Here is a 547698-nt window from a genome sequence, read left to right as displayed (position 1 = left end):
AGTAACTGGAATGGTATTTGCCTTTCTACCATAACAAGAAAAAATGGACAAGATATAGGAGGCGACTATTTTTGGACATTACACCAGCTGTAGTCCCTCAGAGAAGAGAAAACAAAATGAAGGGAGCCTGATGATTGCCCCTGCTTTCTGACTGGAGACAAATTCCAGTCTACAATGCAGGAAGTGTATCCTAAGCAGAGCCTGGCAACCTTGCTGAGTTGAGAATAGAGAGTGAGGCTGAAGAGGGAGAAGGATACAGCGAATTTAAGAGCAAATTTTACTCTGGCAGAATACCAGAGAGTAGGGAATTACATAAAGAAAGCTGGACAGCTGCAGAGGAATCTCCCTGGGTCTTTTCCTGAATTCTGAGTTGTACATACATACAATGAAACTCCAGGGGGGTGAGAGAAAGAAAGACAGAAGAGCTATAAGCTGAAAAGCTCCAAGAACTCACACAGGAAAGGGAAGTTTTTATAGTTCTAACCATCCAGAGTGAAAGTCCTCATTATTTACCAGGACACTCAGACTGGAGACATAAAGAGTCACTGCCTAGTAGTGGAGGTAAACTAGCCAAGAATAAAGGCTCCCCCTGTAAGCCCACAATACCAAACCTTGAAATGATACATTAGTAACTTAAGTATTTAGGAGACAAAAGTTCAACACTTTTTAAAGGAATTCAACAAATTCTGACATTCTGTAATAAAGGATTAACAGGGATCCCTGGGTGGCACAGCGGTTTAGCATCTGCCTTTGGCTCAGGGCGCGATCCTGGAGACCCGGGATCGAATCCCACGTCGGGCTCCCGGTGCATGGAACCTGCTTCTCCCTCTGCCTGTGTCTCTGCCTCTTCTCTCTCTCTCTCTGTGTGACTATCATAAATAAATAAAAATTTAAAAAAATAAAGGATTAACAATGCCCAACATATAATAAAAGTTTACTAAACAGGAGGAAAAAAAAACAGGAAAATGTGACCTATTAGCAGGGGAAAAATCAGTCAGTAGAAACAGAGAAAAGACAGAGATTATGGAATTATCAAAGATTTTTTAAAGCTATTATAAATATACTGAAAATGTTCAGGGAAATATGAATATAATAAAGAGAATAAAGATATTTCAAAAATGGACTTCTAGAGTAAAAGAAATGTAGTATCTTTTTAAAAAAAGATTAACTGGATGAAATTGACAGCAGATTAGACACTATAGAAAAATAAAATCTATGAATTTGAAGATATAGCCAAATTAAGGATGGGGGTAAAAAAGCCTGGAAAAAATAAACAGAAATTCTATGACCTGTGGAACAATATCAAATTGTCTAACATGCCTAACTAAAATACCGGGGAATAGAGCAAAAATATTTGAAGAAACAATGGCTAAACTTTTTTCAATTTGATGAAAACTAGAATCCCACACATCCAAAAAATGTAATAAACCCCAAAGAGGATGAACACACACACACACACACACACACACACACCCCACATCCTACATCTAACATGCAGTTTATCATTTAAAAAAAGAAGAAGAAAGAAAACTATCTCCTAAGATCAGGAATAAGGCAAGGGTGATTGCTCTTCCCACCTCTATTCAACATTATACTGGATGTTCTAGCCATTGCAATAAGGCAAGAAAAAGAAGTAAATATTGGAAAAGAAGAAGGAAAGACATTCTTTTTTCCACAAATGACATGATATATGTAGAAAATCCTACATATTCTTCTAGTGCAAAATACTACCAGAGCTAATAAGAACTAATAAGTGAATTTAGTAAGGTGAGAAGATACAAGATCAAACAAAAATCCCCTTATATATGCTAGTAATGATGCCACAGAGCATTTCTATAAGCTGGCAATAAACATTTGAAAAATGAAAAATCCTTACATCAGCATCAGAAAACATTAAGTATATTTGAATGGCCAATAAGCATATAAAAAGGTGCTGGGGATTCCTGGGTGGCTCAGCAGTTTGGCGCCTGCCTTTGGCCCAGGGCGTGACCCCAGAGTCCCGGGATCAAGTCCCACATTGGGCTCCCTGCATGAAGCCTGCTTCTCTCTCTGCCTAAGTCTCTGCCTCTCTCTCTGTATCTCTCATGAATAAATAAATAAAATCTTAAAAAAAAAAAAACCTTCTAGATAGTGGTAATGGTGGCACAACACTGAATGTATTTAATGCCTTAACTCATGACCCTGAGATCAAAACCTGAGTTGAGATGACAGTTGGATGCTCAACTGACTGAGCCACCCAGGCGCCTCTGTTTGTGCCTACTCTTGATCCAAAGGTACATGAATCAAAAAATCAAATTATTTATCTCTAATGTAGTCAACACAAATGGGTGAAAACAAGGACAAGATCATTGCAAAAGCACCATCATTTGGAAAGTGTAAGAATGAAAGCGTATAGCAATCACTTGCTTATAGCAGTTCTAAAATCCCACCGGGAATGTATGCACAGGTCTCCCTGCTCTAGAGATGGGAAATGGTTTGTGATTAAGGTCCAGTTTCTTCAGGATATGAATAATCTATTGCCACATAACAATAAATAACTACCACTATCACCACAAACTTAGTGGGTTAGAATAACACCCATGTATCATCTCAGTTTCTGTAGGGTCAAGAATCTGGGTATGGTTTACCTGGCTCCTCAAGTCCTCTGCTTCAGAATCTCTCATAAGGGGCACCTGGGTGGCTCAGTGGTTGAGTGTCTGCCTTTGACTCAGGTCATGATCCCAGGGGCTCTGGTATTGAGTCCCACATCAGGCTCCTAGCAGGGAACCTGCCTTCTCCTTCTGCCTCTCTGTGTCTCTTATGAATAAATGAATGAAAGCTTTAGAATCTTTTTAAAAAAAGACCTCTGAACGAATCAAGGCCTATTCTAATAGGCTCTTCCAGTTGATTAAAATGACTTCCAGGACACATAAGATTCTTGTCTCATTGTAGCTTGATACCTAAAGTATCAGTGATTAAGCCCAGAGAGCAAGCAAGATCTCAAAATGATTGGGTATGGCTTTTGGTGTAGAATCGATTCAAATCAGACACAGAAGAACCACAGAGGGGATACCTAGGTGGCTCAGCAGTTTGGTGCCTGCCTTTGGCCCAGGGTGTGATCCTGGAGTCCCAGGATCGAGTCCCACATCAGGCTTCCTGCATGGAGCCCGCTTCTTCTCTGTGTCTCTGCCTCTCTCTCTCTCTCATAAATAAATAAAATCTTTAAAAAAAAAAAAGAAGATCCATAGAACTTTTTAGGGAGCTATGCTAACAAAAGGGACATCAACCTAGATTAAAAGAGCCTAAATATAAAAAGACTCTGAGCCCACAAATTTCTTTGGACAGGAAGCAGGCCAACGAAGTCATTCAGAAGGCACATTTTCCAATGCCCTCTTCAGAAGTGCTCAAGGAGGGCAATGCAAAGTGAAAGATGTAGACGGTAAAGCCAAGAGCCATTGGAGAACAATGAACTGGATGCCATGTTTATCTGTGGCAGATAAACTCTGGGATGGCCTGCAATGATCCCTGCCTCCTGGTATTCACACCCTTGTGTAACTTCCACCTCCTGAGTATGAACAGGACCTGTAACTCACTTCTAATAGAAAATGGCCAAGGTGATTGTATGTCACTTCTGTAACTATGTTGCATATGATTATAACTGCTATCTTCCTAGCAGACTCTAATGACTCCCTTGCAGCCTTTGATGAAGTAAGCTGCCCCATGGGGAGACCCACATGCAGGGAAGTGAGGGGAGCTTCTGGCCAATAACCATCAAATAATTGAGACCCTCAATCCAGTAATTCACACGGAGCTGGATCCACATGACTTTGGAAGTGAATCCTTCTCTAGTCAAGCATCAGATGAGACCCCAGCTCTGGCCAACATCTTGATTATAGCCTTGTGAGAGGTTTCTTTCTTTCTTCTCTTTCTTCTTCTTTCTTCTTTCTTTCTTTCTTTCTTCTTTCTTTCTTCTTTCTCTTTCTCTTTCTTCTTTCTTTTCTTTCTTTCTTTCTTTCTTTCAAGATTGTATTTATTTATTCATGAGAGACACACAGAGAGAAGCAGAGACATAGGCAGAGGGAGAAGCAGGCTCCCTGTGGGGGGCCTGATGTGGGATCCCAGAGACCCTAGGATCACAACCTGAGCCAAAGGCAGACGCTCAACCACTGAGCCACCCAGGCGCCCCTCCAAAGTGTCTTCAGTCCGTGATTTTGTTTTTACTTAAAGCTGTACCTTAAGCCTGAGGTCTTTCATTGGCTTAAAGGGATGGAGATGAAAAAGTTATTATTCTAACACCTTTATATCCCCCCTAAATTCTACCTCAAATCTGGCCAGTTCCTGAGTAATAGGCAGCTGACATTTTCAATGTTTTGCCTAGAAATGTCTTTTCTCAAGCCCAAATGTTCAGGAGGTACATTTTCTGCCCTTCCAAGTTACTGCAGGTGCTCAGTTTTTCCATTTTTCAGTCTCCTAAAATAATTTTCTTAACATTTTTCCAAGCTCCACCCACAGCCCAGCTCCAATGTCACGTATATTAGTTTTTTGATTTGGCACCAATTTCTGTATCACTTATCTATTACTATAAATAAATCTCTTTAAATATCAACACCCTAAAATAATAAACACGTATTTAGCTCACAAATCTGTAGGCTGGTGATTTAGGTTGGACTTGGCTGGGCAGTGCATCTGGTCTCACCTGTACCCATTCACATGTTTAGGTTTAGGCAGACCAAGGATGGCTTTGGTCAGGCAAGATTAGGCCCCAAAATTTCATAATAAAGGTAGAGAGCAAAATGAGAGAAACCTCAATTGCATAAGGACTTTCAAAGCCCGTGCTTGCATCTTGTTTGTGAAAAACCCAGAGGGAGGGCGCAACAAAACTCCATGGCCAAGTATGTGGATATAAGAGTAAGTGAAGAACTGGGGCTATTTTTGCAACCTAATTGGGAATCAATGTTATATTTGCTTCACAAAAATCTGGACGTGTTTCTTCTTTCCCAAAGTTCTGGAATACATTATGTAGCAAAGGGCTCAATTATGAAGGTTTGATAGAACCCTCCCATGAAGCCGACCAACCTAGGGCTTTTCATAGTATGGCTCTTTGATAATCTATTTCCTTTATGAAAATTAGTCTGCTTAAACTTTCTACTGGAGTCATTTTAGTACATTATGTTTCCTGGTCATTACCATTTCATCTAGGTTTCCAAATTATTTGCAGAGTTGTACAAAATAGTCCTTAAAATTAAAAATCATTGTTTTAATGTTAATTTTCACTATTATTTTCATTTTTTATATTTCTTCCTCCCCCTTTACTTAAGTTAGCTGGTGGCTTGTCTATTTTGTTTGGCTTTTTAAAAATATTTTACTTATTTGACAGAGAGCGTGCGTAAGCAGGTGGATGACCTGAGGAACAGAGGGAGAGGTATAAGCAGAATCCACCCTGAGCTTGGAGTCCAACACAGGGCTCAATCTCTGATCTAAGATCATGACCTGAGCCAAAATCAAGAGTTGTTTTTCAAATAATCAAAATACTCTCCACTCATTTTTTTCCTGTATCTCTAATGTGTGATTTTATCATTACTTCTTATATCCCGTTTCTTTTGTTTATTTTGGGTTTTTTCTTTTTGCTTTTGAGTTGTTTTTATTCAAGTTTTATTCATCAATTACAATATTTTAAATTTTTGAGTATAGCTGACATGTTATAATATTTTAAAGCTGTGTTTCACCTATCAGTGCTTTAATTATATCTCACAGATTTCATTATCAATCTTTTCTTAAAAGCTTTGAAATTTTGGTTTATATTTCCCCTTTGTCCCAAGAGTAATTCTTTTTTTTTTTTAATATTTTATTTGTTCATGACAGAGACACACAGAGAGAGGCAGACATAGGCAGAGGGAGAAGCAGGCTCCCTGTGGGGGGCCTGATGTGGGATCCCAGGACCCTGGGATCATGATCTGAGCTGAAGGCAGACGTTCAACCACTGAGCCACCCAGGTGCCCACCCCAAGAGTAATTCATAGAAAGTCTTTCTCCAGATAAGACTTAAAAATATGTATATGTATTTTATTAATTTCTCATTTTATTGCATTGGGATTTAAGAAGATTGTATTATCTCTAGTTTATAGAAATTATAGATGTTCTTTGTGATATAATAAATGGCCAATTTCTGTGAATAGGTACATCCTCTATTATGTAGTATTATTCCTTATTATAAGACACAAAATTCAATATATATTCAGAAGATATATATTCTGTTGGAATCTATCGCTGAAATCAAAGAAAATCATTTAAAGTTGGCAAATGAAAGAGGTTCTAACATTTATAACTAGTATACCTTCATTGTGACTTTAGCATTAGTGTCCTTCTTTGTCTTTCTCCTGGATTCTACCTTTATCAGATATCAGTACTGTAATCTTGCTTTTTATGATTTGTACTTGCCTGGTATATTTTTGCCCATCTAATTTTTAGCCTTAATGGATCAATTGTTTTAGATATGTCTCTTATAAATAACATAAAATGCTGGTTTGTGAGTCAATTTGAACTTTACTTTTTAAAGGATTTTTTTAATAAGATTTTATTTATTTATTCATGAGAGACACACAGAGAGAGGCAGAGACACAGGCAGAGGGAGAAGCAGGCTCCATGCAGGGAGCCCGACATGGAACTCGATCCCAGGTCTCCAGGATCAGGCCCCGGAACAAAGGCAGCGCTAAACCGCTGAGCCGCCAGGGCTGCCCTGAACTTTTTTAAAAAGTTCATAAATTCCAGTTAGTGAACATACAGTGTATTATTAGTTTCAGGTGTACAATATAGTGATTCAACACTGCCAAACAACACCCTGTGCTCAACACAAGCACACTCCTGAATCCCTACCACCTTTTTTCACCCATCCTCCTTCCACCTCCCCTCTAGTAACCTCCAGTTTATTCTCTATAGTTAAGAGTGTTTCCTGGGGCACCTGGGTGGCTCAGTCAGTTAAGTAACTCTTATTCTCAGATCAGGTCTTGATCTCAAGGTGGTGAGTTCAAGCCTTACATTGGACTCCACACTGGACGTGGAGCCTACTTTCCAAAGAGTCTGTTTCCTAGTTTGCCTCTGTTTTCTCCCCCACTTTGCTCATTTTTGAAATCTTTTAAAAACAGATGAGTCGAATCTTTCAATTTATTAATTTCACTCTGCTTCTTTACTGTGTATGATGTTACATTCACTGCATGTTTTTCACTATGCAACTTACTGCCTTTACTACTGTTTCTTTGGGCACCGAGGGAAATTTCTATCTTTAGTCCAGTGATTATCTTTGTACTATTACCTATATATAATTCTTTTAGTCTCTCTTTTCTTTAAGCCCCAACTACTTGGTTTGTCAACTTTAAATGATACTCTTTGCCTTGTACATACTGCCTTTGCATCACTTTTTTGTACTGTCCTCTTCTTTTTCATTTGTTACTTTTACCTTATCAAAGCATATACCACTTGATTCTATTTTTCCACCCCTATCTCCACTTTCATTTTTTTTAATTTTTTAAAAAGATTTTATTCATTCGAGAGAGAGAGAGAGAGAGAGAGAGAGAGAGAGGCAGAGACACAGGCAGAGGGAAAAGCAGGCTCCATGCAGGGAGCCTGATGTGGGACTAGATCCCGGGTCTCCAGGATCAGGGCCTAGGCTGAAGGTGGCGCTAAACTGCTGAGCCACCCAGGCTGCTCTCTCCACTTTCCTTTTGGTCTTAGATCTGAAACTAAAGATACTCAGTGCTCACCATTAGTCCTTTTGCTGAAGTTCCCCAATCATCTCCTAGTTGGTTGGAGCCTACCTTTTAGTAAGATCCTAAGGGGTTATGAGTACAATATTTCCTGAGCTCTTATGATTTAAACATATATATCCTTGATACTTAAAGGACAGCTTAGCTGGATATAAAACACTTATTCTTAGTTCCCATCTTTTTTAACTTCTTGAAAATGTTGCTCCACTCCTACTTACTTTATGTGAAGTCTGATGCCAGTCTGACCTTTCCTTTGCTAAGAGACTAGCTCTATAGGGCTAAAGGGTTTTTTACTTCATCTTCAAAGTTTTAATAGTTTGCTAGGATAGGTCCAGTTGACCATTCTGGGTCAATTTTCTATGTAACAAAAGGGGCCCTTCAAGTGTCAAGTCTTCTTTTTAATTTTTCAGAAACTTCTCCTGGGGCAGTTTTAAGTATTAACCAATTACACTGTCTTTTTTGGTAGCTTCTGGGAGCTCCAATTTTACCTATGTTACTTCTTCTTTACCTATCATTTTTGTTTTGGACCTTTCCAGCTCTTCTTGTGTATTTTTTGCTTAGCTTTTGTCATTCCCATATTCTTTTTTTTAAGGTTTTATTTATTTATTTATTTTAAAGATTTTATTTATTTATTCATAGAGACACAGAGAGAAAGAGAGAGGCAGAGACACAGGCAGAGGGAGAAGCAGGCTCCATGCAGAGAGCCTGACGTGGGACTCAATCCAGGGTCTCCAGGATCACACCCTGGGCTCCAGGATCACACCCTGCGCCCACCAGGGCTGCCCAGGTTTTATTTATTTATTCATGAGAGACAGAGAGAGAGGTGCAGAGACACAGGCAGAGGGAGAAGCAGGCTCCATGCAGGAAGCCTGATGTGGGACTTGTTCCCGGGTCTCCAGGATCAGGCCCTGGGCTGAAAGCTGCACTAAACCGCTGAGCCACCTGGGCTGCCCTGTCATTCCCATATTCTACATGCTTTACTGCACTTGTAGTCATCTCTTTTACTTGAATATGCTGTGGTTTCATCTTTATATCTGATGATTTTAATTTTTTGTTCAGATTCTTTCCCAAGCTTGGTCATTTCTCTCTTCACATATGCCTGCGTTTTTTCATTTTTATTCGGAGTTTTACATTTTCTGAACTGTGGTATTCTTTCATATTCACATTCAGTTTCAAAATTCTAGAGTTTATGTTGTAGGGTTGTTACAGTTTACTGTTTTGTTCTCTTTATTTTGGACTATTTCATCAGCTTGAAAAGTTATCATTCTGACTTTGTTTTCTTCATCTATTTGTATACAAAGTGAGTTCCTTTTTCTAGTTATATTGACATGCTTATGATAACAGGCAACTCTATGGGGGCAAAGGTAAAATGGGAAATGGATTGACTGGTCCTTTCTGTTTCTTGATCCAAGAGAACCTTTTTCTGTTGATCAATGTTGTAAAACTTATTTAATAAGTAATGTCTAGGTAGTAGGGGTGGGGAAGTTATCTATCTTCTGAATCTTTGACTTGCTATTGACAGGCTGTTATCTTTAGCTTTCTTTTTTCCTTTGAACCACCAAGCTTGCTAGGGGCACCACTTCCTTTCAAGATGACTCCATCTCTCTCAGAAGTGATGATGCTGGTCCCACCCGCTTTCTAAACTTCTTCCTTTTGACTTCCCCCTATACTGCTCTGATCAACCAGGTCTCAGATCCAGTTTGCAGCATTTTTCCACTCTGGGTGGAAACCACAAATAGACTGATTTAATCGAAGTCCCAAAACAGGCAGGGGCCTGCAGCAGAGGTAAAATTTGGGGGATTCTGCAGGAAGCAGATCACACAGGACTTTCTATGTAGGCTTCTGTCATAATTTGAGTAATGAATAAAAGGATCTAAGATAAAACAGGAGGGATACAGAGAAAGGAACTGCTTTAGGAGTTACCAAAGGAATAACCAAACTCACTTGGTGACTTATCTGACATAAGAAATGGGGAGGACAACTGCATTTGGGGTTTGGGTTCTTCAATGAATGGATGAACGAACAGTGGGCACCAGTTCATTGAAACAGGAACACAAAAGGAGGAAGTTTGGGGAAGGGCAAGGGAAGATAAGTGGAGTCTGAAGTACCCCTCTGAGAATTCTAATAGACTCTAAGGAGAGTTCTGGATGGAAATATAGATCTGGGTGTTCCTGGCTTATATATAGTGGTTGAAACCCAAGAAGAGATGAAATCATCCAATAAGAGAGAACAGAATGGGGGAGAAAGAGGGATAAGGACAGAGATTTGGGGCTGAGCAATAACTAAGAAGGAGTACACAGAGTGTTCCTATCAGTAAAAGAGGGCATCCCGGTGGCTCAGCGGTTTAGGGCTGCCTTCAGCCCAGGGTGTGGTCTTGGAGACCCAGGATCGAGTCCCACGTCAGGCTCCCTGCATGGAATGGAGCCTGCTTCTCCCTCTGCCTGTGTCTGTGCCTCTCTCTCTCTCTCTCATGAATAAATAAATTAAATCTTTAAAAAAAAGAAAGAAGGAATGAAATATCAGGGGACAAAATGGGAGAGAAAGAGGGATGGGACAGAGATTTGGGGCCAAGCAATAATTAAGGAGTACACAAGGAGTGCTCATATCAGTAAAGAAGATAGAAGGAATGAAATATCAGGAAAGCAGGAGAGAAGCTGTAAAGAATGACTATCAAAAAGAAGGCAAGGTAGAAATAATTACTGTAATAGATAAAAATACATAGACTATATTAAATGTATCATATTGACACTGAAAATAAAAACCTACTTGCTGTTAGAGGATGCTTGGGAATCAACCCATTAAGAAAACCAGACATTAGGTGCCTTCTGAAAGAAGAATACACCACCATCTTATGAAGTTGTCTGACAATAAAAAGGGAAATAATCACATGTGCATTGGATCAAACTTCTAGGTCAGTGGTTATGAACCAGGGGCAATTCTGTCTTCCCATCCCCACCAGATGTGTGGCAATGCCTGAAGACATTCTGAATTGTCATGACTTGGGGAAGGGGTGCTACTGGCATCTGGTGGATCGAGGCCAGTGACACTGCTGCCCCCTCACAACCAAAACCTATTCAGCCCCAAATGCTAATAGTATTGAGGTTGAGGAGCTCTGTATTAGTCCCAACCACCAATTTACAGGAAATACAGAAGACAGAGAGTAACATGAATAGAATCAACAAAATCCAGAATTTGAGAAATTCTTCTGAAGGAAGGGATGGAGGGAGGGAGGTGCTCCCCTGTATCACCTGAGAGAGGGCCCCTGCACGTGGTCTGGTGTGCCAGGGAGTCAGGCGGCCTGTGGGCAGAGCTGATGGGAGGAGACAGGAAGCCTATTCAACAGGTCAAGCTTTTTGGGTGGGAAGAAGTTACAGCAGGTGGGCATGGGGAGGGAGGAGAGATTAGGGAGGATGAAGGGGCAGATGCTGGAGGGTGAGAAGAGCAAAAACTTGAAGGTGGGGTGAGCATGGAGAAGACAAGAAAGGAAGACACTAGGAAGCCCTCCTGAAATGAGGAAGGAGGAAGCAGCTAGGGGATGGGGGGGGGTCAGGCTTTGCAGGGGTAGGGATGGACCACAGGAGTTACAGTATGGGGCAAGAGAAGATGGCTGCAGGTTATTTTGGGGGAGGAGTAGCCAAAAAGACCAAGTTGGGGAAGGGGTTGCTGGGGTCAGGGTATGGGGGACAGCTCTGTCTCCCTGTTCTCCTGATTGAGGTCCTATATTAGCTTTACTTCTGCCTTTAAAAGGCCAACAGTCACAGTTTTTACTGGACATATCCCAGTCTGTTTTCTCTTGCCTCCCAGGTTAGACAGGAAAAGACAGATGCTTTCCTGTTCCGGGAAAAAGGGTCCATTTAAGTTTAGGAAGGTGTGCTAAGGTGGGTTTCAGGTGGTCCTGGGCAGGGCTGGAGCACTGCAGAGTCAGGTGGGCTGGTACTCCCCTAGGACAAGGAAGAGGATCCCTGCTGTCCAGGAGGAGCATGTCTCCAAATGGGATCAGTGGAGTCTGACGCAGGGTTAACAGGGGTGCCTGGGCCCAAGGCATTCACTCTGGAGGCCCCCGGGTCTGGGCCAGGATTCTCTGCTCAAGCTTGGCATACTGCGGGAGAAGGGCCTCGTAGACCTGGAGGGACAAAAAAAGCAGTTTAGAAAGGGGAGGGAGAGGTGCCTCTTCCATCTCTTTGCAGCCTGCAGTTTTAAAATTTAGCATCCCATTTACTAGCGATTTAGGTGCTTGTGCTGGGCAAAAGAAAGGAAGTATCAATTCACAAAAGAGGAAAAGCTAGTAGTTCTCAAACCTACAGTTTAAGATTTTTTAAAAATGCAAATTAGGACAAAAATTTGTTATCAAATCTACAAGATTTTTAAAAATTCTGGTGAAGGTACCTGGCAATACCATCTTGTCTCATGGCTGGTGAAGTTGGTGGTGCCACTCTTCTGGGAATCAACTTGACTATATGTTGGTATTAAAGGGCTTGAAAATTGCCATAGCCTTTGACGCAATCATTCTACTTCTGCAAAGCTCCCCTAAGGAAACAATCCTAAATGTGGGATGCCAGGCCTATGAAGGATCTTCTTAGACACTAACCACCCAGTTTCCTAAGACTACCATGGACCACACCTTGGCCCTCAAAAGGATAAACTAGAGAAACATACCCATTGGTACAGTGGTTGCAAGTGCTCCTCTTGAATGAAAGACCACATAGTGGTCCTTTTTTTTTTTTTTTAAATTTATGATAGGCACACAGTGAGAGAGAGAGAGGCAGAGACATAGGCAGAGGGAGAAGCAGGCTCCATGCACCGGGAGCCCGACGTGGGATTCGATCCCGGGTCTCCAGGATCGCGCCCTGGGCCAAAGGCAGGCGCCAAACCGCTGCGCCACCCAGGGATCCCCATAGTGGTCCTTATAGCAGTTTGCACAAGTGTCCAGGAAAGGGTCTCCCTGACCCCCCAAGTTACAGCTCAGGTGCAAACGTGAAATCCACTTGTACAGGTGCAAAGAACCACGGTGGCTTTGGAACCTCATGTCCCACAGGAGTTTCTCTTGTAACAACTCCATAGGCAAGACACATGCCCATGAGATGTCACTGGACTCAGGGAAGCCCTAAGTATAACTTCCCAAGTATATATGGTTTTCCCACTCCAGATACGATGCCCTAAGTAAAGGCCATTTGTACATAAGCAATGTTGCATAGTAATATTGTTGACATTCCATTTTTATTTAAGTCTCAAAAGAAACAGAGCTAGAAATTGAACCAGGGTTCAAATTCTCATGCAGAATAGGAAAAGGTTCTGTTCACCTTTTACCCATATAATTTCAATTATAAAAATTAAGAAACTAGAAGCAACTGCTCTAGACATATAAAATGCACAATTGGGATCCCTGGGTGGCGCAGCGGTTTGGCGCCTGCCTTTGGCCCAGGGCGCGATCCTGGAGACCCGGGATCGAGTCCCACATCGGGCTCCTGGTGCATGGAGCCTGCTTCTCCCTCTGCCTATGTCTCTGCCTCTCTCTCTCTCTCTGTGACTATCATAAATAAATAAAAATTTAAAAAAATAAAAATAAATAAAAATAAATAAAATGCACAATTATGATTCATTAGCCAGACAGATTATTATGCAGGCATTAAAAATAATGTGTATGTTCATTTTTAAGAATGTAAATACTCATGTTGTACTGTAGTATTTTTTTAAAAAGTGGGCTACAAAATTATATATACAGTGTGCTATGTAATAAACCAAAACCAAAAACCAATAAGGGGAAAAGGCTTTCTTTTAAGATTTTATTTTTAAATAATCTCTATACCCAATGTGGGGCTTGAACTCACAACCCTAAGATCAAGAATCCAACCGAGCCAACCAGGAGCTGCCCATAACCCCACATTCTTAACCTCATTCCTTCATTCCCCGTCCCCTCCTTTATTTAAATATATATATATATATACACACACACACATATATATGATTTTATGTATTTATTCTTGAGAGACAGAGAGAGAGAGGCAGAGACACAGGCAGAGGGAGAAGCAGGCTCCATGCAGGAAGCCTGATGTGGGACTCGATCCCGGGTCTCCAGGATCAGGCCCTGGGCTGAAGGCGGCACTAAATTGCTGAGCCACCTGGGCTGCCCTCCCCTCCTTTATTTAAAGCTGTTTTCTCCTGTGGTTCTATAAGCCTAGCCTGAGAAATGTGGGCACTTCAGGTGAGCACATGGTGTCTAATAGATCAGCAACACTTAAAGACCAAGGGACCCAGATTTCCTTGAGACTCACAAATGCCACTACTAGCTCATGCCAATCCCACTCCTTCATTTGGCTTAATTAGCTCCAAAGTCAAGTACTTTAAAAACTAATTACACAACTAAGGCCCACTCTTGGCACATCTGGGGCAGCTCTTTGAAGGTGACAGAGAAGAGAACTCAGGGGGCGCTTTGATCTTCTGTCAGGAGGAAATTGCAATTTCTCTGCTGAGCCGAGAGAAAACACTGGTGCAGTTTTGAGTTTCCACTTGAGCACAACCACTGCTGTATGTGCCATAGAGAGAACACAGAGGATGCTCCCCTGCTCCCAAGGAGTTTACAAAGCAGTCCTCAAATAGGTCATTACACCAACAGTCACAGACTGTTGCTGCTTGGAGCCTGGTGTCACGAAGGATCCTGAGGTTACACATGTGGTTAATGGTACAGAGTCCCAGGAACTTTTTAGTCATTTTGGTCATGGGCAAGCCAGGGAAGGTGGTGATACTCACACAGAGTGTTTGCTACCTATAATGAGGCAGGTAAAGCTGTCTGCTGCCCTAATGCTTTCCCCAACTACCTTCTCCCTTGTAGGCCTCCTTCTAGAGGACAAAAGAGCCAGAACCTGCCCCATGGTTACAACCACAGGTGACCATATGACCAAGTGGCAGTCTGGTGGGGAATTGAGAGGAACAGATCAGTATTCTCTTTCTGATGAGCAAAAAGTGTGCGAAGAGAGGCTGCCCAACACCATGCTCTCATTCCTACCTATGGATACAGTGGTGAGGGAGCGTGATGTTTGGAGCAGCTGCAGATAGCCTGTGATCATTTGGAGCACATCTAGAGCCATACTACCCAATACAGTAGCCTTAAATCATATATGTCTGTGAGCACTTGAAACATGACTAGTGCTCCAAGTATAAGATGCACACCAGATTTCAAAAGCTTCATACAAAAAAGAGGAATGTTAAAATATCACATTAGTAATTTTTCTTATTGATTACCTATTGAAATGGCATTATTTTGGACATACTGGATTAGATAAAATATATCTTTAAAATTAGTCATTTACTTATTTTTACTTTTTTTTAAATGAGACTACTAGAAAATTATAAATGACATATGTGATTCTCATGTTTCCATCATCTGTTGCTGAGCTGTAGAACTGCAGGGAATATGACCCAGAGCCCTGACACCACTGAACCACTGAACCAACCCTGACAACTACCTTCACACTTCTTGTTACATAGCAAAGCCATTATAGTCAAAGATTTGTCTTAAGCCTCACAATTAGCAGGTTAAAAGTAGGCAGGACCAGATGGTGTCCCCACTTCACAGATGAGAAATGCTGCTCAAGATCACGTGAAGGTCGTATGTTAAAGGAAAGGCAGGGTAAGAATCTGAACCCGAAGGCCCTTTAAATCAGTTTAGGGCCTTCCTACTGCATTGAGCAGACTCTTAAAGGTAAGGACATACAACTTAAGGACAAAGTAATAGGAGCCTGGGTACACCTTTGTGTGGAGGGCATGTAGTCACCTGGAAACTGGGAGCTTCTGTTCTAAGATATGTTGAGAGGCAATTCTCCATGGAGTTTCACATGTCTGGTGACAGCTTTTGTTGCAGTCTATCTTTTCAATGTTTATACAGCAAACAGCAATGGAAGATAGAGATAGAGTTGCCCTCTGGGATAGAGGGAAAATTTATTTGCTGAGTAGGCTAGTACAGAAATGTCTTTCTTAAGGACAAAGGTTGAGCAGATCTGCTTGCAACTCCTTTATAATTTGGGAGTTTCCTAAGCCTGGGGTCACTCAGCTGAGACACAGACACAGCATGTGCACAGTATCCTCCTGGGCCCATTTTGTATCATCCCATGGCATGTTAGGGCCAAGGAAATCTGGTGCAAGCATGAATTCAGCTCATGCTACTTGCTCAACTGGTAATGATGCCCTCCATCTGTGCAACTCTGCTCCTGGGCTGCCAGAACCTTCTGCAAATAGGAATAGAGGTATGGTGGATGCTGTGTTGTACCAGCCAGATTGTCCTTCAGGAATGAAGAACTTATTCTCCCAGCCCTCAGCTGATGGCCCCCTCTGGGGATTGCTTTGGCTATAGAAAGCTGCCTTACCTCATCTTGAGGTGGCCTGAGGGCAGAGACTCATTGACCTGAGATATAAAGGCCTGGCCCCCTCATCTCAACTGGGTTTAAGTCGAGAGAGCCTGCCCAGCTTCAGAACTTCCTCTAGGACTGGCTGAGGGCTCCACTGAGATTGCCCTGTGGCTCACCTCCTCCTGCCCTGTCCTGCCTTGTTTCCTCCTACACAAATGTAGATACCAAGAGCACCTTCAATAAATCTCCTAAACCTTAATCAGCATCTCAGTGTCTGCTTTCCAGAGAATCCAACCTGTAACCAGCAGGGTCCGCCTTCACAGGGATTTCCTGGCCTGGGGAACCATACCCCTGTCCTGAATCCAGACTTCACTCTGAGTCCTAGAAAGGCAGCACATCTTGCATTTAAGTGACAGTCTTTCTGTGGCTTCTGAGCCAGTGAAATATATGGGCCCATCCTGAGGCATATGGAGCACTGAAGATACACTCAGCAATCTATCTGACCCTTGGAGCTATAAAATCAGCAGTGTCTTGAATCTCAATTGAAAACTTCTTCTGCTCTGTTCTCTTGACAATTAAAAACAAAAAAGTTGGATTTCCCCATTAGTTGAACACATCAACTTTAACATTAAGTGACAGAGCAAAACTTACCTTTTGGAAAAAAGAACCTACAACTGAGCTTGAACATCATGGGTTTCAAAAAAATAAAAATAAAAAAAATAAAAATAAAAAAAAAAGAACATCATGGGTTTCAACTGTGCAGATCCACTTATAGGCGGATTTCTTTTGATAGAATAGATGGTAAATGTATTTTGCTTATTATTTTCTTGACATTTTCATTTCTCTAGTTTACTTGATTGTAATAATACAGTATATATAACACACAATATATAAAATATGTGTTAATTGACTATGTTATCAGTAAGGCTTCTGGTGAACAACAGGTTATTAATAGTTTCGGGGAGTCAAAAGTTATATGTACATTTTCATGTCAGCAAAGGGATTGACACCCTGTGTTGTTCAAGAGTTAGCTGTAGTTGGTTTTCACAATACAAAGCCTATGACCAAATTCTAATGGTCTCTCACCTGAGAAGCTCCTGAGGATGGGGTAGCAGCTAATTGGGGATTTGGGGCTAACTTCACAACCTCTGAAAAGGGCAGGTCTGTTCCAGCAGCAAGGCCTAGAAGAGAAAGCTCATTTCATATTAGTGATGTGGCAAATGAAGATGTTAATTAGCATCTTATCTCTAGGGTGATAAAATATTCTAAAACGGGATTATGGTGATGGTTGCACAACTCAGCAAGTTTACTAAAAATCACTGAGTTGTACACTTAAAATTGGGTAACTTTTATGTCATGTAAATTGTGCCTCAGTAAAACTGGTAGAGAGAGAAGAGGAATTTCACATGCAGATCTCTCTCCAGCAGGGCCTAGTTTGTCTTGCTCACTGTGACAGCACCTGTCCCAGCAAGGCAGCTAACCCTTGGCACCTAACAGAAGAGGAAGGTCTGCCTGCCTCTCCCCCCTCACAGAGCCCCGCTCCCTATGGCTCAGTGCACTGAAGCCACCCAGGCTTCTTACAATTCCTCCTACCTCAGAGCCTATTCACCGTGTCAAATATTCCTGTCTCCTTCTCTTCACTGACTTATGCTCTTCTTCTCAGATAAGCTGCAGCAAACAATGTCACTTGTCTGGAGGCTCCCTAACCCTCCACCCTGAAGTATCATCTACTGTCCTTGGGGACTTCTTATAATTTCTGGCTGCAGATGTAAGGTCCCTCCCTTGCCAAGCCCACAGCTCTGTGAAGCCAGGGACTGGGTCTTCAGAAGAGCCCTGGTGCCTAGCACACTGCCTGCATACCCGAGGCACTCCATAAATATGAGTGCAGGGCTAGAAAAGAGGGAACGCTGCCATAGGTGGACAGGAAAAGTAAGGAGTTTCTAGGCAATTAAGACTGATGTAGTATCAGCTTAGCAGGGAAGCACAGGGACACCATGAGTGAGGGAGGGCCCAGTGAAGACACAAGGCCCAGTTTCCAACCCAATGCTGGGTTATCTCAGCTCAGAGCTGCATGAGAATGGTTGGGTGGTGGGGTTGCCAGCAGAGAGACCAGTCAAAAGATACCAGTCCCTTCTCCACTCATTCAGAGACTGGCTACATGTGAGGTTCATCCTGGATGCAGCTGGGGGAGAACAGACATGAAGTGGCTAATATACCTCAGAGTGAGGACCGGTGTGCTAGGACTTAGCTTGGGGCTCGGTTTTGGAGGCCAGAGTGAGGCAGTACCCCAGCTAACCTCTGGCAATGAAACAGGCACAGAAAAGGAGAAATAAAAAAGAAACAGAGTGCCACATAGCAGTGGAGTCTGTAAAGGGCAATGCCTTTCCTGCTTTGGCAGAAGGAGTGAGAAGTGGGCCCCGGGCTTTTCGTGGGCAACACTAAGGGCCAGTAGATTATGGAATAGTTTTTTCAAGGTGCTGAGGAAAAGCATTTTGAACTTAAGAGTCCTTTGCATGAACAAGTTACCATTATTTTGGAGGGTGAAACAAAACCCATTATCACCTACTGAATCCCCTCTTAAAATTATCTAGGTTGTAGAGTCCAACAAAACAATCACGGAAGAGAAAAAGGAGAAAGAAACTGCAAGGAATAGAGAGAGAGAGAGAGATAAATAAAGGGAAGTAAAAATAAACGCCAATGTGAGGTCAAGTTTAATTAAAAACACAATCTGGAAATTGTGATCTTGACAAGGATCAAGGACAAGGAGGTGGTACAAACTGGGATAAGGTGGACAGAGTGGAGATGGAGGGGAGTAAAAGAGTAAGAGGTTAATTATTAAGAGAAGGATCTAGTCCCTGATTGATTCTCAATGTTGATAGGAAAATATAAGTTTAAATAGGTGTGTTAAAAAAAAGTTAAGAGTAAATGGATGAAGAATGGAACTGCCAGAGAGAAGAGGGCCCCTGAGATAAGTGGGCAGCTGGAGGAGCAGTCTGAGCAAGCAGAGAATGGGACAAATTGACTAACTGGGACCCTTGTGGGCATGGGCTGCTCCCAGAAGAACCTGCCTTGATGCGGGAGATCTGAGTTTCAGTGAGGCCTTCATCAGTGCAATGGGCCGCTGTGGAGCTGTCCAGGGTACTGGACTGTTTGGCCCTGAAGGCTTCAGCTTTGTTCCACTTCCTGCATTGGCTGAAACGATGGCCCTGGACTTCATCCACCTCTCCTGCCCACCAGGTGTCCAGACCCATGCTCATGTGCCCTCAAGCATATCCTGCATCCTTTCCCAATGTCCCTGTGCTGAGCTTGGGGCCTCATTCAGTTAGGGACCTACTTTTCTTTCCCCCTTTAAGTACAGAATAAAAGAACAGAAGGTTTGGTGGGTTGGTTCTTGCCTGCTAGGAGGGAGAAAAATGAAACTAAAGCCCAAGTTTTAGATGTCCCTAAAGACTGGGAACATCTCAATCACCCCTTTCTATCCTCCTCATCCCAGCCAGTGCCCCAACTCTTCTAGAAGCCTCTGTTCCCCATTGCACGACCTACCATGGAAAGCTCGGTATGCGGAGCCCACACAGGCTGAGTTGGCAGTGTCTATGACATACACTGGGGCACCAAACACATCCGCAAGCACCTGGAAAGGGAGGAGGTTCTTACTGTGCTAAGTTGTTCCTCAGAGGGAACACACACATTTGGCACACATTTTCCACACTCTCTTTCCTCACCCGTCTTCTGATGCCTTCCATTCCACCTCTACTGTCTTAAAGGAAGTACACTCAGCCATGCCACCCTGATAAGAAGAGTCAGGATGACCTGGGGGGGAAGTCTCTGGTGGAGGGCCACAGCTCTCCAGGAGGTCCCTGCACTATTTAACCATTTTATCAAAGACAAGGAGGAAGACTTAGGAAGTATACTTAGCAAACAGTCAAGGTGGAGATGGTTGGAGGTAGACACTAATGCCAACAAGGTCAAACAAACCCAAACTAAGTTGGCATATCTTATAGGGAGAAGGATAAATATTTCCATTTAGCTCCCCAAAATAAATTACATAACTTGAAAAATGGAGGATCTCTACTGAGATCCTCATGGGAAAGACTTGGGAGTCTTAGTTGACCAGAAATATTACAGTAGACGCCACTGATGCCCATCTGGATTCCATTCCTGGACTGGTGTGCTTCTCTCCTCCAGATGCTGTATTGGTGGCCAATGGCTGTTGCCCCTCCTCAAAGGAATTGCTCTTGGCTGAACAGAGGATGCCTCTCAGAGGAGGTTTTTCTCACAAATCTCCAAGTTAGCCACTTGGCTCCCTTACCCAAAGGGGAACCAAGTCTGTGGTACAGTTCACGGTTCAGATCTTCCCTATGGGATGGAACCACAGCTAAAACCATATTCTTGCTTATCGTTTCCCTCAACTCTACCTGCACCTCTCACTCTCTTTCTCCTGGGAGTACCTTCTCAACAACCCACTTATAGAAGAACTCCCATCTCAGGCTCTTCTTTTAGAGAATCTGACCAAGACAGGTATATTAGAAGTCAATAGTTGATACAGCCTCAAGATACATGCTCAGACTATAACCCAAAATGTACATGTCCCAGTAACACAGTGACAGCAACATGATGTGATAGCCTGTCAGTCATCTGCAAGAATGGGTACAGAGAAAAAAAAATAAAAGAATGGGAACAGAGGCAGTCCTTACTGGACAGTGTCTGGCTCTTAGAAGGAACAGACATGGAAGAGGCCCTACTGCTTAGCCTACTACCAGCACATACCTGTAAGATGTCTTTGTTGTGAGATGCTCCGCCAGTGGCCAAAATCTTTGTCTTGGGCACTGCAAGGAAAAGAAAAAACTGATGGCTGTAACTATCTCCCAAGACAAAAAAGACTTTTTCCAGAGTTCTTCAGCCACAACGGGCTTGTACTGGGCCAATGCCTCTTGCTCATACAGGACTCAAGGAGAGACCCAAAGCTGGTTCTGTCCATGCAGGCTTGTCACAAATAATTTGCTTGTGAGGCTGCTGACCTCTTAATTGTCTTTATTTTTTTTTTAAATCATTAAATAAACAAAATCTGTCAACAAACCAGGAATAGAAGGGAATTTACTAAATTAATAAAGGCCATATATCCAAAATTTAGAACAAATTCTTAACAGAAGCATTTAAAAGTATTTTATGACTGGTGTGCTTCCCAGACCTCAAAAAATGGCCTCCAAATGACCCCTGCCTCCAGATATTTAACTTCGTGTTGTTCCTTCTCACAATCAATAGGGCTGACTTACATGGCCAGTAGGATATTGTGTCAATAGTGGAGTGTATGTTCCAAAACCAGGTCATAAAGGACATTGAGACTTCTATCTTGTTCTGTTGTAGATCACTCTCTTGGATTCTTCACTTTGGGACAGCTAACTGCCATGTCATGATGACACTCAAGCAGTCCTATGGAGACACCTACATGGTGAGGAACCCCAGTGTCCTGCTAACAGCTGTGTGAGCTGGCCACCTGGGAAGCAGATCCTACAGCCTGAGTCAAGCCTTCAGATGACCACAGGCCCAGATGACATACTGACCTCAACCTTAGAAGAGACCTCAGCCAGAACCCCCAAGTTATGTTAATCCCTAATTCTTGATTCACAGAAACCATATAAAATAATACATGTTCATTGTTGTTTTAAGCTGCTAACTCTTGAGGTAATTTGTTACACAGCAATAGATAATAGTAGGAACAAAACATAGACTCATACTATCCAATATACTGTCACATAGTACTAGTTATACTAGCTGTGCCTATAAAGCAAGAAAAATAAATAAATATATAAGAATTGAAAAAAAAATAGGGACACCTGGGTGGCTCAGTGGTTGAGCATCTGCCTTTGGCTCAGGGCGTGATCCTGTGATCCTGGGATCCCGATTGAGTCCCACATCGGGCTCCCTGCAGGGAGCCTGTTTCTCCCTCTGCCTATGTCTCTGCCTCTTGCTCATACAGGACTCTCTCTCTCTGTCTCTCATGAATAAATAAATCTTTAAAAAAAAAAAGAAAACTACCCTTGTTTACAGACAATAAACTATCTACTTGAAAAATTAAAAATAGGCAAACTAATAAGATTGCCAGACACAAAAATTAACTTGCAATAAGCAATGGCATTTCTAACAATAATCAATTAGCAAATGTGATAGAAAATAAATTACCATTCACAATGGTAACCAGAAATGCAATGTAGACAGGAAATACCTTAGCAATGAATTCAAAAGTCTCTATAAAGAAAAAAATCAAAACTGTTCTTAAAGTACAAAAAGGAATATCTAAGTAAATTAAAAGATATTCCATGGTCCTGGATGGGTTTGAGCTAACATTATAAAAGTGTCATTTTTTTACATTAATTTATAAATTCAACGCAACATAAATAAAAATTCCACTGGATTTTTTTCAAAGAACTGAATCAATTTAGCATAAAATATTTATGGATAAATACCCATAAATGGGTAAGACCACACTGAAAAGAGAAAAATGAGGGGGTGAATTGCTATATTAGATATTAAGACATGTTTTAGGCTGAACTGTATCCCCTTAAAATTCATATGTTGAAGTTCTAACTCCCAGTACCTCAGGATGTGACTGTATTTGGAGATAAAGACAGATATATGTTTAAAGAGGTAGTTAATTGAAATGAGGCCATTAAGTGGGCTCTAATCCAATATGGTTGCTTTCCTTATAAGAAGAGTTTATTAGGACACATAAAGGGAAAACCATGTGAAGACATAGGCATCTACAAGTCAAGGAAAGAGAACTTGGATAAACTAACTCTGCTGACATGTTGATCTCAGACTTTTAGCCTCCAAGATTGTGAGAACATAATTATCTGTTGTTTAATCCATCTAATCTGTGGTACTTTGTTATGCAGCCCTGGCCAACTAATACATACTACAAAGCCATAATAATAGTTTGTTCCAAGAACAGACCGATAAACCAATGGAGGAGAAAAGGGAATGCAGAGAGAGACTCACATGTATATAAAAATTTGATAAATGATAAAGAGGGCATTACATATAATGGGGGAAGAAAGAACTGGGTCACCATGTGGAAAAAATATTAAACTGAATCCCAATTTATACCATTCACAAAGATGAACTCCAGAAGGATTAGAGTCTTAAATGTGGAAGTTACACGAACAGTACAAAATGTAAAAAAACATTTCTGCAGCACTGGAAGATGGGAAAATAAGGTTAACAGACAAATAACAGAAGATGCTTGTGACCCAAAAAGCTGATATGGATCTAATATTCACATTTTTAAAAAATCTTTATTTATTTATGATAGTCACACAGAGAGAGAGAGAGAGAGAGAGAGGCAGAGACATAGGCAGAGGGAGAAGTAGGCTCCATGCACCGGGAGCCCGATGTGGGATTTGATCCCAGGTCTCCAGGATCGCGCCCTGGGCCAAAGGCAGGCGCCAAACTGCTGCGCCACCTAGGGATCCCTGGATCTAATATTCAAAGTATACAATAAATTCCTGCAAATCATTAAGAAAAAGATGGGAAATTCAATATGGGGTAAATGGTAAAGGATATAATTTTTTTTTATTTATGGTAGTCACAGAGAGAGAGAGAGAGAGAGAGAGAGAGAGACACAGGCAGAGGGAGAAGCAGGCTCCATGCACTGGGAGCCCGATGTGGGATTCGATCCCGGGTCTCCAGGATCGCGCCCTGGGCCAAAGGCAGGCGCCAAACCGCTGCGCGACCCAGGGATCCCAATGGTAAAGGATATAAACAGTCGATTCATGGAGGAAAAAAAGTAAAGTTACAAAGAGCTGTTCAAAGAGCAGTGTTAAAAAAAAAAAAAAGAGCTGTGTTAATGGAAAAAAACACAAATTAAAGTAACACTGAGATACTAGTTTACATTAATCAGATTACCAAAGGATTCAAAGGTGCTTTATATGTTGGTGGAGATGCCATAACCCTCATGCGTTGACATTAGACCAATGATTTCAGAAAAGCAGACTCTCAGCCTCTCTGTCTCTACCCACTCCACTGAGCAGCAGCAGCATCTGGCCTCAAGTTAGAGCTCCCTCCAGCCAAAGTGAGCTGCTACCTGGGGAGGGTGCCACGAGGGCTTGATGGGAATCAGAACTTGAGGTAACACTGAGCTGCCAGGGTAGCTGTGGAAAGAGACAGACATGCACCCATTAGAAAAATAAGCTGTATTCATCTTCCAACCTGAATAAAATCCTGCTGATTTTGGCACGTTGGAGAGCCTCTGTAGGGAGGACTCCAGCTTTCAAGCTTGTACAATGCTCACCAGTTTCCACTTAAATCTGCCTGTTGTCACCTGTCTACTTCTGCAGCCTAGAGAGGGCAGGTGGGGCAGGGGTGGTGGGTGCTGGGAGAAGGTTCCTTGCACCTGAACAGCAACCTAGGCTTGCTACACTGAGACCCCAGTTCCTCATTCACTACCACAAACCCACAGCCAAGACAATTGAGAAAAACCAACAGCCCGAAACAGAAGGATCAATGTGGATGGACTACCTTACGAGGAAAAGAACCCATGCAACAAAAGGGCAAATCTGAAAAAATTCTGATATTTATCCTCTGGTTTATTTGAATGGGCATAGAATCCATAAAAGAAGAATAAACCATTATGAAGAAGAACTGAGACACGAGAAAGAGTTCTAAAAATTAAAAAACGTATGAATACAAACACATTTAGGCAGAAAACCTGAACAGTAGAATAAACCTGACAATATCTAATATAACCTGAAAGATACAATCCAGGAAATTCCCTACAATTTAAAGTGATAAGCAAAGAGACAAAAATAAAGTAATACGACACAGAATCATTTATCCTTTTAGAGTTGTTCAGTCTACAAATGTTTAGGGAGAGCCCAGTTCCCACATGGAAGTGATTTAAGAAGTGGGAATGGGTGGTTTAACAAGACATGAAATTCTTCCTCTCAGAGAGCTCATATTCTAGTTGGGGAAGGACAGACAATAAACAGATAGATACATTAAAAATAGAGCATGATAATGACAAGTTCATCTTTTCTAAAGTTTGTTTGAAAAAACAATAAGTTTGTTTATGTATGTATGTCCTCTCTACACTCAATGTGGGGCACAAACTTACAACCTCAAGATGAAGAGTCATATGCTCTTTTTTTTTTAATTTTTATTTATTTATGATAGTCACAGAGAGAGAGAGAGAGGCAGAGACATAGGCAGAGGGAGAAGCAGGCTCCATGCACCGGAGCCCGACATGGGATTCGATCCCGGGTCTCCAGGATCACGCCCTGGGCCAAAGGCAGGCGCTAAACCGCTGCGCCACCCAGGGATCCCCTCATATGCTCTTTTAACTGAGCCAGGCAGTTGCCCCTATAGTGACAGGTTCCATAATGAAATAGAGCAAAGTGTAATTAGGGCCAGAGGGCCAACATCTGGGTTTCTCAACCTTGGCACAGCTGACATTTAGACTGAATAATTATTTGCTGTGGGGAGCTGTTGCACACACTACAGAATGTGTAGCACTATCCCTGGCCTCTGCTGTTGAGATGCCAGTAGCACTCTCTATTTGTGACACCCAAAATGTCTCCAGATATCGTCAAGTATCCTTTAGGAAAGCAAAATCACCTCTGTTGGAAACCACCAGTCTAATATGAGTAATAGTAAAAAGAACAGAGGAAATAAAGGGAAAGAAATTATCGGAGAACTAATATAATTAATTTTCCCAAGCTAGAAAAAGTCAGATATATTCAGGCGAAAGGTATACATAGGTGTACCTTATCTCTAGGTATGAGGCCTATACCTAGACTTTAGTTGACAAATTTCAAAATGCTAAGAAAGAAAAGATTCTAGGGAGCACCTGGGTGGCTCAGTGGTTGAGTCTCTGCCTTTGGCTCAGTCCTGATCCTGGGGGCTTGGCATTGAGTCCCACATCGGGCTCCCTACAGGGAACCTGCTTCTCCCTCTGCCTATGTCTCTGCCTCTCTCTCTGCATCTCTCATGAATAAATAAATAAATAATCTTTTAAAAAAAGAAAGAAAGAAAAGATTCTAGAAGATTCTGTAGAGGAAAAAAATATCATTCAGATGGGCTTCTCACTAGCAACACTAAAAGTTGGAAGACAATAGAATGTTATTTTCAAAGTTTTAAAATAATATGATTTTTGACTCAGAATTCCACATACTGTAACAGTGGCATTTAACTGGGAAATATTAAACAACTTTCATACAGTCAGAGATCATCCCTCATACCACATGAAAGAATTAGTCAAGGACATCCTGAAGCCAAGATGAAACCCAAATACAAAACCACTTAGATGTACAATATAATAAACAGTGGTAATCAACGAAAGCTGCCATGTATATAACTTAAATAATTATTGCTGCATACTGTACACTGAACAGTAACATTCGGAACTGGAATACTGGAGGTAAAGAAAAGATGGATGAGAGGAAATAGAATGTCTTCCAGTGGAGAATATAATTACTGAAGAGAATGTAAATTCTAAGTGTTGATCAAAAGCAATGTGTTTATATACATGTTGAAAAAAATTTTTTTAAAGATTTTGTTTATTTATTTATAGAGACACAGAGAGAGAATGAGAGGCAGAGACACAGGCAGAGGGAGAAGCAGGCTCCATGCAAAGAGCCTGACGTGGGACTGGATTCAGGGTCTCCAGGATCACGCCCCAGGCTGCAGGCGGCGCCAAACTGCTGCACCACCGGGGCTGCCCCAAAAAAATTTTTTTTAAAGATTGATTGATTGATTATTTATAGAGACACACACACACAGAGAGAGAGGCAAAGACACAGGCAGAGGGAGAAGCAGGCTCCGTGCAGGAAGCCTGACGTGGGACTCGATCCCAGGTCTCCAGGATCATGCCCTGGGATGCAGGCGGCGCTAAACCGCTGCGCCACCAGGGCTGCCCTATATGTTGAAATTTTAAAAGTAATTACTAGGGACACCTGGGTGGCTCAGTGGTTGCGTGTCTGCCTTTGGCTCAGGTCATGATCCCAAGGTCCTGCATGCAATCAAGTCCCACATTGGGATTCCTTTAGAGAGCCTGTTTCTCCCTCCCTATGTATCTACCTCTTTCTGTGTGTCTCTCATGAAAAAAAAAAATCTTGAAAAGAAAGAAAGAAAAAAGTAATTACTAGAAAAAGAAGTAAAGCCTCAAGACTCAGATGCCAACAATGGAAATGCCTGCGGGGCCAGAAGGGAGTAACCAAGTGGATTAGGCTAGTATATGACAGCACCTGTGCTGATGTGGCACCTGAGTGAGCAGGCCCGACCTAAAGGTATTTCATTAAAGAATTAATGATGCTAGCCAAACATGACAAGTTCTGGAAACAAAAGCCCATACTCAGGTTGTCAGTTTACTACCAATATCTGTTAAATCGAAGAGATGAAGTCAAGAAAAATCAACCAAGGACTCATACATGATTGTTCATGGCAGCCCAGTTCCTAATACTGAACTGGAAAGAGCAAATGAACATCACAGAACAATGGATGAATCGATCACGGTATAATCACGTGATGTGCTACCCCAGTGGTGCAAGAGCTGACAACTGGTAGCTACACTAATTCACATGGATGGATTCATGAACAGAACGTTGAGTTATAGAAGCAGGTCACCTAAGAACACACACACAGCAGCTGGGAGAAGGATGCCTCATGTCTGCGCAGCCGTTTTTTGGTTCCAAGCATGATCATTTATGTAATCTTATTTGGAACCCAGCAGAGCTGGCAAGACAGGTTTGCTATTGCCTTTAAGCTTGCTAAGAGGATAAGTAATTTTATGCGTTTCTGCATAAAACTGCTTTAAAGGCTGGGAAGGGTGGCATAATCCCATCACCCCTCCAGGGCCCAGAAGGACTTCCTTGCTCTTCCGGCCTCTTCCCGCACACCGTTGGAGCCAGCCCCCTAACAAAGTGTCCCCTCCTTCTGGCCAGAGGACCCTTCATGCCAGGCACAGGGCGCGACCTCAGCACCATCCCTGCCCTGCTCACTGATTTCACTTTTCAGGGGATTCTGAAATCTTTGGAGACTTTTGGGGAATCTCTTTTTACACTCTGAGTGATGGAATGGAGAAAAATGGAAGAAGCTTAAGAGGTTTTCTACCCTCTCTAGTGATAACAGCTGCTGCCCAGAAGGACAAATACCTCTTAGAGACCAGGACTCCACCCTCCAGCAGAGGCCCCCACCCCAGACCATTCCAGTGCCATCAGGAAGGGGAACTCACTGCCCATTCCATAGCTCAAGTTCTTAGAAAATCCCTTTCCTCTGTGAGTGCCCCTCTCCTCCAACTTGCCCGGCTCTGCCTTCCCTCTCCAGACCTCTAAGTTTTGTCAGTAGTTCCACATCCCCACTCTTCCACATCCAAGCTGAAATGCCCAGAATGTGCCCCACAGGCAGATGGTCCCAGCCTAGACCTTGCCCACTCGCACTGCCCACATTCTCCAGGTCTAGAGCTTGGGATGTTTCATCTGCAGGTTGGTGGTCCAAGCTACAGAAAGGTCTCTAAGGGCTACAGCTACTCACCAGGAGGTCAGGCAACTGGGGACAGAGCAGAGAAGCAGGAACATTCCTCCTCCTACTCCCCAAGGACCTATTGACTCACCTTCTCCCCAGCCACCAGAGGCCAGACTCCATCTCCGTCCTGCCTCCATAATGAAGCCTCAACAGACACTGGTGTGTGAAGCCTGACCTGAAGGTTGGGAAGGGTCTCAAGTACCTCAGGGCAGGAGGGTCCTGGCCCCAGAACACAGCCCACCAGCAGCTCACTTACTGACTCGGTAGCCCAAGCCCTCGGCATGAATCCTCTTGGCCATGAACTGCCCTTCGATCAGTGCCCGGATCTCCACATCCCCAGGGAATGCTGAGACCTGTCCCCAAGAGAAAGTAGGTATAGAATGAAAACCCCCTGTGGTCCCTTCATCATGTGTGCGTGTGTGTGTGTGTGTGTTGTCTGTTTACACACCAGCCCAGACCTGGCATGTCACAGGCCTCCAGGGCAGCACACACATAGCTGGCCTCTTATCGACTACGCACCTGTCACACACGCTCACACAAACACATCACACATACGTACTCCCAGCCTCACTCATGCTCACTTTGGGAAGCAGAACATCAGAGAGCTAAGTCTCAGGCTGCCAAGGGTTCAGCTCTGCGCCTTCAGCTCCACGGCCTTGGATAAGTTACATAAAACTCGCTGGACCTCATTTTCTTTCTTAACAAAATGGAGGTTAATAGTGGTACCTGTGTTTCAGGGTGGTTTTTTTTTTTAATTTTTATTTATTTATGATAGTCAGAGAGAGAGAGAGAGAGGCAGAGACACAGGCAGAGGGAGAAGCAGGCTCCATGCACCGGATGGAGCCCGATGTGGGATTCGATCCCAGGTCTCCAGGATCGTGCCCCGGGCCAAAGGCAGGCGCTAAACCGCTGCGCCACCCAGGGATCCCCTTCAGGGTGGTTATAATGATCAAACTAGACAACAGTGCCTGGTCTAGGTGTTTGATACTGAGAACCTGGCTGACTCTGAGAATCCACAGCTGTGGGGTGTCCCTCAGGCTAATGCTGACAGGCCTCAGCCCGAGCATTGCCCTGCCTTAGCCCCTGAGACCAGTGACAGACCCTAGGTCTGACAGACCATGATGGGTTTATGAAAAAAGGAACAAGCGTATCTTCTCTGTATGAACAACAGAAACCAAAGAGACCCTTTATCAGAAGACTGAGATGGGCCCTAACCCCTATACTTTGTGTAACATTTTCCACCTACAACCCAATATGTAATGACTTCATCAACCGCAAATCTGATGTCAACTCTAACGGCAACAGTTAGTAGACCGTGAGTTACTGAATCCCACGTAGGAAAGGCCTCACGGTGTAGCCTCCTGTAAAACAGGAGCTTCAGTGCCAGTGATGGTGGGTTTGGAAGCTTCCTCCACCACTCAGGCCCTGGTGACTGGGGCACATGATTTAGCATCTCTGGACTTCAGGATACCAGGATACTCTGAGCAGTAAATGAGACACAGGAAACCCCCAGCACAGTGCTTCGAGCTAAACAGCAGTCAATAAATTTTTAGTATCTCCCATCCTAGAGGCCTTTAATCAGGAAGAAATTCCTGATCTGGAGACAGTGTGTGTCCTTAGAGCACACTTAGCCTGTCAAGGCAACAAGCTCTGAGACTCTCAGTGGCAATCAGGGGACACTGCCCTAGGACTCCTCTGTGAGAAAGAATGGCGTCTGCTTTAGATCCTGCAGATTCCCCAGCACTGAAATGCACTCTGGCACGCCAAAATGTTTGCTCTAGCAATCGCGGAGTAAATGAACAAAGTCCCTAGCCTAGCAGAACTTGAGAAGCGACTGTTCAATTTAATACCCCAAAACGGAGACAATTTCTCTCCATTAACACCCCCACACGTACCTTGAGGTTTTCTGCATTAAATCGGTGGCGCCCAATAATTTCAGGGGTGATCTCCATTATGTCAAAATAAAAACCTGAAACGAGACCAGGAAGGGGGCACCTGGGTGACTCAGTTGGTTGAGCATCTGACTGTTGAGTTCGGCTCAGGTCACGATCTCAGGGTTGTGAGATTGAGCTCCACATCAGGCTCTATGCTAGGTACGGAGTCTGCTTAGAATTTTCTCTCTCCCTCAGACCCTCCCCCTGCTCATGCTCTCTCTAATAAATAAATAAAATAAATTTTAAAAAAAGATTAAAAAAAAAAAGACCAGGAAGAGATTTGCTGTTAGTAATCAAAGATAAAAGATAAGCTTCTCGAAGACTTAGGTAAGAATAGGGTGAATCACCCCACATCTCTGTCCCCCAGAAGACAGGAGAATACCCCTCGGTCTCTGCTCTGCAGCAGGAAGGCTGGGAACTGGAAGGGTCTGGCTAGATGCTCAGAGACAGTTTTGCCCACTCTTACCAGACAGCTGAGGCCAGAGCCGGCCGCCCAGCCACGCTGGAGATACCGGCATAGGTTTGATGGAGGATGGCACACCCCCTCCCTGCTAAGATGGCCTGGCCCAATGCTGGGTACTTTTCCTAATGAAAGGCTGCATCTGGGGCAGAAAGCTACATAGAGAGGCACGCCAGGGCAGAGCTGGAGCTGTGGCTGCCATCTCTGATGCTGTCACCAGGGGCTCTGAGGGGGACAGAAATGCAGCTCTGGCCTGACCTTCCACTCGAAGCATGAAGAACAGATCATAGGGTCTCACACTAGTTTGGAAGGCCCACAGAGCAGGATAGACAGATAGTGCTTCCCTTGGCTTGCACTATGGCCCTCCTCTATGCTTTCCCCCGGGGCCCCAGGCCCTGTCCCCACTGCCAGCAGCTGCTGCACTTCACAGGTCTGGGCATCACCGCACAGCCTACCCAGATTCCCACCGTTCCCCATCTCCGTGGACCGCAGTGCCTCAGAGAAATCACTCCAGGAACAGGAAGCCGACTCATCACGGATCTTCTCTCTCATGAGGGAGCCGTTTTTAAAGCTGCAGAAGAGCACACAATCCTGAGGGGGGACCCAGTGCTTGTTCAATGGACCCATGTTTTAGTGAACAATCCCAGGTAGAAGGGCTGCCGGGCAGACCCCCAGTGAATGGCAGAGATCTGAGGTTCTCCCTCTGGGATCAGGCCCAGCAAACATCCCTGGGAATCACTGGGAAATGCACTTGTCCCAGGTTCTGTTTACAGAGGTTGCCACAAAGGCACCCCAGGGAGACACGGGTGGGGTGGGGGGGAGCTATGGTTTCTACACATTATACCACCCGGAAAATGGAACTAGACCTACATACTCTCCAATGGTTCCTTGGACCTAGAGGGTTAGAAACTCCTGAGTAGACTCTAGTGGGTTTTCAAAGCTCTGTGATCAGAGTACAAAGCACACCTCTTCCATGATGACTGTCGGGGGCAGGATGTCCTTCCTACTATTTGTTGAAGGTCTACCACATGCTGGGCATCTCATAACACTATAAAGTAAACCTTTCATTCTTCCCATTTTATGTGCAAAGCACAGCTCAGAAATGCCAGGGGGTCTGCCCCAGGTGACACAGGATATAGGTGTTGATGATGGCATTGGAACCTGGATTTGGGGAGGCCTCTAGATCCTGGGTTCTTCCCCTCCAAGTTCTGCTGTCAGAAAAACCCAATCAGTCCTGGGGTCTCAGCTGCCATAAGAGCCTGCTGAGCAGAATAACTTGAGGGCTCCAGACTGAGCCAGAGCTGCCTATACTCCCTCCTGCCCACCAAGCCTACCACAAGAGCGCCATGTAGTGCTGGGGATCAACCGGATTGCAAAAGATGTGCCCTTCCAGTGCAGGCATGGGCTCCTGGAGCCAGAGAAATAGGGTGTCGCTGGTGCCCAGGCTGACCTGGGAAGAAATGGGCAGAGATGAGGCATGTCTCTGCCTAGGCCCACCAGCCCTGACCCCCATCATTTCACTCCTCATGCTGCAGACCTCAGATTAAATGCCACTTCCTCAGAAAAACCTCCTCTGACCCCCCACACCATATGGGTCCAAAGTTAGCAACCAGATTTACGCTCTCATGGAAACTGTGGGCCAATTTTCTAGAACCTAACCACAACTGCATCTAAAGTTTGGGTGACAATTGGTTTCCAAGTGACTTTCCCACTACACCCAGAAGGGCACAAGTTATGTGTTCTTTATTCATCTGGGGAGGTCACAGTCCTATGGCCCAATGTCTGTCCCTCTACCACTGTACCCACCAAGACTGGCCACTGTCAAGGGGACCTGCCTGCCCAGCAAAGGACATGACCTTCTAAGAAAGAAGATATGAGCAGGCCCTGGGGCCTGGGTCTTCCTATCCCCTCCCCTCAGCTGCCTTTTGGACCCTCTAATAGCAGCAAAGATGCTGTCCCTCATGGCAGAAAGTTCTGGCTTTGCCTGTGTATATCAGAAGTCACCTTACCGCAATGTCACCTTCCTCCAGCCTCATGCCTGCCAGCGATGCTGAGAATGGAAGGGGAGCCTCTGGTTAGGTGGAGGTCAGAGAGAGCCATAAAGCAAACCACAGTCACCCCCAGGTGGGAGCCAGCTCCCACCTCCCACAACAATCCACATGCTAGGGTAGAAGCAGGAGCAGGGTGACCTGAGGGCTCAGGATGGCCCAAGGGAAGATCCCAGGGGTCAAAGGGGATAGTTCCTGGGGTCAGGGCCTCTAATCTAAGCTCACTAAATGTCAAGTGATTGAGTGAAAGGAGAAACGTGGGAGGGATGGGTGTCCTCCATTGCTGCTGCCATGGGGTGGGGGGAGGCAGAGCCTTGGATCCAGGAGCCCCACCTCTGAGAACTTGTCCTGTAGGGATAAGGGACAAGACAGGATGTGCAGGTTGACACTATCTGTGCTGCCCAAGCACAGGAAACCCCAGCAACTGCCACCGTAAGGGATGGGAAATAAAGGTAGGACAACAGGAGGGCCCTGGACGACCATTAGAATGATGCTGCACAAAAACATTGCCTGGGTTAGTTAAAATAACACGTTTGCTCATGAGCACAGAAAGGAAGGCAGAAGGACAACTATCAAAATTTTAGCTGTGGTTATCTCTGGGTTAAGACATAATGGATGATTTTTACATCCTTCCTTTGGTCATTCAGATCCTTTTCTGCAGTGGAGAGGTATCCCTTTGTGAGTTAAGAAAAAGAACGTTGAGCCTTGGTTAGTCTGTTTGCTTGTTATTGTGGTTGTTTTAATGAAGGAGCAACTAATGCATTATTTAAAACAGCAGCAAACTAAAGGTCAGACTTAGGGAGGGACCAATTGATGGCTACCTGCCTGGTTTATCTCCACCATTCAGCCTGAAACCGAGGTCCAAGAGAAAGGATTGGAAAGCTGCTTCTCTGTCATTCCTGCTCAAACATGCCCAGAAGCTCACTTCAGTGGTTTAAAAGGCCCATTCTTCCCCCTGACATTCTTCTAGTTGATAGAGGAGGTACAAGGATATGCCTAATGAGACTCAAAGAAGTTATTTTCATTCTGAAAGGAAAGGAGATGTAGGCCACAAAAGGGCAGAACTTCCCTAAATTGGTGGTCATATACCAACTCTTCTTCTCTGAGAGAAGCTAGGTCTCCCAACTTTTAGGGTGAATGGGAACTGGGTCCTGAGTGTCCCCTGGGAGCCTCATATCATACACCACAGGCTGGAGTTGCCCTTCAAACCAAGGGACAGAGCATGGAGCTTCCACCTTGCCACTGTGGAAATTGGGCCATTGTCCCCCAGCCTCTGCCTCTCCTTCACCTTTGGACCAGGAACACTGGGATCCCTTCTCCAAACCTTCCTCTGTTGGGTTCTGTACTTTGTGTGTGATAGTCTACAGAAACCGCTCAGGAATGGGAGGGGCCTTTGTCTGGCTCCTGTGGTTACCTCCAGATGCCAGAGCCAAGGCTTTCCCTGGAGGGAAAGTCCTAGCCAGGACACCAAGATGGCTACAAGTGTGGTGGGCATGTGCTAGCTGTGCCCTCAGCTCCAGAGCAGATAGGCTGGAAGCAGACTGAGGAACACCATGAGCATTATTAGTGGTGTTGCCTGTAATAATAGTAGCAACTTCAGTTGATAGAGGAGGTACAAGGATTTGTATCAGGTTTTTCCCTGATCCCCAAAATACATACAGGTACTGCAGAAAATATGGATTATAATAATAGTACTAAAAATGTAACTGTCGTTATTAAGAATGAATCTTAACAAGGACCATTTGCTCTATTTCAAGGCATAAACTCCACTCCTAGAGGTATGTGTATCTCTATTTATTTTTGATGCCCACATCCTGCTAGTGGGTGTTGAAATTGGGAAGAGGGCTGAAGGCAGAAAACAACTGAAAAGAAATGTGTTTAAAAGGAGAGCAGAGGGATCCCTGGGTGGCGCAGCGGTTTGGCACCTGCCTTTGGCCCAGGGCACGATCCTGGAGACCCGGGATCGAATCCCACATCGGGCTCCCGGTGCATGGAGCCTGCTTCTCCCTCTGCCTGTGTCTCTGCCTCTCTCTCTCTCTCTCTCTCTGTGACTATCATAAATAAGTGAAAATTTAAAAAAAAAAAAAAAAGGAGAGCAGAGCCACACTCCCTCACCATGGAGAGAAGTAGGAGAGGCTCTAAGAAGGAAGTCAGCCTTCCTTAGGACAGCAGATGTTTGCCCCACCTGCTCAACAGCCCTGTCCTCTGCCACGTACCTAACACCCACTTCCTTAGAGCAGGAGCTTAGGATGGTGATTTGGGGTGGAGTTGCCAGAAAAAATGGAGGACACTCAGTTAAATTGAATTTGAGAGAAACATACTTTGGGGCATCCCAAATATGCCCAGTATAAGAAAATCATGTGTTATTACATAGAATTCAAATATTGCATGGGATGCACTTATACTAATTATTCATAGTTCCTCTGAAATTCAAGTCGCACTGGGTATCCTGTACCTGTGTTTGCCTGGCAACCCTAATTTCGTGGCTCTTTAGGAATGGGCTGCCGGGGTGGGGCTGAAAGGCCGCAGTCGGGCGGTACAGTGCGGCTACCTGGCCTTTCTTCAGAGACCTGATGACCCCTCCAGGAGCAGCTAGGAGAGGGACAAAGTGTTTTTAAGAGGAATAATTCATACCTACATATCAAATGAAGAGGAGGAGACCCATCAGGGAGGAAGGGCTGGAGGAAGTGAGGCGTTTAGTTTGAAACAGAAAAGGTAGTTAGGGAGGGGTGGGCATGACCGCCTTCCTTAATCGCTGATCATTGCCACTTGTGGGGCAACCCTCAGCAGCTCCAGAGAGGGCAGAGTCAGAGCCAAGGTTGGGCATGTACAAGGACTCAGATTTCAGGTCAGCAGTGTGGCAGGCGGCCAGAGAGGAAGGGCCACAGAAGGATTTCCAGAGGCTGGACTAGTCTTCTCAAATGTCCAGCATGGCTACTTGGAGAGTGAAATCCTCCAAAATACTCACCAGGGTTGTCCCCAGTGAAGGCCACCACTTTGCATCCTGGAGGAAATCCATAGCGCTGGACATAGTAGGAAGAAATGGCCCCCTGAGGAGGAAAAGCAAGCATGCCTCATTTGAGGCAAATCCCACCTGCTCAGCACAGCCCTCCAAACTTCAGGTCACAATAACGCTATGTGCTCCAGATCACTGGGCATGCACTCACATCAATGCCTGTCGCAAACCAAAGATGTCTCTACCGTTCACAAAAAGCTGGAGGAGCCCAGCACCGACCTAGAACCAAAGTATTAGGTCATCCCACTGCCTTGAACACCACTGAATTTTGAGAGGCAGGTAGAACAAACCAATCGCCAACTTGTACTAGTTTTGTAAGCTCCCAATTCTGAAATAGCATTAATGGTAAATAAATAACAAGGGGGCACAGTAAGCAAATTCACGGAAGAAGATGATGCCTCACACCCTCACTCTATCAGCCCAGCAATCTGATTAAGAATAACCAAACACGCAAGTGCACGGGTCAACTTCCTAAAGAAAATAAACCAAAAACAGCAGTGTGGAGGAGGAAACGCCGCTGGGGAGCATGGCCCTCAGAGCTCCTCTAAAGGCAGCTTTTCCCTCTCCCTCTGCCTGCTGCTCCTCCGGCTTGGGCATTATCTCTCTCTCTGTGTCAAATAAATGAAATCTAAAAAATAAAAAAAGAAAAGAAAAACACTTTTTTCCCTTTTCCTGACTTTATCTCAGTTCCCAAAGTTTAAAACAAATGGTGCATTGTCCTGGTATCTGGAAAGAAAATTTTGCTCCATCCAGAAAAATTTTGGATTTACATCAGAATAAGCCATCTCCTGGGAGAGAAATGTCTTAGCCCTGGTTGCCTCAGAAAACAGGCTGAGTCAGGGTTCACATGCAGGTGGCTTATTTGGGGAAGTGATCCCAGGAAATGAGACAGGAATGGAGCACAACCAAAGTACATGTTGGTCAAGCTGGTCATCACTGTGGGCAATGTCTGAGGAGCGGTGTGTGAAGGATCTGAGGGCTGTCCTCCCGGGGACCCGACAGGGAGCACAGGCCCCCACTGATGAAGGCTGCCCCATGGGGTGTTAACTCCCTGGACCTCCAGGTTTGCAGAGCACCAACGTGGAGTGACAGAGGCCCAGGCAGAAAGTGAGATACAGTTCGGGCTGGGTACTGCCTGGTGATAAAGCCACTGCTGGCAGGGATCCCTGGGTGGCTCAGCAGTTTAACGCCTGACTTTGGCCCATGGTGCGATCCTGGAGACCCGGGATCGAGTCCCACGTCGGGCTCCCGGCATGGAGCCTGCTTCTCCCTCTGCCTGTGTCTCTGCCTCTCTCTCTCTCTCTCTCTCTCTCTCTGTCTATCATGAATAAATAAATACATAAATAAATCTTAAAAAAAAAAAAAAGCCGCTGCTGGCAAGACAGATGGGTGAGAAGGCTGCGAGGCAGGGCTGGAGAAGCATCCCATCCCATACATCCCAAGTATTTTCCTGCAGAAAACGAGAAAGCTATCTGGGCACTACCCGCATTAGAAGGGATGATGGGAGGGATGCCTGGTGGCTCAGCGGCTGAGCGTCTGCCTTCGGCTCAGGGCGTGACCCCGGGATCCTGGGATCGAGACCTACATTGGGCTCCCTGCATGAAGCCTGCTTCTCCTCTGCCTGTGTCTCTGCCTCTCTCTGTGTCTCTCGTGGATAAACAAAATCTTTTTTTTTTTAAGATTTTATTTATTTATTCATGAGAGACACAGAGAGAGAGGCAGAGACACAGGCAGAGGGAGAAGCAGGCTCCATGCAGGGAGCCCGATGCGGAACTCGATCCTGGGTCTCCAGGATCAGGCCGTGGGCTGAAGGTGGCACTAAACCGCTGAGCCACTTGGGCTGCCCAAATAAAATTTTTTTTTAATTTTTATTTATTTATGATAGTCACACACAGAGAGAGAGAGAGAGGCAGAGACAGGCAGAGGGAGAAGCAGGCTCCATGCCGGGAGCCCGACGTGGGATTCGATCCCGGGTCTCCAGGATCGCGCCCTGGGCCAAAGGCAGGCACTAAACCGCTGCGCCACCCAGGGATCCCAAAATATTTTTTAAAAAAGAAGGGATGATGGGAAACATGGATTCTGCTTGTTCTCCCCCATCACGTGGGTACATCTGTTACAAAGGAAAATACACTTTTCAGAATCAGTTCTTTTCCATTCCTTAGGCTGCTAGACTGTGCATGGGCTCCCTCTGGGAGGTATGTGTTCCTGGCACAGGGCCAACAAAGCCTGCTGCCACAGACCAAACACTGCTCTCCATCTCACACAAAACCAAAAGCCACACATAGAGTACCAATCCCAGAGGCTTGGCCATTTCCTGTTTGCCCTTCCTTACTCTTTCCATTGGCCTTCAGCGGGCCTGGGCCCTGAACTGTCCCCTTCCAGGGCAGAGGATGCCCCCCCCAAGCTCTGTGCATCGGTGTCCATCTCAGGAAAGTGCTTTTGTGGCTGGAACTCAGAATGGGTAGCACGAGAGGTAGCCTGGTCCTTCTCATGACCCACCCGCTTTCAACCTCTCCCAGCCACAGGGACCTTCTCCTTCCTACCAACATTCAGAACCACCCAGAATTCTCGTTCTTCTAAGTGTGTGGCAGGTGCTCCTACAAAAGGGTTCTGGAGGGGCCCTCTACTCCATCCTCCCCATGGAACAGCCAAAAATATAGTTAACTAGGGGATACCACGGTGTTCACAACCAGTGTCCACTCTGAATGGGTGTGCCATGCTAATGGTTAAATGTTCTCAATCACAGTATTTTGCCTTTTTGCTATGTATTTTGGATACTAACTCCTTGTCAGATATATGGTTTTTAAATATTTTCTCCCATTCTACAGGTTGCCTTTTTGTTTTATGTGCAGGAGCTTTTAAGTTTGCTGTAGTTCTGCTTGTTGATTTTTGCTTTTCTTGCCTTTACTTGGGGTGTCAAATCCAAAAAATCATCACCAACACCTGCTTTCTTGTAGAAGCTTTATGGTTTTAGGTCTTATACTCAAGTCTTTAAACCAATTTTACTTAATTTTTGTGTATGGTATAAGGTAGGGGTCGAGCTTCATTCTTTCGCATGGGGCTGCCCTAAATGTTTTTAATAGGCCAGGCACTATCTTAAGCACTTTTTAAAAAATTTTTAAAGGATTTTATTTTTAAGTAATCTCTACACCCTACATGGGATTCAAACTCACAACCCCCAGATCAAGAGAAGCATGCTCTACTGACTGAGCCAGCCAGTTGCCCCTATCTTAAGCACTTTAAATGCATCAACTTGTTTATTCTAAACAACAACGGCCTAAAGACATAGAAAGTATCATTGTTCCCACTGTTTTAGGAACAATGGAAATGATGAGGAAACTGAGGCATAGATTAAAGTCACAGAGCCAGGGGGCACCTGGGTGGTTCAGTCAGTTGAGCATCTGCCTTTGGCTCAGGTCATGATAGCAGGCTTCTGGGATGGAGCCCTACATTAGGCTCCATGCTCAGTGGAAAGTCTGCTCTTCCCTTTCCCTCACCTGAGTACCTGCTAAATGCAAGGCACTGATCCAGACATTTGACTTCCGTCAGATACTTCTCTTATACTAGACTGAAAATTGTCTCTGCCTGTGTGTAAAGAAATGAATGACTGTGACTCTGTGTATGTGTGTCTATGTTCCATTTTGCTTCCCACAGAAGCTGCCAGCTTAAATGAGCTGGAGGGAGACCTACCACAACAGAGCATGATGGTACCGGTGAGCCAAGCTTCTCCTCTAAATGAGGCGCACAGGCACTAAGACAAGCCTGCGACCAGACTTTGTCCTGGATCTGCAACAAATTCATTCCAGAACCTAAGGAATGAAAGAAACAAGAAACAGGAATAGCTTCTGAAAGGACCTGTTGTGGGGCGCCTGGGTGGCTCACTCAGTTAAGCATCTGCCTTTAGCTCAAGTCGTGATCCTAAGGTCCTGGTATCGAGCCCCATATTGGGCTCCCTGCTCAGTGGGGTGTCTGTTTCTCCCTCTTCTGCTCTCCCTGCTTGTGCTCTCTGTCAAATACATAAAATCTTTAAAAAAAAAAAAAAAAAAAAAAGGACCTGTTGTGAAAATGTACAAATCTGGCAGAAAGCCAATCGTTCTTTTGCAGCAAACTTGTACCTGGAGCTCTTTCCCAATGGAACATATACAGTGTGCCTGGGTCATTATGGAACCAGAGAACCAGAGGTCAGCAGGACCCTTACAAACACATGGCCCCACCATGTCCTCCAAACATTCCTCAGTCAGTTGGAATACCTGATGTATGTTGGAAATTGACACCATAAATTAATTTAAAAAAAAAAAAAAAAAAAAAGGAAATCTGCAGTCTTGAGACCTGACAACATACTGACTAGGAACTGTTCCTTGTATTCCCTGGGACACAGGGTTTGCTCAGAGGCAGCCCTGTGCTGATGTGGGTCAGCCCTCAGGATTCCCCGATCACATCTAACTTTTCGAGGAGATCACGGAGATCAGGTCGGTAACTCTGTGTGAAGATAATCTGCATCTCCCAAGGCTTTCCTGAGGATGGCAAAGGGGAGAGAAGCCACAGCACACGAGGAGAGCTCTCCTCTTCCTCCTCCACCAGGCCTAGTTAGAGGCAGACAGCTGTTGGCTGGGACACTGATGTAGTCAGGCACCCAAGTGAGGAGGTAGACCACTGGTAAATTAGGGGGTGACATCTCAGGTGAAGGAGGAGAGCCCAGTGGAGGGTCCAGCTGAGGCTGTAGAACATGAACTTTGGATGGCCTATGGGAGCAGAGACATGACTCTTCCCAGCAGCACTTAACAGTCCCAGGGTGGGTGTGGTGAATAGGGTTCTGTTGGCCCAACTCCTATGGTGCTACCGGTGGGAAACCTTTACTTCTCCAGATTGTGATTGAACCTTGGGGACCACCGCTTAGTCACCTTACTTTCTCTCCCTGTATGCTAGAATAATATGGGCGCAAGGTAGCACTCAAATAATTCTGGATGGGGTCCCAGGAGGCTCTGTACTTTCTGAGACTCTTCTGAAGCCTCACTCATGGGTCTGGGCTCTCGCTCTGCACTCTGCTCCCCTCTGCTGTTCACAGGCCTGTAGCTAAGCTGCTCCCAGATTATGGACTTGCAGAAATTCTGTGAGATAATAAACACCTGTGGTCTTCAGCTGCTAAGCCCTAGGGTCATTCATTACACAGCAGAAGATAACTAATACACTCCCTTCTCAGCAAAAGATGACAGGGCTAAGACTTGCACCCACCCCCAGGTGGATGAGGCTTATACTGCCCACAAGCCCACATGCATACTGAACAGGCACCCCCTCTCCCCCCCGGGACTCTGAAGGCTTACCATCACTGTAGTCGATAGGGGAGTAAGACCCAAGGAATAAGGAAGCAGCAAAACTACTGACCAAAGAAATTCTCTGTGAAAGAAAGAAACACAATGAGATAGGACTCATTTCCATAAGCGACTGAATAGTGTGATATGCACAACACGAGAAGAGTTTTGAAGAGTTCCTTGGGGAGGAAACACTGAGCAAGCAAGATGCCTTAGCAATGGCAGTGACTGAGTATCCTGGATACCAGAGTGTCCGAGTATCTGGAATGCCAAGAAATGCCTTCCTGGGAGAGCACCTCACTCTGTGGTTTCTGACAGGCATATATGGGCATAAAACTATCAAGTCCGACAAAGAGAAAAAACAAGCCTTGTGAAAAAGCCATGCTTAGGGAAGTGGCTTTTCCACCCAGAATCCAGGGACTGTGGTGCCTGTTTTCCATCCTCCGTTTCTGTGGTCTTTCTATCTAGCCACAAGGGAAGTAGGATGTGTAGCCACAGGATTCAGAACCAAGAGAGACTCTCTCAGGGGTTCAGAACAAATGTAAGTGAGAGTTGGCCCCTCAGAAGCCACACGCTCCCAGGCATGAGCTGGAGGAATTGATAATGGATTTCAAATGTCCCCCTGAGGGTCTGTGCTTCCTTGTGCCAGGGCCCCTGGACCACTGCAGAGAATGCCAACACTTCCTGTCCCCGCTCAGGCCACCTTTGTTCCACACGCAGAATCTGGAGGGGGTTTGTCATCTCTGTCCTTCCCTCCACCCCTGGAATCTACATGGCTAATGATGCAAAGTAATCTGGAACTCTGAGTTGTCACATAATAAATTGGATATTGTTATTCCCAAGATTAAAAAGACACTTTGGGGGGCACCGGAGCGATTCAGTCAGTTAAGTGTTTGCTTTCAGCTCAGGTCATGATCCCAGGGTCCTGGGATGGAGCCTCGCATTGGGCTCTCTGTTCAGTGGGGAGCCTGCTTCTCCCTCTCCCTCTGCCTGCCACTCCCCCTGCTTGTGCTCTCTTTCTTTCTCTGTCAAATAAATAAATAAATAAATAAATAAATAAATAAATAAATAAATAAATAAGTCTTAAAAAAAAAAACAAAGGCACTTTGGTTTAACATAAGCTGATCATTTTCTAATTATTCAGAGATGAAAATCACTAGCCACGGTGTGGAGCTGCCTTTCACATGGCATTAAGTGTTGATTTTCAGCAAATGTGGATGAAGAACAAGTCTGAGCTACTGGAACACAGGCTCTGCCTGAAGGGTCATAGCTGGCAACACATGGGTTCAACTTTCCACATTTCCAGAGAAAACATCGAGCCCACACCAATCAAGTACCTGATAGCCATCCTGCACTTAACCAGGCAGGAAACTGAACAGACAGAAAGGCACCCTGATCTCCTACTCTGGTGGCACTGGTCCCCACTGCTCCCACCCTGCCCCTGACCTCTGCCCCACCTGGTCAGAAGAGGCCCTGACTGACTTCTCTTTCCCATGATTTCATTCTTTCCCTTCTCTTTGGAAATGGCCTGACAGTGAGAAATAAGCAAACTGAATACATACCTTTTTTAACATCTGCTAATCAATGTTTGTGGCCAACGCACATGAGCTGTATTTATGCTAAAGGAAAGTAGTATAAAGAAATTAACTGTGACTTAAACAGGAACATTTAACCAACCTCTGTATGTGAGTAGGCCTCAGGATTCTGCTGGTAAATCTTTGCAATTTGGTTTCCTGTAAAGCGCTGGAAAAAGAGTACAAATTCTTAAAAACCCAAGTCCTACGTGCAACAATCATCTCCAGAAAGTGAGGCTCGCAGAGCATGTGCTCTGGATATTAGTTAACACCATGAAAGCTTTATAAAGGCCTCAAATCTAGAAATGTTTGCTGAACACCCTTAGAGGATCAGCCTTGCTCCTCATCCCGCACAGTGACTGTGTGAACCAAGGGCACCTGTGCAGGAGACACAAGAATGTTCCCCACCCCTATTCTTTTTATGTCAGGTGGCCCAAGGAGGGGCCAAGGGCAGCCAGCCCTGGAATGGTGACTGAAGCCAGCAGGAAAAGGCATTCTTTTCATTCATGTATTTATTTACTTTTCCAGGAACTGCCTAAGTACTTTACGTACATTGACTCCTTTCCGCTTCAAAACTGCCTAAAGTGTAAGTGCTATTTTTACCCCCAGGTGAGAGGCTGAAGTGAAGATGCCACCATCACCCGCACAGGGCACAGTCACATTCATGCCTCGGCTCCCTACTGGGCAGCAGGAGGCCCGCCCTTGCTCATGGGCAGCAGAGGGAGGCAGGAAAGCCCTTAGCAGAACCAGGGCCCAGAGGGCCCAGACCTGGCTCGGTAGGGGCGATGACACCCACAGGGCATCATGTGATCCCCACTGGGGCAAGTCACGGGCTATGTGCTCCCAGACACCTGGAGAGAAGAGACCAGAGCCAGCAACTGAACCAGATCTTCCTCTGGGGCCGACCCTAGTCCCCAGCCCCTGGCAGGCACTGCACACCTCATAAGCACGGGAGCCGGTGAGGCTGCTGAGAGCCTGGGCCCCGCCCACGGCGGCCTCCAGCTGGCGGCACTGAGCTATGGTGCTGGAGTCCATCCACACAGGGCTGTCCTTGATGGAGAAACAAGCCTGGAAAGGGAGAAGAAAGCCACAGGCTTGAACTCTGCCTGCTGACTCTGGGAGCTGCCCTGGCACTGGTGGTCACGCTGCCAATCGCAGCAGGTGTGGGCACCTCCTCCCTGGATGCGACCTTGGAAGACCAGCCAGCAAGCCCTACCTGCCTAAACCTCCCCCTGGCCTGGTGGAGTCTCTCCCCAGAAAGCTCAGGGTGGAAGGTTCTGATGAGGACACCTGAGCACCATGGCCAACACTGGAGGTGAGCAGGGCAGCGGGGCAGCCAGGGTGGCTAGAGCTGCAGCCAAGTGCAGTTTCACAGGGGCATTTGAAGCCAGGGAACATGAAGACAGAGCCTGCTTCCCAGCATCACTAGGAGGCACCGTGCCCAAAGGGGAGATCCTTGAGGGAAAAACTGGATAGGTGCCAGACAGGAAGGGACCCCGGATGACGGCCATCAGCACCTGACCCTCTGTCCAGGCACCAGGTATATCCCTCGGGAGGCTGGGTGGGCCATGTTCACAGCACTACCGCCCGAGCCAAGTTCCTATACCCTTGACAACGCACAAAAGCCCCAGATTTCAGTGCCCACAGGGGCTTGGGCCCTTCTCCCCATGGTTACCTGCAGCTGCTTATGTAACAAGAGGTCTGGTGATAGGTTTGTTAGCACCTGGCTGGCCCCAGTCTTCCAGAAGACACTTCCATGTTGCTGTCAAGGGAAAACCCAAGCACACGTTCACACAGCCACACATGGTATCACCTCCTGAAGACACAGAAAGACTCTGGACCACACACCAAACAACTGGGCTCCAAGCCAGCCCCAACACCTTCTTAGTCACAGAATTCCTCACCTTTTATGAGTCTTGGTTTTCCTTTCTAGAAGATGAGAACTCTGCCCTGTCCACCTCAAAACTTATAGGAAAGGCCCAAGAAAGAATTATTGGTCTGGATTTTGGTACCTCTGTAAAACTGTATTTAAATATCTTGCTCATAATCTTATCTGAAATTCACTCCTTCATTCGCTTACCCATTCATTCATTCAACATTTATTGGGAACCTAGATCACGCCAGGCAATGGGATGGATGAATAGGATAGTGTGGTCCCGATTCTCTACAATATTGTAGTCGAATCAGAGAAAAAGACACAAACACACAATTACAAAACCCTGTGGATGTGCAGTGGCAGGACGGTGGGGACACAGAGGAGGGGCATCCAACAAGCCGGTAGAAGTGGACAGGATTAGCAGGAAAGGTACCTGTCGATGAGTGTGGGGGTGCTCCATGCAGAGAGCAACCACAGGTGAGACAGGCTGGCAGGTGTGGGGAATGGAGAGTTTCAAGCGGGAGGGAGGTATGGGAGCTACAGGGAGAGGTGGCAGCCTGGAGGGCCTGGAGGTCCGTGCTCAGGAGGTTGGAGCTTATCTTTGAGGCGTGGGAACTCTGGATTAGCATGGGAGTGACAACGCCAGGGCTGAATGGAGGAAAGGGTTTGGGGGAGTCATGGAGCAGGTATGCGAGAGGCAGGGAGGCCCAAGCAGAAGCACAGAGAAAAATCACAAATATTTGGCCTGGCGCAAGAGATGCAGGATTAGAGAAGAGGTGGTAGATTCAGGAGTCATGTAACAAATCAACAGGACATAGGGACCCCTTCGACGTGGGGTCAGGGATGACAGGTGGATTGTGACCCTGGAGAAGGCTGGAGCATTCACAGAGCATATGAGAAGTTGGAGGTGTTCTTAGGACACCCAGCCATGGGGTTGGGGGACTCCCAGGAGGGAGAGGGTGTCCCAGCCTGGGGTTCAGGTAAGAGAAGTGGATGAGATCCCCCAGGGAATCTGTTTAACAAGGACAAGGAGCATTAAATTCCTGTTCAGTGGGGGATAGGAGAGAAGAGGTGGCTTCGGAAAAATTAGTGAGTCCTCTAACGAGGATGTGAAAGCAGGCTAACCCAGCATGGAACAAAGTTGATTCAGAGAACAAGACTCAACTTGGGTCCTGACTCCTGACCCCAGCAGCTGTGTGACCTTGGGTAAGTGACATCACCCTCTGTGCCTCAGTGTCCCTATGTAAATGGCAATGGTGTAGCTAAAACTTAAAAGAGGTTTTTATGCACTATTCTATGTATTTAACACTACTCACATCGACCCTATGGCAGATGAGGGCATGGAGTCACCAGAAAGCTAGATGACGTGCCTGGGTCATTGCTTGTAAATGGTGGGCCTGGGGACACAGCCAGGGAACAGAGCTCCCATGCTCACTGTGCCCCAACACCACTTCATAAAATTACTGTAACGATTAGGTTAAATAGTATACAATGAGGGGTGCCTGGGTGGCATGGATGGTTAAGTAGCAGACTTGGTTTTGGCTCAGGTCATGATCTCAGGGTCATGAGCCCCATGTCACACTGGTGCCAGGTCTGCTTGAGATCCTCTCTCCCTCTCCCTCTGCCCTTTCCCCGGTTCATGCAAGTGCCTGCTTTCTCTCTAAAAAGATTTAAAAAAGAATATATGTAAAACGATTGACACTGCATCTAGCATCCACTAAGTGCTCAGTCAGCATTTGTTATTATTTTTACTAATACTTCTACTAGGGGATCCCTGGGTGGCGCAGCGGTTTGGCGCCTGCCTTTGGCCCAGGGCGCAATCCTGGAGACCCGGGATCGAATTCCACGTCGGGCTCCCTGCATGGAGCCTGCTTCTCCCTCTGCCTGTGTCTCTGCCTCTCTCTCTCTGTGTGTGTGACTATCATGAATAAATAAAATCTTTAAAAAAAAAAAAAACAAAACTAATACTTCTACTACTAAAACTGCCAGTATCAGGAGTATAATTTCTGACTTTGCTTCTACTTCCAGGAAACAGAAAAACAATTTTGGTGCTCCCAAGCAGGCATCATAAATGCACGTCAAACACTTCCTCCACCCCATTAGAGGACCTCTAACCGGTTCCTCCTCACCCAGCGTCCCATTCTGTATAATGCTTCACAGTACCAGACACTTCGGGTCCTTCAGCAAGGAGGCAAGCTACGCACCCTCCACAGAAGTGCCATAGGGGTCTTTACCAACAACAGAATGTATGCAGTGGCTCTCAAGAACAAGCACTCCCTCTGGACCCCCACCCCATAGCCACCCCACAAGGCGCAAAGAGGCTGCTACAGACAAACCTGGCCTGCCCCAGATAGGGCAAGGACTTGAGAGAAGTCGAAGTCCAACGCCTTCATCCTCTCCAAGATGGTATCCAAAGCCTGCAAGACAAACGGAGCCACGGTGACTATCCTAACCACGGAGTCACACAAACCCACAAGCCTCAGCACCGAAACCTAAGTGTTGGCTATTACCCCAGGGATGAAAAAGCGCTGGTGGCAGGGATGTATAAGCATTAGAATAATTCATTACAGTAGGCACCAATCAAATAAGAAGGTGAACTATGGTAAAAATAGTTTAGGTAATGGAATCGGAAACCACTGGCCCTCAAATTCTGCTTCTCTACTTTGTGACTCCCAAGCACTCAGGAAGAGCAAAACCAAGGTGGATCAAATTGTGTTTTTTTTTTCTATTTGCATTTCAACCCACTGGACTAGTGGCATGACTTCACTGCAACAGAGAAGTGAAGAGCAAACTAGACGGCCCCCATCAGAGAGGGACCAGGAGTTGGCTCCCTGTGTCCAGGAGCACCAGGCTGGAAGGAGTAGGTAGAGATGGTGGCCATTTGTCCCAATTCCCATTCCACCCTCCACCATCTGGGTGCGTTCTTTCTTGCAAGACCCCAGGTGTGGGATAAATGGTACTGCCCAACAGAGCCTGACCCTCCCCAAAGATTTCAGGGCAGGAATTAGGGATTCATTCCAGGCTGCATTTCCCTTGAGGGCAGAGCAGCTACTGGAGCTCTGACCCGACTCCGCCATCCCCACCCTATGCTGGGAGGGCTCCTTTCACAGTCCTGGCTATGGCTGCCAACTTGGCCCTCCTGGTCAAACCTCGAGCAGGGAGTGGGGCACAGCTAGACGAGGTCCAATGCTGGGAGGCTGCTCACAATTAGAAATCATGTGGCTCCACTCCCAAGCCTGGCTCTCTATCCATTGCTCATCACCCCGAGTGAAGGTCCCAACCTATCAGAAACCTCTGACATTATCACTGGGATCTCTAGACACTGGCTCTTGCCTGTCACCCCCACCACACCCCTTGGTATGGCTCAACCCTATGAAGTACATCCCAGCTAGACTGTCTGGTGGAAATCTGTCCTTTACCCCCATCCTCCTGTATGAGTCAGGATCAAGTTGTTTAAAAAAAAAAAAAATTCTTTTAAAAATTACTCTAGTTATCTTAACCGAAAGAATTTAGTAGAGGGAATTGCTTAAACAGGTATTGGAGGACTGAACCGGTTTTGGCAGACACTATGAACACTGCCTTTGCTGGCTTCCAGGTTCAGGGTCTCGGGACCCCCAGGGTAGACCCAGGCCCATCATGATGGTCTATACTGGTCACACCCCTGGTCCCGTGGCTCCATGGGTCACCCATAATTGGCAGCAGGGATCTTCCTTTCTTGTCAGTCCTGAGGAGGCAGGCCTGCCTTGGGGTCCTTCTGAGCCTGAACACTAGGACACCAGTGCCGTGTCTGGATCTCAGGATACAAGGGTAGCCACAGGGCCTCCTGCAGTGCTTGGCAAAGGTTTGGGAAAGGTGCTATTCTGAAGATGGTTACTTACTGGCAGGGCTTGCAAGTGCTCTAGCACCAGACCTGAAGCCTTTCATGTGTCCTCTCGGCTCAAGAGTACTGACACCAGCTGAAGCTCAGTCCAGCCCTAGAAACCGCGCAGACTCCATTTCTCAGTGAGGACCTGGTCTCAACAGAGGGCTTTCCAGTAAATCGGCAAGTCTGCCCATGAGATAGGCTGGGGACAAGAGAGGGTCAGGGATCTCTGTGTTTACCTGGACCCACATCAGGACTGGAGATGTCACTGTCAGCCCATCCTCGTGAACATGAACCCCACCTTGAGTCCTATAAGGAGAACAAGAGAGAGTGTTGGACAGAACCTTGGGCAGGGTCCCAATGGGGACAGACCCTAGATCCCTCCAGTGGAGGGAGAAATGTCCCTTCCCCAAGCTCGGTGGAATTCTAAACTCAGTGAGACTGAACAGTACTGGCAAGATGGAAAGAGAAATTGCTCGGGGGTGACAATTCTCAGAAAGCATCAGCAAAAACAAAAATATAAGGGTCTCGCCCTGGAAGGCAGGCATGGCATCACTTAGCCATGAGGAAACCAGGAGTGCAGGGTTGGATTAAAACCCTCCCAAGCCCACTGGGTTTGGAGAGGTAGAACTGATGTGCTACACAGAGGTGCTGCATCTGCAGGAAAAGTTCTTGGCTATCAGACTAGGAAGTCCTTGGGTTGCAAGCCTGGAAAGTTGCCTGGACCCTTCTCCCCACTCTCGTCCTCCCTATAAGACCCTCATGCAAATAACTCACTTGACAAAACCCAACCTTTTCAATGATGAAGCAAAAACAAAACAAAAGGGATCCCTGGGTGGCGCAGCGGTTTAGCGCCTGCCTTTGGCCCAGGGCGTGATCCTGGAGACCCAGGATCGAATCCCACGTCGGGCTCCCGGTGCATGGAGCCTGCTTCTCCCTCTGCCTATGTCTCTGCCTCTCTCTCTCTCTCTCTCTGTGTGTGTGACTATCATAAAAAAAATTTAAAAAAAAAAAAGCAGACTCAGAATCCATAGCAAGATACTATTAGATAACCATGTGACTCAGACATTCTATTCCTAATTATCCCGTCAAAAGAAATGAAAGTGTAAGTTCATAGGCAGGTTTGTATACAAGTTTCCATAAAAGCCTTATTTGTGACAACAGAAACCTAGAATGAATGGATAAATTGTGGTGTGTGTGTGTGTTGGAATATTACAGAATAACAAAAAAGTGAACCACTAATACACATACCAACAGAGATGACACTCCAATGATCACACTGAGTGAAGGAAGCCAGACACAAGAGTGCACACTACATGATGCCATGTATATAACATGCTAGAAAGTACAAATCCACCTATTGTGAAAAAGCAGGTCAGTGGTTTCCCAAGTCCAGTAGGGAGGAAAGGATGGGATACAAAGGGGCACAAAGAATATTTCGGGAGGGGCACCTGGGTGGCTCAGTGGGTGAGCATCTGCCTTTGGCTCAGGTCACGATCCCAGGGTCCCAGGATCAAGTCCCATATAGGGCTCCCCTCATGGAGCCTGCTTCTCCCTCTGCCTGTGTCTCTGCTGCCCCCCTCGTTAATTAAAAAAAAAAAAAAAAAAAAAAAGGGCAGCCCCGGTGGCGCAGCAGTTTGGCGCCGCCTGCAGCCCAGGGCATGATCCTGGAGACCTGGGATCCAGTCCCACATCGGGCTCCCTGCATGGAGCCTGCTTCTCCCTCTGCCTGTGTCTCTGCCTCTCTGTGTCTCTCATGAATTAATAAATAAAAAATCTTAAAAAAAATAACACACACAAATGTTCATAGCAGGATTATTCATAATAGCCAAAGAGGAATATCTGGTAGCTGATGTATGGATAAACAAAATGTGGTATCATCCATACAGAGGAACATTACTGAGTATAATATAGAAAGAAATGAAGTCCTGATGTTTTACAATATAAACTTTAGAAACGTTGTAAGTGAAAGAAACTTGTCAAAATTTACCACATATTACATAAATTCATTTATAAGAAATGTTCAGAATAGGCAAATCCACCGACATTGTGGTTGCCAGGACTGGAGGAGGGGACATAGGGAGTGACTGCTAGTGAATATGGGGCTTCTTTTTGAGGTGATGAAAATGTTCTAAAATTAAATAGTGGAGATCATGACACAGTTCTGTGAATATATTAAAAACCACTGAACTGTATACATTTTAAAAGAGTGAATTTTTTGATATGTGAATTCAATATCAAGAAGAGCTTTTTTTTTAAAGGATACAATGGCGGGGGGTGGGGAGGGACACCCTGTATTAGTTAATTTCCATGGCTTGACACAGCTGAAGGTTTTTTTCTCACTCACATAAAGCATCATCAGTGGCATGCTGGGGACCAGGAATGCAGAGTCAGGTGAGGAGTGGGTTCTGTTTCCTGCAGTTATCAGGGACCCAGGGGGACAGTGGCTGTTCTCATCTTCCAAATGGTTTCTTCTCTTATTTTTTAAAAGATTTTATTTATTCATGAGACACACACACACACACACACACACACACACAGAGGGAGAGAGGCAGAGACACAGGCAGAGGGAGAAGCAGGCTCCATGCAGGGAGCCTGATGCGGGACTCAATCCCGGGACTCCAGGATCACGCCCTAGGCCGAAGGCAGGTGCCAAACTGCACAGCCACCCAGGGATCCCTTCCAAGTGGTTTCTAAGGCTGCCCTGGACACTAATCCAGACACAGGGCAGAGGATCACAGTGGGTGGGGGTTGTATGGTCTCATAGAGAGGCCTGTTCACTTTCTCCCATGTTCTGCTGGTAATCAGACTCAAGTCACATGGCTGAACAAAACTACAAAGAAGGCAGGAGTATGCCCAGGGGGAGAAGGAAATAAGTCTGACAGATCGCTGGTCAATCACCACAAAAGTCACTATTTACATAAGAAGATACAATAGTTAGAAATAAGTTTAAAATAAATTATAGGTACTAGGTGGTTTTGCCTTGTTATAAACCACTTCACAGCTAAGTGACTTGAAACTATTAAGCTCATTTAGCTCACAAATCTGTTGGTCACTGGGCTGGGCTCAGCTGGGCGCCTCATGCATCCATGGTTGGCTAACAGTAGCTAGAGGGTCCTGCTTCTGGGGCCGGCGCTGCTTGTCTTGCTTAGATGGGGGTATGGGAGTAAATGCCTCTCATTCTCCAGCAAGCCATCCTGAACTTGGCCATGTGGTGGCTGGGCAGGGTTCCAAGAATGAGAGCAGAAGTCAGCAAGGCCTTCTGGAGGCTTAGATTTAGAACTGGCTTGATGTTACTTTCCTCCCGTTCTACTGGTTAAAATCAACAGGTAAGGAAATGACTCCCCTCTCTTGACTGAGGGAGCTTCCAAGCCCCACTGCAAAGTGTCTGGGTATAGGAAGGGCTGGGGAATTATGGTCATTTCTGTGCACAATCCACATGTCAAACATATCAAAACACATGTGAAGTATTCAAAATAAGCCTTGAACAAATACAAAGACAAAACAGGTGCTTTGATAAGAAGACTCAATCTAAAAAAAAAAAAAAAGAAGACTCAATCTCATAAAGTTGCCAATTCTCTGCAAGTTAATTTAGAAATGTAACACAATTTCAATAAAAATATTAAAAGTTTTTCTTTCTGGAACCTGAAAAGCTGATTCTAAAGTACATATCAAAAAAAAAAAAAGGCCATGGAAATTGAATGTAGAACAGTCAAAGGGGACCAACAATTTTAGATATTAAGTCTTATTATAAAGCTGGAATAACTAAAATAACACATTACTGGCTCATGAACAGACCCCAACTAATGTAACAAAAGAAAATGCCCAGAAATCCACCTAACCACACACAGAAATTAGCATATAAAGTTGGTGTCTCAAATCAGTGAGGTAAAGACAGGATTCTAGGAAAATGGCATTAAAACAATTGGAAGGGTGCCTGGGTGGTTCAGTTGGTTTGCTTTCAGCTCAGGTTGTGACCCCAGGTTTCCAGGATCAAGTCCCTATTAGGGTTCCCTGCTCTGCAGAGAACCTGCTTCTCCCTCTCCCTCTGCCTGCCGTTCCCCCTTGTGCTTGCTCTCTCTCTCTCCCTCTATCAAATAAATAATTAAGATCTTAAAAAAAAATTGGAGTCATTGATAAAAAACTGAAGCTGGATATAAACGTTATGCCATGCACCTAGATAATCTCCAAATATTTTTACATAAGAAAACTGAAGTCTTATAAGAACTAGAAGAAAACACAGGTGAATCCCTTCACAATCTCAGAATGAGGAAGGCCTTTTAAACTGTGACTCAAAATCTGGAAGCAACAGGAAAGGCTGAGAAGTCAGGAGCCCAGCAAACAAAATATGGGTATGGCCACCACCCATATGCAAATCAAAAACAAACAAAAATCTGAGAAACATATTTGCAATTCATTTAACAACAAAGAGATCATTCTTCTAATATATGAAGAACACCTAGAAATAATCAATCCAAGAGAAAAATGGGCAAAGGTCATGAAAAACAACTTCACAGGAAAAAAAGTTCAACTCTTCTAACAACCACACTGCATTGCAGTGCTGTGGGAAAGAGGCACTCACGTGCATTGCTGGTGGGGTGTAAATCAATACAATCCCTATGGGAGCCAATCTGGCCATACCTTCCAAACTTACAAATCTATTTACTCTTTGATCCAGCAATCCTTTTTCCAAACTTTTTAAAAAATATTTATTTATTTGAGAGAGCACACATGCATACACATTCGAGTGGGGGTGGGGCAGAAGGAAAGAATCTTCAAGCAGATTTCCTGCTGAGCGTGAAGCCTGCGTTGGGGCCTGACCCCATGACCCATGAGATCACAACCTAAGCCAAAACCAAGAGTTGGACACCCAACAGACTGAGTCACACAGGTACCCCCCCCCATTTCCAAACTTCTATCTCACAAATAAATTGGCATATGTCTGTAATGCCATAAGTTAGGTAATTCACATCATTTTTCACTGCAAACAACCCAGCATCCATCAATTCCAACTACACAATGGAATTCTATGCATCCTACAAAAATAACACAGGGGGTGCACCTGGGTGGCTCAGTCCATTAGGCAACTCACTCTTGGTTTCAGCTCAGGTCATGATCTCAGGGTCCTCTGTGCTCAGCAGGGAGCCTGCTTAAGATTCTCTCTCTCCCCCTCCCCTCCACCCTTCTCCCTACTTGAGCTCATGCATGCACATGCTCTCTCCCTCTAAAATAACAAACACAGAAGCTCTATGTACTGATGTGGAAACACAGCCCAATTATTGTGAAATGAATAAAGCAAAGTACACAATGATGTGTACAATGAACTTTTTGAGCGTAAATAAGGGAGAAAATAAAGATACTCACATCTGCTTATGTTTTGATATAAAACACTGGAAGGATACACAAAAAACTAATGAAAGTTAGGAGGGCAGGAGGGAAGAGATGAGATCACAGAGAGATTAAGACTTCACAATATGCCTTTTGTTCCTCTCAAATTATGTACCAAGTAGATGCAAAGCTTAATATCTGTGTTAAAATAACCACTTCAGAAAAGAATATGGCAGTTTTTTAAAAACCTACCATACAACTTAACCATTCCTAAGTATTTCATTTCCAACACAAATGAAAGTTTATGTTGACACCAAGACTTGTATGTAAGTTTCACAGTTTCTTTTTAATAATGAAAAAATGGAATCCATCCAAATATCCCTCATCAGATGATGGATAAACTAATTGTGGTCCATTCACACAATGGAATACTACTGGGCAATAAAATAGAACAAATTATTGATACATATAACAACATAGGTGAATCTCAAAATGATTATACTAAGTTTTAAAAGTCAGATAAAAAAGAATATATAATTATTATTTCCTTTATATAAAATTCTAGAAAGTATAAACTAATCCATAGTGATAGAAAATGTATCAGTGATTGCTGGGGGCTCAAGTGAGGAAGAGGAATACACTCAAAGGGGCATGAGAAAACTTTTGGGGTATAGAAATGTTTATTATCTTGATTCTGGGCATAGATTCATAAAGGAATATCTATGTCAAAACTTACAAAGCTGTACACATTACATGTGTGCAGTTCACAGTGTATCAATTATATCTCATTAAAACTGTAAAAAGAACAGTGGGGGAGGAATAAACTAGATCTGAATACAGTTGAAAGATCTTAAAAATGTAACTGGGTAAAAAAGCAATACTAAACACTACTGTATTTTGGGTATGGATATCTTTTTTTTTCCTACTGGAGAGGATTGATGGACTCATTGAGTCAAAAGAGAGAGTGAGGCAGAACTTAAAAATTTAAAAGAACAGAGATTATATGAAGTGTGTTTTCGTACTATAATGTGAAATTAAAGTAAAAATACAGAACAGAAAGGTAACTGGAAGATGTGAAGATTAAGCAGTATCTTTCTTTTTTTTTTTTAAGATTTTATTTATTTATTCATGAGAGACAGAGAGAGAGAGAGAGAGAGAGAGAGAGAGAGAGAGAGAGGCAGAGACACAGGCAGAGGGAGGAGAAGCAGGCTCCATGCAGGGAGCCTGATGTGGGACTTGATCCCGGACCTCTGGGATCACGCCCTGAGCCAAAGGCCGACCCTCAACCACTGAGCCACCCAGGTGTCCCAAGCAATACCTTTCTAAATAACACATGAGTCAAAGAAGTCTCAAGAGAAACTAAAAAAGGGGCGCCTGGGTGGTTTAGTCGGTTAAGCATCTGCTTTTGACTCCAGGATCAAGCCCTGTGTCAGACTCCCCGCTTAGGGACCCTAATCCTGTATCACTGGTGTCCTTGTAAAAGGTTAGAAAACAAATAATATGATGGAGACACTAGGGATGCAATGGGCAGAGGATGACCAGGTGACTGGCAGCAAGGCAGCCATCTGCAAACCAAGGAAAGAGGTTTCGGAGGAACCTGACCCTGTCGGCATCTCCAGAATTGTAGGAAAATAAATTTCTGTTGTTTAAGACACGTAATCTGTAGTATTTTTTTTCTGGCAGCACTCCCAAACTAATACAAAATATACAACAGCTAAATTTATGATCTTTCTTCCCAAAACCAAGTCTCTTCCACAATCTACCATCCGTCCACAAGGCCAGCCAGAAACCTTACCTTCACACCTCACATTCAATTCTGCCCCAGGCCCTGGCAATTTCATCACCCACCTCTCCAAGACACTATCATTTCCCATCCAGATGATCTTGAAAAACCTCCATGATCTCCCAACATGCACTCTGACCAACCCCCAAATGCTCTCCCGCTGTACCCAGAGAGAGCTTTTCAAAACACAAATACAACTGTGTCAACCATGTCACTCACACCTTACCCCTATCCCCATGGCCCTTCAGTGGCTGTTCATAGACTTTAGGCAAACTGTGTACCAAAGCCTATGTGGTCGAGCCCAGCCTCCACCACCCTCTCTGCTCCCCAGCCAAACTGGTCTTCAATTCCCTGAATAAGCGGTGCTCTTTCATCCTACAGGGCCTTTGCACACTCTGCTCCTTCTGCCTGGAATGCTCTCTCCCTTCCATCACCTGGTGAATCCCACTCACTCATATCTTGGCTTAAGCACTACTTCCTTAGGGACCCTTCCTGACCAACCTCCAAGTCTGGGTCACGTTCCTTTATAATCAACATTTCGAGAAGGGAGTTCCTTTCCTTTAATGGCCTTCTCTGAGTCTATAATCAAATATTCTTTTGTGAGATGCCTTGATTGATATCAGTCTCCCCTATTCAATGGAAAGCTCTGGGAGGAGCTTTGTCTCCAGAGACCCATGTCTCTGTTCCACTCACCATCAAATCTCAGTACCCAGCATGATGCCTGACCCAAAGCAAGTTTCAATTGATACCTATTGCATGTATGGATGCATGAGTACATGGAATTGGGAAAGAATTGGAGAACACATTCCAGAAGAAAAGGGTGCTTGAGAGGTCTACCAAGACCATGAGTCCTGTAGTTTGATGAAGCCAGATCTACAGGTAGTAACTCCTAGGTTCTTGGATGCAATTCAAATGTGGTGGGGGATAGGACAGGATGGTGGTTCTGCTACACATACCACCAAGCAATTCTGGGCCATCAGCAAATGGTCTGACACGATCTACCCAGAGACAGCATCAAGTTCCACTGGTTATGGGTCCAGACCTTCAAGGCTGCCCTTCCCTACCCACTTCAGATGCCGGGTGCAAGCCCTAGGCTGTTACCTGTGCTTCTGACTAACCAGCTACAGATTGTTGGTTCCAATGGTCTTAGGTTCTTTTGATTCGCTTGAGCAGCTCACAGAACTCAGGGAAAACACATACTTAGGTTTACCAGTTTATTAAAAGACAGGATAAAGGACAGGAATCTACAGCCAGATGAAGAGATATATAGGGCAAGGTATGGGGAAAAAGCAAGGAGTTTCCATCTTTCCAGGCACGCCACTCTGCCCAATCTCCATGTGTTCACCAACCCAGCTCTCTGAACCCAGTCTTTTTGGGTTCTTATGAAGACTTTGTTACATAGTCACGACTGACTAAGTCACTGGCCATTGGCCTTGCAACCTCCAGCTGAAAATTCCAAGTCTCTAATCACATGGTTGGTCTTGGCAACCAGCCCCTACCCTTGGGTAGAGTCTAAAAGTCATTCCATTAACATAACAAAAGACACCTTTAGGACTCTCAACACTTAGGAAATTGCAAGGGTTTGGGGGGCTGTGAGTCAGGAACTGTGAAAACCAAACCAAATATATTCTGACCATCTGAATGACCGAATATGTATTTCTTATAAATAAAAAGAGCACACCAGAATAGTGCAGTTTATGAATGTAAACGGTTGAGGGAGGACCCCAAAACCAACCCCCACCACACATATACACTAGGTACATACCCAAATTCTAGAAGGTCTCTGTCAAAATGCACACTGTCCTCATAGAACACATTCAGCTCTGCATCAACAGCAACAACTTTCACCTGGAAGGCATTTTTAAAAATGGTGTATTTTCCTCAGCTTCTACACTGGTCCAGGGGTAGGAACATCACCAGGTGAGGCCCATCACCTGAGTGGGTGGCTCAGCCTTGCTCGGGGTGCATCACTGTAACCATGGCTACAGAGGCCTCATCTGGGAACATACCCAAAGAGTCGGTAACACGAAAAGGCTGAGGCAAAGTAGAAACACCCAAACAGCTCAAGAAATCTTTCTGTGCCCCCTAAACAACCAAAGCCAAGACCCTCTGGAAGCAGATGCTCCAAGACGAGCTGATTCTTGAACCTGGCAAGGAGGCGGGAGTAGGTCCTCCAGGGGGTGGAATGACAGACGAGCAGCATTTGGAGAGGTGTCCGGGGGCCCCGTCTGCAGGGGCCTGAGAGGCCAGACAAGGCCCCTGGGCTGTTCCCACGGGCCATGATCATAGTCCAGAGACGTACAGGCCCGGACGGAGCCGACCTCCAGGCTCAGGGGTGCAGCAGCGCCTGTCCCAGACGGATGGCGCGGAGGCCCAGCAAGGCAACCGGCCTTGTGCAGTCCCCCCAGACTTTCTGGCAGGGTCGGGCCGAGGCCTGCCTCCCTGACCCGTGGCGGGGACGGGTTTGAGGCACCTGCGCTGGTTTCCCAAGGTGAGGAAAGGGCGCCCCTCGGCAGCCCCCGCCCCCCCAGTCTGAAGGCGCGTCTGGACTCTGTTGGGCCGCGCGTCCTCGGGCCGCCGGTGCCGCTCGCTGACCCGGGCAAAGTCCGGGCGCACGTCGCGGCCCTCCCGCTGAGGTCTCAGGCCGCGACCGGGTCACCGGTGCCGGCTGCGCTCCCCCGGCTTGGGCGCCCGTCACTCAGCGCCCCCCTCCGCGCGCGGGCCCTGGCCCGGGGTCGGTTCCGGTCGCGGCCGCCGGGGCGGGGTAGGCGCTGTCGCGGCTCGGCCCGGGGCTCCCCGCCGCGCTCCCCACCCGGACCCGGACCCGGGGCCCGCGGCCGCACCTGCTGCGTGCTGAAGTCCCAGCCCAGGCAGCAGCGCCGGGCGCCGCGCTCCGCCATGGCCGCGAGGGTCCGCCCGCCCCGCGCAGACGGTGTCGCCGCGCTCCAGCGCCCGCCGACGCCGGGCCCGCCCCGCCCCGCCCCGCCCCTCGCCCCCAGTCACCGCCGGCTTGGCTCTGGCGCCGCCTGCCGGGGGGACGGGGCGGCGACGCGCCCCGCGCCGAGCGACCGCGCGGGTCCCGCTGCTGCCCCCTCCGCACCCCGCGGCCCTCCTCCCATCCGCAAGGCTCTCGGCACGCACCCGACGGCTGGGCCAGGTATTCCACCTTTCAGCTGGCTTGTCCCTGCCTGTCTCTCCGGCCGCCCTGACTCTTGGGTAGGGAGGCCGCGGTCCGCTCGTGGTGGTGCACGGAGGTCACAGACAGGTGTACCTGGGGCTGCAGGTACTGGGCTCCAAAGGGCCCTGTCCTGTCCTGTGCCAGCAAATCTGAATGATTACCCAGCTCCGACACGTGTCACATCTCACCTCTGTATTTAAAATCAGGAGAGTTCTGGGCAGCCGCGGTTTAAGCGCCGCCTTCAGTCCAGGGCGTGATCCTGGAGGCCCGGGATCGAGTCCCACATCGGGCTCCCTGCGAGGAGCCTGCTTCTCCCTCTGCCTGTGTCTCTGCCTCTCTCTCTCTCTCTGTGTGTGTGTGTGTGTGTGTCTGTCTCTCATGAATAAATAAATAAAATCTTAAAAAAAAAAAAAGTCAGGAGATTCTCTGTTCTGGACAGAGAGGCGCACTCAGTACTTGGCCAGCTAGTCTGGGTAGTGCACTGTGTGCCAGACATGGCGAAGGGGGCATGAGAAACACAATCAGACGCACTTGCCTTCCCCCTGGAGCCCAGGACACCTTCTCTTCCCCACATTCCACCTGGGTGTGTCATGCTCAGCCCTAGGACTGACTTCTTCCCAGAAGCTCTCCCGGGTGAGATGCTCCTCCCAGGGCCTTCCAAGCGGAAGAGCCCCTCTCCTGCCCCTCCCGTGCTTTTTCAGAGCCCCTCTCATGCTTTTGGCAGTGGTCTGATTACCCAGCTGGCTCTCTTACTGAACTGGAGCTGCTTGGAGCCCAGATGCTCCTCGTGGCCACAGGTCCCTACATCAGTGGCAGAGCTGGGCCCAATGCCAGTAAGTCTGACTCCAGAATCTGCATGTTGAACACTAAACAAGACAATTTTCTGGACAGTCTTGTGAGAAGGCCCGAGGCAAAACACAAATGTCTCATGAAGGCCAAGGCGGCTGGCTCCTTCTCAAGTTGTCTCACAGAGAGGTCTTGTCTTGCCCAGGGGTGCCTTTCTCTATGGCCTGTGGCACCTACCCCATTCTGGTGACTCATCCTTTCTTTCTTTCTTTTTTTTTTTTTTTAAGATTTTATTTATTTATTAGAAATAGAGAGAATGAGAGAGAGAGAGAGAGAGAGGCAGAGACACAAGCTGGCTCCATGCAGGGAACCGGATGTGGGACTTGATCCCGGGTCTCCAGGATCACGCCCTATGCTGAAGGCGGAGCTAAACCGCTAAGCCACCAGGGCTGCCCTCATCCTTTCTTTTGATGTAACAGCCCTTTCACTGTGGCCGGAGAAGGCTAGAAGTCTGCCTACATAAGGAAGCTACACCCCCATGACTTAACCCATCAGCAAGGAATGAAGACAGAAATTGCAATTGCAAGTTCCCAGTGTCTCTCAGGTTGTCCTCTCTGTTGATAGCCTGAAAAAGCACACCCAGCAGTAGAGATGGTTATGGGGAACCCTCAAGGAAGTGCTGCCACAGCCTGAGTGAGGCTAGTCTTTTGCTTATTTTGCTCCAAGCTTGAACTTGGCTCCCTGCACAGAACCAATTAAAGAGCCCCTACCCTGACTTGGGAATGAAGCAGGAACTGCCTGGAAGGTGTCTTTTCGCAGTGACCAGGCTACCCACAGTCCTCAACAAGGCTCCTTCGGTCATCCAAGCTCTAAATGATACCCCAGCCTGAGGGCAAAGCCAACCCCCTGAAAAGAAGTCACGTGATCAGATTTGCATAATAGGAGGATGCTGTCTGAAGAATAGAGGCCAAAGGCAGGAAGGGAAAATGGGTTAAAATGGGATTGCAGGGGGCACCTGGGTGGCTCCGGAGGTTAGGTGTCTCTGCCTTTAGCTCAGGTCACGATTCTAGGGTCCTGGGATCAAGCCCTGCATCAGGATCCCTGCTCCACTGGGAGCATGCTGCTCCCCCTGCTTGTATTGGCTCTCTCTTTTCTGTGAAAAGAATAAATAAAATCTTTTTTAAAATGGGGTTGTAGGAGGCCCGAGGTAGAGCAGAGCTACTGAGGATGGAGACTAGTAAATGCAGTCCTAAGATATTTGGGAAGCTCTGGGCATCATGTGGGCCTAGGGGGGAGGAATCAAAGGCAATGTCCAGGTTTCTGGTTTAGGTAATGTGGTTGGTTAACTGTTAGAACTGTTATTCTAAGCCTTCCAACTTGGTGGCTTATAACAGTAATCTTGCAGTGTCCCTCACTTGTCAGCAGGGCAGCAGTGGGGAGGGAAGGGGGTGTCAGCTGATCTAGGTTAGGTTCCAGTGGAATGGCTCTGCTCTTCCCTTCATGGGACCAGCAGAGTACCCCAGGCATGCTATGCTATTCTCATGGAAGCAATGACAAACCTGGACAGGTAGGGTAGGACAATGGCAAACATGTGAGGCCTCCGAAGGCCTAGTTCAGAACTGGCATACTGCACTTCCTCCTCTGTGCCACCAGTCAAAGTCTCAGGGACAGCCAAAGTCAAATGGTGGGGATGAGGCCAGGGCAAGGGTGTGGATGCAGGGAGGGTAAGGAACTGAGGCCACTGATGTAATCTGCCACAGGCCACCACCAGATGGAGAGTGGTTCCATTCTCTGAGTTGGGAAACACGAGGGGAGAAGCAGCTGGGGGAGTGGGGAAGATGGGGAGCTTAGTCAGGACATAGTAGGTCTCAGGTACCTAAGGGATGTCTGAGTGGAGACATTGAACAGACAGATACGTGACCCCCCACTCAAGAAAGAGCTCTGGACCAAAGACAATGATTTGTGAGTTATCAGCTCCCGATAGGAGTGGGCTACCTGGTGCAGAAAGGGCTCAGAGGGGGACAAATGGAGGCTACCAAAGGGCACTGGAAAGGACAAGTCAAAGATGAGGAAGAGATCATGAGAGAAGGGATTAGTGGAAGCTGATGGAAGACCCTTCTGAGAGGCTCAACAGGATTAAATGCTACATGGGAACCTGTCCCCTGGGTCAGCAGTAGGAGGCAGGTCATTGAAATCTCAGCAAAAACAGACTCAGTGGAGCCTCTTGGGCCTTAGTTTTCCAGTACTTTCTGAAATTTGGCACTGTTTTTATGGTTCATTCATATTGCCATAGGTATACCTAATTCTGTGGTTCCCAGAGGGTGCCATGTGAACTGCTAATTTGAGGTAGTCCACAGCTCCAGCATTAGCTTGTGCTACATTCTTTTTTATAGTATAATGTCATCTATCTTTGCAGAGCTGTGGCATCAGCAGTTGTAGCGAGAAGCAAGTACTGCAGGGAAATCAGAGTGAAATAGAAGATAAAGACAGCATTATCCAATCCTATGCCAACATTTGAGAAGCTGGGCAGTGCTCAACAGGCACACACATCCTCTTAGTAGTTATTCTGGTTATTTAAGAATGAAGTGAAATATTATTTTCTCCTCCAACTTATGTGCATTATTTTCTTCAGATACTACTAAGTTTTTTTTTAATTTTTTTTAATTATTTATGATAGTCACACAGAGAGAGAGAGGCAGAGACATAGGCAGAGGGAGAAGCAGGCTCCATGCACTGGGAGCCCGACGTGGGATTCGATCCCGGGTCTCCAGGATTGCGCCCTGGGCCAAAGGCAGGCACCAAACCGCTGCGCCACCCAGGGATCCCTAGATACTACTAAGTTGTTAGAACATACATATATATTAAGCTGTTTGGACCTAATTACCTAATACACAGACTTGTTAGCCATTACTTTTGGCCTACAAGCTCCATGAAAAAATTATTGAGATTCTAAGTGTGCCGTGTAGTGAGAACATTTGGGAACTCCTGATCTAGTTGTTTGCTTTTCACTGCTTCATCATACTCAGTAGTATGCCAACCCCACATTTTACAATCCAGGCTCCCAGTGAGTGACACTTGGGTGGAGTCGAGTTCCCAATTAATGCAAACAACACTGCACAAAACGTCCTCATCCATGGCCCTTTGAATGAGGATTTGGGGGATTCTATATGGAGGGAATTATGTGGACTTATGTATCCAAGAGTAGGATTTCTACTATGTGTGCATAACTAGTTTGATTGGAGTGCTGGGTTCCTCCTAATGTTGGCTATGCCAATCTATGCCCCCAGCTAGAATGCACAAAGGTGTCTCTAGCCCCTTATATAAAGTCCTTGGCATTTCCTCTGTGAAAACTGATTGAAGGAAACTCCATTTAGAAAAAGTGCAGAGGCCAGCAGGGGGAGTGCTCACACCCTACCGCTGGTCAACTGCAGACTCCCTAGAGAGGAAGACCTTACCCTTGGCTACTACTTTAGCTACCGCTTTACTATGCCAGCAGCAGGAGGAAGGCCTCTTCAGCAGCACCCCCCAAGAGCCCAGCCAATGAGAGACAGCCACAACTCAGCCAATCAAAAGCCACTGTACTTCAAACTCCCAGTTTCCTCCACTGGGTTTTTGGTGTGTAACATCCTCTCCAAAACCCCCGTTTCCTCCTTAAGAGTGGTTCTCTCCTGTGTTTTGCGGACTGGCTTATGGGTTTTGTGGTAGCACAGTTGTTTCTGATTGCAATTCTCTGCTATTCCCAAGTAAGCCCATTTTTCCTGATGAAATAACTGGCACTTTTATTTTTTTTTTAAGGTTAACACCATCCTTCTGATGTTTGCCAGTCTAATAAGTGAGGAGTGATTTGTTATTTTAATTTGCATTTCCCTCTTACTGATGATTTTGAGCATCTCTTCATATATATACTGAGTATATATATACTGAGCATCTCTCTCTCTCTCTCTCTCTCTCTCTCTCTCTATATATATTATATATATATATATATATACTCAGTAGACATTTGGGATTTCCTATTCAGTGACTTTCTGCTTGTGTCCTTTGTCCATTTTTCAATTGAGCAAAGAACAGAAGGAGATTTTTTACTTTTTCTTGTGGATTTGCAGGAGTTTCTGACATTTCAAGGTATAAATCCCTTGTCTGTCTTAGATGTTGCAAATCTTTTCCTCAATATGTCATATATCTTCTGCCTTTGTCCATCTTCCCTTTGTTGACCGGAAATATTTAATTTAAATATAATAAAATCCATTGATTTTTTTTTTCACCTTAGTGTCAAAGCTATTTGATCTTGTCAAAGCAGTATTACCCCACTTGCGGGCCACAGAACTATTATCTGACATTTTCTACAAAGATATCAGCCCACATTTTCTTCTGTAAGTACAGTCTCTGATTTTTGAATCGTGAGTTTTCTTTGATCTAGGTGTTTGTCAGCTGAGTAAATTACATCATAACAGAAATCAGTGAAAACTCATCAGTTTAGAGGTAAGCACTAGAGACAAGTGTTTCAGGGAAAGAAAAAACTTTTGATTTAGCACATATAATAATGAAATTCATTGTAACATAGGAAAATAGAGACAAGCTTAAATTCAAATCTGGTCTCCAATGAAATAGCACCAGAATATCTGTTCATTTTTTAAAGTTGGCAGCCACAACACAGATTTTTCTCCAAGTAAACATGGGATTTTTCTCAGAAATAAGCCTTTTTCTTTGCAAAAGTCCTGAAGAAAATATGCTTTCTTTCTAAAGATGCATTGTGTATAAATTCCAGTATTTTATTTTTTTTCATATAAAACTAGCAAACTAGTTTTTTATCCCACCCAGCCTAAATCTATGTTCATTAGTACTGAACTATTGAAATCATCCAGGCCTATGTATATTTTTCTAAATGAGTAGTTTTGAGAGACACCTGGGTGGCCTCAGCTGTTGAGCGTCTGCCTTCAGCTCAGGGTGTGATCCCCGGGGTCCTGGGATCGAGTCCCACATCAGGCTCCCTGAAGGAAGCCTGCTTCTCTCTCTGCCTAGGTCTCTGCCTCTCTCTCTCTGTGTCTCTCATGAATAAATAAATAAAATCTTTTCTACAAAATTAGAAATTAGGGAATGAAAAAGACATTATAATTCAGGCTATTTATTTTCTGTCGAATTTATAGGATGAAATAGGATGAAAAGCATTATAATTCAGGCTAATTTATTTTATCTGTCTGAAATTTTATAGATTCATCTTGGGATATGTTACCAGTTAAATAACTCTTCTGATTATATCAAAGGTAGTACAAATTCTTTGTAAGATGAGTGGAAAGCTGTTAGGAGGGAAAAGAAATATTTTGAACTATAGTCCCTAGCAGGGTAGATATCACAGAAATTTGTTTGTCAAAATTTGAAAGTAAGGAGTGATCCAGCCTCCAGTTTAATAAGTAACTGATTTAGCTGAGGTTAAGATTTTTTAAAGGCTGATTTTTGTGTTTATATCTGAAGTAAAGTTTGATGGACTTTGATGTTTAAGCAAATAGATTCTCAAGAGCCCTGAGGAGAAAAGTGCTTATTTTCACCAGAGTATGGATATGCCTGCTGTTGATGTGTTTGTACTCACCTCAGAAACAAACTTGGGGGATGCCTGGTTGGCTCAGCGATTGAGTGTCTGCCTTCAGCTCAGGGCATGATCCTGGAGTCCTGGGATTGAGTCCCACGTCGGGCTCCCTGCATGAAGCCTCTCCCTGCCTGTGTCTCTCCCTCTCTGTCTCATGAATAAATAAATAAAATCTTTAAAAAAAAAAAAAAGCAAACTTGGCTTAGGAAAAATTTTTTTGTATATTTTTTTTTGGAGTTCGATTTGCCAACATATAGTATAACACCCAGTGCTCGTCCCGTCAAGTGCCCCCTTCAGTGCCTGTCACCCAGTCACCCCTTCCCCCCGCCCACCTCCCCTCCTACTACCGGTTTAGGAAAATTAAATGTAGGTGTGGATATCTTCCTTTTTTCTGGTTTTTCTGCATTTGTGCCTTGGTATCTGCCCTTCCCCACTCTGTGGGCATTTGAGGAAGATAATTAAATGTGTATATGTGAAAGAAAGGTCTGGAAAGATTAACTCAAGTAATCAACAATTATCTGTGAGAATGGGATTTTTTTTAAAAAAGATTTATTAGGGATCCCTGGGTGGCGCAGCGGTTTGGCGCCTGCCTTTGGCCCAGGGCGCGATCCTGGAGACCCAGGATCCAATCCCACATTGGGCTCCCAGTGCATGGAGCCTGCTTCTCCCTCTGCCTATGTCAATGTGCCTCTCTCTCTGTGACTATCATAAATAAATTAAAAAAGATTTATTTATTTATTTATTTATCTATCTATCTATCTATCTATCTATCTATTTATTTATTTAAGAGAGAGGGAGAGAGAGAGAACTTGAGCAAGGGGGAGAGGGAGAAACAGGCTCCCCACTGAGCAGGGAGGGCCCGACTTGAGGCTCCATCCCAGGGCCCCAGGATCATGACCTGAGCCAAAGTCAGATGCTCAGGCAGCTCAAGCGACTGAGCCACCCAGATGCCCTGTGAATGGGATTTAGAAACTGGTGTTTGGCAGGTCACCTTTGTATTTTAATTACCTCTGTATTGTTGGGGATTTTTGGTGGGGGGTGTAGTTGATAAATTATCGAACTTTCAACCTTTGGGCTGAAAGGATTTTTTTAAAAAGAAAACAAAACAGCAATAATGGGGTGTCTCAAGGTACTTAGGACTTTTAACTAATTCTCTTAAATAATTATTGGTCAAAAAGGAAATAAAATCTTTTTTTTAAATATGTGTAAGTTCCTTTTTTTTTAAAGATTTTATTTATTTATTCATAGACACACACAGAGAGAGAGAGAGAGGCAGAGACACAGGCAGAGGGAGAGGGAGAAGCAGGCTCCATGCAGGGAGCCCGATATGGGACTCGATCCCCGGTCTCCAGGATGACACCCAAGGCTGCAGGCGGCGCCAAACCGCTGCGCCACCAGGGCTGCCCAGGAAATAAAAATCTAACGCACCATCTAGAAAGCAAGAAAATAGAAACGTCTTCAGATAGAATCTTTGGGACTGACTCACAAGTGAATGCATATTCTTGAATGTTTTCATTAAAGAGTGAAAAGAAATTGACACTATGTAGTGAGTACAATTGTGTGCCCCCCAAAATACAGTTAAAATTCTAACTCATAGTACCTGTGAGTGTAACCTTATTTGGAAATAAGATATTTGCAGATGTAATCAAGTTAAGATGACATCATACTAGATTAGGGCAAGTCCAAATCCAATGACCGGTGTTTTTATTAGAGGAGGGGAAGTTAGAACAGACACACAGAGGGGAGGAAGCCACATGAAGTCAGGCACAGATTGGAGAGTAGCATCTACAAGTCAAGAAGCCCCAAAGATTGCCAGCAAGCACCAGAGGGTTAGTTTGGCAAAAAATATACATGTTTTCCTAAGAAATGCTTAGTCTTACTCAAACCACTTTCTCTTTTTTATATCATTAAAATTGTAAAGGCTTTTTAATGGAGACCTTTGAAAATCCATGAAAGTAGATAGAATGATATAATGAACCCCTATGGACCCATCACACAGCCCCCAAATCATCTACCCATGGTCCATCCTGCCCATGCACACTCCCCTGCTCATCATTTCCCCTACTTTATTATTATCTTGAAGCAATCCCAGATGTTACATCATTTCATCAGTATGTATTTATTTCTTTTAAGAACCAACTTTTTTACTTTTTAGATTTTTATTTATTTTGAGAGAGAGAGAGTGGAGGGGGGCAGAGGGAGAGGGACAAGCAGACTCCATGCTGAGTGTGGAGTCTGACACAGGGCTCAGTCCCACAACCCTGAGATCATGACTTGACCTGAAACCAAGAGTTGGACACTCAACCAACCAAGCCACCCAGGCACCTTTCAGAAAACAGCCTTTTTGAAAAATAGCCACAGTCCCATTATGAAACCTAAATTTAAAGTGATTTCCTATTATTTTCAATATTCAAATTTCCATTTGTTTACAAATGCCATAAATATTTGTTTGAACCGGGACCCCAAAATGTGCACACACTGTGATCAGCTGATCCACCTTTTAGGGCTCCCTCTATCTGCAGGCTCTTCTTCCATCTTTTTTTTTTCCCCTTGCAAATGATTCAATGCAGAAGATGGGTTGTTTGTTCCATGGGGTTTCTTATGATGTATATTTTAGTGAATGCACCCCTGGGGTGTCACTTAACATGTTCACCTGTTCACTGTCTTTCTTGTAAGTTGATAATTTTATTCCTAGAAACTTGATCACATGGAGGTGGGAACAAGAATGGAAGAACAGATCAGAACCCAGTGATATTTTGGGGGAAGAGTCCACAGGTCTTGGAGACTTAAGTGGAAATACAAGGGTGACGAAGATGCTAAAGTGAGCTTCACTCACAGCCCCCAGCCCCACTTAGTGTCAGGGTGTAAGGATATCCTGTGCTTTGGAGATGTTTCATCAGAGATCTTTCTTGTCTTTTCAAAAGCTTTATGTAATGTTGAGCTTTTAACATCACTTAATGAAGTTTTGTATCCCTTCCTAAGGTCACTGTCTTTGAGAATTTTGAAGTTTGAAGCCTTCTTCTCAGGGCTGTGCTCTTCCAGAAGTCCCCTAATAAAGACATTGCTTGGTGTTGTCCTCTGGTGACTGGCCAGCTCCTCTGTCTGGGTATCACTCTGGGCCTGGACTTGGAAAGGAGGCTTGCTCCTTGGCTAATTTGCTCCCAAGAACTTCACAGGTGGTGTGTAGATGTGGACTGAAAACCTGCCTGGAAACCAGCTAGCTGTATCTTTCATTTCCTTTATTCATAGAGTTTTAAACTTTTCCTACAGGGACTTGTCTGCAACTATAATGAGACATTTTAACATGCTTATCCTATTACTTGTCTCACTAGACCAGCTTGGGTGTCTAGCAGCTGCAGAATAGAAGTAGTGAGAGCAAAGATGTTCTTGTACTTGATCTCAAAGAAAAACACTTTCAACATTTTAACACCAAGTACAATCTCTACTGCACAATCTTATATAGATACTGTATTGTTCAGGGTTCTCCAGAGAAACAAAACTAATAGGATGTATAGAGACATAGACAAGAGGAGATTTATTTTTTATTTATTTATTACAGACACACAGAGAGGGAGAGAGAGAGGCAGAGACACAGGCAGAGGGAGAAGCAGGCTCCATGCAGGGAGCCTGACATGGGACTCGATCCTGGGTCTCCAGGATCTGGCCCCAGGCTGAAGGCGGCGCTAAACCGCTGAGCCACCCAAGCTGCCCAGAGGAGATTTAATATAGGAATGGACTCCTAAAAAATAAAAAAAATAAAAAAAATAAAAAAAAGGAATGAACTCCTAGGGCAGCCCCAGTGGTGCAGTGGTTTAGCGCCACCTGCAGTCCCGGGTGTGATCATGGAGACCTGGGATGAGTCCCACCTCGGGCTCCCTGCATGGAGCCTGCTTCTCTCTCTACCTGAGTCTCTCTCTCTCTGAATACATAAATTTTTTAAAAAATCTTAAAAAAAAAAAAAGGAATGGGTTATGTAAGTCAAGAAGCCCCACCGTCAGCCACCTGCAAGCTGGAGGAGAACTAGGAAAGCTGGTGGTATAGTTCAGTCAAGTCTGAAGGCTGGAGGGTTGAAGAACTATAATGTAAATCCCAATGTGGGTCTGAAGGCCAGAGAACCCAGAGTACCAATGTCAGAGAGCAGGAGAAGGTGGATGTCTCAGCTTAAGGAGAGAGAGTGAATTTGCCCTTCCTCCACCTTTTTGTTCTATTCCAGCACTCATTGGATTCAATGGTACCCACCCACAGTGGGGAGAGCCCTCTCCGCTTTACTAATTCATATGCTAAACTCATCTGGAAACACCTTCACAAACACACCTAGAAATAATGCTTTCGGGGGCGCCTGGGTGGCTCAGCGGTTGAGCATCTGCCTTCGGCTCAGGTCGTGATCCCGGGGTCCTGGGATCGAGTCCCACATGGGGCTTACTGCAGGGAGCCTGCTTCTCCCTCTGTCTATGTCCCTGCCTTTCTCTCTGTGTCTCTCATGAATAAATAAATAAAATACTAAAAAAAAAAAAAAAAAAGAAATAATGTTTTCTTTTTTTTTAATTTTTTTTAAATTTATTTATTTATGATAGTCACAGAGAGAGAGAGAGAGAGAGGCAGAGACACAGGCAGAGGGAGAAGCAGGCTCCATGCACCGGGAGCCCGATATGGGACTCGATCCAGGGTCTCCAGGATCGTGCCCTAAGCCAAAGGCAGGCGCCGAACCGCTGCGCCACCCAGGGATCCCAGAAATAATGTTTTCAACAGCTCTCTGGGCATCCCTTACCACAGTCAAGTTGACACATTTTCCCAGACGCCCTCTCTCTCACATTCTTGAGTTTATACTAAGAGTTTTCTTAAAAAATTAATGCATATTAAATCTATAAATGATAGCTTTTAATTCTATTAATGTGCTCAAATATATTAATATATTTTTTGAAGATTTTATTTATGTATTCATGAGAGACACACAGAGGCAGAGACACAGGCAGAGGGAGAAGGAAGCTGCCCAAGAGGAGCTCCATTCAGGACTCGATCCCAGACCCCAGGATCACAACCTGAGCCAAAGGCAGATGCTCAACCACTGAGCCACCCAGGTGCCCTATTAATCTATTTTTAAAAAAGATTTATTTGATGTAGGGGGGCATGAGTAGTGGGAAAGGGAGAGAAGCAGACTCCCTGCTGAGGGTAGAGTCTGATGCAGGCTCAATATGGGGCTTAATCCCAGGACCCTGAGATCATGACCTAAGCTGAAATCAAGGGTCAGCTGCTTATCCAACTGAGCCACCCAGGCACCCACCATATATTAGTCTATTTTATAAGGAGGTTAAGCCAATCTTGAGTTTCAGGAATAAATTCAACCTGCTCAAAATGTATTTTCATTTTTTTCTATATTTTGCTAGATTTGGTTTGTAATCTATTGCTAAAATTTTTACATCTATGTTCATGAATGATATTGAGATGCAGCATTCCTTTTCTAAATAGTCCTAAGTGGGGCAGCCTGGGTGGCTCAGTGGTTTAGCACTGCCTTCAGCCCAGGGCGTGATCCTGGTGACCTGGGATCAAGTCCCACGTCGGGCTTCCTGCATGGAGCCTGCTTCTCCCTCTGCCTGTGTCTCTGCCCCTCTCTCTGTGTGTCTGTCATGAATAAATAAACAAAATCTTTAAAATAAATAAATAAATAAATAAATAAATAAATAGTCCTAAGCTGTGTCCATGTTCTTATCAAGAATTTGCAAGCCTTGTGAATGAGTTCACAACTCTTTTCTCTTTAACTGTCTTCCAGAAAATTTTATGTAACATTTACATTCCTTGCCCTTTTGTCCTCTTTCATTTAAAAAAAATTTTTTAATGTTTCTCCTCCTTGAGAATACCTTGCTGTTTTATAAGCATCATGCATATATATATTTTATATTTCCAACATTATAGAAAAAGATAAATAAAATTTTAAAAAATATTTCCTTAAAACCTTCTTTTAAAAAAAAAGATTTGGGATCCCTGGGTGGCGCAGCGGTTTAGCACCTGCCTTTGGCCCAGGGTGTGATCCTGGAGACCCGGGATCGAATCCCACATCGGGCTCCTGGTGAATGGAGCCTGCTTCTCCCTCTGCCTGTGTCTCTGCCCCCCTCTCTCTCTCTCTGTGTGACTATCATAAATAAATAAAAATTAAAAAAAATAAATAAAAAGATTTTTTTTAAAAAAGATTTTATTTATTTGAGAGAGAAAGAACACAAGCAGGGGGAGAGGAAGAAGTAGGGAAACCGTCTCAGGACTCCATCCTAGGACTCCAGGATCACCACCTGAGCTGAAGGCAGATACCCAACCTACTGAGCCACCCAGACACCCTCTTTAAAACCTTCTATCCAGTGGAAATCACTCAACATTTTGATTAACATCCCTAAATGTATGAATACATGTCTAAATTTTATATAACTGGATATACAACATGTGATTCTATAAACTGCTTACTTCCCACAACATTATGCCACTGACACTGTCCATGTCAGGAAATACAGAACTTTATTATAAATTGTATCAGTTACTTAGTCTGAACTGTAATGTCTCCTAGTGATGACTTAAAGATTGTTTTTAAAAAGTGTGTTTTTAACGTAACAAAGCTGCAGTGAATATCCTTGTGTCCATGCATGTTCATGTTGGGGTAATGATCCCCTTGGAGTAAATCCTAGAGGAGGGATTACAAGTCCAAGGGTACACACATTTTAAATGTTTGCACATATTGCCAAATTGCCCTCCAGAAACGTTGCACAATTTGCTCCTGTCCAGGAGAGCACCTTGTTCTCTGCTTCTTCACCACTCTGACTTCTGCTAAACTTTCTTTTAAAAAACTAACCCTCCATCTTGATATGTAAGTCATATGCCACACAATTAACCTATTTAGAGTATGCAGTTCCATGATTTTAGTGTCTTCATGGAATTGTGCAATTAGTTTAGTTTTTACTTAAATTCCAGTTAGTTTACATACAATGTAATACTGGTTTCAGGTGTAGAATTTAGTGATTCAACACTTTCATACAACACTGAGTGCTCATCATAAGCACTCTCCTTAATCCCCATTGCCACAACCAATCCTGGAACATTTTCATCACCTGCCCAAAGAAATCCCATTCTTTATCCTTTCCTTTTTCCCCAGCCCCTACCCTAGGAGACCACTAGTCTACTTTCTGACTGAGGATTTGCCTATTTCAGCCATGTAAAATAAATGGAATCATACAACATGTGGCCTTTTATGATGGATTTATTTCACTAAGCATACTGTTTTCAAAATGCATCCATGTTGTAGCAGGGAGAGTACTTTTTTTTTTTTAAGCCAAAAAAAATTTTTTATCACATGTATTTACCACATTTTATTTATCCAGCTAATGGACATTTGAGTTGTTTCTACTTTCAGGCTCTTATTTGTAATGCTGCTGTGGATATTCCCACAGATTTTTGTGTGGGCGGATGCTTCATTTCTCTTGGGTATACACCCAGGAGGGGGATTGCAGGGCCACATGGTATATCCAAACATCAGTCCATGTCTGATCTTTTGAGGAGCTTCTTTCCCTTTTAATTCTTTTTTAAACTTTTTTAAGATTGTATTTATTTGTTTGAGTGAGAGCATGAATGGAGGAGTGGAGGGAGAAACAGACTCTCTGATGACAGGGACCCCACAGGGCTTGATCCCAGGACCCTGGGATCATGACCTGACCCAAAGGCAGACAGTTAACCGAGTCACACAGGCACCCCTTCTTTCCCTTCTAATTCTTAATATTGTTTATTTGTGCCCTCTCTCTCTCTCTCTCTAAAGAATTCTTATGGGTAAAGATTTTTCCATTTGTCTCTGTAATTAATACTCTCAAATAACAAACTATCAGGCTTCTTTGCTTTTGTATTTCACTCATCTCTGCTCTTTATCATTTCATTCTTTATATATTTGATGGACATGTTTAATTATCCAATTTCTAACTTCTTACATTGAAATACCTAACTCATTAATTTTCAACCTTTCCTGTTTCTTTCTTTTTCTTTTTTTAAAATAGATTTTATTTATTTATTCATGAGAGACACACACAGAGAGAGGCAGAGATACAGGCAGAGGGAGCAGCAGGCTTCCTGTGGGGAGCCTGATGTGGGACTTGATCCCAGGACCCCGGGGTCATGACCTGAAGGCAGATGTTGAACCACTGAGCCACCCAGCCTTTCCTGTTTCTTAAAAAGAAAAGTGTTAAGACTCTAGCCACATGTGGCTAGTGGCTACTGTGTGAACAGCACGCATATAGAACATTGCCCAGAAGCTTCCACTAAACGGGTCTAGTTGAAAGGGTCTAGGAGCACAGCCTTAAATCTTTCAGAGTCTTAATAAAGAGTCTTAGAGTTGGTTGCATTTTTTACTTACTCTTGATCCTGTGGCCCACAAATTTGTATTTTAACAAGTTTATTAGATAAATTCCTTGAGTGAGGTTCACTGACCTGTGTGGAAGTCACACATCCAAGCCCCATCTAAGTCCCAAGTTATACCTCAGGCCCTTGACTCTTGTGCCCCCTTGCCGCCTCCCCACAGCAGGCAGAGTGACCTCCGTGGAAGGCAAAGCTGACCTGGATGTGTCCCCACCCCCCACCCCCACCTCCACCCCCACCCCGGTGCTTACAACCCATTAGAGCGGCTCCTCTTTGTTCTCAGGTTAAAGACACAGGCAGGACCTGACTGACAGGTCAGGTTTGCATGTGGTCCTCCCCAAGGTCCTTGGCTCCTGAGGCCCCATCCCCAGGACTAGCAGGTGCAGGGCACAGAGCACGGCCAGTGTCTATGGACCGAACGCCCCAGGCAGGGGCACCAGGAGGAGGCAGGCGTACTGCTGGGCTGGCTGTGTCAGGGGCCAAGCTGGGGCCTTGCCGGGCAGCTGGGGGCCGTGGAGGGGAGGAGGACGGAGCTTGGGGTGAGGGGTGGGGGGCAGGGGTGCCTGTCTGCAGCAGCTGGAGCTGACAGCCCTGTTCGCGCCTGCTCAGGTGAACGTGTCCTTCTCACTGTCCCTGGAGCTGCTCTCCTACCAGAAGCTCCCGGCTGACCAGATGCTGCCCGGGGTGGACATTCGGCAGCATGTCAGCGGGGAGAAAGAGATGGTGTTTACTCAGAGCCTGCTCCTGGAGTACGCCAACCACACCACTCAGGTGAGTCCCGGGCCCGCCCCACACCGAGGAGGGTGCAGCCGGGCCAGACTGTTCTCGGGGGTCAGAGGACAGACCCGGACGAGGTCTTCAGAAACAAGAGGAGCCCCGGCCCATGTCCTGAGGGCCCCGTCTGCCTTGGAAGAGGACCTTCCATGAGGACACACACATGGAGAAAAGGAGGATCATCTCTCCTTACCTACCTCAGCTCAGAACCAGGTGAGGTACTGTAGGGTGGGAAACAGGGAAGGCTTCCCAGAGCAGGTGGCATGTGAAGTGTCCCAGCTGGAAAGTACAGGTGAGGAACGAAAAGGACTAGCCTCAGGGGTGGATTCCAGGGAAGCCAGAAGGAAGAATTCATTTGTGACCAGGCAGACCCTCCAGCTTGGTCCTTGGGTGGCTGCTGGGGCCCAGAGGTGAGGTAGGCTGAGGCAGGGCCTGAGGGTGATGTGGGGGGGGACCGCCAGGAGCTAGGACCAGGGGGCTGGGCCTTGGGGCCCCCACGGGATGAGGGAAGAGGAGGAGGAGGAGAAAGGCCTGAGTAGGGAGCAGAAACCAGGGCTTGAACAGGGCAGGGGGTTGGGGGGATCACTGGCCTCTTGATGGTCAAAGGCCTCATTGATCTCAAAGATGGCCACGTCCTTCACCGTCAGGGGGTGGCAGGGAGAGCAGAGGGCATCTTCTGGGCCCTTGATCTGCAGACCCCCACCAGCCTTGGTTTCAGCTGCTGGCGCCCAGCCCCCTTCTGCTCACCGAGGCGCTGCCCGTGGGTTCCCCAGAAGCTGCAGTACCTGGGGTCAGAGGGCCCCGTGTCCCTGAGACCCTGGCCTGGAGCCCAGCAGGAGTGGGCAGGGGCCCCACACCACAGGCTCTGTCCCCCTAGGTGGTGCCCCTGAGAGCCACCGTGGCCGTGCCCGAGCTGCAGCTCTCCACCAGCTGGGTGGACTTCGGGACCTGCTTTGTGAACCAGGAATGGGTCCCGGAGGTCTACCTCATGAACCTGAGCGGCTGTCGGAGCTACTGGGCTGTGCTGATGGGTAGGCTGGGCCTGCCCCCCACTTCCCATGCAGGCTGGCACCTCGTGGGAGGCCCTGCAGAGAAGGCTGGTTCCCAAATCCCAAGTGATCCCAGGGTGGCCTTGCCTCATGGCCCTGGGCCAGACCCGAGGTGCACCCCTGGGATCCAGGGAGGGGCAGGACAAGGATCCTGCGGCCTTCATAATATCTCCAAACAGTGGGCTGCTGGAGGCACAACTGGTCAATGCACGCCCAACACCATCACCCTCTGGGCCCAGGTCCCCTCCCAAACCTCAGCTCCCACTCCCCATAGGAGCAATGAGCTATATGAGTCCCTTCTGGTGGTGGGACGTATGCTTGGTGAGAGGCCTGAGCCCTATGGCTGTAGGGCCAAGCCTCCACCAGCTCGGAGACTCTGCTTTACACCCCAGTCCTAAATTCCCAGAGCTAAGAAGCAGGTCTGCTGGGCAGGTGGCTGGACCAGACCACAAACTGAGGAACAGATGAGCTGGCACCTTAGACCTCCACTTACTCTGAACAGCTCTTGGGATGGAGGGACCCCTTTCCAAAAGGACAATATAGAGAAGAAAAAAAAAAAATCCCAACTCCTAGAAAAAGAAAAATAGTAAGGCACTTCCTTAATCTGATTAAGGCTATCTACAATAAATTGATAACAAGCATCAGACTTTTTTTTAAGATTTTATTTATTTATTCATGACAGACACAGAGAGAGAGAGAGGCAGACACACAGACAGAGGGAGAAGCAGGCTCCATGCAGGGAGCCTAACGTGGGACTCGATCCCGGGTTTCCAGGATCACACTCTGAGCCGAAGGCAGCGCTAAACCGCTGGGCCACCCGGGGCTTCCCGAGTTTCTTTTTTTTATTAAATATTTTATTCATTTATTTGAGAGAGAGAGAGAGAGAGAGAGAGAGCGCACAATCGGAGTAAGGGGTAGAGGGAGAAGTAGACTCCCCACTGAGCAGGATTCTGATGCGGGACTTGATCCCAGGACCCTGGGATCATGACCTGAGCTGAAGGCAGACACTTAACCGACTGACCCACCCATGTGGCCCACAAACATCATACTTGTTGAATGCCTTCTCTAACATCAGGAGTAAGACAAGGATGCCTGCTCACACCTGTTCCATTTCTGTTCCATTTTATACTGGAAGAACTAGTTAAGATCTAATAAGACAAGAAAAAGAAATATAAGACATAAACATTGGAAAGGAAGAGACTATTTAATAATGCTGTGGATATAAATCTAATATACAAAAGTCAATGGCATTTCCATCTACTAGAAACTGATGGAAAATGGAATTAAAAGCAAAAACCAAAAGTAGTATTTATGATAGCTTAAAAAAATCAAGTACCCAAGGAAGAATAAAAACCATATGGGGCCCAAGAAAGAAAACTATAAAGCTTTGCTGATGGGCTTTAAAGAAGGCCTAAATAAATGGAGAGATGATCTAGTATGTTCTTGGATTGGAAGACTCCGTATTGTAAATTGTTCTATAGATTCCTCCTACTCCCAGTCAGAACCCCAACATATGATTTTCATTTTTGTTGTGCAACTTAATGAACTGGCTCTAGGGTCTACATGGAAGTGCAGAGGGCTGGGAGAAGCCTAGAAAAAAATTAGGCATCCATATTTTTTTTTAATTTATTTATTTATGATAGTCACACAGAGAGAGAGAGAGGCAGAAGCAGGCTCCATGCACTGGGAGCCCGACGTGGGGATTCGATCCCGGGTCTCCAGGATCGCGCCCTGGGCCAAAGGCAGGCGCCAAACCGCTGCGCCACCCAGGGATCCCCATATTTTTTTTTAATAAAAGGAACTGTAAAAAATTTTTGAGTGAAATGACAGACCAAAGAGAGAGAAGATATTTGCAACACATATAACTGACAACAGACTCATTAAGAACACATAACAGAGACACCTGGGTGGCTCAGCGGTTGAGCATCTGCCTTTGGCTCGGCATGTGATCCTGGAGTCCCGGGATCGAGTCCCACATTGGGCTTCCTGCATGGAGCCTGCTCTCTCTCTCTCTCCTCTCTCTCTCTCATGAATAAATACATTCTTAAAAAAAAAAAGAACACATAACACATAACATCCTCCTGCAAACCTAATCAAAGAACAGATAGCCTAATACAAAAATGGGCAAAAGACTTGACCAGGTATTTCAGAAAACAGGAAATCCAAGTGGCCAATAAATTTATCAAGAGATACTCAACCTCCTTAGGAATGAGAGAAACGTAAGCTTAAATGGAAGAGATAGCATTATGCAACAAAAGATTGGGTAAGATTTCAAGTCTGAAAATGTAAAGCATTATCAAAGATGTGACACAGAAAACGTCTTTTACCTTGCCTTTGTTTTTTTTTTTTTTTTAAAGATTTTGTTTATTTGTTCATGAGAGACACACGAGAGAGGCAGAAACATAGGCAGAGGGAGAAGCAGGCTCCCTGTGGGGAGTACGATGCAGGGACTCAATCCCGGGACCCCAGGATCATGCCCTGAGCCAAAGGCAGTTGTTCAACCACTGAGCCACCAGGCATCCCTCTTAACTTACCTTTAAAAAGTGTAAATTGAAGCAACTACTTTGGATGATGCATGGCCTGACATGTCAGGGTTTTGTTTTGTTTTGTTTTGTTTTTGTTTTTTCACATGTCAGGGTTGAAATGATATATACCCTATGACCCAGCAATCTCATTCTCAAGTAGAGCCTAGAGAAACGTGTTTCAATGCTCCAGAACATAGTTACCAGAAAGCTCACAGAAGCTGTGTTAGTCCATTTGGACTGCTATAACAACATGCCATAGATCAGGTGGTTTATGAAAAGCAGAAATTTATTTCTCACAGCTCTGGAGGCTGGGAAGTCCAAGGTGGCTGGGCGGCACCAACCGATTTGCTATCTGGAGAGGGGCTCTCCCCAGGTTGCCAAGGGCTGTCTTCTCAACTGTGCCCCCATGTGGTGGAAGGAAGAAGCCAGACCTCAAGGACCTCTTTTAGAAGGGCATGAATCTCATTCATTTGTGCTTCACTCTCATGACACAATTACTTCCCAGAGGCCCCACCTCCTAATAACATCACCTTGGGCATTAAGTTTTCAACATGCTATTCTTGGGGGATACAAACATTGAGACCATAGCATAGAAGTAGAATTATTCATGGCAGCACATCTCTCCCTTTTGGAGACAACCAAAATGTTTGTCACAACGAGAGTGGCTGAATACATTGTGGTCCGTTCATAAAAATGGAATTCTCTACATCATACAAGTAAAGTTCTTACACTGCATCGGATGAATCTCAGAGTTGGAAGAAGCCAGATACAAGAATTTGAACGGTGACTCCTCCTACCTGTTCAAAACCCCACAGAAGTAACCTATGTGGTCAGAGGTGACTAGTTTCCTTGGAAGAAGGGAAGGTGGTGAGTGGGAGAGTCAGGAGGAAACCCTGAGATGCTTGCTATTAATCTTATCCATGTGGGTGATGGATTCCATGTGCTTTGTGATAATTCATAAAATGGAACATTAACTGATTTATGCATTTCTCTGCATGTTATTCAGTGAAGTTTCTAAGATTCTTCACTGGGTCCCAGGGCCTGACCCAAAGGTTTCTGGGTCTGGCTAATGGTTGAGGAGCCCTGGGCCCTATTTGGGGAAGCTCCCACACTAGCTGGGAAGGGGAGACTCACCCTAAGGGTAGTTGGGACTGTGACCTGGATGTGGGGGCTTATTATCCTCAGGGCACTAGAGCTCAGAGGTCAGCCAGGCTGGAGCCATTGGGGAAGGAACCCCCAAATAGGAGTCTGAGATGAGTAATCCCCAAAGCCATGCTTATTTGTGAGTGGCAAAGAGAAAACTGAATGAGAAAGCTTTGTGCAATGATACAATTGGGAAAAATGATCAATATTCCTTTACATTCCATCCTTGACAGGTGCATATGATGGGGCTAAGTCTTTGTCAGCCTGCACATGAGCTGGAAGCCCACCACAGTAGCGGACGCCTGGGCAGAGGACGTGGGTGGTGTGGGCCCAGTCCTGCCCTTGCCCTCTCCCAGCCCTTACAGACACAACCACCGCTCCCCCTTCTTACCAGAGAGCTCCTCACCATGCCCAAGGTCAGCTAAGGATAGGAAGGACTCTAGGGAGACTGTTCGACCCACCCTCCTCCAGGCCTGGGTTTCTGGGCTCTCCAGACACAGTGAATTTTGACCTAGCCATCTCAAGTCCAACATGGCACCTTTATTGGAATGAATCACACACTAGGTCACCCATGAGGGGCCATTTTTGGATCTCAAGGGCTGGCTTTGGAGCAGGACTGACCTGCCCCTCAGCTGGATTGGGCCTGAAATTCGTGGCGTGGAGTCCACAGCCCCATACCCAGCCACTCAGCTCCAACTCAGATCATCTGGGGGCCAGGCCCTCAGTTATTTAGCAGGTCTGTTTCCTCTCCTCTGCCCTGCAAAGACGCATCCTGCAAAGACACGTTGGAGAGGATGTCGAAGTCCGATTTCTGGATCATGGAATTGAGAATGGTGTTCTTTGTCACTTCGACAGTCCCATCATCAACTACTACTTCCTTGGTGAACAGTTCCTCAGCCAGGTTCCTGAAGAAGCCATTTGAGAACAAGTCAAGAGCTGCATCTTTAGGAGCTAACGAAAGCAGTAACTGCATTCCAGAGTGAGGCTTTTCCTTGCCTGACAGTCCCCAGCCAAGCTTTGTCATGCACTCACGAAGGACCCTCACCTCCAGGACTGGGCCTGTTCTAAATTCCCAACTGCACCCAGACCCTTCATGCTTCTGCATCTTTGGGGGTTATTCTTTCACATTTGCTGAGCACTTTTCATGTGCCAGACTTTGCACCAAGCTCTTTCTGTGGGCTTAATCCCGTCAAAAGCTCCACAACAGAGTCCTGAATTCCAGTCCGAGTCCTCCTTGAGAAGCTGAGAGTTCAGGTAGGACAGGACAGGTACTCAGAGAGCTGTTCCCAGCCAGGCCGTGTGCTCTGGGCAGGAGAGCCCAGGGTATCTCCAGGGGCAGAACCCAGTCCAGACAGGTGGCCAGAGGGGGTTAAAGGAGAAAACCCAGCCCAGACTGGTCAGGACAGCCAAGAGGACAGAAGCTGGCAGATGGCAGGCTGCACATAGGAGATGTGTGGCAACATCCAAGAGAGCCGGGGAGACAGCTGTAGGCAGCCCTCATGTCACAGGCCCATCTGGCAAATGGGCAGGGATGGACAGTGCCTGACCTACTCTCAGTGGCAAGGGCCTCACAAACCTACCTCATCTGCAGGGAGTAGTGCTCCAGGGTATCAGAGAGAGGCTGATCTTTCGTTTCTGGCAGCAGGAAGCAGAGAAACAAGGCCAGAAAGGCTGAGATGCAGCAGAGAAAGATGGGTAGGAAGGTGAGTTTCTGTTGGATGACCACCAGGGATGAGATGGCTCCAGCTGCCCAGGCCAGAGATACCAGCCCCAGACCTGTTGCCCTGGAAGGGGAGGTGAGAGTTCATCTAGGAGGCCTCCTGGGCCCAGAGGCTGGAGGAGGTAGGGTGGAAGCAGCAGCTCCCCAAACCTCACGTCTCCAGTCTCCAGCCTGTCCCGACTCACCAAGCGCTGGTGGAGCATTTGGCTCTCCCCTGATTCAGAGCAGGCAGTCATTTCTTCAGGGGCCTACTTCATGGATCAGGAGCAGGGGAAGCGGGAGCCACCCTGACCAGGCGCTCCTCCCGCCACCCCCCAACCCCAACCCCAGCCCCTCCCGAAGCTGCAGCTGGAGCCTCAGAGTAGCACAGACACACTCAGGCCCGCAGTGCAAGGCAGAGACTGCGATGAGACCTCTGGGTCCTGCCCTTTGCTGTCTGGCCTCCACTTGACTCTGCTGTCAGAAATAGGGCTAATGACAGCATTTGGGGGCACTTTTGTGAGGGTTAATGGGCTGATCCAGGGAAACCACTCTGCACGTGCCCATCACCAGGCGCATGGCCACTCTGAGTGCTGTGTGCATCTGGTTCCCAGGCTGCGCCCCCGCCGCACCCCCACCCCGCCCCCACACCCCTGCCTGCCAGCCCGCCTACCTGAGGACGGTGGGCAGGAGCTCTGCGGTGTAGATGAAGAACACTGAGGCCGAGGCCGCCAGGCTGAACTCTCCAAGCACAATCATCAAGACCATCATGGATTTCAGCTCTATGGCCAGATAATGCGCAGCCCACCTGAGTCTGTGGTGGGGGACCCATCTGCTCTCCCTCCATCTCTCCCGGAAGGCATCAGAACCGTCCTCCCTCACCACCTGGTCGGCTGGTCGGCAGACTCAGGCCCAGCCAGGCCAGAAGTTAGTACATCTGCATTGGGAGAGTTGCTAACCCCATGGCCCCTCAGCCCCCTTGCCTCTGCCTCCAGGCTCATTCCTGTCTTCCCCTACCCCATGGTCTGCTCACGGCCCTCCACTGTCCCTCTTATCCTCTGCAAGGGGGACGGAAGCAGGGAAGTAAGTGTGCACAGGGGGCCGGAGGGTCCCAAGAGCCAGGATTCCCAACATTGGGCAGCCAGACACGCACATTGAGGAAAGAAAAGATCCAGGAAAGCCCATTCCTCAGACTTAGTGAAGCCCGGAGCAGGAACCCCTGCTCCCTGACTCAGAGCTGGAAGCTTGTAGCTGTTCCCTGATGAGCCTCTGCTGTCCCCTGCCCCTGCCCCACTCTGGCCCCAGCTTTTCTTGGCTCTGGGATGAAACCCCAGATCTAGTTGTACTTATTGGGGGTTCTATTCTTAGCTTTTCTCACACTTTTGAGAGATTTAAACATTTCTGTTTGACTCAGTATAGGCCCACTTTTTACAAAAACTACCAAGCAACAGGCATTCAAGAATGCATTTGTTTCCCCATTTTGTTTTAGCCAGTCCACACTGCCAGCATCTGGGAGAGGAAGGGTCCCAGGCAAGATACACATAATTCCAGCCCTCAGAGAACAGGAGGGCTCCCCTGGAAGCAGACCCTGTACACAGCTTCCCCAGCCTGGCCCCAGCTGCTGAGGGGGCTCCTGTGGTTAGCAATTCTGAGCGAGCACTGACATCTTAATGTCTGTATCCTCAGCCTGCCCTGTGACCTGGGGCATAGTCATTGTTCTAGGACTCTTTTGAATTTTGAAAATATTGCTGTGCCTGCACACCCCCTCCTCTCCCCCCTCCCCGTTTCCCTGTCTGGTTCTGAGCTGATGGGTACTGTGCCCTCCTGGGAAGGACAGGCCTCCATGCAAGAATGTCCCTGAGAGCTTAGCCCCCGTTACACTCAGTCTTCAGTGGGCAAGTTATTTTTTCCTGGTGACATTCCAGGTAACAGGCATCTCCCAATCAGAGGCCACAGATGAGAGGCAGGGCCTAGGATACCAGTTGAAGGACTATCTGTGGGCATCCGCTCACATTCAACCATCAGATCTGACGTGGGCTGGAAGAAGGCCACCCAAGGATTAATCCTTCTGGATAGCACCCCCTCCTCTTCCAGGTTTCTGAGAGCTTCCAGAGCCCAGTCTTGGGATTCCCCCTTGGGCAGGGCAGTGCTCCAGTGTCTGACACCAGCTCGGGAGGGCAGTAGGGCTGGGGGTGCAGGAGGCAGACTCCTAGGGCGTACGTTGGTAGGACAGGGCAGGAGGAAGGGGTCTAAGGAAGCAGGAAGGCTGGGGGTTGCCGAGAGGAGGGTGAGCCGTACCTGGGGGGAGGATGAGGATAAGCAAGCACATAAGGGAGCCTTGGAAGAGAGTCACGATCAAGCTCCATTTCCTCCCAATCTGCTCAAGGAGAAAGATGCAACACAGCCGGGCGGGCACCTCCATGAGGCCAGGAACCACTTGTGTGAGGTTGATGTTCACACCAAAATCCTTCAACTTGAGGCTCATTGTAAAATAGCTGTAACCAACAGTAAACCTGAAATAGAGCAGGAGAGAGACACTCAGAGAGAGAGAGAGAGAGAGAGAGAGAGAGAGAGAGAGAGAGAAATCAGACAGGCCAGGAATAAAGACAGAAGCAGAAACAAGAGGAGCAGTGTGGGAACAGGAGACGGAAATAAGCCCAGAGCTCTGGGCCTGTACTCCAGCCAGTGTCCTCGGGCCTTGCCTCTCCCCTCAGCAGAGCTCTCCATGCTCTGTTTGCAGTCCCAGCCGGCCAATCCCAGGTACTTACCACACACAGCCCATCACCAAGGTCACCTTGCGGAGGTGCCTGTTGTTATAGAAGTCCAGGACAGAGGCCTTAGTCACCTTCTTTCCGGGCAGCTGCAGCTACAGGACGAGCAGGACCAGCCAGAGGCAAGACCACAACCCCAGCTTGCTTGCTGCCCCCACAGGACCTCAAGGCCCGGCCGCCCCTCCCCCACTCCCCACCCCACCCCTGCAGTGCCAGCTTGGCCCCTGGCAGGGTCAGGTTTTGCTGTCACCATTCTCCTCAAGCAGTGGCCTGGGGACACCCTCTAGGCAGAGTTCCCACCAGAAAGGACGAGCTCCAGTGCAGGACCGAGGCCTCTTACCTTGTCCAGCAGACTTAAGGGAATGGTCTTCTCGTTCACATTGGCCGCATAGCACAGCACCCGCTTGGCCGCCTCCAGCTTGCCTTTCAGCATCAGCCACCGCGGGGACTCGGGCAGCATCCTGCACGACCCACCCGCTCTTACTCATCCTCCTAAGATGCCCCAGAGGTCTCCAGCACGACCAGACGGGGAGGTGGGAGGCCTTGACAGTGACTGGTACGTGCAAGGCGCCCCTGCCCCTGCCTGGCAGCAGCCACTCCGGGCCGCCCAGGGTCTCCACTGGCCTGGCTGCCCCTGGCCTGCAGCTGCTTCCCACTCCCTCTTGGCGCTCTCTGCCTTGTCATCTCAGGGCACTCGGAGGGCACCACCCCCCATATCCACACGCTCTCTAAGAGCCCCATTCTCAGGGTTGGCACTGCTCCTGTTTCCTCTCTGTGTCCTAACAGCCTGGAGACCAGCAGGACCGCAGGGCTGACCCCCTGCCCGGTGGACAGCAGTCCCCTCTGTCCCCCTCCTCCCCAGCCACATTGCCACTGGCTTTGGCCTTGGAGTAACTCTGGTCCCTCAGTTCTTCTCGATTCTTCCTGGCTGTCAGAATCCACACAGGTGAACACTTAAAGAGCTTATTACAGCCAGGGATTGTGCCTGGTGCCCTTACTTATGAATCATCAGGTTTAATCCCTGCCCAACCCTGGACCTAGTATGATTATCCCCATTTTATTCCCAGACTCAGGGGGTCAGGGCTTGCCCAAGATCACAGAGGCAGAGCTGGTACAGACCCCAGTGCCCTGATCAGGCACTCTTTATAAACTATGCCACTGTCCCCTGCTGACTTCTTGCACACCCACCCCCTGCCCAATCCAGGCCCGGCCTAAAGTCCATGGCCAGCCTTGTAAACGTGTGCCCCTGACATGAGAGGCAACTTCATTTTCTCTGCCTGTCTCTGCTCCTGCCCTTCACGGCAGGGGGATGGGGGGATGCGGGGGGGGGGGAAGCAGACTCCCTGCCATCCTTCTCCATGGTAAGGCTGGGGAACTCTCCTAAAGAAAGCCACCCAACTGGGGCTTTTTCAAAAAGATAAGATATTGAGCACATGCCCACTCTAAACTAGAGGAAAGAGAAAGGAGATCAAAAAAGAGAGCAGTGGAAGAAAGATTTAACAAAAATACACACAGCCCAGCAGAAGATGGAGGCAGGCTGGTGGCCACACGGCAAGGCATGGCATGTAACACCCCAGTCCTCAGATACGGGACTCCAGTTCCCTCTGTAGTTTGCTCCCAGAGCCTAGGGGAGGTCGAGGACAAACCAGGGGAGCCAAGTGGAAGTCCCCATGATGATGACAAGAGTCCCCCCTCCCAGCCCCACTTAGGAACAAAACAACCTGAGCCAGGCAGCTCCCTGACTTGAGGATCCCTCAATGAAAAGGCTACCTGCCATCTGGTCACCTGATAGTAGTGGTTCACAAAGTGGTCATCGGATCAGCAGCATCAGCATCACCTGGGAGCTTGTTAGAAATACAGATTCGGCTCCACTCCCTGTCCTGCTGATTGAGAATCTCTGAGCGCAGGGCCTAGTCATTGGTGTTTTCACCAGCCCCCATGTGACTGATTCTGCTGCTCAAAGAAATCTGAGATTCATTGCCCTACAGGATTACCAGGCAGTCAGCTTCTGTTCAGTTTCCCACTAGTGTCTTAGTGACTTAGGGATGAAGGGATGCTCTTAGAGATGAAGGATGACCAAAAAAACATCACCCAATAGTGGAAAACAAAATAAAGCAAGCAAACAAACAAACCAAACCCTCCTAGTGAAAAAGGGGCCAAAGTAATCAAGCAGGAAAAAAAAAATTTACCCCAGAGGACACAAGTAATGTAGGGAACAATAGGGAAAAAAAAAAAAACCCACAAAACTCTAACTTGTAGCCAAAATATTTGAGAATGTTTTTTTGCAATTTTATTGAACTTCTATACTAGAATTTCAAATGCTTTTGAGAAAATAATAAAATCAGAGAATGAGGAAAAGCAGTGTAAGTGAACAGGACACGGAAATTTTGTCTCGGAATTTCAGCTGATGTCCCAAGGCTAGTAGCAATGACTGGTAACCTCACATTCTAAAGAGGGTTGTTACCACATTCAGGATAGGACCCACTAAAAACCAAAAGCCAAACAAAACAAAACAAAACAAAAAACATCTCAGCGGCCACCTCCTGCAACCATCCAGAGAGGCTAGAAATTTCAATTTTGTGGTAGTGAGACTGTCTTCTCCTCCCCAGGTTGCTCTCATCTATTCAAACCTGATTAAGGAGAGGGTCTTTGAGACAGAGAGTCTGCCCTCCCATTCTGCCTGGAGCTTACTGATTCAGAAACAAGGGGGTTGCCCTGTACTCCAGACAGTCATCTACGGGGAGAGTTAACTCAAATCCCCTCAAGTTGGAGGACCTATGCAAACCCAGAGATGGGGGGACCTCTCTCCCCTATGTATGACCAGGCAGTAAGTTGGTGGGAGCCACCACAATGGCAGCCTGGGGGACGGGGATGATGAGAGTCTTTTTGGCCAAGTGGACCCTACTATCTTGAAGTCACCCCACATGCTAGGGCAAGGAGACCTCTGCAGAGAGAGGCTATGGGGTAAACTGCTGGAGACAGCCTGGAGCATTAGAAAACACCAGGTGGACCCCTGAAGACCCACACATGGGCCCCAGAGGATCCTACAGAAGACACCAACCACCCATGACAGCGCCTGTTGCACACTTGTCTCTTTTCTCTGATGCCCTACCTCCTCCTAGGACCTGGAAGATCAGAGCAGGTAGACAGAGGAGGAAGGGCAAAGATCAGAACACCAGCCCGACCCAGTTAGCCACCAGGGAGAAGCTGTGAACTGGATGTAAGATCAAGTTTAAAATTGGACTGGATTGGATTTTTTAATCCCTGAAAGTGAGTCTGAATTACAAAAATGAGACTTCTCTTTCAATTAAGAATGGCTATAAAGAGGGGTGCCTGGGTGGCTCAGTCAGTTAAACATCTGACTCTTGATTTCAGGTCAGGTCATGATCTTGGGGTCCTGGGATCAAACCCCGCATCGAGCTCAGCACACAGTCTGCTTGAGATTCTCTCTCTCCCCCACCTCCCACTTGTTTGCTCTCTCTCTCTCTCTCTCTCTCTCTCTCTCTCTCTCAAATAAAGAAATAAATACAATCTTTTGGGGGAAAAGAAGAATGACTGTAAAGAGATGGAACCTGCCCAAGATATTGACAAGTGTCAGGGAAGGAACATCTGACAGGACACGTCTGCAGAAAAATGTGCCCCATTCAATGAGCCGTCTACTCACAGAATATAGAACTATGTAGGCATCTACCAGAAGAAAGAGCTAAGAGTCCACAGAGTGATGGCTTTTAGGGAAGGAACTGGGGGCTGAGGGGAGCTGAAATTGTTGACTTGTTTTTCACCACAGACCTTTTGCTATTCCTTACTTTAACCACATGCATCTATTGCTTTTAAAAACTTTTTAAGGTTAAGCCATGAAATGCCATTTCCTAGCTACATGGCAGAGTCATGCCACCTGGCATCAGGGAGCCCCCGGTACACACTTGGGAATGTCGACGACCGTCAAGGTGGTCCCCAGCTTTGGAATTTGGAAAGTCTCCAAGCCACCTATGTGCCCTCACTTCTTAAAGGGTAACCCCACCTCTTACAATCCATGTTGTGTATGGAGGCTCAGTGGGGAAATTTCAGAGGCTCTGGAGCCACAGAGGCTGAGCCAAATCCTAGGTCTGCCACTCTGTAGCTGTGTGGCCTTGGGCAAGTTATTTTGGTCTTCTAAAGTTTCAGTTCTCCCCTCATCCTCACCCCTTCAGCCCCCATGACATGAGAATCACATCCTTCTCTCAGGGTTGTAAAGATTAAATGTGATGTCAAGGTGAAACCTGATCCCTTCTCCACACAGAACTGCCTGCCCCTTAACGTGGTGATTTCTGTCTCTTCTTCTCACTACCTTCTCTTCCCTCTCTCCCATCACCTGTCTTTTCCTAGCTTTGGGGTCTCAGGTTCCTGTCTGTGACCCTACCCCCAATTCAGAACACCACACAGCTTTCCCTGACTGCCTTTGCTGCCCAATCACGTTATTACTTCCCCTTGCCCACCTCAGCTCAGCATGGTGAAAGAGTCATCTTCTAGAAGGCTCCATTTTCAGCCTCTCCTCTTTCCTCACTCCCCTGGACTCCACTGCAGCCACCTCAAGGTCAACAAGGCCAGTTGACTCTTCCCCAGCATCACCTTTCTTGCCTTCAGCCCTGACTCTACCTTTCAACACCTTGCCTTCTGACTTTTCTGACTACTTCTCTGACATCTCTTCAAGTGTCTCCTCTGATGGGGATTAATGCTACGGTTCCAGAGGCTCTGCCCTGGGCTCTTTCTCATTTCATCCGCATGCACTTTCTCCAAGCGAAAATTCCACCCACTCCACCCCTTCCAGGACCCTCCAGACTCCTCAGCATCCAGCCCATCAGACTCATCACTGCACACACCCTGTTTGCTCACCAGATGTAGGAGATGAGGGGGAACACGGGTGCCCCACCCACCAGAAACAGTAACCGCCAGTGGGGAAGGATGTAGGCAAGTCCCGTCAGGAACATGACTCCCATAGAGAAAAAGCAGTGTTCCAGGATGATGGCGTGGGCCCGGTGCTGACCTACGAGCCACTCGGTGGCTGTGCAGAGGCCAAGAGGACAAAATCATGGTCAGCTTAGGATCCCTGGGGCTACCCTGCCACCCAGCCTTCTGAGATGCCCCACCCCAGCTTAGGACAGTTCAGCCTGGGTGAAGGTGCTTTTGCCCTAGGTTGACTTCTAAGTCAAGCAGAGTGCCTCTGGAACCCCAAGATATGCCTGAGGCCCATTGCCCGATCTCCCAATCATATGTATAGCCTCCAGTCCCTTCTCCACATGTCTGCTCCCTCTCAACACCTCCCGCCTGACCATGGGTCTCTCTTGCAGAGATGGCCCATTTTTGGGCACAACTCCTCACATGTGCCTTAACACATGGGGAGGCAGGCAGTCTGGGCCCCTGTCTGTGTATTCAGTGCCTCAGTGCTTTGGCTACCTAGGCCTAGGGCTCCACTGGAGAAGCCAGTTCCCTCCGACAAGCTCCAACAAGAAGTCTCTTGCCAGGGAACTCAAAGCTCACCAGGCCGCAGAGGCTGAAAGCTGAATGAGTGCATGGGCACTTAGGGCTTTCGCATCCCACAGGCCTGGGATGAAATCCCAGCTCTTCCCTGTAACTGTTGTGTGGCCCCGAGCAAAGTGGTTAAACTTCGTGAGGCTCAAGTATCCTTCTCTGCTAAAGGGACAATAGAAGAGTACCTCCCGAAGACAGTGCTGTCACAAGGAAATGAGACAGTGTGTGTGTGTGTGTATATATATATATATTTAAGAGCAGCCAGGCCTTCTGAAGGGCTCAATGCATATAAGCCATGTGGGGGAACGGGGGTGGGGGGTCCTCAAGAGGAGAATGTGTAGAGTACAAGGGGGCTAGGATGGAAGATGAGGGGAGAAGGGCAGTCTGAGCAGATTCTCCAGCATCTCCAGGGCCCTGGGAGCGGAGGCTCCTCCCTCCGCGCCCGGCTTCAGATGCGGCTGCAACTCTACTAGTCCAGGGGGCTCCCCGTGGGTCCGCGCCCCCTGCCCGACCCCTGTGCCCGCGCGCCCGCGGCCTCACCCAAGCACACGCTGCTGATGGCGTAGCACACCAGAGCCTGGGACACGACGAAGCGGAAGAACAGGTACTGGTGAAAGGTGTTGACAAAGGCTGCGCCGAAGCCGAAGATGATCAGCCCCAGCAGCGACATCAGGATGGTGGGGTAGCGGCCCAGCCTGTGGGGTCCAAGTGAGGCTGCGCCAAGGGCGCCCACCGACCGCAGTGGCTGCCCAGCCCAGTCCTGGGGCGGTCCTGGGCCGTCTGGAGGCCTCCATAGGGCCGCTGCCTGCGCCACCCCCCCCCCCCCCAGCTTAAGACTCTAGCTCTGAAGGCCCGCGAGGAGGAGCCAGGGGCTTCCAGGGACTAGAGGGAACTCCGGGACACTTACTTGTCACTTAGGAACCCAAAGATGAGAGACCCTATTAGGAGGCCCGCCAGGAACATGGTCTGCACGCCTTCCATGTTCGACTCCTTGCCACACACCAAGTCAAACTGGGGGTTTTACGCGGGATTGGCTACAGGCCTCCACCCAGGGTCAGCCTCTGGGTCCAGAGACGGAGCCTACACCCCTGCCCCACCCCCTTAGGCTGGACCTTTAGGCAGAAAGGGCCTGGGGCAGGAAATAGGAAGCAAACTGCCGTGCAAAATGCCTCAGCTGTGACCTCTGCAACCCATCCTGCATCTGGCAGACCCTGGGAATGAGGCCTGGAGAGAAGGGACCAGAGGCACAGGCCAAAATAGGGAATAGGTGGAGATATAACTGAGCACAGGCTGGAATCACTGAAGACCCTTTCCCAAATACGGATGTTGGGCCCCAGCCTAGAGATTCAAATTGGGCAGGTCTGTGCTGTGAAGGGCCAGGTTACAGTTCTAGTTGAGAACTTACCCCTGTAAGAGGTACCTGATCCAAGACGCTTCTTTCCCTATTTTCTATCTTGTGAGAGTTCAGAGGGCAAAGCCACAACTACAGAGCAATTCCCTGGACAGATGGTAGAGCCTTTGCCTCTACACCCAAATCTATTCTAGCTTCCTGGCTAAGACAGGGGAGGCCAGGCCTAGACAGTTTCTGCCCTGGGTCTGCCTCTGCAAGGTCACCTTGAACAATTGTTCCCCTCCCGGAGCCTCAGTATTGCCACCTGTTCGGTGAGGGCACATCTCTGGGCTGTGGGGTAGCTATAAACAACTCAGGAGAATGCATACCTCATTGACGAGTGATCGCTTCTTGGTCTCAGGATAGATCCACCCATCTTGGCATGACACTGTGTAGTTGAGGCCAAATTGGATAATAGAATCCAGATCCCAGGCCACGGGCAAGTACATGAGACATGTCTGGAAACTGCCATTGGGTTCTCGGGGCAGGGTCAGATTCAACTGCTCAGCCTCTGACAGGTTGGGGTTGATTGCCAGTATCCAGCTGGTATTGCAATAAGGCTTCTGGGCTGTGAACATGAAGATGTCAGCAAACATGAAGAAGGCCAGCAGGATGTTGGGGATGAAGGTGAGGACCACCAGCCTCCGCTGGAATGTGCCAAACTCCCCCACCACATCCAGGATACTGGCAAACTTGTCATCCTGCTGAGCTTCCATTGCCCTCAGTCTGCGTAACAGCATCTCCAGAGATGGGGAATGGATGTGTTCTGGTATCTCAAGCTGGTTCGAGGTCTCGGAAGGATGGTGGTGTCTTTGCTTTACCTTGCAGTTGTTTTCTGTCGCCAACTATTGAAAGAAACGACACAGCTCAGACTCTGCTGACACCACTTCCCAGACGTCAGAGATGGGCATGGCAGCCACTAGTCAGAAGTTTGGATTCTTGCCTTGATGTTCTCTGTGGTTCTCTCCTTTGTTTATGAAGTTTCTTAGTTAACATAATCTGTTCCCCATGGGCCCCACCCATCCCTAATTTTTGGGGCACTTAAGATTTTTTAAATGTTTTAGAAAATGCTATGTTTCCGTTGTCATGAATAAGTTCTGAGGAGCTTTGTCTCCCACAGCTTCCCCACAACTGAAAATCTGGTTACACAGACAAGCAGGCACTGCCAGTCTTGCAAAAGGTAAGAGAGAATCTCCAGGGAAAATTTCTCCAAGAAAACAAACACCCCACCACCACCACCACCAAATATCTGGATCAGGAGTAGCCAGAAAACTGAGGCCAAGATGGGTGGGTGACCACAGATGTGGGGAACCAGGCCTGGAGCACCAAAATGGTAGAGGGGTGTAGAGCAACACAGAGCCTAACTGGAAAGGCAGGTAAGGGGGAGGAGGGGAGGAAGAAAGCGATACTGGCTGTAAGGATATGAAGCAGGTCAAGCAAAGAGTTTAAAATGAAAGGTTCTGAAAGTCCTAAGAAGGCAATCCATTCTGAGTCAATAGAAACAAAGACAGCTCCTGACTGCAGATGTTGGAACTGTCAGATACAGAGTATAGAACCACTATCATATAATCGTCTCAAAGACATCAAAGTTGTAATTACAAGATGAACTCACAACAGGAATAGGCAAAAAAGACATTTTTAGAGGGAAGACACTGAACTTCTAGAAGAAATGGAAACATTGGGGAACCTAGGTGGCTCATTCAGTTGAGTGACTGACTCTTGGTTTTAGCTCAGGTCATGATCTCAGGGTTATGAGATTGAGCCTTTTGCCGGGCTCTGTGCTTAGTGTGGAGTCTGCTTGGAACTCTCTCTCCCCCTCGCCCCTGTTCTCTCCCTCTCTCTATAATAAACAAGTACGTATTTTTAAAAATGGAAACACTAAAAGGAAAAAAATATTAATCAGATTTGACACAGAGAATTACCAAACTGGAACACATAGCAGGAATGTGAAAGAGGCAGAGACTCTGGAGATATAAGGTGTACCATGCATCCTCCAACTGGAAGAGAAATGGAGAAATGGAGAAGCAAGATTTAAAGGGATAAAAACAAAGCATTTTCTAAAACTTGGAAAACATGAATCCACAGACTCAGGAAGCAGCATATCCCAAGCAGTATCAATAAAAAAGAAACCCATGGCCACACACATTATAATAAAGCTGCAGCACATCAGGGACAAAGATCTTCAAAAACATCTAGAAGACAGATCACTGACAAACAAGTGGTGTTCACAGTCTTCTGTAAAGAAACAGAAGTTGAGAAGCAACAAGGAAATCAGAAAGAGTGAAAGTCTTTAGAAAAAAGACAATAATAGCCAATCTAGAATTGTTGACTCAGCAAAATTATCTGTCGAGAACTAGGGTAAAATAAAGACAGTTATAGCTAGTCAAAAATTAGGGAGCATTCATGTAAGAGATCTGATTAAATGGAGTTTCTAAAGAATAAGAAGGAGGAAAAGTATCTCAGGAGGACAGCCTCAGATGCAATAATGAGCAATCAAAAATGGTAAACATGTAAATAAACTCAACTATTGATTGTATTAAATAATAAAAATCCTGTCCTTTGTGGAAAATAATAAAGATAAAATGATGGGCAACAATAATATCTGTCAGGAGGGGGACAATCTAAGCCAAAGTGTTGCTCAGAAACCCTTCTATTGGGACACCTGGGTGGCGCAGTCAGTAAAGCGTCTGCCTAGAGCTCAGATCGAGATCCCAGGGTCCTGAGATTGAGACCCACATCAGGCACTCTGACCAGCAGGGAGCCTGCTTCCCCCTCTCCCTCTGCCTGCTTCTCCCCCTGCTTGTGCTCTCTCTTTCTCTGTTAAATAAATAAAGTCTTAAAAAAAGAACACTTTCTTTTTATTATTTGGGGTGTATGACAGAGAAGGTACACTTGCATGATAACATTTTAAGGACAACCATTCCAGTTGTCCAGTTCCATTCTCTACTACTAGAGAATAGTAGTGAGAAAACATAGACTGAAGGTAAAAACAAATACAAACCCTCAATCCAAAAGAAGCTAAGAGAAAAAATGAGAAGAAACAGAAAAAAGCAGATGACAATAATTGAGATTGGAGAAATGAGACACAGTATACTGATTATCACTAGTAAAAAGAGATGGTTGGATTGAGCCTTTTAATGATTGATTGATTTAGAGAGCAGGAGGAGGGGTAGACGTAGAGGGAGAATCTCAAGCATGCTCCCCACTGAGTGCAGAGCATGATGTGGGGCTCCATCTCATAATACTGAGATTATGATTTGAGCTGAAACCATGAGTTGCACACTTAACCAACTAAGCCATCCAGGTGCCCCACGTATTAAGCCTTTTAAAAGTTAAATTCATATACAGGGGCACCTGGGTTGCTCAGTCGGTTAAGCAGCTGCCCTTGACTCAGGTCATGATCCTAGGGTCCTGGGATCCAGTTCCACATTGGGCTACTTGCTCCGAAGGGAGTCTGCTTGACCCTTTGTCCCTCTGCCCCTCCCCCTGCTCATGATCTCTGTCTCTCTCTCAATTGAATAAATAAAATCTTAAAAAAAAGTTCTATTAGGCAAACACTCATCAGAGGAAAGCTGATTTTAGCCATATTACTACTAGACAAAATAAAAAGATAAAGTATCATTCAGAATAAAGAGATTCATTATTTAAAGATAAAAGTTCAAGCACCTGGGTGGCTCAGTCAGTTAAGCATCCGCCTTCACCTCAGGTCATGGTCCCAAGGTCCTGGGATGGAGGTCCCCATTGGGCTCCCTGTTTAGCAAGGAGTCTGCTTCTCCCTCTGTCCCTCGCCTCACTTGTTCTCTCCCTTTCTTGCTTTCTCTCAATAAATAAATAAATAAATAAATAAATAAATAAATAAAATCTTTATAAAAAAAGATAAAAATTCAGACACTAAAAATGTTAATTTTAAATATATATGAAGCTAAAACAAATGTATTCAAATATATAAAACAATAATGGGTACAACTAATAGAAATTGACAGCTCCAATTTCATAATGAGAAATTTTAGTGCATCTTTTCCAAGAGGTCAAATATACAAAAACTTAGCAAAGATAAAATTATTTGAATAACACAATTAACAAGCTTTTTCTAATTACCCTTTGTAAAATTCTGCATCCAACACTAGAGAATACACATTTTTCTCATGCCTAGTTAGAGCACTGGTAAAACTTCATCACATACCAGGCAATAATGCAAGCCTCAACAAATTTCAAATACTCAGAAATTACCTTCTGATTCCCATGCAATTAAATTAGAAGTTGCTAAGAGATGGCTTGATTTGTAATTCTTGTGAATTTTTCATGTATTTGTAATACAGTTATAGTTATTTGTCACAGTCTGCCTTCTGTCCTGAGATCTCTTGGTCTCCTAAATGATTTTTAAAAATGTTTGTATGTTAAAGTTTACTCTTTGCTTTGTTTTTTTTTTTTATTATTTATGATAGTCACAGAGAGAGAGAGAGAGAGAGAGAGAGAGAGGCAGAGACACAGGCAGAGGGAGAAGCAGGCTCCACACACCCGGAGCCCGACGTGGGATTCAATCCTGGGTCTCCAGGATCGCACCGTGGGCCAAAGGCAGGCGCCAAACCGCTGCGCCACCCAGGGATCCCTTTCTCTTTGCTTTGTAAAGTCCTAAGGGTTTTGACAAATGCATAGGGTTGTGTATCCACTAGGACACCAGAGAATATCATACAAGAATTTCACTGCCCTAAAAAAGTTTCCTGTGTTCCACTTATTAAATCCTTCTCCCTCCTCTCACACCCCTGGCAACCCCTGGTCTTTTTACTATATATCTTACCTTTTCTAGAATGTTATATAGCTGGAATTATACAGTGTATAGCTTTTCAGACTGGCTCCTTTCACTTAACAATATGCTAGGGTATTCCATAATTTTTCTTGGCTTGATAGCTCTTCAATCACTGAATAATATTCTACTGTATTCACTTTCCACAGGTTCCCCATTCACCTATTGGAGAACCTCTTGGTCTTTTCCAGTGTTTGGCAATTATGAATAAAGCTGCTAAATATTTGCATGCAGGTTTTTTGTGTAAACATAGTTTTTGAATCCTTTGGGTAAATACCTAAGAACAAAGGTGCTAGATCACATGTTAAAACTATGTTTAGCTTTGTAAGGAACTGTCAAACTATCTTCCAAAGTGGCTAGCTGTACCATTTTCCAGGCCCATCAGCAATGAGTGAAAAGGCTTGTTTGCCTGCATCTTTACCAGCATTGGTGTTGTCACTTTATTGGATTTTAGTCATTTTTTTTAAAAGATAAATTTATTTATTTATTTATTTATTTATTTATTTACTTATTTATTTTAGAGCAAGAATGAGCGAGAGAATGCATAAGCAGTGGAGAGGGGTAGAGGGACAGGAAGAAGCAACCTCCCTGCTGAACAGGGAGCCCAATGTGGGATCGATCCCAGGACCCCAGGATCATGCCCTGAGTTGAAAGCAGATGCTCAACCACTTAGCTACTCAGGCATCCCTCTTGCTGTATTTTTTATTGAGATTTGTATTGAACCTATAGGTCAGGTTGGGAGCAATTGACATCTTAATAATAATATTGGGTCATATCTTTAAGTCTTATAAATATACATATTTATTTAAGATTAAAAAAAAACTTGTGAATACCCCAGAAGTCAAAAAAGATCATAACAGAAATTCTAATATATTTATAAATGAGTCATAATGAGTGAGAACATATTAAAACTTGTGGGTGGTATAAAAGGTGGTACTGTGTGGGGAATTTATAGCTTTAAGTACTTTGTAATAGAAAAATAAACAAGATGCCTATAATAAAAAGTGGGAAAAAAAGAACAGTAGAATAAACCCAAATAAATAAAGGAAGAGATAATAAAGTTAAGGAAAATAAATAGAAATTTTAAAATATAATAAGAGAATCAACAAAGCCCAAAATTGTTCTTTAAGTAGATAAGTTAGACACACCCTGGTGAAATTAAACAAAAAATTTTAAAGCAGGAAGTACAATTAAGTCTTTTATATATGCAAAAAGAAATATAAATACATAGGAAGATTAAAAATATTAACTAAATGCTTACATCAACTTTATGTCAATGAATTTGAAAGATGAATTAAATTCTTATAACAAAATGAACCCAATAGACTCAAGAATAAATAGAAAGCCTTAAAAGTTCTACAGTGATGAACAAAAGGAAAGCAGGAGCTCCTGGGTGGTTCAGTCGGTTAAGCATCCCACTCTTGATTTCAGCTCAGGGTCATAATCTCAGGGTCAGGATCAAGCCCCGCATCAGGCTCTGTGCTCAATGGAGAGTCTGCTTGAGATTCTCTCTCTCCCTTTCCCTCTGCACCCCTCCCCATCTCTCTCTAAAAAAAAAAAATGAAAATAAATTATAAGAAAAAGAAAGAAGGAAATGAAAGCAGAGGTTAAGAACCTTTTCACAGAGAAAACACCAGACCCAAAATGTTCTACCAAACTTTTATGTAACAGATCATTCCAGTGTATACAAGTGTTTTTCAGGGAATAAGAAGAGAGAGAAACTTCCCAATCATTCTAACTTCAATAACAAAACTAGAGAACTATAGTACAACAATGGAAATTATAGATCCAGTTCATTCCTAAAAATAGATATAAAACCTCTAAGTAACAAAGGCAAAAAAATTTGATTGTGTGTAAAGAGGAAAAATATACCACAATCAAGTCAGTTTTAAACTAGGAATGCAAATAAATAAACAAACAAACAAGCTAGGAAGGTAAAGATGGTTTACTATTAGAAAATACATAAATAGTTATATCTAATAGATTAAAAGAGAAAAGCCATATGATCATGTTTAGAGATGCAGAAAATTCATTTAATAAAATTCAACACTGATTCATGATTTTTAAATATCCTAGTAAAAATTGGAAATTCTTCGACCCAATAAAGAGAATATACCTCCCTCCAAATATCCTAAAGTGGGGAAACATTAGAATTATCCCCTTTAAAAATGAGAGAGAAGACAAAAGGGTCCATGGTCACCTGTTCAATATTGTACTAGCACCCCGAGCCAGTGCGATGAGATAAAGAAAAATTAAAAGCATAAAGATTGGAAAGAAGAAAATAAAACCCCAAAGAATCTACAAATAATTAGAAACAATAGGAGAAATGAGCCAACTAACTGAGTATAATGTGAATATATAAAAGTCAACTACATACCTGTAAACCTAAAACCCTTTAATTTATTTTTTAAAGATTTTTTTATTCATTTGAGAGAGAGGGAGAGCACAAGCAAGAGGAGAGTCAGAAGAAGGGAGAGAAGCAGATTCCCTGCTGAGCAGGGAGCCTGATGTGGGGCTCTATCCCAGGACCCTGGGATCACGACCCCAGCTAGAGGCAGATGCTTAACCAACTGAGCCACCCAGGTGCCACATCAGTTTGTAAAAATAAACCTTTTTATTGGGAAAATGTTTGAGTTCACTTGAAATTAGAGAAATGCAAATTACAATATTAAGGTAACATTTTTTACCTATCAGATTGGCAAAAATTAAAAATTATGACAACACATTTTGTTGGTGAGACCATGAGGAAGCAAATTCCCATTGTTGATAGGAATGCAAACTGGTGCAAACCTTCTGAAGGACAATTTGGCAATACCTAATATGCAGGAGAGTTAACCCAGCTGCCCTGAGTTGCATAAATCTTGCACATTCTCATAGGACCTGCATGTGTGACTGGTCCTTGGCTGGCTTCTGGGAATTGAGCCCTGTGCTGCAAAGTGATAAGAGTATTTTGCATGCTTGGAACTTTGAACCACACAGTACTGGCCTATCTATGTGGCTTATGCCTCATGGGGAACATCTTCCTTCCTAAGGTCTGAAATTGAGTAATGAAGTTCCAGTAACTGCAATTAATCAACAAGGTACTGGTTGCCTATGTGAACAACCCCCACCCTCCCACCTCCCCCCAGTAAAAACCCTCAACTCTCAGGCTCATGGAAGTTTCCCTGGCAAAAGACTTGATATATGTTGCTACTGTTCGTTGCTGGGGGAGTAAGGGTATCCTGTGTAATTCTCATGAAAGAGTACTATTGGAAGCAGGTGCCTGGTTCCCCCAGAGTCCACCCAATGCACCTTTCCCCTTTATTGACCTTGATTTGTATTCTTTAGCTGTAATACATTTTAGCTGTGATATAACAATTTCTGAGGCCTGTGAGTGCTTCTAGTGAATCTCAGAACTGGGAATGGTCTTGAAGACCACTGACACACTTGACAGAACTATATATGAACTTACTTTTTGACTCAGCAATCCCACTTCTAGGAATTTACCCTGATGATACACTTTTTACTATAAGAAATACATAGGAACAAGATTATTCACTGCAGGGGATCCCTGGGTGGCGCAGCGGTTTGGGGGGATCCCTGGGTGGCGCAGCAGTTTGGCGCCTGCCTTTGGCCCAGGGTGCGATCCTGAAGACCCGGGATCAAATCCCACGTCGGGCTCCCGGTGCATGGAGCCTGCTTCTCCCTCTGCCTGTGTCTCTGCCTCTCTCTCTCTCTCTCTCTCTCTCTCTCTCTGTGACTATCATAAATAAATAAAAAAATAAAAAAAAATTAAAAAAAAAGATTATTCACTGCAGCATTGATGGTATTGCAAAATATTAGGCACAACCTAAATGTCCATATATAGGAGAGTGATTGAATAAAAGATGGTACATCTGTCCAATGGAATATTATGCAGCTATAAAAAAGGAGAAGGAAAATTTCTATGAACTGTTATGGAACGATTTCCAGGCCATACTGGTTAGTGAGAAAAGCAATATGCTCAATAATATGTATAGTATGCTACTTTCAATATAATAAAGGGAGATTTAAGGTATATGCTCATTTATGGAAAAAAATACAGGACAGGCAAGTCATAAGCTAATGAGACTGGTTATCTATGAGAGTAAGTGGGTGGAAAAGGGTAAATGGAGATAAAAGGATGAGGGGAAGCAATGCTTCTCTAAGTACAGCTTTTTTTAGAACCATACCATGTTTCACATACACTCCCCTCCTCAAATAAATAATGAGAATTAATCAGAACAAGGCAAAAATCCAAATGGCAAACCTAAGTGTTCTATAAATAAATGTCATAATCACACTGAAGGGGATGAGGAAGAAAAGAACTAGCTGAAGTAACTTTGAAAAATAATATGTTGAAGATATACTATAAAGCTGAAGGTAAGAATTGTACAAAAGAAGGGGGCACCTGGATGGTGCGGTGGTTGAGCACCACTGCAGCTCAGGTAGTGATCCTGGGGTACTGGGATCACCACATTGGGCTCCCTGCAGGGAGCCTGCTTCTTCCTCTGCCTATGTCTTCTGCCTCTCTCTGTGTCTTTCATGAATAAATAAATAAAATCTTTTTTAAAAAGAATTGTATAAAAATGTATTCTAGTTAGTGTCACTATGTGTCATGGGGATATGAATTTGTAATTCTGAAGCTACTTTATATATATACTGGAGTTAGTTAAGCAAATAACTATATTGTAGATAATAAGAGCTAGGTATCTGTTAGAGAAAAGAGTTACAGCCAAGGACAGGGGAAGACTAGAATGAAGATCATGGCATTGGATTGGAATCAAAGGTATCAGTGTGAACTCATGACTTCAAATACATATGGAGAGATAGAGATAGGCTGGATATATATTTTCTAGCCCTGCCCACTGAGATGGCCTACAAGCAGTGACATCTCATAGCAGTGATCACTTCTAGTACTCAGATCTTAGTTTCTAAGTAAAAGAATGAAGGTTCTTTGAAGAAATGGTTGGTCCCAGGGCTGGAGCAGGAAAAAAGCAAGATGGGCGGGGGGCGGGGGATGTTTTGTGCTGCCAGAAAGTAAGGAAGTGCCCCCAAAATGACAGGGGCATGTCAGAAAGACACAAAAGCCAACTAGAAGAAGTCCCCAACAACCCAAACCTGGGACAACTTTAGCACAAAAATAGTGATAGTAGTAAATTATAACACATAGATTAAATACACTGGAATCTGTGCTGATGTAATAGTTGGAGAAAAGGGACATCTCTTCCTTACTGTACAATTCTACATTAATAATATAGAAGGAGGGTGCCCAGGTGGCTCAGTCTGTTAGATGTCTGCCTTCGGCTCAGGTCATGATCCCAAGGTTGTGGGATTGAGACCCGCATCAAGCTTCCTGCTCAGTGAAGAGTCTGATTCTCCCTCTCCCCTCACCCCTGCTCGTTCTCTCTCTCTCAATAAATAAAATCTTAAAAATAATAATAATAATAATACAGAAGGAATGATGGAAATAGAAAAATCACCATTTGGCAAGCACCACAGTCATAATTGTTGCAGGCAATAATCACTGATGGATATATAAAACCAGAAGATGAACATATGGAAGAAGGATATTTGCAGAGCTTCAGAGTATCTCCCTACAAGACTCTTATCGATTTCAAAGGGGAAAACAACTTTATAATGAAGAAACTTGGCAGACACCCCTTCAAACAATTGATCAATGTTAAAATCACCAGTAATGGGTCATGTTGACATCAGGTATCCTTTGATATCATACACTGAGAAGGGTGCACCATCACTTCTTGCCCAAAATGCATAATGTTGATACAATCATGAGAAAATACCAAACAAATTTAGGGACATTCTACAAAATAACTAGTTAGAACTTTCCAAAAATGTCAAAACATGGAAGATGAAGCCTGAATTTTTCCAGATTGGAAGACACAAGGAAGACAACTGAAGGTATTGTGGGACCAGTTCTGACTCCAGGGAAGGAGTCAGGAGCAGCCCAGTCACTTGTAACCTACCAGCAAGCAGCTCCCCTGCCCAGAGATTAGGAGGTGTTGGGTGCTAATGGCTCTAGTGATTATGGCCTTCATAAGGTCTAGAATGAAGTCACAAACTTCTATTAGGTTGGGATCCTTGTCAGCTTTGGGCTCTTCATATGTACCAAAAGGAATAAAAGGAAAATTATGAGAGTATTCAGTGTGTGTCACCTACAGCAGAAACTTCATCAGAGCCCAACTTTTATGACATAATAAGCAAAATGCTTTTAAGATAGTATGTGGAAAAGTATCCCATACAGCCATAAAATCAAGCTAACAATATGCAGCGCTTCGTTGGAATGAAATCTCAGAAAATGAGCAATGTAAGTAATTGTTGTTAAACAACATGGTAGCAAATTCCTAAGTCTATTGAATCATGAATAGCATTTTTAAAAAAGATTTTATTTATTTATTCATGACAGACACAGAGAGAAAGAGAGGCAGAGACACAGGCAGAGGGAGAAGCAGGCTCCATGTAGGGAGCCTGACATGGGACTCGATCCCGGGTCTCCAGGATCATACCCCAGGTTGAAGGTGACGCCAAACCGCTGGGCCATCAGGGCTGCCCGTGAATAGCATTTTTAAAAAACTTCTGTCTCTATATAATCATCTGTGACTTTCCCTCAATTTTTGTGTGTGTTTCGTTTTGTTTTTTAAAATTGCAATGTCAGGGGTGCCTGGCCGGCTCAGTCGGTAGAGCATGCAATTCTCGATCTTGGGGTTGTGAGTTCAAGCCCCACATTGGGTGTAGAGCTTACTTTTTTAAAAATAATAAAAACAAATAAATAAAATTGTATCTCCAACTCATTTGTTATACAAATTTCTTTTTTTTAAATTTTTATTTATTTTATGATAGTCACACACACACACACAGAGAGAGAGAGGCAGAGGGAGAAGCAGGCTCCATGCACCGGGAGCCCGACGTGGGATTCGATCCGGAGTCTCCAGATCGCGCCCTGGGCCAAAGGCAGGCGCCAAACCGCTGCGCCACCCAGGGATCCCTGTTATACAAATTTCTTAAGTGGCTCACGAAGCAGGAACATAAGTCTGCATATACCTGGGAAGATAGACTATAACAAGGAATGGGGATTTTCCCTTTGATTTCTTCAGGGTACAGTCCATCAGGAATAAAAACACATCTTTGGAAGAGAGAATCTGGAGCTTACACCACTCTGATTTGAACATTTTTGCAAAACTAAAACACAAGCATCATTGGAATAACTTCCTCTTTTATTGTATTCTGTGATAAATGTACCAAGGATAACAGATTAATTATGTTCTTATTGCTGTTTCATTGAATTAACTATCTCTGCTTCTTTAGAACCTACCCAGTAGACTGTCTTTTCTGTAGCATGAAGCCTATACACCTGCTAATTATGGAAGCTTTCTGTGGCTGGACTTTTCTCCTCTTAATTGTGTTCCCAAGAGCGTGCTTTTTTTTTTTTTTTTTTTTTTTTAAATCCCACAGTTTCACTTCCACCAGAAGAGTCTTCATAGGCTAATGTATTGGGGCCATGCTGCTGAATAAATGGACAGCTCTATATTGATTGGTGTTAGGAGCTTGCTTTTTGGTCATATGACTATCAGTGTTTACTATAACTGTCGGATTACTTATGCTTTTTTAGTATAATATGCAGTCCTGAAGACTCTCTTGTCCTGTACCATTTTGTACTGTACTTTAAAACGTCTTAACCTAATTTTTCATATTTATTGTAACAAAAGCTGGCTGGAGATGGTGGCAGGGAAGGTTGTCCATGTAACTGTCCAAGAATTAGTTTTTAAACCCAAACTATTCTTTATTTAAAGAGTTAGAGTTAATATTTCAAGCATTATTTCCTTTTCCTTTTAGAATTGTGATGTAAAGAATAAAAATTTTATTTTTTAAGCTTTTTTTTTTTTTAAATTCACTCTTGAGAGACACACACACACAGAGGCAGAGACACAGGCAGAGGGAGAAGCAGGCTCCATACAGGGAGTCTGAGGTGGGACTTGATCCTGGGACTCCAGGATCACACCCTGGGCTGAAGGCGGCACTAAACCTCTGAGTCACCCAAGGATCCCCAGAATATAAATTTTAAATGAAGTTTGGGACCAAATAAAATCATTCAGGGAAATTGCATTTACTTTCAAAATTTAATTTTATGGCTCAAAAATATATCTGTGGTACAAGGTGAATTACGAAGTGATGGATGTGTTAATTGACTATATGGGGAATCATTTCACAATGTATGTGTATATCAAAGCACCATGATATACACTTTAAACATCTCATAATTTTATGTCAATTATATCTCAATAAAGCTAAAAGTAAAAAAAATGGTTAAAAGGATTTTTATATTTCGTATATTTTGCTAGAATAAAAAGTGGTTCAAAAATATGTGCAAAGCCTGCATGGAAAATAATTATAAAACTTACAAAACTAAGGGGAGCTTGGGTGGCTCAGTCAGTTAAGACTCCAACTCTTGATTTCAGGTCAGGTTGTGATTTCAGGGTTATGAAATCAAGTCCCACCTGGGGCTTTGTGCTGGTTGTGGAACCTGCTTAAGATTCTCTCTCCTGGCATCCCTGGGTGGCGCAGCAGTTTAGCGCCTGCCTTTGGCCCAGGGCGTGATCCTGGAGTCTCGGGATCGAGTCCCACGTAGGGTTCCCGGCATGGAGCCTGCTTCTGCCTCCTCCTGTCTCTGCCTCTCTCTCTCTCTCTCTCTCTCTCTCTCTCTCTCTATGTCTATCATAAGTAAATCTTAAAAAAAAAAAAAAAGATTCTCTCTCCTTCTGCCCCACCCTCCCCCTTAAAAAATAAAAACAACTGGGCAGCCTCGGTGGCTCAGGGGTTTAGCGCCGCCTTCAGCCCGGAGTGTGATCCTGGAGACCCGGGATCGAGTCCCATGTCAGGCTCCCTGCATGGAGCCTGCTTCTCCTTCTGCCTGTGTCTCTGCTTCTCTCTCTCTCTCTCATGAATAAATAAATAAAATCTTAAAAAAAACTTATGAAAATATGTTGAGAAAGCAAAATACATGGAAAGAAAGCTAATGGTCACAGATGAAAGTTGTCAACTCTTCCCCATATTGATCTTTAGATTCAGTAGAATTCCAGTCAAAATCCAAAAGACACTTTTTGTGAAGTTTCTCAAGATGATTCCAAAATATGGAAGACTAGAAGGCATGAATACCTAAGAAAATTCTGAAGAATGATAGGGAGGAATGATTTGTCCTGCCAGATATTGAAATTTATTATAAAGTGACATTCATTAAAGGGACAGTGGTAACAGTTCAGGAATAGCTAAAAAGAAAGCCCAAAAATAGATCTATGCAAACAAAAGTTTGGAAGGAAAGAGAGAGTAGCATGATGGATCAGAAATGAAAGAAATTAACACTGGAGTCCTGCCTTAGACCATAAACAAAAATTCCAACCTTCTTAAGGACTTAAATTTCACTTTGAATAGAAAATATATGTTTTACTTTTGGGTGAGGATTTTTTAACCATGACACAAAAGCTGTGCTGTTTTATGCTGACCATGAAGTTGTTAAATGATAAATCTGAATACTTAAAGATGAAAATTATAAAGTAAAAAAAAAAAAACAAAAACCGAGCCACAGCTGGGAGAGTATGTTTGCAAATGCATATTATTGAGGGGGAATATGAGAATCAAGAATAAATAATGAGTCTCACAAATCAATAATAAAAAGACAATAGAAAACTAGATAAAAGACACGTATTTCAGGAACAGAAAATTCCTATGGCCCACAAACATATGGACAAATGTTCAACCTCTTTAATAATCAGGAAAATGCAAATTAGGGCCATAATGAGATATTTACATAATGAGTCATTTGCTTAACAAGACTTAGGAAGTCTGACAATACCATGTTTTAGAGAGGGTTACCATTTCTGGCAGGATTATTCACAATTCTACTTTGAAAACCAATCTCGCATTATCTTACACAGTTTAATATCTGTATACCTTATGAAGCAGCAATTCTACTTCCAGGTATATACTCCGGGGAAACATGTTTATATAGGATGCAGGAATAGATACAAAAATGTTCATGATAACACACATCAAGTATGAAAAAAAAAAAAAGAGTATCAATGCCCATCAACAGAAGAATGGATAAAGTGTCGTATATTTACACAATGGAATATAATATACTAATGAAAAATTAATAAATCTTAGCTACATCCATTAGGATTGACCATTGCTGCTTTAAAGGTGGAGGGGGTCAGGAGCCAAGCAATATGGGCAGCCTGTAGAAAAGCTGGGAAAGATAAGAAAATGAATTCTCCCCTAGAGCCTCCAGAAAGAAACGCAGCCCAACTGACAGCTTGACTTCAGCCCAGTAAGAATCATTTTGGACTTTTGACCTCCAGAACTATAAGGTAACAAATTTGTGTTAAGCCACTATATTGGTGGTAACTTGTTACAGCGGCTATCAGAAACCAATACAGCATGTATGTGTGGAAGGTCGGAGGGGGTAGAGGTGGATAGAGACGTCCCGGTAGGGAGAGTTGCTCTCCCACAGGGATTTGGCTTTAAGGCCTGGAACCAGCTACACTAGCCCTCTCTTGCAGGGTCTCCTTCCATGTGCCCCTCACGGAGCCCTGCCAATCTACAAGGCTCTGGAGCACTTTCTTCCTCTACTAATCCCAAAGATCGCCTGCCAGGAGGACAGCCCCCAGACAGTTGATTCTCAATGTACCCAAAAAAAAAAAAAAAGAGAGAGAGACTGAGGTCCAAAAAAGGAAAGGAAAACCAGGAGCAGCACTTTGTCTGAGGGCGGCAAATGGCCAAGGGCCATACCTGAGAACTCACACTTCCTGTGAGGGCAGCCCGATCCTTCCCCAGACTTCTCATAGCTGAACAGGCCCCAGCAAGATCCCGTCCACATCTGTCTGAGAATGCAGCCCCACAATTGCCAGGTGTCATCATAATTGTCACCTTCCATACCCCCGCCCCAGTCCCTCCTCCCTGGAGATAGGACCACAAGCCAGAGCCAGGGCCCACCTGACCACCATCCAGCCCCAGCCAGACCCTGGGAAGCAGAACACTTGGGTTCTATTGGTGACTGGGGATTAGTGTCACAATGGGATGGGGAGGTCCTTGGGGTGAGGAGGAATGGTGAGGAGCAGCATTCTATTCCAGGGGCACGTCCAGCCTCAGACCCTAGAGACAGAATGGGGCCAGGTGGTTTGGGGAGATCTCCCCAGGCGCCAGCCCTAGGCCTCTGGGCAGATGGTTCTGGCACCTGGAGCACCTGCCGTCCCCATACCTTGGGGGAGGCTGTCTCACTTGCCCATCCCTGCATCCCATGCCCAAAGGCAGGGGATGGGGAGGAGAGTCAGGGGAGCCCAGCTGCCCTCAGACTGAGAACAGAGGCAGAAGCAGAGTGGAGGCCTGAGAGTAGAGGTCTCAGATTCAGTGGTGGGAAGTTTGGGGAGCCGCCCTAGGATGATTTCTCCTTTCCCTGAAAGGAGGTAGGAGAAAGGGAGCTATGCAGAGCAAAGGGTAGGAAGAGCCTTGATGGAGGTTGGCAAATCAGCTCACTAAAAAAAGCTGGCAGGAAGGCTGGGCACCGTAAAGCCCAGTGGAGACTGGTGGCCAGAAATTCACGGAAGAAGCCGGCCAGGGGTGTGACCCTGGCAGTGACCAGCAGTCTGGGGTGCAGGGAGCAGGAAGGCAGACGGTCAGGCTCATTGGCTGCCGTGGTTTTGCTAGCTGGGCACAACTGGACTGGCAGGGTTAGGGAGTAGGCTTTGGCAAGAGGGAGAGATAGTGTCTGGGTCTCAGTAGACATGGAAACGATGGCTTACATCCTCTAATTGGAGCAGAGAGGCTGGAGGTGGAGAGAGAGTCCCAAAGTCAGCAGCCCATGTGCCTCATTTAGACTGAGGATGGTGCTATGGTGTGAACGTGTATCCCCCAAATTTATATATTGATATCCTAGCCCTCAACATGATGGTATTTGGAGATGGGTCTTTGGGAGGTGATTCAGTTTAGAACGGGGTGCGTGAATTAGAGTGCTTCGTTTCTTGACTTACAAGCCAGGGATTGTTGAGATTTTGGAGGTGGGCATGTATTTTCCCAAGATAACAGCAGGAGCTGGGGTGGAAGGGGCAGCCCTTCCCTGGAAGGGAAGCAGGTAGTTTCAGGTGAATGAGGCAATGTGAGCTGGAAGTCAGGAAAAGGAGGTTTCTGTCAGAGGGAGGGGCCCCAGTGATAGAGCAGCAGCAGCAGCCAAGAGCAGGAGGCACTCAGGCCGTATGGGAAGAGCCCAGGGGCCCAGAGGAAGAGGTGGGAGACGGGCACCCTTCTGTGAAGGGCTGAAGACACAGGGGCTTCTTCTGGTTTTGTGGCAGTAGTTCGAGATGCAGAGGTGAGAGCCTGGTACAGAGCCAGGTCAGGGAGAGAAGAGCAGGGCTCCTTAGGATTTGGACATTCACGTGGGGACACAGGCCACACAGTGCAGTGTCTTGGTCTCTGAGATCTCTCTGCGGAGGGCAGGCACGGAGCTGTGCCCCACCCCAGGGTGTAGTTTGGGGGTGGGGTACCGATAAGGTGTTCCCTCTTATTCCCTTCAGTCCATGGCCATCTCTCCTTTGAATCATCTGATAAGATGAGGTGGTCAGCGTGTGCATTTGAGCTCATGGTCACGATGCCCTGCCTTGTTTCTCTGCTCTTGCTTTTGCCCTCTTCCAACACATTCTACAGAGATAGGCTGACTTTTATAATACAGATCTTATCAGGGCCACTCCCTTGCTTAAAAAAAAAAAAGACAATCTACTCCTCTAATTGCTCTGAGAACGAAGTTCAAAATTAAACCTGTGTGGCCTGAGCGTGCCTTCTCAAGCTCCCAGAGCTCCGACTGGCTACTGCACATGCCTGTTACTGGGTCTTCTCCCCAATGCACTTGTGCATCCCCTGCCTGCCTGCTCTTCATCTGGCCTGGACCTCCTTCTCCCCCGAGATACCTGTCCTTGGTGGGGGGCCTTCCAGGCCAGGGAGGAGTGATTTAATAGCTGCAGATGAATTGTGTGTTTCTGAGTCCAGTATGCTCCCCAAGGTGGGGCAGTGGGTGAGTGGGACGGCAAGTGAGGCAAGCCCAGAGTGTGTAAGTCAGGGTCATGCCCCAGGACTCAGCCCTGAGATATGGGGGTGTGGGGTGGGGGTACGGGTTGACACTCCTTTCCTATCTCCTTGGACCTTTGGAGCAGACCAATACAGCCCTTTGCCTTTCACATTTGAGATTAGAATCCTTGAGAATTTGTATAGAGGGACCTGTGAAATCATCCACTCTAAAATGGAAAGCCACGTAGCAGGCTCCTGTCGCTAAGGCCTGAGAGGTGAGCCCTGCGCTAGCCTCCATACAGCTAACCGTAATGACTCCACTGCTGGTGTGTCTCCCAGATCGGGGCTTTTCTCTGATCAACAGTCTATGGAGAATTGCCATGGTCCAGGCTCTACTGGAAATGTCCTGGTCATGTCAGGCCCCCTTTGTCACGCTCCTCAAGGTAGGGTTAAAATCAGGCTTGCATATCTTCCCCACTCTGAGGTCTCAGGGTCTCAGCTGTTGCCTCCTGTCAGCAACTGCTAAAAGACAGACATTTCCCATTTAAACAAAACAATCCACAGGGCACTGAGCACAAAGAAAAATCTTTCCCCCAACGGACCACAATCCCTAAAAAGAAAAAAAATTCCCAAAGACCTGCCCTGCCCCAAGGCAATAAGTGAACCTTTGTATTTATGTTTGTGTCCTAACAGATCTGTTCAAGTCTCCTTATAGGAAAGGGAATCATTTTGCTTCAAAAGGATACGAGTGTCCACATTTAGAGAAAATGGCCTCTGGCTTTGAACTGGCTACTTTCCACGCAGGTTGTTTTCAAAGACAGGCTTAAGTTTAACCTGAGTGCCACACCATCCCACAAAAGACATTCAAGAGTCCCCAGTTGGTGACTTTAGCTTGGCATTCCATGATTGGGTACAAAGTAGGAAGCCAAATAGAACTTTTTCCCATCACTTCAAAGCTGAGTGTGTGAGTAATAAATACCCATGTATTTGGAAGAGGTGCTGGACACTTTCATGCCATATTCACAAAGACAGCGAAACTAGCCCATCACCTACCGCCCCCTCCAGCCTCTAGAGGACAAGGTGAGTGGGAGAGAGGGTGGGAAGGTAAGACAAACTATGCGGAATGCAGTGCTGGGAGCAGGAGATGAAGAGGGGCCTGAGAGGTCAGTTGGGAGTATGTTGCTCAGATGCGGGAACGACCAGGGGTCCTGGGAGCACCAAAATGAGAGATCCACCGAAATGTCCCCATGGGAGAGCTAACTATTAGAAGCCTGCCAGGGTGTGCTCACTGATGATTAGCCAGTACGAGCCGCCAGCAGCAGCTACGTAGAAAGATGGCTGCTCCCCCCCCCCCCAAGAGCCCTGCAGGAGCCAGAAGCCGAAGAGGAGGGGGAGAGGGAGGAGGGAGGCAAGGAGAGGCACACCCAACCTCCCAACCTTCTCTCTTTCCCTGCTGCTGGTCCCTGGGCCACACATTAGGTGTGAGCTGAGCACGGGGCAGGGGATGGAGGATCTTTGAAGAGAATGCATGACTGAAGCTTTGATTTGGAGGAGAGGGTGTCTTCTCTCAGCAGGATCAAATGTCTTGTGGGACCCCTGATGTGATTTGGAGTTTGGGGCCAGAGAGTGAATGGCCAAGAAAGAATTCTTGAGATGTTTTTGGTGCAAAAAAAGGTGATTTTATTAAAGCACGGTGATAGGACCCATGGGCAGAAAGGGCTGCATTCTAAGTGTGGGGAGTGACTGATTATATAGGGTTTTTTTATCCTGTGGAGGGGAGAGGTGATGTTAGGGCTCCAGGAAATTGAGTCTATAGGTGTCTAGAGGTCTGTTTATTCTCAAGGTCGTGTTTTCTTTTTCTTTTTTTAAATCAATTTATTTATTTTAGAGAGAGAGAGAGAGAGAGAGTCTCAAGCATACTCCGTACTGAGCACAGAGCCTGATCTGGGGCTGATCTCACGATCCTGAGATCATGACTTTTTTTTTTTTTTTAAGATTTATTTACTTATTTATGACAGACATAAAGAGAGAGGCAGAGACACAGGCAGAGGGAGAAGCAGGCTCCATGCAGGGACCCCGACGTGGGACTTGATCCGGGGTCTCCAGGATCAGGCCCTGGACTGAAGGCAGCACTAAACCGCTGAGCCACCCAGGGATCCCCTGAGATCATGACTTGAGCAGAAATCAAGAGTCAGACGCCTAGCTGATGGCACTACCAGGACACCCCAAGATTGTGTTCTTGTAAATCATTAAGACAGTTAACAAATTGATGGAGTTTAATGTCCTTCATGACTGTGATCTTTATCAGATAACCATTTGTTTTTTTCCTTCCTTTGTTCTTGGGCATTCCCGAGTGCTTGAGAAATGTCACATATATCTCACTCCCATCTTGCAGGGGAGAGTGGTGTGCCTTGCCTTTTGTTATCTCATCATTTCCTTCCTCTGAACAATTTTGACACCTAAATCTTTAATGCTATTGAAGGCACAAGGTCTCATCTTCTGTAGCTTCTTCCTGCTAAATAGGGATGTGGAGATGTTCCTACATATGAGTCAACACTGATCAGCTAGGAAACGTATAGGGGAGTTTGGAAGGCAGAGACAGGGATGCCTGGGTGGTTCAGTGGTTGAGCATCTGCCTTTGGCTCAGGGCTTGATTCCAAGGCCCTGGGATTGAGTCCCACATTGGGCTCCCCGCAGGGAGCCTGCTTCTCCCTCTGCCTGTGTCTCTGCCTCTCTCACTATGTCTCTCATGAATAAATAATTTTTTTGTATATATTTTTTTATTGGAGTTCGATTTGCCAACATATAGCATAACACCCAGTGCTCATCCTGTCAAGTGCCTCCCTCAGTGCCAGTCACCCAGTCACCCCATCCCCCCACCAACTTTCCTTTCCCCTACCCTTTGTTCATTTCCCAGAGTTAGATGTCTCTCATGTTCTGTGACCCTCACTGATCTTTCCTACTCATTTTCTCTCCTTTCCCCTTTATTCCCTTTCACAATTTTTTATATTCCCCAAATGAATGAGACCATATAATGTTTGTCCTTCTCCGATTGACTTACTTCACTCAGCATAATACCCTCCAGGTCCATCCACCTCGAAGCAAATGGTGGGTATTTGTCGTTTCTAATGGCTGAGGAATATTCCATTGTATACATAAACCACATCTTCTTTATCCATTCATCTTTCGATGGACACCAAGGCTCCTTCCACAGTTTGGCTACTGTGGACATTGCTGCTATAAACATTGGGGTGCAGGTGTCCGGGCGTTTCACTGCATCTGTATCTTTGGGGTAAATCCCCAGCAGCGCAATTGTTGGGTCGTAGGGCAGTTCTATTTTTAACTCTTTGAGGAATCTCCACACAGTTTTCCAGAGTGGCTGCACCAGTTCACATTCCCACCGACAGTGCAAGAGGGTTCCCCTTTCTCCGCATCCTCTCCAACATTTGTTGTTTCCTGCCTTGTTAATTTTCCCCATTCTCACTGGTGTGAGGTGGTATCTCATTGTGGTTTGGATTTGTATTTCCCTGATGGCAAGTGATGCGGAGCATTTTCTCATGTGCTTGTTGGCCATGTCTATGTCTTCCTCTGTGAGATTTCTGTTCCTGATCTTAGGGGAAAGGCTCCCAGTGCTTCCCCATTGAGAATGGTATTTGCTGTGGGCTTTTCGTAGATGGCTTTTAAGATGCTGAGGAATGTTCCCTCTATCCCTACGCTCTGAAGAGTTTTGATCAGGAAAGGATGCTGTATTTTGTCAAATGTTTTCTCTGCATCTATTGAGAGGATCAAATGGTTCTTTTTTTTTTTTTTCTCTTGTTGATATGATCTATCACGCTGATGGCTTTAGAGTGCTGATGGCCTTGCATCCCGGGGATAAATCCCATTTGGTCATGGTGAATAATCTTCCTAATGTGCTATTGGATCCTATTGGCTAGTATCTTGTTGAGAATTTTTGCATCTGTGTTCATCAGGGATATTGGTCTATAATTGTCCTTTTTGGTGGGGTCTTTGTCTGGTTTTGGAATTAAGGTGATGCTGGCCTCATAGAACAAGTTTGGGAATATTCCATCCTTTTCTATCTTTCAGAACAGCTTTAGTGGAATAGGTATTGTTTCTTCTATAAACATTTGATAGAATTCCCCTGGGAAGCCATCTGGCCCTGGAGTTTTGTGTCTTGGGAGGTTTTTGATGACTGCTTCAATTTCCTCCCTGGTTATTTGCCTGTTTAGGTTTTCTATTTCTTCCTGTTCCAGTTTTGGTAGTTTGTGGTTTTCCAGAAATGTGTCCATTTCTTCTAGATTGCCTAATCTATTGGCATATAGCTGCTCATAATATGTTTTTAAAATTGTTTGTATTTCCTTGATATTGTTGGTGATCTCTCCTTTTTCGTTCGTGATTTTATAGAGTATTTCTTTTTTTTTTTTTTGGTAGTCCTGTGACATTTTTATGATAATCTGGGATGTGTATACACAGCATTCTCTTTTAATAATGGCACATGTACCTCCTTGTGCTGCTGTTAGGACATTCACAAAAGTACAAAGGCACATTAGTTTGTTCACTGTTGTCCTGTGAAGGAGGTACAGGTTTTATTCTAGATATACGAGTCCAGCAGAAGTGCCCCACTAGCTGTCCTGCAGTGAGAATACATAATATGACCTGAAATGGACCTTTCCATTTTGGATTTAAGTCCCCTGCTCTATCTATCTGACTTCCAATCTTTTAAATAAATCATGTCTCCTGGACTTACATGGGGTGAACTTGCAGTTATAGTTAAATCAGGCTTTGGGCCTGATACATGTGATCAGTATATTTATTAAGTAACTTATAATATAATATATAATAACTCAAAAGGGCTGAGTCCTAGAGATGGTTTTGAAGCACTCCTCATCCTGAGAAGTCCTGTTGGTTAGAGTGTAATCCAGTTTTCCTGGGCCTCTAGACTAAATTTAGAGAGCTGTTGCTTTGGAGTGCCTGAGTGGCTCAGTGCTTGAGCATCTGCCTTCGGCTCAGGTCATGATCCTGGAGTCGTAGGATCAAGCCCCTACATGGGGCTCCCTGCTTAGTGGGGAGTCTACTTCTCCCTCTCTCTGCATCAAATAAATAAATAACACCTTAAAAAAGAAGAAGAAGAAAGAAAGCTGTTGTTTTAAAGTATGGTTAGCTTTCTCTACCTTTCCAGAGGATTGTGGAGCCAGGTTGAATGTACAAAATATTTAATTTTTAAAGCTTGTGCTATTATTTATTTGCACAGTAAAACAAGGACTGTTGGGGCACCTGGGTGGCTCAGTTAGTTAAGTGTCTGCCTTTGGCTCAAGTTGTGATCCCAGGGCATGGGATCAAGTCCCATTTCTAATTCTCTGCTCAGCAGGGAATCTGCTTCTCCCTCGGCGCCCACCCCACCCCCCTCATGCTCTCTCTCTCAAATAAATAAATCTTAAAGAAAAACAAAACAAAACAACAAAAAAACCCAAGGACCATTGTTATTTTGAATGGATCGTGGAAGACCAAATCTAGGAATAATTTCCTGCAGCAAAACTTTGGTCATTTCTGTGGTTCTTTCAATTTTACAAGAAAGAGCCTCTATCCACCCAGTGAAAGTATCAACAAACACTAGTAGGAATTCATAGCCTTTGTAAGGAGGCATTTGTGTGAAATCAAGCTGTTAGTCCTCTCCTGGATAAATTCCATGCCTTCAGACCGGTTTCAAAAGGGGAGGACAGGGCTGACTGTGCCATTTGGATTTACTTGTACATGAGCAATACAGGATTGGCAGACATTTTATTGTAGTTGTTAAATTTACTCCATCAAATATATTTTTAATTAAATGTTCTAAAGCACTTTGGCTCAAATGAGTAGCCTGGTATAAACCCTGTACTACCTTACATTGGTTATTTTTGGGTCTAAAAATAATAATAAGCCAGTCCTGTGTATTTTTTTTAATATCCTGATTCCTGGGCTAAGTGAATTTCTTGGTGTGAATAGACCAGAGTTATGTACTTTATTGGAGTTAAGACTATAAGACTTAACATTTGTTTATTTTGTGCTGCCTGCTTGGCTACACAGTCTGTTGAATTGTTTCCTTTAGAGTCATTTTTTTTTTAAGATTTTATTTATTTATTCATGAGAGACACACAGAGAGGCAGAGACGTAGGCAGAGGGAGAAGCAGGGTCCCTGCAGGGAGCCCAATGTGGGACTCAATCCCAGGGCCTTGGGATCAAGCCCTGAGCCAAAGGCAGATGCTCAACCACTGAGCCTTTAGATTCTAAGGTCATATTCTTTTGAGGTCCTTGGAGGCGGATCATAGCTACCTCCTTAGGTAAGTGTACACCTCAAGAAGAGTAAGAATTTCAGGCCCATATTTGATTGGGGAGTTATGGCTTGATAATAATCTTCTTTCCTTCCAAATTGTCTCATGGGCATGTTGCACCAGAAAAGCGTATTTAGAGTCAGTATAAACAATAATTTTGAGGCCTTTGCCAATTGAAGAGCACAGGTAGGTATTATTAATTCAGGCTTTTGAGTAGAAGTATTCATTGGAGGCATTTTTGCCTCAATGATTTTAGTTTAACTATAGCATATCTGACTTTTCTCTCTCCTTATTCATGAAGCTACTGCCATCAGTAAACCAACAGTCGTCTATATTTTCAATAGGGGAATCTTTTATTTATTTATTTATAAAGATTTTATTTATTTATTCATGAGAGACACAGAGAGCGAGGCAGAGAAACAGGCAGAAGGAAGCAGACTCCCAGCGGGGAGCCTGTTGTGGGACTCCATCCCAGGGCCCTGGAATCATGACCTAAACCAAAATCACACTCTCAACCACTGAGCCACCCAGGCATCCCAATAGGGGAATCTTTTAAATTTGGTCTGCTGGAATAAATAAAATTGATAATCCCTGAGCAGTAATGTTCTAGCATAGAAGGATGATGGTCAGATGCAGGCATAAGTGTAGCCAGGTTTAGGGACGCCTGGGTAGCTCAGCAGTTGAGCATCTGCCTTCGGCTCAGGGCATGATCCCGGAGTCAGGGGATCGAGTCCCATATCGGGCTCCCTGTGGGGAGCCTGCTTTTCCCTCTGCCTATGTCTCTGCCTCTATGTGTCTCTCATGAATAAATAAAATCTTTAAAAGAAAGAAGTATAGCTAGCTTCAAAGTTTGACAAGTTTAAGTACTATTTCAGGTCTGCCTAAAAGCATAGCCTGGTATTTAGTGAGTTAGCCTCCTGTCATCCATTGGTACCCTTTGGTCTCCAGAACACTTTGGACCTGATGTAGAGTCATTACTGTCCAATATTTTCCCATAGCAAGTTCAGAAGCTTCTTCTACCAGGAGGGCTATTGCAGCCTCTGTTCAAAGACAAGCCAGCAACCCCTGTGCTATGTTATTGAGTTACTTTGAAAAATAGCCCATCAGTCGTGTTTCATTTCCTAATTTCAGGGCAAGAACTCCCGAAGCTCGTCCCTGTTTTTCTGCTATGTATAAAGTGAAAGGTTTTTCTAAATTTGGTAAAGCCAAAGCTGGGGCTAACAAAAGCTTTGCTTTTAATGTTTGAAAGGCTGTCTGGTGGGCTTTAGTCCAGAGTAAAGGTACTTCATCAAGGCCTTTAATTGAGTCGTACAATGGTCTGGCTAAGAGCTCAAATCCAGGAATCCACAGGCAGCAAAAACCTGTCCTACCTAGGAATATACAAGGGGTCCAGGATCTAATATAGCCTTTTTCCTGTCAGTAGACAGGGTACAGTGACCTGGTGTTAGCTCATATCCCAAATATTGTACTTTCAGTTTAGATATTTGCACCTTTTTAGGGGAGACATGGTACCCTCTGTCTGCCAGGAAACTAATTTATAGAACTGCCATTAATTTATAGAACTTGTTTTATGGAACTAAGATTAGAATATCAACCACATTTTTTTTAAGGATTTTATTTATTTGACACAGAGAGAGAGCACAAGTAGGCAGAGTGGCAGGCAGAGGGAGAGGGAGAAGCAGGCTCCCCACTGAGCAGAGAGCCTTGATGTGGACTTGATTCCAGGACCCTGAGATCATGACCTGAGCTGAAGGCAGATACTTAATCAACTGAGCCACCCAGTTGATAAGGCGCCTTATCAACTACATATTAAACTGTAGCCCCTTGAGGTAGGGAAATATCGTGGAGGTCTTTGCTAAGCACAGCTGAACAAGTGAGGTTTGCCTCTAACTCCCTTCAGTAAGACTGTCCAAGTTCATGGAGTAGCGTGTTGGAGAGGCCTATTCAAAGGCAAATAAATAGTGGCTCCCTTTACTTACTTGGAGGGATGCAAAAAGAAGGTGTCTTTTTTTTTTTTTTAAGAATTTATTTATTTATTCATGAGAGACACACAGAGGCAGAGACATAGGCAGAGGGAGAAGCAGAGGGAGAAGCAGGCTCCCTGCAGGGAGCCCCATGCAGGACTTGATCCCAGGACTCCAGGATCACGCCCTTAGCCGAAGGCAGATGTTCAACCACTGAACCACCCAGGTGCCGCAAGAAGGCATCTTTTAAGTCAAGTACTTTACATCAGTTGCCATTACCAGGGGACCTGGGTGAGAATAGTATATGGATTTGGCACTATGGGATGAATAGGTACAACGGCTTCATTTATAGCTCTTAGATCTTGTACCATTCAGTATTTCCCATTTGGCTTTTTTACTGGTAGAATTGGAGTGCTGTAAGGAGATTGACAAGGCTTTAAAATACCCTGTTTAGGAAACTTAGCAGTATGCAGTTGTAACCCAGCTTTTGCCTCAGGTTTTGAAGGGTACTATTTTTTTATGAAGTATAGTAGTTGGGTCCTTTAAGGTCACTTTAACTGGTTGTGCTTTAAGAGCCCTTCCTGGGACATCATAATCCCAGACCTATGGGATTGACTTTCTTCCAGATATTAGAAGGGATGTCAGGCTAAGGCTTTACTTCTCCAGGTGTTAAAGAGACCAAGCCACCCCCTCCCTTTAAGAACAGACCTGCTTCCTAGTTTACACATGAAGTCTCGTCCAAATAATGAAGTGGGACAAAACTGAAGGACTACAAAAACATGAGTGATCAATTGACTTCTATAGCTATAGGGTAGAATCATTGTCTGGTGGCACATGTTAGTTTCTCTTCTCTGCCAACGATCGATCTTATGGCTGGAAAGACAAGTAAGGCCAGAATGCTGAATGAGAACAGAGCAAATGGCTCCTGTAGCAATAAGGAAATTGATAAACTCACTTTCTACATTCAGGTTAACTTGGGGCTCAGGCAGCTTGATGTCCAAGCGAGCCCAACCAGCCTCAGGGCCCTGTCACACCAGATCCTCCGGTTCCTGCTCTTGGGTGGGGAATTGGGTTCCTTTCTTCCTCTCTCTCTGGAGTTGAGGACAGTCTCTCTTCCAATGTCCTTTTTTCTGACAGACAGGACATGGCCCTGGTGGAGAGCCTTTGTTTGTACAGCCTTCACTGCAATGTCCAATTTGGCCACACCTGTAGTGCGGTGTCTTACCTGGTCCTGAGTATGATACGGACTTTTTCTTCATGGTCCTAATTTAGGACCATGAAGTACCTGGTTGGTCCGGTGTTGTGGGGAATCTGCAATAGCACCAACCAATAGTTGAGTCTGTATTTCAGCTCACTGGTCCTTTTCCTGCTGTAAGGCCATATCTTTATTATTAAAGACTCCAGTAGTGGGGCACCTGGGTGGCTCAGTCGGTTAAGCGTCTGCCTTAGCTTAGGTCATGATCCCAGGGTCCTGGGATGGAGCCCTGCATCAGGCTCCCTGCTCAGCAGGGAGTCTGCTTCTCCCTCTACCCCTCCCCCCTGCTTGTGCACTGTCTCTCTCTCACTTGCTCACACACTCTCTCAAATAAAAAAAATTAAAGACTCCAGTAGCTGCCTCTAATACTCATTAGGTGGGGGTTTGAGGTCCTAAAGCCATTTTAGTCAGTTTTGGCATATGTGGGGCACCAATTGACTTATAAAGTGTATGGTTAGTATAGTTGTTCCCTCGGGTAAGATTGGGTCCAGATTTGTATATTTATGGATGGCTTCCATTAAACAACCCTGAAATAGAGCTGGATTCTCATTGGCTCCTTGAGTAACTTCCTGGTTTTTATCAAAATGTATTGGTTTAGATAATACTTTCTTTTTTCCTTCTATTAAACAGGCAATCATATGGTCTCACTTTTCCCTTTCCTATCTATCTGCTTGGTAATTCCAGTGAGGTTCAGGATTGGAAATAGCAATGCCTCCTACCAGATAACGATCTCTATCTCTGGCTGCTAGTTCATCGGCAAATTCTCAAGTTCCTGCCCAGATATAGTTCTTTTCCTCAGGGGTGCAACAATGAGATAATATGAAGGATATACCTTTCCAGGTCAAATCAAACATAATAGATAATTGTTAGGAGCCCCCAATAAATTTAGAAGGGTTTTCAGAATATTGTCCTATTGTTGTTTTATCTGAGCCAGGTCTGCATGGAGAATGGGACGTGGACTTTGTGCCCGTTTCTCCATTGGCAACCTCTCCAAAAGGATGCAATCCAGATTTAGGTGGAAGTCCTAGAAGATAGGGAGTTCTGCTCCTGGTAAGTCCAGCCGGGCTAGGAGGAGAGGCATCTTGAGGTTTATAAGTAGGAGGGATAGTAATAGAGCCGGTGTTCTCTTTGTTTGGATTGGTCAGTGATTCCTCCAGTAGCCCAGATTTTTTAGGAGGAATGGGCCTACTTAGACAATCATCATCAAATATGTCCTGAGGTGAGGTTATTCATTTGATTGGTGGTTAGACACATTCTGCAAGAGGCCCTCAGGTTCAGATCCTAATTCAGGACCATGAAGGCCTGGAATAGGGTACCTCAATCCATATGCCCTGTTTTCTGCAGAAGAGATCTAATGGATAGATTGTATTGAAGTATAATGGGCCAGTTTTCCTCAATTCCTAAGGAGTACTGAGGCCATGCAATGTTATAGAAGATCAGTTTTCTCTTTCATAAATCTTGTAATCCAAACTGATTCCAGTGGATTATAAGGCATCCCAAAGAATAATCCTTGGGGACTGAAGAAGATCCCATGTTCTTAGAAAAGTAGAAAAGTCCATTATCAAAAATTACCCCCTCCCATCTCCCAGGTAGTGTCCCACACAGGACATGTCAGAGGTTCCTGATGTCAGAGTGACCAGAGGCGTCCCTCTACAAAGTTGCTATGAACAGCACCTTGCCTTGTAGAAGAGATACTGGCATTTCTTCCTGCTTCCCCATTGCATCCTAGGCTACAAATGGGTGCTGGTGAATGGACCAAAATGACATGCCATGAAGAACCCACCATTTTTAATCCACGGAAAACACTAAGAAAAGTTTTACAAGGGGGAAATGACCCAATTTTGTAATTTAAGTAGTTAGTAGGGGACACTGACAGAATAAAGATAGAAATTCACCATGATCTAAGTGACATTCCAACAGGTGTGCTTGCCTCGGAAATGGTCCCCAGTTGTGTTTTAATCAAATTGGGTACTGGTTTCAGCCAGCTCTGAGCAGAGTTCTCGCAACCAAAAGCAGCTACACCAGAAATGTCTAGAGAATCACATTAGACCAATGAAGAGGAAACCTCACATGGCAGTCTTTCAACTGGCAGCCATCCTAGAGACTTCGGTGGCTGTCCTGTGCTGAAGAAAGATCACGTTGTATAAGGACAGAAACAAAGAGAAGGCATCAAGTTTTTGGGTCTTATTACCATTCTGACCAATGTACTAACTTCTAGCCAAAAGGCAATCTTTCTCCTCCCCATAGAGTAGCCACAGGCTAGAGGATTGCAGCCTCAGTAATGAATGTGAAAGCGTTCCAATAAGACAATACTCCTTGAGGGACACCTGGGTGGCTCAGCGGTTGAGCATCTGCCTTCAGCCCAGGGCGTGATCCTGGAGACCCGGGATCGAGTCCCACGTCAGGCTCCCTGCATGGAGCCTGCTTCTCTCTGTGCCTGTGTCTCTGCCTCTCTCTCTGTTTCTCATGAATAAATAAATAAAATATTAAAAAAAAAAAGACAATACTCCTTGAAAAGCCCCTGAAATGAAACTAAAGGGAGAGCAAGAAGAGGTATTCACTGGGTTTGCACAAGGTTCAGAATCCAGATGAGAAGCTTCGAGCTGCACACTGGGTACCAAAATGATATAATTTGGAGTTTGGGTCCAAGAGCAAGTGGCCAAGAAAGAATTCTTGAGACGTTTTCAGTGCAAACAAAGGTGATTTTATTAAAGCACAGCAAGAGGACCTGTGGGCAGAAAAGGCTGAGGTCTAAGCATGAGGAATGACTGATTACATAGGGTTTCTTATCCAATGGAAGAATATGTGACGTTACGGCTCCAGGAAATTGAGTCTATAGGTTTATATATAAACTATATAACTATAGTTACATGACTATTCTCCAGATTGTGCTTTTCTTGTAAAAACTGTGATCTTTTATCAGGTGACCATTTGCTTTTTCCTTCCTTCATTCTTGGGCAGTCCTGAGGGCCTGAGCAATGTCACAAATATCCCACTTTCATCTTTGGGGGAGGGGAGATGTGGAGTGTCAGTTTGTCTTTTGCCCTCTGCTTGCCCTTTATTGTCTCATTAGCCCCACCCAAGCCTGGCCCAGCCACTAGAAGGAACTACAACCTTCTCCTCATCCACAGCCTTATCTCTCACTGGCCTGGATAGATGTACACCGCAGCTTCAATTTTCTCTCCTTCTACTGCCACATCCTTGGAAAGGCTGTAAAGCATCTGCTCTGTTCTGAGCTTATCTGTTTTGAGAGCAGGGGGAGCCCAGATTGAGAAGAGCAGAGGAGCCATACTCTCACAAGACTGTCAGAGAACAAGTAAAGCCCAAGATATACCTAAGATCCTACCCCAGAACAGGGCTTGGGAGTATGCTGGGGTGGGGAAGTTGATGAGAAGCAACGAGAAGAGAGAAGCCCACCCGGATGCCTAGGGACTAAGCAGCCAGCGGCTGGCATGGGGACCAGGCCAGGGTGTGCTGCCTCTATCTGTGAGGCGGGGCTTTTGGGCAGGCCCCAGGCTTTTCCAGGGGGTGTTCAGGTAGCTCGCTACTGCTGCTACTCCAGCTCCAGAGACACAATCAGAAGTACGTACTGCTCACAAAAGTCACCCCTGGGCTGGAAGTGCTTTCTGAGGCCTCTGTTTCCTTTTCTGAAGGTGCTGACTCTGGAGGCCTAGAGGGAACAGGAGGCCATCACTGCCTGACCAGGAATTGAGCCCATGGCAGTATCCCTCACCACCCCTCCCCAGAGGAGGGGGATCTGGCCCCAAGCTTGTCAGATGTCTGTGACTCCTCAGGGCCCCATATTGGCTTCCAGGCAACAATAGACACCATGAGGTAGAGGCCTGGGCTTCAGAAAAAACAAGTAGCTCACCGTGGGTGGGGCCCCTGGTCCAAGTCGCTGATGGTGTCCTTCAGGGGCTGGCCACGTGTCTCTGGCAGCAGAGCACAGAGTAAGCCTGCCCCAATGGGGAGGCTGCCATAGATGACCATAGGGAGGGCCGCCTGGTACTCGCCCAGCAGGATCACAAGAGGGGTAAGGATCCCTCCAATCCTTGAGAAGATGCCCATCAGCCCCATGCCCGTCTGCCTGGAGGAAGGTCAGTATAAGCTGAGCAGATCCAGCCAAGACTCCAGGCCACAGCTCCACCCCAGCTCTACCTTGGGAGAGCCCAGGCTCTCATTATGTCCCCACAGGCTCCCCAGGCTCACCCAGCCCAGTCAGCCTCTGTTCTCTGCTTCTGCACACTAACTGCTCATAGTCCAGCTGGGTGCCATGCTTCTTCCACCTCTAGGCTTTTCTGTTTGCTGCCTTTCTGCTCACCCACCAAGTCTCAAGCAAAAGTCTGTACCTCCCGACTATCCCCTCAGCTCCCCACCTGAGTGGTCCTCTTCTCAACCATTTATTCTTAGACTTCCTCCATATTTCAGTCTTGACAAAGCCAGGGCATGACCTACTCCTATATCTGTCCTCCACTGCCTAGGATGACATGGGGATTATATCGCTAGCTGCCCTGGACCCCACAAGCACTGCTGCCCCTGAGCCAGCCTCATAAGCTATCTATGGGATAGTAGTGAGGGCAGAGGCGGGATGGCCAAAATCAGGGTGTTGGGGCAGAGGAGCAGGAGCTGCCCAGCAGCCCTTACCGGATGATGGTGGGGAAGAGCTCAGCAGAGTACACGTAGGAGATGGTAAATCCAGAGGCCGTGGCAAATTTGCCCACCACGGCCAGCACGGTGACCACCACAGGCAGATCTAGTGGAGGATGCTGGTCAGCCAAGTGCAGTAGACAGTCCCCTACCCTGGGTCCCACCCCTGCCCTGCCCTCCCAAACCCCCCTGCTGCACCCAGACCCCAGGGCAGCCCTCACTCTTGGAAGGAATGCTATGGGCTTCTGGTAGCTTGCAGGGAGGTGGTTTGAGGGGTGAGGGTGTGGGAGAGCCAGGCCTGGTACCTGCTGGGACAAAGATGATGGCAATACACATGAGGCCACCCAGAACAAGACTGAGCATCTGACTCCACTTGCGGCCCAACCATTGCATCATGAAGATGCTGGAGTAGCGGGCGGGCACTTCAACTGCTCCGAAGATTAGCTGCGTCAGGTAGATATCCAGGCCAAAGTCACCGACTTGGAGGCTCAAGCCATAGTATCCCAGGCTGTCCACAAACCTACAAAGGGTCCAGGAATCCCTGTCACTGCTGGGTGATGAGATACCATCGCTCTCAGGGAGAGCCTGCCAGAGAGGGAGTCACACAGCCCATTCCTGACAGTCACCATGCCCCAGCTCCTGACACACCAGAGACACATGCAGGAGCCTCAGGGAGGGGCATAGACCCTGGTGTACTCACCAGACATAGCAGAGGATTAGGGTCATCTTCCAGAGCTGGGGGTGTCTGAACAGATCCAAGGCATTCCCCGAGGGGCCTGTCTTCTCTGCAACCAGCTGGGGGGAAGATGCACAGTGAGGGGCCAGGCAGAAATCTGTGCAGGCCAGATTCAGGGGCAGGGCTGAGTTCGGCCTGTAAGAAGTACCTGGCTCAGGAGCTCTGGAGAGAGTTTCCGCTTGTTGACAGAGGCCACCTTCTGGATCACTTGTCTCGCCTCCTCTACCCTCCCCCGGGTCAGAAGCCACCGTGCTGATTCTGGCAGAGCCCTGCGTGTTGGAATGGCTGTGACGTTGGAGCCCCTTACTCCCCCAGAGGTGGTCCCAGCTGTTTCAGGGCACACTGAACCCCATACCCCTTGTGCTTTGGAGTGTGCTGTGAGGTGAACATTAGTGTTGCACTCCAACCTCAGCACAGCTAGCCGGGGAGTGGCTTGCTCCTGGGAACTACCTCCTTACCAGAAGTAGAAGAAGAGCAGCAAGACAGGTGCAGCGCCAGCCATTTGGAAATGCCTCCAGTTTCGGATGCCATAGGCGAGTCCTGCCAGTGCCATCTCACCAATGGAGAAGGCGCACTGGGCCAGGACCACGGATTGAGTCCTCCACGAGGGCCCCACCCACTCTGTAACTGTGTAAACAGATAGGCTGAGACTGGGCCAGCCCCTGCCCACCCCCTCCCTGTCACACCCTAGATTCCCCCCTGGCAGCATGGGCCTCAGTCTCACTTGTGCATGGCCAGGTATGGGGGGGCAGGTACCTAACAAGCCTCCCCAAACATGGCCAGCTCAGACCCCAAGGCTTTGCCTCATGCCTCATGGCTCAAGGCTTCAGGACCTAGACACTCACGTAGGGTCACGTTGCTGAAGGTATACCCAGCGACAGCAGTGGCCACAGCAAAACGCAGGACCATGTAGAGCTCGAAGCTGGGCACAAAGGCTGTGCTCAGACCGAAGATGGCAAAGAGGAACAGCTGCACCAGGATAGTGGCCCTGCGGCCAATCCTAGAGTAACAAAGCAGGTTCATGAGGGAATCTCTTTGAGGAGAAGGAGGTAGGGGAGACCCAGCCCCACCCTGGGCTCTCTGTCTGACAGAGGACATATGGCCCTGCCCTGGGAGCTCTATTTGAGGGAGAGGGGAACAGGGGCTCATCCTGGACACCAGGGAGGATCATGGGGGGTGGGAGTGGGGTAACCGTGCCAGGAACCTAGGAGCATGATAGGTCAGGGCTGAGCTGGTCAATGTTCTTACCAGTCACAGAGAGGCCCAAAGATTAGAGACCCAGCGAGGAGCCCGGCCATGTACACGGACTGTGAGGTCTCCTTCAGGTGCTTCCGATCACAAACCAGGTTGAACTGAGGCAGACACAGGCAGATATGAACCAGGGGCTGCTGACGGCAAGTCCTACTTACAAACCTCTCAGGGAAGATGCTTGTGGTTCCCAAACTGTGTGCAAAGTCACCCCCAGGACACCAGAATAAATTCATGGGGCACAGAACAACACTTAACATTTTAAAGGGAAATATAGCAATACTCAACATCTGTCTGATATTACAAGAGCTACCAACTAAGGACAGTTTTGTTTCAACATGAGATCATGCTACATTCCTTTCAGCAATGTCATATCTATGTGAAGCTGTATTTTTGGCAGCTGTATTGACAAAAGAAGCAAGCACCATGTGGAGTGGAAAATGTTCAAGGATGGAGAAGTTACGTAGCTCCCAATAGGTACATATATCCTATTAGTAGGAGATGTATTTATTTAAAAATAAAAATATTCTCTTTCAGTTTATGTGTATTATTTTTTTAAACAGCTAGTGAGTTTTTAGAACATAATTACTTAAGTTTTTTGGATCTAATTAGTTCATACATAAAACTGTTAGGTTTGTCTTTTGGGCTGAAGATGCCATGGTGAATTACTGATACAGGATACAAAGTTTGGAACTTCTGACATACCACTAATTGCTACTTCCTGACAAATGGGGCCTCTTCCCGACAGCCAGAGCACCCCTTGGACCTGCTTGGGCCTCTTCAAATTTTCTCATCTGGCTGCAAAATCTCCATGAAACTCTCATCATTCACAGGTGGGTGAGAATCCCAAGGAGCCCTCACACACTACTGGCAGAAGGAGATGGGGACAGAGGAACACACACATGGGTGCAAGTGCGTGAGGGCCCTCACTCTCATGCACACTCAGAAGTGGGGCAACCCACCTGGAGACTCACAGAGAGAACCTACCCCGTGGCCTGAGAAATTGAGTGGAGCAAATACGCATGTTCGTATAACTCTGTACACACCTATTGCAGGTGTACACATAGGAAGCACATGTGACTGACCCCCACCTCCGCTGATCTGCAGGCCCCTGGGGGAGTTCTGGGCCCTCTGCACACAGCTCAGCTCCATGCTTCAATGTCTGTGGGGGGAGCAGACACGTGAGTTCTCCTCCACAGCTCATGGAGATAGCTTCACGATGACTAATGCCTTTTGAGGGCTCACTCTGTGTTGGGTAGTCTGCTAAATGCTTCACATGTGTTATCTAATTCTGACAATGATCCTTGATTTATTAGTGTACCCTCCTGAGGGAGAAGAAGTTATGCACATTATCATAGGTCTCACTGCTGGATGGCATTCCTTTTGTTCCAGAGAAGGACTGAAACAGAGTGAAAGCTAAGAGAATGGGGTGCCTGAGTGGCTCAGTTGGTTAAGCATCTGCCTTTGGCTCAGGTCATGATCTCAGGGTCCTGGGATTGAGTTCCACATCAGGCTCCCTGCTCAGTGGGGAGACTGCTTCTCCCTCTACCCTTTTCCCCTCCTTGTGCTCTCTCTCTCTCAAATAAATGAATAAAATCTAAAAAAATAATAATAATAAAAAGAAAGCTAAGAGGCAGCCCGGGTGGTGCAGCGGTTTAGCGCCGCCTGCAGCCTGGGGTGTGATCCTGGAGACCTGGGATCGAATCCCACGTCAGGCTCCCGCATGGAGCCTGCTTCTCCCTCTGCCTGTGTCTCTGCCTCTCTCTCTCTCTCTCTCTGTGTGTGTGTGTCTCATGAATAAATAAATAAAATCTTTAAAAAAAAGAAAGCTAAGAGAATATTTGCTGATGAATCAGTAAATGAACTAATACAACTAGCCAACTATCATCAGTCAAAATAACTTTTAGCAAGAAATTAATCAGTCTAGGAGACATCATTGTGCTCATACTTCTGTCTCAAGAACAACTGTTAATTTTCAATAAGTGTCAAATGATTAACTGCTTGGCCCTGGGAATGAAGTGAGTCAAGACAGGGGATTTGAACTTATTCCACCCACTTCTAGTCTGTTTGGTTTTTGTGTAGCAACCACAGATTGCTTTTGGAGTTAGACACCCTTTAAAATAAATAATAAATAAAGGCCTGCTACTATCAGTCTCTGGAACCTGAACCAAGCAACTTTGTGTGATTCTGAGCCTGTTAATCCATCTGTTGGTGTCTTGGTTTCCCATGTGCAAAATGGGGAAAAATATACTACCTAGTGTTCCCCAATAGGATTAAAGGAATTAACACATGTAACATGCTTATTAGCACAGTGGCTGTCACACAGGAAGCCCTCGGTAAATGTTAGCTGAGCAGAGGGTGCACTGGCTCCGTGCTTAAGAAACTCAGAGCTGGTGGCAGACATCTCAGACACACTGGGCTGTAGTGCTCTGAAAGCCTGGGTGCCAATCCAAGGGAATCCCCCAAGGCTGGTGCCCCTATTCACTGGCCACCACTCACTACCTCCTTATAGTTTCTATACCCCTTATTTCAATAAATCCTCATTCTAACCCCATAAAAGCTCCTCATGCCCACTGTGCAGTCACAGAGAGCATGGCTTGGTGATATGCCAAGATGTGGTGATCGTGTTGCAGTTGGAACAGAGACAAGAGGCCTCCACCCTTGGGATGCTAGCCATTAACCTCCCCAGCTGCAACACCCACAGTGGATGGTTCTACCTGGGGCCTGCCACAGAGACATACAGAATCTCACCCCCATTCTTGGTACATACCCATCACATCTCCTTCCTGTTACAAAAGCTTTGGTGGCTCCCTTTGGTCTCTAGGAGAGAGCCCCAATTCCTCTGCTCTGTATCTAAGATGGTTTAAAAGTCAGCTCTTATCAGTTTCCCAACCTCTTTGTATGCCGACATTCCTTGAACATGCCAAGCACTTTCATGCATCTAGTCCTAGAGATGGCTATTCTCTCTACTTACCCTTCCTTCCCATCCTTGCCCCTTCTCTGGTCCCAGGACAGATCACAGTATTGTTATTCACTTCAAGTCTATTTCCCTCCCTATACGTGGACAAGGCTGGGAATCGTATTTTCTTTTACCAATTATGGGCACCCAGGAAATGCTGGGAGGTAGACTGAGAAGGAGAAATATACTCTGTTCTTTAAGAGCACACAGCCTATATGTCAATGTGCTCTTTTCTTATCAAATTAGACCCATTTGAAGTTCAGTTTATGAAGCTGCTGGTTATAATAAGGAAAGTTGGGATGTCAGCTCAAGGAGAGTCCCGTGGATTCGTGTTGCAGAGCCCCTCCTCATAGATGGGAAACATGTAGATCTCACACCAGGATGCCTGGGTGGCTCAGTAGTTGAGTGTCTGCCTTTGGCTCAGGGTGTGATCCCGGGGTCCTAGGATCGAGTTCCATATCGGGTTCCCCACAGGGAAACATGTAGATCTCACACCAGGATGCCTGGGTGGCTCAGTAGTTAAGTGTCTGCCTTTGGCTCAGGGTGTGATCCCGGGGTCCTAGGATCGAGTCCCATATCAGGTTCCCCACAGGGAGCCTGCTTCTCCCTCTGCCTATGTTTCTGTCTCTCTCTGTCTTGAATGAATGAATGAATGAATGAATAAGAAATAAAGAAAGAAGAAAGAAAAAAGAAAAGAAAAGAAAAAAAAAGAAAGAAAAGAAAAGAAAAGAAAAGAAAAGAAAAGAAAAGAAAAGAAAAGAAAGAAAGAAAAGAAAAGATCTCACACCAAAGTAGCCCTGGATGTGAAGTTGGAGTTATCATATGATGCAGGACATAAAGTACCAAAAGATGTACATTCTCTTGGGAACTGAGGTCCTTGGGAGGGTTAGAGCAGGAGAAGCATGGTAGGGAAGGGCAAGAGATCAACCACCTAACCCCAGTGCCAGCACGCTCTAGGTTGATGATTAGAGACAAAGAGGGGAGCCCCAAATCCTCAGATAAGAATAAGGTGCCTCCCTCCTCTGACTGCTCCCTGTACAGTTAACACTCAGGGAGCTTTGGCTGAATAAAATGCACAACAGTACTGCACAGGGTGTGAATAGGGCTAGAGCTGGCTTTGTGTAGTCTGGAAATTTGCCTGGGCTTTAAGGATGATTATTTGGCCAGGTTGGCAGAGTTTGAGCACATGTGGAAGTAGGCACCCATAGCATCTGAGGACCAGTGGAGGCTGATCCTACCATGAGGGTGATGCTGGGGACATGGAGAGGCCAATGAGGACCAGACTGGGCTCTGTTTGGAGAGCTCCTAGGCTGCCTACACCACTGTGGGGCAGAATGAGGTGGAGGGTTAGGAGGAAGACAGACAGGACATATCTTCAGGCTGCAACAGTTCTGGGGTCACATTTTAAAAAGTGAATGCCTGGGGCACTTGTTTGGCTCAGTCAGTAGGGTGCGCAACTCTTGATCTCAAGGTTGTGAGTTTGATCCCCACATTGGGTGCAGGGATTACTTAAAAGTAAAAATATCTTTTAATAAATGTGAATGCCTCAAAACTGCATGGGATACCACTTCACACCAGTCAGAATGGCTAAAATTAACAAGTCAGGAAACGACAGATATTGGCAAGGATGTGGAGAAAGGGGAAGCTTCTTACGCTGTTGGTAGGAATGCAGCCCCTCTGGAAAACAGTATGGAGGTTCCTCAAAAAGTTTAAGATAGAGGTATCCTATGACCCAGCAAATGAACTACTGGGCATTTACCCTAAAGATACAAATGTAGTGAAACGAAGGGACACCTGTACCCCAATGTTTTTAGCAGCAATGACCACAACAGCCAAATTATGGAAAGAGCCCAGATGTCCATCAACAGATAAATGGATAAAAAAGATGTGGTATATATATATACCAATGGAGTATTACTCAGCTATCAAAAAGAATGAAATCTTGCCATTTGCAGTGACGTGGATAGAACTAGAGGGTATTATATTAAGTGAAATAAGTCAGTCAAAGACAATTATCATATGATCTCACTCATATGTGGAATTTAAGAAACAAAACAAAGGATCATAGGGGATGAGAGGAAAAAATAGAACAAGATGAAATCAGAGAGGGAGACAAACCATAAGAGACTCTTGATCATAGGAAACAAACTAAGTGTTGCTGGAAGGGAGAGGGTAGGGAGATGGGGTAACTAGGTGATAGACAGTGGGGCATGTGATGTGGCATGTGATGTGATGAGCACTGGGTGTTATATAAGACTGATGAATCACTGAACTCTATCTCTGAAACCAATAATATATGTTCACTAATAGAATTTAAATAATTTTTTAATTCAAAAATAATTTTTAAAAATAATAATTAGGGATGCCTGAGTGGCTCAGCAGTTGAGCGTCTGCCTTCGGCTTAAAGCATGATCCCAGGATCCGGGATTGAGTCCCATATCAGGCTCCTTGTGGGGAGCCTGCTTCTCCCTCTGCCTGTATCTCTGCCTCTCTCTCTCTCTGTCTCTCTGTCTCTCATGAATAAATAAATAAAATCTTTAAAATAATAATAATAATTAAAACATGCGAACACATTTGGTTAAAACACTGTCCTCTGAAAGCCTCTAAAAAGTAAATACTTTTTTACTCACAGGGGGGAAAAAATGAATGTTTAATCTCTGGACTCAATTCTCATTTCCACAAAGGCTCAGTATTTGCCACCATCAAGGTGAGTTGTCCAGATCCTCCAGCAATGCCCACATCTCAGGATTCTGGACCATCTTTCTGTGCTCTTTCCTGCTCCTGTAGGGATCTGAATGGGAGCCCAACTTCCACAATCAGCTCATTAGGTTGCCCTGACCAAATCATCTCCCTACTTTGTGTCTCAGCCTCAGCTTCTGGGAAGCAGCAGGGTGGCCAGGATGCTTCCAGAGAGCCTTACTTGCTCAGTTGGCTGGAATGGGAATCTGTTTATTTGCCTAGATCCTTCCTAAGAAAATGAGTTTAGCAGAGCAAATGCTATTAACTGCAGGACAAGTCCTAGAATCAGGGGCATCCTTAGGCAGCCTAGAGGGCAGGCAGGCATAGCCCTAGAGAGAGCAGCTGGTAGGCAGGAAACCCACATCAGACAAGCCAGAGGGCAGACAAGTGAATAGGCATACAGGAGGTTAGGTAAGCAGGAAGAATGGGGCAGACTGAAAGACAAAAAGGCTAATGGAGAGACAGATGGGAACAATGGAAAGAGAGAAAGGCATAAAGACAGGAAAGCAGGAGGGGACAGGAAGAAAGGTAGGTAACTGGGCAGGCAGGCAGAGGGGAACGGACAAAAGGATGGGTAAAGATGAACGGACAAATGGACAGACAGACCAGACAGAGAATATGGATAGATGGACCAACAGCCAGAGGACAAAGACAAAAGCAGGATGATTGGCAAAAAGAAAAAAAAAGGCACACCAATGGTCAGTCATTCAGGCCTGGGTGCTTAAGGGGAGAACACAGAGGGGGCAACACAAGCAGCTGAGGGCAGAGGGTCAGACAGCACTGCTGACCAACCTCAAACAGACAGACAGGCAGAAGGGCAGCCCTACCTCATTCTGTAGGGACAGGGGCCCATGTTCAGGATACTCCCAGCCTGCCTCGCAGGGCTGCGTCTCATTGAAGCGGTGGCTGAGAATGTCCTCCAGGCTGGCATTGTCAGGAGGAGGCCGGAACATGAGGCAGGGCTCAGGACTGCCTGCAGCATCCAGGGGCACACTCAGTGTCAGCTGCTCGGCAGCACTCAGGTTCAAAGTATGGTTCTTGACCCAGGCCACTGAGCAGTAGTGGGCCTCATCCTGGATCATAAAGACTTGGGCAAACATGTAGAAAGCAGACAGGAAGTTGGGGATACTCAGCAGTATCAGCAGCCGTACTTGGAAGCGATTGAAGTCACCTATTTCGTCCAGGACCTGGACAAACTGAGCCATGTCTACTGGTCAGCCTGGGGCCACCAAACAGCTCCGCAGCTTGGCTTTGGGGCACTTGCTCCTGTGAGCAGTAATGACAGCTGTGTTAATATTTAATCCAGCCTTGCCTGGCCCAACCTGTCACACTTCAACTTCCTGGCTGTAGCCTGGGAAGGATGAAAAACTAGTCCACTCTGGTTTACAGAATCCAAGGATGCTTTATTGCTAGTATTATGGACAGAAACATTATAAGAAGTACCTTCTCAGGCCCAGCACAGGAATGAGCTTTAGCCAAATGTTAAATAGTGCATGAGCAGACCCCTCCAATAACAACATCCTAAACAAGTCACTCCTGGCTCAAATCCCTCCCATTACAATAGACTCCAAATTCTGAGAGTAGTTCCAACACTCAGAGGGACACAGAAGTCCCTTCTAGGGACTAGCCCACCTTAGACAATGGGGGTAAGTCAGGAGAACAGCAAGGACCCAGCCTGCATACTAACTTGGTCAGCACCCCATTCTGGCCTCTTGATGCTGCTGATCTTATCTTTCTCCTAGGGGTCTCTGGGATGTGGTAAGGCAGCATGAAGGCCAAGAGACCTATCAAGGGCATAAATGCCTTTCCTTCTCAGTACCAAAGACAATCCAAGAGCACCCAACAATTACCAAAGAGCCAAGAGTTACATTTTGAGCCCTACTCTAATCAAGGAAGAAACCATTAACACATTCTCATGATAAGGAACACCCAAGTTGCTGAAAGGTAGCTTCAATCACAATAGGTAATTCAGTGATAACAGAGAAACACAGGACAAAGTCTTCCTCCACCACAACCTCACCTGTGGAAGCTGGAGTCAAGGTTGGGATGGGACGCCTGGTGGCTGGTAGGTCAGGATTCTTACAGGACTGGAGAATTATAGGACCTCCGAGAGGAGGAATCTCCCAAAGATTAAAAAGCCCCCATCCTTTTTACCCTGAAAGAGGTCTACTTGGAAGACCTGGAAGAGGTAGACCAAGGGCTTGGAAAGCATCTAGTTCAGTCATGGGAGATGGGGAATGATAGGATTAAAGATGGCATTCGGGAAAAACACACATGTATGTGTGCGTGCGCACATACACACATATTTGCCTGTGTGTGCATGGGGAAGCCTTCTCATCTTTGAATTTTGAACCATTTTAAGAGAGGCTGAGCAGTACAGGTGAAGGGAATGCAAGGAATCAAGGCTGTACAGAGCAGTTCTGGATATGGCATGGCTATATATGGCCCCTGGTCATCACAGCTGCTGGCTCCTTATTAGTCAGCCAGGATGCAGAGCAGGTCAAGGCAGGGCAGACTGTGAAGGGCAGAGGCAAGGCACCATGACCCTGCAAAAGAAGAGCACCTCCCTCTCTGTCCCATCCCAAGTTCCCTACCAGTCTCACCACTGTCCCCAGCTCTATCTTTTCTTCCTTACCTAGTTTTCTTGCATGTGTTTGTCCTCAGCATGAACCTCAATTGAACTAGCAAGAAAACAGATGCTGCTAGTGCCACTGCCCAATATGGTGTTCCCCTATTGGGAAAGAACAGAGATGGAGACATAAGCCTGTCCTCAGTCCGAATCATCTTCTTACTCCAGTCAAGGAGAAGATTTTTGTTTCTTTGGCTCCAAGGGTAGCCAAGGGAGCTGGAGCTAGCAGGCAGGAAGCTTGGGTTCTGCTACTGATTCACTGTGATCCTGAGTCTGTCCCTTGTTAAATGAAAAAAAAAAAAAAGAAAATCAACTGAGTAGATTGAAAGATCTAATTGGCTTTACTCAATGATTCATGAATTGGGTAGTATCCCATCTAGCAAGTAGAAAGGAGCTCCAAGGAGCTGTACAAAGCAGAATTTTATAGGCAGAAAGGGCAGAAAACAGAAAATTTCCAGCAAAGAATGTATTGTTTCCAGTAAAGTTGCCTTCCTTTGGGGGAAGGTAGGAATCTATTAGGCAGATTACCTCACTAGTGCTGACCAGGTAATCCCAGATTGACTGGTTAAAGATCACATTCCTGGGAGAGACTGAAATTACAATGAAGTCAGGTATTAAATCTCAGTTTGCTGACGTGGGGCTTAGCACAAGTGACTCTATTTTGAGCCTACTGTTTCCTTCCTTCCTTCCTTTCTTTCTTTCTTTCTTTCTTTCTTTCTTTCTTTCTTTCTTTCTTTCTTTTTCTTTCTTTCTTTTTTTTTTAACAATTCCTCCTTTTAATCAGACTCTAAGCTTAACCAAGAGATGTGATTAAAAATGTAAGGCATTAAATGCCACTCTCAGCTACCATGCTATAGTTCTCACAGCTTTAACTTATCTTCTTTGTGACAGTAACTGGTCATGATATTTTTTGCTGAATCTCTGTAGTGTTCACAGATCATAACTTCAGGTTCACATTTTTTTAGTTCATCTTTCTCTTTGGTCCTTTTTGACAGTCCAGTCTTAGGGAGATCATTTGTTTGGTGGTTAGTGGCTGCTAACATGCATTTACTTTTGAGAGAACACAGCATGCCAAGGAGACTACTATGATTATTGTAAGCACAATAATTCCCAATGTATGGAGTACACTTCAGAGCCATGATCCCCAAGACCCAAACCAATCAAAATCAAATAAGTAAAAAAAAAGATCCTGTAGAAGGAGTCACCTTTTTAAGGCAAGTTGTTTGCTCAGTGATGTTGTATAACTGAGTTTTAACTTCCCCAGAAGTGCTAGTCTAGGTATAGCCTGTGGTGTTGGCCACAGCACAGTCACCTCATTGCTCAGCTAAAAGATAAAGGCTATCCTATTAGCAAGAACAACTTTGGCCATCAAGTCTAATGATCTTTGTTGGTAGCTATTGCTATGGAAGCAGATTCTATAATACTCTCCAGAGGTAAGGAGAGTTTCCTGATCATAGCCTCAGCTGAACCTATTCCTAACTAGGGGAAACAGGGACCTCCAAAGGAAGCATATCCTGAACAATGAAAGCCTCCAGGTAGGTCCTCACTAACTTGACAATGTAAATTCAAGGGAGTTAACCAGCGAGGTGTGTATTTGTGAACAGCTAGAGGCACTGCCTGGCTACACGCCAGCAATCTGGGCATCCCTAGGCCCATGGAGGATGATCACCACCACAAACAAAGATAAGTCCTGTTGGGCACAAACCACTCCTGCTAAGGCAGCGCCACTGCTAATATCACAGAGAGGTCAGAGCTTTTGATGACAAATCCAACAGTCTGCAAGGTTACCCCCCTTTCCAATGGGCAAGGAGATACAGATGATGGTGTTATTTTTCCAGGCCAATGCTAGAGTAAGAGAAAGAAAAGAAGAAAGTGTTTTGCGTTTAGTTAAACTAGGAAGTATTGATCTGGTGTCTTGGGTGGAAGCAGTCTACATTGATGTCAGCTACTTCTCTTCTTCATTGGTTTGATTTTGAGCACTTAGGTGGCCGGCAGTCCCTGGACCCTGAAAGAGCCCTTTTTAATTGAGAGATGTGGACCATGAGATTCAATCCCTGAAGTCTGGCTGCCGTCTGGGTGGTCAGGAGGACCTGTATCTATCCTCCCTCCCAAGGAGGTTCATGTGCAGACTTCGCTCCCAGTAACTCCAAATCAGAAGGGTGGGAGAAACTGAAATGTTGGTTTGGAGAGCTGTAGCCAGATACCTGAGGAAATTAGAATTTAGTCTAGTTCAGGTGTGTCTAACTAATCCTTAAAAACAATTAACAGGACTAGAATCTAATATCTATATGGTGCACATATAATTTTTCTCTCTACAATTACCTCCATTTTTTTTTTTTACTAAAGGTAATCACAGTAAAACTAATATGCATTAAACTCAGCCTGATTATTTATATAAGTGCAGTAAGAATAATGATTGGCCATATAAGCTCCTTTTACAAATTAATTAATTAATTGACTGACATCCAAGGGCCCCTATAAGCTCCTTTTAAAGACTACTTTGCTTAAACTATTTATAAGGAATTTCTATTGAACTCTTAAAAGCTTCTGAGGCATACATTTTAAGATAGTAACTATAATTACAACTGGTAACATTATACCAGGACATATCAGATTTCCAGGAATTTCACACAATTTCTGGAACACTTATATATAACTATACAAATACAACATAAAGAGGGCTTACTATTATTTCTTATTTGACAATAGTTCTCGTGTAATTTAACATAAAATAAACCTAATTTGTTTAACAACTCTCTTTTTATAAGTAGAGAGAGAAAAATCCATCTTTTTCTTTCTTCCTCCTTTCCTCTGTCCCTCCTTCCCTCTATCTCTATCCCTCTCTATTTCTTTTTCTTTCTTTCAAGTAACTGCACCAATGAGTGGCTTGAACCCATGATTCTGCAATGAATAATCACATGCTCCACTGACTGAGCCAGCCAAGGGCCCCAAGAACAAACCTTTTAAGATGTTCCAGAGGCCCTCTGAAATACCCCACAGTAAGTTAGAGGTTAAAAAAGACTTCATTTTGCATTTGATTTTTGGGAAGTTTGTCAAAAATATCAAAAGGTAGGCTCCGTGGTTGAGCAGATGTCTGCTTTTGGCTCAGGGTGTGATCCCAGGGTCCTGGGATCTAGTCCCACATCAGGCTCTGTCTCTCATGAATAAATAAATAAAATCTTAAAAAAAAAATAAAAGATTATAAAAATAGTTGGTCAAATAGGATCATAGTTCAGGGTGAAAGAATATTTAGTTATCTATTTAACCATAGTGATAATTAAAAACTTCACAGACAAATACAGAAAGTTAAATAATTGTAAAACAAACTTTAGCTCCTTTAATAGAGAAGTCTCAGTTTTCTTAGGTCTGAGAAGACTCAGTAATCAAAGATCTGATATGAAACACAAGAAATTATATTGACAAGACAAAATCTTTGTTTTCTAGGAAGATTACTTAAAGGTTAAAAAAAACTTTTATAATCACTTAAAGAGCAAAGAGTGTAGGAAAACTTTGTCCTTTTAAATTTTTTTTTTAAGATTTTATTTATTTCTTCATTCAAGACACAGAAAGAGGCAGAGACACAGGCAGAGAGAGAAGCAGTTTCCCTGTGGGGAGCCCAATGAGGGACTTGATCCCAGCACCCCAGGATAATACCTTGAGCCAAAGGCAGATGCCCAACTACTGAGCCACCCAGGTGCCCCTGTCCTTTTTTTTTTCTTTTCTTTTTTTTTTTTTTAAGATTTTATTTCAGAGAGAGAGAGAGCATGAGCAGGGGAAGAAGCAGAGGGAGAGGGACAAGCAGACTCCCTGCTGATCCGGGAGCCTGAGGCAGGGCTCCATCCCAGGACTCTGGGATCATGACCTGAGCCAAAGACAGCCGCTCAACCAACTAAGCCACCTAGGCAGCCTGAAATTTTGTCCTTTTAACAGAGATGAAACCAATTCTAACTTTATACCAATGTACTTTTAGATCCATCCCAATCTTAGTCAGTTGACCACACATAAAATTATTTTCCAAGATTTCTTTTCTATAAGCCTTCTGCCATTTTTCTTTCTTTTTTTATTTTTTTCTTCTTCACATTTTGTCCTGTTTTTTCTTTCCCATTCTGGGTGAGGAGGGGAGCTTAAATTTTCCCTCAACAAAAATTCATTTCCATTTCTCATAATTTCTCTTAGCAAAAACACACATCCGGCTTTCCTTGGATGCAGAAATTGTATAGGCCACTTTCAGGCAGCAGGTCAGGGAGAAGGGCCCACAGTGATCCCAACCCTCCGGCTAAATGCAAACAGGCCCAATAGGTGACTTGCCTCAAAATAGCCATAAGCCCTAGCTGACCCATACATTCCCACTTTCTCACCTTCCCCCTTAACTACAAGTCCCCACTACTGCCTCCAGGTAGACTCTGCTTTGCTCCTGTCCACTCTTCCTTTGTGAAATCATTCAATAAACTACTTCCACCCTTCTGCCCCTGGTGAATTCTCTCACCATCTGCACCACCCAGCTTCCACAGGATCAGGTCGCCCCACAGAGATGTTTCCCTTATTATTTCTAGTAGTTTTAAACAATTGTGAATGGTCTGTTACTGGCAAATTTATAAATAGTTTTTATAATTTCTAGAAACACATGCTTTCTCATAGTTTATTTTTCAGTGTGACACAAAGCATGTTTATCAATAGATCCAAATCTTTAATTCCTCTGTAAAAAGGAGCCAAAAGTGGATAAACCTATTTTCAGTAATGTTTTAGTATTTGATTTTATTTAGAGAGAATCTGGATATTCAATAATGAATTTGGCTTAACTCATTTAACTTGGCAAACTTTTATTAACTTATTTATTTATTTATATTTCATTCATTTATCTGAGAGAGAAACAGAGAGTACAAGCATGTGGAGCAGCAGAGAGAAAGGGAGAACCAGGCTCCCTCAGCAGGAAACCTGACTCAGGGCTTGATCCCTAGACCCTGAGATCATGACCTGAGCTGAAGGCAGGTACTTAATCAACTGACCTATCTGGGTGCCCCCAAATAGCAAAACTTTAAAGTTTTGAGAAACCAAAATATTTTGGAAACTATTTGCTGAAAAGTTCCCTTAACAATTATGTTTAGATTACCTACAAAAACTTCACTGGACAGTAGACAAAGTCAGCCATCATACTAAGTGATTTTTCTGGCTGACAAATTTTGTAAGAAATAAATGAACTTATTTGATTAGCAAATCCAGATAGATCAAAAGTATTATATTTAATGCTGATAACTGTAGAGATATGCCTGTTTTAATTAAACTAACAATCTTAAACCAGCTTTTATTTACTAAAGATTGATCCTAGATCACAGAACATGAAAAATATTTGGGTTAAGTTTTTATATTTCTAAGAGTTTTAGAAATCCTTATTTCATGTAAGTGCTTGATCTTCTTCAAGCCAATTAAATATGGCCTTTTGCAAATTAATTGTGGCAATGACATCTAGAGGTAGAAAATACCACACATCTACATAAACATATTAGACAGACACAGAGCTCTTAACATATTCATGTTAAAAATTTAGCCATGAGCGTATGTGAACTAACTGGAATTAAAAACTTCAAAACGTTTTTTTAGCCATGAGATGGGTATAATAATGCAAAACTCACTAGCTTTTAAAAGAGGAGTTGGAATAATTAGCTGCTTAGATGGTCAAAGCTCTTTCTGTTAATATTTGTGGAGAAGACACTTAAGATTTGCTTTTGTCCTTGACAAAGTGATCTCATGGAAGCTGTGGACTGTATTGGGCAAGAGTGCTTCTATAGCAGTTTGTATTTTTAAAGCCTCTCCCCTTTTAAAGTTTTTCTTCTGTTAAGAATTTCCTCCCTTAAGTTTGCATTTCAAGAAGATGGCCTAGATAAGAAGGATTCCTGCAGAAGACTTGGTAGAAATTTTACATCTCAAAGGTGGAAAGAATGCAAATTCCTTCAAGGACTTTTGCTCTGGGAGGCCAGTATTTTACAATACCTAGACATTTTTGGAGATGAATAGGCGAGGTTAATTGTTAAAAAGGACAAGTGGACCTTGAATTATTTCTATTTCTACATTTCTGGTCTTGCAAAGATTTGTAGGTAAGTATACTTGCTTCTAATTCCTCAAATAATTGGGTTGTTGTCTGAATTATATTGAAAGACTGACACATCCACACACCTATGTTGGAATGTTCTTCTTTCTCTCTGGGTACATTTAGCTTAGAGAAGGCTTTAGAAAAATCCTACCAAGCCCAGAATATTAGCTCCCAGTTTGGTCAAATTTTTAATCATAGAGTTATTAAATCTTTTCAAATATTTTAAGATTCAATTGAGATTTCTGGCAGTATTAAACAAGCCCATGGACCCAAGAGATGCACACAAAGAAGGAGATACAAAAGATATTATCTTCACAAGATCTAGAGCTATTCCCAAACATCAAAAACCAAAGGCCTGATTTAGAAAGGGACAACGTGAAATTTTATTTTTGTCTACCAGCTACTACACACAGAGCTAGGCGGGAACTGACTTTGCTAAGAATTCTTTTAGCCAGCTTCTGCCATTTTTCCCAGGATCCCATCTGCAGGTTTAGAGAGTATAGCTCTGGTATCCAGCAGATTTGGCCAGTTTTTCTTTTCCCTTTTTTTTTTTTTTAAGTATCTGATGGGCACCTGCTGCTACGTGCTAGCTGTGGGCAAGGTGCTTGACACTTCAAATATATATATGTACTTATTTATATATATGTTTATACTTATATATTTATTTATGTATTATTATTAATTAAAGCTAAGCCTTCGGGTCTCTCAGAACTGAACTGAACTTGGGAATTGTATGATATTTTAGTGTACCACATTAATTTTCTTGGGGTCAAAGGATGACGTAGTGTTAATGCAACCCATTCCATGACCAATCCTTCATAACATACGAGTCTTTGGGTTAGGTGATAAGTGCTTTAGCAGCTTTTAAATGCTCAAACCATGCTCACCAATTTTTATAACATTTTGGCTTCTGAGATCCCCATTAGCAATACCCTTTATCGACAGAAAACAAGACAAACAAATGTGTGCACCTTACCACAGCAGCAGTAACTAAGAGATATTACTGTGGCCTGGACAAGAGAAGGCCCTGCGTCCACTACCACCAATTCCCAAAGTGGAACTGGGGACTGGGGAAAGGACTGAACCAGCAGACCTCAAAGAATGGACACTATGGACTAATTCCAAACAAATGGGAAATGGCAGACTAAACTACCAGCAGTTCCCAATATGTTTGTTACCTGGGGACAGAACCAAAGGCTGGGGTTTCCATACAAATAGGGAACTGTGGTCTAAACCAGCAGCTCCAAATGTGGGAACGACTGGAAAATCAATTTAACCATAAATTGGTTAAAGAGCAGAGCTCAGAACAGAGAGGAACTTACCCACAGCCTTTGGAAATCACGAGAAGGACAGAGAACTCAAAGGGTTTGCAAGTACCATGTGTTTCTCATTGTCTTCAAAGCTGTCCCCTCCAGTCCCACCACTTCTACCAAATCTGTTAAAAAAATAAAAAATTGACTGAGTAAATTTGAAATTCTAATTGGCTTTGGTAAATAATTCATGTATTAGACAGCATCCCATCTAGCAAGTATAGGCATATTTCATTTTATTGTGCTTCACTGATCCTGTTCTTATTTTTATTGGTTTTGGGGTTTTTGTTTACAAACTGAAGGTCTGTAGCAACCCTGCATTGAGCACGTCTATCAGCACCATTTTTCCAACAGCATTTGTTCATGTCTTGTCTGTATTTTTAAATTAAGATTTTATATGTACTATTTATTTACTGTACTTTTTAAAAAAGACAATGCTAGTGCACAGTTAATAGACTACAACATAGTGTATACATAACTTTTATATGCACTGAGAAACCAACAAATCCATCTGACTCCCTGTATTGTGATACTCACTTTATTGCAGTGGTCCAGAACCAAACCTGCATATCTCCAAAGTACAACTGTAGAAAGGAGCTTCAGATATCTGTACAAAATGGAAAGCTTTTATAGGCAGAAGGGGGCAGAAAAAGGAAATTTCCAGCAGAGTGGATTATTTCTGGCAAGATCACCTTCCTTTGGGAAAAGGTGGGGGTCTACCAGGACAGATTACCTCACAAGTGCTGATCACATATTTCAGGATTGACTGGTTAAGGGTCACATTCCCAGGAGAGGCTGAAACTTCAACTATGTATTGCCTTGGTTTGCTGATGTAGACCTTAGCATACGTGACTCCATTTGGGCCTGTTTATTTGTTAACACCCTACTCCTCCTCTGGGCCTCAATTTCTCCATCTATGTAAAGGGAAAGCTTGAACTAGATGGTTTTTAAGGATTCCTCCATTTCTTGATGTGTAATACTAAAATAGATGATAAAACTCCTGACAGATGAGTGAGATGTAACCAAAGACCTTCCATAGTAGGAATTATGATTCCCAAATCTTGATATTAAGGTGCTGGATGCCACTGGCTTCACTTTTATATATATATATATATATATATATATATATATATATTTTAATTTTATTTATTTATGATAGTCACAGAGAGAGAGAGAGGCAGAGACACAGGCAGAGGGAGAAGCAGGCTCCATGCACCGGGAGCCCGACGCGGGACTCGATCCCGGGTCTCCAGGATCGCGCCCTGGGCCAAAGGCAGGCACCAAACCGCTGCGCCACCCAGGGATCTCCTGCGCCACCCAGGGATCCCCGCCACTGGCTTCACTTAACATTCCTTGTAATCTCAAGTTTCTAGTTAACTTAATCCTCTTTGCAACTCCCACCCCTGATCCTAGCCACCATACCAACGTCTCCTCATGAAGCTATAGGGCCCACAAACAGGTCTTTTCTTGGAGGAAGCCTTCCCAGGATCATTATCACTCTAGTAACCTTTCTTTAACCTGTGGCCTCACTGATGTGGGACTGTAAGTTCAATACCCGCATGCACTGCTGGCCTCGGACTTCTCAATGCAGTCTAATCACCCCTACCACCTTATGAAAGACTGTAGGATAGGACTGGGGTTGCCTCTGGCCCTTCAGGGAGAACTTATAGGCTGTCTCCCTCTTCTTCTCCTCCTTATACCTGCGATCATTCAAGTGTACAACTAAGACTAAAGAGAGTGTAACAAGAGTTTTCAAGCCATCAGAGCAATTTAAGTGGAATGAACACACTCTCCCTATAGGAAGTGTTCAGGACAATCACTGGCAATCATCTGTCAATGGAGGAGAAGGTGGTGTTTGGGGATGGGGTGTGGGTGGGGAGGGTGGAGCAGGAATAGGAAGTGGTCCTTGAAAATTCCCTATAGGAGTGTACTAGGTGGTATCTCAAATCTCTCTCACATTTGAGAATTAATGATGCTAGTAAACAAAAACTGGAGGTAGGATTTCCAGTTTCTGGTCTTGTTCTAACAAGTAAAAACCTGGACAAACTAAAAAAATCAACAAATCAACAGCTCTTCTTATAGATCCATCAGAGAAGTAAGGTCATAGGGCAAACTGCTGTCCCTAAAATTGGAGAGACAGGTAAACCAGATAATTATAACTTACTGGAAAATAAATTCATAAACAGAAACTTCTACAGGAACCAGTGTCAGAGTAGGAAAACCTGAATTGCAATTGACAAATTTCTGGAGGTTCAGAGTGGGTTAAGTCTGAGAATTAAAAACTCTAAAGGGCCTGGGTGGCTCAGCTGGTTAAGTGTGGGTAAGTGTCTGACTTTGGCTCAGGTCATGATCCCAGGGTCCTGGGTTTGAGCCCCATGTGAGGCTTCCTGCTCAGTGGGGAGTCTGGTTCTCCCTCTCCTTTTGCCCCTCCCTGTACTCATGCTCTCTCTCTCTCAAATAAATAATTTAAAAACCCCCCCAAAAACAAAAACTCCACAGGGGAGAGTCCACACACTTTTGTAAGTTTACCTCCAGGAGCCCTTCCTGGTTCTCACAGTGAGTTATCCCAGAGAAGTCCTCTGTGCTTCCAGCAGTGGGAGGGGGAAAGTAACCATTTTGAAATGTGATAGTATTCTGTACTTCTTAATAGGGCCTGCCCTCAAGAGAAACTTCTTGACCAGAGCTTAAACTATTGGGGTTCTTATCAGACTCTCACTAGCCACAAATCTAGCACCCATTAGCCTTCCACATGGTGAAAGGGAAATACCCAATTCCAGTCCTCTAGCCATCCTGTCCCACTTAAGGGAGGAGGGGAGACTGAGAAGAACTTCTGTAGTTCACAGCTGAGACACAGTTTCATTTTAAAACTGAGACCTAATCACAGGACCATAGAATGCTTCTTTTATCACCATAATTTATCACCACATCGCTAAAAGTCTATGTACTGGAATTCCTTTTACCCAGTACATCATGTTTGGGTCTCAAAAAAAGAAGTTACAATCCATACTGAAAGGCAAACACTCAGTTTGAAGAGACCTACTTAGCTGGCATCAGAACCAGATTCAGATATGGCAGGGACACTAGAATGTTTACACTATAAACTTTTAAAAATATATAAACATGCTAAGGACTCTAATGGAAAAAGTAGACAACATACAATAGCAGACAGGTACTGTAAGGAAAAAAATTAAAATTCTAACAACAACAACAACAGAAACATGAGTGATCAAAAACTGTGCAATGGAGGGACACCTGGGTGGCTCAGCAGCTGAGTGTCTGCCTTTGGCTCAGGTCATGATCCCGGGGTCCTGGAATTGAGTTCTGCACTGGGCTCCCTGTGAGGACCCCGCTTTTCCCTCTATGTCTCTGCCTCTCTGTGTCTCTCATGAATGAATGAATGAATGATGAATGAATGAATGAATGAATGAATAAATAAATAAATAAATAAATAAAGTCTTTAAAAAAACAAACAAAAAACTGTGCAATAGAAATAATTCCTCTAACTGGGCTCATTAGACTGGACAAAGCTGATGAAAGATCCTTGAGCTTGAGAATATGTCAAGTAGGAACTTCCAAAACTCAAAAACAAAAGGGAAAAAAAGATGGGGAGGTGGGGACAGAACAGGAAATGTGAAGCAAGTACAAAGGTTGTAACACGGGCATAATGGGAAAACCAGTTAGAAGAAAGAAAAGAAGAAATATTTGAAAGAATGACAGAATTTCTCCAAATTAGTGGTCAGACACCAAACCACAGATCCAGAAAGATCAGAGAACACCAAGCAGGAGAAATGCCAGAACTACACCTGAGTATACTGTATTCAAATTGCAGAAAACCAAAGATAAAGAATAAATCTTGAAAGAAGACAGAGGGGAGGGGGAAAAAAACCCACCTCATATAGGAGCAAATATAAGAATTACATCGACTTCTAAGAAACCATGCAAGCAATAAGAGAGAAGAATGAAATATTTAAAGTTTTGAGAGAAAAGACCACTAATCTAAAATTCTATGTCTTATGAAATTATCCTTCAAAAGTGAAGGATAAAAAAACGGAGGAAATTTGTTGCCAAGAGAACTTCTTTATAAGAAATATTAAAAGAGGGATCCCTGGGTGGCGCAGCGGTTTAGCGCCTGCCTTTGGCCCAGGGCGTGATCCTGGAGACCCAGGATCGAATCCCACGTCCGGCTCCCGGTGCATGGAGCCTGCTTCTCCCTCTGCCTGTGTCTCTACCTCTCTCTCTCTCTCTCTCTCTCTCCCTGTGCGACTATCAAAAATAAATAAAAATTAAAAAAAAAGAAATATTAAAAGAAGTTTTTCATATAGAGGGAAAATGATAAGGAGTCAGAAACTTGGAACTACATAAAGAAGAGCATCAGAGAGGGAATAAGTGAAGGTAAAACAAAGGCTTCTATTTTTCCTTTTCTCAGCTAATCTGATAACAATTTGTTCAATAATAATGATTGAAAAAAATAATAATGATTGAAACTATAAGATTATCAATGCAAGTATGTATATATGTGTAAAAATACACTCATTGCCCTTGGAATTGTTCACCTATATATGGTATGAACGACAATGATACAAATGATACAAAGAACAAAAGGGAGAAGTAGGATTATTTTGTTATTATGTGGTACTGATACTACCTTGGATGTTTTTTGAAAATGGACTTTGATTAATTTTAAATATATATCAAAAACCCTAGGGCAGCTACTTAAAAAAAAAAGTATAATTTATATACTCCTAAGAAGGGAGAGAAAATGAACCATATAAACTCCACTAAAGGGGCTCATGGGTAGCTCAGTCAGTTGGGTATCTGACTTTTGGTTTTAGTTCAGGTTATGACCTCAGGGTCCTGGAACTGGCCTTGACTCTGGCTCCATGCTCAGCAGAGAGTCGGCTTGAGGATTTTCTCTCTCTAAAATAAAATAAAATAAAATAAAATAAAATAAAATAAAATAAAATAAAAATCTTAAAAAACATAAAAAGATAAAATTCTCAGTTAAAGCCACAAAACACAGAAGGGAAGAAGACAAAAATAGGAATAAAGAACAAAGGCAAGAATAGAAAACATGTATGGTAGATATCAATCCAACCATCCAAGTAAAGACTTTAAATATTAATAATGGTCTAATTTATCAAATAAAAAGAGATTGTCAGAGTGAAACAAAAAACAAGACTCAATTATATTTTGTCTATAAGAAAATCACTTTAAATATAAAGACACATATAGATTAAAAGTAAATGAATGGAAAAAGATATATCATACTAACCCACAATAAAGGAATAGTTGTATTAATTTCAGAAAGCAGACTTCAGAGCAAGGAAAGTCATTAGGGATGAGGAAAGCATTACATAATAATAAAGGGGTCAATATTCCAAGGAGAAAATTTTTTAAAAATTGAAGTATAATTAACATATAGGGTTATATTAGTTTCAGGAGTACAATATACTGATTCAACAATTCTATACATTACTCAGTGCTCATTAAGGTAAATTTAATCCTCTTCATCTATTTTACTCCCATTTCCTCCATCCACCTCCCCTCTGGTAGCCACTAGTTTGTTCTCTGTATGTAACATATGTTTATTTATATATTTTTAAAGACTTACTCATTTGACAGAGAGCATGCATTACAAGCAGGAGGAACTGCAGGAGAGGGAGCAGCAGACTCCCTGCCCAGCAGGGAGCCCAACTCCAGGCTTGATCCATGACGCTGAAGGCAGATGCTAACTGACTGAGCTACCCAGGTGCCCCATATTCTCTGTATTTAAGAGTGGTCCTTTTTGTTGTTGTTCATCTGCTTTGTGTCTTAATTCCACATACGAATGAAATTGTATTTGTCTTTCTCTTATTTCACTCAGCATTATACTCTGTGGGTCCATCCATATTTCTGCCAATGGCAAGATCTCGTGTTTTTAAAATTTTTTTGAAGATTTTATTTATTTGAGAGAGAGAGAGAGAGAGAGAGAGAGAGAGAGAGAGTGTGTAAGCAGGGGGAGGGGGAGAGGGTGAAGCCAACTCCCTGCTGAGAAGGGAGCTGGAAGCAGGGCTCATGACTTGAGCTTAAGGCACACATTTAACCTACTGAGCCACCCAGGCACCTCAAGACCTCATGCCTTTTTATAGCTAAGTAACAGTCCATAGTATATATATATATGTATATATATATATATATATATATACATATATATATATATATATATATATATATATACATATATATATATACACCACTTCTTCTTGTTCCTTTCATCTATATGGAAACTTGGGTTGCTTCCCTATCTTGGAAGTTATAATAAATGTTCTTTTTTTAATTTTTATTTTATTTTTTTATTTTATTTTTTAAAGATTTTATTTATTTATTCATAGACACAGAGAGAGAGGCAGGCAGAGGAAGAGAAGCAGGCTCCATGCAGGGAGCCCTATGCGGGACTCAATCCTAGGTCTCCAGGATCACACCCCAGGCTGCAAGCGGCACCAAACCGCTGCGCCACCAGGGCTGCCCTGTTCTTTTTTTTTAAATAAATGTTCTAATAAACATACAGTGCATGTATCTTTTCAAAATAATGTTTTCATTTTCTTTGGATATATATCCAGTTAGCAGAGTTACTGTATCATATGAGAATTCTATTTTTAATTATTTGAGGAACCTCAAAAAACTGGCTGCATCAGTTTGCATTCCCACGAACAGTGTGTGAAGATTCCTTTTTCTCCACCACCTCGACAACACTTGTTATTTGTCTCTTTGATTTTAGCCATTCTGACAGGTGTAAAGTAATAGCTCATTGTGGTTTTGATTTGCATTTCTCTAATGAGTGAGTTGAGCGTCTTTTCTCACGTGTCTGTTGGCCATCTGTAGGTCTTCTTTGAAAAAGTATCTATTCAGGTTCACTGTCCATTTATTTTTTAAAAGATTTTATTTTTTACATGAGAGACACACACACACAGAGAGAGAGAGAGAGAGAGAGAGAGAGAGAGAAAGAGAGAGAGGCAGAGACATGGGCAAAGGGAGAAGCAGGTTCCCTGCAGGGAGCCCATGTAGGGCTTGATCCCAGGACCCCAGGATCACGACCTGAGCCAAAGGGCAGATGCTCAACCACTGAGCCACCAGGTGACCAGTGCCCATTCTTAAATAGGATTTCTTCAGTATTAGTTGTATACATTGTATATTTTGGATATTAATCCCTTACCAAATATATCATTTGCAAATATCTTCTCCTGTTCAGTAGGTTGTCTTGTTTTGTTGATAGTTTCCCCCATGTAGAAAAGCCTTTTATTTAACTATAGTCCCAATAGCTTAATTTTGGTTTTGTTTCCCTTGCTTGAAGGAAGAGATTTAGAAAAATGTTTCCATGGCTGATGTCAAAGAAATTACTGCCTATGTTTTCCTTTGGGAGTTTTATGGTTTCAGGTCTCACATTTAGTTCTCTAATCCACTTTGAGTTTACTTTTCTGTTTGGTGTAAGAGGAGGTCTGGTTGGTTTTGCATTGAGCTGTCTGGTTTTCACAGCACCATTTGTTGGAAGATTGTCTTTTCTCCATTGTATATTCTTGCCTTGTTTGTCATAGATTAATTGCCCATTTAAGTGTGGGTTTCTATCTAGGCTCTCTATTCTGCTCCTTAGATCTATGTCTCTATTTTTGTGCCAGAAGCACACTTTTGATTATTATAGCTTGGTAGTGTATTTTTAAATCCGGGATTATAGTACCTCCAGCTTTGTTCTTCTTTTTGGGGGTTCTTCTGTGGTTCCACATAAATCTTAGTATTATTGTAGTTCTGTGAAAAATGTTGGTATTTTGATAGAGATTGCACTAAATCTGTAGGTTGCTTTGAGTAGTATGGACATTTTAACAATATTGGTCCTTCTCATTCCTGAGCATGGATTATCTATCCATTTGTTCATGCCATCTTTAATTTCTTTCAATAATGTTCTATAGTTTTCAGAGTACAGGTCTTTCATATCCTTGATTAAATTTATTCCTCAGCATTTTATTATTTTTGGTGAAATTGTAAATGGGATTGTTTTCTTAATTTCTCTTTCGGCTACTTCATTATCAGTTAGGTTGTATGTTTCTAGGAATTTATTTCTTCTAGTTTGTCCAATTTGTTGACATATAATTTTTTATAACATTCTCTTACAATCCTTTTTATTTTTGTGGTGGTGTTGTTTCTTCTCTTTCATTTCTGATTTTATTTGAGCCCAAGAGTACAATTCCTAGTGTGTATTCATCAAAAACAGATGATCTAAATACATGAGACAAAAACTGATAGAACTGCAAGGAGAAATATATTAATCCACTATTATAGATAGAGACTTCAACATCCCTCTATCAGAAATGGACTGATCCAGCAGGCAGGTATTGGTAAGGACATGGTTGAAAACACCACGAATCAACTAGATCCAACTGACATTTATAGACTAACTTCATCCAACAACAGTAGAGTACACATTCTTAAGCTCACATAGAACGTTTACTAAGATAGACTACATTTTGGGTCATAACTCACATTTTAAAGTTAAAAACGTAAACTTTTTTTTTTTAAGATTTTAATTATTTATTCATGAGAGACACAGAGGCAGAGACAGAGGCAGAGGGAGAAGCAGGTTCCCCATGGGGAGTGCAATGTGGGACTTGATCCCTAGACCCCAGGATCATAACCTGAGCCAAAGGCAAACGCTCAATCACTGAGCCACCCAGGTGTCCCAAAACTTAAACTTAAAAAAATCATACAATGTCTTCTTTCAAACCACAATGGAATTAATCTAGAAATCAATAAGATGAAGACAGCTGAAATATCACAAAATACTTGGAGATTAAACAACATACTTCTCAAGAACACATGGACCCAAAAAGTAATCTCAAAAGTAATTTTAAAGTATTTTGAATGAAATGAAAATATAACATATTACAATCAATGAGATGCCACAAAAGCAGTATTTAGAGTGAAATTTCTGGCACTGAAAAGAAGAAAAATCCAAAATCAGTAATTCTAAGCCTTAGGTAAGTAGAAAAAGAAGGACAAATTAAATCCAAAAAAAAGTAGAAAAGAAGTAAAAGAATTAGACAAATCAGTGAAATAGAAAACAGGAAAATAATAGAGAAAATCAATAAAAGCAAAAGCTGATTCTTTGAAAAGATCAATAAAATTGATAAGCCTCTAGTCAGGCTAAGAAAAAGAGAGAAAAGACAAAAATTACTAACATCAAAAATAAAAGTCATGATTACAGATCCAATGCATATTAAGATAATAACAAAGTAATACTATAAATAATTTTATGCTTACAGTTTTGATAACCTAGATGAAATGGACCAATTTCTTAAAGGACACAAGCTAAAGCTTACATAAGAAGAAATACACAATCTGAATAGGCCTGTGTCATTAAAGAAATTGAATCAACAATAATCTTCCAAAAAAGAAATCACAAGGCCCAAATCAATTCATTGATGAATTCTACCAAACATTTAAGAAATTATACCAATTCTCTACAATCCCTTCCAGAAGACAGAAACTGAGGGGATACTTCTTAACTCATTCTATGAAGCCAGCATTACCCTAAGAGCAAATTAAAGACACTGCAAAATAACTAGAGAGCAAGATTTCTTATGAACAAAGATGCAAAAAACCTCAACAAAATATTAGTAAATGAAATCAAACAATGAAAAAAAAAAGGATTTATATCCTATGACCAAGTGGGATTTATCTCAGATACATGAACCTTGTTCAAAATGCAAAAATCAATTAATACAATCCATCACATCTACAGGCTAAAAAAGAAAAATCACATGCTGGAGAAAAAGCACCTGACAAAATTCAACACCCATTTGCTAACACTGCACTTAATGAGAAAACAGAAGCTTTTCCACTAAAATCAGGACCAAGACAAGAATATCCCCTCTAGCCACTGCTTTTCAACATCACATTAAATATCCCAACTAATGCAATACAAGAAAAGGAAATGAGGAGCACCTGGGTGACTAGTTGGTTGAGTATCCAACTCTTGATTTCGGCTCAGGGCATAATCTCAACATCAGGAGACTGAGCCCTGCATTGGGTTCTGTGCTTGGTGTGGCGTCCAGTCCACTTGAGATATTCATTCTCTTCCCCTCCCCCTACTCATGTATACTCTTCAATTGATAAATAGATCCTAAAAAAAGAAAAAGGAGGGATCCCTGGGTGGCGCAGCAGTTTGGCGCCTGCCTTTGGCCCAGGGCACGATCCTGGAGACCCAGGATCGAATCCCACGTCGGGCTCCCGGTGCATGGAGCCTGCTTCTCCCTCTGCCTGTGTCTCTGCCTCTCTCTCTTTGTGTGTGACTATCATAAATAAATAAAAATTAAAAAAAAAAAGAAAAAGGAAAGGAAGGTATGTAGATTAGCAAGAAAGAAAGAAGTGGTCTTTGTAGATGACGTGATTATCCATCAGACAGACACTAGCATCTACTAGAAAACCTAAAAGAACTGACAAAAATTAATTGATTTAATTCTGTGTTCCTCTCTTTCTCTGTGTTTCTCATGAATAAATTTAAAAAAAAATTTTTTAAAGATTTTATTTATTTATTCATGACAGACACAGAGAGAGAAAGAGGCAGAGACACAGGCAGAGGGAGAAGCAGGCTCCATGCAGGGAGCCTGATGTGGGACTCGATCTGGGGTCTCCAGGATCACACCCCGGGCTGAAGGTGGCGCTAAACCCCTGGGCCACCAGGGCTGCCCTAAAAAAAATCTTAAAAAAAAAAGACTATAGGGATCCCTGGGTGGCGCAGCGGTTTGGCGCCTGCCTTTGGCCCAGGGCGCGATCCTGGAGACCCGGGATCGAATCCCACGTCGGGCTCCCGGTGCATGGAGCCTGCTTCTCCCTCTGCCTGTGTCTCTGCCTCTCTCTCCCTCTCTCTCTGTGTGACTATCATAAATAAATAAAAATTAAAAAAAAAAAAAGACTATAAAGTTGTAGTAATCAAGAGAGTATAAAGAATAAACATATCAACGGAACAGAATATAAAGCCTAAAAATAGACTCATAGATTGAAGTGATCCATGACAAAAGAGCAAAGGCAATTAAGACAATGGCAGAAAAACAGTGCTAGAACAACTGGACACGCAGAGGCAAAAAGTAACTCTAGATACAGACTTTAAACTCTTCAAGAAAATTAACTCAAAATGGATCGAAGACTGCAGTCTAATATTCAAAACTATACAACTCTTAGAAGATAACATAAGCAAATATCTAGATAACCTTGGGTGTGGTAAAGATTTCTTAAGATATAACACCAAAGACATGATCCATGAAAGAAATAACAGATAAGCTGGACTATATTAGGATTAAAATATGCTCCGGGGAAAAAAGGAAGACTGGAAAAAATATTTGCAAAGACATAAAAGACACACCTTGAAGATAATGGGTTCAAAATCACTGTATAATAAAAGCAAACATTGCAATAAAGCCAGTCAAATGACTCTGGTTTCCCACTGCATATAAAAGTTATGTTTACACTATGCAGTAATCTACTAAGTGTACAACAGCATTATGTTTAAACAATATACACACCTTAATTAAGAAATACTTTATTGACACACACAAAATGAGCAAATGCTGTTGAAAAAATGGCACCTGGAGGTGTGCTCAATGCAGGGTTGCCACACACCATCAATCTGCAAAAGACTCAGTATCTGCAAAGCACAATAAAGTGAAGTGCAGTAGAATGAGGTATGCCTGTATCTAATAACGGACTTTTATACAAAATATACAAAGAACTCTTAAAACTCAACAATAAGAAAAGTCTTATTAAAAATGGGCAAAAAAATAAAAAAAATTAAAATGGGCAAAAGACTTGAACAGACACCCTTAAGTATACAGAAGGCAAATAAGCATATAAAAAGATGTTAGAGGTCATCTCAGTAAGGAATTGCAACTTAAAACAAGGTATCACTAAGCACCTGTTAGAACTGCCAAAGTCTTAAACACTGACACCACCAAATGGTGGCAAGGATGTAGAGCAACAGAAACTCTCCTTCATTGTGGAATGCAAAATAATAACAGCCACTTTAGAAGACAGCTGGTGGTTTCTTATAAAACTATGCTTTTACCCTACAATCCGTAATTGGGATCCTTGGCATTTACCAAAAGGAGTTAAAAACTCATATCCACACAGAACTCCCACATAGATGCTTATAGCAGCTTTATTCATAACTGTCAAAACTTGAAAGCAACCCATAGGTAAATGGATTAATAAACTCGTACATCAAACATAGAATATTCAGCACTAAAAAAAGAAAAAAAAAGAGCTATTAAACCACACATACACACACACACACACGCACAGAGGAGACCTTTAATTACATATTAATAAGCAAAAGAAGCCATTCTGAAAAGGCTACGTACTGTAGGAGTCTAACATGACACATAGGAAGAGGTAAAACTATATGGAGACCTGAAAAGATGAGTGGTTGCCAAGGACTAAAAGGAAGGGAGACGGACAGGTGGAATACAGGGGATTTTAGGGTAGTGAAGCTATTTTATATAACGATGGATACATGTCACTATACATGTCTAAATCTATAGAATGTTCCACAGCCAAAAGTGAACCTGTATGTCAACTATTGTCTTTGGGTGATAATGACGTGTCAATGTAGGTTCATTGATTGAAACCAGTGTACCACTCTTGAGCAGGTTGTTGACAGTAGGGGAAGCCGTGTGCCTGTGTGGGGTCAAAGGGCGTATGGGAACTTTATAATTTGTTCAATTTCACTGTGAAACTAATACTGCTCTAAAAAATGAAGTCTATTTTTTTAAAAAGGCAAAAAGTGTGGTGTAGATGAGCTGATCCAAAGGAGAAATCCATGTACTGTGGCATGGAAAACTGCTAATATGAGGTACAGCTAAGGAATCAGGCCCCTTGACACCTGATCTTGTTAGAGAATGGACAACGGAAAGGCTCTTTTTACTCTTGTCCTGCCACCTCCCCCTACACATACCACAAACACTTTTAAGTAACTAGCACCTCCTCTGTCCCCACAATAGTCCACTTTTTTTTTTTTTTAAAGATTTTATTTATTTTAGAGAGAGGGACAGAGTACGTGAGTGGAGGCATGGGCACAGGGAGAAAGAATCTCAAGTAGACTCCACTTTGTGTGTGGAGCCTGATGGGGTTCGACAAGGGGTCAATCTCAGGACCCTGACATCATGACCTGAACCGAAATCAAGAGTAGGAATGCTTAACCAACTGAGCTACCCAAGTGCCCCAGTCAGATTCCACTCTCACAACCTGCTTATCTTGAAATCAAATTCACTCAGATACAATGCTGTCAATGCCTGAGCTCTGAATTATAAGGATCCAGGAGCATTCCCCTCCCAGGAGGCCACCTTCAGGGAGATTACCTATCTGGGAGGTGTAGGAATACAAAGGAGCCAGAATCTCACTTGAAACCCCATCATTTCAATATCAAAGACAAATAGGGACAAGGTCAGCCCTGCTCTGAATTTTCCAAAAGGGACCCCAACGGCTTAAGTCTGGCCTCTTTCCCCTATCCAACAGCAAGCAGAATCAAACAGGAGGGCAGCCCCAGTGGTGCAGCGGTTTAGCGCCGCCTGCAGCCCGGGGTGTGATCCTGGAGACCCTGGATCGAGTCTCATGCAGGACTCCCTGAATGGAGCCTGCTTCTCCCTCTGCCTGTGTCTCTGCCTCTCTCTTTGCTCTCTCTGAATGAATAAATAAATAAATCTTTAAAAAAAAAAAGAATCAAACAGGAAAGATCAGTACAAGGAGTCTCATGCCCTACCCTATAAAATTTCCCTGGCCATATCTTCTCTTTCCCTTTTGGGATTTTGGTTTCCCCATCTGTGCAATGGATTTAAGCTGTTCTAATAATTCATAGATCAGTACACACAGTCTTTTTTTTAAATTTAGGTGCACTTTGGTTTTTGTCCATTCGTGTGAAAAATTAAGTTAGTAGTGACTCCTTGACCCACTCCTCACTGTTCCCCACCAGCAAGCACTGAAGTAAAGAATCCTTACACCACCACAGACAATTTACTCTTTATTGATTAAAAATGAAGGAAACATGCAGCAAAATACAAAGTCAAAAAAAGGGAAGGGGGAGGTAAAATATTTTACATCTTCCATAATCTACCAGACATCATAGGAGGAACCTCCATTTATTGATACACCATTATTCTATCCTCAGATTATTAAATAGTATCAGCTGGCTCTAGGATTTGGTTCAAAACTTAAGCAAAAACCCCAAACAAATCCATCAGTCACTTAGAATAAGACCATACATTTCACAAATGACATTGGCACATGTTATCTTGTGCTAAATTAGTCTCTACCCCAAGGGACCTGGGGATCCTGGGGACCTAGAGACAGAGGTGCACCCTAAGCCACTGCTCCTGGAGAGAAGCAAGGTCGCTCACTAAGTCGCGTGCTGTCCAACCTGGGAAGTTTCTGTTCACGTATTTCCTCAGCATCACTGCTTAAGTCAGCACAGGGAGTCCACCATACATCACGCGGAAGAAGAAATAACACTGTGCTGGGGCTTGGTGTCTGGATCCTAATTCCCAGCAGGGCAAAAGCTGAACTGAAAAAGAAAAGAGAAAGCCCCAGCCCACTTCTACTGGCATGCCTGTTCCACTGCAGTTTAAGAGTAATGGCTGGCTGGAGAAACTGAAATGGGTTGCTGCTAACACCCAGCCTCGGCTCCAGACCACCTCCGAATAGAATGCTAGAACAGAATGATGCCATCACCCCTTGGATTTATCAATAAGTAGATGATGATAGCTTGCTTGAAACCAAAATACGGGCTCAAAGGTAAGCCACTAGTCCTGTGCCAAAGAGGATGCTATCTCTCTTTCACATCTTATTTCCACCAGCCTGCCCCCCATTCCTCCTACTCTCGAAAGAAAGAAAGAAAGAAAGAAAGAAAGAAAGAAAGAAAGAAAGAAAGAAAGAAAAAGAAAGAAAAAGGTAAATATTTTTCCAGCAAGCTAATCAGTCTTCTTTTCCCTCTCTAGGTTTGGCAGGCTCCTGATTTTTACCAACCCTGCTGGGACCCTGGACTTTGATCCTTTCATCTATTTTCCTTTCTTTTTTTTTTTCATCTATTTTCCTTTCAATGGCCACCCCAAACCCATACCCCCTCCTCCTCCCCAACACTCACTCCTTACTCAGTATGCCTCTGCACCCAGGGAAGGGGAAGAAAGCTCAGGACTAAAACTACAAGCTTAGAATGAAACAAGAGTTGTGGGGAAAGCTTCCGGAGATGCTCCAAGAGAAAACTAGACAAAGCAATCTTGTTATTCACAGACCAACAGTGCTGGAAAGGGCTTGAGCAATTCTATAAGAGGCAGCTCTCCCCTTTCCGTGAGGCCAAAGCCCATCTTTGTGTGTTTTAAGGCCAGATTGAGTGTCCCTTTCTTATACAAAAACTGTTTGGGCTACTTGCAGTTAGAGGCTGACTGCAAAACAGTAGGAAAGAAAATCGGCCCCACCGATTACTCACATATTGCATTATGAGTGCTCTTTTTTAAACCCAAAGAATAATTTATATTATTTCTATAGAAAATCAAATGAACACTGTCTACTCATAAATCCAAAGTCACGGCACATGTGGTTTCACTTTCCATCCTGGGTCAGGTTCAGCGCACAGAAGTGTGGACCCTCTCCAAAGGGTCAGTGCAGGAGAGGGGCGGAAGGCAGGCCTCGCTGGCCTGGTGAGTCTCCTTTATTGCTGTAGAAAGCTCAGCCTTGCATTTCCTCATGACGTGGAGGCCAGGCAAATTTTCATGGGAGGATTAAGGAGTAGTTTTTCTTCAACTGAATTTTTAAGATCCGAGAATAAATTATTCCACAATGATATGAGTTGCAATTTTTCCTGTTCAAAACCACTGCTGGGGAAATTCACTTTTACACGCCATTACTTGGTGTTTTCACTAAAAACAGTCCAAAGTTCCACTCTGAAGGGTCTGATGGCTGAAGTTCGACTACAGTCAGATGTTTTGCACCAGCTGAAGTTAAGGCTAGCAACCCTTTCTGGAGGGAGTGATGAAGAGGGGTGCCTGAGAGCAGCTTCAGCAAAACGCTTAGAAACGAACAAAACAAGAACACAGTTTAGGCTGCCTCCTTCTGAGGCTGTGCTTTTTCCTAAAAAAGGTTGCTAGAATTCACATCAGATTTAAAAAAAGAAAAAGAAAAAAAAAATCACTAAATTAAATTCTCTGGGCTCCAGATAAACAATCAATTTTTAATTGCTACTTCAGTGGTAAAGAGATATCCCAATATGCCCACATCCTGTCAGGTGTGGGAGAATAGGCAAGATGAGGAAGCCCAATATAGCTGCTACTTTCCACCCAGCGCCACCATTGGAGTAAGGCAAGATGAGCTGACAGTTCTCCCTCCTGGGCTTGGAGGCACATTTCCCATCTTAGATGGAGGAAGATAGGGAACATGTGCAGTAAGTTTACTAACGGAACTCTTTGAAGGGATGCTGGCCACTGGTGATCCAACTTTTCTTTCTCTGTGGGAAAACGGGGGAATGATGGCAAGAACATAAAGAAAGACCTCTAAAGCTCCTAGCCGGGAGGTTTGTTGCTGGGTTCTTTGGCAGTAGTGGGTTTAGGCCAACAGAAGCAACAGAGATACGCATGTATGGAATCTCCTTAGGCCACCTCTTCCAAGGCTGTGGTTTAGCTGATGCTGAGCTGGGCAAATCCTATTAGTTTACCATCATCAGGAATATCCGAGCCTTCAACACCAGATGCCTAAGAACCAAACAAAATGAGAAGCTGTGGTTATTTGTAAACAAAACTTCAGGTAGCAATTAAAACTGATATAAGGACTGTGGGAAGGAAAACAGTGGGGTACAGGTCCCTGGGATACATAGAGGACACAGACGAAGTTGTCTCTTCCAGAAAAGTTGGGGGCTGAGTACAAAGCTGGAGTCAGACTGGCTAATACTCTCTCTTGAGAAGAGTCAAGGGCCTGGGGTAGGAAGCAAGCTTCCTGGGGTGGAGAGAGGACGTGAGGCCACTCAAAAGGAGACACTGACCTAGGGCCTTGGGGAAGCTAAATGAACACAATCCGCCATATTTTAATATTCTCATCACTCAGGGAATATAGAAGCTGGTCTGCAGAGGCTGCTGCTGTGTAAGAACAGTTTAATAAGAAGGAAGAGATGAGGGACGCCTGGGTGGCTCAGCGGTTGAGCGTCTGCCTTTGGCTCAGGACATGATCCTGGAGTCCTGGGACAGAGTTCCACATCGGGCTCCCTGCATGAAGCCTGCTTCTCTCTCTGCCTATGTCTCTGCCTCTCTCTCTGTGTCTCTCATGAATAAATAAATAAAATCTTTAAAAAAAAAAAAAAAAGAAGAGTACCAGTTTGAAAGTGACAGATCGATTTGACTGAGGTTCTTCCACAATTTTCTGCAAATTCGCTGCCACTGTAATCATACAAACAGAACATAATGAGAAACTAAGTAAGTCCACTTTCTATCATGTTTTAAAAACTTAAATGGTAGCTTAGAATGGTCTATGTTCAATCAAAACGGAAGCAGAAAGATAAATTACTCTGCAAACAAAAGTTATCTTTTAAATTCAACTCTAAGTAGCAAAAATAAATCTGGAATCATGATCGAAATAACTTTAAGATGCTGTATTAACTGGGGCAAGACACACAGGTGAAAGGGGGCACCTGGGTGGCTCAGTCGGTTAAGTGTCTGCCTTCAGCTCAGGTCACGATCTCAGGGTCCTGGGATCAAGCCCTGCATCTCACTGGGCTCCCTGTTCTGTGGGGAGCCTGCTTCTATCTCTCCCTCTGCCTGCCGCTCAACCTGCTTGGGTGCTCTTTCTCTGTCAAATGAATAAATAAAATCTTAAAAAAAAAAAAAAAAAAAAAAAAAAGACAGATGAGAGGTAAGATTTGCCTACTCATGGGCCAGAAAGCCAAAAACTAGGAATGGGCAAACTGGCCTGCAGCTTATTTCTAGTCTGGCTGTAGGCTAAGAATGGTTTAAAGACAACAGAGACAGGGACACCTGGGTGGGTCAGTGGTTGAGTGTCTGCCTTTGGCTCAGGTCATGATCCTGGAGTCCCGGGATCGAGTCCCACATCAGGTTCCCTGCATGGAGCCTACTTCTCCCTCTGCCTACATCTCTGCCTCTCTCTCTGTGTCTCTCATGAATAAAGTAATAAAATCTTAAAAAAAAAAAAAAAAAAGACAACAGAGACAGTGTATGGCCCACAAAGCCTAAACTATTTACCATCTGGTTCTTTATAGAAAAATTTTGCTGACTGGCCCTACACAATGGGTTTTTCCCTTCAAATAACATGTACCCATGGCCCGACTGTGCCTTTTCTTACTTTCTAATTATTATAGAAATAAACCTCTAATGAATTTTGCTTACCTCTTAACTCTACAAGGGCTGAGTTTCACCCTCCAAAGTGGATTAGATATGGCTAAGTTTAACTTGTAACACATGTCATCAATTCTACTAGAGTCTCCCAGCTTTCACTTACTATCACTGGAAGTCACAAAGCAAACTCAAAAATGAGATTTTTCTTTTTTTATGAGAAACTGTCTCCAATACCTATTATTTCAGTGGGCCAAGACCATTCCAAGACCTGTGAGATCTGCTCAATGGAATCAAAGTCTGCTTTTCTAGGTCCTAAATACACAGACAAAGACACGGGGGCACAGGGCAGAGCACAAAGTAGTTACCTATTACTAAATCCCTTCCATCAACCAGGCCGGCAGAAATGAGTTCCTGAGAGACACCCTCTGCTGTATCTGCAAGGACAAAGAAGAAGGTGCTCCATTTCTTGTGCACGCATGTCACTGCTAACTCTTAGAGTGGTTGGTGGCACTGCCAAGCCCACAGTAGTTCCTAAATCCACAAAACCAAGGAGGCTGGTGGGGTCTTCCTCCCACAGAAAGGTTTCTCCAACCACTGGGCTTACCTCAAGTAGGAAATTCTCTTAGGTCTCTACCAATCAGATGACCAGTATCAGATGCTCACTGTAAAGATAACTTACAGCTGACAGTGATGCTTCAGAGGAAAGTCCCATTCTGAGGGCAGCCCTGGCCCCGAGCCACATCAGCTCTGAGATGTGATGGCGAGTATGCAACATCTCCAGGGCTAGTACACTGGAATGATTTTTTCTTTTCAAGTACATCTTGAAAGAAAAAAATTGTAATCTCTTCTCTTTGGAGATCATACCCCAAGTTTTTTTGCTAAAGGCATTTTCTTTTTTATTCTGGTGGGCTTTTCTTCATATCTAGTGATTTTAGGTGCTACAATCTCATCAATGGTTGTAACAGAAATGAAAAGACAAGGACAGGGCATGCCTAACTGATCTCATCTCCAACTGACTCAGTGAGGCTGCTTCTTGAGGGCTGAGCCCTTGAAAGGAACAAGAGGACCTCTGGAGAGTGGATGAGTACACATTTGCACAGATGACCAGCGATTTGAATTAGTTTAAGATGAGACTCTTCCTGGTTCTAAACAGTGAAACAGATACACCTCTCCACATCTGCATCTGTTCTCTTTCATACTCAGTTGCTGATGATACCAAAACAGCAGGAAGAATGAACATGGCACACAGGACAAATGTACTGGCTGCTGGCCACCTCCCAAATCTGAATCCTGAGTAACAATGGCAAGAAAGAAACAAGCCTCATCCCAGGGAGAAGTTCATGGCCAGAAACAATGCTTGATAGGACTCAGTTTTGGCCTGGGGAGAGTAGCTGGGAAGTCTTACTTCTTCCTTGTCCTGTCATGGAGAAGGACAACCATATTCAGTGATGAGAGCGAGAACTCTGCACCCTGACAGGTGTAGATATGATTCTAGCTGTGTGAATGACAAGAAGTTACCTCCCCTATCTCTAAACCATGGTTTCATCATCTATGCAATGGGGACATAATCTTCCTTAGGGGGCTATTCTGAGAATTTAATGAGATAGAAAGCTTATTAGCACAATGCCTGGCCTAGTACACCAGGTAGTAAATTACAGCTACATTCATTACTGTCTGTATTATACTAGGTTTTAAAACAAGGTTAGTAGTAAATTGAATTTTTTATTTTATTCATATGTCACCCAAACCCTTTAAACCAGGAACATTTTCATCTTTTAAAAGCAAAATATATCTAAAGGACAAAAACATCACAATACATTTCATGAAATGATAAATTAGAAGTTATTTTGTTTTTAATGTTTTTGATGCCTCACCTCTCCCAGGAGTGAACTCGAATCGAATATCATTTAGTTCTTTTTTTGAATTCCTAAAAAAGAAAACAACGTGTAAAATAAATTTCTAGATTTATGCATATTGACTTTACCAACATATAACAGGAAAGAATTCAAGAAAGACCATTCTATTCCCACAGATCATATGATCTGTTCTATGAGCTCATATTTCAGGGCTCAAAGCAAACTACTAGGAGTGACCATCTAACTTTCATACAACCCTTTTAATTTATGTACTCTATTATTTATGTACTCATAAATTACTCCGTAATTTATGTACTCTATATAATTTATGTACTCTATATTAATCAATATAAAACCTTGGTGCTAATGGGAAAAGGGGATTAAGAGTACATTTATTGTGATGAGCACCAAGTAATGAATTGAATTGCTGAATCACTGAATTGTACAACTGAAACTAATATAGCACTGTACGTTGATTACGGAAATAAATAAATAGGGAAAAAAACCCACCAAAGCACAAACTAAGAAAAAACAAAACAAAAAGCCCCCATGAAAACAAAAACAAAAAGCCCTCATGCTTTTGAGGAGATTCTTATATGCCTACTCCCATCTCTAGTCCCTCTAAGATATCAAATAAACTAAGAGGAAAATGCATGAGCACAGGAAGGTATAATTAAAATGATACAGGATACGAAAGGGCTAGTATCCAAAATAATAAAAGAACTTATACAACTCAATACCAAAAAACCCCAAATAATCCAATTAAAAAATGGGCAGGATACATAAACATTTTTCCAAAGAAGACATCCAGATGGCCAACAGACACATGAAAACATCACTCATCATTAGGGAAACACAAATCAAAATCAAATGAGATATCACCTAACTCTCATCACAATCAACAACACAAGAAACAACATGTGTTGGTGAGGACGTGGAGAAATAGAATCCTTGTACACTGTTGGTGGGAATGCAAACTGGTGCAGCCACTGTGGAAAACAGCATGGAAATTCCTCAAGAAGTTAAAAATAGAAATACCATATGATCCAGTAATCACACAGTTGGATATTTACACAAAAAATACAAATACAATGATTCAAAGGAATACATGCACCCCTTTTACTGCTGCATTATTACAATAGCCAAGATACAGAAGCAGCCCGAGTGTCCATCGACTGATGAATGATAAAGAAGATGCAGTATAAACATATATACACATACAATTGGATTTTTTTTTAATTTTTTTTTTTTTTTTTATGATAGTCACACACACAGAGAGAGAGAGAGAGAGAGAGGCAGAGACACAACACAGGCAGAGGGAGAAGCAGGCTCCATGCACTGGGAGCCTGACATGGGACTCGATCCCAGGTCTCCAAGATCGCGCCCTGGGCCAAAGGCAGGCACCAAACCGCTGCGCCACCCAGGTATCCCTACAATTGGATATTACTCAACCATAAGAAAGAATGAAATCTTGCCATTTGCTCCATGTGAATGGAGCCAGAGAGTATAATGCTAAAGGAAGTCACTCAAAGAAGGACAAATATCATATGATTTCATTCACATGTGGAATTTAAGAAACAAAACAAATGAACAGAGGGGAAAAAAAAAGAGACAAACCTAAAAATAGACTCTTAACTATTCAAACTGATGGTTACCATAGGGGAGGTGGGAAGGCGGATGTGTGAAACAGGGGATGGGGATCAAGAGTACACTATGAACACTCAGTAATATACAGAATTGTTGAGTTATTGTATTGTACAACTGAAACACCATAAGATAACTGGAATTACATTATTTTAATACTGGAATTATATAGTAATAGTTAAAGAAGATCTGAGTTGTCTTAATTGATAACTTTGTTTTATGAATAGAATGAGACCAAATTAGAATACAACAGCCATTGCTAATCTAACAAGAATGCTCTGCAATCTTAATCTAACTACCTACAAAAGGAGAGGGTTAGAATGAGCAGATTGCCACCTATGGCACTTCCTGTGAGCAATCTGTCAGAGCCTATCTATATGACCCCAGCAAGAACCACTGATTTAGAACACTTTCTGTAAAACAGAGAAACAGACCAATTATATCCTTAGAGGATTTTCCCTTCATCATTTTAAGAACAAGGCCTTAATATGATCTATCACAATCAGAAAGCACTCCACTCTTGGGTCAGATGATCTGAGAGCCCATGATATATGGTCAAAATTAAAAGCCTAATCTTCAGATAAGCCAACCAAGTGCTGTTCCCCTAAAAACTATTCCTCAATTACAGACCGTACTCAATTACAGAACCTAAACTAGTTGTTTGGAAAAAATCATTAATGGAGAAACAGCTAAGAGAATGTGTGCACTAGTTAACATCCAAGTCCTTGTGCTGTTGTTATTACTTCCTTTTTCTTTTTTTTAAAGATTTTATTTATTTATTTTAGAGGAGGGGAGGAGCAAGAGAGAGAATGTTAAGGAGACTCCACTGAGTGTGGAGGCCGACATGGGACTTGATCTCACAGCCCTAACATCACGACCTGAGCCGAAACCAAGAGTCAGACACTCAACTGACTATGAGGGCAACAGTATTGCATCCCTGCAATGCCCAGCCCTTGATACTGGAGGGCAAAGAATCTTGCTGGTTACTCTCAGGCACAGACTATTAGAAAAAAGAGTCACTTTCAAAGATAAAACAGCATATTTAGAGTATTCAAAAGGTAACCAGAAGGTGTTTACTTACCTTAATCTGAGTACTAGGCTGATTGGGATCTTGGTCTCTTGTGAGCCTGCTCCTGAAGGCAGAGTCTAAAAAAACATCGAAAGGTATAAAGTCAGTGTATAAACTACTAAGCTTGAGGTGACTAATGGTCATCAGCAGAGGAAACATCCACGTGGCAGCAATTTCTTCATCTCTCAGTGAGGACAGATCAGTTGCTGGGACATTTCTTGCTATGGTAGGATGCACTTCGAGGCAGCAACAAGAGATGTCAGCCTGAGTTAAGCACAATTAGAAAGAAAATTCTCAAACCCACATGAAATGCCATACAAGCTATATTTGTATTTTGTATTATTCAGATGTCTCTTTCCCTCCACAAGGGTGAAAAACAATATAGCTGGTTTTTTTCCCTTTAAAAAATTCTGCCAGTGTATCATATAGCAATATACAAGGTAGGATCTAAACCAGCTGTCCCTTAGGAATCCACCTAGCCTGGAGGTCCCAAGTCTTTTAATGACTAAACTAATCCTCTCTGAAAACTGTAAGGTATCCCTTGCTTCCTAGAGAATATACATTCTACTGAAGTTTTTTATAAAGTGAATCTAGGGATCCCTGGGTGGCGCAGCGGTTTGGCGCCTGCCTTTGGCCCAGGGCGTGATCCTGGAGACCCGGGATCGAATCCCACGTTGGGCTCCCGGTGCATGGAGCCTGCTTCTCCCTCTGCCTGTGTCTCTGCCTCTCTCTCTCTCTGTGACTATCATAAATAAATAAAAATTAAAAAAAAAACACCTATGCTTTTAAAAAATAAAAAATAAAGTGAATCTAATCTTTCCATCAGTTTTCATAAGATAACTGTATCTTTCTAGATATGGCCGAAAGAAATGGGAAGCTTGCATTCGATAAAAAGGTGACATGAAATCAACACCATGATTACCTAGAAGCTCTCAGAGCAGGTCTCCAAAGGCAGACCACCATCAGATTGCAAAAGAAAAAAATCAGAACTTCCATCTTTACCTCTTTCAGTCTAAAATGTTAGGGAAAAAAAAATGAAGTCTCTAATATTTAATAAATGAACAGACTCTGGAAACCTCACTCCAACCATGGAGCATAAGGTCACGTGTTGCACACAGTATCTGGAGTTTCCAGAAGGACAACAGGGAGTGATTCACAGTGGGGTCCCTTATTCCCTTGACTGCTTTCAGTGTATGAGGATTTAATGATATTTGTGTGTGACAAATGATGTGCATTTATAGATATGCCATCACTTCAATAAAATCAACCCTCATAAAATTGACAAATATCTTTAAAAAAAAGAGTAATAAAAGAAAATCATGGATTGGAGATGTATTTATAATACAAGTGTAACTGAACAAAAAGGAAACAGAACTGACAATCCTAGTGTCAAGAGAACTTGGTCAGCTGCAGATGTAATACTGATCTCATAAAAAGTTGATGAGAATATCCCCAAATTTCTGAGGTTTGGAATGTTTCCATCGCTAACTTATCTTGCTGCTTGAAAACCTGTGTGATCCTTGAAAAGCTCTATTACCTGCATACAATGAAAACTGTGAGAAGAGAATTTCTAGTTTGTTTTAAACTCCACCACAACATCAGTTTCTGCTGTCTCCATCTACCCAGAAGGCCGACCATGAAAGTGCGCTCCTGCTTTACCTGAGCTGTTTTTGTTGGCTCTGCCGGGGGTGGGGGAGAGACGGGAGTTGGTTGTGCAGGCATGTGCCCAGCTGGCTGAGGTAGATGAGCAGAAATTTGTTCTGGAACTTGGAGTAAAGTACCCACGGGATCAGTTGTTGAAAATAGCTGTAAAAAACCAGACAGTGCTGCTTTAGCTGAATGGAAAGGGAAGCAAGTCTGCTGACGGGCAAGGAGAGCCTCCCGGAGTGACATTTTCAAAGCAGTTTCTGTGTAGTGCACTGGCACACCTCTACCTCTCTTGAATATTATTTCAAATGGAAGCCAAATATTTCTACTAGGTTTTTTTGTTTATAACAACTTTTTTGAGGTGTAATTCATATCCCACTAAATTCATCCACTCTAAGTATCCAATTCAATGGTTTCTAGAAAACTTATACTTGCGCAAATATTACTACACTCTAGCTTGAGAACATTTTCATCAACTCAGTTCTCTGGTGCTCATTTACATTTGACTTCTGCTGCCACACCCAGCCCTAGGCAGCCACTGATCTACATTCTGACTTCATCAGTTTGCCTTTTCTGGATCTTTCATATAAACAGAATGTATGCACTCTGTTGAATCTGGCTTATTTCACTTAGCACATATTTTTCAAGTTCAGCCATACTAAAGCCCATATAACACTAGTTCACATATTTATTTCTAATTACATCTATTCTATTCACTTTGCCCAATAAAATAGCACCTCCAAGATACAGATTTAAGTAGTAATACTAAATTACAAAAGCTCCATTTTTCTGGGAACCTTCCATTACATAAAAAGAAAGACAATTAACCAGTGATACATTAACATATCTGACATGCTTTTCAAAACAGATGTGAAGCTTTATAACCAACACAGACATTTTATATATATATATATATATATATATATATATATACACACACATATATATATATATATACACATATATATATAATTTTGCATGTTTGAAATATTTTTATAAATATTATGTAATGTAGGGGGAAAAAGACTGATGTTGAGTAAAAAGTCAAATTAAACATTCAAAATTACAAGTTGATGGGGAAAAATACTAAAATTTAGAGTTGAAAGAGAATAAAACTGAAAGGGCAACAAGAGAGGCTTAATAGCTGATATTATATAAACAAAATCAAGAGAAAAAGAAGTATAATTCTGTGTTCATTTACATCACACAGAGGAAATAAAAAGTACCTCTGGTTCTGGATTTTGAAAGAAAAACAGAATGTTAAGATTAATTTTGAAAATGTTAACATTGGGCAGCCCAGGTGGCTCAGCGGTTTAGCGCCGCCTTCAGCCCAGGGCCTGACCCTGGAGACCCGGCATCAAGTCCCACGTCAGGCTCCCTTCATGGAGCGTGCTTGTCCCTCTGCCTATGTCTCTGCCTCTCTCTCTCTGTGTCTCTCATGAATAAATAAATAAAATCTTAAAAAACAACAACAAAAAGAAAATGTTAACATTAAGTATTAGCAATATTTCAAAAGAACAGCTTCCAAATTCCAGATACATAATTACCTATAATAAGAACAGAAAGGTTAAAGAAAACCAAGCAATGAACTGATATGGAGAAACTGGAACCCTGTGCAGCGCAGGTAGGAATATAGAAGAGTGCAGCCACTGTGGAAAACAGTAAGATGATTCCTCAAAACATTAAAAATAGGGCAGCCCAGGTGGCTCAGTGGTTTAGCGCAGCCTTCAGCCCAGGGTGTGATCCTGGAGACCCGAGATTAAGTCCCATGTAGGGCTCCCTGCATGAAGCCTGCTTCTCCCTCTGCCTGTGTCCCTGCCTCTCTCTATATATATCTCTCATGAATAAATAAAATCTTTTTTTAAATCAAAATTTATAAAAAAAATAAAAAATAGAATCGCTATATGAACCAGCAATTCCTTTCTGAGTACAGACCCCAAAGAACTGAAAGCAGGAACTCAAACAGATATTTATGCAGCCATGTTCAGAATGAAATTATTCACAATAGCCCAAAAGTGAAAGCAACCCAAGTGCTATCCAGTCAATGGATAAACAAATGTGGTAGATATAGACAGTGGAATATTATTCAGCCTCAAAAGGGGAGGAAGGAAGGAAATCTGACACATATTACATCGATGAACCCAGAGGACATTATGCTGGGAGAGATAAGCCAGTCACAAAAGACAAATATTACATGATTCCACTTACATGAGGTATACATAGAATAGTACAATTCAGAGATGGTAGAATGGTGGCTGCCAGGGGTTGGGGGGAGGAAAAAATGGGGTGATTGTTCACGTGGAGATGGTTGGTGGAGATGACTGCACAACAGTGTGAGTGTACTGGACGCCACTGAACTGTACTCTTAAACATGGTTAAGATGGTAACTTCCATGTTACATCTATTTCACCACAGATTTTTTTTTTTAATTTTTTTTAACTTTTATTTATTTATGATAGTCACAGAGAGAGAGAGAGAGAGGCAGAGACACAGGCAGAGGGAGAAGCAGGCTCCATGCACCGGGAGCCCGACGTGGGATTCGATCCCGGGTCTCCAGGATCGCGCCCTGGGCCAAAGGCAGGCGCCAAACCGCTGCGCCACCCAGGGATCCCCAGATTTTTTTTTTTAAAGCTTTTATTTATTTGACAGAGAGAGCGCATGGGCTGGGAGGGGGGGCGGCGCACAGAGGGAAAGAGAGAAGCTGACTTCCCACTACACAGGGAGCCCAATACAGCTAGATCCCAGGACCCCTGGGGTTCATGACCTAAGCCTAAGGCAGATGCTTAACCCACTGAGACACTCAGTTGCCCCTTCACCCTAATTTCAAACATAACAAAGTAGTGAGGACAGAAGTGTGAGTATGAGGTGCCTGAGGGTCCATGTGGAGCTGCAATTAAGGCAAAAGGACAAGGAGATCACAAGAACAACTTTGAATTCTTTTTTAAAGATTTTATTTATTTATTCATAGAGACACACACACAGAGAGAGGCAGAGACACAGGCAGAGGGAGAAGCAGGCTCCATGCAGAGAGCCTGATGTGGGACTTGATCCAGGGTCTCCAGGATCACGCCCTGGGCTGCAGGCGGTGCTAAACCACTGTGTCACTGGGGCTGCCCACAACTTTGGATAATATGTAAAATGCCCTCTCCACTCAACTGTGGAGAAATTAAGAATTAGTCAAGACAGATTAAATTAGAGTAAGAAATAATCTTAAATTCTCAGAAGATTACATAAAGAAGTTATTTCTTACACACACTTCATGTCTATCTCTGGTCAGCAGAGGCTACATTTGTATATGTGCTGCCGAAGGGAGCACAGCAGAGGCTACATTTGTTATCATCCTCATTCAGGGATGCAGATTGTGGTGGTAGGGGCAAGGGGGACCCAAGGAACAGAAGGGCTCCTTCTGTTCGCATTTCATTGCCCAAAGTAACTGCCATGGCCATGAGTAACGAGGGATAGGGAGATGCAATTCTACCATGAAACAAAAAAAGGAGCCAGAAATCTTAGCGAACCACAGTTCTGATAGAAGTTGTCAGATACGGGGCCTGTAAATATACTGAAATACAGTAATTTATTTTCAGGCTTAAACAATACAATACTATGTACACAAATCCTGTACGTAATTGTGTGCAAAAATTTATATTGTATATTCCACAAATCAAGTGGAAAAAAATAGTACTTTTAAGCACAGGGCCAAAAACTGTGCTTGACTTAAGAGGGCAACTGATTTAAGAGGGCAAGCTATGTATCATTAAATCAAATACCGAGCTTGGAATGCAAGCTGCCAGAAAGAAGAATGTATTACAGGATGCATCCCCTGAAATGATTGTTGTCTTTAGTGATGGTTATCTTCATTGTAAGGAGCATAAGGCAGGCCAACCTAACAGTTTATTAGGATTCCCTATCACAAGAGGCAATAACTAAAGACAAGAATCTACATCATAAGAGAAACAATAGGGGGGGGGGGAAACAAAAAGGAAAGATAGCATATGACAAATTCCTGGACTGATTAATGCAAAAAGACTACCTTCCACTTCAAGCTGCCCAAGACTTAAAGTCATAAAGTCAGGCAAGAAAGGAAGAAACAACTTTCTGGGTCTTTAGGTCAACTTTTAAAGTGAGTGCAATGGCACCAACTTACTGCAGAAATCCATTTAAACTTAGAATTGATACCCCTGATGAAATCTGAATGCTATAAATTCTCATTCCCATTTAGGCACATATAAAAAAAAGTGCTTAACATTAAAGCAAAACAAAACAAAAGCACATAAACTTTAATGAATCAAAACCCACAACTACTTACCTCAGAATTTGATAATGATTCTTTCACTCTGGGAGACTAAAAGAAATACAAAAAATGCTTATTAACGTACAACTTAGGTTACTTGTAGTCAGTTCCAAACTGTTGAAATGTAAGTAAACTCCATTTCATTTTGATCCATAAGTTAAGTCACTGGTAACTCTAGTGAAAGTTTTCTGGAAAAAGAAAATATCATGATACTATTGTATTTTTTGTCCAGGTAGCCTTTAATACATCAATGTCTTACAGTATTCTAAGAGTTCATAACTTGAGGTTTATAAGCAAACATAATGGGACTCAAGGCCTAAGTTCTCAGGCAGCAGGGAGGTCACATTCTTCAAAGTACAATTCTTTCTACTGATTATGAACATATTATATACATAAAATCTCACACTAAATATAAGCCTTCAAACTAATAATTCAGCACATCCTCAAAGCAGAGTAATTTGGGTTATAGGCTTTAATGGAGAACACTCTTCAGCCAAAATTGAAAAACCAGTTGTGATCTGCCATATGAAAATAGAATCTAAATTTATTTAGTAAATCAGAAGTAGTGATTCTAGATATAGGCAACTGCAAAATACAACAACAACAACAACAAAAACCTCAACATATCTCTAAACAAATATCAATTTATGGTAAATTCTACTAAGCATAAATTTAGACTACTTAAAAGCTCAGCTTAGGTTTTTGTGAATTTTCATCACCATTTTATTAAGGAAATTCAAGGTTCAAGTGATAGCTAGTAAATCACAGAGAGTATATGGCCAAATCAAAACCTTTTCTTTAAACTTAACATTTGGAAATAATTTCAAACGTAGAGAGAAAAGCTATTAGAATAAGAATAGTACAAAGAACACAAGTATACCAGATTCACCCATCATTAACCTTTTATTCTTATCTGCTTTACTATTTAGATGTTCATTTTCTCTTTTTAAATATATTTATTTCACCAATCATATTTTTCCTGTACTGTTTGAGAATAAGTTGCATCTAACATAGCTGTTTTACCACTGAAGAGTCACTATGTATTTCTTTAGAACAGAGATATTCCCTTATATAACTTCATATTACTAAAGGTACCAACTTCAGTAAATTTCACAGTAATGTAAATTTTAATCATCTAGTGAAGGCATTTTCCAAATTCTCAGTACACAGTAATTGTTTTTCCCTTTGCAACTAATAGGCAATCTGTGGAGAGACACTTTAAGAATTGTAAACATCCTGTTCATCAAAATTCTCCCCTATACTTTGCATCCTCTGATGAACTAATCTTTATGACTGCTTTATCATGGCTATAAAATGATGATTTTCCAGTCCAATACTCCTTCACACTTACCAGTCAGCACTGGTAATTTACTGTAATAATGGACTATAGTCCTTTCCCACCACTTATTTATCCACCTATTCATTTTTGGCAAAGACTCATAAATCCCTATTTTTTAAAATGATTTGCAATTTATTACTGCACCTAATTATTTTGATAGTTAAATTCTCTCTAATTTGGTCAGTGGAAGCTCATTCAACTTGGCCCTTGTAATTTTTTTTTAAAGATTTTATTTATTTATTCATAGAGACAGAGAAAGAGACAGAGACAGAGAGAGAGAGAGAGAGAGGGGCAGAGACACAGGCAGAGGGAGAAGCAGGCTCCCTGCAGGGAGCCCAACGTGGGACTCCATCCCGGGTCTCCAGGACCAAGCCCTGGGCTGAAGGCGGCGCTAAACCGCTGTGCCACCGGGGCTGCCCCGGCCCTAGTATTCTAAAATTATGACTTTTTTTAATAAAAAAACTTCTTAGACAAAAGAAGATATTCCCAATTCATCTTGAATTTTCCGTATGTAAGCCCCAGGATCAGCCATTTCTCCAAGGAGTCCTAATTCTTTTAGTAGAGAATGACATTAAAGACTAAGACCTGAGCATAAATTGTGTTCACCATTATTGTCTTCCTGATTCTCTGTATACCTGGTAATCTTTGATTAGATGCCAGATGCTGTGAATTTTACCTTGTTGCATGCTGATAATTTTGTATTGCTATAAATCTTCTTAAGCTTTGTTCTGGAATACAGTAAAGTTACTTAGAAATTGTTTAATCCTTTTGAATATTGCTTTATGAGTTGTTAGTTGGATCTGGAGCAGTGCTCAGCCTAGGATCATAGGCTCCCCCAGTACTTAGACCAGACCTTTCTAAGAACTCTACCCAATGTCTTGTGAATTATAGGCTTCTCCACTCTGGCTCTCTGTGAGTGTTGGATGCTGTTATCTAGTCTCAGGTGGTTTTCTCACATGTATTTCTTAAAGAGTATTCTGCTGAACACTCAAAAGGGAAGCTCTATAGACTTCTAAGCTTCTCTCTGTGTGCAGCTATCTTCTCCATGGTACTTTACCTTATTGATTTTATCTGCCTCAGTCTCCTTGAACTCTTAGCCCTATTTCCTCAGGTCAGGAAAACATTCTTCAAGCTATAATGAAGGGAATAATCAAACAAACTGCTCCAGAACTGAAATAAGTCTTAGAATGGGCAGAGAAAGAACTAAAATAGTTATTATAACTGTAATTATTACAGTTATCTTCGAGAAATAAAACCTGAAGATGTAAAAATGAACAAACACAAAATCAAACTTCTAAAATATTACAATGTCTGCAATATAAAATAGATTAAATGGGAATGACAGCAATTAGGCACTGCAGAAGAAAAAATGAACTTGAAAGCCAGCAATAGAAAATGAAACTGAGTAAAAACAGAATTTTTAAAAAGTGAAAAAATCAGTGAACTGGCAATTTTAAGCAGCCTAGTATACAGGTTATTAGAGTCTTAAAGGTATGAAGGGCAGAAAAAAGTATTTGAAAATATAATAGCTAAAAAATGTCCCTATCTGATAAAAACTTAGAAACCCACAGATGCAAACTCAATAAATCCCAAGTACAAAAAACAAACAAACCCAGGCATACCATAATCAAATTGCTCAATATCGTTCAAAAAGGAGTATCTTAAAAGCAGCCATGGTAAAAAGACATAGAACTTATAAAAGAACAAGACAAGGATACCAGCAGACTTCTCAACAGAAACAATACAAACAAGAATTCAGGGAAACTTCTTTAAAATACTGAAAGAAAAAAACCTATCAATTTAAAAGTCTATACCTACCAAACATATCTTTTCAAAACAAAGGTGAAATAAAGACATTTTTCAGACCAAAAACCTCAAAGAAGTCACCACAAGTAGATCCACACTACAAAAAAATGTGGAGGGAGGTTCTTCAGAAAAAAGAAAATGATATAAAAGATGGAAATGTGGATCTATAAGAATCTTTATTATGAACATGTGCTGAATTTTGTCAAAGTTTTTTCAGAACATGTGGAAGAATACGAAAATATATTCTCTCTCTGTCTCTCATGAATAAATAAAATCTTTAAAAAAAAGTATGATTTTTCCTCTTGTTAGGCCTATTAGATTCTGTCAAAGTTTTTTCAGAATGTATGAAAATAGGAATGGTATTTGTTTTCTCTTTAGGCCTATTAATATCACAAGATTTCCTAATATTGAACTATCCTTGCACCCCACTTCCTTGATTATATTGTATATTTTCAATATAATTCAATATAGTTTTAAAAGAGTTTCCTCTTACAAACGAACTCATGTCATCAAAAATGGCTGTAACAATAACATAAGAGGGACGCCTGGGTGGCTCAGCAATTGAGCATCTGCCTTTGACCCAGGGCGTGATCCTGGAGTCCCAGGATCAAGTCCCACATCAGGCTCCTGCATGGAGCCTGCCTCTCTCTCTGCCAATGTCTCTGTGTCTCTCATGAATAAACTAATAAAATCTTCAAGGAAAAAAAAAATAACATAAGAAATACAGAAAGTTACTCATTCTGAGAACAAAGTACATAATTTTCAATGCTGTTTATACACCAGTGTGTCAGGTTATAGAAAAGGTACTATAAGTATTTCAGAACTACAAAATTTTAAATAAATTTTTCTTGCAGATAGCTAGGGGATAATAATCAGAATTGAAAATACTATAATTTATCTTCCCAAATATTACGTTTTGGCCAGAGAAAAAACGGTATCAACTCTTTCACAGGAGGCTAGAACTACAAGATTCATGTATCCCTGGCTTCCTCTGATTACTTTAAAATAACATTACCAAAAAATCAATTTAAAGAGGACTCATATGAAAAAAGGAGAAAAGAAACCAGTCGTACATTTAATAAACTCGTATAGAAATGAATATTTATATTTGTTATCTTTTGAAGAACTTTCCAAAGTTAGTTAAATTTTTGCCCATTTTCATTGACAAGGTCTTTGCAAACTTAGCTCTGCAAAAAGACTAGACTCAGACTTCATCTGACAAGACCAACAAATATTCAGTGTTGATAAGCAAAGTCTTAAGTGCTATGGTAGAGCAGATCTTTTTTTTTTTTTTTTTTAAGATTTTATTTATTTATTCACGAGCCACAGAGAGAGAGGCAGAGACACAGGCAGAGGGAGAAGCAGGCTCCATGCAGGGAGCCCAACGCGGGACTCGATCCTGAGACTCCAGGATCACGCCCTGGGCGGAAGGCAGGTGCCAAACCGCTGAGCCACCCAGGCTGCCCCAGATCTTTTAAGCAGAGATATACCACCTACTCACCACTCATACCACAAAAAGGTTCTAGGCAGTCAAGGCTGTGATGAATCTTAAACATTAATATTTCCCATATACATTTCTATTCCAGGGAATGAGTCCTATCAATCAACTTGAGGTATTAACTTTAGGCAAAAGTAATGGAAAAAAAAATCAAAACAAGACCTTTGTCTTCGCTGCTTATAGTGCGCGTATCCAGGATACACACACACACACACACACACACACACACACACACACACCGCCTATCCAGAATATACCAACTAAAGAAAGGTATACTGTTCCTCTTCAGGTCAAAGGTTAGCAGTCTTCAGGGACTGTTTTTTTAGGCTTTTGAGTTCAGTGATCTCTTCTGCAATGTCTAATCAGCCATTAATCTTATCCAGTGTATTCTCACCTCAGGCCTAGTAGGTTATATTTCTAGATTTTGCCATTTTTATATACTCTAAATATCATATTCAAAAAGATGCCAGTCTACTTTTCCATGTAGAATTAATTCCATGTAGAATTAAAAGGGCTCTTACTGTTGATAACTTGCTTGAGGAAATTCTGTCACTATCTTATTTTTTATATTTTAGCTGGTTAAGCTGAACAGAACCAGAGAATATAGTATTATCTCAGAGGCTTCAGACAAAAAGAGCTCTATATTAAGCATACAGTTTAACAAGACTTACTCTTAGTTGTGAAATTGCTGCTTTCCCTTCCTCACTTTCTTCATCAAATTCATCATCACTCCACTCCCAGCCACCATCTTCTGTCTTATGAAGGCGGCCACTGGAACCTGGTACTCTCCGAACCTGTACATGGATGTCGATTATGGTAGTGTTTATTATTTACTATATATACTATGTATATCTTTCACCCCTCACTTGCTCTCTGTGCTCCACTACCTGTCTTTACTCCAACCACTGACTTTCCCTATACTCTTGGACCCAAACATCATCCAAATCCTTATGTGAAGTCACAGGCCAAATCCTATTAGTGGTTTCACATTCTGAGGTTTAAAAAAATTTTTTTAAAACCTCAGCCCTCGGGATCCCTGGTTGGCGCAGCGGTTTGGCGCTTGCCTTTGGCCCAGGGCGCGATCCTGGAGACCCGGGATCGAATCCCACATCAGGCTCCCGGTGCATGGAGCCTGCTTCTCCCTCTGCCTGTGTCTCTGCCTCTCTCTCTCTCTCTGTGACTATCATAAATAAATAATAAAAAAAAATTTAAAAAAAAAAAAATAAAAAAAAATAAAACCTCAGCCCTCAAAATAAAACCAAGATAAAGAAGATTCTTTTTTTTTTTAATTTTAAAAATCACAATTATACCTTCAGTTTCAAGAGTACTGTAGCTGTGTAAGTTTTTCATTTTGGCATACTCTTCTTCAATTTATATTTCTCTAAGTAATGTGTTCTAATTATTCCCCCTAGATTTTTTTGGTTTTAGGAACTATCTACTACTGGACTTCCAACTATGAAAGATGAGAACTTAATCCTATTATAAACCCCTCTGACTCTTTTCTCAAGATACAGTGAAATTTCTCAAGATACAGTGTAAATTTTACAGTGATTTATCTTTGAAAAAGATAAATCTTTTTCAGTGTTTCCATGACATGATTATATAAATGAGATAATTAAGCCTAATTGTATAATTACCTTTCTTTCCTGTATAACTCTTGTTTCCAAGAATTAATATTTTTCTTATCTCTATGTACTTGTCATATTTAGCCTCCAATTCTCTCCCAGCTGTGTAAATCCCCTCTCACCACATCGCTATACTTTAGGTACTCATCAGGATTATCTTCTTGAGGAAGACCGTCACCCAAGCCTCCTGATCTGCTCCACCCTAGACTGGTTTCACACCAGGTCTGGACTTCAGATCTCACTCTATCACCTGCCACATGACTCCCTCTTTCTCAGTTTAAGCACTTCCTCCATTAACATGGCATGTTAATTAAAGCCATGCATTTCTCAACTTTTCTTGATTACAACCCACACTTCACTTATAGTTTGTCTGTTTTTAAAAAAAGGTCTAGGTTAGTAGAAATCACTTTCTTTCATAACATTGTATACAACTGCTTTGTTGTGACCAGACACACAGAGGAGCTACTAATGTCATTACAATTCCAATCCTGTCCATGATCTTTTCCCCTTCTCTGGAAGCTATAGGATCTTCTTTTTGCCTCTAGTATTCCGGCAATGTGCCTTAGTGCTGGCCCATTTCCATTCATTGTGCTACATACTTGGGCTCTTTCAATCTGGAAATTCGTGACTATCCTTTTTGGAAACTTTTCTTGAATTATTTCTTCAGTGACTTCCTTTCTTCTATTTTCTCCATTCTGTTTTTCTGGAACTTTTTACTCAAAGACTGAACCTTCTCAAATAATCCTCTAATGCTGCTGTCTTTTTTTTTTTTTTCCTGTTCTCTATCTCTTGGCCTTTTGGCTTTATTTTCTGGGAAATTTCCTCAGCTTCACCATACATCCTGTGTATTAACTATTTTCATTTCTTCTATAATGTTTCCCATTTCCAAGAGCTTTTTATTCATGGTGGTGTGTCTAAAAGCTCCTCTTTTTAAGTAATAGCTTTATTAAGATATAATTCATATACCACATAATTGACCCATTTAAGGTATACATCATTTTTTAGTATATTCCAAGCTGTGAAACCATCTCCATAATTAAATCTAGGTCACTTTCATCACTCCTCCATACTGCAAAAAAATCCCAGACCCATTAGTAGTCACTGTCCATTTCTGTATAATACCAGTCCTGGGCAACCTCAAATCTACTATATGTCTACACATTTGCCTATTCTGGACATTTCATATAAATAGAATCATATACTTTGTGGTCTTTTGTAACCAGTTTCTTATGATTAGCATAATGTTTTAAAGGTCCATCTATATTATGACATCTGTTAGTACTTCATTTCTTTTTATTGCTGAATAATATTCTATCTTATGGACATGTGACATTTATGTATCTATTCATCCATAGATGGATAATCAGGTTGTTTTCACTTTTTAGTTATTATGAATAATGCTACTGGGAACATTCATGTACATATCTTTGTGTGTATGTTTCCAATTCTCCCACATATGCCGAAGAGTGGAATTGCTGGGTCATACGGCAGCTTTGTTTAGTTTTTTTAGAAACCGCCAGACTACTTTCTAAATGACTGTACCATTTCACACTTTTATCACTAGCATGTGACGGTTCCAATTTCTCTACATCTTTATCCCACTTGTTGTCTTTTTTTATTTATTATAGTCCTCCTAATATGTCTTGATTGTTTTTTGTGTAGTGTGAAGAAAGGGCCAAATGTCACAACTCACTCTGGTAGCTACAAACAATGATTTAACAGTCTAGAATTAATTCATCAATTGTGTAACATACCTTTTCATTCTAGTAGACAGCAAACCTAGACATACTAGAGTAATTATATTTGCTGAATGAATATATCAAAGAATGCTAAAAGAAAGGATTGGAAAAAAGTGAGTAATACTTACAATTATTAACAAAGCATCACTTAACATATACTTTCAAAATGCAGAAGTAAGTTTAACCAATTTCCTAGGAAACCAGAGTTAAATCCCCATTTACCTTTTTAGCTCTTTCAGAAATAGTTGGTGCCCTCTGCAGTATTTTTTCTTGAAGAAATTCTTTATTCTGGAGAAGAAAAATAAATTTTTTTCTTACAAGTTTTACCAAACCAAAGAAACTGACACAGAAATATTCATTACAATTAAAGTAATTTTACATTACTACCACAGTTTCCCAATTTGGACAGAGCTTTAGTGTACTGAATGAACCAGGATCTATGAAAAGCTTGTTTTACCCTATATTCTTTGGGACCATGGTCCCACATTTCTAACTACAGCAAAATCCCACTTATCTGTTCTCTTTGGGAAATGAGATGTTTACTAATTCCGTAATAAACCCTGAAATAAGAGTTCAGTATTTTTCAAAGATTATATTTATAATGGCAAAAGTTAATATGCATTGTCCGTTATAAATTTAACCTGATGTTTAAATTAATTTATATGAAAAATAATTCTAGAGCATGTATCTTAATTACCAAAAATTATACAGATAATGCCCCCAGCTTTTATTTGATCTACCATCACTTTTCCAAACATTATCATTTAAGAAAAAGCAACTTTGGGCAGTGAATCTAATTTAGGTAACTGAGGAGTATCACATGAACATAAAATCAAAAGTAAGAATTTCCTACCTTTGCTTTTTGGAAAAATTTGTGCCTTAACAGTTCTGCTGCTGTTGGTCTAAAACCAGAAAAGAATGTTTTAATAGTTAATTCAAGTGTAACTGTGGGTTTCCATCTTCAAAAATGAAAACATGATTTCTTGAGCAGCAAGATAAAATCTCAGTGTTCTTCACTTTCCTTAACGGGCTAAAAAGCAAAAAGCAGGATAAACTAACTCGGTACAAGACACTGAGTAGAGAAGAAAACTCAAACAGAAATGTTGATTATAATTAATGTAGGTCCTTTGCAAAATTCATTAGTGAAATGTTTCTTTTGCAATCATGACTTCTTAGTGGCTTCCAAAATATTTGCTATTCTTTTCCCAAGAATATCATTTTTCAGGAAGACTAGATAATATTTACTTTAACAAGGCATAAAATATATTTAACTTCACAAAGAGGAAATGGACCAAATGAAGTCCTATGTCTCTTAACATATGCCTGCCTGCCAGCCTTCAACTTCAAGAGACTCTAAAAGTAATGTATATATTCTCCCAAATGAATCTCAACTCAGTTTTTAACTCAAATGTACAATTGGAATAAAGGCATCATCACTGTCAAATGTACAAACTTTTAGTATGACTGAGAATAAAGAATAAACAATCCTACACTTAAGAGACTGGATCTGGTACACTGCATATCTACCACATAACCCTCTCTAAGGTTCTGTATTATCTGGTCAAGCCCCTGAAGGCAGTGGTTCTTAAACATGACTGCATTATAATAGCTAGGACTTTCAAGACAAATCCTGACATCCAGGCTATATCCTGTACCAATTAAAGCAGAATCTGTGGGGGAAAACCCATGCACTGGTAGTTTTGAAAACTCCTCGGGTGATGCTAATGGGCACTCATGCTGGAGAACCAGAGCCTCAGAGGATTACTGTACAGATTAAGAGAACAGATGTAAAAGTGTGATACAAATTGAAAGTAGACATTACCCTTCCTATTTTCTCATTCAGTCAGGATTTCATTATATTCAACAGTTTGTACAACATTGCTTTTTATGATTCATCCCTTTCTTCTAGGATCATTTCTTTCTTTCCAAAGAATAATTTCTAGTTCTTGAAGTGGTAAAATGTGGCTGGAAACTCAATTTTTGTCTGAAAAAATCTTGATTCCATAGTTATTCTTGAATAGTAGTTTGACTAGATGGAGAATTGTGGGTTAACAGTTATTTTCTCTCAGCATTGTTCCAGCATATTCTGGCCCCTAGGCCTTTTCTGTTATTACTAAGAAAGTGGCAGTCAGTCTAACCTGCTATTTCTCAGTAGGTAATCTGCCCCCGTAGCTTGCATTTAATTAATTTAACACATGCTCTTTGCCTTTGTATCCGGTTTTGTGACCTGTGTACAAATGGAGAAAGGGAAATACTGCTTGGAATGCTGGGGGTGGGGTGGGGTGATTCTTTAATCTGAGGATATAGATATTTCATTAATTCTAGAAAATGCTCAGCCATTATTGCTTTTAATTTTGCTTCTCCCATTTTCTATCATCTCTCCTGTAAAGTCTATACATACATCTATATGTATAAACATGTGCGTGCACACACACTAAACCTTCCCATTCGATCCCCCATTCATCTTTCTTTTATATTTCCATTAACAAAAAATCTTTCTGTGTTGCATTCTGAGCAATTTCCTCAGTATACCGTAGTGTGATGAAGTTAAGAGCAGAAACTCCGTAGTTAAAACTGTATGGGTTGGAATTCTAGCTCCAACATTTATTAACTGTGTGACTTTGGGCAATGTCACATAACCTCTCTGTGACTCAGTTTCTTCATTTGTAAAACAGGAAATAACAGTGCCATCCTCACTGGTTTACTGTAAAAATTAAATTATATGTTGTGTTTATAAAAGTACTTGGTAACTTATCAGTAGTCAATAAATTACCTCTTTTTTGTTTTATTGGCTGTTCTGTTTAACAACCTACTGAAGTTGTTTTGTTTTTTTAACGTAGAAATGTTCTAAACAAGGTATAATTTTGGTTTACAAACTGGAAATAAGATGTTCTATAGCTTCTAGATATTTTTCTTTTATCTTTTAAAATAATTTTAGGCTTACAGAAGAGATACAAAGATAGCAGAGTTCCTATATAACTGTCACCAGCTTCCCTCAATGTTAACATTTTACATAACCATGGTATAATTATCAAAAAAGTTAACTAAAAATATTAACATTGCTACAGACTTTAAAACATTAATATTGGTACAATATTATAAACTACAGGCTTTATTTAGATTTCCTGAATTTTGCACTAATATCCTTTTTCTGCTCCAGGATCTAGCCATTTTACTTTTAGCTTTCATGTTTCCTTTATATCCTCCAATCTGTAAGACTTTCTCAGTCACCCCTTTCCTTACTCCTGAAGAGTGCTGTTAAGGGAGTTTATAGCACATTCCTCAATTTGGGTTTGTCTGATGTTTTCTCATTACAGACTGAAGTGAAAAATTTGGGGAAGGAATACCTCGGAGGTGATATGCCCTCTGCCTTTTATCATATCTGGGAGTATATAATCATCAGTTTGTCTTATTAGATGATGTTAAACTAGATCACTTGTGAAGGAGGTGTCCACCAGGTGTCTCCACGTTAAAGCTATTTTTCCTTTTTCATATTCTATTTATCAGAACACTAAGTCTAGTGTCAAGGGAATCTGCTAATTTTAAATTTTAGTTACTAGGAGCTCCATTTGTTTTGCGTTTTAGTCATAGTCATATTATTCTTTTTTATGGTTTTGATTTCCTCCATTAGGATTTTAATTATTTTAAACATACTTATAGTCTTTTCAGGTATCTTTGCATTATCCAAAGTTCTTGGAGCACTAATCCTTCTGCTTGCTGTGTTTGCTGATTCTAGTCTGCTGTTTGCTGACTCTAGTCTGCTGTGTATTTTATAATTTCAGCTTGAGATCTCTTCAGGGCATTACTTGCAGGAATCTCATCGATCTGGAATTTGGAACAATTCAAATGGTCCAGTTTTCTAATTGCTTCTGCCAGAAATAAAACTGGCTTGGCAATAATTTTTTTTTATTCTTTAATTTGGTGGGTTCCTGGATAATATGGGTCGTATAAATTCAGACTCTCAACTTATAGAATGTCCAGGTCAGAGGACTGGATTATTCAGGAGAGATTTGTGTTTTTGTGATGATGGTCACATATTTTGTCTTCTGGTTTGTCCTTTTACTCAGAAGGCTGACTTGAAAAGGTGCTAGCCATAAACAGGGATCTCAGTTCAGAACCCCCATTGGCTATGGCCCAATATTTCATTTCCAGCCCCCATGTGGAAGTTAGAAATCTAACCGAGCGTGTTATTAGAATGAAGAGTGTCCCACTGAGGGTAGCTACGGGATTAGCTCATGGTATTTCTTCTCTGAGTTAGGTCTTCCTTATTATTTCTAGCACTCAAGGGCCTCCCTTTAATTGCAAGCTTATCTCTGGATTTGGTTTTGTAAATTTGACAAATTTATTCAGCATTTCTAGGTTTTTGCAACAAAAGAATTGTTATTCTTGTCAATTAAGCAGAAGCAAAAGTGTTCCCTATCTTTTATACCAATTTATTCAGAAATAGGAAAAAAGTTCTAACAGCAGAGGTTTAAACTTTGCTACCTGTTTTCTTACCCTTTCCAATATTTCCAACAGTAAATTCTGAAGCCTCATGAAATATACTAAAGACATGACTAAGGATGTCAAATAAAATATTTATTTTTGTTATCATTAGAGAAATCAAAATTTAAAAATTCTCAGTGCTAAAAAAATGAGTGAAATATATATGTGAAATAGAAAAATGAGATACAGTGGAAACGGCCCTAGCTAAGGAATCAGAAATTTTTTTAATGAAGATTTTATTTATTTATTCATGAGAGACACAGAAAGAGAGGCAGAGACACAGGCAGAGAGGGAGGAGAAGTGGGCTTCATGCAAGGAGCCCAATGTGGGACTTGATCCCAGGAATCCAGGATCAGTCCCTGAGCCAGCTGTCAGAAGTTTTGGATTCAAGTCCCACCTCAATAACTAGGTAGAGGTGGTTGACCTCAAAGATAAAACACTGACTCAACGACTTCCTACATCTATTTGATTCTGTTTAATTCATAAAGATACATACCTTAGATTATCATATTTATTTACTTACTTGCCGTCCAATCTGTCTAGTGTTAACAAGTAAGTGCTTTGCATTTTTGGTCTACTCATTAAAATATCTTTCCAACAAGGCAATACATATGATTATTTGGCATTAGATATAACATTTGCTATGTGTATTTCTTTTATTATTAAAATTATAAACAGTATTAAAATAATTGCTTATGACTTTTAATACAAATTGAAAACAAGCTATCCCACTAACATGGGATTTTATTAACACAGAATTCACAACATATAAATTAAAAAAAAAGTTAACCAGGGCAACCCGGGTGGCTCAGCGGTTTAGCGCCACCTTCAGCCCAGGGCCTGATCCTGGAGTCCCGGGATCGAGTCCCACGTCAGGTCCCTGCATGGAGCCTGCTTCTCCCTCTGTCTGTGTCTCTGCCTCTCTCTCAATCTCTCTCTCTCTGTTTCTTATGAATAAATAAATAAAATCTTAAAAAAAAATTAACCAGGAAACATGAATTTTAGAATATGCCATATACTAAAAAGAAGGGAGAAAGTAATTCATTCATTTCCAATCTAGTTGTAACAGTCTCTCTATATTTTTTCTAAAGTTTGTATTCAAGTAGATATAAATATATTTGAATACGCACAAATAATTTACTTCACATGAATTTATGTATGTACTAGACTTCCCACAATGGTTTACAATATTAGATGAAGAGAAACATAAGCTTTAACTCATATTTTACCTTTTTTCTGGATCCTTTTGAAGGCACAATGAAATCATTTTCCTAAACGATTTTCCATATTTTTTCAGCATTTCTTTGTCTTGAACACCAGTTTCCAAAGAAGGAGGATCATTTTGTAGTGTCAGCATTAGAACCTGGAAGAATTTTCAATATAACATAAACTTCTGACAACTCAGTAAAGTATTATGGCCAGAAGTCTTCAGTATAGACAGCCTCTCAACACATAAGCAGTTCACTACTGGACTAGTTATTGGAACACAGAGTTATTTGGATATTTTCCACACAAATAATATCCTACATATAGCTGGCTTCCCAGGTGAAATGCCCACAAGGGCCCAACTGTATCAGCACTGAATGACCTTTAGTTAGAACACTTTCTTCATATCCTCTGTTTCCATTTTTATACTGCCAAACCATAAAAAAAATTTTAAATCACAACAAATAAAACTCAATCAAGTAATAAATAATAAAATAATAAAAATAAATAATAAATATATAAAGCCATAGCAAAATTAAAAATGTGATCTTGCTGATTTTATTTATTCATAGCTCTGTTTTAACGTGACCCCTTATAATCTGACCTTCTCTTCCAGAACTCCTCAGCCACTTCTATCACAGAAATCACTGATGATGCCTAGGTAACAGGCTTTTTTAGTTCTCACTCCTCCTACTTTCTCTGAAGTAACTGACAATTTTGATTATTCTGTCCATCCTAAGTCTCTTCCTTCTTTTTGACTTTCATGGTAACATACTAGCTTGATGCACGTAGGTATTAGTCATGAAGGTCATATTTATATAGTGGGATTTAGGGTGACTTTTTTATTCTGTGTGACTTTTTTATAAAAGCACAAGCCAATTTCCAAACACATAGTCAACAGTAAAGAATAAAAGGGGGCTGCAGTCAGAATTAATACATGCTTTTCAGATTCAATTTATATTTACTGAAATGATATCACTAAAGCATAGAGGTGTTTCTCATTCTGAGCAAACAGGCTAACATGTATGTCTGGGCTACAATTACAGGACTCACTGCCTGCATATAAACCTCATTTCCTCCCCCAACTCCTTTTAAAAAATAAACCATTCCTTTAGCCTCAAAATAGCTTCCCACTTAACAGTTTTAAAAACTCATCCTTCTCAAATCCATTTATTCCTAGGAGCAGGCTCTGAAAAGAAACTGGGACATGAGCTAGGGTGGTATTTTGACTATGAACTTCACCTTCATTGGGGGATACTTATGATAAGGAGCCGCCCCTGTGGCCAGTTCAATTGCTGTGATCCCGAAACTCCAGATGTCAGCTTTGAAATCATAGCCTCGGACCTGTAAAGAACATAAAGATGTACATGATTACTTTTAACACCCTAAAAGCACTTTAATGTAATTCAATTTATTTTTGTTAGTAATGTCTATACCCAATGTGGGGCTTGAACCCATGACCCTAAAATCAAGTGTAGTATGTCCTTCTGGCTGAGCCAGCAGGCACCTCTAAAAAGCACTTTTAAAAGGTACCTTCTAATATGTATCAAGAACCATGGAAGCATTCATAAGCTTTTTTTTTTTTAAGATTTATTTATTCATAATAGAGAGAGGCAGAGACACAGGCAGAGGGAGAAGCAGGCTCCACGCAAGGAGCCCGACATGGGATTTGATCCCAGGTATCCAGGATCACGTCCTGGGCTGAAGGCAGAGCTAAACGGCTAAGCCACCTGGGCTGCCCCATTCATAAGCTTTAAACCATGAAAATAATCTAGGTAAAAGCCAAAGGTACTTGATAACAGAAGAAAAAAAGAAAAAGCAATCTGAATGAACATTCCCCAACAAAGGGGAAATTATTAAGTATGGAATATTCACTTAAATGTTATATAGTCAACTAAAAGCTATGTAAATGAATTTTATATGAAAATATGGAAAACCACTCATGACACAGCATTTATGAAGAAAAAAGAACACAAAATTCTTCACAAGTTTTGATACTTATTACATAAGTATAAAATCTGTTTATTTTTTAGAAAAAGGATAGAACTAGAACATAATTATTAGGCAGTAGTGCTAAGTCTTTCGTTTTCCAAATTTTCTGATATGGTATTATCACCTGAATTTTTATAAATGAAAAAGGATACAAGGGGTATGAATATTTTCAAAGCTGATATCAAAATATTGCCAAATTTCTGTCCTTTTATACTGCCATGAAAACATTATAAAATTAAATATTTTCATTTTCTATTCTAAGCAACACAGAAGAAACAGGTAGGAGGAATGTATGCTTTGAGACCTGAAACTGAAGCTCCATATAATATGCTGCCTTGACATCTGGCAAAAGTAAGTGGGCCTCTAATGAACTAAATGCAAGTTCCCCTCCTCTCCCCAGTCTTCTAAGGATAAGGTCCCTTGCCCAACAACCCTGCTTATCAACTGGGCCAGGCCAAGTTCTTGCTCAGGCTTGAGTAGCAGATTTCAGCTCCCTAACAGCCCTCAGAATTATTCAAACAAGCCAGTCACCCTCACAAGGAATCTGGAAACCAAGAGGCACCTCACTCTCTTGATACTATAAAGGCTGTTTCCCATGGCAACTGTTTATTCACTCTCTTTCGGAGTGCGGCCCTCCGTGTGATGTGTAGTGTGCTCCTCCCCGCAGCTGTGTGTGTACATGACTAATACACTGCTGTCAGTCTCACCAGTCCGGTGTCAGGTGTTCAGCATCTGCAGAGTGGGAGTGCTTCCCACCAAAAGCATGAATACAGGTATTACATACAACAGAGTTAAAATTAAAAGTGAATTCAGTTCTCCATACTGACTTTGATATACTTAAAAGACATTTACGTAAAACGTCTATAGGAAGCTAGAAACCTCCATCTAGAGGCTTAGGAAATAAGACTGGCATGGATATAAGTTAGAAAACATAATAGGTGGGGGCCACCTGGTTGGTTCAGTTAGTAGAGCATACAATTCTTGATCCTGGGGTTGTGGGTTCAAGCTCCACCTTGGGTGTAGAAATTACTTAAAAATAAAAACTATAGGTGGGGGTGCCTGGATGGCTCAGTCAGTTAAGCATCCCAGTCTTGATTTTGGCTCAGGTGATGATCTCAGGGTCATGAGATCAAACCCTGCATTGGGCTCTGCACTGAGAGTCTGCTTATCCCTCTCCCTACCCCTCCATCCCTCTCCTGGCTCAGTCACGCTCCCTGTCTCAGAAAAATAAAACCTTAAAAAAAATCTTTAGGGGGGCAGCCCCAGTGGCGCAGCGGTTTAGCGCCGCCTGCAGCCTAAGGCGTGATCCTGGAGACCCTGGATCGAGTCCCACGTCGGGCTTCCTGCATGGAGCCTGCTTCTCCCTCTGCCTGTGTCTCTGCCTCTCTCTCTCTCTCTCTCTCTCTCTCTCTGCAACTCTATGAATAAAAAAAAAAAATCTTTCGGGGCACCTGGCTGGCTCAGTTTGTAGAGCACACAACTCTCAATCTCAGGGTTGAGTTTAAGCCCCCCACTGCTGTGGAGCCTACTTAGAAATGAATGAATGAATGAGCGAGTGGATAAATCTTTAAAAAGAGGACACAAAAAACTAAAAAGAAAATATAATAGGTAGGAAGTGGAGATAAGACTAACTAGTGAGAGAAGAATTTAAGAACGAGGTTCAGGGAAATAAAAGGAAAGGCAAAAAAAAAAGTCAGAGACACAGCCTGGCTCAAGAGGTAGGGGAAGAATGAGGAAACTACACTAGGGAAGCTAAAACGTAAGTAAAGGTGGAAATGATCAACTATTTCAAATGACAAGAGAACACTGTTGACAAGGAATAAGAAATAAGCACTGATTTGAGAATTAGCAGAGTTTCCGTAAGATGATTAGATGAGCAACATCCAACTGTAGTTGTTGGAGAACAAACAGGAAATGTGGTTGTGGGCAAAACTAGTCCTTCAAGAACCATAGCAGTGAAACTACATGTACAAAGATTAGGTCATTTAATTTGTAACACGGAAACTATTAAACCAATCTTCATTTTATTATTCCTTAGATCATATGTAGCATAAATCTTTAGTTTCATATATCATTTGTAAAGAGCTATCGGTTTGTATTTCCCAAAGTTCCCAAAGTTAACCTTGCACTCGTATCCTCTACTTTTCAAAGTTCCCATTAAGCCATTTGGCTTATACGAAAGATCTATGGTAGTACCTGTTTACGCCATCAAAAGAAATTGGAAGAGGATTTTCACTTTTACAAAAAAAGTGAAAATGACATTCGGTATTTGCTTTCTAGTCAGCTATTATAGAGGCAGTGCCCATACTGAGCAGTGAGACTGGTGTCACCCAGCTCCTTCCCAAGGAACTACACTCAGCATCAGGCCACCACAGCTTTCAACTGTGAGCATCTATGCTTTATCTCAATTTATTTTGTGTGTTCAATAGCAAGATACATTCTGTGGTATCAGAAAGGCCTAAATGAGGTTATTTTGGGGTCTAGGGATGCTATAAAATTTTTACAAATAAATTAGTGGTAATTGCTTCTTTGCTTTGTGCCATTTCAGCTTACAAAAGGTTTCACAGAACAAACTACTTTCCATTAGTAGGGGAACCTGTACACCAACCAAAAGCAGACACTACTCTGTTTTCCACCATTCTGCACAAAACCATACACCATTTAAAAGACAAAGTACCTGTTCCATAACTTCAGGTGCCATCCAGCAAGGAGTTCCAACAAAGGTCTTTCTCACTTTATTTCGGGTAATATCACCACCAGTTGCTAAAAAAGCACTAACCCCAAAGTCTGAAATAGATATAAGACCAAGGTATTAGAACACAGATGGGTAGGAAAATGACATAGTTCTACATACAAACATGACATTTTCTTTTTTCCACTGAAATTCTTGACTAAATTAAGGTCCCTCATTCCACTCTTCACCCTCACACATCACTATCTCAGTAGATTTTCCTCCTTGCTCCAATCCATTCTTATTAGCACCCTTCCAGACTAAAACTCTGTACCCATTACACAATAACTCCCCATTCTCCTTCTCCCTAGCCATTGGCAACCACCATTCTAGCTTTCTGCCTCTATGATTTTGAATACTCTAAGGACCTCGTATAAGTAAAATCATACAGTATTATTTGTTTTTTGTAGTTGGGTTATTTTACTTAGCATAATGTCCTTGATGTTTATCCATCTAGTAGCATTATTACAGAATTTGCTTCCTTTATAGGCCAAATACTATTCCATTGTATCAATTTTCCCAATACCACTTATGGAAGAGACTGTCCTTTCCCCATTGTATATTCTTCGCTATTTGTAAATAATACTGCTGTGATCATGCACATTTCTTTTCTTTTTTTTTTTTTTTTTGCACATTTCTTTTTGAGTTAGTGTTTTCATTTTCCTTGAATACCCAGAAGTGGAATTACTAGATAATACAACAGATCTATTTTTAATTTTCTGAGGCACCTCCATATTGTTTTCCACTAGCTGCACCAATTTACATTCCCATGGACAGCACATAAGGTACTGGTTTTTCCACATCCTTGCTAATGCTTGTTGTTTCCAGTCTTTTTGGAATAGAATAACCATTCTAACAGGTGTGAGATGTTATCTCGATGTGTGTGAGGATCTCATTTGTATTTCCCTAGTAATTAATGATGTAGAACATCTTTTCAATTTATCTGTTGGCAACCTGTATGTCTTCTTTGGAGAAATGTCTATTCAGATCTTCTGCCCATTTCTTAAATGGATTTTTCAGTTTTTGATATTGGGTTGTACAAATTCTTTATGTATTTTGGATACCAGTCCCTTACCAGATATATAATTCACAAATATTTTTTCCCACTCAGTAGGATGCCTGTTCATTTTGTTGATTTTCTTTGCTGTGCAGATATTTATTTTGATACTATTTGTTCATTTTTGCCTTAGTTACTTTTGCTTTTGGTGTCAGTTTCAAGACCTAGATCAAGGGGCCTGCCATCCATGTTCCCTAGGTATTTTATGATTTCATGTCTTACACTGAAGTCAATTTTTGCATATGATGTAAGATGGTGCTCTAGTTTCATTCTTTTATATGTGGTTGTTTAATCTTCCCAATATCATTTATTGAAGAGACTATCCTTTCCCCATTGTATACTCTGGACTCCTTTATGATAAATTGTTTGTTTGTGTGTGGGTTTGTATCTGGGTTTTCTAATCTGTACCACTGATCTATGTGAATGTTTTCATTCCAGTATTATATTGTTTAATTATTACAGCTTCACAAAATACTTTGAAATCAGGGAACATGATGCCTCCAGGTTTGTTCTTTCACAACATTGCTTTGGCTCAGGGATCCCTGGGTGGCGCAGCGGTTTGGCGCCTGCCTTTGGCCCAGGGCGCGATCCTGGAGACCCGGGATCGAATCCCACATCGGGCTCCCCGTGCATGGAGCCTGCTCCTCCCTCTGCCTGTGTCTCTGCCTCTCTCTCTCTCTCTCTCTGTGTGACTATCATAAATAAATAAAAATTAAAAAAATAAAGCCTATTATGGTTTTTAAAAAAAAAAAAACATTGCTTTGGCTCTTTGAGGTCTTTTATGGTTCCACACAAATTTTACAACTGTTTGTTCTATTTCTTTGAAAAGTGCCATTATAATTTTGATAGTAATTGCACTGAATACTACCTATATGGTTTTGGGTAGTATAGTCATTTAACAATACAAACTCTCCCAATTCATAAGCACAGAGTATCTATGTCTTCAACTTCTTTCTATAATGTCTTCTAGTTTCCATATACTGGTCTTTTACCTCTTTGGTTAAATTTATTCCTAGGTATTTTAGTTTTTTGATGCAACTGAAATTGGATTGTTTTCTTAATTTCTGATAGTTCATTATTAATGTACTGAAATGCAACAGATTTGCATGTACTGATTTTGTATTCTGCAACTTCACTAAATTTGATTATTCTAACAGTTTTCTGATGGAGCTTTAGGGTATGCTATATTTAGTAACATGTCATCTGCAAACAGTGACAGTTTTACTTCTTGCTTTCTAAATTGGATGCCTTTAATTTCTTTTTCTTGCCTAACTCCTCTGGCTAGTACTTCCAATACTATAGTGAGAATGGGCATCTTTGTCTTGCTCATGATCTTAAAGGAAATGCTTTCAGTTTTCTACCATTAAGTATAATGTTAGCTGTGGGCTTATCATACATAGCCTTTATTATGTTGAGGTATGTCCCTCTATACTGGCTTTATAGAGAAAAATAAATGTATGTTGAGTTTTGTTATATGCTTTTACTGCATCTGTTGAAATGATAATTTTTATCCTTCATTTTGTTAATGTGGTATATTATACTAATTTGCAGATTTTGAACAATCCTTGCATCCCTGACATAACCACTACATCAAGGTGGATGGTCCTTTTAATGTATTACCGAACTGAGTTTACTAATATATTTTTTTATGATTTTATTTATTTATTCATGAAAGACAGAGAGAGGCAGAGACACAGGCAGAGAGAGAAGCAGGCTCCTTGTGGGAAGCCCAATGCAGGACTCAATTCCAGGACCCCAGGATCACACCCTGAGCCAAAAGCAGACGCTCATCCACTGAGCCACCTAGGCGTCCCAAGTTTACGAATATTTTTGTTGAAGACTTTTGCATCTATGTCCATCAGAGTGATTTTCTTTTCTTGTGGCATTCTTGTCTGGTTTTGGTATCAAGGTAATGCTGGCCTCATAAAATATGTTTTAAAAAGTACCTGCCTCGGGCAGCCCTGGTGGCACAGCGGTTTAGCGCCACCTGCAGCCCAGGGTGTGATCCTGGAGACCTGGGATCGAGTCTCCTGTGGGACTCCCTGAATGGAGCCTACTTCTCCCTCTGCCTGTGTCTCTGCCTCTCTCTCTCTCTCTGTGTCTCTCATGAATAAATAAAAATAAAATCTTTAAAAATAAAAAAATAAAAAGTTCCCCCCTTACTATTTTTTGGAAGAGACTGTGAAGGATTGGTATCAATTCTTTCAATGTTTGGTAGAATTCACCAGTGAGGCTGTCTGGTACCGGACTTTTACTTGTTGGGAGGTTTATGATTCCTGATCCAATCTCTTTACTAGTAATTGGTCTGCTCAGTCTTTCTAATGCATCATGATTCAGTCTTGTAGGTTGTATGTTTCCAGAAATTTATCCATTTCTTCTAAATTGCCCAATCTGTTAGCATATAATTGTTCATAATAGTCTCTTGCCCTTTCTATAATATCAGTTGTAACTTCTCTTTCTTTTTTTTTCATTTCTCGTTTTATTTACTTAAATCCTTTTTCTTGGTGAATCTAAGCTAAACATTTGCCAATTTTGTTTATCTTTTCAAAGAACTAGCTTAATTTCAATGATCTTTTCTATTGTCATTATGTAGTCTCTATTTCATTTATTTCTGTTCTAGTCTTTGTTATTTCCTTCCTTCTGCTAACCAGGTTTCATTTTTTTCTTTTTTTGTCTAGTTCCTTGAGATATAAAGTTGCTTGAGACTTTATTTCTTGGGGTAAGCGTTATCACTATGAACTTCCCTCTTAGAACCAAGAAATAGGTGATTCAAGGGGTAGGGGGAAGAAATGCTTTTGATGCATCCAATAAATATGGTATGTTACATTTCCATTTTCATTTGTCACAAGGTTATTTTTTAGTTTCTTCACTGACCCATTGGTTGTTCAGTAGCATGTTGTTTAATCTCCAAATATTTGTAAATTTTCCCATTTTCTTTACATAAATTTCTAGTTTCATACCACTATAGAAAAAATGCTTGATTTGATTTCAGGCCTCTTAAATTTATTAACACTTATTTTGTGGCCTAACATATGATCTGTCTTGAAAAATGTTCCATGTGTACTTGAGAAAAATGTGTATTCTGTTGCTTTGGGATAGAATGTTTTATAAATGTATGTTAAGTCTATCTGATCTAACGTTATTGTTTAAAGCTGATGTTTCCTTCTTGATTTTCTGTCTAAATGATCTATCCACTGATTTAAATGGGAGTATTAAAGCCCCTTACTCTTACAGTATTACTGTTTATTTCTTCTATTAGGTCTAATAATATTTACTTTATATAATTAGATGCTTCCATGTTGGGTGCACAAATATTTACAGATGTTTTATCTTTTCAGACTGACCCTTTTATGAATATGTAATGCCTTTATTTATGGTCTTTGTTCTAGAGTCTACTTTGTCTGATACATCTACTTGACTTGTGATTTTTATCATTTGAATCTTCTTTTTCCCTAGTTCATCAAGGTAAAGGTTTGTCAATTTTGGTGATCTTTCAAAGAATCACCTCTCTACTGCTTTTCTTTTCTTTTCTTTTCTTTTTTCTACTGCTTTTCTAGTCTCTACTTCATTTCCTTTATCTCTTCTCTAAATTTTGTTATTTTCTTCCTTCTGTTAAGTGTTGGGTTTAGTTTTTCTAGTTCCTTAAGGCATAAAGTAAGATGGTTGGTTTGCTATCTTATTTTTTAAATAAAGTGTCTCTAGCTATAAACTTGCCCTTTGGCAATACTTTTGCTATGACCCATAAGTTCTGATATATCGTGATTTTGTTTTCATTCATCTCTAAGTATTTTTTAATTTCCCTTGTGAAACTTTCCTTTATCCATTGGTTGAGTGTGTGTGGTTTAATTTCTGCAAATTTGTAAAATTTTTAGTCATCTGCTATTAATTTCTAACTATCCACAGCGGTCAGATAAAGTATTTTGTATCTTTTAAAGTAGTAGTATCTTTTCAATATATCTTTTAATAGTATCTTTTAAAATCTGTTGGGACTTGGGGTGCCTAGGTGGCCCAGTTGGTTAAGCAGCCAACTCCTGGTTTCAGCTCAGGTTATGATCTCATGATCCTCCTGGGATCAAGCCCTACGTAGGGATCTACACTCAGCAAGGAGGAGTCTGCTTCAGGATTCTCTCACTCCCTCTCCCTCCCCCCACCCCCCCGGCTCATGCGCACTCTCTCTCTCTAAAATAAAGAAATAAATTTTAATAAAAATAAAATAAAATCTATTGGGACTTAATATGCAGTCTAACATGGTCTACACCATGTGTACTTGAAAAGAAGGTTTATCTTAATCCTGTTGAGTTGTTAGCTCTAGGTGTGTAGGGTATTGTATTAAGTCTTTTATTTCCTTAATCCTGCCTGTTGTATCCATTTTTGTGAATGGAATATTGAAGTCTCCAACTATTAATGTGAAGACTAGTTCTAGTTCTCCCTTCAGTTCTGTCAGTATTTCCTTCATATATTTTGTTGGTATGTTATTATGTGTACAAATAATAATTGTTATATCTTTTTGCTGTACTGAAACTTTATTAATAGGTAAAGTCTTTGTTTTGTAACCCTTTTTGACTTAAGGTTTATTTTCCCTGATATTAAAATAGCTACTCTGTTCTCTTTTGGTTACTATTTGCATGGAATAACCTTTTGCCATCCTTTCACTTTCAATGTATTTGTATCTGGGATCTAAAGTGAGTCCCTTATAGACAGTATATAGTTGGATTAAATATTATGATCTGTTTTGCCAATCTCTGTCTTTTGATTGGAGAGTTGATCCATTTACATTTGAAGCAATTGCTGATAAGGAAGGACTGACTTCTGTCATTGTCCTATTTGTTTCCCATATGTCTTTTTTTTTTTTTTTAATATTTTATTTATTCATGAGAGACACAGAGAGGCAGAGACACAGGCAGAGGGAGAAGCAGGCTCCATGCAAGGAGTCCGATGCGGGACTCGATCCCAGGAATCCAGGATCATGCCCTGAGCCAAAGGCAGATGCTCAACCGCTGAGCCACCCAGGCGTCCCTCCCATATGTCTTATTGCTTTTTTGTCTCTCATTTCCTGCATTACTTTTCTGTTCAGTTGACTTTTTGTTGTTAAATGCTTAGTTTTTTTCTCATTTCTTTTTGTTTATATTCCATAACTATTTATTTTTTGGTTACTAGAAATTACATTTAGCATTCTAAAGTTATAACACTCTAATATGAATTTATACTAGCCTAGGAGATGTCTGGCTGGCTCAGTCAATACAGCCTGCAACTCTTGATCTCGGGGTCATGAGTTCAAGCCTCATGTTGGATATAGAGATCACTTAATTGAAAAAACAAAAAGTATTTTTTTCCAAAAAAATCTTGAATTTATAACAGCCTAACTTCAGTAACACAAAATCTCTTCTTTCTAGCACTATTCCCACCCTTGCTGGTTACTCTCACAAAATTACATCTTAACACATTGTGTGCTCAAAACGGATGAATTGATTAACTCTTAAGTTCATTGGTCTCTTAAGTAGCAAACGTATTTTGGATTTACAAACTAGTTAACCGTAATACTCTTTTCTTTTCTTTCTTTTTTTTTTTTTTAGTAATGTAGTCATGTAGGAAAAAAGTGAAGTCACAAACCACTGTTAAAATAATATGAGCTTTTATACATGCCCATGTATTTACCTTTATAAGATCTTTATTTCTTCAAACTGCATCAAGTTACTGTCTAGTATCCTTTTGTTCCACTTTGCAGGACTCCTGTGAGCACTTCTTGCAGGCATATCTATCAGAAACAAATTTCTTCAGCTTTTGTTTATCTGGCAATGTCTTGATTTATTCCTCACTTTCAAGGATAGTTTTACCAGATATAGGATTCTTAACTATGTTTTCTTTTACTGCTTGGAATACATTGGCCCACTGCCCTCTGGCCTCCAAAGTTTCCAATGAGACATCTGCTGACAGCCATATTGAGGATCCCTAGTATGTGATGAGTCACTTCTATCTTCTTGCTTGTAAGATTCTTTTTCTTTGGCTTTCATAAGTTTGATTATAAGGTACCTCTGTAGATCACTTAGAGCTCATCTTACTTGGAGATCACTGAGCTTCTTGGATATTTATTTATATTCATATTTTCCATAAGTTTCAACAGTTTACAGCCATTATTTATTCAAATATTCTCTACCATTTCTCTCTCATCCTTCTGGAACTTCCCACATGTATACTGGTCTGCTTGATGGTGTCCAACAGGTCCCTTGAGCTCTGTTCACTTTTCTTCTATCTTTGTCCTTTCTTCCCTTAGACACTGTAATTTCCATTTTCCTGCCTTCAAATTCATCAATTCTTTTTTCAGCCAGTTCAAATCTGCATTTGCATCCTTCTAGTAAGCTTTTCACTTCATAATACAAACTACTGTACCTTTTAGCTCCAGAATCTTTTTTGTTCTTAGGTTCTTTTTCCTTATTGGTAGTTCCATTTTATCCATACTTGTTTTCTTGGGTTTATTCATATCTTCCTTTAGTTTTGTTAGTAGATCTCTTATCAAAGTTTTTTCAGAGACCATTTTTATTATTCGTTTCCTTTGAATGGACTATACTTTACTGTTTCATTGAATACCCTGTGATTTTTTGTTGAAAATTGGACAATTGAGTCTAACAATGTGGTTCTTCTAGAAATCAGATTATCTCCCTCACCCAAAGTTTGATGCTTTTTTTTGTTATTGTTTTTATTTTGGTTGTTATACATTATTTCTGTGTCAAGCATCAGCCTGAAGTATAAGCAAGCTCTTCTTAGGACTTTTCTGCACCTTTTCCTGGCATATGCAATCATTTTCCAGTTTTCCCCACCAATGTAGTTATTTTTTAATGTCTGGCTCCAAAAATGGGAAGAAGAGAAAAAATGAAGGGAAGGAAAAACAGGTGTTGCTCTATTAAGTCCCCTAGAGGGGAGGGAGTGCCACAACAATGGTTGTCTGCCTCTTTATCTGTACCAATGTGATCAGAAGCAGCAATCAATGATCAGAGCACAGATCCATGATATTTGGAAGACAGGGTCCATTTTGCCCACTGTGGGTTCTAAAAGTTCTGTGCAAGTTGCTCCAAAAACAGGTGCCCAGCTACCTGCCAGGAGACTGATGGCTGGGGGATATATAGCTCTGAAATTGATTGAAATTAACTGCAATTTATCTTCTAAGTCTTCTCCTAGAACTTACATACCTTCTGAGGAACTACAAAATTATAGAACAGTTATATCAAACAGATTCTGCTGGTTTAGTTGTCGTCTAGCTGTGGAGAGATTCCAGGTGCTTTCCACTTCACCATCTTCCCAGAATCCTCTCTTCTTTAGTTTTTTGCCACTTGGGTTTACTTTTCTAAACAATATAGCTTACTTGTGCTTGGTTTTGAACCTATATAAACGAATTCATATGCTATATATTCTATTTTGACTGTTTTCTTTCACCTTATCTTTTTATACCTTATTAATGCTTTTGAATGTAGTTGTAGTTCCATCTACATTCATCACTATATAGTATTCTAATACATATATTAACCATAATTTATTTATATTTATCCATTCTATAAGGATGTTGGACTGTTTCAAACTTTTAATGCTTATGAGCACTATGGCACATATAAGCATCATTTTCTCTAGGCCATACACCAAGAAGCCAAAGTTTTAGGGTATGCATACTTCAACTTAATATAGTGTTTGCACTAATTTATTCTCCCACTATAGGAATATGAGATTTTTCTTTGCTCTGCAATGACACTAACAACTGTGGTGTCAGATGTTTTTGCCTGTCAGCCAATATAACTTGGCATCCCAATGTTATTTTACAAGCATACCTTGTTTTTTACTGCTTCACCTTACTTAGACTTCACAAATACTGTGTTTTTTAAAAACTGAAGGTCTATTGCAACCCTGCTTTAAACAAGTCTACTAGCACAATTTTTCCAACATTTGCTTCCTTCTTGTCTCTGTCACATTTTCGTAACCCTTGCAATATTTCAAAATTTTTCATTATTATTGTATTTGCTATGGTGATCTGTGATTAATGATTTTTTATGTTACTACTGTAATTGTTTTGGGGGCACCTCAAACCAGGCCCTTGTAAGATGGCAAACTTAATAAATGTTGTGTGTGTTTTAAATGCTCCACCAACCAGCCATTCTCCCGTATCTTTCCCTCTCCTTCAGGCCTCCCTATCCCCTGACACACAACAATATTTAAATTAGGCCTTTTTTTCTTTAAAGATTTTATTTAATTTTTCAGGGCGCCTAGGTGGCTCAGTTGGTTAAGCATCTGCCTTCAGCTCAGGTCATGATCCCAGGGTTCTAGGATCAAACCCCGCATCAGGCTTCCTGCTCAGCAGACAGCCTGTTTCTCCCTCACCCTCTGCCTGTACTCCCCTTACTGTGAGTGGTGTCTCTCTCTCTATCTCTGTCAAGTAAATAAGCAAATTAAAAAAATATATATTTTATTTTTTCATGAGACACACAGAGAGAGAGGCAGAGACATAGGCAGAGGGAGAAGCAGGCTCCATGCAGGAAGCCCAATGTGGGACTTGAACTCGAGACCCTGGGATCACGCCCTGAGCCACCCACCCAGGTGTCCCTAAATTAGGCCAATTAAAAACCCTACAAGAGCCTCTGAGTGTTCATGTGAAAGGAAGAGTCATATAGTCTCTCTCTTTAAATCAAAAGCTAGAAATGATTAAGCTCAGTAAGGAAGGCACGTTGAAAGCCAAAGTGGGCAAAAAGCTAGGCCTCTTGTACCAGTTAGGCAAGTGGTGAATGCAAAGGAAAAGTTCTCGAAGAAAATTAAAAATTCTACTCCAGTGAACATACAAATAAGAAAAGCAAAACAGCCTTATTGCTGATATGAAGAAAGTCTTAGTGGTCTGGACAGAAAATGAAACCAGCCATTCCCTTATGCCAAAGCCTAATCCAGAGCAAGACCCTAATTCTCCTCAATGTTAGGAAGGCTGAGAGAGGTGAGGAAGCTGCAGAAGAAAAGCTCAAAGCCGGCAGAGGTTGGTTCATGAGGTTTAAGGAAAGAAGCCACCTCCATAACATAAAAGTGCATGGTAGAGCAGCAAGTGCTGATGTAGAAGCTGTAACAAGTTATCCAGAATATCTAACTAAGTTAATACATGAAAGTAGCTACACTAAACAACAGATTTTCAATGTAGACAAAACAGCCTTCTATTGGAAGAAGATGCCATCTTGAACTTTTTTAGCTAGAGAGGTCAATACCTAGCTTGAAAGGACATGCTGATTCTCATGTTTAGGGTTAATGCAGCTAGTGACTTTAAGCTGAAACCAATGTTCATTTACTAGTCCATAAATTCTAAGGCCCTTAAGAATAATGCATAATCTACTCTTCCTGTGCTCTATAAATGGAAGAATAAAGCCTGAATGACAGCACGTCTGTTTACAACATGGGTTTACTAAATATTTTAAGCCCACTGTTAAGATCTACTGCTTAGGGGAAAAAAAGATCCATTTCAAAATACTACTGCTCACTGGGGTGCCTGGGTGGCTCAGCTGGTTAAACATCCAACTCTTGGTTTTGACTCAAGTTATGATTTCAGGGTCATGAGATCGAGAACCATGTTGGGCTCTGCACTCAGCACAGCATCAACTTTGAGATTCTCTCCCTCTCCCTCTGCCCATATGTATTTGCTCTAAAATAAAATCTTTAAAAAAATATTGACAATACCTGGTCACCTAAGAGCTCTGAAGGAGTCGTACAATGAAGTTAATATTGTTTTTATGCCTGCTAACACAGCATCCATTCTGCAGCTCATGGATCAAGGGGTAATTCTGACTTTTAAGTCTTATTACTTGGGATACCTGGGTGGCTCAGTGGTTGAGCGTCTATCTACCTTCAGTTCAGGGCATGATCCTGGGGTCCTGGGATCTAGTCCCATATCAGGCTCCCCATGAAAAGCCTGCTTCTCCCTCTGCCTATGTCTCTGCCTCTCTCTCATGAATAAATAAATAAAATCTTAAAAAATAAGTCTTATTATTTAATAAACACATTCTATAAGGCTAGTGATTCCTCTACTGGATCTGGGCAAAGTAAACCCAAAATCTTATGGCAAGAATTCACTCTTCAAGATGCCATTAAGAACATTCATGATTCATGAGAAGAGGTCAAAATATCACATTAACAGGAATTTGGAAGAAAGTGATTCCAACCCTCATGGACTTTGAGGGGTTCAAGACTTTAGTGGAGGACATAGCTACAGATATGGTGTAAATAGCAAGAGAACTAGAATTAGAAGTGGTCCCTGAATATGTGACTGAACTGCTGCAATTTTGTGATAAAACTTGAACAAATGAGGAGTTGCTTCTTATAGATGAGCAAAGAAAGTGTTTTCTAGAGATAGAATCTATTGCTGGTGAAGATGTGTGAAGATTGTTGAAGTGACAACAAAGGATTTAGAATATTACATAAACCTAGTTGATAAAGCAAGATTTAAGAGGACTGACTCCAATCTTGAAAGTTGTTCTTTTGTGGGTAAAACAGCACTGCATGCTACAGAGAAATCATTTATAAAAAGAAGAGTCAACTGCTGCAGCAAATGCCATTGTTATTTTATTTTAAGAAACTGCTACAGCCACTTCAGCCATCAGCAGCTACTACCTTGATCAATGAGCAGCCATCAACATGGTGACAAGACCCTATGCCAACAAAAGGATTATGACTCACTGAGAGCTCAAAGGATGGTTGGCATGTTTTAGCAATAAAGTATTTTTAATTAAGGTATACTTTTTTTTTTTTTTTAGAAATACTGCATTGTGCATTAAATAGGCTTTAGCATAGTGTAAACGTAACTTTTATGCACACTGGGAAACCAACAAATTCATTTGATTTGCCTTAAAGCAATATTGGTTTTACTGTGGTGGTCTGGAATCAAACCCACAATATCTCCGAGGTATGTTTGTACTAGGCACTTAACTGATTATTAGTATAAGGCTGAATGCCTTTTATTACATTTATGTTTTGATGTCTTCATTTGGGAAGTCTTCTCATTTTTTATCTGATTTTTCTTAATGAATTCTTCTAAATTTGAGCCCTACATCCATTATTCATGCTGCAAATATCTTCTCTATTCTGTGGTTTGTCTTTTTGCTTATTAATGATGATTAACCATTTGCCCCTCTTTCAATAAACAGAAAATGTGAATTTTATTTTATTTTTTTTAAGATTTTATTTATTCATGAGAGACACAGAGAGAGAGAGAGGCAGAGACACAGGCAGAGGGAGAAGTGGGCTCCATGCAGGGAACCCGATGTGGGACTTGATCCCAGGACCCCAGGATCATGCCCTAAGCCGAAGGCAGACACTCAACCGCTGAGCCACCCAGGAGTCCCTAGAAGCTGTGAATTTTAAAAGAGCCAAATTTATCAATATTTTCTTTAATGCTAAAGCATTATGTGGCTTCATTAAAATACTTCCTAGGTTGAGACATGAAGGAAGATGTGCATCTAAATTATCCTCTAAAGCTGAAGAAGTAAGTTATGGTCTGGGTGATTATCTTCCTCCTGTCAAACACCTGACTGTCCCAGCAGTGTGGGAGGGACCAAGCCAAGGCCTTCTCAGATGAGCAACTTACTCAACAATCCTGCTGTAAGGCCACTCTAGAGTCTCAGCCTGGAGGAGGGGTATTTCACCAGCATAGCCACCTCTGGCAGGCCTCGGACTTACCATATCTTATCCTCTACTGGATCTGGGCAAAGTAAACTGAAAACCTTCTGGAAAGAATTCACTATTCTAGATGCCATTGAGTGGCATAAGTAATAAGATATCCTATCTTATCTCTTCGGCTCTGAATCTACCAAATGTGCACTTGCACCTCTCAAATGCCTCCTCCTCACTGGCAAATACCCCAATCACCCCATGACAGAAGTAGCTCTGTATCACCTCTCTCACCAGATACTAAAGCATATTAATTTATAAACACAGTGAGGTTTCTTGACTACTTTTCCTTCAAAGGAAAGCAAAGACTGCTATGAGAACCCATAGAAGATGACTCCTGGGGGTAAGGAGTGATAACTGGAAGGTAATGACTAGTGGACAGAGAAAAATGTCAGAGATCAACAATGAAGGATAAATAGTGGAAGGTATCTTGAGAATCAGCAGGGATGTGCCAATATAGGATGCTTGGCTAGACAGAGTCCAGGCACTAGAAGAGAAAACTGGCTCTGAAAACACAAAAGATAAATAAGGTAGTTCTACCGACCATTAAATCAAAATAAAAAGAAATACTAATCATTACCTGCAATCTGTACTGAGCCATCTTCTCCAAGAAGAATATTTCCAGCTTTCACATCTCTTTAAGGAAAAAAAAAGTTATACATTAAAAAACACCTATTCTTTGGAGTCACATAATTTAAGCAATTGTTTACTGTATTCACACAACACTGGCAATATTTAAATACTCTATTTTACATTAAGGAAAATTAAGGTCAATAGTAAATTTTTTTTTAATTTTAGTCACTTTTACTAGAATCTAAATATTAAAAACAGAAAGTTACAATAACAGATATCTTTTTACTATAAAATTCAGAAAATCCAAGATGATTAAATACTTGACTGGGATACCAGTGGCCAAAGAATGTGACCCTTCATGTAACATCACCTAATTCCACTTTTTGAAATACACTGATTTTTTTTCTACATCCTAATACATGGTCAAAATTTTTAAATGGTCAGTATGGGTTAAAAACAGGAACTATTCTCTGCCTGAGGCATAAAAATAGATATAAATTATTCAAACATTCTTTTTATTTTTATTGGTAACTATCTATAATTCAAATAGAGCATGGACACATTCTTGTTATAAAAACCTAAACATCACTGAAAAGCCCTAAGTCCCTTTGACTACCATTCTGAAGCCTAGTATTCTCTTCAAAATTTTCAACTATTAACAGTCCAGTCAATAGAATATGTTCTTGTGACATATCTGGGCTCTTCTTCCAACATAAATGGTATCATGCTACCCAATCAAATCTACAACTTGTTTTTCTCATGCGACAATATGTTAGCAGTATCTGGCAAAATTTAAAACCCCTAAATCTCATGAGTAGCGAATCCAACTTCTTAATAACCTAGAGAAACCCCTACATTGTACAAGGAATGTACAAGGAAGCCACTACAGCATTGCTCATAATAATAAACCAAAAATGGTAACAACCTAGAAGGCCAACAGCAGCAGAAAGGTTGAACAAATTTTGTTATAGCTATAAAATGCAATAAGGTCAATCAACATGTTATACCCTGGAATACTGTCTAATACACACTACTAAGTGAACAAATCAAGTAAGAGGATAGTGCATTTTGTAGGACACCATTAATGTAAAACACACACACATACATACATACATACATACACACACACACACACACACACACACACACACACACACTCTTTCCACATATACCAAATGATAGCAATGAATGGTTCCTTCTTTGGAGAGGAATGAAATTGGAGTCAAGGGAAACAGTGTTTGAATATCTTGTGGAAATACAATCATGTATTTATTTTGTGATTAAAAATAAATATATAATTAAATAAACAAAAGAGAGCCAGTCTTTGAAGCTAGACAAGAAAGAAGAGCAAGGCTAGCTCATGGAGGAAGGCTTTGTCATGAAAAGGAACCAGCTTGTAAAAAGCAAAACACTTCATCCTTTCCCTGTGTCTTTAGATATGACCATTCCTTGGGGGGGAAAAAACAACAATGGTTTTACAACTGTGTCTAGCAGGTTCACCAAACTACAGTATACAATACTTTTCTTGAATGCATACTGAAGCATAAGGTAATCATGTTACTGAGTATTCTTCACTGCTTATAAATCCAAGCAATTTACAGGACATTTCTCCCAGAAGTTGACTTAGAGTGGAGGCAGACTAAGTCTACTCTATTAACATAAAGTCTCTGACTCCAGATACTACAAGCAGGAGAAAACTGAGGACCTTCTCTTCCCTTGATGACAAAAATATCCAACTGAGTCATCCATGAACCTTTATATCATTAAGCTTATCTGAACCTTCATATCATTGAGCTTATCTGGAATGACACCAAAAACTCAAAATGTATAGTCAGTTCCTCATTTGTGTTTCTGCAGCACAGTGTTAGCATAGACTACAAAAATACAATTATATTCTTGGAGCTGTCTCTTTCACCATAAGCTAAGATCTGGACCTGTACTTGAACAGATTCCTGTATCACCTGCACTTACTTAGCATTATGATTAGTATATAGGAAGCATCCCCCAGATATCCATCAAAAAGATTTAAATAAACAGATACAATCTTCCTCAAATCCTTTTCCAGGGATAAGTGGAATATTAAATTAAATGGATGAATGTATAAATCCAACTAAATAACAAAATAAAACTGGACTATTCTCTTCTCACCATCCCAAACTTCAATTCCCACCTCCTAATTCTGTTGCAAAGGTTAAGGTTATAAACTAATACACCTGCAGTCAAACAAGACAACCTAACTATTCAGTAACAGGAGATCAGTTAAACTGTGGTGTATCTATATAATGAAATACTATCCATAGGAATGAATATATAAGATAATGTGGAAAAACCACCAAACATATTAAGTGAAATAATATTATGTGTGTATATTGCATTGTCTTTTTTTATTTTTAAGAAGAGAGAAGAATATGCATACAATGTGTTCATATTGGCATAAAATCTCTCCCAAAGGAGTCACAAGAAAATGGTAAGAAGTGATTCCCTTTACTGCCCTGGCCCCCCCACCCTGCCCCTGCTGTTGTTTGTGCTTTTGAAGAGTGTTAAATTATGGAAGCCCCTCGGGGCCCTCCCTGTCCCCCAGGACCTCTTATTTATACTAAAGTTCCCTGTTTTCAAAAAAAAAAAAAAAAAAAGGAAGTGATTCCCTTTAGACCAGGGTACTAGAGGTTCAGGAAAGAAAGAAGATTTTTTAAAGAATATCTTATTTTTTTAGAACAGTTTTAGATTTACACAGGAAATGAGAAGATAGTGCAAAGGAGTTTCACTACACTTTACAGTTTCCACTGTTGTTAACATCTTACATTTGTATGGTACTTTTACTACATGTAATGAGATCAGTACTGATGCATTATTATTAAAGTCCACAATTTACTCAGAATTTTAAAAAGTTTTTTTATGTCATTTTTCTGTCCCAGGATTCCATTCAAGATTCTACAGTAAATTTAACTGTCTCCTTAGGTTCCTCTTTTCTGTGACCGTTTTTTGACTTTGTTTTTGATGACCTTGACAGTTTTGAGGAGTAATGCTCAAATATTTTGTAGGATGTCCCTCAAGTGGAATTTTCCACAGAAGTAAAGTGCTATTTTCATCACATCATTATCAAGAGTACATGGCACCACATGATTTAGAACAGTTGATACTGACAGGACTTATTATACCATTTTGTGCTATTTCAATTTTTAAGCCACATATATGTATTATCTATTTAAATAATGTTTTATAAGCTTTTGGCTTTCATAAGTGAAGAGACTAATCCATTTTCAATAGAGCCTGCACTCTGAATACTTTTCCTGATCAACAACTCAGATAATCAATTCCTGTATCCTATTTGAAACCAAAGTACAGCGGTGCCTTGGTGGCTCAGTCGGTTGGTTAAGCATCTGACTCTTGATTTTGGCTCAGGTCATGATCTCAGTATCATGAAATCGAGCACCACATTGGCTTCCACGCTTACAAGGGAGTCTGCTTGAGATTCTCTCCCTCTGCCCTTCTTCCACTCACACTTGCACATTCCCCTTCTCTCTCTAAAATAAATAAATAAATATTTTTTAAAAAAGAAACAAACAAACCAAAGTGCAATCTGTAGAACAGCTTCCAGGAATAAAAGCAAAAGAGTACCACGAAGCTAAATGGCTCGCTCACTGGACAATCAAACACACCAGCTTATCTTGGTATACAAGACAACTGATCTTTCAAGGAAAAGATTTGTAACTAAGTATATGCAAATCAATAGAGTCCTTAAGAACCCTTTTTTTTTTTAACCCTGCCACAAAGAATATCAAGTAAGTCAGCAGTCCCAACAGTTAAATCCACCATCCACTCTTAAATAAGAACAGTGAGTTTTGTTTTTCACAGCTTAATGCCATTTCTCACTATTGCACCAAAGTTACAAATTCCTTGTAAAATGAAAAAGAGTATCATAGACATGCTTGACTATTTCCTTAGTACACAGCACAAGTTACTGCCCATAACATTTGTATGACTCATCAATACGCAGTTTGTAGAAAACCTGAAAAAGTTCAAGACAAGCAATGAATCAAATGAAAGCTGGAAAATACACTAGGTTTAGGCATCTTAAACTGACTAGCCAACATTTCTGTTAGAGCTAACCTCTTTAAAGGGAAAAATATTGGAGTAGGTAGATACAGCGAGAAAAGAAGTCTAATTCAGAAACCTGTTCACACTAGCTAAAACCTCTGAAGCCTTAGAAATTCAGCAGGAACACAGTGAAAATGTAGGAAAATTATCTGACTCGATCTACCAGGTTAACACACAAATGGACCTGAAATAAAGATGAGAAGTGGTAAAACCCACCAAAGAGATCCAGCTGCCCCCTAGTAACTCCCAAATCTGCTGAAGTCTCAGTATAGCTGAAAGTTCAGAGTGGTTGCTGCTAACATGTAAAGAGTGGTTCTCAGCCTTGGCTGCATTAGAATCATTTGGGGAGTTTTTAATAGTCCCAATGCCAATGCCTCATCTCTGACCAACTAAATAAATTTCTTGCAATGGATCCAGTAATCAGTACTTAAGTTTCCCAGATGATTCCAATAGGTAACCAAGGTTGAGAGTCTCTGATTTAAAGTGTGAGACAGAGAAAGCATTCCACAACATGGCGAACTATGCATGGCAAACAGTCTTTCATCACTACTGCCCAGGACTTTGCTGCAAAACCCACCATTCCCCTGCTACAAAGAAGTACTGGATAAATTAGGAAGGGAAACTGTCACATCGCTGAACATGAAATAAAGAAAAGGAAATCCTCAAGTTTCAGAAATGAAAGGGACACTTAAGAGCTGGAACAGTAAGCCTTGGGAGAGAGAAGATATACTGTCCCAAATGGCTAGGAAGCTCAAGTTTTAAAACTCACCTGCCTAAACAGAAAACATGGCACTTGACTAGTTTAAGGTTGAGAGTAGAATTGAGACCCTTTCATAAAACCAGGACCCTAAAAAGAATGGGCCACAGTGAAAGAGATGTTTAGTAAAAGTAAGCTAGTATGGCCATATTAAAATAAGATGTAGCAAGAGACTCATTTTAGACAGAAGGACACCTACAACCTGAAAATAAAAGGTTGGAGAACCATTTACCATTCAAATGGTTCTCAAAATATACCCTAAAAACTACAGAACACTTCTGAAAGAAATTGAGGAAGACACAAAGAGATGGAAAAATATTCCATGCTCATGGATTGGCAGAATTAATATTGTGAAAATGTCAATGCTACCCAGGGCAATTTACACGTATAATGCAATCCCTATCAAAATACCATGGACTTTCTTCAGAGACTTAGAACAAATTATCTTAAGATTTGTGTGGAATCAGAAAAGACCCCAAACAGCCAGGGGAATTTTAAAAAAAGAAAACCATATCTGGGGGCATCACAATGCCAGATTTCAGGTTGTACTACAAAGCTGTGTTCATCAAGACAGTGTGGTACTGGCACAAAAACAGACATATAGATCAATGGAACAGAATAGAGAACCCAGAAGTGGACCCTGAACTTTATGCTCAACTAATATACGATAAAGGAGGAAAGACGATCCAGTGGAAGAAAGACAGTCTCTTCAATAAATGGTGCTGGGAAAATTGGACATCCACATGCAGAAGAATGAAACTGGACCACTCTTGCACCATACACAAAGATAAACTCAAAATAGATGAAAGATCTAAATGTGAGACAAGATTCCATCAAAATCCCAGAGGAGAACTCAGGCAACACCCTTTTTGAACTTGGCCACAGTAACCAGAGAAGGACAAACAGTGTATGTTCTCATTCATTTGGGGAATATGAATAATAGCGAAAGGGAATATAAGGGAAGGGAGAAGAAATGTGTGAGAAATATCAGAAAGGGAGACAGAACATAAAGACTTCTAACTCTGGGAAATGAACTAGGGGTGGTGGAGGGGGAGGAGGGTGGGGGGTGGGGGTGAATGGGTGATGGGCACTGAGGGGTACACTTGACGGGATGAGCACTGGGTGTTATTCTGTATGTTGGTAAATTGAACACCAATAAAAATTAATTTATAAAAAAAAAAATAAATAAATAAATAAAAATAAAATAAGATGTAATTGGGGCACCTGGTTGGCTCAATCTGTTAAGCATCTGCCTTCAGCTCAAGTCATGAGCCCAGAGTCCCAGGACTGAGCGATGCATTGAGCTCATGGGGCTCCCTGCTCAGTGGGAAGTCTCCTCCCTTTGCCCCTTACCCCACCCATGCTCTCTCTCTCTTTCTTAATAAATAAAACCTTATTTTTTTAAAAAGATATAATTGTCTTTAATATAAAAGCATTTCTAGGAATGAAAAAAGCCATTATATAATTTTTAAAATAGGAATAATTCACCAGGAAGATAAGAATCCTGAAGGGGTCATTGGATTGCAGGGTTCCTTCTCACTAACCTCTGGCTTCCACTGTTCTGATAGGACACTCAATCATACCCTGCTATTGATTTAGCTTGTTCTGTTCAGGCTGCTATAACAAAAATACCACAGACTGGGTGGCTTAAACAACCAACATTTATTTGTTGCAGTTCTGAGGGCTGGGAAGTCCAAGATCTAGGCAGTGGCAGATTTGGTATCTGGTGAAGGTCTACTTCCTGGTTCATAGGTGTAGGAGTGCTGACAATACTGACTCTATCTTTGGCCCTCCATTTTTGTCCAGATCTGCACAATGACCTCCCTCGGGGCCACATCCTCCAAGTTAATACATCCCCTGACCGGATGTGGGAAGGATCATTCCGATCTTCCCTAAAGTGACACACACAGAAGGTACCATTTTAGATAACTACCCTTTGATATCACTCCTATGCTCCTCACACTATAAAAACTGTGAGTTAAGGGATCCCAGGGTGGTGCGCGGTTTGGCGCCTGCCTTTGGCCCAGGGCGCGATCCTGGAGACCTGGGATCGAATCCCACGTCGGGCTCCCGGTGCATGGAGCCTGCTTCTCCCTCTGCCTGTGTCTCTGCTTCTCTCTCTCTCTCTCTGTGTGACTATCATAAATAAATTTTAGGAAAAAAAAAAAAAACTGTGAGTTAAGATTTGGACTGGATGAAGAATGGGGGCAGAGAATAGCTGCATAGCTGCCTGGATTGTCAGTCCATGGAATCCCCCTAATCAGTAAGTTACCCTGAATAAAACTGTACACAGTGTAGAGTAGTCTGTGTAGTTTTTAGGTCTCAGAACACCTTCTCAGTGTGGAGGATACATTACTGACCCTCCTCTGCCTTCTAAAAATATGTGACCATCTTTTCACTATGTCTTCACATGGTAAATGGAGCAAGGGAGTTTTCTGGGGTCTCTTTTATAAGGACAGTCACATTTATGAGGCACATTTATGTGCCACCCTTATGACTTAATCCCCTTCCAAAGGCCCCCACCTAATACCATCACAATGGGGATTAGGTTTCAACATATGAATTCTGAGGAGACATAAACATTCAGTCTTTCCCACACCCACTACAGGAGTTGTTTTCCAAATCTTGCATCTTTCAAGATACTCTGTGTTTAGGCTTCAACAGTGTAACTATAGTGTGTCTACTCAGATCTCTCTGTATTTGTCTTCATCATCGTTCAGGATTTGGAAGTTTTGGAAGCCATTATTTCTTCCAGTATTTTTTCTGGCTCTTTTACTCATTTAACTAAATGAGAGCTGATATATATATATTTTGTGTTTGTTTGTTTTTTCAAAGTAGATGTTATGGTCATATGAAACTGAGCAGACTGAATTTCTGCCTCAACTTGATGTGAATCTATTCATTGCTTTCTAAAAAAAGACAGTGACATTAATGTGTATTTTGGGTTAATTTCCTTTAACTATACAATATCTGTATATGTAAAGTTTTAGGATAAAGCATGTACTTTTATCTGTGTTCTGAAGTAAAAATTTTGATTTTTAAAATGGGGACCGGATTAAAAGATGACAACAAAGAGTATATTTAAAGAAGTAACCCCAGTGACAGATCTAAATTCTACTGAATTAGTAACAAAAAAAATTTCAACTAAAAAAAAAAACCAATTATACCAAGCTGCATGGATTAGCACAATCTTTATTTCCTAGCAGATTTTAGAAGCATACTGCCTAAATTCGGAACCCAACTATGTCACTAGGTGGGTGACTTTGGCTAATTACTTACTACTCTTTGCGTTGGTTTCCTCATCTGTAAAATGGGGATGAGAGTACCTACCTCATAAAATAACTGTAAAGATTAAATAGGGTAACATACACGTTGCACTTAGAATACTATACAGCACATGGGTTTCAGTGTATGCTTATTATCTACACCAGAGGTGATCAAACATTTTCTTAAAGAACCAGAGAATAAATGTTTTAGGCTTTGTGGGCCAGATGTTCTCTGTCACCGTTACTTTGTTTTTATGCTAAAGTAGACACAATCTGTAAATGAAAGAAAGGGCATGGCTGTTCTGTTGTGGCTTTTACAAAAAACAGACATAGGGCTGGATTTAACTGGTGGGCTATAGTTTGTCAATCCTTGATCTACATGGCTGCAGGAGATTGGTATTTTTCTCTCATAGAGTAGTTTGGCGTAAGTGACCTCAGTCCAGTATAGTGAACCCACAGAATCAGGGATGCAGGCTCCTTCTATTTCATTGTTCTACCATCTCTAAGTTATTGCTACATTATTATCCAAGATGGCTTATCACCACATCCACATTTCATGGGAGGAAGGGGAAAATAGAGGTTATGCCACTTTCTATAAGTGGCGGTTCTCAGGACATCTGGCAATGTCTGGAGACATCTTTGATTCTCACATTGGGTTGAGGGGGGTGCTCTTGGCATATAAGCCAGGAATGTTGCTAAATATATCCTACAATGAACAGGAGCATTGTTCAGTCCAAATGTCAGCAGGACTGGGGATTGACAAAACCTGTTAAGGGAACAACTCTGAAGTATTATACACTTTTTTTTCTCCTTATAGTAGCTAGAAACCAATTCATACAGTTGTATCTGGCTCTCATAGGAGGCTACAAAATGTTGCATTTCTTCTGGATGATCATATGCCTGGTAAAAATGTCATGTTTTTATAATTCAAAAAGAAGAAACACACTGGGAGCCAATTAACATTGCTAGTATCAAGGTATTTATCCATAGGGGTACCACAACCCAGCGGATGGGAATCCTGTTTTTCACGGCTCCTTTTCCTCTTGACAATAAAGGAAATACATTCCCAAATGTTTACTCTTTGGTCATACCCTTTTCTGTCATCTGTTAACACATTATTTTAATTAGAGACGAAATGACTGGATACAATTTGAGATGAAAAATCGTATTGTCTGAAGAATATGCCTTCAATGTTTCCAAGATTTCTAGTTTATTCATTACTTGTTAGTCATATGTTCTCCTTCATAACCATAGAGAGAGATCATGTTTCTCTGTGAAGATGTAAGCTGGTTGGAAAATTTAGACAACAAACATTATTCATTTTTTCCTAGAGTAAGATACTTCTATAAATGGGCTGATTTCACTGGTATACATTTTAATTTCTTTAAAATGGTGCTATTCTCAGAATAACCTAATTAAAAATTTGTGTTGTGTGTGTGTGTGTGTGTGTGTGTGTGTGTTTGGAAATACCTTGCTTTTACTCCCTCCACATTATGATTATTCCTTAAAAACTCATTTTTAGGGATCCCTGGGTGGCGCAGCGGTTTGGCGCCTGCCTTTGACCCAGGGCGTGATCCTGGAGACCCAGGATCGAATCCCACATCGGGCTCCCGGTGCATGGAGCCTGCTTCTCCCTCTGCCTGTGTCTCTGCCTCTCTCTCTCTCTCTGTCTGTGACTATCATAAATAAATAAAAAATTTAAAAAAAAAAAAAAACTCATTTTTAGGGCAGCCCCGGTGGCGCAGCGGTTTGGCGCCGCCTGCAGCCTGGGGTGTGATCCTGGAGACCCGGGATCGAGTCCCACATCGGTCTCCCTGCGTGGAGCCTGCTTCTCCCTTTGCCTGTGTCTCTGCCTCTCTCTCTCTCTGTGTGTGTCTATGAATAAATAAATAAAATCTTAAAAAAAAAACTCATTTTTAGAACTTGATAGTTGTCTGATCTATAATCAGATACTTTTCCAGGCCTTTGCTTATCGATTTACTGAAGGATTAGGGTTAAGTAGGTGTTTTTTTTGTTTGTTTTGTTTTGTTTTTTTAAAAAAAAGGTATAACTAGGCAGCTCTGGTGGCTCAGCGGTTTAGCTCAGGATCCTGCCTTCAGTCCATGGCATGATCCTGGAGACCCGGGATCGAGTCCCGCGTCAGGCTCCCTGCATGGAGCCAGCTCCTCCCTCTACCTGCATCTCTGCCTGCCTCTCTCTCTCTCTCTCTCTCTCTCTCTCATGAATAAATAAAATCTTTATAAAAAAAAAGGTATAACTGACAAAATTGTAAAATATTTAAAGTATACAATGTGATGGTCTGATATATACACACACACACACACACACACACACACACACACACACACACACACACTGGGAAAGGATTCTCCCCATCAAATTAACACATCTATCGCCTCTCTTACTTTTTTTTTTTTATGAGAACATTTAAGTTCTACTCTCTTAGCAGAATTTATTCATAACCGAGTTTACACCCTTTCACCAATTGCTCATTCCCTTGACCACCCCCCCAGTCCATGGTAACCACTTTTCTACTATCTGTTTCTATGAATTCAACTTTTTATTTTTTTTAAGATTCTACTAATAAGCGATACCATGCAGTATTTGTCATTCTCTCTCTGGCTTACTTCTCTTAGGATAATGCCTTCCAGGTTCATCTGTATTGTCAAAAAACCACAAGATTTCCTTCTTTCTTTTATGGCTGAATAATAATCCACATCTTTATCCATTCATCCATTGATGGACACTTAGGTCGTTTTCATAGCTTCGCTCTGAGACACTGATTTCACACTTCCTTTGAGTATATACCCAGAAGTGGAATTGCTGGATCATATGGTAATTCTATTTTTAATTTTTTTGAGGAACTTCCACACAGTTTCCCATAATGGCTATAGTAGTTTATGTTGCTATCACTGATATAAGAAAGTTCCCTTTTCTCCACATCCTCATCCAGGATGTTATCTCCTGTCTTTTTGAAAATAAATATCCTAACAGATGTGAGGTACTTTACTGTGGTTCTGACTACATTTCCCCAAGGATTAGTGATGTTGAGAACATTTTCTTGTGTATTGGTTTTTGGAGAAATGTCTATTTGAAGTCTTTGCCTATTTTTTGGTTAGCTTATTTGCAGTTTTCTGTCTCTGAGTTATAGGAGTTCCTTGTATATTTTGGATATTAACCCCCATCGGATAATGTGGTTTGCAAATATCTTCTCCTATTGCATAGGCTGCCTTTTCATTTTGTTGGTTTTCTTTGCTGTGAAGAAACTTTTTAGTTTGGTGCAGTCTCACTTGTTTAATTTTTCTTTTCTTACCTTTGCTATTTGTGTCACATCCAAAAAATCTGTATTTCATGTATTTCTATTCTGATCTTTTTATTTACTTCCTTCTGCTAACTTGGGGCTTAGTTTATTCTTATTTTTCTTTTCTAGTTCCTTAAAGGTAGGTGATTTTTAAGATTACCAATCTTGTGTCTTCCACCTTTTATCTGCCTTGTTTTTAACTGAGCATTTTACGTGATTCCATTTTTCTCTCTTCTCAGCATATCAATTTTTTTTTTAGTGGCTACCCTAGAGTTGGCTATAAACATTTACACTAATCTACGACCACTTTTAAAGAGCACTATACAACTTCCCTGAGTTTTATTTTTTATTTATTTTTTAAAGATTTTATTTATTTATTTATGAGAGACACACAGAGAGAGAGGCAGAGACATAGGCAGAGGGAGAAGCAGGCTCCATGCAGGAAGCTCAATGTGGGACTCGATCCCAGGATTCTGGGATCACTCCCTGAGCCCAAGGCAGATGCTCAACCGCTGAGCCACCCAGGTATCCCACCTGAGTTTTCTTTTAATCTCACATATCCTAGACATATCAACAGGAATAGATGACACACAAAAACAAAAACAGCCACCAGAAAACCCTCCAAGCCTGCTCTCTGTGGCAAAAGGAGCAGGAAAGGGCAACCTAGCACAAATTTAGCTAAGGATCCTATAGCTGGGGTTGCAGGCTGGCCCACAATGCCAAGAACCAGAGGCTTAAATGAAGAACCAAATGGGAAACTCCACCTCCCACCCACATACACTGCAACAGGTTAGGCCCATACTAATCACACCAGCAGCACCAAGAGCCCAGCCAGCATCTCCTAGCCCTCTACCCAGCTGCACACAGCAACCCAGGCCCAGTACTTCCTGGTCAGTGGCAAAGGCAACCCAGGCCCAGCTGTCTCCCAACTCCCTACTCAGTAGAGAAAGGTGGCTTAGGCAAATGCTTTCATCCCCCTAGATAATACCATAAGAGAATGAATGACAGCCCCACTGGCACCAAGTAGCCTGGCCCACAAAAGTGCTCCCAGACCCACAGGTACAGCACCTATCTCCTAGCAGCACCAGGCCTGGGGAGGTGCACTTTTGCTCTCAAGGATTATCAGCAGGGATTGAGCAGAGAACCCCAGGAGTGCCAAGTAAACAAAACAAACCAGAACAGTACTGTAAGGGCTCTAAAAGTCAAACCATCACTGGAACTACAGCCCACTAAAATCAACCAAGACTTACATACTAAACCAAACAGGATAAATACCTACTAAAATATATATTTAAATGGGATCAAGAGTCTCCTAATACAATATCCAAAATATTCAGGATACAATTTAAAAACCACTCATCATACCAAGAACCAAGAAGAACTTTAATAAGAGAAGACCACTAACTGACATCAACACCGAAATGAATCAGATCTTGGAATTATCTGACAAGAATTTTAAAGCAGCCATTATAAAAATGCTTTAACATGTAATATGTGACTATCAAAACATGAAAAACAAAATCTCAGCAAAGAAATAAAAGCTATAAAAAAGAACCAAATTATCTAAACTATTACAATAACTGAAATAAAAACTTAGTGGATTCTGGAGCAGAATACAGAGGACAGAATCAGAACTTGAAAACAAATCAAGAAAATTTACTCAATCTGAAGAGAGGAAAAAAAATGACAAAAATTGAGCTGAGCCTCAGGGCTTACAGTAACAATAGCAAAACAGGTAACATTCGCATGATCAAGGTCCCAGAAAAAGAGGAGGAAAAAATGGCAGAAAAAGTACCCAAAAACATAATGGCTGAAAACTCCCCAGATTTGGTGAAAGGCGAAATCCTACAAATTTGAGAAGTTTGGGAAACCCACACAGAATATACCTGAGGAAATTCACACCAAGACATCATAATTAAACTTGAGAAAACCAAAGACAGAAAAAATCTCAAAAGCAGTCATAGAAAAGTAACAATTAGAACACCAATTCAACGACAGACTTCATCTGAAACCCTAGAGGCCAGAATTAAGTGGTACAGCATCTTTCAACTGCTGAGAGAAAAGCACTGTCAATAGCAAGTTCTTATATTCGGTGAGAATATCCTTCAGAATGACTGAAAAGACTGTCTGATATGAAGGAAAACCAAATCCAGGGATTAAACAGATTGAGTAACATAGAATCCATCACCATTTGAATTCTTGTTATCTATATCCAGGGACTGAATAGATAGACAGCCAGGAATACCTGGACCATGAAATGATAACATAGCTTTTTACATTAAAAAAGAAAAAAAAAGTGCCTTAATAAAAAGTTATTTTACAAAGAGCTTGTAATAATTTGAGAAAATACCCAAGGTCCAAACAAAACAAAATAAAACAAAAACAATAAAAGCAACTGACAACATTATGCATACAGTTTTGTTTTATATATTTCTGGCAGGAAATTATGAATTTTTCCTGTTTTTTGTATTTTCCAATTTGACTCAAGTATTTGTTACTTTTTAAATATTTGCTAGCTGTGTAACTGAACCCTAACCACTTTGAAGAATGGGCTCAAGGAAATGATATAGCACAACTACTCCTGCAGTTTCCAAAAAAGAACAGTGTTGTCTTTTACATACCTGTGAATCTGTCCATTTTTATGCAGGTATTCCAACCCTTCCAGCACTTCTTTGAGTATTGTGGCAATGGTAGGTTCATCTAGGACTCCACTTTTGTGCTCCCCCTTTGCCACAATGTGCTTAATAATATCTAGAACAGAACCTGAAAACAGAAGACAAAATTTGCCATAAATTTTTGACTCAATATAATTCAGAGCCATTTTGAAATCAAACCACATGTAAGCCTTTTCATAAACTTAACTGTGTAGGAAAGGAAAAAATGGCAAATACAAGGAAATGCAGAAGTTTAAAGTTAATAATTTATTTTCTAAAACAGGAAGCAGCCTAACATCCAATTGCAGTGTAACACCAGCATTTCCTTTAGACTTTTATTTTTTTTTTAGATTTTTATTTATTTATTCATGAGAGACACCAAGAGAGAGAGGCAGAGACATAGGCAGAGGGAGAACAGGCTCCACGAAGGAAGCCCGATGTGGGACTTGATCCCGGAACTCCAGGATCATGCCCTGAGCCAAAGGCAGACAGACGTTCAACCACTGAGCCACCCAAGTGTCCCTCCTTTAAATCTTTTTTTTTTTTTTTTAATTTATGATAGTCACACAGAATGAGAGAGAGAGGCAGAAACATAGGCAGAGGGAGAAGCAGGCTCCATGCACCGGGAGCCTGACGTGGGATTCGATCCCGGGTCTCCAGGATCGTGCCCTGGGCCAAAGGCAGGCGCTAAACCGCTGCGCCACCCAGGGATCCCAAGTGTCCCTCCTTTAGACTTTTATAGTAAGAATTTGGAAAAAGTAGTAGAGGATTTTTAACCACATCTGAAGAATACCTAGGTAAACTATACCCATCAATAACACTTTAGTATATGATACCACAAAGTAATTTATGTTTCCAACACTGGATCAGATTATGCAACATTCTACAAATAAACATAAAAATACAACACAGGTCAAATTACAGAAGAAATGCTTGGCAGGAAAAAGATCACATGTACATGCAAACTAACTTAAGGGTTAAAATTATTCTTCAGGTTAATAATAATAAAATAGGTGAAGAAATACATGAAAAGAATAAAAATGGCAGTTCTCTTTCAATAACAGCCCAGATGTATCATCACTCCCATTCTTCCCCAATCAGAAATAATGCTCCGACTAAAAATCGGGACAAAGAGAGGGAAGAGACACCTATGCAATAATTAAAATCATAGAATGTTGACTCCCATAACTAATTATTATAATCAAAACAAGTTTGCTAGAGATTCAGAAGATTTCTGGCAGAACAATGGCTCATAAAGATCACAAATCAAAACACAAACCAAAACACTGAAATTGTGCCAAGAAGTAGATTATAACATAAAGGGCACAGAAAGGATTGGAGTTCCATTTCTTGGCATAAGATCTCAATCATCAAGACTAAAGCTAAAACACACACTTGTTGAAAACTTGCCCTAGTAGGTGTTTTTATTTCGTACTTACAAGAAAAAATGTACTTCCAAATAGATGGAAAGAAAGATCTAGATGGAATCCTTCAAAATATACACATTTACTTCAGATCTCATTTGAAATCCACTAACTTGATAAACTTGATTTTTAAAAAAGGCATAAATCCAGGATGAAAATGAAAAACAAAGAAGATAAAGAAGAGAGACGACAATCATCTTTTGGAGGAAGGAAAACAAAAAGTTAACTAAGCAGAGTAGAGCAATCTGCAACTCCAATGCCTGTGAAGGAGTGCTGCCAACTAGGAAACAATATCCCTATAGAGCACATTCTGCAAGGTCTACCTAAGAGGAAGTGAGAGGGGATTGAAGGAAAGTGCTGAAAACAAGAAAACTGGTTCAAAGTTCATATATCAAGGAAGAAGATACCCAGATTCCTCCCCCCTCTCTGAAAGCCAGGTCACTGCCACTCCCCAGGTCCTGCAGGAGACAGGCAATTTACTCTCTGGAGATCATGAATCAGGGAGGCTCCAGATTCCAAGTGGCATTTTAATATACATTATCACACTTTCCCTCTCTCTATTGCTGGGATTCACAAGACTGTGACTCACATAGGGAGAGCCCTAAAGGAGACATTGTGTTCTGCTTAGTTTAATCAATCACATATTAGTCCCCAAAGCAAAGTGACTATACCAACAGGCCATATGTTTCATTCTTTTGAGAAATCCAGGCCACACAGGAACTGCTTAGTAAAAGACATTTGTATAAATAAATGCCAACTGAATTACATATTTATAATGTAAAGAGTATCTAAAATAATGCAAAGGGAGACATTCCTAGTAGGAATTAAAAATACAATTTATCTCTTCAACAATTTGGCCATATTATATGCAAGATCTAGATCTAGGTACTATAAAATATATCAAGATACACATGGTATAACTGCTGACTTTCTGGGAACTTCCAGTCTGGTGGATCAAAAAAAAAAAAATGGAGCAATAGAGACGTAGAGCACATAGAAAGTTATTAGAGCTGTATTTTTGAAGAGTTTGAAGCAGGAATTCCTTTTTAAAATCTTAAAAGATTGGGGCAGCCCAGGTGGCTCAGCGGTTTAGCGCCACCTTCAGCCCAGGGCCTGATCTTGGGACCCAGGAACGAGTCCCCCATCAGGCTCCCTGCTTGGAGCCTGCTTCTCCCTCTACCTGTGTCTGTGCCTCTCTCTGTGTCTGTCATGAATAAATAAATAAAATCTTTAAAAAAAAAATCTTAAAAGATTGGTAAATGATTTCACATCATCAGTGATCAATAGAGAAATTAAAGCAGTGCACATCCCCAGTCTATGTCCAGGACAGACATTCTGAATAAGGTATTTAAGAAGTCCCCTTTTTTTAATATACAGTTTCTTTTCCATTTCAGTCTTCCAACAGTATAATTTTTATAGGTGGAGGGATGATTATGTCACAAAGACTTTTATTTTTAACTGAAAATCTTGGTCCTGGAAGGTACACATTTTTTCCCCTATGATTCCTCCAGCATTTTATAGCATCTAAAGTGATGATGGTGCTTACAATTGTCCTTCCTCAATTATCAAAATTACATAGAACTCTTCATATCAACTAAGAAATGTGAAAGTAAAACATGCTAAATAAAAGACTGTAAAAAAAAAAAAGACTGTAGATTATCACTAGATGATTCAATTAACACATAATAATGAGTAAAAATAATGAAGGAAGGTTATAACAGCACACACAATCTTATGTCCTTGGGCACACAATCTGAAAGAAATATCCTACAGGGAAAATCAGTTCTCAAATTTTAACACATGAAGGGATTAGTTGGCAAAATAGCTAAAAATGCAGATTTCCAGATCTTGCAGACCGTCATTCCAAAGATCTAAGGTAAGCCCAAGATGTATTTTAACACCCTCGACTCCCTGATAAACACTGTCCATTGATACCTAAGCATTTCTCAGAGTAAAAGAAGACTAGAAAATAAGAGGAAACGGGTACAAATTTGGAAACAAAGCAAAAAGTTAAAATGTAGACACCTATTCTAAAAATCTATCTGATGTCTGCTTTCCTAGCCTATGGCACAAAACATTTAAAAAGCAATGCAAATCTATAACTGCCCAAGAAAATTATTACTAAATATTAAAATAATATTGAAAAAGTGGCAAAACAGCTGCTGGTTAAAGACACTTGTTATGTCCCATAATTATAGCTCAAATAACTCAGCTGACATGTTCATTTCCTCAATTTATTTTATTTTATTTTGTTTTTTTTAGAAGAGTTTATTTATTTATTCATGAGACACAGAGAGGCAGAGACAAAGGCAGAGAGAGAAGCACGCTCCATATAAGGAGCCCAATGTGGGATTCGATCCTGGTACCCCAGGATCATACCCTGAGCCTATGGCAGATGCTCAACCGCTGAGCCACCCAGGTGCCCCTCCTCAATTTATTTTAATGAAAAAATACTCTTTGAGTCCATAATTAGCTCATTTTGGTTACTAAAATTTCTGCCAAGAAGCTTTAACCCGTACTTAGACACTGGGTTTTGTGTCTTCCTAAGCTGTGGAAGGTATCAAAGGGTACAAAATTTGCTTGGGCTGAGTATTCCATTCCAAACAGACATGCCCCTCCACTGTTGCTTGAACAACCAAAGCTGGTCACTATTATTATCAGATATTTTACCTGGGTCCTGCTTATATCAAAGAAGTTCTCATACTTTTTATGTCTTGGAAAATGACAAAGTTGAAAATGTCCCTAAACAACAAAATGCACTAAGACAGTGAATTTAAATTAGATTTCTGCATTGCCACAATTCATACCTCTGAGTCCTACAGGTAATTCTCTCTCTTCTCCTTTTAGAAGCTTAATTACTTTGATTTCTAAAACTCTTATATTGTAGTTTGGTGCTAATAAATTGCAGAAATAGCAATTTAGATCAGAACTGCTTCTCATTTCTGAAGATTAACTTCCTATGCTAATAAATTCCAATATTCGACATCAGAGTTTAATTCACACAGGAATATCACAGTTATAAGGAAGCAGTAAGAAATGACTGTAATATTGACACACTGAATTAAACTTATTTTAACTATGATGTCCACCTGCTTGATAGGCATTAAGAGTGATAGTTCCAATTTAGTTTTCGATTTAATTAGCTTAAATTCTACATCAGGGCAGCCCGGGTGGCTCAGCGGTTTAGCGCTGCCTTCAGCCCAGGGTGTGGTCCTGGGGACCTGGGATCGAGTCCCACGTCAGGCTCACTACTTGGAATGGAGCCTGCTTCTCCCTCTGCCTGTGTCTCCACCTCTCTCTCTCTCTCTGCGTTTCTCATGAATAAGTAAATAAAATCTTTTAAAAAATAATTAATAATACCAGGGCAGTCCCCGTGGCGCAGCGGTTTTGCGCCGCCTGCAGCCTGGGGTGTGATCCTGGAGACCTGGGATCGAGTCCCACGTCGGGGTCCCAGCGTGGAGCCTGCTTCTCCCTCTGCCTGTGTCTCTGCCTCTCTCTGTGTCTATGAATAAATAAATAAAATCTTAAAATAATAATAATAATAATAAATTCTACATCAGTACAATGTTGCTAAATGAAAAATATGCTTCTGTTTTAAATATTCTGGTGAAAAAGGTTGATGTGAAAGTAGCCTAAACATAATTCTGTTAACTCTGGTTATTTACGTTATTTAATTACTCAAAGGGAGCCCCTGCTTATCAATGATCTCCTCTTCTCACTCTCTTGGCTCCAACTGTAAGCCCCCATCAGTTCACACCACACTACTCCATCCTGCCTCTAGAACCTTCTCTGCGCAGTGTTCCCTCTATCTGGATCACTTCTCACATCTTCCCCTTGATACCACCTCCACCTCCCACTTCACCTGGCTAATTATGATTACCTATTCTTCAGGTCTCAGCTGAACATCACCTCCTGTGTTAAAAGCCCACTGCATCCATTCTCCCTCAATAAGGTTAAATTCTGGTACCTGTTCCCATGGCACCTGATACTTCTTCCTGGTCCTCTACAAATTTATAATTATTTAATTGTAACTTTTCTGTATTAGCTATAAGGCCCCTAAGAGCAAGGAACTAACAGTATGATTCACCAATGTATTGGTGATCTGTAAGTATTTGACGAATGAAATTTTAATTGAGCTATAAACCTTGGCATGTTTCTTTGTATTTCAAAAACATTTTAAAGTTCTGCTTAGTTCTAGCTTTTGTTTTCTAAAAAGTGCTTAATATATCTCTTTAGTTTAAATGTTTTCTCACTTCATAACTAAAACAGCAAGACTTCGTTTTCCTAAAACAAAAGATGTCAATTCTTTAATATTTTAAAAGGTTCAGATACAAGATTATGTTGACTCATAAAAATACAAGTAATTTAAAAAGAGTTAATGGCTGGAACATGTTTGAAAATTATCCTCCAGGAAATCTGCTGAGTACCAGGCTAGAAAAATTGGGCACTGTCCCAGGAAACCTAAGACAAGGAGGGGCAGAGAGGTACATTTAAAAGACACCCTGCCCAGCTATATGTCCTGCCTCTTCTAAGATCAGGATATATACTGCCTGAGAGAGAAACAGGGATTCTTTAAAAAAATACATATTCATTCTGCTTAGGAGTAGCAGAAAGGATAGGCCAGTATAGAGGTGTGGATGAAGGAATTAATAAGCAAGACAATGTATTCCTATTCATCAGAGGACTTTTTAGCAAAACATTAAAAACTCTGTATTATATACATTTTTGTAAATCGCAAATAAAGAAAATTAAGCTACAGGTGATCAATAATGAAAGATACAGTATTACCTAATATTCCCATATCTGTCCATACTGAAAGAACCATGCTTGACCACCATCTTGAAAGGTGGTTGGTGTTAGCAAGGATTCCAACCATCATATGAACAGGGCCTTTAACAAAGCCATCCAGTTTCTCCAGTGTGTCACTAATGGGATTGAAACAAAAAGGTGATTCTGGCTACACTGAAAAGCATCAAATAACAAGGGATTATTATTAATGGCTAAATTTCTTGTGCATCTACATGTCAGCACAATGACAGATGCCTAACATGTCACTTCATTTACTATACCCCAATACCCTAAAATACAGAAAGGTATCCCCATTTGACAGAAAAGTAATAGTTCAAAGAGTTTAAACAGTTTTGCCCAATGACATAAACCTGCTAAGTAGGAAAGATGGAATTTAATTCTAAAGCCTATGCTCTTTCCTTTATGGCCTCTCTGGGGAAGTAAGGTGTTAAATTAAGTATAATATTATCAATTCTAAAATGGAAAATCATGCTCCCACACAAAATACATATGCAAACAAAAACCAGGCAGCATAGTAATGGGAAGGTTGGGCAGTTCCATCACTCACTGGTCCTCCCAATCTTGCCACAAGATTCAAACCGATGCTTTAGCAAAATGTCTAATTTATTACATGACTTGGGCCTTCGGGCAACCGTAACAAAATGTTCAATCTATACATGACAATGGTCTGCTGTTGGCAATCAGCAATACTTACATTTCATTCTAAGGACTCAATCAGAAATAACTACATAGATATTGCAGCATAAAGCACACCATAATTAATTATGTTAATATTGGGGACCAAAATTTTCTGTGTAGGAGAAAAGAGATTCAAGTATAATCTTAAGTTTTAAAAGTCTATAAAGTTAAACTTGAATTGGAAATATTAATTCCAGGGCATCCCTGGGTAGCTCAGCAGTTTAGCGCCTGCCTTTGGCCCAGGGCACGATCCTAGAATCCCGGGATCGAGTCCCGCGTCGGGCTCCCGGTATGGAGCCTGCTTCTCCCTCTGCCTGTGGCTCTGCCTCTCTCTCTCTCTGTCTATCATGAACAAATAAATAAAATCTTTAAAACAAAAAAGGAAGTATTAATTCCAAATAATAATTTTTAATACACTGTATTTCCAAGTTCTTATCCTAAACATCCCCCCTATGCTCTCTAGATACCTTTCACCTAACAAAGAACATAACTCGTTAGAGTATTGGCTGATTCTGGGTCTGGGAAAACCATAAATGTGACCCTAGGAAATCCTGAACCAAACATAAAGTAACCAGACTTAATCGATTCATGTCAAGAGGACACAAGAGTAAACTTAAAGGGAGACTCATTGACAAAATTTTGGACAATCTGAGCATCCAAAACATAGAGTAAAACTGACTGAAAGTCACAAATATATAAAATTCCTTGTTTCGGGCAGCCCAAGTGGCTGAGGGGTTTAGTGCCGCCTTCAGTCCAGGGCCTGATCCTGGAGACTCAGGATGGAGTCTCACATCAGGCTCCCTGCATGGAGTCCCGGAATCGAGTCCCACATCGGGCTCTCTGCATGGAGCCTGCCTCTCCCTCTGCCTGTGTCTCTGCCTCTCTCTCTCTCTCTCTCTCTCTCTCTCTCTCTCTCATGAATAAATAAAATATTAAAAAATTCCTTGTGTCTATATAATGACATTATTAAAAAATGAGAGCCTTATCCAACAGGAAAAAGGAAAAACAAAAAACAACAACAACAAAAAAAAACCCTCATTCACCACCATTGGTGAATATTAAATCAAGTTTTTACTCTGAAAATCCACCATTGGTGAATATTAAATCAATTTTTTACTCTTAAAAAAAAGAATTATTTATCTTGCATTTTTAGTAGGAATTACAATATAGATTAACCAAAGAACCCCAGTTAAAGAGGCAAAGTTCCAGAAGAATACTAGTTTATAAATGTAAAAGAATGGATGCAGTAAGAAAAGTCACCATTCTGCAACCCTTGACAGAATAACTGATTCAAACAAGGATTCTGAATGTATGCTAAAATCATTAAATGAAAGACTTAGGTGGGAAACTAGATATAGTGCCAAAGTATCACCACCTCACAGATTCTCTGCTAGCTCCAAAGGGAAAAAAAGTCCACCTTTCCATGGTGAGGCCTGGCTGTCAAAACCATACACAATCAAAAAGAATGTCATCATTAAAGATATAACAAGAGAACAAACACTTCCTGGTGTGATGCACTACGAACACACAGCATCACCCACAAAACACTTTCCTCAAATTTTTAACTTAAATCTAATCAAACCTTCAGGTTCAATTTTCAATTTGCAAGAAAGAGAGAAATACGAATCAAGTTAAATGCCACCAGGAAGAATAAGCAGATAAATTCAAAATGCGGGTCATTGTACAGGACAGTTATTCTCAGACCCTTCAGACCAGAAGCTTTAACAAGTTTCTGTCATGGAACAGAGGAAGCTGGAGGGAATCATCACAGATTAAGAGAAACTTAACAGTCATGACAATCAAAAAAAAAAAAAAAAAAAGAGTCATTCATGACAATCAAATACAATATGTGAAATCTGTGTCAGATCATACGTTAGCATCTTTAGCAGATACTATATTTTCAGTATCTCCCCAAATGCAAATGTCCATGACCACCAAACCAGAATAAAAAAAGAGTATTTTTAGTAACTTTCCAGCCAATGGAAGTTAGCATTTCATTGTACTCTACTCACCTCCACTTAGCAACTTCATGACTAGCCACAGCTCATCTTTTACCACAAAAGACGTGTAGTAAGACACAATATTAGGATGATGGCACTGACTCATGGCTTGAATTTCTTTCTAAAAGACGAGAAAACACAATAATTAATTATATGCAAGACTAAAACAATACTAAAAGTTAGTGAATTCAGATTTGAAAGTCCCAAGACTATATTCCAACCTTTGTGAGATCTCCATGGCTCTGATCCTTTTGAGAGCAGTCAAACCAAAAAACCTCTCAGTATCCCTCAGTCTATTCTGACTGCTCATTCCACTCATAAAATCTTTGAAGCCAGAAACATGCACTATTCATCACAGCCTTACATTGCACCACAGAGGCCTCCACTAGGACACATGTTTTTCTTTCACAGAGCTCTTAAAAAATTCTCTTGGGAAATCTGGTTTTACAGCCACAGAGGATAATTACTAATAAACAGAGGGTGGTTTTTGTTTTTCCTTGCTAGTCTTAAAGGGTCTTCATTTCCTTTTTAAATTTTATCTGTTTCAGAAAGAAATAATGAGAGAGGGAGGGGCAAAGGAAGAGGAAGAGGAAGAGTGAAAATCTCCAGCTGACTCCACACTGAGTGGAGATCAGTGACCTGAAAACATGACCTGAACACCCAAATGCCCCATTTTATTCTTTTTTTAATTTACTTTTATTATTGAAATGCAGTTGACATACAATGTTGTATTGGTTTTAGGAATATAACATAGTGAGGGTCGAGAGCAGAGGCCGAACTCGGGATCTAACAAGATGGCCGGGCTGCCCCGCAGGATAATCAAGGAAACCCAGCGTTTGCTGGCAGAACCAGTTCCTGGCATTAAAGCAGAACCAGATGAGAGCAACACCCGTTATTTTCATGTGGTCATTGCTGGCCCTCAGGATTCCCCCTTTGAGGGAGGGACTTTTAAACTGGAACTATTCCTTCCAGAAGAATACCCGATGGCAGCCCCTAAAGTACGTTTCATGACCAAAATTTATCATCCTAATGTAGACAAGTTGGGAAGAATATGTTTAGATATTTTGAAAGATAAGTGGTCCCCAGCACTGCAGATCCGCACAGTTCTGGTATCGATCCAGGCTTTGTTAAGTGCTCCCAATCCAGATGATCCGTTAGCAAATGATGTAGCGGAGCAGTGGAAGACCAACAAAGCCCAAGCCATAGAAACAGCTAGAGCATGGACTAGGCTATATGTCATGAATAATATTTAAAATCGATCTGATCATCAAGTGTGCATCACTTCTCCTGTTCTGCCAAGACTTCTTCCTTTTTTGTTTGCATTTAATGGACACAGTCTTAGAAACATTACAGAATAAAAGCCCAGACATCTTCAGTCCTTTAGTGATTAAATGCATATAAGCAAATCTATGTCTTATCCTGATTCACTATTGTAAAGCATGAGCAGAGGCTAGAAGTACCATCTGGATTGTTGTGAAACGTTTAAAAGCAGTGGCCCCTCTCTGCTTTTATTCATTTCCCCCATCATGGTTTAAGTATAAAGCACTGTGAATGAAGGTAGTTGTCAGGGTTAGCTGCAGGGGTGTGGGTGTTTTTCTTTATTATTATTTTTGAGGGGGAGAGGTAGTTTTATTTTAATTTTATGGGCTCCTTTCCCCCTTTTTATGGTGATCTGATTGCATCGGTTAAAAGCAGCTAACCAGTTCTTTAGAATATGCTCTCTAGCCAAGTCTAACTTTATTTAGACGCTGTAGATGGACAAGCTTGATTGTTTGAACCAAAATGGGAACATTAAACAAACATCACAGCCCTCACTAATAACATTGTTACTTTGCTGTCAAGTGTAGAATCCTTCCTTCAAGAAAAAGCTTGTGACCATTTTGTATGGCTTGTCTGGAAACTTCTGTAAATCTTATGTTTCAGTAAAATATTTTTTGTTATTCTAAAAAAAAAAAAAAGGAATATAACATAGTAATTAGACAATTCCATATATTACTGCTCACCACAAGTGTAGTCACCTGATCTGTCACCATACAACATTATAATATTATTGACTATATTTCCCATGCTGTACTTTTCATCTTTGTGGCTTTCATATTTTATAACTGAAAGTTTCTATCGCTTAACATCCTTTATCTGTCTTGCCCATCTCCCCAGCCCACAGCAATGAGATTGTTCTCTGTATTTAATAGTCTGTTTTTCATTTGTTCACTTGTTTTGTTTCTTAGATTCCACATGTAAAGGATCGTATGTATTTGTCTTTATCTTACTTCATTTAGTGTAATATCCTCTAGGCCCATCCATATTGTCACAAATGGCAAGATTCCATTCTTTTTATGGCCGAGTAGTATCCCACTGTTTGTGTAAAATCACATCTTTTTTATCTACTCATCTAGAGATGGACACTTGTGTTGCCTCCATACCTTGACTATGGCAATAAACATAAAGGTGCAAGTATTTTTCAAATTAGGGTTTTCATTTTCTTTGGGTAAATACCCAGTACTAGAATTAATTACTGGATCATACGGTAATTCTAGTTTTAATTTTTTGAGGTGCCTCCAAACTGTTTTCTATAGCGGTTACACCAATTTACATTCCCACCAACAGTGCACAAAGGTTCTCTTTTCTCCACATCCTTGCCAACACTTGTTATTTCTTGCCTTTTTTATTTTAGCCATTCTGACAGGTGTGAGATGATATCTCACTGCGGTTTTGGTTTTCGTTTCCCTGATAATGGGTGACGTTGAGGATCGTTTCATGTGTCTTTTTTTTTTTTTTAATTTTTATTTATTTATGATAGTCACACAGTGAGAGAGAGAGAGGCAGAGACATAGGCAGAGGGAGAAGCAGGCTCCACGCACCGGGAGCCCGACGTGGGATTCGATCCCGGGTCTCCAGGATCGCGCCCTGGGCCAAAGGCAAGTGCCAAACCGCTGCGCCACCCAGGGATCCCTCGTTTCATGTGTCTGTTGGCCATCTGGATGTATTCCTTTGGAAGAATGTCTATTCAGGGAAAGGGTGCTTTTTGGTTTATGGGTTTTGTTTTATTTTTAAAATATGGTTTCTTCCCATTTTGGTGCAATAATGAACAATTCTCATTCTAATGAGAAATATCCTGAAATAGCAAGGTCATATACTAAATCCAAAGTAGAAACCTGAGCTCCCTCTAAGCTTACTCTACTTCAGGTTATGAATTTAAATTGTTAAGTATGATATAAGGACTTATAGAACCCCGAGTGATCTGGGCCCTGCTTATCTCTCTACTCTTTTTTTTTTTTTTTTTAAGATTTTATTTATTTATTCATTAGAGACAGAGAGAGAGGCAGAGACATAAACAGGCTCCCTGCAGGAACCCGATGCAGGACTTGATCCCCGGACCTGGGATCATGCCCTGAGCCAAAGGCAGACAGACATTCAACTGCTGAGCCACCCAGGCATCCATATCTCTCTAGTCTCAATCCTACTTCTTCATTGACCCTATCCCAATATACCAACTACAATCAGGCCACAGTAAATCTCAGGTGAGCATGCTTCTTCTAACCATGGATATTTAATGCTGTTGTTCCCTCTGCCTTGATACTTCCCTCATTATTTTACCCTTGCTAAAAATGCTAATTCTTCCTTCTGATCTAACAAAAATATCATTTCCACCAGCTCTGCAAGCTAGGTGTCTCTTGGTTTCCAAACTCTCTGTGTATCTCTTTACATCATGGCACATATGTACTGGCTAGTACCTTGGGTACTTAGTGATCTGTCCCTCCCTGGTGAACTGAGAACTCCATAAAGGCAAGTACTTAAAAGTGGATCCCTAAATGCAAGCTATTGGATATTACACACACACACCCTGAACTATATTACTCAGTCATAAAAAAGAAAGACATCTTGCCATTTTCAACAACATGGATGGACTTAGAGGGTATAATGCTAAGTGAGATAAGTCAGAGGAAGACAAATACCATATGATTTCACTCCTATCTGGAATTTAAGAAATAAAACAAAGAAAATAAAGAGACAAAATGCCAGACTCTTAAATACAGAGAACAAATTGGTGGTTGCCAGAGGGGAAGTGTGTGTGTGTGTGTGTGTGTGTGAAACAGATGAAGTGAATTAAGAGTACACTTATCATGATGAGCACCGAGTAATACACAGAATTGCTGAATCATTATACTGTACAGCTGAAACTAACGTAACACTATATGTTAATTGTACTTGAATTTTAAAAAGCCATGAAAAAAAAAGTGATTCCCTAAACACTGCAGAACATATCATATTATACTGCAATTGTTTATTTTTCTGCATCCTTCATAAAACTTTAAGCTCAGTGAAAGCTAAGACTCTGTATTGCTGGCACTTATCACTGTGCCTGGCACACAGTACACCTTCAGTAAATATTTACTGAATGAACTAAATCCTATAGTACTTTATAGAATTTTTACTTATTCAAGTACTGTACTTGCCACCCTAATGACCTTGGTATTTGTACAGTAAAAATCAATTGTATAAAAGTTGCCTATGATCTCTGATTCAAAAGCACTGCTCCATGAATGTTAGTTTTTCCTTTCTCTTCTTTTATTTGAATATTAAGTTCCTTTATAGCAAGGATTTTGTCATATGCATTTTTGCAACCTCCAAAGTCACCAGCATAGTCTTCTATGGTAAAAACTGTAAAACTAAAGTAAGCACTTCCCTATTGATATAGTCACACAAGATTAAGAGAGATATGAGAAGTATATAGGAGAGGGAATATATAGGACAACATGTATTGCCAATGAGTAGTAAAGATGGTAAATGTTACAAGAATTCATTGGAAAGAACAGTAATAGGTAGCAAGAAGTCCTCTAAGGGGCAGGTGGAAACCAGGTTTAGTTCTATAGGCCATGGGGAAATTACAGCAGTGTAAAGTGAAAGGCACACATAATTATTTAAAAAAAAATAGATTAAATATGCAAGACATATTTTAGGACGAAATGAGTAAACCTGTCTAGAGTAAGTGGTTCATGCTTTCAACAGATATCGACCAACTGCTTACTCTGTGCCAGGCACAGTGCTAGGTGCTTGTCTACATTCTTGGGTAAACCCTCAAGAAACTTACAGTCTAGTGAAGAAGTTAGACAAATATTAATTTAATAACCAACAATGATAAGCAGCTGGATAGGAGAAGTACCAGATACTACATGATTTCATTGGAGAAGAAAATTATCAGAAAATAGGACTGATAATCAAGGAAGGCTTCCTTTAAGAAGTTTTACTACACTCACACAGGAAAGGTAAGTAGGCTTTACGGGTTTGACTGTTTAATCACATGGGACCATATCATAAAGGACCATGTTAACTGTATTCAAAAATTTAGGCTTCATCCTAAAAGCAAAGGGAAGGCATCAATGGTTTAATTATATATACCATTTCATAAAAATCATTATGGCTGCAAATATAGAAAATAAATGAGAGAAGACAAGAGTACATAACATTGAAGGTTGTTGCTATGACCTGGGTGAGAGATGATGGTGGCCTGAAAAATGATAAATAACTAGTTATTCAGTTTGGATAATCACACTGTGGTCATGTTATTGTTAGGAGAAGATGGGTGAACAGCATACGGGAACTTTCTGTATTTCTTTTGCAACTCTTCTAGAAGTTTAAAACTACCTCAAAATAGTTTTAAGAAAATATGTAGCAATATGAATGGAAAGAAAAGAAGGAATCAAGAGGTATACTGAAGAAGTAGAAACCATAGGACTTGGAGCCAACTGGATGGGGGAGGAGAGACAGAAGTTAACAATTCACACACAGAGCTGGAGTCAAACTGTCCAATGTCTTAAAAGTGAAGGTAAGGGGTTTTTAGCTCTACTCTGAGAGGCGGGACCACAAAGGATCTTCTAATAGGAGACTATCAGAGAACCATCAAATTCAAAAACTGAAAGGGCCTTAAATAATTTCTTTCCTTCTCTTCTATTCCTTTAAAGGTGGGGGATGGAAAAGGGTTCCTTTATCTTAACTCCCACTGGAGTTATCCTTTTCCCTTTCCTTTGAGAAGCAAAAATGCTAAGTGCTATATTCACTCCGAATCAAATTTCCCAGTTGCCCCCCCCCACATCCAAGTTAATTCCACCCCTCCTACTGAAAGCACTTTCTTGAAAGTCCTGTTACCTGATGCTGCCAGAGCTTTGATATGGACTTCTCTGTTCTCCACCTGAAGCTTTCTCAAGTGTTGCTTAATGATGACTTTTCATTCTTTCCTAGAACTCACTCATCTTGGTTCCTAACACTTACTCCTGGTTTTCTAATTACCCCAATGCAAGCAGTTTTCCTCCACTTTACACCATTCAATCAGTCCTCAAGTAATGTTAATTTACTCATTCATTCATACAGACTGAACACAATAAAGTCCCTGCCTTCATGGAATGTTCATTCTGAAACAAACAATTCTTCCATCTATAAAATATCACTGTCACTGCCTGAGTTTAGAGTCTTAACTCTTTGTGTGGCCTCATCCTTTAAACCATGGGTTACAAAAGCCACACGGGCCACGACAGAAACTAAGTAGATAAAGTTAGAAAATCAGAGTGCATTCCACATAATATAATTAAGAATTGTTTTATGAGGGACGCCTGGGTGGCTCAGTGGTTGAGCATCTGGCTTTGGCTCAGGGCATGCTACTGGGTCCAGGACTGAGTCCCACATCAGGCTCCCTGCATGGAGCCTGCTTCTCCCTCTATGTCTCTGCCTCTCTCTCTTTCTCTGTGTCTCTCATGAATAAATAAATAAAATCTTTAAAAAAAAAAAAGAATTGTTTCATGAAAATGTTTTGGTTACATTTGTATTTATGAATATATACATAAAAATGAATACTTTCCTAACTCTAAATCCCTGCCTGGTAAGGTTTGTATCTCTGGTTCAAAGCATCTTCAACCCTGCTGGGCCAGAACACAAATATCTCTACAGAGGCCTCCATCTTTGTAACTAGGAGCACACCTCCTCCTACTTCCCAGTACTTAATATTTCTCCTAGGCGCACGTGACGCTCAACCTTGTACAGGAAACAACAAACTTTTCAACTAGATTGTGAGCCTTCAGGTAAAGTAAAGACATATTAAGCCTCCTCATATTCCCTTCAGCTCTCTGTCCAATGAATCTAGTCCTAGAATTTACCAGAGAAGAGAAAAGCCTCAGAACACTGCTTAGTGTGCCTGTGAGTAACATCTCTGGAAAAAATAAATGTAGTAGTAAGCTTTGACAGCTGATTTTCCCATCACACTTTTAGCAAAGGTTGTCAGACAAGAAAACATTTTGACAAGAGAAAGGAGCAATATACTGCCTCCTCACTACTAACTGTCACACAGGATACACACCTAGAACCTGGTTCACATTAGCACCCTTTCTACATTATAGCAGAGACCATTTTGAAAAAATAAATAAATAAAATAAAATCACAATCCCACAAGTTTGGTATGTTGATCTAATAGATTTTCTAAGATAAATTAAAGGGTTTCTTATCTGGGAAACAGAGCCCTTCTCACTCAGACCTCAGGTGCCTGGCACTATAAACACCATAAAAAAATCCAGCCTTCTTTATATTCCCAATGTTTCTTCAGACTTCTGTGGGATCAGGAATCCCTAGGTGGCTCAGCAGTTTAGCACCTGCCTTCGGCCCAGGGCTCGATCCTGGAGACCCGGGATCAAATCTCACATCAGGCTCCCTGAATGGAGCCTGCTTCTCCCTCTGCCTGTGTCTCTGCCTCTCTCTGTGTCTCTGTCTCTCATGAATAAATAAATAAATAAATAAATAAATAAATAAATAAATAAATAAATAAATAAATAAATAAATAAATAAATCTTAAAAAAAAAAGACTTCTGTGGGATCTTACTTGTTTGCTCTCCAAAAAAAAAAAAAAAAAAAGCCAGTTATTTTTAAATTTGCTTCACTAAGGGGTGCCTGGGTGGCTCAGCATTTGCCTTCAGCTCAGGTCATGATCCCAGAGTTCTGGGATAGAGCCCCACATGGAGCTCCATGCTCAGCATGGAGTCTGCTTGTTCTTCTCCCTGAGCCCCTCTCCACTGGCTCATGCTCTTGCTCTCAAGTAAATAAATAAAATCTTTTTAAAAAATCACTAAAAGTCACTTCCCCCTCCACTTCACTTATTTGCCAAATATATATAAATATTGTATTTGTAATGTAAAGCTTACTGGACTATATGGGCAAAATTACGGGGGTCTAATTCATTTTTGCTGTCACTAAGCTACACCAAATTTGCATTCCTTTACAAGGAAGGCCCTAGTGTAATAACACAAATATTATGTTCTAGATGTCAAATATCTGAGAACAGATGCTCTTTCTACTTTCGAACCAAGATTATAACTAGTTATTATTATATGAAGTGGAAAGTAATAGACTTCACTCAGAAAGATCTGATTTTTAATCCAGACTGTCACTTATTATATGATTTACTTCATCTAAAATGGAGCTACCACCTGTCTCATGGTGGTATTTATGAGGGTAAAATACACCTAAGTGCCCATCATTAAAAAGATGTTTGCTGTCACCATCATGTGAACACAGTCAAGTTATTTAAACTTTGAACCTCCATTTCTTCAGTCATGAGGTAAAAAATAAGACTTTCGTTCACCTTTATGTTATCCTTATGGATTATATAAAGTAAGTGGCAAAAGATAAAAATTCATATTGGGCTTCTCAAATTCCAGTCTTAATATAGAAGTTAAAAATTCTGTTTTTTAGGGCACCTGGGTGGCTCAGTTCATGGGTCCTGGGATCGAGTCCTACATTAGGCTCTCTGCTCAGTGGGGAGCCTGCTTCTCCCTCTCCCTCTGCCTGCCGCTCTACCTACCTGTGTGTATTCTCTCTGTGTCCAATAAATAAACTTAATTTTAAAATTGTGTTTTTCGGGGCACCTCGGTGGCTCAGTGGTTGAGCATCTGCCTTTGGCTCAGGGTATGATGCCAGGGTCCTAGGATCAAGTCCTGCATCAGGAGCCCCACACGGAGCCTGCTGCCTATGTCTATGGGCTATGTCTATAGCCCTCTGCCTATGTCTCTGTCTCATTCTGTCTCTCATGAATAAATAAATAAATCTTTTTTAAAAAATGGTTTTTCCTCAAAACAATTTGTCTATAATTTACAGCCTTCTTTTATGATCACTGCAGTTCAAATATTCAAATAATGCTCTAAGGGGTTGCAGGGATCTGTAAATCCAAGATAACTACATAGGACTTCCATCAGCATCTCCTTTCTTTAAAGATTTTAAGATTATTTTTATTTATGAGAGACACAGGGAGAGAGAAAGAGAGAAAGAGAGACAGAGAGAGAGAGGCAGAGACACAGGCAGAGGGAAAAGCAGGCTCCATGCAGGGAGCCTGACGTGGAATTCGATCCCGGGTCTCCAAGATCAGGCCCTGGGCTGAAGGTGGCGCTAAACTGCTGAGCCACCCGGGCTGCCCAGCATCTCCTTTAAGTGTATGTTGTCTCACCAGAGGCTCAAGATCACTCTAGCCACTTTCTTCTTCAGCTTCTGCTCATACACTACTAACTCCTGAAGAAATGCATCTGTTTCATGTTAAAAGTTCAATGTATAGTTCTATTATCTCTTTTCCTTTTATTCCAATATTCCCTAATACCCAGTACAGACTCTACCAGAAATTAAATCCAATCTGGAAGTAGAAAAGACTTCTGGAATGTCAAATCATCCCAGTGCTACTAACTCCTGCGCTTCTATCATTAGCTGTACATGATCTTAGAGAAATACTTAATAAGATAACATTAGTTCATATCTGAATGGCAGTTTATAATTTTCAAGTACTGGATCATTTGATCCTTAAGAAAAACATCACAAAGGGGACACCAAGTGGTTCAGTCAATTAGGCATCTAACTCTTGATGCTGGCTCAAGTCATGATCTCAGGGATGTAAGATGAAGTCCCATATCAGGCTCCACATTCAGCATGGAGTCTACTTGAGATTCTCTTTCTCCCTCTGCCTCTCCCCCAATTTAATAAATAAATAAATAAATAAATAAATAAATAAATAAATAAATAAATAAATAAATAAATAAAATCTTTTAAAACAAAATAAAAACCTCATGAGGTACATAAAGCAGATGTTAATATTTCTATTTTAAGCCAAAGAAACTGAGGATTTACAAAGTTAAATGATTTGAAAATTTATCCTATGTCCTTTGCTGATCACTTACCACATACTTGAAACAACTCAGTGTCACAGCTCATAAAAGAAGTACAAAATAATCCCTGTGTGTGTAGCTTTTAATGCCAAAGAATATCTCTTGCAGCTATTAATCCTTGAGACTCCCTTTCTTCTCTTTTTCCCTAGCTTTTGGATAAGGCAATGCCACCTGTACCTGTCTTCTTGCATCAAGGATCAGAATGCAGATTGGTGGTACCATATTCTTAGGAGCCAGGGCCATTTATTTATTTATTTATTTATTTTTAAACATTTTTATTTATTCATGATAGACAGAGAGAGAGAGAGAGGCAGAGACACAGGCAGAGGAGAAGCAGGCTCCATGCAGGGAGCCCGATGCGGGACTCGATCCTGGGACTCCAGGATCACACCCTGCGCTGAAGGCGGCGCTAAACCGCTGGGCCACCAGGGCTGCCCGAGCCAGGGCCTTTTAAAACATATTCCAGGGCCACCTGGGTGGCTCAGCAGGTTAAGTGTCTGCCTTTGCTCAGGTCAGGATCCCAGAGTCCTAGGATGGAGCCCCCACATCAGGCTCCCTGCTCAGCAGAGAGTCTGCTTCTTTCTCTCCCTTTGCCCCTCCCCCTGCTTGTGCTCTCAAATAAATTGATGAAAACTTCAAAACAAATTTTTTTAAATAAAACATATTCCATTTGACCAGGTATCACAATTGCATGATACTAGTTTAAGGAAAGAGAAAAGTAAAGAAGAAAATGATAAAAACAGGAAAAAGTCCAATATGAGAAATAGGTTATAAATAAAATGTGGCTTCCCTATACAACAGAATACTACACATACTGAAAGGCATGTTAATTCATATTTATAGACACAGAAAGAATTCGATAAATTTTTCAATGAAAAGAACAATGATTACATTATCATAAAAATACAAATATTTAAATTGCACAATCTTAAAGACTATATAGCAAGTGCAAATCTCAGAATGAGAGGATTACAACTAATTTTTTTTATTTACCTGGATTTTTATAAATTTTACAATAAACTTTACTTAATGAGCAAACCACAATACGTTTTATAAGAAAAGTAATCAAAAATTTCAAGTTATTTCCCTGAATATACAGAGGAGTATATTTCTCCACATAAGAAATATGAGATGTGCGTACCAGGAGTTCATCCATGCTAGTTTGACATTTCTCAAGATTTATCCGTTTGATTGCCACTTTCTCCTTCTTAGGGGCACAATATGCTGCTTGGACCACAGCCGTTGCTCCACTCCCTAAAGATAAATACATAAATAAGTAAATAAATAGATATATAGATAAGAACATGATATTTCTAATTCCCACACAATTTATTATTATTATTTTTTTAATTCCCACACAATTTAAACAAGAAAATAATTCAGGGTGCCTGAGTGGCTCAGTCAGTTGTGACTGACTCCTGATTTCAGCTCAGGTTCTGATCTCAGGGTCATGAGACTGAGCCCTGCATCCATGCTCAACACAGAGCCCTCTTAAGATTTCTCTCCCCCACCCCCTCACTCTCAGCTCATGCACATGCTCTCACTAAAAAGAAAAATAGATAATAAAATAAACAAGAGAATAATTCTTATCTTGTTCCTACACTCAACAAAAGATAATACCCTAAAAAAGTAGGGTGTAAGGGTGTCTGGGTGGTTCAGTGGGTTAAGCATCTGACTTCTGCTCAAGTCATGATCCCAGAGTCTTGGGATAGAGCGAGCCCCCACCCCCACCCCTGCCCCCCGCCACCGCATCAGGCTCTGTGCTCAACAGATTGCCTGCTTCTCCCTTTCCCTCTGCAGCTCCCCCTGCTTGTTCTCACTCTCTGTATCAAATAATAAATAAATAAATAAATAAATAAATAAATAAATAAATAAATAAATAAATAAATAAATAAATTAAATAAATAAGTTTTTTTAAATGGTGGGACAGGGCAGCTCGGGTGGCTCAGCAGTTTAGTGCCGCCTTCAGCCCAGGGCGTGATCCTGGAGACCCGGGATGGAGTCCCACATCAGACTCCCTGCATGAAGCCTGTTTCTCCCTCTGCCTCTCTCTCTCTCTCTCTGTGTGTGTGTTTCATGAATAAATAAATAAGATCTTAAAAAAAAAAAAAGCAGTTAACAGGCAGAGAGAAAAGGAAAGCTTATCATGCCAAAAAAAATACACAGTATTGTCCTTAAATGTCCATTTCCCCCCAATTTACGAGTCATATTATTATGTATTGTTACCAGAAGTAATTTCCATTTCTATCTCTGTAGAAGCCACTTTTAGGCAAACAGCCTTGAGCAATGGAATGCAGAAAGGGCCCATAGTAACCCACAGACTCACATCAAAATATCCATAGGCTCTAACTAACCAATGGGCTACTTACATCTGTCTCTTTGTTTCTGTGTCTCACTCTGCGTGTATGTGTATGTTTGTCTGCCTGTCTCTCCACCTCCCACCTTCCCTCTGTCTCTCTCCTTTCCCTCCCTTTCTGTCCTGCCGCACCTTTGCGATGATTTCAATAAACCTCTATCTCCTCTCTCCTTTGTTCTGCCTGCACCACTGGCTTCTATCCCGTTGTTGCCCCACATTTGGGGCCTCCATCAGACTGAGAGCAAGAAATACCACACCATCTTAAAACGAAATATTCAAATCTTCCAGAAGATTTCTGGATTTCTAAGAAATTTCAGAAATTTCTTTCTAGGAAAGAAAAAAAGCCTGGTAATGATTTTGAAATCACTTTCAAGTTACAAGTCAACTTACACGAACACGAGAATATGGTACCAAAAAAAGACAATCTTAAACATGAACTAAGAGGTTACCTTTGTTTATACAGTCTAACAGTGAAATATGTTTTAAAAAGTCAGGCTCAGACATCATGGTAATTTCCATTTACTCTTTGTAATTATCACTTATTTCAGTGTTAAAACTATTTCATTAATTATTTATTGTTCTTATATATTCTCTCAAATATTTACTTTAAAAATAAAAACATACAAGCTACAATAGCTAGCACTTTGTAATACAAAGTTTTCAATTTTAAAAATCTCTTCACAAAACCATAGCAAGATAACATTTCACATCCACCAGGATTGTCTGTCAAAAAGACAGACAATAACAAGTGTTGGTAAGGATGTGGAGAAACTGGAACCCTCCTGCATTGCTGGTGGGACTACAATAACATACTTGCTTCAGATGAGTCTGACAGTGCCTCAAAATGTTAAGCACAGATTACCACACAACCCAGCACTTCAACTCCTAGGTATATACCCAAGAAAATAAAAAAACATGTACACATAAATAATTTCACACAGACGTTCACTGCAGTATTACCTGTAAAAGCCAAAAAGTGGAAACAACCCAAATGTCCATCAATTGAGGAATAGAGTAAGAAAATGTGGTATATCCATATACCGGTAATACTATTTGGCAATAAAAAGAAATGACTATTAATACATGCTATGACATGGATGAACCTTGAAAACACGCTAATAGGCCAGACACAAAAGGCCATATATGGCATTGATATACAGAACAAAGGCAAAAGAAAATAAATTGAACTTCCTTATAACTGACAGCCTATTGACAAGTACTTGAGACAGAGTGACCTTCATCAAGGAACTTAACTGTCTCAGTGTTAATACTTTGCTAGAGGCAAAAGGCAACCTTAGCTTGCCATTAGCCTGAATTCCAGGATCCTGTAAAAATCCCTTTGGAAACTTCTTCTATCTCTACCCACCCATCCAAGATATGTTAGCAGTCAACATCCAAGCATATGGCCCACTGATACACATCTGAAGAGTCTCATGACTAATGACTAAGACTTTACTAGACAGCAGTAAATAACATTTTCCTAACAACAACAGCTAGCCCCTCCAGGTCCTGGAAACCTTGCTTCCAAATTCTTTACAGACTTATGCTGCCCCCTCCCAACTTGAAAATACATAATCAGTCACTCCTCATACCACCAGTGCAGCTCTTTCTGCCCAGAGTCCTGTCCCCATGCTTTAATAAAACCACCCTTTTTGGCACCAAAGATGTCTCAAGAATTCTTTCTTGACCATTCACTCCCAGACCCCAACATTTCACATCAGTATGACTCTATTTATGTACAATGTCCAGACCAGGCAGATTCATACATGCAGACAGTAAACTAGAGGTTGCCAGAGACTAGAGGAAGAGGGGAAGTAGGGAGTGCAGCTAATGGATATGGAGTTTCCAGAGACATGAAAATGTTCTGGAATTAAACATTGATGATGGTTCCACAACTCTGAGAATACACTGAATTGCACACTTTTATAGGGCAATTTATGTTCATAGTATGTGAATTATATCCCAATAAAGCTGTTACTAAAAACATTTCTTCAAGTAGGACATCAGAGTTCTAATAGTATAAATGTGCTACAGATATTAAAATTTGAAAATAATTTACATATACAATTATATAATTCGAGAATTTGTTTGTTACATTGATATCTGTTTCAAAGTCCCTGATCAAAGCCATAGATATACAACCAGTCAACACTGACATGGATAAACCCAAATCACAATTATAACAAACTAAGCAAAAACTCTGTACAAAGCTCATGTCATGCAAAATTCAAAATGAAATCCAATATTCAAGGACACATTTGCCATTCAACAACATTATCCAATAGTGTACTTGAATTATTTTGACAATAGTTTAGGACCTAGTACTAACACATTCATTGATAAGTGATCCAATAGACTACTACTGAAATAGTTCGCAGTTTGTTTTGGTGAACTCCCTTTGTTTCGCACGAGTAGGACAGAATTAGGCAGAACAGTAGTGGCTTGGCATTAACTGTTCCTTTCTCATCCTCTTTCCAAGTTCTTTCGGCATGGAATCCCTTTAGAAAACTCTAACAACTCTCTTGTCTTCAGTGAGAGGCTGCTGCCCTACTCTGGGAAGCCCCAAAGGAAGGAACCCAATCATGAAGGTCCAGATCTGTTGGCTGAGAGGCTTTCTTAAGTCACAAAAAACACAATGAGGCCTCCACAGAGTACCTTTGGTCCTAGAAAACAGATGTCTTCTAGTATGTAAATGTATTCCTCGATGTTTTATCATTTTAATTTTTGCAAATGTGCTAGCTACCTAGTGGTAGCTTTTAAACCAGTGTTTTGTTTTGTTTTTTAAGATTTTATTTATTCATTCATGAGAGACACATAGACATAGGCAGAGGGAGAAGCAGGCTCCCTATGGAGAGCCCCTTGTGGGACTCAATCCCAGGACCCTGACCTGAGCCAAAGGCAGACACCTAACCACTGAGCCACCCAGGCGTCCCTTTAAACCAGTACTATTTTTTTTTTAATTTATTTATGATAGTCACACAGAGAGAGAGACAGAGAGAGAGAGAGAGAGAGAGAGAGAGAGGCAGAGACATAGGCAGAGGGAGAAGCAGGCTCCATGTACCAGGAGCCCGACGTGGGATTCGATCCCGGGTCTCCAGGATCGCGCCCTGGGCCAAAGGCAGGCGATAAACAGCTGCACCACCCAGGGATCCCTAAACCAGTATTAGGTCAATTACTGTATCCCTGGATGATCAAGCACTGATTATTTATTTTATATATATACAAAATCTGAAATACTAGCTTTAAGCACACTAATGTCATATCATACATAAACCAAAGCTATGCTGGCATTAAAAACAGACAACAATTTGGGGTTTAGTTGTTATTAATTCCTAGTCATTATTAAGCACAGAATTAATTTCACTAATAATGAACACTAACCCTAGGTATTATCGATCATAATTGTCTACATACTAAAGTACCTTCTTCTACACAAAAAGTCACTCATTTAATAAACAAATATTCCTAGAAACAAGATGTGATTTAACAAATGGCCAAAGGGCAAAGTCACCAGCATTTCCCACATTTAATGATAAAGAGAGACTTGCAGGCTCCAGTTGTTCCATGCTAACAATAAATCACTTTCATTGATCTTCATGTTTTCTTCCCCAAACACCAAAACATTATTCAGCAATCAAAAAATATTTTAAAGTTGTAACATAAAGGTGTGTATGGTAATGCAGTAAGAACTCAATACACAACACCACTAATTCAGAATACCAATCATGTTCTATCCTTCATTAGAAAAACTTTCACATGGCGCCTGCCTTTGGCCCAGGGCGCTATCATAAATAAATAAAAAAAAAAATTTTTAAAAAAAAAAAAAAAAGAAAAACTTTCACAGAAAATAACAATTAATAATGTGAATAAGAGGATAGGGAAGAATATCTTTATAATGTCTTTATAATCATTTTAACTATTCACCAATTTTTAGTAAGACTCTGAAAACATACGATTAGAGATACAAATTTTGGAGCCCCTGGATGGCTCAATTGATAGAGCATGAGACTCAAACTCAGAGTCCTGAGTTGGAGCCCCACATTAGGCATGGAGCCTACTTAAAATAAAAATAAAATAAAGATTTTTATTTAAAAGACTGAGGGACATCTGGGTGGCTTAGTGGTTGAGCGGCTGCCTCTGGCTCAGCGTGATCCCAGGGTCCTGGGATTGGGTCCTGGGTCGGGCTCCTCACAGGGAGCCTGCTTCTCCCTCTGCCTAGTCTCTACCTCTCTGTGTCCTTCATGAATAAATAAATAAAATCTTAAAAAAAAAAAAAGATTGAGAGATACATATTTTTAAAATATTCCTCTTTTTAAAGCATGTTTCTTTATGAGGAATTTTCAAACTACAAGTCATTTTCAGAGTTTCAACCATCATTTTCTTGGAGTAAAAAAGAGTAAAATAGAAAAAACATCAGTATGCATGGCACATAGTAAAAGCAAATGTTATTTTGTAAAACATTTACTTCAGTATAAATACACATGCAAATTGTAAAAGAGATCTCTCAGGAATGGTTTAGTGAAAAGTGTAAAAGCTACTGCTCTAATGCCCTCTACTAATGGACTAGTAAGAATAATAATATAATGGAAAATGGAAACCAATTTCCAATAAAACATCCTAATTCAGACTTTCAAAAACTTAACACAGCTGTGTATCCTCCATGCACCTAGGTCCCAGTTCTTCCGCTCTTCTGTCCTCTCCTAGTGAGCTCTTAAACTGCAGTCTTAACATACATGCATACATACAGAATGCATTAAATATACAAAAATATGAGATTTTTCCTGAAATTCCTCAAATTGGGTAACTTCATCTCTCAAGACAGAAAAGGAGATGCCCAAAGGAGAACTAAAAAAATTATTGGTCTCTGGCCACTTTACTAGACTCAGAAACTTAAAAAGGAAAGTTAAAAATGGATATTATTCCTAACTGTGAGAAAAAAAAATACATAAACCAAATCAGTTAAAGATAATTTCCTCCAAATTTTGGCCAGACATCATTATAGCAGATACATATTCGAAAGATTTCAAATGTTATTTAGTATGGTTTTACATTCACTAAAGAGTACCCAGACTCTTCATTTTGAAAGATGATTAAGGCACTGTCACCTGAATCAAGGAAACATATAAGGAAATTACAATTTTGAAAACCCTTTTCTCTTGTCAGCATCACACTGAAAATTAAAGCTTCTAGAACTGGTGAAACAGTTGTTAAGAATAGTCAACATCATAAAAATCATGCTATTCTCTCTATACAAAAAAAGATGAAAATAAAAACACAATGCCATATGCTTTGAGTAATTATTCACACAGCCTGATGGTTTTGTAATGAATCATCTTTGTCCCCTGTTCACTCTGGTAATCTCTCATCTCAAAGGATGGTAACTCCATCCTTCCGGATGCTCCAGCCAAAACTCTTAGAAATCTTTTCACATCTAATCCAATGGCAACTCTCTAACTCCAAAACATGTTATACCCAGCAACCTGATTACTTCTCACCAACTCCAGTGCTACCTCTCTCCACTGGATAAACTCTCCTTCCAGGGGCACCTGGGTGGCTCAGTGGTTGAGCGTCTGCCTTTGGCTCAGGTCTGGATCCCAAGGTCCTGGGATAGAGTCCCACATCAGGCCCCCCTCAGGGAGCCTGTGTCTCGGCCTCTCTCTCTGTCTCTCTCATGAATAAATAAATAAAATCTAGATAAATATATAAACTCTCCTTCCACCCTTACAAAACTATTCTCTACATAGCAGCCTGCGTTATCCCTTTAAAACACAGGCCTAATAATCCTCTGCTTAAAATCCTGCAATGGGGGATCCCTGGCTGGCTCAGCGGTTTGGCGCCTGCCTTTGGTCCAGGGTGTGATCCTGGAGTCCCCGGATCAAGTCCCACATCAGGCTCCATGCATGGAGCCTGCTTCTCCCTCTGCCTGTGTCTCTGCCTCTCTCTCTTTCTCAGTCTGTGTCTCTCATGAATAAATAAATAAAATATTAAAAAAATATATCCTGCAATGATTTTCATTCTCACTCAAACCAAAAGCCAAGTACCCACAACGACTTACAAGACTTCATCCCATCTTATGGTCAGAACCACACAACCCCACCACCTTACTTTTCTGATCTCTTCTCCTGTCTGCCTCTTCACCCCATCTCACTCTGCTCCAGCCACGCCTGCCTCCTATTCCTTAATCACATGAGTATGCTTCCATTCCAATTTAGAGCCTTCACCTCTCCCTCTGTCTGGAATAAGCTTCCTGCAGATAACCACAATCTTCATTTTTTTCACCTCCTTCAGGTCTTTTCTCAAATGTCTCTTCTTGGGCAGCCCCCGTGGCACAGCGGTTTAGCGCCGCCTGCAGCCCAGGGCGTGATCCTGGAGACCCCAGATCGAGTCCCATGTCAGGCTCTCTGTATGGAGCCTGCTTCTCCCCCTGCCTGTGTCTCTGCCTCTCTCTCTCTGTCTCTATGAATAAATAAATAAAATCTTAAAAAAAAAAAAAATCAAATGTCTCTTCTTTCGCTTTCCCTGACCTATTTAAAACTCACTTCCAGGGGCGCCTGGCTGGCTCAGTGGGTGGGGCTCACCACTCTTGATTTTGGCTCACATCAAGGTCTCAGGGTCCTGGGACTGAGCCCCACATTGGGCTCCACACTCAGTGTAGAGTCTACTTGAGATTCCCTCTTCTCCCTCCCACACTCTCTCTCTATAAATCTTTAAATTTTTTTTTTATTTTTTATTTTTTTTATTTTTTTTTAATTTTTTTTATTTTTACGATAGTCATACAGAGAGAGAGAGAGGCAGAGACACAGGCAGAGGGAGAAGCAGGCTCCATGCACAGGGAGCCTGACGTGGGATTCGATCCCGGGTCTCCAGGATCGCGCCCTGGGCCAAAGGCAGGCGCCAAACCGCTGCGCCACCCAGGGATCCCTAAATTTTTTTTTTTAAATTCACCTCTATCCCTAGCAGTCTCCAACTCCTTTCTCTGCTTTATTTTTGTCCTTTATCACCACTAGATCATAAACTCTATAAAAGCAGGGATTTCTGTCTGCTTCACTGACATATCCCTAGCATCCAGAACAGTACCTGGAGCATAACAGAAGTTCAATAAATATTTGCTGAATAGACAAATCAACCGAGCAGTGACATACATTTTCAAGGAAAAAAATGACTCATTTAAGGCAGAGCAAACACAAATATGGCCCAGTCTTCACGGGCATAAGCTATGAACTCATTATTACCATCATGAGCATTAACATCTATTGAACGCTTATTCTGTGTGCCAAGTACTACACTGAACACTTTCTTTACTTCCATTTTGTTTTGTTTTGTTTTTTATCTAATACAATAATAATTACAAAAATAAGACTTAGGTCATAAACTAGTCAGGTGCAGAGTAGAGACTAGAAACCAGAACTACATGATGACTCAACACCATGCTCTTAACTGGTAAGCAACTACTTCTTTAGATTAAAGCTAACATTTATTAACTGCTTGCTATGGTTAAATTATTTACTTGTAATGTATTATTTAACTATTTTCATTTTTTTAAAAAAAACCACCAAGGCCAACATTTTTAGTTGCCTATCCAACATACAATTTTCCCTTCATCTTTAATAAGAGAAGTTTGACTTATTCTGTTTTAAGTACTAATGTGCCCAGCTTAAAAAGTTTTATTTCATAGCCTCTCTTGCAAATGGCCAAATTACATGGTTCTGGCCAATAAACTAGAAATGGAAGTCATTGAATAAGGCTTCCAGGAAAGAAAGTTCTTTGAAAAGGTGCCAACTCAGTCATCATGTGCCTCTGTCCTTTTGCCATATTCTTCCAGCCTGGAACACAAGAATGAGGCTAGGTGTAGAACAACTAACTACATTGCAACTATAAGAATGGCAGTTACATGTTAAGTGCAGTGAAGTAAAAACTAGGAGACTGGATGGTTAATTAGGGCATATAGGTGGCCACTCCAGTTACAGAAGGGAAAAAAGGTACTTTATTAGGACACTATAATTTGTTTTCCATTACATGCAGCCAAATGCAATCCCTAACTGATACAGCCCTATGAGGTTGTTAGTCCAATGCTGGCCTTTACTGATAATATCACCATAGCTAAGTCTCCTGACCAGGGGGAGAAAATACACTAACCATTCAACATCATTCTATTGATAAAGTATGATGTCTTTCACATTTACGGAGGGGCTGGAGGTGGGATCCTGGAATCTGTACTTGAAAACCACTACTTTAGAATATCAAAATGTGTGGCTAATGAACAATTAATAAAAATAATAAAGGAAAGGGAAGAGGATCCCTGGGTGGCTCAGCAGTTTAGTGCCTGCCTTCGGCCCAGGGCATGATCCTGGAGTCCCGGGATCGAGTCCCACATCGGGCTCCCTGCATGGAGCCTGCTTCTCCCTCTGCCTGCCTCTCTCTCTCTCTCTCTCTCTCTCTCTCTCTCTCTCTTTCTGTGTCTATCATGAATAAATAAATAAAATCTTAAAAAAAAAAAAAAAGGAGAGGGAAAAGTAGAGAATAAAGCTAATTGAGTTTGTCTTCACCAACGTGTCAAAAGCTGGGTAAAACATATCTTATTAAAAACAGATCTTAAATAACAATTTTCAAAACCTAATCCAAGGTAAAGAGTATTTATGGAGACTTTCCGAGACGTAGGAAAATAAAAGATAAAAGGCACGTGGCAGAGCCCCCACCAAATTGTTTTCTCTATCTGCCATCATATCATATCCTTGACAATGTCAAAGATGGCAAGGCCTTATGTAGCTATACTACCATGTCCACCATAAATCCTGAAATCCACCTAAACTTTAATAAGATCTAGAAAGAAAAAAGGGGCAGCGATGTTCCATTAAATATTACAACAGATCCTAAGTATTTAAGTGTTGTAAGATTTCAAATCATACAGTATTTCATATTTCATGGTAATACCAAAACATAAGGAGGAAAAAAAGAGATAAGAGGAGAAAAAAGAGATAACGAAAGTCATTATGTGAAGGAACATTCAATGCAGGGGTGCCAGCATGGCTCAGTTGGTTGAGTGGTTGAGCATCTGCCTTCAGTTAAGGTCATCATCCCAGCGTCCTGGGATGGAGCCCTACACCAAGCGCCCCTATCGGGCTCCCTGCTCAGTGGGGAGCCTGCTTCTCCCTCTGCCTCTGCCACTCTCCCTGCTAGTGCTGTCTCACACTCTAATATATAAATATAAAATCTTATAAACAACAAAAAAAAAGGTGCATTCAACGCAAACTAAACATTTTCTCCACACAATTACACTTAATCTACATAACAGCCCCAATGTTATAGGTAACATTACCTCCATTTTTTAGACAAAAAGCAGACACTAAAACCAGTTATATAAATTGCCTAGGATCACATAGCTAATAAAAGGAAAAGCCAGGGTTTGAATCCAGGTCAGCACAACTCTAAGACCATACTCTTCCAGCTGTTTCAACACATGTCATACAGTACAACACCTGATTATAAATTCTAATACGGTAATAATGGTTAGGACGGAGCTCAAAAACACGGAGAGGTGAATGAGTGACAGTGAAAATACTACTAACATCTTTCACAAGTAATTATACTTAAAGAACTTCAAATCTTGCCAAAGCGTGCTTCAGATGATATAATTCTTTAAAAGGAAGTCCTTTGGGGGATCCCTGGGTGGCGCAGCGGTTTAGCGCCTGCCTTTGGCCCAGGGCGTGATCCTGGAGACCCGGGATCGAATCCCACGTCGGGCTCCTGGAGCCTGCTTCTCCCTCTGCCTGTGTCTCTGCCTCTCTCTCTCTCTCTCTCTCTCTCTCTCTCTGTGACTATCATAAATAAATAAAAAAAAATAATAAAAAAAAAATAAAAGGAAGTCCTTTGAATTCCCAATCTGTATGCTTTTATGTTCCAGGAAGGGAATTTTTCTTTTCTCTATAGGATTTTGTCAGAAAGAGAGAAAACAAAATAGAATGTGAAAAGCAACTAACCCTACAAATATTTAAGGATTTTATTTATTTTAGAGAAAGAGAGAGCGAGAGAGAGAGCGGGGATGGGGGGGGGGGTCTTGAGGAAGGGTAAGAGAGAAACCCACACAGCTCTGAGTGCAGAGTCTGAAGCAGAGCTCCGTTCCAGGACCCTGAGATCAGACCTCAGCCAGAACCAAGAGTCTGATGCTCAACAGACTGCATTCCAGGCTTCTCAACCTTACAAATACTATAGGCTAAGCAGCAGGTGAAAAAAAAAAATACATATCAAAAAAAATGCAAGTACTTTGATCAGAAAGGAGGCATCAATTAATCACTGCTTTAAAATACAATTCTTTGAAAACAGAAAATTCAAATGATCCTCCAAACCTTTATTTTCTGAGCTCCAATCATTTGATTCTCAGAAAAAATGAAGTGTAATTTGAAAAATCACAAAGATTCATTTTGATGATTATAGCTTACTAGAACACATTGTATTCCAAACATTTCAGCATGGAAGCAAATTCAGAATAAGTCTACACCACTTTGTTGAGGCTGGGTACTTATAATAAGCTATAATTCAAGGAAAAACATTTTTCCCCCTCCCTCCTGGGAGGATGGGTGAGAGAAGACACAAGGCGTGGAATGGAAGGATGTTAGGAACTTTAGTGAACTTACAAATGAGAGGGAGACATTCAAAATTTACAGAACAGGAGACACAAAAGAAAAATTCGGGGCATCTAGGCGGCTCAGTCGGTTAAGCATTTGCCTTCAGCTCAGGTCATGATCTCAGAGTCCTGGAATCGAGCTCCCTCATGGGGCTCTCCGCTCAGCGGTGAGTCTGCTTCTCCCTCTCCCTCTGCGATCTCTCTCACTTTCACTCTCCCTCAAAAAAATAAAATCTTAAAAAAAAATAAAAAATAAATAAAAGAAGAAAGAAAAATCTACTATATCCAAAAGGGTCACCTTCAAAATATCTATTAGATTCTTCATTGTAAGGATAGTCCCCCTAATTAATTTCACTTAAACCTTCAAAATTTCCCTTAGACCATGACCACTATCGTCCATTTAATATATAAAAACCAATCAAATTCCTACATAGAAACAAGGATACTGAATTAGGCAGCAGGAGAGTAGAACACAGGTATTCGCTGTGCCACTAATTAGCTCTACGATTTTAGACATTTTATCTTTTTATGCTTCAGTGTCTTCATCTGTGAAACAAGATGGTTCATCTCATCTCACGCCATACATTAAAAAATGAACTCATAATGTACTGGAGGCCAAAATTTAAGAGCTAAAACTGTTAACACTTGGAAGAAAATACGGGAAAGAAAATCTTTGTGATGTTGGATTAGTAAAGATTTCTTAGTTAAGCCATCAAAAAAGCACAATCAGTAAAAGGAAAAAGTAATAAATTAAACTTTACCAAAATTCAAAACTTTCTGGCCTTGAAAGTCACCATTAAGAAAATGAAAAGACAAGCTAGGGACCAGGATAAAAATATCTGAAATCATCTATCAGGTGAAGGACTGACCATCAAACGAACACGTCATTCACATACACATACATACATACACACACACACACACACACACACACACACCCTTTAACTTAGTAAGAAAACAACCCAGGGGCAACCCAATGGGCAAAACATTTGAATAGATATTTCACCAAAGGAGATATATGAAAAGCTAATTAATAAGCACATGACAAGATGCTCACCATCATTAGTCATTAAAGAAATGCAAAATAGAACCATCAGATACCACTTCAGACCCACCAGGATGGCTATAATCAAAGACAACAAATGCTGACAAAGATAAATAGGAACTCTCATACATGGCTGGTGGGAATGCAAAATGATTTTGAAAAGGCTTGTCAATTTCTTAAAAAGTTAAACATAAATTTACCATGTGACCCAGAAATTCCACTCAAGGAAAATGAAACATGTTCACATGAAGATTTGATGAGTGAATGTTCATAACAGCATTATTCCAAATAGCCAAAAAGCAAAAACGACCCAATGTCCATCATGTGGTGTCCAATAAAAAGGAATAATGTATTGATATAGGCTACAACGTTGGTGAACTTCAGAAAATATTATGCCAAGTCAAAGAAACCAATGAAAGGATCACATATTATATGATTATATTGACATGAAATATCCAGAAAAGGCAAATCTAGAGACAGAAAGTAGATTTGTGGTTGCCTGAAGCAGGGGGTGGGAAAAGGGAGTGACTGCAAATGGACATGAGGCATCTTTTTGGAATGATGGAAATGTTCTAAAATTGGATTGTGGGGATGACTGAACAACTCTGTAAATTTACCAAAAAATTATACACTTAATTATACAATTATACACTTAATACAGGTGATTTTGTGGTATATAAATTATAACCCAGTAAAATTGTTTTTACAAATGAAAAAATATCATGCTAAGTGAAAGAAGCCAAACACAAAAGACAATATGTTTTTTTTTTTTAATTTTTTTTTTTTATTTATTTATGATAGTCACACAGAGAGAGAGAGGCAGAGACACAGACAGAGGGAGAAGCAGGCTCCATGCACTGGGAGCCCGACGTGGGACTCGATCCAGGGTCTCCAGGATCGCGCCCTGGGCCAAAGGCAGGCGCCAAACCGCTGCGCCACCCAGGGATCCCCAAAGGACAATATGTTATTATGATCTCATGTATATTAAGTGTCCAGAAAAGGCAAATCTATAGATTTGTGGTTGCCTGGGATTGGGAGTGGGAACAGCGATTTAACTGTTAACAAGCACAAGGATCTTTCATCACTGGGTGATGAAAATATTCTAAACCTGGATTATGCTGGCTGGGACACAGCAAATTTACTAAAAAACACTGAATTTTGTACTTAAAAATGGGTGAATTTTATAGCACTAAATTATACCTCAGTAAAGTTAATTTTAAAAATAAGATGGTGAAGGGCTACGTGGGTGGCTCAGGCAGTTAAGATCTGCCTTCAGTTCAGGTCATGATCCCAGGGTCCTGGGATGGAACTCCGTGCACCGTCAGGTTCCCTTCTCAGCGAAGAGCCTGCTTCTCCCCCCTCCTTCTGCCCCTCACTCAGCTCCTGTGCTCAGTCTCTCGCTCTATCTCAAATAAATAAATGAAATATTTTAAAATAAATAAATAAAAATAATATGGTCAAATCACATTATAGTCCTTAACCTTTTACCTATGGCCCACCTTAAGATGAAAACTAACCCTATCCCTGAGGGCTGAGACTCCCTTTTGCCCACTCACAGACACCCTACTTGCTTGAGGATAACAAATTAATAAATCTCTAAAATCTCTAGAACCCTAGAGCCAATAAATCTCTAAAATCTCTAGAGCCATCTTAACTACTAGGCATAAAAGATGACCACAGAAAGATGTGTACCGTACCAGAAAGGAAGGCAAAATTCCTCTTCTAAAACAATGACAGAGATTCTCCTCCTTTACTTTTCAGACATCATCTTCAAATCTCTCACTTAATTTCTTCCTCATAGGATATTGACTGAGGGACTGAGAAACAATCAAGACAGAGACCTAGCTAGCTGTCTTTAGAAACAACCGGTGTATGTCGAACACCCAGCAAGGACACTGGGTATGATGTGGCGTAAGGAAAAAGATGTGATTTCTTTCAGATAAAACTTAGCCCAGATTTGTTTTGAAACAAGAGGCAAAAAAAGAAAAAAAAAAAGATGTGATAAAGTTTCCCTAAAATACAGACACACGGCAATAAACACACCTCTAAGACAGCCACAGTTTTCAGCCAGTCTTTGTTATAAAACTAATTATAGGACAGGATGCTGATCTAGCAAAGCAGACAGTCTCCTTCCTCCCATACAGAGGGGTCTGCTCATGTCAGTTAGACCGAGCTTCTGTGTAGCTAAGCCCACCCCCCCTTTTGATTTCTAAAGTCACTGGATTATTGTTGTCCAACAAATACTCCCCTCATCCCAAGTCTCCGCCCTCCCCCAATCCCTGTGCCTAAGAATTACAATCCACATTTGTGCAAGTTTTGGTCCCTGCCAACTGGTATTCCGGGACCTCAAAACCACTCCACACACAGCGGCCGGATCCGTCAAATAATGCTGCCTCTGCCTGAAGCCCTCCAATACACTCAAAATTCTAAAATCCTTACCATGCCTGCCAAGATCCCCCTTCTACCCTTGCCAGTTTCCCTCCAGGTCCTGAAACACATCAAGCGCTTTCCCTCCTCAGGACCTTTGCACTTCCTCATCCCTCGGCAGGGAAAAATCTGCCCTGGAACCCTAAGACTGCTTCTCATCCTTCCGCGCTCCTCTTAAAGGTCAACGCCTCAGAAAAGGAATTTTCCTTGAAATCACCCTAACTAGGTCTCCAGGTCACTCGCTATCAGAACATCTCGTTTGTTTCCTTCCTAGCACTTGCCAAACCTTGCGATTCCTTCTATTTGTCTGGTTCTTCAATGCCTACCTCCCTGACTAGAAAGTCAGTCTCCAGCGGTGGGGGGTTGTGTCTACGCAGCGCGGAGCCCGGTACCTTCAGCTTCATCTAGAGAGGAGCTCCAGCTCCCCCAGCTCCACCCCGGCAGCGTCTGGCACTTCGTGAGCACTTAGGTGTTGTCACACCCGCGCGGGAATGCACTAAAGCCCCCTACAGACGGTCCCCAAAATGGGGAGCTGTGCCCACAACCCCAACAGCCCCCTTTCTCGCACAGCCTCCTAAAGGCCTGTCCTGTGCCCGCACTTTTCTTCCCCTCCCAGACCCGTCTATCGCTGCGGTTCAAGTATCTGTCACTGCCCAGATCTCCCCCGGGCCCCTCCAGCCCCTCCAACCGCAGCCCACCAGCCTCACTGGCGCGCTGCACAAACCCGGAGCCTCCCGCCCGCCCCGCGGGTGCCCACGAGCCTCCCCGCGCTCCCGCAGGTCCTCGCGTCCCCCCCCCCCACCCCCCGCCTCCCTCGGCGGCGCCAGCTCTCACCGATCACCTCCTGCAGCTCGTAATCGTCCCTGTTGATGGACCAGGGCAGGGCGCTCGAGTCCTCGGACATGACGGCGGCGCGGCTCGCGATCCTCCCTCAAACTCGCTGACCTCTCTCTCGTCTCCTCGCCGCGCCTCCCCCACCCCCAACCGCCGCCGCCGCCGCCGCCGCCGCCGCCGCGCCGCCGCGCCCCCACCAACCGCCTCGGGAACAGCCACCGGTCGGACGGCGTCTGGGCGCGGGGTCACCGCGCGGCAGAGCGGCGGGGGCTCGAAGCTCCGGCGGACCTCGCCCACTGCTCCCCGGCGGCCGGCACTCCTCGCCCGGCCCAGGTCCCGGCCTCGGCCTCCGCTGCAGCAGCTACAGGGTATTCGCCTGGGCCCAACCCCTCCGTCCCGCCCTCAACCCCAGCCCCACGCACGGGCCAAACTTTCCCTTCTCCCTCCACCTGCCGACACGCAGCGCGCTGACGTCACCGCGCCGGGCAGGCCCAGCCGTGGCCCCGCCTCCGGCCGCCATCTCAAGTGTGGCTGTACAGGCAACCGAGCTAGCAAGAATCCCGTGGAGGTAGAAGTTGACAGTGGGAGGGAATAAATGGTTAGGGAGAAGTTCAGAGAGGGTATCGGAAAGCCAGAGGAGAGCTAAAGTAGACCAAGACAGTAGCCACGCCAATCATGGCGACCGAACGACGACCGAGCGGAGGGGGCGGAGCCGTTCCTTGGCGGCCGGGGCACGTTGCCGTCTCCGTCGTCTCATTGATTGGTTTGTTTGAGAAGGAATCGGAAAGGCAGTGGGTGGGTGTGGACGTCAGTCAAAGTTAATCCCTCCTCCCGACTCTCGGCGCGCTTCTCAGCGCGGGGGCCGCTTCAGAATCGCCGGTACCTTGGTCGCTTTGCCCTTTTCTGCCGGGTGATGTCACGGCGTAACCGTCACACCCTCGAGACGTGCCACCGGCTCGTCCGGGTGTGGAGCAGCTGCCCGGCGCAGCTGGGTGGGGTGGCCTTGGGGTGTGGACAACTGCCTAACTGCCTGCTGGAATGAAAGGCCTTGAGCTGTGGGACGGAACGGAGCTGGGAGCTTGCCCCTAGACGACGCTGTTTTCAGGGCGGAAGCTCTCCCCGCAGCGTCTGTCGCCGCCCTCTCGGTCACGTCGTTGCGCAGGGAGGGGGTTCTTGTCCGTTCTCAACTTTGGGTCCAGAGCTCAAGTGAGCACCTGCCTTGCGGAGCCTCGAGACGTTGGGCTTTTTCTCCTGCCGCAGCTTGGGTCCATGGGGCTCGGCGTCGTTGCAAGGGTCTTGACTAATGTGTGACCTCACTGAACCTGAGATGTCTTAGGTTGGCCCCTCAGGTCGGTTGGGGAAACTCCTCTTGGTAAAGTGGAAGAAGGCATCAGCAAGAATTGGGCCAGGTGCTGAGGCGGTTCCGTCTTGAAGGTCCTTGGGGCCGGCAGTGGACCTTCCGCCGAGGCCCTGCTGGGAGGTGGGCGGCCGACCACAAAACCGAGGTCAACTGGGAGCGGCCAAGCAGGCCGGTCTCCACCTGCTTGGTGGAAGAGGTGGCGTTTGTGCCAGGCCCTGCAATCGTCCCCTGATTCCAGCAGGCGGGGACTGAGAAGATAGGCCGTTCCAGTCACAGCCGAAGGGCCGTTTCCGGGGTTTGAAAGCAGAACACCGGCCTCGCTGTAGAACTTGGTTTCGGTCATGCCCACGAACGCCTTCGCTGCCATACCTTGCCTTCCGTTTTGCAGGGAGAGGAGGGATGAGGAGCAAATATGTCAGATAGGAGCTGGACATCTGACGGTACAGAGTAGAGATCTCAAGGTTTGTACCAATAGAAAAATCCGTAGATTGTTAACCTGGGATGGTTAGCCTGCGGGGACCATGGACAGGCCTCAGAAGTTGCGTACGTTTTTGTTTGTTTGCTTGTTTTACTCCCTTGAAATTCTATGCAGGATAGTATATACTTCAGGGAGAGTTTTTCTTTTTTTTAAGAAATTATTATTCTTTTTAAAGATTTTATTCACTTATTCATGAGACAGAGAGAGAGAGAGAGAGGCAGAGGGAGAAGCAGGCTCCACGCAGGGAGCCCGACGCCGACACGGGACTTGGTCCCGGGACTCCAGGCTCAGGCCCTGGGCCGAAGGCAGGTGCTAAACCGCTGAGCCACCCGGGCTGCCCTAGGGAGAGATTTTGGCCACCTTTCTCCTTACCTCATCCCCCATGGAAAGTAGCTACTAACCTAATAGTGAAAATTAGTGTATTAATTGACCCACATTCTTGGTGGGCAGGGAGGGCCACTCTACATTCATTAATGGGTTCTCTGCCTTCTGCACACACACACACGCACACACACACAGCTTCATGGTGTAGTTGAGCCAGGATACGCTCTGCAGATGTGGTCATTTTATGTTGCCTGTCTTTAGAGCTTTCTTCATGTGGCCTGATAGAGGTTAAGACTCCCATGTTTTTAATAGCAGGGAATTGGTGGCTGTTTGAGCCCAGGAGCCCAAACCTCAACCTCTTTCTCAACTTCTGGAGTATCTTTCATGTGAGAGTGCTGTCATAAACACCGAGTGTACAGCGGTAAACAAAGTGACTTAGTTCCTGTTTTCATGGAGCTTATAATTTGGTAGAGAAACAGTAAACAACTAAGCAGATACATAGATAAATATGTTATAAAGCATCATGTAGAAAAGACCGGTACAGATCTCCAACTTATGATGGGGTTATGTACCAACAAACCCATCATAAATTGAAAATACTGTGAGCACTGGCCTGGGAAAAGATCCAAATTCAAAATTTGAAGTACAAGTTTACTGAATGTGTATTAGTTTCGTACCATCATAGAGTCTAAAAATTGTAAGTCAGACCATTATGAATCAGATCCATCTGTATACTGTGCTAGAGGATACTTAAGGAGTTTGGAGAACACCCTCTATGAGAAAACAGGAAGCCAGCCATGCAGAGAATAGTTAAAACAGGTGAAAGGGGTTTGAGGCACTTTTGAAGTTATTAAAATGATACCTTCATTCCTGTTAGGCTGCTGGTCCTAGTATATGGCTCCCTCAGTAATCTTTTGGAGGATGGGGAGTGGGAGGAGGGAGAGAAGTTAGGGTGATTCTGGAAGCCTGGTCCTAATACCAAAATTTCACCAAATCCTACCTACGTTTCTTGAAAGTATGACGTATTTTCCTAGGGAGGGAGATCTTAGTTTTCCAGACATTTACAAAGAAGTCCTTGTCTGAGTTTTGGTTTCTCCCAAAATCAAGCACTGAAACCAGGATTTGGATGCAAATAGTTTATTTAGGAGGTGCTAAGAGGCACTCTGATGACAGGAAAGAAAGCCATCAAAGGATGAATTAATGAGGGGTTCCTGTGTGGGCTCAGTCACGCTGTGAAGTGAGAAACTGGAACACACCCCCAGAATTTTCCTCCAAAGAGTCAAGGTAGCCACCCACCACATCCTTTCCCTCTTAGAGTGTTAATGCTCCTGTACTTCTACCCAGTTCAGTGCTGGGGAAGCATTCTTTTTTTTTTAATTTTTTTTTTAATTTTTTATTTATGATAGTCACAGAGAGAGAGAGAGAGGCAGAGACACAGGCAGAGGGAGAAGCAGGCTCCATGCACCGGGAGCCTGACGTGGGACTCGATCCCGGGTCTCCAGGATCGCGCCCTGGGCCAAAGGCAGGCGCCAAACCGCTGCGCCACCCAGGGATTGGGGAAGCATTCTAAAGTCAGAGAATGCATTCAGGCAACAGACATAGGCAATCTTCCTCATGTACTAGAATGTTCCGAAAGCAAACTCCAGAGTAAGCCCAAAGAGTATAGACAGCATCTACAATCCAAAACTTGAGAATCGCTACTTGGACTGAGAAACCTAGAGGGAAGGTATATTCATGCTTCCCCTTCTTTCTTGCCTTTGAGCAGCTTACTTGCATTCTGTTCTGCTTTTTTAGCACCTGTAGGATAGAGGAAAAAGAACTAATTTTAGGACTAGCGATGCCTTGAAGTGGTAACTACAGTTTTAATAATTCAAGTTTTATAGGCTCCTTCAATTAAATAAAAATGTTGAAGTCTAGAAATTTATGTGTATCCTATATAAGTAACCTGAATAAAGAAAAGCACAATTTTGGGACGCCTGAGTGGCTCAGCAGTTAAGCATCTGCCTTCGGCCCTAGAGTCCCAGGATCGAGTCCCTCATCAGGCTTCCTACCTGGAACCTGCTTCTCTCTCTGCCTGTGTCTCTGCCTCTCTCTGCATGTCTCTCCTGAATAAATAAATAAAATCTTTAAAAAAAAATAAAACAATTTTAGGTATTTGTTATAAAGCAGTTTTCTTTTCTTTTTTTTTTTTTTTATAAAGCAGTTTTCTTGGGGCATCTAGGTGGGTCAGTGGTTGAACATCTGCCTTTGGCTCAGGTCATAATCCTGGGGTCCTGGGATCAAGTCCCACAGCAGGCTCCCAGCAGGGAGGTCTATGATGTAGATCTCTGATTACGTCTCTGTGTCTCTCATGAATAAATAAATAAAATCTTTAAAAAAGTAAACCAGTTTTCTCAGCAGTTCCATGTCAGTGTCAGGACCAACTGTAGATTGCTAGAACCTGCCCCCCTCATCTTGAGTCCGTTATCACACGTTACATGTGGTATAACATTATCTGCTGTTTGGAGAGGGGACAACACTCATACCTTACGTAGTTGTGCTTCCTCCCTTGTGCCTGGAACAGTACTCCACATAGGCACATATTTCAGGTGTCATGTTGAATAAATAGATGGAGCATGAGAGTACAGGAGACTTCTACAAACTAGGAATATGGGGCCTGGTGAGAAGCTGGTATCTTGGTAAACCCAGGAAATAAATGTTTAAGAGGACAGGCACTCAGAACCTGTAAGAAATAGGTAGGTGCAAAGGTTACCGAAGGAAAAAAATCAGTCTGTGCAGAAAGGAGAATCTCAGCATTAAGCTGGATTCTGAGCCAGAGAGTAGTTCGAGGTTCACCCAGACTGGCACGATGCTGCCAACTTGATGAGTTCAAGCCAAATTAACCAGAAGATGGGAAATACCTCACTGAGGTGGAGCAGGTTTCTAGGGACCTGCTCCATTTCAAACATTACTCTTAAGGGTTTAATATGTCTAAAAACCTACCTCATCAGGTTGTTTATCATAGCATCATTGTAATAGGGAAAAACTGGAAACAATCTACATGTCAATAGAGGATTGGCAATTGCTTGTGTATATTAATGTGAAACATTTCAGGATACATAAGAAAATTGTGTGTTTTAATTAATGCTAGCTAATATTACAACCCCAAAAGTTGGCTGGTTTAACCCAAAAGCTTATTTCTCACCTAAAGTCCCTAGTACCTCTCCTTCAAGCAGAGAATCTAAGATTTTTGGCTTCTGATGTCTTGCGGCACTATCTTCTAGGGCCTCCTTGGAGTCCTCCAGTGGACTCTCAGCATTCAGCCAGCTGGTTAGCTAAGAGAAAACCACAAAAGGTGGCAAACACTGGAAATTGTGTCTGTTACTTTCTTCCATGTTGTGTTGATCAGACCTGATTGTCTGACCCCAACCTAGGTCAAGGAAACCAGAACATGACTTCCTGTGTGCTCAAGGAAGAAGAAATGGGAATGGTCAGCATCTGGCCAATCTCTATTGCAACTGCTAACTTTGATTGCCTCTGGGCCAGTGCTACTGACTTGCTGAGGAAGAGGATTAAGAAGAATATGCTCTTGTACACATTAGATTTTATAAACCCAAATATTACTTGTGTTCAAAAAAAAATTTTAAAAGAGGAGACCATGAAACTGTGGGTCATTCATACTGTAAAATATTATACAGCAGTTAGAATGAAGTACATCTATGCATACTGGAATGGAATAATCTAATTAGGTAAACAAGCAAGCTGTAGATAAATTAGATTTCAGCACTACTTAGTTTGGGCTACCATAACAAATTGCCATAGACTGCTTGTTTAAACAGCAAATATCTTTTTCTCACACTTCTGGAGTCTGGGAAGTCTAAGATCAAGATGCTGGCTGATCTGTTGTCTGGTGAGAGCCCTCTTCCTAGCTTGTAAGTGGCCATCTTTTCATTATATCCTTGTAGGACAGAGAGCAGGAGCAAGCCCTAATCTCATTTATGAGGGCTCCACCCTTATGACCTAATTACCTTCAGAAAATAATCCTAATAGCATGTTCCAGGTAAGGATTTCAGTATATGAATTTGGGGGAGATACACACATTCAGTCCATAATGTGCATGTGTGCCAATGTATAGAGTAAGGTATGGGAGATGTTTGGAGGTGCAATACACATTTGTTTCATGTGTGTTGTTTTAACTATAAGAACAAAACAGGGACACCTGGGTGGCTCAGTGGTTGGGCGTCAGCCTTCCACTCAGGGTGTGATCCCAATCCAGGGATCAGGCCCCGCATCGGGCTCCCTGCGAGGAGCCTGCTTCTCCCTCTGTCTCCCTCCCTTCCTCTTTGTCTGTGTCTCTCGTGAATAAATAAATAAATAAATAAATAAATAAATAAATAAATAAATAAATAAATAAATAGATAAATAAATAGATAAATAAATAAAATCTTAAAAAAACATTCCAGTAATTTATAGCACTAACAAAGTAAATTCTTAAAGTAGTTCATTAAGATTGATTCCACATGGGCAGCCTGGGGGGCTCAGCGGTTTAGCGCTGCCTTCAGCCCAGGGCCTGATACTGGAGACCCAGGATTGAGTCCCATGTCGGGCTCCCTGCATGGAGCCTGCCTCTCCCTCTGCCTGTCTCTCTCTCTGTGTCTCTCATGAATACATAAATAAAATCTTTAAAAAAAAAAAAAAAAGATTGATTCCACAACAGTATTTTAGGGGCTCGAAAATATAAACCCCAGCTGCATTAGTAACCAAGAAAATGCAACTTAAAACTAAAATGAGATTCCATTTCACCCTCACCAGATGGGGAAATTTTAAAAGCCAGATAATACCAAGTGTTGGCCAAGATGAAGCACAGCAGAAATTCAGACTTTGCTAGTTAGAACATCACTTGGTGTAACCTCTTTGGAAAGCAGGTTGGTATTACCTAGTAAATAGAACCTGTGCTTCCCCTGCAGTCCAACAGTTCCACTCCTTGGTATATATCCTAAGTAAATTCTTGTACGTATATTCCAAGTAATATATATAAAAATATATCAGTATGCTTATAATAACTAAAGGAAGCCACTCAAATGGAATGTAAAAACATCCACAGAAAAATGTACTTATTACAGCTATTTAAAAAACTCAGATGAATCTCCAAAACAATAGAAACAAAATAACAGGAGAATACATACACTATGATTGTACTCACAAAAAGTTCGAAAGTAGGCACAGTTGAATAAGCTTTTCTGTATTCAATACCTAAGAAGAGCAAGGAAACAAAAAAATCCAGTTTGGTGATTGGCTTGAGGGAAAGGAGAGGGATGCCACCCGGGTCAGGCCCACAGAAGACTTCCAAGATTTGGGTTACAAGTGCCCAATTATGGGGCACCTGGGGGGCTCATTCGGTTAAGTGTCTGCCTTCAGCTCAGGTCATGATATTAGGATCCTGAGATCAAGTCCTGCTCCTCAGGCTCTCTGCTCAGCGAGGAGTCTGTTTGTACCTCTCCCTCTGCCTATTCATGCTTGTGCACTTGCTCGCTCTCTCTCTGAAATAAAATCTTTCTAAAAATTAAAAAGCTCAATTATTTGTACATGTTTATGTGTTCTTTTAAAGTATATTTCATAATATAAAGTTTGTTTTCTCATATCTCAGGTGGTACTAATGTTGCTGGTACCCCATAATCTGTTCTTCTTTCAAACTGAGGGGACCTCTAACACTCTTCAACCTGGTTTCATTGCGCCTCCCTTGGCCAAACCAGTCCTCTTTCCAGGGATGCCACTTTTCTCCACCTGTCCAAGTCTTCTTTTTTTTTTTTTTTTTAAGATTTTATTCATTCATTCATTAAAGATACAGAGAGACAGGGAGAAGACATAGGCAGAGGGAGAAGCAGGCTCCATGGAGAAAGCCCGATGTGGGACTCGATCCCGGTATTTCAGGGTCATGTCCTGGGCCAAAGGCAGATGCTCAACCACTGAGCCACGCAGGCATCCCACCACCTGTACAAGTCTTGCTGGCTCTGCCAGTCTCAGCCAATGGTCCACCTTCACTCACCCCCTGCTGTGAATGCTTTGAGATTGTTCTAGGCCTAAGGGAAGTACACTTTCCACCTCACCCAAACCATTTCTGGGCACTGAGCCTACAGTGCCATGGACCTACAGTCTTCTCTTTTTGTGATTATTCTGTATTTCAAATTAGGTTGTGAGTCACCAATTAGAGGCAAGGAATACCCTCTCACTAGAAAGAAAGTAAAGGATTTTTGGGTTTGGTATTTTGTTTTGCCTTTTTGCCCACCTTAAACTCTGCCAGCATGATGATAATTTAGAAATTCGTGAAGAGGGGATCCCTGGGTGGCGCAGCAGTTTGGCGCCTGCCTTTGGCCCAGGGCGCGATCCTGGAGACCCGGGATCGAATCCCACGTCGGGCTTCCGGTGCATGGAGCCTGCTTCTCCCTCTGCCTGTGTCTCTGCCTCTCTCTCTCTCTCTGACTATCATAAATAAATTTAAAAAATTAAAAAAAAAAGAAATTCGTGAAGAGCCACATTTCTCTCCTTTCTGGGAAAATTTGCAAAAAGGTACGTGCCACTTACTTCTCAACCTCAAGCAGGGATTCCAGAATCTTGGAGGGTGACTGTAATTTATAAAAGCATTTAAAAATACAGGTATCTCTCACTAAACTCAGGAACCTAATACTCATTTATCTTCTCATAACTTGGTATCCCTCCCTCTCTGAATTCAGGAACTGAGTAGATGCAGACAGCCTGGAACTTAATGCCTAGTTTCCTAATATAAATTCAGATAAAAAGCCCAATAAAAACTTTATAGCAACAATTAGATTTAAGTGCTTATAATGTGCCAGACAACGTGCTAAAGGATATATAGTTAGTAAAATAGCCTTGTGAGGTTTTTATGCCAGTTTTACAGATGAGGAAATAAACTCGAAGTTTGAGGAACTTGCCTCCAGAAATTCCTGGAAATGCCTAGCACAGTACCTGCCTTGTTGTAAGTGCTCAGTAAGTGATAGCTATCATTTATTAGTTGGTAGGAAGAGAGCAAAAAAGTATTATGGGATGGAGGTTGAGCAGCAGTGCCTGCTGTCTGTCTGACCCAGGTCTGCTTACTCAGGGAAAAAAAAAAAAAAAAAACAGGTTTCTACCACCGTGAGCATGATGTCATTCACACCATACCGCTGCTGCTGCCCTGCAGCCCATGGCACTGCCTCAATTCCTATTGCAAAATATGATGAAGGGAATGAAGGCTTTCTCTTTGATTCTCAGTAAATTGTGAAGGTTCATTTGCCTTGAGCACCCAAACTGAAAAAATGAATTAGGGTTTCATGTCTACCAAACTAGGCCCCCAACTGACTGGACATTGAGTTGGAAAATTCAGGACTTAAGAAATGGGGATGGGGTGCCTGGGTGGCTCAGATCATAAATCCAGGGTTCTGGGATTGAGCCCCATGTCCAGCTCAGCAGGGAGCCTGCTTCTCCCTCTCCCTCTGCCTGCCACTCCTCCTGCTTGTGCTCACTCTGTCAAATTTAAAAATCCTTAAAAAAAAAAATGGGGGAAAAAGTGCCCTATCAAATGCAGTACCTGGACATTTGTGAACCATTCTCCATATGCACAGCTGTGAACAGTCTGCCTAAAGAGGAAATAGCCTTCCATCATCCAAAGGGACCTGGATCCCAGAACTAGTGTTAATTCCCTGGTGAAGGGCAGTGGATCATGACAGAGGGAGGGCTCCCTGCGAGTTTAGAGCAGTCTACACTCTAAGCACCCCATTTGGAGACAGAGAAGGTGTTATTCTACTATTAACAGACTCTTCTGGTTCAGTCTTTTGGGGGTAACTTGATCTTTCTTAGGTAAGTGCTAGCCCAATTAGCCACTCCTCACTTCTTCATGCCATCTCCCATAGAGCATCTAGTTGGACATGAAGATAATACAGCCCCCTTTATATAGAATTACATAAAGGTGTTCTACAGTATGCCCTGCCCAAAAATTTAATCCACCCAAATTCTAGAGAAAAAAATAGAGATTTGGTAGCATTGTGGTAACTATTACAGAATAGTTGATGTTCTCATGGGCCTTCATATGTGCCAGGTAAGCCTTGGGGAACAGCCTGAAAGCAGGGAAACAAATAGGAACTAACTATTCCTATTGCAAAAACACCCACCGGTCTTCAGAAAGTAAAGCTGTACAGACTACGCTGCAGCTAGAAAAAAAAACCTTAGTAAGGAGTTGTGGAATTTCACTTATAAATGTGCATATGGCATGTTACTAACATTTCACCTGGCAGGGAGACCTTGGAAGGAAACAAATTTGGAGTGCCAAGAACCCCTTGGAGTGTCCTGGAGAAGCAGGTGCATATGCAAGGGCACATACAAATGTGGCATTCTTCTAGATTAAGTAAACCAGGCTGTAGGAAATGTACTGCCAGGAGAGCATGCCCACAGATTGCCTGGGGGTAAGGGAGCAGATCTTAGTGCCATCACCCCAATGTAGAAAGGATAGAAAGGAATTTGCACTCTGAATATTTGAAAAAGAGAAGTGGGCAAACCTGAGGGTAGTAGAGTAGAACCAGCAACTAGGGTGCTTGCACAAAGCATCCCTGCAAAGTAGAGAGAGTGTCTTAACCTTTTAACAGGTAAAATTCAAGGGATAGACCATCAATATAATTGTCCTTGGAGGGCCCTAGTTCACCGTTGTCCTACAGCCCTCATATCAAAAGCCATGCCTAATTCACTCAGAGCATGATGCTCCTTCCCTACTGTAGGGATGAAACCCCACCTACCTGTGATGTCCAGACCATGGGGGTCACTGCCCTAGAAAAAAGGAAGAGGAAATAAAAGTCACACTTGTGTTTTCCAACCTGCAGGGATGTGGAGAGGAGAAACAGAAGAGGGAAAGAAAAGAGGGCAGGAAGGCTTCAGGGTTCTCACTTTCCCCTATCTATCCTCCCCAATCCATCCAGATCTTGACCAGGGGAAGCTACAGAAGGCAAATATGGAGACTATGAAGAACCCAAGAACATCAGAGACTTGTGGACCACTTCCTCAGGTATGGCATGAGGGAGGCTGCCTGTAGGCTTAGGCAAAGCCTTGCACTTGGCTTTACATCATGTCCAAAATACTGAAGGAACAATAGTGTAGCAATGATGGAGGGCAGAATCTAGGCCAGTGAAAACCAGGATAACATACCCAGTCCCTTACAGCCTACACTTGTTCTGCAGGAGATCAAAAGCTTCCCTCTTCCCCATGAAGGCATGAGAAAGTACCGTAGAGGCTTGCACAGAGAACTGAAATGAAAATCCTGCAGAGGTAGGACTTTGTGGCACAAGACAAATGTTGGGACCATGGACTTCAGCTCTGGGTGCTTGCATCACACTCCAAAGACCAGATTAGACGCACTGCATCTCAGCCGATAATTATAGAACTCAGGAATCAGACCCAGTATTTCATGACAGAACCAGAGGACAGTACAAGGACTTGCTCACAGGGATCCAAGGCAATTCTTTCCTCCTACCACACAGATATGAGTGTGCCTTTCCCTTCCCATACTCCCAGATACCATCCTGAAAAGATGAAGGGGAAGGGGAAAGAGAAGCAGCATTTACTTAAGAGAGACCGAGTTCTAGGGTGCTGGAAGGGGAGGAGGGCTGAGGGTGGAGGTGATTGGGTGACAGGCACTGAGGGGGGCACTTGACGGGATGAGCACTGGGTGTTATTCTGTATGTTGGTAAATTGAACACCAATAAAAAATAAAATTTATTATTAAAAAAAAAGCGAGAGACCGAGTTACCCCCAAAGACACTGTTTGAACGAAACTAATCCCATCTGTTATTTACTGGCAGATCTAAATCTCCCCTCCACATCCAGCAGGGCATGGGCTTATGAGAAGTGTTAGATTATAGAAAACAAGAAACTCCATTGTCTCTGCACCTCCAACTTATAGGGTGAGTAAACATGCATCCCTGCTTTAACTTTTCCTGTGCTTTATACTATAGGGCAGGCATATAGTGTCCACGTACAGTCGGCCCTTCAGTCAAGCTAGATAGACCCTGACCACTAGCAGTGCAGCAGGAAATGGAGGCCTTTGTGACAGGAGCAGCAGTGATCCAAGGCAAAGCATGGGTGCCACATTCCACAGCAAAATGGACAGGACCCACAGTAGAGTGAAGAGGAGACCAGGAGCAGACCTCATGGGACTGTGGTTGGATAAACTCTGCAGGGGGCTTGCAACAAACCCATTTTCTAAATTAGGACCTCCTGGTTGCTAGTGCCAGAAAACCCAAACTGCATTAGGCTGCTTGCATTCCTGCCATAACAATAGCAAAAATAAAAATGTTTCTTTCTGACACAAAAGTCTGAGTATCAGCAGTCCTATGCTAATAGTTCAATGTCCTACTGCCAAGGTCCCAGGCCCTTCCCATCTTGTGTCTACCATCCTCAACTTGCTGCTCTTAGCTCCCATAACCACATTCCTACAGCATGAAGAAGAGGGAAAGTAGAGGGCACACACTTTTCTGTTAAGGTTATGAACAAAGTTGCACATATAGCTTCCTCTTCCATCCTAATGCCCAAAACATAGGCACATGGCCACACCCAGGGTCTCAGTTAGCTATGCGCACAAACATGCTATGTTACAAACAACCACAAAATGCCAGTGGCAGCCAACAGTAAGCATTAATTCCTTGTTCACCTGTCTACAGATGAACTGGTGTTTGGCTAGTCTATGTTGGATTCAGCTGGGTATGGCTCCGTACCCAGATCTTGGGTTCAGATCTGTTCCATATCTCTCATTCTCTTGCCACCAGCAAGCTTCCCAGGCCATGTGCTCCTCATAGTAATGACTTTCATGGTAATAACAACATGCATGCCTTGGGAAGTCATGTACATAGGTTAGAAGCTATGTGGAGAAGGTTGCCTTAGAACAGGATTGGTTACCTGGCACAGGTCTGAACTGTTTTACTTACCTGTCCAGAATCAGAATGGCAAGATGAAGGTCTGAGCCCACCAATTTCACCAGCACATTTATTTATTTAAATATTATTTATTTATTTATTTTTAAGATTTTGTCTATTCATTAGAATACACAGAGAGGAGAGAGAGGCAGAGACACAGGCAGAGGGAGAAGCAGGTTCCATGTAGGGAGCCCGAAGTGGGACTTGATCCCGGGTCTCTAGGATCACAGCCTGGGCTGAAAGCGGCGCTAAACCGCTGAGCCACCCAGGCTGCCCCCTCACCAGTACATTTAAAGCCTTTGCTTGGATCATGTCTGCTAACATCCCATTGGTCAACACAAGTCACATACCCAAGCTCAACATCAGTGGAGCAGGAAGTATATTCTCATGAAGAGGAGAGGAGGGAAGGGATCAATGCCTTATAAATGATAATCTAGTCTATGGTCTTCAGCAGGGTGTTCATATTAACAGGAGGGTCATGCCCATCCTTATCCCTTTTTCCCAAAGCCATGCATTCTGGCTATGGGGGAGATGGCGTCAAAGACTGGCTGCTGATTATTAAGGCTTATAAACTAAGACTTAAACAGGCAAACCCACTGTTCTACCAAACTAGCTCTTTCTGGGTGATAGGACATATGGTAAGTCCTGGAATTTTAAAAATGTGAGGCCACTTGTCCCAGTTGATTTGCCATAAAAAATGTCCCTTTGATGGAAGCAGCATCCTGTGAGATAATGTGGCAATGGATAAGGCATTTTGCAAGTCCATAAACTGGTGGTGCTAGATGAAATGCTGCAGGCAGGGGAGGCATATCCATACCCATGCTATGTGTCTACTCCTATAAAGGCAAATAGCTTTCCCCAGCATGTTGAAAGGGGTTCAGTAACTGGGTGTCTGGCTGGTTCTTGTAGCACTGGTGCCATTTCTGGGCTCAACAAAGCTTCTGAATAAATAAGTGGGGCACTCAGCAGTAGTACTCAGGGAAATGTATAGCACTAAATGTCTTATATTACAGAGGAAGAGCAGAACAGTCAAAAATCAATGACCTCAGCCTCCATCTTAATAAATTGAAAAAAAAAAAAAAGAGTAATTTGAACTCAAAAAGAACAGAAGAAAAGAAGTAATGACCACAGTGGAAATTCAGTAAAATACTAAACAAGAGAGTAAAATCAATGAAACTAAAACTTGATTCCTTGAGGGAAAAAAAAAGTCTCTACAATTGTTAAACTGGTAGTCAGACTGATCAGGAAAAAGTATAGAAAACACAAATTACCAAGATCAGGAATGACTGAGGTGACATCACCACAGTTTTTACAGATATTGAAAGGATAATTTAGAAATATCATGAACAACTTAAATGTCAGTAAGTTTAACAAATGAAATGGATGCATTTCTTGAAAGACAATACAAACTGCCAAATCTCATTTATGAAGAAATAGATAACCTGCATAGAGTTATTAAAATTATTTATTTATATTTAAATATTTTATTTATTTATTCATGAGAGGCACAGAGCAGTGGGGTGGGGCGAGGGGATCGATACATAGTTCAAAGGGAAAGCAGACTCTTCATAGGAGTCCCCAATGTGGGACTAGATCCCCAGACCCCAGGATCATGCCCTGAGCTGCCAAAGGCAGACACTCTACTGGTGAGCCACCCAGTAATCCCCAAATTTTTTGATTTGTAGTTAAAATCCTCCCTGACACACAAAAAAAATGTTGGCAGTAGCCAGGTCAGCTTGGGGAGGGCAAGTCTATGTTGAGCCCATCACTGTCTCCTTTCCTGCTACCATGGCCACTTTGTAAATGGGTCTATTGACCAAGCACCAGAGTATCTGAGGAAGAGGCCATCTTATGTCCACAGGTTGGGTCATCTTGTCCTCCTGATTATTGAGAGTCTTATCTACAACAGAGACCCTTGGATGAACATTTATGTGGAACATGAATATCTTTATACTTTGTGGATGGCAAGAAGTCCATCTTTCACTTGACGATCTTGTTCTTTATAAATTCCTGACCAGCGGGCTAGCCTTTAAGTCACTACCGACAAGTCAGGTTAGATCTGTCATTAGCTGGATTTGCAACAGAGTACTGCTCACTGGAGAATGTCCCTTCACTACAAGCTTTTGGAACCACTCCAGAGTGGGCTGTGGCACAACACTTCTGGCTGCTTCTGGAAAAGAAGCCTGTGCTTTCTTTTCCTCCATTAACTGACCTTATCTGTTTCTCTGGAGGGCATAGGCAGAAGAATGTTGGAGGAGATGTAGTCAGACAATGGCATTGGATACCAGGGAAATCAGATAGTTCACTATGCCTTTGGATCTGCCCAGGACATACCCATTTCTATGTTATAATGGCAGGCTGATACGCCTTTCCAATTTTATGGCTCACTAGACTAAATAATACACAGTTTGTGATAAGTACTTCAGGTTGGTTGAATCTCCTCATGTCTTTATCCTTTATTACCTGTGCTTTATCCCATGCTACTGCCAGTGTTAATTTGCTTATTTGTGATGACACTGCATGTTATGGATTGCCAGGGTTCCTTTCACCAAAATAAGGAGATTCCATGTCCTCCTCATATACATAAGCAACTCAATTCTGGAATCCTTTATTTTTTCAACACTTCTATATATTATGCAGTGCTCACCACAGTAAGTGGAGTTACCATCTGTCACTGTATGGTTTTATTACAATATTATTGACTGTATTCCCTATACTGTACTTTTCATCTCCATGACTTATTTACTTTATAACTGAACGTTTGTACCTCTTAATCCTCTTCATCTATTTCACCCATCCTCCCACCCACTTCCCCTCTGGCAACTACTAGTTTGTCCTCTGCATTTATGAGTCTGTTTCTGTTTTTTGTTTGCTTTTTTATGTATATATTTTTTAGATTTCATGTATAAATGAAATTATATGGTATTTGTCTTTCTCTATCTGATGTATTTCACTTAGCATAGTACCCTCTAGGTCTATCCATGTTGTCACAAATGGCAAGATCTCATTATTTGTTGTGTCTGAGAAATAGTCCATTGTTTATATATATTCATACTACATCTTCTTTATCCACGGAATCCTATTTAAGACCACTCCTATTACTAATTATTGTACTAGTCAGGTCTGAAAAGGAAATAAATGGCACACTCAAAATGGATACCTTGAGAAGAATTTGGCCAAAGAGCTTTTTGCAGAGTCATGGTCAGGGGATAGGGAAACCAAAAGAAATGTGTAGTAGTCCAGGATTCGCAAAGTTGGGAGCAAACAGCCCTAGGCCATGACAGAGCAGAGAGACAGAAGACTATTGGAACCAGAGAAGGTAAGTGAAGGAAAGTACCAGAAAGTAGCTATCAAAGTAGCCTTTGATAGGAAGTTTGCCCTTAACAAGCTCATAAGAAGGGAGGTAAGCAAATAAATACCCTAATTTCCATCTCTTCCTACTCTCTGATCTCCTGCTGATACCTCCCACTGGCCAAGCCCAACAGAAAACCAGAGGGCAAAGGGAGCCTATTGATGTAATCCTTGAAGGTCAATACCCTGAGGCACAGAGCCTGGTAGAGAACAGGGGGAGGAGAGGTGGAGGAGGAGACAGATAACTAACTAGCATACAACCCAAACACGTTTATTTTTTTTTAAGATTTTATTTATTTATTCATGATAGACACATAAAGAGAGAGGCAGAGACACAGACAGAGGGAGAAGCAGGGTCCCAGCAAGGAGCCCGATGTGGGACTCGATCCCAGGACCCCAGGATCATACCCTGAGCCAAAGGCAGATGCTCCATTGCTGAGCCACCCAGGCATCCCACAACCCAAACAAGTTTAAACAAGCAGATAATGTACTGGCTCACATATCTGAGAAGTCAAGCTGTGAGGCTTGAAGCAGAGCCTCAAATGAGATCATCAGTATCTGACTTTCCTCCATTCACAGGCTTCATATACAGGCAGGCTCTCCCATTGTGCTCCAGAATGGCTCCAGAAATACACAGCCTTTTTTATTCAAACACAGTGGAATCTATCAAAGGATTCATTGGTCTCATTGACTCTCTTTGGGTCACATGAAATGCCTGACCCAACAACCCTGGTGCTCAGCACTGAGGAGAAGTGCTGCTTGACTTAGATCCCTGTCTGGAGTTAGGACTGAGTGAAATCATGGCGCGGAAATTCGATGACTAGGAGGAATGTTGATGTTGCATTGCCAAAACATTTGTACCCTTTATCTCTCTTCCCCAATGTATGAGGCAGATCCATAGGTACAATTTTTTGTACCTATGGATCGCCAGGGAATCCTATTAAAGTACAGAATCTGATGAATTATGTCTTGAGTGGTGCCTGGGATTCCTTATTTCTAACACATGATGTCAATGCTACTGATCCAGGGACCACACTTTGAGTAGCAAGGTTCTTTTTTTTTTAAGATTTTTTAAAATATTTTTTTTATTTATTCATAGAGACAGAGAGAGAGAGAGAGAGGCAGAGACACAGGCAGAGACAGAAGCAGGCTCCATGCAGAGAGCCCGACGTGGGACTCGATCTAGGGTCTACAGGATCACACCCTGGGCTGCAGGCGGCGCTAAACCGCTGCGCCACCGGGGCTGCCCGAGTAGCAAGGTTCTATAGCTACATAGTCCAATATGGTAGCTACCAGCTGCGTGTGTGGCTATTGAATATTTGAAATGTGGCAAGTCTAAGTGATGTGCTGTAAGTGTATATACGTGCTAGATTTTGAGGACTTAATATGAAAACTAGTTAAAAATCTCATCAATAGTTTTTATATAGAATACATGTTAAAATGATATTTTAGACATATTGGGTTAAATAAAATGTATTTTAAAGTTAATTTCACCTATTTCTTTTTAGTTTTTTAACATAGTTACTGGAGAATTTAAAAATACATGGCTTGTGGCTTGTACGTTTCTGTTGGATAGTGCTAGTCTAGAGTAAGGTAATGAAGTGCATAAGAGTGGTAGTTTTTAAACATGTTCATCTTCAGGGTGCCTGCGTGGCTCAAGCATCTGCCTTCAGCTTGGGTCATGATCCCAGGGTCCTAGAATAGATTTCCATTTCAGGCTGCCTGCTCAGTGGAGAGTCTGCTTGTTCCTCTCCTGCTCCTCCTCCCTGCTCATTCTCTCTCTCTCTCTGAAATAAATAATAAAATCTTTTTAAAACCCCACATTCATTTTCACTTATGGATACTCAATCAGAAGAACCTAATACAGCAGGGACCACATGAGACTTGCCTCATGGGTCCCTGCACTTGGCCCACTTCTAAGACCTCAGGACCTCAGAGTTAGGTAGTTACAGGCTGTAGTAATGAATGAGTTTAGGATAGGGGTCACCTGAATGAGCCTGGTGAGGTTTGAGGAGATTCTGGGAATCCCAGAATTGCTCCCTCCCAACTAGCAGTCACTTCAACTAGCAGTCACTTCATTTCTCATTTTTTTTCTTTTTCTTTTTTTTTTTTTAAAGATTTTATGTATTTATTCACAACAGACACAGAGAAAGACAGAGGCAGAGACACAGGCAGAGGGAGAAGCAGGCTCCATGCAGGGAGCCTGACGTGGGACTATTTCTCATTTTTTATGCAGTTGTCTGAGGTAAAAATTACCACAGTGCTTATCAAACTTCCCTGATCTGTCCTGCACACAACCACTAGACTAATCTCTACACTCTGGTTTAGCCCTTTCCTGCCCTGCACAGACACATGCACTCAGTTGTAGTCTACATTCCAGGGGCTCCCTACTGAACCCACCAACGCACCAGCCTCCTTTCTTACTTTCCCCAAATAAATTATTCCCTTACTGCTTGAATCTGTGGCCAACAATTCCACCTTTCTTTTTTTTTTAATATATATTTATTTATTCATGAGAGACAGAGAGAGAGAGAGAGAGAGAGAGAGAGAGAGAGAGAGGCAGAGACACAGGCAGAGAGAGAAGCAGGCTCCAGGCTCCATGCAGGGAGCCCGATGTGGGACTCGATCCCGGGTGTCCAGGATCACGCCCTGGACTGAAGGCAGCGCTAAGCCGCTGAGCCACCCGGGCTGCCCATATTAAAGCTTATTAAAGAGAGTGGATCCTAAGAGTTCTCATCACAAGGAAAAAAACTCTTTTTTTTTTAAACTATATGAGATGATGGATGCCAACTGAACTTACTGTGGTAATCATTCACAATGCATGTAGGTCAATTCATTATGCTGTATACCTTAAACTTACATAGTGCTATGTATGCCAATTACATCTCAATGAAACGGGGGAAAAACAGGATGGAAAATTAAGCTTAATCATTGTGCAAATTTTTTTACTTCATTTTTATGTTAAATTTTTAAAAAACTTTGATCTTGAGATAATTTTAGATTCTCAGGAAGTTGCAAGAAGAGTACAGGGTAGTTTTTGAACCTCTCATACAATTTCCCCCAATGGATACATCTTAAGTAAATGTGATACAATGTCAAACCAGGAACTTGACATCAGTACAATGTGTGTGTACAGTCCTTTGCCTCTTTATCACATGTGGAGACCTGTGCAACCACCAGTACAATCTGGATACAAAATTCTTACCTTCAAGATCTCCTTTGGCTACCTTTTTATAGACTACCCACTCCCAGTTCCCAGCAGTCCTAACACCTGATTAATCTATTCTCCATTTCTATAATTTTAGTCATTTTGAGTAGAATTTCATTTTGATTTATTGACAGTGTTTGGAGAGTATTTCTTTGTATAGATATTTACTAAGTACTCAGGATAATATTGTATGTATATAATTTATCTCAAGTTTACTTGTGTTGACATTGCCAGTTTTATTTTTTTTTATTTTTTTTAAAATTTTTTTTTTAATTTATGATAGTCACACACACAGAGAGAGAGAGAGAGAGAGAGGCAGAGACAGAAGCAGGCTCCATGCACCGGGAGCCCGATATGGGATTCGATCCCGGGTCTCCAGGATCGCGCCCTGGGCCAAAGGCAGACGCCAAACCGATGCGCCACCCAGGGATCCCCACATTGCCAGTTTTAATGCGGTGTCAAAAGTTTCTTCCTTTCAAGTCCCTTTACCTTCCTCTGTTGATAAATAACAGTATTAATAGTTTCTCTACATAAATTGAGAATCACATCAGACAATGCATGAGTGTGTGGGACAGGGGACTCTACACTGGATCTGTGATCTTTTGAGGAAAGAGGAAATCATAGAGACCACAGAGTCCTCCTCCTGGCCAGCCATCACTTCATTTCTCCTATTCATTGTGCAGTTGCTTGAAGGAGAAATTATAACCATACTTACCAACTTCCCTAATTTAACCTGCATACAACCGCTACTGCTTTGCTTAAACCATCAGATGTCATTTAGAAAACTCAAACGGGGAAGGAAAGCATATTACATTAACTTATTTTTACACTTCTTCCTTCTTGATATTCCAAGATTCTAATTTTTTAGTCATTTAATTTCTCTTTCAAAAATTCCCTATAGCTACTTTTTAAGGGTAGGTCTGCTGTTGACAAATTCTTATTGTTTTTCTTCATCTGAGACTGTCTTCACATCCTTTTCATTCCTGATTCTCTCTGGATATAAGATTTTGAGTTGACAGTTCTTTTCTTTCAGCACGTGGAAATCGTGCAAAAAGAAAAGGAAAGGAAAGGAAATATTGTGTCACTTTCTTTCTCTGACCTCTGAAGCTTCCAATGAAAATTTGATGTCATTCAAATTGTTTTTCCATTATAGGGACAGTATCATTTTTCCCTGGCTGCTTTCATGATTTTTTTCTTTGTCTTTAGTTTTCAGAAGTTTGACTATGATCTATCTTGGCATGGATTTGGAGGGGAGTGTCTTGTTTGGGATTTGATCAGCTTCTTGAATCTGTAGGTTTAGGTCTTTTGCTATATTTGGAAATATATTCAGCCACATTTATTTGAATACTTTTAAAATTCCACCTTCTCTCTCCTCTACTTTTGGGATTCCAGTTGACGTGTGGAGCAAAGGCAAAGGAAATTTACATAAAATTAAATCTCCCTATGACTTACAGCTCATTAACAAGTGCTTGGGACGCAAATATTAGATGTTTTCTTAAAGTCCCACAAATTCCTGAGATACTGTTGATATTTTTTCAATCTATTCTCTGTTGTTCAGAGTGGGTGATTTCTATTATTCTATCAAGTTCACTGAATCTTTCCTTTATCCTTTCCATTTTACTACATCCAAATGGATGAATTTACCTCCATCCAATGAAGTTTTTTTTTCTCACTTTTTTTCAGTTTAAATTTTTCAAATTAGTTCTTCATTTCTTTTATTGCTTTATCAAGAATATTTTTTTGTTTGTTTGTTTGAAGTGTTAGTCTAGAGGGACAACAAGATGGCAGCAGAGATGGTGGAACTCCATAAGCGAAGCTTGCTGAACTAAAGCAGGAATGTCTTGCTCATGGTTTGGAGATTAAGGGAATAAAACAAGATTTTATCAACAGGCTCCAGGCATATTTTGAAATCAAAGCCAGAGCTAGGGCTCATCTAGGAAAGCACTCAGAGATTTGGTTTGAATCTCTCTTAAATCTTCAGAAAGTCTGAAGATGAGGAGAAGCTGAAAAAGAGGAAGGAACGATTTGGGAGACAGGCAACGAAGAGGAATAGGGCAGAGTGCTTTGGGATTGCCTGATGAAAAGCTCTTCACACTTTCTATTCTCCAGTGGTTTCCATTTCTGACTCTTCTTGGTCATATATATACCTAAGTGCACAGTCCTGTGCCTGCCTCACCATGAGAGAGCATGGACCCGGGTACATCCAGGAACTCCAGCAGCAATTTCACTCATTGCTCTTCCAATTTTAAGGTTGTTCTTGTGTTGCTGTTGTTGTTGTTATTGTTGTTTTTAGAGAGAGTGCGTGCATGTGTGTGAGGGGATGCAAGTTGCAGGGGGAGAGGGAGGGAGAACATTAAGGAGTTTCCACACTCAGCATGGAGCCCGACAGGGGGCTTGATCTCACAGCTCTGAAACCACAACTTTGAGCCTAAATCAAGAGTTGGACAGTCAACTGACTGAGCCACCCAGGAGCCCTTTTTTTAAATTAATTATTTTTTTTTAATTGGAGTTCAATTTGCCAACATATAGCATAACACCCAGTGCTCATCCCACCAAGTGCCCACCCAGTGCCCACCACCCAGTCACCCCCACCCTCCGCCCACCTTCTTTTCTACCCCCCCTTGTTTGTTTCCCAGAGTTAGGAGTCTCTCATGTTCTGTCCCAGGAGCCCTTTGTATTGGTGTTTTTTTAATCATTATTTTGCTTGTTCATAAAAAACAAATAGAAAACGAAGTGCATTTGTAATTGCTCACTGAAACATTTTTACAATGGCTGCTTTAAAATCCTTGTCAGGTAATTTCAACATCTGTGTCACCTTGGTGTTAGCATCAGTGAGATTGTCTTTTCTTTCTTGAGATTTTCCTGGTTCTTGGTATGAAGAATGATATTTCTGTCCTGAAAATTTTTAATACTATGAGGCTCTGGATCTTATTTCAACCTTCTGTTTTAGAAGGCCTTCTCAGTGCTCTTAGATGGAGGTCGAAGTTCAGGTTCCCCTGGGAAGTGGGGATGGGTGGGTACCTAGTTACTGCTGGGCCTCCCCTGATACCACCCTGGCTGGAGGGGAAAGGATGCCTCATTCCTGCCCCCCTTGTGGCCTCCACTGACATGATGGAGCACATGGCTGCTGGCAGTGGTGAAAATCCAGACTCTCCACTGAGCCTCTTCTGACACCACCCTGGCAGGTAGGAGAAGTCTGGGCTTGGCTGGCAGGGTATAGTTGGTACTGCAGTTTTTCTAGTCCTTTAGCTTGAGAGAGCAAGCCTTTTTTCTCCCCAGTCTGTACCAATTAATCTCTGGGTTGCTGGCATCTCCAGTACTCAGTCAGAGCTATATGAGACAGAAAGAAAGCCCCGGGAATCGTCACCATGTCATTCTGTGGGTCCCCAGGACCCTAGCCAGTCTGTCTTTTTCTCTCCATCTTTCAGAATCTCCTTATTTTGTTTTATTATATATGAAATCCAAGGTTTTGTTTTTTTTTTAACTGTACTTAACAGAGGGAATAGGGAAATGTGTGTTTACTCCATATTTTCTCAGAACCAGAAGTCCCCAGGGCCTTTTAGACCATTTATTCTGCATGATCTGGCACAGAGCCGCCAGTGGGACAAAGTTCCCCTGAATTGATGGTGAACTCCCCTCTCACCCACCTGCCTACCAGCACAATGGCCCAATGTGTTCTGCTCTGTGACTCTGAGTTCACCTTCTAGAATTTGAAGTCATTCTAGCCTGGTTTGAACAGGCATACTCCAGTTTTCCACCCCTTGCCACTTCTCAGCCCCACAACCCAGAATTCTCTGTCAACCAGAGGCCCTAAAGAGGTTGCTCCTGAATTGTTTGTGGGAAAGAACTCTATTCATGTCTTCCTGGCTTGGCTAAAGAGCCATGGTGCCCCTTTGCTATGAAGCAAGGCTTTCAGCGTGGCTGCCAGGGAGTCATGGCACTTCTTCCTTTGTCCAGGGTCAGTAGGTCTGGTCCTTCTGACTCGAATGCCATGCAATTCATGAAAGTCCCTTTTAAGATAAAGTTACAGAAAAAAATTTGAGCTAAAGAAACATTTTTTAAAAAGATTTTATTTATTTATTCGTGAGAGACACACTCAGAGAGAGAGAGAGGCAGAGACACAGGCAGAGGGTGAAGCAGGCTCCACACAGGGAACCTGATGTGGGACTTGATCCTCGAACTCCAGGCACTAAACTGCTGAGCTGAGCCACCCAGGGATCCCCTGAAAGAAAATATTTTTGGTATACTTTTTTGAATCTCAAAATTAACAGATAATTTTTTAAAACCAGTTGTCAGGGCAGCCCCGGTGGCTTAGCGGTTTAGCGCCGCCTTCTGCCAGGGGCGTGATCCTGGAGACCGGGGATCGAGTCCCACATCAGGCTCCCTGCATGGAGCCTGCTTCTCCCTCTCTGTCTCTGCCTCTCTCTCTCTCTCTCTCTCTCTCTCTGTCTCTCATGAATAAATAAATAAAAATCTTTAAAAAATAAATAAAAATAAAATCAATTGTTGGAGATGAGCTTTTCAGATGTCTGAAAATATATTATCCAATTTCCCCTCCACTTCCCTGACTAGGTGAGAAAAGATTATTTTTTGTTTCAGTCATTCCTAATTAATGATTTTAAAAGACCCACCTTAGGGAGATGCAGCAAGGGAGACAGCTGTCCAAGTGGAGTAGCAACAACACCTGTACCTTTAAACTTAATTCATCTTTTAATTATCAAAAATTTTAAACACACAAGAATAAGAAAAAAGTGAACTTATTTAATAACTATTGTATGGTCTCATTTGCTTTATATATTCCTTATTTTTTTTCTCAATTTACTCAAGTATTTAAAAAATCCCAGGTATCACTTCTTTCATGTCAATATGCTTCAGATTTGGACTCTTTTAACAAATTTGGACATTTCCTTATGTAACTGCAATGCTATTATCACATCTTAAAAAAATAGTGACCATTCTTTAGCATCATCGAATACCCAGATTTCCCCAAGTGTCCCAAAGATGTCTTTTTTTTTTTTAGGGGTAAAATATACATAAAATGTACCATCTTAGCCTTTTTTTTAAGTATACAGTTCAGCAATGTTAAGTACACTTGCATTTTCCTACAACCAATCTCCAGAACGTTTTTCCTTATGCAAAACTGAAACCATGTACCTGTTAAACAATGACTTTCCATTCTCTCCTCCCCTTGGGCTCTGGAAACCCCCATTCTATCTTCTCTCTATAAATTTGGCTATTTTAGATACCTCACATAATGGAATTATATAGTACTTATCTTTTTGCCACTGGTTTATTTCACTTGGCATAATGTCCTCAATGTTCATTCTTATTGCAGCATATGTTAGAATTTCATTTCTTTTTAAGCATGAATACTATTCCTGGGACCCCTGGGTGGCTCAGTCGATTAAGCGTCTGCCTTTGGCTCATGTCATGATCTCAGAGTTCCAGGATCAAGTCCCATATCAAGCTCCCTGCTCAGCAAGGAGTCTGCGTGTCCCTCTGACCCTCCCCCATCTCGTACTTTCTCTCTCAAATAAAAATCCTAAAAAAAAAAAGGTTGAATAGTATTCCACTGTGTGTGTATACTACATTCTGCTTATCCATGCATATGTCAAGGGGTATTTAGGTTGCTTACACAGTTTTGTTGATGGGAGTAACACTGCTATAAATATGCATATACATATCTCTTGAAGACCCTGCTTTCAGTTCTTTTGGGTATATACTGAGAAGTAGAATTGCTGGATCATATGATACTTCTGTCAATTTTTTAAGAAAGTGCTGAACCATTTTCCATAGCAACTCTAACATGTTACATTCCCACCTAGAGTGTATAGGGCTCCAAGTTTTCCACATCCTTGCTAACTCTTGTTATTTTCTGGCATTGTTTTATTGATGGTAGGCAATCTAATGGGTATGATATAGTATCGCGTGTGTGTGTGTTTATGTGTGTGTATATTTGTGGTGGGGGGAGGTGCGGAGGAAGAGGGAGAGAGAATCTTAAGCAGGCTCCACACCCAGCGCAGAACCCAACAAGGGGCTGGATCTCATGACCCTGAGATCATGACCTGAGCTGAAATCAAGAGTTGGACACCTAGCCGACTGAGCCACCCAGGCACCCCTTGTTGTGGTTTTGATTTGCATTTTCCTGATGATTAGGGAAGTTGAACATCTTTTCCTCTATTTATTTGCCATTTGTATATTTCCTTTGGAGAAATGTCTGTCCAAGTCCCATGTTTCAATTGTGTTATATTTCTTTTTTGTTGAGTTGTAGGAGTTCTGGATATTAACCTATCAGTTTTATGACCCAAGAATGTCTTTTTACAATTGGTCTGTTTGAACCAGGATCCAGCACAGTCACCCTATATTATATATATTTTATTGTCTAATCTGGAGGAAATCCTTCTCCTTGTTGTTTTCCCTTTGTCATTGACTTGTGGCAGATTTCATGTCCATAGGCATGTAGATTCTTGTCTACATGTGTAGTATTTTAACTTTGCTGCTGCCCTCCAAAATTTTCTGCTTTTGTCTTTGATAATTTCAGCAGTGAATTTCCCCTCTTGAAAAATGAGGGTTTCTCAGCCAAAGGTTCCTAGAGGACTACACTCAAGATGAGAAGAGGTGGGAAGCCCATGTGGCTCAGTGGTTTAGCACCGCTTCAGCCCAGGGCATGATCCTGGAGACCCGGGATCGAGTCTCACGTCGGGCTCCCTGCATGGAGCCTGCTTCTCCCTCTGCCTGTGTCTCTGCCTGTGTGTGTGTGTGTGTGTGTGTGTGTGTGTGTGTGTGTGTGTGTCTCATGAATAAATAAAATCTAAAGATGAGAAGAGGAAGTTTTCTTGGTATCTGGAAAACCCACCTATATGGAAGTGGGCATTGGTGGAAGGAATGTAGGAGAGCTGTGAGGTTCAGATGGGAGTGAAGTGAGCACATTCAGGTCACCAGCCCGGCCTGAACGAATGGAATTGTTTCCCATGACTCTGCTGGTGTTACCCAGAGAAACCCCTCACCCAACCGCATGACCAGGAATCAACCCAAAAACTAGTAGATCCTAGGGGACTCTTTCGGGACCACACTGAGGCTCTGCTGCCCTGGGGACACTGGAGAAGGAAGTTCTGTCTCAGAGCTGCCCTGAATACATGGAGCCTTTCTAGGAGTCCCTGAGAGCACAGGGGCAAGGCTGGGGAGCCTCCAGAATTCAGGAAGCTCAGGGGTCAGGAATGGTAACAGAGAGACTATTGAGTGAAAAGCTATGGTCACCGATAATGTCTGGGCCCTCTAAAAGATCACTAGAGCTATCTCTTGGATTAGAATTATCACTGATTTTTAAAAATAATATATTTTCTAAATTTTCTTCAGTGAATAATAAAAAACTGATATTCTATTTAAGAATAGATCAAAACCAGGGCACCTGGCTGGTTCAGTCAGTAGAGCATGCAACTCTTGATCTCGGTCAGGGTTTTAAGTTCAAATCCCACGCTAAGTGTAGAGGTAAAAATAAAATCTTTAGGGATGCCTGGGTGGCTCAGTTAGCTAAGCATCCAACTCTTGATTTTGCCTAGGGTCATGATCTCTGGGTTAAAAGACCCAGCCCCATGTTGGGCTCCATGCTGGATGTGGAGCCTGCTTGAAATTCCCTCTCACCCTCTCTCTCTGCACTCCCCACACGTGTGCATGCTTGTTCTCTCTCTCTCTAAAAAACAAAACAAAACAAAACAAAACAAAAAAAAACTTAAAAAAAGAAAAGTTCTAATAGATCAAAATCTTCAGGATTAACACAGATAGCTTAAGGATAACCATTGTTGATAACAGAGTTCTCCAGAGATCTGTGGGCTGGAATGGAAGTTCTCCAGACTTTCCTTAGAGCCTAGAAGGGCTGGGCAAGGACCCAGAAACATGGCACAATCCAAAGGAGGCCACGCCTGGCAGAGGGGAGCAGTCTCCCCAGAGTCTGGAACTGAGGCCACTATTCCTGGTTTCACCTGCAGCTCTGGTGAGGCCTGGGACCTGTGGAGGCCCAGCTCTCAGCAAGCCCCTGACAAACCCACTGGAGCCTACCCAAGGGGCCAATTTCTCTTACCCAGGAGAGCCTTATCCCAGGTTCCTGCTTCCAAACTCCCAGACACAAATGAAACCTGCTATTCCAAAAGTAGAGAACTCTTTATTATAAACGCAGGATGCAGAAGACAAATAACAAACATAGGCATTATCTCAGCTCTTTTTGTAATTTTCACAATGCATACAAAATAGGTATGAAAGATACTTTTTTGAAATTGTTTAAAAATATTATATTCCCCCATACCAAAGTGGGGATAAGTGCACAGTTAGCGAAGTGCTTTGTCAAGATCATGCAGAGAGGGGCTTCCAGTCCCTCCCCAGACCCTGAGAAAAGGTAACTTGCCCCCAGCCCTGGCTGGGTGTAGAGTAGAAAAGACACATTTTCTATTAGATTTAGGGTCCTGGGGTCTGCCCTGGGACAGAGATATGAGACCATGACATTTTCTCCCCTGAGAAGAGCTTGAAGATAACAAGCATACAGACCCCCTGGGAGGGAAGAACTGCATCTGCAGCTTTCTTGCTATGTGAGTTCAAGCAGCTCTCTTTCTTGCTCTGGTTCGCTGAAGGCACAAATGCTGGCATGTTGGGTTCTTTCCAGAGTTTGGTTTCAATGAAGAGGGGAAAAGAGAGAAAAGGAATACAAGCATGTCCCACCTTTGTCCAAGGTTAAGCCCATCGACAGTGATTCAAACATAGCTACTGCCAGTTCTGCCCACCCTACTTGGTTGTCAAATGGAGAAACTGAGGCTTAATATGTGTGGCCAGGTCAGGGGTGTTTCCACGGTCCTCTTAGTCCCAGCTGGCTCTGGACTTCATGGTCTTGGCTGACAACCTAGCATGTGGACATGCCACTTAATAGCTACTGGTTCCACAAAGGACATGACATGCCATGTCCCAGCTAGGTACAGTGGCTACAGATGTCTGCAGAGTTGGCATCTCCAGGAATGAAGAGGCAAGTGGAGCACAGCTTACCCCAACCACTGCAGGAGGAAGCAGGGGCAGAAGTGCACGTAGAGGCTGAGAGATAGACACACACCCACCCAGGGTCCCAGGGCAGTCTTCAGGGCAGGGACAGGGCCTTGGCGAGGCGAGTCCAGAACCAGGACTTGGTGCAGGGGTTGGTGTAGTCACAGACAGTGATGAACCGCAGGATGCTGGGGAACTCTTTCTTCATTGCCTTGTACTTGATGGGGATCAGTCGCTTCTGATGGGCACCTGCAAGTCATGAATCAGAGCTGGCACCAGGCCCTCACTCCACAGTAGGGGGGATCAGTCCCCAGCCCAGGGGTTAACCACAGCTCTCCACCCAGCTAAGCACCCCTGGCACACATTCACCCATGCAGAGGGGACACTCACGTGCACACACACACTCAGGAACCTACAGGAGTTCCTTGATGCTACATCCATGGCCCTTGGTGAGGGACAGATGGTATCCCAAGGTCCTCTCTGCCCCCTGCCCCCCACCTGTGGCAAAGGCAGCACTTACCTGGAGAGAGACTGAGTGCAAACTTAGTCTGGAAATCACATTCCCTGCTTTGCAGGTAATCATCAGAGACAACCACTACCATCCGGCGGCACCTGCAGAAGAGTGGGCAGGCTGCAGGCACTGTGGCAACCTAGCATACACCACCCCCTCCCCAGCCGCCCTCCTGGCCCCAGGGGATGGCCTCAGCAGGAGTCCACTGTGCCCAGGCTAGACAGGGCCCAGCTGGGAGAATCCCAGCATCTGGATCTCTTGGGCAGGGCTTTGTGTACCCACCCATTTGCCCCCTGGCCACTTAGCCAACCTCTTCTCAATGAGCTCGCTGGCAATGGACCAGACACAGGTGCCAGGCAGGACATCACGATCAGACACACACAACTTCAGCCGATAGTTTGTCTGCTCCAGCTGCCGGATCATTTCCTGAACAAACTGGATATCGCTGGGGCAGTAGCAGATGAAGGCATCAAAACGCTCAGGCATTTGCCCTGGATGCAGAGCACAAGGGTGACATCAAAGCTCTACAGGGGAGGAGCCCCGCCAAGAATCCCCAGCCTAGGTAATCCTGGTCCTGACTGCACCTATCCTGAGATGACACTAAGAGCAAGTGCCCTTCCTAGGAGAGGAAAGATGAATGTCTCTCTCCCCACCCTGTCACCCTGGGGCCAAGCCCTGGGTTGACCATGAGGCAAACACATTTCATGAGTCTCATACCAGCTCAGAGGTAGGATTATAATTATTCTCATTTCTTAGGCGAGGAAATGGAGAGATCAATCAGAGAGATTAAGAGACTTACCCAAGGGGCCAACAGCCTACCTGCTTTCAAAATCTGCTCTTATTTATTTATTCTTTTAAATCTATGCTCTTAACAATATCCTAGGGTTCACCTGTCACACCTGGGGAGTGAGATTGGGTCCTTACCTGAGGGATCATCAAGCATGGTGATGCCCCCTCGCTCTGGTGTCCGTGGGTCACTGCTGTCAACAGCAGGCACCTGTAAGGGCTTCTCAGACTCCTCCTGCTGTTGTTTCAGAATATACTTTTGGCAGTCCTCCTCTGTGGAGAAGAGAGGGTGTGGCAGACTCCCCAGGTTTCCCCATGCCTTTGCGCACAGTTGGGACCCATCCCTTGTCCCACCCCCTTAACTGGGTTGTGCTCCAGGGCTTTTCCAGAGCACTGGTGCCATTCACAGCTCAACAGCTCTGAAGAGCTGAGTTCCCATCTGGCTCCGACCATCCCAAAGGGATGTCATTGGTGTTCTGGTCATCTGTGAAGTCATCATGGTCAGGCTTGTGTCTTTCTGTCCCTTTGTCCTGACTGCCCTTCCTAGAACTCCCGAGAGTACAACCCAAGGTCTGCTTTCTCTAGGACCCATGGCTGATGGAAGCAGGAGACCGGCATGCAAGAACGGCTCAGGAGACCCAGTGGTTATGTGCAGTGAGGGCAGAGGCCCCGACCAAGCAAGATGCATCATCTGTGGGCCACTGTCCTATACCTATGCGTGCATATTCTGTGCCGGTGAGCGGCAGGTAAGGGTGCATTTCCCAGGGACCTGAGGTTTCCGGGACTGTAGATTTTGCTCTACTGGAAGTAGTCCTGACATCCCCACAGAGGACCCTGATTCTGACTCCTGGCTCTACTACACGAAAGCCTCTGCCGTTTTCCTACGTTCTCTGCCTCTGTCCAGCCTTCCCCTCCTTTCTCAGTATCACCCCACTGGAAGAGGGAACTGGTCTCACAGGGTGGTACCCCCTCAGCAGGGTTCCTTCAGCGCCCCCCCACCCCCACCCCAGGCAGAACAGGAGGTTCTCTCCAGGGGAGGTTAGATGCTGAGGCTGGCGAAGGTCAGCCCCCTCATCCCCGAGGGACGAGGCCCGGAAGCGCGTGTCCTCACCGATGCTGGGGCCCAGTTCCACCAACACGTCGTCTCGGCCCAGCTTGGTGAGCAGCTCAAGCAGGCGGCCCACCGAGGCGCCAGGGCGTCCCTGCCAGTCGTCCAGCAGCTTGCCCGTGGGGTCGGCGTGCATCTCCAGGTGCCGGATCTCCAGGTACTCGAAGCCCATCTCCTCGGCCAGCGCGGTCCAGTCGGCCGCCACCTGCGTGCGCACGTTCAGGAACAGAGACAGGCGGCGGCGCACTCGCACGTTGAGAGCAGCCAGGGGCAGGGAGGCCTTGGGGCAGACCGGGGAGGCGGACCCCGCGCTGGAGCCCTCGGCGGCCATGGCCGGACGCCGGGGGCCGCCGCGCTGTCTTCGCGTCGCGGGCCCGCGCTTCCTCCTTCCTTGGCCGCCGCCGCCGCCGCCCCGCCCCCGGCCCCGCCTCGCCCCGCCGGTTTCTGTTTCCGAGAAGCCCCGCCCCGCCCCGCCCCGCCCCGGCAGATGTGCGAAGGGCGGGGACCCGTGCCCCCTGGGCTCTCCGGGCCCGGGCGGCAGGGATACGGGAACCCGGGACCTGGACCGCAATTCCTGTCCTCCGGGGGCTAGAGCCGTGGCAGGGGCCGGGGGCCCGGGGCCCGGGGGGAGGGGGCGTCATCACACGACCCTCCCTTGGGACTTGTAGGAACTAGGGGCCTTAGTCTTTGGGAACTAGCGGAATCACATCCTTTCCGTTGGGGACCTGGGGCGTTCATACCGTACCGCCCTCGAGGATGGCGGGGAGGCGGCAAAGGAGGAGACGTCAGCCCCACCCCCAACACCCATCCCTGGATCTCTGGGGAAGGCACAATCCAGAGGTGAGGTGGGAAAGAGTGATACTACCTTCTGGGGTGTGAGGCATGCCAGCCCTGCCTTTGAAAGGTGGGAAACCCTCTGAGGTTGGGGGTAGCATGGCACCCTAATCTTTGGTGTCTAGGAGAAACCCAGTAGTGTTTTCTGGGGTCTAGGGAAACACATTACCATTGGGAGTCAAGGGGGCATCTGGCCTTGCTCTTTAGGGTTGTGGGGGTGGGAGGTTGGGAAACACAGTCCTGACCTAAAGAGCTCTGGTCTTTCATTCTGTAGGTATTTATTGATCACCTACTAAATGTCCAGCATGTTGCAGTCACTCCAGATACAAGGTCCCTCCCTGCCCTGGTGGAGACTCCAGCCTAGTGTGGAGGTGGGGACTAATTAAATAAACCCAAACCACTGTAAAATTGGTAAGAAGTGCATGCTACTCTCCCTAGATAGGCGGTTTGTCACATCTCTGCAACTTTATACATTCTCATGCCACACCAGAGTCTGCAATTCCCTCCGTGTTCTCAAAAAGAGAGCACATTTGCATCAGGGTAAGGCTCTGGGGCCTCTAATAAACATGTAAGCCCCCCAGCTTGGGTACTGAGATCCAGGAGACACAGAGAAGACCAAGAAGGGGGAAGAGGAATTAAGAGTCCCCGCCTCCCTCCCAAGGAGGAAGCTGTTGTCAGGAAGGGGGTGGCACTTGGAGCAGAAGGGGGCTGGCAGTGTCCTCTTCTTAGGTTTGGTAGCATGTGGTGGGCATAGTTATAGAGAAAATAGACCTGGCAATGGCGGACTTTATTTCAAGATACTGAAAGGGCTATTCAGGGCTTGGGTGGCTCAGTCAGTTGAGCTTCTGACTCTTGGTTTCAACTCAGGGCCAGGAGGTTAAGCCCCAGAGGGGATCATTGTGAAATCAACTTAAGTTTCTTTCCCTCCTCCTTTGCCACTCCCCCAGCTCTTGCACTGGAGCTCTCCCTCTCTCTCTCAAAAAATTTTTTTTTACTATTTGAGAGAAGGGAGAAAGCCAGAGAGCACGAGTGGGGGGGGGGGCTCCCCACTGAGCAAGGAGCCCTATGCAGGGCTTGATCCCCTGACCCAAGGATCATGACCCGAGCTGAAGGCGGACGCTCAACCGACTAAGACACCCAGGAGCCCCAATATGTAAAATCTTTTTTATAAAAGGGGTGGAGAGTGCCTGGGTAGTTCAGTCGGTTGAGTGTCTGCCTTCTGCTGAGGTCATGATGTCAGGGCCTTCTAAACAGGCAGAACGTGCTTGCGGGGGAAGTGGGGGGGGGGAGATGCTCCAGGGATGGAGCCCCCGCCCCCACAGGGCTTCTTGCTGAGCCGGGAGCATGTTTCTCCCTCTCCTCTGCCTCTCCCCCAGTTTGTGCTGTCTCTGCTCTCTCTTTCTGCCAAATAAAATCCTAAAAAAAGAAAAAAAAAAAAAAAAGAAAAGAAAAGATGGGCAGCCCCGGTGGCTCAGCGGTTTAGCGCCGCCTTCAGCCCGGGGCGGGATCCTGGAGACGCGGGATCGAGTCCCACGTCGGGCTCCCGGTGCATGGAGCCTGCTTCTCCCTCTGCCTGTGTCTCTGCCTCTCTCTATATCTCTAACAAATAAGTAAAATCTTTAAAAAAAAGGAAAAGATATCGAAAGGACTGTTAAGTGGAAGGGTTTCCTGCCTGCATTTCTGGGCGGGGCTTCGGAAGGGTCTACCTCCTGGTTGGCCTCCTTAGCGCGACCTGGAGGGGAAAAGACCCTCTCCATCAAAAGGCGAGCTCTGCTTTAGGTGATTTGGTTAGAGACGAGGGAGGGGGGGACCTGAGGTACACGCGCCTTCTGCTTGGCTGAGCTGGGAAGCGCCAGAGTTGGAGTCGGGGCTGTGGGCGGGGCTGGGGCGGGGCTGTGGGCGGGGGCTGGGGCGGGGCTGTGGGCGGGGCTGGGGCGCCCCGGCAGAGTGGCTTCCGCGCCTGCGCGGCGGAGGTCTGTGAGCGTCTGCGCAGTTCCGGGAGGGCGAAGGGGACTACGGGGCCGCGACGCGAGATGCGGAGGCTGCAGGTGGTGCTGGGCCACCTGAGCGGCCAGCCCCCCTCGGACGGGGCGCCGGCGCCGCAGGCCGCGCGGTGCCTGGGCGGCGCTCCGCGGGTATCGGCCGACGACGTGGTGGTGGTGCACGGGCGGCGCACGGCCATCGGCCGAGGGGGCCGCGGCGGCTTCAAGGTGAGGCCCCAGGGTCCGGGCGCCGGCGGGGAGCCTACGGGCCGGAGCAGGCTGGGGCCTGGCCCCTCGAGTCGGAGGCGGCTCCGCGCGCGAGCTGTGACCGCCGGGTCTCCGGGTGGGCTGGGAGCGGGGCTCCTGGAACCCCGCGCGCTGCCGGCGGGAGCTCACGGTGTCCGCGCCTCCCGCTGCAGGACACCACCCCCGACGAGCTTCTGTCGGCTGTCATGACCGCGGTTCTGCAGGACGTCAGGCTGAGCCCCGCGCAGCTGGGGGATATCTGCGTGGGTGAGCACACCGCCCAGGCCCTGGGCTCGGTCCTCCTCGCCCTCCCCAGACACCTCCTCACCCATCAGGCACCTTCCAGGTGCTTTCACGGAGGAGAATGTCTAGGAACCCCATGCGTGAATCTTTAGGCTACGTCCTACCCCTCCCGCCCACCTCCGGCCACCTTCTGCCCCCTCTCCCCACCTTTTCCCGCGAGCACGTTCTGCCTGTTTAGAAAGCAGCGCTCTCCGTGACATTCAAACACCCAAGCTGTTGGCACAGGGGTTTGCGGACTCCGTGGGAGACAGGAGCCAGGGGTCTCTACTCATCCTGCCTGTGCCACCACAGAACAGACGGACCACCAAAAACCATGTAGTTCAGCCCCTCACAGATGGAAACACTAGGTCTTGGGAAATTTGCAGAGATTGGACCTGAATCCAGGGCCTCTTGACGTTCAGTCCAGCCCTTTACCTCTACCCCTACTCCTCTAGCCTGGAAACAACAGAACATGGCCAGACTCCCATCAAGTAGGTGCCACCCCTAGGTTGGGAATCACTGGTTCCACCTCTGAAATGCCGTCAGGACTTGGCTGAGGATACTCAGAGCGGTGTGCATTTTCAGAAATTCATTTCCCTAAGTCATAAGACCTGCTTGTTTGACTGCAAGCTTTGCATTGCAGTCTTCTTTTTGGCAGGCAGCCAAAGGCAGGCAGCCAGGCCACTGTACCTTGATTTGGGAAAGCCGGGTGCATGGCAAGGGAGCTTGTGACTCTCGGGGACTGGGTTTATTTGTATGACCAGGGTGAACTGCTGTATGACTGGCTCTCTGAAATTCCAGAGTCCCAAGGGAGCCTGCTGAGGGCATGTGTTGTTGTAGAAAGTTCTGGAATGTACCCTTTCTAGTATTCACAACTGTACCTTAGTGCCTAGAACACTATCGGGCACTGAATGAAAGTTTGTTGTCCACAGGAAATGTGCTTCAGCCAGGGGCGGGAGCAATCATGGCCCGAATTGCTCAGTTTCTGAGGTAAACTTTCCTACTTCTAGCTGTGGGTTGGCCATTTTGACTCTTGGGCAGTCCTAGGCCCCAGGAAACCCAGCCTATGAGTGGAAGAGGGTCAGGTTGGACACCAGACCTGTGTGCAGCCAGGATTTTTGGCACCATTCTCTTGCGGACATTACCTTTCCCCTACTTTGGCATTGTCTTTTTTCTTTTTCTTTTTCTTTTTTTAAAGTAATCTCTATGTCCTGTGTGGAGCTTGAACTAGAACCCCGAGATCAGCTCTACCAACTGAGCCAGCCAGGTGCCCCTCCCCTACTTTGAAGGAAGGTTGCATTATCAGCACTGAGCCAGGACAAACAGGGCCTTTGCAACTAGAGCAAAAGCTTTCTCCGGTTTAATGATTCAAAGTCAGCTTGTTGCTTTACCTTTGGTAAATATGGACTTTATCGTCTTTTGCCCAGCAATAACCAGGGGGGCACACTGAAAAGTGACTTTGAGCTTTTAAAATTTGGTAGAGCAAGCTGAGATATCCAAGGCATAGCATATCAGCAGAGACTTGGGGATGTGGCCCAACCCTGGAGTAAAGGGTAGCCCAGGAGGCGCCCTGGTAAATTTGCTGTCCTAAAACAAGGGAGGAGTTCTTAAATTACTGTCAGGTATAGGTTTAAGAACCACTTAAATCTATATACTCCCTGCTTCCTGAAGAAGAAATAATAGGAATTTTAGCCAGTGAAGGAACAGGGAAACTGACAAAACCTCTAGGGACCAGTAGAGGTTCAGACTGCTTAGCCTGGAGTTCAAGGACTCTCTCGATCTGGCTCCAGATTTAGCTTCCAGCCCTATCTAAGGTAGTAACTAGGTAGTAAGGAGGAAGGAGACCTGGGAAGGGTTACACAGGCTGCATGGACTAGGAGGGCTTGAACTAGGACCTGAGAGGCCTTCAGCAGAGCCTGACCTGGGCACTAGCTCACGAGTTGCCAACCCTGGCTGCATACCAGAATCACCAGAACACATTCACCCCCCCTGAGGTTCAGGGTCCATGGTTCTGGGGAGGGCCTGGGGATTCTCTCAGGGTTTTGTACCCCTGGTTAGGGCAGGTTACATCAGGAGGGGTAGCCCCACCAGCTTCTAGGACTGGGACCAGTGTGGGAACCTAGGGGAACACACCCAAACAAAGGATGTTAGAATACTTGTACCTATCAGGGGTTCTTTGTCCAGCTGGACAAAGGCCTTCCAGAGAGAGTGGAAACATCAAGGGTTAGCCATATGGTTACTAGTAAAGCTGACAGTTTCTGGCCTTATGCTTGAGACTTGTTTTGTTCTGGTTCTCTGTCCCAGGAACAGATCCCGTTCTCTGTTTTTTGGAAGAAACGAATGTATAGTTTTCCTTTTTTTTAAACTTCAAAGGGAGAAAAAGGATTCCTGTGGTCCAGCCAGCTTTCCTTGCCTTTGAGCTGTTCTTGACCTTGCTTGAGGAGAATCACAGGAGGAAACAGCATGTGTTTGTGGGGCCCTGTGGAGCAAGTGCCTGCAGAAATGGGGTCTTCCCAGTATGGATCTGGTCTGGAGTGGGGACAGGGCTACTGGTTTGTTCCCCTGGGTTTTTGCACACCTTGAGGGGGCAGTCCTATTGACCAGGAGCATAGGCCTGTTTTCCATGAGAGCCTGGCAGAGGAGAGGGGGCTGACTGTGTTCTCACTTTGTTTCAGTGACATCCCAGAGACTGTACCTTTGTCCACTGTCAATAGACAGTGTTCATCTGGGCTCCAGGCATTGGCCAACATAGCTGGTAAGTTTTGACGGGGTGGGTGCCCACTGCTACTGCCTGGCCTTGGTCCTGGCTCCATGGCTTTGGGTCAGAAAGGTCACTGTCTGCTGGGCAAGCAATAAGGATTTCTGAGAGGACTCTCTGGGGCCACAGAGTGAAGGAGAGCTCCTTGCCACTGCACTCAGCCTTTTCGGATACCTGGATCTGGGGCTGAGTCCCGTTTAGAGACCAGGAGGGGAAGACATGCCTCTGTTTCCAGAACAGGTAGACTCTGATAAAGAATGTTTATGAAATGCTTTTGTTGCAGGTGGCATCAGAAATGGGTCTTATGACATTGGCATGGCTTGTGGGTAAGAATTTCTTTCTGCCAGAGCTTACTAACTAACTTCTAACAACAAAACTAATTGTCATGTCCTGAGTTCTCAGAGGCTGTGATTACAGGTTTCTCCCCTGGCTCTTTTAGGCAGCTTAGAAGTAGCCCCCAGCTCTGAGTGCTCGGGAATTCCTCACATCTCTCAGCACTAGTAGGGAAAGGGAATTGGCTTTTAAAACCTTGCTTTCTTGGAAATTTGTCAGGCTGGAAAATGCAAGTATTTTGAGAAAATATAGCCCTTGGGTTTCCTTCTGTTGCCCTTGTTGATTTCTGATGCTAGTGAGACATTGCAGGTTTGGTTCCCTAAAGCCAGGGACAGTTGCCTAATATATAACTAGTCTGTTCATTTTACGGGGCTATCAGTCCCCTTGTCCCTCTCCTTGTTACCAAGGTGGAAACTTGAAGCTGCCTGCTGGGCTCTGAGGGGCATGGTCAGATCTGTGGTTTGCTGTCAGCTGTGGCTCTGTCTTCAGCTGTAAAGCCACAGAAGGCGTAATAGGCAGTGCCTCTGGGGAGGGGACAGGCCCTGAGGCCCAGTCTGGTGTGAGCATCTGTTGTGGGGAGGCAGGCCCAGCCCAGGCTCTGGCAGGCTCTGTGAGGTGAGTGCCCCAGGGTTTTGACACCTTCTCTCTGCCTTTCATTGCCTCTTTGTAGCTTTTTTTAAAAAAAAATATATATATATATATTTATTTATTTATTTATTCATGAGAGACCCAGAGAGAGAGAGGCAGAGACATAGGCAGAGGGAGAAGCAGGCTCCCTGCGGGGACTGGATCCGAGGACTCTGGGATCATGCCCTGAGCCAAAGGCAGACAACCACTGAGCCACCCAGGCGTTCCCTGTAGCATTTCTCAATTGGAGTGTTGTTGGGCCGCCTCGGGGCTGTGCTGCCTAGCACTGTGTTTGTCCATAAAGCCAGAGACCACACTGCAGAGCTTTCTGCCAGGGAAGAGCCCCTGCCAGTCTTCCCTTTGATTTCTCTCATGTTCCTTACTTGAGGAGGGAGAGGTGTGGGTTACTTGAAGAGGAGGCTGGAGCCTTCAAGTTCTTTAGAGGGCACCTGAGTCCCCAGGCAGGTTAAAGACTATGTTTCTAGAGTATTGAGGGTTTGGGCCAGGACTGTCTCCTATAGGCTTTGATCATGAAGAACAGCCCAGGACATCCTGGTTGGGAGTGGGCTCTGGGGCCAGACACCTAAATTTGGATCCCTGCTGAGTGACTATGGACACGCTACTCAGCTCTTTGGGTCTCAGTGTCCTCATTTATAAAATAGGGATAGCTACCTCAGTTTTGTTAAAGTTGATAAAACTAAATGGAGTAATAGCAGCAGCCACCACGCTGGGACATAGGTCATGTGACCGACCCTGTTGAAAGCTCTCATGATATTTCTGACAAGATTTTCAAATAGTACAGGGTATGTGAAAAGAATTCAAAATTACATGTTATTCCTTGAGACCTTATGTTCCTGTATCCCCTTGAGGGTCTTTTTTTAAAAGATTTATTTGAGAGAGAGTGAGTGAGTGAGCAGGTATATGCATGTGTGCCCCAGCAGCAGGGGAGGAGCAGGGGAAAAATGAAAGAGAAACCCAAGCAGACTCTGCACTGAGCTTGGTGCTGGACTTGGGGCACACACAAGGAACAATGGCAGCTGTGTGCCTGAGGTCATGATCTGAGCTGAAACCCAGAGTCGGAATGTTTAACTGACTCTGCCACCCAGGCGCCCTGCCTTGAAGCAGATCACAGTTTAGATTACAGCTCTAAACTGTGATCTTGCCTTCCTCTGAGCTCCCAGCACCTCCTGGTCAGTGCAGGTCAGATGCCCTCTGATCTATGGCTTTTAAAATATTTGGCTCTTCTACCCTCTGAACCTGTGGTGTCTGAGAGCAGGGCCCAGGCCTCCTGGATGTGCTTCCCCCCACTAGGCAGCTTTCCTTGGGAACTACTGATTGGCTGGCTACAGGAGCATTTGTGTTAGGGAAGCATAGCCTTGCCTGGGAGTGTGGACTATGTGGACTTCCTGGGAGTGCTTTGTCCTGGGGTGGAGGTGACCTCAGCCACCCTGCACCCCCAGCTCTGCCCTGCTGGCCAGTGCCCTGCCTAGGGTTCCCAGATGGTCTGCTGGATTTCCCAGGGCCCCCTGACTATTTCCCAGCACTTGCCAGCTGCACAGCTATCCCTGGGGGGTGCCCTGAGAGTGACTCCCTCCTCTGCTGCCTCCTCAGGGTAGAGTCCATGTCCCTGGCTGACAGAGGAAACCCTGGAAATATTACTTCACGCTTGGTGGAGAAGAAGAAGGCCAGAGATTGCCTGATTCCTATGGGGTGAGTGTGTCCCCTCAGCTCCCTTCCTGGCCGGGAGCAGAAGCACAGACTTGGATCATCTTGTGGCATCTGGCCTTTGGGCTTGTTCTGCTTTGATGGGACATGGGGGTGGGACCTGGCTGCTCCTGACTTCCCTTTCTTGAGGCTCCCAGGTCCTCTGCACCTCTAGGTTTCCAGCCATGGCCCAGCCTGTCATTTCCACCCTGAGGAGCCAGTCACACAGGGAACAATGGCAGCTGTGCACCAAAGCCTTGGAGGCTTAGAAACATGGGAGTGGAAGGGCTTTGAGTTGGAACATACTAGTGAGGGAGCTTGGGCCCTCAGATGCAACATCACAGTGCCTTGCATTTGCTCAGCGCCATTGCTCTGCAGCCAACATCGCTGAGCCTCTGGGCCATCCCCCAAGTCCATAAGCAGAGAGTCCTGGCTCCCCTGAATGTGAGATTGAGGCTCAGAGAGGGGCAGTGTCCTGGTTGCATCCACATCCAGGAACCCTGTCTCCCAGGGAAGCCTCTAAAGCCAGAGCCCAGGTTGGAAGGCCTACCTGTGGCTCTGGGTTTCCAGTGTGAGGACAGGCTCTCTTCACAGCAGAAAGCCTGTCTATAGCCGTCCCAGGGGCCTATGGGGACCCTCCTCTCCCCACACCAGAGCAACTTTCCTCACGGCATAGGAGTAACCAATTAGTGTCCCCAGCTGTTCTTTCATCTGCCCCGCTGCTGGGCTGGTCTTTCTGGCATACAAGCTTCTTAGGGTCCGGCCAACCCTGCTGCCTCCCTCTCTGCCCCCACAACTCCACCCTGAGTCATCTATCTCCGTGGCCTGGACTGGCCGTCCTGGTCTCTACCTACAGCTGCAGGGACCCAGAGTTGGAGGCACAGCTATGCAGCCTGGCCCAGGCCCCAAGGCTGTTTAGCATGTCCCCACAGTGTGCTGGTTTTGTTTTAGGATAACTTCAGAGAATGTAGCTGAGAGATTTGGCATTTCACGGGAGAAGCAGGATACTTTTGCCCTGGCTTCCCAGCAAAAGTGAGTGCTGTTTGGGATAGAGGGTCTCTAAGGGGCGGGATTAAGTGGCCTCAGGTGGAGCTGCCCTTAGGCTACAGGTGGGCAGTGAGTGGTTTCCAAGCCTAACTGCAGTCTCCCTCCAGGAGGGAGAGGTGGGCAGGGACTGGGGAAGAGCTGGAAGCATGTTGATAGCTCTTCCATGTCCTATCACTGTTTACCCTGAGTGTCTCCTTAGCTGGGCTTCTTTTTCCCCTCTATTCATGAGATGTAACAAGAGTCAGGACTCTTTGATTGTCTGTGGTTTGGCGATTAGATATGGCAGCCCTAGGCTTCTCTGGATAGCCTGGGTCATGGGGCCTGCACTGCTGGGGACCCTGGCATCCCAGCTTCTGGACCCCTCTTGGGTCTGGGTAGCATTAGAAGACCCTCCGGGGCTCAGGCCTCTGGACATGGGCAGGCTGAGGTTGGCCAGCCCCAAATGCCCAGAGGACAGGGACAAAAGAAAGGATTGGGCTTCTCAGAGGCAGTGGTTCTTAGACCCTTGGGGTTAAGGAAGCATTTGAAAATTTGCTGAAAACTATGGAATCTTCGCCAGGGGAAACCCCTGGGCACTGACATCTTACATATAAGTGCAAGGATCATCTTAATGCTTTTGTACTGTTTAAATACTAAGATTCGTTAAGTAATTTAGTGCCTATCATTTTAAATGAGTAGAACCTGGGGAATAGTTGAAATTGAGCCATTGGGATGGAACAGACAAGTTGGTAGAACCCAGCACAAATGTTCCTGGGGCTGTATGTTCAGTTTGGCCCAGAGAACTGAACAGGCTCAGTCCCTCTTGGATAAAGGGCTCACCACATCTAAATCTCCCCCTTCCTTCAAGGTTGGGATTGGCCAGGATTTGAAAATAGGAGGTTGATGGTGAAGAAGGCCCATGAGGCCTCAGGCTTCCCACTCCCAGGCTGGGGGAGAAGGGCCCACAGCAGCCCCTTAGAGTTCCCCCAAGGCAAGCATGTCCCCCTGTTGAGCAGCCTGAGAACGTGGTGCGTCTGCCCCTGGAAGGAAGGGACCCCTGGAAGGAAGGGAACCCCCAGGGAGCCTGAGCCTGGCTGTCCATGGTGCTGGCAGGGCGGCCAGAGCCCAGAGCAAGGGCTGTTTCCAAGCTGAGATTGTGCCTGTGACCACCACGGTCCATGATGACAAGGGCGCCGAGAGGACCATCACCGTGGCCCAGGATGAGGGTATCCGCCCCAACACCACCATGGAGGGCCTGGCCAAACTGAAGCCTGCCTTCAAGCAGGGCGGCTCTACCACGGCTGGTGAGACTGGGCTGGGGGAGGGGCAGGAGGGACTGCGTCCATCCCCCGTGTTCTCTGGGAGCCCCCAGGCACAGTGAACAGGTGGACCACCTCCGCCCTGCTCCAGGGCACCCTAACCCCCTCTGTTTGCCTCTAGGAAACTCTAGTCAGGTGAGCGATGGGGCAGCTGCCCTCCTGCTGGCACGGAGGTCCAAGGCAGAAGAGTTGGGCCTTCCCATCCTTGGGGTCCTGAGGTCCTATGCGGTGGTTGGGGTCCCACCTGACATCATGGGCATTGGGCCAGCCTATGCCATCCCTGTAGCTTTGCAAAAAGCAGGTAAGGTGGTTCCTTCACAATCCTTATCTGTATCCCACTCCTGCCTCGTGCTGTTATCAGTGGGGTGGGGGAGGTCATGTGAATGCTGCAGAGGGAAGGTGGGTCAGACTAGCACCCCTACCCCAAGCCCTTCCTGACCTTACAGCTGGGACCCTTGTGGATTTGCCTTTAGGCCATGGATAGGATGGGGCCCTGGGGAGACAGAGTCCTACCAGGGGTCCACTGGGTCAGCTCAGGTCTTTCCCCCGTGCCCACAGGGCTGACGGTAAAGGATGTGGACATCTTTGAGATCAATGAAGCCTTTGCAAGCCAGGTAAGCTTTTCTTTCTCACCGTTGCCTGGGCCTTGGAGAGCCGAGTTGGAGCCTGTGGGCACGTGGTACGGGGTGGGGGGAGCTTTAGCTGATGCTCTGCCTCCTTTCAGGCTGTCTACTGTGTGGAGAAGCTAGGACTCCCTCTCGAGAAGGTGAACCCTCTGGGAGGTGCAGTGGCCTTGGGTCACCCATTGGGCTGCACTGGAGCTCGACAGGTCATCACGCTCCTCAATGAACTGAAGCGCCGTGGGAAGAGGTAAGGCTGGCTGGCTGTGGGGGTGTTTTGTAGGGTGCTCAAGCCAGGGTAGTTGAGGGGGAAGCACACATGCACACACTTAGCTGAGGACACGGGGCCATGACCCCTTTTCCCTGGGGACCAGCGAGGGTGGCACCCTGGTCTGCACCAAGTACGTGCCACCCTGAGTGTGGGCTTAGGTGGGCAGTCTGGGAACCGTATGCCCAGAGATCTGGGGAAAGCTCGGTGGTGAGGCCTTGGCTGGGTGAAGGTACCAAGGGCAAACATAGTCTTGCTTCCACAGGGCGTACGGAGTGGTGTCCATGTGCATTGGGACCGGGATGGGAGCTGCTGCTGTCTTTGAATACCCTGGAAACTGAGTGAGGCCCCGGGCTAGGGGCGCTCCCTGGCTCTGCTCTGGTGGTGGTGGCAGCGCTGGGACTAACATGAGCACTGGTGACACAGTACAGGAGTGGCTGAGGTACAGAGCTGCCCTCTGCCAGGTCACCCAGGCCACTGTGTAAGCCCTGGGAGTGAGGAATGCAGCAGACAGTAAATATGTATTCTCATCTTGGTGGCTGCAGTTTTTCCCAAGGGACAGTTCTGGCTGTCACTGGTCTTGCCTCTGGCCCAGCTCGGTGCTTGGGCAGAGAGCACTGTAAGGGAGTCCCTTCTGGCCCATGAGCTGCTTGGAGGTCTTCAGCATGCACCCCTGCACAGCAAACCTGTTCCTTAGCTCTGGGTCATGTTTTATTTCCAAAGCTGGAGGGCTGAGGGCAGAGCCTCAGAGCTGGTGGGGTGACATGTATCTCTCATCATAAGAGCCTCGGCCCCGGAGCCGTAGGGTGCAGGCCTTCTCGCCAAGCATACCTTCCACCACCAGCGTGGACTCATACAGCTCACTGCTCCTATGGGGAGTAGGGGTCAGTTACCAAGGGGACCCTGGGCCAGGACCTCTGGCTTACAGGCAAGGCTGGGAGGGGCTGGTACCTGGCAGTGAAGAAAACTTGGAGGGTAATGGTATTTGGGGGCGCATTGACCAGTCGTGCCTCCAGCAGCCCACTGTTTGGAGATACCCTGAAGGCTGCAAGGTCCTTATCCGGGTCCTGCTGGCCTACACCGAGGGAAAGGGGCACACAGGAGCCTGGGCAGCTCCATGCGTTCCCCCCACCCTTACCCCACCTCATCCCAGGGGTGCACCTCGGGTCTGGCCCAGGGCCACGGGGCAAGGCCACCCTGGGATCACTTGGGATTTGGGAACCAGCCTTCTCTGCAGGGCCTCCCACGAGGTTCCAGCCTGCACGGAAAGTGGGGGGCAGGCCCAGCCTACCCATCAGCACAGCCCAGTAGCTCCGACAGCCGCTCAGGTTCATGAGGTAGACCTCCCGGACCCGTTCCTGGTTCACAAAGCAGGTCCCGAAGTCCACCCAGCTGGTGGAAAGCTGCAGCTCGGGCACGGCCACGGTGGCTCTCAGGGGCACCACCTAGGGGGACAGAGCCTGTGGTGTGGGGCCCCTGCCCACTCCTGCTGGGCTCCAGGCCAGGGTCTCAGGGACACGGGGCCCTCTGACCCCAGGTACTGCAGCTTCTGGGGAACCCACGGGCAGCGCCTGGGTGAGCAGAAGGGGGCTGGGCGCCAGCAGCTGAAACCAAGGCTGGTGGGGGTCTGCAGATCAAGGGCCCAGAAGATGCCCTCTGCTCTCCCTGCCACCCCCTGACGGTGAAGGACGTGGCCATCTTTGAGATCAATGAGGCCTTTGACCATCAAGAGGCCAGTGATCCCCCCAACCCCCTGCCCTGTTCAAGCCCTGGTTTCTGCTCCCTACTCAGGCCTTTCTCCTCCTCCTCCTCTTCCCTCATCCCGTGGGGGCCCCAAGGCCCAGCCCCCTGGTCCTAGCTCCTGGCGGTCCCCCCCCACATCACCCTCAGGCCCTGCCTCAGCCTACCTCACCTCTGGGCCCCAGCAGCCACCCAAGGACCAAGCTGGAGGGTCTGCCTGGTCACAAATGAATTCTTCCTTCTGGCTTCCCTGGAATCCACCCCTGAGGCTAGTCCTTTTCGTTCCTCACCTGTACTTTCCAGCTGGGACACTTCACATGCCACCTGCTCTGGGAAGCCTTCCCTGTTTCCCACCCTACAGTACCTCACCTGGTTCTGAGCTGAGGTAGGTAAGGAGAGATGATCCTCCTTTTCTCCATGTGTGTGTCCTCATGGAAGGTCCTCTTCCAAGGCAGACGGGGCCCTCAGGACATGGGCCGGGGCTCCTCTTGTTTCTGAAGACCTCGTCCGGGTCTGTCCTCTGACCCCCGAGAACAGTCTGGCCCGGCTGCACCCTCCTCGGTGTGGGGCGGGCCCGGGACTCACCTGAGTGGTGTGGTTGGCGTACTCCAGGAGCAGGCTCTGAGTAAACACCATCTCTTTCTCCCCGCTGGCATGCTGCCGAATGTCCACCCCGGGCAGCATCTGGTCAGCCGGGAGCTTCTGGTAGGAGAGCAGCTCCAGGGACAGTGAGAAGGACACGTTCACCTGAGCAGGCGCGAACAGGGCTGTCAGCTCCAGCTGCTGCAGACAGGCACCCCTGCCCCCCACCCCTCACCCCAAGCTCCGTCCTCCTCCCCTCCATGGCCCCCAGCTGCCCGGCAAGGCCCCAGCTTGGCCCCTGACACAGCCAGCCCAGCAGTGCGCCTGCTTCCTCCTGGTGCCCCTGCCTGGGGCGTTCGGTCCATAGACACTGGCCGTGCTCTGTGCCCTGCACCTGCTAGTCCTGGGGATGGGGCCTCAGGAGCCAAGGACCTTGGAGGAGACCACAGGAGCCTGGGCGGCTCCATGCGCAGCTCCATGCGCAGCCCCTGACCTTACATGCAAACCACCCCTTACCCCTTGGCAGGACCAGGGCTATGGGTGTGGGATGAAGAGTACAGAGAGGTGGAGACTGAGGAGGGGTGGCAACAGGGTGTGGGGGCTGGCCGGTCAGAGAGGGGCCAGGGAGGAGGATGCCAAGGCCTGCTTGGGCAAAGGGTGGGAGGCAGTGGTATTTGCAGAGATAAAATGCTCGCACCAAGAGTGGAGGCACAGGTGTAGGCAGGACAATGGAGAATTGAGTTTGGGTCGAATTCTGGTCAGGACCAGATGCCTGGGTTCTATCAGTGCACGGAGGGTCAGAGGTGGTACTGTTAGGAGATGTCTTCTCTCTGACGGCCCTGCGGCTCCCTGAGGCACTTTAAGAGGACCTTTACTTGGTGACAGTGTGTAGTTTCATGGGTGCTCTGGTAGAAGAGGACTTTGGGCTGTGCTTTGGGGCTGTCCCTCAGTTTACCTCTGAAGAAGGGAGCAAATGCTAAGTGAGCCGAGGGGGCCCATCCTCCTTTCTTTTGCAGATGTTTCCTCCCTCCATGGTGAGGTCCTTGGAGGAGTCTGTCACCTAGTACAGCATCTAGCACATGGTAAACACTCAGTATACCTGTACCAAAGTGCACTTTTTGGAAGAGAGGATGTGACTGCTCACTGAAGCTCTGGAAGTGGATGACAGGAGAGTGTGCAGTGTCTGGACGCAAATGTCTGTACAAGTGCATGAGGGTGATGGGCACATGTCTGTACATGCCTGCATATGTGTGAGAGGAAGGTGACCTCTGGCCCAAGTGACTGCCTGCAGCGCATCTCCCAACTGACCAGCATATTTTCCCGGGGGTGGAGCACCAGCTGCTTGCTAGCCGTGGCAGGCTCTTCCTCACACCCCTGTTCTCGGCCAGGGCCAGGAGCTCTGCGGCTGCGGCTGGCCCCTTCTTGAGAAACAGAGAAGGGCCTGGAGACCAGGAATTGGAAGTACTGTGGGATTTCTGTGGTGTTGGTCAGCTTCAGGTGGTGGGTGGTCACCAACTCACTCAGCACCTGGGTGGTGACAGATATTGGGGGGTGGGGCTGGGGATGCATCTCTCCCCTCCTGGAGCCCATGGCTCTGGGGTAGAGGACCCAGACCATAGGAGGCCTCATGGAGATATCTGAGGTCCAGGTAGATTGGCAGGGGGTGGGCAGCACACTCACCCCAGTACAGGGCTGCTCGGGGATGAGGTCACTGGCCTGGTGCCGGAACTCCACACCACCACCGTAATCCAGCTCCATGCTTAGCCTGTCAGCAATGAGCATGGCTGGGCCCCAAGGGCCTCCTGGCAGTCCCACTTGGCTCATCTGGCCCTAGCCAGCCTTTGCCTGGGCTTACCTGCTGGCTTCTCCCAGTCCCATCTCAGTCCCAGCCTCCCAGAGCAAAGGTGCTCCCCACGAGGGGGTAACGGGAAGCCCAGGCAACTCACTGTGCGGGCCTCACATAGCCACACAGGTCCAGCCTCAGGGGTCCTGCAGCAAAGTCCTGCAGGCGATGCCTCCTACCTGGAAGCTCTCGTTCTGCCTGCGGAGCCCAAGCCCCATCACTGGCGGTCCCTGAGCTGATGGGGCAGCCCACCACCCAGGAGAGGCAGTGGCTGTCACCCCACTTGGGCCAGGAGGGCTCACCTCATCATCCAAGCTCATGAAGCCCAGGGCATAGCCGACACACTCCACCTTGTGCAGGACTTCAGGGCCAAGGACCATAGGCGTGTAGGAGATGGAGATGGTGTTGCTGCCCCCCGTGGGGACCACCTGGCTCAGACAGCAGCCTCATTACTGCCCCATGCCTACCCGCAGTGGACTCTTGGCAAGGCAGCTCCCAGCCCCGCCCCAACTCACCACCTGCTTGGGGCTGATGCAGTACAGGTGGTCAGCGGGCACCCCATCATGCTCCCGCAGAACAACAGAGATGATCTTCTGCGGGGCTCTGTCACTGCCCTCGGCCTGTCATCAGGGAGTTGCTGAGGCTCACGAGGCTCAGGGCTCACTGGCCCCCACTCAGCAGCCAACCTGCCCTGCCCCTCCATCCCTGCTCACAGACTGGGCAGCTTCATGGCTGGAGTCTGACGTGTTAGAGGGGCTTGAGGACCAGAAGGAACTGCTGCTCTCTTGGGTCTCTGGGCACGAGAGGTCATTCCCAGCTTGGTCCCGCAGTGGGAAAGGTGGCCCATAAAACACCAGCAGCTCCAGCAGCCGGTCCTCTCTGTCTTCCGGAGTGTAGGTTTCCCAGTCCAGGCGGATGTCTGCGGCAGGGTGGTGAGGGCTGAGGTAGGGGCAGATGAATCATCCCTGGACACCCCTTCCCTGCAACTCCCACCGTTGCCTATTCTCCCACGCTCAGGGTAGAGGGGGGCCTCGCCCCCTCCCTAATGCCACTTCCAGACAATTCTTGAGAAACATCTACAGGTATGCCAGCTGTCTCTATCAGCCCTACCATGTGGATCACAGAAGCAGGCCTTCACATCCAAATGCACCCCTCCCAGTACTTGGGGCTCCCCCTACAGCCACCCCCGGCCCTCTGGCCCCTCTCTGTACCTGTTCCCCTCCATCCATCAGCTCCCACTGCACTCACTTCCTTCCCCAGCTGAGCTAGTTGACCCTATCATATCAACCTCTGTCTTGCCAGGATTCTCCTCTCCCTTTACCCCATCCTACCCACCTGGCAAAACCTAACCTGGAGAGCTGAACCGACCTTGGTCCCACTGTTGTGCCTTCTGTGCTGACACCTACCTTGCCTTCCAGGCACTGGGCTGCTGGCCCAGTTCACCTCCCCAAAGCCCCCAAATCAAGATGGCCCTGAAGTCCCATCCTGACACCCCTTCTGTCAGCAGGCATTTATGTCATCCCCCTTTCCTCCCACCTCTCAGGGGCCAGCCATGCCCCGTTTCCCCTCCCCTAGCTGCTTCCAGTAGCACTGAGGCAAAACCAGGTCTCCCCGCCTTGAACAAGTTTCCCTCTGCCAGACATTTCCAGTAGCACTTCTCCCTCCACAGCATGCTTGTAACCCTGTGCACCATCGCCTCCCCCACTGTGCTCTCAGCCACTCCCTAGCTAACATCTGACTTGCAGCTAGCCCTGCGGGAGACCTGGTGAACAGGGGCACACCACTGAACTTGTATTTCTTCAAGTTATGCCCTCGGCACCTGCCTCTTACACCCACCACATCCCCTTCACCAGGGCCACCAGTGACCTCCATCCCCCAAAGTTATGTAAAGACACAGAAATAATACATGTGATGAGCCCTGAGGACACAAGGGAACCACCAAAAGAAAGGAAGGTAGAAGAGAAATTCCACGTTGAAGGGCAAAGATGAGATTTAGTTCTCAAATGCATCTAAAAACAGCTTAGAAGTGAAACTGCTGGAAACACCAGATTATTCTTTTTAAGCTTTTGTTTTTCAATCTCTACACCCAATGTGGGGCTCAAACTTACAACCCCAAGATCAAGAGGTGCACACTCTGCTAAGCCCACCAGGTGCCCCTGGGGATGCCAGGAGATCATGATACAGCTGATTAGAGGAGAGCCCTGAGTTCCCTGCCCCTTTCCTAACTGCCCAGACCTCATGGGCAGGGTCACAGGAGCGCTAGCACTCCCCCGCTGCACATTCCTTACAGTCACCAAGGAGCTTAGAGCCCTACAGGCTGGCTCAGGCCTGGAGGTCCAGTGTCTAGAGGCCTTAAACACTCTTCCACCTCCAGACTGCCAAAGCTCTTACTGTGGCCCCGATACTCTTTCCATACGCTCCCCTAGGCCCCACTGGTCCATCCTCCGGGATGCCCCTCCACAGGGGAGCCTGTGCCCTACACCATGTGATCCTCCAGCAGCTCCCCCTCAGTGCACTCAACCTGTGGGTAGCCCACAGCCCTGTCTGTACCCGCATCAGCACAGGAGCCTCTCAGTAGAGACCCCACTGTCCTGTTCCCCCAGCAACTTGCAGAGCACCTGGCTCTAGCTCCGGGAGTGCTGGCCGGAGGGATGAGAATGGGTGGCCCCTGCCAGTGTCTGTCCTTATGCAAAGTGAGCCTGAGAGAACAGAGCATTTGTGACCCCACAGACTGGGGGGACCCAGGGTTGGCCAAGGGCCAGTCCTGTCCTCATGCATGGAAGTAGCTCTCTCTGACAACCCCCAACAAGCTGGCTGCTCCCCCCTTGGCCCTCAAGGGCCTCCCTCAGTAACCACAGGCCACCTGGACTCCTGCATCATGGGCCTGTGGGCCATCAGCTTCCTGCAGCCCCATTGTCCCTCCCAGCCTGACCCACCACAGGGCACAATGTGTCAAGAGCCCCAGTCTGTCTTGTGAGCCTCTCACCACAGGGGCTGGAGTTATTCAAGCGAAGGACCCGGGTGACTGTGTCTCCTCCGGAGACCTGGGTGCCAAACCTGGAGGCAGGAGACCAGGTTCAGCACCGCCATAGCCAGCACACATGTTGCAGGCAGGGCTGCTTGACAGAGGCTGGACGGGCTCAGGCAGGGAGGAGGCCCCCAGTGGTCCATCCTGAAGTCACGAAGACAGGGCAGGAAGTCTTCCCTGTGCAGTGCCTGGTGCGCTATGACTCAGGGCTGCTCAGTACCCTGCTAGCACCCACTCCCCGCACCCCCCACCCCACCCCACCAGCTCTACACCATCACCTACATAGGACAGATCCCAGCTTGTGGTATGTGGGGCCCCAGGCCTGGCACTGACCTCAGGCCACACTGACTAGTTGCTACTTTTATCCCCCCAAAGATGTGCAGAGAACAGACATGTCCTCTGAGGCCTCGCTCCTCCGGGGCAGCCCTGTCCTGGGGCGTTCTTGCTGGGTGGCACCAAGGCCAGTTGGAGAGCAACAAGGTCAGCATGGGCAGCCAGGCTGGAGGCCAGAGGGTTTCAAGGGTTAGAAGATGAGGCCAGTGGGGTCACCTGATGATAGGCTCCTTCTGCAACTGGTCAGTGGTATAGTAGGTGGTCCTCTGGGAGCTGATGGGGCAGCCTACCACTGCCATATGCACCGGGATGACTGCTGGTGGCAGGTCTCCCACCTACAGATGCACACCAATCCTCTGTCACTCTGGTCCCCTGCTGCCATGGCATTCCCTGGCTCCTCGTCCCCTCCATTTAAGGCTTTCCCTCCTCCAATATGACAATGTACATAGTTCATCCCCCGTACTAAACTAGGAACTCCTTGTTGGATCATCTGTTGTGATTTGTCCCTGTATCCTCCACAGTCCAGGGGACCACATGGGAACCCATGCATAGCAGGTGTCTACTTCACATTGAATGAGTGAGGGAAGGACCAATGGGAGAGCGAGGCGATGCGCCAACGGCTAGGTGACAATATAGCTCTGGGAGTCTATTCCTGCTTCTCCGGTCACTGCCCCTCCAAGTCTCAAGTCCTGGCCCCAGGAGGCAGCCTATCAGATTCTCTGCCCTCCGTGTGCCCAGCCTCATGGGACCCTATGGGAAAAGCCATGGAAGGTTCTGCTCACAAAGACCCCTTCTGCCTGGATCCCCTGTGGTTGCTGTGGCTGCAAATGCCTGTCCCAAGCTCAAGGGCCATGTCTCCCAGCTCAGAGAGATTTGAGAGGCTGAGGGCCAGGAGGTGGAGGAGAGAGGGCCAGAGGGCAAGACCAGGCTCAGGCTGTCTATTCTTACCGTGCAGATGAGGTTGTCCCAGTACTCGCCCCACATGTTGGCATAGCCTGTGATGTCGATGTTCAGCTGTTGGTGGGCCCCCAGTGTGCCCTGGGAAATGTGGGGAAAGAAGGCAGCTCCTTTCCCATGTGACAACATGCTTTCCATAAAATCTAGGTGATAACCAGAAATGGGGATTCAGGATTCCAGGGCAGGAATGAGGTCCAAACCCTCAGAAGTTAGCAAAGCACCATACGGGACAAGCTGCTGCACAGCCTCTCCTTGGTCTGGCTAGACAGACTCTCCTCCTGGGAACCCAGAATCCAGTAGGCAGCCTCCCTCTGCTCTCAGGGGCCAGGCCCCAGCAGAAGCCCTCCCTTCTGAGCCACTACCCATCCCAAATCAAAACCAGGCCCTGTGCATGGGCTGTATGCCTTAGCCAGGAGATGGCCTCATTCCAAAAAGGGGACGCTGTCAGGCAGAGGGCCATGGCCATCTCAGAGGTCTTGCTAGAGAAGACATTGAAATGGGCTCTGTGATCAGGGTCCCCTCCCTGCAGCAGGTGGCCCACAACCGGAGAAGGCCCCAGGAAACCTGGCTGTGGCCCGCCCTGGGGCTCTTACTCAGCTGCTCTCGCTTGGCCAAGTGTTCTCGAATCCGAGACGTCTTCAGCAGGGCAGGGGGCATGTTGGGGCTTTACCAGACAGGACACAGAAACAGCATCAAGGCATCAGGCTGTTCCTTAGAACTGAGCCACATCTCTCAGCAACTAGCATCCTCCAGGTCCCAGTGGAGGAAGGCGGCTCCGCATGTTCCTCCCAGGGGAGAGGTCAGGTCTATTCACCCCCCTCTATGGTCTTGGCAACCTGCTACACTCCCATCACTCAAAGCACCCCAGCTACAGGCCACCCTCCAACCCAGGGATTGCCTTCCATGAAACGCAGAGGGTGCTGGGCTAGGGACCTCTTATCCCCAGGCTCTGTGCCCTGTTGGCTCCAGATACAAATGCAGCCCAGACTCCTCATCTCTTGCTCAGCCTTCTGCAAAAGGCCATTTCCAGTCTTTCCTGCTGACAACTGCCCAGCATCGAGTGTCCACTCACTTTCCTGGAGTGGGAAAGTTAATGGCTTACAAACCATGAGTGGTTCCCCACCACCCACGGCAGTGGTTTTTAAGCTGGGCTCTCCTGCCTTAGTAGACTAAGTGGTGCGGTGTTTGCTATGGTGTGCTGGTAAATTGCCAATTTTTGTGGTGGAAATACTTACCCCATGGTTGAGTTCTAGATATAGCTTTGCAGAATGCCTCCCTGCCACATCTCTGCCCACGCAGCTCCCTCCGCTGCCAGGAGCTTCTCCCTCACGCACTGGCCTGAACACCGCCTCATCTCCCAGAAGCCCTCCCCGTTGCCATGACCCCAGGCTCTCTCAAAGGCCCCATCAGAGTCTGGGAGGTGGGCAGTGGGGCCGTTTCTCTACATCACTCCATGTGTACTTGTGAAAACACACCTTTAAACAGCCTCTGGCCACCTAAGCCACACATATGCTTAGTAGGGCAAACCCACCTGGCAACTTCCTCCCTGGGAACTGGCCCTGAAAGAAACCAGACTTACAGGCTGGGTTTCTGGTTCAGGCTGTTCTGGGGGCTCCCAAAGTACTCAAACTTGAGGGTGAAAGGCGTCTGTATCGGGGAGTGATTGGTCAGGATGAGCTGGCAGTTCACGCGGGTCCTCAGAGGCACCTTCGAGCCGAAGTCAAGGTGGAGCTCCTCCAGGTGGCCCGGCCACAGCGCTATGCTGGGAACACTGCCCCGAGCCCAGGGGCACGAAGTTAGACACCTCCCTTGGCCCTGCCCAGTGAGCCCACAAGGGGAGGACTGTGAGAGTTGCCTTTATGCTATGCTCCATCCTTAGACTGCCTCCCGTTAAGCTGCCTCCCCACAGACACCTCCTCCTTGTCAGCTCATGATGTCAAGAGGGGCCTCAACCACAAACTCTCCCTGCCCAGAGGTGACTGACCTGTCCGCAGGTGCTGGGCCTTGTGTGGGAAAGCCCAAGCTGTCCACAGCCCTGCCCCCTGCATCTCCTACAGCCTGGACACCATACCTCCAAGTGTGTGGGGAAAGACCACACAGAGGGCAGGGTTTGGGTGGAGAGACCTGTTCCCAGAGAGGTTACTGCAGCCTCTCTCGGCTGTAGGAATCAGCTGGGAATCTCCTGGCTGACAACCACAGTGCAGTGCAGTCCTTTGTATGGTCGTCTCAGCCCTCAGGCCCTGGTCCCAGCCCTGGGCTCACCTGCTGTCAGAGCCCTCCATAGAGATGGCAATAGCCACTTGCAGTCCCTGGGGCTTCCCAGAAATGCCCAGAACCAGTGGCTCCTTCATGCCAGACACGGTACAAGGGAGGGCCAGATCACTCAGCTCTTCCTATAAGAAAGCCCACCAGGGGAGCATCACTACATGTAAGTCCCAGGACTGGGCCTCAGATGGTCTAGCATCTGAGCGTAGCACAGGTGGTAGCTGTGGGGCACTCAGCACAAAGGCCTTGACCTCTGTCTAGACTCGTCTCTGTGGAAGGGCTCCCTAGTCCCTCCAGTGAGCTGCCATCCACAGGTCCAGTCTGACGTCCCACACCCTGGCCCCTTCCTCAGGGTCCCTGGTTGAGTCTGCTCCAAATATCTGTGCACATCCCCATGAAGGCAGACCCCTCCAAGTGGGCCTCTGGAGAAGCTGTGTACTTATTCTACTGAAGCTGTTCCCACAGAAATCAAGTCCTTCCTGAGTGAGATCTGCTCTGGGCCTGGGGCCATCTGCTTATCACCCTAGAGTAGAGACCCAGCTGAGAACAAAGTCTACTGTCTCCAGGTTTGCCAGGGAGAAATGGGACTGGGTCTGCAAGTCTCCCCAAGGAAGAAGTCTCTTATCCCACAAGAACCACAAGCAGATAAGCAGATAGCAGCAACCCCCAACCAAGTCCTGATGGCTTTCCTGTGGGCTGTGCCAAGGAGCAGCTGTGCCCTTCTTCAGGGAAGGTGGCCACTGGCTAGCCTCTCCTCGTAGCACCCAACACAGGCCCAGAGGGGAGGGGTGAAGCTGGTGCCGGAGGCTAGACACAACCAGTGAGCACTCAGGCCGGCTCCAGGTTTCCTGACCTTGTATCCCTAGAGAGCAGGCCTAATAGGAATGGGGACCCCAGACCCAAATGCAAGAAATCTCTTGCCCTCTGATAGGAGTGGGGTTTGGGGGGACCTTCGTGCTGGTACAGACAGCTGGGGAGTCTTCTAGTCCCTCAGGCCTCCTCACCACCTTACTCACCTCAGTATGAGCAGTCAGCTCCAGGTTGAGCTGGCGCTCCTCACTGGGACCCAGTGTGCCACGTCGAGGGGAGACCTTTGCTGTGCAGACACTTGCTTGGTGCCCCAGCAGCTGGCAGACATATGGGTATGCAGGCCTGTTGTCACATGCTGGGTTCCCAGCATGGACCACGCAGTGCTCAGCACTGGGGCATGCTCGGCCAGAGGCTGGCAGTCTGAGGGCCCGCAGAAGGACCAGAAGGGCTGGGCGCTCACTGGTGGGGGTAATCTACTGGGCCCTTCTCCTCACCTCCCCAACCCTCAGTGGACCTCACACCTGTCAGGAGTTGCCTGTACTGAACAAGCTGCCCTGGGAGGCCTAGGGCGATGGGGAGCAGAAGGCAGCTGCCTCTGATGCCCAGGACATGGCTCCACCTCCCATGGCACACAGAATAAGCTCCACATCAGCTCTAGCTGGGCTCAAAACAGCTGTGTGGACCGGTCATGGGCTACACCAGTGGGGAGCCCTAGCTGTGTGCACTCCTTCTTGGGAGGAGAAAAGGCAAGGAAAAACCAGATCAGATGTGCTGCTTCTTCAAGGAGCCCAGCATTTCTGAGCATCGTGGGGCAAGGGGCAGGCTGCGGGAGAGAGGTGAACCTCTGTTATGGGGAGCAACAATGGCCTCTCCACATGGGCCTCGTGCTGAGGGCTGCAGACCCAGTGCCCGACAGTGCAGGCTCACTCACCTTGCTCCAGTGGAATCGGGTAGGCAGGAGTGTGCCATTGATGAGTGTAATGGTTGCCTTGGCAGGCACACCAAGGTACAGGTTCCTGACTTCCACATGGCTGCTTTGCAGGTACACATAGGGCTCCTGTACCTCGGCATACACAGGAAGGTAGCTGAAACACAAAGAAATAACAGCTATAGTGATTTGAGAAGAAAAAACAAAACCATCCCTATTTGTAGATGACATTATGTTCTGTGTGGAAAATCCCAAGGAATCTATATTTTAAAAACTCCTTAAAAAACAGTAACGACAGGGACACCTGGGTGGCTCAGCGGTTGAGCGCCTGGCTTTGGCCCAGGGCGTGATCCTGGAGTCCTGGGATTGAGTCGCACATCAGGCTTCCTGCATGGAGCCAGCTTCTCTCTCTGCCTGTGTCTCTACCTCTCTCTCTATGTCTCTCATGAATAAATAAATAAAATCTTAAAAAAAAAAAACCAGTAACAACAACTACAACAACCTCCCACAGCTAATGAATCAGAAAAGTTACAAGGTACAAAATATGAAAACAAATTGCATTTTTAAAAAATTTTATTTATTTATTCATGAGAGAGAGAGAGGGAGAGACACAGGCAGAGGAGAAGCAGGCTACATGCAGGGAGCCTGATGCGGGACTTGATCCCGGGACTCCAGGATCATGCCCTGGGCCAAAGGCAGGCGCTAAACCACTGAGCCACCCATGAATCACATTTTTTATGTTAACAGTGAACCTGTGGATATAGAAGTTAAAAATACAATACTATTTATAATTGCTCAGAAAAACTGAAATACTTAGATATAAATCTAATAAAACCTGTACATGAATTCAGCAAGATTGTGGGATATAAGATCAATAAATAGTTCTATAAACTAGCAATGAATACTCATAAAATGAAAGTAAGAAAATCAGTCCATTTCCAAAAGCATCAGAAAAGATACTTAGGAATAACTTTAAGAAAAGAAGTATAAGGTTTATACACTGAAAATGATAAAAACATCATCAAAAGAAATGAAAACAGACCTAAATAAATGGAAAGAAATTTCATGTTCACAGATAGGAAGACTTAATATGGTTAAGGTGAATATACTCCCCTCATTGACCTACAGATCCAATACACTCCCTAGTAAAATCCCAGCTGTTTGCCATAATTGATAAACTGATCCTAGAACTCATGAAAATTCTAAGGACCCCAAATAGCCGAAACAATTTTGAAAAAGAAAAAAAAATTTGGAGAGTTCATATTTCCTGATTCCAGAACTTACTACAAAGCCAGAGTAATCAAGAAAATGTGGTACTTGCAAAAGAATAATTGTATAGATCAATGGAACAGAATTGACAGCCTATAAATAAACCTTCATACATATAGTCAATTGATTATTTTGTAAGATTTTACTTTTTTAAAGTAATCTCTACACCCAGCATGGGGCTTGAATTTACAACCCTGAGATTGAGTCACATGCTCTACTGACTGAGCCAGCCAGGCACCTCTAATTGATTCTGATAATTGATTTTGACAAGGGTGCCAAGACAAGTCAATGGGTAAAGAACAGTGTTCTTAAAAAATGGTGCTAAGGGCCCCCTGGGTGACTCAGTCCGTTGAGCAACTCTTGATTTCAGCTGAGGTCATGATCTCAGGATCCTGGGATTGAGCCCAGTGGGAAGTCTGCTTGACTGCTCACATGCTCACTCTCTCTCTCTCAAATAAATAAATAAATAAATAAATAAATATTTTTTAAAAAATGGTGCTGGAACAACTGGTTATCTGCATGGAAAAGAATGAAGCTGGATCCCTTTCTCACATCATACACAAAAATTAGCTCAAAACAGATCAGAGACCAAACTGTATGAGCCCAGACTACAAAACTCTTAGAAGATCTTTGTGACATGAGATTAAGTAATGTTTTTTTTTAGGTATAACCTTGAAAGGACAAGATATCAAAGAGAAAAATAAAGTGGACTTCATGGAAATTAAAAATTTTTATGCTTTGCAGTACATCATCAAGGAAGTGAAAAGACAATCCTCAGAATGAGAGAAAGTTTTTGAAAAATCATATGTCTAGTAAGAGATTTATATCCAGAATATATAAAGAACACTTACAACTCCATAATAATAATAAAAAAAAGACAACCTTATTTTTAAAAAGTGGGCAAAGATCTTAATGGCCAGTTCTCCAAAGAAGACAAACAAATGGCCAATAAGCACATGAAAGATGCATAACATCATTTGTCATCAAGAAAAAAATAAACCAAATCCTCAATGAAATATCACTTTGCACACACTGGGATGACTACCATTGAAAGATCACAAGGATGTGGATAAGCAGGCCAACAGGGTGGAGAAGGATGGAGAGTGGGTCAGGATTGGCCACTGTTACACTTGCACCATTATATTTTATCACATACCATTTGTGGAAAACTGTACGTAAAGAATAAAAGAGGTAAATATAATGCTGCTCTAATGAGAATAAAAAAAGAAGAATGGATCAGATCAAGTGACCAAACAGTACAAACTACTAAAAATCTCTGGCGAAGAAGGTCCTGCAGAGCTCCCCTAACAGAAGGAGGGGCCTCATGGGCAGAAGTGGGCCATAGAGAAAGGGCAGAAGAGTTAACTGAAGGCTGCTCAGAGGTGAGTGTGGCCAGTTCAGGGCCCAACGCCTGAGCTCACTGCACAGCACACTTCACACCGCACCACAACACAGCAACACACCAACACGCCAGAAGGCCAAGCTGTGGCACCCCTGCTGAGGAATGTGGGTGTGGGGCTGCCCAGAGGTCAGGGCAGATCCTGCAGTAACACTGGGACTCTCAACTACCACCTAGGGAAGACAACCAGAGAGATCCGTGCCCTTTATCCCTATTTACAAATGATGGAATGCAAAGATTTCAGTAGCTGGCCAGTGGGGGGGTCCTCTACTGTTTGCCTTGGCTGCCTTCCCCAGAAGGGCCTTCCTTCTCCTGGATGCGGGTGGCTGGGTACAGAGGGTGCTCACAGACACATGCACTTCACTCCCCGGAAGAGCAGTGCTCTCCACACCTACACCCACTTCCTCAGGAACTTAGACCGCCAGCTCCTCTTGTCAGTCGGCTTCCTCTCCCACTCCAAGACAGGAACCAGCTGCCAAGGGATTACTGAATGTTGAAGAAAATCTGAAGAGTGAAGGAGAAGAAGCTCAACCAAATGTGAGGAAACAAAAATGAGTTTCCTCGGGGGAATCAGAGACGCTGCTGCATCCGTCAGACAATGACGGATTCCTATAAAAAGGGAACCATCTGAGAACAAAAAAGCTTAAAATTAAAAAAATATGATTGCCTGGGAGGCTCACTAGTTGAGCATCTGCCTTCCGCGCAGGGTGTGATTTGGGGGTCCTGGGATGAGTCCTGCATTGGGCTCCCTGTAGGGAGCCTGCTTCTCCCTCTGTGTCTCTGCCTTGCTCTGTGTCTCTCATGAATCAATAAATCAAATCTAAATAATATTAATAAAATAAAAATATGATTGTCAAAGAAGGGCAGCCACCAAAGACCAAAGGAGTGCCCTGCAAAGGCCCAAGGACATCTCCCTGAAGAAGCAGCACAAATGCCGAGATGGAAAACCTGGGGAAAATGGTGAAACTCCCACAGGACAGATCCAGCAGGCCTGCCCTGGGCCGCGGTGGCCACTGTCATTGTCTGGCCAACCTTCCCACCAGCTGCTTCTGGAGGCAGACCCTCCCCCTGGGGCACAGGCAGGAGGGGAGGGCGGCACGTAACCTGGAGAAGCCCACTCTGGAGAAAGGCAGTTTCATCCCTGCCCCCAAACCCCCAAGGTTGTTAGGCTGGGAGCATGTGAGCCTGGAGCCCTAAGCAGGCCCCCTCCCCTGAGGGCCCCTGCCAATGGGGGTGGGGAGCAGAGAGGCTCACAGAGAAGGGCAGTTGGAGGTGGGGCGGGGGTGAGGGAAGGAGAAAGAGAATGAAAGAGACCCAGAAAAGCAGCCCTGGGAAAAGGCTGGACTCAGCAGGGCAGGGCTGCCCAGTTACAGGAGCCACAGGAGCCCTGTTTTGCCTGAGTTGATTGCATCCATGTCTCCATCACGTACAACTGGAAACATTCTGATTCACACTCGGTCCGTAAAGAACAGCAGAGATAGGAAAGGAAGTAGGCAGGCTTAATAAAAGGCATCCCCCTGCCCCCCCAGAAGAAAGACTTCACCTTAGGATTTCAGGCCACAAGATGCCACATAGGACAGGTGAGGAAGATGCACACTGAAACCTGTGCTGGTTCCGCGGAGAAACCCTTTCAGGACCCTGGTGGTACTACCCCCCCACCCCTCCCCCATGCCTGCCCCCTTCCTCCCTCCCCTAGGAGACTGTGAGACTGTAGGGTAATGGGCACTCTCATACGCTGGAGGTGGAAATATAAAATTGCAGTCTTTTTGGAGGATAAATCAAGGAAGTAAAGATTTAGAACAAGCACTTAAGTGTTTTTATAACGAAATACCAAGTGTATGCGGAAATGACTATTAAACACAGCTACATCATAAAGGATATACACAGTTTGAAGAATAATAAAAAGAATACCTGTGTGCTATCCTCACCCAGCTTAAGAAAATGAATATTATACTTCAAAATAATTTGGGAAGGGATGAAGGATATGAATGGAATAATGTTTGCAGAGATTTGATAATTACTGAAGGTAGGTGATGGGTATGTGGGGGCTCACTGTACTATTCTATTTTTATGTACTATTCTATTTTTATATATGTAAGACATTTTCCACAAGAAAGAAAAAAAGGAAGGCAGGAAGGAAGGGAGTGAGGGAGGAAGAAAAGGAATAGCACCGATAACCTTCAAAACCTCCAGTGTGTACCTTTCCAGAAATCGGTGGTATTTGCTCATTTAAGTATGTCACGATTGGGGAGCCTGGGTGGCTCAGCAGTTGAGCACCTGCCTTTGGCTCAGGGTGTGATCCTGGGGTCCTGTGATCAAGTCCACATCAGGCTCACTACATGGAACCTGCTTCTCCCTCTGCCTGTGTCTCTGCCTCTGTCTCTGTGTCTCTCATGAACACATAAAATCTTTAAAAATAAATAAATGAATAAATAAGTGTAAGTAAGTAAGTAAGTCACAATTTTTGGTGTCCACTCTCCTGTTGACCATCCTTGGTTGTTCCCAGTTTTCCACAGCTGTGAACAATCTGGTGATGAGCATCCCCTGTGAGTGCTCAGCTCCCAGTGCACATGTGCAACATTTCTCGAAGGGCTGATGCTGGGTCCCAGGGAATGCACACAGCTCACTTTACTGAGTAACACAAAGTGCTGCTGAAAGTGATTGTACTAATTTATAATCCTTTACACGCAAACTTGAAGGATATACCCTATAATATTACCAGTGAATTTTATCTGGCTAATGGATTTTCTTTTCTGTAACTTTCAAATTTTATAGAGCAAACACATATCTTTAAATTCTTTAATGTCTATAAGCACTTAGCGACATACAACATCACTATATTGTGAAGAGGCATAACGTGAGCTGTACTGGCTCCCCACGGCCTGTCTTACCTCCAGGTCCCGTTTACCACCTCCAGCTCTAGGATGGTCTGCAGACGCTGGCACTGCTTGGCCTCCAAAGTGATGTTCACTCTGCACTCCCCCAGAGGGTGAATCTGGCCGCTAGAGGGCTCAATGTCGAAGGGAGACACCTGATTTAAAGGTCAATCCAGGGGAATGAGGAGAGAGGACACTTGGAATTGCAGAACTGGTGGTTGGCCCAACCAGGGTCCCCCCAAAGCTGCCCCAGCACTTCAAAGAGCTGCTAGGATGCAGGAAAAGCAAGCAGGGAGAGCGAGGGTCTCAGGAATAAGAGGACAAAACCCTGGTCTCTGGGACACCTGGGTGGCTCAGTGGTTGAGCATCTGCCTGTGGCTCAGGGTGTGATCCCAGGGTTCTGGAATCAAGTCCCGCATCAGGCTCCTTGCAGGAACCCCACTTCTTCCTCTGCCTATGTCTCTGCCTCTCTGTGTCTCTCATGAATACATAAAAATCTTAAAACAACAACAACAACAACAAAACAACAAAACCCTGGTTTCTAAATAAAGGAGAGGGTACCTATGCACTGGCCCAGATCTGAGAGGTAAAGGGCAGAGAGAGTGCCCCAGAGGACAGGGGGAGTCACACTGGGGGCAGGCTCAGTGGCTCTGAGAGGTCTTCCCAGCCCCACAAAGCAGGCATGAGTCAGGACCCTGAGGGCTCTAAGTAAGGAAAACTACCAAGTCACCAGATGGGGGAAGGGTGAAGCTTCCACGACCACAGCACACATACATCCCCACTGCCCACCATTGCTCACTGCAGGCTTGAACACTTAGCCTCTATACCAGGCACAGGAAGGAGAGAGGAAAGGCAAAAGCTTAGGAAGAAGAATGCACCTGGGACTGGGGCTCTCTACACCCCTCTTCCTGCCCTGAAACAAGGAGCAGTAGTATGAGGGAAGGGCCCCAGGGCCCCACTCCCTGGTGAGGGTGTCACTGTACACAAGGAAAGGTCACACCCAGGGGAGATGCTATCCCCTCTTTGGTCTCTTCATTCTAGGAGACTGAGGGTGCCAGGCACCTGCCTGGAGGGCGTCCTGCCCACCCGTGCAGGCCTGCCCTCTCCTAGCCCCCAGCCACCTCCCACCCATGCTGCCATGCTGGCCAGATCAGGTCCAGAGTGCTAGTCTTGGGCTTTGCACTCTCTTGCTTCTGACAGTTCACCTCCCTGGCACTGGTGAGATGGATGGGCTCACCTAAATCTCAGCAAAAGTGGCTCAGGTGCTCAAGTCTGGGCCCCAAACTCTGGTAGTAAAGACAAGCCCTTTTGCTTTCCTTGGCCTTTGCTCCGCTTATGTGCCCCCCTGGGAGCCCTGGGGGATGTTGTAGGCCAGGACTGGGTCTCTAGGACCCTGACATATGCACATCTAACCAACCCCGGATCCCAGCACTCTTTTTTGAGAGTTCAAAAGAACAGAGTAGGGCAGCCCCAGTGGCTCAGTGGTTTAGCACCACCTTCACCTTCAGCCCAGGGTGTGATCCTGGAGACCCGGAATCGAGTCCCATGTCAGGCTCCCTGCATGGAGCCTGCTCCTCCCTCTGCTTGTGTCTCTGCCTCTCTCTCTCTCTCTGTCTCTCATGAATAAATAAATAAAATCTTAAAAACAAAACAAAAGAACAGAGTACAGAGAACCATAGAGACAGGATTCAAAGCAGCCTCAATTAAGACATAAATCTTAATATACTATGAAATTGACAGTTACTTCAATTATAAAATTCTGTCATTCTTCACCATGGAAGAAAAACCCGGATTGGGAATCAGAGAACTGGGATCTAATGATTCCACCACCCACTAGCTGCCCCTGAGGAAGCCATTGGCCCTCTCTGTCTCTATCTGGCAAGAAGGGTGGCTGTAGTTCCACAGTGCCTAGGGCAGGGGACCAGGGTATGAGGAGAGGCAGGATGGGGCAGGGGGCATCTACTAGGGCATCTCTCGGTGGCCAGAGCAGTCACACTTTATTATCGATCTTGAGCTTCTGCCTAAGGTTTCATTTGAAGAAAAGCCTCCTGCTTAAGATACAGATACGACCATGTCCCTGCCCTATCTTCCATGGTTCCTGAATCCAAGTGGGGAGGCCGATGAGGCTGGATGGACAGTGCTAAACTCCAAGCCTGTGTAACAGGACACTTGGCAGTGGTTCTGGGCAATGGTGTAGATAATCTGATGAAGATGGTCACAACTTCTATGTATGATCTGAGTGCCTGGCTGGAGAAATGAGGCTGTTGCCTAAAGGACATGGTTGGTCAAGTGAAAATGCAAAGTCCTGGAGAAAGGGAACGCCCACAGGCAGAAAAGATGGGTGTGCAGCTGCACCTGTCTTTCCTGGGCTTCTGAGTATGGAAGGAGAGAGCGGCAGTGTTCTGTCCCAGACGGTAAGTGGGCAAGCAAGAGGAGGACGTTGGCAGGAAGCAGCCGGGGGGGGGGGGGTGCTTTCACCACACAGACCTAGTCAGAGCCTCCCATGGGCAATAATGACCTAAGGCAGCTCCCAAGAGGCCACAGCTGCCATGTGTATGGAGGTGGCCAGCGGTGATTTACAGCTAACCGCCAGCAGGTAGGGAGTAATTGATGTGCCACTTGCTCTAGTTTTGCTCTTAATCACACATCGTATTTAAATAATGTGACGATGATGATAATACTTAACCACTTTTAGTATTTTCTATTTTTATAGGAAGAAAGAAAGCTAGTTGAGTGGAAATGAATCTTGGTTCTGTGTTCTGAGCCCTTCAGTTTGGGCCGCAAGCCCATGCCCAAGTGCCACCTGGTGGCAGGTACTCAAACTGCAAGCACAGTCCCTGGGAGGATGGGAACCTTGGGGGAGAGTGCTGAGGGCCTGACCCTCCCCCAGAGGCCTGGGAGCTTTCCACCCACTCAGCTGCCTATTTTCTTCTTATCTTCTCTATCAGGCTGCTCTGACAGAGGGAGAAACCCATGTCTTCCTTCCATATCAGATGGTGGAGAAAGGAACAGGAAAATCCAGTCCAGGGATAAGTTCTGCTGTAGAGAGGACCCCAAGTACCTCAGAGATGGGGAGAACTGGGGACACTGCTAGGCAAGAGTCACCAGGCAGGCTCTTCCTCTCCAGCCTCAATGCTCTGAAAGCACCGTGGGTAAATTGGCTCATGGGGGGAGGGGTGGCATCCCCGGAGACAGCGGTACCCAACTTACATCCTCATGCCTCTCTTGGAGGCAGACTGGGCTCTCCTTCATGCACCACGTGGCCGGGAGCTGGCTGATGTTCTGGATCTGGATGGAGTTGGTAGCTTTCTGCCCCAGGCGCAGCAAACCAAACTGAAGGGCTGAGACACTGATGACCAGGGCGGGCCCCTGAGACACCCAGAGGGGCCTGTCACTGGGCTGCCTGGGAGCGAACTCTGAGCCCTACCCCTGCCACCTTTCTGGCCAACCCAGTTGCCCAGCCCCCCTGACGGCACCTTAAAGTCCGCCTCAATGTGTAACACCACTGGCGAGGGGGAGTTTTGGATTTCACACAGCAGGTCCTGGCTTACTGGGCCAGGGACGCCCCCCGTGAAGCTCAACTCAAAAGCCTCCACCTCATTGGGCTCTGGAAGAGAGGAGGAGGTGAGCTGGAGAGAGGGAGGAAGGCAGTTCTCCATTCTGGCCTTCACTGACTTTTCATCCATCACATGTGCCAGGCTGCAACTGGAGCTGACCCCAGGAGCCCCTGAAACCCCTGTCTAGACCCCCTCACCTCTCAGGCCTCCCTCCCCAGCCAGCCCCAAGAGGGCACAACCCCCACCCCCACCCTGCCCTGTCCCTGAAGTACCTATGGTCCCCGCACAAGGTTCCACTTCAATGATGTGGCAGTCACTGATCTTCCCCCACAGGTATCTGATGGGGGATTTGCTGTTGTTCCACATCTGCAAGACACGCCCCGATCCCGGCTCCCAGGCACTGCCTCTGCACACACACATCTGTGCCCACCGAAGGACTGCAGGGCTGTTGGCCCCTGACGGGTCCTCCCAACACCCTTCCAGCTAATTCTTGGCCAACAGCATCGGAGGATGCTGGGGAGCTGGTAAAATGAGAGTCGTGCCCAGCCTACCATGTGTGCATACCAAGTCAGTTTCAGGAGCCCTGGGGACCGTGGCTGCCATCTGCCCTTCCAGCCACGTCCTCCCTATACTCATGTCAAGTTCAGCACACTCAGGGCCGGGGAGAGACCATAGTGTACCTTAAAATCTTTCTTTACATTTATGCCAACGTAGTTCTCCCCAGGGATGATGAGGACGTATGGTTCTAAGAGAAGCTGGAAGGGTTCCACTGAGCCTTTCACCTCGATTTCCAGGACAATCACGTCATCCACAGAGAAGGACGAATCCTTCAGGTTTTCCAATTCTAAGCTGAAGACAAACCCACTGTGAGATAAGAGCCAACACAGCCCGGAGCATGGCCCCGTGTGGCCCTCACCTCTGTCCCTTATCTGTGGTCTTATGAAAAGAAAGCACTCCCCCACCCGCAGCTCCTAAGCACCCACAAATCAGAGGCATCAGCCAACCAAACAGTGATGAATGACCACGGCTGTGACAGTACTGGGATGGGGCCCTTGCCTGCCACCTCCCAGGACAACGCAGTAATGGCGCCCAGCCTGGGGTCTCCACACGATGCTGACTGGAGACCCAGCCCGACAGTCTGTCCGGGGAATAGCTGGTGGAGATGCCTCCAATGGGGCACAAGCTCCCCGCCTCAGTCACCACCGCCCAGGGCCCCAGGCTGGCTGCCCAGCGCGAACACTGAGTGGAGCCCGGTGAGTGGTTCCCCACTGCTGAGCCCTCCGGGCCTAGGTGCCAGGGCAAGGCACAAGCGCTCCCTCACGTCGAAGCCTGCTGGGGGCCAGGGGGCTCATCTGCTCCTTGCTGTGGCCGTCACCGGTATCCCCCGGGGGGAGGCAGGTCCTGCTGTGCACCCCTCATAGAGGGCCCAGTCCCCACTCACCTCAGGGGCTCTGGGACTTCCTCTAGCACCATCTGGAGCACACTGTGAAAATCCCTCGGCTGCAAGACAAACACAGCACCCTGAAAACAAGCTGCGCTCCTGTCAGGCTGCTCTGGAGAAGATGGGAGCCATGGCTGGAGTGCCTTCTCTCCCTGGCCTCGCTGCCAGAGAGGCCTTCCGAAAAACACGGTGCGGCTTCCCTGCTACTGCCCCGCCCCATCCTAAAGAAAGAGGGTGGCCTGCCAGGACAGGAGCCAGGACTCACGGTGTGGGACCGCTGCAGTCTCAAGACTGCCATTCTTGCCTCAGCCAGGCCTGAGTGGACAGGAAGGAGAGGATCTCGGGACCCTGATATTGCCTCTCAGCAGTGCCCCCCCCTTTTTAAAAGATTTTATTTATTTATTCATGAGAGACACACAGAGACATAGAGAGAGAGGCAGAGACACAGGCAGAGGGAGAAGCAGGCTCCATGCAGGGAGCCCACTGGGGGACTTGAACCTAGGCGCCTGGGATCATGACCCGAGCCAAAGCCAGACGCTCAGCCGCTGAGCCACCCAGGCGTCCCTCCACAGTGCCCCTGACCGTGGGAAGCACCAAACCCTCCCAGGATGGTCCGGCCCTGGGATGCTGGCTAAAGAGGCAGAGAAGCTCTGGAGGGCCCCAGAGGACCCCCTCCCACCCAGCTCCCATTCCTCTCATGTTGCATACAGGGCCTTGCGCTGGAGCCCACCATGTAAACCCAGCCCTTGGCACCCACACCTCACTCTCTGGGGGCCGCTAGGGGCCGAGCAGAGATGGTCCTGTCACCCACACAGTGGAAATACAGGAGACACCAGAGCCCCGGAAGCGAGCCCAGGGTCTGGGGCAGACAAGGTGCGTGCATGCTCAGGACCAGGCGGAACAGGCTGCTTTGACCTCCAGCCCCACACTTAGCTAAGTGCTGGCCTTGGAGGATGCCAGGATCTCGTCAGGCTCAGCTGTGGCTTCAGGGTCACTACAGAACAAGGATGGTGGGTGGGGATGGGGGGTGAAAGTCACCCAATCACACATGACTATTGGATGGCATCATGTTTACCTCATGAGGAGAAAAGGTGAGGATGAACTCATGGTCCATGTGTGGGCCAAGAACCCCCCTTTCAGGCAGGATGGAGAAGGCCGTCTCCCTGTCAGGGTGGTACTTGAGGCTGTCCAGGCTGTAGGTTTCTCCAGGCATTAGGGACTGCAGATTGGGCTTCATGATCTGCCAGTGGAAGGCCAGCTCCACATGCCTGTGGGGGCAGTGGATGGCCCAGTTTTGCCAGGACCAGTCTTCTGCCCCCCTGCCTGGCGGGGCCCCCCTCCAGCAGTGAGCAGAAAAAGACCCAGGACAGGAAGTGGGGGAGCACGTGGGTCAGGGAGTGCACACTGGAGACCTCCTAAGGGAGCTTCCCTCTCCCCACTACAGCAGTTGTGGGTCGGAGCCACAGTGACTCAGGGAAACTGATAACTAAACACAGGGAATCAGGCTCTGGCTTTTTTTTTTGTTTTTGTTTTTCATGAGAGAGAGGCAGAGACATAGGCAGAGGGAGAAGCAGGCTCCCTGCAGGGAGCCCGATGCAGGACTCAATCCCAGGACCCCGGGATCATGCCCTAAGCTGAAGGCAGACTGTTCAACCACTGAGCCACCCTGGTGTCCTCATGCTCTAACTATTAAGGTGCAGCTACCCGGAAAATTTTCTGCAGTGTCTCCTACCACGTGAGAGTTCCAAAGATCTGCCCCACAGACTCCTCGCTCTACCCTCTACCAGCCTCCACCCCTCCAGCTCTGGCCTCGCGGGACAGCTCTGTCCAGGAGGGTATGTGCCCACTGGCTCCCAACAGAGCACTAACAACTCCGTGGTGGTGGGGAGGCAGGACTCCCGCATGCTGCTGGTGGGGAGGGACAGTAGATGAGGACCACTCATCTCCTCAGGTGACAGAACCGTGTACAGCCTGGGGTCACCAGGGAAGCCTGGCTGGGAGGCTCCCTGAGGTCTGTGCTAGCGTAACGGTGGTGCTCCCAGGATGGGCAGGAAATAAACAGCAGCAGGACTGAACCCGCTGGTCACAATCTGTCTGATCTTGGAACTCGGGTGGCTTTCCCTCATGGGCAGGGCAAGACCTCTCTGCAAAACTATTGTGGACTGAGGATACTCCATGATGATCTAGAACAACACTGTCCAATATGACAGACTGCAGTCATGGAAATGTCACATATCTGCTTTGTCCAAAATGACAGTCACTAGCTACACATGTGGCTAATTCTTAAAATGTGACTGGTGCCACTGAAAAAGTGAGATTAATTCTAATTTCAACTGATTTCAATTGAAACAGTCACATGTGGCTACCATGATGGACAGTGCAAATCTGGATTCTTCCATCCTGTGCCCAGATTCCTTCCTGGCCCTTGGAAGGAACCTCTCCCGCTTCACTGGGAATTCTGGGCCAGGTGAGGAAGGAGAAAGGGTGCATGTTGGAGGGTCCAGCACAGGGGTCACTCACGTAGCATTTCTAATAATCAGTTGTTTTCTAGCTGTGGATTGAAGGTTCTCAGGCTCAAAGCGTATGAAGTGCTGGGCTGTTAAGTCTGTGAGCTCTCCAGGCTCCGGATGACTTTCTTCACCAGAAATATAGATAAGATCCAAAGCAACCAGCTGCCCGATTCCTGACACGGTAAGATGGCTAAAATCAGGACTCTGTGGCCAAAGGTTGTCACAGGACCCATGCCACTGTCCATATGCAACTGGCCTTGATCGTGACCCCAGGAATGGTACACAAGAGGGGGGCAGGGGGCCATCAGCATACAGATCCTGTACCCATACCTTCCCAGACTAAAGACATGATTTTGATAACCTGGCACATAACTGGCATTCAGTTAATGCTTGCTGGGTGAAACTGGATGGATGGATGGATGGATGGAAGGAAGGAAGGAAGAAATGGATGGATGTAAGGAATGAATGGATGGATGGATGGATGGATGGATGGATGGATGGATGAACAAACAAGGGCATCTTGGGGAAATCCAGCAGGATGGCCCTTCTAGCTCCACAGAACCTGGGGTGCCTCTGGTCATTTATATGTAAGTCTCTGGCAATTCCCCAAAGGAGACTGAGGTGAGTTTCAAAATGAAATGATCAAACACTTTACCCCAGGTTTCCATCTGTCTCTCACTACAAGGTTCCTTGGGATTGTCCCAAAGTCCACACTGGTTTGGGTCTCCAATGTCTGACCAGAGCAATAGGCCCCATGCTAGACCCCGAGCCTGGAGGCTGCAGCACCCACTCAGTGTGCCCCCTGACACAGGGTGGGCACAGCTGTGCCACAGTCAATGCTAGAGTCAGGGTACCGGCCCACCCTGGCCCCAGGCCTGGGAGCACACACAAGCCCACCTACGGTCACCAGCTCCTTTATCTGGCAGTTGTCACACACAACGATGAAGGTCTGCTCTGCCTTTTCTAGGCTCGTTGGGAGGAACAAAACCTAGTGGAGAGAAGGGTTCCCCTGTTACCTCCCATTAAGGGGCTGACCCTCCTCCTCTCATACCTTCTACCCTTGTTCTCACTTCTCTCCTCTCTCCCTGCTGCCTGGCACCCCCTGCCACCCCCACTCGCCTTCTCCCTAAGGCCAGTGGGTTCTGCCAAGGTTCCGGCCCAGACCAGTGCAGGAAGCATGTTGAAACGGATGAAGAAAATGTTCACAGAGACTGAGATACAAACAGCTCTCAGACACATGAAAATTTGTTTAACTTCATTCACAATAGAAGAAATGTAAATGAAAACCACCCAGAAGTAGTTTTCACTCTTCTTTCTGGCAAACAGCAGAAAGCCAGCAATCATAAATGTAATGACAAGATATCTGAATTTTCTTCAAAATAATCTGGAGGGGGAAGGGTGGTTTGGCTGGAAGAGATGGAGGGGCAGAGATGCAATGAGGTTGGCCAAGAATTGATAAACGTTGACTGTGTGCTGTGGACACAAGTGAGCATTAAACTAGCCTCTCCATTTTTGTATCTGCTTTAAAATATGCATGACAATGGTTTTCTTTTTTATTTTCTTTTTTCTTTTTTTTTTTTCTTTTTTCTTTTCTTTTCTTTTCTTCCTTCCTTCCTTCCTTCCTTCCTTCCTTCCTTCCTTCCTTCCTTCCTTCCTTCCTTTTTCTTTCTTTCTTTCAACAGTTTTTCCTTTAACTTTGATAACACATCGTATTGGCAAGGTTGTGAGGAAACAGGCACCCTGCCATATCTGCATGGTGGGGATTTTGGCAACGCATAGCAGTTCTCGCCAGCAGAGACCCCCGAGTCAGCGAATCCTCTCCAAGGACTGTAACCTGCCGGTAGACTCATGGTTGGACAGAGTGATGTATGTAGTCGCCGAAATGGCAGACTACAGAGTACAGGTTGGGCAATGATATACGGGAAGGAAAAGGAGAAGCAAAGGAAAGAAAGCACTCACACAGTTGTTCATCAAGCATCTGGTATCTCTGGCAGGGCGGCCAGAGACCTGGTGGGGCTGTGGGACTGGCAGCCAAGCCAGTGTACATTTGCAAGTTTCTCAGGAGGCTGCAATAGGTAGCTAGGTTTGAAAACCCACTCTCTGGTTCTTGGTTCTCTACCTGCTGAGATGGTGTAGTCCAAATCCCCTTCCCCAGAAACCAAACAGCTTTCACTCTTGAATGTCAGTGCCTCCTCCAAAGGCCAGCAGGGAAGGCCACATATGTTTGCAGCACCCAGTATGATTCCTAGACACAGGGGGTCAGGCGGTGGGGAGTCAGGGAGGGTGAGGGTGTGGAGCAGAGGGGCAGGGAGATATCACTGTTTCTCACAGACTATGCTGGGCACCTGTGAACAGGTGTGATGAGCCAAAGGGACCACTAAAAGAAGCTGGTTAGGAAAGGAAAACCCCAAAGCCAGCAGATTTCAACTCTGGGAGCTTTTGCAGAGGTTCAGAGAAAGGCAAAGGAAGGAAGGCCTTCAGGTTTTGCTGGCCATATAACTGAGGAGAAAAGAGGAAAGAGGATGAAGCCACTATCATCCCCCAGGCACTGGATCTGGTGTCCAAGAGAGAGCAAAGAACCATGGGAAGATCCTGGAGGCAGCTAAGATGGGAGGGCCCCCCAGGCTAACAGCATGGGCAAGCGGCATTTAGGGATCATGATGGAAAGACTAGGCGGCTATCTGCACTTGCTTTGTAAGAGGGGTCATGAGACAGTCAAATGAGCTCACCCTACCCAATGTAAGAGGCCATTCTAGAATGGGAATGGATATTCAGGTCACGTAAACCAGAGGCAAATGGCCTTATGCAAGCAGTTGAGGAAATACCTGTGACCAGCTGTGACAAGGAGAAACTGTACGTCACATCTAATTACCTACCTCCATACATATGGCCTGCCCAGGAGCCAGCTCAAACACCGAAGGTAGGATTCCAAAAGGAGGTTGCTCAACGAAGCCAGTGGTTGCAACAGCCTTAAAGAAAAGCGGAGATTACACAAGAGCGTGGAAGAGGTTGTAAAATCCAGTGCTTGATGACATACTTCTCTCCTCCAAACACCTCTTTTGCAATCTGAAGGATCCTGAGGGTCAGCCGGGACACTACCAGTGAAGAAACTGAGGCTTCCCTATTCTTCAAGGACTCCCTCCACTTTCCCTGGGCATCTGAAGGCTGGCAGCGCACCAGTGAAGAGCTGAGCTCTGGTAGGAGGTGGAAGGAACAGCACTGATGCATGCTTCCAACATGAGGCAGAAGCGTGATAGGAGGCCTTGTCCAGCAGGTGGGCTCCCAAAGTATAGTCCTTTCCCCACCACAGTGCCCTGGGTGGCTGCTGCCAGCTTATGTGTCTGCCTCCATCTCTGAGCCACCCACCCACCCTGCCCAACCTCTAAGCCCCAGAGTCAGGGGTGGGGGTGGGGGAGCTGCCAAGTTGCTGGCAAAGGAAGCCATCCCTGCACCCTGGGGACACAAACCCACATCTACAGGATCCTGGCAGGTAACAGAAGGGAGTGAAACGTGTGTCTTGGCACATGCAGTCCTCTGGATCTATCACCTATTTCCCGGAGACACAGTTACAGAGAAATATTATTTGAAAAATCACAGTGTGAGTGCGCAATCCATGGTGCCAGTGCTCCATTCCAGCCAACAGGCCACGGTGAATCTGGGCCCAGCGCTGCACATCTTCCAATCTTTTTTTTTTTCTTTTTTTTTTTAAGATTTTCATTTTTTAAAAAGTAATCTCTATATCCAACATGGGGCCCAAACTCATGAGCTTGAGATCAAGAGTCACACGCTCTACTGACCGAGCCAGCCAGGCAGGGCCCCTCCAATTTTTCAGGAACTGGAAATGCATATTTTAGGTGAAATTTATGTTGTCTCAAAAAATGATTTTAGGGGCACCTGGGGGGCTCAGTGGTTGGTTGAGTGTCTGCCTTTGGCTCAGGGTGTGATCCTGGGGTCCTGGGATCGAGTCCCACTTCGCCACAGGGAGCCTGCCTCTCCCTCTGCCCATATCTCTGCTTTTCTCTGTGTCTCCCATGAATAAATAAATAAAATCTTTAAAAAGATGATTTAAGCACTCTACCAAATAAATATGCACATAGAATTCAGCCAAAGAGCTGCCAACTTAGGGCCTTGGCTCTATGAAAACATTTTAATGACTGAATGGATAAATGCAGTGACACTTGAGCCAGGCTAGGAAGGATAAGTAAGGGAGGTGATACAACATGCCCGGGTGACACAGGTGGCATAACAAGAACTACAGTGCTGGTCTCCATACATGGTTGATATGGCAGCTGGGAGAGAGTCACACAAATCTTTTCTCTGCGTGTTTCCCCTCACAGGTGTACTCTAGGACATCCCTCATGGGATGGGGGTGGAGGGATTTCCTTTGATGGATTTGCTCTTGCTCCAGGTAGTGGTCTGTGATCACTCACCCTGAAACTTGGTGGTGGCCAGCTCTTTTTGGGCATAATGCAGAATTTGCCAACACTGAAGCCCACGTTTTTGCAGATGAATCTGGTTATCTTCATTCCCCCAATGAGGCAGTAACCACAATCCAACACTGGCGACACTGAAGCCATAAGAAAAGATGCCCAACGGAAATGACGTGTCGCTCTGAATAGCCCCTATTGCCCTTGTTCACCTGAGGTCCAGCCAGAGGTCAGAGCATCTGTGGAAGAACACAGGGCCTCCGGGCCAGCACCCAGAGCAAAGCAGATGGAAGGGGACATGCCCTGACCTCTGTACCCACATGGCAGCCACTGATCTCCATGCACTGCTGGCTAGAATGACAGGAGTCTGTGCTCACTATTGACTCGGACCTCAGCCAGGGCCACGCAGCATGGTCCTGGTGGTGGTGGGTCAGAGTCCTAACCTGCAGCCTGTGCCCAGCTGAAGAGGCTTACTGCTAATGAGGGAGCCCAGCCAAAGCCAGCTTCCCCAAAGAAGCCACCCACATAGCCACAGAGGTGACATCTACTGAGGGCCCCAAGGCACCCCTTCCCCAGCTCAGTGTGACACAGGCCCCCCCGGGGATCTGGGAGCCAGCAAAGCCTGTGCTGGGGCTCACTAGGCTGCTGGGCTCCTTTCCTACTCTGTGTAATTCTGAGTCAACCTCCACTGGGAAGTCAGACAGTTGGGGCCTGACACCGGGGAAGGCTGTATGGGAACTGTTAGTCTTTGCAGGGACTCGTCAACCTGGACTTCCTGTCCAGGGAAGGCAGAGCACACACTCACGCGTCAGCACTGGGGGTGGCCTCCGGGCCTGCAAGGGGATCAGGAGTGTGTGAGCTGATTGGGTCTCCACTAAAATAAAATCATCAAAGTCTCCAAGGCAGTCGGGAAAAAACTGGACAGTGTACTGGCAGGTCATCCCAGGGGCCACCATTCCACCTTTTCCTGGGAACATCCCTGCACATGACAAAAGCAGCAGATGAGGACCTGGGGTCCCGCCAGCCACCAGGACTCGCACTCCAATGCGACAGATGGCAAGCAGAGACCCCATCACAGCTGGGTTGCTGCAAGGCCACACTGCTGGCAGAACTACCAGGCTGTGCAAGGGGAATGGGCTGCTTGAGCAGGGAGTCCAGGTGAAAACACCAGGGCCCGGGGCAAGTGGGAGGGATATGGTCCATCTGGAAGAGTTAGGTGAGGCCATGCCTGGCCTGATGGCTCAGAATTTATTTTGTGGACAGCAGAGAGCCATTTGAGCTTCTGAGCATGACTGGGGAGGGGAAGGACAGGGTCAGAGCTATTCTTGGAAAAAGCACTGTGTCACGGAAGCTAGAAGGCTGGCTGGGAAGCCACCACAACGAGTTAAGTGAGGAACGAGGACGGCCTGACTGGATGCAGTGGCAGCACGGAGGGTGAGCAGAGGGCAGAGAGCAGGGCCTGGAGGGGGTGACTGGAGAAGGGGGCTGGCAGGACTCAGAGACACCCCAGGACGATGGCTGGGAGGTGGGCAGGCTATTGGCAGAGCATGAGGGCCCCAGGGACTGTGAAAAGAAATGTAGGCCCAGGCTCATCTGACAGTCAGGTGGGCCTGTGCCAGGAGCAAGCCCAACATACAATTTTGAGGTGGTCCACATCCCGCGAGGCTGACTCACCCAATCCTAGAGCGAAGTACGGCGTGGAGGGCGGGATGACTCGCAGGTAGCGGCTGGTTGCGGTGGTGTTCTGCAGGGAGATTACCATCTGCCCAAAGGTAGGGAGTTCTTTTAGACGGCCGCACGCATGGCCAAGTGATTTGAAGCCCAGACTGACTACATAATATGGAAAGTGCTACCCACTTTAGAGGTGCCAAAGAGTGAGTCTTGGCTGGGGGATGGGCACATGGGGATTTATTATGTGACCTTATGTATCATAGATTCTATTTACAAAAACTAAAATGCAAGGTGAACGTAAGGTGGGAATAGACCTGATTTATGCTTTGTCCTCTTTAAAACCAGACCTACTGTTGAGCATCTGCCATGTGCCCCCTCAACCTCACAGTAACCAGGAAAAGGTGGGCACTATCTCCATTTTACCCCCAAAGAAGCTGAAGTTCAAAGAGGTACCCTAACCAGTAAGTAACAGTCTTGAGGTCTGAGCCCAGGACATCTGGCTCCAAAATCCTGCCACCTGGCCTCTTACTTGTTGACTTCTTCCCATGCCCCCAGTTAAGAGGTGCTGGTGGGCACCTATACGACAGGGTTGTAATTGGGCCTTCCTCGACCACTCCACCCATCCAACTCCCATTAAACCCTGCCTCTACTCCCTTCTCAGACTGGGAGATCCCGAGGGGCAAGGCCTGGAACTCACACACTGCTAACCCCCACCCCCACTCCACACAGCACCTAACACAAAAGAGGAGCTCAGTATATTACCACATCTTTTGCTTTTTTTGTGAAATATTATAGTGGATATGTAAATTTTAACATGACAGAAGCCATGTTTCCATCACCCAGCTTAAGAAAAAAAAACACTAAAAATACAGATGAAACCCTCCCTACTCCAGCACCCTTACCCTCCACCAGATAACAGCTACATAAATTGGAAGTGTGTGTCTTCATACTTCTACTCATAGACATGTGTTCCTAAGTCAACACTTGTCCATTTTTGGCCAACACAGTATTTGCACCAGTCCATCTGCAAACCATACCCAAGTGTGGAGAGACCCATATTATGGTTTTAATTTTCATTTCTCTATTATTCATAATGATGAGTATTGTTTCATACCTTTATTTGCTATTTGGGGTTCCTCTTGTGTGAGTTGTCTGTCCATATCATTTTACCATTGTAAACTTTGTCTATTCTTATTGATTTGTAGTTCTTGTTATATTCTTGGTACTAATTCTTTATAAGGTATATGCTATAAACATCTCCAAGTTTATAACTCATATTATGTTTTGATGTACAGTTTCTAAAGTTTTAATATAAAATTTATCCACAGTTTGTGCTTTCAAGAAATCTTTCTATATCTCCTATATTTTCTTCTTTAAATTTTGTTTGAGGGGTTCCTGGATGGCTCAGTCAGTTGAAGGTCCAACTCTTGGTTTTGGCCCAGGTCACAATCTCAGGGCTGTGAGATCAAGCCCTTGTTGGGCTCTGCACTGAGTGTGGAGGCTGCTTAAGATTCCCTCACTCCCTCTGTGCCTCTTCTATCTCTCTCTCTCTAGAAAAATTCATAATAACAATAAAATTAAATTTCAGGGCAGCCCAGGTGGCTCAGCGGTTTAGCACCACCTTCGGCCCAGGGTGTGATCCTGGAGACCCGGGATCGAGTCCCACATCAGGTCCCTGCATGGAGCCTGCTTCTCCCTCTGCCTGTGTCTCTGCCTCTCTCTCTCTCTCTCTCTCTGTCTCTGTCTCTCATGAATAAATAAAATCTTTAAAAAATTAAATTTCATTTGAAAATAAATAAATTTTGTTTGAGATCTTTGCTGAAAAGTACTTTGCTTAGGGTATGGAGTGAGGTAGGGATTAAATTATTTTCCATATGCCAAGCATTCTCATTTGCCTCCTCAGGTGTGCACATGTGCATGGAACAGCCGGAGCAACAACATGTGCAGCTTCCTCCATCAGGCTGCTGTTCCTTCAGACACCGAGCCAAGTGCACCCACTGCTGAGATTAACGGTCAAGGTGGTCATGGCAGCAGCTGCTCCTCATGTCCACTGAGGCATTAAGAGAGCCTCACTCCAGCCACACAAGGCAGATCTCTGACCGAGTGAAAGGCAGGAGGCAGCAGTTTATATGACTTCTGAAGGGATGTGCCACATGAAACTGTCAATTGCGCTCAATGGCAGTCAGCTCAATAACACATTCTCAGATTGGTTCTTCCTCTTTCCATCCCCTTTCCTCACTCCTCTCCAGAGATGCAAATGACAGCACATGCTCTCACTGCCTCAGAGTCTGCTTTATGAGGCACCCATGCTATGACAGTTGGCATCAGAAGGGTTCTAAAGCAGCAGACCCTTAGGATGCAAGTCTGGAGTTGGCTTTCCCACCAGTCTGGTGGCAATCAAGACTGTAGCTGGTAGGAGGTCAGGTGTGATGACGGGTATGCAGTGACATCACAACTACCATGGCTTTCACCCATGGTCAGCTGAAATGAGATGCAGGTGGAGGCCAGGAACTAGAACATGGGCTAGCTATGGTGCTTGAAAGTTCTGGGGGCAGCACTAATTATGAGGACTGTAGAGTGGTTAACAGCACTGAAAGCCCCAGAGGGAAAAATGACAGGCTCAGGGCAGCGAACTGCCAATTCAAGGCCCACTGTGAAGACATGCCTTACACTCCTGGGTTACACACAATTTGCTCCTGGCACGTTTGCGTGTGTACACATGCGTGCGTGGGCCCACGTGCACTTCTTGCTCAATTTGGCTTGCCATTTTTCACCTAGTATTTCTGCACCTGTGTTCTTTTTTTTCCTTTCAAATGTCTTTTTTAAGTCACCAAAATATTAAAAGGTAAAAAAAAAAAAAAAGAGCAAGTATATGAAGTCTACAGCCACCTGGCTTACAAGATACAGATCTCTAGTCCCACCACAACCCTATAGCCTTCACATTCACAGCCTGGGTCCCATCTGTCCCCACCTCAGGACAGAGAAGCTCTCTTGCAGCTTCCAGAGGATGGGGACTGGGGGTGTACCAATGTTCTTAAGCAAGTTTTTCATTGTCATAGCTCCTTATGTGGCTTTGAGGTCAAGGTAACATTAGGCTCTGTCTTGGTCCATTTGGGCTCCACTACAAAATGCTATAAACTGGTTGGCTTATAAAAATAGAAATTTATTTCTCACAGTTCTGGAGGTTCACAAGTCTAAGAACAAGGTGCCAGCATGGTCACATTTTGGTGAGGGCCCTCTTCCTGATTCATAGCTGGCACCTTTATCACTGTGTTCTCAAAATAGTGGAAGAAGCAAAGGATTTTCTAGAACATTTTTTACAAAAGCAGTAATCCCATTCATGAAGTCCCATCCTCATGACCTAGGCACCTCCCAGAGGCTCTACCTTCTAACACCATCATCTCTGAAGGCTAGGATTTCAACATATAACTTCCGGGGGCACACATACATTCAGATAGCAGGCTCATCACATAATAATGAGGGTATGTTCCTTCCTTTTCTAGTCTCTCAAAGAGTTTATATATAATAGGGATTAGCTTAAATGGTTGGTGGTGTGCACCTGTAATATGATCTGGGCCTAGCATTTCTTTTGGTACAAAGTTTTGTTTTGGGGGTTTATTTGTAGTTATTTTCATCAAAGTTGGACAGCCACACGGGTTACAGAGTCAAAGATTTTGAAAATCTTTGATCTCTTCCCTTGGATCCTTCTTCTGCCATTTCCTGCAATACTTTTTCCTCCTTTAGCTGATTATTTCAGAATATGTCTCCATATGACATGTTACTTTTTCTTCATTTCTAGGCATTAATTATGGATAGATGATATACACATTCTCTCTTTCCTCTCCCATATCACCATATGATATACCCTTCCTCTCTCCTATCTTCCCAAGATAAGTTATATCCTACTATTTGGTTAATATAGTAATTAATGTTTACATTATTGTCATGGTATAAATGATATTCGCAGCTGAGCATGAAATTGTCCCTTATATAATTATCTTTCCAGAGTTAATAATCAGTTGATTATTTTGTTTAATGTGTACTTATTAATAATTCAGTCTCCCTGCACTTCTCTAAAAATCTCTTCCCAAGATGTTCAGGTGTATCAGGGACTCTTAATGGTGTCACTTCCATAAATCAACCTCTGCTAGAGTCTTCTGGCCTCTTCTAATATGGGCTGCTTGACTGCTAGGCCTACTGCTATCACCCAGGACAACCCCTGTAGCAGTTTTAAGACATGTCTACAAGTTCTTCGATATCCTCCCACTGAGCAGTGAGATGTATACAGCCTCCCCATGAATCTGGGTCAACCTTAGTGAATCACTTGTAACCTACAGCATGCAGAGGAAACAGTGACTTTCTCTACTTGTCTACTTGGAAGGTAGCTTCCAAGGTTAGATCATACAAAGTGACACAACCTCCCCATCTTGCTTGCTAGGATATTCACTTAGAAGGTCTGATGCTCACTTTGAGCTGCCATGTACAGTCTGACTACCCTGAGGCGGCCCTTCTGTGAGGAAACCCAGGCCACAGGGAGAGTTCATGTGTAGGTGCACCATGTGTAGGTGCTCTGGGAGACACCCTCAACTGTCTACTGACAACCAACCACTCACTATGCAAGTAAAAATGCCTCAGATAATTCCAGCTCCAGCTTTGAAGTGACCCCTCGGCACTGATTTTTATGGCTAAGGCCTCAAACACTGTGGAAGAACCCATTCCCATTGTGCTCTGTCTGAATTTCTGATCCAAAGAATCTGGAAGCATGATAAAATGGTTGTTTTAACTAGCTAAGCTTTGGAGAAATCTGCTTTGTAGCAATAGCAACTGGAAAACTACTTAACTATTAGGAACCTGGGGATTTCTTTCATGTCTCTCCTATGTTGGATCTTTTTGTTTCCTACATACCATGCCTTCCTCCTCCTTGGTTTGCTCGCCGATAGGAGAGCATGTTCCCTAGGAGTTGCCTGAGGAAAGTGCATGGGGCATACATTTGTAAGAACTTTATAAATTTGAAAATATTTTTATACTTAAACTTTGTAGTTTAGTTGGGTAAATAACCTATGTACAAAGTCATATGCCCAACAAATGCAAGGTGTGTTTCTAACAGATATCACTATATATAATACAATTTATTTTTCTATAGATTTATTTATTTGAGAGAGAGAGAGAGAGTGTGTGTGTGTGTGTGCATATGGATGAGTGGGGGAGGGGGAGAGGGAGAGGGAGAAGCAGACATCCTGCTGAGTAGGGAGCCCACCCTGGGGCTCGATTCCAGGAACCTGAGATCACAACCTGAGCCAAAAGCAGACGTTTAACCAACTGAGCCACCGAGGCGCCCCTATATAGTAAAATTTATATAACAGACTGTGGCAGAGTGTATCTTTCTCTTTGGGAGGCTTGCTCTGGGGAAGCCAGCCACTGTGCTGGGAGGAGAGGGAAGAAACTAGCTGATGTAGAGAAGCCTCCATGGGAGGCCACAGGGAAAGGAACTGAAATCTAAGGTGAAAGCCAGCATCAACCACCAGACCTGTGAATGATTTGCACTTCGGAAACTTCTAGCCTCCTCTTCTGGTTAAGACTCCAAACATCACAGTAGAAATAAAACTCTTCTTACTGTGTCCTAACTGATCAGCAAGTAAATAGCTATTTTTATTAAGTCTTGAGACAATTTGTTACATGGCTATACCAACTGGAATACTGAATACATTGAAAGAAAATGAAAGTTGCCCCTAAAACCATGCCTGAAAGAACCATTTCAAATACTTTTTTTTCTATCAAATACTCTTAACCACAAATGTTCTTAAGTTCCAGAATATAATACATCTGGGATTTATGCCTTCCACTGTATAAATACTTAGAATCCTGCAACTGGACATCCACTTAGTGTGGAGATCTGATCGTGTGCCTCACTAAAAAGCCACTAGATGCAGAGACTTCCAAAAGTAGAATTTGATCCCAGAGTCTTGAGATGATTGTGGAAGAAGCAAGCCACAAGCATGGAATGGGAGGAGGCAGTGTGGGATTAGACTATAATTAGAGGCATCAGTACAAAGTCATGATTTTAAACATGTATGCAACTGTGTATGGACATATGCATGTACATGTGTGCACATACATATGCATATATATGGTTGGATCTATGCAATTGCTCTTTTTCTCCAGATCTGTCTGTTGAAAGGACCCACAGGCAAGGACACCTCAGCAGTGAAGAGTAGGTATAGTGCTTAGACCTTTGTTTCTATATACCAAGTTTCTGTGTTCTCCACAAAAAGGAACCAGGGCTTCTTAGAAACTGATTCCAAAACTGGAACAAAGTGAGTATAAGATGAACCTGGAACATCTTGCAATGCTTGAATGTAAGAAAGTACTAAAAAAAAAAAAAAACAAGCAAACCACAAAAGAACATAGCAGACCATCTGTAAGACTCCCACTGGACAAATCTACAATAATTATAGAAGCAAAATAAATACTGACTTTTAAATGTTTTATTTAAATTCTATTAATTAACATATATTATTGGTTTCAGAGGTAGAGGTCAGTGATTCATTAGTCCTATGTAACACCCAGTGCTCATTACATCATGTGCCTTCCTTAATGCCCATCATTCAGTTGCTCCATCCCCCCATTTCTCCTCCAGCAACCCTTAGTTTGTCTTCTACAATTAAGAGTCTCTTTTGGTTTGTCTCCCTCTCTGATCTTGTTGTTTTATTTCTTCCTCTCTTCCCCTAAGATCCTCTGTTTTTTTTTTTTTAAGATTTTTATTTATTTATTCATGAGAAACAGAGAGAGAGAGAGAGAGAGAGAGAGAGAGAGAGAGAGAGAGAGAGAGAGAGAGGCAGAGACACAGGCAGAGGGAGTAGCAGGCTCCATGCATGGAGCCTGACGTGGGACTCGATCCCAGATCTCCAGGATCACGCCCTGGGCCAAAGGTGGCGCTAAACCACTGAGCCACCCAGGCTGCTCAGATCCTCTGTTTTGTATCTTAAATTCCACACATGAGATTGACTTATTTCACTTAGCATAATATCTTCTAGTTCCATCCACATTGTTGCAAATGGAAGGAGTTCATTTTTTTTGATGGCTGAGTAGTAGTCCATTATACATATATACCCCATCTTCTTTATCCATTCATCTGTCAATGGACCTCTGGACTCTTTCCATAGCTTGGCTATTGTGGACATTGATGCTATAAACATTAGGGTGCAGATGCCCCTTTGGATCACTACATTTGTATCTTTGAGATAAGTACCCAGTAGTGCTGGGTCATAGGGTAGCTCTATTTTCAACTGTTTGAGGAAACTTCATACTGTTTTCCAGAGTGGCTGCACCAGCTTGCATTCCCACCAACAGTGTAAGAAGGTTCCCCTTCTCTGCATCCTCGCCAAAGTCTGTCATTTCCTGACTTGTCAATTTTAGCCATTCTGACTGATGTGAGATGGCATCTCATTTTGGTTTTGTTCTGTATTTCCCTGATGCTGAGTGATTTTGAGCATTTTTTCATGTGACTGTTGGCCATTTATATGTTTTCTTTGGAGAAATGCCTGTTCATGTCTTCTGCCCATTTCTTGATTGGATTATTTGTTCTTGGGTTGTTGAGCTTGATAAGTTCTTTTTAGTTTTTGGATACTAGTCCTTTATCTGATATGTCATTTGCAAACATCTTGTTCCATTCTGTATGTTGCTTTTTGGTTTTGGTGACTGTTTCCTGTTGTGCAAAAGATTTTTATCTTGATGAGGTTGCAATAGTTCTTTTTTTTTTTTTTTTACCTTTGTTTCCCTTGCCTTTGGAGACATGTCTAGCAAGATGCTGCTATGGCCAAGGTCAAAGAGGTTGCTGCCTATGTTCTCCTCTAGGATTTTGATGGATTCCTGTCTCATATTTAGGTCTTTCATCCATTTTGAGTCTATTTTTGTGTATAGTGTGAGGAAATGGTCCACTTTTCATTCTTCTGCATGTGGTTGTCCAATTTTCCCAACACCATTTGTTGAAGAGACTATCTTTTCCATTGGATATTCTTTCCTGCTTTGTCAAAGATTAGTTGACCATTGAGTTGAGGGTCCATTTCTGGGTTCTCTATTCTGTTCCATTGATCAATATGTCTGTTTTTGTGCCAGTACTGTTTTAATGATTATGGCTTTGTAATGTAGCTTGAAGTCCAGAATTGTGATGCCACCAGTTTTTGCTTTCTTTCTTCAACAATCCTTTGGCTACTTGGTGTCTTTTCTGGTTCTATACAAATTTTAGGATTATTTGTTCCAACTCTGTAGAATAAGGTGATGGTATTTTGATAGGGATTGCATTGAATGTATAGGTCGTTCTAGGTAGCATAGACATTTTAACTATATTTGTTCTGCTAATCCATGAGCATGGAACCTTTGTCCATTTCTTTGTGTCTTCCTCAATTTCTTTCATGAGTGTTCTATAGTTTTCTAAGTACAGATCTTTTGCCTCTTTGGTTAGTTTTATTCCTAGGTATATTTTGGTTTTGGGTGTAATTGTAAATGGGATTGACTCCTTAAGTTTCTTTTTCTTCTGCCTCATTGTTAGTGTATATAAATGCAACTGATTTCTGTGCATTGATTTTATATCCTGCCACTTTACTAAATTCCTGTATCAGTTCTAGCAATTTTGGGGTCAAGTCTTTTGGGTTTTCCATATACAGTATCCTGTCATCTGTGAAGAGGGAGAGTTTGACTTCTTCTTTGCCAATTTAGATGCCTTTCATTTCTTTTTGTTGTCTGATTACTGAGGCTAGGACTTCTAGTACTATGTTGAAAATAGTGGTGGGCAGCCCTGGTGGCTCAGCGGTTTAGTGCCTCCTTCAGCTCAGGGCGTGATCCTGGAGACCTGGGATCAAGTCCCACGTCAGGCTCCCTGCATTGGACCTGTTTCTCCCTCTGCCTGTGTCTCTGCCTCTCTCTCTCTATCTCATGAATAAATAAATAAAATCTTAAAAAAAAAGAAAATAGTGGTGATAGTGGACATTCTTGTTGTGTTCCTGACCTTAGGGGAAAAGCTCTCAGTTTTTCCCCATTGAGATTGATGTTTGCTGTGGGCTTTTCATAGATGGCTTTTATGATATTGAGGCATGCTCCCTTTATCTCCACATTGTGAAGAGTTTTAATCAAGAAAGGATGCTGTACTTTGTCAAATGCTTTTTCTGCATCTATTGAGAGGCTCATGTGGCTCTTGTCTTTATTTTATTAATGTAATGCATCATATTGATTGATTTGTAGATGTTGAACCACACTTGCAGCCCAGGAATAACTCCCATTTGGTCATGGTGAATAATCCTTTTAATGTGCTGTTGGATCCTATTGGCTAGTATTTTGGTGAGAATCTTTGCATCTATGTTAATCAGTGATATTGGTCTGTAATTCTCCTTTTTGGTGGAGTCTTTGGTTTTGGGATCAAGGGAATGAGTTTGGAAGTTTTCCTTTCATTTATATTTTTTATAACAGTTTCAGAAGAATAGATATTAATTCTTTAAATGTTTGGTAGAAATCCCCTGGGAAGCCATCTGGCCCAGGACTCTTATTGGGAGGTTTTTGATTACTGCTTCAATCTCCTTGCTGGTCATGGGTCTCTTCGGATTTTTTATTTCTTCCTGTTTCAGTTTTGGTAGTTTATAAGTCTCTAGGAATGCATCCATTTCTTCCAGATTGCCTAATTTGTTGGTACATAGTTGCGCATAATATGTTCTTATAAGTATTTGTATTTCTTCAGTGTTGGTTGTGATCTCTCCTCTCTAGTTCATGATTTTATTTATTTGGGTTCTTTCTCTTTTCTTTTGATAAGTCTGGCCAGGTGTTTATCAATCTTATTAATTCTTTCAAAGAACCAGCTCTTAGTTTCGTTGACCTATTTTACTGTTCTTTTGGTTTCGATTTCATTATTTTGCTCTAATCTTTATTAATTGTCTTCTCCTGCGTGATTTAGGTGTTATTTGCTATTCTTTCTCCAGCTCCTTTAGGTGTAAGATTAGCTTTTGTATTTGAGACCTTTCTTGTTTTTTGAGAAAACAAAAAAATTCCCTCTTAGGACCACCTTTGCTGCATCCCAAAGGTTTTGAACAGTGTTGCTTTCATTTTCATCTGTTTCCATGGATCTTAAAAATTCTTCTTTATTTTCCTGGTTGGCCCATTCATTCTTTAGTAGGATGCTCTTTAGCCTCTTTCCAAATTTCCTCTTGTGACTGAGTTCGTTTCAAAGCATTGTGATCTGAGAATATGCAGGGAATGACCCCAATCTTTTGGTACTGGTTGAGACCTGATTTGTGACCCAGTATGTGATCTATTCTGGAGAATGTTCCAAATGCACTCAAGAAGAATGTGTGTTCTGTTGCTTTAGGATGGAATGTTCTGAATATATCTGTGAAGTCCATCTGGTCCAGTGTGTCATTCAAAGCCCTTGTTTCCTTGTTGATCTTCTGCTTAGATGATCTGTCCATTGCAGTGAGTGGGATGTTAAAGTCCCCCACAATTATTGTATTATTATCAATGTGTTTCTTTAATTTTGTTATCAATTAGCTTATATAACTGGCGGCTCCCATGTTATGGGCATAAATATTTATAATTGTTAGGCCTTCTTATTGGATAGATCCTTTAATTATGATATAGTGTCCTTCCTCATCTCTTATTAGTCTTTGGAGTTTTTTTGTTTGTTTGTTTGTTTGTTTGTTTTAAAGATTTTATTTATTTATTCATGAGAGACACAGAAAGAGAGATAGGCAGAGGGAGAAGAAGATTCCCTGCAAGGAGCCCATGCGGAACTCGATCCTAGATCCTGGATCAGGACCTGAGCTAAAAGGCAGACGCCCAACTGAGCCATCCAGTTGTCCCCAGTCTTTGGTTTAACATATAATTTATCTGATGTAAGAATTGCTACCACAGCTTTCTTTTGATGTCCATTAGCATAATAAATGGGTTTCCAAACCCTCATTTTAAATATGGAATTGTCTTTGGGTCTTAAATGAGTCTCTTGCAGACAGCATATCAATGGGTCTTGCTTTTTTTTAAAAAATTTTTATTTACTTATGATAGTCACACACAGAGAGAGAGGCAGAGACACAGGCAGAGGGAGAAGCAGGCTCCATGCACCGGGATCCCGACGTGGGATTCGATCCTGGGTCTCCAGGATCGCGCCCTGGGCCAAAGGCAGGCGCCAAACCGCTGTGCCACCCAGAGATCCCTGGGTCTTGCTTTTTTATCCAATCTGATACCTTGTGTCTTTTGATTGGGGAAGTTAGCTCATTTACATTCAAAGTAACTATTTAAAGATATGAATTTAGTGCCATTGTATTAACTCTAAAGTCACTGCTTCTGTATATTGTCTCTGTTCCTTTCTGGTCTATGTTACTTTTGGGCCCTCTTCACTTAAAGAATCCCTTTTAATATTTCTTGTAGGGCTGGTTTGGTGATGATAAATTCTTTTAGCTTCTGTTTGTCCTAGAAGCTTTTTATCTATCCTTCTATTTTTAATGAGATCCTAGTTGGATAAAGTATTCTTGGCTGTATTTTTCTCATTTAGCATCCTGAACATATGCTTATCCTTTCTAGCCTACCAGGTCTCTGCGGATAGGTCTGCTGCCAGTCTAATGTTTCTACTCTTGTAGGTTATAGGCCTCTTGTCCAGAGCTGCTTTCATGATTTTCTCTTTGTCTCTGAGATTTGTAAGTTTCTTTCTTTTTTTTTTAAAGATTTTATTTATTTATTCATGATAGTCACACACACACACACACAGAGAGAGAGAGAGAGAGAGAGAGACAGACAGACAGACAGACAGACAGAAACACAGGCAGAGGGAGAAGCAGGCTCCATGCAGGGAGTCCAACATGGGATTCGATCCCGGGTCTCCAGGATCACGCCCTGGGCCAAAGGCAGGCGCTAAACTGCTGCGCCACCCAGGGATCCCCGATTTGTAAGTTTCATCTTACATGTCAGGGTGTTGACCTATTTTTATTGGTTCTGAGGGCTGTTCTCTTCCTCCTGGGCTTGGATGCCTGTTTCCTTGCTCAGACTAGGGAAGTTCTCTGCTATAATTTGCTCCAATATACCTTCTGCCCCCCCCTCTTCCTTTTCTTCTGGGATCCCAATTATTCTAATATTGCTTCACTTTATGGTATCACTTACCTCTCTAATTCTCCCCTTTCCCTCCAGTGACCCAGTAGTTGTTTATATTTTTTCTCAGTTTCTTTATTCTCCATTATTTATTTTCTAGATCACTAATTCTCTCTTCTGCCTCATTTATCTTAGCAGTTAGAGCCTTCATTTTTATTGCATCTTATTAGTAGCCTTTCAGATTTTGACTTGATTAGATTTTAGTCTTTTTGTTTCTCCGGAAAGGTATTCTCTAGTGTCTTCTATGCTTTTTTCAAGTCCCATTATTATCTTTATAATCATTATTCTGAAGTCTGGTTCTGACATCTTACTTAGCCCAAACTGATCAGGTCCCTGGCAGTCAGTACTGTCTCTTGTTTTCGTTTTTGAGATGAGTTTTTATCTTATCATTCTATCCAGAGAAGAATAGATGGAACCAGGGAACAAAAATCTAAAATAGCAACAATGACCCAAAATATACACTAAACAAATCAGAAGAGACTCAAAACCAAAAAGAAAGAAAGAGAAAGAAAGAGAGAGAGAGAGAGAGAGAGAGAGAGAATATAATCAACCAGGTAAACAAAATAGAACAATACACTAGATTCTGCATGTTTTTTGGTCCATTTGTCTGAAAACTAGATCCTAAAATTGTAACAAAAGAAAAAGTTATATGTACAAAAACTACAATGGAAGAATAGAATGTAACTGTAAAAATGAAAATTAAAAGACAAAAAAAAGGAAAAAGGGCAGCCCGGGTGGCTCAGTGGTTTAGCGCCGCCTTCAGCCAAGGGCATGATCCTGGAGACCCAGGATCGGGTCCCACATCAGGCTCTCTGCATGGAGAATGCTTCTCCCTCTGCCTGTGTCTCTACCTCTCTTTCTCTGTGTCTCTCATGAATAAATAAATGAAATATTTTTTAAAAAGAAGGAATATAAACAGGAAAGTGAACAGAACAGAGCAATACACTATATTCTGAGTGTGTTTTGGTTGGTTTGTTAGAAGAAACTACATCTCAAAATTATAAGGAAAGAAAAACATCTATATACAAAAGTAAAATTAAATACATTTAAAGGATAGAATTAACTGTAAAGATGAAAATTAATGAAGACTTTAACAAAAATGAAAACAAAAAAAAGGAAGAAAAAACAAACAAACAAACAAACAAACAAAAGCAAATATGAACAGACTGGTGAAGAGAATAGAGCCATACACTAGATTCTGGGCTGTTAGAAGAAACTGAATCCCAAGATTGCAAAGAAATATATATACAAGATAAAAATGAAATACAATGAAAGGGTAGAATGCAACTGTAAAAATGAAAATTAAGAAAAAAACTTTAAAAATAATTGATAAAACAAGAAATTGGTTGAAAAGGAAAGAGAATATTAAAATTGAAAGACTACAGAATCGTGAGAAAAAGAAACAAAAAACAAGAAGTCATGAATTCTACATGCTATATTCCCCTAGTGCTGGAGTTTTGCACTTCTGTGTGATTGGTAGACTTGGTCTTGACTGGATGGTCTTGCGGATCTTCTGGGGGGAAGGGCCTGTTGTGCTGATTCTCTAGTGCCTGAGTCCCCAAACCCTGTAGGCTCCTGCAGGGAGGCAGAGGGGGTCTCCCCAGTTCTGCCACTTGCTGGGGCCCTGCTCCGGAAGTGGGAGCAGGGAACAGACATGCAGACTGTGCCATGGTTCACAGTTTATGACAACCCCAAGCTGAGAGCCCACTCTCTAGCTTGCTGACTGCAGCCAGCTTCCCCTGCTCCGATGATGCTCAGGAGCTCTGCTGACTCCAATGCCTGGGTCTTCCTGTGACCTTAAGGATCCTGAGACCACACTGTCCCACCTAGGATTCCATCCTTGCTTCCCTGCCTGAGCCCTTTCAGGCAGGGATGTCTCCAACAGGAGCAGACCTCTAAAAGTTTGGATTTGTGCTCTGTGGCTCTAGCACTTTCTGGTGGGGCTGATGGGGGCTCCCGACCCACCACCCCTACCTGCTACAGTTTATCTTCCCATATATCGCCTCAGATTCACTTCTCCACATCTCCTACAGATGAAGAAAGTGGTAGCTTTTCTATTTGTAGAGTTGCAGCTATTCTTAGATCTCCAGTGGGATTTCAGGTGTTCAGAATGATTTAATAGCTATCTAGCTGAATTCCTGGGACCAGATAAAACTAAGGTCTCCTACTCCTCTGCCATATTCAACTCCTCCCAAATACTGACTTTAAATGAACTCATTTTAGGCGAGGCTAACTTAACTTCTATAGGCTTAATAAAGCTTTTTTCCATCCTTTATCCTTACTTTTAAGGTAATGTCATACAAGCAATGTTTAGTTGGTGTTTGTTTTTCTAACCAGTCTGATAATCCTTCTCTTTTAATTGGAGTACCTGGTCCATTTACATGTCATGCAATTGTTGCTTTTCATTCCTTCTTGCATTACTCTCCTTCCATATGGGTATCATTTTCTTCTGACTGGAAATTCCTTTGGTGCAGATCTCCTGGTGATGAATGATTATTATCTGGTTGTGAATTATCAGCTTTTGTCTGCAAATGTCTTCATTTTATCTTCATTTTTGAAGAATATTTTCACTAGGTTTAGAATTCTATATTGAAAGTTACTTTCTTTCACCACTTTGAAGCTTCCATTCCAAGTATTTTTTAGCTTCAATTATTTTTCTCTTAGAAGGTAGTGAGTCTTTTTTCTCTAGATGCTTAAAGTTAGGGTTTCCCCCTCCTTCTTTGGTTTAGAACAGAATTTTAGTATAACATTCCTGGGTATGTTTTTCTTTTATTTTACTCTGCTGAGGGTTGTTAGCGCTTCAATCTATGGCTTGATGTCTTTGTTACTTTTATTTAGTTATCTTTTAAAGATTTTATTTATTTATCCATGAGAGACACAAAGAGAGAGAGAGAGCCAGAGACATAGACGGAGAAGCAGGCTCCCTGTGAGGAGCCTGATGCAGGACTCAAACCCAGAACCCCAGGATCACAACCTGAGTCAAAGGCAGATGCTCAACCACTGAGCCACCCGGGTGCCCTATTTTTTTTTTTTTAAGATTTCTTTGTTACTTTTAGATCACTGTCATCCACTACATCTTCCAACTCTGCTGCTGCCCCATCCTCTCTCTCCTCTCTTTTGGGGACTTCCAATTATGTAACAGACCTTTTGGGACCCCTGGTCCCATACCTACTAGGTCCCATATTTTAAAATGCTACTTTCTGTATTTTTCCTTCTTTTTTTCTCTTTGTGGTTTTGTCTGGATCTCTTCTACTGAACTCTCTGCAAGTCTTCTCTTCATCTGTGTCTGAATTGCTGGTAAGGCCTATTACTATTGAGTAGTTTCAGTTCTATCTAGAATTCTCATTTTTTTTAGATTCTTATTCTTCAGGTTATCTAGCTACAATATTGCCATAACCGGAGATCTTCCTAATATACATATATTTTTTAATGCTTGGTTTTGATATTGGATTTACAAGAGTTACAGGGATGCCTGGGTGGCTCAGTGGTTGAGCATCTGCCTTCAGCTCAGGGCGTGGTCCTGGAATCCTGGGATTGAGTCCCACATTGGGTTCCCCTCAAAGAACCTGCTTCTACCTCTGCCTGTGTCTCTGCCTCTCTCTGTGTGTCTCTCATGAATAAATAAATAAAAGCTTAAAAAAAAAAAGATTTACAAGAGTTACAAAAAAATAATCCAGAGAGTTCCCATATGTTCTTTACTCAGCTTCCCCTTATATTGGCATCTTCATAACAAGAGAACTATGATCAAACCTAAGAAATTAAGTTTGCTACACTATACTAACTAAACCACAGAATCCATGTAAACTTTTCCAATTTGTCTACTAACTTCCTTTTTCCATTGCTGGATCCAATCCAAAATCTGAAATTGCATTATGTTTCCATGTCTTTTTAGTCTCCTCTGATCTGTGACAGTTCCTTAGTCTTTCCTGTTGCCCATGACCTTGAGCCTTTTATTATTTTTTTAAAGATTCTATTTATTTGGGGGGGGGAGAGGAGAGAGAATCTGAAGCAGATTCTGTGCTGAGCATAAAGCCCCACATGGGCCTCGATCCCAAGACCACGAGATTACCTGAGCAGAAACCAAGAGTCGGAGGCTTAACAAATTGAGCCAACGAGGTGCCCTGATCTTGAGCCTCCTGAAGAGCACTGGTCAGTTATTTTGTGCAATGTTCTTGTAGAATGGCCTTCTGTTGTGTTTGTCTGATGTCTACTCATGATTAGATTGAGGTTATGCATTATTTGCAAGAATACCACATAAGTGATGTGCCCTTCTCAGTACGTCATATTGGGGGCCTATGATATCAAAATGTCTTATTATGGGGATGTTAAAATAAATCATTTGGCCAAAGTGGTGTCTGCTAGGATTCTCTATTGTAGTTATTATTTTTCCTTTGTAATTACAAGGTATTTGGGGAGAGACTTTTCTGTTTCTATTTAAACTTTTACTCACTAATTTTAGCATCTATTAGTGTATCTTGCCTGCAAATTTATCAGTATGATATTTAATGGTAACTTCTTTATTTCTTTCATTCTTTGTATATTAAAAATGAGAATGCTTCTGTAATAGAGGCAGCTGATGGCTCAGTAGAGCATGCAACTCTTGATCTCAGGGTTGTGAGTTTGAGCCCCATATTAAGTGTGATTACTTAAAAACTTAAAAATTAACTTAGAATTCTTCTGTAACAGAGAGTTATCCTTTTCTCCATTTATTTATTTATTCAGATATTTCCTTATATCAGTATGAATTCATAGACATTTATTTTATTCTTTGGGTTATAATCTAATACCATTATTATTTATTTTATTGTTTCAAATGTTTCAACTTTGGCTATTGTGAGCTCTGTGTCCTCTTGAAATGCCCCCTCTTCCATCCATCCATCTATACCTTTCTCTCTCTCTTTCTCAGCACTTCTTTACACTTTATGGTACCACAGATGCTCTAGGTTCACATATTTCCCCTGTTTCAGCCCTGGAATCAACTACTTTACCAAGCAGCCCTGGTGCCTTTTATTGGGACAGTACTTAGAAACCAAGGTGTGCTAACTGCTATTAGAGTGTCACTATTTCTGTTCCTCTGGGTAGATATGAAATACATGCAATTGTACTAACTTATGCATTCATATACATCTACATTTATTCCTGTACCTATCCATCTGTGTGTAAGTGTAATGCACAGTTTGAAACCACAAATCCATACTTATGCCTCCAACTACAATCCAGCACCAGAGAGTTGATTCTAGCATCCCCATTTCTTATTTGTAACTTCTTTTTGCAACAGTAAAAAATCTAATTTTCATTCATATATTTTAAAAATTTAAGATGTTTCATCAATATCAAGTTTATTAAAAAAAACTTATGACCATAAATTTTTCTCTGAAGTGTACTAATTATGTATGATTCTTTATGTACTATTGGTGGCTTCTAGCCATAGGTACTCATTTTATGTAATCATTACATCATACTTTAATTTTTAACATTATTGTACATATACCTCCCCATATAAACACTTTTCCTGTTTAGTAACCTTCTTTTTTTTCCTGCCTCTTTGAAAATCACACACTTCTTCTTTTTTTTTTTAAGAGAGAGAGAGAACTCAAGTTGGGAGAGGGGCAGAGGGGGGAAAGGGAGGGAGAGAATGTTAAGCAGGCTCCATGCTCAGCACAAAGTCTGACGCAGGGCTTGATCTCACGACCCTGAAATCATGAACTGAGCCAAAATCAAGTCAGATGCTTAGCCAACTGAGTCACCCAGGCATGCTGCTTAGTAACCTTCTAAAGGAATAAATACCTTAAGCCCATTTGTGGGCTGTCATTCACTAACTTATCAAAACCCTTTGGAAGTCATTCTCTCCCTCTCTCTCTGACTCTGTCTCTTGTTTCTCTCTTTCTCACACACACACACACACAGAGTTGGATGTTTTTTGTTGTCGTTGTTGTTATTGTTTTTTAGTAAAATATGGCACCTTTCATTTGCTCTTGATTTATCTTATCAGGGGTTGGCAAGGCTAACAGGTAGACCTGTCTTCAAGTATTTATGTAATTCAGTCCATACATATTAACTGAGGAACTACAGTATGCCAAGCACTAATAATAAAATGATAACACAAACCTACAAATAATTCTGTTGGGCTTACAGTCTATTGGGAAGACAAATGTAACACTGTGTCACCAAAGAGCAAGTGGTAGGAAAAGAGCCTGCAATCAGGACATTTAATCCAGTTAAGAAAGTTCAGGGTGATCTTCCAAAGGAATTGCTGACAACTCAGCAATAGGAAAACGATGAGCAGTAGAGCACCAAGCAGAGACAGGAGAGAAGACAAGAAGGCATTCTGTGTCTACCTTGTCTATAGGCTTCCACAGTTGACACCCTCCAGTCCTGCATATAAAGGGTCTATCATATGGCCCTGGGCGTCTCTCCTTTTGCCTCCTTCCACTCTCCAATGGAAATTATTTTTACTCTCTTTCTTGGAGTCTTTGCTAGTTTCTGCAACTGTCCTTGAAACATGGTGACTAGACACAGAAGTCCAAAAAAGAATCTATCACTGTTATATTAAAGAAATAACAACAACAACAAAAAAAAACTGCTTTAGCAAACAGCACATAAGACTAACATATTTGTCTGCTTTTGCCACAGGAGGTTGAGAGTTCATGAAGAATGATGGATTTGCAGGGCACCTGGGTAGTTCAGTTTGTTGAGTGTCTAACTCTTGATTTCAGCCTGGGTTGTGATCTCAGGGTTCTGAGATGGAGCCCAGAGTCAGGCTCAGCAGGGAGTCTGCTTGAGGATTTCTCCCTCTGTCCCATCCCCCATGTGCACATACATGCTCTTGCTCTCTCTCTAAAATAAATGAATAAATCTTTAAAAAAAGATTATGGATTTGCAAATGTTCTTTAAAGTGTAAATTACAATTCATATGTATATGAAGGATCTGTCATGATTAAGCCTGGCTGTCTTTAGACCTGGTGAGCAGAGTCAGTGACGACTATGCTTGGTCTTGGTCTGATTCCCTAGGATGGTGGAGGCTAGCATGAAAATGAAGGAGACTGGGAAAAAGAAATCAGGTCAGTCTTTATATCTACTCTCCGAGGAATCACTAGATATGCTGTTAAGTGAAACAAACAAGGTACCAAGGACAGTAAGAAGGAAAGGGAACTCAAATATATCCACATATTTGCTTATGATTCCAAAAAGAAACAATAGAAGAACTCAAACTAATAAAAAATCCCTATGGGGTAAGGAGAGCGTAGCATGATATATTTCAAGGTTATTATTTGGAATTGAAGGAAAAGATATAAGATTTCGCAGAAAAATAAGCTAAAGGAATTCATCACCACCCAACAGGCTTTAGAAGAAATATTAAAGGGACTTAAGTGGAAAAGAAAAAGTCATAATTAGAAATACAATTATGAAAGGAAAAATTTTATAAATAAAAGGAAAGACACAGTAAAGGCAGTGGAATCATCACTTAAAAAGCTAGTATGAAAAAAAAAAGCTAGTATGAAGTTGAAAAGACAAAAGAAAAGAAGTAAGTCAATTATATTTTAAAAATTAGCTGAGGGGACTTGCGGAATAAAAAGATGTAAAATACAATAACATATACATAACATGTGGAGGGAGAGTTAAAATGAAATTCTTTAACAACGTGTTCAAATTTAAATGATCATCAACTTAATATAGACTGCTATATACTTAGAATGTTACATATGCGCTTCCTGATAACCACAAACCAAAAACCTATGGTACACAAAAAAATGAAGAGAAAGGAAACACAACTTAACATCAAGGTAATTAATCACAAGGAAAGAAAACATGAGAAGAAAGGAACAGAGAACTAAAAAAATAATCAGAAGACAATGAACAAAATGGCAATTAATTCAAACTTACAAATAATTACTTTAAATGTAAATGGTCTAAATGTTCCAATCAAAAGATACAGAGTGACACATGGATAAAAAACAAGACCCCTTTACATACTGCCCACAAAAGACTCACTTCAGGTCTGAAGGACATACACTGAAAGCTAATGGATGGAAAAATACATTCCATGCAAGTGGGGAGAAAAAAAAGGCAGGATAGCAATACTTACATCAGGGAAAAGAGACAAAACAGGCATTACATAATGATAAAGGGATCAATGTAATAAGAGGATATAACAATTACAAATATCTATACACCCAATGTTAGAGCACCTAAATACACAGAGGAAATCTTAATAGACATAAAGGGAGAAATTGACCATTGTATGATAATAGTAGGGGACTTAAACACCCCATCAATGGGTATACCAATGGACAGACAATCTAGGCAGAAATCAAGAGGGAAACAATGTCTGTAAATAACATATTAAAACAGATGGACTTAACAGATATATATGTTTTCATTCAAAAACAACATAATACATATTGTTCTCAAGTGCACATGGAACATTCTCCAGGAAAGACCCCATTTTAAGCCAAAAAACAAGTCTCAATAAATTTGAGAAGATCAAAATCATATTAAGCATCTTTTCCAACCACAACAGTGTGAAACTAGAAATCAATTACAAGAAAAAAGCTGGAAAAATCATAAACACATGGAGACTAAACAACATACTACTAAATAACCAATGGGCCAATGAAGAAATTAAAATGAAATTTTAATGACAAATGAAAATGAAAACACAATGGTCCAAAATCTCTGGGATGCAATGAAAGTGGTTCTAAAAGGGAAATATATAACAATACAGGCCTACCTCAAGAAACAGGAAAAAGCGCAAATAAACTATCTACCCTTAGATATAAATGAACTAGAAAAAGAAGAACAAACAAACCCCTAAGTTAGTATAAGGAAGAAAATAATAAAGATCACAGTGGAACTAAATGAAATACAGACCAAAAAACAATAGACAAAATCAATGAAACCAAGAGCTGGTTCTTTGAAAAAATAAAATTGATAAACCCTTCATCAGAGTCATCAGGAAAAAAAGTGAGAGAACTGAAATAAATAAAATAAAAAATTAAAGAGAAGGAACAAATGACATCCACAGAAATCCAAAAGATAAGAGATTATTATGAGAAATTATATACCAACAAATTGGACAACTCAGAAGAAATGGATAAATTCCTAGAAACACATGATCTTTCAAAACTAATCAAGAAGAAATAGAAAATCTGAAAAGACTCATAACTAGTAATGAAATGGAATTGGCAATAAAAAAAACTCGAAGAAACAAAGGTCTAGGACCCAGTGGATTCATAAGTAAATTCTACTAAACATTAAAAAAAGAGTTAATACCTAGTCCTCAAACTATTCCAAATATAGAAGAGGAAAGGAAATATTCCAAATACATCCTATGAGGCCAGCATTATTCTGAACCAAAACCAGACCAAGATGCTACAAAAAAAAGAAAACCACAGGCCAATATCCTTAAAATACATGGATACAAAAATCCTCAACAAAATATGAGTGAACCAAATCCCAAAATACATTAAAAGTATCATTCACACAATCAAGTGGGACTTATTCTGGGAATACAAGGATGGTTCAACATCAAAAACTATTAGAATAAATGAATTCTGTAAAGTTGCAGGACACAAAAATAATATACAAAAATATGTTGGATTTCTTTAATTAATAATGAAGATTCAGAAAAGGAAATTAACAATTTCACTTAAAATTGTACCAAAAAGAATAAAATAACTAGGAATAAACTTAACCTAGGAGATGAAAGACCTGTACTCTGAAAACTATAAGACACTGATGAAAGAAAATGAAGATGACACAAATAAATGGAAAGATATTCAATGCTCATAAGTTAGAAGAACAGTAAAACATCCACACTACCCAAAGCAATCTACAAATTCAATGCAATCCCTATCAAAATACCAACAGCATTTTTCACAAAACTAGAATAAATAATCCTAAAATTTGTATAGAACCACAAAAGACCCTGAATAATCAAAGCACTCTTGCAAAAGAAGAATAAAGCTGGCGGTATTACAATCCCAGATCTCAAGATACACTACAAAACAATAATAATGAAAACAGTATGGTGCTGGCACAAAAACAGACACATAGATCAAGAGAACAGACTAGAGAACCCAAAAATCCACCAACAGTTATATGATCAATGAATCTGTGACAAATGAGGCAAGAATATGCAATAAGGAGAAGACAATCTCTTCAATAAATGGTATTTGGAAAACTGGACAGCTACATGCAAAAGATTAAACTGGACCCTTTCTAACACTATACACAAGAATAAACCCAAAATGTGAGACTTGAAATCATAAAACACCTAAAGAAAAATAGGCAGTAATCTCTGCTGTTAGCCTTAACAACTTTTTTCTAGATAGGTCTCCTCAGAAAAGGGAAATAAAAGCAAAAATAAATGATAGGGATTGTATCAAAATAAAAAGCTTTTGCACAGTGAAGGAAACCATCAACAAATGAAAAGGCAACCTACTAAGTAAGAGTACATATTTGCCAATGATGTATCTGACAAGAGGTTAGTATCCAAAGTATATAAAGAACTTATACAAGTCAACAGCAAAAAAACCTCAAATAGTCCAATTAAAAAATGAGCAGAGGACCTGATCATTTTTCCACAAAAGACATCCAGATGGCTAACAGACACATGAAAAGATGCTCAACATCACTCAAAACCACAATGAGGTATTATCTCACACCTGTCAGAATGGCTAAAATCAACACAAGAAACAACAAGTGTTGGTGAGGATGTGGAGAAAAAGAGGAACCCTCACACACTTTTGATGGGAATGTAAATGGGTGCAGCCGCTGTGAAAACCAGAATAGAAGTTCCTCAAAAAATTAAAAATAGAGCTGCCCTATGATTCAGTAATTCTACTGCTGGGTATTTATCCAGGGAAAGTGAAAACACTAATTTGAAAAGATGTATGCACCTCTAGGTTTATTACAGCATTATTTACAATGACCAAGACATGGAAGTAACCTAAACGTCTTTTGGTAGATGAATAAAGAAAATTTGGTACATATATACAACGGAATATTAGTAAGTCATAAAAAGAACGAAATCTTGCCATTTGTGATAACACAGATGGACTCAGAGGGTAGTACACTAAGTGAAATAAGTCAGGCAGAGAAAGACAAATACCATATGATTTCACTTAACTGTAGAACCTAAAAAAACAATGAACAAACAAAAAAGTAGAATCAGACCTATAAATGCAGAGAATGAACTGATTGATGGTTGCTAGAGGGGAGATGGGTGGAAGAGGGGCAAAATGAGTGAAGGGGAGTGGGAGATACAGGCTTCCAGTTTGGAATGTGTTAGTTATGGAGATGAAAGGCACAGCACGGGGAATGGAGTTAATGGTATTATAATTGTGTTGTACAGTGACAGATGGGAGCTACACTTGTGGTAAGCAAAGCATAAGGCACAGAATCATTGAATTACTATGTCATTCATAGTAATGAAACTAATGTAACGGTGTGTATCAGCTCTACTTCCATAAAAGAAAAAAAATGAAAAGGTAAACTCTGAGAATAGATACTGTTCAAAAAAGAACTCAAATCTATTATAGGACTAAAAAGTCTATCCATAAGCAAGGAAAAGACAGACAACCCAAGAGAAAAAATGGGTATTAATCAACAGTTCACAAAAGAGGTTATCCAAATGGCCAATAGACACATGAAAATGTGCGCAATGAGTTATCTCTGATACCTTTCAGAATGGTTAAAGTTAAAAAGACTGAGTCCTGGTGAAGATATGGGACAACCAGAATTCTCAACCACTGTGTACAGCAACAGAAATAGTCACTTTAGGGGAAAAAAATCTAGCAGGGGGCAGAGGAGGGATCACTACCAATTAAGGAGGAATAAGAGATATTTTAACCAAATGCAATGTTTGAATTCTGATTCAAATACACCAAATGTAAACTGACTTCTTTTTTTTTAAGATTTTATTCATTTATTCAGGAGAGACACAGCGAGAGAGAGGCACAGACACAGACAGAGGGAGAAGCAGACTCAATGCAGGGAGCCTGACATGGGATTTGATACCAAGTCTCCAGGATCACACCCTGGGCTGAAGGTGGCGCTAAACCACTGAGCCACCCAGGCTGCCCCTGATTTTTTTTTTTAATTTTAATTTTTTTTTTTTAAATTTATGATAGTCACAGAGAGAGAGAGGCGCAGAGACACAGGCAGAGGGAGAAGCAGGCTCCATGCACCAGGAGCCCGATGTGGGACTCGATCCCGGGTCCCCAGGATCGCGCCCTGGGCCAAAGGCAGGCGCCAAACTGCTGCGCCACCCAGGGATCCCCTGATTTTTTTTTTTTTTTAAACAAATCCATCAGACTTGGATCAATATTAGTTTTTTTTAAGCATTTCTTTTTTTTTATTTTTAAGATTTTTAAAAAATTTATTTATTCGTAAGAGACACAGAGAGACACAGAAACATAGACAGAGGGAGAAGCAGGTTCCCTGTGGGGAGCTCGATGCAGGACTCATCCCAGGACCCCAGGATCACGCCCTGAGCTGAAGGCAGATGCTCAATCACTGAGCCACTCAGGCATCCCAATATTAGTTAGTATTCATTAATGTTAATACTCCTGGGTATGATAATGGTTATCTTGTAAAAGTCCTTGCCTGTAGACATACATACTGAATTTTTAATTAAAGAATGGTCTGATGTCTAGGCTTTTTTTAAAAAATATTTTGATTTATTTATTCATTCATGAGAGATACAGAGAGGCAGAGACACAGGCAGAGGGAGAAGTAGGCTCCCTGTGGGAACCCCATGTGGGACTTGATCCTGGACCCTGGGATGACACCCTGAGCCAAAGGCAGATGCTCAACCACTGAGCCACCCAGGCATCCCTAGGCTTTTCCTTAAAACACTCCAGTGTATGCACGTGTACATAGACACACACACAAAGAAGCAGTAGGAGTAATACGTGAAACCAGATTTGCAGAAAAAAGATAATTATTGAAGGTGGGTGATGGGCACACAAGGATTTATTGTAGTCTCTTACTTTAATTTTGTATATGGTTTTAAAATTCCATGCATGACTTAAAACATAAGGAAGCTGATGAAGGGGGGGGTGCTAGAGAGAAATAAGATTTTTTACCTCATAAACTGGCCCAATTTCATAATCCGTGAAAAATCCGATTGATGGTTTAGCCAGAAACACGGGAGTATCCACACAACTGTGGAAGGGCAAATGAGGGGAGAAAGGCTGTCAGTTTCATTTGCGTGATTTGTGCAAAACAAAGACACCCAAACTGTCAAAGCTATTCACAATATGTCATGTATTGGGTTTTGTTCCCGTTGTTAAAGCAGGTTACAAAATAATTTTCCTGTAGGACAGAATCTTTGTGAAGATTTGTGCAGCTGCGTGTTTCATTTTCAATATGCACACAGGAAGCTTCCACTCTGGAAGCTTCCACACAAATATCCTAACTGGGTTTTCAATATAGGTGCTGTGTTTCTTTGCAAATATCTGTCTAATTTTTCTTGATAAAAAGACATTCTTTAATACGTGTGAATAGTTTTAAGTCCCCTGAAACTATGAACCCATGAAGCCATTCATTCCCTTCACAAGGACAGTTAATGAAATAAGCCAAAGGGGTGCTCTGAGAGAAAAATCACAATTTTAATTTATTATTTGTAATTAATCAAATTTTAAGTATTTTTATTTTTAGGTTTGTATTCCAAGACATATGAGGGCAACGGAAAAGCACATGGTTACAGACCAAGACCAGTCAGATGTAAGCAGAGGGGCTCTGGCAGGTCAGAGGAACACAAACCCAGGCCTCTGGGGAGCCCTGAAGCCCTGCTCTGTTCTGATACTGATATCCTGCCCCCACCCTCCCCCAAAAGTCTAGGATCCTCTATAACCCAGAGCAGACTTAGGACCTTCTGGGTTTACTTCCACAGGTCTGACTTTCTGGAAAAGACCCACCTCTCCTCCAGATCTCCACTCGGGAAGTCTCCTGTCAGAACTGGCTTCTTTGGGGGAAAGAGAAGAGACTTGCCTCCATGGGGAGTGTTAGGAGGGAAAAACCGAGGGTTTTTTAGGAAGCAGTTCCGACTCTCCATCCTGACAAGCAGAAGTCGCTCCAGTTCTCTTTGGGGCACATGTAAGTGGTTCATCCACTTTGCATTCTTGGATGGACCTGCCTTTTTTTTAAATACACAAGAAACTGAGTCCACGAACAGGCTGGGGGACCACGTGTGCCGACCGCATGACCCACCCATCATCAATGCAAACTCTCCTCCCTATTCGCCTGTGGATCCAGGACATCCTGTGTCACACCGGCTCGCCTTCCCCTCATCATGTCCCTGTACCCTCTGGCCACACACACCCCTGCGGACAGGTCATCGCACCAACCTTGACAGTCTTGCGTTTGCCCTTTAGGGACAAGTCCCCTGTCTGGCTGTCCACGGTGTAGTCTAACTCGTCTTTAACCTTAGTGAGCATCTCCTCACAGGAAGCCTCGAGCTTCTTGGTCAGGTGCTTCTTCGGGACGGAATGCTTTTCACAACTGAATGTGAGTTTGGAATATCCAGGGATGGAGACACCTGTGGCACCAAGGAATCAAACTGTGCTCCCACTGACGATGGGGACGTTTCTAAGGCGACTACATAAACCCACCAAAGCCACAGTTAGCTTGATACTTTTTCCTCAACTTTCCCATTTACTATACTAGATACAATTGCCTGTTGAGTATATAAATTACTCCTGGAATGTATTCTGTGTACTCGAGACTTAGGACTAGAATGTAGAAGTGTTTGATTGATTGTCAAGCATGGTCAAAGAACATGAGGAGTCTTTCCATCTCTCTTTCTCTCTTGTATGTACACATAGCCCATACGTGAACTTGCTGTTCACCTGAGGAATCAAAATTTGTACCAGCTTTTTACTCCTGTAAGATCATCCCCAAAAGGTTAAAGAACACTTGGTACCAAGAGCACAATAAAACTGGTACCAGTATAATACCTGGTAAACCTTTGATACATGTTAACTCTATCCTTACTTATCTGCGTAAGACAGTGAATTTCCGACTCACTTAACAACATTAAGTGGCTTAGTTCACATGACACTTACTTCTGCTCCCTCTCTCTGGCCTGCCTTCTCTACAAGGCTCAGGCTGTCAATGGAACTCTGTTCTCATTAGCACCCTCAATTCTCTGGATCTCAGTCTTCCCACCCCAAAGCTCAGCTCCAAAGCCTCAGAGATCACCAGAGTCCCACTGACTAGGGTGGCCAGAGAGGTCATCTTTGAAATCTAGCATCATTGGGCCATCCTGATATGTGGCCATCAGGACCCATGGAGCAACTTCTTCCTATCTGTACACTGACTCTCCCAAAAGTCCACGTCCTTGTTTAAACCCACAACCCAGCTCCCACCCTACTCACTCTCAGAAGATCTTGCCTCCCACATCACAGGAAATTGGCCCGACATCACACACACATACACATCCTTCTCTGCCTCCCTACCAAGTCTGTCCACCATATTCAAAGAATATAAAGGTGCTCTTTTCCTACATGGGGTATAGAAAAATCACATGGTCCATGGTCTCACTCCAGCAGGAACTTCTAATCACTTATCTGTCTTCTGTCCCTCCCTCTCTTGGTTCATTCAACTACTTTTCTAAACATTTTCGTATCTCTTGGTGTTCAGCAGCTGACAAGGGCGCAAATTCCACATTGAGGAGTTGAGAATTTTGTCTTGTAGGTGTTAGGGAGCCAGAGAGGAAGTGGCATGCTTAGAGCTGACCCTCCCAATAGTCACTATCGAAATTAAACAAAAGGCAGGAAAAGAATCAATGAAGAAATGGCAGAAAAGGTGGCCAGTGCGGTTGTGCTACTATAGAACTTCCCTCGAATGAGAGCAGAGCCCCTAGCAGAGCAAAGAAGCCTTACCTTTAGGTGCAGAGCAAAATGGCACCGTGTCACTGTAGTAATCGTCTGGAGAGATCAAGTGATGTTTCTGTAGCAACTCACTGTCCACACACCATCTGAAGATAGACTTCACTACATAGAAGGGAAAAAGGACAAAGGTGTTTTGGAGTACCTGGCTGGCTCAGTGGTTGAGCATCTGCCTTTGGCTCAGGTCATGATTCCAGGGTCCTGGGATCAAATCCCACATTGGGCTCCCTGTGGGGAGCCAGCTTCTCCCTCTGCCTATGTCTCTGCCTCTTTCTCTGTGTCTCTCATTAATAAATACATAAAATCTAAAAAAAAAAAAAACCCCACAAAAACAAAAGCAAAGGTGTTTTAAGCCAGACTAATGTTACAGGACCTGCACCCCAAACTTTTTCATTCTCCAAATCTAAATCATCTCACAGAATTCTTTCTGAGAACCGTGTGGTAATTTTGAGATTTCAGAAATTAATCAGCAAATGTTTACCAGGCACTTAAAGAGAGGCCAACCATTACGCAAGGCTGTGCTGTGGTATTGTTTGAGCTACAATATTGTGTGATTCAAGGAGAGGTCTATTGATAAAATATAATTAAGGAAAGTATGGTAGATTAAATAAATCCTTCACCCTTCTCCCTATCCATACCCTTTGCCATATGACTTTGCAGTTCCTACTATTAGAGACAGAGTGCACTTCTTCACCTTTGACTTTGGCCATGTGATGTGCTTTGACCAATGAGATGTTGGCAGGGATTTGCAGAGCTGAGCCTGTCTCTTGTGCCTGTGCCATCATCACAAGAAGAGCTCCCTTGCCCCTGAGAAGAGCTCCTGCCTCTTCAGCCTGGACTCCAGTAAGAATCCATGTGAAGCAGACTTGAGCCCAACTTGTACCAAGGAGCCAAGTTCAGCTTAAAGCTGGCTTAGCGAGGGATCCCTGGGTGGCGCAGCGGTTTGGCGCCTGCCTTTGGCTCAGGGCGCGATCCTGGAGACCCGGGATCGAGTCCCACGTCGGGCTCCCGGTGCATGGAGCCTGCTTCTCTCTGCCTGTGTCTCTGCTTCTCTCTCTCTCTGTGGCTATCATAAATAAATAAATAAATAAATAAATAAATAAGGAAACCAAGTTGGATTCCTTTAAAAAAAAAAAAAGCTGGCTTAGCGTGCCAAGCCCGGCTAGATCAGCCAACCTGCAGCAGACCCACTGATGCATGAGAGTGAAAATCTCACTGAATAGAGTGAGAAGTCAGTCATTAATATCCACAGCTGATGAGCCAATAAAAAGTAGCAGAGACATATTATTCAGGGTATCCAGAAGAATCAAAGAGCTAAAAATGGCCACCTTTGGCAGGTGGACTAAGCTTGGAAGAGGTGACATGGAACATTTTTTTCCCCAATAGACTTCATTTTTTTAGAGTAGTTTCAGGTTCATAGCAAAATTGAGTGGAACAGAGATGTCCCACATACCTCCTGCCCTCACACATGTATGGCCTCCCCCACCATCCACATGCCCAACCAGAGCGGAACAGATGGAGCCCCACTGACACATCATTATCATACAAAGTCTGTAATTTACATTACAGTTCACTCTTGGTGTTGTGGATCTATGAGTTTGGACAAATTCATAGTGATACGCATGGGTGGAGGCTTTTTATATTTCATTAGAAGCTTTTCAAACTATTTGATTTTCTAAAAAACATATATATTAATACATTGATAAACATTAAGGAATAAATAAGATGAATGGAAAGCGCAGAAGTTTTCGAACTTTGCTGTTTGCCCTCTTAACCAAAATGGTGCTGGTAAGTGGCCTTGCCCTTTGGAGGTTCCCTATAACCAAGAGTGTAGATGAGGAAGGTGAAGAATATATGTTTCTCCCATAATATATATTAATTTAGGAATTTCAGGGTTTGGCTTAGTTACTGTTATAGTCAGGGTTCAGTGAGGAAAACAAATCACTCTCTCTGTATCACATATAAAGGGGTTGAATGAAGAGGATTATGGAATGAGAGACTAAAGGTCAGGGAACCTATCGGTACCAACTTCAGCCAGCAGCACTGAGGCAGGGGCTTTTCAAGAAGTTATCTGGAGGGGAGCCTGGGTGGCTCGGTTGGCTAAGTGTCTGCCTTCGGCTCAGGTCATGATCCCAGAGTCCCGAGATTGAGTCCCACACTGGGCTCCCTGCTCAGCAAGGAGTCTTCTCCCTCTGCCCCTCACCCCACTCATGCTCTCTCACTGTCTCTCAAATAAATAAATAAAATCTTAAACACACACACACACAAAGTGTTAAAAAAAAGAAAAAGTTATCTGGAAGCTGCTGTGAAACTCAAAGCTGCTTAGTCATCTGCCCACTAATGCTTCTGAATAGTGACTTCCCCTTCCAAAGCTCACCAAGAGCTTTTCATGAGTGACCTAACATGGACCTATTGGGAAAAGTTGCATTCTGGGAAATGCCTGGCTTCTCCTTTGCAATACAGAGACCTTAACAGGGGGTGGCAAGAATACCAAGTTCTGTTCCAGCCCAGTTCCCAAGGACTTTGGTGATGTCCTATTTGAAATATTAAAAGATAAAACTTCCACACAAAGGGCAGGGGCCATGTAGGAAGATGTATCCTCTCTCTTCTGATACCATTTTCTCCACTATCCTCCCCCAGGCTCTGGGGAGTTAGGTGTCATGGCTGCAGAAGCAGGGGAAGTTTGTGTATCAGCTCTTTGGAAAGTCTCTCTCCATGTCTGGTCTGGGCTATGTACCAGGTGAGCCTTGGAACACCTTGCATGGGACTGTGACCATCTTTCTCCACCCAGGAAGAGTAGGCTTCCTGCACTGACCCTATGTTCCTGTGCGTGGCTTTGTTCCATTCCCCAAGAGATAATGTGGACAATTTATCAGTAACAGAAGGGAATTAAAGCCAAGATGTTCTCATCTTTCCCCCTCTGTCTGGAGAATTTACATGTTTTCCACCTTGTGACATTTGTCACAAATAAGAAAAGTTTCAGAGAAATATAATCACCATCAATCATCTAAGGTAAAAAAACTTTCTTGGGTCATTTTGCCCCCTCCCCCCCACCCCAACCAGAAGCAGGAACCAGAGGGATATCTGTGGAACTGGATCAAGATCTCTACTTCTGCTACTTTTGAAATAAAAGAGAAAAACATCACCAGCAGAAGACTACTAAACCAGGACAGATAATGTCTGGTTGTAACAATATTATCTTGGGTAAAAAAATATAATGAAGGTCATTGAAAAAACTCTCCTGACTGAGGTTTGATTCTCAGTTCTCAGTCTTTTGCTTTACTTTCATTTAAAAACAACCAAACAATGATTTCATACCCCTTGATCTCTGGCCGAAAGAATCCTACCCACAACAAGAACAGTATTGGACTCCCGGGACTGAGGGGATAGCAGGCAACCTCCTGGGAATCTGTTTCAACAATCTCTGCCAAATCCACAATGGAGGGATGAGTCCTGGCAGTTACAGGACTCTGCTGTGGAGGCTGGGGAAGAGAAGATATGGAATACACACGGAATGTTCACTATCTGCCGGGCTGAGCCTCAGAGGTGGCAAGCCTGACCAAGTTTTGGTCCTCACACCCAGGGCCACACCCAGAGCCACATCGTTGACACCTGCATGACACTGTGCCTATTCTGGTCAACAATCCTTCTTCCTGCTCCTGATAGAGGAAAGACAGGCTCTGACAGCAGACTCACTCAAGTTCAAATCTGGAGTCCTTCTGAGTTGTGTGAATTTAGGGAAGTTATTTGATCCTTTCTCTCAGTTTAGTCCCCACAGGTATAAAATGGAGAGAAAACCTACCTCCCAGGGTCATTGAAAGGGCTCAATGGGATAGCCTATACAAATCATCTTATACAACACCTGGTCCCTCGTAGGACCTCATTAGTATAACACCTTCCTAAGCCACTAACACTTCCACTTCTCCCTTCCTCAGGGCCATAGATATGCTGGGTCTCTCAACCCTAAAAGCACAGCCCCTTCTGCCTTTTGTACTGGAAAATGATGACTTTCAGGGATGCAAGAGGTTAGACCAAAGTCTCTGGGGACAAATAAAAGGAACCAGGCCTTCTTGGAGAAATGGCTGATTCCAGGTCTGGGGCAATAAGAAAAACATGGAATATTGGACCATTCCAGAAAATAAGGAAGTTATCAAAGACAATTGCTATTGTTTCAAAAGAGTTAGGAGGGAACTTGAAAAGGCTCCAACTGGCCAAAGATGGGAAAATTTGAGCATTAAAAAGATAATAAATATAACTGTAGTTATGAAATCCATGAGTTCATAATGATACTAAAAATCAACCAACAGGGTACCTGAGTGGCTCAGTCAGTTAAGCATCTGCCTTCAGCTCAGGTCATGATCCCAGGGTCCTGGGATCGAGTCCCATATCGGGCTCCATACTCAGCAGGGAACCTGCCTCTCCCTCTCCCTCTGCTGCTCCTCCTGCCTGTGCTCTCTCTCTCTGACACAATAAATAAATAAAATCTAAAAATAAAAATAAAAAAATCAACCAACAAATCTCTTTAGTCACAACTGGAAGATCCTAGGGGAACCAACTTGTTATTTTAAAAACTGGCAAATAAGGGGAAAGAATTAATCTAGCCCATTCATACCTTGGAATAATCATAGTAGTAGCTGAAAAGTTTCTCTTTATGGAAGTATCCCAGTACCATTAACATTTTGTTGTAATTTACAACCCCTAATGAAATAATAGATCTGGGCAAAGGGAGAGCATCACAGAGGAAGAGACATCAGACATCATGTACCTCCTGAAGACAGCACTCAGCACAACCTATGAAATAGTCTTACCCCTTTCCCCACCAAAGAACAACCTGAACCTCATGAAGTCTCTAGAACTAATTACTGAATTGCAGGAAATGCAGGAACCAGTAGAACAGGTTAAATGACATCACAATGCTGAAATCAGCAAAATCCAGACTACAGATAACTCTACTGGAAAAACAACCCAATTTCTTTAACAAATAAATTGATCAAAGAAAGTGTTGCCATGGAGGTGGCTGACTGAGAAAAGGCTTTCCAGTGAATGCTGGTGGTGATGGAACTTGAGGAGGAAGGAGAATCGGTGAAATCTGAGGACATTTCTCCATGAATACTAATCAGTTGTAACTTAATTTGGAGAATTTAATGTAGAAAAACCCCAGCAGATGCCAACTTGACCAGGTGATCCAGGTTAATATCACCTGTGACTGCGGCAGTGAGAAGAGGGTCCCTCAACTTCTGTGGTATTGCTGCCCAGAATGAGTCTGAGTCCTGTCACAAGGAAACACAAAAGCCATCCTATGGAATGAAAGGCCATCCAGAAACCATCAAGGGAGGATTCTGTGATGACATGGAGTAAGAAGCACCAGAAATCCTTTCCCCACAACTGCACTGGCAGAAGCACTCTAAGTAACTATTTTGGAACCCTAGAGCCTAGGGAAGGCTGGTAACTTCTGGGGAAGACTTAGAGGTAAACTGCAATTAACTTCAACTCTTAGCAGAGTAGCAGCTACCCGGCCACCATGCCACTCCTATGGCAAGCATCTGTGTATATGTTCCTAGTGCAACCTGCACCCAGTTTGTGGAAGCCTGGGTGAGCAAAAAGGACTCCATTGTCCAAATGCCGGGGATCCACACTCTGATTACATATTACTTCTTCTGATCACAGAGGTGTAGACAAAGAAGCCAGAAGTCATTGCTGTGGTCCCGCCTCCACTGCTGCAAGCCCCTCTCCCTGCAGCAGAATGACTTCTAGGCAATTTAAAGGGCTGGTGCCTTTTTCCTGTCATTCACCTTCCTTTTCTCCCTTTCAGGAGCCAGATATTAAAGATCAGGACATTCAAAAGCAACTGCAGATGTGGGGAAAGTCAGAACATAACTGCACGTGCCCAGGGAAAGGCTCAGAAATTACCTGAGAAGACCTTAAGTTTACAGCTCATGCTGACTCTCAGCACAGCCTACAATTAAAACAAAAACAATAACGAGCACTGAGGGGGGGCACTTGACAGGATGAGCACTGGGTGTTATACTATATGTTGGCAAATCGAACTCCAATAAAAAAATACAAAAAATAATAAAAAAGTAAAAATAAAATAAAACAAAAACAGTAAACAAAAATGGCAAGAAGGGGAGAATCTGATTTCTTGAGTTCAAACATTATTAGATTCAAATACCCGGTTTTCAATAAAAAAAAATCACAAGAGGGGTGCCTGGGTGACTCAGTCGATAGCATGTGACTCTTGATCTCAGGGTGCAACTGGGTATAGAATGTACTTTAAAAAAATCATAAGACATGCAAAGAAAAAAGAAAGTGCAGCCCTCTCAAATGAAATCAACCAACCGAAACTGTCCCTGGGAAAGACCTCATTAGAGATACACTCGTTGAAGACCATGAAACAGCAATCTTAAAAATGCTCACAGAACCAAAGGAAGATGTGGCCAAAGTCAAGAAACCATAGATGAACAAAATGTAAACAAAATATTCACTATCACAGAGGGTTCAAGGTCAGATGTGAGCAGGTAGAAAAATCAAAATAGGACAATGGAAGTGATCGAGTCTGAGAAACAGCAACGAGAAAGATGGGAGAAAAGTGAACAGAGCTAGATGATCCATGGGATCCCATTAAACAGGCCAACACACACACGTGGGAGTCCCAGAGGAGGACACAGAAAGGGACACAGAGAACACTGTGAAATAATGGCTAAAGACTTTCCAAGCTGGATAAAATACATGAGTATGACTATCCAAGCAGCTCAATGAACTGTAAGAGGAATTCAGAGACTCACGCAGAAACACATTATGATCAAACTTCTAACAGACACAATGAGGGAATCTTGACCACAGCAAGAAAGAAGTCACTTATCAGTACAAGGGACCCTCAACAAGGATGCCAACAGATTTCTAAGAACTTTGGAGGTCAGAAAGCAGTGGGCCAATGTATTCAAAATGCTAGAAGAAGAAAACTGTCAATCAAGAATCCTATATCCAGTAAAACTGTCCTTTAAAAGTAAGGAGGAAATTAAGACACTCCCAGTTAAGCAAAGCTGAGGGTGTCTGTTACCACTAGACCTGCCTGCAAGAAATGCTGAAGGGAGTACTGCAAAGTGAAATGAAAGGAAGCTAGACAATAACTTGAAGCTGTATGGAGAAATGAAGATCTCAAAAAAGGTAAATCCATGGGAAATCATGAAAGTTTTCAACATGATTTAAGAGACCATCATTTAAAGAAAAAAAAAAAAAACCAAAACAGTACTAGCCTAAATGCTAGTATTATAGTAACTTCAGTTTATAACTCCAAGTCTTGTTTTCTACATAATTTAAAGAAACAAAGGCATTTAAAAGAATTGTTAGTTTATATATCTAGGAACACAACATATAAAGATGTAATTCTGTCACAGCTAATTTTGTGACATCGACAACCTAACATAACAGGGTGGGGATGGAGATGTAAAGAAGCAGAGTTTTTGTATGTTAAGCTGGTATAAATTCAAATTAGAGTGTTATAACTTTAGGTTGCTAAATGTAATCCCTATCACAAACTATGGCTGGTTTCTTTGTAACCACAAAGAAACCAGCCATAGAATATACACAAAAGAAATTAAAAAGGAACTTAAACATTTCACACACACACACACACACACACACACACACTCATTCAATACAGAAGAAGACAGCAATGCAGGAAATAAGAGATAAAAGATCTATAAGGCATATAGAAAAAACTGACAGAAGTCCCTCCTTATCAAAGTAATTACTTTAAAGTGTAAATAGATTAAACTTCTCAATCAAATGACAGATTTGAAGAATGGCTAAAAAGACACAATCCAACTATATGCTGCCTATAATTGACTCACTCTAGATTCAAGACACAAATAGAGTGTAAGTGAAATGATGAAAAAAGATATTCCATGCAAATAGTAACCAAAAAGTAACTGATAGTATTCCATGCAAAAACACCAAAAGAAGTAGCTATTCTAATATCAAATAAAATAGGCTTTAAAATCAAAAGGTTCCAAGACACAAAGAAGGATATTATATATTAATAAGGGGTTCAATACAAGGAGATGTAATCATTATAAACATTTAGAATTTTTTTTTATTTATTTATGATAGTCACAGAGAGAGAGAGAGGCAGAGACACAGGCAGAGGGAGAAGCAGGCTCCATGCACCGGGAGCCCGATGTGGGATTCGATCCCGGGTCTCCAGGATCGCACCCTGGGCCAAAGGCAGGCGCCAAACCGCTGCGCCACCCAGGGATCCCTCATTATAAACATTTAGACACTTAGTGACAGGTCATCAAAATAATGAAGCAAAAATTGACAGAACTGAGGGGAGAAATAGTTCTACAATACCAATTGGAGACTTCAGTATCCATTTTACAATAATGAATAGAAAAACCAGACAGAAGATAAGTAAGGAAACAGAGGACTTGAAAAACACAATAGACCAATTGCATCTAACAGACACAGACATAAATCCTAAACAAAAGCAGCTTAACTTTATTCTCCAGTGCACATGGGACATTTCCCAGATCATATGTAAGGCCACAAACTGAGTCTCAGTAGATTTTAAAGGACAGATATCATACAAAGTATCTTCTCTGACAACAATGTCAGAATTCAGTAACAAGAGGAAACTGGAAAATTCACTAAATAGTGGAAATTAAACAATACACTTTTAAACAACCAATGGATCAAAGAAGAAATCACTATGGAATTAACAAATACTTAGAGAAAGTAAGTATTTCCTTGAGAAATGAGAAAACTTATAGCTATGAATACATTTGAAAACAAGAAAGATCTCAAATCAATAACCTAACTTTAGAACTTAAGGAACTAGAAGAACTCAACCCAAAGCTATGAAAGAAACAACAAAGATTAGAAAATAGAGAACAGGAAAAAACAAACAATCAGAGAAAGTCAATGAACCTAAAAGTTAGTTCTTCATAAAAATCAACAAAATTGATCAACTAAGAGAAAGAGAAGACCCAGATAAATTAAAATCAAACATGAAAATGGTGATGTTACTACCAATTTCACAGAAATAAAAAGGATTCTAAGAGAGTATTGGGAACAATTCTACATCAACAAATTGGAAAACAGATAAAATGGAGAAATGCTACAAATATGAAACCTACAAAGACAAAAATCCCAGAGAAATAGAAAATCTGAATTGACCTATAACTAGTAAGGAGATTGAATCAGTAATCAAAAGTCTCCCCCACCCCCCAAAACAATGTCCTGGACCTGATGGTTTTACTGGTGAATTCTACCAAACACTTAAAGAATTAATATCAATTCTTCTTAAGGGATCCCTGGGTGGCGCAGCGGTTTGGCGCCTGCCTTTGGCCCAGGGCGCGATCCTGGAGACTCGGGATCGAATCCCACGTCGGGCTCCTGGTTCGTGGAGCCTGCTTCTCCCTCTGCCTGTGTCTCTGCCTCTCTCTCTCTCTCCCTCTCTCTGTGACTATCATAAATAAATAAAAATTAAAAAAAATACCAATTCTTCTTAAGTTTAAAAAAATGGAGTAGGAGGGAACACTTACTACCTCATTCTATAAGGCCAGCATTACCCTGCTACCAAAGTCAGACAGAGACACTACCAAAAAACTACAGATCAATATCTCTTATGAACCTCAGTGCAAAAACTCTCAGCAAAATACTACCAAATTGAATCTAGTAGCAGCTTATTGAATGGATTAGACACCATGACCAAGTGAGAGCTACTCTTGGAATACAAGGGTAGTTCAACATATGAAAACTGATAAAAAAAAAAAAAAAGAAAGAAAACTGATCAGTGTGATACATCACATTAATGGAATAAAGGAGAAAATCATATGATCATCTGAACTGATGCAGAAATAACATTAAACAAAATTCAACACCCTTTCATGATAAAAAACACTAAAAAAGCTAGGACTCAGAGGAAACTACTTCAACATAATAAAAGCCACAGATGGAGGACCAATAGCAAACATCATTCTCAATGGTAAAAGACTAAAAGCTTTTCCCCCTAAGATCCAGGAATGAGGCAAGATGTCTGCTTCCACCATTTCTAGTCAGCACAATGTTGGAGGTTTGAACTAATGCAAGTAGTCAAGAAAGAAAAAGGAATCCAAATTGGAAAGGAAGAAGTAAAATTATGTGTTTGCAGATGATATGATCTTATATGCAGAAAACTCTAAAGGTCCCACAAAAAAAAACCCTATTAGAATAAATGAATCCACAAAATAGCAGGACACTAAGTCAACATGCAAAACTCAGTTGCATTTCTATTCATTAACAATAAACAATCTGGAAAGGAAATTATGGAAATAATTCCATTTAAAATAGCATCAAAAAGAATAAAATACTTAAAAGTTAACTAAAAAGGTGAAAGACTTTTACAATGAAAAGTACAAAACACTGCTGAAAGAAATTAAAGATGATAAAAATAAATGGAAACATATTCTATGCTCATGGATTAGAAGGCTTTTTTTTTTTTTTAAGATTTTATTTAGGGGCACCTGGGTGGCTCAGTGGTTAAGCATCTGCCTTTGATCCCAGGGTCCTGGGATCCAGCCCGGGAGTCAGGCTCCCTGCTTAGTGGGGTGCCTGCTTCTCTCTCTCTCTCCCACTCCCCCTGCTTGTACACACACTCTCTCTATTAAATAAATAAATCTTTAAGAGATTTTAAGATCTTTAAAATCTTTAAGAAAGAGCACAAGCTAGGGGGCTGGCAGGGGGAGGAGCAGAGGAGAACCAGACTCCCCACTGAGCAGGAAGCCTGAGGTGAGGCTGGATTCCAGGACCCTGAGATCATGACCTGAGCTGAAGGCAGATGCTTAGCCGACTGAGCCACCCAGACACCACCAGTCAAATGATTTTTGACAAGGATGCCAAGAGCATTCAATGAGGAAAGAAAAGTCTTTTCATCAAATGATGCTAGGGGAAATGGATATCCTCAAGCAAAAGAAAGAAGCTGGACCTTTATCTAACACCATATAAAATGTCATATCAAAATGAGTCAAAGACCTTTGCCTTTCTCTTTCTCTGATTTACTGCACTTAGCATTATACTCTCTAGGTCTATCCAGGTTGCTGCAAATGGCAAGATCCATGCTTTTTATGGCTGAGTGATATTCCACTGTATTTAGGTACCTCTTTATCCATCCATCTATTGATGGACATTTGGGCCCTTTCATATCTTGGCTGTTGTAAGTAATGCTACAATAAGCATTTGATTTCACTCATGTGGAATTTCAGAAACAAAATAAAAGAACAAAGAAAAAAAGACAAATAAAAAGTGAGACTCTTAAATACAGAGAACAAACTGGTGGTTGCCAAATGGGAGGTGGGTGGGGGGATGAGTGAAATGAAGGGGATTAAGAGTACACTTAACTGTGAGTCACTGCATCACCTAGTCTGACTTCATGCCAAAGGGAGTTAAAGTAATTTCACCACTTCTAGCTCATGGACTTAATGAGGCACCTATAGTGTTACTCAGTAGGAAACTATGTGCATCTTGAGATAAGTATTTCATTGTGTGCAATTGTCTTAAGTGCTGCAGCATGTCTTAGCCTCCCTGACCTGTGGTGTATGAAAAGCCAGAAGCAAACCTTCCCCCTTCACTGGAACACCAGAGATGCTTCCAAATATTTCTGCATGCCCACTAGGTGGATAGCGCTGCCCCAAGGTGAGAACTACTGAAGACACTCTAAGGTTAAGTATATCCTTCCCTACCCAAAAAACTCAAACCTATATCTCTCCTTATTTGGATAGTGTATCAGCCACCCCAAGAGTATAAATTCCATTTTGACTAAAAGGCCTCCACTTCTTACTAGCTGAGTGACCTTGAACAAGGCAGCAAAACTTATGGAGCCTTGGTTCCATCTGTATAATAGAGCAGTAAGCTCTAGTGCAGAGGCAAGTGTTCTCTCCTGACTTTCCTCTGGCTCTACTCCCTTTCCTCATGGCTTGGAGAACACAGGGAGATCACTGCCTAATTTACCTGCCACAAGGTTAAGGAGCCAGGATGTGTAAAGAAATGAAGTCAGTAGGGAGAGGTTGAGTCCAGCTTTAGCATAATTATCTTTGATGACGCAAATGGAGAGGTAGCTGCTAGTCTGCCAGCAGGACATGTAGGTGGCTTTCCAGTTTTGTAATTGGGAGTGTTCTTCACCCTGGCGCTTAACACCATTTGCTTTTACTAAACACAAAATATGGGTCTTGTCTGTTCTGGAACATCTTGTACATTAAGATCCTTCAAGAATTTGTAGAAGCAAGGGAGGGGCAAGATGGCGGAAGAGCAGGGTCCCCAAATCACCTGTCCCCACCAAATTACCTAGATAACCTTCAAACCATCCTGAAAATCTACGAATTCGGCCTGAGATGTAAAGAGAGACCAGCTGGAATGCTACAGTGAGAAGAGTTCGCGCTTCTATCCAGGTAGGAAGACGGGGAAAAAGAAATAAAGACACAAAAGGCCTCCGAGGGGGAGGGGCCCCGCGAGGAGCCAGGCTGAGGCCGGGGCGAGTGTCCCCAGGACAGGAGAGCCCCGTCCCGGAGAAGCAGGAGCTGCACCAACCTTCCCGGGCGGGCGGAAAGGGGCTCGCAGGGAGGTGGAGCAGGACCCAGGAGGGCGGGGATGCCCTCGGGCTCCCGGGGACAGTAACAGACACCTGCGAGCCCAGGAGAGTGCGCCGAGCTCCCTAAGGGCTGCAGCGCGCACGGAGGGACCGACCGGAGCAGCTCGGAGGGGCTCGGGAGCGGCTCCAGGGAGGGGGCTGCAGGGCGGGAGCCCAAATCCAACAGCGCAGGCCCCGGAGCACAGGGCGCCGGGACACAGCCCAGGATCCGGCCTCCCCCGGGACAGGCAGAGGCCGGGAAGGCCCAGGACAGCGAGGACGCTCCTGCCCAGAGCTGAGCAGATCAGCGGCCCCGCCCCAGAGCCTCCAGGCCCTGCAGATGGAGAGCCAAGAGCCCCGAGCCCCGTAGTTCCTGCGGAGGCTGAATCCAGGCTTCCAGAGTTGCCATAGCAACTGCGGTTGTTCCTCCTGGGGACTGACGGGGTAAACAACCCCCGCTGAGCCCTGCAGCAGGCAGGGGCAGAGCAGCTCCCCCAAGTGCTAACACCTGAAAATCAGCACAGCAGGCCCCTCCCCCAGAAGACCAGCTAGACGGACCAGTGATACTCCCCCATGTTCCAATACAACTTGTTTTTGGCCACTCTGCACTGAGCAAAATGACTAGAAGGAAAACCTCACCTCAAAAGAAAGAATCAGAAACAGTCCTCTCTCCCACAGAGTTACAAAATCTGGATTACACTTCAATGTCAGAAAGCCAATTCAGAAGCACTATTATACAGCTACTGGTGGCTCTAGAAAAAAGCATTAAGGACTCACGAGACTTCATGACTGCAGAATTTAGATCCAATCAGGCAGAAATTAAAAATCAATTGAATGAGATGCAATCCAAACTAGAAGTCCTAACGACGAGGGTTAACGAGGTGGAAGAACGAGTGAGTGACATAGAAGACAAGTTAATGGCAAAGAGGGAAACTGAGGAAAAAAGAGACAATCAATTAAGGGACCATGAAGACAGATTAAGGGAAATAAATGACAACCTAAGGAAGAAAAACCTACGCTTAATTGGGGTTCCCGAGGGCGCCGAAAGGGACAGAGGGCCAGAATATGTATTTGAACAAATCCTAGCTGAAAACTTTCCCAATCTGGGAAGGGAAACAGGCATTCAGATCCAGGAAATAGAGAGATCCCCCCCTAAAATCAATAAAAACCGTTCAACACCTCGACATTTAATAGTGAAGCTTGCAAATTCCAAAGATAAAGAGAAGATCCTTAAAGCAGCAAGAGACAAGAAGTCCCTGACTTTCATGGGGAGGAATATTAGGGTAACAGCAGACCTCTCCACAGAGACCTGGCAGGCCAGAAAGGGCTGGCAGGATATATTCAGGGTCCTAAATGAGAAGAACATGCAACCAAGAGTACTTTATCCAGCAAGGCTCTCATTCAAAATGGAAGGAGAGATAAAGAGCTTCCAAGACAGGCAGGAACTGAAAGAATATGTGACCTCCAAACCAGCTCTGCAAGAAATTTTAAGGGGGACTCTTAAAACTCCCCTTTAAGAAGAAGTTCAGTGGAACAATCCACAAAAACAAGGACTAAATAGATATCATGATGACACTAAACTCATATCTGTCAATAGTAACTCTGAACGTGAATGGGCTTAATGACCCCATCAAAAGGCACAGGGTTTCAGACTGGATAAAAAAGCAGGACCCATCTATTTGCTGTCTACAAGAGACTCATTTTAGACAGAAGGACACCTACAACCTGAAAATAAAAGGTTGGAGAACCATTTACCATTCAAATGGTTCTCAAAATATACCCTAAAAACTATAGAACACTTCTGAAGAGATTGAGGAAGACACAAAGAGATGGAAAAATATTCCATGCTCGTGGATTGGCAGAATTAATATTGTGAAAATGTCAATGTTACCCAGGGCAATTTACACGTATGATGCAATCCCTATCAAAATACCATGGACTTTCTTCAGAGACTTAGAACAAATTATTTTAAGATTTGTGTGGAATCAGAAAAGACCCCAAACAGCCAGGGGAATTTTAAAAAAGAAAACCATATCTGGGGGCATCACAATGCCAGATTTCAGGTTGTACTACAAAGCTGTGTTCATCAAGACAGTGTGGTACTGGCACAAAAACAGACATATAGATCAATGGAACAGAACAGAGAACCCAGAAGTGGACCCTGAACTTTATGGTCAACTAATATACGATAAAGGAGGAAAGACGATCCACTGGAAGAAAGACAGTCTCTTCAATAAATGGTGCTGGGAAAATTGGACATCCACATGCAGAAGAATGAAACTGGACCACTCTCTTGCACCATACACAAAGATAAACTCAAAATGGATGAAAGATCTAAATGTGAGACAAGATTCCATCAAAATCCCAGAGGAGAACTCAGGCAACACCCTTTTTGAACTTGGCCACAGTAACCGGAGAAGGACAAACAGTGTATGTTCTCATTCATTTGGGGAATATGAATAATAGTGAAAGGGAATATAAGGGAAGGGAGAAGAAATGTGTGAGAAATATCAGAAAGGGAGACAGAACATAAAGACTTCTAACTCTGGGAAATGAACTAGGGGTGGTGGAGGGGGAGGAGGGTGGGGGGTGGGGGTGAATGGGTGATGGGCACTGAGGGGTACACTTGACGGGATGAGCACTGGGTGTTATTCTGTATGTTGGTAAATTGAACACCAATAAAAATTAATTTATAAAATTAAAAAAAAAACCCTTTTCTATTGTGTAACAAAATAAAAAAAAAGAATTTGTAGAAGCTAGTTCCATTAAGCACAAAAATATATTTACTGCAAACAGAACACACTCAATTTCCTTAAAAAAAAAAAAGAGGGGTACACTTATGGTGATGAACACTAAAATTGTTGAATCATTATATTATACACCTGAAGATAATATAACACTGAGGGTTAATTATACTTCAATTCAAAGACCTAAAACAATAAAACTCTTAGAAGAAAATATAGGGCCAAAGCTTCACAGCATTGGATTTGACAATGATTTCTTGGATATGATACCAAGGCACAGGCAAAAATTCCAAAAATGATTTAAAAATGGGTTTGAAAGGACATGTCTCCAAAGAATATATACAAATGGCCATAAGTATGTGAAAAGATGCTCAACATCACTAATTAGCAGGGAAATGCAAATCAAAACTACAGTAAAATACCATCTCACACTCACTAGAATAGCCACTATCAAAAAAACAGAAAATAACAAGTGTTGGCAAGGATATGGAGAAATGGAAATCCTGGTGCAATGTTGGTGGGCATGTGAAAATGTTACAGCCACTGTGGCAAACAGTATAGTGGTTCCTCAAAAAATTAAAAATAGAACTACTATATAACCCAGCAATTCCCCTTTTGGGTATACACCCAAAAGAACTGAAAGCAGGGTCTCAAAGAGGTAACTGTACACTCTTGGTCAGAGCAGCATTATTCATGATAGCCAAACTGTGGAAGCAACCCAAGCAGCCACGAATGGATGAATGGATAAGCAAAATGTGGTAAATACAACAGAATACTACTTAGTCGTAAAAAGGAAGGAAATTCTGACACATGCTACAACATGGGTGAACCTTGAGGACATCACATGAAGTGAAATAAGCCACGGGCAGCCCTGGGTGGCTCAGCGGTTTAGCGCCGCCTCCAGCCTGGGGTGTGATCCTGGAGTCCCGGGATCGAGTTCCACGTCGGGTTCCCTGCATGGAGCCTGCTTCTCCCTCTGCCTGTGTCTCTGCCGCTCTCTCTCTCATGAATAAATAAACAAAATTTAAAAAAAAAGAAATAAGCCAGTCACAAAGACAAATACTATAGGACTCTACTTCTATGAGGTACTTAGAGTAGTCTAAATTGGACAGAGAGAAAGCAGAATGGTGATTGCCAGGGGCTGGGTAAGGGGAAAGGGAAATTATTGTTTAATGGGTACAGGGTTTTCATTTTGCAAAATGAAAAGAGGCCCAGAGATGGAGGGTAATGATGTTCATATGATATTATGCATGTGCTTAATACCACTGATCTGTACACTTAAGTATAGGTAGGATGGTAAATTTTCTGAGTATTTTAACACAGTGAAAAAAATTGGGGGAGGGATTCCTGGGTGGCTCAGTGGCTGAGCATCTGCCTTTGGATCAGGTTGTGATGCCAGGATCCTGGGATGAAGTCCCACATCGGGCTCCCCACAGGCAGCCTGCTTCTCCCTCTGCCTATGTGTCTGCCTCTGTGTCTCTCATGAATAAATAAATAAAATCTTTTAAGAAAAAATTGAGGGAGAAAAGCACAACTGTCAATAACATGAAAGACAATTATGGAATGTAAAGTCACAGGAATAAAAGGCACAGCATAAGGAAGGCTGTCAATGACACTGTGATAATGAGGTATAGGGACAGATGCTACCTACACTTGTGGTAAGCATAGCATAATGTCTAAACTCATCAAATCACTAAGTTGTACACATGAAACTAATGTAATATGCGTGTCAACTGTACTCAAGAAAGAAATTTTTTAAAGAGGTTGAGAGAAAGAGGAGGGGCAGAGGGAGACGGGCTCTCAAGCAGGCTCCATGCCCAGCAGAGAGCCCGACACGTGGCTCTATCCCACAACCCTGAGATCATGACCTGAACCAAAATAAAGAGTCGGATGGTTAACTGGTGGAACCACCCTGGTGCCCCAGACAAGACATTTTTTTAAAGAACATGAAAGACAAGAAAAGATAAAGGAATTCTTCCAAACTAAAGACTCAAAAAATGGGTCTTGACAATCAAATGCAACATGACTTCCTAGACAGAGTCCTGGACCAGAGAAGAGAAACAGCCACTATAGGACAGCTACTTAAATCTGAACAGGACCTGTGAATTGTAGGTTAATGTTGCACAGATGCCGATTTCTAGGCTTGAGGGGTTGTATGCTGGTTACATAGTAGAGAGTCCCTGTTTTGGAGACATGCAATGTTAGACTGTTTTGTGGTAATGAAACATCACATCACATCTACAATTTGATCTCCAAATGTTCAGAAAAAGACTAGAGAGTGGACAGTGGAGCAAACATTGTAATATATTAACAGCTGGGGAATCAGGTGAAGGGCATGTTGGAAGTTCTTTATACATACCTGGAGGCACTGTGATGAAATTCTCAAGGACATGCACTTTGGCCTGTTGCATGATCCGTTCTTTCTCTGCAAGAGCCCGGGCGCGGGCCTGAATGATATGTCTCTCCAACATTTCAACTTCATCCAGTCGCTGCTTATAGACCTCCCGAATCTGGCAGGTAGACCATAAAATGCACAGAAATTTGATGAGATCACAGTTTTACTCAACCCTCCCCCGTCCCCGAGCAGCAGGCTTCCTGTGAAGCACAGAAGAACAGTCACAGAACTATGGAGACCATCTGGTCCAACCTAACAGATGTGAAAACTGAGGCCCACAGAGGGAAATGGCTTAAAGGTCTCATAGTAAAGTCAGGAGCAGAGCCAAGCCTGAAACTCTGCCTCCTGCCTTCACAGCTGCCACCCAAACTCTGAAAGAGCAAACACAAGTTAGCATACCACCCCTGGCAGACAGAGACGCACCACCCAGATGCCCTTCCAAGGAAGGACTTACTACCTACCTAGCAGCAGGCAGTGTAATGAACAGCCTCCAGCTGTCAGTCCCTTTAAGTTTACCACAGCTGCTAGAAAGTGCTCACCTGAGACTCCCTTTAAGGGATTCCTCAGCAGTGTGGACAGCAGTCGGACTGAGCAGAGAGCATCCAAGTCAGCTGCCTTCCTCCTTGCACAGATGAGGAAGCAGTTGCCTTCCAGAGACTGGGCATGCTTCCTCAAATCTGGGCATAAATGCCTCGGTTACGATTGTGGTTTGTGATACAAAGACAGGCACCCCAGAAGGGGTGACTTTTAGCTTTATCATCCGTCTCCAGGGAACAATAACTTTAGCTATCTGCCCCAGTCCTTTTATTTACGTATGCGATATACGTGTGTATGCACGGAGAAAAATGAGGCCGGGTAGGTGCCACAGACTAGGAGGTGCCTTCTACGTGTGTCTATATAAACGTGCGAATAGAGCGCCCTTCCCCAGACTGTCGAACACACTGCGACGTGGACTTCGCGCTTTCCTAGCTGCACCCCCAGAGCCTGGCTCCCGGCAGGTGCCGGCACTCGTGGAGCGGCTGAGTCCTGCGGGGCCGGCCTCTCCGGGGGTGCGCTCCGGCTCCACCACGCTGTCCGCGGACCCTGGGAGCGCGCGGGGCTCCGGGGCCGCTTACCCGCTGCAGCTCGTCCACGAATTCCTCGTGGCGCGCATCCTCGCTGCCGCGGGCCTTGATCAAGCTCGCGCTCAGGTCCTCGCCGACCACCTCGTTCGTGTACAAGTTGCGGAAGACGCCGGTGAGCAGGTGCGAGATGTCCTGGGTGCGCAGCGAGGTGGGGCGCAGACGCAGCAAGTGCGGCTCCGGGAGCGGCTGGAGCGTCGGGGGCCCCACGCGGCGGGCCCGGCTCCCGAAGCCGTAGTGGAAGGCCTCGGAGTAGGCCAAGGAGGGCAGCCGGGTGGACTCGCTGGGGCTGCGGACCCGGGCCACGTGCGGCGTCGGCGCCCAGGTCGCTCCCCCGAGAGCGCAGGACCCGGACGCGCCAGACTGCGGGGCTTCGGCTCCGCCCGGCTCCATGGCAACCGAGACGCCGCTAGCTGCTCGCCGCCCTTCCGCTTCCGGCGGGGCCGCTTCCGCCCGGCCTCTCCCTGCGGGGGCGTCTTCGGGGCCGCCGCGGCGGTCTCTGCGCGCGTCTTTTGCGTGGACCTTGGTAAAGCGAGCGTGGGGTGCTGCGCCGGTGGACGGTGGCTCACGGCGCAGCCAGGCCAGCCGGCTTGCGAAACCTGGTTCCTCCCTTCTCCGTCCGTCCGTTCTCCGATTCGTTAAGCGGTCGTCCGCTCAGGTACTGCTTACTGTGTAGATTCTATTTCGGGCCTGGGCTAGGGGCTGGAGATAGCAAAGGAAGTAAAATGCTGCTTCTGCCCTCGTTCGTGTGTGGGTGTGAGAGAGGCAGACAGACCGACGGACCTAGACCGGGACACCAGGGTTGTGAGCAGGGAGGGAATCGGAAAACATGGTGGAGTAGTGGGTGAAGCCCAAGGGTGGAAGTAAATGTCGGTGGTCACGGAGCCACAAAGCACAGGAACTTAATCATCTTACAGAGGGAGCGTGAACAGTGGCTTTTTCGACCAAGTGAAGACCAGGCAGAGATTTTTTTTTTTTTTTTTTTTTTTTTTTTTTTTATGATAGTCACAGAGAGAGAGAGAGAGAGAGAGAGGCAGAGACACAGGCAGAGGCAGAAGCAGGCTCCATGCACCGGGAGCCCGACGTGGGATTCGATCCCGGGTCTCCAGGATCGCGCCCTGGGCCAAAGGCAGGCGCCAAACCGCTGCGCCACCCGGGGATCCCTGTTTTGTTTTTTAATCACCATCATTAGTCATCAAGGAAGTGGAAATTAAAACCACAAGCACGATACCACTACACACTTGGTAGAATGTCATGAAGTTAAATAAATGTACCAAATGAGTGCTGGTGACGATGTGGAGAAACCCCAATTGTCACGTTGCAATGGGAATACCAACAAGCACAGCCCGGCTGGAAAGCGGTGGTCTGGCAGTTTCTTAGAACGTGACACACACAGCAGGCCCGCTCCTAGGTATTTTCCCAGGGTATTTTCCCACTTAGGTGCACACAAAACCCTGTACCCAAATGTTTATGGCGGCTTTATTCATCATCACCAAAACCTAGAAAAAACCCACATGTCCTAACCACTGGTTAAAGGATAAATTGTAGTACATCTGTTCAACAAATGCTCTCAGCAATAAAGAAGAAACCGAATATTGGTACATACAACAGCAGAGATGAGTATCAAATGCATTATGCTGGTAGAAGAAACCATTCTCAAAAGGCTATATACATAATGATTCCATTTTTTAAAGGACATTTTGGAAATGCAAAACACAAAACACATCGAGGAGCCCTGGGGGCTCAGTCTGTGAAACATCAGACTCTCGGTCCCAGCTCAGGTATTGATCTCAGGGTCATAAGTTCAAGTCCCATGTTGGCTCCATGCAATACATGGAACCAATTTAAAACAAAATAAACAAACAAAACAGAAAACCAATCAGTGGTTGCCAGGAGCTGGTTATGGAAGCTAGTGTTGGCTCCCAAGGAGCCTGAGGAAATTTTGGGGGGTGAAGGAGCTATTCTTTATTGTGGTGGTGGTTACACAACTGTATGAATTTGTCAAACCTCACAGGACCATAAAGGATGTAGTTTGCTGTATATAAACTACACTCCAGTTTTTTTAAACAGTGAAGGAAAAAGAAGAGAATGAGTAGGAATAAGAGGAGGAAAAAGGGCATTCTGGGCAGAGGGAACCATTGTATAAGAGTGGGGTGAGAGCAGTGCATATGGGAAGAAATGAAAGAAGTTCAGGAGTGGAATTTCAGAGTTTGAGCAGGAGGAATGAAGCTGAGAGGTGAGGGCCAGATCATAAGCAGGTTTGTAGGCAACATTTTTAAAAAATATTTTATTTATTTATTCATGAGAGAGGCAGAGAGAGAGGCAGAGACATAGGCAGAGGGAGACGCCAGCTCCTGAGATGGGACTCGATCCCAGAATCCTGGGATCATGACCTGAGCCAAAGACAGACAACCTACCATGTGGAAATAAATGGGAACTTAAACTTTAATCTGAGTAAAGGGCCACCAAGGGTCTTCAGCGAGGCACCTGTTCTACTAAGATCACTCTGGTTGCCTCAAAAGAACAGACTGGAGGGAGGAGGCAAGAGGTGTCAGGGTGATGGATTAGGAAACTAGTGCAAAGGTTAGAAAAGAGATGGATTAGGAGCTTGGGTTGGGGGGAGGAACTGATTGGAGACCTGAATTCACAAAGCCTGCTGATTCATAATGGAAGTGAGAAAAGGAGCCCAGAATGACCCCCAAATGTCCTGTGTGTGCAACCAGGGGAGGGATTATCTCCCCTGAAATGAGAGAAAGAACCAGGCTTGTCCAGGCCAGCCCCTTGACATCACATGGACTGTCATCATTGGCACACTATGGTGTCCGCTTGCACCTGCTTTTTCCTCCTGGGATGAGTAGGCTTGTCTTCTCTAAATCCACTTCCTGAGATGAGCCCCAGGATGTTTGCCAGTGACCTGGGCCACTTCCACTTCTTTTGGGTGGGCCTGTCTCCCTCATCTCATCTGTCCTTTCCAGCACCTTTCCAGTCCTCAGAGAGGACCCTACTCTGGCTCTCTCCCCAGCTGCCCCCTTCTTCACAGAATGAGAAGACCGAAGAGACACGCCCAGCGTCTACCCTTCAAGTACCTGGGACACAGGAATGATTTGCTCAAACATCCTGAGGCCATTGACAAGTCCTGGGCAGGCCTCTTTTTAAATCTTTCCTCCCTTAAAGCAGTGGAACAGTCTGGGTGAGTCTCCATTTTTCAGGTATTAGGAGTAGGCCAGCTGAAACCAGGGGGTCTCAGGAGCAGCTTTTGTGGGGGCTCCCAGGCCTCCTTCTCTGTCTCGGGGAGAGACAGGAGAGTGGATTCTTGCTGTCACTTTTGGCCTCCTTGTGCTGCCTCCAGATAGCCTTGGGTCAGTCACAGGGAGAGGTCTGCATCAGCCCAGGAGAAGCCTCCCGTTTTTCTGTGACTCCTCCTACCCTCTGGCTTTAGCCCCCTTGTTCTGTCCAGGCTGAGGTCTCCGGCAACCATTCAGTGCCTCCAGCAGTGGCGGCCCCTCCTCTGTCCTGGTCATCCGGGGCTTCTCAACAGTCCTGCAGCCACCTCTTTTTTTTTTTTTTTTTAAGGTTTTATTTATTTATTCATGAGAGGCACAGAGAGAGAGAGAGAGAGAGGCAGGGACACAGGCAGAGGGAGAAGCAGGGTCCATGCAGGGAGCCCGACATGGGACCCGATCCAGGGTCTCCAGGATCACGCCCTGGGCCGAAGGGGACGCCAAACTGCTGGGCCACCGGGGCTGCCCTGCCTCCTCCTCTCTTGCCTTGCTCCTTCCTCTCCTCTGTGCCCCTTCCCCACCCGCGTGTCTCTGCCTGCTGCCAGTCTCTCTCTGTCTGATCAGCTGGATCCATCCTCCATTCTGCCTCCAGACCATGAAATGAATGGTTCAAACCCTGCACCAGAAACAAAGGGCCAAAGGGCTTGAGCCACGTTTACGTCCACTCTCCAGCTTCCTCCTCCAGGCGGACCTCTTAGCACAAAGGGAGTCCCTGGAGCCACCTTCTTCATTTACTAACCTGTTCTGCTGACTCAAATGTGTGTGTGTGTGTGTGTGTGTGTGTGTGTGTGTGTGTTTAAAACAGATGCAAGACAACCCACCATGTGGAAATAAAGTGATTTAACCACGTGCCTACTAATGAACTTCACCTTGTACATGTTTTTGTATGTAACATATAGATAAGATGACAGGATCAGATAATAAGATAATATCATGGAATTAGAATTGCTTAGCCAAAGGGTATGTACTTATTATTAATATTTGAGATATTGCCACATAGCCCTCCAGAAAGATGATCTCAGAGCAGACTCCCACCAGCATTCTGTGAGAGCATGACGGATGTTTTTCACATGTTTTCAACCATATCCCAAGTTTTATATACAGCCCGCATCTCCCTCCAAAACTCTATTTGTGCATCCATCATATACTTGACATCTCACCTCGACAGCCTGAAGGCATCTCAAACGTATATGTCCAGAATAGAGCAGCTGCTGCTCCTCAGCCTTCCCCCATTTCAATTACTGGGAACTCCTTCCTCAGTGGCCCAGCCAAATACCCAGAGCCTTGACTCCTCTGTTTTTCTCAAGCAGCCCCCACCAGTAACTCTTGCTGGCTCTCCCATCAGAATATATCCAGCATCCTACTACTTCTCATGACCTCCACTCCTACCCCCAAGGTCTGAGCCACCACCTGCCTCACTTGGATTACTGCAAGAGCCTCCTCGCCAAGCTCCCTGTTTCAAGCCTTGTCCCTCCACGATACTTCTTTCTGCAGCCAGAGTGATTCTTTTTTCTTGAGGGGGGTGGGGAGGGACAGAGGGAGAGGGAGAGAGAGAATTTTAGGTAGACTCCATGTCCAGTGCAGAACCTGATGCGGAGCTCAGCCTCACAACCCTGAGATCATGACCTGAGCTGAAATCAAAAGAGTTAGATGCTGAACCAACTCAGCCACCCAGGTGCCCCAGAGTGATTCTTTTAAAATATAAGTTGGATCATGTCCCTTTTTGGCTTGAAACCTTTTAAGTGCTCCCCATTCCTCCCAGTGTAAAAGTAGAAGCCCTTAGAAGGCCCAGCAGAATGTGGTCCCCATTACTCTTGTCCCCTCTCATTATCCCTCTCCCTTTGCTCCAGCCACATTGAATTCCTTGCCAGTCCTCCAACACACCAGCCATATTCCTGCCGCAGGGCCTTGGCACTGCCTGTCCCCTCTGCCTGGAATCCTCTTCACCAGGTATCTCCAAATGGCCCACTCTCTCACCTCCTGCAGAGCTTTGCTCAAATGTCACTTGCCCTGTAAGATACAAACTATTTAAAATTTAACCCTCTCCCGTTCCTGAATTCCCTTACCCTACATACCTTCAATATACTATACAATTCACTTCTTATGTTTATTATAGTGTCTCTTTTCTTCCTATTAGAAGTTAAGCTCCACAAGGGCAGGAATTTGGGGTATATTTTGTTCACTGATGATTCCCAAGTCTCTAGAACACTGCCTGGCACATAGTAGGTGCCCAATAAATATTTGTTGAACAAACAAAATAGCAGAGCAGTATCTTCTTTGCTTCATAGACTTGAGTGTGTCTCCTCCTTCAGAGGAGGGTCTGAGGGCCAGTTTCCTGACAATTTCCCCACACCAAGCACTAGACTCTGCCTGTGGGGTGAGACTGGGTGGAGGTGAGCATTGGGATTTAGTCCATGTTCAAATAAACATCACAGTTACATTCACAAGCAAGTATACCATAAAATTCCACAAATGTAATTCTGGAAAAGTAACCCCAAGTCGTCCCATATCATCCTGGGATAACCAGTGGGCCCAGACACCCTGTGGTCCATCACAGCATCCTGAAAACCCTGCATAGTCAGTACTGTCTTCATGGCATGATGTAAGCATGCACACTTGCCATAGCCACTTCCTTGGGAGAGGCCACCTTTGCTTTTCCTCCGGATGTGTCTGGATTTGGGTCCAGGACCCTCTGGGGGGGATTCAGGTGGGCTTTTTTCCAGCCCTGGCAAGCATCAGGGGCATGCCCTCAGAACAAGAGCCTGAGGCTGGGCTCTGTGACCACCAGGCTCGGTAGAAGAGGCCAGGTAGGGGACATCGGTGAGGACCGTGCATGTCCATCCAGCAGGCACTTATTTGTACCAGGGAGCCAACCTCTGTTATCTCAGGGAATTCTGAAGGAGACTGCAGCTCCTGACTGTGGAGGTCACAGAAATGAAGGGATTTGCTCAAATTCTCACAGAAAGAAAGAGCAAGCCAGTTTAAACAGCCGCTCATCCTGGTGCCCTAGGACAGCCTCCAAAGACCATGGGGGTGCAGAATAAACTGCCTGCAAGTCACCTACTGGAGCTTGCCTGGGTCTGCATTTCTGGGGGAAGGGTGGGGCAGGGCCAGCCCTGAAGCGCTGTGGAGACTGACAGTCCTGAAAGTTGACATTCATAGCTTTGATCCTCCTCCTCCCTGGGCCTCTAGAGGGGGTAGTGATGAGGGAACAGGGAAGTATCTAGAGGTAGGCAGGACCCTAACACCAGGTCTCACTAGGTCTTCTCTTTCTCCAATCATCCCAGAAGTCCCGTTTGCCTGCACCCAGCCTCACACACACACACCAAAGGCAGGATGGTCAGGGGATCCCTGGGTAGCTCGGCGGTTTCGCACCTGCCTTTGACCCAGGGTGCGATCCTGGAGTCCTGGGATCGTCCCGCGTCAGGCTCCTGGCATGGAGCCTGCTTCTCCCTCTGCCTGTGTCTCTGCCTCTCTCTCTCTATGTCTATCATAAATTAAAAAAAAAAAAAAAAAAGAAGGCAGGATGGTCAGCTGAGGTGGCAAGATGCCTGAAACTCTACCATAGGACAACACGGCTTTGAGCATGCGTGGCCCCTCTCTGCACACTAACTGAGCCTGCCAAAAGTCCTGTGAGTCACCAGGATCTCAGGGCATCTTGCAGAGGTAACTGAGAACTGGGCTTTGGGGAGGGTAATTAAGGCGCCTGCCCAGGGCTGGGCCCACAGGGGGCCTTGCTTGTTTAGGGCAGAGGGAGCAGAAGCCAGCAACCCTGTGGTTGGGTACAGAGCCTCTTGCTGGGCCCTCCACACAAAGACGCAGTCATACTCCCTGCAGAGCCTTGCACCCAACAGAAGCAGGCGGAGTGCCTCACGGCCTGTAAGAGTGGGAGGGCCAGACAGAGGAGGTGAGGACAGTCCTGGAGTTCAGTCTGAGCCACAGGGCAGGGCAGCAGCCTGGCCTCTCTGAGCAGGGCACTGCCCAGCTCTCTTTTCTGGCAGAACCTGGTCATATGTGCCAACTCTGAGTCAGCCACACCTAACAATCTCAGGCCAGGGAGGTTTCAGCTTGGGCTAGATGCCAGAAGACGACCTGTGTGGGGAGGGTTCAGGGTATGTAAAGGGAGAACCTGGATGCAGCCCCCACCAGAGGCATCTGGGGCAGGGGGAGAAGCTGTGGTTCCACATAATGCCCTAGTTTGGAGCCTGGGGCTCAGAGCTGGGAGGTGACGTGGATAAATAGGAATGATGCTTGAATTGAAGCCAAGGCAACTGCTGGTGTCAGAATTTCTTCGCATTTCTGCCTGGGAAGAGGAGTAGGGCTGGAAGAGTCCTGATGTACTGAGTAGAGGGGTTTGGAGGCCCCCAGGAAAGTCAGAGGCTCCCAGAGGGCAGGCTTGAAGGCATATGTCCTAGCCTAGATGAAAAGAGAGAGAGAGAGAGAGAGAGATGAGGGCAGAAAAGAACCCCCTCATCCATCCTTCCCCCATCCCCCTGGCTCGGGATCCAAAGTCAGGCCTGCCAGTGTGGACTTGCTCATCCCTGACTGGAAAGGAAACCAAGGAGGGTCTGACAGGCCTGCCAGGGCCAGAGAGCACTCCTACTGAAGAACAGGCCCACCAGAACAAGTGCCAGATAAAGAGCTAGACCCTGTATGTGGGTCAGAGAGGCCGCTCTCCGAAGTTCCTAAGCCCTGACCCAGTCTCAGTCCTCAGAACAGGAAGACCTGCTCTGTGGCTTACATCCCTATCTGGGGTATTCAAGACCACCTACACCTGATTGTACCAGAAAGAGGAGGGCTTAAAGCGAGCCAGGCTTCTCTTCCAAGAGAGGTCCAACTGACTTCTGCCAGACTTTCAGGTTGGTTTTATTGGCCCAAAAAGCCTGGGTGATTCACTGGTGGGCCCAGCACCCTTCATCCTGGGAGGCCTTCTGGGGGCTCTTCCAAGGGACTCTCCCAAAGGGTGTTGGGCAGCAGGATTCCTGCTGGGGGTATATGGGTACCCTATAAAGAGGGTGTCTGTGTTGCTATAGTTGAGGGGGAGCCTCCATGTAGGGGGCTAGGGGCCCCTTGTTCAGACAGCCCCTTGGAAAGCCACCCAAAGAAGGGACCCTGGAGATGTAACCCACCCCTAGGTCCTGTCCTTCCACTCTGCTGTACAGATCACCAGAGATTTGCGGTGTGAGAGGCTCAAAGGTGAGTTCCCTGCACCCAGTTGCTGTAAGCTTTCCCTGCCTGCGCCCCAGCCCCCACCAAAGGCGCTTCTGGGGTCAGAAACTTCCATGGAGAGAGGAGGGGCCCCTCCTCAGGACAAGATCCAGGCATACCTCTCTGAGGACCTCCTAACCCATGCCCGTGCACCCATTTTGCAGAAGGGAAAGCAGAGATCCGGGGAGCCACAGCTGGACGGCCGGCCCCCCCGGGCCCTGTTTCACAGCAGCTCTGCCGGGCGTCGGAAGTTACGCGGTCCCTCTCCCAGAACGACGCCAGATTCTTCCGAGCATCACCCCAAACCCGGAGAGGCGCCCACAGGTAGGGCGTGGGCCGGACCGCCCGCGGTAATGACGGGGCCCACGGCCTGCGGGCGGCGGCGGAGGAAGCGGGAGGCATCCGGCTATTTCTGGCCGGGACGCGCCCACCAGATCCCCAAGAGGGGCGGGGAGAAGCGCGGGTTGGCGCGCCCGGGGGGCGGGGCGGCGTCCCGGGCCCACCCCCGCTCTCCTCTCGGCGGAGTCTCTTCGGGTCCCTCCGCCGCGCTCGGCTCGGACCCGTGCGTCCCGAGGCGCCCCCGCCCGCTGCGCGCCCGTCGGGCATGGACTCGGGCCGGGACTTCCTGACCCTGCACGGTGAGTTCCCGGCGGGCGGGCGGGCGGGCAGACCCTGCAGGGCCCACCCCGCGGAAAGGCTCCCGGCCCTGGGCCGGGGACCCCGCTCCTTCGGCCGCCCTCCGCCCCGCCCCGCCCCGGGCCCGCCTCTCGGCTCTTTGGTTGCATCGTGGAAATCTCGGCCCCGGACTCTCGGGGTGGGACCGCCGGGCAAGACCTTGGCGTCCCCGCGCTTGTCCCCCGGATCTGGCCGGGGGTGGGGGTGGGGGTGGGGTACGGGTCTGAGGACTTCTCTGAAGGCCACCCCCGACCCCCTGACCCCGCTGCAAGGATTCAACCTTTTTCTGGTCTCGGAGGGCTGGGCTCCACGGTCCAGCGGGCACGGAGGGCCGAGGAGGACGGTCCCGCGTCCGAGAATAGCCAAGCTCTCCGCACCCCGCCCGCGCCGTTGGAGAGGCTCCCCAAAGCCTGGGCTTGCCTGGCCGCGTCAGGCCGCGCGGGCGTGGCGGGGTGGGGGGTGCGGGGGTGGGGCGGGAGGAGGTGAGGAGGTGTGCGAGGTCGGTCGAGGTCGGCCGAGGTCGGGCTGGGCGGCAGTAACTGCCCCGCGCGGAAATCCCGGTCAGCGATGCCCAAGCTGGAAGCGGCGGCCCGATCCTCCCGTCTGCGCACCCTCCTGGAGGGACTGAGCCAAGTCTCACCTGGAACTGCCTGCACCTCCACCCTTGGACTGGCCGAGTTCTGTCCCTCCGACCCACGGGGTAACAGTCTGGGTGGGCTCCTTGCGGTAACGCCCTCCTCCAGGAGAAAGAGCAGCAGTGGCTTCCCACTGCAGGGCCTGGACGTCTGGCAGGTCAGGACGGCCAAGCTGGTCTGGCATCTCTTCGCTCCAGCCTGGGGACTCACTCACTCTGAAGGATGTCCTGCGCTCCTGGTTCCTGAGATCATCTGCCGTGATTTTGCCTTACGCAAATCCCTGCTTAACCATATCTCCGTGTTTTCTAGCATCCCTGGGGTTGGAGACTTCAGTGCCTACCACCTATCCATCTAAATCATACATGGAGGTATTGGGAAAGGGAAAGGCAGAGCTCTCCAGCTGCCCACTAGAGACCCCCTGGAATTCAGGGGAACAGGACATGTTCTTTTCAGACAGCCCCTAGTCTGCCGTGTGTTACCTGGTCTCCATGGCCCAAAGAGATCTTGCTCAGTGCCCAGAGCAGTTATTCTCCCACCAGTAGCATGGGCTCCTCAAGGCAACCTCGTCCAGCTGGGTCATGGGATCCCTGCCCCTTCCAGTGCTTACTCTTCTCTCTTCAGACCAGAGGTGTCCTTAGTGCTTTGGCCAGACTGGCAGGAATGGAGTCTGGATGCCTCAGAGGACCACAGTAGAGACCTCTCCTTTCTCTCTCCATTGTTTAATTAGTGCTGTCTCCTCTGCTGAGTGCCACCTCGTCTGTGCCTGTCTCACACTCAGATCTCCTAGAAGCCCTCTGGTCTCCTCTGAACCAGCTCATGTTGGAACGGGCTCCATCCTCAGGAGCCTCATCTGTGCGTTTGTCATCTTCCCTGGAGAGGAAGCTATGTGGAGACACTGTGGCATGGGTCTGGCCACATTGGCCCATTCTGTTTGAGACCTGCCTCCAAATGCCTCACTCTGTCCAGCCTTTCCTGTGGGGCAGGCAGGAACCCTAAGCTCTTTCCCTGAAGGCCCTGCCACTTCTAGCCCAACACCCAGAATTACCTCCCTTAAGTGCCTTTGATCCTCCTGTAGACCAGATCAGGGAGCTCTAAGGACCTGCTGAGGAGAATTGATGGTAGGAAGGAGTGGTGATTGTGCCCTGTGCTATTCCAGGGTGTCCACACTTCCACTGGAGAGTCTGTACCTCTTGCATATCTGCACCCAACCACGCTATCTGGCTTGGGCAGTCAGCAGACCGCTGCAGAGAGCCCCATACCCATCTACTGGCCTGGGGGGCTATAGGGCCTCCCTAGTCATGAGATGTCTCTTACATCCTCACCCCAGATGCAGGTAGATGTGGTGTAGTAAATAGGCATAGGTTCTGGAGGCAGACTGAGTTCAAGCCTTGACTTTTTCATCGTAGATAAATTCCTTGTTTTCTTTGTGCTTCAATTTCCTCAGTGAAATAGGAGATAAGGACACTACCAACTTCATAGGCTTGTTGTGAGGACTGAATGAGGTAATACATATGAGGCAATGGGAACAGTGCCTGGTGCTCCATCGGGCCTATATTTCTGCAGGAGGTTCAGCCACAAGTGATCATGCTCTCTGTGTTCTTGGGAGATGAAGGGGCACCATAAGGAAGTCCCTTGCTAGGAAAAATGTGCCCAGAACAGGGCTCAAGTACCAAGGGGCTCCTTCTGGTGTCTCAGAAGCCCTCAGACTGATGCTCCAGTCCCCTGGCCTCCTCCCCCTACTCCACTACCTCTGCTGTCTCCATCCTAGCCAGGCCTGTGCTGGGCTCTCCAAGAGGTCCCCAGATGTGCCCAAAAGGACACTGCTTCCCAGGCCCTCCCCTCACTGAACACATCCACCTTCACTAACTTTACTTACACCAAATCCACCCTGCCCCACTGTAAAAACTGGCATTTGTAAAAGTGGAAGGCAGGCTATGGGCGGGGGGGGCTCATCTTGGACCCAGGAGACCTGAGTTCCAGTCCTCATTTTGCTTCTCTTTAGGTTGTGACCCTGAGCATGCCCCCTGGCCTCTCTGGGCCCTTTTTTTCCACCCATGGCATAGCAACACCCAATTTACAGGGGATGTCATGAGGGAAAAGCACAAATGGGCACAGGAGCTCTAGTTTGCAAAAAAGCCAGTGCCCCCAAGAGATCATGGTTCCAGAGCCATCACAGCAAGCTGGGGTGGCCAGCCCCCTACCCATTCAATTATGTTTCAAAACTGTCTCTGGGGTTCCAGGTTCATACCCCACAGACACACACTGATCCACACTGATCTTAACATTTTGTGCCATAGGGCCACTTTGACAGTCAGAGGAAGCCTGTGGCCCCCTCCTCAACGTCATGTTTTTAAATACATAAAGTAAAATACATGAGAATTCAAAGGAAGCAAATTACATTGAGATGTGATTCTATCCATAGGTCCTTGGCGTGGGGGCAGTGTGTGTGTGTGTAGGAGGGTGTTCTTGGTCCTCTGGATGAGAACCCTTGTGTGGTTCCTCTAAAACAGGTTCATCTTACCGTCTGCCTGCCCACCCCTAAAAGAAGAACAACTTGTTTGTGCCTGTATTTCAGCCTATCTACACTAACACACGTTCTCATGATTTATTCTCTGTGGCGTGACCTTAGGCAAGTCACTCTGTGCTTCAGTTTATTGTTAGTGTTGCTTTGCTTGGCCGAGCTAATGGCTGGCTTTGCCGGTGACTCACTGCCAGCGCTGGTGACTGGAGCAGCAGTGAGGCAAAAGGAGGTACTGTTCAGAGGCAGAGAGTAAAAGAGAGGGGTGAGTCAGGCCTCTGGGTGGCGTCCTGACCTTGGCACACAGTAGGGGCCGGGTGCATGAAAGAGAAGTTGTAACTTCCATGAAAGGTCCCACTGTTTCCCAGCGCACTGGCAGCCCAGTTTTGTATAAAGTTGCAGTGGCTCTCATCTATTTGTCAAAGCAAGCCTGCGTTAATGAACTCATTTTTAAGATCAGCCTTTTTTAAAGAGTTCCATTCGTATTTGGAAGCTTCGAGATTACCCCACTCGGGTGGAGACACTGAGAGAAGGAAATGGGTCTGCCTGTGAGGCAACAGCCAGCTGAATTACAATGAATTCGTTGAGTAATTGAGGCAAAATATTTGGCGGCCTTGGTGGTCTGCCCCAGGCCGGGTCCCCCGTCCGTCTGACCCCGCCCCATCCTGTCCGCTTAGTCTGGGCCACCCAGGCCGCCGCTGCCCGCCCCCCAGTCTCCCCTCCTCGGCTTCGTCTCGCTCACGCTTTGGGTCCTCCGCCCGCCCCTAGCAGGTGTTTCGAATTCGCGACTCGGGCTCCGCCCCCGCTTGGACACCGCCCCTGGCGGGACACCGCCTCCAGAGCCGGGGTTCAGCCCCTGCCTGCCCGAACCCCGCGTTTTCAGTGAGGGACCCTCCCCCGGCTCGCCCCTGGGCCCCGGCTCGCCCCTGGCCGGTTTCCCGAGTGAGGCTCGGCCTCCACGTGGCCTCCCACCCGCGGCCGCCTTCCCCCCCCGCCCGCTGCCCCCACAACCTCTGGGGTTGGGGCTCCGCCCCCTGCCCGCCCTCTGGGCTCGGGCTCGCCACCCCTCCGCTTCCTTGGCTAAAGATGTGTCCCGCTTCGCCTCTTGGGTTCTGGCTCCTCCTCTCACCGCCTGGAGGCCGCCCTCGCCGCAACTCCCGGGGGCAAAGGTCCTGCCCCTCCCGGACCGGCCACGTCTCCCAGGCTCTGCCTCCGCCCCTTCCAGCCCAGATTTCTCTCCCGCCCCGCCTCTAGGGCCGAGGCTCCGCCCCTCCGGGCTGGCCCCGCCCCTCCCCGGGCTCTGGCCCCGCCCCTGGCCCGCCTCCAGGGCGGTGGCTCCGCCCCCGCTGCCGGGGCTTTCTAGAGGCTGCGCGGTCCCGGGCCGGGCTCGGTGGCGCAGAGGCTCTGGAGGGCGTCATGCAATGCCTGGGAATCCCGAGCCGCAGCCGCTCCAGAGAGCGTTACCTGCAGGAGGAGAGCCTCAAGGTGGCCGCGCTCAACGGGCAGAGGCTAGGTAAGGCACGCTGGGGGCTCGGAGCTCTGCGGGGAAAGCAGCTGGGGCAAGATGCAGACTGTTCCCGAGCCCCGGGCTCTGCCTCCCACCCTTCGGTTGGACCTGTTTAGTACTTCTGTGAGTGTAAGACCCACCGCGGGGCTGTGTTTGCAGGGGTGGCATGCGGGATGTGTTTAAGGGGGATTGGTTGCTCTCCTGATCTACCTGAGCCACTCCGAAGCCCCCCACCCCCTTATTACCCCTAATGCCGCCAGTTTACAGATTTCTGAGGCACTACTAGATATATGGCCCAGTGTGTTACTGGTATGACTGTGTAGCCCAATGAAATGATTTTCTGAGACTATGTGATCCGGTGTGATGCTGTGCAAGTGTGAGTGACAGGTGTGACAGTGGGTTGACCTGGTGTGTAACCTAGTGGTGAGCCTGCCCCTCGTGTGGTACGTGGAGCCGCTGTGTGGCAATGATGATATGTAATGCTGTGTAACCAAGTGTGTGACATTGTGACACCAGTGTGGCAGTGTGTGATCCAGGGTGATGCTGTGCACTGTGTGTGACTGTGGGAGACAGACGGTGGGTGCCCCAGGTGATTGATGCTGTCCTGTGTTACAGTGTGGGTTATGTGGACTTTCTGATTCTGCTTTTTGTGACATTACTCAGTGTGCCTGAGTGGTGACTTGCATAAGGTAATGTTAATGTTTCGTAGCACTAACCCTTAGGCAGGCTTCTGAGTCCTGACTCCACCATGTAACTTCCTAGAGCCTCAGTTTCCTCATCTGTAAAATGGGAATAATGATAGTGCCTTCCTCAGAGGGTTGTTGGAGGAATTAAATACCTGTGCTAAAAACAGTATTTTATTCAAATACTGACCATTAATGTGATGGTGGCTGCTATCATTATCATTGTGATGTCCTGGCACTGTATGTTGAGATGGCAGTGTGTAACTGCGTAGCTGTGTATGGCTGCGGGCTCCAGACCCAACTTGTCTCCATTGTGCATCGCCTTCGGTATAGGGGCAGGACTCCCGGCACCCGCTTTGGCCTCCTCTTAGCACCTGCACACCCTCTGCCCTCCTCCACATGGCCACCTCACTGTGCGGCTGCCTGAGCAAGTTGGTGAGGCTACAACGTCAGCCCAGGGGCCCCTGAGGTTAGAGGCCCCGCGTCTCTATCCTCCCACAGGAGGAGAAAGTACTAAAGCTGAGTGAGTGGGGCCGAGCGAGGGGTGCCCATGGACTTTCTGGGTGCTAAGGGAGCAAGGATGGTGGGGCAGGCAGCCCAGAGGCCTCAGAAATAAATGGGCCACACAAATGAGACTCAGAGATGGGGGTGCCTGCCCAGGTTCTCTAATGGCCCAGAAAGCAGTGGCTATTATCAAGGCCCACCTTGGGGCTGAGGTACGTGTTCCGGAAGCCATGTCGGCAACCGGGGGACTTATCTCTGCCTGACCGCAGACAAGGCCACAGCCTGGTTCCGGGACAGGATGAACATGTCATCTCCCCATGGTGTTTTCCAGAACCGGAGGGTGGGGTTCACCTACTTTCTAGCCCCCTCCCCTGCTACCATCTGTGTCATTGGCAGTGGCTTGTTCTAATGAGTGTCCCGCCTGGGGGTAGGGAGCAGGCAGGGGGTAAGGCGATGCCTTGCCTTAGGAAGGACATGGAATGTCCCGGCAGAGGCTGAGGGACTCTCTCCTAGCATCTGGGACTCCCTTCCCCTTCCTGTTGTTCCAAGTGCTAGGGACACAGCTAGCAGTTTAGGGTACCCTGCAGGAGCCCCCTTCTCTTCCACTGAACATCCCTGGCACTGAATGGAGGATGCTCACACTAAGACAGAGGGGTCTCCCAGCAGTGTGGAGAGACCTGGGACAGAGGAGGGGGGAGGCCCACAGACGCCTCTTGCCACGGTGTTCTCACCCAGTGCTAGTGGGGGAACAGAGGCACAGGGAAGGGAGCTGCCTAAAGCCATGGGGCGGGGCGGGGGGGGCAGGTTGTTAGCACTGGGTTCTGTCTTTAGTGGAGGCAGGAGATTTGGGAGGTATAGAGAAGATATGGGTGGCTGAGGCCTGGGGAAGCGATCCAGAAGGTTCCATAGGTCTTGTGGCTGTGTGGGTTTGGCTGGTCGAGTAGGGGCAGTGGGGACATGAATGAAGCTGGATGGCTGATCAGGGGCTGTAGACCTGGGCTCAGAAAAGAAAAGCTTAGAGGCCTCGTCACAGGGCCCTCAGACTGGACCCACACGGTCCCTGATGTCAGCGCTCTGCTGGAGCCGAAGGACCACATAGTTTTAGTTTTGGGGACGGAATGAAGTGAGATGGCCACCTGGCTCCAAAGAGAGCTGGCTGCTGGACTGCATCTGGCTCAGCTGATAGATATGAATCTAGATGCATCTATTTCTATATTATACTGATGAATCATTAAGGTGGGGAGTGGTCTCTCCTGGATTCCAGTTGATACAGGGTCTGCTTTGGGATGAGGGCTCCTGGGGGCCAAGCCCAGTACCCCTTCAGTTCCTCCTGCTTGGTCCTGTTAGGACAGAGGGCATTGTATCTTTGGGAGCCCATGCCATAGAGACCAGCCCAGGTCTCTGAAGACAGCTGGGCAAGAGGGGCCATGCAGCCAGGGTTCTGGTTGTTACTTGGGGCCCTGGGCTGGGTCCTGCCTCAGACACTAAGAGGGCTGCAGTGTGCCTTAGGACTGTTATACCCTGAAGGTCCCAGACCCAGGACATTCAGAGACAGGGTGGGAAGGGAGAGCCTGGGGCATCCCAGCAGGCCAAACCCAGGCCACAGTGGGCTCATTGGTCTCTTCTCAAGCAGGTGGAAGTCAGGGTGGGGCAGCAGGGGTGAAGGTGGCAGGGATGGGCCCAAGGGTCCTACAGCAACCATAATGTTGACACCAAGAACTACAACTGCTGTTACCTCCAGACCTTTTCTGTTCTGCTCTGCCTAATATTTTGGTCCCAGCTTCCTTCAGATCACTTTCACCCCTAAGTGTGACCAGGAAGGGCACAAACTTTGTTTCGCAGAACCAGGCCATTTCCTAGGTGTCTGGTTCCTCAGGAATTGGATGTGCTTGAATTAGCTGCCTCCCCTTGTTCCATTCTGCTGTGGATGGCAGGTCACAGTATATAAAGTGTAGCCTTGGGGGGGGGGGGCATCCTAAGGTTTGCCTGGCCTTAACTGGCAATCAGAGATGACTTCCTGGAGGAGGCAGGGCCTCTAGGATCACGTTGGAACATGGGTGAAGGTGGGAGAAGGGGACTGAGAGCTGAGGACAAGGCTGGTGGGAAGTGGGTCCCTTCTCAGAGAGGGTCCAGTGGCAAGAGGAGCTAGCACAGGGCCTGGGGCAGCAGGGACACCAAAGGAAGTGGCATTTCACCAGCCCTGCCCCCTAGGTCTCCAGCACGATGAGGACCTACATGCACTGCTGAAGGGCAGCCAGCTCCTGAAGGTGAAATCCAACTCATGGCGGAGAGAGCGTTTCTACAAGTTGCAGGAAGACTGCAAGACCATCTGGCAGGAGTCCCGTAAGGTCATGCGGACCCCGGAGTCCCAGCTGTGTGAGTGTCCCTGGGGCTGCAGGGTGGGAGCAGAGCGTAGGACCTGTGCTTACATGGGGAAGCCAATGCTGGTTGGGGCCGGGGCCAGGGAGGTCAGTCCTGGACCAGGACCACAAATAGGGAAACCCAGGCCTGTCCTGGTGGTGCTCAGGTTGGTCACACAACCAGAACCAGATACAGGGAAGCTGAAGCTGGCAGGGTTTGGGCGGGCAGGGGGCGGAGGGGGGGAGTTAGTTAAACCCCCCACAGGGAAATTGAGGCCTAGTCTGGGCCAGAGAGGGTAGTCATTGAGGACCAATCTCGGAGGTAGGGAGGCTGCTGGACAGTGTTGTCTGAACTCATGGGGTATCCACCCAGACAGATATGGGAAGGAGGGAAGTTGAGTGGATTAGGACTCCAGGTGTAGTGAGACCAAAAGCCAGGCCCAAAGTCCGGAGGCAGATAAGGCCCTTCCTGGTTTCAGTGGCCAGGATATGAGGTGGGGCCACAGGAGGCAGTTCCTCCCTGGGACTGGGGCCATAGCAAAGAGGGAGGGTGGAGTAGAGAGAGGCCATAGCTGGGCAGTTCCCCTCAGGATGTTGGGGCTGAGGGTTTTCTGAACCCAAGGCTGAGGCCTGCAAATGGAGAACACCTCCAGCAAGGCTTCACAGAGAAAGCTGTACTGACTAGCTGCCTTTTAACCCAGTGCCCTAAAGATTTTGTAAAATGAGACGCCCACGCTACATCTTTACTTGGTGGGAAAGTTTTAGACGAACACTACCCGAAAGAACCTTCTTTGATAATGGAAGCGTTCTATTATCTGCGCTGTCCAGTAGGGGTGCCGCTAGCTACCTGTGGCCAATGATCTCTTGAAATGTGACTAGTGTGACTGAGGAACTGGATTCTTAATTTTACTGAATTTTAGCTACTTTATATTTAAATAGTGCATGTAACTAGTGACTGTTGCATTGAATCATGCAGAAAGATCATTGTAGCTGGATTTCACACAAACCCGATCCCCCTTGGCTGTGATGGGTAGGGGCAGGGGCAGCCCACTGGGGAGTGTGATCAGACACAGATGACAGGCTCCAGGTGGGAAGGGGGGCAGGAGGAAGGGGAGGTGCCCAGGAAGGGTTTGCTGGGTAGAAACCTGAGAAAGTATCACTGGCTGGCCCTATGGCCTGTAGCAGGGTCAGAGGGAGGCAGGACAGAAGCAGGGTCAGATGAGGATTGCTGGGCTGGGGCTTTGGGGGTGTGGGCCATGGATGTTTTCTGTGCAAGGCAGGGTAGGGTTAAAGTGGATAGAGCCCGAAGTCCTCTCACACAGCATGGGAGTGACCCAGACCTTGCCTCTGCCTGTCTGTGGCCCCAGCCAGGCTGCTTCATAGGCCTCTGCCCTGATATGGGGCTTCCTGTCAGATGCTGGCTGGGGAGGAGGCAGGGGTAATGGCACAGTAGGAGTGGGCATCTTGCTCTCTGGGCTCTGGGGATTCCTGAGAGCCCCCCCACCAGGCAGGACATGTGCATGGTTCCCTGCATGTGCCCAGCACTTGATGGCAGTGGGCATGGGGGCAGAGACAAGAGCAGGGGCCCTGGGCTGGTGCAATGAGCCGCCCTCATACTGGGACAGCTGTGAGCGCCAGGGCAGGAGGGGCATTCCAGGCAGGAGACCGGTGTGAGCAAAGGTGCAGCAGCAAGAATGGGGAAGGGGTGGGAGTGAGGGCTCTGAACCTGACTAGAGGGGCCGCCAGGGTGACAGGTGCGGGGTCAGGTAGCAGGTGGATTCAGGTGAGGAATGTGGCTCTCTTCCATGTCGGAGACCCCGAGACGGCTCTCGGGCTGAGCAAACCTGTTGGCTGCTTCCCTTCCCCAGGTAAGCAGTAAGACTGTTGTCCCCAAATACATTCTACCCTTGGGGAAACTGAGGCCAGGTGAGGTGGGAGTGGAGCAACACCCCCAGTTCTCTCTGCATCTGCTCCCTGCTTGAAGTTTCCCCTGATCCTGCCACTGCTATGCTCGCCCCGCACTGGCTCCCAGAGGCAGACAAGGCGTTATCAGCAGTGTAGGCATCTGGACTTTCTCTCTGTGAGGGCGGGGGTGCTGGCCCGGGCGCTGCCCGGCTCATGTTTCCTCTTCCACCTCCGAGCCAGCCCCGGGCAGGGCACAGGAGGCTGGATGAAGCAGTGATGTCCCCTGTACCCCAAATGGCCCAGGGCCCAAATGGCCCCCTCTCAGAACCTGCCCAGGCTGGGTGCATGCCATACACGTGGGACTCGCAGGTGGCTCAGAGGCCTCTGGGCACTCAGGGTGCAGCAGGCTCGGGGAGGACAGGTGAGCTTGCAGCTGGAGCTAGTCTAGGACCCAGGACAGATGGATGTGGGTGACTTAGGACATAGGTGGGGCAGGGGCAGAGCCTAGAGCTTGATACTGAGCAGCTTAGCATGAGTCCAGCGGGTGAGACTGGCTCCCTGGAAGAAGGGCTCCCTGGGGGCCTGCGAGAGGCAAGGTCTTGCTTGGAAGGCTTGGGTATGATAGGAGGTCTCTCTCCCAGTTCCTAAGGACAGAATGATGTACTCTCTCAGAGCCCTAAGGGATACCTCTTGGGATCCTAGAGGACGAGATTGCCTTCCTGCAGCTTTCTCGCCAAGGGGTTCCCGGAGGTCAGGACACATCCAGACCTACGCAGGGCAAGGCCCTGTCCGTGATGCAGCACAGGCACTTCTCCCTGTGCCCCCACATTCCAGGGCCAGGGCTGCTGGAGGGGGGCTCCAGGCTCCTGAATGATTGGGGACAGGCGCCTGGAGGCTCGCATGGTGCAAAGTCAGGTGCAGTAAAGGAGGCTATGTGGCCTCCTGTCTGTCACAGGCTCCAAGCTCCAGAACAGTCTCTCCCCATCTCTAAAAGCCCTGCCCTGCCCTAGTCCTCTTGCAGGGGCCCTACTCCCTCCAGGCTAGGAACAGCAGGACTTGGGGTCCCAGGTGCTTCTCTAGTGTCAGTCTGTCCCTCTGGCCCCCTGTCCCCCTCCCCGTGTTTCCCTGCCCACCACAGCTGTGTCTCACACTCCTCCACTTCAGTCCCTGTCCTCCTTCCTCTCTTGTGTTCCCACTTATCCATCCTCCTGCCACCCTCCTCGTCCCCAGACCCAGGCCTGAGCTCCAGCCTCGGCTCTGTGTCCCCACGAGGTACCTTGGCCACATCAGGGGCAGGGTCTGGCCTCATAGCTCTCTCTGCCACCTGTCCCCACCAGTCTCCATTGAGGACATTCAGGAGGTGCGGAAGGGCCACCGCACGGAGGGCCTGGAGAAGTTTGCCCGGGATGTGCCCGAGGACCGCTGCTTCTCCATTGTCTTCAAGGACCAGCGCAATACACTAGACCTCATCGCCCCATCGCCAGCTGAGGCCCAGCACTGGGTGCAGGGTCTGCGTAAGATCATCCACCACTCGGGCTCCATGGACCAGAGGCAGAAGCTGCAGCAGTATCCTTTTGGTGGCAGTGGGTCCTGACCCAGCCCATGGGTGCTGACTCTGGTCATCCCCAGGGCAGCCTGGGTGTGGAAGATACCCAGCTTGGGCCATCATCCCCAAATGGCATAGGCTGCGTGGCTCCAACAACAGAGATGAATTTTCTCACAGTTCTGGAGGCCGGAGGTCTGAGGGCTGGGTGCCAGCATGGTCGGGTTCTGGTGAGAGTGGTCTTCCTGGCTTGTAAGTGGCTGTCTGCTCACTGTGTCCTCACGTGGCAGAGACACAGGGAGAGAGACGAGATCTTTGGTGTCTCCTCTTATAAGGGCACTAATTTTATCACGAGGGCTTCACCTCATGACCTCATTAAGGCCCCCAAGACTCATCCCAAGATGCCATGATATTGGGAGTTAGGGCTTCAACATATTAATTTGGGAGGAACACAGTTCAGTCCTTAGCTGAAGGGAAGCAGAGAAGGTACCTGGGGTCCTGTTTGATCTACTGTGCGCAGCCCCCAATGTTCCCTCTCCTCCCCCCCATAACCAGCACAGAGTTCTGGAATGGCAGCAGCCTGCTTCAATGGGAGACTGTGTCTTGGGCATTTTAATCTTGTTTCTTGGAGTTACTACATTTTTTCTCTCTGGGAATTTGGAAGGCCATGTGCCATTCTCTGGGGAGTGATTGATTTTCCCTGGGCCTCATGTGCAGGCCAGCCTGCAGGCTTAAAACTAATTTACCTCCAAATCTGGATGCACAACAACATGCTAGCCTATGATTCAAAGTGATCAGGCTTCTGGTTCATAGGATTAGGGTGGAACCGGCTCCAGCTCCTTTATTTTAATGACAGTTTTATTGACATATAATTTACATACCATGTAATTCACCTGCTTAAAGTGTACATATCAGTGCTGGTTACTAGTAAATTCACAGGCTTATAAGTAAATTTACAACATTTTCATCACCTTAAAAAGAACCCATTAGCAGCCAGGCCACATCTCCCCATGATCCCCCTGCCCTGGACAATCGCTAATCTACTTTTTGGCTCTGTATATTTGCCTTTTTCTGAACATCTCATATAAATGGAATCGTACAGTGCTTTGTGACTGGCTTCATTCACTGAGCATGTTTTTCAGGTGCATCCGTGTTGTAGTATGACTCAGGATTTCCTGTGGTAGTATACATCAGACCTTCATTCCTTCTTTTTTTTTTTTTTTAAGGATTTAAATCTACCTGGGACTGTCCCTGAATTCCTCAAAGCCCTCCTTCAATGGGGCAGCTGAAGCTTGCCCTGGGGATCATCTGGAACAGGAGTTGTACTTTCTTTTTTTTTTTTTTTAATTTTTATTTGTTTATGATAGTCACAGAGAGAGAGAGAGAGAGAGGCAGAGACACAGGCTCCATGTACCGGGAGCCCAACGTGGGATTCGATCCCGGGTCTCCAGGATTGCGCCCTGGGCCAAAGGCAGGCGCCAAACCGCTGCGCCACCCAGGGATCCCCCCTTCATTCCCTCTTATGGCTGAACAATATTCCATGGTGTGGTTATTCCACATTTTATTTATCCAGTCAGCAGTTGATGGACAGTGGGCTTTTCACTCTGGAGCTTTTATGAATTAATGCCGCTATGAACATTTGTGCAGAAGTTTTGTGTAGTCTACACCTAGAATTTATAAGTCTTACAGTAACCGTAGTTTAACCTTTTGAGGGACTTCCAGTTTCCCAATGAGGAAATTGACGTTCCCACCAGCAGTGTAGGAGGGCTCCAACTCTTAGCATCTTTGCTAAGGCTTGTTACTATTGTTACTACTTTATGGTAGTCACCTTTGTGGGTGTGAAATGGTATCTCCTTGTGGTTTCAATTTGCATTTCCTTGATAGCCAATGATGTCAGCTATCTTTACATTTGTTTATCAGTCATTTATAGAAATATCAATCAGATGCTTTGAAGAAATATCTGTCAGATCCTTTGCCCATTTTCTGTTCTTTTGGTTTTTTTAATATTTTATTTTTATGTAATTTCTATAGCCGATGTGGGGCTGGACAACCCTAGATCAGGAGTTGCATGCTTGGGCACCTGGGTGCTCAGTCAGTTAGGTGTCCAATTCTGTTTTGGCTCAAGTCATGATTTCAGGATTGTGAGATCGAGCCCCCCCCCCCCGGGGGTCTGGCTCCATGCTCAGTGGGGAGTCTGCTAGAGATTTCTCCCTCTGTCCTGCCCCCGGCTCACACATGCGTGTTCTCTCTCTCTCTCTAAAATAAATTAAAAATCTAAAAAAAGAAAAAAGAAAGAAAAATTGCATCTTCTACCCACTGAGCCAGCCAGGCACCCCAGTTAAGTTCTTTTTTAAATGGATCTGTCTTTTAAAAATTTTTATTGGTGGGAAAATCTACGTAAAATTTACCATCTTCAACTGTTTTAGTAGTGTTGAGTACATTCACATTGTCACGCCAGTCAGAACTTTCTTTGTCTTGTAAAGCTGAAATTCTATACCTATTGAACATTCTCATTCTCCCACCTCTAATCTCCACCTCCACCCACTACCCACCCGCACCCCTGCCCCGCAACCACCCTCTATTTTCTATCTCTATGAATTTGAGTACCCTAGGGACCTCAGACAAGTAGAATCAGGTTGTATTTGTCTTTTTTGCACCTGGCTTATTTCACTTAGCATTATGTCCTCAAGGTTCATCCGTATTATAGCCTGTGTCCAGATTTACATCCTTTTTAAAGGCTGAATAATAATATTCCATTGTCTGCATATACCATATACTGTTTTTTCATTCATCCGTTGAAGGGTGCCTGGTTTGCTTCCACCTTTTTGCTGTTTTGTGAATAATGCTGCTGTGAACATGGCTGTACAAATATCTCTTTGAGACGTTGCTTTCAGTTCTTTGGGGTATATACCTAGAAGTAGAGTTGCTGGATCACAGGGTAATTCTACTTTCAATTTTTTGAGGAACTACCATACTGTTTTCCATAGCACCTGTACTAGTGTACACTAACTGACAGTGCACAAGGGTTCCAATTTCTTCAAATCCTCAACACACTTGTTATTTTATGGATTTTTTTGTTTGATTTGGTTTGGATTTTCATTTGCATTTTTCTAATAATTAATGATGCTAAGCATATGTACTTTCCTGCATTTTCTCTGGAGAAATGTCTATTCACATCTCTGGTGCAATTGGTTTGTGTTTTTTTTTTTTAAGATTTTATTTATTTATTCATGAGAGACAGAGAGGCAGAGAGAGACATAGACGGAGGGAGAAGCAGGCTCCATGCAGAGAGCCTGATGCAGGACTTGATCCCAGGACCCCTGGATCACACCCTGAGCCAAAGGCAGACCCTCAACCACTGAGCCACCCAGGTGCCCCCCCCCCCGGTACAATTTTTAATTGGGCTATGTCTTTTGATTATTGAGTGTGAGAGTTATTTATATATGCAAGGTACAAGTTTCATCATAATTATGCTTGTAAAGGGGATCCCTGGGTGGCGCAGCGGTTTAGCGCCTGCCTTTGGCCCAGGGCACGATCCTGGAGACCCGGGATCGAATCCCACGTCGGGCTCCCGGTGCGTGGAGCCTGCTTCTCCCTCTGCCTGTGTCTCTGCCTCTCTCTCTCTCTCTCTCTCTTTTTCTGTGTGACTATCATAAATAAATAAAAATTTAAAAAAATTTAAAAAAATTATGCTTGTAAATAATTTCTCCCATTCTGAGGGTTCTTTTCTTTTTCTTGATGATATCTGAAACAAGAGGGTTTAGTTTTGGTGACACCTAATTTAGCTACTTTTTGCTTTTTTTTGCTTGTGATTTTTGCTGTTATATCTAAGAAGGTTTTGCTTAATCCAAAGTCACAAATATTTGCTTTTGTTATTTTCTTCTAAACGTTTTATAGTTTTAGCTATTACATGTAGGTCTTTGATTCATTTTGAATTCATTTTTGTGTGTAGTGTGGTATGGGGGATCCAACTTCATTTTTTTCACATGTAGGTAGGTGTCCTTGCACCATTTGTTGAAAAGACTGTTCTTTCCTCATCAGTTGTCCTTACACCCTCATCAAAAATCAATTGACCATAGATACGAGGGCTTATTTTCATGACTGTCAGTTTTATTCCATTTATCTGTATGTCTGTCCTTACACCAGTACCATATTCTGGTTACTGTAACTTTGTAAGTTTTGAAATTGGGAAGTATGAGTTCTCCAAATTTGTTCTTTTTTTAAATAAAAAAATCTGTTTATTTATGAGAGAGAGAGAAAGAGAGAGAGAGAGAGAAGGACCAGGAGAGAGGGAGAGAGAGAGAGAGAGAGAAAGAGAGTGAGAGAGAGAGAGAAAAGGAACAGGAGGGGCAGAGGGAGAGCGAGAGAGGATCTCAAGCAGACTCTATGCTGAGCATGGAGCCTGGTTCAGGATTCATTCTCATGACCTAAGATTGAGCTCTTGGCTGAAACCAAGAGCTGGACGCTTAACTGACTGCTCTACCCAGGTGCCCTTGTTCTTTTTTTGCAAGATTGTTTTGACTATTCTGGGTCCCTTGATGTTCCATGTGAATTTTAGGATCAATTTCTGCAGAGAAGCAAGCATGATTATGATAGGGGTTGTGCCGAATCTGTAGATCAATCTGGAGAGTATTCCCTATTTAACAATATCAAATCTCGTGATTTGTAAATATGGGTATCTTTCCATTTATTTAGATCTTTCTAAATTTCTTTCAACATTGTTTTGTAGTTTTCAGAGTATAAACTATACACTTAAAAAATTTAAGTGTTTTGACTCATTTTGATGCTCTTTGCTGGAATTACTTTGTTAATTTCATTTTCTGATTATTCATGACTAGTGTATATCCAGCTGCTTTGAGGGACATACTTTGAACCCTGTTAGTTTCCTTACTCTGTGCTTTTCAGCATTTCACAGATTTTTAAGTATTTTTTTCAAGTCTACCTCTGACTGATTTTGAGCTTTTTTAAAAGTCTAATTCTGTAAGTGGTGGCTTATCCTTGGACAATCTTGTACCCTCTGGAGGCTTCTGTTGCCCAGCCTTTGAGATCATAAAATCATCCCAGCTTGCTGAATAGTAGTCAGCATGGGAACCTCATGTTCAGCTGGACCACTTTGAATTTGATTTTTTTTACCTGCAATTCTGCTATAATTATTTTTTCATGTAAATATATACATAAAATGTGGAGTTTTCTTTTAATTTTTAAAAAAGGATTTAATTTATTAGAGAGTGTGTGTGTGTGTGTGTGCCCCCAATCTCCTTTTCTGCATTTCAATTTGCCTAATGATGCATTTGCCAAAATAGTGGAGATCATACATTTGTATCCACTTTCTGTGTACCATTATGTCATAATTATTTCCCAGTGTTAGTATAGTCTCCATAAAAAGCTGTAGTGACTGTGTAATATTCCTGGAGTAGATGCCCTATAAGTTAGTGATCTATTCTTTTTGTGCTGAATATTTATTTTCAGTCTCTCACTACCATAAGTAACATTGCAAAGAACTATGTTCCTAAAACCTTTAGGTATTTAGGAGTATTTCCTTATCAATAGATTCCTAGAAGTGGAATTAGCAAGTACAATAATGTAATAGTTTCAAGCTTTAGCTGTATCTCTGCATCACATTGCCAAGGGTTGGACAATTTCCTTTGTCCAAATGGTGGATAGGAGTATCCGTGTCACCTCACCCCTACCTGCACTGAGTAGTATGCTTTTATTTATTTATTTTTAAATTTTATTTAAATTCAGTTTGCCATTATATAGTATAACATCCAGTGCTCATCTCATCATGTGGGTAGTATGCTTTTAAATTGCTGATCTTATAGTTTAAGAAATTGCATCTCATTTGCAAATTATTAATATCTTTGATTACCAAGAACATTTGCAAAAGATCAGTTTGTGTCCTTTTCTCAATTATTAGGGTCATCCTCATGTTATCTGGATGGCTTTATTTCTACTTTACTCAACCCTCAGAATTATTTAAAGTTTATATGGTATCAGTTATGTTGTTTCCTTTGTGACCTCTAAAAACCTGCTGACTTCTAAAATCCTGCTGTCAATTTTTAAAAATTGTTTTTGTTGTCTTTGTTCTTCAATTTCTGTGGAATGTACCATGGAGTTCCTCTTTCTTGGCTTCTCCAGGTCAAGTCTGAGGGGAGAGGGGCTGGAGGTAAGGGAGAAGTGGGGGCCTAAGTGCCCCAGTGTGACAGCATGATTCAGGCTTTGTTTTTGCCTGTGTATCCTCACCTTCTGACCTGTGGCTTACAGTTTGCTGTTTCCTGTAAAATAAGTAAGTAGAGAAAAGACCTCTTAATAGGATGTAACATTTTCTCCAAAGAGGCCATCGGGTTGTGTCCCTGGAATGCTGATGTGCAGTACAGTATGCCTAGCCTGCAGGGAGCTTTGTCTATAGGTGATCTCAATCCATCTCTTTCCAGGAGTTGACCCTGGGCTTGAAATGTGGTTCTAGCTGGGACCTTGGGGGTACCAGGGCTCCTGGGTTCTTTCCTTACTTCTTGCCCAGCTGGATTCACTCCTGCTTGCGAAAAGCTGACAAAAACAAGGACAACAAGATGAGCTTCAAGGAACTGCAGAACTTCCTGAAGGAACTCAACATCCAGGTGGATGACAGCTATGCCCGCAAGATCTTCAGGGTGAGGCAGGGAGTGAGGGCTGGGCCTGGGTGGCTGTGGGCCCTAGAGCTGGGTTGGGACCATGCTCTGAGCCCTGCCCACCTGGCCTTGCAGGAATGTGACCACTCCCAGACGGACTCCCTGGAGGACGATGAGATTGAGGCCTTCTACAAGATGCTGACCCAGCGGGCGGAGATTGACCGCACCTTCGCTGAGGCGGCGGGCTCTGGGGAGACACTGTCCGTGGACCAGTTAGTAAACTTCCTACAGCACCAGCAGCGGGAAGAGGCGGCAGGGCCTGCCCTGGCGCTCTCCCTCATTGAGCGCTATGAGCCCAGTGAGACCGGTGAGAGCCTGGCTGCGGTCCCTGGGGTCACACGGGGCTGGGAGACCCCTGGGGAGACTGCAGCCCAAGTGTAGGGAGCTGGAGGGAAGGGGGATGCCTCAGCGGGCCCCAGGGCCTCTGGTCAGCGTTTGCCTGCCCCATGAAGGCAAGCAGATGGGAGACAGGGCCCCAGCATCACTACCCTTCTCCTGGTTCTTCATCCAGGGGGGTTTGTAGGCTCCTCCCTCAGGAAATAGAGAGGAGGCTGGAAAAGCAAACCCTGGGGCCCTGTCCTGGGGAGGCTTCAGTCTGGAGGCACGGGAGGAAGAAAGAGGAGGAGGAGGAGGAGGAGGAGGAGATGAGGCCCCACCTTCAGGGGCCTCACAGTGTGGGGGACCGGGGAGGAGACCGGGTCCCAGTCTGATGGCTGACTCAGACATACCCCCTCCGAGGGATATCTCGACCACCAGCTGAGGACGGGGAGGCAGGGACAGCAAGGGGCTCCCCTGCCAGGGCGGCGGCGCCAGGAGGGTCTCTGACCGGTGCCCGGCTCCTTTGCAGCCAAGGCGCAGCGGCAGATGACCAAGGACGGCTTCCTCATGTACCTGCTGTCCGCCGACGGCAGCGCCTTCAGCCTGGCGCACCGGCGGGTCTACCAGGACATGGGCCAGCCGCTCAGCCACTACCTGATGTCCTCCTCGCACAACACCTACCTGCTGGAAGACCAGCTCACGGGGCCCAGCAGCACCGAGGCCTACATCCGGTGGGGCCCGGGAGGGGGCGGGGCCCGGCGGAGCTGGGGGCGGGGCCCAGCGGAGCTGGGGGCGGGGCCCAGCGGAGCTGGGGGCGGGGCCCAGCGGAGCTGGGGCCGGGGCGGGGCCGGGCGGGGCTGGGGGCGGGGCCCGGCGGAGCTGGGGGCGGGGCCGGGGCGGGACTGGGGGCGGGGCCGGGCGGGGCTGGGGGCCTAGCCGGCGCGCCTACCCGCAGGGCGCTGTGCAAGGGCTGCCGCTGCCTGGAGCTCGACTGCTGGGACGGCCCCAACCAGGAGCCCATCATCTACCATGGCTACACTTTCACCTCCAAGATCCTCCTCTGCGACGTGCTCAGGGCCATCCGGGACTACGCCTTCAAGGTGGGCGCGCCCCTGGCGGGTGAGGAGGGCCGTGGTAGGGGCCGCCCCTCCTCCTAACCTGCCCTGGGGCCTCCAGGCGTCCCCGTACCCCGTCATCCTGTCCCTGGAGAACCACTGCAGCCTGGAGCAGCAGCGGGTGATGGCGCGACACCTGCGCACCATCCTGGGCCCCATGCTGTTGGACCGGCCGCTGGACGGGGTCACCACCAGTCTGCCTTCCCCTGAGGTTCGCGGTGGGCATGGGGGCGTCCTGATGAGAGGGCAGGGGGACTGGCTGGGAGGCCAGCTGGGTCTTGACGAGCTGCTCCTCCGGCCTTAGCAACTGAAGGGGAAGATCTTGCTGAAGGGGAAGAAGCTTGGGGGCCTCCTGCCCCCTGGCGGGGAGGGCGGCCCTGAAGCCACTGTTGTGTCTGATGAGGATGAGGCTGCTGAGATGGAGGACGAGGCCGTGAGGAGCCGAGTGCAGCGCAAGCCCAGGGTTCGAGGGGGAGCTGCGGGGGAGGGGGCAGCCCCGGGGCCCTCTGCCATCATGGGATGTTTGCCTTGCCTCAGTTCTCCGTGGCTGCCACTCAGACCCTCTGCCCCCCTCTCTCTGTCTGTCTCCCTCTCTGTCTCTCTGTGTCTGGGTTTCTGGCTCTCTCAGTGCCCACCCGCCCCAACCTCTGAATCTAACCTGGGCCTCCCCGTGGCCCCCAGGAGGACAAGCTCAGGCTAGTGAAGGAGCTCTCGGATATGGTCATTTACTGCAAGAGTGTCCACTTTGGGGGCTTCTCCAGCCCTGGCACCTCAGGGCAGGCCTTCTATGAGATGGTGTCCTTCTCTGAGAACCGCGCCCTCCGACTGCTCCAAGAATCAGGTGAGCCTCGGCCCTGCGTCCTCAGCACGCTGGCCATCCCTCTGACCACTTGGACTGGCCAGGGCCAGGCCTGGCTCCACCACTTGGGTCATGGCACAGAGCTGGCACACTCCCTACCATTCCAGATGGGGTGGGCATGGGGTTGGGGGTTGGGGGGGGTGCTTGGGCTCAGCAGGAGGCCTGCACTTCTGACCACCCACACCCTTTTCAGGAAACAGCTTTGTTCGCCACAACGTCAATCACCTGAGCAGGATCTACCCTGCTGGCTGGAGAACGGACTCCTCCAACTATAGCCCTGTGGAGATGTGGAACGGGGGCTGCCAGATAGGTAGGGGCTGGCAGGGGCCGGGAGGAGGCCTGCATGGGAGGGTTTCAGTCCAGAGGGCCAGGGGTCAGGAGGCTCTGGGGACCTGGGGACCCAGCTGGGGCCGGACACAGGGGCTCTGGGGGCTCCGGAGCTAACCAGCCACCAGGGAGTCTGAAATCCCATTGTCAGCACCGTAGTCCTTTGAATTCTGGCACCAGGAATGGAATGTGAGGTTGGCGTGGGGGCCAGTTAGGGTGGCAGGAGGGCAGTGGGCATCGGAGTGGTGCCGGACCACGTTTCTGCCTCCCCACGTGACTCCGAGGCCTTCACTCTACCCCGGGTAGGCTGGGCTTCAGGGCCCCCCGGGGCCAGCCCCGCAGCCCATGACTGCTCTATCCTGCCTCTAGTGGCCCTGAATTTCCAGACACCTGGCCCGGAGATGGACGTGTACCAGGGCCGCTTCCAGGACAACGGGGCCTGTGGGTATGTGCTGAAGCCTGCCTTCCTACGAGACCTGAACTCTACCTTTAACTCACGTGCCCTGGCTCAGGGGCCCTGGTGGACCAGGAAGCGGCTTAGCATCAGGGTATGGCCAGCCACAGGAGGGATAGGAGCCTGTGGGCCTCCCTCCCTGCTACCCCTGCTGAACCCCCATCTGTCCCTTGCCCCTCAGGTCATCTCTGGACAGCAGTTACCAAAAGTCAACAAGAATAAGAATTCAATAGTGGACCCCAAGGTGACGGTGGAGATCCATGGTGTGGGCCGCGACATGGCCAGCCGTCAGACTGCTGTCGTCACCAATAATGGTACTTGGTGGGCCTCGGTGGGGCCTGACCCCTGGAGCTGGTGGCCAGGCTGTTGACATGGTACTGGTACTCCTAGGTTTCAACCCCTGGTGGGACACAGAGTTCGAGTTTGAGGTGGCCGTGCCTGAGCTCGCCCTCGTGCGCTTTGTGGTGGAGGATTATGACGCATCCTCTAAGAACGACTTTATTGGCCAGAGCACCATCCCCTTGGGCAGCCTCAAGCAAGGTGTTTGTTGGGGAGAGGGGGTGACAAGTTGGAGGGGGCAGGGCCTGTTATCTCTTGGGCTAGGGCCATTATCCCTTGAAGCATCCTCATCGAGTGACTGGAACTCTCCTTGTGCTCTTTCCTGCCCATCCACCCTCCAGGATACCGCCATGTCCACCTCTTGTCAAAGAACGGAGACCAGCACCCATCTGCCACCCTCTTTGTGAAGGTGTCTCTCCAGGACTAGGTTTGGGGGTTCTGGTTCTGGTGGGGGCTTCCCCAAGCAGGCCTGGCCCTCTGTCCACGTGTAGGGACAGGGCTGGTATAGCCGCTCCTGACCTCTCACTCGGAGCTAGAGGCCCCACGCTGCCTTCAGCTCTACATATTGTCTGTGCTGCTGCCTCTCTAGGGGTCCCAGGAGCTGGCCTAGTCCCTGGAACTCTCCTCAATTCCGTTAGGAAAAACACTGCAGCCCTCGGCCCTTTGGCCTGGCCCTGCGTTGAGGGTTTTTATAAAAAATATAAGACTTAGTCCTGTGATCTCCTTATCTGAATGCCAGAAAATCCCTATAAAGAACACATGCGTGTGTGTGTGTGTGTGTGTGTGTGAGTGAGTGAGTGCGCTGGAGCCCCAGCACCTCTCTCTCCACCTCCCCCACACTCACACTGTGAGTACGAGGGTGGTCTGTCCCCTTGGGCAGGAAGGACCAGCAAGAATAAACCCCTCCGTGGAAGACAGTGAAGAGAGCTCAGTCCTCTGGAATGTCACAGACCATCCCCATCAATCCCAGAGGCCCCTTCTTCCCAGAGGTGGACCAACCCAACAGAGTGATCCAGACTTGAAAGTTCACACATCACACCTTGTGAGGGCTACCAGCTTTTATTGACCGGGGTGGAGGGGGTGATCCGGGAGTCTCCGACTAGGGAGTGCCAGCAGGGTCTCCCCAGGGCTCAGGTATGTGTTGAGAAGGTACCCTTGGAGGTCCCGGCCATGTGGGTAGCACCAGCAGGGGCAGGGCCTGGGATCAGAAAAAGCCAAGCTGCTTTTTCTCCTGCTGCTGCCTCCACTTGGCCATGCTATAGAATTCTTCCTTGGATTTCCCAAAGATATCTTGGAAGTCAGAGTCAGAGAGATAGAACTGGTGGGAAGAGGGTACAGGGGAAGAGTTGTCAACTCATCCCAGAATCCTAGCCCATCCACCCAGTGGTGTTATCCCAGGGCTAACGGCTCTCCTCTCCCACATCTCTCTGCCTGTTATCCCATCTGGAACTCATATCTCCCAGGTAGCCTGCCCATTGCCCACCATCTGTGGGCAGTGCCCCAGGGGCCTCCAGCTCAGTTTTAGATGATGCATCAGTGTTGGGGCAGTGAGTGGCAGGGCCTCAGGCACCCACCTCCTTGTGGGCTGGGTCCACGCCCTCTGGCAGGTCCTCAGCAGCTTGGTGTATTAGCTGCTCACGGGGCAGGCTCCCCTTGATGGTGGGTTTGGGGCTGCTGTGGTAGCTGCTGGTGCTGGTGCCACCGCCCTTGGAATCAAGCTGCAGCTCATTTCCTGAGCCATCCTGGGAGCCCTTGAGGGTCCGTGGGGTCCAGGGGCCTGCCCTGCCATGGCTTGGCCCTCTAGACAGCTGGAAGTTGTTGAGTTCCTGCCCGGAGAGGGGATTCAGGCTGGGGAGATGTGGGGAGAAGTTCCCAGAGGGAGGCCACACTGAGCCCACTGGCCCCCTTCCCCCACTGCAAACCCTGCCCCCCACCAGGGCCTGGCTCCTGCCTTGCCCATTCTTCCCTTCTGGATCATGCTGACCAAGCCTAGAACCCAGCAGGAGCCTGGGGAACCCAATACTCACTGTTGTGAGCTCAAATATGGCAGGTTTTGCTCCCGGGCCACCATCCACCACCTCCTCATAGGACTGGTTGTTCTGAGGGCAAGAATCAGAGCAGGGGCAGGATGGAGGGCACCACCGGGACCCAGGAGGGGGCCTGCAGACAAGACCAGGTCTGCTCTACCCACACTGGAGGTCCCCAGACAGGGTAATACCTCCTTCCAGTTGGCTCAGGGCAGGCCCCTCTCCCTGAAGTAGGATGGGGCTGGGAGTTGAGGCCTCACTCACAGTCCACTTGTAGGGGTCCCAAGTGAAGAACCATCCAGTGAAGGTAGGAGGCTCATGACCCTGCTTGATCACCACGATTGGTGTGGCAAGGCTCCTCCCTGCCGGGTGGGTCTTCAGGTACTCCTGGCCCCAGGTCACCGCCTCCTTCCACCCACTGGCAGCTTCTCCAAGCCACAGGAAGATCTGGGCCACAGAGGGGGCCTGGCCTTGGGTGAGTGCAGGGGCTGCCCAGAGCTTACCACTTCCTTCCCACCCCTATCCATTAAATGGTCTCATGGCCCCCAAACATCCCAGCCAACCAGGCCCACCCAGCAGGCTGGCCGCCATACACACACACCCATAGACGTGCTGGAAGGTCACAGGTATGCATGTATACATTCACTCCACAAGTATTTATTGAGCACCTATTGTGTGCCAGGCACTGTTCTAGGCACTGGAGATTCAACAATGAAAAAACAAAACGGGTAAAAATCCCTGCCTGCTCTTTATAGAGTTTTCATTTTATTGGGGAAGAAAGACAATAAGTAAAATATGTGCTATATTAGATGGAGAAAAGGCAGGGAAAGAAGACTTGAAGGAGGGTGGGGATGACTATAATTTTACATTAGAATCAGGGAGAGCCTTACTGAGAAGGTGACATCAAGGAGGCCACCGTGGCTATACCAGAGCAAGTGGAGGGGGGCAGAGAGTCGAGGCCACCAGGTCACATGGGCTGCCATAAGGGCTTTGCTTTTGTCCTGAGTGAGATGGGAACACATAAGCCTCATCACCACTTTCACACGGTGTCACTGGCACTGACGTAGACACACACACAGTCACACAAAGGAATCACATACACTCGCATGGCCAATCTGCAGCCACTATCACTGCCACAGTAGCCACAGGCACGTATTCACCTGGAATCACACTGCTATAAGGCACACAGACACAACTACAGGATGGCTCACAATTGCACTGCAGCCCCAGACACAGCCAGTCCCCTGCAGCTTCACTGTGACACAGAGGTGTCCGCGGTCATGCAGTGCACCGTCACTCACAATCACACAGGCTCACCCGTGACCTGACATGGCTAGGAACCCACAGTTCTGCACACTCAACCCCAGCTGTGGTGGGGGTGGCTGCCTCACCTCTTGCCAAGTGTCCAGTAACATGATGTCATACTTGTCCAGGTCCTCTTGGCTAAAGAACACCACTTCTGTGAGGACCAGCTGGCCCATCTGGCTGGAGCACTCAAACAGTCATGGCTGGAAGCTGGAGACATCCTCGGGAAGCCTGGCCAGTGTGGGCAGCCAGGCTGTGAGGGCTGCAGAGAGAACTGTGCCCCTCATCAGCCTGGACTGAGCTAGCCCTGAGCACAGGGCCCCTGCCCCCAGGATGGGAAACGGCTTCTGGAGCGGGAGGCCTGGACCCTCCTCTAAGCTCCACCCATCCCATAATTTACTCCAGAGGAGCCTGGCTCCTCTCTGGGCCCCAGTGTCCCCATCTGCCAGTGGGAAAGCATGTTATGTGACCTGTCTAGCCATAGCCAGCTGTGACACATGCTGCCCTGGGAATTCCCCTATGAATGGGCCCTGGGAAGAGGATGGCAGTCTTGGGACTGGGCCGTGGAGGACGGGGGGAGCCTTGAGGAGGGGTATTAAGCTGGGGCCCTGGCCACCACAGGAGGGAGGAGCCCCTGGTCCTGGCTGGATGCTCAGGGGACTTGCAGGGAGTACAGTGCATAAACCCAGCCCCACAGACACTCACAGTGGCTCTGACTCAGCAGCCTCCTCCCTTGAAGGCCTCACCCTGCCTTGCCTTCTGATCCACACCCTGTCCTTTAACACATTCCACACATGCTGTTTATTGACACGTCATGTTACACACACACACACGCACACACACACTCAGCACCATGACGCCTGGGGACTGTGGCGGGGAATGTGAGAATGGGGCTTTGCCTTCTTGCCCTCTGCCATTGGGAAGGTCCAGGACTGGCCAATGTAGGGAGCATGTTTGGCCAGAAGAGGGCGCAACAACTCTGCTGGTCCTGGCATCTTCCCAGTTACCCAGGACTGCAGAGTGAAGGGTGGGCCCACTCTTCTGGGAACCCCTGGAATGGGGAGCCAAGAGACCTCAGTTCTAGGGTGGCCTCTCCAGCTTTCTGTGTGACCCTGAGGTAGTCACCCAACCTCTGTGGGTCTCAGTTTCCTCCTCTGTGTAAGGATAACACCCTTCTCCCAACCTTGTTACCTCTTATTGCTCGGGTAGGGAGCCCGGCCCCCCAGGGCCTCCCAGAAGCAGGGAGGCTCCTGAACCTCCAGCACCGTTTCCTTGGTCTCCCCAGAGATGGCAGTGACCACTGTCCGCGCCATCTCACGCTGGTCACCACTGCAGCCCTGGTGGACAAAGCTGGGTGAGGCCCTGAATGGGGAGGGGTCTTCACCTCCTCCCCCAGGGGACTCTTGGGGACTGGGCCTGAGACACAGGAGGCCTAGGCTGATGGCAAGGCCCACATGAGCAAGCAATCTCCCCTTCCCCATTCCCAGGACTGGGACATTCTCCTGGTCCAGAGAATGGGATGGGGACCCCAGGCTCGGGGATCATTTGTGGTTTATGTTGAAGAGCAGAGAAAACTGGACTAGGCCTCCTCTTTTTCCCAAGAGACTCGGTAAGGGTCATGCTCCTTGCTCGAGGCAAGAAAGAGGGGAGGCAACCTGGGCCTGGCCTGACTCTGACCAGTAGAGTCCCAGACCTGCCTGCCAGTTTCAACTCCCTCCCCCCCACACCAGGCTCCACAGGGAACACTATGGCCTTTCCCCTGCTCTGCTCCTGGCCTATCTGAGGCTGGACATGAAGTCTGCCTCCCCTGTGGAGCAGAGCCATCCCTGCCTGAGACATAAGTCAAGTGGTCAGTGTAAGAGGTACCTTTCCAAACCAGAGGTAACAGATGCTAGCTGTGACCAGCAAGAAGACGTCACTGGAGTTGAGAGCTGAGGCACGGGCCGGCACCTCCATGGTCCTGGTGTTGTAGATGTCAGTGCCTTGCACGTGGAAGAGCCTCATGGCAGATGCTGGCAGCCCCTTCCTGTTGTGCCCCATGCGCCCCTACAAGAGGGCTGGGCCTCAGGATGAGGCTGGGAGCCACCTACCTGTCCCAGTGATGGACAAACTGCCGTGGGGCCCAGCAGACTCTTGCTTAAAGCCACCACTATCTTCGAGACCTTCTGAGTATGGAGTGTGAAGACCTCGTCAGCCTAGGATAGGGAACCAGGCCCTTTCTAATGAATCCCTCCCCCATCTCCAAGGAGTCAGGTTATGGTTCCTCTAGGCCTTGAAGACAGAAAATGGAGACCCCAGGCAAGGTCCCACTCCCTTCCAATTCAACTTCTTTACCTGTGCTTCTGCTTTGTGGCTGACTCTGGGGAGCAAGTGAAGAAACTCAGGCAGGGGTCACCCTTGGAGCTCCTGGGTGTCTGACAGCACCAGGAGACCGGGGGGGGGGGGTAGGCTAGGTGTTGGGGCTGAAGAGAAGCCTAGCCCTTACATAAGGGCTACGGGCACAGGAAGGAGCTGGGGAGTCTGCGGGAACAGCACCAAGGTGGGCCCTACCTGGAAGACCACCAGCTGGCCCTGGAGGATGGTGAGGAAGTGAGGGGGCTCGCTGCCCATGGTAACATGCTCCCGCACCAGAGCTCCATGATACATGAGGTCCAGCTCCTCCGCGTTGCAGTTCAGGGCTTTGATCTCACTTGTGGTGGCCTCGTGGCCCTGCAGGTGGGGGTGGTAAGGGCCTGGGGCAGCTCTTAGATCCCACTCTCAGATTCTCAGCTCTGGGGCTTGAAGGTGCCTACCACGCCCTCAGGCCAGCATACCTGCCACAGGTACAGAATATACTGGACGCGGCCCATCTTTTGGTATGTATAGAGGACAAGGTAGCAGTTGCCCGCATACAATTGTCCATGATGCTTGGGGTCCATGGGTTGTCTGCATAAGTCCTGGATGCACCATACCTGGGGAACAAGGGAACAGTGGGCACAGGTGGCTCCTCCATTTGAACCAGCTCGCCCAGCTTGTGCCCAACCAGAGAGCTCTCCTCAGCCTAGGGGCAGGACTCATCTGTGCAAAGGCTCTGCTGGGCCACAGGCAGGTTAGGGGCCGGCAGGTCCTGGCACAGCTGCTTGCTGTTCAGGCCAGGGCAGAGAAAGCTGGGCAGACACAAGGCCTTGGGGCTCTTGGAAAAATTCTCTTTTCTCACGTGTCACTTAAAAAGACAAAGTTTGTTCAAAGGTTTAAAGGAAAATACTTCCTTACACTAAATAGTGTGATTTTCTGTTCCTGTGGGGAAAGAGCCTGGGCTCTGAATCCAGGCAGATCCTCATCAAATCCCAGGTAGTGAGACCTTCCAACCTTCAACTTTTCCCACCTGTAAAGTGGGTGTAACACCCACCTGACAATGGCAGGAAACAATGCCTGGGCATCCTGTGCCCACACAGAGCCTGACAGCTCTCTCTGGGGAAGATGTCTCCTGGACCAGAGCAACCAGAGTCCAAGTACACATGCCCCTGGGTGTCCCTGTGTGATGTGCAATTGTGCGTACGTGGGGCACTTTAGTGGCCATGCGGGTCACCTGAGGGCAAAGCCCACCCCTGTGTGCCTATCTCCTCCCAGCTAAGTTAATGCCCCTTACCTCCACCTGCCCAGAGGCGTCGTCCACCATCCTGAGCTGGGCCGCTAGCTCAGGCTGACTGTGCAGCTTACCCGCATCCAGCCTTCCCCGAATCAATTCACCTAAGGGAGGGCGTAGGGTATCACTGGCATCCTCACCCCCGCTAACCTCGCCCAGCCCATCACTCGAGAAGGGCCTCTGGGGGCGCGCCCTACCCTGAGGCGCTTCCTGGGTGCCGCTCCTTGTGCGTCCCACTCCAACCCCCAGACCCGGCCCCGCGTCTGCAGCGCGCACGTATCCCCACAACTACTCGGGCCTCGTCCCGCGCATTCTTCCCTCCCGCAGAGGTTCTGGGTGCCGCCCCGCCCGCTCTCATCCCACCGAGGCTCTGGGTGGTGCCCCGCCCCCCCGCGGGCCCCGCTCCACTCCAGCCCCGCCCCCGCAGGCCCCCGGCTCCGCTCCGGCCCCGCCCCCGCCCCGCCCCCCGCGGGCCCCACTCCGCTCCGGCCCCGCCCCCGCCCCGCCCCTGGCAGGTCCTGCTCCGCTCCGCCCCGCCCCCGCCCCGCCCCCGCCCCTGGCAGGTCCCGCTCCGCTCCGCCCCGCCCCCGCCCCGCCCCCGCCCCTGGCAGGTCCCGCTCCGCTCCGCCCGCCCCCGCCCCTGGCAGGTCCCGCCCCCGCCCCGCCCCCCGCGGGCCCGTTCCGCTCCGGCCCCTGCCCCGCCCCCGCAGGCCCCGCCCCGCGCGGGCCCGTTCCGCTCCGGCCCCGCCCCCGCCCCGCCCCCGCCCGCCCCGCCCCCCGCGGGCCCCCGCTCCGCCCCCCCCCGCAGCCCCGCCCCCGCAGGCCCCGCCCCGCCGGCCCGCCCCACCCTGCAGGCCCGCTCCGCTCCGCCCCCGCCCCGCAGGCCCCCGCCCCCGCAGGCCCCGCCCCGCGCCGGCCCCGCCCCACCCTGCAGGCCCGCTCCGCTCCGCCCCCGCCCCGCAGGCCCCCGCCCCCGCAGGCCCCGCCCCGCGCCGGCCCCGCCCCACCCTGCAGGCCCGCTCCGCTCCGCCCCCGCCCCGCAGGCCCCCGCCCCCGCAGGCCCCCGCCCCCGCAGGCCCCGCCCCGCGCCGGCCCCGCCCCACCCTGCAGGCCCCGCCCCCCAGGGCCCTGCCTCCGGCTCACTCATCCCGTGGAGGTTCCTGTTCTTTGGCTTCTTCGTAGACCAGGCCTGGAAGAGCTGTTTGAACGCGGCCGACTCGGCGCCGTCGTTCAGCACCTCCACGTTTGTGTAGGTCGGGTAGCCCTTGGCCTGGATGAAGGCCTGGGGCGGGGGCTCTGTCAGGCGTGCGGCCCGGGGGCCCCATTCGCCGCTCCACCCCCAGGGCCCTGCGGCTCAGCCCAGCCCGGAGCAGCATTCATTAACCGAGTTCATGACCCGCTTAAGAAGTTGGCTCCTTCGCTACCTGCTTCTCTGAGGTCCCTGAGAACAGGCAAGGTCCCCTCAATCTGCACCTCGGGAAGGGCGGGCCATGACAACACCCCCAAACCTCAGGCAGAGCCCTGTCTCCCTCGAAAAGGAGGGGGCGCCCAGTGCAGTAGGCTTCTCGGCCTGCAAAGGGCGCCTTTCACATGATTTTGGGGTGCTAACTGGTCACCCGCTCCCCCAACTCCTGTCAAGGGCCCCAGGGCAGGCTGCATGCCCCTATGTTTCCCCTCAGACCCCTGGGCAGAGCTGTGTCTCCATCTTAAGACGGGGGCGGGGGTAGGGGGTCGCTTTGTCTCTAGGCTCCAGACTTTGTCTCTTAGGGCTCCCAGGGCAGGATGTATCCTCCTCCTGGCCCAAGGGCACCTCCCCTTAAAGACCCCAGGAACGTGGATGGCTCCTAGCTTAGAATGGTACTGCCATTTCTTCCCTCACACCCCAGGGCAGAGCTCCCCCTTCCACCCCCAGGCAGCCCCCTTGAGCCAGGGCCCAACAGCTTCACCAGAGCCCGGCTGAAGGCGGCCTTTTTCTCTTGGAGGCCAGACATGCGTCCCTGCCACACACAGATCTTGGAACCGCCCTGATCCAGGATGTAGTAGTCCTGGGAGCAAGAGAGGGACAGGTCAGGAGGTGGTGCAGGCTGGGCTGGGGTTGTGGGTGGGTGGGGATGGATGAGGTGGCTGGGGGCAGGCGGCCCACCTCCTCTCTCAGTAGGTCTTGGGTTAGTGGGCAGGTGGCCAACTCCTGGATCACCGAGTCCTCCTCCTTCTCACAGACACTGGGGACAGGCATCCAGATGGAGGCAGCCCAGCCCCTGTGGGCCCTGCTCCAGTCCAGCCTCCTTTAGCCTCCCCGCCCCACCTCCCTGAGGCAGAAGGCATGGGGTCTGGGGCCCTGAGTTGAAGTCTTGACTTCACTGCAGCCTTGCTGTGGAGCCTCGGGTAGCTCCCTTAGGTAACCCTCCAGTGCCTTAGTTGCCCTATCTGTACAGTGGGTTTCTCAGAAGGGCAGACATGCAAGACTACAGACTGGGCCCAAAGCCCCACGTGGCTTGGTCCAGAAAGCACGGGCCTTTCCTGGAGAGCTTTCTAGAGACATTGTTTTTGAAATAATGATAGACATGCAGACCCAGGTTATTCCACCCACCCTGCCCATTCCCAGGGTCTTCTCACTGGTAGAGGCAGACACTGGCCTTCTGCAGCTGGTTAATACTCTTGTTGGGCATGGAGGCAGGCAGGTTGCCCACTCTGCAGCCCAGCACAGCTTCCATGATCCTCATGAGGTCAGTGGCTTTGACCTCGTCATCCACCACACCAATCTGTGCGCGACCACCACGCTCCCTGTCCTGGAGGCTGCAGGTCAGGGCCAGTCCCTGTAGGACAGGACCTGGCCATCAGGGCTCTCCCAGCAGGCTCCTCACCCCCCTACTGCTCAGATAGTCCTAGATCCCTCCTGTCACAACTCAGCTCCCAGAAGCTGGAGTCGGGAAGGTGTTACCGTATCCTGGCATTCAAGGATACCACCAGTGCAGGGTCTGGACTCAGCTGGCACAAAGTAGGAGCTTCTCAGATTGTAGTGGAGAACCAAGCCCACCTCTTGGGGTGGCTGGAGCATGGGCATCTGGAGGATCACCCTTCTCCCTGAGCCCTGCATCCCTTACCTCTCAGGGTAGACACTGACCCGTGCCTTCTCAGAAATGCTGGTCTCGGGCCCATTCCACTGGATCATCATCTTGCCCAGGTCCAGCAGGAAGATGTCACTCTTATTAAAGCTGTTCCAAGAGAGCTCCACCTGCCAGAGCCAGGAGGGATGGCACAGGAAACAGGGTGTCATACCACCAGCACCGAGGCGGAGGGGTACCACAGCCTATTTCCACCCATATGAGCAGAGTCCACTTGTGTGCACGAAGCTGTGAGCAACTGCGTATATGTGTGACCAGTATTGTGGAGCACAGGCATGCCTCTGTGTGACCATGTGAGACCTTGAAGGTCACTCTTTGGGCGTAGCTGTGTGCATCTCTAGGCACGTGTGACTTTAGGTAATGCTGCATTTCACAGGGTGTACGTGATTATGACACTTAACTCAATGCATGTTGGTAGCTGCACAAATGTAGTTGTACATGTGTATACAACTGGGGTGCGCATATCCATTTATCCACATGTGTAGATATGTGTGTACATGCGCATGTGTATATACAGGGACACATCAAATGTGAACAAGTGTGTGAGCTCACGGGTGACAATGTATATATGCCTGAGTGGGGACAGTATGCTACCTGTGGATGAGGATAGTTCTCATCCAAACAGAGACACACTGGGGAGTAAAAGGAGGGACTCTAATGATACTATGCAGGCAAAACCTTGCACTGTGTGTTTTCCCTGCAGGTCCAGGGAGATAGGGTCACTGAATCTGTGGGGACAGTGAGCCTGTGTGGGGGTGTCACAGGGCTGCCGTATACCACATAGACAGTAACGTGCACAAGTCAGGTGTCACCACTAACATCACAGACATCACACATCTGAATGTTCACGATACCAAATCCCTCCCAAATGGCAGCAATGTGTCTTATTCTAAAAAGGTCCCATTACTTGCCTGACAGACGGAAGTAATGGGCACTCTACAGACTAGGGTGGGCTTGGGGGGGGGGGACCAGTGGGAGACGCTGTGTGTGCCTGTGGGTGGTAAGGACAGTGTGTATGAAGAGCATGGGGCTGTGCACCCCCCACCCCACATCATGCTACTTCCCATTGTACTGTTTACGGGGACCATCCAGGCGCACCATTCTCTGCCTCACCTCCCCAGGTTCTTCATATGCCATGGGATGGATGAGAAAACAGGGTCAGAGGAGCCATGGTAAGGTGGAGCTAGAAGCTTGGCTCTGCCTCTGCTCTCCTCTCCTCATTTAAGAGAGGTCATCTGGGAAGGCTGACAGCCCATGGTCTCCTCCCCCTGCCCTGCCTCCACCCTCCACACTTCCCTATACTGCCCTACGCACATCACACATCCTGACCTGAGCCCAAGGATGAAGCAGCATCCCGGCAGCCCTCACCTCAGTGGCTGATACGTGCTTCCTCCCTTGGATGTGCAGCAGTCGCTGGATGTTGTACATGTTGGTCTCCACATGCTTGAGGGCAGAGGCCAGGCCACCTTTCCTGTAGCTGAGGAGGGAATGGGGTCTCCTGTAAGACTGCATGTTGCTACGTGCAGGAGTGAGCACAGTTGTGAGCACATGTGTACACATATATCTGTGTACAAGTGGGGGCATATGGGTATCTGTCCATGGAAGGATAGACCTGAGTGAGTGGAATTTGGGCAACAGCATACATGTGTGCCCATGGACATATTTGCATGTTGGTGTGCCCACCTACCGGCCCATCCCATAGGACTGGTGTGTTTTCTGCCTGTGCTCATATAAACACGTCCATCTGTATACCATATGCATGTGTGAGGCTTAACTGTACAAAACAGAAATGATCAAATATTGGCATTTTCCTATGGTTTAACCTAATCTATTGCAGTTATTAATTTAATACAGATTTGAAGCAATTTACAGCCAAAGACATATTTTTACTAGGCACAGTAACATAGAGGCAAACTCAAAACAACATTGGTATCCACTCCTGGGTATATCCCCGAGAGAAGTGAAAACCCTGTCCACACAAAGCTTGTAGACAAGATGGATGTTAACTAAACTTAGGGTGGTGATCACGTCATAATAGTTGTAAGTCAAGGGACGCCTGGGTGGCTCAGCAGTTGAGCATCTGCCTTTGGCCCAGGGTGTGTGATCCCGGAGTCTGGGGATCGAGTCCCACATCAGGCTCCTTTCGGGGAGCCTGCTTCTCCCTCTGCCTGTGTCTCTGCCTCTCTCTCTGTGGGTCTCTCATGAATAAATAAAATCTTTTAAAAATAAAAAAAAATACTTGTAAGTCAAACCATCATGCTGTATACCTCAAACTATACAGTGATGTATGTCAATGATATCAATAAAACTGGAAAAAAAACAACCCAAAACATGTATGCAAATATTCATAACAGCATTATCCATAACAGCCCCTAAGGGTTAGCAATTCAAATATTCTGGAAGTGATTAACGCATACACAAAACGGGTTCCCACCTCACGTGTTGTATAATTCCATTTATAAAAATGTCCAGAATAGGCAAGTCTATACAGAGTGAGGGACGAAAGTGTTGGGTGGGGGGAAACAGGGAGTGTTGTGAAGGGTATGGGGCTACTTTTTGGGGTGATGGTTGCACAAGTCTGTGACTATATGAGAAATCACTGAATTCATACACTTTTTTTTTTTAAAAGATTGTATTTATTTATTCATGAGACCCAGAGAGAGAGGCAGCGACACAGGCGGAGGAGAAGCAGGCTGCCTGCGGGGAGCCCGAGGCGGGACTCGACCCGGGAACCCCGGGATCACACCCTGGGCCCACGGCAGACGCTCAACCGCTGCGCCTCCCAGGCGTCCCACATTCACACTCTCAGAGGGTCGCTATGAGACCCGTTTGTAACTCAGGAAAGGCGTCTCCCCCAGCCCGACCCCCAGGCAGGGAGCAGGGAGTCCGCCAGGCCTCCCAGCCACCGGCCCAGCACTCACAGGACGCCCGGGCGGAAGTAGCTGCGGAGACAGTCGGACTCGCGGCCCTGCGCCTCCCTGCGCCTCCCGGTGCTGCACGGCGGCCCGGCCCAGCGCCTCCAGCAGGTGCTGCACGAGGGCGCCCGCCGAGCCCTGCGCCTCCGCGCCCGCCTCCTTCCCCACCCAGTAGTGCAGGTCGCTGGATGCCCCCTGAGTGGCCTTCAGGCTTCGGGGAACCTAAAGCACAGGTGTTTGTGGGGGGGAGGGGGAGGGGGAGTGGGGGATGGCTTGCAGAAGACCCAGGGGTGGAGTGGACCCAGATCCTGGATGCTCTGACCGCCTTCAGGGGACTGGGCAGGTGCCTCCACCCATAGGAGGTTCAGAATGGGGAGGGAAGGCCGAAGAAGCCTCAAAGGCGGCAGCCCCCTCATGGGATGGACTCTAGGGCAGCCAGCCTGCCTCTTCCCGGACGCAGAGCCTCATCTGCATGATCAGACTCCTCAGCCGGGCCAAGCCACCCCTCAGACAGACTCCCCAAATGCTCACGTGGAGGACGATGTAGCAGTGTTCCTCAAAGAAGTTCCCATAAGCCCTTTCAGGTACTGGCACCATCCTCTGGTTCTGGGAGAATGGGACACCTATTGACAACTCAGCAGGGCAACTCAGCCATGACCCTCTGGGGTGGGGTGGAGGAGGGAGCTCTGAGTTGGCAGGTGGTGGGGGGAGCCCTAGTCTCAGAGACTGCTGTGTCACCATCTCTGCTGTCTGATGGTGCCCCTCACCTCAATGATCCATACGTGGAGGTCCCTGTGGCTTGCAATGGCTGGGAGGCCTTTGTTGATGTCCATCCTAGGCCTGGTGGGAATGAGGGAGGAAACGACAAAAGCTGGAGTTCTCATTCTCAGGCCCTGGCTGCCTGTGCTCTGTGCTCCAAGCAGGAACTCTCCCCACCTGCAGCTCTCCAAAGCACCAACATCATAGAACATGCCTTTCATCAGAAGGGCTCTATAAATACCCAAATGCCAGCAAACCAGGACAGGTACTGCAGACACTGGCACAGAGGCTTTGCAAGCAGGGACCTGGTTTGTTGTCTGTGGTTATGCTCTTGAAAGAGGGCCAAGCTCTGTGGGCAGGGATGAGTTTTGAACACAGGGACCTCTGCAAACAGGGAGTTAGAAACACGTATGTAGACAGACAAGATCTGCAGCTAGGGACAGCCATGGGGAACAATGACAGGTTGTGCAGACAGGCAAGAGTTCTGCTAGTAAAAGAACAGATTCTGCAGCCAGGGATAGGCTCAGCAAACAGGCTCTTGAAATTAGACTAAATCCTGTAGATTTTGTCTACAGGATTCAAAGCTGCAAACAGGCCTAGGTCTTCCAGTTAGGGGACAGGCTATGCAAAGAGAGACCACACAGGCAGAGAGTGATAGATTCTGTGGATAGAAAAAGGCTCTACATATAAGCAAGGCTCTGCAAACAGGGATGGCTTCCTCAGACTGAAGAAAGAGCTGCAACAGTCACAGGTTCTCCTGACAAAAATGAGTTCTGTGGTCAAGGACCATCTGTGTGTATCGGGACAGCCAGCAAAAAGAGACACAGACTCTATCCAGGGAAATTCAGACAGGCCAGGGAAACAAGCAAAGGCCATGAACACAAAAAAGACTCAAATAGCCACAGACTTGGCAGATATGGAGGAGCTACACAGACTGGGAAAGGCTCTGTAAATTTGGGTGAGGACAAACCCTTAAGATAGGGACTCTTTGCATAAGGGACAGACTGTAGATGTGGACAGGCACATAGAAAGGATGGATAGGCTCTGCAAACAGACGAGGCAGGTTCTTTAAGCAAGCAAAGTTTCTAGGCATGGTCAGACGCTGCATCCAGGAACAGCCTTGGAAAACAGACTCAAATCCTACATACAAAAAGATGGGAAAAGCTGGGCAAACACCCATCAATTCTGCCAAGAGACCCAGACTCTGAAAAAAAGACAGAGGCTCTGCAGACAGAGGCTCTACAGTCAGAGACTTTGCACTTTGTAAGCCCACACATGCCCTGCAAACAGACAGGTTCTGAAACAATGACAGCCTCTTCAGAGTAGGCAGGGTTTGCTGAAATGAGCTGGCAGGGAAATCAGCTTTGTGTTCAAGCACACAGGTCCTGGATCTTGAAACAGGACTGGGTTCTATAGAGAGCCCAGGTTCTGCAAACAGGGACAGAGTTGATGGAAAAAGATGAATTCTGGAAACGGATAGTCTGTAAATAGGGGAAGGTTCTGCTAACAGTTATACATAGAATTAGGAAAACGGAGTGTGTGGACAGGCAGAGGCTCTGCAAACAGGGATGTGCTATGCAGAGAGACATAGCTGCTCCCAGACAGACACAGCGTCCTCTGACAGTGATAACTCCTCACAGGACTAGGTCCTGCAGGCAGATATCGTTTCCATTCAGGGAAATTCAAATAGGATGTGCAAGCAGTTAAAAGCCCTAAAAAGATGTCATAGATTGTACAAATAGGGCTCAGATTCTGCAGACTGAATCAGACTCTGAAATAGGAAAAGACTCTGCAAACAGGGGCATAGTCTATGGACAGAGACACTTACTGCAGAGGAGATAGGGTCGGCTGATAGGGACAGGTACTGTAAACAAAGCTTTGCAAACAGGAGCAGTGTCTTTCGGCAGAAAGAGGTATCCCAGACAAGGACACCAGACAAGCTCCGTAGACAGGGATACGTTCTACGTGCAGGGCAGCTTCTGCCATAAAAGTGAATCTTATACATAGAGGAGTGGGGACACACTGTTTAAAAAATACAGGTACTGGGAGACTCAGTCGGTTAAGTGTCTGCCTTTGGCTCAGGTCACGATCTCAGGGTCCTGGGATGGAGCCCCACGTCAGGTGCCCCTGCTCAGCAGGGAGTCTGCTTGTGCCTCTCCCCCTTCTCTCAAATAAATACAATCTTAAGAAGAAAAAAAGACACATTCTGAAAAAAGACCCTGAAAAGAGCCTCTAGACCCAGGCTCAGGAGAGAAACAGACAAAAAGAAGTTTCTGCAAACTCAGGACAGACTCTGCACACAAGGATCGTCTCTGGAGACTGTGATGGAGTCTATAGCAAGCAAAAGGCTTAGCTAACCTGAGAGGCCTGGTAAATCCAGCAGAGGCTCTTAAATTCTGAAACAGAGCTGAACTCTTAATACAAACAGACCTGTGAACAGACACAGGCTCTGCAAACAGTGGCTTGGCTCCCCCTTCACTCAGTACTATGGTTCTGGGTGTACCTGGGAGAGCAGCATGGACTGAGAGGTATCTGGGGAGGAAGGGGCTCTCGATCTCGTTACATCAGCAGACAACTCTTGACTCCCCCAGGCTTCCCCATAGCAGTGCTTCAGAAACCTCTGTGGGAGGTCTGGTCATTCCCTCATCTGTGGAAGTTCTTTCTTCATCTAACCTAAATCCCGCCAGCTCCAGAGTTTGCTTCTTGCTGCTGCGGGGCCCCAGATCCAGAATCACCACTCTCTGAATTTCTCTTTCCTAGTGACCTACGGTGTCGGTTCCTCTCCCCTCCCCACCCCAGTCCAGCCCCGTCTTAGCAGCGGTAGGAATCCCGGAGGCTCTGCTGACCCTGCATGACCGGGGCAGAGGAGGTAGGGGGAGAGTTAGGGACTTGTAGAATCAGGGGCTTACTGTGACTTACGAAGAGTCACCTGCATGCCTTGCACCTTTGTCCAGGGCCCCTGAGGGCGGGCTCAGGCCCCGGGGAGCTCGGAGGTCCCTATGGAATTCCAGGCTCTCTCAAAGAGGGTCACGGTGGCCTCTGGAAGCTTGGAGTGGTGAGCATGGCACGGAGCTGCCTGGAGCGGGCGGGTAGAGCAGGGCCCTGCGGGGGCTCCCGGATGGAGCAGAGGCCTCCGGGGGCAGGGGCCTGTCCTCTCACTTCCTGCCAACTCCCAGCTGCCCCATAGCCCGCAGGTACTCAGTGACAACAGGTATCCATACATACCCAGGGAGGGTGGAGGGACGGCGGGGCCACCATGGCTCTGAGCCCAGAACTGCTGTTGCAGTACCTGCCACGCTGTGTGACAGTGATGTGGGTGATGGGCAGCCATGGTGATGGTGTAAAGGTGATGACACCGGGCGACAGGCACAGTGACATTCAGTGGTGATGGACAGAAGCATTGTCCAGGGACAGCAGGCAGGGCACAGGTGGGTAGTGGCCAGAGGTATAAACTATGGGCTGCAGTCATGTGACAGAGTGACAGGAAGCCTGGCTGGCCACCGCACTGTGGTCACCAGTGACCCGTGGGGGACAGGAGAGTCAAACTGGAGACCAGAAGGCCGGGACTGGGCAGGGTCAGCATCACCTGCAGCAGGCGGGAAGGGTGCCTCGAATCCAGGTCCAGCTTACCTTGTGGGCTCTGGGGGCCTGAGTCCCTCACCCCCACGTAAGCTGGGTTCTGGGGCTAGAGAGGGATTCTCACAGGGATCCCGGAGCACCTCTCTCTCCCCTAGGCAGTCTCCTTCCCCCTTGGGATGGAGGGGGGCAAGGGGCGGGGAGGGCTTCCCTTCCCAGAGGGCCCCCTCTAAACTGCCAAGCCCTCTCACCTAGAGCCCCTACCCCCCTCCTTCTGGAAGCCCCTTCCTCTTCCTGGGGGCTCACCCCCTGCAGCCCAGGACCCCCTTCTCTCCCAGACACCCAGTTCCTTCTCTGACAAATTCCCCTCCCCCTCCCCCCATGCTCCCTCCTTTCCTGGGCCCCCCTCTGTCCCCACTGGGCACTCCTTCCCCCAGGTATCCCCCCTCCCCAGCCCCCTTCCTCTGCCCTCCCGGCCCCCAGCGCTCCCTACACTGTGCCCCCTGGCTCCCCTGGCCTCCCCTTCTCTCGCCTGGGCCCTCCTCACTGCCAGGTGCTCCCTTCCTTCTCCAGATGCCCTCTCCTTTCTTGGGCTCCTCCTCTCCCGAGGGGGCCCCCCTCTTCTGGGGCCGGGAGGTCACTTCCTCCTCTTGAGGGACCTGTGGCAGGCGGGACCCTGAGGTCACTCTGCCCCAACTGCAGGAAGCGGGGAGGGGCGCCGCCCGCGGGAGTGGGGGCAGAGGGTGCCGGGCCTGGCCCCCAGGTGCTCCCACCCTGGCCCACGGAGCCTCCACCCGTACAGGATCTGCCACCTTCTCCCCATCGGTCGCCGGGGGCGCCGGCCCTTCCTCTCCCGCTGTGTGTCCACTCGCTGCCTCCCACGTTCCGATGACCCCGCGGGACACCCCAGACTCGGAGCAGCCCCCCACCCCCACCCCCCGACCCTGGGCCCCCTCACTGCCAGGCCTACCTGCTGCCAGGTGCTCTCTTCCTGGGCCAGTGGGCAGTGCCAGCCGTCCCCCAGCCCGCCCTGCTCTGTAATTCGACCCCTGCTCCACCGTGGACACACCCCACTCCACCGCCTGTGGGCTGGGCCTCAAAAGCACTCAGTCAGTCAGTCAGTCAGTCAGTCAGTCAACAAATATTGACTCAGCTCCCAGGCCGTGGTCCACAGGGCCACAGCTGGTTGGCCAGGCCTCACCTCCTGGGGACTGGCGGCCAGAAGGGCTCGGAGGCCTGGGCTGCTCTAAGATGCGGGGTGTGGAATATAGGATCACTTTCCTGAGAGCCCGAGGAGCCCCTGATCCGCGACCCCCAGAAGGCCAGGCCATCCCAACAAACCTTAGGAGGCAGGAGGACCATGGCTGTTGGGATTGGGGGCGGCAATCTGGATCCGTGAGACCCCGGTCACTTCAGGAGGTAGGGGAGGTGGCCAGGGCTCCCTCTAGCATCTCTGCTATCCTGGGCGCTCCCAGTTTGGCCTTGCTGCCCAGCACCGTCCTCCCCGGGGGACCCGGATACCCATGGTGGGAGAGGCCAGCCCGGCCCTTGCAGGGAAGACACCTTTCCCACACCTCGGGCTGCTCCCTCCTTTCCTTCCTGACTGTAGGGTGGGGCAGGTGCTGAAAATAGAACATTTCAGAAACTCCAGGAACAAGGCCACCCCTTACTTTCAGCCATTTGTCTCAGTCCTAGCCACAGCCCAGCTAGTGGGGCTCCTCTCCCAGGACATACTGCTAAAGTCTGCCTTTTGGCACCGAGCCTCTTTCCCCGTGTCCAGTCCTCGTTCCTACCTACGGCTCCCTGTCACAGAGAGGGGGTGACTCCAGGAAGTCTGGGTCCACCGGCCTAGTACAACCTCCTGCCAGGACGTGACTGCACTTGACAGAACTAATCGGCCCCTGTGACTGAAGGGATGCCTGTGTCACAGGACAGTTGGTCAGTCCCCGTGTGTGTCTGAACTCGTGTGTGAGCCAATGTCTGTTCAATCCTCTGTTCCTTTTTATGACGGTGTGTGTTTGGCTCTGCTTGTGCTTGTGCAGGCCTGTTTCCTGTTTTCCTGACCCCTTTGGTCCCCAAGCTCAGCAAAATCCCGTGTCCTCACTTCTCATGTCCTCACTGCAGATCCCCCCTCCCTGCACTCTGCTTGGCCTTTGTTCTGGAACGCCCTGGAAATGGCTCTTTCCTAGTCACCGATGCGCACTCTTGCCACAACAGGTTGTTCCCTGTGTTCATCTTACTCTCCCTCTTACCACCCAGGGACCCTGCCGACCACCCCTTCCTCTGGAAACACCTCACAGGCCAAGAGTTCTCCCCAGCTCACTGGCCACTCTGCCCTCTCAGCTGGGCCCTTGAAATGTCAGTGGCCACACAACTCAGGCCGTAGCTCCTGTTCCTTGTCTGTTTTCTTCCCAGATGTAAATGCCAGGGAAACACCAGTCTCTTCCACACCCACTCCCTCTCCTTCTGAACGTCCACCCCCAACTCACCCTTCATCCTTCAGCTGTCGGGTCACATCTCTCCCAATGCATCTGACCTCACACTTGACATCCCAGTCAAGCCCCTCCAAGGCCAAAAAATGTTATGAATGTCCCCAAACCTAGGGGCCATCCTGGGTTCCTCTCCTTCCCTCACGTGCACAGGGTGGCCACTAGCCAGTCTGGTTCATCTTGGATCCTGAACTTGGCTGGGCCTCCTTGTCCTGCTCTGGGACCCAGCCTCTCACCAGTTGGGCGGGAGCCTCTCTCTGTGTCTCCTGGTCTCTCTGGCCCCTATGTCCATCCTTGTCCATCCCCCCACAGTTGCCAAAGGGATCTCTTAACCACAAATAGATCACACCATTCCCCTTCTTCAAACCTTCCAGTGGCTTCCCTAAAATAAAGCCCCAAAGTGCCTCTCCCTCTGGCTGCATCTCCATTCACTCCCCCCGTTTCCTCACTGTGCTCTAGCTATAATTTTCTCATTGTCCTTTAAGACACCAACCTCATTCTAGTCTCTGGACTTTGTACATGCTGTTACCTCTGCCAGAAGCCTCTCCCCGAAACCTTCCCATGCCTCTTTTTCTGCATTCTGGCCTCAGCCAGAATGACACCTGCCCAGAGGGGCCTTCCCTGACCATGTTAGCTATCACAGCATTCTCCCCAGCCACCCGCCACTTTCCTCATCTTCCTACTGCTTCCAGAAGCAGATGACCTTACTGATTTGGATCTTTGCTCCGGGTGTGTGTCCCCAACTGCGGTGTGAGGTCCCTGTGAGCGGGGCCTTGCTTACTGCTGTAGCTTGCGTGTAGAATGGCGCCGGGCACACGATGGCTGCTTAATAAATATTTGTTGAGAAGCTCCTGTGGCCTGCGTTCTGATCGCCTGGACCCTTTCTGAAGGGGAGGCCTGGAGTCGAGCCTTCCTCAGAGTCAGGTTCCAGCCCCAGTTCAAGTGCCCACTGGCTGTGTGACTCTGGGCACATTTCTCAGGCTTTTTCTTGAGCTGACATGTCCTCCTGTGAGAAGGCAGGGCAGGTCACATCTTGTGAGCCGGACACCCCACCTGGTGCAATCCAGCCTCAGCTTAGTGGGGGCACAAGGACCTCTCCGAGGTCCCTCCCCAGAGTTCTCTGGGTCTCCGGAAACCAGAGACTTTGTATGTGCTCGACTGCCCGACTCCAGGATGGTGGGCATCCCCTGGGGCCTGTGATCCTCAGGGCCAAAGAAATGGCAGTGGCCCCCCACTGCGGGGCAGTGTCCCCCGGGGCCCAGATAAGCGCCCCGCTTTGTGTCTGGTGTGGACAATCTTCAGCTCATGGGATCACACGCATGACCCAGAGAGAGGAAACGGAGGCTCAGGGTAGTGTTCCCAGGTAACCAGGGTGCTACAAGGACGAGGGGAAGCCCAGCCCCTCTCCACCTCCTCCCCTAAGCAAAAAGGGAGCTCGGCCACCGCTTCTCCTGCTCAGCCAGCACAGCCCTGCTCTGACCCACGCGTCCCATGGACCTCTTCCCGCCTCCGGGGACCCTGCGGCCCACCCCGCTCTCGCCCGGCGGGTTCCCAGGTGGGGTGACAGAGGTGGGTGTGGCCCGCAGGGAGCCACACCCACACCTGGAAGCCGGCCCCGCCCCTCGGCCCCGCCCCTCGGCCCCGCCCCGGCCCGCCCCAGGGTCCCCGAGCCCCGCTCCTCACTTGGCCGTCCCGGCTCTCGCCTCGTCAGTCCCCTCGTGGGACTGCAGTGCGCTGCCCCTCGTGGACACCAGGTCCTGCAAGGGGTGCGACCCTCCGGAGAGCGGGGGAGGAAGGCTCGGCCGGAGTCTTGGACACGTCCTGGCCCCAGGAGAGCAGCCTCGGGCCCACGTGGGCTCCCTGTGCCACGGTCCCTCGGAGGGCGCGGCGGTGGGAACCGCTAGGGCCAGACGAAGAGGAGTCTGTCGCTGTGCCCGTGGGGCCACCACTCTGATGGGCCTCATGAGTCCGAGGACAGCTCAAAAAAGAGCCCCAGGCCCCTGCAGGGGAGGAGGTGCCGCTGCTTTGCGTTCCCTCTGCTGGGGATGTGTCACCCTGGCCAGTCGTGGACCCCCTCAGTGGGGACACCGCCTGGGCCAGGACCGGGGTGGGGGTGGCAAGGCTCGGTTAGGTTGGTGGGCAGTGTGACCCAGTGCCCTCACACGAAGCGGGGGGATCCGCTCTGCTCCCCACCTCAAAGCAGGGAATTGTCAGCCGGGTGTGGCCCTATTAGGACCCATTCCTCACCCCTGCCTTGAGAAAGGCCCCGCCGTGCCCGTGTGGGGTTTTCTTTGGAATTTTCTGGGTTTCCTGATCTTTTAGCAATGAACACATGTGGCTGAGCTTTCAGGTAAGGCAATACATGCCATTTCCCCAAAACCCTGCCTGTGGCTCCTTTGCCATACCTGGGTGTCAGGCCTGAAACACTTTGGGGGACTTTCTTTACCTCCACAGCCAGTCAGAACAGGGGTTCGCAGTCCTTCCTGAAACTTTGAGCCCCTTGGGGCACTTAAAAATGTGATGCCCAGTCTCAGGGTTTGGGGTTTAAATGGTTTGGGGTGGACTTAAGGGATCTGTTTATGTAAGAGCCTTCAAGTGATTCCAGTGGGCAGCCACAGCCAAGAATCACTGAGCGAGGGGATGGGGCTGTAATAGAAGTTTGGGATGGAAAACTCTGGAGGCCACATAACCTCCTGAGTGCTGGAGGGCCCAGTATATTCTCCTTGGAGATCAGGCTGGTGACCATGCCAGTTGGTGGCTCTGGGCCTTGAGCACGGGCAGCCCCAGCACAGGAGACCTGCCATGTGAGCATTCCAGTTTCTCCAAGGACTCTGCTACAAGCCCCCGATGCACCCCCGGTTAGCTCAACCGTCTCCCCAGGCTGGCTTTCCCCAGCCATTCCTCCCTTCTGCTCCCTCCCCGACTTCCTGTCCATTCTTTGGTTCTGGAATACAAAAATGTGCTCAAACAAGAAAACACCAGGAGGTGAAATCTCAGTATGCCCAAGTCCCAAAGAAGTGACCTCTTGATGACATACGTTTCCTTCCCACCTATTCGGAGGGCCTATGGACGTTCGCTGGGACATCTCAGCTTCAGGGGCTGCCACGATTCTCAGCTGTCTGTCTGGGTGTGGGGCTGGGCTGAGGGCAGTGCCTGGAGTAGACGTCCCACTGGGAGAACGCGGGCTTGGCTATCCTTACTCTATGCCTGGCCATGCTTCAGCTGGCAACCGCAGCACTGAGCCAGCGTGCCGCGGGCGCCGGGTTTAAGACAGCGTGCTCCGGGATCCCTGGGTGGCTCAGCGGTTTGGCGCCTGCCTTCGGCCCAGGGCGCGATCCTGGAGACCCAGGATCGAGTCCCACGTCGGGCTCCCGGTGCATGGAGCCTGCTTCTCCCTCTGCCTGTGTCTCTGCCTCTCTCTCTCTATCATAAATAAATAAAAATTAAAAAAAAAAAGACCGCGTGCTCCACACACGAAGCGGGTGGCTCCTAGGGGGTGGGGCGGGGGCTGCGGTGCTCTCGGGCTGCACGTGGAAGCCGCTGCGCAAGGAAAGCGAGCCAGGCTGCTTCTGTCTGCGGAGACAGCGCCAGGGGGCCTAACATCGAGCGAGCGGGATGGTTCTCCAGCCGCCCCCGGGGTCCAGGTCGGTGGCTCCCGGGACGCTGCGCCCCTGCTCCCATCCACCCGAGCCCTGCAGAACGAAGCAGGGGCCCCAGGAGACCGAGGCGCTGGCTGAGGCTGTGCAGGTGGAGCGGACAGAGCGCGACTCGAGAGCGGGAGGCGGCGCAGGCGCCGGAGAAGCAGTCCATCCACAAGGGGGCGCAGTTTCACGTGTTTATTTTTGGCAGGAAGGAAACCATTGCAACCCTCTCGCCCCTGGAAACGTGCACATTCCACATGGAGTATTTCCCATGTAATGCTGGCTCGTTTGTCACATTCAAATGTCCAACAGAAATCCACGACTACCCAGGCACCAGAATCTCCACTACCGGGGGAGGGGGCTGGGGGGGGTGTTAGAGAAGCTCCCTGGAGAAGGAACAGAACAGACAATAGCATCAATTTTACAGTGAGATAGGTACAGAGGCAGCCAACAGATTCTGCTCAGGTAACTGCTAGCACTTCAAGCCATCCACTCCTCTGGAGCCCCGGCATGCCAGCTGTCCATCACAGCACCTTTAAAAGCGGAGGCACAAACGCCACAAGTGTTTGTCCATATAGGGCTGTGTGGTTCTAGGTTTTATTAGAGAGCTGTCTTTAAAATATAGGATTGCAAAATGTTGCCAGGTTACAGATTTACAGATTTCTTTTTTACACCAGAAGTTCAAATGCTGCGACCATGACAAGTCAGTGTCATCACAGCCTCTTCACGTCTCCAAAGTCACCTCATCAAAACTGCAGTGTCTAAGGAGCTTCCCCACCAACCATCGGCTGTTGACAAGTGGTCCTCCCCCTCAGGATACAGATACACTGCTTACAAACAGCTAATGGGTGAAGCCACAGACCAATACACAGGATTCCAGAGCAACAGGAGACAGAACAGTGACAACCTCAGATGTGCCCGGGCACCACCACTCAGGCCCGGCCAGAGATGTCATCCCATCATAGGGGCCCAAGTCCACAACCCAAAGTATCTTGGCCCAGATCTTAATGTAGAAAAATACTTGTCCGGGAGACTATATTTTAACCTGGTATACAAGAAACTCAGGAGGCTGGATTTCTCTTTTGGTTAGAGTGGGGTGGTGAGATGGTATTTTGGTAACATGGGAAGCATATGGCACAGAGAAACAGCGGATAGGGTTCATCAGGTTTTAAAGCCCACAATTTAATAAAAGGTAATAATTAAAAACAATACCCGTATTTACCTTAAAAAACATAAATCCCAAACATTCATCTCATTTCTTGGCCTTATGTTAGAGTTCTATTGCTTCATTTACATGTAGATGATTAAAAATATATAGAGAGATATAGATATTCTGATTATGTACATAAAGCAGAATAAAGGGTTAAAATAAAAATGGCATTTTGGAGTATGGTCAAATAAGGTGCACAGAATCCAGAACCCTCAGGGGGTCTGTTGGCCCCCCTGAGACATTCTATGTCTGCGATGGCTGGAACCGGGCTCCATCCCCAACAGTCGTGCAATGGCGCTCACGGTTTCAGGAACTACTAGGTGCAGTGTCTGGCTCAAGCTTGCCGGTGTCTTCACTCCATCTCTCAGAAGTGGGACACTGTTCCTAGGTTCGATTCCCCTGAAATACTCTGGAATTTCAGTCCTCTCTGCCCCCTATTCCAGAGAAGGTCTCATGATGCCAGCAGAGAAAGGGCAGGGGGGAGGGTGAAAGGCTGTTCCCAGGACTGATTTTTGTGTGGGTTTCAACACATGACAGACACTTGACTGCAACATTCAAGACATTTAAGGCAGTGGGTTCATTAATGACTAGTTTTCCAAATCAAGGTTTAGGGCATATGCAGATCTGCCATGTAAAACTGCCGTTCCCTGTGGTCATGCCTAGCATGGGGCTGTTTCTACTGGAACTGGCATGGGGATTACTGGATTCTGCACATGCAGAATGCTGGGGCACCTGGTTACCCCTGAATACTTCTCTTCCAAATGCATGGCAGTCCACAGCTGAAAGTGCTGTTTGGGAGGACGTGATTGGCAGCTGGCTTCATTATTTTGTAAATGAAAGGAAGAACAAAATTTTACCTCACCACCCCCCCTACCCCCCCATCTCCAGACTTGTTAGTGCCAGTTGCTCCCACAGAACTCTGGCGGAGGCCCAACCCACAGAGGACTAAGGCAATGGTGCCGACATGAAAGGGTTCTTTTAAATTATTTTTAAGAGCAATACTTTATAGACTGTCTTGTCAAACGAGGAACATGGCACTGCTTAAAACAGCTCACTGGGAAAGGCTGCAAGGGAAGCCCTAGCCCAGGGAGGGCACCCTGCCTCTCCCCAGCTCAGGGCAATGAGTTCCACATATGGACAGGTTTCCCCAACCCCGGCTCAGAAATAGGCTGTGCTTCAAGAGAGAAGTCCAGGAGCAGACCTGGGCCACATCAGTGCGGTGGCTGGTTGAGGCCACGGGTTCTCAAGGGACAATAGTCAGCTCATCACAGTATCTGATGTTGACTGTGGACTAGAATGAACACCACGCCTGTGTGGTGTGCTGGCCCTTGCGTCTTTGTTCCCTTCTGGACTCCCACGGCCAGTGCCAGGGAAGGAGTACACTTGGTGCAGTCTGCAGGGGAGCGGGACACCTACTTTCCTGACCCTGTCCAAATCTGCAGCTTAGCAGTGAGCGGATTCTGAGCATAGGCACAGTGGCAAAGAACAGTGTAACAGCCGCTGGTCAATTCCATTTGGTGGCAGCGCAGTAGCAGCAAAGAAAATTCCCAAACAGCTCCGTGTGTATCCAGCTTTTGGAAAGGAAAAATTTAAAAATCAATACACAGATTTTTTTTCTCTTTAAATATCCAAGGGTTTCAGAGTTTCTTATAACTGCTCCACCCAGAACGACAACAACAAAACAAAAACATACAGAAGTATGGCAGTAGTGTGAAAGCGGAAGTGACGATGCCACTTTTCAAGGGGGAAGTGTGACCTCAAGACAAAACTGTCACCATCTGAAATAATATAATAATATAAAAGTATCTATTGTTTCCAAAAGTGTTGAGCCACACAACCGCGGATACATTCCAAACTGGGTCAGTGATTAATGGAGACACCGCCATGGTCACCGAGACTCCTATCAGGAGCCTGTCCCTGCAGCACGCCTGTTGGGAGACAGGCTTCTATGACTCACCTCCATCCCTAGCTACCCCCCACCCCCCAGGTTCTAGAAAATTGTCATATTTGTCTTTTTTAGAGAATCTAAGACAATAAAAGACTAAAAGATGTCTGGAAATATGTTGTGTAGAAAAATTAACTCTCAGCTTAAAATAACATTCAAAAAGGCACTTCATCCTGTAGGAAAGAGATTCTGAGTTGGGTCAGCTGCTCCGAGCTGGGATAGAAAGGGACAGGTTGTCTGCTTGGAGGAGGGTAGGGGTGGGGAACAGTTGATAGGAAGTCTCATAGATATCAAGCTTTTTTTTTTTTTTTTCCATTTTTTTCTTTTTGGTATGTTTTACGAAAAGCAAATCCAGTAAAACGCATGTCCCTTTATGAAATCTGTTAAAAGAGTTCATTTTAAAATAGTTGTTTCTGTTCTTAAAAAATAAAACAGGTAGGTATGGCCACGTGGACCTCGTGGCCTGGAGCACGGAGTGTCCTCACTTTCCGCTCCCAGGGAGCTGAGGCTGGGTGGATCCCCGAGGCCAGAGGCTCCAGAGCGACCAGGCGGGAGGCAGGCAGAGGCCGGCGCTACCTATTGCAGAGTCTGTGCAGCATGCTGTACACGTCGTCTTCCCGGCTCAAGCCCTCAAAGAAGGGGATGAGGTCCAGCAGCTCTGTGTCCGTCATGTCATCGAACCAGGACTGCACAGGCACCTGGAAGACAGTGTGTGGAGGGGCAGCGGAACCGCAGCCAGCCCTGGGGACAGCTCCTAGCCTGGCTGGGGCCCCTGTGCTTTTAACTTTTTTTTTTTTTTTTTTTGGTAAGGAAGACAGGTATCTTAAAAACCATCACCTGCCCCCCCATCACCATCATCACCATCACCATCACCATCATCATTATCTTGTTTGTTCTCCTGTCCCAACAAAGATTGATCCAAAAAGCAACTTGGTTCAGGAGGAAGGCAAAGTTCAGTGTATTTGCCTTTTATGACTTAATGCTAGTTTGTGTGCACTTGCTCGTTTTGATTTCTCGCCATAGGAAAGGTGGCCAGAGCGCAGAAATATCTGAGAGCTAGCCTTGTTCCTTCCCAATTTCAAAAGCTGTCTCCATTGTAGCCAACCAGCTTTTTCCACCTCACCTGGAGCCAGAGGTTACCTGCCAGCTACTGACACCCAGGGAGCCCACGAACAGAGGGCACAGGAAAGCATCCACTTGGGGTGCCGTGTGCCATGCTGCACGGCAAAGAGAAGTGGAGAGCTTCCTCCCATCCTTAGCAGTGATCAGTTACAAGCAGATGTATAAAATTTCAAGACAGTCTGAGCCATGGGCACAGACAGAATTTTCATTTAGTTTTAGAGGGTGGGGAGAGGTGGAAATGGGTGGTAGCCAGGGGTGCAAAAGAAGAGTGAGTTGTAAAGAGACATTTGGGAGAAACCAAAGTAGTTCAAAAGTAGTATTTTGGGGGATCCCTGGGTGGCGCAGCGGTTTGGCGCCTGCCTTTGGCCCAGGGCACGATCCTGGAGATCCGGGATCCAATCCCACGTCAGGCTCCCAGTGCATGGAGCCTGCTTCTCCCTCTGCCTGTGTCTCTGCCTCTCTCTCTCTCTGTGACTATCATAAGTAAATAAAAAAAAAAAAGTAGTATTTTGGGCACTTTTACAAATCTTTTGTTTTTTAATTTTTATTTATTATTCATGATAGTCACACAGAGAGAGAGAGGCAGAGACACAGGCAGAGGGAGAAGCAGGCCCCATGCACCGGGAGCCCGACGTGGGACTCGATCCCGGGTCTCCAGGATCAAGCCCTGGGCCGAAGGCAGGCGCCAAACCGCTGCGCCACCCAGGGATCCCCACTTTTACAAATCTAAAGACTGCTCAGAGACAAAACAATTCATTGTATAATTTAGAAATATAAACTAGGATTACCCAAAAATGACTAGTCCTAGGAGAAGGGCAGGGGATGAGGGAAAGGGTAGACTTGGACACAAGACTTCTCTAAATTCATCTCTGTTGGTAGTTTTGATGTTGGAATCATGGAAATATGTTACATAATTGAAATAAGATTAAACCATTAAGAAAAGAAAGCAATAAAAAGTGAACCTAAGAATATATAAAGTTGATGACATAACCACACAGAGAATTATTTCAAGTGATTTTAAAAAACCTAGTGTTCTGCCAGTTTTCCAAAAAACCCTACGTGCATTCAATTGTCTTAGTAGTGGTGACAATATCAGTACTGCTATTTGGAAACTACTAGATGTGTACTACAGAATAAATCAAATAGGTAATGATGTTAATATTTTTAGGAACTAAGAGTGTCAGCACAAGAGGAAGAACAAAACTGAAGAAATAAAATAAAAACTGTTATAACATTGATCTGGAAAAACCAATATGATTTTATGATTTAATTTTAATTCTACAAATATGTATACTTCAGTTCTATCCAGTATAAAGGGCGGGAAGCAAAGGCTATCTCAGGAACAATAAGAATCTACCCAAACTGTCATCTCTAAATACCATTTCCATTAATAGGAAGCAGGCTCCACAAAAGTGGTTGATTCCAGGGCTGAGGCAAGAAATGGACAAGATGAGCATGGAGCATCTTGTTGCAACAGAAAACTGGAAGCATTCAAAGTCTATTGTTATATGAAAGGATGGCCGCTGTCCAAAGGTGAACACTTGAGCATACAAAAGAATAACAAATGGATTAAATTATAACAATAAAAAAATCCATGAGTTCATAATAACACCTAAGACAAATTCACTGGCTACTTTTGGAAGTTTGCTAGAGCACCACCTCACTATCTGAAGAGTGAAGAATTAAAGAAAGAGGACCAAGACTTTACCCTGACTTCCTAATTCAAACATTCAAAGTGAATTTAGGGTAATCAAGTAATCGATGGGGGCAAGCTTGATTTAAAAAAAAAAAAAAAAAAGAGTTCCAGCCAACAAATGTACAAAGAATGGTAGAATTTAGAAATCACCATTTTGTAATTCTCAATGAAATAGTTGATGTAGGCAAGAGTATCATCAACAGCTGTTCACATTTTTAGGCGAAAGGTCGATGCGGAATTTGAAAACAGATGGAATAGGCTAACAACACTTGAATCCAAAGATCAATTCAAGATCTTTAACAGCGGCACCTGGGTGGCTGAGTTGGCTAAGCATCTGACTCTTGATCTTGGGGTTGGTGCATTTGAGTCCGATGCTGGGCTCTCCACTGGGCGTGGAGCCTACTTAATAATAATAAATAAAGTCTTTAAAATTGGAACAACTTGACATTACAATGCATCTTGATGTGATTTCATGGTCTTGATGATAAAAAATTGAAAGATTTGAAAAATTGAACCTGCATTTAATCAAGTAACAGTGATCTAACTACTTGTTTAAAGGAAATATGGCAATTAGAAAAACACAGTAAAGCACCCCCAGGAGGCTGCAACCAGACAGATCCAGAAGAGAGGAAATTTCTACAGGACAAATAACCAGAATTTGTTCGACAAGTAAATAGGATGGAAGAAAAAGGGAGAAGGGAGGGAGAATTGCTAAGATTATACAAGAATTACTAGACACATTACTAACCAAAGCAGGGCTTGGATCTTGTTTGATTCTGAGTCAAACAATTCAAATGTAGGACAACATTTTGAGATGACGGGGAAAATATGAACACAGTCTGGATACTGGGTAATATTAAGAAACTGTTAGTTCTGTCACATGTGATAATGGAACTGTGATTATATTAAGAAGTAATCCTTATCTGTTAGAGACACATGACAAAATGCATTAGATTGAATTTGATTAACTCGCTAAAATGAACATGTTTAAATGTAATAAATTTGGAATGTTTACTCAAGTAATCATTGCACACTAGCTAACTGAATCTAGCTTGAACTCATTTTATTTTAAGTAGAGCCAGAGAGTTCTGGCTTCAAGGAAAGGACCCTGGGGAAGCTTCTGTTGAGTCTGAGAAGCCCAGGTTTGGGAGAAACCCTCCCCTCCAGGGCAGGCTGCCTGAGCTGTGGGCCAGTGTGGCGGGACTGAGGGCTTGGCCATCAGCAGCAGGCCTGGCTGGGTTCTCTACCCTTGGAAACAGGCCAGGAGGTGGGAGGCCATCTGTCTCTTGCTCAGAGAGTCATGCTGCACCCAGTAGCAGGTACTAAGGATTGCCACGTTCCAGGGAGTTTTATGTAGGAAATGTTCCCACTGCATACTTTTTAGATATCATTATGAGGCGGAAAAGCCTGGCAGGCTTGTCTGAAGACCTTAACTGGGCTCCTTCTATTCATTCTTGTTTAAGAACTTCTGCTGAAGAGGTCATGCAGGCCTTCTGAGTCTATAGGAGTCATGAAGCTAGCTCCAGGAGGTTATTGATGGAACCCTTCTCAGTAACTAACATTAAAAACACCAAGATCCAGGCTCACTGAGCACTTACCCAATGCAGGCAGTGTTCTAAGGGCCTTCCATGCTCTGCCACACTGAATTCTCCAACCATCCTACGAGTCAGCAGCCCTAGAATCCCCATTTGAGGGGGAGGTAGCTAAGGCTCAGTGAGGTTAGATAACTTGGTCAGTGCCATGTAAGTCAGGGCACATGCGTGGAGCTGGATGGGGAGCTGTGTTATCCCCCCTGGGGGCTACTTACTGCATTCTCAGGATGGAAGATGTACGAGGCGGGAGAATTGTCCACAATGATCACTTTGCTCAGCTCCCGGCCCAGGCGGCTCAGGTCCTTCACGTAGTTCCCACGATGGAAGACGCATGATTCTCTGAAGAGCCGGGCCCGGAACACACCCCAGCGGTCCAGCAGGTCGGCCACGGGGTCTGCGTACTGAAAAGCAGGGCACGGTGAAGGCAAAATGCCTGAAAGAGCCCACAAACCCTAACTACAGCTCCCAGATCCGCACTGCTTTTCTAGAAAGAGATTTAAATAATTGGATGTGTGTTAGGATCCTGGTTATTTTACTCTCCGAGTGTGTTAGATATCCCAATTCTTATTAATTTTTTTTTATTTATTTATGATAGTCACACACACACACAGAGAGAGAGAGGCAGAGACACAGGCAGAGGGAGAAGCAGGCTCCATGCACCGGGAGCCTGACGTGGGATTTGATCCCGGGTCTCCAGGATCGCGCCCTGGGCCAAAGGCAGGCGCCAAACCGCTGCGCCACCCAGGGATCCCGATATCCCCAATTCTTCCACTTCATTGTTTGTTTGTTTCTTTTTTTTAAAAAAAAGATTTTATTTATTTACTCATGAGAGACAGAGAGAGGCAGAGACACAGAGGGAGAAGCAGGTTCCCTGTGGGGAGCCTGATGTGGGACTCAATCCCAGGACCCCGGGATCATGACCTGAGCTGAAGGCAGATGCTCAACCGCTGAGCCACCCAGGCGTCCCTTCCAATTCTTTTACCTCTCACATCCAATCTATCAGAAATTGGTTCCATCTCCGAGAGTATCCTGAATGCAAGAGTATCTGCATCTCTATATGCATAATTGGCACTTCCCTGGTCCCGACATGTGTAACCTCTGGCTGGGGTAGGTGTGAGCTTTCCAAAGAGCCTCCTCCTCCCACTGTGTCTCTGTTGCAGCCTCTGTGCCTCACTGTTGTCAGGCCACTGGAAAACACGTCCCTTCATGCCACTACCCTGCTTATAACTCCCATTCTCGACCTGCAGCCCCTGGACTGAGGCCCTCACTCCTTGGACCTGCCATACCCTACAGGGCTGCAGCCACGTAATTTCCATCACCCCTTGGCTCCAGCCCGTCCGTCACCTGAGGTGCACTGGGTTTGACCATGGTCAGAACCCCTGTACCCATAGAACATGCTCTCCTCAGATCTCTACACGAATATCTCCCTCTGTCTCCTTCACCTTTCAGGTCTTGGTTCCCGTACATCCCTCCCTTTCTGGCTACTATTGCCTCACTCTGGTCTCCTTCATGGAGTTCGCTCACCACTCCTCAGATATTACTGGGTTTCCTCTTCCCTGGTCAGGATGCAGGCCTTATCTGTCATGCTCACCATGATGTCCCTGGTATTTTGCACAGTGCCCACCTTATGGTGGGAGCTCAGGAAATATTAGTTTCATCAAAAATGAATAAGCAGGCAGGCTTTGAATCTGGCTTGTGTGGCATGAGGCCATGCTGCCCCCCATGGGTGCTCTGGGCAGCTGGGCCAGACCAGCCCCTGATGGCCACAGGACAGTGCCCAGACACCGGCTTCAATTTCCTTGGAGCCCAGGTGTTTTATAAGAAGGAGTGTGAGCCCTGCTTGGCCCTCTCTCATGGCCTGGAGAATTTTCCCAAAGCAAGCTGACCTTGATAACTGATAAAGAAATAAAGGGATCGGGATCCCTGGGTGGCGCAGCGGTTTGGCGCCTGCCTTTGGCCCGGGGCGCGATCCTGGAGACCTGGGATCGAATCCCACGTCGGGCTCCCGGTGCATGGAGCCTGCTTCTCCCTCTGCCTATGTCTCTGCCTCTCTCTCTAGCTCTCTCTCTGTGTGACTATCGTAGATAAATAAAAATTAAAAAAAAAAAAAAGAAATAAAGGGATCATCCCAGAGGGAAAATTTTCATAAATGAAGATGTCTGAAAGACAGGGCCACATGGAGCAGCTGGGCTGGAGGCAAGAGGGTAGAGTTCCAAAGCCAATGTGAGGCGAGGTCTCAGCACTGAGACTGCCACAGCCAGGTGTCACCATGGGGCCTGGCAATTTTGCTGGCATTTCTGCTGGGGAGGCAGGATGCCCCTCTGAGGCTGGAGGTGTTGGGAAGGCCAGCAGTAGAATGCACAGCAGCCCCCAAGAGCAGAGAAATCCCAGCACACTGAAGGATGCAGGGCTCTAGGCAGCAGCTTGGACTCTGTGGGAATGTTCTCCTTTCCCCGGAGACATCAGGAGCAGGCTGTATTTCCTGCTAACCAGGTGGCCATTGCAGTTTTCAGCTGCTAAGTGAGAAGTGCCCCATGGGTGCTAGGGGGCTGACTCTAGATGGAAACAGTGATTAATTTCCACTGGTGGTGGTGTACATCCTTCCAGGGAATGTCTTTAGTCTGGGGGCTCCAGGCCTTGGAGATGGATGTGGGGAAGGTCAGCTCCACAAGGCTTTGTTTCTTTTGTTCTCTGCTGCATCCCCAGTGCCCAGGACAGGGCCCAACATACCGCAGGCACTAAGTAAGTATTTGTTGGGTGAATCCATCAACAAAGGAGACCAAGATGAGGAAGCAGACATTGAAGGGCTCTGACAGCATAGGGTTTCCGTAGGCTCCTGGGCAGTGGGCCAGCATGTTGGTGCTGGCTGGGAGCTAAGCCCAGAGCCAAGAACTGGGGAGTGCCCACCTGTCCACAGAACTTGTGCATCAGGGAGGAAAGGGCTGGAAAGTTGCACCTGGGAGCTGATGCAGCTGAGCCAGGCTGGAGCAGCATTGAGAGGAGGGCTGCAGAGACAGATGGAGGCACAGGTGGGAGCAGTTGAGGAAGGGAGACTGCACAAGGATGTTTGAGTGCTGGGGACAACGCCAAGGAAGAGTGTTTCAATTCTGCCAACCTCCCCCACGACAGAAACCCCCTAACCCTACCAATTCTCCATCTACCTGCACAGGTACTATCTTCCTGTTTATTTCTTTAGTTATTACTTCAGTCTTCTCAGCACCCCAGAGCACTGCCAGGAGAGCCATCTCCACTACAATACAATTGGTCTTGGTGCCATTCATGCGAAAGAGTACCCACAGTGAAAACTGTCTTCCCTGAGGTTGTTTTTTGTTTTTTTTTTTTTTTTTTTTTTTTAAATAAGGAAAAGGAAGGTCTAGGTTTTGGATTCCCTCTCTACCAGCTCATGCTACAAGGCCTGGCAACGAGCCCGGCAGAATGTTGTGCAGGTGGGGTCCTCTCTCATCTCAGCCATGACACAGAGATGGCCCAAACCAGGAATGCCCAGTCTGGCAAAGTGTGATGTCTGGGAACCTAGAGTTAGAGTCCCCAGCATGCAGAGGAGAAGGCAGCTGTCCAGAGCCAGGAATTGTTGGGGGATGGGGTGGGGTGGAGCTATATGTGAGTCCTTGCAGCGGGTCTGGAGATGAGTAGACTGCTAACCTGGGCTCCCCAAAGCTCATCTCTGGGGCCAGTTTAGAGTCTCTGAGGTGCCCTCGGAGACACTGGTGGTGCCACCCATAAATGCCCCCCCATGCCATCAGAGTCAGGATTTGAGAGATGATGATGGCAAGGATTTCCTCCGAGGGGTGGGAGCCTACCCTTTCTCCCTTAGGCTCAGGACACACATAATCATATAGGGGGCAGTCCTGTGAACCTGCTAGTTCCTTTAATAGTAGGAGAAGGCAAAGAAACCACTCTATGTGGTTAGAGCCAGTGTAGACACTGGGTCAAAGATGTGTGTATTATTTTGTTATCATCAATAATTATGATCATGAAACAATGAATGTCAGGAGCACTTCCATGTGACAGTGCCTGTGGGGCATATGAAGCACAGCAGTTGCTCCATGAATACTTGCTGAATATGAGTCAGGCACTATGCTAATACCCTTTACATGCATTATATCATTTGTGCCACCCTATGATGTAAAGAGAGTTGTCCTCATTTCTAGAAGAAATGGAGTCGAGAGAAGTGAAGCCATTTGCCCAATATCAGAGGGCTCACTAGGACAGTCAGGACCCTCCTTTGGCCTGTGCGTGTCAGTGAATCTTGGACACTTATCCTTTCCCAAACTTGTGTAAGCTAATGAAGGACACAAAGGCTTATGCCTCTAGTAGTGGGTTGCCAGTCAACAGAGGAGACGCAGATGCCCTTTCTCAGTTCCACCGGACACTTTTGTGATATCCTGCATGCAGCAACTTCATGGAGCATTTGTTCCCAGGGCTCCCTGTCACCATGGTAACCCAGAAGCCTTTCAGGCTGGCGCCATGCACATGGCCTGCATCAATCCCATCTGGGGTGGGAACCTGTCACCATAGAAACCACTTCCCCCACCTTAACAGAGGGCTGCCTGACAGATAGGGGGTCGGGGTGGAGTGGCTGGAGGCACCCAGCTGGGAGTAGGATGTACCTTAGCCAAGCTGGCAGTAAAGAGCACACACTCGAAAAGCTGCCCCATCCTCTGGAGGAACTCATCCACGTGGGGCCGCTTCAGCACATACACCTGCAAAGGCAGCAAACAGCAAACTGGTCAGTCATGGCAGCTGCTGGGGGTGGCCTGGGGCCAACACCCATGTAGGAAGAATTCCTGAGAAGGTCACCACTTCCTGACCCCAGCTCTATCTGTGACACAGATACCTCTATCTATCTATCTATCATCTATCTATCTATCTATCTATCTATCTATCTATCTATCTATCTATCAATCATCTATCACCACTATATGAGGGCTGTGTGGTCAGATGCGGCACTTAAGGCCAGACACACTTCTCCGGCAGGGCTCCTGGTCTGAGTTTGGTGTAGACACCCCTCCCAAGGGAGAAAGGGTAGCTGACCGTGGTACTATGTGTCTTAGGGATTTTCAGAACCAGTGAGTAGAAGAGTTGTGCCATGTTTGCGTGGAATGACTCATCCTCTCATGTCTTTCTTGGCATACGTTCTGGGTCAGGCCCTATGTGGACACAGGCCACAGTCTGGGGGCTGTCCTTTGGAGGTCAAGGCCTGACCCACTGCCTGGCAGCACTGGGACTGCTCCTGCTACTACCTTCTACCCTTGACTGAACACCTCCCTTTTTTAAAAAAATTTTTTTATTGGAGTTCAATTTGCCAACATATAGCATATCACCCAGTGCTCATTCCATCAAGTGCCCCCCTCAGTGCCCGTCACCCAGTTACCCCATCCTCCTGCCCACCTCCCCTTCCACTACCCCTTGTTCTTTCCCAGAGTTAGGAGTCTCTCATGTTCTGTGACCCTCACTGATATTTCCCACTCGTTTTCTCTCTTTTCCCCTTTATTCCCTTTCACTATTTTTTATATTCCCCAAATTAATGAGACCATATCATGTTTGTCCTTCTCCGATTGACTTATTTCACTGAGCATAATACCCTCCAGTGGAACACCTCCCTTGCTCAGAAGGCCTGGAGTGGGAGTGCAGGGCCCAGCAAAGCTGTAAGAGGTGCCTTCCGTGTCAGCTTGGGAAGCCGTCTACTTGACACCACAAAGGTTACTCTGCTGGGGCTTGTACAGAAACAGATTACAGGGGACTTGAAGGTACCTATTCCTGGCCCCCAGCCAGCAATCAGGAGGGGCCTTCAAGCAGAGGGGGGCAAAGAGGAGGCTTTCCTAGAGTGGCTGCTGGGCTCTCTGCTCCTGACTGGGGAACCTGAACAAATCTGAGGAGACTAGGGAGATGGGAGAGAAAGCAGAGCTGGTGAGAGAAGATAGGGAAGGTGGGAGGAGGGAAGAACTAATTAAAACTTGAATAAATTCCATTTGAAATTAGCCACTTCCCTAAAATAAATCAAACTTATTAAAATTCAATTCAACTCATATTCACTGAGCCCCAGTTCTGTGCTCAGCCTGAAGAAGTTATAAAAATGAACAAAATGCAGGCCTTGCCCTTGAAGAGCTCACAGTCTAGAGCAGATACAAATAAAAACAAATCAAGATAAGCATGTATAATGGAAGTTGTAGTAGAGGGATATATTAAGGACAGTTAACCCCCTTCTCAAGGGAGGAGGTCACAGAAGGTAATATTTGGGTGAACAGGAGCTCATCAGGCTGATAAGAATGAGAAGCAAGCTTCCAGGCAGAGGAAATTGTATGAGCATGAGACTTGGTCTGAAAATACCTGGGGGTTAGAGCATGGCCGAGCCCTTCGTGATCAGCCCTCTAGAAGAGATGGGAGACAGACGTGGTTGAAGAGGAAGTATGAAAGGCAGCTTGGGAAGAGTATACGTGGGGCTGTGAATGGCAGAGGTTGCCAGCTGTCTATCCTGTGGAGTCACAGTGGGGAGTCGGGGCATTCTGTGCATTGCAGAGGAATTCTGCAATGAGCCAAGGCCTGGTGGAAAGTTGTAGCCAAGTGAAAGAGTGGGGTAAGCACAGTCTGGCTGAGGGTGAGTGAGGGGCCAGAGGAGTAGGACGGCCTGGGGGATGGTGGTGACAACAGGGCTGGGAGGAGCTGGGAGGCGGGGTAGGGGTGAGGGCAGAGCTTGTGGCTGTAGTAGCTCCAGGCCCCCACTTTGCCCATGAGACTTCTTGATGCCAGGGAATGGGTACAGCCTGTGGTCCTCAGTCTCCTTGGGAATAGTACTTGGAAAGCAAGCTTTGCTCTATGCAAACAGCAGGAGACTGATTTGGGAACTCTGATGTTGGTGCCTCTGGCAGACAGGAAGGTCCTGGGCCCAGATGCCAGCGTCCAGGCCCGCGTCCGCGTGCAAGTAACCAAGAATAGGCCCATTGGGACCTGCACAGCCTATCCTGGATTACTTGAACGAGGCCACGGCCTTCGCCAGGGCCTTGGTCCTCCTCTTGGCGCCTGTGGCTTCATTCCCTCAGGAGAGAGAGTTTCTGACCCCAGCCCTGGGGCCCTGGAGTATCTATTGCCATATGAATCAGCACAATCTTGAGGGAGGCTGGGGGTAGCTGAAGTGGCTCCTTTGAGAATGGGCTGGCCATAGCAGGTCAGGCCCTGAAGGTCATGCTTGCAGTTGCAGGTAAGAAGGATTAATTTCTCTCCTAATTCTTGCCATGCCAGTAGGCAGCCTCTCCTTTGTCTCACTACTTTGTAGCAGAAGCCAAGATAATAAATGAAGCCCTAACTGCTTCTGAGATGCTGAGTTAATTCAGCTGATGCTTTTGCAAATGTTAAATGCCCAAGTGCCTGCCTTTTGGCTCCCTGGTGGCTTTTAAAAGCATGAAGTGTGGAGACACTAGGGACAAAGTTGCCTTTCCCAGTACTGGCTTCCTGGCAAGACCTTCTGGGAGAGGAGGGAAGGGACCAGAGCATCAGGAAAAGAGACATGGGCCAGGAGGCAAAAGACTGGAAGTCTCATATTAATTCTTCCCATTATATGACCTTGAACCAACCCTTTCTCTGGCTAAGACTCCGTTTCCCCATTTGGATAATGAGGTGGCGGGGCCAGCTGATTTCCAAGGTGTCACCAATTCTGACACCCCCATACTCAAGGGCCAAAGAGACGACTGGCATCATTAAGGAAAAACATTTCTTTTGGCTCAAGCACAAGAGAGATTTTCCTTCCTGGGATAGAAACACATCAGGTCAGAGACTCTTCCCTGAAGACCCTGGGGTTGACAAGGAAGATGGTCAGACCATCCCTGTGGAAAACCTGATAAAACCCCCTCTGCTCCTTAACCTCCAAGGCTACTTTTCCTACAATGTTCCAATATGTTCATAAATGAAGCTATTCCTGGAGAAGTGTCATGCAGATGAGAAAAAAATATCAGAGCAAAGATGCATGCCAATTAACTAGGGCATCTTTATTCAAATTTGTCTCATCCTTCCCCCTTCATCCTTTGGGTTGGGATTTTGCTAAAGATTCATTAGAGAACATGATACAAGAGTGACAAGATCAGTCTGGAATGGCTGGCATTGGAAATGGACATCTCTTCCCAAGATGCCACCATTAGTGGGTGACTTGTGGCATTTTTCTGTTGCCTGCTAGGAGAGTAGCCGAAAGCATTTACAATGAGGAAGTTAATTAGATCATCAAGCTAGGCCAATGGGGGATATGGAAACTTCTAAAAGTCTGAATCAAATCAAAGAACTATTTGAACTTGCAACCAGATCTAATATCTACAAATAGATTTTAGCTTCCCTTAAAAACTCGGTGTAGAAGACATTCATCTGAGTGGGAAAAAAACCAGAAAACCATTGTATTGATTTTACAAAGCCGGCTCCCTTTTGATTCAGTCATAAAATTATTGATGAAATGGGAATTTAGAAATAAGTTTATAGGAAATGTAATTACTAAAATAATGTTAATTGCAACACAAGTTGAGCTTTGATTTCTTACCTGATGTATAGTTCCATCGATTTCAACAGGAACAATAAAATCAGCATTACTAATAGGCTAGAGAGAAAATAAATTATAATTAATAAATCTGAAAGAACAAAATAAAATTGGAACTTCAATAAGAAAAAGGCTGTCTGAGCCAATGTTTTTATTACTGGAAAAAAACAGTTCAGGCAAAGGATGTTGAAGTATGCTTTGGTTCCTTAAAATAAACACAAACAGGAAAGCACATTTTTTTTTTCCTATTCTGAATACTGTTACATTTTCAGCACCTTGGTCCAACCTTTCTATCATTTTCCTGGCCTAAATGACAAAAGGTAGGGAAGCCTACCCAGGGAATGGGTCTTCCCAGTAACCCCAGCTCTTGCCTAGAGCCCTGACAGGATGATGTGGAACCACTGCTGGCCACAAGGGGGAGGAGGTGAGAACCCAATGGTCCCAGAGAACCCTGCTACTTGGGGGAAAATGATTTGTATGGGACCCACAGATGCAGGCTGCCCTGTGAGAGGCTGCTCAGCAGTAGATGCTAAGCACATGGACACAAAGCAGGGCCACAGACATATGGGGTGAAGTAAGAGGCCACAGGCCAGGACCTCAGGCAGGCTCCTTCCCTCTGGACCTTGGTTTCTCCTCTCTACCACAGTTACAGTATTGGGTCTGATGAGTGACCCATGGCTCCATCAGTCCTGAGCATCAGTGATTTCAGCCTTGCTGGGGACCAGCTCCTGCTCTGAGCAGCCCACCCTAGATTGCTACTGCTCTGCTCTAGGTAACACAATGCACACCCACAAACTTCAGTGTATTTAACAACATCAATGACAACATTAATGACACTTAAAGTCCAAATACAATTCTTTGACAGCCCTTGTGCAAGTCAATGCTGGGCTTACATACAGTTCTAAATGCAATTACACAAACAAGGTGGAAACTACTCAAATGAGAATCAATTACCCTAGGATAGGGAGGAGAGCATGTAGGTGGGGGCCACTGGGCAGGGTTGCAGAGAGGGGTGTGTGGTAGAGAGAGTCTCTGGTTAGAATCTGAACTGGGATCTGTCTTTAAGCCCATCACTGTACACACACACACATCATTCTTTGATAAGCAGACTGAAAATACATAGAAAATACTAGATTACAGAACCATTCCTAAGTACTCAGTAGAGTACCTGAGCCTTAAGATTACAGTTTATTCACTCCTGTGGTTGGAAGGTCAAGGATGAATTCAGTATTTTACAATTCCACAACTGAAATAGAAAATCATGCTAAGAAATCCCACAAGATTGAAGGAAGAAACTCCAGCAAGGCATTAGTAGATTGTGAAATTGTATTCCATAAGGTATATTAAAAGAGAAAAAGCCATTCCCCAACTCAGAGCAAGCCTGAGCCTCCATCTCTTCTCACATGCTGGTGTAAAGGAGGCTGTGCCAAGCCATAGTTCTTAGCCTGGGTCTGAGAGCCTCTGAATTATACACCTGTATATTTTCTTTTTTCTTTCTTTCTTTTTAAAGACTTTATTTATTTATTCATGAGAGAGAGAGAGAGAGAGAGAGAGAGAGATAAAGGCAGAGGCTCAAGTATCATGCCCTGAGCTGAAGACAGACGCTCAACCACTGAGCCACCCAGGCATCCCCATACATTTTCAAGGAGTGAGGTTCACAGATTGTGGATTTTCAAAGGCCTCTGAAATGCCCAGAATGCTAAAAACCATACATTTAATAAAGGTGGTTGTCAGAGGGAAAGTGGGTGAAAGAATGGGTGAAATAAAGGGGATTAAGAGTACATGCATCTTGATGAGCACGGAGAAATGTACAGAATTGTATATTATGTTGTGTACCTAAAACTAACACTGCTCCACTGGCCAGTTAGACCTCATTCCTCCTTTTGCCCTCAGCCCTCAACTCCTCTCCTGTATGTAAAGTATATTTGAGTAAAAAAAAAACTGAATACAATAAAGAATAAGCTGCTTGCAAATATAGGCAGACCAGGGAGGGAAGAAATGAAGACATGGTCTTCACATAAGCTCATAGTTTAATGCCTTTGGAGGCAGGAACGCTCTGTGACCTCAGGCAGTTTGGCCAGCATTGCCCATACTCCCAGAGCTGCTTGGGAGCAAGCTGGGTAGGCTGAAATGGCAAATGGCCCCTGCTCCAAAGGGCTTTCCTCCAGAAGAATCTGAAAAGTCCTGAGCAGCTTGCCCACAGGGGAGAAAAGGCTTCCAATGCTGTTCAGAGCTAAGCTGGGACGTAAGGTCATGGCAGCCATGGGACCAATCCTGGAAGGGCCCTCAAGGTGCTGGACAAGGAGGTGGCACTTCCAGGCTTCAGTGGCCAGAGACAGGCCATTTCCCACTGCTAGAGTAAGTGTGGCACTTCCTCCACTCTTCCAAAGGACTCACAGACAACTGCCTGGCCTTGTCCTGGTAAGGAAGGCTTCTGTTCAGGGAGAAGCAGGCTCAAGGAAGGATGCTTCTGACAGAGAGGTCTTCAGGTACATTTGATGGCTCTTCTACTTCCCAATACAATGGTTAAGGAATGGCTATGGTTCATGTGAGACACATACCTCATCATGGATGGTGCTTTCCATATCTCTTAGCAAAGGAAGGGGAGGAGTTGAGGGCTGAGGGTAAAAGGAGGAATGGGGTCTAACCGGCCAGTGGAGCAGTTTAATCTCCAGAAATACCCCAAGGCAAACAGGACCAAGACCCTCCTTCCTCTCCCCAACATACTAATCCTCTATTTCCAAACCTTTTTTCCAAAGTTGCCTCTTTGAAACAACTTGTTTCATTTCAAAGTCATTTCTTAATAGTGTAGCCACAGCTGTTCCTCCACAGATGCTCTCTGGTAATGTGTAATTTTTGCTGTCATTCTAGCAGGGAGGTGGAATGAGGAAGGAGACAGAAGTAAGACTGTGTGACATCACTGCAGCCCCACCCTCTTCAGGAGGAAAGTCACACAGGTGGATGGATACTCATTTAGTTATGAAGCTAGTAAAAAAACAACCAAAACCCAACCAGCAACCTCCTGTGAAAAAGCTTGAAATACACAGCTGAATCTGTTCAGATGCTGCAACTCTGGAAGTCTTCTTTAGAGTTGGACATCTTTTAAAAACTGCTCTGGGAAATCTTCCAAGGTAGCAGGTTGCTTGACAATTGAACAGTGCTTCTCCTGCCCCTCCCAATAAAACATACAGCACTCTTCTAGCTACCTTGACAAATACACAGTGCCGTCTTGGGGGCACTGGTGTATTGATTGCCGCTTGCCACCTGAAAAGTATTTGTAGGGGTTGGAGGCTTAGGGCTGGAGGCTTGAAAAACTCAAATCTCATAAGTAAGACATGTCTAAGTGACACTGGCAGCCCAGTATTTCCTCCAAACTAACCATGTAATATTCAACTACTTCAGTTAATGTTTACCAGAGTTAGTAAGCAACTGTTCTTGAGATTTTTTCATCAACAGTGAAGGCATATACCAACAACTACAAAATGTCATCCTTTTTATTCTTCCTTTCCAATACAACTGTGACTGAATCACAAAGATCATGGATTGTTTATGTTGATTTACCTTAAATGAACTGTGCACCAATGTTTCATCTAAGTCAATGACCACACACTTCTTTCCATAGTCAAGCACCGTCACCTCTGGAAGGAGGTATTTAGCTGGTGGCTAAAATGAAAAAAAAAAAAAATCAGTACTATTACCTTTATGTAAAAGACAAACCAATGCCCTTATTATTGTTATCATATTACGTCTTTGAGGTTATAAATGAGACCAAACACTTAAATTCCTGATTAAGCACATCATGGAGTTTTATTAAAAACAATAGGACTAAGTAGTTTGCAATGAAAGTTTTAACAAATACTGGGCCATTGTGAGAATGGTTATTGGAGGGCCTAGGCTTTGGAACCAGACAAGCCAGGGTTTGAATATCAACTCTGTCTTTTTCTTGGCTCTAAGTTGGAATAATAATACCTACCATGACAGGTTGTGGGGAAGTGCCCAGCATTCCACCTGGCACATATATGGTACCTGCTGCTATTATTAAAATGGGCTATACAAAAATAAATGCTCAATAGCTACTCTAACCACGCAGGCTCATTTCCTGGGGCCCTATTTTGTCTGAAATTCACTGTGGCACACAAGTGTATCTTACAGCTATACTGGAACCACACTGTTTTGTTTGTTTGTTTTAATGACTAACATTTTCAGAAACTTGAAGAGCACCTAAAGACCCACCAGCAAAATGCAATCCAAACTGACTTCCAATAATAGGAAACAGAAATAAAAGTGGTTGAGGTAAAGTGCCCTGTCTTGCGTCTGCCCCACTGCAGTATTAATATTGAGCGAGCATGGCACTGTTATCCCTTGGATTCTCAGTATCTGGAAGTTCAATTTTAATCTACACGCTGTGTGCTAATCAGAAAACCTATTTATGTCTTTGTACTAGCTGACTCCAATCTTATGATAAAGAGGTTGTAAAGAGCTAATAATCTGCTAGGTATCTTCAGCCAACTTCATTCTTGATTTAGAGTTTTATTTCTTTGGGCCTTGCCTCATTCCAGAAATGATTTGGTTTACTTTGTGGTGTATTCAGTATCCAATGTTAACTAGCTAATTCTCTATCCTGGAAGGTCAAGCTCTGTTCTATTATTTAATGCAAAACAAAACGCAAAAAACTGTCTCTAGCCACTGAAGCGCAGACAATTTAGCATGCTAAAACAAACAAGCGAACCCAAAAACAAGAAACAAGAAAAAAATGCAATCAAGAGGTAGTCCCTTTTAAATGGATATTTCCTTTCTTTGGTGGTGGGGGGAGGTTAAAATGAACATTAGTCAAGGATCCACAGTTAATTTTGGACGACAGGGTAGGTAAATTTGCGAGTGTGATGATCATCTTGTCTGGGCTGACTGGATGAGGCTGCATGTGGGTATTCTAATTCTATAGGGGCTCTCTCCAATGAGTGTGGGTATTTCCTTTTGTCCAACATCATCCTGAAGAAAAAGCCTTCATGGATTCCAACTCCCTGGGCTCTAATTAAAGTTCACCAAGCAGTACTCCCTCAGCCAGTACTCCAAGTAGCACTGTGAGGAGATGTGCCTTAGACACGGGGCATGGGGTTTGGGGTCCTAGAAATGACTCTGTCCTTCATTATAAATCAGCAAGCAAGCAGGTTGCTAGAAAAATTAAACTTGCAAGAAGAAGCTTTGTATCAAAAAGTGTTTTGAAAAGGCAGGGCATGATGAGCTCTGTAAGTGAACAAAATAAAGAGGATTTTAGTTACTTCTGTTGTTTGGGCCATACTAGAAAAGCATGCCTGTGCCTAGAATAAAATTAGTTCTAATTTTTTATATTACACAATTATATAATAAAAACACATTCTCATTGTAAAGAACCCAGACATATAACAGACAACTCTTCCCTTTCCCTTGTTCTCCATTCCTCTTCCCAGATTCTCCCCCCTTTTAGTTTAGTATGCATCTGTCCAGGCCTTTCTCAATGCGTTTATATACTAAAACAACACTTTCACTTTATGTAATTGCTAGCCTGGAAAATAAGGCTCTAGAAATTCTATCCCTAGCAGATCTGAAAACATCAAAGATCTGCCAAAAGTGGCTCAGTTATTTTCCAAACCTGAGAATAAAAATTACTTTCTTAGCCTATTTAACCCATACTTTGCAAGCATTCTCTGAGCTAACAGGATGGAAAAGGCCTCATGGTACTACTGGAAGAGAGAAAAGAGGGAGAAAGGTGAGAGTCCTCTTAAGCAAGCTACTGATTTAGCATTTGTGCTGCAGAGAACAAGGCTGGGCTGGGGGAATAGACAAGGAGGAGGTTCCATTAATCCTCAGCCTGCTTCCTAAATACACACAGCTTCTGAGCTTGGATTTAGATTAATGCAAATTCTTCAGCCACTGGTAAGAATTCTTCTGGACAGCTCTGTCCTTGGAACATGCAAGGACGCTATATAATTGAAACAGTGCTTTATTAATTCAATTGATTTGTTCAGGTGATGCTTGAATTATTAACTAAAAATGTCCTGAGGCAAATTTTCCCTCAGGCCACCACAGAACTAGAGAAGAAGAGAAGCACTAGTTATATTAAGAAGAGCCTTTTCTGTACAAACCTCTTGCTCCAAAGCACATGGAGGGCATTGCCAGGAGAATGGAAGAGGTGGGGGTAGGGGACGAAACCATGTGAGGGGAAGGGGGAAGGAAGGAATCTTGGCTTGCCACCCAAGGTATGGGAAGGGCCTTCATTCCAGTTTTCTTCCATGTAGTAGTAGGTCTGGAATTTCTCATCCTTGGTAGTGAACCCACAGCCATGAACAGTTAACTCTAAGGTTCTTTAGAGTACCCACCCCACTCACTCTCTTTTTGGCATAACAGATGGGGGCCAAGGCTTAGAGTCTGTACACTAGGCTTCCCAAGCCATAGAGTGGAGGGCAGAGATCCCAGGGCTTCTGTGGGAGGGGGCAAAGGAAACTCTAGACTATCTTTAATTACATTCGTTTCTGCTGATGGGTTCTTCATAACATCTGGTGTAAAAAAGTATACTACTGTTTATTAAAAGGCTTAGGCAAATAGCATAGACACCTGTTAGAAAACACATTTCTCTTCTCCCCTTTCAGCACTTTTATGGCTCAGATAGAGGTGAACCTTAGGACGGAGTGAGATTCATGCAAGAGTTGGCACAGGGGTAGTCGGTTCACAGCCTCGGTAGCATTCCTCGCTGGGACCAAAGCATTTGAGTGACCAGCCAATCTTCAGGGGGTTCTAAACTAGTCTCTCTGCTTTTTTTTTCTTACCCTTCAATACCTGACCTTTACTGGACAGCCCATGAAGCTTCCAATAAGATGCATGGAGAGCCCCAAATCCCAGCTTGTGTTTGGGAGACAAACGAGTGGAATGTTTAACATCAAGTCCAGATAAAGATGTCATTTTCAAGAGGGGTACAAAAGCTAGATTAATCAATAAATAGTGTTGAGACAACTGCCCTGCCAGGAAATAAAGCTGGATCACTACTTCATGCCTTACATCAACATGAATTCCAGATAGAATGGAATTCTACATGGAATACAGATTTAAATGTAGAGATAAAACCATTAAAATACTAGGAGAAAATATGGCTCACAGTCATAAAGTGGGGAGATCTTTCTAAGTATGACATAAAATTCAGGAGCCATAAGGATAAGATTAACACATCTGCCTATGTAAAATGAAACTTCTTTGTGGCCAAAATGATTATAACCAAGGCTAAAAGACATACCATAAATTTTGGGGGAAAGTCCTAATTTCCTTGAAATTAAAAGATAACACGCTATAACATCCAGAAGAAATGAATAGGGAAGAAGAAAGACATATGGATAATAAACCTGTGAAAAGATGTTCATCTTCATTCATAAAGAAAATGCAAATCAAAGCAATGAACTGATATACCATTCTTTACTTACAGATCAGCAAAGATTCAATATTCAATTATAATTTTTTATAAATTTATTTTTTATTGGTGTTCAATTTGCCAACATATAGAATAACACCCAGTGCTTATCCCATCAAGTGCCCCCCTCAGTGCCCGTCACCCAGTCACCCCCACCCCCCGCCCACCTCCCTTTCTACCACCCCTTAGTTCGTTTCCCAGAGTTAGGAGTCTCTCATGTTCTGTCTCCCTTTCTAATATTTCCCACTCATTTTTTCTCCTTTCCCCTTTATTCTCTCTTACTATTTTTTATATTCCCCAAATGAATGAGACCATATAATGTTTGTCCTTCTCCTACTGACTTATTTCACTCAGCATAATACCCTCCAGTTCCATCCACATTGAAGCAAATGGTGGGTATTTGTCATTTCTAATGGCTGAGTAATATTCCATTGTATATATAAACCACATCTTCTTTATCCATTCATCTTTCGATGGACACCGAGGCTCCTTCCACAGTTTGGCTATTGTGGCCATTGCTGCTATAAACATTGGGGTGCAGGTGTCCTGGCGTTTCACTGTATCTTTATCTTTGGGGTAAATCCTCAGCAGTGCAATTGCTGGGTCGTAGGGCAGATCTATTTTTAACTCTTTGAGGAACCTCCATACAGTTTTCCAGAGTGGCTGTACCATTTCACATTCCCACCAACAGTGCAAGAGGGTTCCCCTTTCCCCACATCCTCTCCAACATTTGTTGTTTCCTGCCTTGTTAATTTTCCCCATTCTCACTGGTGTGAGGTGGTATCTCATCAATTATTATCATTTTTGATAAGGGAATGGGCAATCCCATACACTCCTGGTGAGAGTATAAATTAGGCTTTCAGAGGACAATGTGGCTTTAGTCTATCCAAAATGTAATATATATTCTTTACTTTAGTATTTCCACAATTAGGAAGGGATCACAACAGGTACTATAATTCAAGTCCAAAAACATACATACATAGGAATATTCCTAAGAGAAGCATTTGTAATAGCCTAGAAGTAGAAACAGGGAAATGCCATCAAGGACACATAAAACATTGAGGTAGATCATTACACTTTAATATTTGGGAAGATGTTCAAGGTATATTGTTTAAAGCAAAAAACATCTTGCAATACTCTCATTTGTGTAAATACAGTTGTGTATAGATTTCTGGAAGGATACATAACACATATTGGAAGTGGTCATTCTAGGGAGTGGGACCATGTTGGGAGATTTTTTTTTCTACTTTATTCTTTCAGTGTTTTTTTAAAACTATGAGCTTGAATCATTGCTTAGTAAAAAATCAAAAGACCAAGGCTGTACATATAAACAGAGTAGAAAGAAAATGAACCAATATGGGTATGGTGGGAAGCAGAGATGAGGGGCTCCAGCTAGAACTACTCTGGGTACCCACCAACTCAGGGGTACCTTTCATCCCAGCGACTGGAAACAGCTTTTATCCCAGGGGCTGGGAACAGCTTTCAGGAGGCTACAGGCTCTGGTTTGGGAACAGCACAAGCCTGGATTTCTGGTCCTATGATACAGTACCACAAGCTCACATAGGCTTCTCAAGCAGGTTCCCCATGATCTAGAAAGGGCAGGGCTACTGTGTTTATGTGACCTGCAGCCTTGACAGGTGGTGCAGATTCTGCAGGGGATCCCAAGGCTAGAATCCTGTGGCTGAGCTGGCCTCCAAATGGACTTGCGTTCAGCTGTGCATGCTAAGCAGGCAGTTGGAAATCACTCTAAGCCCATCAGTAGTAGAACTGCTTTTCTGGAGAATATCATTTAGTGATGCAAGTTACTTTAGCTAGGTTTTGTTTTTCTGCAAGAAATTTCAGAAACTCACAAGAGTTTCTAGAGTCTCATTTCTTAGGAAGGAGTCAGCAGTTTATTGATCTAATACTGCATTAAATTATATAAGGGATCTTTTTCTCTTTGGCTATTTTATTCTGGGATTTTAGAATATGTTGAATTTGTGGGGAAAGGGTCATTTTCCCTGAGTTTTGCCCTGACAAATGCTTGGTTTGGCGCTTAATGAACTTTGAGCAAAACCAGTACCATAGGAGTATCACAGGTAGGGGGAAAGCTACTTTCACCTGTTTAATATAGGTAGCTTTTCAGGAAAAATCTATGTAACTACTACTACTATGTGGTGTCAATTTCACTGGGTAGCCCGCTCAAACACTGGATAAAAAGTCCTGCTGCCTGATCCATCTTTTTGATTAAAGTTGGTTTACCTGATGAAGCCCAACCTCCAGGCATGCTGGTAAAGTTAGAACCACTCTACAAACCCCTGAAACTTGTTAATGGAGAGTTAAAGTCCTGAGAAAAATGAAATTATCAAAAAGCTGGGGGGAGGGGCAATGTATTCCAATTTATAAGTGACACTCATTACCAAATATGGAGTCAACTTGTACTAATGAAATCCATTCCTTTCAATGTAAGATTGCTAGGTCTCTTGGATGTTCCTGGAAAATATGTGGAGAAGTCCAAGGAGAGTTAGACGAACAGATTTGACTCAAACAATCTGAATCAGAGACTCTTTATGAATTAAAGTATCAATTCATGGACATCTTTTAAAACCTAAATTCAAATAAATAAATAAAATAAAATAAAATAAAATAAAATAAAATAAAATAAAACCTAAATTCTTCTCTAAGGGCACAGAGCTGTTTAAAAGGCCTTGCTTGGGGATCCCTGGGTGGCGCAGCGGTTAGCGACTGCCTTTGGCCCAGAGCGCGATCCTGGAGACCCGGGATCGAATCCCACGTCGGGCTCCCGGTGCATGGAGCCTGCTTCTCCCTCTGCCTGTGTCTCTGCCTCTCTCTCTCTCTCTCTCTCTGTGTGTGACTATCATAAATAAATAAAAATTAAAAAAAAAAAAAAGGCCTTGCTTGATATGGACATCTCAAGTGCAAGTTTCTTTGGAGAGTCAGTCTGATTGTTCTGTTTCTTGTTGGCTGGCCTCAGGCTACGTGGCTCTGTTGTCAGAGCAGAAACAGTTGGGGTGGCGTATGTATGTGTATTTATGTGTGTATGTTGGAGGGGTGGGAGGCTGAACACTGGTAGCTACTCTCCCAAATTCCAGGGCTGAAAAGAGAAGCAGTGGCTCAAGGGAGTGCCCAGCTGAAACAGAGTTAGAGCAAAGCCAGCCTGTGGGAGTGGGAGTAAATCCTGCAATTTCAGGGAATGCAATGGGGGCAATTTTTTTCTCATCTCAGAGCCAGGGCCAAGTTCCCAACACTGCTGAGTAATCAGAAATGGTCTGCTCACCTGGGACAGGGCTTGCTGAGCCCACCAGGACAGAACCTGCTATACAATCCTATGTCTGGGCAAAAGTATGTTCTCATGGTCTATGGAGTTGGGGCTGAGGTGCTGGGGTGGGGAAGTGTGGCAGGTTGCCTTAGGTTATTAGCTTGGAGGCCCTTTGCAGAAAGAAAGGAAAGGTAAGAATTTGGGTAATAGATACTGGTTGCCCTGCTGTTCCTGAGAAAGGAAACTCTCTGTACAGAACCTCCTGCTCACAGTTTTTAAATGTAACATCATTTTTTAACAGAATGGAGCTGTTTATACCACATGCCTAAACTCAACATAGGCAAGAATGTTAAAAAAAAACTTTTATATCAGTAGGCCCAAAGATACAAGATTCCATGAATGTGTAAATAAAATTGGATAAATATACATACACTTGGTATGGGAATGACCTGCCTCTGGTCACCCTAAGGAAAAAGAAAAAAGAAATCATTGTCAGGTTTAAAGAGAAGTAAGTAGATCATATACTCAAAAGAAACTTCAAAGCACTCTTGAGTACAGCAGCCCTATGATTTCCTGTTCTCTGTACCTTAGTGGCATTTAATGAACAGGAGGAACCCAAAGATTTTCCAGTTAGGGCACTGGGCTCCACTCTACCTCCCAGATACTCCCTACCTTGACGAACCAGGCTGGGTTCCTGAGGCTCCTTAATCATGTTTATTTAAGTGGTGCCTCCCTTGCTCCCAGGAATTTAATCCTTAATTGAAAAATAAAAACAAAAGCTCATATATTACTTTGAACCATTAATCCCTTTAATAACTGGCTTATTTCTTCTTTTAAGTAGGTTTTTCCCTAAAAAGACTGAGCCTTAAGTCAATACAATATGCAGGGAAAGGAAAATAAGTTTATCAGGTTATAAGGAACCCTCTTATACTGGTTTTCTTCTAGAGGACTGGGCAGAGGGGACAGGCAAGGTTCAAGAAGTTCCCTCTGAGGCCATAGATGTGGAGCTAGCATTCTTTTTAAGGGGAACAGAACCTGTACTCACAGGAAGTATTAAAAAAATTCAGGTCCCAAGGTGGGGCCTCACCCATTCCTCAGCCTCGGAATGCCAGCCATTCCAAACCTGGTTGATGAAACATTTCATTTTTGCATCATGAAGAAATGCTAATAAAATAACACAGTTTTTCCATTATTGCCACTGGGCATTTCCAGTTTCTGTATTTCTTCTTTTTTAAACAGTGGGACTGGAGGCAATGAATAGCAGCATCCTAGTCCTTGATGAAGAGATACACTGTTTCCAGTCTCCCACATATAAGGATTTGTGAACAGTATGTCCATCTTTACTGAGGGGGTCACTGGTGACAAAGGTCTCATGGGAAGGGGTCAAATCCGACTGTTGACAGATGCAGGTGGCTGGTACCTTTTGAGTTCTGTTCTGACTCTAAGCACGATTTAGCAACTTCTTGATTAACTGCAGCCCTAGTAACCACCTCTGCAGTGTAGCAGCAACTACTATTTCCTCTCCAGATCATCCTGACTGCTCTTTCCTTTTTCAGGACACTTGGGGCTTGTCTTAAGGATTCTAAACTGTCCTCTGCCATTATTCAAGGCAGAGCTGTGCTGTTCTCCAACATGATGGCAGAATCAAATCAAATTCCAGTTTCTAAGAACTTCCATGGGGAAGTTCATTTCAGAAGCTCTTAAGTAATATTATATCCAACACCTGGATGTAGCAGCAGATCACTGCTCTTGGTGGGGAGACTTTAACCAGAAGCTCACAAGCCTGTTGGACCATTACAGAGTCGTTCTCAATTCTGGAGCTACCAACATTCTGGGCCTGATAACTCTTTGCGTGGGAGCTGTCCTGAGCCTTATAGGATGCTCGACAGCATCCTTGGCTCTTCTACTCACTGGATGCCAGTACAATGCCCAGTAGTGGCCATCGAAAATGTCTCCAGACACTGTCAAATGTGCCCTAAGGGGCCAGAATCCTCTCCAAGTGAGAACCACTGCACTGGTGGGATGCTGCAAACCGCCCCTCCACTCAGGTACATCTTCAGACAAGCTAAGCACATCATTGGTAAAACAAGAGGTAACAGTAAAAACAACTGAAGTGCTTGGCAAAACACAGGCTAGGACCGAAGACACTACTCTGGCCAGGTATTTGGGCTGGAAAATTACCCTGGAAAAGTTTGCATATATGTGTACCTGTGTGCATGGGGTATGCATGTATTTGCGAGTATCCAAGCAATCCCTTTTCTCTGCCCTCTCCCAGCGGTCCCAGAAGTCCTCCATGGTCCTGGCCATTGGGGTCTTCTGGGTGCTGACTTCTTCCTGCCTCTGGCCAAGGCGTCAGACCCATTTATTTGGGGCAACTGGCCTGCAGGTCCAGGTTGTAACTGTGATGGTGGTGACTGCTGCCACTTTAGGTGACTGCTGCGGAAGCATTTCTCCAGGGCAAAGTGAATATGTAGGATAGAACCCCAGATGCCACCTGTTGCATTCTGCCCACAGCCTTCCCTCTGCTTCTGACATGCTGAGTTCCAAGAGGAAGGGAGCTAGAGGCCAGCAGTAGGGATGGGCCTAGAATCTGTTTCCACATCTCATGCGCCTGGGCTCTGTGTTCTAGGGGTCCTGACCAAGCTGAGTGTGAGGAAGGGCACAAGGTCCTCTTCTAGGCCTCAGTGCCCCACTTTGACCCCGGTTCTTTCTGTGGTGTCTGGTCTTACAGACTGAATAGTCAAGTGTTATGCAAATGATGCATTACTCAGAGTTAAATAGTTAATCTTTTAAAAAGCCATTTTGATAAATGTTAAGTGAAGGAAGTCCCATGAATGAACACTGAATCCAGGTGAGCTCGGTTCTGCCAGAGGAACTGCCTTCAAAGGCCTTTATGCTCTCATATATACAGCCAGCCATTCTAAGAAACCTGCCAGGGGTGCACCACCCTTGTCTCATGGCATTTCATCTAGGCAAATGCTATTTTTATTTTATTTTTTAAAAGATTTTATTTTTAAGTAATCTCTACACCCAACGTGGGGCTTGAACTCAAGCCTGAGATAAGAGTTGCACACTCCACTGACTGAGCCAGTCATGCACCCTGGCAAATAATATCTTTATTTTTTTTAAAGATTTTATTTATTAGAGAGAGAGAGAGAGAGAGAGAGAGAGAGAGAGAGAGAGGCAGAGATACAGGCCGAGGGAGAAGCAGGCTCCATGCAGGGAGCCCAACGTGGGACTCGATCCTGGGTCTCCAGGACCACACCCTGGGCTGAAGGTGGCGCTAAACCGCTGCGCCACCCAGGCTGCCCAAACACTATCTTTAAATAAAACTTTTACTATGATAGCAGTGATTCTTCCCTTTCATCCTCTACAAACCTCAGGTACCAACTATGGTCCTTTTGCTAATGATGATTCTCTAAAGCAATGACAGTATGAGGAAAGCTCACTGGGGGAACACATCACAATCTGGCGCTACAAGTGGGTTTACAATAGAATCTCATCATATAAATTCCACTAATAAATTTTTCCATACCAATGTATAATAAGGATTCATCTGTTAAGGCAAGTCATCTTTCATTATTTTTTCCTAAATTTTCTTACCTATTCTTGGATTTTATTTCTTCTACATAAATTTTAAGTCTTATCTAGAAATATAGCAGATCTCTCCATAAATAAGAGCTACCATAGCAACACATTTTAATGATTCTATTTTGGAAGTATTTGGGTTTTCTATGTAAATAATCATGTCTAATGAAAATAAAACTAATTTCCAATCCTTTTTATATTTACACCAAGTGTTTCATTTTCTTGTCTTACTGTATTAGCCAGAAACTGCCAAAGATTTTACTATGTTGTTTGCTGTGTTTATTGTTTAAAGATTTTATTTTTACGTAATATCTACCCCCAACATGGGGCTTGAACCTGCAACCCCGAGACCAAGAGTCACTCCCCTGACTGAGCCAGCCAGATACCCCATATTTTTAGAAGATAGTTTTTTTAAATCATGTTTAAATGGTTTTCTTCTATATATTTGTCTGCACTGTTGTCTGCACAAAGTTTTATGACTATTATACACTTCATGTATCAGACCTATTATTAGAAAATGTCCCTCTTTCTCCCATTTAATGTTTTTGACCTTGAATTTTGTTTTGTCTGATATTAATATTGCCACTTTTGCTTTCTTTTTATTTGGTCTTTTTAGATTTTGCCCATCTATTTTCTACCTTTTAAAAATCACTGTATATTAGATGTTGGGTCAGAAACTAGTAGCCACCTACTATAATAGTAATTAGCGCTGGTATCCAAATAATTCCAGTTCTCTTCCTAGACAGTTGGTAGGATTGCATTTCCAAGTTCCTTGAAGTTAGGTGTAGTCATATGAACTGCTTTCGCCATAAGATGTAAGTTACTTCTTAGTGAAAACTTAAAGAGCCAGCGTGACTCACCCTTTTTCCTACTGTGACAAATCAATAATGGAAGCAAGGAGATGGGGCTTTTCTCAAGTCTAATCTATGAATGAGGATAAAACAGACTATGTAATCCAATAATGGTAGCTATGAGTTACAGGTGGCTACTGAGCCTGTGCAAGGTAGCTAGTGCAAAGTAAGATGTGCTATAAGTATAAAGTATAAGATTTTGAAGAATTAGTAAGATAAAAAGAATATAAATCTTATCTCACTGATAATTTTTTCTATTGATTACATGTCAAAATAATATTTTGGATATCTTTGGTTAAGTAAAACATATTGTTAAACTTGGTTTCACCTTTTTAAAATTAGTTTTAGGGGATCCCTGGGTGGCGCAGCGGTTTAGCACCTGCCTTTGGCCCAGGGCGCGATCCTGGAGACCCAGGATCGAATCCCACGTCGGGCTCCCGGTGCATGGAGCCTGCTTCTCCCTCTGCCTGTGTCTCTGCCTCTCTCTCTCTCTGTGTGACTATCATAAATAAATAAAAATTAAAAAAAATTAGTTTTAAAAATAAGGCTACTAGAGAAACATAAATAACATGTGACTCACATTATCTATTTATTAGCAAGTGAGAGCTCACATAATCCATGATAAACATGCAGCATGAGTGAAAAATATACTCTTATTGTTTTAAGCCTCTGAGATTTGGGGGTTGTTACTACAGCATAATTGAACCCACACTGACTAGTACATCTACTCAGTAGTCATTCTTCCTTTTTCCTTTGTGAAAGTGCTCTGATTCTGTTGAGGGCAGGAATATGTCAGTCTAAATTCTTCCCCTTTCAGGCTTTCTTTGCTGCAGGAGGGTAGACGCGTGACAAAGTTCTGGCCAATCAACATACATAGAAGTCCCCTGGAGTTTTCTGTGAAAACATTTACTTTCCACAAAAAGGACAGGCATGAGTAATGCTACTCCTCCTTCTCCTCTTCCCTTGAATGTGGATATGCTGTCTGAAGCTTATGACTTTGAGATAATAAACAACAAACATGAGGATGAAGGCAAACATGCCAAAGATGGTGGGGCAGAAAAATGGAAAGACAAGAACAGAACAAACTTGGGTCCCTGATGGCATCATCAGGCACCTAAGCCAATCCCAACAACTGCCAGACTCAGGCCTTTTATGTGAAAATATAATCCCCTATTTGTTTAAGTTATTATTTGTCAGTTTTCTTTTACTTGCTGCCAAAATTGTCCTATCTGATACAGGTCTATTCTTGGAAATAGCATACAGATGAATTTGTCAAGCCAATCTGATATAGTCTTGGTCTTTTGTTAGGAGAATTTGGTTCACTAAACTTGGTTTCATGCCTACCTATTCTTTATGTTAGGTTTATTGTTTTTTCTTTTTTTTTCTTTTCTTAATTTTGATGGCTTGTTCACATTTCTGCCCATTTCTCCTTTTACTCCTTGTGAATTTTGAGACTCTGTTTTCATTTTCTTTTTTTTAAAGATTTATTTATTTATTTGTGTGTGTGTGAGAGAGACACACAGAGAGAGAGAGAGAGACAGCGCAAGTGAGCAAGCAGGGTAGAGGGGCAGAGGAGGAGGGAGAAAGAGAGAGAATCCCAAGCAGGCTCCATGCTCAGCACAGGCCCAACATGGGGCTCAACTGAAGATCTATTTTCTAATCGTGCTGCTTGTTGCAGTTCTATTCCTAATGCTTGTATTTATTCCTACATTTCCTATAATTACATCATAACAGAATATCAATCTCACTCAGATTTCTTTTTTCCCTTCTTTGAATCATTATGTGTCTGAAAATGTACTTCCTTTGCCTTAAAAGATAAATGATATCTTGGCCATACATAGAATTTTTGGTTTGGAATTCTCTCTCAGTCGCCTGTAGATTTTTTTTTCTTTCCCATAGTATTGTGGCTTTCAATATGGTTGATGAGAAGTCTGGTACTAGCATAACTTTCTTTCTTTTGAAAATATCTTGTTTTGGTAGCTTGCAAGGAGCACATACTTAGATATATGCTGTTGAAATTCTGAAAACATAAGTGTAAAGAGAAGTCTTGCAGAACTCCTGTTACTTGCTATTAGGTCTCCTGGATGCCTCTTCCCACCCCCCTCAATTATTATCTCTGTATCTCTGGTCTCAACTATAAGATATCTTTTCTACTTGCTCTTCTAGAACATTAATTCAGTTCTCAGCAGTGACCATCCTCATTCTCCTTTTTCTCAGTTTTTTTTTTTTTACTGAATTTTTAAATTTAGACATCACGGGATTTCTTTTTTAAATTCTAAAAGTTACTTTTGTACTCAAAATTCATTTCTCGAAATATCATTTCTTGAGTTGTCTACTAAAGGTCTCTTCAGAGTGCCTGGGTGGCTCAGTAGGTTGGGCATCTGACTTCAGTTCAGGTCATGATCTTGGGGTCCTGGGACCAAGCTGCATTAGGCTTCACATTCAGTGGGGAGTCAGCTTCTCCCTCTTCCTCTGCCCCTCTCCTCACTCATGCTTTCTCTGTCTCTCTCTCTCTCAAATAAATAAAACCTTAAAACAAAAAGTTCTATCTCTTCCACTAATTCTACCCCAGTAGGAGCCTCATATTCCAGTTTTTCAACTTGGACCTTCTCAGCAGGGGCAAATGAGGGAGCAATGCCAGGCCCCACAAGGAACAATGTTTTCATGGTCCAGCAGAGCCCAAATTGATAAACCACAAGGACATGAAGAAAGTCCCTGTACTAGTGGGCTCCTTTAGGGTACAAGAAGTAAAAGCAACTCAGCTTATCAGTACAGGCCTTCCAAGGGCCACACACGTTAAGCGGGCAGTGGCCCTTTTCAAGGGGATTCACAGCTCTTGCTGGCTGGTGGACCTCACAAGACTATCTGCTTGAAGTGTCTGTCCTAGAACTCTAAGACAAGCAGGCATTTCCCTCTGTTGGTAGTTCCCTGCTTCTCACCAAGGACTAGAGAGGATGAATCCTGTGCCTGCTCTTTCCCCTGGTGATGTCAGGAAAACTAGAGGCCTTAATACACTTTCCAGGTTCTTCAAGCAGGCTCACCTGCGTTTATCCAGAGAGAGAATTTAAATGGCCAGAGCCATGTGCTCAGGTTATCACCTTCCCAGAATCCTTTTCCTTACACTGATATATACTTTTAAAATGATTTATTTTCTAATCCCACAAGTCATTTAAGCTTATTTTTTGAAAATTGTGAAAAGAAAAAAAAAAAAAGAAAGAAGTAAAACACAGAAAAGGGGAGAAAATCCAATATATGATCCCATTAGTCTGAGATAATCTCTTCATATTTTGGCATATGCCATTCTAGTCTTATACATGCCCGTGTGTGTGTGTGTGTGTATGTGTGCATATGACTACATGTATACTTGTAAATATATTCCCCTACGAGTTTTTTATCCTGTACATGACATATTGTGAACATTTCCCTATGTCAGTTATATTTATGAAACATTATTTTTAACAGCTGCACATTATTTGATTGCATGGTTATTCTATTAGTTTTTTTATTGTCTATTGTTGCTCATCAGGTTGTTTACAATTCTGCAATATTAGGGATCCCTGGGTGGCGCAGCGGTTTGGCGCCTGCCTTTGGCCCAGGGCGCGATCCTGGAGACCCTGGATCGAATCCCACGTCAGGCTCCTGGTGCATGGAGCCTGCTTCTCCCTCTGCCTGTGTCTCTGCCTCTCTCTCTCTCTCTCTCTCTCTGTGTGCCTATCATAAAAATAAAAAAAAAAAGAAAAAAAAATTCTGCAATATTAAAATCTATGCTGGACAGTACTCTATGGTTCAATCTTTGCACATCTATAATTATGTCAGTAAATAATTGCTAAGGTTTTAAGATTATATTGTCAAATTTCCCTCTAGAAAGGTGTAACCAATTAACATGGCTACCAATAACCCATTTATATCTTCTACCCTCTACCCTTCTATCCATCTACCCTCATCCAAATATTATCTTTATAAATATCTTTAATAATTTGATAGATGGAAAAGGCCATCTCACTGTTTTAGTTTCCATTTCTTTGATTACTAACCATACCAAACATTTTTTCATGTTTATTGACCAATGGTATTTATTTTGCAAAATGCTTGCTCACGTCCTTTGCTCACACTATTTGGGACATTAAGTTTGATGGGTTTTGTGTCCTCAATCTCAACTATCTTCAGAATGAATAATCTCTTGTCTTTTTTTTTAAGGTTTTATTTATTTATTCATGACAGACACAGAGAGAGAGGCAGAGACACAAGCAGAGGGAGAAGCAGGCTTCCCACAGGGAGTCCGATGTGGAACTTGATCCTCGAGTCCCTTCTTTGCCTTTTTCAGTGATTGTTACCTGAAATTCTATTTGAATGAATGCTGCAATCCTGCCTTTTTTTTTTCTTATACTTGTGTGACATCTTCTTGCTCATCCTTTTACTTTTAGCTGTTCTAAGTCACTTTGCTTAGGATACGTCCATTAGACAGCATGTGGATAGAGTTTAGTTGTGCTTTTTTTTTAATATATTGTGAAAATCTGACTTAAATTTTGTATCTGACGGATATAAAAGAACATAAAATAAATCTGTTTGTTATTAAACTAAGTAGTTAAATCCATTTATACTTATTAAGTATAAATGGTTTTTTGGTATGCCTCTGTTTTTCCATTTGTCTTCCCATGCCTTTCTCTGCTACTGGTTCTTTAGCTTTCCGTTTCATGCAGCAAGACAGAATGTTATAAAAATGTGAAGTGATTCTTATAACTCTCATCAAATATGTGCTTCAGTTGCTAAATGGGAATGACTGAGATATCCTCGGAGAGTGAAGATGACTTTTTTAAGCCATTTTAGATCTGTAAGCTAATGGCTGCACACATACTATTACAGACTCTTATTCAGGATGTTCACGAAGGATGGGACAGCCGTACAGCTACTGAGGCTCTGGTGAGTGCGCACCTGTCCTCTGGCACTGACCTTCTGAAGCCCACCGTTCTCCTCCACCAGGGGCGGAAGCACGCTGGGGCCGCTGGCGGGCGGGGCCTCCACATTGTAGTCACGGAAGCAGCAGAAGAAGGAGCTGAGGATTCCACGGCTCCTCTGCTTCTTTAAGCTGACGTTGCATTGGGATGCTGGAAAGAGAAACAGCACAATGGCCAACTGCAGCACGTGGTTGTCATGGTTGTCATGCAAGGTAAAAGGCCAAACGTGCAGCTGCCCCCCTAGAGCCCTGATACTAAGAGACCTACTGAGCATGAGAGGAGGAGGAGCCCCAGGAAGTTACTCTAAAGGATTGTTATTCCACATGGGATTCCTAGAGGGCCAACTGGTCGATGGAGTCAGATCCTGCTGGCCAGTCAGTATTCCTCTGACCACAGCCCAGTGGGGGCTGCTGGCTCATTAACTGACCCATCCTTAGGGTCGGACACCATCTGCATTCCTGAACCCAGCATACGGTCTTCCAACCAAGACTAAGCATGACTTCAAAACAGAGATCCTTTCAGGCAGAAGTCAGACTCTATACTCTCTGAGAAGCATTTCTCTGTGAAGGGTACCAAGAAAGAGTCACTTTGAAACTAGGTTCTTGAACACTCTAACTCCAAGACTAACTTCATTAAGAAATAAGATGTAGAAGGGAATAAGAAGACTCCTTCTTAAACTCTGTGGTTTGTCAAGAAATTGATGGGGGGCTGGAGTCTTCCATTACACTTAAAATATAAACAGCAGATGTGGGACAGCAAACACATGCTCTGGCTGGAGCAGGGCTGGCCTGGGAAAAGCCCATCCTCCTGAAATCCAGGGCAATCCTGTGCCGTGGACTCATTTCCCAGCCTGGACTAAGCCGCCTGAGGGAGTGATGTTATCCTTTCTGTTATCCATGTCTCAAGACGAGCTGCCACAAGTCAGAAATAAAAGGCAAAAATTAGTATAAGATGAAAAACACACCTTACGGGAGGAGAATGACAACCTGGAGGGCCAGGAGCAGTGCCCGGGAATGCAGCCAGGGCTGTCCCACCACATACCATGTCTGGGTGGGTCAACAGTACTGAGCAGAAGCCACAAAGGGCCCGTGCTCAGGGTTAATGGGAAATTACCAATGTAGGAAATCACTGAGTCCACATGATAACTGTTGGGAGTTTATCTCTTCCCAAAAGCAGTTTTGGCATGATTCCTCTTTTTGTGTGCTTGAGGGATTTGTACAGCACCTTCACTCTCAAGGGATCATAAAACTTCTGCTAAATGTCTTGGGGTACTCTTCTGCCAGCAGCAAAACCAAATGCATTTACATGGAAATTCACATGAAAAAGGACTGAAAAATTTCTTGCCAGCAACCCCACAGGTGTGGATGGCTCCAGCCTGGGTTTGGGTGAGTGACTAAGTGTGAGTTTAAGGTCCTGATTCACTAACGAGACTTAGCACCATAAACTCCTGGAAACGCTTGCTGTTTTATCTTCCTTGAGAATGTGTGGGTACACATCACAGGGCACCAGTCTTCTCACTTGGGGCCCCCCATGGCAGGCCAGGCCAGGCCAGGCCACAGGGACCACTGGGCACAGAGGCCTTCCAAGCAGCAGGGGGCAAGGAGTGATAATGACCACTGTTTCCTGAGGGCCAGCGTCTAAATTCCAGTACTTTACAATCCTCATCTCACATAACCCTCACAACTATCCAAGGCAATGGACATTCCTGCTTCCATCTTACTGCTGAGGAAATAAACTAGGAATTGCATGTGCAAGGATCTAAACCCAAGGGGGACTGTTTCCAAAGTATGTGTTCTCTCCATGTGCCATGTTGAACAGAGTCTTGACAGACCAGGTGAGATCAATGAGGGAACATGCCAAATGGAGAGAAAACCACTGCAATAAACTCATATTTGGTATAAATGATTGGGGGGCATCTGGGTGGCTCAGTCTGTCGAGCATCTGACTCTTGATTTGGGCTCAGGTCACAATCTCAGGGTTGTGAGATGGAGCCCTGTACCAGGCTCTGTGCTGGGCGTGGAGCCAGCTTAAGATTCTCTCTCTCCCTTTCTCCCTTTGCCTCCCTACCTCTACAAAATAAATAAATAAGTAGTTAATTAAAAAAATATGTATGATTGGTTAAACTGTTTTGCTGTTACTTTGAGTGCTTTGGTTGTTATGCCACACTCACATAATTTAGTCAGAGGAAGAAATAAAACGGTCTCTTCCCTAGCTGATAGCACATTTCCCTGCAAGTAAACAAGCTATTTGTTCATGTCTCAGAGACACTGAGTAGCTAATGCTCAAGCTGGGCAGTAAAGAGCTCTGCAAAAAGCACCCCCCCTCAGATCCCATTTTCATCCTCAGGTCACATACATTTTTCCCACAACAAACTAACAAATTAACAAACTAACTTATATGCTAACAAAACAAAACAAAACAAAACAAAAAAAAACAACCCTGACCCTGGAACCAGTGAGCTACTTACAATTTCTACCATTTGATGGCTTACTCGTAGAAGCTACAAACAGAACTGTGGGAGTGAGTCCCTAGGAAGGCCATCACCCCCTGATAGGAAAGTGACAGCCCACCTGGAACCTCCCTTCTGTGCACCAGGAGGTGAAGCCGCCCGAAGTGGTCTCACTTCCAAGGCTGAGGCAGGGGCTCTCTAATTTTCTAATTGCTCTTGGACTGGTCTGGTGCTCTCAAAATCAGGCTAGCAAGGGAAATGAATAGAGTTGCTTAGGACCAGCATCAGCCTTACCCTACCCTCAGCACTCATTTGGTCCTGAAAGGGCTCAAGATGCTGGCTGTCTGGGTCTTATAACCCTACTGTCTTCCCCTTACAAACTGCTTTCCAGCAATTATCCCAGGCCTGGCCAATCCAAGCCACATGACTGGCTTAGGGTTGGGCATTTGACTCAACCTGGGCCAAGGAGGGTGTGCCCCAGGATTCAGGCTACAGCCATTGGAAAGGATGTTCTCTTTTTTGCTGGTTTGCCAAGTGGGTAGGATGTAAACCTGGAGCCTCTGGTGGCTCCTTTGTCACCAAGTGAGAAGCACCTATCTGAGCATGAGACAATGCGGAGGAAACAGTAGCTGAGACATGGAGAGGGACAGATCTCTGACAAAACCTTCTGGGGACTTGGTTTCATTAAAGCCAGATCCTCCTGGAATTTTCAGTTATATAAATTATCTGTTTCTCTGGGTTTACGTTATTTGCGCTGGAAAAGTTTATTACTGAACATGTAAGCTCCCAGGCAAGGCAGTGCAGAAACAGTGGTGAACCACACAAGGCACCATCCCCACTTCATGAGCCTCAAGTCTAGTGCAAGAGAGGCTGAACGAGCAGTTTGTGTCTTGCAATGATGGCAGCACAGGGCACTGACGGGGCCCAAAGAAGGGTGCGCAGTCCAGATTTGACAGTGGGTAGAAGTGATTTCTTAGAAGAAGTGCTTTCTGAGCTGGGCCAATAGGTGCATAAAATTGTTGGAGGGGGCAGGGAAGTGGGGAAACAGCAACGTGCAAAAGGGCCTGATGTGAAAGACAGCATGAGGTATTTGAAAAATCAGAGCAGTGGCGAGGGGGTTGGGGACATGGTTGATGATGGCCTTGTAAACCATGGTAATGAGTTTGTATTTGACTCTACGGAAATGGGGAGTGGTGTGAGCAGATCTGTACCACAAATGTCACGGTTTGACCTCTGTGACTGGAACCACTGAGCTTAAATTTTAAGTTGACTGATACAGGCTATCGATCTGCATCAAAGAAGATACTGAATTTGCAAATCAGAGATATGGACCATTTCTGGGTACTGAATGGAAATCTCTTACTTAAAAACTGACTTTAAATACAAGTTACATGGAGATAAAAAATACACAATAAAGCAAAAAATATATATAAGTCACATGGAAAGAAAATGGGCTTTGGAGTTCTATTTGGGGTTTAAGTCTCACCCTGCCACTTGTTAGCCAGTGTGACTTCATCGACTTAAGCCACACCACTAATACAGGAATCTTCATATCTACCCTTGCAGAAAAGGCTGTTGTGTCGATGCAGCAAAAACACGCATATTTGTTCAAGAGAAAAGATCTACCAGTAGCTTAAAATATAGCAACAAAAGATTGATTGATTTTAGGTACTGATCAGTGTCTCACTGTGAACATTTATAAGTTAGCATGTATCCAGACAACAGTTCTTATAAAACCAGCCTGGTTTAATGAGAAAATATGGAGGCAGACCCGTTTTGGTTTTGGGTATGTGAATTCTAAACTTAGAACTTGAAGTAGCTCCTAAAAATTTTACTTCCTATCCAGTGAAGGTTTCTTTGTATAATAATCATAATAATCATAATAATGGGAAACTAAACAATAAAAAGCAGCTCCACATGTGAAGCTTAACATTAACCCTAGTACTCAGGCCTTTTCTTGGAACCCTTCTATGAAATATGGTTAGAAAGAAAGTGTTATAATTAAAAACATGAAATGTTCAGGGGAAAGTCCACCAAGGTGGACAGTGAGGTTCGGTCCTTCAGTGGTATCAAGAAGACTGGTCTAAAGAGCTATTGAACTGTGCTTATGGCAACAGAAGAAAGGTGCAAGTGGATCCATCAGGACTTGGTATGCACCAGCCAAAAGAGGGCATTTCTAGTCATCCGCTTATACTTCCTGACCTAACTGGTCCCCTTCTGCATCCAGAAACTGAAATGTTGACCCTAAACTGCCAGTGTTTCTTAATCCGTGTGATAGCTGTGTATGCACATAACAATGTGCAATTCTTGGGTTCTGAACTGGTTTAGATTAAAGATGTGGGGAGGCTCTGGTTCCATCCTGAACTCCTAGCTTCAGACTAGGACCTCTGTGGTCTACAAAGACTCAGAGCTTCACATATTCACCTTTGTGAATACCGCGACCCATCTGCTCTTATCTCAGATCTGACCTGGAGCTCCCGCTGCCCCACACACATCCCCACAATGAAATAAGGGGTTCACAATGAAGATCAGAGAAGCTGGAATGTAGGTGGAAATGTTTGCTACTCACTATGAATCCATCCATCCCCAATAATTCAAATTTCTCCCCAAGCAAAGAAACTGCATCTTGGCAGCTACAGAAAACAAAGGTTTGCCTTTAATTTCCACAGTGTCAAGCCAGCCTACATGCCAGCAGAGGCCAGACGGCCAAAGATTCAACATAACAGAATTTCTAGGAGAAAAGTGATTTAACACGAAGTCTACTGCTAATGTGTCAAAGCACCAAAACATGCCCTGAAAACTAGCTCCTTTCTTGTCAAGAAAGGTATTCCACAGCAGGTCTGTATCATTGAGTGTTCACAGCAGAACATTAAAAGTGTGTCCAAGCATCAATGTGGACACCAGTGCTGTTAAGGCCTCAAAACCACATATCGGAGTTTCCCAAGGAAAAGATGCTTCTTTGCACATGGGGATGTCAGAGCACATGAAGAGACCGTGCAACTGAATTCAAAACTATACTACTACAGAAAGAGCTGAACATCATTTTTTTAAGGGGGGAGGGGGAGTTCCTCCCAATGGCCCAGCATTTAAATGAATGCACCCTTTCTTCTCTTGTAGGACTGGGCTGCAATCTCTGGAATGCATCCCAGGGCCGTGGTTTGGAGTGGGTGTCTAACAGGAAATTCTGGGCAGTCTATGCATACATTACATTCCTTTCCCACCCCGAAAGAGTGGTCAACAAACACAACTTTCCTCTGTTTGAATAAAACAGGGGGTGTAGGGGGCTGTTGGAGTGGGGAGAGGCCAGGGCACAGACCGCACAGAGTTCAAAAGCAGAGAATCCAAACATCCTTTTCTCCTAGAAAAAGGACTTAGTCACCAAAAGAGTCACCTTTTGAGATATCCAATCAGTCCCTATTCTAGTTCCAAGTGATAAATTTCCCCTGGCAATTGCACCTGGCACTCTGAAAGAAATGCACCTTTGAAAGCTCTTTTCCTGGGGCAGCCTACGACTGGCAATGGTGAGGAATCATAGGGAGGAGCAAGGGTGGATGGTTAAAAGCTGGGCAGGAGGAATTCCAATTCGTCCTTCCATGATGGTACTGTGTGTTTCCCTTATACACTGCTGGCTCCTAACAGCCCTCATTAGTTTGGTGCCTTGCTTGCCAGAGGCCCTTGACATGATACTGACTGGCCTTCCCAGTGTGCAGTGCCCAGATGACACCCCATTTTCCAGTGAGGAAATGGAAGCTCAGAGCACTTTCAACTGTGCAGTGGGGGTACTGGGGTTCAAAGCCACAAGCGCCTGACTGCTGCACTCCCAGCCTTCCCACTACCCTTCTCTGCCTCTCCCCAGTCCTCTTCTGGGTTTGGGGTTTACTTCCAGGGAGAAAATAGATATGAGGCCTTGTGCTGCCTGCCATTACTCCAAAGGTTGCACTTCTGAAAATTCCAAAGTGAGCCAAGAATACTCGTGGCAGGCCTATTAGGTAAGGCCCGACACATACCTAGGCCACTAAATTCTCCATGACTCAGGTTCCAAGAAGTGTCCCTGTGCTGGGAACACCCTCCTGGCCTCACCATGTCCCAGACCCCTGGCCAGAGGCCACAGAGCTCCTAGGTAACAGGGCTGGACAGAAACCATGTCTGTGAGAGTCTGGAATCGGAGCTCTCAGCCATCCCTGTACAGAGTCTGTTTTTCATAGCAAGAACCCAAATAGGTAACAAAATAAAGGGTTTAAAACAGAAAATGCACTTAAGAGGAAGTAAAAGTTAAAATTTTACAGTAATCAAACAAATGAACACTTAAACAGTGAAGGCCAGTTTTTTACCTATTAAATAAATAGAAATGATAGAAATAAAAACAGAGAGCCAATGGTGGTGAGGTTTTGATGGCCCAGGCCCCTTTGCTCACACGTGGCTGGTAACTCTGTAAACTGGAACAATCCATTTGAAAAGCAGAGGAGTGACGTGTTGAAGACTGTGAAGTATTCACGTAAACCATGTGAATGTCCAATAGAGTAGGAATGGTTAATTAAAGTACCACATAGCAGCTGGATGGAATACTGTGCAGCCACAAGAAATACCACTATGAAGATCTGTGGAGAAGTGCCTGTGGTCATTGTCTGGTGAAGCATCTCAGACACTGCACATGCCCTATGCCTGTAACTCTGTCATGTGTTTCTGGACAAGATCTGGAACGTAGGCTCCAGGGGTACAGGCTTGGAAATCATCTTGCTCATGCTGAGTCCCTAAGACAGAGGAGCATCTGGTATAAACAGGCTTGTTGTGACAGATGTTTACTGAATGAATGAATGTATGAAAGGAAACAGAACAGTGAAAATGACTGAGATATTATTAGTAAGGAACAGCTCCTACAGTTGTTCAGAGAGAGGTCAGCTCAAGCAGCTCTACTTCCTGAGAAGCCCTCTTGCCCACAGCAAGCCTCTTCCTCCAAACTGGTTTAACCTATGCCACCCACACATGGCCAACCCCCCAATCTGAGGAATCCAACTCTTAGCTCCCATTTTTAGTGAAGGTAGCAATCCCTACTAATCCCTATAAAATAATTAGTACAAATTTTCAGAGAGAGATTATATAAAATTCACCAATATGTGCAGTAGGCATGGCAATCTCTGGATCCTAGGACTAGGTTGTTATTTTTCTTTATACTTTTCTATTGTTTCCCAATTTCTACTATCTACATCATGTTAATAATGGAAAAAATGAATAAATATTAAAAATGTTTGTTTCTACTTAAAAAATATATGTGAACATTTTCCCATATGTGATACTCTTTGACAACCTTACTTTGCTTGGTTGTACTGTATTCTACTGGGTAGATGTGTACCATACCATAATTAAACTAACTTTGGACATTTATGTTATATTCTTTAAAAAGGTGTCATGACAAATACTGCAGTTGGTTTGCAACAGCAATGGTAGAACAATCTAGTTGTCCATTAACATGGGACAAAATAGAATAGGATCTCCAGTGTGGAATATTCTACAGCTGTTAAAAAGAAGGTTGCAGTTCCATCTGTACAGATACTAGCTAACACTTATGTAAGATGTGCCAGTTGCTATTTTATGCACTTTCTATATAGTGACTCATTGAATTATTTCAGTAATGTTACAATGTAAGGACTATTACTATACTCTTCATAGATGAGAAAACTAAGGCTCAGAGAAGTTAAGAAACTTGCCTGCGATGACATAGAATAAATAGAGTTTATTCAAACCCAACTAGTAAGTAGTAGAGTCTGTTCAAACCAACTAATCTGTGCTTTTTAACTTCTGCTACTGATAATGGAGCACATTCTGAGAGTAAATGAGAAAAGCAAGGTCCATATGGTACATATAACATGCTACCACCAACCTTCAACACAAAATTAAACAGATTAGCAAAATAAAAAGCACAAGCATGTGTTATTCTTACATGTACAAAGAGTATCTCTGGAAGGATTTATAAGTAACCGGTTGCTCCATGGCGGAGAAGTGGAGGATAGAACTGGAAGGAAAGGAGAATTACTTTTTACTCTATTTCCTTTTAGTATCCTTTGAATTATGTATCACTTGTTAAAGTAATAATTCTATGTAATGTATCATGCATTATAATAAGAAACTCAAAAAATATTATGGTGAAATTAGTGTACATAATTTTATGTGCATGTCTGATTATTCTATTAGAAGAAATTCCTAGAATTGTAATTGCTAGGACCAAAGTCTCTGAAAAAATGTCAAGCCTCTTGATACCTGTGGACAATCTGCCACCTAGAGAGGTAGTGTCAATGTATGCTCCCACCTGTGGGGTGTTCCACTGAGGCTGTGCCAACATGGAGCTGTTGCCAGTCTGAAAGGTGGAAACAGCAACCCTGTCGCTTTCATGTGTATTTCTTTGACTGCCATCCAAGTTCTATAATCTCTCCTATACCTTTTGGCCATTTCTATTTCTTCTTCAGAAACTATGCTTATATATATTTTTTGCCTATTTTTACATTTTTTCTTTGATTTCTAAGAGTTCCTTTGTCCTATATTGGAAACATAATCCTTGGACTATTCTGTATTGGACTGTTCTGTATGTGGGAAATAGTCTGTTTTAGGCTGTTTGCTTTTGTTTATAATGGTTGTAGATGTGCAGGAGTTTTAAGTTTTTAGGGAGTCAAACCTAATGGTTTTTTAACTGATTCCTTCTCACACTAATATGATACATTATTCATTTACATTTCCTTTTAGTTCCTTTTTAGTTAAAAGTATCTTTTAAAGTAAATATTTTTTTTCTGTTTGGAGTTTATTTTGAACATAGTAGGATATATGCATCTACCTATTTATGCCCAAAGATTAAATATCCTAGGGGATCCCTGGGTGGTTCAGTAGTTTAGTGCCTGCCTTCGCCCGAGGGCGTGATCCTGGAGTCCCAGGATTGAGTCCTGCATCCGGCTCCCTGCATGGAGCCTGCTTCTCCCTCTGCCTATGTCTCTGCCTCTCTCTCTCTCTCTCTCTCTCTCTCTCTCTCTCTCTCTCTCTCTGTGTGTGTGTCTCATGAATAAATAAAATCTTAAAAAAAGATCAAATATCCTAATAATATTTATTTAAAATTCACCTTCATACACTGATTTGGGCATTCTATTCTATTCTATTCTATTCTATTCTATTCTATTCTATTCTAACCCTTCCCATCCCACTTTATTCCACTCCATTCCCCTGCTTGTGCCCATAATACAAAGCTTTGCTACTCTAGGTTTATTGTTTTATATTAAACAATACAAGTCCCCCTTTATTATTTTTTTCAAAAATTTCTTGGATAGTCTACCCCTTTATGCTTCCAGATGAATGTCAGAATCACTTCATCAAGTTCTAAAAAAAATACCATTGGGATTTGGTTGCATTAGGCTCATAAAATATACATCCACTAATTCTAGTTACTTCCATTAAAGTGATTAAAGGAAGGTTAAAATGAAGAAGTTAAAAAATCCATTTGTTGTGCCTTATTCCCCCAAATTGTGCCAAGATTAAAAATGGCCTTGGTTATCAGCTTAAAATAGACTGTTATAACTATTAGATGTTTTATATGACTTCCATGATAACAATAAAAAATACATATAGATGAGAGACAAAAGAAAATGAGAAAGAACTAAAAAGCATGTCACCACAAAAATGTCAATGACATACAAGACAGCTAAAAAGAAAAAAAAGAGAGACTAAAAGTTACAAGACAGAAAACAAAATGCTATAGTGAACCTTCCCTATGAGTAATTAGTATAAATGTTAATAGGTTAAACTTCCCAATCAAAAGACACAGAGTGGCTGACTGGATAAAAAAATAAGATCCAACTATATGCTGTCTGTAAGAAACCCACTTTAGATTTAAGAATACACATAGGCTGAAAGTGACAGGATAAAGACATTCCATGGAAATGGTAACCAAAAGAGAGGAGAGTGGCTATAGTTACACAGTCAAAATAGATTCTAAGTAAAAACTGTCACAAGAGGGGTGCTTGGGTGGCTCAGTTGGTTAAGCATCTGCCTTTGGCTCAGGTCTTGATCCTGGAGTCCCAAGATCGAGCCCCATGTAGGGCTCCCTGCTCAGTGGAGAGTCTGCTTCTCCCGCTGCCTGTCCTTCTGTTCCTTCTCTCTCTCTCTCTCTCCCCTTCTCTCTCTCTCACTGTCTCTCAAATAAATAAATAAAATCTTTAAAAAAGCTGTCACAAGAGACAAAGAAGAACATTATCTAATGGCCAAAGGGTCAATTCACTGGAAAGACAATAACTATAAATGTGTGTGTACCCAACACCAGAGCAAGCAAGCATGGGCAGAACTGAAGCAAGAAGCAGACAGTGACAAAATAATTGTAGGAGATTTCCATAATAGACACAACATCTAGAGAGAAGACAAATGAAAAAATGAAAAAGAGGACTTGAGCATCACAAGAAACCAAAGGGACCTACGAGGCATGTACAAAACATACACCCAACAGCAGCACAGCACATATTCTTCTCAAGTGCACACAGAACATTCTCCAAGACAGATCACATGTTAAGTCACAAAACAAGTCTTAACATATTTAAGAAGACTGAAATCATACCAAATAACTTTTCCGACCATACTGGAATTAAACAAGAATTCAATAGCAGAGGGGAAATTGGAAAATTCACATATATGTGAAAATTAAACAACACTGAAAAACCAATGAGTCAAAGAAGAAATCACAAATATCTGAGACAAATAAAAATGAAAACATGACACACCAAAACTTATGGGATGTAGAAAAGGTACAAAGAGGGACATGTAGAGGGGCAAATGCCTACATTAAATAAGAAGAATGATATCAGATAAACAACCTAATTTTATACCTCAAAGAATTGGAAAAAGAAGAGAAAATCAAGCCCAAAGTTAGCAGAAGGAAGGAAGTAATAAAAATTATAACAGAAATAAAATAAAGACTAGAAAGACAATAGAAAAAAATAAATGAGACTAAGAGTTGTTTTTCGGCATAGATCAACAAAACTGACAAATCTTTAGCCAGGTTAATTAATGAAAAAAAGAAGACTTCAATAAAGTAAAAAATGAAAGAGGAGGCATTAGAACTGATGTCACAGAAATAAAAAAGATTATGACTGAATCATAAAGAAAGAGAAAATCAATAATGAGTAAGGAAACAGAATCAGTAACAAAAAATAAAAATAAAATAAATAAAAAATCTCCCAACAAAGAAAAGCCCAGGGTCATATGGCTTCATTGAAGAATTCTATCAAACATTTAAAGAAGAATTAATGCAATCCCTCTCAAACCCATCCAAAAAATTAAAGAGGATGGAACACTTCACTCATTTTATAAGGGCAGCTTCTTCTTGATACCAAAGCCAAATAAAGACCTACAAGAAAAGAAAAGCATAAACCAGTAATATCCCCGATGAATACAGCTGTAAAAATCCTTAACAAAATACCAGCAAATCAAACCTAACAGCATATTAAAAGGATCATGTGCATAAGGTGGGATTTATCCATGGGTTGCAAGGATGGCTCAATATATACAAATCAATGTGATACACCACATTAACAGAGTGAAACATAAAGACCACGTGACCTTCAACAGAGGCAGAAAGGCATTTGATAGAATTCAGCACCAACTCATAATAAAACATGAAAAAACGAGGATTAAAAAATAATCTCAATATAGTGTTTTTATAAATATAGCCCATAGTTTTGCTGTTGTTGTTATTATGTTACAGTTAAACATATCTCTCCTATGAAATGCCCCTTCCCCTCCAAAAAGCCCATAGTTAACATCATACTCCAAGTGAGAAACTGAAAGCTTTTCCTCAAGGATCAGGAACAAGGCAAAGATTCCCATTTGCCACCTTTATTCAACATAGCAGTGAAAGTCCTAGCTAGAGCAATTAGACAAGAAAAGAGGGAAAAGGCACTTAAATTATTAAGAATAAAGCAAAACTGTCTCAATTCACAGATAACATGATCTTATATATAGAAAACCATAAAGATCCCATAAAAAACTATTAGAACTGAAAATGAATTCAGCAAAGTTGAATACAAAATTAATGTACAAAAAATCTGTTGCATTTCCATCTGCTTACAATTAACAATCCAACAATGAAAAGGAAATTAAGAAAACAACTGCATTTTCAATAGCACCCAAAAAAGTGAAATTACTTAGGAATAAACTTAGACAAGGGAACAAAAGACATGTACACTGAAAACTACAAAATACTACTGAAAGAATTATAGAAAACACAAATAAATGCTAAGACAGCATGTGTTCATAGATTCAAAGACTTAATGTTGTTAAAATGTTCACACTATCCATCTACAGATTCAGTGTAATCTCTATTAAAATCTCAATGGCTTTTTCTTGTTTCTTTGCAGAAATAGAAAAAAAAAAACAATCCTAGAATTCATATGGAACCCAAATAGGTAAAACAATCTTGAGAAAGAAGAACAAAGCTGGAAGCCTCACATTTCCTGACTTGAAAACATTAGAAAGCTACACAACAGTATGGTGCTGGCATAAAAACCAATGGAACAAAACAGAGAGCCCAGAAATAAACTCACACATACATAGTCAAATGATCTTCACAATCTTCAACAATGGAGTCAAGACTACAAAATGAGGAAAGTGTAGTCCCTTCAACAAATGGTATTTCTGGAAACTATATACCATCTACATGCAAAATAATACAGTTGGGCCCTTATATTATGCCGTACACAAAATCAACTCAATATGGACTAGACTTAAAATTGTAAAACTCCTAGAAGAAAACATAGGGGAAAAACACTGATCTTGGCAATGATTTCTTGGATATTGACACCCAAAGTGTAGGCAACAAAAGTAAAAACAGACAAGTGGGACTACAGCAAACAAAAGAGTTTCCACACAGCAAAGGCAACCATCAGCAGAGTGAGAAGGCAACCTATGAAATGGGAGAAAATATTTTCAAACCATATATCTGGTAAGGGGTTAATATCCAAAATACATACAGAACTCTTATCACTTATTAGTGAAACAAAACAATCAATCTGATTTTAAAAATGGACAAAAGATTTGAAAAGACATTTCTCTTAAAGAGGACCTACAATGGCCAACATGTTATGAAAGGATACTCAACTTCACTAATCATCAAGGAAATGCAGATCAAAACCACAATGAGATAATATCTTACACCTGTAAGGATGACCATTACTTTTTTTAAAATTTTTATTTATTTATGATAGTCACAGAGAGAGAGAGAGAGAGAGAGGCAGAGACATAAGCAGGCTCCATGCACCAGGAGCCCGACATGGGACCCGATCCCAGGTCTCCAGGATCGTGCCCTGGGCCAAAGGCAGGCGCCAAACTGCTGCACCACCCAGGGATCCCTAGGATGACCATTACTTAAACACACACACACACACACACACACACACACACACACACACACACACACAAGAGAAAATAACAAGTGTTGGCGGGATCCCTGGATGGCGCAGCGGTTTAGCGCCTGCCTTTGGCCCAGGGCGTGATCCCGGAGACCCGGGATCGAATCCCACATCGGGCTCCCGGTGCATGGAGCCTGCTTCTCCCTCTGCCTGTGTCTCTGCCTCTCTCTCTCTCTCTCTCTCTCTGTGACTATCATAAATAAATAAAAATTAAAAAATAGTTCTTTAAAAAAAAAAAAAAACAAGTGTTGGCAAGGATGTGGAGAAATTGAACACTTGTGCACTGTTGCTGGAAATGCAAAATGGTGCAGTCCCTGTGGAAAACAATGTGGTCTCAATTAGCAGCACTGCCAGCCCTCAGAGGGCAGTGAATTCACCAGCACATGTTTACTTAGTGTCCACTATGTGTCAGATAGTGTTCTAGGTGGACAAAACTTATAAACACCGCTCCCTTCACTGAGCTTACTTATATTTCAGGGGAAGAGAGAGACAGTAAATAAGCATCTATAGAGTATGTTAGGTGTTGATAATAAGTATTATGGATCAAAGTAAAGCAAGAAAGAGCAGAAAAAGGTGTGTGTGTGTGTGTGTGTGTGTGTGTGTGTGTGTGTGTGTGTGTGATTTCAAATAGTGGATCTGGGGGAAGACCACACTGATAAGGTGACACTTGAGCAAAGACCTGAAGGAGGCAGTGGCAAGCCTTCTAGAGGAAGAGCACTCTGGGCTCTCATGCAGCCAGAGTGGATGATGCAGGTGCAAATATCCTGAGGTAGGGGGCATTCTGGCATGTTCAAAACAGCAAGGGGACCAATGTGGCTGCAACAGACTAATTGAGGAGACAGTGGTAGGAGCGGAGGTCAGTGGTGAGAGGCTAGGTCAGGTAGGGCTCTTCCTCTGATTAGGATGGGAAAGTTGAAACAGCCCATAAAAATGGCAGGCGTATGATAGAACTTAAATCTATGTAGGGCCAAAGTCAGGTCCTATGGGGTTATCAGCCCTGAGGAACAGTCCTGGCTTTGGAGAACTATTACCCCTATAAGGAAGGAACTTCACAACTGATGTATCTTCTCCACTTCTTCTGTTACCCACTTTCCAATGGCCTCCACACATATCCCACCCAGCACTCTTTCTGTAATGTTTGCCTACCCTTACCTGTCTATCAGCACCTGCCAGGACCAGATGCATACTTTGTAGGACCTGGTGCAAAACAAAAATTCAGAGCCTCCTAGCTTAAAAAGTGAGGATTTCGAGACAGTAACAGCAGAGCATGAAACCTAGTGTGGTGCCTTCTGTGGGGTACCAGAATGCACGCCCATGAAGCGACCCTGCTTATTTCTATTCTACCCAAGAAGGTAGATGAAGGCAAGGCCCTGTGGATGAGCCCTTCCTCCCACTCCAAACACAGCCTCAGTTAGAGGTGCAGGGTGACTGACAGAAGCCCTTACTACATTCTACAAAGAGCTGAACAGGTCTGGGTAGAACAGAGAGACCAGCGCAGGACCAGCAGTGGGAGGGCAGCCTTTCATAGGGCAAGGCAGCTTCCTGAGGGGGAACCTGGGCACTCAGAGAGCCCTAACAGAAATGTTTCCTGAGTACCTCCTGTGCACTGGGCTTGAGGGAACAAGACAACGATGGATGATGCGGGCGAGTATCCACAGTAGTTGGCTAAGGCTTCTTGGACAGAAAAGTTCCCCAGGGGAGATGGGAAGGCAGCTGGGCCTAGAAAGATGGAGGGGATATGGGGGGACTTTTATATGGGACAAATGGAAAGTTACAAGGGCAGGCAGGCAGTCAGTGTGTCTGGGGGGCAATGGGGAGGCCAATTTGGCTGGTGGCAGAGGATGTCCCACCAGGTAGGACCACAGGAGGGAGGGCCCTTAATCTGAGGGCAGTGTGTGTGTGTGTGTGTGTGTGTGTGTGTGGTGGGGGTGGTGTCAGTGAATGCTCTGAGGAGGGACAGGATGAGAGCTGTGCTCTTGGAAGGCTTGTCTGGCAGTGTATGAAGGGCAGACGGCAGGCTCAGATCCTCATCTAAGCAGGAGTGAGGGCAGGGGGGCAGGAACCTACCCAAATTAGCTGGGTAGAGCCTTCCGACCATCAGCAGTGGGTCTGCCCAGATGGACAGACACAAGAGGAGGTTTAGATGCACATTTCCAAGCAAGGAACAACAAATAAGAGAACTGAACATCCCTGAGACAAAGTTCTCTGGCAGGATGCCCCAAACCACGTGCATCCCGCAGAATTCCTAATTTTAGAAACCAGACTGGAACTTGTCTGACCAAAATAAACCTGGCCCTAAATATTTACTTTTGTCATTATTTTGCTATTGTGGAGGCAGGAAGATCAACACAAGCCCAGAAGGTTTTCCAGGTTACCCACCAGGATAATTCCTCATGGTGCCCTCTCACCCTTGCTGGAAAAGCTAGTAACTACAATACAGGGGAGTCTCCAAGTAAAAGGAAAAGCTGTTGGCACTGGGTCACTCGTCCCTGTTTTTTGGTCTTTTAAATATCAACTTTGGACTTCGTAACTCTTTCGAATTCCTTTTTCGCATGGATAAACAAGCCTCTCAATCGTGGGAGAGCAACCACAGGGGACAAAAGAGCAAATGGCTGGCCTAGAGAAATTTATTTTCATCACATAAACAGGACACACAGCACTCCTTCTCTCTCTCTAGGCCAAATAATCGAAACAACTTTAGCATGAATCATGATGAACTCTGAATTCTTACCTCAAGAATTTTAAGGCAAAGAAAATTTCACCTTGGATGAGTCTGAAGTGTATGGTAAGAGACCTGTCTTCCTTATGCCCAGTTTTCAAACACAGAAACTCTTCCCTGATTCATTTTAATAAGAGAAAGGCAAAATAGCAGAGTTTGTTTGTGACGTTTGGATGAAAACGGGCATCAGCTCTCATGCATATGGACAGATGTTTTCAGGTTAATTTTGAAATTTCATCATCGCACGTGTCATTCCTTTCCTACGATCATAGTTTTCCTGACAGCCTAAGTAAGTGATTTAAAACTGTCTGGATTTTGTTTTGCTTTGTAAGTGTGTTGTTTCATTTTAAAAAAATAGACAAAAGCAAGGAATACCTAGAAGGCTTGTTCGCATCGACTAGCTAACAGTTTAATAATTCAGATGGAAATATGCCATTAAATGTCACTGTCGGCAGCTTATAGTTTTCACCACACATTTTTAATTCCCATAAGTGCATGACTGTATAAGAAATTTTTTTAGTTATTTGTTCTTAACCAGGAATCTTCTAGGGTGTATAATCTTTATAAATGGAAAAAATATTAACAAACGACCCCAGGAAACCTCTTTAGATAAAAAATGCTTAAACCACATATTTCAAAATAAACGCCACACTTTGGGGGACTGAACATGGAATAAGTAGTACCATGTGATTCTTCCTACACAGAGTTCCATTCTGCCAAGATCAGATATTTTAAGAACACATTTGAACTATCAGCTGGGATGCAGTCCTCTGGAATTCTTCATGGCATCTTTAGGGTTCCCCCAAAGAAGACCCTGGGGCTCCTTCCTCCAGGTGACTACTTCCATACCTCTAAAGGAACACCAGCAATATGGACAGTGACCTCAGCTTTCCCTTTCACATCCCCCACAACCAACCTGCTGCTAGGCACAGGCTCTTCTCCCATCTGCTCAGCCATCATCCTGGCCCACGCCACTACCCCACCCTCCCCGGGACCTGTGCAACAGTCTGGCTGATGACAGGTCTCTCAGCACCCACTCTTGCACAGCAGTCTCTACTGAAATGCAGATGTGGTGAGGTCCTCCCTGCTCAGAGTCCCTCAGTGGCTCCACCTAGCCCAGGCTAGGTTGCTGCGGTGTAACAAGAGATGAGGTAACACCAAACAGAGTCAAGAAGGCTTGATGAACTCACCCCTTGCTGTCCCTGATGGAAGGGCAGCCTTGGCTCATCTAATGCCCACAGGCTGGGACAGTCCTGCAGGCTCATGGGCTCTGAGGCTGGGCTGGGATGCAGCCTTGAAAGCAGTCCTTCTGCAGACATACTATGATGCCCCAGGCCAGGAAGGGGCAAGGCCCTGGCTGGCAAGCAGGCTGTGCTCACAAGCCTCATTTTGCCAATCACTTGTTTGGGATATGGAATGCTCTTTCCCATAAATACCATGTGACAAAGAGTGATAAGGTGCCCATAAAAGCTAATTTAACCCGTAACTCAACAGAGGTGCTTTTGTGAGGAAAAGGAGTAGCAATCTATTTAGTAAGGATTTATCTGGTACTAGATATAAGGATGTTTGCTAGCTCCTCCAATAAAATAACATCTTTATCCTCTACCTGGGCAGAGAGGGAGAATCTTTCCATGAGACAGAGCAACTGGGAACTCCCAGCCAAATTTGTGTCCTGAGATCTGATTTCACTTTGGGTATCCAATTGGTCAGTTGCCCCTGCTTCAAGTACCTCAGGGTACTGTTTTCCAGGCCACTCAGTCTCAGTCTGGAGACAGACCCTGGCCTTCATGCTCCACAACACTGCAAGTCTGCAGACAGAATTCAAGAATCAAACTCAGGGTAACTTGTAGCCACTGCTAGATGTAGCTGCCCTCACTTTCCTCTCCATGGGAACTCTACGGGGTTGTCCCCAGCTATCTCTCCTCTCTAAGCACAGGTCTTCATTCCCCTTGCTTGACTTGAGAAGAAGTCCCCAAGCACATGTGAACTCCGCAGAGGCAAGGCCCAAGAGAACATGGCACAAAAAGAAATGGCTGTCCCACGATGATCAGGAGTTGTAATGACCACTCTTCTAGGAGGTATGTCTGCTTACCACACTGGGAAGGCCTCAGAAAGTTGTAACAGTGGCACATCAGCTTTAAAGTTGTACCCATTGTGTGTGTGTGTGTGTGTGTGTGTGTGTGTGTGTGTGTGTGTGTGTGAGTCAGTGGGTGGGTGGTGGTGGTGGTGGCAGTCATAGGGGCTGGGACTACTTTCTCACACCAGCTATATTCCAGATGCTGATGAGGCACTGAGAGCTTAAAAAGAGTTAAAGAAAGAAACATTTCTGTCCTTGGAAAACATGCATACTGACGAGTGGGAGGGGATAGACACACACACACCCAGCTACCTATAACACCGCCTCTAAACGTGGGCATATGGACTATGGCTGGGGTCAAACAGGTCAGGCAGAACAGGCACTGGTCCCACACCCTCTCTGGGTCTCTTTCCGACTGTGAAAGAGACAGTGCCATGGAGCGTGTGCTACACCGGCCAGCCAAGCACAGACAGAGGGGTACTCCTCACATGGGAGCAGTGTATAGAATCCCAGATAGCACCTGTCCCCAACATCCTTTTCCTTAGGAGAGTCACTGAGCCGCTCCAAAGGGAAACTCTGTTAGCTGGTAAATAAAAGGCCTTGTGCTGGCCACCTCTAGAGGATGAGAGAAAAGATAAAATCATGGGTGAGAAAGTATGAGGATGGTGCTTTTAGCTCCCTCTCTCTCTTGCTCCTGTCATGAGGGTTCTGGTTCACTGAGGGACCAGAGGGTCCCTCTGGTCTGGTTCACTGAGGGTCCCTCTCTGAGGGACCTGGATGCCAGCCCATGGCTGGTGGAGCCAGGTCCATGGGGCTCAGAAATGCACAAGGCAGTAGAGCTCATGGGGATAGGGGCAGGGAAGAGACTAGACCTGGGCTCAACTGTTAGTGTCCCCTTAAACTTGAGCTAATCAGGCCAAAACACTTGTACCCATCCATATGGCAAGGGGAAGGCATCCACATTAAATCCCTAGTGGCTGACAGCACCACAGAGCAGGGGTGAAAGGATGGACAGTCTTGAGCCAGGCGTTGGTCTTCCCTCCCAAAAGGTCACTTGTTGAAAATACCACTGTTCATGAGGACATTTCCAAAATGAAAATGCCACTTGTGCATGGCCCTCAACCATCCACAGACCCAAGTGAGAAAGAGCCCGGGCCTCCCACACATCTCCTGCCAGGGAGCCCAACAGGGCTTGTCTCCCCCTCCACTCTGATGTTAAAGCACCAGGGCAGATGTTCACAGCCTGCGGAAACACAGCTGATATGAGGGGGAGCAAAGTTACAGCACAGCTCAAGCTGCCAATTAAAAGGAGGAGAAGACTGCTTCCTTCCTGAGCAGTTCCAGCAGCTCACACCCCTGCTTGCCGCAGCAGATAAGTCAGCTCTAGAGAGAGCTGCCCTCATGGGTGCTCAGTCTCACCAAGACCTGGCACAGGTCACACAGCACTCCATCTGCTGGAGGGAAGGTCCAGGGAGCTCAATTCTGGCCACCAGGTGGGTTTAGCCCCCAAGACAGGGTGCTGTAGCACATGCTACAGACCTCAAATGGAGATACGAATTCCTGTCTTTCATCCAGAAATCGTTTCTCAGGATTCAGCTAAATCCTTTCTGTCCTACAGTAGGTTGAAATTGAACGATACTCCCCATCAAAGGCAGCCACACACTGATCCCTGGAACCTGTGAAATGTTACCTCTATGGCAAAGGAAATTAGTATACTTGATTACATTAGGGATTTAGAGATGAGGAGATTACCCTGGATTATTCAGATAGGCCCTGTATGTAATCATAAGGATGCCAAGAAATCAACGTAGGAAGTAGGAGATGTGAGAAATAACAGGAGGCTGCAGTGATGTGAGGAAGGGGTCATGAGTTAAAAAATGCAGGTGCCCCAGAAATCAGAAAAGGTCAGGAAACAGATTCCCCCCTAGAGCCTCCAGAAGGACCCAGCTTTGCCCACACCCTGACCTGAAGCCAGCAAAGCTGATTTGACTTCTGACCTCTAGAACTAGGAGGGAATATGAGTGTTATTGAAGCCTCTAGCAGAGCCTGAGAGAAGAAATCACCTCAGGGCTTCCATAACTCTCCACCCTCTTAGATGAGCTTTCTGGCTCCTGCCTGCTTTTGCCAGCTCCCTTCTCCAACCATCCTGTGGATTCCTTCACTGGGCTTACTCACCGAGGGGAATGCCTGCAAACCAAACTTCCTTCTCTGTCTCCCCTGAGGCCCTGCCAAGCACAGCTGCCAGAACCCAGGAGGGTCTCTGAGGGCAGACACTGATGGAGAGTCCATCACCCTGAGAAAGGGGAGCCCTGGGCCTCCTTCCATTTGGTCTCTGAGGATCCTTCCTCTGCTGCAGCCTCCCACCAATCCCTGAGCTTCCCCAGGACCTGGTTTTGGATTAGCAAATACCTATTGTCATCAAATCCCTCTGTAAAAAAACGGTCCTCCACACCTGCCCCGCCTATTCCTATTCTGGGCTCTATCTCACACTTCACTTTTAAAATAAAGATGGAGGTGAAAACGTATTCAGAGATTCTGTCCTGTCATGTGTTAATTATTAACTTGAGGCAAAATTCTACAACTGCTTTTCCAGGGAAGGGAAAAGTTTTAAATTCTAAATTGAGGAAACTGGAATGTCCTCAGTGAGGGGGGCCTATCTTAAGGCAGACTCCTGGAAACAGCAAGGATACTCTGATCATGAGACCCTAAGTGCAGTTTCCCAAGGGTCCAGAGTCCATAGTAGAGTATCTTCTATAGAAAAGTCTAGTTTCCAAGCTTTAAAATATCAGTGGATGGTCATTTTTAAAAGGTAACTCATACAAGGACCCTAATATAAAACACTGCAAGCTGAGAAGAGCCGCTCTGTGGGGTGTGGGGGGCAAAAGGGGGCAGGAAGCACCAAATCTGATCCACTCAACCCAAGGGGTTTCTGAGCCGTCTAAAAACCACTGATACCACACATAATCTACTTGTATATTACGTACAGTCTTTTAAATGACAAGTATTCCCATTGACACAAGTCCTATTACAATAAAAGGTGCTCCTGCCACTTCCAGTGTCCCTGACGGTTCTCCTCTCAACATTCTCTAGGCCCTGTTTCTCCTTCCAGAGAGGCAGCACAGCCTGTAGGAGGGAGGGAACAGTACTTTCTTCATGGTTCTGACTGGCTAACAGCAGCCGATCACATAAAGTTCTTAATGCTTGTTGGGTGAATGACTCAAATTGTTTCCAAGCTCCAGGCACTGTCATTTATTTAAGATCCCACCTGATGCAAAAAGACAAATGAGAAACAACTCTATCATAATTGAAGAATACAATTTCTTAGCGTCACCATAAAGCAATATAAGTTTTGGTCTATTTGTTCGTGATCATATTCAAGCAAGAGAACATGGGATGGAGAACTAGTAAGAGTACATGTTACATGAAAACAGAATGTGACTAGAATGACAGAATGAAGTTAGAATCCTCTAGAAATGTGAGCTCAGATGATATCTCCCAGGAGATGCAGACCACATTTATAGGCTGAGGGTGCTCCAAGAATGCATTAAACGCAAGAAGGCTTGGGAACTATTCCACATGTGTCCCTAAAGGTGGTGAGACAATCTGGGAGCAGGGTCATGGCACTCAGGAAAGACCGGGCACATGGCACAGGGGGCCACATGGACCCCAGCCAGCCTAAGCAGACAGACATAGGGACTTCCAGAGCCAGCCTAAGCAGACAGACATAGGGACTTCCAGAGCTGGCAAAGCCTTGGCTTGATGAAGTAAGCAATGGGAGCAGACTGCACAGGGGTGGAAGGGGCTTTGACAAGTTAGACTTTGAGGGATGTCCTGATATCACGTGGATTTTTGAGTTCCTTACTAAAGGTATAAAGAAATGAAGTAGTCTGCACAAAGTCAGAGTTGGTTAGAGGCTGACAGAGACTATAACTTAGAGCACCAGGCTTGATCATCATCTGTTCTCTTACTCCACAAAGCAAATATGCATGTTAAACTGAGTATACTAAGCCTATGTTCCTTCTGGAGCGCCCTTCTGTACATTTCTGGTTGCTCCCTGCCTCTGCCTTTGCTTCTGCTCTCCACCTCTCCTCACTTTATAAACCTGCCGGGCCCTCGCTAGACCCTAGCCCTTTATTAACCTTTTAAGGCCCAGTTCCATGAAACTCCAAAATTCTTCCCCAAAACTCCAACCCATATTTCTCTTCCTTAATTCCCTTTTTTTTTAAATAAAAATTTTATTTATTTATTCATGAAAGACACAGAGAGAGAGAGCCAGAGACACAGGCAGAGGGAGAAGCAGGCTCCTTGTAGGGAGCCCGATGCTGGATTTGATCCCCAGAACCAGGGATCATGCCCTGAGCCGAAGGGAGACGCTCAAGCACTGAGCCACCCAGGTGCCCCCTTCCTTAATTCCTACCGTGCCTTTGGGCACTTGCTCATCCAGCTCTTTACTCAATTTTTTACTGTCAAATACCATAGCACTGAATTTTACACTTTGCTTATCTCTGCCTTACTCAACACCGTATCCCTATTGCCTGCCTAGACACTCAAATTAAGGTTGAATGAATAAAAGAATGAAGGCTTCATCACTTACAGTTTGTCTCTAGCTGAGGACAGGAACTGTCCAGCACTTCCTTTAACACTCCTTTGAAAGTTATAAATAAAAATTTGATGACTGAGTAACACTGTGTACTAAATAGAAACATTTAATAGTAAAACTATATCTAGTAAGTACACTGTGGTCTGGCATTTGCTGTAAGGCTACATTTTCAAGCAGATGACATCAATCTAATAAATTCTAAATTTATTCACCTATACTGTGATATAATTTAGGACAATTTATCAGCAGATCATTTTCTAAATAATTACAATGAGAGTGTCTAACACTTTAGGGCAAAAGATGTGCCATAAATATTAAACAGGATACATAAATGCTTTCTTACATTTCATTTGTATATAAACCAGAGTGGAAAACTCACTTTGCATGAGTAAAATTATTCATACTCTGCTAAGCTCTATTTTAAAAGTTACGATAATTTAGTCATGAAGTGTATCTTCTCTGCCATTGGACCGTGAGCTCCTGAAGAAAAAAAAATGAGTCCTTGTTCTATCCTTCCTGCATTTGTCCTTCCCTGTACTGTGCCCTGATCTCACCCAGACACAGGACCTTAGTGCTCAGTGTCTGCTGAACAAATGAATGAACACAAAAATGGATGTGTACACTGCCCAGTCAAGTAAATGTTACATTCTTTTCAACTCCAAAGCAATGAACATCAGCCCAGGGTCACTGGGAACCTTTCTTGACCTAGGACACTAGAGAGATGTGATGAAGTTGGACAAAAATTGTGGCATCTCATGGGTAGAAAGAAGCAGGACACCTAGGTACAATCCAAACTTTGCCTGTGACTTGTGCACCTAATATGTGGCACCTAGATGTTTCCTCTTGGGGCCTCAGTTTCTCTAACTGATCTCACTTGGCACTGCCTACCTGCCCACATTCCTGTCAGGATAGTTGTGCAGAACAAACACTGTGGTTTCTGGGGAAATACTCTGTAACCTATAAAGCAACATGTGTGTTTCTTAGAGTTCCCATGTCAAAGCCACTTAAGCTGGGTGGCTTAAAGCAATAGGAATTTACTGCTTCACAGTTCTGAAAGCTAGAAGTCTGAATCCAGGTATCGGCAGGGTCATAGGTCCTCCTTAACTTGCAGGGAGAATCCTTTGCTTCTTCTAGCATCTGGTGTTTGCTGGCAACCCTTGGTGTTCCTTGGCTTGTAGATGTACCACTCCAGTATCTGCCTCTGTTTTCACATCGATGTCTTCTCCCTGTGTGCCTCTGTCTCTGTATATCTTCTCCTCTTCTTATAAGGACACAAGTCCATTGGATTAAGGGCCTATTTCACTACAATATGACCTCATCCTAACTAATTATATCTGCAATGACCCCATTTCCAAATAAGGCCATGTTCTGAGGTACTGGGGTTTAGGACTTCTCCTCATGTCTTTCTATAGGACACAACTGAATCCACATCAAGCGCCATGTGAATAAAAGTACCACATTTAAAAAAACCACTGAAATAACGTTAGGCTAGGTAATTCAGATGGATAACACTCCTGCTGAGAACAATGAAAAAAGCTGGAAAAATATTTTTAAAATTCTGCTAGAAATTATGGAGGATTATCAGGCAATGAAGAATAACAAAGCCAAGATTCAGAAGAAGAGAGAAATCCAGAGAGACAAGCCTGGAGTTTGGGGACACTACCTCCAAGAGTGCCTGTTTCTGGAAGAGCTGGCTAAGAGGCTGAGAGGCTGAGCAGTGCTTTGGACAGGCTGTGGAACTAGAGGATCTAAAATTAGAGTCTTATTCCCAAAGTACTATGCTCTGAGAGTAAAGGTGAACCACAAGCAGACTGGTCCTCACAGATAGAAAGGCCCTCTCAATCTCGGAGACTGGATGTTAGTGATAACAGATTGCTGATGTGCTACAGGGCCTGCCAGAAACAAATATAAATTCTCTTGAAAGTTAAGATAACATTGCTGAAGGCCTCAGGTTATTTCTGTAAGTTTTTCATCTATGATTTGACACTCAATTAAAAATAACCAGGTATATGAGTATATAAGACAATATGAATGAATTCTGAGTAAAACAACAGGCAACTGAAACAGACTTATATGGCTAAAAATAAAAGTGCTATCAGACACAGAGTTATTTTTTTTTAAGATGCAGAATTTTTTTTAAACTATGCTTAGTATGTTCAAAGATAAAACTGAAACAATAGCCAAACTGTGGAAGGAGCCTCGTGTCCATCGAAAGATGAATGGATAAAGAAGATGTGGTTTATGTATATAATGGAATATTACTCAGCCATTAGAAACGACAAATACCCACCATTTGCTTCAATGTGGATGGAACTGGAGGGTATTATGCTGAGTGAAGTAAGTCAATCGGAGAAGGACAAACAGTGTATGTTCTCATTCATTTGGGGAATATAAATAATAGTGAAAGGGAATATAAGGGAAGGGAGAAGAAATGTGTGGGAAATATCAGAAAGGGAGACAGAACATAAAGACTCCTAACTCTGGGAAATGAACTAGAAGTGGTGGAAGGGGAGGAGGGCGGGGGGGTGGGGGTGAATGGGTGACGGGCACTGAGGGGGGCACTTGACGGGATGAGCACTGGGTGTTATTTTGTATGTTGGTAAATTGAACACCAATAAAATTAATTTATTAAAAAAAAGATAAAACTGAAAAGTTTCTCAGAGAAATAGAGGCAAAATAAAACAAAAGAAAAAAACATATAGAAACCCTGGAACTTAAAATAACTCACATTAAGAATTCAACAGATGCAGGGCCCCAGGGTGGCACAGTTGGTTAAGTGTCTGACTCTTGGTTTCAGCTGTGGTCATGATCTGAGAGTCCTGGGATCAATCCCCAGGTCGGGCTCCATGCTCTGCTTCGGGATTCTCTGTCTCCCTCTGCCCCCTCCCCCCACTCATTTGCACACTCTCTTTCTAGAACATGAAATGCAAGAAAGTTTCAGGACATTAAAAAGAGAATTCAGGGACCCCTGGGTGGCGCAGCGGTTTGGCACCTGCCTTTGGCCCAGGGCGCGATCCTGGAGACCTGGGATAGAATCCCACGTCAGGCTCCCGGTGCATGGAGCCTGCCTCTCTCTCTGCCTGTGTCTCTGCCTCTCTCTCTCTCTCTGTGTGTGTGACTATCATAAATAAATAAAAATTAAAAAAAAAAGAGAATTCAACACATAGGTTTAAGAGCCGCTTAAATATAGCTTGAAAAGAAAATTAATGAACAAAATGATAGGTCCAAAGAAAAGACCTAGTTTGAAATTCAGAGAGACAAAAGGATAGGAAATAAAGATGGGAGATAGTAAGAGATACAGGGGATGAAGAAGGAAGGGATCATAGATATGCAGTTACAGCCATAGGACAGGAAGGAAAGAATTGGGCAGAAGAAATGACAGCCAAAAATTTTAAAACTGAAAAAAAGACATCAAGCACTGATCTAATATCTTAAATAGATAAACCCCACACAAGATGAATAAAAAGAAAGCTACACCTAAGCACTTTACAGTAAACTGCTGTGCACCAAAGACAAAGTGAAAATCTTAAAAAGCAGCCAGTGGGGAAAAAGTCCCTTATCATTAAGGGACTTAAATTAGATGGACAGTTGATTTCTTAGTGAAAATACTGAAAGCCAAAAGGCACTGGAATATTGTCAAAGTACTAAAAGAAAATATCCAAATGTTTAAAGAACAAATAAGATCAATTTTGAATAAACTCTTAGGGAGGAAATAACACATATCTCACACAAATTCTTCCAGAGACGAAAAAGGATGGCACTTCCCAGTGCATTTTATGAGAGAGACTAAACCACAGCACAGATATTACCAAAGGGTAAAATTATATACAATCCTTGTCAGGAGCACAGATGTAAAAAATTCCAAACAAAATATTCGGAGATGGATCCAGCAATATATAAAAATGATAATACATCACAAGCAAATGGGTTTAATGCAGGAATACAATTTATCAAAGTCAGAAAAATAATCTGATGAAATTCAATATCCATTTATGATAAAATTCCTTGTGAATTAGGACTAGATAAGGACTTCCTGAATCTGATAATTGGTATTTATAAATAACTGTAGCACTCATCATACTTGGTGAAATGTTGAAAGCTTCCTGCAGAGATCAAGGACAAGACTAGGCTGCCCAAGTCACAAACTCTATCCTACATCATACTGGGAAAAAAGGAGGTATAAGAAAAGGGGGGAATCTCATTCATGGATTTTCTGACTGTGTGCATAGAAAATCCAAAAGAATCTTCAGATAAATTTCTAGAATCAACAATTATTTGGGAGATAAAGTCAGTCTGAAAATATCTTTTGTGTTTCTAAACATCAATAATAAATATTTAGGAAAGGAAAAAGAATCTAAAGTCATAATTTATACTGACATCCAAATACAAAATAGGAATAAACTATGATGTGCAAGATTTGTAAGACCTGTACACAGAAAATTCTAAAATGTTATTTGGGGAAATTTTAAAGTCCATAAAAAATAGAGGGACATACCATGTTCATGGTTTTGAAGATTCAATACTGTAAAGAAGTCAATTCTCCCCAAATTGTTCTACAGACTCCATGCAATCTCAGAGAAAACCACAGTAGTTTTTGTTTGTTTTATGGAAACTAGAAACAGATAAGCTGATTCTAAGAAGAAATGCAAAGAGCCAGTAACAGACTTGCTTCACTGGATACTAAAACATACAGAGCAATAGTAACCTAAGAAAATGCAATTTGGCAAAAGAACAGATGAACGGACTAATGCATTAGAACAGAAGCCCTGGGGCAGCCCCGGTGGTGCAGTGGTTTGGCGCCGCCTGCAGCCTGGGGTGTGATCCTGGAGACCCAGGATCCAGTCCCATGTCACGCTCCCTGCATGGAGCCTGCTTCTCCCTCTGCCTGTGTCTCTGCCTCTCTCTGTGTGTGTCTATGAGTGAATAAATAAAATCTTAAAAAAAAAAAAAAAAAGGAACAGAAGCCCTGAAACAGTTGTGGGCAGATATATATTCCCACACAGAGAGAACAATGTTGGCAGATTCCTAGAGCAACATCATTACTCTCTGTAATCCTGGGCAAGGCTCACCCCCTGTCTGATCTTCAGTTTCTTCATCTCTAGCATCTATAAGCTGGACTGTGTCACAAAATTCTGACTTGAAATAAAAATAGGTAGATCAATAAGCATGCCCAGTTTGCAGTGTCTCACATCCACCTGAAAGCAAGACAATTTTCTAAGAAACCATTTCCCCTCTGCTTTCTGGGAAAAAGAAAAAGCAGGGATTATGCCCTCTGTTCTGTCACCTACAGATTTTAGTCCTAAACATTCCAGGCAGTCTCGGTATAAAGGGTATAGCTTAGTGAGGTTTATACTATTTGCTCATTTAGGAGGCATACAAGGTAGAGGACAAATCAAGTAGACCTTGGTTTTAAAATACTACTTTTCATTTACATGTCTATCAAGTTTCTTTTTTTTTTAAAGCCTTTTTTTATTTATTTATGATAGTCACAGAGAGAGAGAGAGGCAGAGACACAGGCAGAGGGAGAAGCAGGCTCCAGGCACCGGAAGCCCGACGTGGGATTCGATCCCGGGTCTCCAGGATCGCGCCCCGGGCCAAAGGCAGGCGCCAAACCGCTGCGCCACCCAGGGATCCCAATCTATCAAGTTTCTAATTAAGCTATTTAAGCTCTTTGAATGTCAGTTATCCTTATCTGGGAAAGGACAGTTACTGTGAAGGTTAAATTGAATAATGCTTATAAAGCATTTAGGAGAGTGTCAGCACAGAGTAAGCATTTAAAAAGTAGAAGCCATGGGGATCCCTGGGTGGCTCAGTGGTTTAGCACCTGCCTTCAGCCCAGGGTGTGATCCTGGAGTCCCGGGATAGAGTTCCACATCAGGTTCCCTGCAAGGAGCCTGCTTCTCCTTCTGCCTGTGTCTCTGCCTGTCTCTCTCTCTCTCTCTCTCTCTATCTCTATCTCATGAATAAATAAATAAAATCTTAAAAAAAAAGTAGAAGCCAAAGTGAAATAAGCGGGACAGATAAACACCCTGGTGATTTTACGCACACATAGAATCTTAAAAATAAAACAATTGAACAGACACACAGCAACAATAAAAAAGGAAACAGACTCGAAAAAAAAAAAAAAAAGAAACAGACTCATAAATACAGAGAACAGATCAAAAGTTGCCAGAGGTGAAGGAGGTAAGAGGATGGGTGAAATAGGTGAAGGGGATTAAAAGTTACAAATCTCCAGTATAACATAAATAAGTCACAGAGAAGAAAAGTACAGCATAGGGAATATGATATTGTAATAACTGTATGGTGATAGATGTTGGTTACAGTTGTCATGGTGAGCACCGATTGATGTAGAGTTGTCAAAGCACTGTGTTGCATACCTGAAGTAAATATCAACTATATTTCCATTAACAATAAAAAAATAAATAAAATTTGGAAGCTATTGTTGAAAAGATTCTAGGGCTGGGTGTTAGGGCTATGGTGACGATGAAGAGAGAATAACAGAAGTAACAGTGTAGACTTGTGAGGGTTTATCACAGAGTGCCTAATGTCTGGTTAATGTTTATAAAATATTTGTGGAATGGAGAGGTTACTCATTTACTAGGCTCTCCCAAATCCTTCAAGCAGTTAAGGTCCCTTGTTCATAGTGTCAGACGCCCTTTGAAATGATAACCAGATTCCTAATACATTTCTGTTTCCCATTATTACTGAAGCCTGGGCTGGTTCCCATGTCCCCAACATCACACACACACACACACACACACACACACACACACACACACACACACCTGAAGACCTGGCTTCAGCTAAGACTTTTTTTCCCACCTTAAACACATGGGTACCCTTCCTGCCTCTTATGCTCAACTCGTGTCTGGGTAGCCTGAAGCCTGGCTAACACCTAATGGATTTACCTTACCCAGAAACTCCTAATACAAAACCTACCATCCATAAAGGAAATATTTCACAACCAATAAGAGGATAGGTACTCAAACCTGTATTCCAGAACTTACACCTGAGGCCTGAAAACATCTGCCTGGAAGGAAGGAGTGGTCAGGGTTGATGCAGAGGGAGTTGGCCTCCTGTCCTCCAAGGGGAGCCACAGTACTCTCTATCCTTCCCTGCTGGGACAGTCCCATCACCTCTGGACCTCACCCCACCCCCCAAGACGCCACAGGATACTGCTGTCAAAGCAAGCACTCCCCCAAGCTACCCTAAATCAAAGTGCTTTAAAGTTACAAATGAATATGCTGAACTGTAATTAACTGAAGAGGTTTTCCCAATGACAGTTTTTCACTTGTAAGCATATCAGAGTCCTGCTCCTCCCTCTCTCTGCAGAGGGTTACACCTGCTACCCAGGTGTTTGGACAGCTTCCTGATTCTCGCTACTACCTCTCCTCTTGCCCTTCCTAGTAAGAGAATCTGAAACCTTTTTGGAAATCTACTAAAATGTTAAAGAAAATTTCTTGACCTGCAAAGAAATCCCTATTATTTGCCAAAGGGTCTTCTTGCTGGATGTTTGGTGGAACAAGCAGGTAATTTGCACCCAAGACAAAGAAGACTGTTACTCCTTCATCCCTCAGCCCACTCTGTTCCAGATACACAGCTCTACTTTCCTCTCACATTCTCACTGGCCCTTCTCTGAGTTGTTTCCCAGTTCTTGCTGAGTAACAAAAGGGAAGTCATCGCTCTGCAGCCTCCACTCAAGTTCTTAATGCATTGAAAATTGTTACCAGAGCAGCTCTGGTGGCGCAGCGGTTTGGCGCCGCCTGCAGCCTGGGGTGTGATCCTGGAGATCCGGGCTCGAGTCCCACATCGGGCTCCCTGCATGGAGCCTGCTTCTCCCTCTCCCTCTGCCTGTGTCTCTGCCTCTCTCTCTCTGTGTCTATGAATAAATAAATAAAATCTTAAAAAAAACCTTAAAAAAAAGAAAAAAAAAGAAAACTGTTACCAAAAGGGACCTTCCCAAGTCTGTGAAACCCAAAGGGTACTCTACTCTGACTGTCAGCAAAGCACACTGTGGAAAAGTGAACGCAGCAGTCACCATAACCACATCTCACCCTTTGCTTTGATTTCCTGAGTACAGCAATAAACTGAGTCAGCCCATGATAAACTGTTTTGAAAGAATCAAGGGAATGAAGTGATTTAAATTACCTATATGCTCACTGGAGGCTCTGTGTCTGTCCCAGCACCCATGAAAGACACAGGACAAAATCACCACCTAACAAAGCTCTATTTACAGTCATAAAGCAGGGCAGGGGCCAGGACTTTGCACACAGGCAGGGGCCTCGACCTTGGAACCAGTGGAGTTGAGAAGAGCTATACCCACCGTCTCACCTCCCCCAGACATCAGACCCCACATTCATGTGTGCTGAGCTCACACCTCTCACACAGGGCCCTGGCCCCCACCCTGTGCAGTGCAGTAATTCAGCCCCTATGTATTTGTCTAGGACAGGACAAAGGGACATCTGTTTCAGTAGCAAGCAAACTTTTTCCATGGGAATATAGCACGAAATTTTAAAAATCAAAGCCAATAAAAATAAAATATTCATTATATCCTACAACTGATTTTTCAAGAATATGTTTGCTATACTATTGATGCACATTCTTTGTAAATACTATCTACTTCAAATGACTGAGAAATTTTACCAAATTACCTTTACACTGAATTTTCAGATCTCTGAATAGAAGAATGCAGTCCAGCCTCTGAGAACCATAGATTCAAAGGGAATTCAGTAAGTAAAATCTTAGGGCCTTATGCAAACTATTGTATGGTCACTCTGTGTGGCCTAGAATAGTGTTAATACTTTATTCACACTACCTCATTTAATCTTTTACAGATGGGGACACTGAAGCACGGGGAGGGTAAGTCACTTGCTTAAAGTCACATAGCTAATTAGTCGGGCTGGGATTTGAATCCTGTTTATGACTTAACCACTCTTCCCAGAATATGAAGATAATGGGAATGTGTGGTACATTCACTTTGTGGGAAATGAAAGTTTAATCTTTAATCAGTGTAAGTTTGAAATCCATTGGCATTAGTTCCTGGGCACCACGGTCTTGAATTCCAAGCGATGGTGACTTGCTCTCCCTTCCTTTGTTCCCTCCCCACACATGGGACTTGGTGTCAAGCCCTGCTCAAGGTCACACAGCCCCAAGATCTTGATCATAGAGCCCCTGGTGGGAAGGGCCACTGCAGGAGGAGTTAGAGAACTCAGGTTACCCATCTAGGACTACTCCTTTCCCTCCTGCTGCTGACTGAGAGAATACCGCTACACAGGAAAAACAGGAAGCTGGTAACCAGATATGCCAGAACAACAACCCCACTGTTCAGGGCCACTGGTGAGAAGCACAGCCACTGCTGTGAGTCCCTAGGCCGCCTGCCTGGAAGGAAACAGCAGGCCTCAAGGCAGGGTTGGGCATGCCACAAGCAGTCCTGGGTTAGCAGTGCAGCTTTATTCTTCCTAACCAGTCACTCAGCCACCCTGCACAGCCCGCTCAGCCCTAGGATCTGGAAGGCAAGAAGCAGAAAAAGGAGCCCTGTTTACTGGGCACCCACCATGCCAGCGTTTGTTCATAACCATAGCCAGTCCCACACGTGGAAGGTGGGTCATAATTTCCATGGCATCAAAGAGGCTCAGAGAGCTTGTGTGATCCGCCCAGCCAGGACATCACAGTCAGGGACTGGAACCTGGTCTTGTCTACCTACAAAGCGCTCAGTTCAGTGCATTTTTCGTTACCCCATGCTGTAAAATTTCTCAAATTTAACAAATAGTATCTTGATTTTTGTTTGACTAATAAAGTAAAACAAAAAAACACCAAAGAATCATAGCAGTTCCTATAAAGAAAACCTTTATATAAAAATTTTAAAAATTTTAAAGGGAAAATATAAAATAGTTGCAGAATTCGCAAAAACTAAACACTGGGTAAAGGCTGTATAAAACTGAAAAGAAGGGACGCCTGGGTAGCTCAGCAGTTAAAGCGTCTGCCTTAGGCCCAGGGCATGATCCTGGAGTCCTGGGGTGGAGTCCCACATCGGGCTCCCTGCATGGAGCCTGCTTCTCCCACTGCCTGTGTCTCTGTCTCTGCCTCTCTCTCTCTCATAAATAAATAAAATCTTAAAAAAAAAAAAAAAAGAAAAGAAAAGCCCAAGATCATCCAAAGGTAATATAAACAGTAGTACTAATCTCAAACTTGGAAAAATTTCAACCTCTTTATAATCAAAGAAATGCAAAAATAAAATCAATGTATGTGAGCTATAAAATTGGCAATTAAGAACTTTTAAATGCCACCGCTGCTACAAGAATGTACTACTGTTGTAAGTGTAAATTGCTACTATCCTTTTGGAAAGCAATTTGGTAATCTGTACCAAGAGTACAGATGCTTTTCATACACTCCTTTACCCAGTAATTCCATTTCCTGAGTCTATCCTAAGGGACTAATTTAAAATATGAAAAGGTTACATGCAGCATTTTCTGCATTACTTATATGTGGGGGATAAGTGGAAAGTGGCTTAAATGTCATTCTAATAAGTGCTGGTATATTCAGTCAATAAAGTATTACACAGCCATTAAAAATGACAGTAACAGAGTCTATATAGCAAAATGGAAAAATACTGTTAAATGCAACATTAAGGAAAGGTAACTGGGATAAGGATGTAAAGTGTAATTTATGTAAAATGAGGTTATGTCAGCATGTGATATCACTTTTGCAAAAAAAAAAAAAATTACCCATAAGAGACTAAAAAGGAAAACGTCAAAAAGAGAAAAGAGGGTGTGTTACTCAAAATATTTTACAAAAGCTCTTCAGATAAGTTTACATGTACTTGCCATATCTTCCACCTTCCCTTGAGCATTTTTTTTTAAAACAAAAGAGAACCATATTTGGAATAGCCTTGCCTGGTGTGATGGACGTTGGCCCATTGGTGGGCACTTACCAGATGGTGAGTTTCCAGAAGTGAGCGTGAGGGGCGGCTCACAGCAGCTCTTCCTTCGTGTGGTTTCTACACAGCTTTTGTGCTGTTTTGGTGTTCTGATCCTACAAAGGTTACTTTTGTTCCATTAAGTACTGTGGTTCAGGGGATATACTGAGGGCTATGGAGGAAGACCATTCAAACGTAACAGTAAAATCCTTTTTAGGTTTCTCTTAAAATCTAAAAGAAAAAGAAAAACTGAGGACTTATTGTTTGTTTTGTACCTTATGAGCAGAGGGTTGCATTTATCACATGCAACAGTTCCTGGTTAACACTGTCTAGGCAAAAGCCCTGTATTTATGTTTTTATGCATTTTTTCCTCTTATGCCTACAGCCCATTTCCATTCCCCTTGCTCCAGAGAGAAATTTTCTAATGTGCCTGAGGTGTATCCTTATATCTCTAACAGTGTTTACAAAATGTGCAATGGGGGTTTCTGTGCACCTATTTTTAACCTATGGAAATATTAGTTTGTGCATCTCATCCTTCTTTTTTCCACTAAGTACTATGCCCTTGACATTCACTCACATTGCTCTGTGCACAGTGCTGAACTGCTGGGTAATAAATACAGTGAGGTGTGTATCCACTAGGGCACTGAATGCTGTGGACTCTCAGTCTGTCATCTCTTCAACCCCTTCCTCCTTCCTCAGCTCTGCCACTTGTCTGCACATGTGCTACATGTGGACTGCAGGGATATGGCCAAACATAATATTGAAATATCAAGTGAATATGAAAATTCTTTAGCTCTTTTATTATTTTTAAAGAAAAATTGCACTTGATATATGTAATTTATGAGCACGTATTTTTCCTGTATGCCAAGAAGTCTCTGTGATAGTTTTGATAATTAAAAATGTATAAATATATTCAATTCCCTTATGCTCTCTTAGAACTATTTTGAAGCAGCTGCTTTTAGAAGGGCCATAAGTGGTCACCTAAGACTCTCAAGGCCGAGGTCTGAATTCCAGAAATGTCAGAAAGCTGCTGCTGCTGTTTGATGACATGATTCTGTAATCTGGTATCTCTGAGGTCACACTTTGATCCTGAAATTGACACTCTGGGAACCATGTATGTCTCAGCAAGTGCACATAGCAGGACAGAGTGAATGGAGGAAGGTTTTTAGCTGGGACAGGAGCAAGGGTAATGTCCCCACTGGACTCTGTACCCTGCCTGTGACCCCTACCACAATAAAAGCTATTTATGACTACAATTCTCTTTAGTCCTGTACTTGATGTTCATCAAAGCAGTTTCCCACAGACTCCTTCCTTTGCACCGCCTAACAATCACCTGTGGGACAGGGTAGGTGTTACCAACTCCTGGTTTGGAGGGAAGGTGCTGAGGCTCAGAGGGTAAAGCCACTTGCTCAAAGTCACAGAGGCAGCAAGGAGTAGGAGGGACAGTCCAGCCTTAGTTGATGTGATTCGCTCTTGCTCTTTCCCCACTACCACAGTGGGAAAGCACACTTGTGCTTTCTTTGGAAATCAGGGTTCTAAAAGCCTCTGCCTACCAAGGCTCCAATGATTCTTATCCTAGTGACTCTGTGCTCAAAAGATCATGTTTCTACCAGTCCCTCCCTCTCCTGATCCTGGTGAACCATGAAAGGAGGCAAGAGTGAAAAATGGGAGCCCCAAAGGGCCAACTCCTCCCCTGCTTGCAGGCATCTTTTTTCAGAGCTGGAAAAGATCTTAGGAACCGTATCCGTCAGGGTTCTGTAAGGAAACAGATGGCACTCTCAAATTGGGTAATTTGAGGAGAGTTTAATAAAGGGGCCATTTATAAGGGGTAGGCAGGGAGTAGGGGAACCACACTGCAACGTTCTGGGACCAGTAGCAGTGCCACAGTTACATCCCTAGGACCAAAGCGGTGAGGGAAGAGAGGCTACTGGAACCTTGAGACAAAGTGCCCTGCGTAAAGGGCTGTCCGCCAGAAGCCCAGACACCAGGAGGAGCCAGGAGAATCAATACTTTGGTCCCACTCCTCCTCCATTCCTTGCCCCCTATCTCCTGTGGGTTTTCCTTATAGGGTAAACAACATAACAGGGGCCAGGAAGCAAGGGAGCCCATTCATATAGTCCCTACTGGTCAGCTTCCAGATCACAGGGCAGGGTGGAGAAGGCTGGAGAGAGGATCTGAGGGACAAGGAGAAAACACCCAGCACAAAAACAAACCGATCCAACCCTTTAGCCTGAAAGGTATGTAACTCCCAGGGAAAGTCCTGGCCTAGAAAATGGATGGATGAGCTACAGAGCTGGGCTGGGAACTCAATCCCTGGGTGCCAGTCCACACTCCTCCACTCTCCATTTGACCCAAGAATTCCTTTTCCTACAAGCATGGCTCAAGCCTTGAAAAATAATGGGCCTTCAAATAAGCTGTAAATGATTTATTTCTCATTTAGGGATTGTGTATTCCAAAGTTACCCCTAATCCCTACCTTGACACTACTCCACAATAACTTTTGTTCACAACTGTGTGCTATACCTTTGACACAGGAGTCAGAATCCACAATATAAAGGGACCAGCTCAGAATAAAATATCTTGCAGCAGGTATAGGCATGCAAACACACATGGGTGAGAACATGTCTGCAGTTCTGTGGTGAAGCCCAGCTGTGACATAAGAGGGGAAGAGCGAAGTCCCTCCGTCCAATCTCTACATTCAGACAACCAGGCCCCCGACCTTCAGTGAACTGGCACAGCACCCTCCCACTCTACTTACATACAGAAATAGCTGTGCATTGACCCATGCGCTCCCCAGGCCTGGAAAAGTCCTCCAGGATATTTTAAAAGTCACATGTTCTTCCAAGCCTTTTAAAATTTGACTAGAGAAGTAGTTGGCTAAAAAAAAAAAAAAAAAGAGCAAATTATTGAGGTCCTTTTTGGAGGCACTGTCTGAGCTACAAATTCAAAATAAAAGATGAAAATGTCATTTGACTCTCAATTTCCTTATATATTTTATAAACCTAGTCCTCTTTATAAAACAAGACAGTCTCCCCAATTCTTTGGATAAGAGACTTAGCTCAAGAAAACCATGAAAAGATTATCAATGATAAATCTCATGCATATATTAGCATGCTACATCTACATACAATTAAAAACACCAGACAACTCTTGTTTAGCTTCCTAATTTTTATGTCCAGTAATTCCATCTCTAAATGTTTCCTGAGTGTCTGTGTTTGGAGCTACTGGCAGAACAAACAAAGTTCAGTGAGACGACTCAGAGTGGCAAGTGGGGACCAAATCCCAAAGGAAGGTTCTCCCATCTTTTTCTGTCTCTTGTAGGCAGTAAGGAGGCACTGAGCACTTCCAAACAGAGAAGTGATTAGACTGCATCACGCTTTGGCAAGTTATGCTAAAAATATGAACAGGATGGGGATCCCTGGGTGGCTCAGCGGTTTAGTGCCTGCCTTTGGCCCAGGGTGTGATCTTGGAGTCCCAGGATCAAGTCCCACATCAGGCTCCCTGCATGGAGCCTGCCTCTCCCTCTGCCTGTGTCTCTGCCTCTCTCTCTCTCTCTCTCTGTCTCTCTTTCTCTCTCTCTCTGTGTCTCATGAATAAATAAATAAAATCTTAAAAAAAAAAAGAAATATGTACAGGATGATGATGATGTGGAGACCCAGAGGCAGGAAGCCTCGTTAGGCATCTGTTGTGATATTGCAGTCAAGATGCAAGGATGGACAGAAAAACCACTTTCCCAGATCACAGAATGTGGAGAAGGAAGTGGCAGAGATTTGGACCAGGTCTACATGATGCAGCAGAGAGATGTGTTCTGGAATGTGGAAAGGAAAGGGACTCATGGCTAGACATGATTTCTCCACAAAAAGGGGGCTGAGCAGAAAGCTGTGAGGTGAGTGCCCAGACAAGGGTGAGCTGTGCCCTTCCTGGTGGCTTGTCTCAGAGTCTGGGGTGGAACACTGCTCTGGCCAGGGACTGGAAGGGGACCTCTCAGTCCTGACAGGCTCCTCCAATCTCATCTCTGTTCCAATGAGTCAGCACTGGGGTGAACTGGTTTTCCTTTGGCATAACTCTTCACACTGTGAAGTTCTTTCTTAGTGTGAGTGAGACAAGTACCCTGGGTCTTTCACCTGCTTGAGTGTCCTCTAAGGCTTGGTAGTGTGTACCTCTCCGTCTTCTCCTGGGTGTCTGTAAAGCGGCCCAGTGAGGACCCTCCCCCAAAAGGAATTAGTGCTGAACAGCTGAAAAAAGAGCCACAACCAGCCTGACTCTGCTCAGCAAACTGGCCTTCCTCTCTGATTCAAATGAAAATGTCACATAATCAAGTTCAGAGTTAGTAAGGGCCGTTCTGCTGGCAAGCTGACAGGCAACCAGACCACGGAGCCAACTTTACTGCCCAGAATTGTTCACGCTCAGGAGATTTAGTGTACAGCTCTCCTGCCCTGGAGAGGCTGAAGGAGCAGTCCAGGAGTCAGCAAGTGTGTGGTACGGATCTGGCGAGGGAGGGAGTGCCACCCAATGACTTTATGTTGATACTGTTAGAGCTCACTCATGTGCTGCTTCTATGAACCAGTTGCCTGGTGGCAGTGGCTGTGGGAAGCTGGCTGGCGGACCTGGCACCAGCTGAAAGCAACTGCATGGAGTTGGCAAGAACTCTGCCCAGCAGTGGTAGTGCCCTGACCCATCGCAGCTTCTCAGCAGAAGAGGATGGATGCAGGGTGGACAAGAGAAAAGGGACAATGGGGCTTCTGTCCCAAGAGACTCTGAGCTTGTGCCCAGACTGCTATGGCCCACACTGAAAGATGTGATGGGGGTGTGACACACCCTCTGCTGTCTGCCTGCACAGCTTCGTGGTAACAAGGGTGTCCTTGCCTGGCTCTGGCATTCGACCCTTGGGACTCCGTTCTGCTCTTCATCTGCATCAGGAATCACATGAAGACCCTACAGCCACAACTGAGGAGATGGAGCAGCTTCATTCATCCAAGCTGCAGGCCTCTTCCCCACTCTCTGACCATAGGCTCTCATGTCCCGGGCTGCCAGGCAACTCTCCCCAGCTCCCTGTCCCTACCTCCAGGCAGCCTCACACCTCAGGGCTCAAAGCTATTTTGCGGCTGCAGTAGCAGCTGTAATAACAGCAACAAGGAGGCCTCTGGAGTGAGTCACTGATTCAAAGTATGTGCATGCACATTCCCTCATTTGTCCTGATAACTACCCCTCACCTCTGGGCAGCTTGGGACGGAGAGTGCAGCTAACAGCAGCTCCATTCTCCAACCATGTCCTCCTCAGGAATGCCAGCAATCTGACCAGCAGCCTTTTCCCAAGACCTTTCCTCCCTCCCTTCAGAGAACCCACACTCTCCACTCTGCCCTGGCATTACTACACTGGTGGCCCAGGCTGGTGTGTGGCTAACACCCAGATAACAGGAATCACAACCCGCCCACACACACATATGCCCTCACCCCCATCTCAAAGTCTTAAGCAAGTCAGGCATCCTTGCTTGGCTCTGGCATCTGACCCAGCCAAGCATCCTTGCCCAGCTCTGGCATCTGAACCTCAGGGCCCGGAGAGGCCCACCTGGGCCTGTACCTCCCTGTTGCTCAACTTCAGGGTAACAGAGTTTCTTCGAACACAACTCTTGTGGTTTCAATGTGCACAGTGCCCCTACCCCTACAGCTGCGCATGGCTCTGTGCCTGAAACTCTCCGATATAATGTACCAGAGAGGACCTGGGATCCATTAGCACCTGCCACAGCCACAGGTCTCTGTTGAGGAAAGAAACCAAAGTGTGTCCTGTGGATAAAGGGTGACTGGGGGCAACTGGGGTGGCCTGGTACAAGATGGCCTGACTGTGATGTTCCTTGTGAGTGGTGACAGTTTGACTCAAGACATCATCTCTTTAGGGAGTCTGACTGTGAGACACAGCAGTGGCAGCAGGGACAGCAGCCAAGGTGAGACAGTAGAGAGGGCAGTAGAAGCAAGAGGAAGAAAGAGCAAAGAGCCCGGTTTTGCAGGCCTAGAAGAATCCTTAGGGGAAGGAGCCCTGTATGACCAGTTCTTAAGTGCTGGCATGACAGTGGGTGCTTAGAGTTCCTGGTACATCCTAAATGATGAGGTGTTACTGGGCCTGCTGGGAAGTACAGAGACCCTGGGTGAATGGGGTGTGGGCAGATGGGACCCAGGCCTCACTTTCTCCTTGTCCCTGGGGATCTGCCCAAAGAGCTCTCATACCCTGACAAACTGGGTACACCTCCTAGAGGCTGAAAAAGCCAAAAGCCAGACTTGAATAGGAAGAATTATTACCAGAAGAACAACTGATCTTCCAAGATACTAAATGCTGACACAGCCAATGATGGCTGCTCACCTGTCAAACGGTTCCCTTGCCTCCCTTTCCAAGAGAACTCTGATCTTTTCAGGGATGGCAGTGTGTGCAGCTGAAACTTCTCCCACACAGTCCCTTACACCTATATGGCCACATGATAGACTTCTGGCCAATCAGACATAAGCTAAACCTTTAGGAAAAATCTCCTGCTTTCCTGATCTAAGGATCACCCCTGATTTCTACTCTACTTCTTCCTGCCTCAGATGTAGCAGCCATCTGCCACCATGAGGAGGAAAGTCACATGCCATGAACAGTATAGGTAGGAAGGTAAGAGACTGAGTCCTTGATGATACCGTGTGAGCCCTGGACTGGCTTGTTCCAGAATTCTCATTGCGTCTGAGAAACACCTGCTTACTGATTTAAGCCACTCTTGGTTGGGTTTTCTGAGTTTTGCAGCTGAATGCATCCCTCACTGATATACCTGCCTAGTCATGGAGCTGCTGGTAAATGGCGCGGCTGGGTGCCAAGCAAGGTCTGCATAATTTCAGAGCCTACCTTGCTTGTTTTCCACTGGGCAGTACTACCTCTTGCTCTCAGAACAAGGGGTCTGCAAATTAAATAAGATGCTGTTTGTAAAGTGCCTGACACATTACAGCAGATGCCCAGTAATTATTAGCTACTGATTAGCATGAGGCCAAATAGGCTCCAAGTCACTTCAAGCTCCTCTGTGTTAGATCTATGGCCACAGTCAAGAGGGAACTGAGAAAAAGGTATCTTTCTTTCTGAGGAAAAGAGCAAGGAGGGGTTAGGTCCTTGGGCCTAATGCTAGGAACAAAGGAGTTATCCACTGAGATGGGCTCCCATTCCCACAGCCTGCTTGTCCCCTAGGAAGGGTAGCACAAGTACAGAATGACCCTTGCCATCATTAGTGAATCAGAAGACTTCCTCTTTGTTCCTTCAGTCTGGACCTAGCATCTACCGAAACCAGACAAAGGCTCTGACAAGGCTCAATCAGGGGCATCAGGCATCCTGGCAAACTTATGCATTTCTCTTCCTTCCCCAGACACAGAAGTGTGTTTCCTGAAACCAAGGATATTGCTGCTTTTACAACAGAACATTGAAAATAATCCAGAAGTCTAATAACAGGTACTATTTTAAAAAGTGATGCTATGTCCACAAAAGAGAACAAATATTCCATAGTCATTAAATATGATATTCTCTAAGGGTTTTTATAATTTGGGAAAAATTCTCATGCTATGTGAAAAATAGCTGATATATTAAGTTATACATGTTATATTTCCCATGATCCCCTTATGATATTATACATATACATATGTAAGAGAAAATTAAAAAGCAAGAAAAATAAAAAAGTTAACAATGATTAATATCTTTAAGTTGTGGTATTATGGATGACTTTTTTATCTCTACACTTTTGTATGTTTTCTATGATTTCTTTAGCTTCTTTTATAACAAGAAAATAAGTTGAAGAAAGGGGAAAGTGTATTAATGACAGAAGTTGTGACATTGTTATTAGTATTTGGACAGGATATCTGTCTTCAAAACATGCTGTTTGCCAAGCATGCTATTTGAAAGCAGACATTTTAGTGAAATATTTTTAAAATGGAAGACAGTCTCTGATGTGGCATTCCTCATTTCCCAGCAAAAGAAAAACACTGCCTCCCTTACTTGGGGCCTGGGTCTAGAGACACATTCTTTACCTCTTTGAAGCAGCTCTGATCTGAGACCCCTATCACTGGGGTTCCCTGAGAGAAAACCCTCTTTGTAAAAGACCATCTTTGCCAAGTTCACAGAGCACAGATATCTCAGATACCTGGAAAGGTGTGGCTAGGCGTTTTGATGAGGTTGGGACATGGTTTTTCTCCCTAATATGATGAAAAGTGAACTGATATTAAGAGACGTGTTTTCCCTGCAGTTCAGCTCGCTGTAGCTCCATAAGCATCAAGCTTGAGTCTTTGGAACTGGCTCTCAGCCAGCCAGCAAACCACCACAACCATGGCAAACTTACTATGGAAGTGCTCTGGCCCACCTTTCTTTCTGTTTTTCTCACCCGAGGCATTTGTGTTCCTACATCACACTTTTTCAGCCTACCATTTCTTTCCTCACATCAAATACTTAAACTCAGTGGTCTGGAAGTAATAGTATCTCCACTAGCTTTCCTTTACATGTGACATAGCAGGTATTGACCTGGACCTGGATGCTTAGAGATGGAAAGTTAATTTTTCATCATGCACCCAATGGTTCAATATATTGTCTGGGACTTTGATCAAAGATCAGAACCCATCAGAGATAATACTAAAACCATTAATGAAAACTCATGTAGTAAAAGATACTCTTTTCATCCAAAGAAATCATGTTCCATACAGTTTTAAGATTCCATTTCCTTGCACTCAGGAATTACCAGAATGCTATAAGCATTCTGTGAAGAGTCTCATTTCAAGTTTGGATTATTCAGACTCATCTGTGACAGATGTAGAACTCCCAGATTCCCATGAAGTGTTGTAAGTTTTCCCCTATAACCCCCATCTGACTTAACACCATCAGTCATTTTTTCAGAATGTGAAAGTTCAACAGTTTTAAATGTTAAAACTCTGTAAAAAGCAGCATTACCACCCAGCAACAGCTCAGAGCTTTGACACTCTGAATATGGGATTTGTAATACATCTACCAGTACAATCCAGACTTGATGAAGAAAGAGTTGGCTAATAGAGTACAATAACATTCCAAGAGGAAATATTTACTCTGTTTGAGCAACAACTTTTTCAAGTGGCCATAGGATCACAGACTGTTGGAACTAGAAGGGCCTTGAAGATCCTCTAATCGAACTCCTTCAAGTTGAAGCTAGGGCCTGTGCACCCCTCCAAGGGTGCATGACTGGAATAAAACCTTACAGTGAGGAGGTTTGGGGCTCCCATCCAGGCTTCCTACATTTCTAGGTACCACTAAGTAACATTTATGTTAAAGCATCTGTCTCTCAGCCTTGTGCAAAGACACAACGTCTCCCACCTATCTAATGAATAAAATCCAAACCTGGTTTCTAAGGCCCTGGTCTCACCTTTCTACTTTTATTCTACACTTTCCAAATACCTGCACAGGCTCCTTTCTGCACCTGGGATACCACCACACCAGCTTGTCCCTTACTCTATTAGAGAAGGTATCAAATTCTGCACTCTATTATTGGTATGTTTGTTTTAGATCTTTCATTAGACTGCAAGTTTCCAGAAGACAGGGAAAATGCTTGACTCATATTAATTAATATGTGTTCAGGAAACTCAGAACAAATGTGCTCATAATAGATATTTCTTGTCTAAAAGACAGATTCAATGAAGGTTCAATTCACTGTGTTGCAGTAATTCTGTGTACAAAGAATTACAAACAAACTTCTTCCTCACTCATTCTCCCCAACACTTTGTTATGAGAAATTTCACATATACAACAAAGTTGTTTAAGGCCACCAAATTCTACCATTAACATTTATCTGACTGTACTTACTTTATCACATATATATCTATACACATATCTCTTCTTATATTCATTAATCCATTTAACCTTTTTTATATATTTTGAAGTAAACTACAGGTATCATTCTATTTCCTCTAAATAATTCAGGATGTGTATCATTAACTACAGTTCAAATTTCATTTTTTTCTCTTGAGGTAAAATTTGCATTCAATGAAGTGCCCAAATCTTAAATGTATATACAGTGAGTATACATAAATATACACACTTGGATTAAAAAAATCCTTACTCTGCTGTAAGGAACCACTGTTTTGACTTTTCCCCCCTCATCCTAGATTTTTTCCCCCTCATCCTAGAATTTCATATAAATGGAATAAAATATTACATACTTTTTGTGGAAGGCTTCTTTCACTCAGTTTTTTAGTTTCATGCAGATTGCATGTTTTAGTAATATTATCCTTGATATTCTAAGTAGCATTCCATTGTATTAGTATACCACTGTTTATACATCCCTTTTCCCACTGATGGGAACATATAGGCTTTATATGTGTTTGTCAACATATATTTCAATTTCTCTTGTGTAAATAATTATGAGTAGAATTGCTAAGTCAAACAAGGACATATTTAGTTTTGTAAGAAATGCCAGAGGGGCACCTGAGTGGTTCAGTTAGTTAAACATCTGATTCTTGATTTCAGTTCATTTCTTGATCTTGAGGTCATGAATTCAAGCCTCGCATTGGGCTCTATGCTAGGAATGGAGTGTACCAAAAAAAAAAAAAAAAAAAAAGGAAAGAAAAGAAAAGAAAAGCTATAGTTTTCCAAAGTGGTTACATCATTTTACATTTCTACCAACACTGAGAGCACCAAATTGCTTGTGGGAAAGTTTCTGATGTTGAATTAGAATTTTTTTATAGACATGGGGCTATTTAGATTTTCTCTTTCATCAGGTGTCAGTTTTTTTTTAAAAGATTTTAAAAATTATTTATTTGAGAGAAGGAGAGGGGGAAAGAGAAAAAAAGGAGAGAGTACAAGAAGGGGAGGGGCAGAGGGAGAGGGAGAAACGGACTCCCTGCTGATCAGGGAGCCTGACATGGGATTTGATTCCAGGACCCCAGGATCATGATCTGAGCCAAAGGCATATGCTTAACTGACTGAGCCACCCAGGTGCCCCCAGGTGGATGAGTTGTATTTTTCAAAGAATTTGTAGAGTTCATCAAAGTTGTTGAATTTTCTTGACATAATATTCCCCCATTAATTTTTAATGTCTATAGGATTGATAATACTTCTTTTATTCTGGTTATTGGTAATGAGCCCACTCTCTATATTTAATCAATTTTATTGATCTTTTAAAAGATGTAGTATTTGGATTTACAGTTTTTCCCTATTTTTGTCTATTTTCTGACTTACTGATTTACGGTCTTATCTTTTTTCTTTCATAATGTGGTTTTGTTGGTTGTCCTGAGGATCAGAAGACATTTCAATTTGTACACAATTCTTAACATGCTTACTGAAAATCTAAAAAACCATGTAGTTGTGATTCTTTTCTAAAAGTTATTCCAGTGACCTTCCAGCTTAAAATTTGAAGGCAAATTTTCTTAACAGTATATTAAGTACCAATATCTTCAAATGTTGATACACATTAAGTCTCATTAATTCACAAATTAATATAATATATACTATATACTCAAATTCTCGATCTTGCATAGCACATTAACACAGTTACTAGGAAAACTGAACTACCAGACCAACATGTTACAGGATGCACAAAATTTTGACAGAGCCAAGATCAAGGAGTGGTTTTCTTTAGGAAACAGTTCTACCAAAACAACATGGAACATTTTAAGTAATTAAAATGTTCAAGACATTAAATGCATGCCTAACTCCAAACTGCCATTTAGTATGCCTGGTATTATAGGATATAAAAACTACCCCATCTATGGATAATGTTAAACTGACAGCCAAGACAATCAAAGCCCCCCACATTCAATACCTCACTATTCTCTGGTTGTACCAAAAAATAAACAACCAGCAAATGATTTCATCTCTTAAAAAAAAAAAAAAAAAAGCAGTTACCCTTAAAAAGCAGGATGAGGTGGCAGTCCCTCTTCCTTAAAAATGTTTCTAGAGCTACTAAAAAACTTGCATTTACTAAATAGTTGATAAAAATATTTCTCTGGATTGTATAAGAAGGGAGACAGGGACCACTGATAAAACATGGTATATGATATTAATCAGACAGTTTCTTTCTCTCCTGCTTCATCAGAAGCTGGACTCTCATTTTCATTTCTCTGTTTTTCTGCAGGTAAGTCCTCTTTCATTTCCTGGTTAGCCACTTCAGCCTATCTTCCCTTTGCTCCCCTTTCCTCTTTGTTTATACTTCCTTGTCTGAAGATTTATTGTCTCCTGCCACCTTTTTTGGCTTTGTTTCTGCTTTTGCAGGTGCAGCTTTAGCTGACGAACTTGAGACCTTCTCTTGGGCTCTTACTATACTGCTCCCTCGCTCAGTCCTCGAGGAACTGAGCTTCCTCTTGGGGTGGGGGTGGGTGGGGAGAAAGGGTTCCAGTGCTGGGTGCCTGCGGGCTGAGGCACACCAAGAACCTTCATGAGGCTGGGCTGCCTGCTTGGTGTGGCTCCTCCTGGGTGCTGTTATCTTTTTCATGTCCTTCTTACTACTTATTTTGGATATTTTTCTTAAGAGGAAACCTTCAGTCATTGAGTTTTAGACCTGTCTTACCTGATATGGTAGCCAATGACCACATGTGGGTATCTAAATTTATTTAAATTAAATTAGTTAAAAATTAAAGCCATATATGATTAGTGGCTATCAGACTTGACAGCACAGGTACAGAACATTTTCATGGCCACAGAAAATTCTATTGTACAGCAAACTTAAGTAAGACCTTTCTTTTGGGGGCACTCCATGGCTCAGTTGGTTAAGCCTCTAACTCCTGATTTTGCTTCAGGTCATGATCTCAGGGTCATGGGATCGAGCTCCTGGCTGGACTTGGTGCTCAACACAGAGTCTGCTTAGGATTCTCTCTCTCCTTCTCTCTTTGGCCCTCCTCTCTCCCTCAAATAAATAAATAAAATCTTTTAAAAATACCTTTTTGTAATACATTTAAAGCTATAAAATTTCTTCTAAGTATCAATTTAATGGCATCCCATAAATTTTGATATGTTGTATTTTCAATATCATTTAGTTAAAACTACTTTTGAATACCCTTGTGATTTCTTCTTTGAAATACAGGTTATTTACAAGTATGTTCCTGAATTTCCAAATATTTGGGATTTTCCAAGATATATTTCTCTTATTGATTTCCAATTTAATTCCAATATAGTCAGAGGATATATTACATTCTCTACATATTCTAAATGGTTAAACTTTATTGAGATTTGTTTTATGGTTCAGCATTTTGACCAACATGGTAATGTTGCATGGAGCCTGCTTCTCCCTCTGCCTGTGTATCTGCCTCTCTGTGTGTGTGTGTGACTATCATAGATAAATAAAAAATTAAAAAAAATAAAAAAAATAAAAAATAAAAAATAAAAAGAAATTTTGACTAAAAGATTTAACAATGAAGCTTCTGGTATCATGATAATATGTTAAAGTATACAATGAACTAGGTGGCTTATTTGGTTGTTGTTTTTTTTTTTTAAGAAAGATTTATTTATTTATTCATGAGAGAGAGAGAGAGAAACAGAGAGAAGCAGAGACACAGGAGGAGGGAGAAGCAGGCTCCACGGCTGGGAGCCTGACACGGGACTTGATCCCGGGACTCCAGGATCGCACCCTGGGCCAAAGGCAGGTGCCAAACTGCTGAGCCACCCAGGGATCCCCTTATTTGGTTGTTAATAGTAGTTTGTATACTAAGACCCTAAAAATAACTGTTTCCTCTAGAAGTTTTCAAGTCCCATGTCTTCATCTACTTACAGATATAGTTTTCAAAGTTGCTAATCTGAATTAATTATAGGAAGGAGCAATTTACACTTTAAATGTTCTTTAAAAAGTATGCTTTGGGTTCCACCTTTGGTAGAGCCAATAAGCTCCTACTGGACCAATTCTCCCAGAAAAAAAGCTATACACTCCAGACAAAATATAGAAACAACTGCCTGAGGCATTGTAGAAAGACAAAAAAATAGGGAGATTCAGCAGCAGGGCTGAGATATAGAAGAAGGGAAAAGACACAGATGTGTTTCTCAATTTTATGGCTTTTAGTTTGGTGGCAGGCCACTGCCTGTGCCATGCTAAGTGGTTAAAACTTCAAGAGAAAGCATGCAGTCTTTCAGAGACAGATTTTGGGACCACCACAGCCTTGGAAAGTAAAGAGGGAATCCCAGAAAGCATACAGCCAGAAAGAGAAAGCCTCAAATTCTGTGTAAAAACTCTGCCCAAATCTCCTGAGACAGGCGTGCATGGGGGGACTCTAAGCAACCTACCTAAGGATAAAATAACTGAACCACGAATTGAGGTGCTGCCCAATAACCAGGGTTTGCGGTTTTAGTTCAACCAAGGTAATTGCTAGCTAAGGTAAAAACCAAAATAAACAATAACCATCCCCCCAACAATAAACCTCCTCAGAAGAACATAGTAGAATCCAGAGTCTCCCTAATGTAATAGTACAATGCTTAAAACATAATCTAAAATTATTAAACAAAGAAATAGGAAAATGCAGTCCATTTTCAAGAAAAAAAAATCAATAACAATCCCAAGATAAACCAGATGTTGCAGTTAGCAGATAAGGATTTTATTTTATTTATTTGACAGAGAGAGAGCACAAGCAGGGAGAGTGGCAGAGGGAGAGAGAGAACCAGGCTCCCCATGGAGCAGGGAGCCAAATCCAGGGCTCAATCCCAGCACCATGGCATTATGACCTGAGCTGAAAGCAGACGTTTAACTGACTGAGCCACCCAGGTGCCCCGCAGATAAGGATTTTATTTTTTTAACAAATTTTTAAAAGATTTATTTATTTATGATAGCGAGAGAGAGAGAGAGAGAGAGAGAGAGAGAGAGAGGCAGAGACACAGGAGGAGGAAGAAGCAGGCTCCATGCCAAGAGCCCAACACGGGACTCGATCCCGGGACTCTAGGATCGCGCCCTGGGCCAAAGGCAGGCGCTAAACCACTGAGCCATCCAGGGATCCCCTGATAAGGATTTTAAAGCAGCTATTCTAATTATGCTCAAAGGCATAAAAGAATATATGAAATAGGGGATCCCTGGGTGGCGCAGCGGTTTGGCGCCTGCCTTTGGCCCAGGGCGCGATCCTGGAGACCCGGGATCGAGTCCCACGTCGGGCTCTCGGTGCATGGAGCCTGCTTCTCCCTCTGCCTGTGTCTCTGCCTCTCTCTCTCTCTCTCACTGTGTGCCTATCATAAATAAATAAATAAAAATTTTTAAAAAATAAAAAAAAAAGAATATATGAAATATACAGAAAACCTTGGCATAGAAATAGAGACTGTAAAAGAGGACCAAGTGGAAGTTCTCTAATTAAAAAATATAATATACAAAATTATAAAAAAAATCACTGGATGAACTTAAAAGAATGGAAATGATATTGTAAAGCATCAGTGATCTTGAAAACAGACCAACAGAAATTGCCTAATCTGAAGAATTAGCGAGAAATAAAGATTAAAAAAAAAACACAACAGAATATCAGACCTGTAGGACAATATCAAAAAAGTCTATCATAGTGGTGAAAAGACACATGAAAAGATACCTAAGCGGGCAGTCCGCTCAGTGGTTTAGCACCACCTTCAGCCCAGGGCATGATCCTGGACATCTGGGATGGAGTCCCACATCAGGCTCCCTGCATGGAGCCTGCTTCTCCCTCTGCCTGTGTCTCTGCCTCTCTCTCTCTCTCTCTCTCTGTCTCTCATGAATAAATAAATAAAATCTTAAAGAAAAAAAAAGAAAAAGAAAAGATACTTAAGATCACTCATGATCAGGGAAATACAAATCAAAACTACAATGAGAGATGTCTGGGTGGCTCAGTGGTTGAGTATCTACCTTTGGCTCAGGGCATGATCCCAGAATCCCAGGATTGAGTCCTACATCGGGCTCCCCATAGGGAGCCTGCCTCTCCCTCTGCCCATGTCTCTGCCTCTCTCTGTTTATCCCTCATGAATAAATAAATAAAATCTTTAAAAAATACAATGCAATATCACCTCACATCTTTCAGAATGGTTAAAATAAAAAACACAAGAAACAAGTGTTGGCCAAGATGTGTAGGAAAAGGAACACTTTTATACTGTTGGTGGGAATGCAAACTGGTGTAGCCACTGTGGAAAAACAGTATGGAGATTCCTCAAGAGGTTAAAAATAGAACTACCCTCCAATCCAGTAATCATACTACTGGGTGTCTACCCCAAAATACAGAAACACTAATTCAAAGGAATACATGCACCCCTATGTTTATACCAGCATTATTTACAATAGCCAAATTTTGGAAGCAGCCCAAGTGCCCATTGATAGGTGAATGAATAAAGAAGAGGTGGGATACACACACACACACACACACACACACACACATATATTTCAGCCATAAAAAAGAATGAAATCTTACCATTTGCAATGACATGGATGGAGCAAGAGAATATTAAGTGAAATAAGTCAGAGAAAGACAAATACCATATTATTCCATTCATATGTAGAATTTGAGAAACAAAACAAATAAGCAAAGGAAAAATAGAGAAAGACAAACCAAGAAACAGATTCTTAACTATAGAGAACTGATGGTTATAAACGGAAGGCGAGTGGGAGGATGGGTAAATAGGTGACAGGGATTAAGGAGTGCACTTTGGTGATGAGTACCAGGTGTTGTATAGAAGTGCTGAATCATTATATTGTACACCTGAAACTAATATAATGTTGTATGTTAACTCTACCAGAATTAAGATATTAAATAAGTCTATCATAGGTATAAGCATAGTCTCAGAAGGAGAAGAGAGAGAGAATGGGGCAGAAAAATATCTGAAGAAATAATAGCTGAAAACTCTCCAATTTTGGTATAAAACCTAAATTTATAGAATCAAGAAGCTCAATGAACTCTAAGCAGAATAAATAAAACCAAAGATAAAGATAAGAAAATCTTGAAAGCAGCCAGAAAAAAAAGGATAAATTACATAAAGATAACAATGATCCCAGTGACCACTGACTTCTCATCAGAAAGCAAGGAAGCCAGAAGATGGTTAAAATAGCAGCTGAAAAAAAAATCCTCAACCCAGAATTCTATATCCAGTGAAAATACCTGTCAGGAATGAAGATTAAGTAAATATACAGTATATTTGTCATATCTTTCAGTCAAAGCTTTTTATTTTGCCCTGAAACTTGGTTAGCTATGTAGCAGTCAGCACATCAATTCACAGAACCTTTAAAACACATGTTTTAAAATACACAGTAATTTATGTGCTTGCTTCAGCAGCACATATACTAAAAAGAACAGTATTTTTTTTTTTAAATCATGTAAACTGGAGGGAGGGTAGGGTGCGGGTGGATCAACAAAACAACCTATCTTCAGTTTTTCCCTTTATGGTAAATAGTGGGTAAGAAGTTATTTCTAAGTAATCTGATCTAAGTCTGGGAATCATTTACATTCCCAAGATTTCCTGGTCTCAAAAGTCTCTTGTCCTTCCTCCTTTCCCACACGTGTGCAACTGGGCAAGTGAGGAATAGTTCAATTTACGCCTCTTAACAGTATTCAGACCTAGAGACAGTATGTAGAACTATCAAAAGCTCACCTGCTAAGAGTCCAAAATGAAATGTGGGCAACATATGAGGCACAAGAAAAGAAAACAGGCCAACATAGCCTGAAAGGACACATTCAAATTGGAGAATTAACTGCAAAAGTTTGAGGCTGAGACTGAGTCAATATTTGCATTAGAAAGCTCAACCTGAATTAACACGTTTGTTGAACTTGCTAGTCCAGAAATAGTTCCCAAGAGGGCTCTGGAAATGTGACTTTCTCCTGCACATCTGCTCTGACTTGTACGAGTTCTCTTAACACTTTTTAAAGCCGCTAAGTGTTAATTTTTGTTCAAAGAAGGATTACCAAACAACCTGTTAGCAATACAAAGATCCCCTTCATACTTGCCCTCCTTAAACCTAGAAGCATAGTTTTCCAAACTGTTAACATCCCAAGCTGACTGCCAAACACAGTTATTAACTAGAGTCTGACATCTAAACAACAGCTGTGTGCTGTCCTGCTTAAAGGACAGCCTCACACAGACAATGACTCTCCAAAGGTCAGCTGTGTCCTGCAGCAGGAAGTCCACGCCATGGTTAGTGGCACATGCCGGCACAACGGAACAGTCTATGTTTGTCCCAATTCCCTTTCCTCCCTTTTGGCTAATCTTCACTGGTCATAAATGTTCAGCTCGCCTTGCACAGGAAGTGGGGGCTTTAAACTCCATCCTGCTCACTCGCTGCAGATCTTGCTCTTACAGAAACTCTTTTCACTGAAGATCAGCTTAGAGTTGCCACTGAAAATGGTGCTGATGACAAAGGGCCAGGAGACAAAGTAAAAACACTTGTCTCAGAAGCAAAACCATTTTAAAAATATTTACTGTCAGGTACTGTTCTAGTCCTTTCTTACAATATCCCCATCCTCTACTCCTGTAAGAGTAATCCCTCCAGGTTACTACACAGGGAAGCTGAAGTTGCTCACACTACTTAAATGAACTGCCCATGGTCACATGGCTTTGGAGGAACACTGCCGGACTACCCAGTTCTCTTTAACTCAAGTCCAAGGGTCTTTCTACTCTGGCAACCTTCAAAAGTACAAACACCCTTCAAAATTTCAAGTAGATTTTAAAAAAAGAACTTGTCATATTGATGGGATGTAGGTGGAAAGTTGATTTAAAAATTTACCTGGAGGAGTAGATGCATAGGAATAGCTAATGTCATTTTAATAATAATAATGTAGGATTTTCCTTTGCAGATATAAAAAAATGTGTTATAAGGCTAATGCATGAAACTATGGTATTTGTTTACCCACACAGTGCCTAGCTGATAGTAAGTACTCAATAAATGTTAGCTACGATTATTATAATATGCTAAATACATTATATACTATCTTACTTAGCTTTTTTCATAGGGCCATTCTGAGGACAATTTTATTCCATATTGCATTATCAGGAAACTGAGGCACAGAGTTTAATAACTTGCTACAGGTCACAAAGTATGGACTATCTGGAATCTGAATTAAGGGTGATTTCAGAATTAAGGATGTTATTTCATGAAGAATATTAATATCAAAAGCCTCAAAGAATTCAAATGTTCGCCAATAGGGGGCTTAGATAAATGAAGGTGCATCCATATAAAGAATATTTCTGAACATGAGGTAAATCTATATGAAAAGATGTCTATAATACATGTCAACAGAAAAAACATTGCACCTATGCACTGCATAGGTGAGATCTCATTTTTGTTAAACAATAACCATATATGTTGAGTCATGGTTGTTTGTGAAGATACATGTGTATATACATATATTGTATACATGTATGTGCATATATTATATAAAGTTGTATATACATACATATATGCCATCCTTATTCCCTATGGATGGGATTAGATGGGGGAAATTCTTTTCTAACACACTTTGTATTGTTTCAATCTGTTATAAGTATGCATTACTTCTGTAATAAACCAGTAAGATTTTTAAAATAGCTCACTACCTAAAAAATAAAAGATTTTTTTTTTTTTCAAAAGAAAACACTTCCATAAACAGGTGAAATCTTGGCTAACTGAAAGTGCAAGGGGTCCTCCCAAACTAGGAGTTTGGTACAGTCATTTCCACTGTAAAATGGCACTCCAGGCCTACAACAGAAGACAGTCTGGGCTTTAACACAGACCCATGTACACAAACAGCCATGTCCTAGCTTGTGGCTGGCCTGGTGTCCTGCACACACCTGTGTGTAGTCATTTCTTTTCTATGTAGTCATTTCTTTCAGACAGCGCAAGTCATCAAGAGTAAAGATAGAGAATTGAATGCCTGCTTAAATATGGCCACAGTAGTCCAGTTCTAACGAGGCTTGGTGAGCCCAGATGTGGATTAGTCTGGACTAGGATAGGTCCCAGATTTACGATAAGGTACCTCCAGCAAGCAGTAGTGATACTGGAGAGAAGGTTATCCCTGGAAAGGAAATCTGGTCCAGCCCACGTTTTCTAGGTTGACTGGGTTGGCCATCCCCAGGTTGGGATAGCCTGGAACCGTAGTACCACACTCCAACATCAACCTGGGCAGTGGTGAAAATGGGAGAGCCTGGTGTGCCCACTAGTTAACTCTACTCCCTAAGGCTGGCCTTGAAACACAGTGAGTCACACCAACAGGCTTCCCGTGGTGAAAAAGTGGAATCATCATCTGATGCAAGGTCTAGCTGAATGCATCTTGGATAGAATTTCCCTGAAGCTGTCTCAATAGCTAAGTGGCAAATTGTTTTCTAAATTCATCTATGAAGGGGATTTTCTCCTTCCTTCCTTCCTTCCTTCCTTCCTTCCTTCCTTCCTTCCTTCCTTCCCTTCCCTTCCCTTCCCTTCCCTTCCCTTCCCTTCCCTTCCCTTCCCTTCCCTTCCCTTCCCTTCCCTTCCCTTCCTCCCTTCCTGTTAAGAGATACACATCCCTCCCTCTGTCTTAGAACCTCACCTGAAACTTGGTATGACTCTGGCAGGAGACAGCCTAGTCACCTGCCAGGGGACAGGAATGATATCCTGTGACAAGGAACCTGGGGACAGAGGGCCTAGATCCAATCAAGACTTTGTGTGCTGTCCCATCACCCACCACATGGGTGATGCCTGTGCTGGCAAAAGCTTGTTGAAAGATGCAGGCTTGAATTTCCCACTGATGGGCCAAATTTTGGACCTTTTATTATTTTTTAAAATAATTTTCATTTTTAGCAGAGCAGACAAAATCATATGGTTTAAATAAAATTTCTCAAAAATACTGAATTAAAAGAAAAAAGACACTACCCTGAGGTACACACTTCCAATGCTTTTAGTTTTTTAAAAAACCAAAGAATATGTTAATATTGCCATTTCTTGGTTTATCTATTTATCCTTCATCTTTTAACTTTGTTATAATAATTTAGGTTTCAGCTCCTTTACACGTACATCCACCACATTTCCCCTTCCTTACGTTATTACAAGAAAGAAAAGCCAAGGAATTTACTGATTTTTTTTTTCTGTGTACCATTTTCTTCCTTGTAGTTAACATTTCCCTTTTTATTTCATTTATTTAATCTTTTCTGCACTTCTATTTAAATATTTCCAAACCTTGCATGAATTAACAATAAATATTATTTTCCAAATGGCCAAATACGTCAGATAATCTATGAATTCCAAAATGGCTGAGCCTATTTTATACACATTGGGCTTCTCTGCACTGTTTTCCTGTGTTGGATTGTGTTTCTCTCTCCTTTTTTATTTATTTCCTCATTTTGCTGAAATATTTATTCTGGTTGTTTCCTAGAAAAGGATCCACAGGAAGCAAACTTTTGAGTCCTTGCAGATTTAAAAGTGTCTTTGTTCTATCTTTGTATTTGATTGAAAGTTCAGCTGAGTATAAAATTCTAGACGGAAAATTTTCCTCAGAATTGACTTTGTTCCATTGTCTTCTAGCTTCCAGTACTGACGTTAAGAACTGTGATAGCATTCTGATTTTTATTCATTTGTTTGTGACAAGCTTTCCCCCTCCAAAGCTTTTATAATTCACTGTTTCTAGAGTTTTGAATGTTGATGACAAAATGTGTAGGCATGAATAATTTTTTTCATTTGTTGCATTTTTCTTTTTAAGCTAAAAGTTATCTCTACACCCAATGTGGGACTTGAACTCACAACCCTGAGACCAGAAGTTGCATGCTCCACTGATTAAACCAGCCAGGCACCCCTCATTCATTGCATGTTTTATTTTATTTTAATTTTTTTAAAGATTGTATTTATTTATTCATGAAAGACACAGAGAGAGAAGCAGAGACATAGGCAGAGAGAGAAGCAGGCTCCATGCGGGGAGCCCGCTGTGAGACCAGATTCTGGGACCCCAGGATCATGCCCTGGGCCAAAGGCAGGCGCTCAACCGCTGAGCCACCCAGGCGTCCCTCATTGCATGTTTTAATCTATAGCACCTTGACTTGATCATCAGTTCTGAAATTTCTCTTGTATTATTTCTCACATAATTTCCTTCTATTTCTGTGTTTTCTCCTTGGAATTCCTATTAGTCAAACACTGAAACTCCTGGATGTGCCACTAAAAATTTTTAAATATTATTCTTCCCATATTTTCTTTTTTTAAAAATAAATTTATTTTTTATTGGTGTTCAATTTGCCAACATATAGAATAACACCCAGTGCTCATCCCATCAAGTGTCCCCCTCAGTGCCCGTCACCCAGTCACCCCCACCCCCTGCCCACCTCCCCTTCTACCACCCCTAGTTTGTTTCCCAAAGTTAGGAGTCTCTCATGTTCTGTCTCCCTTTCTGATATTTTCACTCATTTTCTCTCCTTACTTTTATTCTCTTTCATAAATTTTTATATTCCCCAAATGAATGAGACCATATAATGTTTGTCCTTGTCTAATTGACTTATTTCACTCAGCATAATACTCTCCAGGTCCCTCCACGTCGAGGCAAATGGTGGGTATTTGTCGTTTCTAATGGCTGAGTAATATTCCATTGTATACATAAACCACATCTTCTTTATCCATTCATCTTTCAATGGACACCGAGGCTCCTTCCACAGTTTGGCTATTGTGGACATTGCTGCTAGAAACATTGGGGTGCAGGTCTTCCCCTATTTTCTCTCTTCATCTTTTCATTTTACCTTTTGGAAATTCCCTGATTCTGTTTTCCAGTCCTTCTGTCATACTTAACAGGTATTTAAATTAGTTCTATATTTTAAAAAAAGATTTTATTTATTTATTCATGAGAGACACAGAGACATAGAGGGAGAAGCAGGCCCCCTGTGGGGAGTCTGATGTAGGACTCGATCCCAGGACCCCAGGATCATGACCTGAGAAGGCAGACACTCAACCACTGAGCCACCCAGGTACCCCATTAGTTACATTTTTTAAAAAGATTTTATTTATTTGAGAGTGAGGGCAAGCAAGAGAGAGCACACACAGAGGGAGAGGGAGAAGCAGATTTCCCGCTGAGCAGGGAGCCTGGTGTGGGGTTCCATCCCAGGATCCTGAGATCATGACCTGAGCTGAAGGCAGATGTTTAATTGACTGAGCCACTCAGGCACCTTAAGTTAGTTACATTTTTATCTGCCAATATCTCTTTTCTCAAATATGCTAATTCACTTTTTAAAAACTTTATTATGAAAAATTTCAAACTGGTATTCAAAATAATGCCTTACACATGTGTGCTTACACAGTCATTGTCCTTCCTCTACAGCACAGAGTGGTCCATATCTTGCATAGGAGATATCATGTGAATAAATAAAAGTGATAGCTAGCTAAGGACTCCTGGCTGCTGCCTGCCATCCAGCCATCAAGCTAGCATTCAGATCCCCCACACTGCTTAGGCCACAAAAATATATATATATATATATATATAAATATTTTTTAAATACTTATTTTAAAAGACCCTGAGGTAAGACTGTATATTTCAATCCAACAAAATTTTCCTGGGTCTCAGCCATTCCACAGCAGCTTCTTGCTAAGGCAAATGGAAGCCTACCAAGTGCAGAGGCAGAGTCAAGGCTTTCAGCCTGGCCTGGTCCACAGCAGCAACCTCCGGTACTCTCCCTAACTGTGTATCTAAAGATCCACAATTTGAGCAACATCTCCAAAATGTATGGGCAACAAATGAACTATTCTGGCTCTTCCTAGGAGATGAGAATGATGTATGGCCTAAAGATGGTTCCAGAAACAAACTGGTTTTCTAGTCTCTAGAAGCGTGAGCCTTACATTGTGACAAACACCAAGCAACCTATTTAAAGCAGTCCTCTTTTAAAGAATATTGCACAACTCAAACAGTGCAATCTAAAAAGTATTTTGGTAGCACGGGAGATCACTTGGTAGGTTCTCATGGACTAGCATCTTCTATCCCCCAAAAGAAATAAGCCACCGGAACTTGCATTTTAGCACCCTTCTAGGGCTCTCCTGTATTTGGAATCTCAAGTATGGCACCACTGTGTCTGGAGCACCAAGAAAGGTTAACTTGGCACTACGATTACAGCAAGGTGATGCGTTGGCAACCCTATTGGTTGAGTATTTTTACAGAAGAGTTACAAAAACATATGATTTCAAAGATTAATTCAGATTTGCATCACTTTAGAGACCGAGGCAATTTTACTTTTAGCTTAAAAACATAACCAAGGAATGAGAAAACACTGGCAGTATGGCTCAATGAGAAAAAATTCATACCTCCCATTGGTGTTAGCCTGATAGTAAATGTCAAAAGAGATGTTTTTCCTGTTGTCAAGCCAACATGTGCCATAATGGGCATGCATGGATCTCCCGGACCCAAACTTTACAAAGCCTTAACTGCTGCCACGTCTGTCATCTATCACACCCTTCACTCCAGCACTAACACATCTTTTCAAAGCACCCTCTCCTCCACCTTTGGCTCTGCTCATCTGCGTGGTTACAGCCTGTTATGTAACTGCCACTTATCAAGAACTAAAATGCTGAACTGCTGTGTATTTCTTAAATTATGCAAAGCTTGACCTTATTGCTAGGAAATACCTGGCGTATTTTCATTGTCTTCAGGGGTCCAGGCAGCATTTTGAAGAGCTATTACCACCTTATTAGTCATTTCTCTGATCTGCACTCAAGCAACAAGGAAGGAATTGGTAACTCTTAAGGGTGATAACTGTGTTGAGCCATGAATCGTGCCTTTAGAGTCTCATTATTTCATCAGAGTTCCCATGAAACAATGATAATAACTGCAATCTCTTACTGAACACTTACTATGTGCCAAACACTGCTTCAAGTGCTTTACATGCACTCGTTATCCTCATTACCATCCTGTAAGGTAAGAATTATTTTTTATTTTCATAATCTAATAATTTATTTTATTTTATTTTTTTTAATCTAATAATTTTTTAAATCACTTTTATTCACACTCTCTAGATGAGGAAACAGGCAAAAGGATGTCAAAGGTCATACTACTAGAAATGGTGGAACTGAGATACAAACCCAGGGAGGCAGTATGCTTACTGCCTTTCCAACTTGGCATACTGGCCCAGGGCTGCATGTGCTGGGATTTGGAGAGCTCTAGGTACATGTTTGGGTTTGGTTTACTTGGGTGTCCTGTGGCACAGATAGTTGGCAGGCTGCAGAGACTGGGCATCTGCACTTCAGAAGGTGCTCAGAAATGCTCAGCAAGTGGGGCGTTTCCAACAAGAATTCCACTACACTTGATATGTTGCCAAGGTGTGCCTAGGAGTATTTTGAAAAATAATTTGGGTCCTGGGGCCAAATAGCCAAGCATGTCAAGGGAGGGCAGCTGCTGGAGCCCAGGCCAGTTTGAGCCTGGGAAGGCATGCAAACTATAGCACAGAGCTGTTGCTATCCCACATTCTGGATAGGAATTTGGTTGTGGGTTAACCCAAACCTACTCCTGACATGGGAAGCTTCAGAAAAGCATGAGTGTCTACAGGGGCAATATCAAGGAACTCAAAACAGAAAGACACAAACTCTATTTCTTAAAGGGTAATCTGAGGATCATCTATATCAACATCATGAAGAGTTGTCTCTGTTTGTTTTGTTTGATGAGGAAATTCAGTCCTACTGGATCCCTACTGGATCAGAGTTTCCCTTACTGGGCTTAGAATTAGAAGTCTGGAATTTTAGAAATCTTCCCAGGTAATTCTAATATACTCTAAAAATTGATAACCGTTACTTTGGATCTCTGGGGCTTCATGTCTGGGTATCAGAGAAAAACTGTATTTTAAAAGCAAATTTCAATTCAACATGTAGTATTTAGGTCTGCAAATCACAGTTCTAGTCTCAGTTTTACTAACAGCTTGCTGGTTGACTATGGGGATGTCCCTTGGCCTCTCTCAATCTTAGGCTCCTCATCAGTAAGATCACGGGACTAGGTTACTCCTAGCTCCAAATCCTGGGCTTCCACAAGTGAATCCAAGTATACTCAACACATCTAAGTGTTTATTGAAATGCAACTGGTGAGGTCCTAAAAGGGGTGGTCAGATGAATACCTAGAGGGCCAAACATGAGTCATTATGGACTGGAGTAAGGCAACATGCCTTCAAATGAGGGGATTCTGAAATGGGGTGGTCGCCCTAACACGGCATCACAGTGAGGAGACAAAGACCCAGATGTGAGGATGTCAGAAAGTGAGCTGGGAGAGAAATAAAGCATGTATAAGAAAAAGGAAATATTTGGAAATGAGCATGGGGAAATAAGATGGTTCCATGTTAATGAAGCCCTTCAAAGTCTGGGGAGGGGATGTAGTATATGATGGAACCTACCAAGAGAAGTGGCAATGGAAAGTGGAGTTTGGGGAATATGACTGTGTTGGCTTAGGCAGGATAGGAAGGGTGGGAGAGGGGCTAGGGCAGGCCCTGAGGCTCAGCTAGGGAGAGAGATTTATGACCCAGAGACAGGCTTATTGTAGAGATGATGTGGCCTTGACCTGGATCTATGGCAATAGGAACAGGAGGGGAAGGACATGTCAATGGGAAAATCTCCAAGCCCCTGGGATTGTGGGTAATTCTTAGGGGTTTTTGTTTACTTGTTTTTGCTTTTTGCTTATCTGTAGTTTCTGTCCTCTCTGTAGGGAGCAGATATTGCTCTGTGCTAAGAAAAAGAAACATACAGTTCAGCATTTCCTCTGGGAATCCAGCAGACAAAGCTCCTACCCCTTTGCAGCTCAGCCCTTCCTCTTGTCAGCCCACTTCTCTTTAGAATCCCCTTTCTCATACTGTTTGCTCACACATTTGCACCCCTTTGTTCCTGCCTCATGTCCCTTTACTAAGAGGCTTCTACAGAGCATTCCTTCTTTTCTGGATGATTCCTCTCAGGGCAAGCCAGGAAACTCCCTCTCTCCTGCAGTGGCTCTAGACCAGGCCTCTCCCAACTTTCTTCATCAAGCTTTCTCTGAGGAATTAGCCTTCTTTCTGGCCTGGAACCCAAACTCTTGGTATTTGCCTCAAAACCTTCTTTTGCAGAGTTCCCATCACCACTCTGGGGAAACGCTCCCATTCACAACGAAGACCACCGAAACTCCTGGCATCACGACTCTTACTTTCCCCAACTTTCACAACCATTTCTGATACTCTATGGCCACCTAGCCAACTTGTGTACCTTGAAACATGTCAAACTCTGAAACCCTACTTTGACCATGAACACCTGTCCTCTGCTTCTTGGATGTCCATATTTCAACTCAATGTCCAGTCCTTAGCACTCTTTCTAATTCACTTTCCTCCCAAGCATCCTGGATTCCAAGGCCAATTACGTATATTGCCCTCATCAGTATCCTGAATTCTGTTATCCTCCAAAGCTCTACTAAGCCTTCTGTACCACCATATAACCTGGCACCAATTATGCATTCTGCTTCAGAAGAAGTGCCGTTTGGGGATCCCTGGGTGGCGCAGCGGTTTGGCGCCTGCCTTTGGCCCAGGGCGCGATCCTTGGAGACCCGGGATCGAATCCCACGTTGGGCTCCCAGTGCATGGAGCCTGCTTCTTCCTCTGCCTGTGTCTCTGCCTCTCTCTCTCTCATTCTATGTGACTATCATAAATAAATAAAAATTAAAAAAAATTAAAAAAAAAAAAAGAAGAAGAAGTGCCGTTCTACTGGGCCCTTTCAAAACCTTTGGTAGGACCCCAGTCAGCTTAGCTGCCCACACCCCATACCTCTCTCCTAAGGCCAACTCTATGAGAGAACTACGGTCCTCAAGACCCCTGTTCCACTCTTGGCAAATGTTCTTTCCTCCAATTTCACTAAGAAATCAGCAGCTATGAGTTGTGAATGTTCTTATCTCCCTTCTCTTTGGCTCTGAACTTCTTCATATCTCCAATCAACTTTTCCTCCCTTCTGAGAAGAAATGTCCTGCTCCTTTAAGGCTAACTTCTGTGTCTGAGTCCAGGATCTCCTGTCTTTCTAAGGGATTTACTCAACGGATTGTTCCTTCTTTCTTATAGCTTTGAGCTTTCCTTCCTTCCTGGCTGTTCTCCACCAGGCAAGAAAAATGCTTTGACACTCCCCTCCCCAACCACCCTCTCATCTTGTGACTGCCAAGCTCTTGAGAAAGTTTTGCTATTTTAGTAGAAATGATGCATGTTCATGCAAACATTTTAAACAATACAGAAGAGCAAAAAGAAAATAACTATTACCCAACATTCTACCACCCATAGATAACTGCTGTTAGAAATTTGGTGGCTGGGGTGCCTGGGTGGCTCAGTCAGTTCAGCATCTGGCTCTTGATTTTGGCTCAGGTCATGATCTCAGGGTTGTGGGATCAAGCACCAAGTGGGATGAGCGCTCAGTGGGGAATTGCTTGAGATTCTCTCTTCTTCCTCTCCCTCATGCACAAGCTCTCTCTCTCAAACAAATGAATAAATCTTAAAAAAATAAATTTGGTGACTATACTTCCAAATTATTTTCTTTGTATACATTCATATGTAAAAGTATGTATTTAACACAGAAGAGACTACAGTATACATACTCTTCTGTGATTTGCGTTTTTTTTTTTTTTTAAGATTTTATTTATTTATTCATGAGAGACGCAGAGAGAGAGAGAGGCACAGACACAGGGAGAATCAGGCTCTGTGCTGGGAGTCTCATGTGGGACTCGATCCCGGATCGCCAGGATTACACCCTGGGCCAAAGGCGGCACTAAAATACTGAGCCACCCGGCTGCCCTATGATTTGCTTTTTATAACCAATAGTATTTCCCTAGCTCATTTCCATGTCAATGTCCTAAGTTTTGTAGCCATAAAAGTTAGTCTAGTGAATGTGACTAACATAATTACTTCCCTGTCCCATATTGAGTTTTCAGGTGTTTTTTGTTTGCTTGTTTGTTTTCTGCTGCTATAGATAACACTGTATTGAGTATGTTTGCATTTGTGAAATTATTTATGGCAAATTCCTTTTTAAAAGTATTGTTGGATGAAATATACTCACATTTTGTTTGATATACACTACAAAACAGTCTTCCAGAAAGATGATACGAACTTCAACTCCCATCAATAGTTCTCATTTCCCTAAACCCTTCTAAACCCTGAGTTTTGTTGTGTTTAAAAATTTTACCTAATATCAGGAATGAAAAAGAGGAGAGCATTATGGATTCTACAGACATTAAAAAGAGGATAGTTTGAAAAACTTTGTTTTGAAAATGTAGATGAGACGGACAAATTCCTAGGAAAAAGGAACATGCCAAAACTTATATGAGAAGAAATGGAATATCTGAATAGTCCTACATCTATTAAGTAAATTAAATCTACATTTAAAAACTTCCCCACAAAGGAACTCCAGGATTCCTTCCCCACAAAGGAACTCAAAGGGATTCACCAATGTATTCTACTCAATTATTTAAAGAAAAAATAACACTAACCTTACACAAATTCTTTCAGAGAAAGAATACAGAGAATAAAATTGTCCAATTTGTTTTTTGAGGCCAGCATAACCTTGATACCAAAACCTCACAAGGACACTGAAAGAAAAGAAAACCACAGGCCAATCTCTTTTGGACATGATGATAAAGTTACAGGCACTGTTAATACTATAGTGGTTTATTTCCCGTTATCTTCATAACTGAGAAAAATTCTCAATTTTAGTTAAGGGTCAATGAAAATTAAGAAGTTATATTTTTCACTAACCAAGTTGCTGGATTCTCTGAATTCTATTCATGGGCCATTTGGGGATCTGTGGACTCCAGGTTAAAAATCCCTTCACTGAAAAACCAGTGCTGGAGGCAGCCCAGGTGACTAGGGAACCAGAGCTCTAGTCCAAATGTTGATCCCACCAGTTCAAAGACTTAATGAGTGCCTCAATGCGAGGGATGCCACAGGTCTTCAAACACTTTTTCAGTTGATTTCTTTTAAGATGACTCCTTTTGATTTTGCATTTCACACATTTCTTTGTTCTCCTTCCAATATGATTTTACTTTGCTTAATATAAAGGACTTGACTAAACATTTCAGTTCCTTTATTCTCAAAATAAATTCCCATGATAACGGGGTAGAATTGGCAAATCTAGCAAATCATCTCTTTGATGCTACCCAAGCTATTTGACTACACATTTGTAAATAGAACATTTTAAGCCAACATAGACTTTTACAGCCAGCACTCTACACAAAGCCAACCTGACTCCAGACCAAGCACTCACAACACCCTTTGAAAGGTCACCTGAGAGAAACATAATAGGACTGGGGCATGACCTGGCTCCAACCTGCATATCTGGCATAGCCTGAGTTAGCACTGAGATCACAGAATCCCCTCTGGAAAGCTCAAGTTTTTCTGGATATCTTCCTGAACACTCTCCTATTGGGAAAAGAACCAATTAAATTCATTAACTGCTTCTTTACCATTCTTTGGAATTTATCTTTATGTAAAGGGGGCAAAAAATTTCTAAATTTATCTTAATACTCAACCAAACTCCAGGATTAACATTTTTAATTATGAAGTATTTAAGCATAAGAGAAGTACAAAGAATAAATATAACCAACAACTATATATTAGGCTACCCAACTACCCAGCTCTAGCACCTCTTAAAATCTTGCTGTATTTGTCTCAAGAAATAATTCATATAATACAAAACATTCAGTATACACCTGAAGTTACTTATATAGCCTTCCTTGATTCCATTCTTTTTCCTCCCTCTTGGGAAATAACCGCTATTATGAATTTGCTCATCATTCCAAAAGGATGTTTCTGTAGTTTTATAATACATACATGTATCCATACACTATAAACTATTTTTGCATGTTTTCGAATTTCTGTATGGTATCACACTGTAGCTAGTAGTTCCACATTATGGAACTTGCTTTTTCATTCAATGTTACATTTTAAAATTTTAGCCATGTTAACAGGTGTGGCTCCTGTTTATTCCTTTTAATTGCCTTATATGATTTCACTTTTGGCTTCCTGGGGCATCTGGCTGGCTCAGTTGATACAGCATGTGACTCTTGATCTTCAAGTACAGAGTTCAAGCCCCATGTTGGGTATAGGGCTAATAAAAAAAAAATTGGCTTCCCTTTGTTTCTAGTAGTTTCTAGAAAATGAGCACCTCTTAAGGGAGAAAAAGTATTGTCACTTGTTCTGATGCTGCTAAGTTAAATCATCAGCAGGTGGAGGCAGCAATGTATTTCACTAGGTAGTTCTAAAGTATAATTAAGCCTTTTGCCTTGTCTGTGAAACAGCCAAATCTGATTCTCTGGCAATATCACAGAGCCTACAAAACCACTAAAATCTTTTGACAAACCCCTTTCTGTCTAAAACAGTTCACATGGATTCTGTGGTTTGCCCTCAGAACCCTGACCAATACAATGAGATTCAAACATCTTTAAGAGCCTTTCTTAGCACTCTTTCTTTCCAAAACACCTCAAAACTCCACTTTTACCTAATTACACACCTAGAACGATAAGAGTGAAACATATCACTTCTTTCAGAATTTTAGAGAGAAAAACTAGTAGATTCTTGGCCCTTACTTTAACTTCTCTCATTTCTTACTGTTCACAGCACACAAGTGAATATGAAGAGTGAAGAGTTAATAGTAAGACTTAAGGAAACAGAATTTGTTATATAAATAACAGAGCATGAATTGTAAGAAAATGTGGCCTGTCAACTTGGGTGAGCCCTAGAACTTATCCTGTTAAATATGGTGCCTCTGGCAGAAGCAAGAAACATCTTTTGGAAAAAATGGTTGCTGTTTTTCAGGAGGTAAATTTTTTGAGCTTATGGTATTCTCCAAATATTACCTATGTTGTCTTTTAACAGAATCACACAGACTAGGTTTAACTTCTGGCTCCACTATTTGGTAGGTCTATATCTACATCATATAAGCAAGTTACTTAACCTCTCTGAAACTCTGTTTACACGGATATAAAATACAGATTATAATACCTACATCTAAAGGTTGTTCGAGGATGAAATGAGATAGGCATGTAAAGTACTTGGCATACAGTAGGCATAAAATAAATAATAGCTTCCATGGCACTTTGTATACCTTTTCTTAGAGCAATATGCTTGAACACCTCAAATATATGGGCAGGTCTCATTCATCTGTGCATCCAGGCACCTGGTATGTGTGAACAACTCATCATGAGTGTTCAATAAATGTTTCTGAATAAAAGAATTAGAAATAATATGAATAGTAACAAGAAAAATGTTGATTAGACACTTATGTACTTTGATATGCACTATATGTATACACACATATATTACACTGTTTAATACTCATTATAATCCTATGAAGTATTAACTACTATAAAATCAAGGCTCAGAGAGATTAGGTAACTTGTCAAACTTCACACAACTCATAATGATGAAGCTGGAATTCAAACCGAAGCCTATGCCTTTGAATGTTACACTGTTTACTGCATCCTACTCAGGCAGTACAAGGAGGTGTCAAGAGAAATTGATGCTTGAGCTGGATTTTAGAGGACTAAGAATCCATCAAGCACATAAGGGAAAAGTATCCCAGTAAGGTGAATCAGTACATGTACAATGGAGCAAAAAATCACAGCATGTATGGGCTTAGCAAGTAGCTCATTACAGTGTAGAAGAGGGGTCCCTAGATAGGACACTGTAAAGGCGGTCTAGGGTCAGTCCATGAAGAGGTTATAGGCTATGAAACATCATGTTCTTATCTTGGGGCCAATGGGGTATCACAGAGAAACAGCTTTAAGCAGGCAGTAGCATGCTCAGAGCTGTGCTTTAGAAATTTACCTCAAGCAGCCTCACAGAGGAAAAACTAGTATGAGAGCCCAGATAGGGGGTAGAAAGATAGAAAAGGATGTTAGCCCTTTGCTTGAGTTATCCTATCTCTGAGACTCTGATCATCTCTGTATCATTTTCTAAGTGGCATGTTAACATTAGTGGCCAACACAGCTGTGATCTCTATACAAACTGGGTCACACTTTCTGGTTGAAGACTTCTTTCTCTTTTTTTTTTTTTTAAGATTTATTTATTTATTTATTCATGAGAGACACAGAGAGAAAGAGACAGAGACACAGGCAGAGGGAGAAACAGGCTCCATGCAGGGAGCCGGACGTGGGACTCAATCCTGGGACTCCAGAATCAGGCCCTGGGCTGAAGGCAGGTGCTAAACTACTGAGCCACCCAGGGATCCCTGAAGACTTCTTTCTTGGGAAAGTTTCACCTGTTTACTTACCTGGGGGTAAAAAAAGAAAAAAAAATGAGGGTACTCAGTGAATGAGCTCAATCTGCCTTTTGTTTCAGGTAGTATAAGTACTTCTCCCTGGCTCCTCCATCACAAACATCTGTGGATAGCCTGAAAGGTATCCCTCACAGGCTCTAGAGCCCAGGCCCTCTCTTCAGAGCTGGGGCTTCAGTACATTTCTCTGTTCTAGTGCTATTCTACTCCTTTGTTCTCTCAGACTCCATCAAAATAGTTACTATTTTTATACTATTGTATAACTAAGGGAGACTATATTTTAAACGAAAATGCTTATTTATCTTATACATTTGTATTAGCTTTTCGCAGAAGGATACTCAAGATTAGAAGAAATTCTCAGACCCAAATTTAAATCTGAAAAAAAAGAGAAAGATATACCATACAAAATCTGTTTCAGTAAGTTCCTAAAAAAAGACTGGTGGAAGTCATAGGTCTTTCAGAGCCCCCTTCACTGCAAAATGCAGAGTAAATCTTCCCTGCCAGATTGTAAAATGTCTTGGTCTTCTCTTCTGCTTAAATCATGACCAAAAATTTACTTCTGAGGGATGGCTGGTACCATATTAAGCTTAACACCATTTCACAATAAAGAGGTGATCAAGATTTGGGGAGAATTCAGAATCCAGAAATAGTCCTACATATATGTAGTCAATTGATTTTTAATAAAGGTTCAAAGGCAATACAATAGAGAAAGGGTGGTCTTTTCAATAAATGAGGTGGTAACAACTGCAGCATCCATATACAAACAAATCTCAAGTTTTGCCCTTTAGAAGACGTCAACACCTCACACCCATAGGGTAATTGCTATAAAAGACCAAAAATAACAAGTGTTGGCAAGAATGTGGAAAATTCTGAATCCTCATATACCTGATAGGAATGTAAAATGGTATAGCTGCTATGGTATACTGTATCACTGGTCCTCAGAAAATTAAACATAGAATTACCATATGATGCAGAAATTCCACTTTTGGATATATACCCACTCACAACGACTAAAAGATGGAAGCAACCTAGTGTCCACTGACAAATGAATAAGTAAGCAAAATGTGGTGGGGCACGTGGGTGGCTCAGTGGTTGAGCATCTGCCTTTGGCTCAGGTTGTGATCCCGGGGTCCTGGTATCGAAGACCCTGCAGGGAGCCTGCTTCTGCCTGTGTTTCTGCCTCTCTCTGTGTCTCTCATAAATAAGTAAATAAATAAAATCTTTAAAAAATAAATAAAATGTGGTATGCTTTATATACTATATATACATAAATTTATACAATATGTATAACATATACACTAGCTATAAAACATATATACATACATATACAATACTGTTGAACCCTGAAAAACATAGGTTTTAACTGTATGAATCCACTTATACATGGATTTTTTTTACAGTAATGTAAGGGTACTTTGTCTTCTTTATGATTTTCTCAATATTTTCTCTAACCTACTTTATTGTAAGAATACAGTATATAACAAATATACAAAACATGTGTTGTCTGTTCATGTTATTAGTAAGCTTTCCTGTCAAGAGCAGGCTATTAGCAATTTAAGTTGTGAAGTCAAAAGTTATATGAGATTTTCAACTACGTCAGGGGGTCAGTGCCCTTAACCCCTGAATTATTCAAAGGTCAACTGACTATATGTGATGGAATATTATACAGCCTTAAAAGGAAGGGAATTCTAACACATGCTACAACATAGATCAGCCTTGAGGACATTACAGTAAGAGAAACAAGGTGGCCATAAAAAGACAAATACTGCCTGACTCCACTTAGAAGAGGTACCCAGGATAGTCAAAATCAGAGACAGAAAGTAGAATGGTGGTTGCCAAGAACTAAGGAGAAGGGGAAAGGGGAGTTACTGTTTAATGGGTACAGTTTCAGTGTTGCAGGATGAAAAGAGTTCTGGAGATGGATAGTGGCGATAGTTGCACAACAGTGTGGATATACTTAATACTACTGAATTGCACTCTTAAAAACGGTTAAGATGGTAACTTTTATGTTGTATGTATTTCACAATTTTAAAAATTGGAAAATAAAAGATATTGCTAGGAGAATGAAAAGACAAACCAAAGACTGAGAGAAAATACTTGGCAAAACATATTCAACAAAGAATGTATATCCAGAATATATGAAGAAACTTCTAACTCAATAAAAAGAAATGAAACCATCCACAGGGAGCCTGGATGGCTGTCAGTTAAGCATTCAACTCTTGATTTTGGCTCAGGTCAGGATCTCAAGTTCCTGGGATGGAGCCCTGGGCAGAGCCCCACATCAAACTCTATGCTCAGTGGGGCATCTGTTTGAGGTTTTTCTCTTCTCCCTTTGCCTTTGCCCCTCCCTTCATTCACTTGTGTACTCTCGCTCTCAAATAAATAAATCTTAAAAAAAAAAAAAGAAATGAAACAATCCAATTTTCTAAAATTAGGCAACAATTTGAACCAACAACTTAGCACAGAATCTATTTACATGGCACACAAGCACATAAAAAGAATCAGAATCTCAGCACTACTGGTTGTTAGGGATGGCTACAATAAAAAACTGACAGTGCCAAGTGCCAACAAGGATGCAGAACAACTGGACTGTCATACACTGCTGATGGAAATGCAAAATGGTACTACCACTTTGGAAAATAAGTTTTTTATAAAGTACAACACATACTTTTAAACTATGGTACTTCCATACAAGTGAATGCTACCCAGCAATAAATACAAACAAAGGAGGATACATGCAACCACCTGGATGAGTTTCAAAAGCATCAGGTTAAATGAAAAGCCAAACTCAAAAGGCTACGTATTGCACGATTCCATTTAGTATAATATGTCATTCCAGAAAAGGCAAAAAACAATAGGAGAGAGGACAGATCATTGTTGGCAGCTGAGCGTAGAGGGAGGATGGCTGCAATGGGGCCCAGGGAGGATTTTGAGACTGATGTTAATATTCTCTGCCTTGACTGTGGAGGCGGTGGTATAGCTGCCTGAGTTTGTCAACATTCACAGAAATTTGTAACCTTGGGTTACACGAAAAAGACTGATGTTTATTGTATGCAAATTTGCCTCAGTATAAAAGCAAACTAAAAAACATTTCAAAAAGAAGTCAGCCCTATAGCAGTGACATAGAGTAAACTGTGAAGCAGAAAAATTACTGCTCGCCAATAACTGTTTAAACATCTGACAGTTAATAAGCCATAAGCTACTCAAATTGCACACTTATTTGATGACGGGTATGAAATATGTTTGTTCTAACCAAAACCAAAATGAATGTGTTGAGCTGTTTTCTCAACAAGAAGAAAGAAAATATGGCTCTTACTGAAGTTTATGGAATTAAGGTCAATGGTTTCTGACTTGAACATAAGTGAGTCAAATCCTTAGAACAAATATAATGATATTCTAAGCATGGTAGCTGAGTCTTGATCAGAATGCAGAAGATATTCTATACAATGTAAAGTACAGTATACATTCCTATTGGAACACTGACTTCTCTCTGGTACTTTCAAGCCATGTTAACAAGGTGGTGCAGTCTGTACTTCAAGATACCCTGAAATGTTTAAACGTTAAATACTAATTATGAAAAATAAGAATAGTATCAGTCATCAAATGTTAGGCCACTTCTCTTCAGTTTTTAAAATGCTTTAAGTACCAGGATTTAAAAACATTTTGGCAAATAGCCTTAATACAAGTTATCACAAAGAAACCTTTCAATTTTTAACTTGAAGCAGCTACTCAGAATCAAAATGAGCTATTACTTAGGTGATTACATAATCCTTAGCATCCATAAAGACCACTGTTTATTATGCCCTGGTTTCAGAGAACTATGCCACTAGTGTTTTCCGTCCTGATCCCAAATACAAAAATGTCCACATCCCAACCCAGTGCTACAAACAGTTCCTAAGCCTTTGCTCCATTATGTGATGTTATTTCAGAGCCATAAAGGCAAATATTTGTTTATTTTTACTTTAAATATAGCATAGAATATGCATCACTTTTTTGAAAATAGGAAAATATATATTAAAATATTAAAGGGAAAAAATATTAAAGGGAAGAACACTATTTCAAGAAAGTAAATTTTAAAAAGAAAGGCCACTAAAAATACTGAATGTTGGGGTGCCTGGGTGGCTCAGTGGGTTAAGTGTCTGCCTCAGGTTATGAGCCCAAGTTCCTGGGATCGAATTCCGCATTGGTCTCCCTGTTCAGCAGGGAGTCTGCTTCTCCCCCTTCCTCTAAGCACCCTTCCCCTCCCACTGCTCATGCTCTCTAATAAATAAATTAAATCTTTAAAAAAATGAAAATACTGAACGTTAAATGCCTGGTAAATCAAGATTTAAGATCTGGAAAATAAGTTAAAAGGTATATATCATATCTTTAATATCACTCAAGAGACTCCTTACATTCCCTGACCTTGGCACCCAAACAGTACTGACAGAGCAAGTGAGAAACATGTATATTAAAAATATATATGTATATTTAAATCTAGGACCATTGGTGGCCAGAGTATTTCCTGACTTCTGCCAATTCCTAGCTGAAAAGACCCAGTAAACCCACTGGCACTGTCACGTATCCCACTTCCTCTGCCCACAACATCACTAAAAGAGAAAAAGGCTTTTACCTCACTTCTGGGTATATATCCAAAGGAAACAAAATCACCATCTCAAAGAGACATCTGTCCCAGTCTCATGTTGATTGCAGCATTATTCACGATAGCCAAGACATGGAAACAACCTAAGAATCCATCAATAGAGGAATAAAGATGTGGTATATGCCTATATAATGGAAGGTTATACAGCTATAAAAAAAAGAAGGAAATCCTTCCCTTTGTAACAACATGGATGGACTTTGAGGGCATTAGCTAAGTGAAATAAGTCAGACAGACAAAGATAAATCCTGGATGATCTCACTCATATGAGGAATCCCAAAAAAAAAAAAAAAAAAAAAAAAAACAAAAAAAACAAAAAACAAATTCATAGAAAAGGCAATCAGATTTGTGGTTGCCAGACACAAGGAGTCGGGGAGGGGGACTGGGTGAAGGTGATCATAGGAACAAGCTTGTAAACTCCCAGTTACGAGATAAATAAGCACTGGAGATATATTGTACAACAAGATGACTATAGTTAACACTGCCGTATGGTATATTTCAAAGTTGCTAAAAGAGTAAATCCTAAAAGCTCTTATAAGAAAAAAAAGGAAGTTTTCTGTTTTGTAACTACACAAGGTGAAGGATGTCACCTAAACTTATTATAGTAATCATTTCACAGCAGGTATGTACCTAAGTCATCATGCCACATAACTTAAGCTTAAATAGTATCAGATGTCAATTATACCTCAATAAAAAAATTGGAAGGTAGATAAGTAGATAAGTAAATACATACATACCTACCTACCTCAGAATTAAACTCGAGGCTCAGTGGTCCCTCCTGAAAACCCAGTCCTGCCATTCCAAGTGGGGCTACTTTCCAACCTGGGCAGGCCAGTCAAGTGCACTGTAGTGCAAGTTTCTGAAGCCCTAAAACCTCCTTCCAGAGCAGCCTAGACTGAAAGCAGACTTTTCCAGTCACTGGCCAGCAAGCCATGTCCAGTGGTCATGAGTGCTAAATCCAGAGATACACTCCTTTGTGTTTAACCTATGAAGACATTTCTATATATTTAAATTGATGCTTTCTTGCTTGAGAAATAGTCAAAGCTATGAGTTTGAACATGCTTGCCAATCAAACAGAGTATTAGATTAAAAATATATTTAAATCAGGATACTATGAACTCTGATCTAAAATTCTGGTGTTAAGACCAAAACTTATGAATGCATCTTTTTAAGATTATTTAAACAACAGTTGTCACTGAAGCCCTACTGATCTAGCCTTGATTTCATACTGAATTCATTACTATGTCTCTTTTTTAGGGGACAATCAAGATTCTCAAAGCACTAACTCATTTTGACTTTTACATTACACAATGTTGAAATAAACCTTTAAAATGACAACTTTCCAACTCCAGTCTTCCTTAAAATACTAATTTGGATCAGTCTAAAAGCTAATCAGGGGACTTCTGCTTCCAGGTACATGGAGTAGACATATTTTCTTCTTATTCTTTCCAAATATAACTAAAAACCCTGGACACTGTTACAAAATAAACAACAGAAGACTCTGAAAGGTGGAAAGAAGATAGACCAGCTAGGGACTTTGAGACTTGAAATGACATTGCAGTGATGTTTTCTTTTTTCTAACAGCCCAGAATTAGCTGAAGAAGCTGGATAAAGCTAACACCAACAGTTGTAGGCAAGAGTTCCCTCAAAAGACTATTCTCTTTTTTTTTTAAGATTTTTATTTATTTATTCATTAGAGACAGACAGAGAGAGAGAGAGAGAGAGGCAGAGACACAGGCAGACAGAGAAACAGGCTCCATGCAGCGAGCCTGATGTAGGACTCAATCCCGGGTCTTCAGGATCACGTCTTGGGCCCAAGGCAGGCACTAAACCGCTGAGCCACCCAGGGATCCCCAAAAGACTATTCTTTATAACCAAAGGATTGGAAAAGGGACAGCTTAGCAAGACAGAAAACTTTCAGATAATACTGCTCTACTGTAGCCAACTCCCCTCCCCACCACACACACACACACACACACACACACACACACACACACACACACAAATTGTAGTCCCAACCTCACCCGTGCCAGTAAAATCTCATGGGTACCAAGAATTCCACCCTCATTAGGGTGTAAGGAGGCTGGGGTAGTGTCAGAGAAGGCCAAGTAGGGAGCACGGACTTTAATCCCTGACCACTGGTAAAGAGCCCCAGGCCCCCTCCACCATCCTGCCTCCCAGAGGTGTCAGTGGAGACCACGTGGCCAGCTTGGACTTCCATCCCTACCTAGCAATACAGTACTCTTCGTCTCCCACTGAAGTGGTCAGAGGAGGCAAAGGAAGAGTCGGGGCTTTCCCATTACCCGGTGGTAATGAGACCACTCCCACTGCAGTTCAGTAGAGACCAGGTAGAAGCCAAAACTCCCTCCCTGCCCAGCAGGGTGTCAAAAGAGGCCAAGCAGAGTCCTGGACTTCTGTATCTATCTGGCATAATGAAACAGTACTCTTCCCTCTCTGCTGGAGTGGCTCAGAGAAAATCAAATAGAACAGAAGGTTTAAATAAGATCCAGAGTCTCATAACATAGTATGAAAATGTCCAGGTTTCAACTGTAATTCACTTATTAAACCAAGAACCAGAAATTCTCAAATTGAATGAAAAAGGACAATCAATAGATGCCAACACCAAGATGACAGATGTTTTACTTATCTGATAAAGATTTTAAAGCAGCTATTATAAAAGCAATTATGAACACTTTAAAACAAGTGAGGAAAATAGAAAGTCTCAGCAAAAAAAAAAAAAAAAAAAAAAAAGAAAGCCTCAGCAAAGAAATACAATATATAAAGAAAAACTAAATGGAAGATTTAGAACTAAAAAATACAAAACTGAAATAAAAGTTCAGGGGATGAAAGATACATAGTAGCATGGAGGGAACCGGGAACAAACCAATGAATTTAAAGGCAGGACAAACAATAGAGATTATCCAATCTGGATTAATAGAAAAGAAAAAAAATAGCATTGATAAATCCGTGGACTATAGCAAAGGATTTAATATTTGTGTCATCAGAGTCCCAGAAGGAGAAGAGAAACAACAATGCTGAAAAAGTATTTCAGGAAATAATGACTGAAAACATCCCAAATTTGGCAAGAGACATGCTCTACAAATTCAAGGAGCTGAGTAAATTCCAAGCAGGATAAATCCAAAGAAACCCACACCAAGACATGTCATAACTAAACTTCTGAAGACTAAAGATGATACAGCCACTTTGGAAGACAGTTTGGCAGTTTCTTACAAAACTAAAAATATTCTTACTCTACTACACAGCAATGGTACTCCATGCTGTTTATCCAAATGAGTTGAAAAGTTGTGTCTCCAGGAAAACCTGCACCTAGATGTTTACAGCACTTTATTTGCAACTGCTAAAACTTGGAAGTAACGGAGATGTCCTTTAGTAGGTGAATGGACAAACTATGGTGTATCTGTACAATGGAATATTATTCTGCACTAGAAAGAAAAGAGCTATGAAAAGACATGGAGGAAGTTTAAATGCATATTGCTAAGTGAAAGAACCCAATCTGAAAAGCCTACATACTATATGATTCCAACTATGTAACATTCTGTTAAAGGCAAAACTATGGAAACACTAAAAAGAACAGTAGTTGCCACGGGTTGCAAGAAGGGAGGAATGAATAAATAGGACACGGAGGATTATTAGGGCAGTGAAGTTATTCTGTATGATATTCTAATGGTGGATACATGCCATTACACATTCGTCAAAACTCACAGAATGTAAAACACCAGGAATGAGCCATAATGGAAACTGTGGACTTGGGGTGATAACAATTGTGTCAGTGCAGATTCATAGATTATAGTAAATGTACCACTCTGGTGCAGGGTACTGATAGTGGGGGAAGGTTGTACCTGTATGGGGTCAGCGTTGTATGGGAACTCTAATTTCTACTCAATTTTGCTGTGAGCCTAAAACTGCTCTAAAAAATAGCCTATTTTTTAAAAAATACATTGAGCAGAGTGAAAATGTCACATCAGAATTCGTGGGACATTGCAAAAGTAGTGTTAAGACAAAAATTTGTAGCACTACAAATGTATACATTAGAAAAGTCTCAAATCAATAATCTAAGCTCTCCTCCAAGAACTAAGAAAAAGAGCAAAATAAACCCAAATCGAGCAGAAGGAAGGAAATAATAAAGAACAGAAATCACTGAATTTGAGGGTGCCTGGCTAGCTCAGTTGGTTAAGCATCTGCCTTTGGCTCAGGTCATGATCTCAGGGTCCTGGGGCTGAGCCTCCCGTCAGGCTCCTTGCTCATGGGGAGTCTGCTTCTCCTTCTTTCTCTCCCCCTCCCCTGCTCATGCTCTCTCTCAAATACATAAAGTCTTAAAAAAAAAAATTACTGAAGTTGAATACATGAAAGCAATAGAGAAAATTAATGAATCAAAGAGCTGGTTCTTTATAAAGATCAAGAAAATTGAGAAACCTCTAGCAAGAACAACAAAAATTAACAATATCAAGAATGAAATATAATGTATCATTTCAAACCCTACAGGCATCAAACAGATAATATGGGAATAATACTATGAACAAAGCTACATATAAATTTGACAACTTACATGAAATGGATTAAATCTTTTTTAAAAAAACACCTATAACTTAGCCAATATGAACAAGATAATTTGAATCGCTCTATAACTATTAAGGAAATTGAATTTGTAGTTAAAAATTCCCCCCAAAAGAAATCTTCAGACCCAGATGATTTCACTAGAAAATTAACACCTATTTTGCATAATCTCTTCCAAAAAAGAGAGAACATTTCCCAATTTATCTTGTGAGGTTGATGCCAAACCAGATTAAAGACAATGCAAAAAAAAGAAAACTATAGAACAATATCACTCATGTGAATATAGATGTAAAAATCCTTAACAACATATTAACAAATAGAATTCATCAATATAAAAAAGAATTATATACCTCATAAAACCATGCAGTTTATTTTAGGGATGGAAGTCTGGTTCAATATTCAAAAATCCATCAATATAATCTACTACATTAGCAGACTAAAAGACAAAAACTCACATGATCACATCAGTTGATGCACAAAAGTACACGACAAAATAACAACATCCACTCTTGGTAAAAGCTTTCAGAAAAAATAGAATACAGGGAAACTTCTTTAAACTGATAAAGATTTTCTACAAAAAATCTGCAGCTGGGGCACCTGAGTGGCTCAGTGATTGAGTGTCTGCCTTTAGCTCAGATAGTAGTGATCCCGGGGTCCTGGGATGGAGTCCCACATTGGGCTCTCTACAGGGATCCTGCTTCTCCCTCTGCCTCTGTCTCTGCCTCTCTCTGTGTTTCTCATGAATAAATAAATATGAAAAAAGGGGGGAAAAAAGAAAAACAACAGAACTAGAACAGCTACAATAACTTTTGAAAGAGAACAAAAATTGGAGGAATCAGTCTATCTGATTTCAAGACTTAATACATAGCTACGGAAATCAAGACTGCACAATATAGGCAGAGGGCCTGATCCCTCATGTACAGAGGTACATAGATCAGGAGAACAAAATAAAGAACCCAGAAAGAAACCTATACAAAATTGCTAAACTGATTCTTGACAGAGATGCAAAAGAAATTCAAAAGAGGAAGGACAGAATTTCCAACAAATGTGGCTGAAGTAATTAGAGAGTCAGAGGCAAAAAACTGAACCTAAGTTTCTTACCTTACAAAAAAAATTTTAACTCAGAATGGATTTTTTTTTTTTGCATCAGTGAAAATTCTTGCACATATACCTTTTGATGACGTATGAGTACATTTCTCTAGGAGAAAAACCCTGAAATAGAACTATACCTTTGAAGGAATCACCTATATTGTTGATGGGCTGAACCAACACCTGTTCCCTTCCATTTTTAATCATCTCCTGTCTCCCACAACAAAGGCTGGAAAAGCTGGAAACTCACTTTGTTGCAGCTAGGGGTGGCCATGTGACCCAGTTCTAGGTAGGTAAACATCAGCAAAAGTTTGCTGAGCAGTTCCTAGGAATGTTTTTTGCTTTCCAGGTAAAAGGGGTAGGCACGACTGGCACTGTCCCTTTTTTCTGCCCTGAAGGCGGCAGTGGTGTTTGGAGGGGTGGCAGCCATGTTACAACATGAAGGAAAGCCGAGAGGGTCATGGTGATGTCAGTCTTGCTATCAATGAATTGCTGAACGAAAATCAGCAGAAGCTTACCTCCAGACTATTTGTTGTTACATGAGAAAAAACTCCAATTGGTTTAAGCCATGGTATAAGCCTGGTTTTCTTTTACTTGCAGCCAAATAGGTTCCTAAACAATTCAGTACTAAATTACTCTCTAAAAAGTCTGTGTTTATTTTATTCTCTAACAAAAGTCTATAAGAGTGTCCATTTCCCAAAACTTTTATTTACTTTGAATGTTGTCAGTCATTTAAATGTTTAAACAAGCTGATGTATGCAACTATTTCACACGAAGTAGAGGATCATTTCCTACATTTATTGAACCGATTTCCTCTTCTATAACTTCTATAATTCCTTGTTCCTATCTCCCTTGTCCACTCTTCTAGTGGATCTTCTTACTAATTTATAAGAGTAAATTTCTTGAAAGCAAAGCATACTTAGCTGAACTTACCGGGAAATCTGTCTCTGCATCTTTATACTATCAACCAAATCAAACACAACTAAGAAATACATCTTCCCTGACAGGCCAGGCTAACAGTGACAATCATGACAGTCATCTCTAAGTAGTGCACCACCATGTGGCAATGCGACAAGAAGTAATTCAACTCATGCAAAACACCATAGCCCAAGCTTATTAGTACTTTTTTTTTTTTTTAAAAAAAAACAAATCTACACTTAAAAGAAATGTTTACAGAGTAGTGGCACACCAGGCAGAGTCCTTAATGTACATCATCTCATTTAACCCTCATATCAGGGATCCCTGGGTGGCGCAGTGGTTTGGCGCCTGCCTTTGGCCCAGGGTGTGATCCTGGAGACCCGGGATCGAATCCCACGTCGGGCTCCCGGTGCATGGAGCCTGCTTATCTCTCTGCCTCTCTCTCTCTCTCTCTCTCTATCATAAATAAAAAAAAAATAATAAAAAATAAAAAAACCCTCATATCAAATCCAAGAGCAGTATTTTTATTTGTTTCACAAAATAACTGATTAAAGTAATTATTCAAAACCAATAGTTTCTTTTCTACCACAAAAAGGTACAACATTCCAGGACCCATAAATAAAAACAAAAAGATTAAACGTTTACCTTAAATTTAACTATGTAAAATACATTGTGCCTATCTAAATATAGATCAACGCGCTTAAGCTAGAAACATTGCTGAACCTGTTTAGTGGTTAAGGAATCTGAAGAAGCTGTTCCAAAGTTTGGCTCTCAAGTTTTTTGCCACATTGTAATTGACCTTTTTTTTCTATTTTTTAAAATGAAAAACTGAATTGAGCACTATAATAATACTTTAGCAAGAGGAACCTACTAGCTAGCCACTCCATCCATACTAGCAGCAAGTATTCGTCTGATCAGTTAACAATCTGCCAACCTGACACTAGAAAATAAACAAAATAAGCTGTTAAATAAAGATAATAAAAGGTCGTCATGAAAAGCAACGTGAAGAGGTTGAATAGAACAAGCATTTGAGTATTGAGTATTTGTACATGGTTCGAATTTTGGTTTGATTGACTCTAATTTAAAAAGTCTAGCAGCTAGAGGAACAGAGAAAGTTGGGGAGGATCCTACTCCCTGACTGAGGCCGGGGGCAGCAGGAGGGCTGAAGCCCTGACAAATATTTCCTTGCTTTATGCCGCACCTCTCCTCACATGAGCTCTCGATTCTCTCTCTGGCAAAGCACCACACAAAGCGCTCAATCCGGAGTGTGGGAGAGCACAGACATCAAACCACCTTAGTGCCTCCCACTAAACCTTCCTCAAGAGGACACACCCAGCCCAGTGCTTGTAGGCCAGGGCCCCAAGAACTGACAGCTCCCAATGGCAGGAAGGCCAGGCTACCTATGTGTTGCCCACTTGGGCCCCAGGGAGGCATGAGATTCACCTGAAGCACCTTTTTTTTGCATAATTTTTTAGCAGTTTTAAGGCACAGGAAAATGTCTGGGGGAGTTTGGTTTCTAATTCTACATAAAAGAAAACAAGTCTGCAGACACATAATGTTTACAGTCTACAAAAGTGCAAATGGGATGATAAAACCCCAATCTGACGGTACCTCTCGCAGTTTCTTGCATTTTCCAATGGGCTTGCCTAGTAGTCCCTGCTTAGAAAGAGACAGGGTCTTTTCTCCCACTCTACCCCCACCCCCTTCCTCAGAAAGGCTGCACACCTCACCCCTCTGGCCCAGCAAGGGTAACACATGGAAAGAAATGTGATTCTTTGCCAAAGTTGGCTGTGGCCAGACGAGGCTGGATGAGGGGAGGGTGCCCTGGTGGGCTGCCCCGGACATCAGTCTAGGTGTTTGTGGGGCACACATCTTTATGAGGGAGGCAAGGCTTTAGTCACCGGAACAGACCAAGCCAGATTCTTTGGCCCTTCAAAACGTCAGGACAACTAGCAGGGCATATGAGAAAGGGGTATATCAAGTCTCAGAGAGGAGCAGAGACACAAAGAAAAAGAACAAGAAACAGAAGAGGGTGATGCAGTCAAATATGCTAAAATCAAACCATGCACTGCAGCACAGAGGGAAGAGACACACCTGGCACCCTAAGGGCTCCCAGAGTGCCTGTTAGAGGCGGGCCCTAAAAGACTTGCAGGCACTCCCACCAGGCTGGTGTCATTGAGACAGTACAGTCCAAAAGGGGGTAGGCTTAGGTACTGCCCATCCCCCCTTTCCTCCCCCCAGCACCTGCACCACCAACTAAACACCCAGGCACACAGCCTCGATGGTGCACACATACATAGGACACAGGCAGGCACACAGGCTTCATTTCAGCCCATGCACACAACGTATTCAGCCTGCCAGCCGGGTAGTGTAGGCACACGATGCACACACACAAACTCCCGTCAGGAGGGAACACACAAACCTTTCTGCAGGCTCACGCTCATGCAGATACACACACACCTACCCCACAGCCTCTTAGCTACATGCAAAACCTCTACAAAAGGGACATACAAAAACTCATGGCCTGGCAGAAAAGCATGCACTCATAACCTCTCTGGTAGGTGCACACACACCCTCACAATCTCACTTGCGTGTGCACACTCACGCAAGTGCACACACTCACCACCTGTCAGGTGCTCAGCAGACTCAGCACCTCTCTGGGAGACGCACACCCCCCTTAACGACCTCTCAGGCTCATGCACACACACACGCTCACAACTTCTCCGGCGGCGGCCGGGCGCAAACCCAAACTCGCGGGCCGTCAGGGTCACCGCCGCCAGGTCCCAGCCCGGCCCGCGGGCGCACCCCTCCCCCAGGCCCGTGCGGGCGCGCGGCGGCCAACTCCAGCGGCGGCGCCCGCGCCCGCGCCCCGCCCCCGCCGCCCGTCCGCGCCCCCGCTCACCTTTCTCGCTGGCGCCCCGCGCGCGGCCCTCGTCCTCCTTGGGGTTGGTCACCTGGGTGATGATGGCCGGGCCGTCCATGGGTGCGCGGCGCGGCGGCCGCCCGCGGGCCCGGCCCCCCGCAAGCCAGGCGCGCGGGGGCGCGGCGCGGGGGGCGCGCGGGGCCGCGGGCCGGGGGGGCGCTCGCCGCCGCCGCCGCCGCCGCCGCCGCCGCCGCCGCCTGGGCGCGCCCGCCGCCCGGCCCCGCGCTCAGGGAGAGGCGGCCCGGGCCCGCGCCCCAGCTCCCTCCGCCGCCGCCGCCGCCGCCGCTGGGCTGGAGCGGCCGCCGCCTAGTCACCATGAACCCCGGAGCCGCGCCCGGGAGAGCCGCGCACGGAGAGGCGGAGCGGGAGGCCGGGCGCCGCGGGAAGCGGGAGCGGCCGAGGGGGAAGGAGCGAGCGCCGAGCGAGGGCGGGAGGGCGGGCGGGAAGGAGGGAGGGAGCGAGCGAGGGAAAGAAGGAGGGCGGGCGGGTGGGTGTGTCCCGGCCCGGGGACCGGCCTCCGCCGCCGCCGCCGCCCGCGCTGCCCGCCAGCCCCGGGGGCGGGGGGAGGGGTGCGGGGTGAGGCGGGGGGTGAGTGGGGGGCGCGGGGGGGGGGTCGACCCAGAGGCGCTCGGGCCGCGGATGCCGGGGGCCCGGGGGCGGGGGCAGAGGCGTGGGGAGGAGTCTGGCGGGGGCCGAGCGAGCGGGGGCCGAGCGAGCGGGGGCCCGCGGGCGTGCAGGCGGGGTTCGGAGGGCCGAGGAGGGGCGCAGGGCCGCACGGCCGCGGGAGGGGGCTTGGGCCCTGAGACAGGAGGTGGCCCCGCGAGGCGGGCTCGGGGGAGATGCCGGGACCGAGCAGCCTGGGACGGAGGCGGCCGGCCAGCGGGCCCCGAGCCCCCGTGCGGGGCGGCGGACGGGCCCCAGAGAGCGCGGGCGGCCGGAGGGGGCGTCCGCGGTCGGGGCCGGGGGCTTCGCGTCCGCCGTGGGCCCGAGAGCCTGCGAGCCGGGCGGCGGGGCCTCGAGGACCACCCCGCTGGCACGTGGGGGGTGTCGGCGTCCAGGGGCCCTGAGCAACGGGCATTTCCGGTGCTCTGCAACCGGGGTGGGGGTGGGGGTGGGGGTGGGGGAGCCCTCGGTGGCGGGCTGGGCTGCGCAGGGGCCGTGCTGCTGACGGACAGCCAGGCGCGGTCAGGCCTGGAGCGACGGCCAGAGCGCGTGCATGACGGGAAAGGGCCCCTCGCTCAGCCTGGGAGGGTCGGAGCCCTGGCGCGCTCGCGCCGCGGCGTTCCAACTGGGAAGCTACAGCGACAGCCCGGGACGCCAGGGGGCGGGGCGGGGCCGCGGGGGCGGGGCCCCGGGGGCGGGGCCGCGGGGGCGGAAGCACTCGCGCGCGCTCTCCGCCAATTAGACGGGTCGGCAAGGCTTAGTGGGCGGGCTGCCGCCTGGAGCGCGCCGCCTCCCTGCGCGGGGTTGCGCGCGCACTTCGGGCCTCGTAGGCACGTTCAGCCCCTAAGAGACTTAGGTGATGTAGTCGGTCCCTTCTCGCGCCTTCGAGTCTCCTGGAGCCCGGAGCCGGTTGTAGCTCGGTCGCGTGCTCAACCGGGAGAACCGGCGAACCTCTCCAAAGTTTTAAAGTACGCTCCCGGAAAAGCCCTCAGGCCGGGGGCAGCCCGCAGACCTCACCTGTTTCTGCGCCAGGTGGAGCGCGGGGAGGGTCCCGCTGCGGGAGACAGCCGGGGACCGGGCTCCTGAGGCCAAGCAGGTGGGAACTGCTATAAATAGAGTCGGGCAAGCCCCACCGCCCCCAAATCCAAGGCCTCAGGTGACATCCTGGCTCTGTGCGTGTGGTTGGGTCCTACCTAGTGCCAGGTGTCTGGATGTGTGTTCATGCTTGAGTACCTGCTCTTCTAACGGCACCTTTGGGACCCCCAGTGCTTGCCTGAGGTGGCCGGGACAGGAAGATTTAAGTGAAGTGCCCTTTTGGTTAGGAAGGCAAGCCCTGGAGTATGTGGCCCAGGCTCTAGGAGATGCTCTGTCTAACCCTCCCAAGTGCAGACCAGATTAGGGCCCCAGTGCATCCAGGACTCCACTTGTCCCTACTTCTAATGATCTTCACATTTGCTAGGAGGGCATGGCCAGCTCAGGGCCTGGTAGACTAAAATGTCCTCTGGATTCAACTTTTTGAGAACTACAGAATTCTAAGGGGTCAGAGGGACCTTCCAGAGAAAGCTGTGCAGTGAGACATGGTTCTCTTACAGTTCTTAGTATATAACCACACCAAATTAGCATCCCCGCTGCCTCCTTGATGCGGCATCCCATTAGCCAGGGCAAGGTGATGAGAGCATTTGAACTCTGACCCACATGCTTGAGGTCTTGATAACTTTTAGGTGGGGGGCTTTCCAGAGGTTCTGCTCACTTAGCTGAGGCTGGGAAGGAGCTCAGAACTCAGGCACAAGGCCAAAGAAGATAACTTTCATACACAGAGCCTCTCTGTGGCGGACCAGACGGTCCTCCCTGAAAGAATGACTCCGTAGGACCCTCCAGTAACAAATTTCTCTTGCCTGCATCCTTCACTGTCCTCAGCTTCCTCCTGAAATGACCTCTAAAAAAAGAAAAAATTACCTTACTCAAGTTTTTGTCTCAAGCTCAGGTAAAGCAGCTTGCTATGTTTTAAGTCCTCCTTACCCTCCATATTTTGTTCATTTAAAGTTTCAGCTTATTTATTTTATAAATATTCATAGAAATTAAAGAGAAAAAACCACCACAGCCCTATCACTATCCTTAAATC

The 547698-nt window shown here is 44.6% G+C and overlaps 11 protein-coding genes across 29 annotated transcripts; 3 read left to right on the top strand and 8 right to left on the bottom strand.

Annotated features, from left to right (window-relative positions):
• Window positions 1-5834: 5834 nt before the first annotated feature.
• On the bottom strand, window positions 5835-58720 carry XYLB (xylulokinase). Of its 3 annotated transcripts, none has more exons than XM_055321269.1 (19): window positions 58627-58720; window positions 57549-57631; window positions 48912-48981; window positions 47147-47227; window positions 44610-44696; window positions 43874-44002; window positions 43038-43103; window positions 41373-41445; window positions 39742-39860; window positions 36004-36085; window positions 32997-33037; window positions 32322-32437; window positions 31443-31558; window positions 30489-30562; window positions 28850-28946; window positions 20848-20906; window positions 19624-19711; window positions 17167-17261; window positions 5836-11861 (listed from the first exon to the last, which is right to left on the bottom strand). In XM_055321269.1, exons 1-19 carry the CDS (start codon window positions 58681-58683, stop codon window positions 11784-11786), a joined length of 1611 nt encoding a protein of 536 aa, XP_055177244.1. In that variant the 5' UTR covers window positions 58684-58720; the 3' UTR covers window positions 5836-11783. The 3 variants fall into 3 exon arrangements, with proteins under 3 accessions (XP_055177245.1, XP_055177244.1, XP_055177246.1); XM_055321271.1 differs by lacking the exon at window positions 58627-58720 and adding an exon at window positions 58257-58530; XM_055321270.1 differs by lacking the exon at window positions 44610-44696 and having other exon boundaries at window positions 5835-11861.
• Window positions 58721-79839: 21119 nt separating this feature from the next.
• SLC22A14 (solute carrier family 22 member 14) lies at window positions 79840-108817 on the bottom strand. Its single transcript, XM_055321644.1, has 12 exons — window positions 108743-108817; window positions 90896-91411; window positions 90084-90187; window positions 89717-89871; window positions 88541-88709; window positions 84009-84129; window positions 83666-83763; window positions 83196-83410; window positions 81767-81782; window positions 81571-81711; window positions 80779-80982; window positions 79840-80103 (listed from the first exon to the last, which is right to left on the bottom strand). Exons 1-12 carry the CDS (start codon window positions 108815-108817, stop codon window positions 79920-79922), a joined length of 1998 nt encoding a protein of 665 aa, XP_055177619.1. The 3' UTR covers window positions 79840-79919.
• An 11854-nt stretch (window positions 108818-120671) lies between these two features.
• Window positions 120672-133045, bottom strand: SLC22A13 (solute carrier family 22 member 13). The gene is made up of 11 exons (XM_055321361.1): window positions 132927-133045; window positions 131119-131557; window positions 124594-124697; window positions 124191-124345; window positions 123804-123972; window positions 123494-123614; window positions 123310-123404; window positions 122915-123129; window positions 122607-122715; window positions 121834-122049; window positions 120672-121632 (listed from the first exon to the last, which is right to left on the bottom strand). The coding sequence occupies exons 2-11, from the start codon at window positions 131494-131496 to the stop codon at window positions 121539-121541; spliced, it is 1656 nt and encodes a 551-aa protein (XP_055177336.1). The 5' UTR covers window positions 131497-131557; window positions 132927-133045; the 3' UTR covers window positions 120672-121538.
• A 21298-nt stretch (window positions 133046-154343) lies between these two features.
• OXSR1 (oxidative stress responsive kinase 1) lies at window positions 154344-251776 on the bottom strand. 2 transcript variants are annotated; one of them, XM_055321220.1, is made up of 18 exons: window positions 251357-251775; window positions 235215-235327; window positions 223899-224007; window positions 214943-215084; window positions 200907-200962; window positions 187540-187649; window positions 184113-184214; window positions 182894-183027; window positions 178033-178081; window positions 177402-177467; window positions 174487-174609; window positions 169188-169223; window positions 164894-165040; window positions 163247-163311; window positions 160540-160592; window positions 159031-159099; window positions 157689-157753; window positions 154344-157075 (listed from the first exon to the last, which is right to left on the bottom strand). In XM_055321220.1, exons 1-18 carry the CDS (start codon window positions 251424-251426, stop codon window positions 157001-157003), a joined length of 1584 nt encoding a protein of 527 aa, XP_055177195.1. In that variant the 5' UTR covers window positions 251427-251775; the 3' UTR covers window positions 154344-157000. The 2 variants fall into 2 exon arrangements, with proteins under 2 accessions (XP_055177195.1, XP_055177196.1); XM_055321221.1 differs by lacking the exon at window positions 159031-159099 and having other exon boundaries at window positions 251357-251776.
• Window positions 224681-225261, top strand: LOC129507055 (ubiquitin-conjugating enzyme E2 N-like). Its single transcript, XM_055321222.1, has one exon. It carries the CDS (start codon window positions 224681-224683, stop codon window positions 225137-225139), a length of 459 nt encoding a protein of 152 aa, XP_055177197.1. The 3' UTR covers window positions 225140-225261.
• A 27370-nt stretch (window positions 251777-279146) lies between the features above and the next one.
• MYD88 (MYD88 innate immune signal transduction adaptor) lies at window positions 279147-282853 on the bottom strand. The gene is made up of 6 exons (XM_055320982.1): window positions 282438-282853; window positions 281465-281599; window positions 280851-281031; window positions 280550-280641; window positions 280104-280278; window positions 279147-279653 (listed from the first exon to the last, which is right to left on the bottom strand). Exons 1-5 carry the CDS (start codon window positions 282763-282765, stop codon window positions 280124-280126), a joined length of 891 nt encoding a protein of 296 aa, XP_055176957.1. The 5' UTR covers window positions 282766-282853; the 3' UTR covers window positions 279147-279653; window positions 280104-280123.
• Window positions 282854-285239: 2386 nt separating this feature from the next.
• On the top strand, window positions 285240-294963 carry ACAA1 (acetyl-CoA acyltransferase 1). Its single transcript, XM_055320981.1, has 12 exons — window positions 285240-285478; window positions 285670-285763; window positions 286711-286768; window positions 288454-288533; window positions 288820-288862; window positions 291108-291206; window positions 292152-292232; window positions 293340-293530; window positions 293667-293846; window positions 294104-294159; window positions 294270-294415; window positions 294699-294963. Exons 1-12 carry the CDS (start codon window positions 285302-285304, stop codon window positions 294772-294774), a joined length of 1281 nt encoding a protein of 426 aa, XP_055176956.1. The 5' UTR covers window positions 285240-285301; the 3' UTR covers window positions 294775-294963.
• A 126-nt stretch (window positions 294964-295089) lies between these two features.
• Window positions 295090-373342, bottom strand: DLEC1 (DLEC1 cilia and flagella associated protein). 12 transcript variants are annotated; one of them, XM_055320965.1, is made up of 37 exons: window positions 372944-373342; window positions 371793-371943; window positions 354080-354190; window positions 352544-352734; window positions 352115-352332; window positions 351281-351359; window positions 326073-326160; window positions 325204-325377; window positions 324402-324538; window positions 322848-322940; window positions 320869-320959; window positions 319982-320144; window positions 318537-318729; window positions 317462-317520; window positions 316701-316869; window positions 316293-316386; window positions 315940-316070; window positions 315674-315832; window positions 312479-312618; window positions 306923-307076; window positions 306198-306308; window positions 305179-305309; window positions 304496-304687; window positions 303510-303580; window positions 302908-303059; window positions 302176-302294; window positions 301585-301655; window positions 299312-299517; window positions 299114-299218; window positions 298901-299026; window positions 298702-298796; window positions 298436-298520; window positions 298064-298282; window positions 296759-296920; window positions 295725-295878; window positions 295385-295508; window positions 295090-295302 (listed from the first exon to the last, which is right to left on the bottom strand). In XM_055320965.1, exons 1-37 carry the CDS (start codon window positions 373340-373342, stop codon window positions 295179-295181), a joined length of 5241 nt encoding a protein of 1746 aa, XP_055176940.1. In that variant the 3' UTR covers window positions 295090-295178. The 12 variants fall into 12 exon arrangements, with proteins under 12 accessions (XP_055176940.1, XP_055176941.1, XP_055176938.1 ...); XM_055320966.1 differs by having other exon boundaries at window positions 304496-304678; XM_055320963.1 differs by having other exon boundaries at window positions 295385-295878.
• Window positions 373341-404558, top strand: PLCD1 (phospholipase C delta 1). Of its 4 annotated transcripts, none has more exons than XM_055320975.1 (16): window positions 373341-373607; window positions 381603-381762; window positions 390172-390336; window positions 393563-393791; window positions 400289-400418; window positions 400512-400743; window positions 401284-401485; window positions 401710-401854; window positions 401931-402080; window positions 402174-402332; window positions 402551-402710; window positions 402922-403038; window positions 403425-403603; window positions 403691-403823; window positions 403900-404049; window positions 404190-404558. In XM_055320975.1, the coding sequence occupies exons 1-16, from the start codon at window positions 373341-373343 to the stop codon at window positions 404273-404275; spliced, it is 2664 nt and encodes an 887-aa protein (XP_055176950.1). In that variant the 3' UTR covers window positions 404276-404558. The 4 variants fall into 4 exon arrangements, with proteins under 4 accessions (XP_055176950.1, XP_055176954.1, XP_055176953.1 ...); XM_055320978.1 differs by lacking the exons at window positions 373341-373607; window positions 381603-381762 and adding exons at window positions 382060-382076; window positions 382888-383116; XM_055320979.1 differs by lacking the exons at window positions 373341-373607; window positions 381603-381762 and adding an exon at window positions 381936-382076.
• An 88-nt stretch (window positions 404559-404646) lies between these two features.
• Window positions 404647-420847, bottom strand: VILL (villin like). Its single transcript, XM_055320980.1, is given in 21 exon segments — window positions 404647-405166; window positions 405423-405674; window positions 405876-405947; window positions 406140-406322; window positions 407267-407411; window positions 408372-408517; window positions 409047-409226; window positions 409731-409889; window positions 409994-410131; window positions 410809-410909; window positions 411949-412087; window positions 412752-412850; window positions 412949-413027; window positions 413422-413621; window positions 413930-414040; window positions 415299-415407; window positions 416852-416919; window positions 416921-417067; window positions 417377-417451; window positions 417613-417685; window positions 420830-420847. Coding segments are annotated over 20 exon segments (2583 nt in total). The 5' UTR covers window positions 417679-417685; window positions 420830-420847; the 3' UTR covers window positions 404647-405052.
• Window positions 420848-427491: 6644 nt separating this feature from the next.
• Window positions 427492-545032, bottom strand: CTDSPL (CTD small phosphatase like). 2 transcript variants are annotated; one of them, XM_055321163.1, is made up of 8 exons: window positions 544893-545032; window positions 463492-463646; window positions 454534-454566; window positions 446970-447071; window positions 443412-443468; window positions 439504-439596; window positions 435091-435276; window positions 427492-431163 (listed from the first exon to the last, which is right to left on the bottom strand). In XM_055321163.1, the coding sequence occupies exons 1-8, from the start codon at window positions 544969-544971 to the stop codon at window positions 431038-431040; spliced, it is 831 nt and encodes a 276-aa protein (XP_055177138.1). In that variant the 5' UTR covers window positions 544972-545032; the 3' UTR covers window positions 427492-431037. The 2 variants fall into 2 exon arrangements, with proteins under 2 accessions (XP_055177138.1, XP_055177139.1); XM_055321164.1 differs by lacking the exon at window positions 454534-454566.
• Between the last annotated feature and the right edge of the window lie 2666 nt (window positions 545033-547698).

The sequence above is a fragment of the Nyctereutes procyonoides genome, unplaced genomic scaffold (genome assembly GCF_905146905.1).
Source record: "Nyctereutes procyonoides isolate TBG_1078 unplaced genomic scaffold, NYPRO_anot_genome, whole genome shotgun sequence".
NCBI classification, from domain to species: Eukaryota; Metazoa; Chordata; class Mammalia; order Carnivora; family Canidae; genus Nyctereutes; species Nyctereutes procyonoides.
The sequence above is the reverse complement of the archived record's forward strand: the minus strand, read 5'-3'. Positions and strand labels throughout refer to the sequence as shown.

Coding starts and splice junctions, on each gene's coding strand:
- SLC22A14 (XM_055321644.1), bottom strand. CDS start 108,817: ATGGCAATTCTCCATAGACTGTTGATCAGAGAAAAGCCCCGATCTGGG. Junction 83,411..83,665: donor TTGGTGATGGGCTGTGTGTG/GTAAGTACCTGG, acceptor GCTCTATTTCAG/GTTTACTGTTGGTTACAGCT. Junction 80,104..80,778: donor CACTACTCCCTGCAGATGAG/GTAGGTTTGTGA, acceptor TGGCTTCTTCAG/GAACCTGGCTGAGGAACTGT.
- MYD88 (XM_055320982.1), bottom strand. CDS start 282,765: ATGGCCGCCGAGGGCTCCAGCGCGGGGTCCGCCTCCCCGGTCTGCCCC. Junction 281,600..282,437: donor GGAACTGGGCCCCAGCATCG/GTGAGGACACGC, acceptor TCTTCTCCACAG/AGGAGGACTGCCAAAAGTAT. Junction 280,279..280,549: donor TGCACTCAGTCTCTCTCCAG/GTAAGTGCTGCC, acceptor CATGACTTGCAG/GTGCCCATCAGAAGCGACTG.
- ACAA1 (XM_055320981.1), top strand. CDS start 285,302: ATGCGGAGGCTGCAGGTGGTGCTGGGCCACCTGAGCGGCCAGCCCCCC. Junction 285,764..286,710: donor GCTGGGGGATATCTGCGTGG/GTGAGCACACCG, acceptor TGTTGTCCACAG/GAAATGTGCTTCAGCCAGGG. Junction 286,769..288,453: donor CGAATTGCTCAGTTTCTGAG/GTAAACTTTCCT, acceptor ACTTTGTTTCAG/TGACATCCCAGAGACTGTAC.
- CTDSPL (XM_055321163.1), bottom strand. CDS start 544,971: ATGGACGGCCCGGCCATCATCACCCAGGTGACCAACCCCAAGGAGGAC. Junction 463,647..544,892: donor GCGGGGCGCCAGCGAGAAAG/GTGAGCGGGGGC, acceptor TTCTCTTTCCAG/CATCCCAATGCAACGTCAGC. Junction 443,469..446,969: donor TGGTGCACAGTTCATTTAAG/GTAAATCAACAT, acceptor TTTTCTCTCTAG/CCTATTAGTAATGCTGATTT.
- SLC22A13 (XM_055321361.1), bottom strand. CDS start 131,496: ATGGCTCAGTTTGTCCAGGTCCTGGACGAAATAGGTGACTTCAATCGC. Junction 124,698..131,118: donor CCCTGTCCCTACAGAATGAG/GTAGGGCTGCCC, acceptor TGTCTGCCTCAG/TTCAACCTGGTTTGTGATCG. Junction 124,346..124,593: donor TTTGGGCCTCTCTGTGACTG/GTAAGAACATTG, acceptor TTGTTACTCTAG/GATTGGCCGCAGGGCCACTA.
- LOC129507055 (XM_055321222.1), top strand. CDS start 224,681: ATGGCCGGGCTGCCCCGCAGGATAATCAAGGAAACCCAGCGTTTGCTG.
- OXSR1 (XM_055321220.1), bottom strand. CDS start 251,426: ATGTCCGAGGACTCGAGCGCCCTGCCCTGGTCCATCAACAGGGACGAT. Junction 235,328..251,356: donor CGAGCTGCAGGAGGTGATCG/GTGAGAGCTGGC, acceptor ATTTATCTTTAG/GGAGTGGAGCAACGGCTGTG. Junction 177,468..178,032: donor AATTTTTCCAAAAAGCAAAG/GTAGGAAATTCT, acceptor TTTCTTCTCCAG/AATAAAGAATTTCTTCAAGA.
- XYLB (XM_055321269.1), bottom strand. CDS start 58,683: ATGGCGGAGCGCGGCGCCCGGCGCTGCTGCCTGGGCTGGGACTTCAGC. Junction 48,982..57,548: donor AGAGACCTTCTAGAATTTGG/GTATGTACCTAG, acceptor TTCTCCTTATAG/GACTCAAGGTGGGGTTCATG. Junction 43,104..43,873: donor CCGGCTCCCGTGCTTATGAG/GTGTGCAGTGCC, acceptor CTCTTTTTCCAG/CGCTTTACAGGAAACCAAAT.
- PLCD1 (XM_055320975.1), top strand. CDS start 373,341: ATGGCAACCGAGACGCCGCTAGCTGCTCGCCGCCCTTCCGCTTCCGGC. Junction 402,333..402,550: donor GAGTGCAGCGCAAGCCCAGG/GTTCGAGGGGGA, acceptor CGTGGCCCCCAG/GAGGACAAGCTCAGGCTAGT. Junction 403,039..403,424: donor GAACGGGGGCTGCCAGATAG/GTAGGGGCTGGC, acceptor TCCTGCCTCTAG/TGGCCCTGAATTTCCAGACA.
- DLEC1 (XM_055320963.1), bottom strand. CDS start 373,342: ATGGAGCCGGGCGGAGCCGAAGCCCCGCAGTCTGGCGCGTCCGGGTCC. Junction 307,077..312,478: donor GTGGTAAACGGGACCTGGAG/GTAAGACAGGCC, acceptor TTTGTGTTTCAG/CTACCTTCCTGTGTATGCCG. Junction 299,518..301,584: donor GAATAACTCCAGCCCCTGTG/GTGAGAGGCTCA, acceptor ACCCTGCCGCAG/ACATCCGCCTGGACTGGGAA.